The 469,835-nt window shown below is 43.2% G+C and overlaps 4 protein-coding genes across 15 annotated transcripts; 1 reads left to right on the forward strand and 3 right to left on the reverse strand.

The window, feature by feature from the left end:
* Positions 1-19,708: 19,708 nt before the first annotated feature.
* Positions 19,709-44,108, reverse strand: adora2b (adenosine A2b receptor). The gene is made up of 3 exons (XM_021618039.2): positions 43,971-44,108; positions 43,272-43,730; positions 19,709-21,877 (listed from the first exon to the last, which is right to left on the reverse strand). Exons 2-3 carry the CDS (start codon positions 43,589-43,591, stop codon positions 21,106-21,108), a joined length of 1,092 nt encoding a protein of 363 aa, XP_021473714.1. The 5' UTR covers positions 43,592-43,730; positions 43,971-44,108; the 3' UTR covers positions 19,709-21,105.
* Positions 44,109-45,067: 959 nt separating this feature from the next.
* LOC110533632 (cytospin-B) lies at positions 45,068-181,242 on the reverse strand. 5 transcript variants are annotated; one of them, XM_036990047.1, is made up of 15 exons: positions 180,995-181,242; positions 172,020-172,208; positions 170,308-170,443; positions 111,735-113,305; positions 104,854-105,061; positions 103,103-103,176; positions 102,704-102,879; positions 97,443-97,639; positions 96,896-97,002; positions 96,625-96,697; positions 95,641-95,785; positions 93,721-93,823; positions 65,029-65,145; positions 52,788-52,847; positions 45,068-46,165 (listed from the first exon to the last, which is right to left on the reverse strand). In XM_036990047.1, exons 2-15 carry the CDS (start codon positions 172,182-172,184, stop codon positions 46,076-46,078), a joined length of 3,222 nt encoding a protein of 1,073 aa, XP_036845942.1. In that variant the 5' UTR covers positions 172,185-172,208; positions 180,995-181,242; the 3' UTR covers positions 45,068-46,075. The 5 variants fall into 5 exon arrangements, with proteins under 5 accessions (XP_036845942.1, XP_021473713.1, XP_021473712.1 ...); XM_021618038.2 differs by lacking the exons at positions 170,308-170,443; positions 172,020-172,208; positions 180,995-181,242 and adding an exon at positions 137,900-137,995; XM_021618037.2 differs by lacking the exons at positions 170,308-170,443; positions 172,020-172,208; positions 180,995-181,242 and adding an exon at positions 134,843-135,608.
* A 33,970-nt stretch (positions 181,243-215,212) lies between these two features.
* On the forward strand, positions 215,213-218,291 carry LOC110533637 (mitochondrial import inner membrane translocase subunit Tim22). Of its 2 annotated transcripts, none has more exons than XM_021618042.2 (4): positions 215,213-215,501; positions 215,828-216,024; positions 216,866-216,938; positions 217,045-218,291. In XM_021618042.2, exons 1-4 carry the CDS (start codon positions 215,243-215,245, stop codon positions 217,119-217,121), a joined length of 606 nt encoding a protein of 201 aa, XP_021473717.1. In that variant the 5' UTR covers positions 215,213-215,242; the 3' UTR covers positions 217,122-218,291. The 2 variants fall into 2 exon arrangements, with proteins under 2 accessions (XP_021473717.1, XP_021473718.1); XM_021618043.2 differs by having other exon boundaries at positions 216,866-216,956; positions 217,045-217,331.
* On the reverse strand, positions 218,112-466,948 carry LOC110533635 (active breakpoint cluster region-related protein). 7 transcript variants are annotated; one of them, XM_036990054.1, is made up of 24 exons: positions 399,911-400,320; positions 361,938-362,120; positions 346,772-346,779; positions 343,352-343,438; positions 340,224-340,409; positions 331,733-331,840; positions 331,344-331,404; positions 326,666-326,718; positions 322,167-322,307; positions 321,037-321,158; positions 316,151-316,319; positions 314,497-314,619; positions 309,071-309,146; positions 308,456-308,560; positions 301,437-301,511; positions 284,663-284,760; positions 284,365-284,496; positions 227,647-227,706; positions 227,126-227,235; positions 225,500-225,639; positions 223,741-223,875; positions 223,445-223,550; positions 220,516-220,666; positions 218,112-219,816 (listed from the first exon to the last, which is right to left on the reverse strand). In XM_036990054.1, the coding sequence occupies exons 1-24, from the start codon at positions 399,969-399,971 to the stop codon at positions 219,727-219,729; spliced, it is 2,580 nt and encodes an 859-aa protein (XP_036845949.1). In that variant the 5' UTR covers positions 399,972-400,320; the 3' UTR covers positions 218,112-219,726. The 7 variants fall into 7 exon arrangements, 6 of the variants coding, with proteins under 6 accessions (XP_036845949.1, XP_036845945.1, XP_036845944.1 ...); XM_036990050.1 differs by lacking the exons at positions 346,772-346,779; positions 399,911-400,320 and adding an exon at positions 465,871-466,948 and having other exon boundaries at positions 343,352-343,450; positions 361,942-362,120; XM_036990049.1 differs by lacking the exons at positions 346,772-346,779; positions 399,911-400,320 and adding an exon at positions 465,871-466,948 and having other exon boundaries at positions 220,501-220,666; positions 343,352-343,450; positions 361,942-362,120.
* Positions 466,949-469,835: the final 2,887 nt, after the last annotated feature.

The following is a 469,835-nucleotide window of genomic DNA, read 5'->3' on the forward strand; positions in this document are numbered from 1 at the left end:
CCAGACTTGGTGCATCAGCACCGCTTGTCATGCGGTAGCAGATAGAACAGTCTATGACTTAGGTGGCTGGTGTCTTTGACCATTTTTAGGACCTTCCTCTGACACCGCCTGGTATGGAGGTCCTGGATGTCAGGGAGCTCAGTCACAGTGATGTACTGGGCCATGCGATTGGATGACAAGCAGTTACCATACAAAGCACTGATGCAGCCAGTAAAGATGCTCTCAGTGGTGCACCTGCTACACCTGTCACTACTGCCCCTGCCCAGCCTTCACTTAGACCATGCTCAGGAAGAACGAGAGCCTGCTGGTGAGCACAGAGCAATAATAACGTATTCATATATTAATAGAACATACAGCCATATACCACAAAGACATCATACAAAACCTATGCACGCAAGCACACTCACACACACAAACAAACACAAACACACACACACACACCACCTCGTCGGATCATGCTCTATGTATTGGGTAATAGATCCTGAGCAAGACAAGATGCGGAATTCAACCTTTCAGGGTTACTCCCTCCCAGAAAGTGCTCACATGTTAATCTGTATAACAGTAGCACTGAGCAGACAGGGGATATTTTGGTCAAGTTTCATCTTTGATTTAGGGTTTCTACTTGCTACAAAACCATGTGGGCTACTAGCTACACCTTGAATAAGGACAACTCCAGTCCCTAGAGTGACAATGCTAAAATCAACCTGAGAAACAGAAAGCAGCAAGAGACTAAAGGGTCAATCATAGTCTTATATTCTTAGACTGATGTTCATGAGATAAAAGAGATCCTTATTGGACACTGGCACAAGTGGTCTTTTTACATCTCATTTAAACCTGTCCATCCCATATGACACCCAGGAGCCCAAAACCAAAAAGACCCCAAAATCCCATCAACCCTCAGCTGCCTCTGAATATATCCCTGAAAACAGAATACTGTATATCCATACCTCACAGTGAGGTTGACCACACTTCTCCCCCTCTCTCCCACATAGAGCCAGAGCTGTCTGTGTTGTTTTAAGGACACTGCAGACCATGTCATCGTCATTGTGACCCCTTCATGGGTCAGTTAGAGCAAATCAGGGCCAGACCAGGGGCAGGGCCACAGTCTCACTGTAGACCGCGTCATCACCCGCATCATTGGTCTACGTCTATCAAACAGAACTAGGTCACCCTAGTGGGCCACTGGGGGTTTCACATGGAGCGTACTGCCTGGACAGTCTACAGACCTTGAAAGCCCAGGCTCCCGGCTCCAGGACCGCAGACCAGCATGAGAGAGACCACTGTGTACTGAACTGTTACTCTGAAAAATATCCCTGAGATGATGGAACTTATTTTTGCCAAATGTTTTTGGGGAATATAATACATTCTTCCTACCTTATTACATTGCTATGACAAATACTGACGTTGTGGTTATTACATTTTTTATATATAAGTTATATATATATATAAGTTAAAAACAAATGAGTCATACATATATTAATCGTGATGATGATAAGCGTATCTGCAAACTTGCCTGAAGTTGAATTCTGTTTGTGACACACACACACACACACACACACACACACACACACACACACACACACACACACACACACACACACACACACACACACACACACACACACACACACACACACACACACACACACACACACACACACACACACACACACACACAGAAAAGAAAAGAAAAGCTGCACACTCTCATGGCTCCAACGCATTAGATTTAATAAGCTAGCTAAAATTCCTAAAATTCCTCCTCCTGTGTCAGTGTAAGCATATCCTGGTGGCTTACCTCAGTCATGCCATGGGACTGTCCCAGCAGGACAGCTATACCAATCCCAAAACAGACACGTAGAGCTCAATCCAACAGGTCACTCAAAGCCGTGCAGCACCATCTCTGACCAAGCTGCTAAAGCACATCCTGGGGAAAGATGTTGAAAAGCCAAAGCCTACTGCTGCTGCATGGTCTCCTCCAGTCTATCTGCATGTGTGAAGATGATTTTTATGGCTTTTAGGTCGTTGTGCTGTTCTTCTGGACGTTTGGTGTGGTTCTCTTTCAGAAAATCTGTTAACAGACGTTGCATTTGTTTGTGACTGTGTAAGTGTTCTTAAAATGTTGCCAGAGAATGTGCATCTGTTCATTGACTTTAGTCTTAGACTCTCCTTTTATTTGAAGACAAGTCAGTCACCCTATGGTGCTGCCTGCTGAAAGGGAACTGTAAAGGTAAGATACATTTTACTCAGTCCAGTGGTTCAGTGACCAGAGACTACAAAGATGTTTCAGTTTTTCAGAATGCTTTGTATCTTTATTATTTGTTCTGAATTTAAAACATTGAACATTGTTATATGTGGGTTTGTAAACTCTTCCTGTAAGAATAGGACAATTTGACCTGTAACAATATAGGCACAGCTTTTATTAACAAAATAATTCACCATACATACACATTGGCAATTTTAGCATGTAAATCTTGGTGGGGAAAACTCCCAAAACATGTTTTAGATGCATGCCAGCAAAGCCACTACACAACACAACACCAAACAATACATTAATTGCACTATAACGGTGACAAAGGTTGCCCAGAAACTGTTAGGGCCTACATAAAGCTGTCCCAACAGCAGTCCCAACACCTTACCACTGTTACTCCTGGCTATCAGTGGAGCCTTGTCTGTCAGCGAAACAGTTAATTCAGCCTCATTTACTGCCTTTAAAAAAAACATAGCTGATATTGCTGACTTGCTTAAACAAATGTGGTTTCTACTGACAACTGAGATGTACAAACTATGGCATAAGGGGACTTCGAGCGAATAAGAGGCAATCCGTAATTTCGATTATATAACGATACAGGGCGAGAACCAGATGCAGACACGGGCGGCAGATGGTTTGAGTCTCTGATATTTATTATAATCCAAGGGGCAGACGAGACAGGTCATGTACAGGCAAAATATTATAAACCAGGTCAGAGTCCAGGAGGTACAGAGTGGCAGGCGGGCTCAGAGTCAGGGCAGGCAAGGGTCAAAACCGGGAGGACTACAAAAACGGAGATAAGGAAAAAATCAGGAGCACTGAAAAAAAACACGCCGGTTGACTTGACAAGACAAGATGAACTGGCAACAGACAAACAGAGAACACAGGAGTAATTACCCAGGGACTAATTGGGAAAACAGGTGACACCAGGAGATTGGTGGAGACAATCACAAAGACAGGTGAAACAGATCAGAGCATTACAAATTAAGACATTAATGAGCGAGCTAGGACGGATGTAGTCAATATAACTATTTGTTCAGCACTTTTGAATTCAGAACATGGGCAATTCTTATGGTATTCTCCCTGTACACCAAGTCTGAACCGTAGGATAAATAAAGGGGGCATATATGCAGACAATGAAAGCTCTTACAATATTCAATGATTACATTTCTCTAAAACAGGCTATAGGCTAAATGTGTACCACCAAGTCAGAACAGTAGGCTAAGTTATGAGGGGAAAAGGGACCAAATGATTAGGGTGAGGCACATGGGCTACTAACATCTTACTACACAACATACACTTAGTATTACTTTCTTAGTATCTCCCTGGCATATTGCATCACTTATGCAGCAGCATACAATACATTTTTGGACTCACCTTGTTGTGCTCATGTGAACAGGAAGATGGTGCAACGGTCCTTGGTGTGCAAATTTTGTCATCAAAGTCTGGTATTCTCTAGATTGATGGTGCTTCCAAGACAACTGGGAACTCGGAAAAAACAAGGTTGAATCATGATGACAGGTCAGAGCTCTAGAAATAGGTCTGAGTTCCCGACTAGAAATTCAGAGTTGGATGACCATTCAAAACATATTTTCCCAGTTGGAGCTCGTTTTTTCTGAGTTCCCAGTTGTCTTGAACTCACTGAATTCTAAGATTTCCCAGTTCCGAGTTTCCAGTTGTTTTGAACGAGGCAGAAGTCATGCTGGATTGACAGCATGGCCAATGTTGAATGTTTATCATTTTAAGCTTGGAAAAGAGACCCTTAAACCCAGACTTGGACCACACACCCACTCTACTGAATAGCAGGCTAGTGATTGCTTTGCAATGCTTGCAGTTAGCTACGGATTCCTTCCAAACCACTCATTGTGGAATTTGCAATTTCAAACTTATTGTGTAATGTTTATGTCCAATGGCCGATGAGCACAGATACATTTTATCTATAATTTCTCTTCATGTGACAAGGATTGTAAAGGATTTGCCAGTAGATAATCGACTTGATATATGATGATGAATGCTAGCTTGATAGCTAATATGTTGAAAGTATGATGTTGACATGATCAGTCCAATCAACACTATGGTAGATATAACGTGATTTGACGTCCTTTTATCTGTGGCCAATGACCTTGAGCCTTCTTGAATGGGCACTTCTAATGCAACTCTATGGTAGCACCCAAGGGGCTTGAATTTTCGAGCTCTCCACATAGATTTTGCGGTGACGTAGTGTCCGCATGAGTGACAGAACACTGAACCAATCTACGGTGCAACTAGAGAACATTACCAACCCTACGCTTCTTATTTTTCGCTGGCTGCCGCACAACCACCACAGAAAGCACTAGGATGATGAAACACCTGCATTTCGAAGCTGCCTTATTCAAGAAAGCAAAAAGAGACCATGTTTGTATGCGTCTTTATTAACTCAAGGATTCTTTATTTGATTTACATTGTTTGCAAACTGATATGTGACACTTACTAATGCCAAAATAACACGCAAAAAAATATTTTTTATTTACTTTTTTTCCTAAACAGGTGGGGCTCAAAACAGCCTTGAATGACAGGTCGCCACAGTACATACAGATCTTCTCATGTTAAATAGCAGTATTGGTTTACAGTTGTAGCCAGTTGAGTGAAAGAATAATTACTTAAACATTGAACATCATAGACGTGAACCACAGTGGACTGTTTAGGCTACTGATTAGTGACATCAATACTATAACACATTTACAAACACACAGGTTGGAATGGAAGGCAGGATCACTATGAAAAGCTTGATTTTATATGTTTTTTCTCATTCATTCACAAGTCATGCTTGTTGAACGCTTTTACAACCCACAGTATCTAGCAGGGTTGGGATCAATTCCATTTCAATTCAGTCAACTCTGGAAGTAAACTGAGATTCCAATTCCACATTTAGCTAATTGAGAAGCACTTAGGGAAATTGGAATTTCAGTTTATTGACTGAAGTGGAATGGAATTGAACCCAGCCCTGGTATCTTGATGCTAAGGTCACATTTGAGTGAACAAATGATAGTAATACCAGTGCAGTGCAGTCTCAAATGGAATGTACTTGAGGTTATACACACTCCTATAGTTTAGCCCTTGAAGTTGTAGAGGTCAAGGTTGATGTATGTATGGTGAAGAAATTAAAAACTAGAGCCACATAGCACTTAACTGCTAGGGCAAGGACAGACAGTATGCAGTTTGACAATATTGAGTGTTAAAAGCTTGTCCTTGTGGAGACGCCAGCCTCTTTCTTTTCTCTTTTATTACAGAGGCAGTAAGTCACAGTTGCCACTCTATGACGATGGTGGCCTGTGGTGGAATGGAATGTGCCAGTTGGGCAAATGATCACAGCTGTGTCCATGTGAAGGGTGTGTAGGTGTCTGTGTGTGTGTCTGTGTGTGCGAGTCTGTGTTTGTGTATATGTGTCCATGTGAGGGTTGTATAATATGCCTTTTAGGGATGCCAAGAAAAGAGGGTGACATCATATCCTAGATTTGTTTTTCCCATATGATTTAGGCTATGTTGAACAAGACCCTAAAATATGTCTGCATTTTGTCAGGAATAATAATGTATCAAATAATGAGGCATGTATTTGTTAGTAATGATTTACATGGTTTTCTTGCCAAAGGTCTCAACCTCTAAATATCCTCTGTGTCTGTGCATTTCAGATGTATTTTTTTCACATGAATCAGTCAGTCTTCCTCACTACATTCAATAAAATAAAATGAAATACAATTGTATTAGTCACATGCGCTGAATACAACAGGTGTAGAAGACCTTACAGTGAGATGCTTACCTACGAGCCCCTAACCAACAATGCAGTTTAAAAAAAATATGGATAAGAATAAGATACAAAAGTAACAAGTAATTAAAGAGCAGCAGTACAATAACAATAGCAAGACTATATACAGAGGGGTACCGATACAGAGTCAATGTGCGGGGGCACCGGTTAGTTGAGGTAGTATTTGCATGTAGGTAGAGTTATTAAAGTGACTATGCATAGATGACAACAGAGAGTAGCAGTGGTGTAAAGAGAGGGCGGGGGGGTGCAAATAGTCTGGGTAGCCATTTGACTAGATGTTCAGGAGTTTGGGGCTAGAAGCTGTTTAGAAGCCTCTTGGACCTAGACTTGACGCTCCGGTACCGCTTGCCGTACGGTAGCAGAGAGAACTGTCTATGACTAGGGTGGCTGGAGACTTTGACAATTTTTAGGGCCTTCCTCTGACACCGCCTGGATGGTGGGAAGCTTGGCCCCTCTGTAGTGCCTTGCGGTCAGAGGCTGAGCTCTTGATGGTGCAGCTGTAGAACCTTTTGAGGATCTGAGGACAAATGCCAAATCTTTTCAGTCTCCTGAGGGGGAATAGGTTTTGTCGTGCCCTCTTCACATGACTGTCTTGGTATTCTTGGACCATGATAGTTTGTTGGTGATGTGGACACCAAGGAACTTGAAACTCTCAACCTGCTCCATTGCAGCCCCGTCGAAGAGAATGGGGGCGTGCTCTGTCGTCTTTTTCCTGTTGTCCACAATCATCTCCTATGTCTTGATCAAGTTGAGGGAGAGCTTGTTGTCCTGGTACCACACGGTCAGGTCTCTGATCTCCTCCCTTATAGGCTGTGTCGCCTTTGTCGGTGTCATTGGCAAATTGAATAATGATGTTGGAGTCATGCCTGGCCGTGCAGTCATAAGTGAACAGGGAGTACAGGAGGGGACTGAGCATGCACCCCTGTGGGGCCTCTGTGTTGAGGATCAGCATGGCAGATGTGTTGTTACCCACCCTTACCACCTGGAGGTGGCCCATCAGGAAGTCCAGGATCTAGTTGCAGAGGGAGGTGTTAAGTCCCAGGGTCCTTAGCTTAGTGATGAGCTTTGAGGGCACTATGGTGTTGAACACTGAGCTGTAGTCAATTAATAGCATTCTCACATAGATGTTCCTTTTGTCCAGGTGGGAAAAGGAAGTGTGGAGTGCAATAGAAATTGCATCATCTGTGGATCTGTTGGGGTGATATGCAAATTGGAGTGGGTCTAGGGTTCCTGGGATAATGGTGTTGATGTGAGCCATGACCAGTCTTTCAGAGCACTTCATGACTACAGACGTGAGTGCTACGGGTCGGTAATAATTTAGGCAGGTTACCTTAGTGTTCTTGGGCATAGGCACTATGGTGGTCGGCCTAAAACATGTTGGTATTACACACTCGGACAGGGAGAGGTTGAAAATGTCAGGGAAGACACTTTCCAGTTGGTCAGCACATGCTCGCAATACACGTCCTGGTAATCCGACTGGCTCTGCGGCCTTGCGAATGTTGACCTGTTTAAAGGTCTTACTCACATTGGCTTCGGAGAGCGTGATCACACAGTCTTCATGAACAGCTGGTGCTCTCATGCATGTTTCAGTGCTATTTGCCTCGAAGCTAGCATAGAAGTAGTTTAGCTCGTCTGGTAGGCTCATGTCACTGGGCAGCTCTCGGCTGTGCTTCCCTTCGTAGTCTGTAATGGTTTGCAAGCTCTGCCACATCCGATGAGCATCAGAGCCGGTGGAGTACAAATTGACGTATTGACGCTTTGCCTGTTTGATGGTTTGTTGGAGGGCATAGCGGGATTTCTTATAAGCTTCCGGGTTAGAGTCACGCTCCTTGAAAGTGGCAGCTCTAGCCTTTAGCTCAGTGAGAATGCTGCCTGTAATCCATGGCTTCTGGTTGGGGTATGTATGTACAGTCACTGTGGGGACGACGTCATCGATGCACTTATTTATGAAGCCAATGACTGATGTGGTGTACTCCTCAATGCCATCGGAGGAATCCCAGAACATATTCCAGTCTATCCTAGCAAAACAGTCCTGTAGTATAGCATCTGCTTCATCTGACCACTTTTCTATTGATCTTGTCACTTGTGCTTCCTGCTTTATTTTTTGTTTGTAAGCAGGAATCAGGAGGATAGAATTATGGTCAGATTTGCCAAATGGAGGGCGAGGGAGAGCTTTGCATGCGTCTCTGTGTGTGGAATATAGGTGGTCCAGAGTTAATTTCCTCTGGTTGCACATGTGACATGCTGATAGAATTTGGTAAAACGGATTTAAGTTTCCCTGTATTAAAGTCCCCGGCTAGTAGGAGCGCCGCCTCTGGGTGCGCGTTTTATTGTTTGCTTATGGATTAATACAGCTCATTCAATGCTGTCTTAGTGCCAGCCTCTGACTGTGGTGATATGTAAACAGCTACGAAGAACACAGATGAAAACTCTCCTGGTAGGTAGTGTGGTCTACAGCTTATCATGAGATACTCTACCTCAGGCGAGCAATAGCTCGAGACTTCCTTAGATATCGTGAACCAGCTGTTATTTTCAAAAATACATAGTCCGCCGCCCCTTGTCTTACCAGACGCTGTTGTTCTAACCTTCCGGGACATCGCATAACCAGCCAGCTGTATGTTGATATTGTCGTCGTTCAGCCATGACTCCATGAAGCATAAGATGTTACCGTTTTTAATGTCCCGTTGGTAGTTTAATCTTCAGCGTAACTCTGCGATTTTATTCTCCAATGATTGCACGTTTGCTAGCAGAATGGAGGGAAGTGGGGGTTTATTCGATCGCCTACGAATTCTCAGAAGGCAGCCCACCCTTCGGCCCCTCTTTCTCCACCTCCTCTTCATGCATATCAGGGGGATCGGGGCCTGTTCCTGAGGAAGCAGTATATCCTTCACATCGGGCTCGTCAGAGTCGTGAAAAAAAATAAGGATTCTGAAGGTCCTTGGTGAGTATCGCAGTCCTGATGTCTAGAAGTTATTTTCGGTCATAAGAGTTGGTAGCGGCAACATTATGTACAAAATAAGTAAAAAAATAAGTCACAAACAACGTAAATAAACAAACAAAAAAACGCAATTGGCTGGGGGTACGTAAAACGTCTGCCTTCTTCTCCGGCGCCATCTTTTCTGTATATTCCTGAGCTTTCTCCATGACATTTGCTAAATTTAAGCAGAGCACAATAACACACCACAAGTTCATATTATGTGTAAAAATACTTTCCCACTCCGAGCTGTGCGTGTGTGTTATGCCCTCTCACTGGAGATTTTGCTGATGTTGCAGTCGTAAATTGTTCCACTGTCCAGACTTTCCTATGTCTTTTTACACACAACCTGTACTGAGGAAGTCCATGATGAACAATACAGTACACACCTCAGCCAGGTTTCTTAGCTTAGTGACAATATATAAAATACCAAACATTGGTAAAAAAAACATTATTTTGAAAAGTTAAGGCTTAGAAAAAGCAACGTTTTGTAGGAATTTGCAGGAATGGTAAGGAATGATAAATTATGTGTTATCCTGCAAATCCAGTTAGCTTTGACAAAATCAAAATCAAATCCTTAACCGTTAAAGCTGGAATCATAAGGTGAACTGTGCCATTGTTCACCCCAGTGCATTTGTTATTGTTTTTGTTTTGTTGATGAAACAGAGGAGCATCCAGCAGAGAGGGGTTTCTTTTTTTTAAATAAGACTGCTTTTCACAAGCCTGGTCCCAGATGTGTTTGAGCAGTCTGGCCAACTCCGATGGCCAAGACAGCACAAACAGATCTGGGAACAGGCTAGCTTTTCATCAACTGGCCCCTGATACTCAGATGAACTCATAAGTAATGCTCCCCATTCAAGGCGCATTTGACTGATTAATCTATTCAGCTTCACATATCATCATACCACTCCCTGTTTGTTCTGTAAACATTAAAGAAATTCACAAAAGTAGTGCACTGGGCCTTTATTAGTCCTGTATTAGCGGACCGATATAGCCATCAGTAGCAGACTGATATATATAGCAGTTGCACTGAGCAGACAGGGGATATTTTGGTCAGGTCTCATCTTTGATTGAATGTTTCTATTTGGATTGTAAACATCCGTTTTTTTCTACAAATCAACCTGGGCCCCTAGCTACCCCTTGCATAAGGACAACTCCAGTCCCTAGAGAGGCAGAGCTAAAAATCTAAAAAGGGTTCACCATGTACTGTATATTCTTAAAGTCTGCTTCTACCATTGATGTCCATGAGACAAAAGAGATCCTTATTGGACACTGGCACTAGGGGTCTTTTTACATCTCATTTAAACCTGTCCATCCCATATGACACCCAGGAGCACAAAACCAAAAAGACCCCAAAATCCCATCAACCCTCAGCTGCCTCTGAATATATCCCTGAAAACAGAATACTGTATATCCATACCTCACAGTGAGGTTGACCACACTTCTCCCCACTCTCCCACATAGAGCCAGAGCTGTCTGTGTTGTTTTACAGGATGCAACCATTTGTATCACAATATCAAATAATTTCTGGTTAACGAGTACCTTACAGTGATTGTTTTCAATTAAAATTGTCAAAAATAAACAAAAATAGCTTCTTAGAAAAGCTAGAATTTAGCTAGGACTGTCTGGGAGTGGTCTGAGTAAGGGGCCTAGTTGGATGAGCCTAATGGGAGGGATATGTCACCTGAAAACTACCTGTTATTGGTAGAGAGGTTTGAAACTGTCTTTGTTATTGGTCTATGAATTTATACTGCGGCAGGCAGTGCTGAGGGTGCTGCAGCATCCCCTGATAAATCTGAAAAAATATAAAACATAAATACAGAAAAATATATATAAATGCAACATGCAACAATTTCAAAGGTTTTGCCTGTTGCCTGTGGCCTGTGGACTGTGGACTGTGTACTGTGGCCTGTGGACTGTGGACTGTGGCCTGTGGCCTGTGGCCTGTGGCCTGTTGCCTGTTGCCTGTGGCCTGTGGACTGTGGACTGTGGCCTGTGGACTGTGGACTGTGGCCTGTGGCCTGTGGCCTGTGGACTGTGGCCTGTGGCCTGTGGCCTGTGGACTGTGGCCTGTGGACTGTGGCCTGTGGCCTGTGGCCTGTGGACTGTGGCCTATGGCCTGTGGACTGTGGCCTGTGGACTGTGGCCTGTGGCCTGTGGCCTGTGGCCTGTGGACTGTGGACTGTGGCCTGTGGACTGTGGCCTGTGGCCTGTGGACTGTGGCCTGTGGCCTGTGGCCTGTGGACTGTGGCTTGTGGCCTGTGGACTGTGGACTGTGGACTGTGGACTGTGGCCTGTGGACTGTGGACTGTGGCCTGTGGACTGTGGACTGTGGACTGTGGACTGTGGCCTGTGGACTGTGGACTGTGGACTGTGGCCTGTGGCTTGTGGACTGTGGACTGTGGCCTGTGGACTGTGGACTGTGGCCTGTGGCCTGTGGACTGTGGCCTGTGGCCTGTGGCCTGTGGCCTGTGGCCTGTGGACTGTGGACTGTGGACTGTGGCCTGTGGACTGTGGACTGTGGCCTGTGGCCTGTGGCCTGTGGAATCTTGTCCCACTCCTCTTCAATGGCTGTGCCAAGTTGCTGGATATAGGCGGGAACTGGAACACGCTGTCATACACATCGATCCAGACCATCCCAAACATGCTCAATGGGTGAGTTTTGCAGGACATGGAAGAACTGGGACATTTTCAGCTTTCATGAATTGTGTACAGATCCTTGCAACATGGGGTCGTGGCTATCATGCTGAAACATGAGGTGAGGGCGGCAGATGAATGGCACGACAATGGGCCTCAGGATCTCATCGCGGTATGTCTGTGCATTCAAATTGCCAACGATAAAATATAATTGCGTTCGTTGTCCGTAGTTTATGCCTGCCCATACCATAACCCCACCGCCACCATGGGGCACTCTGTTCACAAAATTGACATCAGCAAAACCGCTCGCCCACACAATGCCATACACGTGGTCTGCGGTTGTGAGGCGGGTTGGATGTACTGCCAAATTCTCTAAAACGACGTTGGAGGCGGATTATGGTAGAGAAATTAACATTCAATTGTCTGGCAACAGCTCTGGTGGACATTCCTGCGGTCAGCATGCCAATTGCACGCTCCCTCAAAATCTGAGACATCTGTTGCATTTTGTTGTGTGACAAAACTACACATTTTATAGTGGCCTTATATTGTCCCCAGCACAAGGTGTACCTGTGTAATGATCATACTGTTTAATCAGCTTCTTGATATGCCACACTTGGAAAAGGTAAAATGCTCACTAACAGGGATGTAAACAAATTTGTGGACAACATTTTTGAGAAATTAGCTTTTTGTGCACATGGAACATTTCTTGGATATTTTATTTCAGCTCATGAAACATGGGACCAACGCTTTACATATTGCATTTCTATTCTTGTTCAGTGTGTATCCTTTTTTTTTTTTTTAAATATATTTTCCCACAAAGGTAGTCTACTGGGCCTTTATTACTCCTGTATGTGCAGACCAAAATAGCCATCAGCCATCAACAAAAAAATGACAGCACCCCCCACCCCTAAACATCTTGCTGCAGCCATGCATGCAAAACAAGCAGACATTTTTCACAGTTTTTCCCCATCCCTAGCAAACACAGTTGATTAAACTAATTGCATTCTTAACTGAAGATCATGATTAGTTGATAATTGGAGTCAGGTGTGTTAGCTGGGGCAAAAGTGTGACACCAATCAGGTCCCGAGGACTGAATTGTTTACTGTGTGCATTTGTGTCACTTAGTGTTTGGTGTTTTTCAAGTGTACTGTGATCCTGCGGCTACTGTTTCTCAGTACTATGTTTATCCTTAAACACTGATTTCTGGTCTCTTCTCTGCACCTGGGTCCAACCTCACCACATCACAAGAGCGAGAATATTTTTCAAATGGCAGTCAAGCATCAATCATCATGTCACCAGAATAAGACCCTCAATATTTATTGGAAAGGATAATCAAGCTCATCACCATGCACTTTCAACACCCTGGGAAGTTCATCATCATTTATTTAATCTAAAAAACTCCATGGTTTCCCGAGTCGTAGTGGGAGGACCACACACCATATCGTCGGTGACTCCAAATTTACTTCGATATGATGGTTATTATATCAATATTTGCACATAAAGACATTTCCATTGCCATTTCTCGCATAATTTATTTTACAGACACAAAAAAGTCCCACCCATCGAGCGTATTTTGTTTTGTCGAGATTAGTAAAGTTTCCCAACACATTTGCTGTTTCCATCACAGCTGTCATTATTTTTTGCAGTATGACTTTACGCGATAAAAATTGTGGATGGAAAAGTGGTTAGTAACCATGATTCCATTCAACCTTTTATGGGAGTAAAGTACAGTGCCTTGCGAAAGTATTCGGCCCCCTTGAACTTTGTGACCTTTTGCCACATTTCAGGCTTCAAACATAAAGATATAAAACTGTATTTTTTTGTGAAGAATCAACAACAAGTGGGACACAATCATGAAGTGGAACGACATTTATTGGGTATTTCAAACTTTTTTAACAAATCAAAAACTGAAAAATTGGGCGTGCAAAATTATTCAGCCCCCTTAAGTTAATACTTTGTAGCGCCACCTTTTGCTGCGATTACAGCTGTAAGTCGCTTGGGGTATGTCTCTATCAGTTTTGCACATCGAGAGACTGACATTTTTTCCCATTCCTCCTTGCAAAACAGCTCGAGCTCAGTGAGGTTGGATGGAGAGCATTTGTGAACAGCAGTTTTCAGTTCTTTCCACAGATTCTCGATTGGATTCAGGTCTGGACTTTGACTTGGCCATTCTAACACCTGGATATGTTTATTTTTGAACCATTCCATTGTAGATTTTGCTTTATGTTTTGGATCATTGTCTTGTTGGAAGACAAATCTCCGTCCCAGTCTCAGGTCTTTTGCAGACTCCATCAGGTTTTCTTCCAGAATGGTCCTGTATTTGGCTCCATCCATCTTCCCATCAACTTTAACCATCTTCCCTGTCCCTGCTGAAGAAAAGCAGGCCCAAACCATGATGCTGCCACCACCATGTTTGACAGTGGGGATGGTGTGTTCAGCTGTGTTGCTTTTACGCCAAACATAACGTTTTGCATTGTTGCCAAAAAGTTCCATTTTGGTTTCATCTGACCAGAGCACCATCTTCCACATGTTTGGTGTGTCTCCCAGGTGGCTTGTGGCAAAATTTAAACAACACTTTTTTATGGATATCTTTAAGAAATGGCTTTCTTTTTGCCACTCTTCCATAAAGGCCAGATTTGTGCAATATACGACTGATTGTTGTCCTATGGACAGAATCTCCCACCTCAGCTGTAGATCTCTGCAGTTCATCCAGAGTGATTATGGGCCTCTTGGCTGCATCTCTGATCAGTCTTCTCCTTGTATGAGCTGAAAGTTTAGAGGGACGGCCAGGTCTTGGTAGATTTGCAGTGGTCTGATACTCCTTCCATTTCAATATTATCGCTTGCACAGTGCTCCTTGGGATGTTTAAAGCTTGGGAAATCTTTTTGTATCAAAATCCGGCTTTAAACTTCTTCACAACAGTAACTCGGACCTGCCTGGTGTGTTCCTTGTTCTTCATGATGCTCTCTGCGCTTTTAACGGACCTCTGAGACGATCACAGTGCAGGTGCATTTATACGGAGACTTGATTACACACAGGTGGATTGTATTTATCATCATTAGTCATTTAGGTCAACATTGGATCATTCAGAGATCCTCACTGAACTTCTGGAGAGAGTTTTCTGCACTGAAAGTAAAGGGGCTGAATAATTTTGCACGCCCAATTTTCCAGTTTTTGATTTGTTAAAAAGGTTTGAAATATCCAATAAATGTCGTTCCACTTCATGATTGTGTCCCACTTGTTGTTGATTCTTCACAAAAAAATACAGTTTTATATCTTTATGTTTGAAGCCTGAAATGTGGCAAAAGGTCGCAAAGTTCAAGGGGGCCGAATACTTTCGCAAGGCACTGTACATGTCGGATAAAAATGTCATGACAGGCCTGATGGAAACAGCAAATCGGTCGGTAAAATGTACAAATGTCGACAAAACAAAATATGCTCAATCTTTTTGTGTCAGTAAAATTTATTCTGCGAGAAATTAGTTTTGGAAAGAATGCAGTTTATTAGGCTACAGATTAAATATATTATGATGAACTTCACAAGGTGGTGAAAGTGAAAGTTCTCCTTTCCAATAAATATTGAGGGTCTTATTCTGGAGTCATGATGATTGATACTTGTCTGCAGTTTGACAAATACAAATAATCTTGTTTTTTCTCCCATATTAATCTCATCATGTAGGTTATCCTACCCGCACTGTATCTGCTAACTGTTGGCTAGAGCACACCTGCCACGACCAGAGTGGGAACGCACAATCGCAATATACATATTGTTTTACAAAACCATCAGTAGAGTTGAAAATGCTGTGGAAACCCATTTAACTTGTATTCTTTATTCGGTATGTGTGAATTTAACAGCAAAAGTTATTTTTATGTGCACCTCATCATCAGACACAGCCTTTTATCCGCAACATATCAATTTGATGGGAACAGGTAGACAACCTGACCCCAGGACACTCACCCAGACCTTTAGGTAGACCACCTAACCCCAGGACACTTATCCAGACTTACAAGTAGACCACCTGACCCCTGGACACTCATCCAGACCTATACATAGACCACCAGACTGCAGCTATGACAGACCCAAAGCACAGACATGTAGATCACAGCCCAACAGGTCACTGAAACAGACTCAAAGCCTTGCAGCACCATCTCTGACCAAGCTGCTAAAGCACATCCTGGGGAAAGATGTTGAAAAGCCAAAGCCTACTGCTGCTGCATGGTCCCCTCCAGTCTATCTGCATGTGTGAAAATGATTTTTATGGCTTTTTGGTCATTGTGCTGTTCTTCTGGACGTTTGGTGTGGTTCTCTGCTTTCTGAAAATCTGTCAATCTGTTTGTGACTATGTAAGTGTTCTTAATATGTTGCCAGAGAATGTGCATCTGTTCATTGACTTTAGTCTTAGACTCTCCTTTTATTTGAAGACAAGTCAGTCACCCTATGGTGCTGCCTGCTGAAAGGGAACTGTAAAGGTAAGATACATTTTACTCAGTCCAGTGGTTCAGTGACCAGAGACGACAAAGATGTTTCAGTTTTTCAGAAGGCTTTGTATCTTTATTATTTGTTCTGAACTAAAATAATTGAAAATTGTTGTATAGGTTTGTAAACTCTTCCTGTAAGAATATGAAAGTCTGACCTGTAACAATATAAGCATAGCTTTTATTAACAAAATAATTTGCCATACATACAGATCTTCTCATGTTAAATAGCAGTATTGGTTTACAGTTGTAGCCAGTTGAGTGAAAGAATAATTACTTAAACATTGAACATCATAGACGTGAACCACAGTGGACTGTTTAGGCTACTGATTAGTGACATCAATACTATAACACATTTACAAACACACAGGTTGGAATGGAAGGCAGGATCACTATGAAAAGCTTGATTTTATATGTTTTTTCTCATTCATTCACAAGTCATGCTTGTTGAACGCTTTTACAACCCACAGTATCTAGCAGGGTTGGGATCAATTCCATTTCAATTCAGTCAACTCTGGAAGTAAACTGAGATTCCAATTCCACATTTAGCTAATTGAGAAGCACTTAGGGAAATTGGAATTTCAGTTTATTGACTGAAGTGGAATGGAATTGACCCCAGCCCTGGTATCTTGATGCTAAGGTCACATTTGAGTGAACAAATTATAGTAATACCAGTGCAGTGCAGTCTCAAATGGAATGTACTTGAGGTTCTACACACTTCTATAGTTTAGCCCTTGAAGTTGAAGAGGTCAAGGTTGATGAGTATGGTGAATAAATTAAAAAAAACAAGGAAATGGAAATACTGTCCTCCAATTTGTACAATATATTACGAATTTGTAAGTGCTTAAGATCCTGTTCAATCTCTTTAATCTTGTGAACACTCGAAAAACACTACACAACACATTTTATCTTAAAGCATAAAAATGTAATAGCGTTATCTAAAATGTCAGTGCATTTAAATCCTCATCTGACCACACGAAGGATGGCTCTTCTCATAACAGAGGGGAAAACCACCTTCGTTTTAGCACCAATTGTGTGCCATTATGTCCAAACGGAGCCTCGTTAAACTGGAATTATTTTGAGGTTTGGTTTTCTATCTCCACACAGGAAACATGTGCAAGACCATACGTTGGGTGGTCAAGTAGAGAGAGACATCTTGGAATTCAAACCAAGAGCGATGCACAGTCTATTTAACAGATCTGTCTCAGACTCACAGATACAATACCACAATGACACTCTTACACTGACAAAGCATGTTTTTGTCTTTCACAGAACAAGAACTTGTCAGCCCCCTACAATTTGGTTAGGCTTAAGTGTTCCAAGCAGGATTGGGGTCAATTTGGATTTTTTAAATGTATTTAAATTCAAACCATGATTTTGAATTGGCTTTGAATTAAAGGAAGTAGAATATAATTCAAAGCAATTCATAATAAATAACCCATTTGAATTTAATTTAATCCTACTTTCTATTTCCGCAACTCAATTCAGAATGGACCCGAACCCTGGATCCTTGATTCGTTCAATAAAGAGGGACCTCCTCAGCATTGTGTTGACTGATTTGGCTTGGTGGAGTGGTGAATTTAGGAGTTCTGACTGAGTGAGGGGGGTGGAAACACATGGCCCTTAACTGCCATGCTGAGGACAAGGACAGACAGTATGCAGTGGAAGTCGTTACAGTCTGACAGTATTGAGTATTAGAAGCCACCTGGTTTGTTTCAGGTGACACTTAAATCCCAGTGTCCATGTGGAGACGCCAGCCTCTCTCTCTTCTCCTTTTGTTACAGAGAGACATTTAGGCAAATAATCAGAGCTGTGTTTATGTGAGGGATGTGTGTGTCCATGTTAGGGTTGTATAATGGCCCTTCTAGGAATGCCAAGGGAAGAGGGTATCCTAGATTTGTTTAATTTAGGATACAGTAAGACCCTAAAATAAGTCATTTTGTCAGAACTGATCATGTAAATCTTTCATTTTAAAAAGGGATGTCATGAGTAAGTAATAATCAACTTTCAAATAATGAGGCATATACAGTTGAAGTCGGAAGTTTACATACACCTTAGCCAAATAAATTTAAACTCAGTTTTTGACAATTCCTGACATTTAATCCTAGTAAAAATTCCCTGTCTTAGGTCAGTTAAGATCATCACTTTATTTTAAGAATGTGAAATGTCAGAATAATAGTAGAGAGAAGGATTTATTTCAGCTTTCATTTCTTTCATCACATTCTTAGTCGGACAGAAGTTTACATACACTCAATTAGTATTTGGTAGCATTGCCTTTAAATTGTTTAACTTGGATCAAATGTTTCGGATAGCCTTCCACAAGCTTCCCACAATAAGTTGGGTGAATTTTGGCCCATTCCTCTTGACAGAGCTGGCATAACTGACTCAGGTTTGTAGGCCTCCTTGCCCGCACACGCTTTTTCAGTTCTGCCCACAAATTTTCTATAGGATTGAGGTCAGGACTTTGTGATGGCCACTCCAATACCTTGACTTTGTTGTCCTTAAGCCATTTTGCCACAACTTGGAAATATGCTTGGGGTCATTGTCCATTTGGAAGACCATTTGCGACCAAGCTTTAACTTTCTGACTGATGTCTTGAGATGTTGCTTCAATATATCCACATATTTTTCCTAACTCATGATGCCATCTATTTTGTGAAGTGCACCAGTCCCTCCTGCAGCAAAGCACCCCCACAACATGTTGCTGCCACCCCCGTGTTTCACGGTTGGGATGATGTTGACTTGCAAGCCTCCCCCTTTTCCTCCAAAAATAATGATGGTCATTATGGCCAAACAGTTCTATTTTTGTTTCATCAGACCAGAGGACATTTCTCAAAAAAGTACAATCTTTGTCCCCATGTGCAGATGCAAACCGTAGTCTGGCTTTTTTTTATGGCAGTTTTGGAGTGGTGGCTTCTTCCTTGCTGAGCGGCCTTTCAGGTTATGTCGATATAGGACTCGTTCTACTGTGGATATATACTTTTGTACCTGTTTCCCCAAGCATCTTCACAAGGTCCTTTGCTGTTGTTCTGGGATTGATTTGCACTTTTCGCACCAAAGTACGTTCATCTCTAGGAGACAAAACGCGTCTCCTTCCTAAGCGGTATGACGGCTGTGTGGTCCCCTGGTGTTTATACTTGTGTACTATTTTTTGTACAGATGAACATGGTACCTTCAGGCGTTTGGAAATTGCTCCCAAGAATGAACCAGACTTGTGGAGGTCTATAATTTCTTTGGCTGATTTCTTTTGATTTTCCCATGACAAGCAAAGAGGCACTGAGTTTGAAGGTAGGCCTTGAAATACATTCACAGGTACACCTCCAATTGATGAAAATGATGTCAATTAGTCTGTCAGAAGCTTCTAAGGCCATGACATCATTTTCTGGAATTTTCCAAGCTGTTTAAAGGCACAGTCAACTTAGTGTATGTAAACTTCTGACCTACTGGAATTGTGATACAGTGAATTATAAGTTAAATAATCTATCTGTAAACAATTGTTGGAAAAATGGCTTGTGTCATGCAGAAAGTAAATGTCCTAACCGACTTGCCAAAACTATAGTTTGTTAACAAGACATTTGTGGAGTGGTTGAAAAACGAGTTTTAATGACTCCAACCTCAGTGTATGTAAACTTATGACTTCAACTGTATTTGTGAGTGATGATTTATATATTGTTTTTTTCCCCAGACGTCTCAACCTCCAAATATCCTCTGTGTCTGTGAATTTCAGGTTTATTTTTTCACCACTCAGTCAGTCTTCCTCACCACATTCTGTATATTCCTGAGCTTTCTCCATGACACTAAAGAAGCCATGACATTTGCTAAATTCAAGCAGAGCACAATAACACTCCACAAGTTTATATTATGTTTAAAAATACTTTTCCACTCCGAGCTGTGTTGCGTGTGTGTTATGCCCTCTCACTGGAGATTTTGCTGATGTTGCAGTCGTACATTTTTCCACTGGGCAGACTTTCCTATGTCTGTTTTTTACACACAACCTGTACTGAGGAAGTCCATGATGAACAATACAGTACACACCTCAGCCAGGTTAAATAAATGTTTGCTACATGACAATAAATAAAATACCAAACATTGGTATAAAAGTTGAACAATTTATGTATATTATTTTGAAAAGTTAAGGCTTAGAAAAAGCAATGTTTGAGTTATGGTTAATGTGTAGTAATGGTAAATTATGTGTTATCTTGTAGTAATGGGTTCATTTCACAGTCCTGCAAATCCAGTTAGCTTTGACAAAATAAAAATAAAATCCTTAACAGTTGAAATCATAAGGTGAACTGTGCCATTGTTCACCCCAGTGCATTTGTTATTGTTTTTGTTTTGTTGATGAAACAGAGGAGAGAAGCATCCAGCAGAGTGGCTGTTCTAATGCATGTGAAATTATATCAGAGGGAGAAAAAAACTCAAAGTTCGTTGTTTGAAGTAACTTCTTTGTTGTTATAAATTGCAAAAGGACGTGGCAGTTTTACCTAATACGGATTCCAGCTTTAAAGTAAATAAGACTCTTGCCTGCTTTTCACTTGCCTGGTCCCAGATGTGTTTGTGGTGTCTTGCCAACTCCTATGGACATGACAATGACCATAGGAGTGGGCAAGACAGCACAAACACATCTGGGACCAGGCTACCTTTTCATCACCTGGCCCCTGATACTCAGGTTAACTCATAAGCAATGCTCCCCATTCAAGGCAGATCATCTATTCAGTTTCACATTTCATCATACCCACACTCTTTGTTCTGTAAACATTTATAATCTCACTTAAAATGTCATTGAAGAATACAATACAACAATAACATGAACACAGATGGCATTTTGGGGGGTTGGGCCTCTCCTTGAGTCATACCCCCGGCCTGTGGCCCCACCCTTGAAGTAAAGTTATGTAGGCGGGGCTAGTCGCCTCACGAACACTGGTGTCTGCCCTTACAGTAAAGGGTCATGCCCCATGTAGCCCCACCCCTCAGAGTAAAGGGTCAATGGTCATGTGGATCTGGTCTCTGTTCCGCCTGCTCCCATTGGAGGAGTGGAGGTAAGGCTCCTCCTTCTGACATAGGACGTGACGCGTCAGGATCTTTCGGAATGTGTTCCTGAAGTCCTGGATGCGGTAGGCATAGATAACGGGGTTGACGGCTGAGTTGGCATGTGACAGCATGATGGCTATGTACATGACGGGGGCCGGCTTGCACAGGTCCTTGTAAAACAGGGTCAGGCAGTTGAGGATGTGCACGGGCAGCCAGCATAGGGCAAACAGCCCCACAATGATGGACAGAGACTTGGCGGCACGGATCTCGCGTTGCAGGAGCCCGTGATGGTGGCTGTCCCCATTGCTGCTCACTGAGCACTTGAGTTCAATCTGGTGCATCTGCTTGCGGGCCACGGTGAAGATCTTCACATAGATGCCCAGCATGATAAACAGAGGAGGCAGGACGCAGCCGAAGAAGTTGAAGTAGACCATGTAGTGCATGTCCACCACACTCTCAAACAGGCAGGTAAGCTTGCAGCTGCTCAGGAAGTCACCTGCACTGCCCAGATCATCCACCAGGGGGGGGATGGTGGTACTGGCATTGTCCCCCAAAAACTTGCCATTCGTCAGGCTACTGGAGACATTCTGACGGCAGGAAGTCACCTTCAGGTTCCAACCCAGGAATGGGATGAGGCCGATGACGAAAGACAGGATCCATAAGATGGCGATGATTCGTCTGGCCCTCGTACCCGTCACCAGCTCCTTGTACCTGGATAAGAGGATGAGGGAAGACCAAAAAGACGCTGGTTAATATCCATGGGGGTTATAAATGGGTCTTATTTTCTTTTCCCTAAGAGTTGTGACTGAGTGCCCTTAACGGCCACAGTGGCCCTCTATCAGGCATTATGGTGCTTATGCTGCACACCTATTCATGATTAAAATAACATAATAATGAGTTATTACAGAAAGACAATAGGGCAATAGAGAAGCAAATGTGCTGTCCTTAAAGTTCTTCCAACTGAACATTAAATTAGAGCCTGTGATAGGAGTAATATATAATTTCCATCTTACTGTCTAAAGCAGGTTACCAAAACATAACGAGACATCATTCCAACAGACTTCTGGGTGGTTCCACCAATTAGGTGCCTTTTGAGTAGTGTAACTTGGTAAAAAAATATATAATCATGTTTTCCCATCTCAAGAGGTTAAATACCAAAAAGGGTTAACGATTTCATCGTAATTCAGTTATAAATCCCATTGTGACAGGGGAATGGGGGAATACAAGCTTCACAAAACAATTGAAATTGTGAAAACGTTTCTAGCCTGTCTATCTGTGGGTAACATTGGCGTGTTATGCTCGACCCAAAAAGAAAAGGGCCAGAACCAGCTCACCTACTTTAACACTATGATTTGACTATTAGATGTTCAATGTTTCCTAGAATAATATTTTTTTCTAAAGCATAGTTTCACCATATTAAAACAAAAGTTCAGTTCACGTAACAGAGTTGATCTTAAAACAAGGGACAGTTTTTATGAATCACTAAATCATATGAAATAAATAATAATCTTCAGAAATGACTTTGTCAAACCACAAAATATCTAGGGCTTTATAATGATGGCGAAAACTTGGAGAAATGTTGGTGTTAAGTGGGTTAAAATCACAGTGGGTGCACACATGTCAAAATGCAAAATTATTGCTCTTTAGCAAGTCTTTATTCATATAAAAAAACCTGATTTATTAAACTTTCCATGTGGTCTACACTAAAGGGCACTTTATTTAAAATAACAGGCTTTTAAAATGACATATTTGTGCACAATTTCTACTTAAAATAAAAGACACTCATTTTGTGGAACAACCTTTCTATTGATCGAGGTCTGCGTATGAATGCCATTGGGCTCCAGATGCTCTGTTCCAATATCCATAGCATAGGCTACCACTTATTAAGGAATGTGTTGTATAGGGAATGCATTCTAAGTGGCATGTTAGTATTAATATTGGAACGTTACGTAATCTATGATCGAATCAATGTAAGAATTTGCCTAAGAGCAAATAAGCTGAATCAGCTGCAGCGAACAGGAGTAGTGCAAAAAGAATGAGAATTTGGCAATTTGTGATGTGTTGAGCAAGTAAGAAGTTAAGAATTTACTTATATATTGGCTAACTGTTACACCACATTTCAGTGAGCACATTGACTCAGAGACAGGCATGTGAAAGGAAAAACCGTCAGAGTACAACTTATCACCTGTCTAAGAACAACAGTCTATCTATACAGTGATGAACACACAGAAGTTATACAGTGCCTTCGGGAAAGTATTCAGACCCACAACACGTTTATATAAGGTCCCACAGTTGACAGTGCATGTCAGACCTACCCGTAGCACTCACGTCTGTAGCCATGAAGTGCTTTGAAAGGTTGGTCATGGCTCACATCAACACCATTATCCCAGAAACACTAGACCCACTCCAATTTGCATATACCACCCCAACAGATCCACTGATGATGCAACCTCTATTGCACTCCACACTGTCCTTTCCCACCTGGACAAAAGGAACACCTATGTGTGAATGCTATTCATTGACTACAGCTCAGCGCTCAACACCACAGTGCCCTCAAAGCTCATCACTAAGCTAAGGACCCTGGGACTAAACACCTCCCTCTGCAACTGGATCCTGGACTTCCTGACGGGCACCCCCAGGAGGAAAGGTTAGGTAACAACACATACACCACGCTGATCCTCAACACAGGGGCCCCTCAGGGGTGTGTGTTCAGTCCCCTCCTGTACTCCCTGTTCACTCTTGACTGTATGGCCAGGCACGACTCAAACATCATCATTAAGTTTTCCGACAACACAAGTGGTAGGTCTGATCACAGACAAAGATGAGACAGCCTATGGGGAGGAGGTCAGAGACCTGGCCGTGTGGTGCCAGGATAACAACCTCTCCCTCAATGTGAACAAGACAAAGGAGATGATCGTGGACTACAGGAACAAGTGGACTGAGCACGCCCCCATTCTCATCGACGGGGCTGTAGTGGAGCAGGTTGAGAGCTTCAAGTTCCTTGGTGTCAACATCACCAACAAACTATCATGGTCTTAAACACAATAAGACAGTCTTGAAGAGAGCACGACATAGCCTATTCCGGGTTCCCCGGGCGCCGAAGATGTGGATGTCGATTAAGGCAGCCCCCCGCACCTCTCTGATTCAGAGATTTCCTTACGGCGGATGTTCAGCGTTACGGCAGGATTTAAATTGAAAAACAATGTTCCTGCGTTAGCGGAGAATGCATTCCCCGTAAACCAGTGGCTAACCATGACTATAGGACCTAGGCCTTCAGAGGAACCAAACATCTTCCATTACGTTGTATCAAACTCAGAAATAAAATAAAAAACTGAAAACATAGCATCACTTAATGAACCCGACATTGTATATGTTGTAGTCAGACCATTCTAGTTGTAGTGAAGGAGGAGCAATGCTTTTTGATGACATTATGAATGAATCAAACAGGCCTGTCCGTGCTTCAGGATGCCGCACACACAGTGACAGTTCAGCATGGACACAACATGACACACAGAATAAAATAATGCAACTAGCAAAACAAAAAACACACTGTTTACATAACCTATGGTAGCCTAACACCACTATCACACTATCACCCATAGTAATAACAACAGTGTCACATCAACAGTGACAGGCTCAAGGCTCAAGGTGCTGAAAGGACAGCGACCGCAGGCTAATACCTGTGCACTTCATGGAGCTGAAGGAGAGACAGGTTTGGTCAAACACATAGACACGGCTGATAAGACAGGCAACAGCAGTCACACACAGCATCAAATAACGTTAAAGATAAAGCATCCCATTCACTCCAGTAGGCCCCTTGAAATCAGAACAATACAAAAGCACAACCATTTCATTTCCAAAAGGAAATGAACAAACCAGATATTACTTCCCTTTGCAAATATATTTGATCACGTTCATCACACTAACCGGTGATCTGAGGTTTAAATGCAACAATGATTCACAGTCATTATTTTCAAAGAGATGTCTAACAGCAAGCAAGCTGCAACAAAACAGCACCACTCACCAGGTGATGATCATTTGGAAAAGAAGTTTGAAAGAAGTTCATCTTGATCATCCTGTATAAACACAAACTCACTTCCTTGACAACAAACAAGAACTTTGAGGAAATCTGTCGGAACAAGTTCACAAATAAAAAACATATTTATTCCTCATGTAGGGATTTTAAAGATACGGAAATGAGTTTGAACTCCTGGAAAGATATCAGGGAGGTAATTGGGATAGATGTGGTAAAGAGGTCAATGGAATTCATTCTGTGGGGGATAGAAGGATGCTGGATTGGCGCACATTCAACAAATCTGATCTAAGAAAGCGGATATTTCTCAAGTCCGTCATGATTTGTGTTGCAACAGGCCCACAATGTGGTTAATGCTGCATAACATGTAGAAGTTGTCCCTTTTCCGGTTTAGAAAAAGTGATTGCTAAATGCTAACTCCCATTTGTATAAGCTTTTAGAATAACTAGCACACAGAAATCCGTTTTGAACTGTAATGCAGTTGATTGGTAACGATGACATGAACATGTGTTGGGGTTGACATCCATACAAGCGTTATACTCTGGTTTTTACCTCAACATAGTGTGAAATACACATATAAATAATAGCCTAAATGTAGGGTCATTTTGTTTGGGGGAGATTCGGGATGGAGATGCAAGTGGGAAAATGGTGCAATCTTTTTACTTCATGCTGTCTTGGCTGAGCTTCTATTGTCAAGCACTGGGAAACAGATTCCAACATCTCAGAAGAGGTGAGGTCTTTTCGTTTAGTCAGTTGCTTGTAATTACCTGGAAGGCTATAGAGATTAGCCTTGAATCACTATGAGTGACGCGGTGCAGACCAATTTATTGGATGCGTGTGAGAGCTTCCCGATGCGCTAGAAGCATGATTGCTCTGACTTCTGCAGAGGCCTGTATCACAGTAAATGCTGTACGGGCCACTGCAGACTTCAGATTGACCATGCAGAGCCAAGCGTGGGAAAACTACTGCTTGACCCAATGATTATTTTATTTTGCCCTCACTTGAGAAATGTCTAGGCCCGTCACTTTTTTTAAACGGTCCCACCCATTGCAAGTCCAAATGTGATTGGTTTGTTTACATCCCTGCTAGTGAGAATTTCTCCTTTGCCAAGATAATCCATCCACCTGGCAGGTGTGGCATATCAAGAAGCATGATCATTTACAGGTGCACCAATAAAAGGCCACTCTAAAATGGGCATTTTTGTTACACAACACAATGCCACAGATGTCTCAAGTTTTGAGGGAGTGTGCAAATGGCATGCTGACTGCAGGAATGTCTACCAGAGCTGTTGCCAGAGAATTTAATGTTCATTTCTCAACCACAAACTGCCTCCAACGTCATTTTGTCAGTACGTCCAACCGGTCGCACAACCAGAGACACGTGTAACCACGCCAGCTTCTTCACCTGTGGGATCGTCTGAGACCAGCCACCCGGACAGCTGATGAAAGTATTTCAGCTGAGAAGTATTTCTGTCTGTAAAAAAAAAACTTTTGTGGGAACAACTCATTCTGATTGGCTGAGCCTAGCTCCCCAGTGAGTGGGCCTGACTCTCAAGTGGGTGGGCCTATGCCTTCCCAGGCCCACCCATTGCTGCGCCCCTGCCCAGTCATGTGAAATCCATAGATTAGGGCCCAATTAATTCATTTCAATTGACTGATTTCCTTATATGAACTGTAATTGTTGCATGTTGTGTTGCATTTATATTTTTGTTCAGTATAATAAAATAAAAAAATCCTTAGGCCTCCTCTGGTTCTACACTGCCAAAAACGCTGCATATGTCGGCTTAATCAAAAATGACCTTTAAAGGTCTGCCATTTCGTGGTTGCTAAAACTCACATTTCAAGGTGAATTTGGTCAGGTCACCCAAAAAGTTGCATATTGCAGTTTTCATTTTCTATTACGCAAGGTGTAATGCTTCAGCGATACAGATTGAACAGAGCCATAACACTGAGTTCTCACGCCAAACCATGAAACCATATAGCAAATATACAGTAGAAATAGGATAATCAAATCAAAGTTTATTGGTCATGTACACAGTTTAAGCATGAACATTTGTTGTCACTGCTCATGTGACTTCACTTTGCTCTGATTATAGCATGTAATAATGACATGTAATGTCATTATAGTTGAGTCACTAGCCACGATAATCATGTAAACGATATTTCTGCATGATATTTCCTCTAGGACGACAAATATCAACGACTATTAAAGTAATCTACATACACTCTGGTAAGGCATATGATATTTCTATACAGACTAATAGTTAAGGGCAATGGAAAAAAATACTTTTTGGTTTTATTCAAAAAGATGAAGTGGTCGTTCTCTGCTGCAAATGTTTTTCCCTTCCCTCCTCATGAAACAGCTACAATTTGCCAGGACAAATTTCATACAAGTTAAGTTTCACAGGCAACAGTAGCTCATTTGACAAGATAACCGTGGCTTTCAATCATTACCTACAGTATTAGTACTGTAGCACCTCAGACGCCAAGGCCTCAAAACAGATGACTGGGACTTTAATAATGCAGCAGTAAATGATGCTACCTCTCTCCCTATTTCTCCATTTCCCCATCACCTCAGTGAAGGATGCTGTGCCCCCAGTGCCATCAATAATCCACAGACAGCCATGACCATGTTTAGGGACCTGAAGTGATGGGCCCTAAGGCTATAGGGTGGACACACACATCACTCCTTCCTCTCTCTTCTTCTCTCATCATCCATGCATTTCTCAGTCTCTCTCTCTCGTCTTAGTCCTCTAACCTGTAAGTCAAGCCCAGAAAGGTTTGTGTTCCAGACAGTGACTAATATCTGGGGTTGGACAGCTCTCTCACTCTCTCTCCCCCTCACACACTCTCTATTTCTGTCTCCCTCTCTCTCCTTCTCTGTCTCTTTCTCCTACTCTCTATCTCACTTTCCCTCGGGCCCTCTCTCACTCTCTATATATTATCTCCGTATCTCTGTCTCACTCTCTATATATTATCTCCCTATCTCTGTCTCGCTCTCTCTGATGGGCTGGTGACATTCCTCACTGTGAGGGCCAGTAAATGAGCGGCTGAGCAGATTAGTTCTGGTATGACGACAGCACGCTGGCATCTCTCTCACTCTCTCTCTGTCTCCCTTTTTCTGTCCCTCTCTCCCCACACATCCCTTTTCTAACCCCATGGTTCCTGGGCTGGTGCACATTGCAGCCCACAAACCTCTGCCAGGCTAGTACACAGAGTCAGTAATCACAAAGCACATCTGCTTAAACATGACAGAGATGTCCACAGTATAGTCTCAAACAGAGATGTCCACAGTATAGTCTCAAACAGAGATGTCCACAGTATAGCCTCAAACAAAGATGTCCACAGTATAGCCTCAAACAAAGATGTCCACAGTATAGTCTCAAACAGAGATGTCCACAGTATAGTCTCAAACAGAGATATCCACAGTATAGTCTCAAATAAAGATGTCCACAGTATAGTCTCAAACAGAGATGTCCACAGTATAGTCTCAAACAAAGATGTCCACAGTATAGTCTCAAACAGAGATGTCCACAGTATAGTCTCAAACAGAGATGTCCACAGTATAGTCTCAAACAGAGATATCCACAGTATAGTCTCAAACAAAGATGTCCACAGTATAGTCTCAAACAGAGATGTCCACAGTATAGTCTCAAACAGAGATGTCCACAGTATAGTATCAAACAGAGATATCCACAGTATAGCCTCAAACAGAGATGTCCACAGTATAGTCTCAAACAGAGATGTCCACAGTATAGTCTCAAACAGAGATATCCACAGTATAGTCTCAAACAAAGATGTCCACAGTATAGTCTCAAACAGAGATGTCCACAGTATAGTCTCAAACAGAGATATCCACAGTATAGTCTCAAACAAATATGTCCACAGTATAGTCTCAAACAGAGATGTCCACAGTATAGTCTCAAACAGAGATGTCCACAGTATAGTATCAAACAAAGATGTCCACAGTATAGTCTCAAACAGAGATGTCCACAGTATAGCCTCAAGGGGAAAAGGTGTTTCTCTTTGACCCAGTGGCAACCTCATGATTCTACCCCCAAGCCATAAGACTCCTGAACATCTAGTCAAATGGCTACCCAGTCTACTTGCATTAGCCTACACTTTGATTATGCAAATCAAATATCACTTCGATTATGTAAATATCCTGCCCTCACATGGCATAGCACCAGCAGTTCTTATAGATCGGCTCAAGAGATTTGAAGGTGTGATATCTCTATGTGAGATGTGTGATATTATCTGTAGCCACAGGCCAAACTAGTATAGTCATACCAGGATTTAGAGGCTCGGATTCATGGCGATGAGGTGCCACACCTTGTGAACACAAGTGAGCACATTCTGCTGTCACTATAGATGAGAGTAGGCCTAACAGTAAGACTCTCAGGTGGAATCTGGTCTGGGGAATGGAATTATCATCAACACTTTAACGCAACCCACAGCCATACAGTGAATGTATTGCTTGGGATGGAAACTATGAATAATGCTGGTGTGTATGAGGCTTGGCTTTATGGTTTTGTACAAACAACATGTGTGAATTTTCTTCAATGTGTTGCAGAATTGTGATAGATAAAGGTGGTGAGGAGTGGTTTCTTCTTACTATTTACACTCTTTGTTGCTGTATTTACATCATATATACAGTGGGGCAAAAAAGTATTTATTCAGCCACCAATTGTGCAAGTTCTCCCATTTAAAAAGATGAGAGAGGCCTGTAATTTTCATCATAGGTACACTTCAACTATGACAGACAAAATGAGAAGAAAAAAATCCAGAAAATCACATTGTAGGATTTTTTATGAATTTATTTGCAAATTATGGTGGAAAATAAGTATTTGGTCAATAACAAAAGTTTATCTCAATACTTTGTTAAATACCCTTTGTTGGCAATGACAGAGGTCAAACGTTTTCTGTTAAGTCTTCACAAGGTTTTCACACACTGTTGCTGGTATTTTGGCCCATTCCTCCATGCAGATCTCCTCTAGAGCAGTGATGTTTTGGGGCTGTTGCTGGGCAACACGGACTTTCAACTCCCTCCAAAGATTTTCTATGGGGTTGAGATCTGGAGACTGGCTAGGCCACTTCAGGACATTCGTTGCCCGGGCGGTGTGCTTGGGATCATTGTCATGCTGAAAGACCCAGCCACGTTTCATCTTCAATGCCCTTGCTGACTCAAAATCTCACGATACAGGGCCCCATTCATTCTTTCCGTTACACGGATCAGTCGTCCTGGTCCCTTTGCAGAAAAACAGCCCCAAAGCATGATGTTTCCACCCCCATGCTTCACAGTAGGTATGGTGTTCTTTGGATGCAACTCAGCATTCTTTGTCCTCCAAAGTTGAGTTTTTACCAAAAAGTTATATTTTGCTTTCATCTGACCATATGACGTTCTCCCAATCTTCTTCTGGATCATTCAAATGCTCTCTAGCAAACTTCAGACGGGCCTGGACATGTACTGGCTTAAGCAGGGGGACACGTCTGGCACTGCAGGATTTGAGTCCCTGGTGGCGTAGTGTGTTACTGATGGTAGGCTTTGTTACTTTGGTCCCAGCTCTCTGCAGGTCATTCACTAGGTCCCCCCGTGTGGTTCTGGGATTTTTGCTCACCGTTCTTGTGATCATTTTGACCCCACGGGGTGAGATCTTGCGTGGAGCCCCAGATCGAGGGAGATTATCAGTGGTCTGGTATGTCTTCCATTTCCTAATAATTGCTCCCACAGTTGATTTCTTCAAACCAAGCTGCTTACCTATTGCAGATTCAGTCTTCCCAGCCTGGTGCAGGTCTACCATTTTGTTTCTGGTGTCCTTTGACAGCTCTTTGGTCTTGGCCATAGTGGAGTTTGGAGTGTGACTGTTTGAGGTTGTGGACAGGTGTCTTTTATACTGATAACAAGTTCAAACAGGTGCCATTAATACAGGTAACGAGTGGAGGACAGAGGAGCCTCTTAAAGAAGAAGTTACAGGTCTGTGAGAGCCAGAAATCTTGCTTGTTTGTAGGTAACCAAATACTTATTTTTCACCATAAATTAAAAATCCTACAATGTGATTTTCTGGAATTTTGTTTCTCATTTTGTCTATCATAGTTGAAGTGTACCTAAGATGAAAATTACAGGCCTCTCTCATCTTTTTAAGTGGGAGAACTTGCACAATTGGTGGCTGACTAAATACTTTTTTGCCCCACTGTACATCATCTGTTATGTGTGATAACATTAATGTAGTAGAAAAGACCTGTTGCCTGAAACAACTGCAAAAGCCAAAATGACTAACTTTATTGAGACTGCCTGACAGTGTTTGGGGCTCAATAGTGGCAAGTCCACACACTTAGTTTGGCAATACTATCCTTCTGAAAAAAGCCACTAAAAAACAGTTTAGTCTCATTAGCAGAGGAAAGCAGCTTTTCAAGGACACAACACTGGTTCTTTCTGATTAGAGAGAAACATGTGGGGCCTGAGAACATGAACTGAAAAGACTGTTGGTGAGAGACAGCTAGGTGAAGAAAGCCCTGGCAGGTTTGTTAACTCTTGGAACATGGATAGCCAGAGGCTATGCTATTGGATCTTTCCCTTCAAACGGTATGGTGTGGGTGGAAGAAAATACATAAATAGTTTGATGTCTCTTTCTGGGAAACATGAAAAGGAAACAAAGGCCCTAAAATGGGTGTGTATTAGTGTTGTCAGAGGGTGCAAAACAGAGCTCCATCTCTCATGGTTTGAAGCATTTGAGTCTGCCTTTTCACTTCCACCAGAGCCAGCTGTGAAAACACTCTGATCTGAGGGAACCACAGTCCCACAAGACTAAGGCCCAGGCACATACACACACACAGTCACACACTCACAAACACAGTCACACAGTCACAAACACAGTCACACAGTTTACACACACAGTCACACACACAGTCACACACACACACACACACACACACACACACACACACACACACACACACACAAACACAGTTACACACACAGTCACACACTCACACACACAGTCACACACTCACAAATACATACACAAACTAAAATAATTACTAGAGTAGAGTAATTTGAGCTGACCATATACCTTTCTCATTACCACGTGTGTGATGTGGGTCTGGGGTAAAGGGGAAAACCGTAAAAAAGGATGTTTAAATCCGTCTGGATTTCTAAAAAGGAATGTAGTTATGAGACTATATAATGCATTTGCTGGCATTGAGCAGCAACCGTTCTGTATATGATGATGAGATGTCCTTTTATTTAACACCCCCTGAGGAATAGTCTGTCTGACTCTTCACCCATGAAGGGAATAATGTGAATTACATACTGGGAAGGGAAAAGACAATTTGACTGATTGAGGACATTCTTGGGAAACATCTGTAAATGGACAAGCAGCAGTTTGCCTTAAAGGGCAGGTTGCACAAAATATTTCCACAAATCTAACAACGTAGATGGATGATATTTAATTCGAAACGGTCTTTATGCAAAAGTTTATAAAATAAACACATTTTACACTTCTATTTTCACAATTTAAATTACATTTATCAAAAAAGCCCTTCAGTCATATGCGGGTCTTACTTTGTACCAAATGATTACGATGACTACCAACTAGAGGTCGACCGATTATGATTTTTCAACGCCGATACCGATTATTGGAGGACCAAAAAAGCCGATGCCGATTATTTGGCTGATTTTTTAAATGTGTTTATTTATTTGTAATAATGACAATTACAACAATACTGAATTAACACTTATTTTAACTTAATATAATACATCAATAAAATCAATTTAGCCTCAAATAAATAATGAAACATGTTCAATTTGGTTTAACCTTTTGCGTGTAGGGGGCAGCAATTTCATTTTTGGATAAAAAACGTACCCATTTGAAACAGCCTATTTCTCAGCCCCAGAAACTAGAATATGCATATAATTGTCAGATTAGGATAGAAAACACTCTAAAGTTTCCAAAACTGTAAAAAATATTGTCTGGGAGTATAACAGAACTGATATTGCAGGTGAAAGCATGAGGGAAATCCAATCAGGAAGTGCCTCTTATTTTTGAAACCTCTCTGTTCCTATGCATGCCTATCCTCCATTTAAAGAGATATCAACCAGATTCCTTTTTCTATGGCTTCCCTAAGGTGTCAACAGTCTTTAGACATAGTTTCACACCTTTATTTTGAAAAATGAGCGTGAACGATCACATTGCGTAAGTGGATAGGTGGCGGCTCTCAGAGTGAGTTTTGCGCAGCTGAGTAAAGAGGCCATTGTTTCTCCCACTGTTATTGAAAAAGCTACACACTATTGATATATTATCGAATATATATTTTAAAAACAACATGAGGATTGATTATAAAAAACGTTTGACATGTTTCTGTGGACATTATGGATATTATTTGGAATATACGTCTGTGTTGTCGTGACCGCTCTTTCCTGTGTATTTCTGAACATAACGAGACAAACAAACGCCAGTATTTTGGGTATAAAAATCATCTTTATGGAACAAAAGGAACATTTGTTGTGTAACTGGGAGTCTCGTGAGTGAAAATATCCGAAGATCATCAAAGGTAAATTATTGTTTTGATTGCTTTTCAGATTTTTGTGACCTAGCTACTTAATGCTTAGTGTACATAATTATATGTTATGCTATCAATAATCTTACACAAACGCTTGGATTGCTTTCGCTGTAAAGCATAATTTCAAAATCTCAGACGACAGGTGGATTAACAAAAGGCTAAGCTGTGTTTTGCAATATTGCACTTGTGATTTCATGAATATTAATATTTTTTAGTAATATTATTTGACTGTGGCGCTATGCTATTCAGCAGTTGCTGATGACAATTTTCCCGGTACCGGGATGGGTAGCGTCAATAAGTTAAATAATGCAAAAACAAAGTGTTGGAGAAGAAAGTAATATGTGCCAATATGCAGTATGTGCCATGTAAAAATGTGTGTCATGTAAAATGTGTGCCATGTAAAATATGTGCCATGTACAAAAGCTAACGTTTAAGTTCCTTGCTCAGAACATGAGAACATATGAAAGTTGGTGGTTCCTTTTAACATGAGACTTCAATATTCCAAGATAAGAGGTTTTAGGTTGTAGTTAATATAGTATTTATAGGACTATTTCTCTCTATACCATTTGTATTTCATATACCTTTGACTATTGGATGTTCTTATAGGCACTATAGTATTGCCAGTGTAACAGTATAGCTTCCGTCCCCCTCCTCGCCCCTACCTGGGCTCGAACCAGGAACACATCGACAACAGCCACACTTGAAGCATCGTTACCCATCGCTCCACCAAAGCCGTGGCCCTCGCAGCGCAAGGGGAATAACTACTCCAAATCTAAAAGCGAGTGACGTTTGAAACGGTATTAGCCCACACCCAGCTAACTAGCTAACAATTTCACATTGGTTACACCAGCCATTAGGCTGATAGGCTTGAAGTCATATACAGCGCTGTGCTTGTGAAGAGCTGCTGGCAAAACGCACAAAAGTGCTGTTTGAATGAATGATTACGGGCCTGCTGCTGCTCAGTCAGACTACTCTATCAAATCAGACTTAATTATAACATAATAACACACAGAAATACGAGCCTTTGGAAATTAATATGGTCGAATCCAGAAACTATCATTTCGAAAACAAAGCGTTTATTATTTCAGTGAAATACGGAACCGTTCGGTATTTTATCTAACGGGTGGCATCCATAAGTCTAAATATTCTTGTTACATTGCACAACCTTCAATGTTATGTCATAATTACGTAAAATTATATTATAAATTGGTACTAAAGTGCCCAAAGAGTTTTGTCATGTTATGTTGCTAGTAGATGGTAAAAAACAAAGATAGTTAGCTATCTAGGTGCACCGGGCCATACAAAACGAACTGGCCCACTTGCACCACACAGATCTAGCATGGTGTTTGGGGATGGAATAATCTAGCTAGCTAGCAAGTAAGCTACAACAACTCCATCAACAGAATACGGCACGTTTTGCAGAAATTAATGGTCAAATACTGATTCATGTCATTGTTTATTTCAAGGTATGTCTTTATTTTTGCAGAATTGTCTGATCTTTATTGGCCGATATAACTTGCAGGACATCATGGTTGCTAATGTTTGTGTGTGCCATTATACCTCGATTTAGGTTGGCTTCAGAGTGACAAAATATTTTTTTCTAAAACAATAGGAGGACTAGGTATATGATGTGGGTCTAATGTGGACAGTGGCTTCACTCCTGCTCTGTGGTGCTCCTCTTTACGTCACTTTTCCATCATGACTTATAAATACAAATACAAATGTAAAGTGAAATGTCGTACTGGGACTTGTAGTTGGAAAGGATGAAACACATCATCATGTTTACCAGCAACCTAAACGTAATACAATACTGAAAGGTCAACTTTTTCCTGGTAAATGTAATAAGTTAATACATTAATCGGTGGTTATTGCATTAACTGGTGAGTAACATCTCTTTTCATATATAATGTAATAACGTCAATCAATCATGTAATAACATACCAAAATAAAATAAAAAATGTAGTACTTCAGTCAATTTGATGCACATACCACCACCCACTGCCAATTACAACACAAACAAACTCATGCACATCATACAGGAATACTCATACATAGAGACTCTACAAGCCCTCAAATGTAAACACACACAGGCACACGCACGCACGCACGCACGCACGCACGCACGCACGCACGCACACACACACACACACACACACACACACACACACACACACACACACACACACACACACACACACACACAATCTCCAATAGTTCCCTGCAAACAACAATGGGGACGCCCCACATGTTCCCCTGGAGGTTTTGTCTAGTTCCCGGTTTGTTGGGGATGTCACCCCTCCTCCTCAGGAAAAAGTACCTAGGGCACACAGACCCTAGTTTCATTACACCTCACCCCTTGTTACTGTTGCCAAGCCCATCAAGGCCGTCAAGAACGTCCTGGGGAACTTCAGGGGACCATGACACAATGTTGCAAGAACGTCCTAAAAATGTCCTCAGTGATGTCCCGGGACCAACTAGTAACTAGACAAAACCTCCAGGGGATCATGACACAACATCCCAAGAGTGTCCTAAAAACATCCCTGGGGACAAAGGTTAATGAGGTAGTCACCTGGAATGCATTTAAATTAACAGGTGTGCCTTGTTAAAAGTTAATTTGTGGAATTTCTTTCCTTCTTAATGCGTTTGAGCCAATCACTTGTGACAAGTTAGGGGTGGTATACAGAAGATAGCCCTATTTGGTAAAAGACCAAGTCCATATTATGGCAAGAACAGCTCGAATAAGCAAAGAGACACTCCATCATTACTTTAAGACATGAAGGTCCGTCAATACAGAAAATGTCAAGAACTTTGAAAGTTTCTTCAAGTGCCGTCGCAAAAACTATCAAGCGCTATAATGGACCTGGCTCTCATGAGGATCGCCACAGGAAAGGAAGACCCAGAGTTACCTCTGCTGCAGAGGATAAGTTCATTATAGTTACCAGCCTCAGAAATTGCAGCCCAAATAAATGCTTCACGGAGTTCAAGTAATAGACACATCAACTGTGACTGTGTGAATCTGGCCTTCATGGTAGAATTGCTGCAAATAAACCACTCCTACTGGACACCAATAAGAAGAAGAGACTTGCTTGGGCCAAAAAACACGAGCAATGGACATTAGACCGGTGGAAATTTGTCCTTTGGTCTGGAGTCCAAATTGGAGATTTTTGGTTCCAACCGCCGTGTCTTTGTGAGTAGTGTTGGTGAAATGATGATCTCCGCAAGTGTATTTCCAACAGTGAAGCATGGACGAGGAGGTGTGATGGTGTGGGGGTGCTTTGCTGGTGACACTGTCTGTGGTTTATTTCGAATTCAAGGCACACTCAACCAGCATGGCTACCACAGCATTCTGCAGCGATAAGCCATCCCATCTGGTTTGTGCTTAGTGGCACTATAATTTGTTTTTCAACAGAACAATGACCCAACACACCTCCAGGCTGTGTAAGGGCTATTTTACCAAGAAGGAGGGTGATGGAGTGCTGCATCAGATGACCTGGCCTCCACAATCCCCCAACCTCAACCAAATTGAGATGGTTTGGGATGAGTTGGACCGCAGAATGAAGGAAAAGCAGCCAACAAGTGCTCAGCATATGTGGGAACTCATTCAAGACCATTGGAAAAGCATTCCAGGTGAAGCTGGTTGAGAGAATGCCAAGAGTGTGCAAATATGTAATAAAGACAAAGGGTGGCTACTTTGAAGAATCTCAAATATAAAAATATTTAGATTTGTTTAACACTTTTTTGGCTACCTCATGATTCCATATGTGTTATTTCATAGTTTTGATGTCTTCAGTATTATTCTACAATGTAGAAAATAGTAAAAATAAAGAAGAACCCTTGAATGAGTAGTGTTCTAAAACTTTTGACCGGTAGTGTACCTATTCAGGTCACAGCACCAATGGGACAGACTAGTATCTTACCTAGGTCTCCTGCAGGCCACAATACTTTTACCCTGCTAAGTTTACACGTAGGCATTAGAGCAGGGAGCTTACACAAATCTTTAGGTCTCAGACAAGTTTAATTACACCTACGTAACATTTCAGGTGCTATCCCCTACTGCCTTGGTGGCCATGTGTAAGACACGTTGACCCCTGCTACAAGGGAAAGGCTGACCTTGTTCTGTCTTTGGTGGGCACAGTAACAACAAACATTTTAAATAGAATGTTGCCTGAATGTGTGTGTGTTATTTTGTTCCTGTTCCTGTGAGTATCTGTGCATGTGTGTGTAATACAGGTTGAGTCTGTATGTGCGCGTATATGCCAGTACACCAAAGGTGGTACACATATGCATTGATTAAAATCTTTATGAAATCATCCATAACCCCTTCATGAATGTCGCAGTATCATTCACCCTAACTTTCATAACACATTAAACGTCAATCATATGTCATTTCAAAACAAAAGTCCCGTTTTCATTACAGTATTATAAGTTATGTTATATTACAAATACCTGCTTAAATTGAGCTCGATTGTGTTACTGACTGGTTTAGTTCTGCGCAGCACAATACTTTGATAGCCTCTGTTGAGCTGAAGCCAAGGTGTGAGCTTGTGGAGCTAATGCAAGTCTTCAGGTTTCAGGCAAGTTTTTATTTTTCCTTTATTTAATGATCAATGATGGCCTAGGAATAGTGGGTTAACTGCCTTGTTCAGGGGCAGAACGATAGATATTTTCCTTGTCAGCTTAGGAATTCGATCTTGCAACCTTTCGGTTACTAGTCCAACGCTCTAACCACTAGGCTACCTGACACCCCACGTTGAGTTCACTCAACATGTTAAAATGACACCAATTGCCATCCAGATTTGAAATCGTTCAAATACTTTTAGTGTTTGCTTGATCTTGCCTGGAGTGCCAGAGTGATGGGTTTTGCAGTTTTGGGACTATTCCACGTCCATCAAAATAAGGGAAATAATACATGAAGACATTGATTTTGGTATGTTAGTACATGATCGGTTGAAGTTATTATGTTATTCATCAAAACAGTTGCTACTGACCTAATAACGTAATACCCACCGGATAACGTAAAAATAAGCTTGGTTAATAATAATCAAGTAAAGTGTTACCTGAATATGTGTGTGTGTGTGTGTGTGTGTGTGTGTGTGTGTGAGACAGTGCTTGTGTGTACATTTCAATGTGTGCTTGTGAGTGTCTCTATGTAATGTATGAGTATTCCTGTATGATGTTTATGAGTTTGTCTGTGATGTGATTGGCAGTGGGAGGGGGGGTTATGTGCATCAAATTGAGGGAAGTAGTACATAAAAACATAGATTTTTGAATGTTATTGAAGTTATTACATTATTCATAAAAACGTTGTTACTCATAATTTTACTCATAATAATTTTTACATTTAGCAGAAAAAGTTATTACGTTTACCGGTAAACATTTTATTACACTTACCGGCAAGTTATTACATTTAATGGATTTATAAAAACAATTCTAATGTTATTACAAATAGAAAAGTTATTACATTTACAGGTGTTATTGCATTTACCGTTATTAGAGTGTTTCTTACATCATTTGATAACAAGTGGAGTTCTTAAAGTCTATGAATCTGTGCGGTTTGATTCTGCAAAACTGGCCTCACTGTTACTTTAGGTGGCCACATACAGGTGATCACGTCTAGTTAGGGCCTTTAGTTTTCCTCCTGGCTGCAGGACCAATCAGGCCTCTGGATTCCTGTGAGCAGGAGAACCTCCAGTCATACTTTATGCTGATAAACTGCCATTTCAAAATAAATACCCAGCTGATGTCCCAGTTCTTGTCTTGTGAGACAGAAGGTGCAAAGAGTTTTTTCTCTATCTGAACCAATTTGTCTCCTCTGTCATTCGGCTGCCAGGCTGGCAGACTGTGTGCCACTACCAGTGTGCTCCTCTGCCGCCTCCAGCTCTATATCAATAAGATGACACTCTGAGGCCAGCCGGCTAGATATCGATCCAGTGGGCCCAGCCATTGTCTCAGACTCTGAGAGGGTGAGAGGTCTGATTATCTACTTTAGCGCCCTTTAAAATGTACCAGGGGAGGTGCCTCAAGGTGTATATCAATATGCCATTACAACCTTGCAAAAAATATCTACAGCTGCTTTTCCAATGATCTACAGCTGCTTTTCCAATGTCTCTTCAGGCACCCATGGCCTATCAAAAAACAAGCCAGAGCCCAGTGCCCCCGACACTATAACATAGGTTTTTATAGGCCTATGGAAAGTATAGGCCTAGGGTTATCTACACAATGAAGATTAACAGTCACGAAAGAAACCCCCAGGAATGCATTGGTCTGTGTGGTGTGTTGTAGCCTGTACGCCTAAATGACTTGTCTTGATCTACTTCGACTGCAGATTTTTAAAGTTGCTTTGTCTTTGGAAATATTAGGGCAGCATAAGGAGGCACACTCCGGATGAGCCACGGTCATTTGATTATCGGACCGCAGGCTTAATACCTGGTCTCAACTAAGGCCTATTTTTACATTGCCTTATTTTTATAACATTTATTAAGTGCCCCAGACTTTTATTGGCCCCAAGGCTGTAGGCCTGAAGTAAAATGTTAACCGCCAATGTCCTTCTCTCACATTTTCTCAAGACTTCTGAATTAGGCCTAAAACCATATCAGTACAGACATAAACATATTTTCTATTTTGAACAGAGACATCACTTCTATACCACTTTTACAAGTAAAAGTTTACCTTGATTTATGGATTATTATAATTATAAATGAAGGCAAGGCATCTCCTAAATTGGTTCAAATTGACAATTTCTAGTGGAGTAGCTAGGTTTCCATCCAATTGGCAACAGATTTTCATGTGAATATTCCAAAATCTGCATAAAAACAATATGCACATTTTCCCACTAGATATGTCTTTCCCTCAAATATACTTGTTGCATAAAGATAATGAAGTAGTGCACATAAAAACACTTTTGCGGTTAAATTCCCATGTACCAAATAAAAAATACAAGTTAAATGGGTTTCCATCACGTTCAACTCTACTGATGGTTTTGTCACAAAAAATGTTGACAACACCCACCCCTGCAACATCTATCAGAGGTCAGAACATAGAGTTTGTAGTTGAATACAAATATCTGGGCATCCTCTTGGACAATAACATTCAGTGGAGTAAATGTGCAGGCCTGATCTACAAAAAGTGTCAAATCCTGATCTGTTTCACCTGTCCTTGTGCTTGTCTCCACACCCTCCAGGTGTCACCTATCTTCCCCATTATCCCCTAGGTATTTAAACCTGTGTTTTCTGTCTGTCTGTGCCAGTTCGTCTTGTATGTTCCAAGTCAACCACTGTGTTTTTCTCTGTGCGCCTGCCTTTTCTATTCTCTTTTGCTAGTCCTCCCGGTTTTGACCCTTGCCTGTTTTCTGGACTCTGTACCCGCCTGCCTGACTATTCTGCCTGCTCGAGGTCATCGAGCCTGCCTGGCAATTCTGCCTGCCCTGACCTTAAGCCTGCCTGACCATTCTGCCTGCCCTGACCTTAAGCCTGCCTGCCACTCTGTACCTCCTGGACTCTGAACTGGTTTTGACCTTTTGCCTGTCCACGACCATTCTCTTGCCTACCCCTTTGGATTATGAATAAATATCAAAGACTCAAACCATCTGCCTCCCGTATCTGCATCTGGGTCTTGCCTTGTGCCCTTATAAAAAGGGTCAGCAGAGACACAGGTCTCTTTTCATGTTGACTGTACTATACAGACTCTTGTTTTACAAATATTTCAACTTTTTGCATTGTTTGTTGGTTTGGTCATGTCACTGTCAGTCAGAAGAACATGCTGAGAAGGATTATCACCACAGCAAGCAAGTTACTTGGAGTCAAACAGACAGGCTTGGATGAGATCTTTAAGGTTAGGGCCCTCAACAAGGCTCACAAAATCCATTAAGACCCAAGCCACACCCTGTACCTGGACTTCTAACTTCTACTCCCATCTGGGTGCAGGTATAGGGCACCCGTCTGCAGGAAAAACAGTACAAGACAATAATTTGTGCCAGGTGTGATATTTCTAAAATATATCAAATATTTGTAGATTTGTTTAACACTTTTTTGGTTACTACATGATTCCATATGTGTTATTACATAGTTTGGATGTCTTCACTATTGTTCTACAACGTAGAAAACCCTTGAATGAGTAGGTGTGTCCAAACTTCTGACTAGTACTGTCTGTCTAAGAGAGCTGAGAGCAAGTTCAAACAAAGGGCTCTATTCAATCCGTATTGTGGAAGTTCAGCATTACAGGGTGATTAAAATGTATAGGCAATGTTCCCACAATAGCAGATACGGTAAACGCTGCATATGTCGGCTCAATCGGAAATTACCTTTAAATTTCTATCGCTTTAGCAATACAGATTGAATAGAGCCCAAAGTGTAGCAATAGTTATAGACACAGATGTGGTGGCATAGAGGGATGATAAGAATGCAGTTAAAATCCCAGGTAACAACATGGTGAAGAATTATTACTGTACAGGTATGAACATGCACAATGTAATCATGAATGTCAAAGATGCTCATGTGATCACTGTTTGTAAGACGGGTTGTTTGTGTGTATGTCCCTAACCTTGCCAACAGACAAAGACCACTGAATGGATTGGTGGTTCACCAATCACAGACATAATAGGCTAAGCAACAGTACCAAATGGTGATGTGTAATGAAATCAGAGTGGGCATACCCAGGTAGGTCGGTAGGAAGATTTATTTCTTAAACAACGTTCTTTTGGGTCCATATGGCAACGTCCTGACAACTGGTACTCTGAATGTCCTGGCAACATCCTAAAAACGTTCTGACGTGGTTCACAATGACGTCCCGAGAACATTCCCCTGTGACCATCACGAGCCGTCCCAATGACAGGCAAAAATTATGTCCTGGGAACTGCCCAAAAACCTTTTTAAGGGATGTCCCTGGAACAATCCTGGGAACTAGCCAAAAATCTCAAGTGGACCATGACATAACGTCCTGAAAACGACTTCAGAGATGTACACGGAACAAACAGAGAACTAGACAAAACCTCCAGGGGACCAAGACCCAACATCCCAATAACGTCCTAAAAACATCCTTTTGATGTCCCCTGGACAAACAGTGAACTAGACAAAACCTCCAAGAGACCATGACACAACGTCCCAAGAATGTCCTAAAAATGTCCCTGGGATGAACCGGGAATTAGACAAAACCTCTAGGGGACAATGACACAGTGGCCTGACCACTTTAGACAACCATTTTGTGACGTTCCCGGGGTTTTCCTAACAACTCATTAAATGTTGTTTGCAGGCTAACTGTTATGAATTTGTATTGTGAATGTGTTGTCTACTGTATTGTTATTGTCCTTTTTCTTAACGCCATTTTAAACGTGTACATGATACAATAAGGTCAGTAAAGTAGCCCTAATTGAAGTCAGTCTTGAAAAACATTTGTATCGGGTTAATTATTTGTATCTTTCCTTAATTACTCCTAAGTACATGCTATTGATTCACTTAAATCACAAAACACAGACGCTCAATGTTTGTCAAGCTATCAAAATGCATAATAGGGTACTCACCTGAGGGGTATTTTGACGGCCAAATATCTATCAATTGCAACTGCAAGGAGGCTAAAAATTGAGCTTTGAGTCAGTACCAAAACAAAACAGGCAAGGAAAAGACATCCATAGAAGTCCAAAAATATACCGATGCTTATGGTTATGGCAAAGGGGATGGCAAGGCAACCCACCAAAATATCTGCCACAGCCAAAGAAACTAAAAAGTAGTTCGTAGTGGTTTTCAGAGTGGTGTTGATGGCGACAGCCCAGCAAACCAATACATTGCCAGAGATGGATAAAATAGCTATAAATATCTCAAATACAATGTAGTACTGAATCATCTCAGCAAATATTTCAGAACATTAGGTCTGTCAGAAATAAAAGTGTCATAAGGCAGACTGTTCTAGTGGGTCCAAAAGAGATAGTGTTTTTGCTGTATTCCAAGAATATTCCAAAAGTATGGTTTGCGAAAACAGCCATCTGTGAAAAGAAAAAAGACCATATAGGATACTTTACTGTTCTCCAAAGCAAACCCTGTAATTACAATTGTTTGAAATGTGAATTATTTGCAGCTTCGTATCGGTTATCATGCGTCTAACAAAAATGATATGGTAACCTATTACAACTAGTCTAACCAAGCCACATGTTAGCCAATAGATTTCAAAAACATGTAAACTAATATCTGCAAACAATTTCTGAATTTCTTTTTGGGTTGCTTACCCCTCTTGAAACTTTGCATTATTTGCCGGTCCTTTGAAAATATACTACACTCCTCCAAGTATCTGTTGCGAGGCGGTATTGGAGACTCACTTTGGAGACTCACTAGTTCCGTTCAACACATGGTATTTGAAGTAACGAAAAAATATATATTACAGAGAGTAGGCTAGCCACGCCTCAAATTCAGCGATGTCTACATACGACGTGCAATTCTGCAAACCACAGTTCCTCTTTAATGAAGCTGAGACAAGAGTCATCATGTGTAAAAGCGTAATTAGGCACCCGTTACGCACCCATTAAATGTGGTGTAAACAATGAACCAACATGCTTTCAGGTTGATGTAGTAGTTTTTTTTTTACTGTGCAGGCAAAATCCCACCCAAGGCATCTACATATGTCTTTAATTTCAAGGCTATCCCTTCACGAATGTCTAAAATATGTGGTGGATTGATTCATCCACTTACATTTCCACCCACTTGTAACTGTCCTCCCTCAGTCAGAATCATCAAAGATATTATATATATATACATTGTCAGTCTAGGATCCTCTACTTATTTTTAAGTGACGTTTGCATGCAGGATAGAGAATACACTCACCTGTTTGAATGGCATGTACCAGCCTGTCTGCACTATGGAGTAACTTTAGAAATGCATTAGGATATAAGAATGGCCCTGATGGCAAAACAAAAATACCTCTCCATTTTCCACTCTGTTTTCCCACACATAAATACTTTTACAACCCTGGCATAGAGGGTTTAATAGGCTTTTTGTAAACCCAATTAAAAGTGGTACCAGTCAAGGAGATAGATACTGACAACACTAATGTTGTGCAATGTTGAAATCTGTAACATAACCTCTCATGTGGTGTTATTTATTGGTAATCTAATTTACTTAGTCTACTTGTATTCCGGATTATATCAAAAGCTTTCATACAATCATGAAACACTTGCCCACTTCCCTCTATAGCCTGTAACAAAAGGAGAGGGGAAATTAATATATGGGTACCTACTGTAACCCACTCAGATGACAACCAATCTCAGCTAACACACATGCAGGTGTACGCACGCACGCACACTAGAAAGTGTAAGAATGACCAGTGCTGATTGACAAAATACTTTATTTAACAATTTCCACCTCTGAGTAAATCTCTGAAATCTCAGTAAATAAAAAATGCTCACATACATTTCATGCATCATTCTCACATTTCCCAGCACATATGTAAATAAATAAACACTATACTGCACTTCCTTCTTTATAAGAGACAAACCATAACTGAAGCTGCAAATTCAAGGTTGTTTGATTGATTCCAGATAGTATAAAGTGTCCTTCATGGTACATTTGGATGACATTTTCATAAATGTCAGTTTGAATACATTTTGCAGTTCTTGTTCATTCGACCATCCCCAGCATGATAGCTCCAGCTGAAAGATGCTTGCTGGAGACAAAACCACATTGCTGTGCAAGAACTAGAAACAACACTTGCTAAAGGACACATCATACAATGGTTTGATTGAGTCAGTCAGTCAGTCCCACAGTATACAAACAGCGAATACATTCTGTATTAATAATAACATAAACGTGAATGTAAAATCTAATTATTCAGAGCTACATGTAGTGTTGTCAATTCATTTTAGTATGACATCATAGATGGCAACATGGGTCGGTCTCAAAACAAAAACAAAGGCAATGGTTTCTTATGGATAATCAGAAACCAGGCAATTTTATTTGATATATGCTTCTCATGTAAAATCAAACTCTTCCTTTAAAGTATAATTTAAAAATAATCATTTGACTTCAACATAAACAATCCAATATAATTGCAGCGTGTCTTCTTAAATGCAGTCAGAGAATTCAGCATTCTGACACTCAGCGTCAGTTGTACCATTATGTACAAAACAGTAACAGTAAGCAAGATCAAACTTCAAATGAACAGGAGGGTTCTTCGTGCATTTAGTGTTGAGATGGATGCAAGTGTTGAGGGGGTTGAGACAGTGTTCTAGGGTTCCATGTTGAGAGAAGGAGACTTGGACCGGACAAAAAGTGCTGCTGTGCCTCCATTCTTCCTCTTCTTCTTCCTCCTCCTCCTAATCCTCATTCTCCTCTTCTCTGGTCAAGTCTCAAAGTACTTGTAGATCTGAGAAACGTACTGCATTACACTCTGCCAGTCCGGTCTGTCCGTGTGCATCAACTCATCAATGTCCTGCAAGGACAGACACACAGACAGAGAAAAAATAGAGTTCACTCAACAGTATGATGTAGGAGCATAATACATGTTATACATTGATGCTATATATAAACATGGGCATATTCTACATATATTATATAATATACAAGATTGACACAAATCAGAGGTAATAATAATGAGAGACAGACATCGAAGGCTTAGCCCTTAGAGAAACAAGCTGGTTTATACAGGCTCAGACTACCTGTTCTTTACTGAGACACTGCCTTCAAAGCAGCCCTAGCCAGGTTTGGGGCTGTAATCAGACTGACGTAATCAGTCTGTCGTCTGGGCTGAAAGCGTTCGTTTGGGCTTCATGACAATGGCATAGATCTGGGAAACCCATAAACAATGTACACTGAACAAAAATATAAACGCAACATGTAAAGCGTTGGTCCCATGTTTCATGAGCAGAAATAAAAGATCCCAGAAATGTTCTATACGCACAAAAATCAAATTTCTCTCAAATTTTGTGCACAAATTGGTTTACATCCCTGTTACATCCCTGTTAGTGTTCTCCTTTGCCAAGATAATCTATCCACCTGACAGGTGTGGCATATCAAGAAGCTGATTAAGCAGTATGATCATTACACAGGTACACCTTGTGCTGGGGACAATAAAATACCTCTATACAATGTGCTGTTTTGTCACACAACACAATGCCACAGATGTCTAAAGTTTTAAGGGAGCGTGCAATTGGCATACTGACTGCAGGAATGTCCACCAGAGCTTTTGCCAGAGAATTGAATGTGGATTTCTCTACCATAAGCAGCCTCCAACGTTGTTTTAAAGAATTTGGCAGAACTTCCAACCGGCCTCACAACAGCAGACCATGTGTGTGTGGGCGAGTGGTTTGCTGATGCCAACGTTGTGAACAGAGTGCCCCATAGTGGGGTGGGGTATGGTATGGGCAGGCATAAGCTACAGACAACGAACACAATTGCATTGTATCGTTGGCAATTTGAATCCCCCCATCCAAATGAACATGAAAACATGCAGTCGCCTGTTATTATTGAACTTATTTTTTTAAATGTATTTAACCAGGCAAGTCAGTTAAGAGCAAATTATTATTTACAATGACAGCCTAGGATCAGTGAGTTAACTGCCTTGTTCAGGGGCAGAGCAACAGATTTATACCTTGTCAGCTCAAGGATTTGATCTAGCAACCTTTCGGTTACTGACCTAACACGCTAAACGCTAGGCTACCTGCCACCCCAACTTCTAATGTGGTATGGATAAAGAAGGGAGGGATTAGTCTCAGCCTCCAATATTTATGCTGCAGTAGTTTATGTGTCGGGGGCTAGGGTCAGTTTGTTATATCTGGAGTACTTCTCCTGTCCTATTCGGTGTCCTGTGTGAATTTAAGTGTGCTCTCTCTAATTCTCTCTTTCTTTCTCTCTCTCAGAGTACCTGAGCCCTAGGACCATGCCTCAGGACTACCTGACATGATGACTCCTTGCTGTCCCCAGTCCACCTGGCCGTGCTGCTGCTCCAGTTTCAACTGTTCTGCCTTATTATTATTTGACCATGCTGGTCATTTATGAACATTTGAACATCTTGGCCATGTTCTGTTATAATCTCCACCTGGCACAGCCAGAAGAGGACTGGCCACCCCACATAGCCTGGTTCCTCTCTAGGTTTCTTCCTAGGTTTTGGCCTTTCTAGGGAGTTTTTCCTAGCCACCGTGCTTCTACACCTGCATTGCTTGCTGTTTGGGGTTTTAGGCTGGGTTTCTGTACAACACTTTGAGATATCAGCTGATGTACGAAGGGCTATATAAATACATTTGATTTGATTTGATTAGTGACACACAAGAGCAGCACTCGCCGATTTGTCATTTCATACCGCAGTTACACCTCAAACGCCATTAACGCTCGATCTGATTGACTCGAGGCCTAAGACCTAGTTGGTTGGCAAATATCTTGACACAGACATCCAGTTGGTTGGACTTTGGTAGTCTCACGTTGCTATACCTCCAAAATCACAATGCTGCAATGAATTCCTTGGAGGTCTGGAGATGATTTTTTTTCCAAAAACAGTTTGAATCGTCTGTTGACTGCCAGCGACAATATTTTGATTGGATGTTACGTAACGGTACAGCTTCCATCCCTCTCCACGCCCCTACCTGGGCTTGAACCAGGGACCCTCTGCACACGTCAACAACTGCCTCCCACAAAGCATCGTTACACATCACTCCACAAAGACTGCAGCCCTTGCAAAGCAAGGGGAACAACTACTTCAAGGTCTCAGAGCGAGTGACGTCACCGATTGAAACATTATTAGCGTGCACCACGCTAACTAGCTAGCCATTTCACATCAGTTACAGTTACATTTCAAAAACCCTCCCCCACATGCCCGTAGAAGGGGTGTTGTATGTTATGTGCGTCACTGTTTTCCGTCTGGGTTGTTGTTGTCTATTCTAGTTTAAAGAGACAGTTTTCAAGTTATAAAGTGTACCGACAGTACACTTTATACCGACAGTCTGTGATTTATATTTATTGAAATTACACTGGTAAAGTCAAATGTCACAACACCTTCTAAACTCGTCTGGTGACAAACACACTTTTTCCCTTGTCCACATTTGTCCACATTTGTCCACATGGCTGCTGGCTGGGCTTTGCTACCACCTAAAAGATTTCCCATTATTTTGTTTGTGTAAGGATCCAAAAATCGGAGACAGTGGGAGAACCTATTCAAGTAAGTAAATACATTTTTTAAATATAAAAAAATTATGTATTATTAGCTAGCTAGCTAGCTAACCCAACTTGCATCCTGACTGTAACAAGCCTGACTCTCCCAAACACCCAGCTACCATAGTGAGCCCTGGCTTGCTCTTTGCATGCACTGAGGACAAAACGTCACATATAATGTAGGACATGGAAAACACCATTGTCAAGTTAAGTTAACATCCACTAGACCTAACATACACTGTCATAAAGAACACATAGTGTACCAATGCCTAAGCTTGATACATCCACGCAGTTATCCCCTCCACTAGGTTTACAGGGAAATCACAGTACAAATATTTATTTTAAAATAACTACTAGTCATGTGTGTGTTGACTCAGAAGGATTTGCATTCATTTAGTTATTCATTAATCATACTATTAGAATCAAATCAAAGTTATCGCAGGTGCAGCGAAATGCAGTTATACCTAGCAATACGATAACAATACACACATAATAAAAATATTAAAACAATACAAATAAATATCAGAACGAGCAATATATATACAGTGCCTTGCAAAAGAATTCATCCCCCTTGGCGTTTTTTCCTATTTTGTTGCATTACAACCTGTAATTTGAATGGATTTTTATTTGGATTTTATGTAATGGACATAAACAAAATAGTCCAAATTGGTGAAGTGAAATAAAAAGTGAAGTGAAGTGGAAAAATTACTTGTTTCAATAAAAAAAAAAAAAGGAAAGTGTTGCGTGAATATGTATTCATCCCCTTTGCTATGAAGCCCCATAATTAGTTAAATAAAGTCTTTGGTAGTCTTTGGTAATGCAATCTAAGGGTCACATGATCTGTCACATGATCTCAGTATACAGTGCCTTGCGAAAGTATTCGGCCCCCTTGAACTTTGCGACCTTTTGCCACATTTCAGGCTTCAAACATAAAGATATAAAACTGTATTTTTTTGTGAAGAATCAACAACAAGTGGGACACAATCATGAAGTGGAACGACATTTATTGGATATTTCAAACTTTTTTAACAAATCAAAAACTGAAAAATTGGGCGTGCAAAATTATTCAGCCCCCTTAAGTTAATACTTTGTAGCGCCACCTTTTGCTGCGATTACAGCTGTAAGTCGCTTGGGGTATGTCTCTATCAGTTTTGCACATCGAGAGACTGACATTTTTTCCCATTCCTCCTTGCAAAACAGCTCGAGCTCAGTGAGGTTGGATGGAGAGCATTTGTGAACAGCAGTTTTCAGTTCTTTCCACAGATTCTCGATTGGATTCAGGTCTGGACTTTGACTTGGCCATTCTAACACCTGGATATGTTTATTTTTGAACCATTCCATTGTAGATTTTGCTTTATGTTTTGGATCGTTGTCTTGTTGGAAGACAAATCTCCGTCCCAGTCTCCGGTCTTTTGCAGACTCCATCAGGTTTTCTTCCAGAATGGTCCTGTATTTGGCTCCATCCATCTTCCCATCAATTTTAACCATCTTCCCTGTCCCTGCTGAAGAAAAGCAGGCCCAAACCATGATGCTGCCACCACCATGTTTGACAGTGGGGATGGTGTGTTCAGCTGTGTTGCTTTTACGCCAAACATAATGTTTTGCATTGTTGCCAAAAAGTTCAATTTTGGTTTCATCTGACCAGAGCACCTTCTTCCACATGTTTGGTGTGTCTCCCAGGTGGCTTGTGGCAAACTTTAAACAACACTTTTTATGGATATCTTTAAGAAATGGCTTTCTTCTTGCCACTCTGCCATAAAGGCCAGATTTGTGCAATATACGACTGATTGTTGTCCTATGGACAGAGTCTCCCACCTCAGCTGTAGATCTCTGCAGTTCATCCAGAGTGATCATGGGCCTCTTGGCTGCATCTCTGATCAGTCTTCTCCTTGTATGAGCTGAAAGTTTAGAGGGACGGCCAGGTCTTGGTAGATTTGCAGTGGTCTGATACTCCTTCCATTTCAATATTATCGCTTGCACAGTGCTCCTTGGGATGTTTAAAGCTTGGGAAATCTTTTTGTATCCAAATCCGGCTTTAAACTTCTTCACAACAGTATCTCGGACCTGCCTGGTGTGTTCCTTGTTCTTCATGATGCTCTCTGCGCTTTTAACGGACCTCTGAGACTATCACAGTGCAGGTGCATTTATACGGAGACTTGATTACACACAGGTGGATTGTATTTATCATCATTAGTCATTTAGGTCAACATTGGATCATTCAGAGATCCTCACTGAACTTCTGGAGAGAGTTTGCTGCACTGAAAGTAAAGGGGCTGAATACTTTTGCACGCCCAATTTTTCAGTTTTTGATTTGTTAAAAAAGTTTGAAATATCCAATAAATGTCGTTCCACTTCATGATTGTGTCCCACTTGTTGTTGATTCTTCACAAAAAAATACAGTTTTATATCTTTATGTTTGAAGCCTGAAATGTGGCAAAAGGTCGCAAAGTTCCAGGGGGCCGAATACTTTCGCAAGGCACTGTACAGGCACTGTGAGAATGTCAGTGTAAGTATGTGTGAGTGTGTGTATAGAGACCTGTGAGTGTGCAATGTAAGTGCAGATAGAGTCAGTGCAGGTAGTCTGTGGGTGAAGGTGGGCAGCTATTGGTTAGCTGGTCAAGAGTCTTATTGCTTGGTGATAGAAGCTGTCTCGGAGCCTGTTGGTCCAAGACCTGATGCTCTGGTAACGCTTGCCAGCAGGTAGCGGAGAGAACAGTCCATGGCTGGGGTGGCTGAAGTCTGGCAATTATCCGGGTCTTCCTCAGACACCGCCTGGTATTAATGTCCTAGATGGCTGGGAGCTCGGCCCAAATGATTTACTGTAGAGCTTTACGGTTGCAGTTGCCATACCAGGTGGTGATGCAGCCAGTCCAGCATTTCTTGATGGTGCAGCTGCAGAACTTCTTGAGGAGCTGAGGTCCCATGCCATATCTCTTCAGCCTCCTGAGGGAGAAGAGGCGCTGTGGCGCCCTCCTCACGACTGTGCCGGTGTGTTTTTACCATGTTAAGTCCTAAGTGATGTCGACACTTGAGGAACTTGAAGCTCTTGAACCTATCCACTGCAGCCATGCCAATGTGAATGGGGTCGTTCCCCCCCAGTTTCCTGTAGTGCTCATTTAGCTCTCTGGTCTTGCTGACATTGAGGGAGAGGTTGTTGTCCTGGCACCATGCTGACAGATCTTTGACCTTCTCCCTGTAGGCTGTCTCATCGCTGTCGGTGATCAGGCCTACAGATGTTGGATCTTAATTTGTTCACACTGTTGTTGCAGAAAATTTCCTGCATAGAAATGCAATCTTCTAGTGTATTCAAGGTTTAAAAATGCTTCTAAAGTTTGTAATTTCAGACTTGATTTGCCCTAACAAAAAAGGTATCAACCCCTACAAAAATGATAATTAATTATAATCCACATAATAATTCACATTTCCTCTTGCTGAAGTATTATTTTCTTGCTGTGCGAATCTGGTCAAAGTAAGATGCTTTATTGGGACCACCATTGTGTCGTCAGCCAAGTTAATGATGGTGTTGGAGTCGTGCTTGGCCACGCAGTTGTGGGTGAACATGCACACACCCCTGGGGGGACCCCATGTTGATGGTCAGTGTGGCGGAGGTGTTGTTGCCTACCCTCACCACCTGGGGTCGGCCCGTCAGGAAGTCCAGGATCAAGTTGCATAGGTTGGAGTTCAATCCCAGGGTCCCGAGCTTTGAGGGGACTATGGTATTGAACGCTGATCACTCTATCACTCGATAAAATGCAATAATCTAATCAAATGTTGCTTCTGTAGATAAATCAAAGCAGCATAGTCATTCTGTAGTTAATCAAATCAGGTCATTTGTTTAGTAATAAACCAGATTTAAGCGTCTATGCTACGTTGGTGTATTGTCTGGTCTCTGGTTGTTCAGTTCAACTCACCAGGGAGGGTTTGATGCCGATGCTTTCTGCAGCCTGAAATGCCAGGGACAGATTCCGTCCCTGTAGGAAAAACAAACAGGGTTGATCTTTAGAGGGCCTCACTCCTCCTATTCTTCCTCTTCGTCATATATAAAACACTACAGAGCCTCCCTCCTCCTCCTCCTCCTTACTCATAACACACTGCAGGGCCCCCCCCCCTTTTCTTCCTCACTCATTATCACACAGAGCGCTGCAAACAGCAACAAACAGAACACATCTATAAAGAAAACAACTTCTAAACACACAGGGCATATTCCTTCTGGAAACTACACCAAACTGTTTGCATGAGGGGGAGGGAGTAGTACGAGGAGAGGGGGAGGAGAGTCAAAGAGTCACTGACCTCTCTGAGACGTAGAATTACTTTGACCATCAAAGTGTTTGTCTTTGGGACTAGGAAACATTCAGGATGATGATTATTTCAATATTATTTTTGAACAGATAGCCTAGGTTGTTTGCTTTGGACCGGCCCATAATATCTGCTGCATGAAGAGGCTGAACACCATGATGTTGGGAGTCCAACAGTAAATATTTTGGTATAAATAACATTCTTTTCAACCATGACAGAGAGCTTGGATGAATGCAATGATAGAAGTAACATTCTAGGAAAGGAGAACTTCTGCTGTCAAAGGGGGCCTAGGAACTAGGAAGTGGCTCAGCAGAATGCAATAAAGCCCTCACTGAAAAATTCACTGAGGTCATTCCATGTAATTTTAATTATTTAACTAGGCAAATCAGTTAAGAACAAATTCTTATTTACAATGACAGCCTACCAGGAAACAGTGGGTTAACTGCCTTGTTCAGGGGCAGAACAAAATATTTTTACCTTGTCAGCTCAGGGATTCGATCCAGCAACCTTTTGGTTACTGGCCCAAAGCTCTAACCACTATGCTATCTGCCACCCCTATATCACTTTCAGCAAGCCAACTTCAGCAAGCCAATCTCAGATTGTTCTGAAATTGTTGTTTTTTTGCTGTTAGAAACAGATAAGATAAGCATTCCTGCAACATTATTTTGTTGAAATATACGTAATTATATCTCTGAGAAATTAAGCTAAGTGCACCGAAATTGGCCATATTATTTTATAGGATTCATATAATATTCAATACCCCACTTCCGGTTTGGACCAAACTTTTTTCTACCAATGAGTAAGACATGAGGAAACAAAAATGTCAAAAGCCACGGACACCCCATGCTAATCGTACCCAACAACCAGTATCACAGAATCAATTCTCCGTGTCTGACAAGTAATATGGTGCTGCGGCTTGGAGTATTATTTTTTTCTTACTATGTCATGTATTCCCACCAAATTTGGTGATGGCTGTTCCCACTGCTCAGAGAAATGTTCGTCATTGAAGTTAATTGTTTGATTGACATAAACCTATCACATTTATTTATAAAGCCCTTTTTACATCAGCAGTTGTCATAAAGTGCTTATACAGAAACCGAGCCTAAAACCCCAGAGAGCAAGCAATGCTGATGTAGAAGCAAGGTGGCTAGGAAAAACTCTCTAGAGCCCCATTATACATCCTGAAATTACAAGGTTCTGACCACTAGATGGTTCTGTTCCTGTTATTAGGTGGAAACAAGTGTGATCCCCCTCCTCAATATCAAAGGGATAGATAACCCAAATTACAAAATGACATATTGGTTTCCTTACACTGTAAGCAGTCAATGGACATCAATCCGATTGACGATGGCGTACAATTAAGATGGTGCCGAAGAGGATGGCTGATGTTTACATGCTCCTATCCAACTGTGCAATTATGTGAGTTTTTTTGCGTTGTTTGTAACTTATTTTTTACTTATTTTTTTTACATACTGTTGCTGCTACCGTCTCTTATGACCGAAAATAACTTCTGGACATCAGAACAGCCATTGCTCACCTCGAACTGGAAGAAGCTTTTGCCTATAACGAGTCCGACGAGGATATACTGCTTTCCAGGGAACAGGCCCAAATCCACGTAATTTGCGTGAAGAAAGTACGGAGGTAAAGGGGGAGCAGGTCGGGCCGCCGGCTGAGAATCGATATGCGAGCGAGTAAACTTCCACTGCCATTCGTTCTAATGGCTAACATGCAAGAATTGGAAAATAAAATTGATGACCTACGATTATCCTAACAACGGGACATTAAAAATTGTAATCTCTTATGTTTCACAGAGTCGTGGAAGAACGCCGACACGGATAATATAAAGCTGGCGGGATTTTCCATGCACCAGCAGAACAGAGAAGCTTTGACTGGTAATACGAGGGGTGGGGGTGTGTGTCTATTTGTCAATAACAGTTGGTGCGCAATGTCTAATATTAAAGAAGTCTCGAGGTATTGCTCACCTGAGGTAGAGAACCTTATGATAATCTGTAGACCACACTATCTACCAAGAGAGTTCTCATCTATATTATTCGTAGCTGTCTATTTACCACCACAGATGCTGGAACTAAGACCGCACTCAACCAACTCTATAAGGCCATACGCAAACAAGAAAATGCTCATCCAAAAGCGCCACTCCTAGTGGCCACGGACTTTAATGCGGGCAAACTTAAATCAGTTTCACCAAATTTTTACCAGCATGTCCAGTGATGCGAGCCTACCAGATGACATAAATGCCTTTTATGCTCGTTTGGGGCAAGCAACACTGAAGCATGCACGAGAGCATCAGCTGTGAGCAAGACCTTTAAACAGGTCAACATTCACAAAGCCACGGGGCCAGACAGATTACCAGGACGTGTACTCAAAGCATGCGTGGACCAACTGGTAAGTGTCTTCATTGACATTTTCAACCTCTCCCTGTAATATGTTTCAAGCAGACCACCATAGTTCCTGTGCCCAATGAAGCAAAGGTAACCTGCTTAAATAATTACTGCCCCGTAGCACTCACGTCGGTAGCCATGAAGTGCTTTGAAAGGCTGGTCATGGCTCACATCAACAGCATCCTCCCGGATACCCTAGATCCACTCCAATTCGCATACTGCCCCAACATATCCACAGATTACGCAATCTCAATCACACTCCACACTGCCCTTTCCCACCAGGACAAAAGGAACACCTATGTGAGAATGCTGTTCATTGACTACAGCTCAGCATTCAACACCATAGTGCCCACGAAGCTCATCACTAAGCTAAGTACTCTGGGACTAAACACCTCCCTCTACAACTGGATCCAGGACTTCCTGACGGGCCGCCCCCAGGAGGTAAGGGTAGGCAACAACACGTCTGCCGCGCTGATCCTCAATACTGGGGCCCCTCAGGGGTGTGTACTTAGTCCCCTCCTGTACTCCCTGTTCACCCATGACGGCGTAGCCAAACACGATTCCAATACCATCATTAAGTTTGCAGACGACACAACAATGGTAGGACCTGATCACCGATAACGATGAGTCAGCCTATAGGGAGGAGGTCAGAAAACTGGCAATGTGGTGCCAGGACAACATCCTCTCCCTCAATGTGAGCAAGACAAAGGAGCTGATCGTGGACTACAGGAAAAGGCGGGCCGAACAGGCCCCCATTAACATCGATGGGGCTGTAGTGGAGCGGGTCGAGAGTTTCAAGTTCGTAGGTGTCCACATCACGTCATCTCTATATATTATCTATGCATAGTCACTTCACCCTACTGTACCTACATGTACAAATTACCTCAACTAACATGTACGTCCGCACACTGACTCGGTACAGTATTATTTTTTACTTTAGTTTATTTGGTAAATATTTTCTTAACTCTTCTTGAACTGCACCGTTGGTTAAGGGCTTGTAAGTAAGCATTTCACTGTAAGGTCTACACTTGTTGTATTTGGCGCATGTGAAAAATAAAGTTTGATTTGATTTGAATTCATGCTTTGGGTTTACCTGTCCCCCGTTTCAAATGCTAACTTTATTTTCATTTATGGTACAAATGGTACCTATATTAGCATGTTTGCACTTCATGACCAAATCATAATTAACTTCACTGAGTTACACAATACATTTTTAGATACTATAGGATGAGTTGGACATGAAGCTCAAATTGCTCAAATAGGTACCATTGGCTTGCATTGGATTTGTGACACAATACTAAAATGTTTGCATTTGAAACACTGGCCAATTTTTAAAAAACTAAGCATGGACTGTTGTCATAACTTGCCCATAAACTGCTAACAGCGTAAGGAAACAAACCTAATAGAATGAACAGCACCATCTAGTGGTCAGAACCTGGTTATATCAGAATGTATGACGGGACATAAACCTCACAACTTCAATGCCTAATTTCTCTGAACAGGGAAAAATAACTATCCCCAAAATCGCTGGGAATACATTACATAGTATGAAGAAACAATACTCCATACTACTTGTCAGACAGAGAACTGATACTCGATACTGGTTGTTGAGGTGGAATTAGTGTGGGTGTCTTTTGACAATTTTTGTTTGTTTGCACATGTCTTACTCATTGGTAGAAAAAAGTTAGTTCCAAATTGGATGTCCGGTACTATATTTATTGAATATCATATGAATCTTATGAATTAAAATGGCCAATTTGCGTGGAATCAATTAGCTTAACTTCTCAGAGATCAAAATATATTTCAACAAAATAATGTTGCAGGAATGCTAATCTTATCTGTTTGTAACTACAGAAACGATTTCACAACAATCTGAGATTGTTTCTTTTACTTTTTGAGATGAAACGACCCACTGGGGATGGGCTAGCCTTGTCGCTATCATCAGGATGGCACGTGAGGGTGTTACCATAGTAATCAACCTGTCTTATTTGTCACGTACAACATGCGGCATCGAGGTGTGTGTGCTTGTGCCTAGGTTTAGTCCTTAATGGTTTATGGTGAGCTGATTGAATTAATACAGGGCTCCATCACTCTCCTTCTTGGTCAAATAGCCCTTATGCAGCCTGGAGGTGTGATTGGTCATTGTCCTGTTGAAAAACAAATGATAGTCCCACTAAGCGCAGATGGCATATCGCTGCAGAATGTTGTGGTGGAAATCTGTCCTCTGGTCTGATGAGTCCAAATTTGGAAATAGCCCTATGAATTTGGAAATGAGTCCAAATCTGATAGCCCTATTTGTTAAAAGACCATATTATGTATATTAATATTAATATATTAAGTCCATATTATGGCAAGAACAGCCAAATAAGCATTCAATTAGAATTCAAGTGTGCCTTGAATTCTAAATAAATCACTGACAGTGTCACCAACAAAACAACCCCACACCATCACACCTCCTCCTCCATTCTTCCTGGTGGGTGTCATATTTGTGTCGTGGAGAAATGACTAGGCAGGAGACTGGAGTACAGAAAGTTTTGTTTAGTCAAAAATGCCTCGTGCTCTACAGCCCCAGGCCCAATAGTGCGCATGTGCATTTCCTGTTAGGTGTAGTAACATAACACTGCCGTAATACGTTACTGCTTAGTAACAGCATAGCAACTAATATAAACAGATGAAGATCACAGATACTACACTCGTCCCCCATAGTGTTTAACTCCCAGAGAACAAGGTAAATATGTTAGGGAACTACTAATGCAATATCTGAACAATGCATTCTTAAACATTTTTCAACTACTGGGTTGAAACAGACTTTTCAGAGCCCAGCACAAATCTAGGGGATTATTCTTCCCCGAAGATGGAGTTTGTGTCCTAATAACTAACCCAGGTGATGTCCTTTTTCTTTCCTTTTATCTAGGACATATTAAAGTGTTTGTTTGTTTTACTGTCTGTTACCTCCTGAAACAGCTCAACTCAGGTCAAGCTTTTGAGGTGCCCTTCGCTGTCGAATAGGATATCTCCGCTCCTCCTGGGCTTCCGGTGGTGGGCCAGGTTCGGGTGGAAGTTCAGGCTCTGTCTCTCCCGTACGTCCACAGTCAAGAGAATAGTCCTGGGGTCGTTATTGTTCTTATTCTCTCGGCATGTCTCTGCTGGGGCGTTGGACCGTAGCAGATGATCCACATGAACGTTGACATGGCGATGACCAATTTGAACTTGGTAAGTCAAAGGTCCTCTGCGTTGCAAGATCACACCTGAGTTCCACAGGCGCTTGAGGTGTCTGAAATCACGTACCATCACCCTCTCTCCCTCTTTGAATTCTCTGACAGTCTGAGTGTCTGTCATGAGCTTTCTTCTGCTGTAGCTGGTGCTTTGCCACAGTGCTTGACAAGTCTGGTTTCAACAATGTCAGGCGGGTACGTGGTTGGCGTTTCAGAAACAGTTCAGCTGGTGTACGTTCCGTTACTGTGTGTGGTGTGTTACATTAAATAAGACTGAACCTTGAGTCCAGTCCAGGCCTTCTTAAAGGTTTGCACGGCTCTCTCCACTGCTCCGTTTGATGCCGGATGGTAAGGTTGGTGACAGGTGCCTTACTCCGTTTTTCTTGAGAAACATTTCAAAATCGTTTGGTGAAAGGAGGGCCATTGTCCAATACGAGCTCCTTGACTAGTCCAAAGGTTGCGAACAGGTGTCTGAGAATATTGATGGTCTTCTCAGCTGTGGTCAGTTGAGAAGGGAACACTTCCATCCACTTGGAATGGACATCGACGACAACAAGGAAATATGCTTGTCAATCTCAGCGTAATTCACATGGATACGTTCCCATGGTGTAGCAGCCCAGGACTATGGATGAAGAGGTGCAGCAGCAGGCTTGTTGTCCAGACCACCACAGATAACTGCGGGTGAGTGCTTTCATTCGAGTGATCCTTGGATGTCCCTCATGCAGGTCAGATAGCAGTCTCCTCTGAAATGTGTGAGGTACCACCACCCTTGATCCCCACAGAACATCCTTGATCAGTGGACAACTGGTCTTTCTTTTCGATGAATGGACGAAGGTCATCGTCATTTACGAAGGTTGGCCAATATCCTAATTTTAAGTCCAAGACTTTGGAAAGGACTTTGTCTTTCCTCGTTTCCTCTGCTATGTCTGAAGCAGATATGGGAAGTTCATTGATGAGAGAGATCTGGAAGACTGCTCTATCATCTTTACTGTCGGAGTCCCTATTGCATGGTAGTCTTGATAGTGCATCTGCATTTGCGTGATCACTGCTCGTCTGTACTCGATCTCGTAGTCGTGGGCTAGCAATATCAGAGCCCAACGTTGCATTCGAAGTGCAGCAATGGTTGGTATGGCTGATTCTGGTCCAAGGATGGCCAACAGAGGCTTGTGATCTGTCAGTAGTTGGAACTTCCTTCCGTAGAGATATTTGTGAAACTTCTTCACTCTGAATATTATGCTCAGGGCTTTCTTCTCAATTTGAGCATAATTTTTCTCACTTAGTGACAGAGTCCGTGATGCAAATGCAATAGGGTGTTCTTCACCTGATGGTAGAACATGTGAGATGACGGCTCCTACTCTGTATGGAGATGCATTACACGCAAGTCTCAGCTTAATCTCTGTGTCATAGTGGGCAAGCCACTTGCTCTTTAACAGACTCTGTTTGCAAGTCTTGAATGCTTCTTCGCATTGTGGGGACCAATTCCACTTTGTATCGACCTGCAGCAGTTGGTGAAGCGGATGCAACAATGTGGACAAGTTTGCCACAAACTTTCCGCAATAGTTCAGGAGCAAGGTGCTCTCCAATGGTTGGTGCTGACATGAGGATGTCGTCCATGAAGCACACAACATTGTCTATACCGTCCAAGATCTGATCCATTGTGTGTTGGAATATCGCTGGAGCTGTCGAGATTCCATAGGCCAAGCGATTGAATCTGAATAGCCCCTTGTGTGTATTGATGGTCAGATACTGTTCCGACTCCGGATCCAGCTTCAGTTGCTGATAAGCGAATGACAGGTCCAGCTTACTGAAAACCTTTCCACCAGCTAGAGTGGCAAACAGATTTTCAGCGTAGGGTAGTGGATATTCCTCTGGTAGTATGCAGCTCTCATTCTGACGGTCTTGTCTTTCTTTGGGACTACAACGATCGGAGCGGCCCAGTCGCTCCTCTCTACTTTCGTGAGGATGTTATTCTTCTGGAGGTGGTACAGTTCCTTCTCTAGTGCTTCCTTAAGAGCATAGGGAACTGGACATGGTTTGTGAAAGATAGGCTTGGTTCCTTCTTTCACTCTAACTTTTGCTGTGAAGTCTTGTATTTCGCCGTAGACATCTTTGAAAAGTTATTTGTGCTTCTCCAGCATGTTAGTGAGTGTAGCCTGACTCACTGGTGTGTCATTTCTCAGACTGAAGATTTCTCCCCAGTTCAACTTGATCTTTTGTAGCCAGTTTTTGCCTAGCAAGGCTGATTTTTCTCCTTTAACAATGACAAACCGTAGCGTCCACTCCTTCCCCTCATACCGGACTGGTACCTGGATCTGTCCTAACACAGGAATAGTGTCACCAGTGTATGAAGAAAGGCAGATGAACGCTGGCTGAAGAGGGCAGTCTTTCAGTTTTTCTTTGTAGTCTTTCTGGAACAAGTGATTCAGACGCTCGTGTGTCCAGCTGCATGTTTACTGGTTTTCCCGCTAACTCCATGCTGAGATAGATTCCATCTTTTTGTTGTTGAGCTGTGTACACTGCAAACAGTTCCAATACGGTTTCAGTTGTACCTTCCTCTTCTTGTGCTGCGTCTGACACTTTGTGCGCTCCTGCTGTCCTTTTTGGAGCTTTTGATACTCTCTGTATAAGTCCAACCTTTCCACAATTGTGTCACTTTTCATTTTGGAATCGACATTCACTGTGCTGATGATTATCTCCCCCACATCTGTAGCAACTTGGCTTAGACCTTTGTGATGTGGACTGCTTTGTTCTTGTGTAACCTTGAGGACAGGACTGAGAAAAGTGTGACATTTGTGAACCTTTTCCTCCACATGTCAATGACCTTGTGAACAACTTTCTGACGTTCTGCACGTCCCGATAGCTCAATAGTATCCCTGTGGACAAGCTCAAGTCCAAGTGTGATATCACAGGCTTTCTTAAAGGTCAGGTCCTTCTCTGACAGAAGCCTTCTGTGATATGCTTCACCTGTGAGACCACATACAAACTTGTCTCGGCGAGAGTCATCAAGAAATCACTCAAACTCACATGTACTTGCCAGCCTTTTCAAAGCAAGGATGTAGTCAGCCAAGGTTTCCCCTTGACGTTGGTCAAATCTGAAACGTTCTGCAATGAGAATTGGCTTAAAAGAGTTTCAGTCAGTTCTGCATAGTTCAACTCCACTGCTTTTATTGGTTCAATGAGACCTTTCAGCAATCCATAATCAGTTGGACCCAAAACACTGAGAAATAAATCTGCTATCTTTTCATCTTTGATTTCATTTGCAGCCAGCCAACGCTTAAAACGCTCTAAACAGGAATCAAAATCCTCTTTTGCAGCCTCAAACTCTGGTACTTGACCAAATGGTTGCCATTTTCACAGTTAATTGTTCAGTTTCCTTATTCCTTGTATTCCTTCATTTTCATCTAATTCTTCACTTTCTTCATTTCAGAAGTTTCTGCAATTACTTAATTCACTGCACTCATTTGTAATAATGTGTTACGTTTCTTCTTGTTTTACAATATTTCTCCACCGAGATCGCCTAATTTCAAATGGGTTCAATTACCGTTTATTTATTTAACCACCAGAGGGAAGTGTCTCTATTCTGGACTCCAATAGGCTTGCTACTTGGCAGCTCCTGAACACTTTACCTACTAGCAGTGCTTAGCCTTTTCTACTGGCAAAAAAAATAAACAAATAACTGACGATTTACATAATTATTTTGAGTTTCATTACTCACGCAACATTCTTCCCTTCAAGCAATGTCTGTTTATGTAGTTTAATCACCTCATCGCCACTGTAATATTTGTGTTGTGGAGAAATGACCAGGCAGGAGACGGGAGTACAGTTAGTTTCGTTTAGTCAAAAACGCCTCGTGCTCTACAGCCCCAGGCCCGATAGTGAGCATGTGCATTTCCTATTAGGTGTAGTAACATAACACTGCCGTAATACATTACTGCTTAGTAACAGCATAGTAACTAATATAAACAGATGTAGATCACAGATACTACAGTGGGAACTACACATGCGGAGATCATCCGTTCACCTTCTCTGTGTCTCACAAAGACACCAAATTTGGACTCATCAGACCAAAGGACAGATTTCCACCACAACATTCTGCAGCGATATGCCATCCCATCTGTTTTGCGCTTAGTGGGACTATCATTTGTTTTTCAACAGGACAATGACCAAACACACCTCCAGGCTGCATAAGGGCTATTTGACCAAGAAGGAGAGTGATGGAAGTGTGCCTTGAATTCTAAATAAATCACTGACAGTGTCACCAACAAAGCAACTCCACACCATCACACCTCCTTCTCCATGCTTCCTGGTGGGAGATCATCCGTTCACCTACTCTGCGTCTCAAAGACACAACATTTGGACTCAGACCAAAGGGACAGATTTCCACCGGTCTAATGTCCATTGCTCGTGTTTCTTGGCCCAAGCAAGTCTCTTCTTCTTATTGGTGTCCTTTAGTGTTTTTATTTAATTTATTGAACCTTTATTTAACTAGGCAAGTCTTATTTACAATGGTTTCATTGCAGCAATTCGACCGTGAAGGCCTGATTCACGCAGTCTCCTCTGAACAGTTGATGTTGAGATGTGTCTGTTACTTGAGCTCTGTGAAGCATTTATTTGGGCTGCAATTTCTGAGGCGGGTAACTCTAATGAACATATCCTCTGCAGCAGAGGTAACTCTGGGTCTTCCTTTCCTGTGGCGGTCCTCATGAGAGCTAGTTTCACCATAGCGCTTAATGGTTTTTGCAACTGCACTTGAGGAAACTTTTTCCGGATTGACTGACCTTTATGTCTTAAAGTAATGATGGACTGTTTATTATCTTTGCTTATTTGAGATATTCTTGCCATAATATGGACTTGGTCTTTTACCAAATAGGGCTATCTTCTGTATACCATCACTATACCATCCCTACCTTGTCACAAAACAACTGATTGGCTCAAAGAAAGAAAGAAATTCCACATATTAACTTTAAACAAGGCACACCTGTTAATTGAAATGCATTCTGGTGACTACCTCAAGAAGCTGGTTGGGAGAATGCCAATAGAATGCCAAAGATGTCATCAAGGCAAAGGGAGCCTATTTTGGTCACTACATGATTCCATATGTGTTATTTCATAGTTTTGATGTCTTCACTATTCGACAACATAGAGAATATACAAAATTAAGAAGAACCCTTGAAAGAGTAGGTGTGTCCAAACTTTTGACTGGTACTGTACATACAGCATTACTGTCTCTGTCAAAACTAATATATAGCTGTTTCTCTTTAACACCAGGTGAGAGAGGGTATCCTTATAGTTACATGCTCTGTGTTTCTCATACAAAAGCCTTTGGGACTAGATTCATTCTGGACTTCATTCTGGAAATAGCCGACATACGAGCGTGGAAACATTACCTTGTGGTGCTATCATTGGTGCTTTGGAGGATCTCCCAAATGTAAAGGTACATGCTCCACCATGTTTTATTGGTGTCACACCCTGACCTTAGTATTCTTTGTTTTCCTTGTTATTTTGGTTAGGTCAGGGTGTGACATGGGTGATGTATGTGTTTTTTGTCTTGTCTAGGGGTTTTGTATGTTTATGGGGCTGTCTCCTTTCTAGGTATATTGTATGTCTATGGTTGCCTAGATTGGTTCTCAATTATAGGCAGCTGTCTATCGTTGTCTCTGATTGGGAACCATATTTAGGCAGCCATATTCTGTGGGTACTTTGTGGGTGATTGTTTCTTGTCTATGTGTTCTCTGCACCAGATAGGACTGTTTCGGGTTTTGCCACGTTTGTTGTTTTTGTGTTCATGTTGAGTTTTCATATTAAAAACCATGAACTCTAACCACGCTGCATTTTGGTCCTCCTCTCCTTCGACGGAAGAAAACCGTGACAATTGGTTTTACATGCTGCAAACGCTTGCGCACCACAGTGAAATGCTACTTTACACACAAAACATGTTGTGTGCCCCCTCACACCTTCAGTAAATCTGGGCCTAGGTTTCCCATACAATAGCCTTTAGTGTAAGGTATTAAAGTGTAGCGCTATGAATGGTGCTTTGGAGGTACTCGAAGAAGAATGTACTTGAAGAAAACATTTATTGAGAACGTAGAAGGTCATCATGTTACTGGTATCCATGCGTGTATCTGAAATGTCACGTCAGTGTGGGTGTCCATTTCATGAGCTCTTAATTGGAATGATGAATGAGTGTGTGTGTGTTCGTGCAATTGTCTGCATGTGTGCATGTGTGTGTGTGAGGTGGGTACCTTGTCTTGACTGATGAGTTCCTGGTAAGGGATATGTGCAGGCAGGTAGGTGTGGAGGAGAGCACAGAATGCAAGGCCATCACTCCAGCTGCTGCTGAAGTTTGTCACATCAATGTTCTACAAGAGAGATAGATGGAGAGAGAGAGGAAGGCGTCATTCTTCTTCCAGTACCAACAGTGGATGTCTCAATAAGAATTTCAAACAACAATAACGAGCTCAAATTAAGCATTTATTAACATACAGTAAATATGCATAACGGAGAGCATGGAAACAACCTTCCTTTTCCACAAATATAACACTGACAACTAGCTTTAGTTTGCATTTAGTTCTTGCTCGTTCCTCAAGGAATTATCTACTTGGGTCGTTCCACCAAATCAGTGCCTTTTGAGATGTGTAACTTGGTGAAAATAAACTTTTGATCTCACCTAATTTTAACATTGCCATAAAGAATATTCTGTCATGTTCAACTTAATAATAAAAAACATATTTTCTCATCTCAAGTAAATAAAAAAATTAAATGAAAATGTACGATAGTGAGTGCCAAATAAAGTAACAGGGTTGACTGTAACAGGGTTGATGGCCATAAATCCCCCTGTGACAGGGGAAATGGAAGCTTGTTGTGTGCAACAGGGAGGGGCAATTGAATACAAGCTTCACAAAAAAACACAATTGTTTAAACATTTCTAGCCTGTCTATCTATGGGTAACAGTGTTGACGTGTAATGCTCGACCTACTCAGTTTTCCACCACAAAATACCGGAAAATGGTAAAAAAGAGTAGAACCAACTCACCAGCTTTTACACTATAATTTGACTATTAGATGTTCAATGTTTCTTTAGAAAAAAATATTTTAAAAGGAATAGCTCATTTAATTTCATGGATAGGTTTTCTTGACCTTAAAATGAATCACTAATCACATGAACTAAATAATAATCTTCAGAAATGACTTTGTCAAACCACAAAATATCTAGGGCTTTATAATGATGGTGAAAACTTGGAGAAATGTTGGTGTTAAGTGGGTTAAAATCACAGTGGGTGCACACATGTCAAAATGCAAAATTATTGCTCTTTAGCAAGTCTTCATTCATATAAAAAACCTGATTTATTGAATTCTCCATGTGGTCTAAATTAAATCAAATCAAACTTTGTTTTTCACATGCTTCGAATACAACATGAAATGCTGACTTCCAAGCCCTTAACCAACTGTGCAGTTCAAGAAAGAGTTAAGAAAATATTTACCAAATGAACTAAAGTGAAAAATAATAAAAAGTAACACAATAAAATAACAATAGCGAGGCTATATAAAGGGGGTACCGGTACCAAGTCAATGTGCGGGGGTACAGGTTAGTCGAGGTAATTTGTGCGTGTAGGTACAGTAGGGTGAAGTGACTATGCATAGATAATAAACAGCGAGTAGCAGCAGTGCAAAAAACAAATGTGTGTGGGGGGTCAATGTCCTGGATGGCAGGAAGCTTGGCCCCAGTGATGTACTGGGCCGTAGGCAGCACTTTCTGTAGCGCCTTGCGGTCAGATGCCGAGCAGTTACCATACCAGGCGGTGATGCAACCGGTCAGGATGCTCTCGATGGTGCAGCTGTAGAACTTTTTGAGGATCTGGGGACCCATGCCAAATCTTTTCAGTCTCCTGAGGGGGAAAAGGTGTTGTCGTGCCCTCTTTACAACTGTTTTGGTGTGTTCGGACCCTGATAGTTCGTTGAAACTCTCGACCCGCTCCCCTACAGCCCCGTCGATGTTAATGGGGGCATTTTCCTGTAGTCCACGATCAGCTCCTTTGTCTTTCTCACATTGAAGGAGAGGTTGTTGTCTTGGCATCACACTGCCAGGTCTTTGACCTCCTCCCTGTAGGCTGTCTCATCGTTGTCGGTGATCAGGCCTACCATTGTTGTTTCGTCTGCAAACTTAATGATGGTGTTGGAGTCGTGTTTGTTCACGCAGTCGTGGGTGAACAGGGAGTACAGGAGGGGACTAAGCACACACCCCTGTGGGGCCCCAGTGTTGAGGATCAGCGTAGCAGACGTGTTGTTGCCTACCCTTACCACCTGGGGACGACCAGTCAGGAAGTCCAGGATCCAATTGCAGAGGGAGGTGTTTAGTTCTAGGTTCCTTAGCTTAGTGATGAGCTTTGTGGGCACTATGGTGTTGAACGCTGAGCTGTAGTCAGTGAACAGCATTCTCACATAGCATTCTCACATTAAAGTAGCCTCACAAAGCCGCCTGATCTGGTGAGCTTGTATGAATGTTGCAGATGTAAGCTCGCGGGATAAGACGGCTTCATGAGGGTAATATTAAAGGGCACTTTATTGAATATAACAGGCTTTTAAAATATGATATTGGTGCACAATTTCTACTTAAAATATCAAAGGAATGCTACATTCACTCATTTTGTGGAACAACCCACTTAGAACATCCCTAGAACATGGTTAGGATATGCAGAAGCACATAAAACCCCCCACTCAAGCACATAAACATATAGAGCAACATACCAATGAAAACTAATGGTGTTGTTTAATCTACATACCCTGTCCATAGCTGATCAATATGCTAGGTCAAGTTTCCTACTAAGTGCAATTGGAGAGTTACTTTTATTGCTGGTTGATAGATTTCATTTATTGGATAACTGAAAGCAGTAGGCTGCTCCAGCATGAGACAACATTGCATGCATTGAAAATGATTGAGGATAAAAAACTGCATTAACATCCCTGGCCACTAGAAGCGCCGCTTTTGGGTGATCATTTGTTTGCTTATGGCCTTATAGAGTTGGTTTGAGTGCGCACTTAGTGCCAGCATCAGTCTGTGGTGGTAAATAGACGGCTACGAATAATATAGATGAGAACTCTCTTGGTAGATAGTGTGGTCTACAGCTTATCATAAGGTACTCTTCCTCAGGCGAGCAATACCTAGAGACATCTTTAATATTAGACATCGCGCACCAGCTGTTATTGACAAAAAGACACACACCCCCACCCCTCGTCTTACCAGAAGTAGCTTCTCTGTTCTGCCGGTGAATGAAAATCCCTCCAGCTCTATATCATTAGTGTCGTCGTTCAGCCACGACTCGGTGAAACATAGGAAATTACAGTTCTTCATGTCCCGTTGGTAGGATAATTATAATCGTGGGTCATCCATTTTATTTTCCAATGATTCCATGTTAGCAAGTAGAATTGATGGCAATGGGAGTTTACTCGCTCACCTACAGATTCTCAAAAGGCAGCCTGATCGGCGTCCTCTTTTCCTTTGTCTTTTCTTCACGCAAATGACGTGGATCTGGGCCTGTTCCCGGGAGAGCAGTATATCTTTCTCGTCGGACTTGTTAAAGGAAAAAGCTTCTTCCAGTCCGTGGTGAGTAATCCCAGTTCTGATGTCCAGAAGTTATTTTTGGTCATAAGAGACAGTAGCAGCAACATTACGTACAAAATAAGTAAACCATTTTTACAAACAACGCATTTTTAAAAAAAATAGCACAATTGATTACGGGCATGTAAAACGTCAGCCATCCTCTTTGGCTCAATTCTACCATTAACATGAGCTGGTCACTATGTGTAGGTAATCCTTTCTAACGATATCACCTAGTAAAACTGCAAAAGTGTTGCTCTCCATTTTCTGGAGGACTGCGTTTTGAAATCAGTGGAATGCCTGGTGGAAATGATAGCCAAGGAGATGTAGAAAAATGCTGGTGTTTGATTGCAAAAAGAAAACGCACAGAAGGCTGTTGTATAAAACACCTGTCTCCGGATTACATCTTCAATCTAAGGGCAACCATGGCATCCGTGACAGAGAGGGACAAGCGTCCATCGATGTATATGGGTAAGATAGTCTAGCTAGCTACATTTTCAGATATTATATTATTTTAAATTTTGTCAGAAAGTTGTTTTCATTTCAAGTTAAATCCTACTGTTAGCTCGCTAGCTAACTTTAAGTGTATGATCTGTGTAGTAATATTATTTGTATCTCAGAGCCATTTGCATTGCTAGTTATTGCCTAATATTAGCTAGCTAGCTAGCTAACATTAAACCTGGTTGGTTAGCTACCTGCAGATTCAGGGTAGTAATGTTATGAATGAGGGATTATGTTTAATTGTTTAGCTAGCTAGCTAGCTACATGTCTAAACAAAAGACTCCACTATGCAAGTAACCACTTCATTACACCTTCTGTACCCAGTGCATGTGACAAAACTTTGGTCGTATTTGATATAGTATGTGCTTACCAGAGACGATAATGTGAAGAACATAACCTGCACCAAAGTAAAATTAGGATATAACGTTAGGCCAACGAGACAGTGTCCAAATTCTAAAATTCTCCGGTAGAATGCCCTGCTTTTATTTCATCACACGTCACAAGTCATTTTCTGTAATTGGCTCGCCATTAATGTGCAAATAATGATTTTGTTTTGAGTTTATTTTCCTGTAATAATGAAGACAAAAGAGCTAAAGTGAAGACGTTGTCAGCTATAAGATATGGTCATTATTTTAACTGGCCAGCCAGCTAACTTAACATTAGCTAGTTAGCTAACAAGCTAGAAACAAACCAAAACTTTGTTTAGAAAGTTGTTTTTAGCTGCCTGGTTTGCTAGATTGACATATACTAAATTCCTTTTTAAACGGGTGGGTTTATTTGATGTAGGACGACAATAGAATATTCATGATGTCACTGCGACAACTGTCGATAGACGTAGTATAAACCAGCCTTTAGTCTTTAAATCTTTTGTTGTTTAGTGCATGGCCTCACATGTGAATCCTTAAAGAAATGGGTTGGGGTAAGGCTTAAGAGAGTGTGAACGATGCTGAATGGGTGTAGACAAAGAAGAGCTTACCAAATTATTCAAGGTCCATTTTCTCCAAAGTGAGGTTACAAATGTATCAACTTTCAAAGCATAATTACTTTCCCATTGTTCCTCAACTGCAGTGTATTATATAAAATGTTCTCTGAGTCTGTACTTTAATCCAATGTAAAAAAAACTAATTTTGCTCCACAAATTTTGCTACATAAGACCAATTTGAGCCGGTCAGTCACATTTGTTTGTGTTACAGCCTGAAATCACAATCTATTAAATTGATTATCACTCCTCTACACACAATACCCCATGATGACAAAGTGAAAACATGTTTTTAGAAACTTCTGCAGATTTATTGAATATGAAATACAGAAATATCTAATTTACATAAGTATTCAATACTTTGTAGAAGCATCTTTGGCAGTGATTACAGCCTTACAGCCAGAGTCTTTCTGCGTGTTTGTGCCTTTGTGTGTGTGGAGCACTGACTTACATCTTGGTCTGGCCAGGCCATGCTCGGGCGGGGGTAGAGAAAGGGGGGATGGGGAGAGACAGGGGGAGAGAGGGGCGCCATGAATGTTAAAACAACAGCAGACGGGATGAGCACTCTGGGACCAGACTCAGAAAAGCAAACACAGCATCAAGCGACAGGAAACGTCTCGCTCCACACAGAATACTGAGCTGCCCGGTTAAAAGAACCAAAGAGAGAGAGAGAGCGAGACAGAGTAAGGGGGGTGGGAGTGAGAGAGAGAATGGGAAAGCGAGAGCGGGGGAGTGGGCGACAAGGAGAAGAAGGGAGAGCGAGAAGAGGGGGGAGTGGGCGAGAGAGAGATGGATTGAGCGAGCATGAGGTTGATAGCAAGCCTAAACACTTGCTTTGGCAGAAATCCAGCTTTAAAATAACATCTACAGTATGATTGCATTAAGAGGTCCAGTCAGCATGTCAGCCAGCCATTCAGAAGGCCTCAAAATACAATATTGCCAGCAGCTGAGATAACAGAGAAGGCTGTATTCCAATACTTTTAATAAAGCTCTCTACACTACAGCACAAACCAACAGTCATCTCTCTCACATCAACCACACTGGCCCCATTTTCACAAGAAAATGTATTTATATAGAAACAATTGGAGTCACAATAAAACCGTACAGAGTAATAGGATTCACTGCAAGTGTTATCTAACTTCCTGTGACAGTAAAAGAGTGCAAGTGGATAACATGTAGATAATAGCTAAATGAAGTGGGTGAAAGCCAGCCTGTTATTATGACACTTGACACCCAGATGACAGTGTGCCATTATCACATTATGGTGCTGAAGTGGAGATAGGAAATCCACTGCCCGATGATGGAGCACACACACTCTCACACTCTGAGGGCTCCATGACCAATGAGAGAAAACACACTCATACTGCCTGATGATGGAGAACGTGCACACACACACACACACACACACACACACACACACACACACAAAAACACACAGGTAAAACCAATCAGCCTGGTCTGCTAAAGCAGGAAAGTCCACATTCACATTTACTGAGAGTTGTACGACTGATGAGGTACTCTCCATCAGTGTCCGTACTACCACCATTAAGCCCTGAGCACCTCTCTCTCTTTCTCTCTGTCTGTCTCTATTTGAGTAGTGTGTGAACAAAGAAAAAACACAAAGAAAGGCAAAACGAAGAAAAGGGAAGCAGCAGTAATGGGTCATGCAATGAATCATCATCATGAGCAATGACAGCCTGAAAGTTAGGTGCAGCCAGTGCCGGACAGGGACACACATGAAGGGGTTAGGGTCCCAAAGACCCTCCCCATTATTGATTAAGAGAACCGTAAGATTAATATGTTTTGCTGCAGGCCTTATAATAGATACTGTTGCTATGTGCCTAAAAACTCTGCCACTATATGTTGCACAAGCCATCTATATTAGTCTTTGTGCTTAAGCCCGAAGCTGTTGCAAGAGTTTGCTTGCGGGCTAGGTCTGAGTCAGACCTAAACTAGATAAAGAGAAGTAACCACTGTCAGGTTTAGACATTTTGTGGACAATGCTAATGAATTCAGAGAAGCTACTGTACTAGGTTACTAGGTTACCTTATAAGGTAACCTCAGCAAATTGCTGTATATATACAGTTGAAGTCGGAAGTTTACATACAATAAGGTTGGAGTCATTAAAACTCCTTTTTCAGCCACTCCACAAATTTATTGTTACCAAAATATAGTTTTGGCAAGTCGGTTAGGACATCTACTTTGTGCATGACACAAATAATTTTTCCAACAATTGTTTAAAGACAAATTATTTAACTTATAATTCACAGTATCACAATTCCAGTGGGTCAGAAGTTTACATACACTAAGTTGACTGTGCCTTTAAACAGCTTGGAAAATTGCAGAAAATGATGTCATAGCTTTAGAAGCTGCTGATAGGCTAACTGACATCATTTGAGTCAATTGGAGGTGTACCTGTGGATGTATTTCAAGGCCTACCTTCAAACTCAGTGCCTCTTTGCTTGACATCATGGGAAAATCAAAAGAAATCAGCCAAGACCTCAGAAAAAAAATTGTAGACCTCCACAAGTCTGGTTCTTCCTTGGGAGTATTTTCCAAATGACTGAAAGAATCACGTTCATCTGTACAAACAACAGTACGCAAGTATAAACACCATGGGACCACCTAGCCATCATACCGCTCAGGAAGGAGACACGTTCTGTCTCCTAGAGATGAACGTACTTTGGTGCGAAAAGTGCAAATCAATCCCAGAACAACAGCAAAGGACATTGTGAAGATGCTGGAGGAAACAGGTACAAAAGTATCTATATCCACAGTAAAAAAGAGTCCAATATCGATATAACCTGAAAGGCCACTCAGCAAGGAAGAAGCCACAGCTCCAAAACCGCTATAAAAAGAAACAGACTATGGTTTGCAACTGCACATGGGGACAAAGATTGTACTTTTTGGAGAAATCTCCTCTGGTCTGATGAAACAAAACAAAAAATAACTGTTTGGCCATAATGACCATCGTTATGTTTGGAGGAAAAAGGGGGAGGCTTGCAAGCCGAAGAACACCATCCCAACAGTAAAGCACAGGGGTGGCAGCATCATGTTGTGGGGGTGCTTTGCTGCAGGAGGGACTGGTGCACTTCACAAAATAAATGGCATCATGAGGAAGCAAAATTATGTGGATATTGTAGGGGAATAATCAGAATTGGTGGGTAACATAGATAAGATGTTTTATTTTCATGATATGCTTATGAGTTATTTCTCATAAGAATGTATTTTGTTGTACTATAGTGGTGGCCATTGGCAGTTATTTGTTATGTCAAGACTAAGTTGCATGGGCCACAGAGGGGAGAGGTCAAGGTGTCATCATGTGTAAACATATCTTTTGCTCCACAGTGTCTGTGTGCCAGTCACTCCCTACTTTTCCCATCGGGGAGAGGAGGATGGAATCATTCTATGCTCCCCGTGAGCTTGTCCAGGATTGGTTGTATTTAGAATTGGTTGTATCTAAATGACAATTTGATATATGCCTGTTGATATGGAGGATTGGTTTATGGTTCTGAGTTTGAGAAAATAACATAGTTTAGGAGACAAAGCTGAATGATAAATTATGTCTATGCTGTCTGGCTATGTGTGTTTTTTTGCTATTAAAGGATCTCAGTTACAATGTGTGAGGGGCTCTCAGAGAATTCATTGATAGACACTGAATTGATCTGAGAGTCACAGGGTTGTGATAGAGCTCATATAATTAAAGATGGACTTTGATAACTAACTCTGACTTGTGTTGTGGTTCGCGCTCATGATTTGGTAAATAGAGGAAATTTCCACGACATTTGGCGACGAGGAGGGGATGTGAATCTTCACTCGGTGACCGTTCCTACGATCTAGGTAAATAAATCGTGCACGAGGGATCCCCTAAACTTGGGATCTCAGGGGAACCACACTTCGGGAACGAAGCAGATGGACCAACCTTTGATCTAAGAGGAAGCGAGCCGAGTGGATACCACATCTCAAACGGAGTTTTTTTTTTTAAGAAAAAGGTGAGCACACAGATTTGAAGTCGAGTTTTTTAATTATGCCTGTTACGTATACTCTGAGCGTGAATTCCTTTGTAAGGAAGGCACCTTGGCGGCGTAAGCAGGGCCGAGTCAGAGGAGAGTAATCTGGGGGTTTTGTGGACTCAAAAGATACTCTGCACTGTCCGGTTGTCAGTGACCAAGAGCCCTCCTGACACTGAATTGATCACAGTGGGGATTTGGTGAGGTCGTCTGTCGGGGTGAGGAGCCAGGGGACTGTGTGTTCTAGGTGAAACACGGCACTTGGTGAAGCCCTATTGGAAGAAGGACCTCATTCTGTGCGTCTGTGTGATTTGTCTAAGTGACCGTCAGATGTGGTGAATTCCAATTATTTTAAATGTGCTAGCCAGGTATGCCCTGGGTTACTCTGTGTGAGTATTCTTTTATGGGATCACTAGGTAATAGTTGTCGGACTGTTCTGTGTGAGCGGGGTAGGGTTGACTCTGTGGGCAAACCTTTTTTCTGATGTTCTGTGTGGACGTCTGACCAGATCTATGTGAACATCTGACCAATCCTGTGTGGATGATCCTGAAAGTTCTGTGTGAGTACCTAAGATTTCTTAAGTTTTATATGGATTCTGTGAATTATTTGAAATTATGATAAATTGTATGTGTGTATAATCAATTACTAGAGATTTGATAAAGTAATGCTGAGAATGATTAGATACAATTTAAACCACCCATTCGTAGACGTACGTAGGTTTTGAGTTGATATCTTAAATGGATAATTTGATAAAGATGAAGTTTTTAAGCACTATTAAAATAATCTACAAAATCTGGGAAATTGAGCTCTAGGAACTGATTAGAGTGTGTCCACTTTTGGTTATCTTACCCTAACGATGTAACTATAAAACTCATAATGGATTATCTCCGTCTGGGTGAAACATTTGAAATTGAACTGCCCTTAAGGTCTGAACATGTTATTATTTTCCTTCCCAGTATGAGAGAAGTTGCGGGATTTATTGAATAAACTGTTTTCCATAAAGTTAAAGAGAACTCGAGGGATGCTCGATGTAATTTATAATGTCGTACAAAGCCTAAGGTTTTCCATCAAACTAATTATCATTGCGTGATTAATGTGATGTAGTAAAGTAATTGAAATACGTTGCATAAGTAAACATAATCTACTTTTATTAAAAGGCGCAATATCTGTTTCCTAGTCATTAACTGTCGATTTTATTCTTTGATTGCTAATATATTCATTTGGAATTTGAGAATCATAGCTGGAGTAATGTTTGTACTATTAAAATTGGGCTATTATTCTTCTGGGAATTACCGATAGTGACGCGTTTTGATTTTACTTAGAAATTGGGTTTATATGCGGAGAATCTGAGTTTTTCGCAATAGCATTAGTGGTTCAGTGGTAGAATTCTCGACTGCAACGCGGGAGACCTGGGTTCCATTCCCAGTCATTGCGCTGGCTGAATTCAGAGTTTTTGATTGTAAATAATCTATTTGTATGTTTTGCCTGGAAAGTTATGGTCGCTAGTGTTTGTATAAGGGATACATTGAACGTTTTCAATAGATTGTTTAGGTTAAATTGATAGACTAATTCAACTTAAAGTAATAACGAAGCGAATTCTGATGCAAGACGATGTCTGTTCACTGAATTATCTGCTGGAATAATGTATTGAGAATTGAGTCGTATTTAAATTACTGTATCAATAGAGAAGACAGTTACCTAAGTTAAAGAAATTCTGAATAATAGCGGGGAGAGAATGGCAATAGAAAGTGGTTACCGAAATGTTTTTCATTCTTATAGATTGACTGACGCATGTTATAATTTTGGCGCTGCGTGTTATTTTTAAAGAAATAGGATACATTTCATAAGTGTGGAGAGCAAAGTGAAGAGAAAGTTATAAAGTTGGGGTTTTAAACTTACGATAGAGGTAAGGAAAATCGTTGAAATGAGAGGGGTTATATACAGTGCCTTGCGAAAGTATTCGGCCCCCTTGAACTTTGCGACCTTTTGCCACATTTCAGGCTTCAAACATAAAGATATAAAACTGTATTTTTTTGTGAAGAATCAACAACAAGTGGGACACAATCATAAAGTGGAACGACATTTATTGGATATTTCAAACTTTTTTAACAAATCAAAAACTGAAAAATTGGGCGTGCAAAATTATTCAGCCCCTTTACTTTCAGTGCAGCAAACTCTCTCCAGAAGTTCAGTGAGGATCTCTGAATGATCCAATGTTGACCTAAATGACTAATGATGATAAATACAATCCACCTGTGTGTAATCAAGTCTCCGTATAAATGCACCTGCACTGTGATAGTCTCAGAGGTCCGTTAAAAGCGAAGAGAGCATCATGAAGAACAAGGAACACACCAGGCAGGTCCGAGATACTGTTGTGAAGAAGTTTAAAGCCGGATTTGGATACAAAAAGATTTCCCAAGCTTTAAACATCCCAAGGAGCACTGTGCAAGCGATAATATTGAAATGGAAGGAGTATCAGACCACTGCAAATCTACCAAGACCTGGCCGTCCCTCTAAACTTTCAGCTCATACAAGGAGAAGACTGATCAGAGATGCAGCCAAGAGGCCCATGATCACTCTGGATGAACTGCAGAGATCTACAGCTGAGGTGGGAGACTCTGTCCACAGGACAACAATCAGTCGTATATTGCACAAATCTGGCCTTTATGGAAGAGTGGCAAGAAGAAAGCCATTTCTTAAAGATATCCATAAAAAGTGTTGTTTAAAGTTTGCCACAAGCCACCTGGGAGACACACCAAACATGTGGAAGAAGGTGCTCTGGTCAGATGAAACCAAAATTGAACCTTTTGGCAACAATGCAAAACGTTATGTTTGGCGTAAAAGCAACACAGCTCATCACCATGAACACACCATCCCCACTGTCAAACATGGTGTTGGCAGCATCATGGTTTGGGCCTGCTTTTCTTCAGCAGGGACAGGGAAGATGGTTAAAATTGATGGGAAGATGGATGGAGCCAAATACAGGACCATTCTGGAAGAAAACCTGATGGAGTCTGCAAAAGACCTGAGACTGGGACAGAGATTTGTCTTCCAACAAGACAATGATCCAAAACATAAAGCAAAATCTACAATGGAATGGTTCAAAAATAAACATATCCAGGTGTTAGAATGGCCAAGTCAAAGTCCAGACCTGAATCCAATCGAGAATCTGTGGAAAGAACTGAAAACTGCTGTTCACAAATGCTCTCCATCCAACCTCACTGAGCTCGAGCTGTTTTGCAAGGAGGAATGGGAAAAAATGTCAGTCTCTCGATGTGCAAACTGATAGACAATTTTTCAGTTTTTGATTTGTTAAAAAAGTTTGAAATATCCAATAAATGTCATTCCACTTCATGATTGTGTCTCACTTGTTGTTGATTCTTCACAAAAAAATACAGTTTTATATCTTTATGATTGAAGCCTGAAATGTGGCAAAAGGTTGCAAAGTTCAAGGGGGCCGAATACTTTCGCAAGGCACTGTATGTCTATGTACATAGGGCAGCAGCCTATAAGGTACAAGGTTTAGTAACCAGGTGGTAGCCGGCTAGTGGTGGCTATTTAACAGTCTGATGGCCTTGAGATAGAAGCTGTTTTTCAGGGTCTCGGTACCAGCACTTCAAAATGACTGTAGTTAGTGCTATGGGTCGATAGTCATTTAGTTCAGTTACTTTTGCTTTCTTGGGTACAGGAACTATGGTGGACAAGCAAGTGGTAGACAAGCAAGTAGGGACAGCACACTGGGATAGGGAGAGATTGAATATGTCCGTAAACACTCCAGCCAGCTGATCTGCGCATTTTCTGAGGACGCGGCTAGGGATACCGTCTGGGCCGGTGGCTTTGTGAGGGTTAACACACTTAAATGTCTTACATCAGCCACGGAAAACGAGAGCCCACAGTTCTTGGGAGCGGACCACGTCAGCGGCACTGTTTTATCCTCAAAGCGGGTGAAGAAGGTGTTTAACTTGCGGGAAGCAAGACGTCGGTGTCCTAGACGTGGCTGGTTTTCCCTTTGTAATCGATGATTGTCTGCCACATATGTCTTGTGTCTGAGCCGTTGAATTGCGACTTCACTTTGTCTCTGTACTGACGTTTTGCCTGTTTGATTGCCTTACGGAAGGAATAATTACACTGTTTGTATTCAACCATATTCCCAGTCACCTTGTCATGGTTAAATGCGGGGGTTCACACCTTCAGTTTTGCGCGAATGCTGCCATCTATCCATGGTTTTTGGTTTGGGTAGGTTTGTAATCACAGTGGGAACAACATCCCCTATACACTTCCTAATGAACTCAGTCACCGTGTCTGTGTATACATCAATGTTATTCTCAGAGGCAACCCGGAACATATCTTAGTCCACGTGATCGAAACAATCTTGAAGCTTGGATTCTGATTGGTCAGACAAGCATGGAATAGACCTTAGCATGGGTACTTCCTGTTTAAGTTTCTGCCTATAGGAAGGGAGAAGCAGAATGGAGTCATGATCTGATTTGCCAAAGGGAGGGAAGGGGAGGGTCTTGTATCCATCCCGGAAGGGAGAGTAACAATGGTTGAGAATTTTTGAAGCGCGAGTACTACAGGCAATGGGCTCATTTTCCTCAAATTTGCTTTGTTAAAATCCCAGCTACAATAAATACGGCCTCAGGATATGTGGTTTCCAGTTTGCACAAAGTCCTGTGTCGTTTCTTAAGGGTCATTGTGGTATCGGCTTGAGGAGGAATATACACAGCTGTAACTATAACCGAAAATAATTATTTTGTGAGGTCGTCCTAGAAGTCCACTCAGAATAACTCGTCTTGTCTTGAAGCAGCCACTGGAATAAGTTAAATTGCCCTGTGGGGTATGAACAAAGGTTCCAATTCGGAAAAGTTGTATTTCTGGTCGTAATGCTGGTTAGTTACCGCCACTCTGATATCCAAAAGTTATTTCCAGATGTATGTGATAACATAAAAACAATTCTGGGCTAATAATTTAGGAAATAACACACACAAAAAAAAATACCGCGAAGTTGCTTAGGGGCTAGAAACAGAGCTGCCATGTTTCTCGGCGTCATCTCTCTCTCCCTCAATCTCTCTCTCTCTGTCTCTCTTAGTGGGGTGTTAAGAAGAGTAGCTGAAGTCAAATAGGATACAGGGATACTATGTCCTTTGTGTCAGTTTGAATTGGGTTGAGGAAGTTTGTATTTATCTGCCATATACATGGTACTGAGGTAGTATGGAGAGTGATGTATTTGAACCTATGCATCTGCAGCATCCAATGCAATACAAGTACATCAGGTCATTTTCAAAGAAGACATTTCCCACTATTTAAACTTCAGTCTTGAAGACTAATATGAGGGTATATCAAGATAGTTCTTATAATGTCTAGATGACCCCCACCCCCCTACATTCCTCAGCCTCTTCCCTCTTCCTCACCCAGCTGGGGGTCCTAGCTCACCCCCTTGCCCCCTCCCTTTCCCTCCAGGCAATGCAGGGGTGTTGTTTCTCAGAGAGAGGGCCGGATGACCGAGGGGGGCCGATCTCGTCAGTGTGTCCCAGCTGAGCCTATGTTCTGTCCAGCCCAGACTGAGACTCCCAGCCAGGCCATTCTTCTCCTCATTGTTCCCACCCTAAACAATAAACAAGGCTTTAAAAAAAATGTTTTGCTGACCCAAACAACATCAAAGACCACTATGATAAAAATCCTTGGGAAACCAGAACAGGTTCTAAAAGATTATCAGAATGAAACCTTTTGTTTTAAAAGACTATATTGAAAGTGATTAACTGTCTGTGACAAGAAGTGGATTTCAGTTCAACTGAGATAATTGAATTGTCATTCAAACAGTTCATTTGTCATGATAATCTTTTCTGCATCGCCTTTGACCGAGGCATATAAGTATGATCAGCTCTGTTTGACGTGCATGTGGAGGTGCATGAGAGCTGTGTGAGATCCACAGACAGTGAATGTGAGAGCGAACCCTCCCCTCCACTCAGAGAGGCTAGCTAGCTCCCACAGGGCCCAGTCAATCAGAGCCTCCTTAAGGTCTTTGCTGATTGATTGTCTCTTCTGAGAAGCTGACATTTGAGGTGTGCTGACAGCAGTCCCACCCAGCACATGCCTCGCCTCCAGATGTTGACATACAACAATGGAGAACATTCTTCAGATCCCAGTGTGTGTGTCTACTAATCTTGGTCATATTACCACAGTGCTGTGTTTACCCCTTCTCCCCCTCTACCCTGGGGTGGTTTGAGCTCTTCATCACCATGGCGACAGCACGGCCACCTCAAGCTCTCACGTCAGTGTGTGTGTTGTTTACCACGTTTACCGGTAACTCTCTCAACGGTTGACCTTGTTAGTCGTCAGAGTATGGCCAGTGGCAAGAGCCGTCAACACACACCCACGCACGCAGGCACGCACCGCCTGAATGGGCGCATACATAGGGGCATATCGGCCATGGCAAGGCCATACATATATGGGGAGAAGGCTCAGGTGGGATGTACGGGATGGGGATGGTGGGGATGTACCTTTTCCACATCTTGTTAATTTACTAAAATGTATTAAATAATTTCCCCCCCCCCCTCAATCTACACACAATTCCCCATAATGACAAAGCAAAAAACATTTTTTAGAATTGTTGCAAATCTATAAAAAATGAAAAACAGATATCACATTTACATACAAATACCTTCTGTTAAACTTTTCTGTATTTATATATATGTTATGTATGTTGTGACTGCTGTTGTGCAAAGCTGTCATCAAGGCAAAGGGTGGCTAGTTTTAAGAATCTCAAATACATTATTCCATATGTGTTATTTCATAGATTTTATGTAGAAAATAGTAAGAATAAAGAAAAATCCTGGAATGAGTAGTGTTCAAACTTTTGACTGGTACTGTATGATTCAATGTATGTATACTACCGTTCAAAAGTTTGGGGTCACTTAGAAGTGTCCTTGTTTTGGGAAGAAAAACACATTTTTTTACCATTAAAAGAACATCAAATTGATCAGAAATACAGTGTCAACATTGTTAATGTTGTATTGTAGCTGGAAATGGCAGATTTTTTGGGAATATCTACATAGGCGTCCAGAGGCCCATTATCAGCAACTATCACGCCTGTGTTCCATGGACACATTGTGTTAGCTAATCCAAGTTGATCATTTTAAAGGCTAATTGATCATTAGAAAACCCTTTTGCAATTATGTTAGCACAGGTGAAAACTGTTGTTCTAATTGAAGAAGCAATAGAACTGTCCTTCGTTAGACTAGTTGAGTATCTGGAGCATCAGCATTTGTGGGTTCGATTACAGGATCAAAATTGCCAGAAACAAAGAACTTCGTTCTGAAACTTGTCAGTCAATTCTTGTTCTGAGAAATGAAGACTTTCCATGTGAGAAATTGCCAAGAAACTGAAGATCTCGTACAACCCTGTGTACTACTCCCTTCACAGAACAGCGCAAACTGTCTCTAACCAGAAAAGAAAGAGGAGTGGGAGGCCCCAGTGCACAACTGAGTAAGAGGACAAGTACATTAGAGTGTCTAGTTTGAGAAACAGGCGCCTCATAAGTCCTCAACTGGCAGCCTCATTAAATAGTACCCGCAAAACACCAGTCTCAACTTCAACAGTGAAGAGGCGACTCCGGGACTGGCCAATAAAAATAAAAGATTAAGATGGGAAAAAGAACATAGACACTGGCCAGAGGAACTCTGCCTAGAAGGCCAGCATCCCGGAGTCGCCTCTTCACTGTTGACGTTGAGACTAGTGTTTCGCGGAAATATCACATTTACATAAGTATTCAGACCCTTTCTTTACTCAGTACTTTGTTGAAGCACCGTTGGCAGTAATTACAGCCTCGAGTCTTCTTGGGTATGACACTACAAGCTTGGTACACCTATATTTGGGGAGATTCTCCCATTCCTCTCTGCAGATCCTCTCAAGCTCTGTCAGGTTGGATGGGGAGCGTCGTTGCACAGCTGTTTTCAGGTCTCTCCAGAAATGTTTGGTCGCGTTCAAGTCCAGGCTCTGGCTGGGCCACTCAAGGACATTCAGAGACTTGTCCCGAAGCCAGTCCTGCATTGTCTTGGCTGTGTGCTTAGGGTCGTTATCCTGTTGGAAGGTGAACCTTCGCCCCAGTCTGAGGTCCTGAGTGCTCTGGATCAGGTTTTCATTAAGGACCTCTCTGTACTTTGCTCCGTTCATCTTTCCGTCGATTCTGACTAGTCTCTCAGTCCCTGCCGATGAAAAACATCCCCACAGCATGATGCTACCACCATGCTTCACCGTAGGGATGGTGCCAGGTTTTCTCCAGACGTGATGCTTGGCATTCAGGCCAAAGAGTGCAATCTTGGTTTCATCAGACCAGAGAATCTTGTTTCTCATGATCTGAGAGTCTTTAGGCGCCATCTGGCAAACTCCATGTGGAGAAGGGGCTTCAGTCTGGCCACTTTCCCATAAAGGCCTGATTGGTAGAGTGCTACAGAGATGGTTGTCCTTCTGGAAGGTTCTCCCATCTCCACAGAGGAACTCTGGAGCACTGTCAGCTGTCAAGCTGTTGTTTGTACCCTTCCCCAGATCTGTGCATTGACACAATCCTCTCAGAGCTCTACGGACAAACCCTTTGACCTCATGGCTTGGTTTTTGCTCTGACATGCACTGTCAACTGTGCTTTTTATGTTTAATACATTTGCAAACATTTCTAAAAACCTGTTTTCGCTTTGTTATTATGGGGTATGGTGTGTACATTGAGGATTGTTTTTTGTTTTATCCATTTTAGAATAAGGCTGTAACGTAACAAAATGTGAAAAAGGGAACAGGTCTGAATACTTTCCGAATGCACTGTATGTATATTTTTTTACTGCTCTAGGTATATCATTATTGTTTGGATAAGCTTATTTACTATTATGTATAGATTTTTAGCTTAAATTTTTTCACTCTTTATGCGATGCGCACTGCAGAGAACACAGGAAGAAGAATTATCACTGAATTATCACAGTGAACTATAGTAATGTTTGTTTATGTGTCAATTAATACCATAAGGGATGGGTTGCCAATTGGCGATTTGATACGAAAATAAAATGTGATTCATTCATTCATAATTTCTGTTTTTTATTTTCAATACATTGCAAAAATGTCTAAAAACCTATTTTCGCTTTCAACATCAAAAACGGCATTAAATCTGCCATCCTCTTTAAGTTTTATATGTGACAGGATCACAGGAAGATGATGTTCAAAATCAAACACATATTAGCCAAGTTAGTCCTTTATCGTGATCACTAAAGACCCTAGCTTTATTATGCTGGTAGTGTGATCTAATACAGTAGCTAACAAATCAAATTCAATCCTAGCATATTAAATTAAATCCATCCCAGTAATTATTATTGACCACAGTAAATGGTTGTAATATTGCTCTATATCCCCAATAGGATTAGCGCTTCATAGGATGCATCCCAATGGGCACTCTATTCTCTATTTCCTACTATTGACCAGGGCGCATAGGGCTATGGTCAAAAGTAATGCACTATAGGGAATAGGGTGCCATTTGGGACACACATTGTATTTAGTGGTTTTCATTTTAAACGGGAAATAATCCCCTCTTCATTACAGTGGTGCCTGTTTTTCCATCTCAGTTTAATTAGTCTTGTTTGACCACAGGCCTTATAACAATACGGCTGTGGTATAATAAAAAAGGGAGGGGCTGTCTGAGAGAGAGCTGACACCTCCCCTCCACTCTGGCCATAGGGAGGGGCTGTCTGAGAGAGAGGCCATTCCGGCTCCACAGATAGATGAGGTAATATATGACAGTTTCTGACACCTACCTCAGATGAACCGTGCAGCGGAGAGGACACACACACACACACACACACACACACACACACAATATTCCGTATTCAAATACGGCCTCTTCAAAGTGACGGTTAATTATACCTCAATTACATTACCTCTTCAACTCTGAAAACATGAATTACCAATTTTAGAGTCCTGTTAGTAGGGAAATATCGCCTCAAGACCCACCTTACTAAATGGAGCAAAAGAGGTATCCTACAGAACAGTACACTGGAATCTGTTGAAACTGAAAGGTATAAACCCCACTAACCTTTAAAGTTACAGTCTGGGATCTGGGAATCAGAATCTGTTGAAAGATTTATAAACCCCCTCTAAACTTTATCAAGCCAGAATGACGGTTAGGTAGAAAGAGGAGGGTGATCTCAACTACCCAACCTCCCATTCTGTGTAACACTATCAACACCGTTGCCTCAGCCTGATTAGCCAGCAGCCTTAAGGAGAGGTGTTTGACTGTGACAGGACTGTGTGTCTCCAGACATTAGCAGGTAATTAGTGGGCCGCTGTTGGACCAGGCCCGGTCGGCCATGATGGTGGAACACTGTTGGTTGTCTGCTCTGACCTTTACTGGCCTGATATTAAGCTTAATTTGTGGCACAGCTCTAGCAGTAACCTTTTCCTTTCACCAGGCAGACCAACATGTGCTCAGAGGAGGCCTGTGGCCATATCCGTTCTTAGTACTGGAATGTAATTTTAGAGCTTGAAAATGATGCCGAAGACATCAAATGAATCAATTAATGAATGATTTAGACATGAATGGCTGTTGTCCTGACACAAAAACAATAGATGTGTCTGCAGAATTATGCAACACTCAATGTTAACCCTTTACACTCATACCCGTATACGGGTTGAAAATGGCAGATTTGGATGCTGATAAGAGCATAAATTGGAACGCAGTGGCTGTCCAGTAACATGCTATGAATGTCATCAGAGTTCAGGTTCTGCGCTTCACAGCTCTCTATCTGTATGGGTTTGACTGACAGCTGTTCTGAACTTGAGCACCTCACGTGACAAGAAGTTTCCCCCCATCCCTCCCGATATTGGGCAACTTTTGCAAATGTTTTGTTGTCTGAGTGAGGGAAATATGTAAATTAAGAGGACTCGATCTAATTTAAAAGATGAGACGTATTTTAAAATACTGATTTGATGTCATACAAGAAAGCCAAACACTCGTGAGTCCAAATGTACACTTCACATTTTCATATCGTAAAACTCATGTCATATACAGATGTAGGATATTAATTTGAAACCGTTTGCTAGACCAGGAAAATAACCTTGCACCAAAAGGAAATGTGAATTATTGTAATTCATGGACACTTTGTTTAAGGGTTAATCCATTTTTCGTTAGGGCAAATAAAGTCTGACTGTCACGTCCTGACCTTAGTTCCTTTATTATGTCTCTATTTTAGTTTGGTCAGGGCGTGAGTTGGGGTGGGCATTCTGTTTGTTCTGTGTGTTATAGTTCTATGTGTTTGGCCTGGTATGTTTCCCAATCAGAGGCAGCTGTCAATCGTTGTCTCTGATTGGGACCATACTTAGGTAGCCTGTTTCCACCTGGTGTTTGTGGGTAGTTGTTTTCTGTTTTGTATATTGCACCTTGCAGAACTGTTCGTTTGTCGTTTTTTTTGTTCTGTATTCGTATTGATTAAAAGATATTATGAATACTTACCACGCTGCACCTTGGTCTTCTCCTTCTTCCGACAACAGACATTTTAAAGTGATCGAAAGGGGACCATCGTGCTCTCCCAGAGGCTTGGCTGGTGCTTTAAACCCCTAAAAGGTGTAATGGGTCCGCACTCAAAAAGACGTTGCTTACTTCATTTTTAGATTTTTATATTATTTTCACTGCATCAGGGATAGCGTATACAGACGTTTCGGAATTTGCAGCCTTCTTCAGTGTGTAGGTACAATTAAATTTTAATTCAAAACAGCAATTTTAAGGAACAACCGATGAGCAGCAGGTGCTTCTAATCAGGGTTGTCACTCATCTTCTAATCAGGGATGTGGCTTTTCTGGGATACCTGTATACAAGTTAGTCACCAAGAAATACAGAATTATAGGCTAAGGGATCGGGCACGAAGGGCAATTCATTAATCATTTGACTTAGGTGTCTGCTCACTTGGATACATTATACCAATTCAGGAAACAGCTTACCACAAAGGACATCAGGCTCAGCTATTCATAAATGTGTGGGACTGACTCACAAACAATATGCAAAATCTGACATGGACAGTGTTCTTGTAAAACATAGGAAGGAGGTGAAATCTAGTTCTTTGTTTAACCCGTGTGGAGATACAGAACTTAATGTATACAGTATATCCACATGGCTTCTCTTTGGAGTCATTTGTTGTCGTAATCACCTTCTCTACGTGGTGGATGAACTTTTTAGATCCCGACGCAATGCAATTAATTAATATAATGATTTTGTTCTATAAAGTGTCTAGCAACTGGCGAGGTGATATCTTGATGTCTGATAGTGGATTTATGTCCTCCAAGGTGTTTCAAGACATGACAGGAAAATGCAGGACAATTCTCAGCAACAAAAGAGTGATCAAACTAAGATCCTACATCTATACAGTGTCAACATTTATAATCACTATGTTAAATGTACAAGATGACATGGCATCATAGCCTGGGTTGCTCTGAACAGAATAAGCTTATGTTTGTCTATAAATTATGTTTGCTGCTGCACACGCACCTGAATGCACTCATGACTCCTTTCTATGCAGACTAAAATTAAGATCTGTTTCTCTGAATTACCTTGTGAAAGCCTAAGATCATATTTTTGTCACGTCCTGGTCTGTTTCACCTGTCCTTGTGCTTGTCTATACCCCCCCTCCAGGTGTCGCTCATCTTCCCCATTATCCCCTGGGTACTTACACCTGTGTTCTCTGTTTGTCTGTTGCCAGTTCGTCAAGTCAACCAGTGTTTTTTGTATCAGCTCCTGCTTTTCCCAAGTCTCTCTTTTCTCGTCCTCCTGATTTTGAGCCTTGCCTGTCCTGACCCTGAGTCCGACCCGCCTGACCACTCTGCCTGCCCCTGACCCTGACTGCCATCCTATACCTTTGCCCCGTCTCTGGATTACCAACCTCTGCATGACCTGACCCTGAACCTGCCTGCCATCCTTTACCTTTGCCCCTGTTGCTGTAATAAACATTGTTACTTCGACACGGTCTGCATCTGGGTCTTACCTTATCCTGATAATTTTAATAAATTAGCTAGTCATGTTGGCAATAGAAGCTTTGAAATCATGCCCACCTGACCCAGATTGCAATTTCTAACGGAACGTTTTTGGATTGCGTAAACAAATCAAATCAAATTTGATTTGTCACATACACGTGGTTAGCAGATGTTAATGCGAGTATAGCGAAATGCTTGTGCTTCTAGTTCCGTCCATGCAGTAATATCTAACAAGTAATCTAACCTAACAATTTCACAACAACTACCTTATACACACAAGTGTAAAGGAATGAATAAGAATATGTACATACAAATATATGAATGAGTGATGACCGAACGGCATAGGCAAGATGCAGTAGATGGTATAGAGTACAGTATATACATATGAGATGAGTAATGTAGGGTATTTAAACATTATATAAAGTGGCATTGTTTAATAAAGTGGCTAGTGATACATGTATTACATCAATTTTTGCATTATTAAAGTGGCTAGAGTTGAGTCAGTGTGTTGGCAGCAGCCACTCAATGTTAGTGATGGCTGTTTAACAGTCTGATGGACTTGAGATAGAAGTTGTTTTTCAGTCTCTCGGTCCCCACTTTGATGTGCCTGTACTGATCTCGCCTTCTGGATGATAGCAAGGTGAACAGGCAGTGGCTCGGGTGGTTGTTGTACTTGATGATCTATTTGGCCTTCCTGTGACATCGGGTGGTGTAGGTCCCTGGAGGGCAGGTAGTTTGCCCCCGGTGATGCGTTGTGCAGACCTCACTACCCTCTGGAGAACCTTACAGTTGTGGGAAGAGCAGTTGCCGTACCAGGTGGTGATACAGCCCGTCAGGATGCTCTCCATTGTGCATCTGTAAAAGTTTGTTAGTGTTTTTGGTGACAAGCCGAATTCCTTCAACCCACACCACGCTGTCTGTGTGGGTTGACCATTTCAGTGATGTGATGTGTACACCGAGGAACTTAAAACTTCCCACCTTCTCCACTACTGTCCTGTCGATGTGGATAGGGGGCTGCTCCCTCTGCTGTTTCCTGAAGTCCACGATCATCTCCTTTGGTTTGTTGACGTTGAGTGTGAGGTTATTTTCCTGACACCACACTCCGAGGGCCCTCGCCTCCTCCCTGTAGGCCGTCTCGTCGTTGTTGGTAATCAAGCCTACCACTGTAGTGTCGTCTGCAAACTTGATGATTGAGTTGCAGGCGTGCATGGCCACGCAGTCATGGGTGAACAGGGAGTACAGGAGAGGGCTGAGAACACACCCTTGTGGGGCCCCAGTGTTGAGGATCAGCGGGGTGGAGATGTTGTTACCTACCCTCACCACCTGGGGGCGGCCCATCAGGAAGTCCAGGACCCAGTTGCACAGGGCGGGGTCGAGACCCAGGGTCTCAAGTTTAATGACGAGTTTGGAGGGTACTATGGTGTTAAATGCTGAGCTGTAGTCGATGAACAGCATTCTTACATAGGTATTCCTCTTGTCCAGATGGGTTAGGGCAGTGTGCAGTGTGATTGCGTCGTCTGTGGACCTATTGGGGCGGTAAGAAAATTGGAGTGGGTCTAGGGTGTCAAGTAGGGTGGAGGTGATATGGTCCTTGATTAGTCTCTCAAAGCACTTCATGATGACAGAAATGAGTGCTACGGGCGGTAGTCATTTAGCTCAGTTACCTTAGCTTTCTTGGGAACAGGAACAATGGTGGCCCTTTTGAAGCATGTGGGAACAGCAGACTGGGATAAGGATTGATTGAATATGTCCGTAAACACACCAGCCAGCTGGTCTGCGCATGCTCTGAGGACACGGCTGGGGATGCCGTCTGGCACTGTATTATCCTCAAAGAGAGCAAAGAAGTTGTTTAATTTGTCTGGGAGCAAGACATCGTGGTTCACGACGGGGCTGGTTTTCCTTTTGTAGTCCGTGATTGACTGTAGACCCTTCCACATACCTCTCGTGTCTAAGTCGTTGAATTGCGACTCTGCTTGTTTGATTGCCTTGCGGAGGGAATAGCTGCACTGTTTGTATTCGGTCATGTTTCTGGTTGCCTTGACATCATTAAAAACAGTGGTTTGCGCCTTCAGTTTTGCGCGAATGCTGCCATCAATCCACAGTTTCTGGTTCAGGAATGTTTTAATAGACGCTGTGGGTACAGCATCACCGATGCACTTGCTAATAAATTTGCTCACCAAATCAGCGTATTCATCAATGTTGTTGTTTGACGCCATGCGGAATGTATCCCAGTCCACGTGATCGAAGCAATCTTGAAGCGTGGAATCTGATTGGTCGGACCAGCATTGAACAGACCTGAGCACGGGTGCTTCCTGTTTTAGTTTCTGTCTATAGGCTGGGAGCAACAAAATTGAGTCGTGGTCAGCTTTTCCGAAAGGGGGGCGGGGGAGGGCTTTATATACGTCGTGGAATGATCCAGGGTTTTGCCAGCCCGGGTCGCGCAATCGATATGCTGATAAAATTTAGGGAGCCTTGTTTTCAGATTAGCCTTGTTAAAATCCCCAGCTACAATAAATGCAGACTCAGGATATGTGGTTTTCAGTTTACATAGAGTCAAATTAATTTATTTCAAGGCCGTCAATGTGTCTGCTTGGGGGAGAATATACACGACTGTGATTATGATCTAAGATAATTCTCTTGGTAGATAATGCGGTCGGCATTTGATTGTAAGGAATTCTAGGTCAGGTGAACAAAAGGACTTGAGTTCCTGTATGTTGTTATGATCACACCACGTCTCATTAATCATAAGGCATACACCCCCGCCCTTCTTCTTACCAGAGAGATACTTGTTTCTGTCTGCGGGATGTGTGAAGAAACCTGGTGGCTGTACCGACTCCAATAGCGTGTCTCGAGTGAGCCATGTTTCCGTGAAACAGAGAACGTTACAGTCTCTGATGTCTCTCTGGAAGCAACCCTTGCTCGGATTTCGTCTACCTTGTTGTCAAGAGACTGGACATTGGCGAGTAGTATGCTCGGGAGCGGTGCACAATGTGCCCAACTACCGTGCCTGACCAGAAGAACGTCTGACCCTTCTGCGGTGCCGTTGTTTTGGATCGCCGGCTGGGATCCAATCCATTGTCCTGGGTGGTGGACCAAACAGAGGATCTGCTTCGGGAAAGTCATATTCCTGGTCGTAATGTTGCTGAGTTGACGTTGCTCTTATATCCAATAGTTCCTTCCGACTGTATGTAATAAAACCTAAGATTTTCTGGGGTAACAATGTAAGAAATAACACATAAAAAACAAAATACTGCAGAGTTTCCTAGGAACGCGAAGCGAGGCGGCCATCTCTGTCGGCGCCATCAATTACACAACAGTAATTGTGTAATGGCGGGGATGCAAATTTGTGTTCCAAACAAAAAAACTACAAGTGTGCTTGCTCTATTTCCTCAACTACACAGCTAGGATAGTTCAAAAAAAGCACCTTATAGTTGGAAGACTCTTCTTTGAGTCATAAAAGTGCATTGAAATTACTTAATAAGTGTACACTTTAGAGAGGTGTGTAGTCACTTGGAGACACCAGTTAGTCCTCTCACTCAAACCCTTGTCATTTTTTTGTCTTATGTTGCACCAACTACCCCACAGGAATATTGTTATCATGTTACAGAGTATTTTGAAATTTCGTTATAAACAAATGCAGCGAAACGTACAGTAAATGTAAAATGCACATAAAATAAATCAATAGTGTAATGCTTGGATTCAGTCCTGTGTCAGGTGAACTTTTTCCTGAACTTTGGTCTAATCATTTCCAAAATGTTTCCTGTCAAATCGCTACCATACTTATGCATATGCTTTTCATATGTATTCTCTAAGAAACATTTCAATTTAGTCCTATCCATATAGGCCAATTCCCATAAGTGTAAAGGGTTAGTCATTCCATGAACAGAAATACATTCCCATCCAGCTATTAGCCAAAGCCTCTTATTGCATTCCAGAAACCAGATAATTATTATTCCCTCCAGCAGAGCTACTGAGTGTAAAAAGAGATCATATAATACTGCTAGGTGCCAATACCCCACAGCTAGAAGCATTGAGATACAGTTTGTGTATGAAATAAATTATCAGAAAACAGATAAGCAGTCACAAGTCTCCATCAAGATTGGGACCATGTCCATCTCCCAGTTAAAGGAGATCATAGGTGAAAATACAACAGCCAGTGTACAGTATAGTAGAGCCCATTCAGATGCAGTTTGTGTGCTAGAGGAAGAAACTAATCTACTCTAACGTTCACTAGTCTCTATCAAGATCAGACTATCTGCTGACCAGATATCTCATCTTCTGGTCTCCTGTTTTCATCACAGAGGATTTGCAGTGTGTTAGGAACACAGGCATCGAGTCAGAATGATGAAAAAAAGTACCACTGGAACACAGTGCAACCAGGCCAGGGAGAGGGCATGAAGGTAGCACAGGGTGGAGGGATGACTCAAAGTTCACAATCCAACGTGCCTGAAAACAGGAACAACTGATCTGAAAACTCATCCAATCATTTCTGACCATTTATCAGGGACCATTTATCAGACGTAAGTAAAGCTAGGACATGTTTTGCCGTAAAGTCACCTTTAAACTTGTCTTAACACACGTATTGCCCTTAATAAATCACTAACCATCTGAATTCTTTAGCAATACAAGACCATCGCTTAATGAGAGGTCGACACGTCTGGTTAGCAGATATCACTGAATTTGTTCAGGAAATGTGTCATTCTAATGCTTGGTCGAGGAAATGTGTCATTCGTCTGCTTGGTCGAGCAAGGTACAGTAGTCTGTCAATTGACTGAAGTCAAACCCCTGGACTATTCCCTAGGGTGCTATTTCAGTTGAAGACTTGGTGCTACTATAAGCTAGCTAGCACACCCCATACTGCGATGGAATGTAGCTAAGAGGGAGAACAGAATGGTGCAGAGACCAGGCAGACCCCCAACCTCCTTCCTTAGCTTTTGTTTACCGGCTCAAACCAATATCCCCTCTGAGAGTGTTAGCTACATTAGCTGGCCTGGCACGGCACACTGGCCCTCACACATGGATCACATCACAGAGACCCAGTACTAATGCCACTGGGCTTAATGGGCTCCTAAAACTGGCTATTAGCAGAAGGCTAAGCCAAGTGAATGTGAGTGCAATGGACGTTGAACACAGGGCCTAGAAAGGGAACACACATATTCACGCTCATGCACACTATCACTTATATGTCTGCTCAGACACACACGTGCACACAAATTCACACAAGCGCACACACACACACTTGCGTTTACACGCCAGTTCCGTAGACACACATCAGGTGATCATGGAACTCAGGAGCTGATCGTTGACTTGTGGACTACAGGAGACAGAAGAGAGAGCCCGCCCCCATCCTCATCGACGGGGCTACAGTGGAGAGGGTCAAAAGCTTCAAGTTCCTAGGCGAGCACATCACTAAGGACCACACCAACACCGTGGTGAAGAAGGCACAACATCGCCTCTTCAACCTCAGGTGGCTGAAGAAATTTGTCATGGCCCCTAAGACTTCTCACAGAATTCTACAAATACACCATTGAGAGCATTCTGTCGGGCTGCATCACCGCCTGGTACTCTGCCTGGCACCTTAGACACTGTCACCAGCCGACTACCATCCGGCACTGCACCTTGAGACTAATGCCCCATGTTAATAGAGTCATTGCACGCTGGTCACCTCATATTTAGTTTATATACTGTTGTTTACTCACTGTGTATGTATATACTGTATTCTCAACATAGCTCATCCTAATATACCTACTATTTTCCTTCCAAATTATCTACGTTCTATACACACCACATATTTACATTCTGGATTCTCATACATGCTCACTTTACTTGGATTGTTATTTTTTTATTTCTTGTTCTTGTTGTTGTTTCTGCAAATCTGTGTAGGTGACCAATACACTTTGATTTGATTTGATCAATTCCACTGTATTCTTTGAGCTGAATCACTTTTCTTTGATTTTCTGACATTGATGATATCGTCTTATAGGCACACAGTGAGGACAGGTGAGGCGATGGTTTGTCTATAAACACAGCAAGCTATTATGTCAAAACAGCCTAAAACCTCAAAAAGTAATGTGTTACTGGCCAATCTTTAAGAACCACATTGTTAGTCATAACAGTATTTAATAAAGAGCAAGTTATAAAACCAAGAGATTCTTAGTAAGCTGTCTCAATGTGAGACTAATAAGGACATAGTACTGTAAAGGAATTCTCTGATACTTTCGTATACTTTTTAGCCAGTAGTTCTCAAAGTAGCGCTTACGAGCCAAAAGTGGACCCTGAAAATGGAGTACTACGTCAAATCTGTGTAGATATGTACACGGTGTCATTACTCTCTCTCTCGCTCTGCATCATGTGCATCTTGCTAGCTGTCATATGGCGAGGGCCTGAAGTTTATTGGTTGAACTTGAATTGCTAGGGGGCATGCCAAACAGTTGTTTTCAAACTAGGGATTTTGTGGCTAATTGAGGTGACAGTAATTCTGCTCATAGATTATGTATGTACTATAAAAACTACACATTGACACATCCAGCCCAATGCGGGAGGTTTAAAAAATACTTAGAAGTCTCCATCTTTAAGATGGCTTCCCTATACTAAAGTGTTACCCACCAAACCTTGGATTGAAGGAACATTCACTGTACAGTATGGCCACTATAATGTATGCAACTTTTGGGTGCCTGAAATCTAGAGAGAGCGAGATAGGAAAAGAGAGAACGAGTGAGAGTGAAAGGAGAACGGGAGAGCGAGTGAGAGAGAGGGAGATAGAGAGATAGGGAGAGAGAGAGAAAGAAAGAGAGGGAAACAGTGATAAAGAGCATTTGATGAGGTTATGATTTGAGTCTCTGACCCAGGGCCCTTACCGGATAGCCTTCTGTTTTCATCTGGCACCACTTCAGTAGCGCGTTCCTCTTAGAACCCCCGTACTCCCGCGCCAGTGCAGCCAAGGGGTCCTTTCTTTCCACACTGACACCAGGGACAGACACCACAGCCATGGACGGAGAAGGAAACAACAATAATGTTATGACATCTGACCTGTGTGTGGGGACGTGTATCCTCATAAAACCAGCAACCTTACATCAACCTCACATACACACACACGTGCATTCAAATACACGCGCGCGCGCGCACACACACACACACACACCCTGGAGCTGATGTGATCCCCTGGGCTGTCATAATGAAAGCTAATCAGAGAAGACTAGTCTCTGTGGCCATGGGAACATCAGGAGACAGCCTGGTCATTGCTCTCACTTAGCAACATGGTCAACATGAAACACATGCTGTGAGTCACAACATACTGTAGCTTGGGGAGTCGGGAATTGTCTTAACAAATGTTGCTGTCGAAAAGCCTGTGTATGAATTCACTGGAGTGACATACTGTGGAGAAAACAATAACAAGGAGCAACAAACATTTTCACATGCACTAGTGTGTGTGTGTTGTGTGTGATGAGATTTTAATAGTAGAACATTGGGTCACCCTCGATATCACATTAGTTATGCATCTTTGTCATTAGCTCAAGATAAACAATGGCAGTCAGTAAAAACTGGGGCAATCTGGTGATATATACAGATATGTTCAGTGACCCTACTGTAATCCTCTCCTAGTTCATCACTGATCTAACGGTGAATCGGTGAATCGAATTCAGTTGAAACTGTGTCACTGAGTATGACTGTTAAGATCTATCGGTATGAATGTGTATGAAGGTGTGTGGGGGTGTGTAAGTGTGTGTCATCTACTCTATGTGTATAGAACGGTGGTGATGTGTGATGTTACAGGTGATTCATGAAAGTCTCTGGAGTTGTGAGCTCTCTTTCGCTATAATACTTTCTCTGTATTCGTACTTTACTTTGTAGTAGCAAGAACAGTACTGTTAACTAAAGTCTGCACAATCACAGGTACACTACCGTTCAAACGTTTCGGGTCACTTAGAAGTGTCCTTGCTTTTGAAAAGAAAAGCATCTGGGATGTTGCCTAAAAGGCCAGCATCCCGGAGTCGCCTCTTCACTGTTGACGTTGAGACTGGTGTTTTGCGGGTACTATTTAATGAGGCTGCCAGTTGAGGACTTGTGAGGCGTCTGTTTCTCAAACTAGACAAGATGTACTTGTCCTCTTACTCAGTTGTGCACCGGGGCCTCCCACTCCTCTTTCTATTCTGGTTAGAGACAGTTTGCACTGTTCTGTGAAGGGAGTAGTACACAGCGTTGTACGATATCTTCAATTTCCTGGAAATTTCTTGAATGGAATAGCCTTCATTTCTCAGAACAAGAATAGACTAACGAGTTTCAGAAGGAAGTTCTTTGTTTCTGGCCATTTTGAGCCTGTAATCGAACCCACACATGCTGATGCTCCAGATACTCAACTAGTCTAACAAAGGCCAGTTTTATTGCTTCTTTAATCAGCACAACAGTTTTCAGCTGTGCTAACATAATTGCAAAAGGGTTTTATAATGATCAATTAGCCTTTTAAAATGATAAACTTGGATAAGCTAACACTACATGCCATTGGAACACAGGAGTGATGGTTGCTGATAATGGGCCTCTGTACCCCTATGTAGATATTCCATTAAAAATCAGCTGTTTCCATCTACAATAGTCATTTACAACATTAACAATGTCTACACTGTATTTTATGTTCTTTTAATGGACAAAAAATGTGTTTTTCTTTCACAAACAAGGACATTTCTAAGTGACCCCAAACTTTTGAAAGGTAGTGTACATACGTGTGTATTAGTTTTTGTGCCAGAGTGCCTCTGAGTGTGTCTCCAGGATGGAGGGCCCACCTGAGCTTGCTGTTGTTCCTGTTGTAGCTCATGTAGTGGCTGCAGCTGCTGAGGGTTGCTGGGGACTTGATGACCGACTCCAGGGAAGGACTCTTCCTCATAAGGCTGCTGGGCTTCAGCTCATCCCCAGAGCCCCCATACTTATCTGGGAAACACAACATCAGGAAACAGGGAGGAAGGGAGACGTGGACAGTGAGAGAAAGCGCATATTTCATTGGAAGGCCATGGTCTCTTCCTCCCCCTGAAATCTCTCTGGCCCACAGAATACTACTGATCTGAACATAATAGAACAAGGCCAAATACCAAATTAGGTTATATTATGCAGTGGTATAGTTGGTGATTAAATTGTTTGGGTGTAGTAGAACTACATAATGTGCTGTCCTTTTTGCTGTCATTTGGCAAAATAAACTCTAGCTTCTCAAAGTTCAATCCCCAAAAGGGAGATGAAAGAAAATGTTCACATATTCTCCAGTTTCTTTACTCAAGTAACATAATGCAGCTGTGGTTTCAACTAAACATGCACAGTTTCAACTGAACAAAAAAACTAGGCTAATCAGAGTAGACATTTGAGTTTGAGTCATTGGCCAATCCTTGGTCAGAGCAATGAGTCATTCAAAGCTAATGTTCAGTCACAATGCACTTCATCAAAAAGATGGGACTGCTGTCTGCAGGATTAGTTAGATCTATACTCTGATACTGTTTCTACAGATGTAGGATCTTAATTTGATCACTCTTTTGTTGTTGAGAATACTAACTTGTAGTGTATTCAAGGTTTAAAAAGGCGTATAAACTTTGTAACTTCCACTTTACATTTCAGACTTGATTTGTCCTAACTTAAAATGTATAAACCCTTGCAAAATTTCCATTAATTATAATACACATTTCCTGTTGCTGCAGGATTCTTTTCCTGCTGTAGCAAACTGGCTCAAACTAAGATCCTACAGTACATCTGTACTTGCTTTCTCTACGGAGTGTGTCACTTACCTGGATGTGCGAAATCTCCATGGTTGATCCTTTTCTCCAGTGTCTTTGAGAGTGGTTTGACAGACGAATGCCTCTATCCAAAACAAAACAGACTTTTAACAGTCCAATTCATGTCCCAGACATACTTTACTTAATGGCTTTATAAAGGTATTAAGTAGCTAGTTTATAAATGATTAATTATTAGTTTATAGATAATTTATAATTCGGTAACAAACTGTTATAACACATTGGTTGATATTGTAGTGCATACTGAAGAGGGCCTGTACTGTACCTGAATGGGGGAGACTGCAGCTGCGGGTGCTGTGCGGACGGGGATCCCACTTAGAAGGCTTCTAGGTGAGGAGTGTATCTGTACCGTGTGTCCAGGCCCAGGTCCATCTGCAATGCTCAACACATGAGTGTACATAAGCCAAGCCACAGGGTGGACGTTTAAGTGGAAAGTGAATGAGGAAGTGATCAATTGATACCGTATTCCATGATTATGTCCCATGGACTCCTACGACTATCTTTTACACCTTGTTAAGCAAACAGACCTCCAAGGTTAGACTGTTTAAGTATGATGTTATTGGTAAGGGTTCCTTCTCTATCACTGCTGCTAAGCCAGGAATGTTTCCCCTCAACAGCCTGTCGGCCAGTCATCTGTGCTTGATTGAACTTGCCTAGTGCAATGGAACCAAAGGAATAGTCACAAAAGTGCAATCCCCCCACCCGGCACTCCAAGCAGGTGCAATCAAACGCTCAAAACTTTGAAATATTATTTTAACTCAGGTCTGCTGGTCTATGTGGAGGAGTGAGAAGGAGGGATGCTCTGTGCTCACTCTGTACTGCTGTGTCAAAGGACTTGATGAGGGATTTGACGGTGGCTCCGGGCTCCGAGGGTGAGGAGGCAGCATTGCTGTTGGTGTTGATTGATAAGGAGGTGGGCGGTGTCTGGGTAGTCTGGGTCATAGAGATGCCACACCAATGAGGACTGCCGTCTGATTCCGACAAACTCTCAGAGTCGCCACGCAACAACCTGAGAGAGACAAGGGGAAAGAGATGCTCACAGTACAATATGGCACAACACATACTGTAGCAGGTAGGAGCGCTGTTTTATTTATTTTATTTAAGAGGATGGCAGATGTGTGTGTGTGTGGCTGTAGTCTATACCTTATCAGGGATTCTTATCATTACATTGGTTTACTAAGTGGTTTGTAATCAAGCATTTCACTGTAAAGTCTACACCAGTTGTATTGGCCGCATGTGTTAAATAACATGACATTGTATTTTACTTGGGTGTTGTCGGAACAATGGTTTAGAGATTACTCAATGTTCTAAAGCAAGGTAATGATGATGTTCGCCCAGTGCATTGACTGTTCCATGTAACATTTGCTCAATAGATCAGAAGCATATTGTGTATGATTACGTACAAGTTCCACATGTGAAAGTCAATAACTGGGTCTAATTTTACGCAACAACACCCGAACTGCAACAAAAAGTATGTACAAAGTTTACTCCATCCTTTCCTTATGGACATTAGACTGCAGATTATGACCAGAGAGAGCCTGAGGGAGTATTGTCACTGATGGATGGATATGGAAGGGCTGAGAAGAGAACTGAAGTAAGGAAACTGGTGAGGAGGAAGCAGAACTACTGTAATGTCAACCTCCCAAAGACAGTGGCCTCAAACAAATGCATGCAAACAAAGTCAAGCCTAGAGTCATTTCATTTATTGACTTTCCAATGAACAAATACAAAATACTTTTAAACAGACAGACAAACACCTTATATTGACTATTTCTCTAGATAAATAGTATTGGATTTTTGATATGTCACAGGTATTAAAACCAGAGTCCAAGTCTCAATAAGATTTCACCTAAAATAACACACCAAACTGTTGCACATTCACTTGTTGAACTGTTGAGCATGGCTTTAAATCAAAGGCAGAGAAAAGGAAATCAACACAGTTAGCACCATATGTCTTACGATGAGGTGGCCTTTTTTGGCAATATCGATAGTACTCAAAGTTAAACTTAACCAGCACATCTATCGGTCTCTGGTCGAAAACAATGGCTTGTGTATGACTGCATCTACTGAATAGTCCTGTTACTAGGTAATAATAATCACTATAACCTGAGGTTTACAGGATGGCAGTTGGTCATTATACACTTCTAATGGGTGTCACGACGCCAGCATCACTTCAACGATCTGACGTCTACCCTGAAGCAGTCATCAGAGATGAGAGGCTTTTTATTTGACCTGATGGGGTTGCATTAGAAATACTTCAGAATGAGTGATACAACCTTCACAATGCTTTTAGCTCCCTGAAGTTCAGAGTGGAATATTATGGCCTATAGAACTACAGGACATTTTGATGAGTTAGGCCAGTTCATAATGAGTTTTAGGCACGGCTGTAAATCTGAGGCAGAGGACTGTTTGAATTGGTCAGTGATCAGCAGTTGATTACCCTTATGGCTTAAATTCACAGTGTCCTTCCTGAGAGGACATTATTAGTGATAACGTGATAATGACCAGTGATAATGTAATAATATACTGTCTGTGGTTCAGTGTTGTTGTCTGTAGGCAGAACTCAAACTGGTGAGCTGGACTTCAACTGTAGCTCAGTGATTACACACACAACGTAGGACTACTAACCAGCGCAGGTTATTGATGTTTTGTCATTCTTGATATTCTGGTAAATAACGCCATCTAGAGATACATTATCACACCACATTATCGGATCCAGATTTTTAACACAAGGTGCAAATGAAATACCCAATGAAAATGTATGCTAAAATATTGTTTTCCCCTTCCAACTACAGTACATGACTGCATCTAAGTAGCCGTGAATACTCTCAAAGAATTGAAACTTAAAGTGAACTGATTGTTGATTATTACCATAAAAAAACGTCAATATCATCCAAGCACTTTTTGAAGTAACAGATATTCCAAATGGTCAGTTATATGAAACGGATCATAATAATAACCACAGATGCACAACTTACTAGAACAATTATAAACCAAAAGACCAATAAAACCAGCTGTGATCAACAAAAATAACTTGACATTTTTTCTGTTTAGCTTTTTTAAGTTGCACTTGGCCTGAAACAAAGTAATGAAGCCTAACAGAAGAAAATAATCTGACTCATAATGATAACTGGCAGCGTACAGCTGATAAACAGACTGTTTTGGCTTCAGTTTTTTTCAGAGAACTGAACAAAAATATGTCTCTTTCTCATCATTTGTTTTCTTAACAAATCAGTGACTCTTCTTTAGCAACACATTGAGTAAGTGAAAATTCACCACTGAGGCAATTTAAGTGTCTAAAAGGCACAAAAGCAAATAGGAATCAGTAACAGAAACCCCTCCTATCTTATCATCAGTCCCCTCTCTTGACCGACAGAGAGGAGAGATTCATCAACACAAATACATCTGAAAGCACTGCAAACAATACAGATAAAAAGGTGTACAGCATTTTAGAAAGATTTCACAAACAAATATGTGTTAATTTGGCAGCCAAGTGCTGTTTCACAATAGATTGGATTAACAGTAAACCACAGTCTGACTCTGTCTGTCTGGTAAACCAACCTTGCTAATAAAACCATCAGAATTACATACCACATAACTGTTTTTATGGTAATACTGAATAAAGCAACTCTGTACAATAATACTGTCAGTCTGTCTTCAGAGGGTCCAGATGTGTTGTGGTTGGACTTTTCTACCGCCCCTCTACTGCAGTCTTGGTATCAAAACTGGCTCCAGCCCCAAGCCTGAAAAACAAGACCGAAACCAGAGACAACATGAGTTGAAATAAATAGAGAATATACCCTCTTAAAAAGTCATGTACTTGTCTACCTGTAATTTGTTTAAGACCCCAACTGGACTTAGCACAGCCAGAGTGGTTTATTTCTCTAAAGTTACTATAGCAATAAAGGCTATTTCCTCTGTCTGTTCCTCTCTCCATGTGTCTCTTAGCTGGCTAATGAAATCAAATCTGTCTATATGCCTCTGCGATCAGTATACAATGCTATACAGACCAAATGTTGTTTAGTTAATAAAGCAGATGATAGCATGAGTACAAATCATGCCGTGTCATACTACTAGACAATTCTCCAGAGGAACCGAGAGACGAGATAAAGGATTGATTCAACAGAACAGCAGGTGGCGCCAAGTACCAAAATAACATTTTAGTAGCAGTTTTTTATTTATTTTTAAATTAAGCGAAGCAAACCCCAGCCCACTCAAATGAAAGGACACAGGCAGCTGATAGATAGTTTGTGCAGCTGCCAGCCAGTCAGACAGACAATCAGCAGGAAGCAGTAGGAAGCAGCAGGAAGCAGTAGGAAGGAAAATCAGCAGTTCTAGATCAGCAGTAGCATTCCCTCTAAAGGCATCATTCACTGAGCTGGCAGTGCAATGGACTCACCTGGGCTTTCTATAAGGAGCCATGTCTGAGAGGGGGACATCCTTGAGAGAACGAACGATCTCAGGGAGGAGGGGAGCTTCTGGTCTGGTACGTCCCAAGTACGTACGGGGAAAGTAAAGTAAAATACTGCATTCTTCTTTACGTTCTAAATGACACGTTTACATGTTTTATGTCAGGCCAGCTATATTAGAAATTAACTGATGAGCTCTGTAATACTAACAATACTAGCCTAATTTGCCTCTCATCATAATGTCACTGCCACTGTCACTGCACACACGACACAGGACCAATAGGCTGAGCTTTTCATCAACAAACCAACCAATCATGGCAGGTAGCCTAGTGTTTAGAGCGTTGGGCCAGTAACCGAAAGGTTGCTGGATTGAATCCCTGAGGTGACAAGGTAAAAAATATGTCGTTCTGTCCCTGAGCAAGGCTGTTAAACCCAGTGTTCCCCGGGAGCTGAAGATGTGGATGTCGATTAAGGCAGCTCCCCGCACCTCTCTGATTCAGAGGGGTTGGGTTAAATGCAGAAGACACATTTCAGTTGAATGCATTCAGTTGTACAACTGACTAGATATCCCCCTTTCTCTTTCCAATCACGTCCCTGGCAGCACAGACCATGGTGTACAGGTAGCCACATGAAACAAAACAGAGGAATGATGCTATGGCCCCTAGAGTGTCTGTCTCATTTTATATTTTGAAGAGAACCGACTCAAACAGTTTAGTGCTGTTGTCAGTGCAGTCTGGGCAGCATTTCTAGGCAGAGCTTAGGCCACTATATTAGTGCTACACTACGCCAATAAAAAAGCTTGTCTCAGTGAAGTGCTAGGGTCCATTGCTGGTCCAGTGTGTTACAATCAGTGGTGGTGAGTGGTAGACAGACTGATAGCGCAGTCAGTGTATTTGCAGCAGGAACCAGATAGACAGACCAAGATAATGCATGAGAGGAGACTGACTGCTAATCCTCTATTAGCAAGGTTTGCCAAAGCCCAGAATTTGAAGCCCCCCAAAATCCCAGGATTTGAGGCTATTAAGATATTATTATTGGAGTTAATGGTGAATCATATCCTAAATTGGCAGCTAACGTCACCTCGTTTCTATGCATCCCCCACCCCAAAAATGCTGAACATCATAAGCTACCATGACATCAAATCAGAATTTTGGGGTAGCCTCTTAAAATATTTAAAAGGGAACCGATTAATGGCATATGGAAATACAAACGGTTCCTTCCAGCTCGGCTCGATACAGCCTCCCACACTGCATGCTATATGAATCTGACAACTACATTGAACACTCACACCATCAGTGGGATATGGCAAGCCTTAGAGTAGCTGCAGCTCCAGGACAGAGTGTGTTAGCTAGGATAGAGAGAGGCCCAGTGCTAAGAGGGAGCAAGAGGGGAAAGGCTAGGGGAAGGGAGACGAGGTTGGATAGAAACAGAGGGAGTAGTAGGGGAGGTATACTGTAGGTCAGGGCTATTCAAATCTGGACCCTTTAGACCAATTACACTTCTGGGTTACATTCTTCCTATCTCATAAGGATCTGATTTAGACCTGGAACATCAGATGAGTACATTCGGGTAGAAACAAAAACCAGAAGTGTTTCGGCCCTCCAGGACCGTAATTGAATAGTACTGCTGTAGGTACTAAACGCTCCCAGCCATATGGTACATACCTGACTCCCTGCAGCTGCTCCAGGTCTGAGGAGAGCTTTGCGCTGCGACCCTGCTCCTCCTGTAACCTCCTCCTCAGAGAGCGGATCTCCTGCTGGGCCTCCACCTTGATGTCGTTGGCCACCACTACGGCTGTCTGGAGGTCTGCCTGGAACCGTCGCCACTCCTCCGTCTCATCCTGAACACAAACACACATAAATACGCACACACACAAATGCACGGATGCACACACACACACACACACACACACACACACACACACACACACACACACACACACACAGTATACCATATGAGGATTGTGATTCTCTTTGCATCATAGGAGTCACAAACCTTGACCATCTTGACCACCAGCAAACCACCTGAAAGTATATAACCACTAACAGTCAGATCACTCCTACCTTCATCTGCTTACTCAAGATCTTCAGCTGCCTCTCCACTTCAGCCTTCTGCTCCTCCAGCTTCTTGAGTTGGTCTGTAAAGAAAGATAAATATATCATTACTTTGAGAACATCAACCACAGAATACATCTGCGAAAGACACATATCATAAACTTAGCCATTGCTGCAACCATTTCTTAGTCTGATAAATACATTCGGTAAATCTAACCTCTTTTACCAGTGGAACTACAGGGATAATTTATATCCATTCAAAATGTCTTTCTAATTATATAGTATGGTTATTATGAGCCTGCTATCAGTTAAATCTGCATTGCTACAGTTGAAGTCGGAAGTTTGCATACACTTTGGTTGGAGTCATTAAAACTTGTTTTTTAACCACTCTACAAATTTCTTGTTAACAAACTATAGTTTTTGCAAGTTTGTTAGGACATCTACTTTGTGCATGATACAAGTCATTTTTCCAACAATTGTTTACGGACAGATTATTTCACTTATAGGTCACTGTATCACAATTCCAGTGGGTCAGAAGTTTACATACACTAAGTTGACTGTGCCTTTAAACAGCTTGGAAAATTCCAGAAAATGATGTCATGGCTTTAGAAGCTTCTGATAGGCTAAGTGACATCATTTGAGTCGATTGTAGGTGTACCTGTGGATGTATTTCAAGGCCTACTTCAAACTCAGTGCCTCTTTGCTTGACATCATGGGAAAATCAAAAGACCCCAGAAAAGGAATTGTAGACCTCCACAAGTCTGGCTCATCATTGGGAGCAATTTCCAAACGCATGAAGGTACCACGTTCATCTGTACAAACAATAGTACGCAAGTATATTTTTTATTTTTATTTTACCTTTATTTAACCAGGCAAGTCAGTTAAGAACAAATTCTTATTTTCAATGACGGCCTGGGAACAGTGGGTTAACTGCCTGTTCAGGGGCAGAACGACAGATTGGTACCTTGTCAGCTCGGGGGTTTGAACTCGCAACCTTCCGGTTGCTAGTCCAACGCTCTAACCACTAGGCTACCATGGGACCACGCAGCCTTCATACCGCTCAGGAAGGAGACACGTTCTGTCTCCTAGAGATGAACGTACTCTGGTGCAAAAAGTGCAAATCAATCCCAGAACAACAGCAAAGTATCTTGTGAAGATGTTGGAGGAAACAGGTATAAAAGTATCTATATCCACAGTAAAATAAGTCCTATATCGACATAACCTGAAAGGCCGCTAAGCAAGGAAGAAGCCACGGCTCCAAAACTGTCATAAAAAAGCCAGACTATGGTTTGCAACTGCACATGGGGACAAAGCTCGTACTTTTTTGAGAAATGTCCTCTGGTCTGATGAAACAAAAATAGAACTGTTTGGCCATAATGACCATCGTTATGTTTAGAAGAAAAAGGGGGAGGCTCCTAACTGACTAAGACAGGGAATTTTTACTAGGATTAAATGTCAGGAATTCTGAAAAACTGAGTTTAAATGTATTTGGCTAAGGTGTATGTAAACTTCGGACTTCAACTTTATATCCATAACTCATACTTAATCCATGTGTCGCAAGCCTCACCACTGACCAAATAAAAGGACTCAAACAATGCATACCGCTACACATATTTAGTCCAGGTGTTGGCTTAATCTGGGCCAGGGAAATCGTCCCTATGTGCTTAGGAGTGCTGTGCTCCTACAACAAGTAAAAGTTAGGATGGAGGAGGTAGAGTAGTACAGTAGTAGACTGATGATATATACACTAGTGAACATACTCTCTAGGTCCAGGATGGTCTGGTTGGTGTGGAGGTGGACAGCCCTCTGCTGCTCCACCTGGTCCTCCAGCTCAAAAATGGTCTCCTTCAGGTCCTTGATCTGGCCGTCGGCCTGCCGACCCCCATTCTCTAGGGCACTGACCCGGCCACTCAGCTCCTCCTCCCGGCTCCCGGCTCGCTCTGCCACCTGCTGGCACTCAGCCTCCACCTGGGACATAGTAGGAGACCATCTGATTGGTTAGTCACATGTATAGCTGACATGATTGGTAAGTTGATCCATCAAGGGGCTTCTCTCTACAAGTGTACTGTTTGCTGCCACCATGAGATGGCGCTGTGTCTGAAGTGACAGTGTACCCGCTTTCCAATGTCTGTACCTATTACCTCTATATTAAAGATGGAAGGAGAACACAAAAGGCCTTCACAAACATAAAGCAGGTTTATTTCTGAATGCAGAAATGTCAAACTTTTCTAAGCATGTTTGACAGAATAGGCCTATTGTATTTTATTTTTTCATTCCAGAAGGTTTGCGATTGTATTAGACAGTTAATCTTAGCCTAATAACTAGATAATAAAGGGTTACTTAACCATTAACAGTTAATATCTAATCCACCAGACATTATCACTTAGACTAACTGACAGTGACACACCCATTACTGTAAGCAGAGCCTTAGATCTATTTACATATGACTCTGTGACTGTACCTGCTAATACGCCCTTCTAGTCTGACGTAGTAAAAAAAGATGATAAAAGCTGTTGGACATCAACCCTGCCAGTGTCTACAGAGACTCATTGACACAATAGCCTAGCAGGATCTCCTCCAAAGCCATTTTGATAGCCTACCCTACACTACACTACAGTGTAACTGGCTGCTGGGTAAACAGGTGAGGATGACTCATTGATTTTACAGTTAAGTGTCCAAAGCCCTTGTCTCCTGCTGCAGCTAATAAACTTCCTGATACACTACAAACAAATACTATTTTAACCCAAGACTGCCCTGACTGGATCACCCCAGTGTGGGCACTACTCGGCACAGAGTCCATTTGTGTGATGTTGTGATGTTGAAACCACTGCTCACTCAGGCTTTCTGAACCTACAAGCAGATTAAAACAATCTCATTGAACATAAGCTCATATGCTGGAGAGTGGCGAGGGAAAGTCCTGAACTATCACAAAGCTTCTCTTCACTAGCAATACAATATTTAATTTAAACCATCATGGCAGACGAGTTATTGTGTATAACTGTAGTCTGATATCGCAGAGGTTAAATTGTTATTGGGGACCTTCAATGCTGCAGACATGTTTTGGTGTCCTTTCCCAGATCTGTGCCTCAACACAATCCTGTTTCGGAGCTCTACGGACAGTTCCTTTGACGTCAACTGTAGGACCTTATATACGCAGTGCCTTTCCAAATCATGTCCAATCAATTGAATCTACCACAGGTGAACTCCAATCAATATCTAGAAACATCTCAAGGATGATTAATAGAGAGAGGATGGCACTTGAGCTCAATTTCGAGTCTAATAGCAAAGGGTTTGAATACTTATGTAAATAAGATATTTCTGTTCCTTATTTTAAAACATTTGCCAAAATTTCCAAAAAACTGTTTTCACTTTGTCATTATGGGGTATTGTGTGTAGATTGATGAGGAACATGTTTTACTTAATCCATTTTAGAATAAGGCTGTAACATAACAAAATGTGGAAAAAGGAAGGGGTCTGAATACTTTCCGAACACACTGTATATCCTCCAAACACCGGCTTCGAGGGCATTATCACTTTTATACAACGGTTTACTAACATATTCATAGCCACAAGAGCATTAGTGAGGTCTGGCACTGATGTTGGACGATTAGGCTTGGCTCGCAGTTGGCGTTCCAATTCATCCCAAAGGTGATTGATTTGGTGAGGTCAGGGCCAGTCAAGTTCTTCCACACCGATTTGTATGAACCGCACTTTGTGCACGGGGGCATTTTATTTTTTTGTTGTTGTTGTTTTTTGTGTACTTTATACCCCTTTTTATCCAATTTCATATCCAATTAGTAGTTACAGTCTTGTCCCATCGCTGCAACTCCTGTGCGAACTCGGGAGAGGCGAACGTCGGGAGCCATGCGTCCTCCCACGGGGGCATTGTCATGCTGAAATAGGAAAGGGCCTTCCCCAAACTGTTGCCACAAAGTTGGAAGCACAGAATTGTCTAGAATGTCATTGTATGCTGTAGTGTTAAGATTTCCCTTCACCTAACCTAATTTAACAACTATGTTTGGTCTTGTGGATGGGTGATGGGATTGCCCTGCTCTGTCTACCTTTTATATTCCTATGTGGCTCTGGGTTGTTAGCCTTTGAGATTGACATTTGAATAGGCCGATTTAATTTGTAAAACTGAAACCTGTTTGTTTTTAATTTGTTTGGTTTTGTCCTTATTCATCCTGTTGTTTATATCTTTGCTATTTAATTTTGTTTTTGTGTTTTCTCCCTATTGAACTATACATATTTACAAAAAAAATAAGAAGATTTCCCTTCACTGGAACTAAGGGGCCAAGCCTGAACCATGAAAAACAGCCCCAGAACATTATTCTTCCTCCACCAAACTTTACAGTTGGCACTATGCATTGGGGCAGGTAGTGTTCTCCTGGCATCCGCCAATCCCAGATCCATCCGTCGGACTGCCAGATGGAGAAATGTGATTCATCACTCCAGAGAATGCATTTTCACGGCTGCAGAGTCTAATGGCGGCAAGCTTTACACCACTACAGCCAACGCTTGGCATAGCACATAGTGATCTTAGGCTTGTGTGCGGCTGCTCGGCCATGGAAACGCATTTCACGAAACTCCCGACTAACAGTTCTTGTGCTGACGTTGCTTCCAGAGGCAGTTTGGAAATCGGTAGTGAGAGTTGCTTCAGGACACTCTGGTCCCGTTCTGTGAGCTTGTGCGGTCTACAATTTAGTGACTGAGACGTTGTTGCTCCTAGACGTTTCCACTAGACGTTTCCACGTTCCCACCAATTTGACAAACTGACTTGTTAGAAAGGTGACATCCTATGACAGTGCCACGTTGAAAGTCACTGAGCTCTTCAGTAAGGCCATTCTACTGACAATGTTTGTCTATGGAATGGCATGGCTGTGTGCTCGATTTTATACACCTGTCAGTAACGGGTGTGGCTGAAATAGCCAAATCCACTCATTTGAAGGGGTGTCCACATACTTTTGCATATATAGTATATAGTCCCAACACAAATCTAAGGTTGCTACCCAAGCTGGCTGGACGTTGGTTCTATCTGTTCGGATGCCAGAGATGCGACACAGTCGTTAAGTCTTTTTCCTCTGTACTAAACCCAGTCGTTTGTTCTAAATGTTCCATTGCCATACTGGCTGGCAAAATTCTTATCCCTTGCTTGCTAGCTAGCCAACTACGGCGAACTTCCAGTCATGTCAAACAGTGCAGCCAGAATAACAGCAAGGTAGCTGCGTTTGTGTTTGTTTAAGCTGTTTTCTAGTGACATTTATTTGGATACATCCATAATAACAAGCTAATGATGTGCATTTCAAATGGCATAGTAAATGTGCTCTCTGGTCAGGACATTGTTGTTCAGAGGAGCTAGCCAACAACACAGCTAATACAATCCCTTCAAACTGATGCTGGAAAGACTGTAAACTAGCTGCATTTTGTTTAGTTTTACCTGTTTTCTATTGACATTTCTTTGTATATATCAATAAAAACGATGCCAGCTGATTCATGATTTAGACTGGCAGAAAAAAGCTGTACGCCTGTCTGTCACGTCCCGACATGTTCATTACTATGGGACAGCTGGAGATCGAATTTCAATATTTAAACGAAGTTGCTGTTGAAAACCAAATGCTAGTTTTAAAAGAAATGGGAGATAATGTCTAGATGCTTTTTATAGTGGAGATCAAGTTTATAAATTGCCTTGCTAGGCTGACAAGACAGTGGATTTGCGCAGTGAGATGGAACAGAGTGAATAGGCATTTCAACATTATAGCTTTAGCCGGTGGTAACTTGTGGAATAGACAGAGGCTGGAATGCAGCATACTGTATATACAGTGCATTCAGACCCTTTGACTTTTTCCACATTTTGTTACGGCCTTATTCTAAAAATGGATTTAAAAAATAATCATTCTCATCACTCTACACACAAAACCCAATAATGACAAAGTGACATTTTTGCAACTGTATTACAAATTAAAAACAGAAATACCTTATTTACATAAGTATTCAGACTCTTTGATAAAAAACTCAAAATTGAACTCAGAGGCATCCTGTTCCCATGATCATCCTTGATATGTTTCTACATCTTGATTGGAGTCCACCTGTGGTAAATTCAATTGATTGGACATGATTTGGAAATGCACACACCTGTCTATATAAGGTCCCACAGTTGACAGTGCATGTCAGAGCAAAAACCAAACCATGAGGTCGAAGGAATAATCTGCAGAGCTCCGAGACAGGATTGTGTCGAGGCACAAATCTGGAGAAGGGTACAAACACATTTCTGCAGCATTGAAGCTCCCCAAGAACACAGTGGCGTCCATCATTCTTAAATGGAAGAAGTTTGGAACCACCAAGACTCATCCTAGAGCTGAACACCCGGCCAAACTGAGCAATCGGGGGAGAAGGGCCTTGGTCAGGGAGGTGACCAAGAACCTGATGGTCATTCTGACAGCGCTCCAGAGTTCCTCTGTAGAGATGGGAGAACCTTCCAGAAGGAAAACCATCTCTGCAGCACTCCACCAATCAGGCCTTTATGATAGAGTGGCCAAATGGAAGCCACTTCTTAGTAAAAGGCACAACAGCCTGCTTGGAGTTTGCCAAAAGGCACCTAGAGGACAAGATTCTCTGGTCTGATGAAACCTAGATTGAACTCTTTGGCCTGAATGCAAAGCATCACATCTGGAGGAAACCTGGCACTATCCCTACGGTGAAGCATGGTGGTGGCAGCATCATGCTGTGGGGATGTTTTCAGCGGCAGGGACTGGAAGACTAATCAGGATCGAGGGAAAGATAAACGGAGAAAAGTACAGAGAGATCCTTGAGGAAAACCTGCTACAGAGCGCTCAGGACCTCAGACTGGGGCGAAGGTTCACCTTCCAACAGGACAACAACCCTAAGCACACAGCCAAGACAGCGCAGGAGTGACTTCGGGACAAGTCTCTGAATGTCCTTGATTGGCTCGGTCAGAGCCCGGACTCTCTCTGGAGAGACCCGAAAATAGCTGTGTAGCGACACTCCCCATCCAACCTGACAAGAGCTTGAGAGGATCTGCAGAGAAGAATGGGAGAAACTCCCCAAATACAGGTGTGCCAAGCTTGTAGTGTCATACCCAAGAAGACTCAAGGATGTAATCGCTGCCAAAGTTGCTTCAACAAAGGGTCTGAATACTGATGTAAATATGATATCAGTTTTACATTTTTTATACATTTGCAAAAAATTCTAAAAACCTGTTTTTGCTTTGTCATTGTGGGGTATTGTGTGCAGATTGATGAGGGAAAAAGACAATTGAATACATTTCAGAATAAGGCTGTAACGTAACAAAATGTGGAAAATGTCAAGGTGTCTGAATACTTTCCGAATGCAATGTACAGGTAACTGTCAAAATAATGGAAAAACTTGAGTAAATGAGTGATACAAAGTGTATTGAAAGCAGTTGCTTCCACACAGCTGTGTATCCTAAGTTCATGAAGCAATTAAAATCCCATCATGCTTAGGGTCATGTATAAAAATGCTGGGCAGGCCATTATTTTGGAAACCGTGGCAATGCCTCCATCAACAGGGCACGAGTGGTTTGATGAGCATGAAAACTATGTAAACCATATGCCATGGTCACTCAGTCACCAGATCTCAACCCAATTGAACACTCAAATTCTGGAGCGGTGCCTGAGACAGCGTTTTCCACAACTATCAACAAAACAAAACACCAAATGAGGGAATTTCTCACGAAAGAATGGTGTTTCATCCCTCCAATAGAGCTCCAGAAACGTGTAGAATCTATGCCAAGGTGCATTGAAGCTGTTCTGGCTCGTGGTGGTACAAAACCCTATTAAGACACTATGTTGGTGTTTCCTTTATTTTGGCAGTTACCTGTACATATTGTAAAACAGTTTTCACCAACTGGTCGATCGTGATCTCCAAGCCATTCCTAGTCGATCACCAAACATTTCTGTAAAAAACCCAGCGATAAAGACTTGCGATCCTATTTTTTTTAACTTGTTTTGCGCTGTTGACGGTAGGTGCACTCGATCCAGAAGCCCTACCGCCAGGAAGGCAAAGTGTTCCCGGCAGGCCCAAAGAGCAAATGAAGTGCACTTACAGTATAGGCCTACCACTGGCCAATCAGATAGCCAAGATCCGTGTCTGCAGTTTCCTTGCGCCATAGACTGTAGAAATAGGCCTCGAAAACACAGCAAAGTTGATAATGTTAGATTTCAAGACTTTAAAACCAAGACTAGAGAGAGACTCAAGGAATACAGCAAAGAGCTGATTGTTTTTATGAGTAAATTCATGTTTAAGTTGTTATTCAGCACTGTCTTTGTTCAAAGGTTTTATAAGCCATAAAATGCACATTTGAAAAGCTTGCGTGGTTATTATTTGTGGCTTGTGTCATTAAAAAAAATTATAATCTGAGCGGTAGATCTCGGCTTGCATTTTGACTCAGAAAGTGATCTTGACTCAGAAAAGGTTGGTGACCACTGCTGTAGAATAATAAATCACAAGATCCATAAATTACAGCCTACACTGAAGAAGGTAAAAGGACGATTTAGGGCTACACACTGCCAGAGGATAAGTTGTAGCTTGGTATCCCACCCACCTTGGTGAGCAATAAAGTTTCTACTCTATTCTATTCTATATGGCTTGGTGTCCCACCCACCTTGGACAGCAGTCCCTGGGCGTGTTCAGTGTTGGTCTGGGCCTGTAGCAGCTCCTGCCGTAGCCCAGTTACCTCCCCCTCCAGTCTGTCTCTCTCAGCATGGGCCACCTTCAGCAGCCTCTGCAGCTCTGTGCTGTCCCCAGCACTCTGCATGGCCTTCAGTTCCCCAACCTTCTGCCTCTCTATGTCCACCTGGGCTTTGAGCCGTCCATTCTTCACCATCAGGGCGTCCGCTGCCGCCTTGTGTTCCTCAGCCGCCCGTGTCATCTCACCCCCGGCCTCCTCCTCCCTCTCCACCCGGCACTGGAGGCCGTCCCTCTCTTCTCTGAGGGACCTCACCTGCCCCTGGGCCTCCTGGTGCTCCTGCTCCAGGGCCCTCAAGCTCCCAGTCAGCTGCTGCTGGATGTCCACCAGCTTTTCCCTCTCGAAGCGAGAGCTCTGCACCAGGTCAGTGTAGCGCTGCTCCAGCTCGGCTGCCCGGTCCTCGTCCCCGCTCTGGGCCTGGGCTGCCTCCTGCAGCCTCCCGGCCAGGGCCTCGTTCTTCTGGGCCAGCAGCTCCACCCTCTCCCTCTGCTGCTGCAGCGACGTCTGTAGGAGGCCCTTCTCCTGGGCCAAGCGCTCGTTCTCAGCCGTCAGCTCCTGGACCACCTGCTGCTGATCGGCCAGCTCCTGTAGTGTGGCCTGGAGCTCCTCTGCCGTGCTGTGCTGACTCTCCTCCATCTTCTGGATCTGCTCCGTCAGCCTCTCCACTGAGGGGTCGCGACCCTGACCCTTCCCCACACCTACAACCCCTACACCACCACAGCCCCCATCGCTGCTGCTCACTGAGTCAGACCGCGACGGGATCTTCTCAAACTCTGAGGAGTCTGGCGAGGGCGAGCCTTTGGTGATGTCACTGCTGGAGGAGACTGAGGTTTTGAGTGGGCTGGGTATGGCTGATTTGGCTGGGGGAGTGATGTTGTTGTCTAAAGAGAGGCCATTGATGGAGGGCTTGGAGGGGCTGGTGGTGGTGGTAGTGTTGTTGGACAGAGGAGAGGCAGGCGAGGACTCCAGGGAGAAAAGCTTCTCCTTCAGGACCTGGTTCTCCTCCCTCAGAGCCGCTAACTCCCTCTGGAACTTCCCGTTCTTCTCCCTCAGCTCTCCAACCAGGGCCTGGGCGTCTGTAGCCTGCTGGGATGGGCCTTGGCCCTGCTCGGGGGCACCCTCAGGTAGAGTGGAGGGGGTGTTTTGAGGCGAGGACGACAAGGCTTTCCCCCGGCAGCGCTGCAGCTCCATCCTCAGCTTGCTGATCTCAAACTCCTTCGCCTTGGCTTCAGCCAGCAGCTCCTTAATCTGGCACTCCAGGAAGCCTCTCTCCGAGCCCTCAGCGTCTATCCTGGGCTTTGTGGTGGTGGAGCCGCGCTGGTGCTTGGTTGCTAGGGTGGCCAGGCTGGAGGTGCTGGCGCTGGGGACCATCTTCTTGTTCGTGGAGGTCCTCAACTGGTCCCTCAGCGACACGCGGTCTCTGGTCATGGTGGGGGGGATCTCCCTGGGGGCAGGGATTCCAGACTTCTTAGATCCTGATTGAACACCTGGAAAATATAATCAAAACACACATTCAGTCTTCTGCTTTCTTTCTTCTTATTTTTTATGAAATTCCACTAGTAAAAGTGGTAATGCATTTGATTAATGTCTGTAATGTCCTCACGATTCAATAGAAACAATTTCACACTCAGATTGAAGATCAGTTGTGATGCAGTGTTAATATGATGCTGTGATTGTCATCATCAGGGGTCAATCATTCAACCCTATTCATAGATCCCTTTTTTATTGTGATGGCTGGTTGGTAGACACTGTCTGCGTTACTGTGGACATTGAAACACAGGACTTTCCATTGAAACACATTTCAGTGGATCCACAGGGCTTGACTGGCATTCATTCTCTCTCTCAAATATGAAGAGCTTTTACTGATTCATCCCCTGCGTGAGCAGGATGCTGTCTGAAAGGCTTTTATTGTTTGTTTTGAAATAATCAGCAAACAGCAACACAGACACAGGGGGGTTCTTGTTACCAGGGATGACAATGGTCTGGGGCACGTGGAACATTCCAGCACAAAGCAGACTATCAGTGGACAGACACAAAGAGAGCGCTGTGTTGGTGACACTACACTGACTTCTATCAACCCCAGAGGGCACAGACTACTGCACAGCCTGGGCAAGAAGAGATAAAGTAGGCTACTGTATAACACTATAAACAACACACAAACACACACACACAAAGAAACTTTCAAGATACACTGGCAAGTTGGCTCACATCCACCCCTACAAAACACACACACACTCACAAACAAAGAGTCTCGGCTCATTTGGAATGGAAATCCTACACCCCTCTGGGCTCTTAAAGCACTTCTCCATTGATGGCCACTTTGCAGGGTGTGCCTGCCAAGCCTCAGACAATCTCATGGGCACAGCGTGGATTAGCATTCTTAAAGTAGGGCTTTGTGGATAAAGAGTTGCTGATGAGGCCGGAAACACAGAGAAACAGAAACATAACTTACTTTATCAGCACTCAAATATGCTTCTTCTATATAAAGCAAGGAGCTCAGAACTCAGTTTCCATTCAATATTTTTTTGATACTATAATCATAAATTAAAATGCCACATTTATAAATATAGCAAGGCCATTAGAATGCTTTCTTTTAATAATAACACTATCGTAAATTCTTATATTTGTGAAAAATCACAATAAAACGCCAAATAGTTCCGGTAAAACATTAAAAAGCTATACAAATACCAGGTCAGATTGGCTGAGTGATTGACTGCAGATAGTATGGTTTGGCCTTCAGTCAAACTGTGCTTAAAAATAAGAACCTAAATACTCAGCGTGAGTGAGAGCAAGCAAAAGCCAGTCATTTAAATTCCCATTAATCACCTTCGCATTGGTTCTCTATCAGTCAGGTCAAGTGAACTCCAGTGAAATTCCCACTCGACTAGCCTGCCAAGATCCCAGGCTGCCATGAAAAATCTATAATCACTTACTTCTCTGTACATTTTACAGTGGATGCCTCCGTTACAGAAAAAATGAGGCCATACACTCCTAAATTATGTATTATCACATGGAAGATTTTAACACCTACTTGTATATGAACAAAGACAGTGATGAAATGAAAGGTTAAAAATGACCTATCATAATGCATTACAGATTGACATATTAAGATGTTTGGGGGTGCATGTACTTTATGTACAAACCGAAACAGACAGACAGAACGTGACAAAGACAGCATATACAGTAGGTCACACCTATAGGTCATATGGGACATATTCATGCAAATTATCTTATTCTCATTACTTATAGGGGAAGAAAAGCAAAGGGAGAGAGAGAGAGAAAGAAATAAAGGGAGAGAGAAATAGAAGGAGAGAGAAATGAGAGAGAGGCAGATGTGTTTAAGCTCAATCCGTTTTCATTAAGATGACTAATGTTTGGAGTTGAAGTGAGATTCTGGGACATCTCCCATTCACAGTCCCCACATAAATTAAAATGATCCTTCCCAGTCCAACTGAATAAAACACATATGGACTGTATGAAATTACTTTCCTCGTTTAAGTAGTCACCTCCCTTTTACCATGACTTCACTACAGCTTGTCCCTGCGCACATAGCCATGACATAAATCTGTGTGCGAAACGAGCCAACTAATACGTGAACAGTTCCAGGACACTATAATACAATACCGCGAAAGGGAGGCTGGCTGGAACAGTGATACTGGAACACAGACTGTCCAGACCTGGGTTCAAATAGTATTTGAAATTAGTTGTGCTTTATTGAGCTTCCCTGGCACTGTAGAGAAAACAAATACGAGTCTTTCAAATGTGGTCTGACTGTCCACATCTCATATAAAGATGCCTCACAATGGAACTCACTCTCTCTCAGGTTCATTTCATCAATAATTAATAATAACATAAAAAAGTGATATTCAAAAAAGTTATTATAAAAATAAATAATAGAAATAACAACATTAAAATGGTAACTCTCTCTCTCTCAAATTCAAACTGCTTTATTGGCATGAAAATCATTGTGTCAATATTGCCAAAGCAATAATGTATACAATATACATTGTTATAAAATAATGAATAATAATATAAAATAGTGATATTAAAAAGGCACAGAAGAAAGGCCTATTTGACAGTCTGATAAAATGCATGGTTTGAATTTTAATTGATCAACAGCTTTTTTCTCAACAAGCCTTCTTTCATGATATTCATAGATCACAAAGTTATCCTCAGTGATGATAGCCACCATGTTTTTCATAATTTAAAAGAAAGCACAAACAAGACAAGCTGTGAATGAATAGTCAAGAGAAACTATTTAAATCCCTCAGTTGGGACAAATGCTTCCTGACTCCAAAGTGATCTGGGTCTGACTTGCCAAGCCTTTGATAGACAATGACAACTCCCCATTTTAGAGGCTTCTGAAACAGGGAAAGGGAGGGGGGTGGAGGGAGAAACAGAGATGAGAGAGAACGGCAGAGAGGGAGAGAGAGTGTAAGGTGGAGAGAGTGTAAAAGAGAGAGAGAGAGTGTAAGTGAGAGAGAGAGTGTAAAAGAGAGAGAGAGAGAGAGAGAGAGCGCGAGTGAAAGTGAAACAAGGAGGGGGATGACTGCAGCGTTCCCTCAATCCTAATTTATCTTTGTCTTCCATGCCGTACGGCTCAACTCATGGTCCATTCACACACAGGCAGCTCTGGGATGAACTAAATCAGCCCCCTGTAGGGGGTCTGAGCTGGGGGGGGGGTGGGGGTTTGAATGCCTCTCAGAGATGCTCCCCCCCACAGCCTCTGTCTCATTTATAGCAAAGTGTAAATAATGTGAAACACAAGCTTTGGGGAGAAAGAGAAATATCACTGCCAAGTAGAATGGGCTTTCTCTCATAAAGGGCCCCTTTATGTTGAGGAACAAGAGAAATTATACTACATAACATTTCGTAACACAGAGGTTTTTGTGCTGAAAGCATGTCTTTTCTCATATGGTAAGATATATAATTTCACAATAGTGAATTGAGAGCATGGCCAAATCATGTCGTTTTGGATGAGAAGCCATAGTAAGAGGGTTTAGATTGCAGATGGCCAAATAAAGCCGACAGTGACAGCCAAGTTTAACAGGCCGGGCCAAAGTCATTAACCCAAACTTTAAACTTAAAACATTCATGTTTCTACACAAAAGAATTGGCTAGTGTTAACTAGTGTTGATTTTTCAGTGTAACATTTCTAGTGTTGATTCAAGTGTTAAATTAACTCAGCAAAGACTTTAATTAACAATCAGTGGTGTAAAAGAACACCAGTATTGGTGTTAATAACAAACGTTGAGCCAAAACCACTCCCATCATTAACATATTGCCCAGCATGCTCTATTGCAGGTTATTATTGTTTATATGCTTTAGGTAATGCTATATCTTAGTCTTCCCAACCCTGACAGTCATTCTGAATGCAGATTGCATGTGAATAAATTGATTGATTAGTTAATCTTATGCTACTCAAATTGAAATACAATTTTTCTAAACAAATTCAATCTGTTAGTTGGAATTGTTGCACCCGTTACTGAAATGGTTGTTCCGGTTTAGATGCTTTAGGTAATGCTATATCTTAGTGTCCCCAACCCTGACAGTAATTCTGAATGCAGGTTGCAGGTGAATAAATGTTTGTCCAAATGTTGGATATCCCTAGTGATTGGAAACTGAGGCTTTCTGAAGCATTATGGGACTTTCACCAAATTGTGCCAAAAGACAGTTCATTCCTCAAAGCTTTAAACGCTATGCACATTAGTGACATCTGCTGGTCAATAAATAAATATCAGCATGTTTCAGAATCACCTTCATACGGCAAGTACATTTACACATACCGGAATTTGTCTTAGTGAGAAAGTGCTGCCAGCAATAGGCAACATACAAACAGAATACAGACACAGACGTCATACAGAATATACAATATCAGAACTGTAAACATAAAACTGTTGGGTATAGGCTGATTACAGTGGGAATATATTTCTAAATATCTATATATTTGATGCATTCATCAAAACATTGTGGCGCAATGGATAGGTGTGAATTTTTATAAACTAAAGTTAGTAAGAATGTTGGGTTTGCATTCCACATCCTGCTTACCTTTTTTGACTCCTGGTTCACAATTTTTTTCAAAAAATAAAGCTGCATCTGTGGTATTGTTTAAGATGCTGAAGACAAAATATTATGATAGGATAAACTAAACTAAACAAATTATTTGAACAACAATTTAACAATGTGCAGATAGTGGGGATTCACAGAAAGTTATTTTCAAAATTTAGCCAGGATTCGATTCTGCGCCTAAGGTATCTGATTGCTTCATATTCCTCAACCCTACCTGCCGAGTTACCGTCCAGGTGCTATGTATTGAATAAAATCTAAATAAATTGGTAAATAAGGTGTCCAGTAGAGGTCGGTGGTTGAAAGCAACTAGGCTCAAAGTTAGAAATACAATGTAGCCAGTTTCAAAGGCTGAGTTTAGACAGGCAAGTCCATTTCTAATCTTTTTTTCACAAATTAGTATTTTGACCAATCAGATCAGCTCTGAAAAAGATCTGATGTGAACAGATCTGATGTGATTGGCCAATTAGTGGGGACTATCATTTGTTCTTCAACAGGACAATGACCCAAAACACACCTCCAGGCTGTTTAAGTGGGAGTGCTGCATCAGATGACCTGGCCTCCACAATCACCCGACCTCAACCCAATTGAGAAAGTTTGGGATGAGTTGGACCGCAGGGTTAAGGAAAAGCAGCCAACAGGTGCTCAGCATATGTGGGCTCCTTCACGACTGTTGGAAAAGCATTCCTCATGAAACTGGTTGAGAGAACAAATAGTGTACAAAGCTGTCATCAAGGCAAAGGGTGGCTACTTTAAAAATCTCAAATACAAAATATATTTAGATTTGTTTATAACTTTTTTGGTTACTACATGATTCCATATGTGCTATTTCATAGTTTTGATGTCTTCTCTATTATTCTACAATGTATACATTTGAAAAATAAAGAAAAACCCTGGAATGAGTAGGTGTGTCCACATTTTTGACTGATACTGTATACAGTGCATTCGAAAAGTATTCAGACCCCTTGACTTTTTCCACATTTTGTTACGTTTCAGCCTTATTCTAAAATGTATTAAATTAATTGTTTTGCTCATCAATCTACACACAATACCCTGTAATGAAAGTGAAAACAGGTTTTTAGAAATTTTTGCAAATGTATTACAAATAAAAAACAGAAATACCTATTTTACATAAGTATTCAGACCCTTTGCTATTAGACTTGAAATTGAGCTCAGGTGCTTCCTGTTCCATTGACCATCCTTGAGATGTTTCTACATCTTGATTGGAGTCCACTTGTGGTAAATTAAATTGATTGGACATGTTTTAGAAAGGCACACACCTGTCTATATAAGGTCCTACAGTTGACAGTGCATGTCAGAGCAAAAACCAAGCCATGAGTTTGAAGTAATTGTCCGTAGAGCTCCGAGATAGGAATGTGTCGAGGCACAGATCTGGGGAAGGGTACCAAAACATTTCTGAAGCATTGAAGATCCCCAAGAACACAGTGGCGTCCATCATTCTTAAATGGAAGAAGTTTGGAACCACCAAGACTCTTCTTACAGCTGAATGCCCAGACAAACTGAGAAATCAGTGGGAAGGGCCTTGATCAGAAAGATGACCAAGAACCCGATGGTAACTCTGACAGAGCTCCTCTGTGGAGAGGGGAAAACTTTCCAGAAGGGCAACCATCTCTGCAGCACTCCACCAATCAGGCCTTTATGATAGAGTGGCCAGATGGAAGCCACACCTCAGTAAAAGGCACATGAAAGCCCGCTGGGAGTTTGCCAAAAGGTACCTAAAGGACTCTCAGACCATGAGAAACAAGATTCTCTGGTCTGATGAAACCAAGATTGCACTCTTTGGCCTGAATGCCAAGCATCACATCTGGAGAAAACCTGGCACCATCCCTACGGTGAAGCATGGTGGTAGCATCATGCTGTGGGGATGTTTTTCATCGGCAGGGACTGGGAGACTAGTCAGAATCGACGGAAAGATGAACTGAGCAAAGTACAGAGACATGCTTGATGAAAACCTACAGAGCGCTCAGGACCTCAGACTGGGGCCAAGGTTCACCTTCCAACAGGACAAAGACCCTAAGCACACAGCCAAGACAATGCAGGAGTGGCTTCAGGACAAGTCTCTGAATGTCCTTGAGTGGCCCAGCCAGAGCCTGGTCTTGAACCCAATCGAACATCTCTAGAGACCTGAAAACAGATGTGCAGCGAAGCTCCCCATCCGACCTGACAGAGCTTGAGAGTATCTGCAGAGATGAATGGGAGAAACTCCCCAAATATAGTGTGCCAAGTTTGTAGCTTCATACCCAAGAAGATTTGAGGCTGTAATCGCTGATAACGGTGCTTCAACAAAGTACTGAGTAAAGGGTATGAATACTTTTGTAAATGTGATATTTCATATTTCAGCGATATAAATGTGATATTTCAGGTTTTTAAAAACCAGTGTTTGTGTTGTCATTATGGGGTATTGTGTGAAGATTGACGAGGAAAAAAATGTAACACATTTTGGAATAAGGCTGTAATGTAACCAAATGTAAGGGGTCTGAATACTTTCCGAATTAACTGTATAAAAAAATGTGGATCCATAATTCAATAATTACCAATAAAAACTAGAGATGTATCATTTACAATCATTGTTTGGGGAGGGGGAATCTTAATAGGTTCTTTCAAGATTCGATACTAGTGTGCTGCAATTTCAATATACTGTAGATTCCTCTGTTGTGTGGTTCTACGCCCTGAGCTATCTAGATAAAAACAATAACCTTTCAGCAGAGGTTTGTCGCTCTCTGTCCCGCAGTTCTGACACCCTATAAGTTGGTCGAGTAATGTACAAATCTTTAAATGTCATCAATCAAGTGACATTTTCATTTTGACACAAGTATCGATACCTTTCTATTGGATCAGACTGCTAAGAAAATGTTTGATATATTTTCTATATATCCCCACTCTGGTTGGATTCCCCCGCCCCAAAATACAAATCACTTTGCAAGAAAGCATAATGTGACATGCAGGCCTGATGTAGCCTGTAAACCATGAGTTTCAATTTGAATGAAAACATATTTGCTTAGGATCTCACTTGGTGATGGCCACAGGACCAGAAATGTGTCTCTGTCTCTGTCACTAACAAATACAGTCATGGGTTGTAACTCTATAATTAACTCGAAAGGCACACTGGGGAATATGAAAATAAGGCATTACACTAAGCAATTTTTTAATTAAACACTGAAAAGTGTGGACCCGTATAGACACTGGAATAGTGTTACATTTAACACTCTCAGAATTGATTCAACAGTGGAGAATTTGTGGTGTGCACCAGAAATCACATGTCCACACAGAGAAAACCATTGTTAGTAACCCCACTTTTGATCACCTTGAATCCTGCTGAAATGGCCTCCTGTAATTGCTTCGTTTACATTAAGTAATTGTTTGATTAATTAATAACACACAGTCAGTCTCCCGATAATCCGAGAGTACTCAGGTGTGAGTACTTCATCACAATAATGCACTCTGGTTCATAGCTATCTTTTTAATGAAGATTAGGTTTAAAACCACAGCAGGCCAGGGGACATGTGCCTGAGTGGCTTCTGGACACCATCCAGCCAAGCCAGCAGCCAAGAAGTAACAGGGTGCATTGTGAAGGGAAGGCAGCCCCTGGCCCAGCCAGTCTTTAATTTACAGCCACTGGGGGATAGGAGAAGGAGTGATAACAGATTAGTGTCTGGGGCTGGTCAGGCAGGTCAAGTGTCCCCCCCCCCCCCCCCTCTGGAGTTCCAGGAAGTGCTGTCTAATGTTTTCCAGTCAGGTGGATGTGGGGGGTACAGAGCAGTCAGACAGAAACAATATCAGTCACTCTCTGTCTGTCTGGGGTTTCCTGTTGTACAGGCAGCAACTGGACATAGCCTGGTGGTCCCAGATCTGTTGATGCTGTCTTGGCAACTCAACACAGGAGTTGGCAAGACAGCACAAACAGATGTGTGACCAGGCTAGACAGGACACGGATGAGGAGTGAGTGGGTAGACTGGAGCTTATCTCTCAGACCCTGGGCTCACACAGGCATTCCACTCCTCTCGCTGGTGCAGAAGAGAGACACAGAGCGGGGTTTCCATGTGCGTCACTACTGTGACACAGCGAATGGAATGGTCAACCAGCATGGTCAGTCAGCCAGGATGGAATAGCAAACTCAGTCAGTCAGGGACAGGGGAGGCAGATGTCCGTGCTGACTGGCACAGTACAGGTAACCCATCATCCAAACCCTCTTTCAAATGATACATTGAGCATTTGATTGAGCCTGTCTGGAGTGCCCTAATATGGACAGGTTTGCATATTTGGGACTTATCCATTGTTTCCATATTGCCAGCAGCCAGACAAAAACCAGGTCTGTCATCATCACACAAACATCAGACAACAATTATCATCATCCTAACTCTTCTAGTAGAAATTAATACCACCGATCAGGAGTTAGCAAAGTCACCACTTAAAGAAACATAGAATCTCAAATTGTGTTCTACTTATTATAGGCTATCTCTATTTGCAATACTATAGTAACTGGACAGATATTCCACTATGGTTCCTGAAAGTCAGATGACGGTTTAAATTCACACTGGCCAAAACTTAATCTCTTTGCCTCAGGTCCCAAAGAATGGACAGATATTCCACAATAGTTCCTGAATATGAGTTCATGAAAGTAAAAGTTAGACAGAAGGTCTAGCCTAAATGCAGTTACACTGTGCATTTAGGTTCTACATCATTTCTTGGCCCCAAGGATCCAGGTCCCAAAGACTTTGGGTCAGATTCAGGACATGACATCATAATGAGGATGACGTACAGTATCATTAGAGAGCGGATCTGCAGATCACATCTGATTTAGAGCCCAGAATGTTCTACAATGTTACAAGATACATGTTATGGTCCTACTGTAGCAGCAGGGAATATAGTAAACAGGCAATCATTATTTATGCAGGATTTCAATAAGCCCCCCATTTCCCATAGACGACAGTACACCACTAAAGAGGCAGGTCAATTAAAAGGAATCTATGGTGTAAAAAGTGGTGTAATTGCATTTGCTGGTGATCGGGGGGTGGTGTAAATCAGGTAATGATCTGGATACACAGACAGTTACTAGGACCATGGAGGGTAAGCAGCAGCATCAGCAGCAGCACATAACGTTAGTGCTTTGCGAGTGTGCGCTTTGGGGCTGGTTTAGAAATAGTGTACAAAAGTATAGGGTCTTTGTCTGGCTTTGTATGGGCTTTCCAGACTATTGAGTTTAGGAAATTATTGCATTGGGGAATTGACTGGATATATTATATCTGTAGCTGGGAAAAGTCCAGTATCTGATCCTCAAACCCAACAAACCTTTCCCTTGTTCTTTGTGATTATATCTTAATATCTTTACTCCTGTAGATCTTACACGCTGCCATCATGTCTATAGAGGGATATTTACCATAGTACCATAACCTTCCCACCAGAGATTTTGACCCGTGATAATAACCAATGGGCTCAGATCCCCACTCTTCATCTTCAGCAGTGATCCACCACATCCCTGCCAGACCATGGGCCGGACAGTTTGCTTTTCAAGAACCAAACAAGACTGAAAATATTTTACTATGATAGTAAAATCTGGCCACAATGCTGGCCTTCAGGAGTATATACAGTGCCTTGTGAAAGTATTCGGCCCCCTTGAACTTTGCGACCTTTTGCCCCATTTCAGGCTTCAAACATAAAGATATAAAACTGTATTTTTTTGTGAAGATTCAACAACAAGTGGGACACAATCATGAAGTGGAACGACATTTATTGGATATTTCAAACTTTTTTAACAAATCAAAAACTGAAAAATTGGGCGTGCAAAATTATTCAGCCCCTTTACTTTCAGTGCAGCAAACTCTCTCCAGAAGTTCAGTGAGGATCTCCGAATGATCCAATGTTGACCTAAATGACTAATGATGATAAATACAATCCACCTGTGTGTAATCAAGTCTCCGTATAAATGAACCTGCACTGTGATAGTCTCAGAGGTCCGTTAAAAGCGCAGAGAGCATCATGAAGAACAAGGAACACACCAGGCAGGTCCGAGATACTGTTGTGAAGAAGTTTAAAGCCGGATTTGGATACAAAAATATTTCCCAAGCTTTAAACATCCCAAGGAGCACTGTGCAAGCGATAATATTGAAATGGAAGGAGTATCAGACCACTGCAAATCTACCAAGACCTGGCCGTCCCTCTAAACTTTCAGCTCATACAAGGAGAAGACTGATCAGAGATGCAGCCAAGAGGCCCATGATCACTCTGGATGAACTGCAGAGATCTACAGCTGAGGTGGGAGACTCTGTCCATAGGACAACAATCAGTCGTATATTGCACAAATCTGGCCTTTATGGAAGAGTGGCAAGAAGAAAGCTATTTCTTAAAGTTATCCATAAAAAGTGTTGTTTAAAGTTTGCCACAAGCCACCTGGGAGACACACCAAACATGTGGAAGAAGGTGCTCTGGTCAGATGAAACCAAAATTGAACTTTTTGGCAACAATGCAAAACGTTATACGTTTGGCGTAAAAGCAGCACAGCTCATCACCCTGAACACACCATCCCCACTGTCGAACATGGTGGTGGCAGCATCATGGTTTGGGCCTGCTTTTCTTCAGCAGGGACAGGGAAGATGGTTAAAATTGATGGGAAGATGGATGGAGCCAAATACGGGACCATTCTGGAAGAAAACCTGATGGAGTCTGCAAAAGACCTGAGACTGGGACGGAGATTTGTCTTCCAACAAGACAATGATCCAAAACATAAAGCAAAATCTACAATGGAATGGTTCAAAAATAAACATATCCAGGTGTTAGAATGGCCAAGTCAAAGTCCAGACCTGAATCCAATCGAGAATCTGTGGAAAGAACTGAAAACTGCTGTTCACAAATGCTCTCCATCTAACCTCACTGAGCTCGAGCTGTTTTGCAAGGAGGAATGGGAAAAAATGTCAGTCTCTCGATGTGCAAAACTGATAGAGACATACCCCAAGCGACTTACAGCTGTAATCGCAGCAAAAGGTGGCGCTACAAAGTATTAACTTAAGGGGGCTGAATAATTTTGCACGCCCAATTTCTCAGTTTTTGATTTGTTAAAAAAGTTTGAAATATCCAATAAATGTCGTTCCACTTCATGATTGTGTGCCACTTGTTGTTGATTCTTCACAAAAAAATACAGTTTTATATCTTTATGTTTGAAGCCTGAAATGTGGCAAAAGGTCGCAAAGTTCAAGGGGGCCGAATACTTTCGCAAGGCACTGTAGATAGTACAGTAGTTGTATAATATGTGCAGTACCTATAAGCTATAGCATAAAGTCCATACTGTATGTACTGTACAATCAACATTTTTGAGTTGAGTAACACATTCCTTTGAGAGAGCATTAGAGCCTTTTAAAGAGTTTGAGAGGCTTTTTCAATTCTGTTTGCCAGTCTGACAATATTTATGTGAACTAATTTGCTGAAAGAATGGAGGAAAGGAGACCGTTGGGCATGTCTGGCTGTGAGGGATAAGTAGTAGGGTCAGTGTGGAGAGACAGAGAGTGGATGGAATCGGCCACCACATTGGCTGAGATGATATTTCCCCTCTTGGGGCCAGCCAATAATCCTGCATATAAATAAGGAGAGATGCAGGGGAGAGGGAGGGCAGAATGGATGGGTTTTGGCTGGGCTAAATGGAGACTGTAAATTGCTCAATGGAGTGGAGGAAAATAAGTAGAGTTACCGTATGTACAGTATGTGATTAAAAAGCTGACTCACAGAGGGTGACATTTTGAGTTGTGATGGTTCGGAAATTCTCTGTATGCAGCATATAGAAAAAAACATTACTTGATTACACAGACAAGGGGAATTGCTGCTCTTGCTGTGCTGGAAACAAGTACAAAAACACCAAGACTAGCAGCTGGGAAGGAAGGAGGAGTAGAGGTATAGATCCCTGGCTAGTATTCACAACAACCTCTACTGTAAGCAAAAGTGAAATAGCCCATACTCATGTATTCCTGTGTCCAAGTCATTATGGGTAGTGAGTGAGTCTACTGTCAGCAGGTGGCATATCATTCATCAAACACTGCTGAGAAGTGGAAACTAATCTCACCTGCAAGTCTGCACTGTCACTGTTGAAATGCAGCACCATGGAAATAGCATGATGTGCTTTGCTGAGGGGAGTTGGAAAGCAGCAGTAGAGTCATTTACAACATTTACATTCAATTACAAAGTTAAGGATGTTCCTTTTGAGGGTATAAACTGAACTAAATGTGCATGCTGCAGAACTCTTCTTTAGGAAGGTACACTTTCTACAAAGGCATACATTTGGTACTTCACATCAGAGGATGAGCACAGTAGATTAGATTTTTCTCTCCAGAAAGAGTTAAAGGGGACAGCTACAGTTACAGCTAAGATGGCTGGCTATCTGCTAAATCAAAAGTATTGACATCAGATGGTAATTCTTTTAAATCAAGCACTTTTAGCCAAGATACAGCCAGAGGACAACTAGTCAACGGTTCTTTCGGCTTCAACATCAATCTACAAATCAAAACATCTCAACCTTTCAATTTGATGCTCATGCCGGTCACACAAATTCTCAGGCTCTGAAAACATCAGCCTTTCTCTATTTCAAATATAAACTAGAGGTGTTGACCTTTTATCCTTGACTTTTACACTTCTCTCATGATCCAAATACGCATCCTACATGATTTTGGAAATTATTTGGATATTATTATTCCTGGAACAATCCCTGGAATCCCTAATATATTTGTGGGTTTTGGATTAAGCTGAGAATGGCAGAGAGATTTCCACACAGAGGACTTAGAAGGTATTATTGAGAAAAAGACTACTACCTTCACAGAACAGTGCAAACTGGCTCTAACCAGAATAGAAAGTGCACAACTGAGCAAGCGGACAAGTACATTAGAGTGTCTAGTTTGAGAAACAGACACCTCACAAGTTCTCAACTGGCAGCTTCATTAAATAGTATCTGCAAAACACCAGTCTCAATGTCAACAGTGAAGAGGCGACTCCGGGATGCTGGCCTTCTAGGCAGAGTTGCAAAGAAAAAGCCATATCTCAGACTGGCCAATAAAAATAAATGATTAAGATGGGCAAAATAACACAAGACACTGGACAGAGGAACTCCTAGAAGGCCAGGCCCTGTTATCCCAGTAATAATGCCTTACATTACACCTGGGTAGAAAACACTTCAATTTGCTCAACTTCCCATTTGCTCAACTACTGCCTCAACTTACCCAAAGGCAAACATTGTTGACTATATTAGCCCACACAGTTACAAGGATGCAATTTCAATACCCCGAAATTGAATCTTATAGAGACCCCAACTGATGTATACAGATGCAGGATGTTCATTTGATCACTCGGTCTCACTGCAATTGTCGCGACCTTGATTTGAGTTGGTGGAAATCGTTTTTTGGACCTAACTTGCTCACCACTTTTTCCATGTTGTTTCTTCTTTCACAGATTCCATGAAATGATGACCTCTTCCTAAATATTTGGTAAAATTATTCATCTTGTGTATGGTTTCCTGGAAACAAAGGTGTCTTAACTTACCCCTTTGGCTCAACTTACCCCACTCTCCCCTACTGGGTATGAGCCCATGTTTCATCACACACAAACAGGACATTTAAACACACCTTGCTTTGCAAACACAGAACACATAGAATAGCTCTGTGTTTACAGTCCTGTACTGGCTGCTCCCTGGTAACTTCAGTGGTGGAAACTGGAAAGCCTCACTGGTGATACTTCCAGACCTGGGTTCAAATACTATTTGAAATCTTTAAAAAAAAAAGTGTTGTCCTGGAGCACCAGATGGGTAGGGTTTGCAGATATTTGGCACTATTGTATTGATCCATTAAGCCAGGTAAGGTCAATCAAACACAGATAACATATTTACAATTATTATGAATAGTATTTGAACACAGGTTTACCTGCTACCTCTGGATACAGCAACTCACTGAGCCTCCTCTTTTTGGCCTGTTTCCTGAATCCTGATGTTGGTCTGTCTCCAATGAGAATGTTTATGTAACAAAATAGTGCTGTGGCTGCAGATTCCTCTTGTCTTTCTTTCCACATTCTTTGGTGTTTTGCTAATGCTCATCATGTCATGGTCTGACTCTGCCCAGCTCTTGAGGAGTATCCACCAGGTGCAATGGATCTCAACAAAATCACAAACATTTCTGCAAACAAATTAGATATTCATGTCAAAAACAATGAACGTTAATTAAGAGAGAGTCTTTCAGTTGCCAATGTCAACATGACATGTTGAGAATTATGCTACATCTAACATAGTGGTTGTAGTTTCTACAAGCCAGCACATTACGGTTGGGTTTGACACGACAGTGTAAAAAAGGGCAGGCCTATAATAGTCTAAGCACTTTCTATGGGTGAGTCAGCAAAACGGATGGACAGACAAACAGTACAGTAAATGTCATAATGAGAGGTATCCCTCCCAGTGAAAGGAGGAATGTTAGAGAATGCCCTGATTGCCCTGCATGTATTAAAGCAGCCCAGCTGTCAGGGAGGTGTGGTGTGTGAATTCTGCTGACGGGGATGCACGCACGCACACACAGCTTCGCCCAAGAACCCAGCAGCACGTTGCCGCCCATCTGCAGGTGATTGCATCGCATAACCTGAACACTACATCACTCACTACCTCTCTCTCTCAGCAGAGACTCTCTCTGTTTCGGTATGTATAACACATACAGTATTATACACAACGTGTACAAAACATGACCTACGCTGGCCAGGTGATTCCAGGTGAAAGCTATGATCCCTCATTGATGTCACTTGTTAGCATTGGAGTCAACATGGGCCAGCATCCCTGTGGAATGCTTTCAACACGAATTGAGGCTGTTCTGAGGGCAAAAGGGGGTGCAACTCGCTCTTTTGTATAAACTATTTGAATACAATTTAGCCTATATCAAAACAAGCATATCTGGAAAAAATACACAGCCCGAAAACTTCAAAGTACAACATCGATTCTTCCTTCTCCCTTCCATACTATACACTCTTCCTTAAAATACCAAATCTATCGAAGCCTCGCCCTCATAAACATAAGGAGCTATCCATCGCCTGCCAGCAGCCCCAGGAGCCCACCCAACCCACTCTGCTCTTGCTTTATACTTAGTGTATACTGAATGTGATAAGTCTGCTATTGTGAAAGTGTCAGGTCAGGAACAGACATTTATCAGAACAATAAGAACTGTACATGTACTTTCTCAGCAGACACACTGCAATTCCCTGAGACAAAGCCTGTGTTATCACAGTCTGATTAGTTTGGTTACATAGTGTTGTTTCGGATGAGGAATCTTTTCCTGTGGGTTGTTGTTGTGTGTCCTGAGAAAGTCTCTCCAGCACTGTGTGTAGTAGACTGTCTAGCCTATCACTCTCCTTCACTGAAACTTCTGATGCCCAAGTGTGAGCAAAGACAACAAACAGTCATGTTGTTCTAGTGACCACCATTGTTATTGCTGCATTGATATCAGACAAAAACACTCCAGAACTATCAAACGCTTCTCTGCTTTCCCAACATTCTGGCAGCTTTTCCTGCATTACCACTACCTCCAAACATCCTGGCCATGCTGCATGGGCAAGAAACCCACAGGACCGTGCAAGCTCACTATCCTTTTTTGAGCATGAGAAACGCTCTAACCCTCTCTCTCTCTGACTCCCCTTCTCACCTCACATGACAAACATCTTGCCAGTCGCCACAGTTCACCATGGACGGGGCTTTTATTCTGCCTCCAGATGCCTCTGGTTTACATGGATTCGGATCTGAAAGTAGGCCAGTATGGCTGAACACTGTTCTGTGAATAATAATAGCATGATTGATAAACTTTACAGTAGACCGCTTCAAATTATAATAAGGATCTTTATGGGATCGAACAGCGCATGTGTGTGTGTGTGTGTGTGTATACATACAGTATCAGTCAAAAGTTTGGACACACCTACTCATTCAAGGGTTCTTCTTTATTTTTTACTATTTTCTAAATTGTAGAATAATACTGAAGCCATCAAAACTATGAAATCACATGGAATCATGTAGTAACCCAAAAAGTGTTAAATCAAAATATATTTTATAATTTAGATTCTTCAAAGTAGCCACCCTTTGCACACTCTTGGCTTTCTCTCAACCAGCTTCACCTGGAATGCTTTTCCAACAGTCTTGAAGGAGTTCCCACATATGCTGAGCACTTGTTGCTATTCCTTGCTTTTTCTGCGGCCCGTCTCATCCCAAACCATCTCAATTGGGTTGAAGTCGGGGGATTGTGATGCAGCACTCCATCACTCTCCTTCTTGGTCAATTAACCCTTACATAACCTGGAGGTGTGTTGGGTCATTGTCCTGTTGAAAAACAAATAAAAGTCACACTAAGCTCAAACCAGATGGGATGGTGTATCGCTGCAGAATGCTGTTGTGGTCATGCTGCTTAAGTGTACCTTGAATTCTAAATAAATCAAAGACAGTGTCACCAGCAAAGCACCCCCACACCATCACACCTCCTTCTACATGCTTCACTGTGGGAAACACACATGAGGAGATCATCTGTTCACCTACTCTGCATCTCACAAAGTCACGGTGGTTGGAACCAAAAGTCTCAAATTTGGACTCATTAGATCAAAGGACAGATAATGTCTAATGTCCATTGCTCATGTTTCTTGGCCCAAGCAAGTATTTTCTTCTTATTACTGTCCTTTAGTAGTGGTTTATTTGCAGCAATTTGACCATGAAGGCCTGGTTTTATCACTAAAGCCCCATATACTACCCACCACTGCAACCTGTATGCTCTCGTTGGCTGGCCCTCACTATATATCCGTCGCAAAACCCACTGGCTCCAGGTCATCTATAAGTCTTTGATAGGTAAAGCCCCACCTTATCTCAGCTCACTGGTCACCATAGCAACACCCAACCATAGCACACGCTCCAGCAGGTATATTGCACTGGTCATCCCCAAACCCAACACTTAATTTGGCCGCCTTTCCTTCGAGTTCTCTGCGGACAATGACTGGAACGAATTGCAAAAATCTCTGAAGCTGGAGTATTATACAGTGGGGCAAAAAAAATATTTAGTCAGCCACCAATTGTGCAAGTTCTCTCACTTAAAAAGATGCGAGAGGCCTGTAATTTTCATCATAGGTACACTTCAACTATGACAGACAAAATGAGAAACAAAATTCCAGAAAATCACATTGTAGGATTTTTTATGAATTTATTTGCAAATTATGGTGGAAAATAAGTATTTGGTCACCTACAAACAAGCAAGATTTCTGGCTCTCACAGACCTGTAACTTCTTCTTTAAGAGGCTCCTCTGTCCCCCACTCATTACCTGTATTAATGGCACCTGTTTGAACTTGTTATCAGTATAAAAGACACCTGTCCACAACCTCAAACAGTCACACTCCAAACTCCACTATGGCCAAGACCAAAGAGCTGTCAAAGGACACCAGAAACAAAATTGTAGACCTGCACCAGGCTGGGAAGACTGAATCTACAATAAGTAAGCAGCTTGGTTTGAAGAAATCAACTGTGGGAGCAATTATTAGGAAATGGAAGACATACAAGACCACTGATAATCTCCCTCGATCTAGGGCTCCACGCAAGATCTCACCCCGTGGGGTCAAAATGATCACAAGAACGGTGAGCAAAAATCCCAGAACCACACGGGGGGACCTAGTGAATGACCCGCAGAGAGCTGGGACCAAAGTAACAAAGCCTACCATCAGTAACACACTACGCCGCCAGGGACTCAAATCCTGCAGTGCCAGACGTGTCCCCCTGCTTAAGCCAGTACATGTCCAGGCCCGTCTGAAGTTTGCTAGAGAGCATTTGGATGATGAAACCAAAATATAACTTTTTGGTAAAAACTCAACTCGTCGTGTTTGGAGGACAAAGAATGCTGAGTTGCATCCAAAGAACACCATACCGACTGTGAAGCATGGGGGTGGAAACATCATGCTTTGGGGCTGTTTTTCTACAAAGGGACCAGGACGACTGATCCGTGTAAAGGAAAGAATGAATGGGGCCATGTATCGTGAGATTTTGAGTGAAAACCCCCTTCCATCAGCAAGGGCATTGAAGATGAAATGTGGCTGGGTCTTTCAGCATGACAATGATCCCAAACACACCGCCCGGGCAACGAAGGAGTGGCTTCGTAAGAAGCATTTCAAGGTCCTGGAGTGGCCTAGCCAGTCTCCAGATCTCAACCCCATAGAAAATCTTTGAAGGGAGTTGAAAGTCCGTGTTGCCCAGCAACAGCCCCAAAACATCACTGAGATCTGCATGGAGGAATGGGCCAAAATACCAGCAAGTGTGTGAAAACCTTGTGAAGACTTATAAAAAACTTTTGAGCTCTGTCATTGCCAACAAAGGGTATATAACAAAAGTATTGAGATAAACTTTTGTTATTGACCAAATGCTTATTTTCCACCATCATTTGCAAATAAATTAATAAAAAAATCCTACAATGTGATTTTCTGGATTTTTTTCCCTCATTTTGTCTGTCATAGTTGAAGTGTACCTATGATGAAAATTACCGGCCTCTCATCTTTTTAAGTGGGAGCACAATTGGTGGCTGACTAAATACTTTTTTTGCCACACTGTATCTCCCTCTCTTTAAGCATCAGCTGTCAGAACAGCTTACCGATCACTGTACCTGTACACATCCAATCTGTAAATAGCACACCCGACTACCTCATCCCCATAACATTACTTACCCTCTTGCTCTTTTGCAGCCCAGTATCTCTACTTGCACATCATCATCTGCACATCTATCACTCCAGTATTAATGTTAAATTGTAATTATTTTCGCCTCTATGGTCTATTTATTGCCTACCTCCCTACCCTTCTACATTTGCACACACTGTACATATATTTTTCTATATTTTCTTTTCTTTTGTGTTATTGACTGTACATTTGTTTATGTGTAACTCTGTGTTGTTGTTTATGTCGCACTGCTTTGCTTTATCTTGGCCAGGTCGTAGTTGTAAATGAGAACTTGTTCTCAACTGGCCTACCTGGTTAAATAATGTCCATGTCTCAATTGTCTCAAGGCTTAAAAATCCTTCTTTAAATGGTCTCCTCCCCTTCATTTAGACTGATTGCAGTTGATTTAACAAGTGATATTAATAAGGGATCATAGCTTACATCTGGATTCACCTGGTCAGTCTGTGTTATGGAAATAGCTTAACTTTTTGTACACTGTATATGAAACATACTGTACGTGATACAAATACTTGACAGATGACAGATGCTACCCAAGGAGGCTGTAATTGGATGATGTTTAGCCTCATATGAAATGGACACACACGAGTGCGCATGCACACACATACATTCCGATGGAGGAAAACACAGTGTCAGACAGACAGCAGGAAGTGACAGCATAGATGGATCACACCACAGGGCTTATGGGACGCCTTCCAGTTGTTCTAGAATACAAGTCACCATGAGACGCTTGAGGATACCTCACCTCACACTGTGTGTTCAGTACAGAGGACTCATGTCTGAACTGGTTTTTACCCCAAATTTGGCCGATATAATTCTACAGTAATAAGAACAGTTATGAAATCCTCAGTGACAAAATTCAAATTACTTCATTGATGTCTTCATTACGCCTTGACCAGAAACCAAATCCTAAATCCTACATGACATGTGAACAACAATATACTGTAGTCTGTGTATGAAATAGCCAATGCTCTCCCTCATTTAAGCGACCTGTTCGAGAGCAGTATAGTAGAGAAATGTATGTGACAGGAACCAAGAGTCTAATCTCTCCTGCTGGCATGCAGCAGCTATACTGTAGCCTCCGAATCAGAGCCTACCGTGCTCTCTCACACCACACACACTACCGCTCCGAAATGACACGACAACACTCACTAACTGACAACGCTACACTGTGAGGTGTGGGCTCTGGCCTCACAGGCTGCCTGCCTGGCTTTTCTCTATTGCCTTCTTGGCCACACTGTGAGTGACACAGGGACTTCACTGGCTGCACACACTGGGTGGAAAGAGATCCGGCTACAGAGGTGCTCCCACACACACACACTCCTAAACACATACATGCACACACAAAGATGCATACGCAGCACTTACACACACACCTCTTTGTCAGCTGTGCAACAAGTTATTTTACACTAGAGGAGGCAATGAGCCCACAGACAGGAGCTGATAATGCGGATATGCTGTTCATGGATAGGACAGAGGTAGAACACAACCTGAAATGAACATTTGTTGATGAGAGAACAGAAAGAAGCAAGAAGGGAGACAGAAATACCAATGGTTTCTCTGACTAATGTGAAGTTAAAGGCTGCTAAATTAAGTTAACAGAGACTTTGAAATGTAAATGTATTAAGCAGTCTATCCTTAGGGCAGCAGAGGGAGAGAGAGACAGCGAGAGAGGAGAGGCGAGAGAGAGATAAAAGAGAGCGAGCGAGAGGCGAAAGAGAGAGGCGAGAGACAGAAAGAGAGAGAAGCTGCATGGGACAGCGATACCATCTCCACTGGCTGATTCCCTGCCTGCCTCTGACAGAGGAAGCTGCTGGAAGATAAAACACACTCAGCACTTTTCATGTCCAGATATGGTGAACCACACACACAGACACACACACACTACTAGTCAATGAATATCCTTCTTCTTAGAATCTGATGAATAAGAGAAGAAGGGCCAAGTAAACCTACAGTACAAACAGAGCCACTGGCACTGTACAGCTCTCTATGTCTGATAATTAACCTTTAAATGGGATTTTCTGACATGGCATCAGATTCATAACTAAGCTGTTTGGCAATGCATGGCTTTGTTTGCCTCACATCAATAGAGCAAAGAGGGACAGAGAGGGGATGGGAGAGAGAGAGAGAGAGAGAGTGAGTGAAAGAGATACTGATGAAGTGAATTAGTATAGATAGCCTCAGTGATGGAGAGAGTAGTGGTGAGTGAACAGAGCTAAGCTGGCATACGATACAGTACAGTAAGGTAGCAGACCTGACTCAGGTTCCTCCAGCCTACCCGCCTGGTTCCCCATGCTGGTTCGGTCCGCAGGTCTATTCACTATCCACACCAGGAAGGACTAATCCAAGAACCCTGGCCGCGGGGGAGGCGGCTTTGCTCAGAGAAACTCTCTATCTTATAGTATGTAGTCTCAGTCTGATCCACCGGCAGAGATAAATACAGGAGATACAAATAATATCCCCTCCTTCCTTCCTTCCTTCCTTCCTCTCTCTTCTCTCCAGCTCTTCCTGAGGCCGAGTGAGTGGAGGCAGACTGTCCCGCTGCCGTGTGTGTGCTCAGTCCTCCAGGCTGGTGACAGTATGACACACTGGCAGAGCGGTGTGGGCTTCATTAGCCCAGTGACGGCTGAAATCAGCACAGAGGAGTGGCTTCTCCAGGCCCCACACACACCCACACCCACCGATCCTCCTTCTCTGCTCCTCCTCCTTCCCTGTCTCACACTCTCCCAGAGCTGTTCTACACTCTATCACAGTAGAGCAGAAATGACTGCTGCTTTTTAACAGTGTACTGTACCTCAACACAGTAATCCCCTCTTTCTGGTACAGTATAATGAAGGAGAGAGAGACTGATAGAGGAGGAAGAGAGGAAGGAAAAATAAGGAGGAAAAGGACGTTTTGTCTTGTTGGCAGGGACTTACAGCAGAGCTCTCTCTTCTCTTCCCTTTCATGTTAACTCTCCTGACATCATCCGTCCAGCAGAGAGAAGGATCACCGATTAGCTGGAGCTAACTCTTAACACACGCATACAGTACATGCAGTATCTTTCTCCTCCTTTCACATACACGCATTCATGTGCACACACAAAATCACACACACTGCCAGTGTTTTCATAGCAAGACTGGGGGGCTGTTTTGGGGTGAGTGTGTATGAAAACGTTGGGAAGTTGTGTGCGTGAGGGGAGGGCGGTGCAGTGGGGGTGAGAGGAGAGGATAGCTTGTTTTTCCCCTCTCCCTCATTCACAATGTATGTGTCTGAAATATTCATGATGATAAAAGCCACAGTAGGAGAAATAAAGTTGGGAGTAAATTAATGTGTCATCTCCAGTTGGATTGGTACTTTTTTGAGCGACGCGACTTTAAGGCAACCTCTCTTTCTCTTTCCCTCCATCATTCAGTGCCTCCCTCTCTGTCACTATGTGTGTGATTGTATGTGTGCCTCTGTCTTTCTCTCTATTTTATTTTATTGTGCTATTAAAGTTATAAGAGCCTCTATCTGTTGCAACATTAAGCATTTTGAAAAATCTCATTAAGGGCGTAATAGTTTAGAAGGTCTAAGAGATGGTGCCTCCTCCTCCTCCTCATCATTCTCCTCCTCCTTCAGTGTTCTCTACTGATCCTCTCTCCTGTCTGAGCCCATCACTGCAGAACCACCCTCGATAAACAAACATAGCTCTAATCCAGTTAATGTCCTCCTCGCCACAGGAGCACCATTTCTATGGCCTCCAAGAAACATTTAGAAGAATTTCAGTATTTGGGGGTTGCTTGGGGCACAGTCTTCTCATGACATAGATGGATGTTGTATGTACTTTAGTCGACACAAACCTTATGTCAGAATATCTACATATATTTTTCCTAAATAGACCATGGGCCGGTTTCCTAGACACAAATTAAGTATTGTACTAAAAATCATTCTCAATGGAGATTCTCCATTGAAAGCACTTCTTAGTCCAGGACTAGGCTTAATAGCCCTATATTTGCATGTTAATCCTATACTTTGAAGATATACTGGGTGGGTGTGGATTCCTGATTCCTCATTGCTAACATCATTACCAATGCTCTCAGTGTGTTCTGAGTGTGTGTGTGTGTGTATGTATGTGTGTGCTTGTTAGTGATTTGCGGGTTGACTCATAACCCGCAGTCCCCGTTATATCTGCATGGTGTGCGGGTTTAGGGCCATGAAATATTGTGTGGATGAATGGCGGGTGTGTGGCGGTCGAGTAGAAAAAAAATACAAATATATCAAAACATCCACAAATGTATCAATTTCTATCCATCTATCTATCTATAGGCTACATTTAGGTTTTTATTTGATTAATTGTAGGCTATTTGACATTAGTGCGTAAGCCTAAGCTTTAGGGCCTAACTGTACACGTGCCAAATAGCCTACATGCCAATCACCATACGCTTTTGGGAACTGGCAGAAAAAGTTAAGGTCAATATACTAAGGCAAAAAGGACAATGTCAGAGTTTTATTCAATAAGAGAAAAGCTGTGAAACGCAGAGTTGAAAATAATGAGAAGGGAGGGACAGAAATGTAATGTTTAGGAAATATTTGGTGGTGTTAAAAAAGGATGTTAGCAGTGCCTATGTTATGTGTGATGCTTGTGAGGCACATCAAGGGAAGTGTAGACTATTGTTCAGATGGGTTAAATGGAAACTGAAATCTGGACAGTGACTGATGGTCTATAACTTCTTAATAGCCTTAATACCATTAATATTAACTCCTGCAGAATTAAGCATTTCTTGCAGAAAAATTATACACTGAAAGTATATTTTGACTCGGGAATAGGAGTGAAGAAATATGATTTCTTTCTTTCAGCATCTTGAGAGAATGTGAATACGCAGTTAAGGACCGTCTGTAAAGGTGTTAGTTTAAAATGATCAGCAGAAACATATCTAAATTAGGCAAAATATTGTTACGCTGTCTCTGACTGTAGCCAACAGTGCATTTTCTATATTTGCGGGTTAGGGCCTCATATTTTCATTTTCAGTCAGTTGTGGATGGGTTATTAGCAATTGCAGGCAGGTGAACAAACAGCTGACCCGCGCACCACCAGTACTTGTGTGTGTTTCTCTCTCTCTCTGTAAGCATGTATGCCTCTGTGTGTGTGTGTGTGTGACGTAGAAGTCCGTCACTGGCCGCGGGCAGTATTTGGTTCTTTAACGCACAAACACATTCATCACTCCTCCCTGCTCCATTATAAGATAAGTTAACAATGTGGGTCGACACACAAGTTAACTTCTCTGTCTTAGTTCATACATTTCACACTTATGTCAATGTTCATATTTAATACAAGCAATATGTATTTTACTTATCGATGTTATGGATGAGCACGTTGTTTGTTTGTTCTGTTCCTCTCTCTCTCCATCTCTGTAGCTTCCGGGTATGCTGGATAAGGACCCGAGCAAAGGGAATTGGGCTGACTTTGTAGTGCCTGCCCCAAATGGCTCATCAATGTAAATGTGCATATTGAAAGACACTGTCAGTAGTGATGTTATGTTGTGATATTGTTTCATAAACATGTTGCAATGTATATACTTTAGTATGTTTAGTTAATGGAAAATGTAGGTTTGACGAGGTAATTGCTTAATTAATTGGTGTTAATTGTTCTGAGGGGAGGGGCTAGCCCTACAAAAGGAGCCTCTCTTTCAGTTCATGGGGAGGCTTTTTGGATTGAGCTGTGAATGGGGCAGCATTGTTTTTAGCTGGCTCATAAGGTATGTGATGGCAGTACTGTTGTTTTTGTTCCGGAATCACTTTGTAAATAAACACCCTTGCACAGAATAACTTTTGTGGCTCTGCCATCTTTTTATTTTGATAGAGGTCAGGTTTTCCAGTTTAGCCTTCTGGCCTACTCTACGTGACATGTGGTGGGATAAAGCACCGCAAATCAGTGAATTCCAACAAGAGAGGTAAAGCAATGCGTACAGGATTGCGTTCTTAGCAGCAGGATCAACTGTCAGAAAAGGTACCTGAAGTTGAACCGGGGTGGAATATATTGGAATCGTCTGGTGAAGAAGAGGACAAGTATGAGAAACTAGGAGCCCGACCAAGGGGCCAAACACAACCAGAACCGTTTGAGCTACCGTTTGAACCAGCAGATACAGCCAGAAAATACCAGCTGACTGAAGGAGCAGTTGGGGGACCAGAACCACACCCAACCATGCTAGCCCTTTTCCAGCAACTATTCACCTGCCTTGAGAGGAGGGACGAAGACCTCAAGCAGGAGTTACGGGGTCTACGCCAATCTATCCTCACAGCTTCTCACCAAGCGGGACTCGTCAGTGAGAGCCCAATATTGGGTCTGCCAACACCAGGACGACAAAGGCTCGACGCAGCAGGGACTTCAACTCCACAGCTGGATCCCCAAGCAGTAATGAGGCCAGCCCCAGCACCAGGAGACCAGTCCAGCAGTGTTAACGTCCAGCTTCCAGCATTCCTAAGGAAGGAGCCAAAGATGCCCTCATACCAGCAGGGGGAGGACATTGAAAACTACCTGCTGAGGTTTGAGCGCATGGCCAAGACGTGGCCGGAGGTAGAGTGGGCTTGCAGGCTTGTCCCATTGCTCACGGGCAAGGCCTTAGAGGGTTACACAGCAATGGATGAGGGGCTGTCCAATGTCTACAAGGGCTTGAAGGAAGCGCTGATGGTGAAGTTCGACATCTCCCCAGAGACCTACCGTCAACGCTTCAGAGGGGCATCGACGCCATCGGGTGAGTCGCCGACAGAGACGTACCATCGCCTTAAGGGTCTCTACCGAAGATGGGTTCGACCGGAGGAGAAGACACAGGACGAAATCGGTGAGGTCATCACCCTCGAGCAACTTCTACAAGTTCTACCACACAACATTCAAACCTGGGTCCAAGAGCACGAGCCCAAGGACGGGCTTATTGGGGCCAAGCTTGCACTGCAGTACCTTAATGCACGTAAAGGGGGACCACCACAACCTGCAGCACCAGCTCCAAGGAGTCTCAGAGACACAAGGGACATCAGAGATGGTGGAGGTAACTCTGGGGAGAGGGAGGTAAAGGATCATGCAGTTCGCTCTGATGGGCGGTCTGACCTGTTTTTACTGCCGGCAGCAGGGGCACAAAGCGTCAATGTGTCCGCTACGTAAATCCAAGCTCTCAGGTTACTGTTATGTGCCCAGAGAGGGGGATGGTGTTCAGAATAGACAGACTGGGGAAGGGTCAGGCTTGGTACCTGTTAAAGTGAATGGTAAAGGTCTTACTGCAATGATTGACACCGGCAGTTCCATGTCGTTGATCAGAAAATGTAATGTACCTGTTAATGACATTGATTACGGTCACCAGACACTGATCCAATGTGTCCATGGTGACCAGTCACAGCAGCCCACAGCTGAACTCACAGTGGAGATTCAGGGTCAGAAATACCTCAAAGTTGGGGTAATGGAAAAGCTACCTTGAGATGATTTTGGGGAGGGATGTGCCTGCACTCTCTGATCTGTTGGGAAGTGTGGGGGGTCAGCTATATGAGCAGTCAGTTGGCCAGTCTGATGTTCAGGTGTCATGTTCAGCTGTCACTCGTGCCCAGGCCAAAGCTGGTTTACAACCTCTGCCTGACTTGTGTGATAGTCTGTGCGAGGGGGGAACCAAAGGGCCCAGAAAGTCACGCCGCCAGCGGCGTCTTGAGAAGTATGTGGGAACCCCTGTACCTGTTGCTGATGTGTCTGGGTTAGAGGTGCAATGGGATGTTCCACAAAATGTTGCTACACTGCAGGAGTCTGATGCAACCTTGAAATGTTTGTTTGACAAGGCCTTAGCTGGGGACAGTCAATCTTCATGTGGGGGGACATACACAGTAGACCACCACATACTCTACATTGGGTCAGAGGCAGATAGCAGGAAGTTGGTGGTGCCATCTACCTGTAGACCACTTGTTCTCAACCTTGCACATACAGTTCCATTGGCAGGCAGGTCATCTAGGGCAACATAAGACCTATCTTAGGCTAGGCTCCCGTTTCTTTTGGCCCTCCATGTATACTGCTGTACAAACCTACTGCAAATCATGCCCCACGTGCCAGAACCAGTGCTGTCCGTAGTTCTGACCGGGCTCCTCTACTGCAAGTTATCTGCAAGTTCTCTCTACCCCATTCAAGAGAATTACAATGGACATTGTTGGACCCTTGGAGAAGAGTAGTGCAGGTTACAAGTATATATTGGTGATCGTTCCCAGAAGCCTTCCCACTCCGTTCCATAACCACTCCAAAAATAATCAGTGCTCTTGTTCAGCTCTTCTGTCGTGTAGGAATCCCAGATGAAATCCGGACCAAGGGACAAACTTCACCTCGCAACTGATGGTTCAACTCCACGAAGAGCTGGGCATTAAAGGCTTGAGAACCACTCCCTACCAGCCCCAAACGGATGGGCTCGTAGAGAGATTCAACCAAACGCTTAAGAACATGCTGAGGAAGTTTGTGGCTGACACTGGTAAAGACTGGGATACGTGGTTACCCATTCTGCTTTTTGCTTACAGGGAGGTGCCTCAGGCATCGACAGGTTTCTCACCATTCAAACTCCTCTATGGATGGCCAGTGCAGGGACTACTGGACCTGCTGAAGAAGTGCTGGGAAGGTTCCCAAGTAGCTACCTCAGGACAAGGGATTGTCCAGTACGTCCTCCAGATGCGAGACAGGTTGGAGTGGTACCGAGAGGAAGCTAGGGCAAACCTTCAGCAATCCCAGAAGGCCCAGAAGAGAGGGTATGACCAGCACGCTCGCCACAGAGAGTTTGAGCCAGGACAGAAAGTCCTGCTCCTCCTTCCCTCATCTACTAGCAAGCTCCTTGCACAGTGGCAAGGACCGTACCTAATCGGGAGGAAGATGGGCCCGGTGACCTACGAGGTGCTGCACCTGGACAAGGGTAAGAAGAAGCAAACCTATCATGTGAACCTTCTCAAGGCATGGGAGGAGAAAGAGGAACTATCCAAGGGAAGGTCCTTTAAGTTCCGCAGAGTAGAAGAGGATGAGTCGGATGGGGTCACAGAGACATGGAAAGGACAATCAGAAGTCATACTGGCTCACCTAGAAGAAAACAAGCAAGATGAGCTGAAGCAACTGTTTGACAAGTATCCGGCCCTCTTCAGTCAGAGACCAGGAAGAACCAAAGTCCTAGAACACGTCATTCGCTTGAAGCCTGGCCAGAACCCTGTCCGCCAGCATCCTTACCGTGTGCCTGAGAGGCTGGTGGTAGCACTCAAGGAAGAGGTCCACAACATGATAGAGATGGATGTTGTCGAGCCATCTTCAAGTGAATGGAGCAGCCCTATTGTCATTGTCCCAAAGAAGTATGGCTCTTTGCGCGTCTGCATGGACTTCCGTAAGGTGAATGCCATCTCCCAGTTTGATGCCTACCCCATGCCCCGCATTGACGACTTACTGGAGAGAATAGGTAGAGCTCATTACATCACCACATTGGATCTCTGCAAAGGGTACTGGCAGGTGCCCCTGGATGAACAATCCAAGGCCTACACTGCATTCCGGACGCCAATGGGCCTGTTCCAGTTCAAGGACATGCCGTTTGGCCTTCATGGGGCCCCTGCAACTTTCCAGAGGCTGATGGACAAGGTCCTCCAGGACTGACGATTACTGTGCTGCTTACTTGGTCGACGTGGTGATCTACAGCCACTCCTGGGAGGAGCACATACAGCATCTTAGCAGCGTCCTGGGGAAGATCCATGATGCAGGCCTCACGCTTAACCTCCTGAACTGTGAGTGGGCGAAACAGGAGACAAAGTACCTGGGTTACCAGCTGGGTAAGGGTGAAGTTCGGCCTCAGGTGGACAAAGTGGAGTCCATCAGGAACAGCCCTCAACCCAGAACCAAGACACAGGTGTCCTTCCTAGGTCTGGCAGGTTGGTACCGAAGATTCATTCTGCAGTTTTCGACCATCGCTGCCCCTCTGACCAACCTCAAAGGTGGCCAGCAACCCTGTGAAGTGGACTGAGGAGTGTGAGGAAGCCTTCAGGATACTGAAAATACGACTGTGCTCATTCCCTGTTCTCCAGACCCATGATTTTCAGAAGAGATTTCTCGTGCAGGTGGACGCTTCGGCTGTGGCAAATGGAGCTGTACTGGCCCAAGGAGAGCCAGGAGAAAAGCTTCCCGTGCTGTACCCGAGTCAGAAGCTGTTGCCCAGGGAAACCAGGTATTCTACAATCGAGAAGGAGTGCCTGGCTATAAAGTGGGCCCTAGATAGTCTCCGTTACTACCTTTTTGGGAGGGAATTTGACCTGCACACGGACCACAGAGCACTCACCTGTATCCAGACCATGAAGGACCGAATTCTTGTGTGACCAGGTGGTATCTGGAGCTCCAGCCCTTCAGGTTCTGTGTCCGTCACAAGGCAGGAAAAGAGAACGTCACGGCGGACTACCTATCAAGGCTCCCGAACCTGGTCGCTTCAGGAGAGGAGGAAGGTAATGTGACGTAGAAGTCCGTCACTGGCCGCGGGCAGTATTTGGTTCTTTAACGCACGTACACATTCATCACTCCTCCCTGCTCCATTATAAGATAAGTTAACAATGTGGATCGACACACAAGTCAACTTCTCTGTCTTAGTACATACATTTCACACTTATGTCAATGTTCATATTTAATACAAGCAATATGTATTTTACTTATCGATGTTATGGATGAGCGCGTTTGTTTGTTCTGTTCCTCTCTCTCTCCATCTCTGTAGCTTCCGGGTATGCTGGATAAGGACCCGGGCAAAGGGAATTGGGCTGACTTTGTAGTGCCTATCCCAAATGGCTCATTAATGTAAAATGTGCATATTGAAAGACACTGTCAGTAGTGACGTAATTTTGCAAATATGTTGTGATATTGTTTCATAAACATGTTGCAATGTACAGTGCCTTGCGAAAGTATTCGGCCCCCTTGAACTTTGCGACCTTTTGACACATTTCAGGCTTCAAACATAAAGATATAAAACTGTATTTTTTTGTGAAGAATCTACAACAAGTGGGACACAATCATGAAGTGGAACGACATTTATTGGATATTTCAAACTTTTTTAACAATTCAAAAACTGAAAAATTGGGCGTGCAAAATTATTCAGCCCCTTTACTTTCAGTGCAGCAAACTCTCTCCAGAAGTTCAGTGAGGATCTCTGAATGATCCAATGTTGACCTAAATGACTAATGATGATAAATACAATCCACCTGTGTGTAATCAAGTCTCCGTATAAATGCACCTGCACTGTGATAGTCTCAGAGGTCCGTTAAAAGCGCAGAGAGCATCATGAAGAACAAGGAACACACCAGGCAGGTCCGAGATACTGTTGTGAAGAAGTTTAAAGCCGGATTTGGATACAAAAATATTTCCCAAGCTTTAAACATCCCAAGGAGCACTGTGCAAGCGATAATATTGAAATGGAAGGAGTATCAGACCGCTGCAAATCTACCAAGACCTGGCCGTCCCTCTAACCTTTCAGCTCATACAAGGAGAAGACTGATCAGAGATGCAGCCAAGAGGCCCATGATCACACTGGATGAACTGCAGAGATCTACAGCTGAGGTGGGAGACTCTGTCCATAGGACAACAATCAATTGCACAAATCTGGCCTTTATGGAAGAGTGGCAAGAAGAAAGCCATTTCTTAAAGATATCCATAAAAAGTGTTGTTTAAAGTTTGCCACAAGCCACCTGGGAGACACACCAAACATGTGGAAGAATGTGCTCTGGTCAGATGAAACCAAAATTGAACTTTTTGGCAACAATGCAAAACGTTATGTTTGGCGTAAAAGCAACACAGCTGAACACACCATCCCCACTGTCAAACATGGTGGTGGCAGCATCATGGTTTGGGCCTGCTTTTCTTCAGCAGGGACAGGGAAGATGGTTAAAATTGATGGGAAGATGGATGGAGCCAAATACAGGACCATTCTGGAAGAAAACCTGATGGAGTCTGCAAAAGACCTGAGACTGGGACGGAGATTTGTCTTCCAACAAGACAATGATCCAAAACATAATGCAAAATCTACAATGGAATGGTTCAAAAATAAACATATCCAGGTGTTAGAATGGCCAAGTCAAAGTCCAGACCTGAATCCAATCGAGAATCTGTGGAAAGAACTGAAAACTGCTGTTCACAAATGCTCTCCATCCAACCTCACTGAGCTCGAGCTGTTTTGCAAGGAGGAATGGGAAAAAATGTCAGTCTCTCGATGTGCAAAACTGATAGAGACATACCCCAAGCGACTTACAGCTGTAATCGCAGCAAAAGGTGGCGCTACAAAGTATTAACTTAAGGGGGCTGAATAATTTTGCACGCCCAATTTTTCAGTTTTTGATTTGTTAAAAAAGTTTGAAATATCCAATAAATGTCGTTCCACTTCATGATTGTGTCCCACTTGTTGTTGATTCTTCACAAAAAAATACAGTTTTATATCTTTATGTTTGAAGCCTGAAATGTGTCAAAAGGTCGCAAAGTTCAAGGGGGCCGAATACTTTCGCAAGGCACTGTATATACTTTAGTATGTTTAGTTAATGGAAAATGTAGGTTTGATGAGGTAATTGCTTAATTGTTCTGAGGGGAGGGGCTAGCCCTACAAAAGGAGCCTCTCTTTCAGTTCATGGGGAGGCTTTTTGGATTGAGCTGTGAATGGGGCAGCATTGTTTTTAGCTGGCTCATAAGGTATATGATGGTAGCACTGTTTTTGTTCCGAAATCACTTTGTAAATAAACACCCTTGCACAGAACTTTTGTGGCTCCGCCATCTTTTTATTTTGATAGAGGTCAGGTTTTCCAGTGTAGCCTTCTGGCCTACTCTACGTGACTGTGTGTCTGTCTGTCATGGTAGAATGCTTATGGAGGCTAAAGAGGACTGAGGAGTCCCAGTGGTATTGAGGCATGTTGGATTAATTCATATGGCAGTGATGAGGAGGAGCTAGAGAGAGTGACTGTGCCCCAGTCAGGTGGGCTCCATTGCGACCCACAGACACACACTGTCCCTTCATGGCCCAGAGTGTGTCCAAAATGTCACCCTAATTACTATATAATGCACTACACAGTGGCTTCTTCCTTGCTGAGCGGCCTTTTAGGTTATGTCGATATAGGACTTGTTTTACTGTGGATATAGATACTTTTGTACCTGTTTCCTCTAGCATCTCCACAAGGTCCTTTGCTGTTGTTCTGGGATTGATTTGCACTTTTCACACCAAAGTACGATCATCTCTAGGAGACAGAACGCGTCTCCTTCCTGAGCGGTATGACGGCTGCGTGGTCCCATGGTGTTTATACTTGCGTACTGTTTGTTCAGATGAACGTGATTCTTTCAGTCATTTGGAAAATACTCCCATGGAAGAACCAGACTTGTGGAGGTCTACAATTTTTTTTCTAAGGTCTTGGCTGAGTTCTTTTGGTTTTCCCATGATGACAAGCAAAGAGGCACTGGGTTTGAAGGTAGGCCTTGAAATACATCCACAGGTACAGCTCCAATTGACTCAAATGATGTCACTTAGTCTGTCAGAAGCTTCTAAAGCCATGACATTTCCTGGAATTTTCCAAGCTGTTTAAAGGCACAGTCAAAGGCACAGCTGTTTAAAGGCACAGTGTATGTAAACTTCTGACCCACTGGAATTGTGATACAGTGAAATAATCTGTCTGTAAACAATTGCTGGAACAATTACTTGTGTCATGCACAAAGTAGATGTCCTAACTGACTTGCCAAAACTACAGTTTGTGAGAAACAGAGAGACATTGTTGGGTGGGTCCCCCATTATTACAGCTAACTATGCTAGCTAATCAGTTTGTGGTCCATGTTTACAGCAAGTAAGTTCAGTGGGTTCTTAATGAAATGGAAGTGAAGAGTGTGCGGTAAACGTGGCAGGAGGTGTGAAGGCTTCCTAACCTAAGTTGGTCCTGATGACAAATACTGACCTCCTAATGACCGTGGCACAGTGTGAGTGTCAGACAGGGCCAGAGGGGCTCCAGAATTAGCGTCTGGGCTGAATCAGTCATCACAATGAGATCTTCTTTGCCCTCTAGTAGTTTAGAACACTGTCAAGCCACCAGTTACAGCTGTGGACACTGTGTTCTAACAGCAGATATTGGCTTCACAGATATTGATATTGAGCCATAGAGGATTTTCAAATATCTATTGTATCTTTAAGTCAAGACACTGCTACTGGAAAAGGCAATAAAATTACTGAGTAAAACTGGCCCTTTGAACAGTGACACACCACGAGACCTTCAAAGTTCAAACTGACTGCAGTAAGTGCTCTGCATCCATTCCAGAACAGCAGTGTGTACCTCACACCTGTTCTGATTTAAAGGGAGTACCCATCCATGAAGTAGCTACTAGTGCACATCATCTTATCTCATCAGGGCTGATGATAAAAATGTTATTTATAGAGTAGCAACTGCTCCGTCTTCTCTCATCCTGGCACTCCACAGGGGATCCTCTACCCTCTTCATTTAAATATTGATGAATTGCTTAAATAAGTCATCTGGATGTGGCTGTGGTGTTAAACCCTCATCTGATGGCACAGTGTGAATCTCTCGCTCGCTCGCTCTCTCTCTCTCTCTCTCTCTCTCTCTCTCTCTCTCTCTCTCTCTCTCTCTCTCTCTCTCTCTCTCTCTCTCTCTCTCTCTCTCTCTCTCTCTCTCTCTCTCTCTGGGACAGGCTAATGTTCTGGCACAAACTAATGAATCACATTGTTGGAACAGTGTAAGACAGGCATGGCTGATGCATAACTTACCTTTAAACTGTGGCATTTGAGAGAGTAGCCTACTACACGCTCACACACAGACTACATAGAACAAGTGAAAGATTATCTTTCAATAAAATGTTCAATCTGGTATTTGGAAGAAACATCAAAGCCAACATCAAACATCATGAATGAAAGCAGATTTTGATGTATAGAACATGTGTAATGTCTGAACAATGCTAGGGTAATGAAAACTGTGGCTCAAAGCCTTGCAGGTCCAGATTGCCTGAATAGGAGCAGAATGGAGTTTACAAGACTAACACAACAATGCTGACAGTTACATAATCCAGCAATAAAAACTGGCTTTGGTACAAAATACTTACCACAGAGCAAGGTGGTGAGAAGATCAAGTAAATCAATAAAATAATACGTTGACATAAATCAATAGAGGTAATTTACCTCCAGCACATACAGAACATAACCATCTTTCATTCATTGTGACTGACAGCATAGTACAAATCCTCAAAAGCTACAGTAGATTTCACTAAACTCTGAGCATTGTCCTTGCATATCCTCATCAATACATCAAGATAAAACACAGATATTTCACTCAAAATATAAGATCACATCATACGTTTAAATATCAGACCACAAGCCAAATCTATATTAAAATATTACATTTTCTCTGCCTGATATCTCATGTCATGACTTCCGCCGAAGTTGGTCCCTCACCTTGTTCGGGCGGCATTCGGCGGTCGACGTCACCGGCTTTCTAGTCACCACCGATCCATGTTTAATTTTTGTTTTGTTTTGTCTTCATTATACTCACCTGGTTTCTATTCCATAATCAGTGTTCCTTATTTAACCCTCTGGCTTCCCCTTTTGTGTTGTGCGTGATTGTTTTTGTCAAGTGGTTCCGTGTACGTGATCTGGATTGTTTATGTTTACCCTTATTGGATTATTGTTGAATTTGAGTAAATATCGTGGCTTTACTCATACCTGTGTCCTGCGCCTGACTCCGTCTTATTCCATTCACCAAGAACATTGACAGAATCATGCACCTACAGAATGGAGTCAGCAGGTGCACCCAGCCCTCCTCTACCTGTGGAGGAGCGCATCCAGCAACACGCGACTATGTTGCAGAGTCTCTGTACTGCCATGGATTGTGTGCTGCAAACTATGGAGAGATGGGAGAGAGGGGTTTTCTGGCAACCCCATCATCATCACCCCAGCTCCCACAACAATCTACCTCGATGTCCACCCCTCCTTCACCAGCATCCAGTGGAATTCGGCTATCGCTCCCGGGGGTATATGACGGAACGGCTGCCGGGTGCCAGGAGTTCCTTCTCCAGCTGGAGTTCTACCTGGAAACCGTTCGGCCGGCTCCTTCGGGACGCGAGAGTGTGAACGCCCTCATCTCCTGTCTGACAAGTAAAGCACTTGAATGGGCCAACGCTGGACTTTCGAACTCTGGCCGCCGGCACAGGATGGGATGAGCGAGCCCTGATCGACCACTACAGGTGTAGTTTACGCGCGCGAGGACGTTCGTAGGGAGCTAGCCTGCGTCGTCCTTTGGGGTCGGGGCTAATTAGGGAGATCACACCTCCACTCTGTATGATAACGCAGGAGGGTCATGAGGAGAGAATTAGTCTCTTCCTGATCGACTCCCCTGCGTTTCCTGTTGTGTTGGGCCTTCCCTGGTTGGGCTCACATGACCCCACTATTTCGTGGCAACAGAGGGCTCTCAAACGGATGGTCCCATCAGTGCTCAGGGAGGTGTGTAGGTGTTTCCTTAGGTGCAACTACGGTGGAGAGTCCAAACCAGGTCTCCACCATGCACATTCCCCCCGAATATGCCGATTTGGCACTCGCCTTCTGTAAAAAGAAGGCTACTCAATTACCATCCCATCAACGGAGGGATTGTGCGATAAATCTCTTGGTAGACGCAACACCTCCCAGGAGTCACGTGTACCCTATGTCACAGGAGGAGACAGCGGCTATGGAAACATATGTCACCGAAACTCTGGGACAGGGATACATTCGGCCTTCCACTTCACCTGCCTCCTCGAGTTTCTTTTTTGTGAAGAAGAAGGATGAAGATTTACGCCCGTATATTGACTATCGAGGTCTTAATCAGATCACGGTAAAGTACAGTTACCCGCTACCTCTCATAGCCAGTGTGACAGAGTAATTGCACGGGGCAAGCTTCTTCACAAAATTGGATCTCAGGAGCACTTACAACCTGGTGCGTATCCAGGCGGGGGATGAGTGGAAGACAGTATTTAGTACCACTTCTGGGCACTGTGAGTACCTCGTCATGCCGTACGGGTTGATGAAGGCTCCATCAGTCTTCCAATCCTTTGTAGATGAGATTTTCAGGGACCTGCACGGGCAGGGTGTGGTGGTGGTGTATATAGATGACATTCTAATATACTCCGCCACACGTGCCGAGCATGTGTCCCTGGTACACAGGGTGCTTGGACGACTGTTGGAGCATGACCTATACGTCAAGGCTGAGAAATGTCTGTTCTTCCAACAGTCCGTCTCCTTCCTAGGGTACTGCTTTTCCGCGTCAGGGGTGGAGATGGAAAATGACCGCATTTCAGCCGTGCGTAATTGGCCGACTCAACCACGGTTAAGGAGGTGCAGCGGTTCTTAGGGTTTGCCAACTACTACCGGAGGTTTATCCGGGGCTTTGGTCAGGTAGCGGCTCCCATTACCTCCTTGCTGAAGGGGGGACAGGTGCAACTGCAGGGTGTCCGCTCAGCTGGAGCGGACAGGGTTTTTAGTCACCTGAAGGCTCTGTTACCTTGGCTCCCGTGCATCCTGATCCCCCCTTGGCATTCATAGTAGAGGTGGACACGTCCGAGGCTGGGATAGGAGCTGTGCTGTCTCAGCGCTCGGGTATGCCACTAAAGCTCCGCCCCTGTGCTTTCTTTTTGAAGAAGCTCAGCCCGGCGGAGCGGAACTATGATGTGGGGGACTGGGAGCTGTTGGCTGTTGTCGGGGCTCTGAAGGCGTGGAAACATTGGCTTGAGGGGGCTAGACACCCTCTCTCATTTGGACTGACCACCTTAATCTGGAGTACAGCCGGGCGGCGAGGAGACTGAACCCTCGCCAGGCGAGGTGGGCCATGTTTTTCACCCGCTTTGTTTTCACCCTATCATACAGACCAGGTTCCCAGAACGTCCCGGATGTATGACACAGAGGAGCGGTCCGTGGATCCCACTCCCATAATTCCGTCTGTTTGCCTGGTGGCACGGGTGGTCGACGCGGACATCAAGCGGGCGTCAAGTAAAGAGCCCACTCCCGCACAGTGTCCAGTTGGGCATCTGTACGTTCCGTCTGATGTGGATCGGTTTTATAAGTCTTACCGTCTCCTTCCTTTGCCCGGTCTCCCTACAGCCCTACAGACTGCGGAGGCCCTGTTCACCCACGTATTCCGGCACTACGGGGTGCCTGAGGATATCGTTTCTGATCGGGGTCCCCAATTCACGTCTAAAGTATGGAGGGCGTTTATGGAACGCCTGGGGGTCTCGGTCAGCCTCACCACAGGTTTTCACCCCGAGAGTAACGGGCAGGTGGAGAGAGTTAACCAGGATGTGGGTAGGGTTCTGCGGTCCTATTGCCAGGACCGGCCGGGGGAGTGGGTGGTTTTCATCCCTTGGGCGGAGATGGCCCAGAACTCCCTCTGCCACTAACCTATCACCTTTTCAGTGTGTGCTGGGTTATCAGCCGGTTCTGGCACCATGGCATCAGAGCCAGATTGAGGCTCCTGCGGTGGATGAATGGTTTCGGCACTCAGAGGAAACATGGGACGCTGCCCATGTGCGTCTACAACGGGCCATCAGGCGGCAGAAGACGAGTGCCGACCGCCATCGCAGTGAGGCCCCGGTGTATGCACCAGGGGACCGGGTCTGGCTCTCGACCCGAAACCTGCCCCTTCGTCTGCCCTGCCCGGAAGTTGGGTCTGCGGTTTGTGGGGCCATTTAAAGTCCTGAGAAGACTTAACGAGGTTTGTTATAAGTTACAACTTCCCCTGATTACCGTATTAACCCCTCGTTCCATGTGTCTCTCCTTAGGCCGGTGGTGGCTGGTCCGCTCCAGCAGTCTGAGGTGCGGGAGGTCCCCGGCATTTACGGTACGAGCCATCATGGACTGAAGGAGTCGGGCGAGAAGCCTCCAGTACCTCGTGGAGTGGGAGGGGTACTGTCTGGAGGAGAGATGCTGGGTGTCGGTGGAGGAAATCCTGGATCCGTCCTTACTGCAGGAATTTCACCGTTTCCATCCGGGTCGTCCTGCGCCTCGTCCTCCGGGTCGTCCCAAAGGCCGGTGTCGGCATGCTGCTGGAGCCGCGCGTCAAGGGGGTGGGGGGGGTACTGTCACAACTTCCCCTCTCCTTGTTCGGGTGGCGTTCGGCGGTCGACGTCACCGGCTTTCTAGTCACCACCGATCCATGTTTCATTTTAGTTTTGTTTTGTCTTCATTATACTCACCTGGTTTCTATTCCATAATCAGTGTTCCTTATTTAACCCTCTGGCTTCCCCTTTTGTGTTGTGCGTGATTGTTTTTGTCAAGTGGTTCGGTGCACGTGATCTGGATTGTTTATGTTTATCCTTGTTTGATTATTGTTTAATTTGAGAAAATATCATGGCTTTACTCATACCTGTGTCCAGCGCCTGACTCCGCCTTATTCCATTCACCTAGAACATTGACATTTCAGATATTCAGAAAATAAGGGGTGTTTCTCATAATGCATACCACCGTACCCCGAACACGCAAATTGGGAGCACGGGAGGGCCGGAATATGAGTCCAAATCAAAGTATGCGAAACAGAGCATGGAGGGCACTTCTCGAGTGCGTATTCCGTTTGTACATATTTAGAGGTATGCATCGATGCAAGCTTCAACGGAAAGTACGCAAAGAAATGACGCAACCCCTTAAAAAAAACGAAATAAAAAAAATCTATGTAGACAATTATTATACCTTTCATTTCAACAAGGAACACAGACTGAGACCAAGGTCTCTTTTACAGCTGGGCCCTGCGTATACATGTTTACACATACAGTTTAAGTACAATGATTAAGAAATTACACAAGACAAACAAAACGATCACAGAAAACAAAAAAATACAAACAGCAGATTGTTACATTTACACACAGGTTATTCCTAACTTGCATTTCCCGAAGCAGTTACAAGCCATACAAAAATACAAATCCTCCAATAAATATTTAAAACGGGCAAGGGGAACAAGAGTCTCAAGTTTAAATTTGGTCTGCAGTCTATGCCATAAGCAAGGAGTGTAACAGGAAAAGGCAACCATACCCAGCTCTGTGGAGATCGCAGGGGCCTCAAGTGTAATCCATGCTTGAGACCAGGTTTAATTAATTATATTTCTAATGTTGATAAGTGATGATAAATAAGAAGGTTGTTTATTCAGAAGCGCTTTATAGACAAACACGAGAGCATGTTGTTCTCGTCTCATGGACAACGAAGTCCAACCCACATTTTGATATAAAACACTGTGGTGAGTTCCGACTTCGGGAATGAAATGTAGCCTATTCACATCGCATATGTTGCCTGACTACAATATTTTATCTTGAGAAGCTATTAAATACAAGCTGTGTTAATTTTGGCATTTTTACCTACCTACGTACCGTAGATTGCAAGTCCATAATAAGTCAATAGAGATAACTACTACTGTTAGCTAGCTACCCACGAAGAATTGACAACTATATTGTGTAATATTAGTTTTAATAATTTTGCCTGTTAAACTATCTGGTTAGCTACATTATTACGATTCACATATAGCTAGCTGATTGTTATGAATTGAAATGGTTGCTTTGTGTATATCTTGTTTTGTCTCTATTGCCAGTGGCCTGGCTGGAAGACGGTTCAGTGAATGGGTAAGTCAACAGGGTTAACTAGCAAGCCACGAAAAATGTACATCTACCTTGCATAACATTAGTTGTAGGTAATTTTTGCCTGTTTAACTAGCTGGCTAACTAGATTACTACGATTCACATATCTAGCTGATAATTATGAAAACATTTGCTTTGTGTATATCTTGTTTAATCTATTGTTGCCACTGTCCTGGCTGGAAGAAGGTTCAGTGAATGGGGAGGTGAAGCGTGAGGTAATACAGTAGGGTGCTTATCAAATGTAATGTTTTATGCATTCTCCACACTCTCGTCCTCACAAGAACTTACTCAAGAGAACGTTGTCGGAGAATGCATTCGGAGCATGAGTGTGGAGCAAGGCAGTATGCATATTGAGAAACAGCCAAGGTGTGTCAATCAACTTCCTTTTGCTTGGGTTCCTTTCAACCACCATCATTAATTATATCATAACCATTATGTAGGCCTCAACTGTCAACCCAGGTTGTATACATGGTTGACTAGGCTAACACTCCTTCATCACATGATCATGCCTAATGGGATTTTTTCTTCAGACCTGTCTGACCTGTCCACTGACTGTCAGCTTAATCTGTCTCAACAGGTACTCACTGGTGTGGAGGAGGCAGATAGACATAGACACATAGAACACAACACAATACAGCCTGCTTGGTGGAGTATGCTAAGCATGTGCTCATGATAGGTCCATTCTAGTTGTTGACTTGAGTGATTGTTAGACTGGATAATAGTCATGCTATAGCTCATGCTATAGCCAATGTAGTGGAGCTAGGCGATATGGACAAAAATCCATATTGCAATACATTGCCTGAATTGATGAATAAACAGAGTGATAGGTTTATAACATTAATGTGCACCACAGTGTTTTAAATGATCCTTTAAACTCTTACTACTACTACTTTGATGGTTGTAGCCATCAATCATTAACAATCACCCATATTAGCAAACTTATTTAATTTCAAACTTCACATTTCTCTACCACATCTCTGCCTGCGATAAGTCATCCGTATGGTTGGTGTCTATAATTTTCAGTTTATCATCCCCAGCTATACAATGTAGCCAATAACATGATGACTCTTTCTCGATCTCTATTCATCCATGTTGGTCTATCTCTGAGTTAGCTAAGTGCAGTGAACGTCTTCTACCCACTAATTAAGTATGTTAGGGAACTAGTCAGCTGAAATCCTCTGTCTTTTCCCTGTTGGACACATAAACGATTCGGTTTGGTTGATGCAAGTACAAACTCAAACATGAAATCCCTGTGGGTAAAAAAAAAATACCCCATCTGTCTCTGGAGAATACAACATCTCTCACACGGCTGCTTTTTATCTAAAAGAGATAAGGATGCAAAACAACCTTTATATAAAGGCCAACTTAGCTTATTTTGACTACAACATCTTTTCCTGGGGGAATAGACTGGTGCAGCTTGCGATTACATAACAAGGCTAAGTGTACTCGGTGCACTCATCCTTAAACTGCAGAGTGCTTTTCAAGTGTTAATCTAAACAAATCCGTCCCTCTAACATTGGACTGGAAGCTGAATAGTAAGGAATTATTTAGGAAGTTGCCTAATTAAAACATTATACAGGCAGGACACAAAATATACAAATCTCATTTCTATCCTGTGGTGTGAAAACCTTCAAAACAAAATTATTTCATTAAAGCTCCTTGATACATTTAAAAGCCAATCAGGGATTCATTGTGTGACAACTTGAGAATTATATTCTGCACAACACTTTTTGCTTGGTTTCACACTTTCACTCAGCTCCCAGAAGCCCTTTGTTAAATGGAGAAAATACATGTTTTCCTCCATACAACAGAACTAAAGAGAGATGTGAATTAGATATTAGCAAACACTGTGTGGATGGGGCTCGATAAACAAACACTGCTAGTTTGCTACCACAGTGGGATTTTAAAAGGGAAATGCTAAGACAATATGGTTACTGTACACAAATCTATGTCCGTCCAATACTAACTGTAGGCCTACTATTTGTTGAGGTTTGTTGGATGAAGCTATTCTTCACAAATATACTACTGACACAGCTGATTCAAAACAGAACCTAACTGATGGTTAGGCCTACCAACAATTAATCACTAGCAGAAATCTGGAATGTCCTTGGTCATACACAGTACCAGTCAAAAGTTTGCACACACCTACTTATTCAAGGGTTTTAATTTATTTTTACTATTTTCTATATTGTAGAATAATTGTGAAGACATCAAAACTATGAAATAACACATATGGAATCATGTATTAACCAAAAATATGTTAAACAAATATTTTATGAGATATTCTTCAGCAAGTAGCCACTACTTGCCTTTCTGACAGCTTTGCACACTCTTGGCATTCTCTCAACCAGCTTCATGAGGTAGTCACATGGAATGCATTTCAATTAACAGGTGCGCCTTGTTAAAAGTTAATTTGTAGAATTTCTTTCCTTCTTAATGCGTTTCAGCCAATCAGTTGTGTTGTGACAAGGTAGGGTTGGTATACAGAAGATAGCACTATTTGGTAAAAGACCAAGTCCATATTATGGCAAGAACAGTTCAAATAAGCAAAGAGGAACGACAGTCCATCATTACTTTAAGACATGAAGGTCAGTCAATGCGGGAACATTTCAAGAACTTTGAAAGTTTCTTCAAGTTCAGTCACAAAAACCATCAAGCGCTATGATGAAACTGGCTCTCATGAGGACCGCAACAGGAAAGGAAGACCCAGAGTTACCTTTACTGCAGAGGATAAGTTAATTAGAGTTACCGGTTTCCAAATTAGCAATTAACTGCACCTCAGCTTGCAGCCCAAATAAATGCTTCATATAGTTCAAGTAACAGACACATCTCAACATCAGCTGTTCAGAGGAGACTGCGTGAATCAGGCCTTCATGGTTGAATTGCTACTAAAGTACACCAATAAGAAGAAGAGACTTGCTTGGGCCAAGAAACACGAGCAATGGACATTAGACCAGTGGAAATCTGTCCTTTGGTCTGATGAATCCAAATTTGAGATTTTTGGTTCCAACTGCCGTGTCTTTGTGAGACGCAGATATTTGTGAGACGGATGATATCCTCTTGTGTGGTTCCAACCGTGAAGCATGGAGGAGGAGGTGTGACGGTGCTTTGCTGGTGACACTGATTTATTTACAATTCAAGGCACACTTAACCAACATGGCAACCACAGCATTCTACAGCAATACGCCATCCCATCTGCTTTGTGCTTAGTGGGACTATCATTTGTTTTTCAACAGGACACCCTCCAAGCTGTGTAAGGGCTGTTTGACCAATAAGGAGAGTGATGGAGTGCTGCATCAGATGACCTCGCCTCCACAATCACCCGACCTCAACCAAATTGAGATGGTTTGGGATGAGTTGGACCACAGAGTGAAGGAAAAGCAGTCAACAAGTGCTCAGCATTTGTGGTAACTCCTTTAAAACTATTGGAAAAGCATTCCAGGTGAAGCTGGTTGAGAGAATGCCAAGAGTGTGCAAAGCTGTCATCAAGCCAAAGGGTGGCTACAATGAAGAATCTAAAATCTATTTTGATTTGTTAAACACTTTTGGGGTGTTAAACAAATGATTCCATATGTGTTATATCAAAGTTTTGATGTCTTTACTATTATTCTACAATGTAGAAAATAGTACAAATAAAGAAAAACCCTTGAATGAGTAGGTGTGTCCAAACTTTTGACTGGTACTGTATGTCCAGGTATTCGGGAAGCCATGAATATACTTTAACACGTGTATTTTATCACAGACAAAGAGGCAAGCGTGACCTAACGGGATTCATCATCATACAGTGGGGCAAAAAAGTATTTAGTCAGCCACCAATTGTGCAAGTTCTCCCACTTAAAAAGATGAGAGAGGCCTGTAATTTTCATCATAGGTACACTTCAACTATGACAGACAAAAGGAGAAAAAAATCCAGAAAATCACATTGTAGGATTTTTTATGAATGTATTTGCAAATTATGGTGGAAAATAAGTATTTGGTCACCTACAAACAAGCAAGATTTCTGGCTCTCACAGACCTGTAACTTCTTCTTTAAGAGGCTCCTCTGTCCTCCACTCGTTACCTGTATTAATGGCACCTGTTTGAACTTGTTATCAGTATAAAAGACACCTGTCCACAACCTCAAACAGTCACACTCCCAACTCCACTATGGCCAAGACCAAAGAGCTGTCAAAGGACACCAGAAACAAAATTGTAGACCTGCACCAGGCTGGGAAGACTGAATCTGCAATAGGTAAGCAGCTTGGTTTGAAGAAATCAACTGTGGGAGCAATTATTAGGAAATGGAAGACATACAAGACCACTGATAATCTCCCTCGATCTGAGGCTCCATGCAAGATCTCACCCCGTGGGGTCAAAATGATCACAAGAACGGTGAACAAAAATCCCAGAACCACACGGGGGGACCTAGTGAATGACCTGCAGAGAGCTGGGACCAAAGTAACAAAGCCTACCATCAGTAACACACTACGCCGCCAGGGACACAAATCCTGCAGTGCCAGACGTGTCCCCCTGCTTAAGCCAGTACATGTCCAAGCCCGTCTGAAGTTTGCTAGAGAGCATTTGGATGATCCAGAAGATGATTGGGAGAATGTCATATGGTCAGATGAAACCAAAATTGAACTTTTTGGAAAAAACTCAACTCGTCGTGTTTGGAGGACAAAGATTGCTGAGTTGCATCCAAAGAACACCATACCTACTATGAAGCATGAAGGTGGAAACATCATGCTTTGGGGCTGTTTTTCTGCAAAGTGACCAGGATGACTGATCCGTGTAAAGGAAATAATTAATTTGTTCTTAACTGACTTGCCTAGTTAAATAAAGGTTAAAAAAAATTTAAAAAAAAAAAAAATGGGGCCATGTATCGTGAGATTTTAAGTGAAAACCTCCTTCCATCAGCAAGGGCATTGAAGATGAAACGTGGCTGGGTCTTTCAGCATGACAATGATTCCAAACACACCGCCCGGGCAACGAAGGAGTGGCTTCGTAAGAAGCATTTCAAGGTCCTGGAGTGGCCTAGCCAGTCTCCAGATCTCAACCCCATAGAAAATCTTTGGAGGGAGTTGAAAGTCCCTGTTGCCCAGCAACAGCCCCAAAACATCACTGCTCTAGAAGAGATCTGCATGGAGGAATGGGCCAAAATACCAGCAACAGTGTGTGAAATTCTTGTAAAGACTTACAGAAAATGTTTGACCTCTGTCATTGCCAACAAAGGGTATATAACAAAGTTTTGAGAAACTTTTGTTATTGACCAAATACTTTTGTATTCCACCATAACCACATTCCTACAATGTGATTTTCTGGATTTTTTTCTTCTCATTTTGTCTGTCATAGTTGAAGTGTACCTATGATGAAAATTACAAGCCTCTCATCTTTTTAAGTGGGAGAAATTGCACAATTGGTGGCTGACTAAATACTTTTTTGCCCCACCGTATATGCCTCAAACCTGTATGTATGGAATTCAGAACACCTCCCAACGTATACAGTACAGTAGGAACAGCTAGAGCTGGGGCAGAAAAACAAGTCTACTGAGTTCTACCAACCTTTACCTCAGGTTAAGTCAGCCAGTCAGTCAGAGATAGTTAAAGTAGGCCTAGTGTGATCAGCCCCTGGCTGCTCCACCCTATTCAGTGGTATTCACACACAATGCTGCCAAACCCATGAAATAGCACAGCATTCCTCCACATTGTAAGACTAAATATTGCTCAGTTAATTCAGTTATGCCCTGCCTGGCCAGCCACACCCACACTGGAGGGTAGGCACAGCACATGCACACACGCACCTACACGTTTTCTGTTGAAATGAGCAGCCAGCCAAGCAAAAACAGCAGCAAAGACAGACAGGCAGCAGACTAAACAACAGCAGGCTGTATAAAGAAGTAACCTCCTCTGACGCAGCATCAGCAGCAACAACATACTTCAGACTGGGACCCTGTAAACAATCAAACATTCCACTTTTTAATTCTACTTTCAAAGACCTTATGCTTAGTTCAGTCAAAACACAGACAGGGTTTATATAACAGCTAGGCCTAAGTGTTTAGTTTGTTATTCACACAAATTAATTAGAGGAGTGGAGCCTGGTTTAACTGTGTGATGAACAAAAGTCTGAGCAAAGGAAAATAGCCAAAATGTTTAGAAAATGCAACCTAAAATGGATGACTGCTGTAATTGAGAGATCTATCTTTATGATTGATGTGTCCAGTATGTGTCCTGTGGGTGAAAGTGTGATACAGTTACAGTATTATACTGTCACAATGACAGAGTATCGGGTTAATTTGCTGAGGTTGTTGTTGAGGTTCAAACACAGTCAACTCAGTCAAACATACTGAGCACTGGGTGTTCTTTTGTTCCAGCGCCTCATTTTCACCCATGTGACTGACTGACAATCCCTAACACACACACACACACACACACACACACACACACACACACACACACACACACACACACACACACACACACACACACACACACACGAACAGTAAAACATCAAAATAATTAAAATCTCTCAAAAGAGAACAATGATGAGCATTCTTTCCCTTTCCATTATAGCTGCTATTGAAAAATAAGTCCTGATTTCTGTATCATGACAGAACAAATGGCCACAGTTCAGAGAGCTAATCAGGGGTTGTTAGAGGGGCAGACGATAAGAATGTCCACTCACTGTGTCAGGTTTTGCCCCAGAAACATTAAGAGTCATAAGACAACTACCTGCATCCCAACAGGCCAGCGAGACACAGAACAGTTATGGAAAATAAAGAGGGGATTTCGGGGAAAGGGGCGGCTTGTGTTCTGGACCTTGAGCAGTTAGGCAAATCAGAGTGATGATCTACGGCCCTCTAGTGTCCATCAGGGGACATTTCACCCTATAACCCCATGCCCTCAGAAAGTATTCACACCCCTTGATCTTTTCCCCATTTTGTAGTGTTACAATCTGAATTTAAAATGGTTTAAATTTAGATTTTTTTTCAGAAGCCTACACACAATACTCCATAATGTCAAAGTGTAATTATGTTTTAATTTTACAAATGACTTAAAAATGAAAAGCTGAAATGTCTTGAGTCAATAAGTATTCAACCCATTTGTTATGGCAAGCCTAAATAAGGTCAGGAGTACAAATTTGATAAAGAAGTCACATAAGTTGCATGGACTCACTTTGTGTACAATAATAGTGTTTAAAATTATTGGCTACCTCATCTCTGTACCCCACATATACAATTATCTGTAAGTGTCACGCCCTGATCTTTTTCACCTGCCTTTATGATTGTCTCCACCCATCTTCAGGTGTCACCTGTTTTCCCCATTAGTCACTGGGTATTTATTCCTGTGTTCTCTGTTCGTCTTGTCAAATCAACCAGCGTGTTTTTCCGTGCGCCTGCTTTTTCCTTATCTCTGTTTTTCTAGTCCTCCCAGTTTTGACCCTTGCCTGACCTGATTCTGAGCCCGCCTGCCTGACCATTTTGCCTGCCTTGACCTCGAGCCTGCCTGCCACTCTGTACCTCCTGGACTCTGACCTGATTTCTAATCTTTCGCCTGTCCATGACCTGTCTCTTGCCTGCCCCTTGGATTATAATAAATATCAGACACTCAAACCATCTGTCTCCCGTGTCTGCATCTGGGTCTCGCCCTGTATTGTTATAGTAAGGTCCGTCAGTCGAGTAGTGAATTTCAAACACTGATACAACCCCAAAGACCAGGGAGGTTTTCTAATGCCTCGCAAAGAAGGGCACCTACAGTGCCTTGCGAAAGTATTCGGCCCCCTTGAACTTTGCGACCTTTTGCCACATTTCAGGCTTCAAACATAAAGATATAAAACTGTATTTTTTGTGAAGAATCAACAACAAGTGGGACACAATCATGAAGTGGAACGACATTTATTGGATATTTCAAACTTTTTTAACAAATCAAAAACTGAAAAATTGGGCGTGCAAAATTATTCAGCCCCCTTAAGTTAATACTTTGTAGCGCCACCTTTTGCTGCGATTACAGCTGTAAGTCGCTTGGGGTATGTCTCTATCAGTTTTGCACATCGAGAGACTGACATTTTTTCCCATTCCTCCTTGCAAAACAGCTCGAGCTCAGTGAGGTTGGATGGAGAGCATTTGTGAACAGCAGTTTTCAGTTCTTTCCACAGATTCTCGATTGGATTCAGGTCTGGACTTTGACTTGGCCATTCTAACACCTGGATATGTTTATTTTTGAACCATTCCATTGTAGATTTTGCTTTGTTTTGGATCATTGTCTTGTTGGAAGACAAATCTCCGTCCCAGTCTCAGGTCTTTTGCAGACTCCATCAGGTTTTCTTCCAGAATGGTCCTGTATTTGGCTCCATCCATCTTCCCATCAATTTTAACCATCTTCCCTGTCCCTGCTGAAGAAAAGCAGGCCCAAACCATGATGCTGCCACCACCATGTTTGACAGTGGGGATGGTGTGTTCAGCTGTGTTGCTTTTACGCCAAACATAACGTTTTGCATTGTTGCCAAAAAGTTCAATTTTGGTTTCATCTGACCAGAGTACCTTCTTCCACATGTTTGGTGTGTCTCCCAGGTGGCTTGTGGCAAACTTTAAACAACACTTTTTATGGATATCTTTAAGAAATGGCTTTCTTCTTGCCACTCTTCTATAAAGGCCAGATTTGTGCAAAATACGACTGATTGTTGTCCTATGGACAGAGTCTCCCACCTCAGCTGTAGATCTCTGCAGTTCATCCAGAGTAATCATGGGCCTCTTGGCTGCATCTCTGATCAGTCTTCTCCTTGTATGAGCTGAAAGTTTAGAGGGACGGCCAGGTCTTGGTAGATTTGCAGTGGTCTGATACTCCTTCCATTTCAATATTATCGCTTGCACAGTGCTCCTTGGGATGTTTAAAGCTTGGGAAATATTTTTGTATCCAAATCCGGCTTTAAACTTCTTCACAACAGTATCTCGGACCTGCCTGGTGTGTTCCTTGTTCTTCATGATGCTCTCTGCGCTTTTAACGGACCTCTGAGACTATCACAGTGCAGGTGCATTTATACGGAGACTTGATTACACACAGGTGGATAGTATTTATCATCATTAGTCATTTAGGTCAACATTGGATCATTCAGAGATCCTCACTGAACTTCTGGAGAGAGTTTGCTGCACTGAAAGTAAAGGGGCTGAATAATTTTGCACGCCCAATTTTTCAGTTTTTGATTTGTTAAAAAAGTTTGAAATATCCAATAAATGTTGTTCCACTTCATGATTGTGTCCCACTTGTTGTTGATTCTTCACAAAAAAATACAGTTTTATATCTTTATGTTTGAAGCATGAAATGTGGCAAAAGGTCGCAAAGTTCAAGGGGGCCAAATACTTTCGCAAGGCACTGTATTACAAAAAAATTAAAAAGCAGAAATTGAATATTTCCTTTGAGCATGGTGAAGTTATTAATTACACTTTAGATGGTGTGTACATACACACAGTCACTACAAAGATACAGGCGTCAGTTGCTGGAGAGGAAGGAAACCGCTTAGGGTTTTCCCAATGAGGCCAATGGTGACTTGAGGCCAAACAGCTACAGAGTTTTTAATTGCTGTGATAGGAGAAAACGGAGGATAGATCAACAACATTGTAGTTACTCCACAATACTAACCTAATTGACAGAGGGAAAAGGAAGCCTTTACAGAATAAAAATATTCCAAAACATGCATCCTGTTTGCAACAAGGCAGCAGTAATGTAATACTGCAAAAAAATTGGCAAAGCGATTAACTTTTTGTCCTGAATACAAAGTGTTACGTTTGGGGCAAATAAAACACGAGTACCACTCTCCATATTGTCAAGCATAGTGGTGGCTGCATCATGTTATGGGCATGCTTGTAATTGTTAAGGACTAGGGAGTTTTTCAGGAAAAAAAGAAACGGAATGGAGCTAAGCACAGGCTAAATCCTAGAGGAAAACTTGGTTCAGACACTGTTAAATTAATTCACCTTTCAGCAGGACAATAACCTAAAACACAAAGCATGCTCTCTCTAATTCTCTCTTTCTTTCTCTCTCTCGGAGGACCTGAGTCCTAGGACCATGCCTCAGGACTACCTGGCATAATGACTCCTTGCTGTCCCCAGTCCACCTGGCCGTGCTGCTGCTCCAGTTTCAACTGTTCTGCCTGCGGCTATGAAACCCTGACCTGTTCACCGGACGTGCTACCTGTCCCAGACCTGCTGTTTTCAACTCTCTAGAGACAGCAGGAGCGGTAGAGATACTCTTAATGATCGGCTATGAAAAGCCAACTGACATTTACTCCTGAGGTGCTGACTTGTTCTGTTATAATCTCCACCCCGCACATCCAGAAGAGGACTGGCCACCCCTCATAGCCTGGTTCCTCTCTAGGTTTCTTCCTAGGTTTTGGCCTTTCTAGGGAGTTTTTCCTAGCCACCGCTTCTACACCTGCATTGCTTGCTGTTTGGGGCTTTGGGCTGGGTTTGTGTACAGCACTTTGAGATATCAGCTGATGTAAGAAGGGCTATATAAATACATTTGATTTGATTTGATTTGAATACTTACAGTACCAGTTAAAAGTTTGGACACACCTACTCATTCAAGGGTTTTTCTTTATTTTTACTATTTTCTATATTGTAGAATAATAGTGAAGACATCAAAACTATGAAATAACACATAACCAAAGAAGTGTTAAACAAATCAAAATATATTTAATATTTGAGAAGCCACTATTTGCCTTGATGACAACAACTTTGCACACTCTTAGCATTCTCTCAACCAGCTTCACCTGGAATGCATTTCAATGAGAAGAAGAGACTTGCATGGGCCAAGAAACACAAGCAATGGACATTAGAACGGTAGAAATCTGTCCTTTGGTCTGATGAGTCCAAATTTGAGATTTTTGGTTCCAACCGCTGGGTCTTTGGGAGATGCAGAGTAGGTGAACAGATGATCTCCGCATGTGTGTTTCCCACCGTGAAGCATGGAGTAGGAGGTGTGATGGTGTTAGGGTATTTTGCTTGTGACACTGTCATTGATTTATCTAGAATTCAAGGCACACTTAACCAGCATGGCTACCACAGCATTCTGCAGCGATACGCCATCCCATCTGGTTTGCGCTTAGTGGGACTATCATTTGTTTTTCAACAGGACAATGACCCAACACACCTCCAAACTGTGTAAAGGCTATTTGATCAAGGAGAGTGATGGAGTTCTGCATCAGATGACCTGGCCTCCACAATCACCCAACCTTAACCCAATTGAGATGGTTTGGGATGAGTTGGACTGCAGAGTGAAGGAAAAGCAGCCAACAAGTGCTCAGTATATGTGGGAACTGCTTCAATACTGATGGAAAAACATTCCAGGTGAAGCTAGTTGAGAGGATGCCAAGAGTGTGCAAAGCTGTCATCAAGTCAAAGGGTAGCTACTTTGAAGAATCTAAAATCTGTTTTGATTTGTTTAACACTTTTTTGGTTACTACATAATTTCATATGTGTTATTTCATAGTTTTAACGTCTTCACTATTGCTCCTTACAATGCAGAAAATAGTAACAATAAAGAAAAACCCTTGAGTGTCCAAACTTTTGACCTGTACGTCACCGCACTGTGTGTGATTATTTCACACAGACAGGCGACTGAGCATATAAGAAGCCAACTACAATATTTGATAGGAAGCAGTGATATATCAGAATAATATTGATACTTGGCCATTCATTTACTCTATGTAGGAAGGACCCAGAGTTGAAATGTTATTTTCAGGTGGAAAATTGTTTTATAAGGTTAACAATAAAAGAGGAAGTAAAAGGGAACTGTGAGTGTGAGGTGCAATATCAACAATAGATGGGGTAAAGAGGTAAATCGAACTCGACCAAAACAATGGAATTGCCATGGAAACTTGTGGGGAAAAGGGCCATGGGGGAAAGATCTCAAATCTCCTCATTGCTCCCCAGCAAAAGTACCCTACATTTAGGCTACTGTTTACAGTGCATTCAGAAACTATTCAGACACCTTCCCTTTTCCCACATGTTGTAATGTTTTAGCCTTATTCTAAAATGTATTAAATACATAATACCCTGTAATGACAAAGCGAAAACAGGTTTAGAAAATGTTGCTAATTTATTACAAATAAAAAACAGAAATACCTTATTTACATAAGTATTCAGACCCTTTGCTATGAGACTCAAAACTGAGCTCAGGTGCATCCTGTTCCCATTGATCATCCTTGAGATGTTTCTACAAATTGATTGAGTCCACCTGTGGAAAATTCAATTGATTGGACATGATTTTGAAAGGCACACACACCTGTCAATATAAGGTCCCACAATTGACAGTGCATGTCAGAGCAAAAACCAAGCAATGAGGTCAAAATAATTGTCTGTAGAGCTCCGAGACATGATTGTGTCAAGGCTCAGGTCTGGGGAATGGTACCAAAAAATGTCTGCAGCATTGAAGGTCCCCAAGAACACAGTGGTCTCCATCATTTTTAAATGGAAGAAGTTTGAACCACCAAAACTCTTCCTACAGCTGGCCGCCCAACCAAGCTGAGCAATCGGGGGAGAAGGGCCTTGGTCAGGGAGGTGACCAAGAACCCGATGGTCACTCTGAAAGAGCTCCAGAGTTCCTCTGTGGAGATGTGAGAAACTTCCAGAAGGACAACCATCTCTGCAGCACTCCACCAATCAGGCCTTTATGGTAGCCTTGCCAGATGGAAGCAACTCTTCAGTAAAAGGCACATGAAGCCCGCTTGGAGTTTGCCAAAAGGCACCTAAAGGACTCTCAGACAATGAGAAACAAGATTCTATGGTCTGATGAAACCAAGATTGAACTCTTTGGCCTGAATGCCAAGTGTCACGTCTGGAGGAAACCTGGCACCATCCCTACGGTGAGGCATGGTGCTGGCAGCATCATGCTGTGACAATGTTTTTCAGCAGCAGGGACTGGGAGACTAGTGAGGATCGAGGGAAAGATGAACGTAGCAAATGAAAGAGAGATCCTGCTCCAGAGTGCTCAGGACCTCAGACTGGGGCAAAGGTTCACCTTCCAACAGGACAATGAACCTAGGCACACAGCCAAGACAACTCAGGAATGGCTTTCGGACAAGTCTCTGAATGTTCTTGAGTGACCCAGCCAGAGCCCGGACTTGAACCCGATCAAACATCTCTGGAGAGAAACCTGAAAATAGCTGTGCAGCGATGCTCCCCATCCAACCTGACAGAGCTTGAGAGGATCTGCAGGGAAGAATGGGAGAAACTACCCAAATAAAGGTGTGTCAAGTTTGTAGCGTAATCGCTGTAAAAGGTGCTTCAAAAAAGTACTGAGTAAAGGGTCTGAATACTTATGTAAATGTGATATTTCAGTTTTTTATATACATTTGCTCAATTTTCTACAAACCTGTTTTTGCTTTGTCATTATCGGGTATTGTGTTAGATTAATAAGGGGGGAAAATAATTTAATTAATATTAGAAAAAGGCTGTAACGTAACAAAATGTGGAAAAAGTCAAGGGGTCTGAATACCTTCTGAATGCACTGTCTCCATGTACTTCACACTGTTGAGGTAGAAATCGGAGTATAATGCTTGTATGGAAGTCAAATCCAACACATGTTCATGTCATCGTCACCAGTCAACTGAATTACAGTTAAAAACGATTTACCAACATCACCAATTTCTGTATGCTAGCTATGCTAACTAGCTTACAGTGGGGCAAAAAAGTATTTTGTCAGCCACCAATTGTGCAAGTTCTCCCACACTTCAACCATGACAGACAAAATGAGAAGAAAAAAATCCAGAAAATCACATTGTAGGATTTTCTATGAATTTATTTGCAAATTATGGTGGAAAATAAGTATTTGGTCAATAACAAAAGTTTATCTCAATACTTTGTTACATACCCTTTGTTGGCAATGACAGAGGTCAAACGTTTTCTGTAAGTCTTCACAAGGTTTTCACATACTGTTGCTGGTATTTTGGCCCATTCCTCCATGCAGATCTCCTCTAGAGCAGTGATGTTGTGGGGCTGTTGCTGGGCAACAGGGACTTTCAACTCCCTCCAAAGATTTTCTATGGGGTTGAGATCTGGAGACTGGCTAGGCCACTCCAGGACCTTGAAATGCTTCTTACGAAGACACTCCTTCGTTGCCCGGGCGGTGTGTTTGGGATCATTGTCATGCTGAAAGACCCAGCCACATTTCATCTTCAATGCCCTTGCTGATGGACGGAGGTTTTCACTCAAAATCTCACGATACATGGCCCCATTCATTCTTTCCTTTACACGGATCAGTCATCCTGGTCCCTTTGCAGAAAATTATGTTTCCACCCCCATGCTTCACAGTAGGTATGGTGTTCTTTGGATGCAACTCAGCATTCTTTGTCCTCCAAACACGACGAGTTGAGTTTTTACCAAAAAGTTATATTTTGGTTTCATCTGACCATATGATATTCTCCCAATCTTCTTCTGGATCATCCAAATGCTCTCTAGCAAACTTCAGACGGGCCTGGACATGTACTGGCTTAAGCAGGGGGACACGTCTGGCACTGAAGGATTTGAGTCCCTACGGCGTAGTGTGTTACTGATGGTAGGCTTTGTTACTTTGGTCCCAGCTCTCTGCAGGTCATTCACTAGGTCCCCCTGTGTGGTACTGGGATATTTGCTCACCGGGGCGATTTTTGACCCCACGGGGTGAGATCTTGCGTGGAGCCCCAGATTGAGGGAGATTATCAGTGGTCTTGTATGTCTTCCATTTCCTAATAATTGCTCCCACAGTTTATTTCTTCAAACCGAGCTGCTTACCTATTGCAGATTCAGTCTTCCCAGCCTGGTGCAGGTCTACAATTTTGTTTCTGGTGTCCTTTGACAGCTCTTTGGTCTTGGCCATAGTGGAGTTTGGAGTGTGACTGTTTGAGGTTGTGGACAGGTGTCTTTTATACCGATAACAAGTTCAAACAGGTGCCATTACTACAGGTAACGAGTGGAGGACAGAGGGCCTCTTAAAGAAGAAGTTACAGGTCTGTGAGAGCCAGAAATCTTGCTTGTTTGTAGGTGACCAAATACTTATTTTTCCACCATAATTTGCAAATAAATTCATAAAAAATCCTACAATGTGATTTTCTGGATTTTTTTCTCCTAATTTTGTCTGTCATAGTTGAAGTGTACCTATGATGAAAATTACAGGCCTCTCTCATCTTTTTAAGTGGGAGAACTTGCACAATTGGTGGCTGACTAAATACTTTTTTGCCCCACTGTATATGAACAGGAGTTGGCATTTAGCAGTCACTTCTTCTAATCCTGAAAACGTCAACATTTTATGCAGCGAAAACAGCCAAATATATCCAAATCAAACTTAAGTAATCACATTGTGGGTCTGTTACAACACATAAATCAAGACAGATTTGACAATTATCCACTTAGTTAGATCAGATTTGTTGAATGTGCGCCAATCTGGTCAATAGAACGGTCTGCATTCCATTGACTTTTTTACCGCATCTATCAAACCAAGCATGATAGAATGTTTGAATTTTGAATGTTTGTTGCTCAGAGTCAGTGTTGATTTAAAACCATTCTATTTCATTTCCATGGTGATTCTAAATCATACGAATACACTGATATTTGAATAAGATGATATCAGAATAGAACAACTTCAATGGAATGTTTAAGTTTAGAATGTTTAGTAGTTAGCCGTAAATGTTGATTGGAACTCCGTTTTGGTGGCAACAACCCCAGGACTACAAGTCTGATTTGCTTTTGCTATGATCGATCCAGTTTTAATGATTTTATTTTTTAGCCCTTTTTCTCCCCAATTTCGTGGTATCCAATTGGTAGTTACAGTCTTGTCTCATTGCTGCAACTCCCGTACGGACTCGGGAGAGCCGAAGGTCGAGAGTCGTGCGTCCTCCGAAACACAATCCAACCAAGCCAGCTGCACCAATGTGTCAGCGGAAACACCGTACACCTGGCGACCGTGTCAGCGTGCACTGCGCCCGGCCCGCCACAGGAGTCGCTAATGCGCGATGGGACAAGGACATCCCTGCCGGTCAAACCCTCCCCTAACCCGGACGACGCTGGGCCAATTGTGTGCCACCCCATCGGTCTCCCGGTCGCGGCCGGATGCGACAGAGCCTGGCCTCAAACCCAGAATCTCTAGTGGCAGAACTAGAACTGCGATACAGTGCCTTAGATCAATGCACCACTCGGGAGGCCACAGATCTTAATTTGAGCCAGTTTGCTATGGCAGGAATATAATCCTGCAGCAACAGAAAATTGAACCTTTATGTGGATTATAATTATTGGATTTTTTTATGTAGCGGTTGATACATTTTCCATTAGGGGAAATCAAGTCTGACATTTAAAGTGGAAATTACAAACTTTAGAAGCCTTTTTAAACCTTGAATACACTACAAAAGTGTGATCAAATTAAGATCCTACATCTGTATATCCAGCAATATGTACAGGCTGGACCATGAATGGCATGCATAGCACAGATGGAGGCAAACGGCCCGGGTCTCTGTCAGTGCGAGCCGTACTGGACGTATCAGCTCAGACACATGGCTATGATCCTTGAGCACAGCTAGCACCTCCCTGAGCAGAAGCAGAGGCGCCTGGTCGACTTGTACAAGGAGGTGAGGCACAGGTTTCTCTTTTACAGAGTGACAGTGAAAGAGACCCTAGATAGACTCATACAAGAAGAGAGGAGAAAGGCTTGGGTGTGAGTTCTAAAACCAGTGGCTCTTTTCTAATGAAGTAATGTGAATGCACTGTACCCATGTTGAATTACATTGTTGTAGTAGTAGTAGTAGTAGTAGTAGTAGTAGTAGTAGTAGTAGTAGTAGTAGATAAGATTAGATAAAATGCGATAAGTTAAGTTGTTATTTTACTATGAATACATTGCATAAATAATACATTTGAATTTAACCATAAACAATTATTATGAGTCTTGTGTGTGTGGTCTGAGTGTACTGATCTATTTTTAAAACTGTACCTTTATTTAGGCAAGTCAGTTAAGAACAAATTCTTATTTACAATGACGGCCAGGGAACAGCAGGTTAACTGCCTTGTTCAGGGGCAGAACGACAGTTTTTTCCTTGGCAGCTCGGGGATTTGATTCAACAACCTTTCGGTTACTGGCCCAAAACTCTAACCACTAGGCTAACTGCCAGCCCTATCGTCTATGGTCCCCTACCTGAGAGGCTGCGAGGTCTCGCGTCGGCCAGGTCAGAGATGGCCCCTGTAGTGACAGTCTTCTTCATTCGGGAGCCTGTGGCTACTGCCCCCAGGGCAGGCTTGGCCAGGGTGTCATCACTACTGGCTCTCTTCAGCTATAAGACACACATACAACATACAGTCTGTGAGGACAGACACTGGGAGACGAGAAGCAAGTACAGGGAGTGAAGATTTAATGGACAAAAGGACATATAACAAAACAAGAACAGCGTCTGGACGGGGGAACAAAACGACACTAATGTAGACACGGGGAAGAAACTGAGGAAGTGACAAATATAGAGGAGGCAATCAATAAAGTAATAGACTCCAGGTGAGTCCCATGAAGCGCTGAGGCGCGTAACAATTTTTTATTTCACCTTTATTTAACCAGGTAAGCTAGTTGAGAACAAGTTCTCATTTGCAACTGCGACCTGGCCAAGATAAAGCATAGCAGTTCGACACATACAACAACACAGAGTTACACATGGAATGAACAAAACATACAGTCAATAATACAGTAGAAAAAAAATAAAACAAAGTCTATTTACAGTGAGTGCAAATAAGGTCAAATAAGGGAGTTAAGGCAATAAATAGGCCATGGTGGCGAAGTAATTACAATACGGCAATTAAACACTGGAATGGTAGATGTGCAAAAGATGGATGTGCAAGTAGAGATACTGTGGTGCAAAAGGAGCTAAATAAATAAATACAGTATGGGAATGAGGTAGATAGATGGGCTGTATACAGATGGGCTATGAACAGGTGCAGTGATCTGTGAGCTGCTCTGACAGCTGGTTCTTAAAGCTAGTGAGGGAGATGAGAATCTCCAGCTTCAGTGATTTTTGCAGTTCGTTCCAGTCAGTGGCAGCAGAGAACTGGAAGGAAAGGTGACCAAAGGAGGAATTGGCTTTGGGGGTGACCAGTGAGATATACCTGCTGGAGCGTGTGCTACGAGTGGGTGCTGCTGTGGTGACCAGAGAGCTGAGATAAGGCGGGGCTTTACCTAGCAGAGACTTGTAGACAACCTGTAGCCAGTGGGTTTGGCGACGAGTATGAAGCGAGGGCCAGCCAACGAGAGCGTACAGGTCGCAGTGGTGGGTAGTATATGGGGCTTTGGTGACAAAACGGATGGCATTGTGATAGACTACATCCAGTTTGCTGAGTAGAGTGTTGGAGGCTATTTTATAGATGACATCGCCAAAGTCAAGGATCGGTAGGATGGTCAGTTTTATGAGGGTATGTTTGGCAGCATGAGTGAAGATGACAGGTGTGCGTAAGGATGGGCTGCCTGGTGCCCTCGAGCGCCATAGAGGAGGAGCGGGCTTGACACAGTCAGGGATTAGGAAACCACAGATTACCTTACCAATTGGAAAACTACTAGTAAACTACTCAATCTACTAGTATGAAATTGTAATAGCACTCATACTGTACTATAGTGAGATATGTTGTCAGTCTATGCTTTGTGACACCCAACCGAGGTCAGAGTGTCTGCAGGAGATGCAGAGGTAGATTAATGCAATTGAACATTATCAATTATCCAAATGAACAGAGTGGCTCTTAGACAAAGTAAAGGGGTGGTAACTTCCCCCATCTCCCTCCCACCTGTCCCACTTGCAACCTCCCACCATTCATTAAGGAGATGTTGGGTGTGTTCAGTGGTGTGAAGTTACTCTCCTGTCTGGTATAACTCACCCTGCTGAGGCGCAGGTCTGTGGCCAGGGTGTTGGAGGACCTGGATGTCTTGATGCCTGTAGCTGTGGTGGAAGTGGTGGTAGAGAGGGCGAGGGAGACTTGCTTGGCCCTCTCTTGAAGCCCTGGCTTGGGTAGCCCCACCTTGGCGGAACCCCCTTTCAGCATGGCTCTGTCTGCTATACCTGCAGCCTACGAGAGAGAGAGAGAACAGGGTATACATTTTATTATGGATACATGGGTATGACAAAAAATGCTTCAGTCATTATGACCTCTGCTGGTTTAAATTAAATCATTTCATTATGGGTTTACTCTATTTAGCCTATTTCAATAAAAACTATTAAATATGGCCCTCAGTAGTAGACATAGAATTCCAGATCCACATCAAAATAATGTGCAGGAAAATATGTACAGGAAAAGAGTCCTACATCTAATCAAGTAGACCTTGGGTACATTTGGTAAAGTTGTAAAGAGAAAGGGCCTTTGTATCTGAGAGAAGAGAGAGTCCAGAGTGAAGGGATGGTTAGAGGATATGGTGCTGCCACTGATGGCATATCAGCCTGTGCTATGACATACAAGACACAAGTCAACAGTAGGTAGTCTGAGCAGAGTGAGAGGGCAGCCGAGGAAGTGAGACTATCACAGCTGGTCAGGACACTTCCTGTTACAGAACTGAGAAAACACAGCCTCCTGTCAGATATCCTCCAATCAGATATCCTTCGACACCACTGGGACTGGGAAATCAAATGTAACACAACACACCCAGATCACAGCACACTAGTTGGTGGTAGGTGGTTTGGATTCACTTAACTAGGGGAATACGCAAATTGGAATTCAATCATATAACATCTCATTTTGAAGCACAAAAAAAGTAAATAATACAATACCATCCCTGACATACCTTAAGAGAACATTTTGACATTCGCCATATGGTTAGTGAGAAAGTCCACATTGCAAATGTACGGTCCCTTACTAGACGTCCGACCAAAGTTTCTAAAATTCGCGGACGGCGTCGGGCCGTGCAGCAGGGCCGGATCTTCCAGGAAGTCATCAAACGAACTCTCTCGGACATCCGGTTTCCGTTTTATAAAATGTTCAATTTATTTAAATTTTTCCGCTCTCCCGGTAAATCCCACAAGAGGGCGAATGGAATCCTATTGCAAATGCACAAAACATCACCAATCACAACGTGGCCTTATCTCCTAAACGGAAAAGATTTCGAAGACGAAACTTGGTGAGCATAGGTTTGGCATAATGGGCAGTTGGCCCCGAACAAGATGGCGTCTAGGCCTCAACGGTTTTTGAGTTATGGCCATTTTTCTGGGATTAAAGGTAAAAAATGAAAATAGAGCAATAATTTTTCCGCTTCACGTCAAAGTAAATGAACCTATGGTGTCAATAAAAAAGAACCAGCCATTTATCTATCGTAATTTAAGAGAAATCGTACAATGTAAAAAGTTACAAATCCAGTTGCAGCGTGTTCAGACTAATCTTTTTGAATTGTGTTTCCAAGCTATGCGAGATTTCTGTGATTTTCTGAAATAACACACACATTCAAACCTCTGCAAATAAGTCAGTTCTTAACATAAAGACTTAAAACTCCATATTCTATAAGTGCCTACCCCAAGGAGGATATGTGTTCACTTTCAGCTTCCTGTGTAAACCGGAAGTGCCTTAAAACGGTGTCATAGGTGCTGTTTCGAAGGGTTAAAAAGGTCTGATCTTTTCAAAACTTCACATGTGTTATTAGGCAACCCTCATGAACTGTAAATCAGTCATTTCTCCCAACAGATGTCAAAGAAAAGCTCTCTCTCTCTCTCTCTCTCTCTCTCTCTCTCTCACACACACACACACACACACACACACACACACACACACACACACACACACACACACACACACACACACACACACACAGCAAGGATGGAGTGACAAAGTGCGGTGCTTAAAGACACTCAGAGCCTGCAATGGCATTACCATAATCTCTAGGCTGTGCCGATGTAGCCGATGTGAAATTGCTAGCTAGTTAGCGGTGGTGCGCGCTAGTGGCGTTTCAATCGGTGACGTCACTTGCTCTGAGACCTTGAAGTAGGGGTTCCCCTTGCTCTGCAAGGGTCGCGGCTTTTGTGGAGCGATGGGTAACGATGCTTTGAGGGTGACTGTTGATGTGTGCAGAGTGTCCCTAGTTTGCGCCCAGGTCGGGGCGAGGGGACGGACGTAAAGTCTATACTGTTATATTGATGCTGTTGACCCGGATCACTGGTTGCGGCGGAAAGAGGAGGAGGTAAAAAGGGGGGTGAGTGTAGCCGATGTGAAATTGCTAGCTAGTTAGCGGTGGTGCGCGCTAGTGGCGTTTCAATCGGTGACGTCACTTGCTCTGAGACCTTGAAGTAGTGGTTCCCCTTGCTCTGCAAGGGCCGCGGCTTTTGTGGAGCGATGGGTAACGATGCTTCGAGGGTGACTGTTGACGTGTGCAGAGCGTCCCTGGTTGGACGCGAACCTATACTGTTACACCGAGTTCAACAAGATGCCCCGCTAGACCGTAGCTTGCTCGGTCTGAGCTCATAATGAAGCCTGGCCCTAAATTGCAGGTGCTTTTGGGTGACAGTGAGAGAACCGTTAGGGTGAGAAGCACAATTTGACCTCAGGTACGTTCCTGAGGTCCTCCCGATCTGTGCAAGCCTAACCTTGACCATGTGGCATTAACCCTTAACAGTAAATCAGGGTTTTTTGATCTCACAGATTACAGTGGTTAAAGTGGAAGTGGTTAAAATCACACTAAAAGTGTTTTTCCATACCCAACCTGATGTTTGATAGAAATAGTGCATTCAACCCTGTGTGGTGCGTAGAGACAGACAGAGCCTGCAATAGTTACCTTTGTTCGAACTATTAAAGAACCGTCAGACCTAGAGGTCTGAAACTTTAGAAACATGTTCTACAGCTCAGGTCGATAGTGCGTGATGAGTTATGTGGCTCTAGAAGGTTCCTTCATGGAGAAACAGCCTCGTACATTTGCAATGACTTCAATTCATTTTGACCATTACGAAAATGACGACATTTAGCAAAGTCCCAGAGTTGCAAGACTAGGTCCATTGAAACCGGCTCGGCCCATAGAGACGGACCCCAACGTTTCTGTCAGATAGCTCATTCAAGGACCCCATAGCAAGGCATGGAAAAAAGTGGATTTTCAGCACCAATTATCAAGCCGAAACTTGGGATTCGGGGTCGCCTCAGCTAGGCCTACATATAATGATAGAACTGGACCTGCAGCTAGAACATAACTATGTGTTTTATGGTTTTATTATGGTTTGAACAGAAGGCACTGTGAATTTTGGGCCTGCTCTGAAATATGCGATAGTTTGCTTCTAAACGAGTTCGAAAAAGTGGGTGTGGTGTCAGTTTGCATCAGTTTGGTGTCAGAATGCACAGTGCATTTGCAATATGATTCAACAGGGAAAAAACATCACCAAATGGACATGATGAAATCAACACAACGAGTGATGGAGAGGAACCACTTTCACTGCCCGACCATCCCGAGTTCATCAGGCCAGTCAATTTTGCATTTCTGCAGTATTTTTGAGCATGATAAATTCGTGATGGTAAATGCACATTGAAACATACTGCAAATGCACAGCCGTGCACATAGTGATTGGAACGGGTTACCAGGAGCACATTTTTAAATGGTTTGTAATGCCATTAAGGGGTAGCAAGGGGTCCACGGCTGGGTAGGGAGCACCCCCCACCCGTGCCCATCCAATAGGGGGCGCCCCACTCTTTACTGTAATGACCTGTACCACTGTTCGCTGTGGAACTGACTCATTGATTTGAACCAAGGTGGGGAGGTGAGGTCTCAGAGAAGGGTATCCCAATCATTACTGACTAACACGCACGCATAACACACTCACACAATGTTAGAGTGAGTGTGCCTGTGAACGGAGATACCCGACACTTTGGTGTCCTCCATCAATAAAAGGGGTCGGCTGAGTGCAGACATCCCCCTCCCCCACTCTCTGATCTAAATTATTATAATTCTTGCAGCATTTTCCTCAGCGTTTACCCTACTTACTGCAGCACACAGTATAGACCTCAAGTTAACATTTACATTGGAAGAAGTCCCATTTAGAATCAAATCGAGTGGTTCTCCGAGGTACTTAAACCCTACAATGAACTAAATAGCTGGATAATATAAATAAATTGCTGGATGGATGTGTTCTTCAAACATTAACAATTAGTCTACCTCTAACGCTGCAAGGCATATAGCACATTTAACGTGACATTGTACAAGCAGCCCACATCCTATTTTAGCCCAGTCTTTCTCACAACCTCCAGGGGTGTATAATGACAGGCAGCCTGAGCAGGAATTAAACAAGCTGGCTTCACAGCAAAACCATCTACCCAGATCTGAGTTCAAATGGTATTTTAAATCTTTCAAATAGTTTGAGCTGTTCTAGAGTTCCAGGTGGGTGGGTGTTTGCACTTTTGGGACTTTTCCCTTAGTTCCATTACGCAGGGAAAGTTAAATCATGTGCACCTAAAGTTTTTCATAGACCTCAAATACTATTTGACTCCTTTGAACCCAGGTCTGCTGATTGATAGAAGGTGGTTGTCTCCTTAGAAAAGTTCCCACTGCTACCTTTTTATAACATCGAACTGTAATTAGAGAAAGCCTGCAGGTCCTTACAGCCTTATCTGATTATCTGTGCACTGTGCGTGCGTGTGTGTGTGTGTGTGTGTGTGGCCCGTCATATGATGTTGCTGTAGGGCCCAATATCATCCATCCTCACTGGCAGACAAGTCTGGTAATGTACCTCAGCTAGATAGGCCTAACCATTGTCACATGTATAAATCATATCCAGGTTAGTAAAACATGTTCAATGTTTCTAGGACATGTTCGGGAACTCCAAGATGAGGAAGTGAGATCAAATTGAGGAAAAGCTAAGAGCTGCTTTTAAATGTGAAAAGGTGAAATTGAGAAATGGCAGAAATTGAGGAAGCAAACACTGAGGTAATGTCTATTGAATAGTCACAACGAGTTAGCCTATCTTCACAGAGAAAGACTTATCAGCTAAGATGTTTTAAAAGTACTTCACTATGTGTAAAACTCCCTATGAAAACACTGACCTTGTCTCTGTAGTACCCTGACAGACACATGGGCCTAATTTGTTTTCACCTTCATAGTAGCGCATGACTCAAGGTTTAGTTTTCCTACTGCCGGGACACAGTTATGTAAAGACAACCTTTATCGTTCCTCAGCAGAGACAGAAGGACAATTAGGCCTACTACACTGGGAGTGTGTCCGACATCAAAATGACCTAATTACAACAAACCTAATGTTATAGAAAGAGATCGAGAGGGAGAGATAAAGAGCGAGAGAGAGCAAGAGGCATTTTACAAAATGTAATAGTCTTCCTGATGACAGTGGTTTTCCCTAATTTTGCTTCAAACATTTTCAAAAAACATACAATATTTCTCAGGAAATATGAGTAATGTAGCTAAATGGGTTTATGGGAAAGCTAGGCTAAATATGGCATTTGGTCAGCAGCATACCCACAAATTAAAAAGTACAATATGATTTATAGTTACCAAAGCCACTGCCCTAACTATTGGGTTGTTCTTCCCTAATTACATTGGCTATGACAGCTAGGCGATGTAAAGACATTACAAATACAGAGATCTTATGGGGTTTTCTGTTGCAATACTTAGACATACGTAGGATCATAATTTGAGCCATTTTGATATAGCATGAAAATAATCCTGTAGCAACAGGAAATGTGAAATATTATGTGGATTATAATTAACAGACATTTTTTGTAGGAGTTGATATATTTTTTGTTTAGGAAAATCAAGTCTGACATTTTAAAATGGAAATTACAAACTTTAGAAGGCTTTTTAACCTTGAATACACTGCACGTTTGTGTGTGATCAAATTAAGATCCTACATCTGTTGGGCTAACAACACTCCAAAAGGCTGCTGAGTTTAGATAAGTAATGCTTGTGCCAACGAACATTTCTTATCAGTTTGGGATTAAGATGTGAGTGAAACACTTCTGAGACATCCTTTAATTCAGGGATGAGCAACAGGCAAGTAAACTGTATCAGTTCTCTATATCTGACAAGTAGTATGGAACTGCAGTTCGGAGTATTGTTTCTTCATCATAATGTAAGCTAATGTATTCTCAGTGAATTTGGTGATGTTTTTTTCCCCTGTTCATAAAAAAATATTATTTGAAGTTGTTAGGTTTATCTCCTATCCTACATCCTGATATTACCAGGTTCTAACTGTTTCTGTTCCTGCTATTCTGTGATACATGTTTTAATGATAAAAGGATAGTTCACCCAATAGCTGGAACAGCACCATCTAGTGGTCAGCATTTAGTAATATCAGGATGTAGGACGGGACATATTAATTACTAATTTCACTGAACAGGGGAAAAACATCACCAAATTCACTGGGAATACATGACATAGAATAAAGAAACAATACTCCAATCCGCAGCTCCATACTACTTGTCAAACATAGACAACTGATACTATATACTCTATATACTTGTTGTTGGGGTGGGATTGGTGTGGTGTATGGGGGGAGGTCCGTGGGTGGCTTTTGACCATTTTTCAGGATTCCTCATGTCTAGATCTTAGTTCTATATTTATTGAATATTATATGAATCACATTAAAATGACCAATTTGGGTGCAATAAATTAGATTAATTTCTCAGAGATCAAATTGTACTTAAACAAAACAATATGCAGGAATGCTAATGTTATCTGTTTCTAACAATATAAACGATTTCAGAACAATCTGAGATGGTGGGTGTCGAAATCCCCTTTCTTGTGCTTTTGGGGTGGAACAACCCACCAGGAATTCAACAGAAAATGTGTTTAATTTAGGAAATCTGTTCACCAAAGAGACATGCGATCATGTCTCTATGTAATCAAGGTATGGAATTATCGTTATTTTAGAATTACAATCTCTTTTTGGACTTAGTTGTGCTCAAATTGCAGTGTCCACGTTATTATCCCCCCAACCAACAGCTCCGCCAAAAATTGTCCCACGGCTGAACCTAGTTGCCTTCTCCTGAAGGGGAGACAACAAACTGTTTGGATAACATAGCTAGGCTATCCTTTGAACAACACACATTCAGTGAGTTACAACGATCAAACCAACACTTCTGATCTCACATTCAAAAGCAAGTTACCCTATGAAATAAGTCTACAAAAAGCTTAACTTCAAACGTTTTAGAGTCTATAATGTCAAACAGTGGGAGACCTCCCTCCATAAACTGTGTGCTGATCTCAAAGGGAAGGTACAGTAAAACAGGTTATGTTGGCGGGCTTCCAGTACTGTCTCTCTACCCAGTCCAGGCTCAGTGTCTCTGTCTTTATCTGAGGGAGCAGATGTGCACAATTAGCCTAACGCTAGCTGAACATACTGTAGCTAACATTGGTGTGAAGGAACCTGATTCATTCCCTTAGCATCATCCACCACCACAGTAAGAACATGAGCAAGGGGCTCCTGAGTCCTTGCTGGTCTCAATTTGGCAGTTGGTTGGAGAAAGGATGTTGGGTTGAATATTGCACTGCTTCATCGCATCCTCTGATATGTGCTCCGCTATGCAGCACTCAACATGCTCAGCACTGACACAAATAGCCTTCATTTCTCAGAACAAGAATAGACTGATGAGTTTCAGGAGAAAGTGCTTTGTTTCTGGCCATTTTGAGTCTGTAATCGAACCCACAAATGCTGATGCTCCAGATACTCAACTAGTCTAAAGAAGGCCAGTTTTATTGCTTCTTTAATCATAGCAACCGTTTTCACCTGTGCTAACATAATTGCAAAAGGGTTTTCTAATGATCAATTAGCCTTTTAAAATGATCAACTTGGATTAGCTAACACAACGTGCCATTAGAACACAGGAGTGATGGTTGCTGAAAATGGGCCTCTGTACGCCTATGTAGATGTTCCATTTAAAAAATCAGCTGTTTCCAGCTACAATAGTCATTTACAACATAAACAATGTCTACACTGTATTTCTGATCAATTTGATGTTATTTTAATGGACAAGAAATGTGCTTTTCTTTCAACAACAAGGACATTTCTAAGTGACCCCAAACCTTTGAGCGGTAGTGTAGATGTACACGGAGGGCGAATGTTAGTGGTATGCATGTCAATCTCTCCTGGCTCAAAGTTGAGGAGAGACAGATCGCATCACTTTTGGTCTTTGTGCGAAGTGTTGATATGTTAAAGGTACTGAACTGTCTGTTCAAACAGTTGTCACACAGTGCAGACACTCATCCGTACAACACAAGACATGCAACCAGAGGTCTCTTCACAGTCCCCAGGTCCAACAGGGGCTGGGAAACACACAGTATTAAATAGATCCATGACTACATGGAACTCGCTGCTACCCCAGGTAGCTCAAGCTAGCAATAAAACCAGATAAAAAAACCTAGGTAAAAGAACACCTTAGAGCATCACAAGGACTGTGAAGAGACATTTTTATATATTTTGTATTATGCATTTGAATTGTATTATGTAGTGGTATGTATATTATGTATTTTATTTGTTGTGTTCTGTTTTCTCTTTGGACCCCAGGAAGAGACCCCGCTGCCTTAGTCTTTAAATAATGTAGTCTTTTAAATAACCCAGGGTCCAAAGGAGAGGTACTGCTGGAGAACTATGACAAACATCATTAGTATTATAGCAGTGACTTCAGATACATTTTTTTACTGTTGGAATGTTAAAAGATCTGTGGATATTTGTTCTATAACAGATTTAGTGATATGGTCATAAAAAACATACATTTTCAAGTTCAACGGTTTCCTACAACTTTTCTCAAGCCTCAAATGACTTCAAAGTTTCCTGTTCGAAGCCTCCAATGCTCTGAGTTTCCCATGCCCCTGTAAGATCTCTAAAACATTGCTCAAAACAGTAACACTTAGGCTAGGGCTAGGCAGAGGGAGAGAAGAAGTGTACTCACAGAAACAAAACGCACTGGTCTTGAGCAGCCTCACGCACAAAGTGTTTTGATGACTCCTTCCCAGAAACTGACCCTGCCCTGTAAACAGTACCTCCCACTATAGAGGCACTGACTACAGACAGAGTTGAGTTGGACAGACTACACACAAAGCACTGCGACTAGAGGGCAATGCGACAGCCAGACCTCTGGTTCAGAGAGGCACTGAGAAAGAGCAGCAGGGCCAAGAGCAGTTCAGCTGCCTTCACATACACGGATCAAGACACGGAAGCAGCCTGCCCCTGTGCTGGCTATGTGTGGCTGCCTCCCTCCCTCCCTCCCTCCCTCCCTCCCTCTCTCTCTCTCCCGCACACACACACACACACACACACACACACACACACACACACACACACACACACACACACACACACACACACACACACAGAGAGAGAGAGAGATGGTCTAGCCACGAGGAAGTCTCCCTCCCTACTTTGACTATTTTTCCAGGCTGAGGTACAGACGGTGGGAGAGGAGACAGGAGACAGATGTTATTTTATTTCACATGATCATGTAAGATATTTGCTAACTTTAATATTCAGCATTTTGTCACAAATTATTTTTGAAATTGATTACGGCATGTCTCATTGCTTTCTTTGTATCCTGTGCTTTGGTTCCCTCCCCTCAGGACACTGTAGCTTGTCATTTAATTCCAGATACCTTAGGCTTAGATCATGTGTAGGAGAGATTGTAGAGGACACAACCACCCCATTGTATGGTTATATCACTTTAGAGAACTGAGTCTGTGTTGAGTTACTTCAGTAAGATGTGTTCTTCTTTTAGTCATGTCTTTGACTATACCACTATTTTTTTAATCAAAAGTGGCAGATGCCTTTTGGTGGACAACATTTCTCACTTCCAAATGTCCTGGCTGTGTTGAAGTGAAGTCCAAACACTAGGATAACACTGACAAAGCTCATCTTTGTCTCATTGGAAAATAGCTTTAGCTTCAGTAGAGAAGAGGGAGGGCCGAGGGTTGAACATTTGTGGTGGGGCCCACATTTTACACATTTTCCAAATGTTCAAATTTGAAACGGTCAACCTATGACATGCCAAGGCCATAGAAAATGTGGGTAATAATAAGCTGGAGAATATTGCTGCACTGGGTTGTGATGCGAAAAGCTCAAGATTTTTGTGAGTGGTAAAATAGGAAACCCTGACCACACCCCTGTACTGCACTGTACAATACCACACAAAAGGTTGTTTTAAAGGCTGGCTAATGAGCAGAGCAGGTTAGAGGCCCCACATCCTGTTTGACACCACACACAGAAACACACATTCAGATTTAGAGCCGGATTAAGCCGGTAGTAGGAAGCTCTCTCATCCATTTATATGCAGCTGATACAGTCTTATACTCAGCCCCTCCCCAGATTTTATTTTAAAAGCTAAACATACAACACGCGTTTGCCAGTCACATTCTGTAAAAGGCCTCCACTTTTCAGTTTGCTGCAGCTAGCGACTGGAATGAGCTGCAACAAACACTCAAACGGTACAGTTTTGTCTCCATCTCTACATTGAAAGGCTCAATAATGGACAGTCATACTGACACTTGTGTCTGCTTTGTATGATGTAATGTTGTCTGTACCTTTTTCCCTTCGTGCTGTTGTCTGTCCCTAACAATGTTTGTGCTGCTACCATGTTGTGCTGCTGCCTGTTGTGTTGTGAAGCACACCTGACTCAACTTGGCAACTAATCATCAGGCCCTCAATAAGTAGAATCAGGTGTTTTTTGTCCTGGGCTACAACAAAAATGTGTGCTGTTGGGGGTCCTCGAGGACTGGAGTTGGGAACCACTGTCATACAATATTGAGATTTTTACCAAGTAGACAACTGACTCACAAGTCACATTGGTAATCCGTGTCATCGGGCAACCACTATGGATTTACTACTGATTTACAGTAGTCATTAGTGAGGCCACGAGTCTGACAATAACAATGACCATAGGAAAAGATGCTCTCCCTGTTCACCCACGACTGCGTGGCCATGCACGACTCCAACACCATCATCAAGTTTGCTGACGACACAACGGTGGTAGGCCTGATCACCAAGGGCGATGAGACAGCCTACAAGTAGGAGGTCAGAGACTTAGCAGTATAGTGCCAGGATAACAACCTCTCTCTCAACGTCAATAAGACTAAGGAGCTGATCGTGGACTACAGGAGAAAGAGGGGAGAGTATTTACCCTGACAGGGCTGCAGTGAAGCGGATTGAGAGATTCAAGTTGGCGTCCACATCACTAAGGACTTAACTTGGTCCACACAGTCGTGAAGAGGGCACGACAACACCTCTTCCACCCCAGGAGGCTGAAAAGATCCTCAAAAAGTTCTACAGCTGCACCATCGAGAGCATCTTGACTGGCTGCATTACCGCTTGATATGGCAAATGCACCGCCCTCAACCACAAAGCGCTACAGAGGGTGGTGGGACAGTCGAGTACATCATTGGTGCCGAGCTCCCTGCCATCCACGACCTCTATATCAGGCTGTGCCAGAGAAAGGCCTGAAAATAGTCAAAGACTCTCGTCACCCAAACCATAGACTGTTCACTCTGCTACCGTCCGACAAAAAGTACAGGAGCATCGGCTCTCGGTCCAACAGGCTTCTATCCCCAAGCCATAAGACTCTGGGCTCCCAAGCGGCGCAGCGGTCTAAGGCACTGCATCTCAGTGCTTGAGGAGTCACTACAGACACCATGGTTTGATTTCAGGCAGGTTCACAACCGGCTGTGATTGGGAGTCCCATAGGGCGGCGCACAATTGGCCAGGTGTCGTCCGGGTTTGGTCGGTGTAGGCTGTCATTGTAAATAAGAATCTGTTCTTAACTGACTTGCCTAGTTTTAAAAAATATATATTAAAAAAGACTGCTAAATAGCTAATTCAATGGTTACCAGGACTATCTGCACTGACCTTATCTTGCACTGACTATGCACACAATACTATACAGTGAGCTCAAAGTACAGTTACAATAATACATTTTTTTTTATCTCTGTACTCCAGCACTTTGGATTAGATTTTATTTTTTTCATCCATATCAGGTGAACTGTTAAGAAATGGGACACAGTCCAGGTCATTAGCAATCATTTTTTTTTTTTTTTTATAAAATTGGTGTGGCCAAATCATGTGCCAGTGCCACCAGTGAAAGTTAGAGTAGAACCCTGAATCATCTTGGAAAATAGAGGAATATTCTCTCTTTGTAAACTCATTGAGAGTATTCTCTTCCCTCCAAGGAAAAATGTGTGAAATGTATGTTGCCTTATCCCTCTTGCCACATTTGACTGACCTCAAATCATATCGAATTATTGACTAACACTATAAAAATTGAAGGAGGAAAAATGTACACAGATGCAGAGGCTATTTGTGCATGGGCAGGATTGCCCTACCAAGTACCAACTAGGGCAGTTCAGCAAACACACAAAGCGAAAGACTGTGAAAAACTTGTCCCTGTGAAACACTTGCATGAATGGATCAAAGTAAAAAAAATATATAATAATATTTATTCAATGGAGGGATTCTCCACTGTCCTCATATGACTCATTCTAACATAAGTTTTTTTCAACGCCAAACAATAATAGCTTCCTATTGATGCTGAGAAGAAGAGGATAAGACGCCAAGGTAGCTGATCTGCACCCAGCTCTTCTGTCCCTCTTTCACCTCCATTCTCCATCGGTGACCATGGGCCCAGGAGGCTAGCCTGGCCTGGCCTGGTCCCAGATCTCAAACTGTAACGCAAATGCATATGTTAGCAAGACAGCACAAACAGATCTGGGACCAGGCTACCAAGTGGCTGCCTGGCTCCCACACAGGAAAAAGGCCATCAGCTACTGAGTCGCTGTACAGATGGAATCACCTTAGTCTGGCAGCAGGGCAGTGCTTCTGGCCCTGGGCTCCCATAAACGTAGCTTTAAAACATAACCAACATCTGCACCTCATTGGGGATCTCTCTCTTATTACAGCTGCTTCATCTGTAGCTACTTGCAACCACTGACTAACAGACCATGTCTTTTCTTTCACAGCTGCTGATGTTACATTACGCTACATCCCATTATATTACAGCAAACAGGTCTGCTACAGCCTAGTCCAAGGGCAGGCAACCCTTGTCCTGGAGTAGCATTCACAACTCTAAATTGTCTTCATCAGGCTTCCCTAAGCTGAAAACATTGTGTAGAGAATGTTTTGGAGTCTGTGAAAGCTTACGGTATACCATCTTAGGGACATCTGTGTGTATGGGAACTTCAACTACCACTGTCAGAGTCTAAATACAGGCATACAATAAACCCATTTCCCTGCTGCGTCATGAAAAGTTTCACGTGCAGAAAAATCAGTGGATACGATCACATGCAATCAAATGCAGCTCGTGAACGTTAACAAACAGGTAATCAGATGGTTATACATTGGTCTACAACATTGCAGATGTCATCAGATGATTGATTACCTAGCAAGCCAGAGAGGCCAGGTAAAATACCACAAATAGAGAGATAAAGCCAGAAAAATATATTTGTGGAACATAGCTATAGCCATCAGTCTTGCATGTTTTCATGGTCATCACTCACTCACTCACTGTTAAAGATGCACTATGTAGAAATTTCCTGGTTGCTAAAATTGAAATAGTTTGCTTTATTTCAGTTTATGTGGCGAAACAAGCAAATATAGTGTCGAGAATCTAAACCGCTGTGAAATATATTTTTATAACCAAAAATATCGTATTTTCAGCTGTTTGAAGCTGGTGTACAAAACCGAAAGTAAAAGACCCCAAATTAAAACTTGAAAAAGGAAAGCATAGAAATAGCGCACATAAAATATATCTCCCACTTCCTAGACTTGCTTTCAATGAGAATGACAGATCTATAACACACATTTCTATGTGAATTTGGTCAGGTCACCCCAAATGTTACATATTGCCGCTTTAAATTTACCAAGGTCCCGACTTAGCGTTAGTTAGCCAACCTGTTGTCCCGGACAAAAACAGACGCGGTGAATGTGGTATAACAGCATTTCACCAGTTTATAATTTATTGGAAATTACATGATTACATTTCAATTGTACATGTTTCAGGGCAACACATAGACTGAATGTTAAATCAAATGTGTCAGCTACTTTCACCACATGTGCATAAGACTTTTTATTGTATTTGTGTGTGTGTCTGTGTGTCCACGTCAGCAGCTCCAGAGCATCTGTGCAGCACCTGGGACTAAGGAAACTGATGTGTGTGCTAAACCATGGCCTTATCCTCAAAGTAACCTAAAGTGAATCAGGAAGTGTGTAGAAATAATCCCATCCCCCATGCTGTGAGACAGTCTCTGCCCTCTCCCTGTGTACTAGAAGACCAGCATCCTGGAGTTGCCTCTTCACTGTTGATGTTGAGACTGGTGTTTTGCGGGTACTATTTAATGAAGCTGCCAGTTGAGGACTTGTGAGGCGTCTGGTTCTCAAACTAGACACTCTAATGTACTTGTCCTCTCGCTCGGTTGTGCACCGGGGCCTCCCACTCCTCTTTCTATTCTGGTTAGAGACAGATTGCGCTGTTCTGTGAAGGGAATAGTACACAGCGTTGTGCGAGATCTTCAATTTCTTGGCAATTGCTCGCATGGAATAGCCTTCATTTCTCAGAACAAGAATAGACTGACGAGTCTCAGAAGAAAGTTATTTGTTTCTGGCCATTTTGAGCCTGTAATCGAACCCACAAATGCTGACGCTCCAGATACTCAACTAGTCTAAAGAAGGCCAGTTTTATTGCTTCTTTAATCAGAACAACCGTTTTCACCTGTGCTAACATAATTGCAAAAGGGTTTTCTAATGATCAATTAGTCTTTTAAAATTATATACTTGGATTAGCTAACACAACGTGCCATTGCAACACAGAAGTGATGGTTGCTGATAATGGGCCTCTGTAAGCCTATGTAGATATTCCATTAGAAATCTGCCCTTTCCAGCTACAATGGTAATTTACAACATTAACAATGTCGACACTGTATTTCTGATCATTGTGATGTTAGTTTAAAAGACAAAAAATGTCTTTCAAAAACAAGGACATTTCTAAGTGACCCCAAACTTTTGAACGGTAGTGTATATACCTAAATTGGAATATTCATACGTTTTAAAAATAAATAAATACCTGCAGTCAACTTGTGCACTAGGTAATAGATAAAGCAGATCATCATTTCGCCTCTCACATAATTTTTATTATGAAGCTTAAGGGTACTAGTGTCCCAAAACAGTTGTTTGAGGCAAAGTGTCCCAAAACAGTTGTTTGTTTACAAAGAAGCACAATGAGCAAAACGGGAGCTTCTTGAGGTCAGCTACTTCTGCAGCGCAACTTAAGTGAGGTGATCAAGTTACACTTGTATGAAATTCACTACTAATGTTTGCCACCTATTAAGTTAACTATCTAATGTGCCAAATCTAATGTGACAAATAAATTATCTCGAGCTGGGTTTTTCTAACTTGCTAATGCTAGCTAAGTTGCTCACATTAGCTTGCAAGATCAAGCTTCAATGTAACTGCAGCAGAGACAATCCCCTCCTGGATTAAGGTCCTTACTATCTAATATTTATGTTGTGCATGTTGCAAACTGCGTTTTGAGATACTTGCATAACTTTACGATCTGGGTTGTCTGTCTTAGTAGTAAAAAAATGTATGTGCTCATTAGCATTTACCTAGCATCTTCTACGGGGATTCCTTAGTACTTGTTAGCATTTTGTTAGCATTCTGGTAAGTTACTTTTTAATGTTTTTTAAAGAAAAGGCTCCCCTTGTGTGCACTACCAGTAATACTGTATATCCTGGGATGGCACAGGCACGATATGAAAGTATGGAAATCTGGATACCACCCAACCCTAATGTAGTTCTGACACCACTGACTGAGAAAGCAAAGCCTGACAATATGTATCGTAGACACACACACATACCCAGAAACGTGTGCACGCACACATACACACACACCAGGGCTCGACATAAACGCTTGTCCTCTTGTCTGGGACAAGAAAATAAAATTGGCGGACAAGAAGAATATTGATTTGACAAGAAAAAAAGTACAAATAATCACAAAATTAAACAATTACTCAGAATTGAATCAGAGAGGCCAACATTGGAATAATATTCAAATAATTTTTTATTTTATTTAGGCCACTTAAATAAAAAAGCCTACATGTCAAAGTAGAGATGATATGCATACCAAACCAATGCTGACATGAGGGAAGAGCCAGACATTTTTGGCAAAAGTTAATGAGACTTAATTGCATAAATATAGGCTAAACGCCAATCATGTATGACAAATATAACAACGGACAATTAGCATTAATCTCAAAAGGCTTGATTCTATCGACAAGGCACGGTTTGTTCAGATAATGGTTACAAGACCGGAGAGTTAAGGACAGTGCCTATTGAGAACCGCACATAACCCACCTTGAATCTGAGCAGAGGCGGTCAGCATTTTGAAACGGTTTAACAATAAACTTAATTGTTTAGAACCTGGACATTTTATGAAGCATGTCTTACCTTGTTCCAAAGTAGCCTAGCCTAGCCAAAATACTAAAATAGAAATGTTGAGGGAATTATTTGATAAAATCTTAATATGCCATTGAAACCAGCATTTTTCTCATATTCTATTGGTTTTCAAACCAAATTATTTTTTATTGTCCAGCAGCATAAGGCATAATCCTAGTCATATATGTAACCCATGCTAGTTGATGCATCTTTATATCTCTCCTTTTTCTTAATTTTCATCTCTGTCACATGAAACTGCTCATCAGAAACAATGTTTGTATTGGAACCAAGACTTAAAAAGAACTGATGTTGGCACAAGATGGAGGGACTGTTGGAGCATAACTAACGAAATTACAGTTAAAGTAAATGTATGCTTAATCCAATATAAACAAATGTATATAATTTATTATACAAGAGACAAAGTTCACAAATTCTACAGCACAACAGCAGAGTCATGTCTTAAGTGTAAAACTAATAATGACTCAAATATCCATGCTTTCTGGGAATGTTATAAAGTCCAAAAGTCATTGGCAGAGCAAGAAAGTTGGTTGTCAGAAGTTTTACAATGTAAACTTACTTTTAGTCCATCTGTTTGCATATTTCAAGACATGCATATGGGGGTGTAGTGAGATACCCAATGGGCTGGATGATTCTCTTCTCATCACTTATCATTTATCTTGAAAAGAAGTATTAAAAAAATGTGGAAATCAATCAATCCGCCATCATTAACACAATGGAAAAATCAAATGGTATATTATTGAAATAACTTGGGCGACCGAGAAAAACAAATTGGTACAATTTAAGGCCATGCCGCAAACAATAATGCAGGCACTAGGGATGGGGGTGTGAGTATGCGGATCTGGAGAGATGATATTTAGTCATTGTTTGTGTGCATCTGTAAGTTGTTGTTCGCATGTGTATGTTTGTATCTGGTGTGGAATAAAAAAAGAAACAAAATAAAGCAAGAGAACAATGTTTTCCCGCTAATGGTATTTTGGAACATTCCCACTGTTGAGCTTATAATATGCAGAAATCAAACTGTATCAACATTTTAATCTAAACAGTCTGATCTGTTGCATTAGCCTCATTGCTTTTTTTGTTCTTTTTTATTTATTTTTTAAATGTGCAGTGTGATTGTATGAATTTTGGATCTGTCATCCCAGACCCCCCCCCCCCCCCACACACACACACACACACACACACACACTTCACCACTATCCAGAAGCTAAGCTAGTCTTTCATGTATATTTCATATTTTTCTCAGAGTCAGAGCTGGACTCCCCAAGGGCCAAACTTCCTGTACTGCCAGTGTCAAAGCTCTCTCGCAATAATCACAGCAGGTCAAAGCCACATCTCAGCAAACTCAACCTCAGCTGCCGGCCTTATTCCAAAGTGTGTGTGGTGTATTCCATAGAGCAGGGTTCCCCACCAGGCAGCCTGCGGGAGGAATTTGGCCTGCGGGTGGTTTTATTTGGGCCCCCAAGTTTTCTGAGCAAAAACAAGTTTTCCTTGTTGGACATAAAAGACTGTAAAAACACCAGACAATCAGCTCCAAGTGATTTTAATTTAGGAAATCTGTTCCCAAGTATTCACACTCATAATAGTGAAACATGATTGTGTACAACTGTAAGCAAGGTTTGAAATTATTATGCTTTAGTTAAATATTATATATTTTGGGGTTTCTTACGGTCAATTTGCAGTCTACAAATTATTTGTAATTATGTTCCAGGCCCCCGAACATCCATTAAAAAAAAAAATCTAGTTGATGATCCCTGTCATAGAGACCCATCCATAGAACTTGGACACAGCTTAAACAAAGCTCTGGAACTACTGGAAGCTACTTGTTAATGTGTAGGCCTAATACCACAGTGGCATAGTCCTACCAGTGAAATAAGCTAGGATACCCATTACTGCAATAGCACAGTGACATACCAGTAGTACTATTATCTACGATGCCACAAATATTCTCTGATCCCTTAAAAGGTGTGTCACCTAGGCTTATGTGTTAGCTACACAGAGCTATGGCATGAGAGCTATTTGATGCTCATTTCATTATGGGTGTTTAAGTATCAGCCACATCAGACTATAATAGCTGGGCCGCCTCCCAGCTGTGGTGAACAAACATTTCATGCCGCCACTGACTCCCACACACGGACGTCATAGACATCCATAAACCTGCTACCCCTGTTTACCTTGAATGGTTGCCTGAATACCTCTGGACCATCATTTCAGATCATGTTTTTACTGCTGATGCAAAAGCTCAATTTAAGCATAAAATTGAATATGAATGAAGTAAAAATAGGCTACTTAAGTACTGGACATAGTCATCCAAAACAGCTAGGCTAGACAGCCATGTGCAAAGACTCTAGGAATGCTTATATACAGTGCCTTGCGAAAGTATTCGGCCCCCTTGAACTTTGCGACCTTTTGCCACATTTCACTCCAATACCTTGACTTTGTTGTCCTTAAGCCATTTTGCCACGACTTTGGAAGTATGCTTGGGGTCATTGTCCATTTGGAAGACCCATTTGCGACCAAGCTTGAACTTCCTGACTGACTTGAGATGTTGCTTCAATATATCCACATCGTTTTCCTTAATCATGATACCATCTATTTTGTGAAGTGCACCAGTCCCTCCTGCAGCAAAGCACCCCCACAACATGATGCTGCCACCCCCGTGCTTCACGGTTGGGAAGTTGTTCTACGGCTTGCAAGCCTCCCCCTTTTCCTCCAAACATAATGATGGTCATTATGGCCAAACAGTTCTATTTTGGTTTCATCAGACCGGAGGACATTTCTCAAAAAAGTATGATCTTTGTCCCCATGTGCAATTGCAAACCGTAGTCTGGCTTTTTTATGGCGGTTTTCAGGTTATGTTGATATAGGACTTGTTTAAGTGTGGATATAGATACTTTTGTACCCGTTTCCTCCAGAATCTTCACAAGGTCCTTTGCTGTTGTTCTGGGATTGATTTGCACTTTTTGCACCAAAGTACGTTCATCTCTAGGAGACAGAACGTATATCCTTCCTGAGCGGTATGAAGGCTGTGTGGTCCCATGGTGTTTATTCTTGCATACTATTGTTTGTACAGATGAATGTGGTACCTTCAGGCGTTTGGAAATTGCTCCCAAGAATGAACCAGACTTGTGGAGGTCTATAATTTCTTTTGATTTTCCCATGATGTCAAGCAAAGAGGCACTGAGTGTGAAGGTAGGCCTTGAAATACATCCACAGGTACACCTCCAATTGACTCAAATTATGTCAATTAGCCTATCAGAAGCTTCTAAAGCCATGACATAATTTTCTGAAATTTTCCAAGCTGTTTAAAGGCACAGTCAACTTAGTGTATGTAAACTTCTGACCCACTGCAATTGTGATACAGTGTATTATAAGTGAAATAATCTGTCTGTGAACAATTGTTGGAAAAATTACTTGTGTCATACACAAAGTAGATGTCCTAACCGACTTGCCAAAACTATATCAAATCACACTGGATGTATTATACTTTAGAATTGCATTGGGGCAAACTTATTTCACTGTACAGCCTTACCTATGGATTGTGGATCAATGACATGGGGTATCAGTCTACTCAGTGACACCCAGAGAGCATTAGCGTCATAGCTCTTATTGCAGGACTCTGAAACAACTGTGAATTGAGCCACATGTATTGTCAACCTATGTGTATTGAACACTATTCCCGAGGAAAAACAATACTGCGTGGATGTTTTGGAGTCTGATAAGTCTGAGGAGGACATTGAGAAAAAAATATATTGGGTATTGAGTAAACTGATACCCCATTTCATTGATCCCCAATCCTTAGGTAAAGCTGTACAGTGCAATATGAATGTACACACGATAGGCTGACTGGGGAGGTGATTTCCCAGTCCTGCGATAAGAGCTAAAACGCTAATATTTGCGTAAACTCTTCACAGTTGTGTTCTGTGGGTGTCACCGAGTAGACTGATACCCCATTTAATTGCTTCACATTCCAACCTTGTTTAACATTATCTAGTCTAAATATGGCATGATTCCACCAATTGTAACCTTCTGCATCACTTTCAAAGAGGTACTTTTATTTAGCAGGCAAACCACAAATTACACTATTGTGCCTAATCCTTATTGTGGCTAGCTTCACAACACATAACCTGGTCCGGTCGAGCCCCACTAGCCAGATTAAATATATATATATTTTTTTAATTGAACCTTTATTTAACTAGGCAAGTCAGTTAAGAGCAAATTCTTATTTACAATGACGGCCTACTGGGGAACAGTGGGTTAACTGCCTTGTTCAGGGGCAGAATGACAGATTTTTACCTTGTCAGCTCGGGGATTCGATCAAGCAACTTTTCGGTTACTGGCCCAACACTCTAACCACTAGGCTACCTGCCGCCCCAAAAGCTAAACTGGCTGGCTATCTGGCTAGCTATTTATTTTTATGAACTGAAGTGCAAATTCAATAGGCAAACAACAAGTGGCTACCTAGCTAATACTTAGTCACAAGTATTCTTAAATCATTGCTAAGAATAATGAAAATGACTGCAGTTTCTACTGGTCATTGTTTTCAGGCTGATTGTATTGGTGCTAGCTAGGTACCAAGCTAAAGCTAGCTAGCTACCCAGAAGTTGAGGTCGAACAAATAATGCTTTATTATTAACGCAGTATTGTAAACACATCGTTCGTGGCCAGTGTTTACTTGTTTGCAGACATTTTTGTACAGCTTTGACAGTGCTACTGATAGAAGTGGTGGTGCTTGGCTTGCACGAGCAAATTCAGAACACACAAGATTCTATAATAAAACTGTGTTATTTGACGTGCCAAATTAAAAGCTTGGTGTCAATTATTTTCTGTGGCTGTAATATAGAGGACCCAGCAAGCCAAACCTGTTCCCCATAACATAACTCCAACAGAAATAACTTAAAATGTATAACTTCAAATTAACCAGATAATTTGCACTACTGGTCTCATTTTAATTTTAAGCCACCTTATGAATTGATTGTTACAAATACAGGGCTCTGGAGAAACACAGGAAGTCTGGTGCGTGGTGTTGGCACTGGTGGTACTGGGCTGGGGACACGCACCTCAGGGCGAGTGCGGAGAGCAGGCACAGAACGTACTGGACTGTGGAGGCGCACTGGAGGTCTGGAGTGTAGAGCTGACACAACCAGTCCTGTCTGGATGTTTATTTTCGCCTTGCATGGCACAGGACGCACTGGGCTGTGCAGGCTCACCGGAGACACAGTACGCAGAGCCAGCGCGGGATATCCTGGTCCAAAGAGGTATACTGGAGACCATCCAGGAGCACTGAGCCGGCACCCTTCTTCCTGGCTGGATGCCCATTCTAGCCCGGCCAATGCGAGGAGCCCGAATAGAGCGCACCGGGCTAGAATAGCATACTGGAGGCACCGTGCGTTCCACAGCATAACACGGTGCCTGCCCAGTAACACGCTCCCCACAGTAAGGACGAGGAGTTGGCTCAGGTCTCCTACCTGACTCAGCCAATCTCATCGTGTGCCACCCCCCCAAAATATCTTGGGGCTGCCTCTCGGGCTTCAGTGCTAGCCGTGTACCCTTATATCGTCGCCGTTCCTCCATTCTCATGTATCCCTTCTTGCACTGTTCCATTGAATCCCAGGCGGGCTCTGGCACTCTCCCTGGATCGATCGACTACCTCTCTATCTCTGCCCAGGTTGTTACCCACTCATCCTTCTCCCAGGTCCATTTTTCCACCAAGCGCTGTTCCTCCCTTTCACGCTGCTTGGTCCTGGTTTGGTTGGTGGGTTATTCTGTCACGTTCGTCATAACGAGGAGATCAAGGCGCAGCGTGATATGAATACATCTTCTTTTAATAAATGAAAAACACTTAAACTATACAAAACGACCGCGCCGCTAATACAACAAGTGCTGACAATAACCCACAGATAAACCAAGGAATATGGCTACCTAAATATGGTTCCCAATCAGAGACAACGATAAACAGCTGCCTCTGATTGAGAACCAATCCAAGCAACCATAGACAAATAAACCCATAGCCTCTGATTGAGAACCAATCGAGGCAACCACAGACATATAAACCCATTGACTAGAAATAACCCTAGACATACAAAATCTCCTAGACAAAAACGAAACACACCACCCTTGTCACACCCTGACCGAACCAAATAATAAAGAAAACAAAGATAACTAAGGTCAGGGCGGGATATCAGGTTTCTGTGCAAGCCAGTTAAGTTCTTCCACACTGATCTCGACAAACCATTTCAGTATGGACCTCGCTTTGTGCACGGGGGCATTGTCATGCTGAAACAGGAAAGGGCCTTACCTAAACTGTTGCCACAAAGTTGGAAGCACAGAATCGTTTGTATGTTGTAGCGTTAAGATTTCCCTTCACTGGAACTAAGGGGCCTAGCCCAAACCATGGAAAACAGCCCCAGACCATTATTCCTCCTCCACCAAACTTTACAGTTATCACTATGCATTCGGACAGGTAGCGTTCTCCTGGCATACGCCAAACCCAGATTTGTCCGTTGGACTGCTAGATGGTAAAACGTGATTCATCACTCCAGAGAATGCGTTTCCAATGCTCCAGAGTCCAATGATGGCGAACTTTACCCCACTCCAGCCAACGCTTGGCATTGCGCATGGTGATCTTAGTCCTGTGGGCAGCTGCTCAGCCATGGAAACCCATTTCATGAAGCTCCAGACGAACAGTTCTTGTGCTGAAGTTGCTTCCAGAGACAGTTTGTGTTGCAACCGACGACAGATGATTTTTACACATTACAGCACTCCGCAGTTCCGTTCTGTGAGCTTGTGTGGCCTACCACTTCACGGCTGAGCCATTGTTGCTCCTAGACATTCCCACTTCACAATAACAGCACTTACAGTTGACCGAGGCAGCTCTAGCAGGGCAGACGTTTGACAAACTGACTTGTTGGAAAGGTGGCATCCTATGACAGTGCCACGTTGAAAGTCACTGAGCTCTTCAGTAAGGTTATTCTGCTGCCAATGTTTGTCTATGGAGATTGCATGGCTGTGTGGTCGACTTTATACACCTGTCAGCAATGGGTGTGGCTGAAATAGCTCAATCCACTCATTTGAAGGTGTGTCCACATACATTTGTGTATCAAAAGCAAAGAGAGTGCAGTGACTTATGCTACATATTGATGGCTGGGGCCCTTCCAATGGTAAAACTTTTAAAAGAGTGCAGGCTGAGTTAGCTACCAAAGCGAGGTGGAGGCGGGCGCTTCACCGGGCCGAGGGAGAGTCAGGAAAACCAAATAGCTACACTACTGGTCAAAAGTTTTAGAACACCTACTCATTCAAGGGTTTTTACTATTTTCTACATTGTAATAATAGTGAAGACATCAAAACTATGAAATAACACATATAGAATCATGTAGTAACCAAAAAAGTGTTAAACTTTGGCGAAATGACGGTTGGAAAAAAAAACCTCTTTTTGCTTTGTCAGTATAGGGTATTGTGTGTAGATTGATGAGGAAACTTTTAAAAAAATCAATTTTAGAATAAAGCTGTAATGTAACAAAATGTGTCAATGGGTCTGAATACTTTCCGAAGGCACTGTAAGTAGAGAATTTTGATAATGAAAAGACTCCAATAGGTATTTTATTTATCTTCTATTTAGGCCTACAGCGATAGCCATTTCGCTTTCCAAACAGTTTTCCGTGACAGTATTTTTTTTATATCGCGATTTGCCTGGCTGGGTCTCCACTTTTCACTAACTATTGTGTTTCGTGGGTCATTATTTTCTGTTTTCTCTTGTGTGTCTGCACCAGCCGGTACTGTTTTCGGTCGTTTCTCTTTGGTATTTTTGTTATTCCCGTGTTCATTTTAAATAAATATGGACACATACCACGCTACACCTTGGTCCTCACCTTCTTCCACCAACAACGGCCGTTACAGAATCACCCACCACCAAAGGACCAAGCAGCGTGGTAAGGAGCAGCGCTATCTGGAGGAGGTTACAACATGGGACAAAATAGAGAGGTGGTCGGTCGACCCAGGGAGAGTGCCGGAGCCCGCCTGGGATTCTCTGGAACAATGTGAGGAGGGATACCGGAGAATGGAGTTGGCACGGCGGTCAAGGAAGCCTGAGAGGCAGCCCCAAAAATGTATTGGGGGGAGCACACGGAGAGTGTGGCGAAGTCAGGTAGGAGACCTGTGCCAACTCCCCGTGCTTACCGTGGAGAGAGAGGGACCGGGCAGGCACCGTGTTATGCCGTGAGGCGCACGGTGTCCCCGGTGCGCAGGCATAGCCCGGTGCGATACATAACAGCGCCTCGTATTGGCTGGGCTAGAGTGGGCATCGAGCCAGGTGCCATGAAGCCGGCTCAGCGCATCTGGTCTCCAGAGCGTCTCCTCGGGCCGGGGTACATGGCACCAGCCTTACGCATGGGCGGCAGGGTAGCCTAGTGGTTAGAGCATTGGACTAGTAACCGGAAGGTTGCAAGTTCACACCCCCGAGCTGACAAGGTACAAATCTGTCGTTCTGCCCCTGAACAGGCAGTTAACCCACTGTTCCTAGGCTGTCATTGAAAATAAGAATTTGTTCTTAACTGACTTGCCTAGTTAAATAAAGGTAAAATAAATAAAAAATAAATGGTGTCCCCGGTTCGCCAGCACAGCCCAGTGCGGGCTATTCCACCTCGCTGCACTGGCCTGGCTACGGGGCGCATTCAACCAGGTAAGGTTGGGCAGGCGCGGTGCTCGAGAGCTCCAGTGCGCCTTCACGGTCCGGTCTATCCGGTGCCACCTCCACGCACCAGCACTCCGGTGGCAGCCCCCCGCACCAGGCTGTCTCTCCGTCTCCTCCCTACAGGTGCTCCCCCCTGTCCAGCGCTGCCAGAGTCTCCCGTCTGTCCTGAGCTGCCAGAGTCTCCCGTCTGTCCTGAGCTGCCAGAGTCTCCCGTCTGTCCTGAGCTGCCAGAGTCTCCCGTCTGTCCTGAGCTGCCAGAGTCTCCCGTCTGTCCTGAGCTGCCAGAATCGCCCGTCTGTCCTGAGCTGCCAGAGTCTCCCGGCTGTCCTGAGCTGCCAGAGTCTCCCGGCCGTCCTGAGCTACCAGAGTCTCCCGTCTGTCCTGAGCTGCCAGAGCCGCCCGTCTGTCCTGAGCTGCCAGAGTCTCCCGTTTAAATAAATATGGACACATACCACGCTGCACCTTGGTCCCCACCTTCTTCCACAACGGCCGTTACACAGGCAATATTAACTAAGGAAATTGTGTCACTTCTCTTGCGTTCATTGCACGCAGAGTCAGGGTTTATGCAACAGTTTGGGCTGCCTGTCTCGTTGTGAACTAGTTTTCCAGAATTTTACATGATGACATATGACATAACATTGAAGGTTGTGCAATGTAACAGCAATATTTAGACTTATGGATGCCACCCATTAGATAAAATACGGAATGGTTGAAAGAATAAACGTTTTGTTTTCTAAATGATAGTTTCCGGACATGACCATATGAATGATCTAAGGCTCATATTTCTGTGTGTTATTATATTATAATTAAGTTTATGATTTGATAGAGCAGTCTGACTGAGCGGTGGTAGGCAGCAGCATGCTTGTAAGCATTCATTCAAACAGCACTTTCCTGCGTTTGCCAGCTGCTCTTCGCTGTGCTTCAAGCATTGGCCTGTTTATGACTTCAAGCCTATCAACTCCCGAGATTAGGCTGGCAATACTAAAGTACCTATTAGAACATCCAACAGTCAAAGGTATCTGAAATACAAATGGTATAGAGAGAAATAGTCCTATAATAACTACAACCTAAAACTTCTTACCTGGGAATATTGAAGACTCATGTTAAAAGGAACCACCAGCTTTCATTGATTCTCATGTTCTGAGCAAGGAACTTAAACGTTAGCTTTTTCACATGGCACACATTGCACTTTTACTATCTTCTCCAACACTTTGTTTTTGCATTATTTAAACCAAATTGAACATGTTTCATTATTTATTTGAGACTACATTTATTTTATTGATGCATTATATTAAGTTAAAATAAAAGTGTTTATTGTTCATTCAGTATTGTTGTAATTATCATTATTACAAATATATATATATATAAATAAAAAATTGTCCGATTAATCGGTATTGGCTTTTTTTGGTCCTCCAATAATCGGTATCGGTGTTGAAAAATCAGAATCGGTCGACCCCTATTCCCAATGTCAAACCAGTTGGAGAACGTTTCTAGAATATGACCAACATTTTAATTAAATGTAAGGGCTTCCTGAGTGGCACAGTGATCTAAGGCACTGCATCGTGCTAGCTGTGCTAGCAGTGCTAGCTGTGCCACTATAGATTCTGGGTTTGAGTCCAGGCTCTGTCGCAGTCGGTTGCGGCCGGCTGCAATTGGTCCAGCGTCGTCTGGGTTAGGGGAGGGTTTGGCCGGCAGGGATGTCCTTGTCCCATCGCGCTCTAGCAACTCCTGTGGCTGGCCATGCGCAGTGCACGCTGACACGGTCACCAGGTGTACGGTGTTTTCGCCAACATATTGGTGCGGCTGGCTTCTGGGTTAAGTGGGCATTGTGTCAAGAAGCAGTACAGCTTGGTTGGGTTGTGTTTAGGAGGAAGCACAGCTCTCGACCTTCGCCTCTCCCGAGTCTGTACGGGAGTTGCAGCGATGAGACAAGACTGTAAATACCACGAAAATGTAACCATGTTTGACATTTTAGGAAACGTTTCATTAAAGGTGCAATATGCGGAAATCACTCCGCCATTTCCAGATTGCTAAAATTCGAATAGTTTGCCTAATTTCAGTTTATGCGACAAAACAAGAGAATCATTGTACCATTTAAACCATTGTGAAATATATTTTCAAGAACCAAAAATATTGTATTTTCATTGTAGTTCTAGGTGAATTTGGTCAGGTCGCCCAAAAAGTTTGCTATTTCAGCTTTAAAGTAATGAAAGACCAAGAAAATAACATTATTTTGTCAAGTTCCTTAAATGTTCTGAGAACGTTCCAAAGCCAAGCAACTATCCTGCACCATTCCCAAAAAGTTGTGCGAAGGTTGTATGCTAAATAACCATAGGATAACCACACTCTTACCAAGCTCTAAGAAACATTTGGTTCTCAGAACATTATGTGCTAGCTGGGTGATTTTCAGTAGCATTCCACACAGTTAGTGAGGCTGTCAGTGTCCAAGTATGCAGTCTGTTTCCTGCACATACCAGCATCTCAAAACCGACCTGCGGGAAAAGGCTTGGAGGAGAGTCAGGCCTGCACATCCTCACTATGTCAATGTATTAATCCTCACAGTGAGATTGTTGGATATTGTCACATTGAATATTGAGAAATTAATACATTTTCTCTGACTGTTTGCAATGCTGTGTTCATAGATTGCAATGGCAATGCTTGCTGGGTATGTTCACCAAAAGAGTTAGACTGATTGACAGCTAATAGAAACATAAAATATTTGTTATTTTCACATGAACACTGTTAATCCAAATGACTATCAGTAACTACACCTTATCTACCTACTGGTGACAGCATGGAGAAGACTTATTAGATGACAGATCAGGACTGCCCTTAACCCATACCTCTGTTTGTTTCATACACTACCATACAGGACACTTGCAAGACTTGCTAGACAAACTGCACTCAGAAGCACACAAGGACCTCTCAATGAAAGTCTAGCAAAATTTGAGAGGTGTAACTGTTCCCCACCAGTCTAAAAGTACCAGCCAAACCAGCGCCTGTCCGAACTACCCTCTGCCCAGTCCAACTCCCCTTATCTTTGCAATTAGAGCCTCCCTGCATCTTACTGCAGCAAAGGACGTGCCAGTCCAATGGTATGCAGACCAGGCCTACCCTCCTGGGCATTGATAACTCAGCGATTGTTCCTTTCAAATGGTACTGCCTTGTGTACTGTGTGTGTGTGTGTGTGTGTGTGTGTGTGTGTGTGTGTGTGTGTGTGTGTGTGTGTGTGTGTGTGTGTGTGTGCATGCACATGTTTATGTGTGTGTCTAGAATCGATTGCTTTATAATACATATTGTCAGGGTTTGCTCTTTCAGCCAGTAGTGTCAGAAGAACTAGTGTGTGTGTGTGTGTGTGTGTGTGTGTGTGTGTGTGTGTGTGTGTGTGTGAGGAGAGAAGGGATGACGATAGCAATTTCCTTAAACTCCTCATGATGAGAGGAGAAAATAGCACTCATTAAGTTTCTAGGGATTCTATATAGTACAGGGAGAGTGGTACAGGCCTAATTTGACTGTAGTGGTTATTTACGGATAGATGGCAATCAATCAGTCCGAACAAGAGCCAAAACACACAAAGCAGAATCTGCCAGTGCAAACACAACTGCCACAACATTTAGCTAAATGTAATTTAGCTAATAAAGTACATTACAAGTGTCGCTGTGTACGTCTCTTTAGCCTGGTCCCAGATCTGTTTGTGCTGTTTTTGCAGGAGTTGGCTATAGAGCACATACAGATCTGGGACCAGGCTAGCTGATAATGGATCCGGTGTCAGGGACTATCAGCCTGTGATTCCCCTGACAACTTGGCCTCGGTCCAGCCAGGAGCCTCTCCCTAGACTCACATCCAAAACGGCATGGTGGGTAATACCTGGGACTCCCTGCTCTAGTCTACACCACTCGCCACATGAATCAGGAGTGTAAGAATGCACTTAATTGAATCAACCTGGGGTTCATGCGCAATGCCGCCGGGGGTAATATTTAATAATAATAATACTTTTTTTTTTTTTTTTTTTACAAAATATTCACATTTTCAAGCAGTCCATTTATATTTTCCAACGGGGCTATACATTTCGGCAAGTTTTTTTTCTCACCTGAGTATCCTCGTTTCACTGCCAACAATACAATTAAACCATTTGGTGTTCTGCGAAATAACAACAAAATGGCAAATACAGGTACTGTAGCCTAGTCAAATATTTAACAGCCAATCACATTAACCGTTACTCTCGCGGGTATTCCACTAACGGTCCATATGTACCCAGGAAAGCACCAAACAACAGACAGGGAAGTTGGACCATCGAAGAGGCTCAAATATGATGAGAACTACATTTATTTGGGGATCACTTATGTTGGGCGTAGTGCCTTTCTCCAGTCACAGTGTGTTATATGTGTAAAAGTACTATCTCACAACTCGATGAAACCTTCACTCTTGCTCAGACATTTAGAAACAAATCATGCAACTTTGAAAAATAAGCCACGGGAGTTTTGGGAGCGAGAATTAAGACAACTTTCAAGTTTTACATTTTAATTTTTTTATTTCACCTTTATTTAACTAGGTAGGCTAGTTGAGAACAAGTCCTCATTTACAACTGCGACCTGGCCAAGATAAAGCAAAGCAGTGTGACACAAACAACACAGAGATACACATGGAATAAACAAACATACAGTCAATAACACAACAGAGAAAAAAAGTATATATATACAGTGTGTGGAAATGAGGTAAGATAAGGGAGGTAAGGCAATAAATAGGCCATAGTGGCAAAATATTTACAATTTAGCAATTAAACACTGGAGTGATAGATCCTCATCCTTAACCTCCTCAGATTATCCGTGCAGAAAAGTATTGAAAAAAAAGACTCCGGATTCCAGGCACTCTCAGTGGCCAACGTACGAAAGTCCACCACGTAGTCTGCCACACTACGGGAGTTTTGACGTAAGTCAAGCAGTTTGCTGGCCGCCTTTCTCCCGGATACTCAAAAACTTCTCACCTCTGCCATGAATTCCTCCAAATGCCTGCAAATGGCAGATTGTTGTTCCCAAACTGCCGTAGACCAGGAGAGTGCCCTTCCCGACATTAGGGCAATTATATACGCTATCTTTGATCGGTCTGAAGAAAATGAAGATGGCCGTAGCTCAAAAATAAGCGAGCACTGAGAAAGAAAACCCCGGCAGGCACCAGGATTCCCCGAATATCGCTCTGGAGGTGGTAAGCGGGGTTCATGGGGAGTCGGGAAAGGCTGTACCAACTCACCACAGATAGAGGGAAAAAAATACTGGGTGATTGGAGTTTTTCCAGAGGTGGCAGGCAGTCTGAGTTAACTCCCTGATTTGCTCCATAATAGCTTTTAACGCATGGTCGTGGCATTCTGTCAAGGAACAGCCCTTCCAAAAGGCCCTGTAGCAACTCCTGATGTCTCCCAATGGTGGCTCCCTGCAGGGAGACAGCTAGGCGGAGCTGGTCCAAGTCTGTCTGGTCTGTAATGGCCAGTTCGTACTATAAAGGCACAAGGCGAGACCCAAATGCAGACACAGGAGGCAGATGGTTGGAGTCTTACAATGTTTATTAATCCAAAGGGGTAGGAAAGAGAATGGCCATGGACAGGCAAAAAGGTCAAAAGCAGATCAGAGTCCAGGAGGTACAGAGTGGCAAACAGGATCATTGTCAAGGCAGGCAGAATGGTCCGACAGGCGGGTACAAATTCCAGAAACAGGCAAGGGTCAAAACTGGGAGGACTAGAAAAATAAGAATGCAAAAAGCAGGAGAATGGGAAAACCGCTGGTTGACTTGGAAACATACAAGACGAACTGGCGATTAATACACTGGGGAGACACAGCGATTAATACACTGGGGAAAACAAGCGACACCTGGAGGGGGTGGAGACAATAACGAGGACAGGTGAAACTTATCAGGGTGTGATATATAGTCTAACTGGCTGGGGTAGGCCTAGCCTATATAATGGGAAACAAATCACAGTTCTACATTCCATTATTCTTTTTTTGATAGTACTCAATAAAGGAAGAAAATAACTTTAAATAAAGTGTCCTTCCTCTCCCAGTTATGCAAGAGTCATTTGTACAGTGGGCATAGATAATTATACCCCTTGTTTTTCTCATGGCAAACCATCCAAGAAATATAAATAGCTAGAAGAAATAGAGTGCATTTGGAAAGTATTCAGACCCCTTGACTTTTTACACATTTGTTACATCACAGCCGTATTCTAAAATGGATTCAATAGTTTTTTCCCCCTGATCAATCTACACACAATACCCAATAATGGGTAACTGTTTATTTAGCCATTTTAGCAATTTTAGCAATAACATTTTAGCAATAAAAAACAATAAAAAAAATAAAATAATATTACATTTACATAAGTATTCAGACCCTTTGCTATGAGACTCGAAATTGAGCTCAGGTACATCCTGTTTCCATTGATCATCCTTGAGATGTTTCTACAACTTGATTAGAGTCCACCTGTGGTAAATTCAATTGATTTGACATGATTTGGAAGGGCACAAACCTGTCAATATAATGGTGACAGAGTTCCAGAAGGACAACCATCTCTGCAGCACTCCACCAATCAGGCCTTTATGGTAGAGTGGCCAGACAGAAGCCACTCTTCAGTAAAAGGCATATGACAGCCCACTTGGAGTTTTCCAAAAGGAACCTAATGACTCTCAGACCATGAGAAACAAAATTCTCTGATTGAACACTTTGGCCTGAATGCCAAGTGTTACATTTGGAGGAAACCTGGCACCATACCTGCGGTGAAGCATGGTGGTGGCAGTGTCATACTGTGGGGATGTTTTTCAGCGGCAGGGACTGGGAGACTAGTCAGGATTGAGGTAAAGATGAACGGAGAAAAGAACATAGATATCCGTGATGAAAACCCGGTCCAGAGCGCTCAGGACCACAGACTGGGGCGAAGGTTCACCTTCCAACAGGACAACGACCCTAAGCAGCTAAGCACCCCACAGCTAAGACAACGCAGGAGTGGCTACAGGACAAGTCTCTGAATGTCCTTGAGTGGCCCAGCCAGAGCCCGTACTTGAACCAGATCGAACATCTCTGGAGAGACCTGAAAATAGCTGTGCAGCGACACAGTCCCTAAATACACGTGTGCCAAGCTTGTAGCGCCATACCAAAGAAGACTCGAGTCCGTAATTGCTGCCAAAGGTGCTTCAACAAAGTACTGAGTAAAGGGTCTGTATACTTATGTAAATTTGATATTTCTGTTTATTATTTTTAATACATTTGCAAAAATGACAAAAAATCTGTTTTTGCTTTGTTATTATGGGGTATGTGTGTAGATTGATGAGGGAAAAAAACTATTTAATCCCTTTTAGAATAACGCTGTAACGTAACAAAATGTGGAAAAAGTCAAGCGGTCTTAATACTTTCCGAATGCAATGTATTTGGCCGATAGCTGCGCTCAGAACACAGTGTCCTAAAACCTGGGAGGAGGGTGGGGGGAGGACGGAGCACTGAAGTGTGAGACATATGTGGGGAGAGGAGATGCAGGGGGTATTGACTGGAGTGTCCTGGCTGTCCACCCGCGTCATCATTATACTGTTACAGTCCGACGCTAAGGGTGGCCTTATTTCAAAAGGGATTTCAAGTTCTCTGCTGTATAGTTTCTGTTCCAAAAATTCGAGATTCAGGAATGTGCACTAGTATCGCTGTCCTCGATTCACCTAGCCTAATTTTTGGTATGCGACTGTAAGCTATATTTTTTTTGCACAGCTTTACCAATGTTTGTGCATGTGTACATGTGCAATGTGCATAGTGGGTGTGTGATGTAAAGTGGGGAGATGGATGAGGGGAAGATCTGTTGGTGTCAACTTTTCCATCTGCAGCAGGCAAGCATCCATGCAGGCAGGCAGTTCTAGAGGCAAACACTGCAGTGCTATAGGGGGTGTGCTCACTGCACATCTCTGTACACACTGACAGAATACAATAATATTGCAAACACAATACATCAATAAAAATTCAGGGCACACACACAGCAGAGACTCTGTCTCTGTCAGTGGTTCCCAAACTTTTTATAGTCCCGTACCCCTTTAAACATTCAACCTCCAGCTCGTGGGAAGTGACAAAGAGCTCTTATAGGACCAGGGCACAAATAATAATAATAATCAATCATTTTGCTCTTTATTTAGCCATCTTACATATAAAACTTCATTTGTTAATCGAAAATTGTGAATAACTCACCACAGGCTAATGAGAAGGGTGTGCTTGAAAATATGCACATAAGTCTGCAATGTTGTGTTGTATTGGAGAGTCTCAGTTTTAAATCATTTTCCACACACAGTCTGTGCCTGTATTTAATTTTCATGCTAGTGAGGGCCAAGAATCCACTCTCACATAGGTATGTGATTGCAAAGAGAATCAGTGTCTTAACAGCGCGATTTGCCAAGGCAGGATACTCTGAGCTCAGCCCAATCCCGAAATCTGGCAGTGGCTTTTCATTAAATACAATTTTCACAGAACCACTTGTTGCAATTTTGATGAGGCTCTCTTGTTCAGATATCGGTAAGTGGACTGGAGGCAGGGCATGAAAGGGATAACGAATCCAGTTGTTTGTGTTGTCCATTTAGGGAAAGTATCTGCTCAATTGCGCACTCAACTCACTCAGGTGCTTCGCTATATCACATTTGACATTGTTCGTAAGCTTGAGTTCATTTGCACACAAAAAAATCATATAATGATGCAAAGACCTGTGTGTAGTCCTTGTTAATGCAGACAGAGAAGAGCTCCAACTTCTTAGTCATAGGCTCAGTTTTGTCCCGCACATTGAATATAGTTGCGGAGAGTCCCTGTAATCCTAGATTCAGATCATTCAGGTGAAAAAAAATATCACCCAGATCGGCCAGTCGTGTGAGAAACTCATCATCATGCAAGCAGTCAGACAGGTGAAAATTATGGTCAGTAAAGAAAACTTTTTAAGCTTGTCTCTCTATTAAAACAAACGTGTCAATACTTTGCCCCTTGATAACCAGCACACTTCTGTATGTTGTAAAGGCATTACATGGTCGCTGCCCATATCATTGTATAGTGCAGAAAATACATGAGAGTTCAGGGGTCTTGCTTTAGCAAAGTTAACTATTTTCACCTGCAGTGTTCAAAACATCTTTCAAGCTGTCAGGCATTCCTCTTGTGGATGCTGCAGTGTACCCAAGTGCTTGCACGCGCACTACCACTCCACTATGTCTCCCTGTCATGGCTTTTGCGCCATCAGTACAGATACCAACACCTCTTGACCACCAAAGTCCATTTGATGTCACAAAGCTGTCCAGTACTTTAAAAACATCCTCTCTTGTTGTCTTGGTTTCCAGTGGTTTGCAGAAAAGGATGTCTTCCTTAATAATTGACCCCCCATAAACGTAACGGACATGTACCAGGAGCTGTGCCAGGCATGTTGACTCATCTAGATGTAACGCATAGAATTCACTAGCTTGTATGCGAAGCAATAATTGTTTCAAAACATCTCCTGTCATGTCACTGATGCGGGCCTTTTCCCCCAGCATTGTCCCAGCCATATCCACGGCAGCAGGAAGAATTAAGTCCTCCACAATAGTATGGGGTTTGCCTGTCATACCCACTCAGTAGCTCACCATATAAGACACTTCTAGCCCCTTCTTATTCATGGTATCTGTTGCTTTTATACATGTCTTACTACTTGAGAACTCGTGCTGCTAGGTGACCGAAACTGTGACATGTGTAACACCTCGGCCATTCTACAATCTAAGCTTGATGCCCTCAATCTCACACAAATGATCAATGAACCTACCAGGTACAACCCCAAAACCGTAAACACGGGCACCCTCATAGATATCATCCTAACCAACTTGCCCTCTAAATACACCTCTGCTGTTTTCAACCAAGATCTCAGCGATCACTGCCTCATTGCCTGCATCCGTAATGGGTCAGCGGTGAAACGACCTCCACTCATCACTATCAAACGCTCCCTGAAACGCTTCAGCGACCAGGCCTTTCTAATCGACCTGGCCCGGGTATCCTGGAAGGATATCGACCTCATCCCGTCAGTAGAGGATGCCTGCTTATTTTTTTAAATGCCTTCCTCACAATCTTAAATAAGCATGCCCCATTCAAGAAATTTAGATCCAGGAACAGATATAGCCCTTGGTTCTCTCCAGACCTGACTGCTCTTAACCAACACAAAAACATCCTGTGGCGTTCTGCATTACCATCGATCAGCCCCCGTGAAATGCAACTTTTTAGAGAAGTTAGAAACCAATATCCACAGGCAGTTAGAAAAGCCAAGGCTAGCTTTTTCAAGCAGAAATTTGCTTCCTGCAACACAAACTCAAAAAAGTTATGGGCCATTGTAAAGTCCATGGAGAAAAAGAGCACCTCCTCCCAGCTGCCCACTGCACTGAGGATAGGAAACTGTCACCACCGATAAATCCACTATGATTGAGAATTTCAAGAAGCATTTTTCAACGGCTGGCCATGCTTTCCACCTGGCCACCCCTACCCCGGTCAACAGCACTGTACTCCCCACAGCAACTCGCCCAAGCCTTCCCCATTTCTCCTTCTCCCAAATCCAGTCAGCTGATGTTCTGAAAGAGCTGCAAAATCTGGACCCCTACAAATCAGCCGGGCTAGACAATCTGGACCCTTTCTTTCTAAAATTATCTGCCAAATTGTTGCAACCCCCTATTACTAGCCTGTTCAACCTATATTTCGTGTCATCTGAGATTCTCAAAGATTGGAAACTCTTGACCCAAACTGCTACAGACCTATATCTATCCTACCCTGCCTTTTTAAGGTCTTCGAAAGCCAAGTTAACAAACAGATCACCGACCATTTTGAATCCCACCGTACCTTCTCCGCTATGCAATCTGGTTTCAGAGCTGGTCATGGGTGCACCTCAGCCACGCTCAAGGTTCTAAACGATATCTTAACCACCATCGATAAGAAACAATACTGTGCAGCTGTATTCATTGACCTGGCCAAGGCTTTCGACTCTGTCAATCACCACATCCTCATCGGCAGACTCAACAGCCTTGGTTTCTCAAATAATTGCCTCGCCTGGTTCACCAACTACTTCTCCGACAAAGTTCAGTGTGTCAAATCTGAGGGCCTGTTGTCCGGGCCTCTGGCACTCTCTATGGGGGTGCCACAGGGTTCAATTCTTGGGCCAACTCTCTTCTCTGTATATGTCAATGATGTCGCTCTTGCAGCTGGTGAGTCTCTGATCCACCTCTACGCAGACGACACCATTCTGTATACTTCTGGCCCTTCTTTGGACACTGTGTTAACAACCCTCCAGACGAGCTTCAATGCCATACAACTCTCCTTCCGTGGCCTCTAACTGCTCTTAAATACAAGTAAAACTAAATGCACGCTCTTCAACCAATCGCTACCTGCCCGCCCGCCCAGCATCACTACTCTGGACGGTTCTGACTTAGAATACGTGGACAACTACAAATACCTAGGTGTCTGGTTAGACTGTAAACTCTCCTTCCAGACTCACATACAACATCTCCAATCCAAAGTTAAATCTAGAATTGGCTTCCTATTTCGAGCCAAAGCATCCTTCACTCATGCTGCCAAACATACTCTCGTAAAACGGACCATCTTACCAATCCTTGACTTTGGTGATGTAATTTACAAAATAGCCTCCAACACCCTACTCAACAAATTGAATGCAGTCTATCACAGTGCCATCTGTTTTGTCACCAAAGCCCCATATACTACCCACCACTGCGACCTGTACTCTCTCGTTGGATGGCCCTCGCTTCATACTCGTCACCAAACCCACTGGTTCCAGGTTATCTACAAGACCCTACTAGGTAAAGTCCCGCCTTATCTCTGCTCGCTGGTCACCATAGCTGCACCCACCCGTAGCACGCGTTCCAGCAGGTATATCTCACTTGTCACCCCCAAAGCCAATTCCTCCTTTGGCCGCCTCTCCTTCCAGTTCTCTGCTGCCAATGACTGGAACGAACAACAAAAATCTCTGAAACTGGAAACACTTATCTCCCTCACTAGCTTTAAGCACCAGCTGTCAGAGCAGCTCACAGATCACTGCACCTGTACATAGCCCATCTATAAATAGCCCAAACAACTACCTCTTCCCTTACTGTATTTATTTATTTTGCTCCTTTGCACCCCAGTATTTCTACTTTGCACTCTCATCTACTGTCAAATCTACCATTCTAGTGTTTTAATTGCTATAATGTATTTACTTCGCCAACATGGCCTATTTATTGCCTTTACCCCCATATCTCACCTGCATATTTAGCTAAAATAAATCCAGGTTAGCAGGCAATATTAACCAGGTGAAATTGTGTCACTTCTCTTGCGTTCATTGCACGCAGAATCAGGGTATACGCAACAGTTTGGGCCGCCTGGCTCGTTGCGAACTAATTTGCCAGAATTTTACGTAATTATGACATAACATTGAAGGTTGTGCAATGTAACAGGAATATTTAGCCTTAGGGATGCCACCCGTTAGATAAAATACGGAACGGTTCCGTATTTCACTGAAAGAATAAACGTTTTGTTTTCTAAATTATAGTTTCCGGATATGACCATATGAATGATCTAAGGCTCGTATTTCTGTGTGTTATTATGTTATAATTAAGTCTTGATTTTGATAGAGCAACTGACTGAGCGATGGTAGGCACCAGCAGGCTCGTAAGCATTCATTCAAACAGCACTTTCGTGCGTTTTGCCAGCAGCTCTTCGCTGTGCTTCAAGCATTGCGCTGATTATGACTTCAAGCCTATCAACTCCCGAGATTAGGCTGGTGTAACCGATGTGAAATGGCTAGCTAGTTAGAGGGGTGCGCGCTAATAGCGTTTCAAACGACACTCGCTCTGAGACTTGGAGTAGTTGTTCCCCTTGCTCTGCATGGGTAACGCTGCTTCGAGGGTGGCTGTTGTCGATGTGCTCCTGGTTCGAGCCCAGGTAGGAGCGAGGAGAGGGACGGAAGCTATACGGTTACACTGGCAATACTAAAGTGACTATAAGAACATCCAATAGTCAAAGGTATATGAAATACAAATCGTATAGAGAGAAATAGTCCTATAATTCCTATAATAACAACAACCTAAAACTTCTTACCTGGGAATATTGAGGACTCATGTTAAAAGGAACCACCAGCTTTCATATGTTCTCATGTTCTGAGCAAGGAACTTAAACGTTAGCTTTCTTACATGGCACATATTGCACTTTTACTTTCTTCTCCAACACTTTGTTTTTGCATTATTTAAACCAAATTGAACATATTTCATTATTTCTTTGAGGCTAAATTGATTTTATTGATGTATTATATTAAGTTCAAATAAGTATTCAGTATTGTTGTAATTGTCACATATATATATTTTTTAAATCGGCCGATTAATCGGTATCGTTTTTTTTTGGTCCTCCAAAAATTGGTATCGGCGTTGAAAAATCATAATCGGTTAACATCTAGTTTACATACACTCAATTAGTATTTGGTAGCATTGCCTTTAAATTGCTTATCTTGGGTCAAATGTTTTGGATAGCCTTCCACAAACTTCCCACAATAAATTGGGTGAATTTTGGCCCATTCTTCCTGACAGAGCTGGTGTAACTGAGTCAGGTTTGTAGGCCTCCTTGCTCGCACAAGCTTTTTTTCAGTTCTGCCCACAAATTATGGGATTGAGGTCAAGGCTTTGTGATAGCCACTGCAATACCTTGACTTTGTTGTCCTTAAGCCATTTTGCCACAACTTTGGATGTATGCTTGGGGTCATTGTCAATTTGGAAGACCCATTTGCAACCAAGCTTGAACATGTCTTGAGATGTTGCTTCAATATATCCACGTAATTTTCCTGCCTCAAGATGCCATCTATTTTGTGAAGTGTACCAGTCCCTCCTGCAGCAAAGCACCCCCACAACATGATGCTGCCACCCCCGTGCTTCACCGTTAGGATGGTGTTCTTCGGCATGCAAGCCTCCCCCTTTTTCCTCCAAACATAACGATGGTCATTATGGCCAAACAGTTCTATTTTTGTTTCATCAGATCAGAGGACATTTCTCCAAAAAGTACGATCTTTGTCCCTGTGTGCAGTTTTTATGGCGGTTTTGAAGCAGTGGCTTGTTCCTTGCTGAGCGGCCTTTCAGGTTATGTCGATGTAGGACTCGTGATTCCCGTGGTGTTTATACTTGCGTACTGTTGTTTGTACAAATTAACGTGATACCTTCAGGGATTTGGAAATTGCTCCCAAGGATGAACCAGACTTGTGGAGGTCAACATTTTTTTTCTGAGGTCTTGGCTGATTTCTTTTGATTTTCCCATGATGTCAAGCAAAAAGGCACTGAGTTTGAAGGTAGGCCTTGAAATACATCCACAGGTACACCTCCAATTGACTCAAATCTGTCCACGACCATTCTCTTGCCTACCCCTTTGGATAGATAGCCATTGTAAGACTCCAACCATCTGCCTCCTGTGTCTGCACTTGGGTCTCGCCTTGTGCCTTGATACTATAACTAATCGGCGGTGTGAATGACACATGACATGAATGACGCAGTGCTTGTTTACCTCTTGAAAACATTTAATGTAAAAAAATACACATCTTAAAGGGAACAGTCTGAATTTAGGGGAGTCTAGGGTCTAGACTAGCTTTCCCCTAGGTAGGCTACTTTTCTCATTATAACACGCAGTAAACCAAGACCAAAATAGCAGCAGTTTACAAGTTTAAACCTAAGCATCGTTTTGAGACCGTCGTTTGACTAAGCCTGAAGGCTGTGACTGTGTAGTTTATAGGCAGATAAATGTAATAGGGCTGCAACTGATTATGGCACAGCCAGTACAGCACACAGTAGCTCAGTCATAACAACATTGACCATAAGGAATCACTAAGGGATCTATTAAAGAAATAAACAGCAAACTTTCACAGATGACGAGACTAACTACAACAAAGCCTTAACAACGCCTAAGCTACACGTATAGCTCTAATAAGGAACACATGGCAGGCTGATCGTGTGAAAAATACTGTAGCCGTACGCAACAGTAGCATGTGGAGGGTTTCAAATACAGTCAATGTATCCACTAAGGACATATCAACATAGTTGAGCACAGTAATTACACATTTGTAAAATGTCACACATTATGTGTGACCTATACGTGTTAAAATGCCAACAGAAAATATATAATTACATCGTTACGTATGACATAGGCTAATTCTTATATTGATTATCTACTAATAGCGTAAGCAGTTAGACAATATAGGCTACGCAATGGGAATATGTCAGCTTGGGAGAGCTAACCTATTTTAGTAGGCAGGTGGTTGCTTTTCTCTGTCACCAAATTTACAGGTGGAGGCAGCAGACAGAAACAACACCCTGTTGAACTTCAAACAGAGACACACAAATTAGCAAAGGCACCAGAGCTCTCTTATTCACAATGGGAAGAGGTCCAGTGTGAATAATTCCACCCTGTCTCCAAAAAATGACATGACAGATGTCTTCGGTTGACTCAGCTTTACCATCACAGAAGTATAACTGCAGCATTCTCTAATTGTAAAATATGTGGCCCTGAAGATGTCGACTCGAGCTGACCATACATTTTTTAAACATTTTTTAAACTAAAAAAAAGAACCACGAGCTGAGGGTACTGCGGCTGTCATGAGACAAACCCCTTGTCGTTGATCAACACCAAAACGTCAGCCACTGTGAACTACAGTATTGCTAGCCAACTGGTCGTCATAACGACTCTCTCACAGCCTCACAAAATATATGTGAAACGTGTATGACGAAATGGTAAAAACGGTTGACATTATCATTGTTGGTTCAAAACATGTTATTTTCGACAAAAAAGGCAAAATAATGTAAATGTTTCCCTCACCTCACCTGCTCTTTTTAACTCTGCCGCTAGCGCGCTCGCTGCTGCTGATGATGAGGTGATGTGACGATGACGCTCGTGTGTGGATATATGCAGCGTTCAATACTACTCGGAACTAGGAAACTCGGAAAGGTCTGACTTGCTGATTCGTAGAACGCGGCACGTGTATAAATGAGCAAATCGGAATCGTTAGCGTTTCCTAGTTCTGACTAGCACTTAAACACGGCAGTAGAACTGCGCCTGCATGTAGAGCGCACGAGTTTGGTGCAGTATCTGCATCAATGATGGGGTAGTGGTTTTTAAATAGTGTGTTCGTTGATGAAAATATACTGTAATGAAACAGCAGGGAGCAGGTCTCGAACCCTCGACCTTTGAGCCCGAGGTCCGGCGCGCTATCGACTGTACAATACGCAACATGTAAAGCGTCGGTCATGTTTGATGAGCTGAAATAAAAAATCCCAGAAATGTTCCAGACTCATATGTGTTTACATCCCTGTTAGTCAGAGTTTCTCCATTGTCAAGATAATCCATCCACTTGACAGGTGTGGCATATCAAGAAATTGATTAAACAACATGATCATTAAAAATGTGCGCCACTCTAAAATGTGAAGTTTTGTCACACAACACAATACCACAGATGCCTCAAGTTTTGTGGGAGTGTGCAATTGGCATGCTGACTGCAGGAAAGTCCACTAGACTTGTTGCCAGAGTATTTAATGTTTATTTCTCTACCATAAGCCACCTCCAACGTCGTTTTTAGAGAATTTGGCAGTACGTCCAACTGGCCTCACACCCGGAGAACACGTGTATGGCGTTGTGTGGGAGAGCGGTTTGCTTATGTCAATGTTGTGAACAGAGTGCCCCATGGTGGCGGTGGGGTTATGGTATAGGCAGGCATAAGTTATGGACAATGAACACAATTACATTTTATCGATGGCAATTTGAATCCACAGAGATACCGTCCACAGAGATACCGTGACAAGATCCTGAGGCCCATTGTCATCTGCCACTATCACCTCATGTTTCAACATGATAATGCACAGCCCCAAGTCGCAAGGATCTGTACACAATTCCTGGAAGCTGAAAATGTCCCAGTTCTTCCATGGTCTGCATACTAACCTGACATGTCACCCATTGAGCATGTTTGGGATGCTCTGGCTCGACATGTACGAACAGCGTGTTCCAGCTCCCGTCAATACCCAGCAACTTCGCACAGCCTTTGAAGAGAAGTGAGACAACATTCCACAGGCCACAATCAACAGCATGATCAACTCTATGCATGAGGCAAATCGTGGTCACACTAGATACTGACTGGTTTTTCAATCCAAGACCCTACTTTTTATTAAGGTATCTGTGACCAACAGATGCATATCTGTTTGACCAGTCGTGAAATCCATAGATTAGAGTCTAATAAATGTATTTCCTTCAACTTATTTCCTTATGACCTGTAACTGTAAAATCTTTGAAATTGTTGCATTTTTATATTTTTGTTCAGTGTATGACAAACATTTTATTAAATTGACACTCTCCTCATCTTTTTCTTGCAGAGTTAAAATAAAAAATTGGGGAGGCCAGTAGCCTAGTGGTTAGAGTGTTGGCCCAGTAACCAGAGAGTTGTTAGATCAAATCCCTGAGCTGACAAGGTAAAAATGTTGTCCTGAACAAGGCAGTTAACCTACTGTTCCTAGGCTGTCATTGTAACTAAGAATTTGTTATTAACTGACTTGCCTAGGTTAAAAAAAAAAAAATTCAACTGTCAATGTATATATAGTGAGAAGTGCTGTGCCAATATTGATCTAAGATGATATGGCTGATGCAGGGATTTCATGTTTATGACTGGAATCTGGACATATTTAATATAGCATTTATTAAAACAGTGAATGTGGATTGATTGGGAGAGGATATGCTCAAGGTCAATTACATCTCCAGCAATTGTTTTAGTCGAATCTGCTAATACAGATAAGAAGACTCCGGTGCACTTCACTTGCATGCTAAAGCAAGTAGAAAAGGTTATTTCCTATAAATTGAAAAACATTTTCTAAAATAATAAAACTGAATGTTCTATGTTAATTCCTGAACGTAATAGTTTTTTCACAAGGAAGTAATATAGTTAACCTCAAACTGCCATACATTTGTCGAATCTACCGTTTTCAAATAAGGTCTTTCTTGAATTGACCAGCCGTTCACAAACATCATGGCGACGACCGTGAATAATGGAAATGTCCCTGTGTCGGACACACAATCCTCAACCTCGGCTGATCCACGCTATGAAGGTTCAACATTCCAGTACAGCATGCTCCTGGAGCACCTAATCGGGGAGAAGAGGCCGATTAAAGATTTGAATCCAACCGTTATGGGAGGTCTTCCCAATCCCATGAAAACCGACGACCAGAAGATGATCGAACGGGGAATGGAGAGCTGTGCCTTCAAGGCGGTGTTGGCATGTGTTGGAGGTTAGCTAGTTTTTTACTATTGTCGACGATATTACAATTGCAACTTGCTTGGTGCATTTCTTTTTCAGGGGTGTTGCTGCCTGACATAACGATCCCATGGTGACCGTTGATTGCAGCTAGCTACAGCAGTTTCTCTCCATGCAAGAGGCCAACCACTTATAATGTACACAGTTGTTCCAAATTATGTATCTTTATTGTGTTGGTATCTTACTGATGATATGAGCCCTTGACGTCTCTCTGTGATGTTGTTAATTTTCACTATAACATTACTATGCCCATATTTGCTGTAGCTAACACAATCTTGTGACACTGTGTTTTCCCCACAGGGTTTGTTCTTGGGGGAGCGTTTGGTGTGTTCACGGCTGGCATAGATACCAATGTGGGATTTGACCCCAAAGACCCCATGAGAACACCTACTGCCAGAGAAGTCCTTAAAGACATGGGCCAGAGGGGAATGTCCTACGCCAAAAACTTTGCAGTCATTGGAGCAATGTTCTCCTGCACAGAGTGCATCATTGAATCGGTAGGTTGTCTGACGTTTTTTTTTCTGCTTGAAAACATCAGAAAATAATATTGTAATGAAATTGGCAGGGAGCAGGTCTCGAACCCTCGATCTTCTATCCCATAGTCCAGCGCGCTATCGACTGTGCCGCAAAAGCATGCTCCAGTGGCAGAATCGATATCCATGCTTATTAACCCAGGGTCATTACACTCCTTTCAAAGAGCACGTCCTCGCGCTAGCTTGCGACTCAACGTCTTATAGGAATGCACTCACCGGCCAAGCACACGCACTGTCGTGGATGCAAGGTTCGATCACTTCTGACACCAACGTAATGTGAGGATGCAAGGTCCGATCACTTCTGACACCAATGTAATGAAACAGCAGGGAGCAGGCCTCGAACCCTCAACCTTCTAGACCGAAGTCCAGCGCACTATCGACTGTGCCGCAAAAGCATGCTCGAGCGGCAGAGTCAATATCCATGCTTATTAACCCAGGGTCGTAACACTATGCTAACTAAGAGAGTAGCAAAGTGAGAGTAGTCTGATTAGTGGAACTAAAGATATATATTGAAACTTAGCACTAGGTCCGTCCTTATTCTGGCAAATGTGTCAATTCATCCCAAGCATGAGACAGCCTGTAATTTTTTGACAATTTTATTACCTTAACTTTGTGGTTACATAATATTATGTTCCACAAATCACAACGTTAATCTTCTAGGCTAATGGCTGATGAAATTCATACCGTGATTATGTAATCATTGTTTTGAAAAATACCAAAGAGAATTTGAAAACTCTGGAACTAGTACTGTGTATTTGTCATTGGTCTCATACTGCCCCCCTGTGGTCTATATTGTATGTTACAGCACAGGGGAAAGTCAGACTGGAAGAATGCTGTCTACAGTGGTTGTGTTACTGGGGGAGCAATAGGATTTCGTGGTGAGTTAACTACTTAATGTAAGTTCAAATGTCCCATGCATTGATATCACTGACTGATTGTTAAACGATAATTGGTTTTAAGCTGTGATTGTGTCCTTTCTTATAGCTGGGGCGAAGGCTGGAGTGCTGGGATGTGGAGGTTTCGCTGCCTTCTCTGCTGCCATTGAGTACTATCTCCGGTGAAAACCAGGGGGCCTTCGTTACCCCTGTGGAATATGGTTGAGGTGACTGTCCCTCTGGGCCAGTAACAGACTTTATACCTCATGGAAAGAAACACATCCCAGAGAACACTGCTCTGCAGATGGCACATCTGGTCATGAGGATTATTACAGTTGGACAATTCCATCCTGGTCTTCATCAATCAATTACATTTATAAAGCCCTTCTTACATCAGCTGATGTCACAAAGTTCTGTACAGAAACCCTGCCTAAAACAGCAAGAAATGCAGGTATAGAAGCACAGTGGCTAGGAAAAACTCCCTAGAAAGGACAGAACCTAGGAAGAAACCTAGAGGAACCAGGCTATGAGGGGTGGCCAGTCCTCTTCTGGCTGTGCCAGGTGGAGATTATAACATAACATGGCCAAGATGTTCATAGATGACCAGCAGGGTCAAATAATAATAATCACATTGGTTGTAGAGGGTGCAACAGGTCAGCACCTCAGGAGTAAATTACCTTTTGTTGACTGTATCCTGTGCACAGTGATGTCATACTGGCTTTTCTTTTATCGAAGTTAAACTTCGTCATTGAGATGAAACTGTCGGTTTTAGATGAGAGCTGGCTATTCTCTCCTTTAGTTGTGGGTAAAATACAGCCTGGTGACATTAAGTCAAAAGTTTGAGTCCAGGTCAATGGGTGTGTTTGAGTGTTAAGGCTAAAGCAACAAACACTAAATGTGCCATTGTTTATAAAAGGTTTTCTGTGTCAAAATAAACATCTGCATCCTCCAACACCCAAACTGAAACAAACGTGACCAAAAAAATCTACACTGTAAAGTTCATGAGTCAGAAGATTTCTAAGCTCCAGAACGCAAAACACTTTGAAAGGCGACGACTTGACAAAAGTTAGCTGCACTAATGCAACTAATTGTTTTATAGTCTCGGACTCAAACAGTCTTACTGTAAAAGCAACATTTACAGAATCCATCCAATTTATAGTTAACTGAAACAAGTCACCGGTGTAAATTGTTTATTTAAAGTCATTAAGCAATGCATTACATGACTGGACGTGCCCACCCAGATAAGATCTACAGATGTTGAAAATTCATTAATGGTGAATAATATGAACTCAGCGTTGTGGGTTCGATGTGTCATTTAATTGCAGGACTGGTTATCAATTAAAACACAAACCACTGCTAATTGCTCCTGTAGTTTTGTATTCATTTTTCAATTCTAATGATTTGTTTGGTAACTGCATGCTTAGTAGATTCAGAATACCTAAGATTGCAGTGCAAAAAAAATTAGTTTGGACAGTACGGATAAAATTATAATACATGAATGTCACTTCCCAACTATCACTAGGATGGATGCACCAAACCAAACCAAACAAATAATTACTTGCAATAAAAGTTAGACAACTTCATTTTGGTACACTTATTTTACTAAAAAGAAGTTTACATCAACATTTTTCCTTGTTAATACAGTATACTCATTGTTCTCAAAGGAAGTAAAATACATGTTTTCTTTTAAATCTTATTTAAAATATCAAATAGGACTCATCTAACAGTGCTTATTTTAAGATATGTCTCAGGCCTGATAGCAGAAAGGTTGGATTTGTACAGCATTGATGGAGATTGCTGGTGCAACACACTAGCAGTGACAACCTACCTTTGTCACCCAGCCTGATATGATTGACAAGCTGAACATGCAATGAGGGCATTACACTACAAACATCATCCCATAGATTATAACTGGTGTCATTGGACACTCAGAACAGGCTTGCAATGTAATGATGAAAAAAAAGCAAATGTTAAAAAATGTGTTTACATTTTTCCATAACCCTCATCTCACAGGTTGATGATATCTCTTTAAAGAGTGGTTCAGAATAAACTCAGATTTTACACTGTTGCTGTACAGCTCAGCCAACCTTGGCTGTGAATAAGAATAAGCTAAGAAAAAACTTCAAACAGACTCCGTTGCGCAATTCTCTAATTGTACTGGACTGTACAGGCACACGTAATATATTTATTTATAAATAATAGGGGCAAATTTGGCCAAGACTCAGACAGAGGGAGGGCTGTGCTCTCTTGTCTTTGCACATGGAGAGAAAATCTGACAGTGACCATTTACTGGCGGCTTGCAAGCTCAGTCCTCAGCTCCTTGCTCTAACGCTCCCACGCGGTTCTACATACACACAGAGCCCTCCTCCACCACATGCACAAAGCCAGATAGGAACTATTGAACAAATAATATTTATAAAATATGTAAATGCAAGTTTTCTTGGAATGCCTCTGGAGAAAAAAAAAGAGAGAAATGGAGTCAGTAACAAACCAGACCCTGACCTTTAACCCCTCACTGATAGAGGTCCCAGAATGGTGGCTGTCTGTGGGGTTACTGTGGGCCAGAGGTCTGCTGCTCCCTCCACACCTGCACTTCACCAGATGGATGTACTACACACTAACATGACACTAGAAGACGTGACTATGGGATCCAGGGGGAGCACCATGTCTCCTCTTCCCTCACGTCTGACTCCATCTCTTCTCCCTCCCTTGTCCAGTTTTAAAAGGGAGCTGGGTGGTATGGGGGTGGGGGGACTTGCTGTTGAGTCTTTCTCTCTGGACCCCCAAGGGATTAAACGTCAGTGGAAAAGTAGAGTGTGTTCCGCTTCAGCTCAGCGAAAGAGATGGGAGGATGCTGCAGGTAGTACAGCAACACCTGGACCTGAGATGGGGAGAGAGAAATAAGGAGCTTGAACCTAAAATCAATTGTGTTTTGTTCAAATACCACTTATCATAGTTCTAACCAAAAAAAGGACTAGGATATGGCGCATTACATAAAGCCATGTGACTACACATTCTGTACATGACTCAGTATGTGACGAAGCATCTCTCCATGATATCTGAGTATCTGCATACTCATCTATCCACTAAACATATGGAGATTTAATAAGTCACTGCACAATAGTTGTCGCTGTCTTTACAGTTAATGATGAAATATAGCATGCTATTGTTAGCATTGGGGCATTTATTGTGATTTACAGTAGTCACTGTTTATATGCGCCCTAGAATAAGTCATTTGTGAACATGAAGCGGTTTCTCTCTCTCTCAGCACCGGGCGGAGCTCCAAGTGGTGCTTCTTAATTATAAATACAGCTGGGAGGCCAGACCTGGCTGACACGGGTAAAACACACACAACCCACTAAGCTACATTGGAGTACACACACACACCCACACAGATGTATGTAGATTCACACACCAACACAGATGTATGTAGATTCACACACACACCCACGCACTCACTCACTCACTCACTCACTCACTCACTCACTCACTCACTCACTCACTCACTCACTCACTCACTCACAAGCAAATGCACATGCACACACACACACACAGATGTACGCACCCAAGTCACACTGACCTGCGCCATGACGTCGTGTGACCAGATGTCAGAGGCCAGTGTGATGTGTCCCTTGGTGACCTCTGACTCAGAGGGTCTGAGCAGGGTGGGGCCAAACACTGTGCCCAGGTTGTGGAGGGACATCTTGTTAATGGGCTCCTTGTCAGCAACTCTGGAACACAAAACAGACAGATAGACCAGTCAGACTACAGCGATCACAGGGACAGATCAGTATTAGTTATTTTTCTAGTCATGCGACATGTTTTGCTGGTCTTGCCATGTTACTATGATGACTCATCTTCCCGTAGCAGTGACCGTCAGTGCAGCACAATATGTTTCTTCTACAAGGCCCATTGAATTTCTGAACTAAGTTACTGACTGCAGAGTGCACTGTCTGCACTGATGGATGTTAAAGAGCTGTACTGGGATCAGGCCACCATAATGGCTACATGGCGCAGTAGGGTTGTATTCTGACCCAGCGCTAGCACTGTAAACTGACCTCAGGCCTGCCCATAGGTAGAAATCTGATTCATATCTATGCACCTTCCTGCTTGCCTGCCAAACTCTGACATCCATTTCTATTGCAGCAGCTTCACACACACTATATAACCCCTCTACTGGGGATACACACCGCTCTAAGCTTTCTTTTCTCATTTTTCAATCTCACTGCAAGGATTAACTGAACACCAACTTCTGGGAGGAGGCGTGAGTGAAGTAACGTGTGACTGAAACTGGCAAGCAGCGCTACGCATTAAACTTGGTCTTAGTTCCCTCTAGTTCCTGTTATATAGCTAGAGGAGAATGATATACTCTCTGACACATTTTTCAGTCTCATTTGTCATTGTAAAATGTGATGAATTAGTGCCTCAGACGGCATATCAGACGGCTGATTGAGGACCCTTTAAATGTAGAATGTGTTTGTTTTCTATGACTGTTTTGTATCTCTGCTTTTCATATTGTATTGATGTGTATATTTTTGTAATTACACAGCTGTAAAAGAGACCTTGGTCTCAACATGACTGCCTGTTTAAATAAAAGTGACATAGAACCATTGTCTGCCCTGCAGTAGGAAACCATAACAAACACACGAAACTGATCTTTTAAAAGTCTGGTGGTGAAAACTATTACTGTACTCAGAGTATGAATAAGTCCCCACACAGGCCATTACTACTGTAGCTGATGACAGATGTGGGTGATCGGAGGAGACCCATAAGTGTTCCTGCCAATGCTAGTGGTTACCAGTCTGTGGTTGTACCCTCCTCTACCATGCCCTTCTAATTGAAGGCAGTTTTAACAGGCACCACCATGTCATCACATGTGGTTACACACTGCCTTTCCAGACTGGCACATGATTGGCCAAGACCATCACAGCTATATTCAAAGACAAAATGGTAGTAGAGAAGTCATTTTAGCAGTAGGGATGTCATTTTAGCAGTAGGGAAGTCATTTTAGCAGTAGAGAAGTCATTTTAGCAGTAGGGATGTCATTTTAGCAGTAGGGAAGTCATTTTAGCAGTAGGGATGTCATTTTAGCAGTAGGGAAGTCATTTTAGCAGTAGGGATGTCATTTTAGCAGTAGGGAAGTCATTTTAGCAGTAGGGAGCAGTAGGGAAGTCATTTTAGCAGTAGAGAAGTCATTTTAGCAGTAGGGATGTCATTTTAGCAGTAGGGAAGTCATTTTAGCAGTAGGGATGTCATTTTAGCAGTAGGGAAGTCATTTTAGCAGTAGGGAGCAGTAGGGAAGTCATTTTAGCAGTAGGGATGTCATTTTAGCAGTAGGGATGTCATTTTAGCAGTAGGGAAGTCATTTTAGCAGTAGGGATGTCATTTTAGCAGTAGGGAAGTCATTTTAGCAGTAGGGAAGTCATTTTAGCAGTAGAGAAGTCATTTTAGCAGTAGAGAAGTCATTTTAGCAATAGGGTTGTCATTTTAGCAGTAGGGTTGTCATTTTAGCAGTAGGGAGCAGTAGGGAAGTCATTTTAGCAGTAGGGAGCAGTAGGGAAGTCATTTTAGCAGTAGAGAAGTCATTTTAGCAGTAGGGATGTCATTTTAGCAGTAGTGAGTCATTTTAGCAGTAGGGAAGTCATTTTAGCAGTAGGGAAGTCATTTTAGCAGTAGGGAAGTCATTTTAGCAGTAGAGAAGTCATTTTAGCAGTAGGGATGTCATTTTAGCAGTAGGGAAGTCATTTTAGCAGTAGGGAAGTCATTCTAGCAGTAGGGAAGTCATTTTAGCAGTAGGGAAGTCATTTTAGCAGTAGGGATGTCATTTTAGCAGTAGGGATGTCATTTTAGCAGTAGGGATGTCATTTTAGCAGTAGGGATGTCATTTTAGCAGTAGGGAAGTCATTTTAGCAGTAGGGATGTCATTTTAGCAGTAGGGAAGTCATTTTAGCAGTAGGGAAGTCATTTTAGCAGTAGAGAAGTCATTTTAGCAGTAGGGAAGTCATTTTAGCAGTAGAGAAGTCATTTTAGCAGTAGGGATGTCATTTTAGCAGTAGGGAAGTAATTTTAGCAGTAGGGAAGTCATTTTTCATTGACATAAATGCATCCTTCCAACTGGACCATAACTCCTCAGTCTAGCTCCTTAACCTCACCACTAACGGGTTGGCTTAAAAGGGCCAGTGCATACTTGTCGTCTCTCCAGGGCCTGGGCACTGATGACTTTTCCCTCTGTCCTCTGTCTTATTGGGGCAGTCAGTCAGTGGCTAATGAGCGTTGTGCGGTCACAGTAGCAGGAGCACACCTCATGACCTCAGGCAGAGTGCAGCTGAACGTGAAGCTCTCCAGAACACAGTTTTATAGCAGGCTTAAAGAACCACTCGCATTGGTACCGTACTCTGGCCAGAACTCCTCCAATATCCAATCTGAATGTATTAGGCTGCCAGTTAATATGGCCCAACTGTCAACAGTAATGGTTACTAGCCTTTATGGTAGATTATGTGTGTGTGTACCTCTTGAGATGCTCCAGCAGGCTGAGGAAGGTAATGAGGTTAGGGTCAGGCAGAGAGCGCAGCAGGTGCATCATGCAGTTCTCCTTGGCTGCAGGGTCTGACAGAGCTGTAGAGAAGAGGAAGAGAGGGGAAAGAGGAGAAGAACAGAAGAGAATTTAAGAATTACCCCTCTACGGGGGAATATGAACCATCATTTCAATGTTGTGGTCTCAATAAAAACAAGGAATAACTCCCCTATAACTGACTATTGAGATGCATCCTAATTGTATTGGTATGGTCTGGGTCAGAGGTCGTACCTATACCCTCCATGAAGGCTGGGTACAGGCGGTCAGTGAGCAGGGGCTCTGGCAGCTCACGGAAGTACAGCTTCAGAGTCCCTGCAATGGCGTTGATGTCCATGTCACTCAACATCACAAGGATGTCTTTGCTATCTGTGGAGGGGAGAGAGGGATGGGGAGAGAAAAGGGGGAGAGAGAAAACAAAAACACACATGATCTCAAGGGAAGCGCATCAGCCTCAACCAAACAACTACTTCATTTCCAGACTGATCATTCTGGCTCCAGAGATGACATAACAAGCAAAAACACTGTTTAAAACCCAAAACCCAAACCACCAGTGATCTCAGCTCAGTGAGCCATGAACACAGCAGAGACACAGAGGGGGTTATCTTTGGTTTGGTCTAGGGGCCGTGACAGAGACATGGGTATCAGACTGTTAAACAGCCACCACTGTTTAACATTGAGTGGCTGCTGCCAACACACTGACTCAACTCCAGCCACTTTAATAATGGGAATTGATGGGAAATGATCACTAGCCACTTTAAACAATGCTACCTAATATAATGTTTACATACCCTACATTATTCATCTCATATGTATATGTATATACTGTACTCTATATCATCTACTGCATCTTTATGTAATACATGTATCACTAGCCACTTTAACTATGCCACTTTGTTTACATACTCATCTCATATGTATATACTGCACTCAATACCATCTACTGTATCTTGCCTATGCCGCTCTGTACCATCACTCATTCATATATCTTTATGTACATATTCTTTATCCCCTTACACTTGTGTGTATAAGACAGTAGTTTTGGAATTGTTAGTTAGATTACTTGCTGGTTATTACTGCATTGTCGGAACTAGAAGCACAAGCATTTTGCTACACTCGCATTAACATCTGCTAACCATGTGTATGTGACAAATACAATTTGATTTGATTTGATCCCAAATAGCACCCAATTCCATATACAGTGCACAACTTTTGACCATAGGGGGACCTTCAGCCTGGCTGTAAAGAGCCATAGAGCTCTGGTCAAAAGCAATGAAATATAGAAGTAATAGGGTGCCATTTGGGATGCACTCTGGTACTCCCAGGGAGGACAACACACAGCTGACAGCTGCAGCTCCCCTGTGCTCTTCCTGCCCTTTCCCACAACTCGCTCTGTTAATAGCCAGGCTGAAGACCCTCTGCCATGGGCCTGCTAGCCTGATCCCGGCACACCGCACAACATGGAGGATGGAAGGAGAGGAACGACAGGACAGCTCAGGAGGAGACTTGTGTTGATAATGTAGGGTCTGGAGTTATTTCTGATAATATAACCTGACCAGGAGAAACTCATGGCCCTAGTTATAGCAAACAATAGGAACACCTTCCTAATACTGAGTTTCAGCCCCCCCCCCCCCCTTTTGCCTTCAGAATAGCCTTAATTCGTTGTGCCATGGACTCTACAATCACATGTTTTGTCTTGCCCTTTGACCCTCTGAATGGGACACATACACAATCCATGTCTCAATTGTCTCAAGGCTTAAAAATCCTTCTTTAACCTGTCTCCTCCCCTTCATTTACACCGATTGAAGTGTATTTAACAGGTGACACCTGGTCAGTCTATGTCATGGAAAGAGCAGGTGTCCTTAATGTTTTCTATACTCAGTTTATAGGCCCAGAGTTATGCCTGGTCAGGTCCCATGGACAAGACAATCTCCTGGTTCTATTGATGAAGACAGGTATATTTTACAGTGTTGGTAGTATGAGTGTTTCTTACTGGTGTCGAATGCTGCTTTGAGGGCCTGGATGTCAGTGGCCACCCCTGAGATCCTGTAGATTCCCACCTCGTCGATCCCCCTCTTCTCTACCTCCTCAATGCACTGACGGACTATGTAAGGCACCTTGGAGCGCTCACGCCTGTTGGGGGACAAACCCAACACACATCAGAATTGATATTACAGCACGGCCCCTTTCAAATAACATTAATGCTAATCGTAGCGATCAAACAAACTGTACAGAAAGATTATAGAGAGGGGTTTATCCTGAAGTTATGAAGTTTTAACTACACATAGTGACTTATAGTGCTCCTTCAGAAAGTATTCACACCCCTTGCCTTTTTCCACGTTTTGTTGTTTTGCAAGGTAGGATTAAAATGGATTAAATTCTAAATTCAACCCCAAGTAAACACGTTAGAATCACCTTTGGCAGCGATTCAAGCACTGTCAAGTTGATTGTTGATCATTGCTAGACAGCCATTTTCAAGTCTTGCCATTATTTTCAAGTAAAATTAAGTAAAAACTAACCACACCACTCAAGATCATTCATTCATTCATCTAGTCTTCGTAAGCAACTCCAGTGTATATTTGGCCTTATGTTTTAGGTTATTGTCCTGCTCTATTGCGTTTATTTTTATCCAAAAAAACTCCCAAGTCATTGCCAATGACAAGCATATCCATAACATGATGCAGCCACCACCATGCTTGAAAATATGAAAAGTGGTATTCAGTGATGTGTTGAGTAGGATTTGCCCCAAACATAAGGCTTTGTATTCAAGACAAAGTTAAGTTCTAATCCCATTTTTTTGTGCAGTTTTATTTTAATGCGTTATTGCAAACAGGATGCATATTTTGGAATATTTTTATTCTGTACAGGCTTCTTTTCACATGTCATTTAGGTTAGTATTGTGGAGTAACTAACGTTGTTGATCCATCCTCAGTTTTCTCCTACACACCAATTAAACTCTAACCAGCCTCATAGTGAAATTTCTGAGCGATTTCCTTCCTCTCCGGCAACTGAGTCAGGAAAGATGCCTGTATCATTGTAGTGATACACCATGTAAAGTATAATTAATAACGTCACCATGCTGAAAGGGATATTCAATGTCTGTTTCTAATATTTTTTAAACGTCATCTACCTATTGGTGCCCTTCTTTGCGAGGCATTGGTCTTTGTGGTTGAATCTGTGTTTGAAATGAACTGCTTGACTGAGGGACGTTACAGATAATTGTATGTGTGGGGTACAAAGATGAGGAAGTCATAAAAAAAATCATGTTAAACACTATTATTGCACACATGCAACTTATTATGTGACTTGTTAAGCACATTTTTACTCCTGAACTTATTTAGCCTTGCCATAACAAAGGGGTTGAATACTTATTGACTCAAGACATTTCAGCTTTTAATTTTTAATACATTTGTAGAAATGTCAAAAAACATAATTCCACTTTGACATTATGGGGTATTTGTGTGTAGGCCAGTGACACAAATTGAAATCGAATTGAATCCATTTTAAATTCAGGCTGTAACACAACAAATAATGTAACAGGTCAAAGGGTGTGAATACTTTCTGAAGGCACTGTAGTTTGTTCATTACTTTATTATGAGAGAAATTCAACATGGCGTACTTTGTCACAATACTGATTTTGACCCCGAACACCCCACTCTGTTTTTTGGAGGGCGTTCTCTTCAGACTCAAGTCCCGACTAGTAAACTTCATGGAGAACTCCACCTTGATCTGTGGGAAACAATACATACAACGTGTCAAACAATCTGCATTATTTTATTTTCTTATTTGACAGGGATTATGTACCGTGAACATTGCAGCAGCTTTTAGTGACACAGCTCATCTGCTCGTAAAGATAATATTGCATTGTCTCTGGCGAACTATAACAAGCTACATTATAATATCCACACACTAAGCCCTGACAAGTCATCTTCTATTGATGGGGTTGAATGGGTAAATGACTGACAGGACCAGGAATGGAATTAGGAAATCAAGGGCTGGTTTCTTGGACACAGATGAAGCCTAGTCCTAGATTAAAAAGCATGTTCAGTGGAGATTCAACATTGAAAGAGCTTCTTAGTCCAAGAAAAGGCTTGATCTGGGTCTGGCAAACTGGCCCCAAAGGTTCCTGGTGTCCCTTACCCCATTCATCTCTATGACGTCCACGTGCCAGTTCTTCGACTGCACCGTCTGGGGGTCCAGCTGAAATACAAAGAGAAAGAACGTGATTAAGTTTCCTTCGTTATATTCTCTGCCCATGCCATAATCGATGCATAACCTCATAGGAGACTGAGAGAAGGTATGACAAGAGCAGTGAGTGTTCAAATACACGTACAGTGTCATGGACACAATCACATGGACCCTCACAGAACGCACTCCTTGTATCGTAAATGTACAACTGCACTCTAGCAGAGACACTAAAGCCTTATTTCTGGCATGGTGCCTGTGTGATGTGTTCTTCTTGTGTTAACTTAATCTGACTGTCACTACACCACAGTACCTAGCCAGCTCTCTGAGTACCCAGGGTTCACTGCACTGGAGGAATTAGTCTGTTTATTAGGACACAAACATGAAGACGTCATGTTATGTTAACTTCAACTATGTTTTGTGTTGTACTTGTTCTTCTATAACCACACCCCTGGACCTAGCCAGCTCTGGACTTCTGCCTACCCAGGGTTCACTGCTCTCTCGCTCTCTCTTTCAAGCACCTGTCCCATATGTGTCCCTCCCGTCATGCTCTGGTGAGGTTCTGAAGAGCTCCTTTAAAGTCCAGCCAAGAGAACAAAGAGGCCACGTTACAGTTTGTTTTCCGAGACGAGACTCTCCCTTCAACATGGGCAGGAGGAGGGGGGCTATTTTCTGACTGCTGCTACGTGGAGAGAAAATAAGACCCCGTTTTCCTTTTGCCTCCTCAATGGAAATTCCCAGACTGGCCTGTCTATATTTAAATAACCAAAAATCCCTGGGAACTTCAGATTCAACTGCAGTTTTTCTTTTCTCCTCCATATAAAATTTACAGGATGCTGACATCTGATAAAGTTAAATGGGCTTTGCCCCATGTGTGGATGGAGCAGTGGTGCACGCTGGGTAATGTGTGTGTGTATGTTTAGACTGAGAGGAACCTCTGTAGCCTAGCCAGCCTGAGGGCTCTGTGTGGGTCTGTCCCTACCTAATGAAAGTGATCATCTCTGCATTAAAACACACAATATTTCCTCTTTCATGCATCATGAAACAGTCCATTCAGTCCTCTACTGGGCTAACTAACTAATGTATCACATTTCCCTCCTTTCACTAATGTGAACAAGAATCACATTGATTGAGATGAAAATACACCACACAAGAAAGCCCCCTTTTTCAAATCAGTAAATCACAAATATAGGCTAACACACAACAATGGAAGCACTGCTGCTGCCCTTTCTGTTCACTACCATTTTATTGATATCGCTAGTGCCCAGTTTCATCTTGTTCCTGTTAGTTCTTGTAAGCTGAACTGTCATCTGGTTGTAGGCCAAGTTCTTTGTAGCTCTGCTGAAATGCTTGTGGGTAGAGACAGGGCAGTGTGTTCTTTAAGAAAGTGAGACAGGGACAGGGGTTGTGTTTTTCCCATTTACGTATGGCTGTCTCTAGGGGTAAGCAGTGGCCATGAAAATGACTGCCTCACACGCTTCAGCCTGCTCAGTAGCAGAGGCAGAGCTGGGCAGTTTTCTCATGCTGCCTTGGGAGAATAGAGCTCTGACATGATGTATGATGAGAAGCAAACCCCAGATACATCCGCCTGAATTTAAAATGGATTACATTTTGATTTTGTGCCACTGATCTACACACAACACAATGTCAGAGTGGAATTTTGTTTTTAGACATTTTTACAAATTAATTAAAAGCTGAAATGTCTTGAGTCAATAAGTATTCAACCCCCTTTGTTATGACAAGCCTAAATACATTCAGGAGTAAAAATATGCCTAACAATTAACATAATAAGTTGCGTGTACTCATTCTGTGTGCAATAATAGTGATTACATGATTTTTGAATGAGTACCCCATCGCTGTACCCCACACATACAATTATTTGTAATTTGAGTAGCGAATTTCAAGCATAGATTCAACCACAAAGACTAGAGAGGTTTTCCAATGCCTCAAGAAGAAGGGCACCCATTGGTAGATTAAAAAAAGCAGACATGGAATATCCCTTTGAGCATGGTGAAGTTATTATTTACACTTTGGATGGGGTATCAATACACCCAGTTACTACAAAGACACAGGCATCCTTCCTAACACAAATCATTATGTTTGGGGAAAATCCGACAACATCCCTGAGTACCACTTCATATTTTCAAGAACGGTGGTGGCTGCATCATGTTAAGGTATAAAATAAATGGAATAGAGCTAAGCACAGGCAAAATCCTAGAGGAAAACTTGGTTCAGTCTGCTTTCAAACAGACACTGGGAGACAAATACACCTTTCAGCAGGACAATAACCTAAAAACACAAGGCCAAATATACACTGGAGTTGCTTGCCAAGACGACAATGGATGTTTCTGAGTGGCCTAGTTAAAGTTGTTACTTAAATCAGCTTGAAAATCTATGGCAAGACTTAAAAATGTCTGTCTAGCAATGATCAACAACCAACTTGACAGAGCTTGAAAAATGTAAAAAAAGAATAATGAGCAAATATTTCCAGGTGCGCAAAGCTCTTAGAGACTTACCCAAAAAGACTCACAGCTGTAATCGCTGCCAAAGGTGTTTCCACTCAGGGGGTTGAATACTTATCTTAATCAAGCTATTATATTGTTTTTTTTGTCATTCATCTTTAGAAAATGCTAGAATTTTTCTTACACTTTGACCTTTGAGTATGTTTTGTAGATTGTTAAACAAAAATACAATTATATCCATTTGAATCCCAATTTGTAACAACTAAATGTAAAAAAGACCAAGTGTGTAAATACTTTCTGAAGGCACTCTATATAAGTCTCAGCTTTTCCACCTAGCTTACACTGAACTTGTTACACTGTGTTAGATACACACACCGCAGCCACTGACTAGCATAGCAGTTCTACAACAAGGAGCTAATACCTTTAATACACAGATTCAGCAGCTCCCTGTGTATACCATTACTACCTTCCTAGATGATGTGCTTGTCTGTCTTAAGCCGCATAATCGTTTATTGCTGAGCGAGCGCAAGGCCAACACACTCACTTTCTCGTAACTTTACATTAAGCTAGCACTCATAAAAGTTTGTATTTAGGGAGTCTAATTACCTAATAAAAAAACGTTTTTGAATTAATTACTCTGACACCTATTACCATTAGGGGAGATTTTGTCAATAGGGTTTGGGCATTTAACAAGGTTGCCCTAATCATGGCTATGGTATCCTCACTACTGTACTGTAATCCCCCCAAATCAATCCCTAAAAACTTAATGCAGTACCTCTCCCCTCTCTCAATTACGGTCTACGGCTCTACGCACTTCTCAATAGACAATTTTTTGTTGTTGTCAAATTGGGTTATACAAATACGAAGAGCCTAACTACTATGTCTGACCCTGTAAAGTAACACATTTCACTGCACCTATCTGGTGTATGTGACAATAAAACATATTTATTTTAAATTGTTATGCAGCTGAGCAGAGCGTAGTCAAGCGCACCCATTTCCCCTCAATCACTCCACCGTTCACCTCTAATACTCTGCTGCTTTATTCAAAACTCCAGGAAGAACTTCTGCCCCAATTTATCAGTTTTCCTTTCCTTGCCTGGGAAGGAGGAGAGACCAAAGTGCCACTGATTCAGTACGGTGCTACACTATATTCTCAACCTATCACAAAGGATGGATAGATGGGGGCAAGATAGATAGGTTGCTTTGGAAAGAATGATCTCCCCAACGTGACTTGGGGTTATGCCCATCTGGCTAGTAAAACAACAGGAGATGAGGAAAAAATAAGTTGTCTTGAGTGAAACCAATCAGAGGGGAGACTATATGAGGTGAAGCATGAACAAAAACAGAAAGGGGGCGGGTCCTCAAAGTATTTTTTATTCCAAATCCAAGAGATGAATCACAAAGCCAAATCCTCTCTCTCCAGAGAATCCTTGAAACATATTATTAGCCTGTGTTTGTAGAAGAAAGACAGGCTGGTGAAACACAGGCTGGTGGAAGGATATGGGATATTAAAATCAGTAAATCACAAATATAGGAAATCCTAAACCAAACAATGGTTCCAATTAGGACCTTGTCACTCCTCCAGAGGTCAAAGCCTCCTTTATGCGGCCTAAAACGCCGTGACTGAATGGGGAGAGGATCATAATACATGATGTAGGTCAGATGATACTGTAACAATGCATATCCACACTGACTACACTGTACAATCAGCTTTCATGTGGAACAGAACATACTGCATATAGAAAAACAGAAGAATTCTGAGAGTGTGAGTTCGAGTGGATGAGTAGCAATGAGGTGTGTTCCTTTTAGCCAGCATGATGCTCTGTTTTGTGGGAACACACTGTTCTCTGAGCGACCCCTAGGCTGAGGGCCGACTCTCCTGGTGTGTGTGTGTGTGTCTGTTGCAATGCTATTCGAGTGGGCTGGGAACATGGTGATCTGGCTGTGGATCGGGGGGCTCAGCTGGGGAAGTTAGTGGTCCCTCCCTATCTCAACACAGCCAGTACAGAGCACCTGGTTGAGAGACCTAGCTAGACACACACACACACACACACACACACACACACACAGTTAATATGACAAGCGAGAGGGGGAAAGAATTGATACATGGAAAGTCAGTGGATGAGAAGAGAGCCACTCAGGTTACTGTGATGTCAGCTCTCTTCTATGTATAGTGTGGTATAGACCAGTGGACATGTGGCTGACACTTGTTCTAAGGTGCCTCCACTGAGTATACATCAAACATACATGTGCAGAAAGGCAGGCAAAACACACAGTACACACACATACTGTACCGTACATAGTGAGAAGCCCTTCTACTGATCCCACTGCTGTTGCCAACGGGGGACAGAGCACAGCACAGGCAGGGTTGAAGTAGTTTGAAAAACAGATGCCGAGGTCCCTCTGGAGATGTTCCTATTCTAAATCCATCTCTTACTGAACTCTCTGCAACCCTCCTGAGGATACTGTGGTATAATGTATCTACAACACAGCCAGTCTCCATCACCATAACCCAGGTACCTGCTTCTCACATAGGACATAAAATGACAGATCTAGATTTTGGTTTATGGATGACGCATGTAAAAAAATAAAAACTGTCATGGCTTCCGTTCTGAGGACGGAAAACAACCTCTAGGATGTATGTGGAACTTCAAAGCACTGGAAGTTATCAAAACATGGCAATATAGTAAGTGAACAATGCCATCAGGGAAGAAAAGTGTGCACTCTGATTACACAAACGCTTGCCAAAGTCTTTAATTAATCCATTGTTAGATTAACAGGGAGTGATTTTTTAAAGCAGAACTTAATTAGGATGAAGTATGAACTTTTGATACGGCAAATTCATTAATTCCTCTTAATATTTCCTTTGTGCTTTGCTACTTTCCTTGTACCTCTCACTTTCTGTTCACTGGGAGATTACATTCAAATATTCATTCTGTGACTGACTGTTCTGTTTTAAATGAACAATAAGCAGCAATGTTCCCATCCGGTTTAATTAGAAACTAACTAGCTCAACTGCATGGGCAGTGGGTTTCATTTAATTAAAAACAGAAACCTGGGATTGTTTTTTTGTTTATTAAGACCTCTACAAACAAGAGCATCATTCTTTTTTCTGCTGACAGATTATATTACTGGCCTGATGATTGTAACAAAAACAAAGCAATATGAGTTGACAATATTTTGAATCTAAATTTAGCTGCAGATGAACATAAGAGTGAATATACATAACATAGCTATGTAAAATGTTAACATCACTCTACTTATTAATAATATGATGCTTTGGTAAACAGCTGCTGATGTCATTATAGACAAGTGAAGTGTAAGGCCTTTTGACTCTGTTGTCATGAGCTTCCAGACAAAACTTCCTGGTTTGAGCCTAACCAGCACGCATTCTCAGCAGGCAGAGAGTTATGATTGGCCAAGGACCAGCCTAAGCATCCTATCACAACCCCTAAGGGCAAAGTGTCTCAGGCATACAGTATAAGATCCAACTTCATAAACATCATGCAACATAAAGGCATCTGCTTTAACACAAGGCTAACACAACAGCCTGTTCCTGCCTGCAGCACGCACGACTAACACGGATGATTTACAGGTAGTACAGGAGAGGGTGACCTCTCTGATAATCCCCAGCAGGGACACTAATGTTCTCACAGTTCTGTACACTACAGCGTGTGGTCCCATGCAGGCCAGCCTCACAGTAGCCTGGACAAAAAGGACAGAGAGGAAGAGAAAGAGACAGAAAGTCAGAGCGAAAGGGAGAAAGAGAGTATGTTGAGTCCTTGGGCTTCCTTATGTCAAACCCGAGAATAAAATACATGTAAGCAGCTGACTTTCAATGATAGGCTGTTACCACAACTTATCTGTTTTATCTTCTGTTAACTCAATCATATGTAGAAGGGTTTTCCAATCGCATTATCAAACACATTATCAATCCCTTGATGACCTTCTTTTGGTCTTGGATGGAAAGTTTGAATTTTTTATTAGTCCATAATGTAGCTGTAATTAGAGTATTTACAGTGATAATATGGGTCATCCAAAAAAGTGCTTGTATAGGTCATTTATAGGCAGGTAGATAAACAGCATTTGGAAACACCATTGATACCGTATGAGAGGGTATTTTGTTTCCCTTTCATTCCTCTAGTCCAGCCGAATGCTAACACTCTGTGTAGGTACAGTAGCAGGGGTTGGAACCGGTTCAAGGAACAGAACCGAGGAGCGGAAACAGAACCGGGAACGAAAGTTCTCTCTGGTGTTCCGGAACAGAACCGTTATTTTAAATTCTTGAGAACCGGTTTCTAATGCCTCTGTTGAGTTCATGTGTTAAAAAAATGAATGAAAAGGAACTATATGAACCATTACTTTTTTGGTTCGAACCGGTTCAGAACTTTATTATACAGAACTTTACTATAAAAATAGTGGTTCTGTTCAGAACGATTGGAAAATCCTTTTGGTAGACACTGGTTAGCCAAACCGACCCACCACTCTTATGAACCCAGACCACGGAGGGTTTGTAATGAGCCCTACCAAAGGCTTGAGTGGTTTAACACTCCTAGACTAATTGGATGATTCATGTAGGCCCCATCGAGGGAGGGATAGAGCGAGAGAGAGGGAGAACGACCCTGATATTCCCACTTAGCCAAAAAATACCCACTCTTCCACCAGGGGCAGCAGGTTTGACCCAGCCCAGCCGGGAGAAAGTCATCCTGGGTACCAGCCTGAGGATGCTCCCTTGCCTCCCTCCACCCCTCTGGAGCTCATTGGCCAGTCTGAGGGTGTCTGGTTGGGGATCGATGGGGGGTGAAGGGCTGGACCCCCCTGTAGTGACAGTCAGATTTATGACTGGCATTTTAAGGCCCTTCAAAGAGGCAAGTGTGATGAAACAGTAACATGTCATCTACACTAATCAGCATACTGAAATGGAACACCACCCTTTTATGTGTTGAGAAATATATTTAGGGATTGGGAGAGGGGGGAGAATTATGGTTATACTTTATTTTCTGTCATACCCAAACCAGCAGAACACTGCTTTTGTTCCGGTTTTAAGTCGGTTGCTTTTCATGATTATTTAATGGGACTTCTAGGGATACTGTAACTGACGCCCACCAAGGTGTAAAACACAATAACATGGCAAAATGGAAATTAGTATGGGAGAGGACATGGGTTCAGAACAAATGTAACAGAAAACATCATGATCATGGTGTTAAGAGTATAATATCTGATTCGGCCTCAGCCAGCCTAAGCTCTACTGGAGTCCCTGCTTCTGCTTCCTCTGCATTGTCTTAATTAGTGTTGTAAGAGGCATTGTCCTGTAAGCACCTCCCTTCCACTTTAAAACTCATCAACATGCTGCAGCTTACTCAACACACTACTCTTTCTCTGTCTAAATCTCACTATCTAATCTAAATCTGTTCTCAACACACACGCTCGCCTTCCTTTCTACCATCGACCTCTCAGCCTAAATGTCTATAAACACACACACTGCAGTCTGTTCAACAAAAACACACTGCAGTCTGTTCAACAAAAACACTGCTGCAGTCTGTTCAACAAAAACACACTGCAGTCTGTTCAACAAAAACACTGCTGCAGTCTGTTCAACAAAAACACACTGCAGTCTGTTCAACAAAAACACACTGCAGTCTGTTCAACAAAAACACTGCTGCAGTCTGTTCAACAAAAACACACTGCAGTCTGTTCAACAAAAACACTGCTGCAGTCTGTTCAACAAAAACACACTGCAGTCTGTTCAACAAAAACACACTGCAGTCTGTTCAACAAAAACACACTGCAGTCTGCAGTCTGTTCAACAAAAACACACTGCAGTCTGTTCAACAAAAACACACTGCAGTCTGCAGTCTGTTCAACAAAAACACACTGCAGTCCGGTTCAATATACATACTATTCCTCTCCCTCTTCCACACCCACTCTTTCCTTCCTCTCCCTCTTCCACACCCACTCTCTTTCCTTCCTCTCCCTCTTCCACACCCACTCTGTCTCTCTTTCCTTCCTCTCCCTCTTCCACACCCACTCTGTCTCTCTTTCCTTCCTCTCCCTCTTCCACACCCACTCTGTCTCTCTTTCCTTCCTCTCCCTCTTCCACACCCACTCTGTCTCTCTTTCCTTCCTCTCCCTCTTCCACACCCACTCTGTCTCTCTTTCCTTCCTCTCCCTCTCCCTCTTCCACACCCACTCTGTCTCTCTTTCCTTCCTCTCCCTCTTCCACACCCACTCTCTTTCCTTCCTCTCCCTCTTCTACACCCACTATCTTTCCTTCCTTCCTCTTCCACACCCACTCTTTTTACTTCCTCTCCCTCTTCTACACCCACTCTCTTTACTTCCTCTCCCACACCCACTCTTTACTTCCTCTCCCACACCCACTCTTTCCTTCCTCTCCCTCTTCTACACCCACTCTCTTTACTTCCTCTCCCTCTTCCACACCCACTCTTTCCTTCTTCTCCCTCTTCCACACCCACTCTCTTTCCTTCCTCTTCTACACCCACTCTTTACTTCCTCTCCCTCTTTCACACCCACTCTTTCCTTCCTCTCCCTCTTCCACACCCACTCTTTCCCTCCTCTCCCTCTTCCACACCCACCATCTCTTTACTTCCTCTCCCTCTTCCACACCCACTCTCTCTTTCCTCCCTCTCCCACACCCACCCTCTCTTTCCTTCCTCTCCCTCTTCCACACCCACTCTCTTTCCTTCCTCTCCCTCTTCCACACCCACTCTCTCTTTCCTTCCTCTCCCTCTTCCACACCCACTCTCTCTTTCCTTCCTCTCCGTCTTAACATCCTTTGACAGCATGAGAGTGGTATAGCAGAAATGTCAGGGATACTATAATCCCTCCAGTTCAATGCCTGATTCTCTGTGCTGCTGTAGGATAAATATGGTGGGGAATAAGTCAGACCCAGTCGGGTTTGGATCCGGACCAGACAGAGTTCATTCATAGACCTGACGTTTATTCAGACTCAACCATCAAAGACTCACTCAACATGAATGAATAAGACCACATAGCTGTGTGAAAGTATGCTTCTATGGGAGGATGTGTATGTGAGAGAGAGACTAGAGATGAACATGAAAGTGCATGATCAAGTGTGTGAAAATATGTGCAAGTGTGAGAGTAGGCATGTGTGTGTGAAGGTGTGTACTATACTGTGATTATGTAAGAGGTACAGAGTCAATATGGCTCTGTGTGTAAACTGAGTATATAGGAAACTAACATTGTGAGTGTGCAGCACTGAACAAACCAATTGTCTATGTCATTTAAATAGAAGAAGCAAAACAGCCCAAACAGATAAGACTGTCCTCTCTCCCAGATTCCCAGATCAAGCCTGAAGAGCGGGAGGACTCAGCCAGGGCTGTGGATAGGTCTGGGATCAGCTGAGATCAATGGGGGGATTTCTGCCTGTAATCCAGGTCTGCAGTGTCAGGCGAGACCAGCAGAGAGATTGACCTGTCAACTCCAGCCACCAGCAGCAGGAGGGTCTTTATTGACCTGTCTATAGATCTGGTATTCACAATAAGCTGCTCAGGGTTCATTATATTGCTTCCACATTTTGCCAGAGAAGCGCAATCTATTGAAATGATTTCATTAAATGTAAATGTGCTGTCCCCCCCTTCATCTATTCTGATTGAAGTGGATTTAACAAGTCACATCAATAAGGGATCATAGCTTTCACCTGGATTCACCTGGTCAGTCTGTCAAGGAAAGAGCATAATGATCCTAATGCTTTGTACTCAGTGTATGACGCAGTATAGTGGCTAATGGATACCAGCATACTGATATCAAACTGCCATATATTAACTGCCTCTGTAAAATATATGTGCTGCACATCTGCACCGGGGATAAAAACAGTATTTACTAAAAATAACCTCTTTCTCCTTCCTCTCACGCATGAGTCCTGACCTAGAACCTGAAGCTAAGGTCTGCGTGTGTGCGTGTTCCCCAGACAGAGGAGTCAGTCAAACTTGAAAGAGTAGTAAACTGCACCATGCGTCTCCACAACGTGTCATTGAGATGACAGTAATTAACCTGTCGGATCAGTAATTAGTCTCTACCCGGGTTACCATGTACCCTGCTGAGAGGATTGTGGGTCATAATTAAGTTCTACCAACAACACTCTGGCCTTAGATCAGTGTCTCAGGGTAATTCCTCTACAGGACAGCAGAGGGAGCAGTCTCACACTCTCAGCTACACCAAAACACCTCTGATTACCTTAACAGATCAGCAACCACACAGACAGAGGTATATCACCATTCAGCTTCACTGGCTTTACACTGAGGAGAGAGCTTGGAAAGATCAGAGTGGTAGATGTGGAAGGTGGATGAGAGGGTAAGAAAGTGAAAAGGGGGTGGGGAGGGGGAGGGTGTAGGGGAGTAATGGTCAAGGCTGTGAATTCAATTTACTGTAGCATCTCACACATACACAGTACTCAGAGCAATGAGACAGTTACTGCAGTTCCGCACCAACAGTACATTATACAAGTAAATGATCTCCTCTACCTAAATCTTTCATTTCCATACCAGCGTCATCTAACAACATCAGCACAGAGCATGGAGGCTTTAGTTGGAGTAACAGTACCAGTTACAGGTGTATATTTCACCACAGTGAATACAAGTACAGAGAGAAAGGGATGAAAACAAACACAGGAAAGAGAGAGTAAAAAGATGAACACAATGACAGAGGGACAACCGTGACTTAGCTGATCAAGAGAAAGAAAAGAAAGAAAGGAAAAAGGGGACCTTTTGTCTGAGGAGCTTGCTGCGCACACGACCCCATAGCTTTGCCCCGGTGTTGGTGTGCCTCTTGATGGCTGAGGAGGGGATTTGAGGCTGCTGAAGCTGCTGCTGGTTGTTCTGCTGGTCATCCTCCACACAGCACTGCTGCTCCAGCCGCTCACACACGGTGTTCAGGTTCACATCTGACACCAGGATTTCCGTCATCCTACCTGAGGCGTCGGCCCACGGGGTTATAATATGAACTAACTAGGAACAAAATCCCCAAGATAGCCGCTGTCCAGAAAAACCTCACGTCAAAGATCAACACTAAATACCAAGGTTGGGATTCTTTTAAATGTGGAGACTAGAAAAGTCTCTCTCAGTTGATGTTCATTTGGAAACTAAGATGAATAAAATAAGGTGAAAATTGAAGATAAGGCAGATAAGGAAGGCACAAAATTTGAGAGGCAGCTTCAGTCTGTGAGAACAGAGAATCCTGATCCTGACATGGTTTTCATTCTTCTAAAGCCGGAGAATTCCACACTGGTTCCTCTCTGGGATGTCAAGCTAATTCCACACTGTGCTGCTGCCAGCATCTCCACAGCTCACAATCTGATTTCCAGTAATGCAAGCAGAGAGAGGGAGAGGTGGAGCGAGAGAGAAAGAGGGAAGCAGAGAGACCGGGAGGGAGGGTGATGCAGGAGGAGGAGGGGGAGTGAATGAGCTGCTGCTGTTAACACCCATTTCTGTTTCTCCAGATGTGAGAACACACCTCCAAATAACAGAGAGAAGGAGAGCGAGAGAGATGACAAACCCTGCTCTGTGCCTTTCCTCATAGCCTTCATGCCTCTCATCCTTTCCCACAATTGGTAACCAATTAAGTGCGTAAAAAAGGAATAAGGAAGGTGAAGAAGAGAAGGAAAGAGAGAAGAGGGAGATGCGACCTCTAACAGGGTGATTTAGATCCCATCAGAAACAACCATATTTCCACAACATATAACGGAACCTCAAAATAACAAACTCTCCACAAATCAGAGTTTAACAAGGGTGGGAAAAAAGAGAGGCTAAATAATTTTAGCACCAAACACGGACACCTTCTCGTATCGTGACAAGAAGCACGTTTTTGTACTCTAAACCTTCCACCCCCCTCACTCCCGCTCTCTCCTCACCCTCTTTCTCTTCCCCTTTCTGTCCTTCTCCCTCTGTCGTCCTGTGTGCCTGTTGCCATGCATTTTTTCTAGATGACTTCTCCTCCACGCTTCCACACTCCACTGAGTCCTCTGTCCATTATGTGTGTGTGGGCTTCCACACTCCACTGAGTCCTCCGTCCATTATGTGTGTGTGGGCTTCCACACTCCACTGAGTCCTCCGTCAATTATGTGTGTGTGGGCTTCCACACTCCACTGAGTCCTCCGTCCATTATGTGTGTGTGGGCTTCCACACTCCACTGAGTCCTCCGTCCATTATGTGTGTGTGGGCTTCCACACTCCACTGAGTCCTCCGTCCATTATGTGTGTGTGGGCTTCCACACTCCACTGAGTCCTCCGTCCATTATGTGTGTGTGGGCTTCCACACTCCACTGAGTCCTCCGTCCATTATGTGTGTGTGGGCTTCCACACTCCACTGAGTCCTCCGTCCATTATGTGTGTGTGTGCTTCCACACTCCGCTGAGTCCTCCATCCATTATGTGTGTGTGGGCTTCCACACTCCACTGAGTCCTCCGTCAATTATGTGTGTGTGGGCTTCCACACTCCACTGAGTCCTCCGTCCATTATGTGTGTGTGTGCGTGTCTGTTCGCAACCGCGTGCGTGCGCATGCATATCCATGTGTGCTTGTGTGCATGGCTGTACTCCAACCACTCCCCTGCCTCCCCACACCCCCGCTCTCTCACCAGCCCAGAGGTCCACAGGGACAGACACAGGACTAATTGACCCCCAGCGGTTCCACTACGCTGGTTAACCCCTTACACACCACCTCCCCCAGCCATCCATCCACAAACATCAGGAAATCACTCATATCTATCCACCCTCTCTGGAGACCACCAGAGTGAATCAGTCCAAAAAGCAAGTTCTGCAGCCTCTAGTTTTGTCTTGTCTGGTTATTGTCCAGCCATGTGGTCAGGTGCTGCAAAGAAAGACCTAGAAAAACTGCAGCAGGCCCAGAACACAACGGCACATCTTGCTCTTCACTGTAATCAGAGGGCTAATATCAATACTATGCATTCTAGTATCTCTTAGCTAAGAGATGAGGAGAGACTGAATGCAGCACTTCTTATTTTTATAAGAAACATTGTGTTCAATTTCAAATAGTTTAAGTAGTCAACTTACACACAGCTCTGACACACACACACACACACACACACACACACACCCACCAGACTTGCCACCAGGGATCTTTTCACAGTCCCCAAATCCAGAACAAATTCAAGAAGACGTCCAGTATTATATAGAGTCATTATTGCATGGAACTCCCTTCCATCTCATGAACAACAAACCTGGTTTCAAAAAATTGATAAAGTAACATCTCACAGTACAACGCTCCTCCCCTATTTGACCTAGATATTGTGTGTATGTATTGATATGTAGGCTCTGTGTGCCATTTTTAAATGTATGTAGTTCTGTCCTTGAGCTGTTCTTGTTAATGTTCTGTATTATGTTATGTTTCATGTTTTGTGTGGACCCCAGGAAGTAGTTGCTGCTTTCGCAACAGCTAATGGTGATCCTAATAAAATAGCAATACCAAGAGGAGTAGGAAATAGTACATTGTATAATGGGTGTATCAATCTGGTAAGGGATGTCCAAGCCATGCTTGTCATATTCCATCTTGGTTCATGTCTATTCTCCATTAATATCTGAGGGAGAAAAGGAAAAAGTCAGAAGGCTGCATTACACTCAGACAGACTGTCTCCTCTCCTGAACAGTAGCTATGATTTAGTCTATGGTCAGACTCCCTACCTGCTCTGAGGTAGACTGATACCTTTAGATAGCAGCACTGTAAGTCATGGGAGGGGAGCACAGAGAGGGAACGGGGCAGATAAACTTGCAGTATCACCCATGAAAGGAGGAACGCATGCATTGATTGCACAAACACATACAGTAGGGTCCCTTATATCTCACTGGTGGACCGCGTTCCAGACCCAGAACAGGGTCAATAAGGACCGCGGGTCCCGACTACAAAAAAATAATAGTTTTGGGGCCTCCCGAGCGGCGCAGCGATCTAGAGGCGCCACTACAGGACCGGGTTCGATCCCTGGCTGTATCACAACCTGCCGTGATTGGGAGTCCCATAGGGTGGCGCACAATTAGCCCAGCATCATCCGGGTTAGAAGAGAGTTTGGCTGGGGGGGGGCTTTTCTTGGCTCATCGCGCTCTAGCAACTCCTTGTGGCGGGCCGGGCGCCTGCAGGCTGACCTCGGTCGTCAGTTGAACCGACACATTGGTGCGGCTGGCTTCTGGGTTAAGCGGGCGGATGTTGAGAAGCGCAGTTTGGCGGGTCATGTTTTGGAGGACGCATGACTCGAACTTCGCCTCCCGAGCCCATTGTGAAGTTGCAGTGATGGGACAAGACTGTAACTACCAACTGGATATCACAAAACTAGGGAGAAAAATGAGTAAAAAGTAAAAAACTAAATTAGCATGACACGAGCTGAAATTAGATGTAAAATGCATTGGAAATGAAAAGCTTGGTATACTCTCAGTGCTCCATTGACATTTCACAGATACACCTGTTTTTGTGAGACATCTTCTAAAAAGAAGACGTTTCCAATTAATATGAAAAGCGTATAATAAAATCTGAAAATGCTCCATGTCTGAAAATCGATATCCATCTTACCTCTGTTTTATGTTCTGCAGAAACGAGAAGAAAGACGACGAATTCAACGGGAAAGTGAGCCTATCAGGTAGCCAGTAGCCTTAAAGGGATACTTTGTAATTTTGGCAATGAGGCCTTTTATCTCCTTCCGCAGAGTAGGATGAACTACTATCATGCTAGCAGATACTCAGACTTCCAGTCATTGCACAAACGCTAATTAGCATTGGCTCGAGAAACTACCTCTAACTTGTTACATACTGGACACAGACATAAAGATGGTTTCCACAAGTTCATCTGACTCTGGGGAAGTAGATAAAAGGCCTCATTGCCAAAATGTCAAAGTAACCTTTTAATTCTTGCACAGAATCCAGCCTAGCTGACCCTATGCAATTTTCCTGATTTTGACCTCTTTTTTTTCTCTGGCCTCCATTGATTTAGTCACCCTTATTCTAGCCATGCTACAAGGGTAAAAATCTGGTAATGATGATAATAACACTGCAGCAGCATACCACCCTGCATCCCACTGCTGGCTTGCTTCTGAAACTAAGCAGGGTTGGTCCTGGTTGGTCCCTGGATGGGAGACCAGATGTTGTTGGAAGTGGTGATGGAGGGCCAGTAGAAGGCACCCTTTCCTCTGGTCTAAAAACATTTCCAATGCGCCAGGGCAATGATAGGAGACATTGCCCTGTGTAGGGTGCAGTCATCCGAATGGGACATTAAACGGTGTCCTGACTCTCTGTGGTCACTAAAGATGTCATGATACTTATCATGGGGTGTCAGGTAGCCTAGTGGTTAGAGCGTTGGACTAGTAACTGAAAGGTTGCAAGATCAAATCCCCGAGCTGACAAGGTGAAAATCTGTCGCTCTGCCCCTGAATAAGGCACTGTTCCTAGGCTGTCATTGAAAATAAGAATGTGTTCTTAACTGACTTGCCTAGTTAAATAAAGGTCAAAAAGTTAAATAAAAAAAATAAGAGTAATAATAATAATAATAATAAGTGTTGTTGAGAGAACATGTGTTCTCTGGTGTCCTGGCTACATTCCCAATCTGGCCCTCATACCATCATGGCCACCTAATCATCCCCAGCTTCCAATTGGCTCATTCGTCCCCCTCCTCTCCCCTGTAATGATTCCCCAGGTCACTGATGTAAATGAGAATATGTTCTCAGTCAACTTACCTGGTCAAATAAAAAAAGACGAGATATGAGACAGCACCCTTAACTGTGAGTGTGTGTTAGGTCTATCTGTGCTAAGGGTGAATGTGGTTGTCAGTCACTGTCTGCTGCTTTCAATCAGGGGTTTGACCATAGTGGTAAGAACTCAGCCATGCAGGGTATTTTTTTAACTCAGGATTGTAAAGCATGAGACATGTACACAGTATTGTGTGTCACATCTGGGAAACTGCTTTTGTTTTTAATGACAAATGGAGTCTGAGTCACTCATTTTTAGGGGCAGACAACTATGGCACAGCACTGCAAGTAGCAGAGAAACAACTCCTCAGCGACATCGCTAGCTAGGGTTTCACTGTATATTCAGTTAGAACAAGTCACCGAATCATTTACCATATTCAGAATGTATAGGCACAAAGATAAATAACAAATGGGTATGACCTGAATCCAACATTGTTGCAACTAACCACTTCTGCCTACTGTGAATTAATGGCAATGGGCCAGTTCTAGCAGGAAGTCTCCACTTCAGTCAACTGGAACAATCCGCTCCCATTAGACCCCATCTATACTGGGAATCATACTGGGAGGCACATTGGAGTCAACTGGAACAATCCGCTCCCATTAGACCCTATTTATACAGGGAATCATACTGGGAGGCACATTGGAGTCAACTGGAACAATCCGCTCCCATTAGACCCTATCTATACTGGGAATCATACTGGGAGGCACATTGGAGTCAACTGGAACAATCCGCTCCCATTAGACCCCATCTATACTGGGAATCATACTGGGAGGCACATTGGAGTCAACTGGAACAATCCGCTCCCATTAGACCCCATCTATACTGGGAATCATACTGGGAGGCACATTGGAGTCAACTGGAACAATCCGCTCCCATTAGACCCTATCTATACTGGGAATCATACTGGGAGGCACATTGGAGTCAACTGGAACAATCCGCTCCCATTAGGCCCTATCTATACTGGGAATCATACTGGGAGGCACATTGGAGTCAACTGGAACAATCCGCTCCCATTAGACCCTATCTATACTGGGAATCATACTGGGAGGCACATTGGAGTCAACTGGAACAATCCGCTCCCATTAGACCCCATCTATACTGGGAGGCACATTGGAGTCAACTGGAACAATCCGCTCCCATTAGACCCCATCTATACTGGGAATCATACTGGGAGGAACATTGGAGTCAACTGGCTTTTAGTGTTCCACAGCTTCTCTTTCAACTGCCAACTGTCTACTCTTTCCACCTTATAGCCTGATCATCGTGACAACAACAACAAAAGGCAACGCATCAGCACCTCGCCTTCCCATCTTTTTTGGATGATGTCTAGTTAGTAGTTAAACACTGTTGTTGGATCATGATTATTAGAAAGCAAATTACGGACTCTTCTTTAAATCTGCGTATTCCTTCAAAGCTCAGTTGTCCTGAGTCTGCACAACTCTGCCAGGACCTAGGATCAAGAGAGACGCTCAAGTGTTTTAGTACTATATCTCTTGACACAATGATAAAAATAACCATGGCCTCTAAACCTTCAAGCTGCATACTGGACCCTATTCCAACTAAACTACTGAAAGAGCTGCTTCCTGTGCTTGGCCCTCCTATGTTGAACATAATAAACGGCTCTCTATCCACCGGATGTGTACCAAACTCACTAAAAGTGGCAGTAATAAAGCCTCTCTTGAAAAAGCCAAACCTTGACCAAGAAAATATAAAAAAAATAAAATCGGCCTATATCGAATCTTCCATTCCTCTCAAACATTTTAGAAAAGGCTGATGCACAGCAACTCACTGCCTTCCTGAAGACAAACAATGTATACGAAATTATTCAGTCTGGTTTTAGACCCCATCATAGCACTGAGACTGCACTTGTGAAGGTGGTAAATTACCTTTTAATGGCATCCGACCGAGGCTCTGCATCTGTCCTCGTGCTCCTAGACCTTAGTGCTGCTTTTGATACCATCGATCACCACATTCTTTTGGAGAGATTGGAAACCCAAATTGGTCTACACGGACAAGTTCTGGCCTGGTTTAGATCTTATCTGTCGGAAAGATATCAGTTTGTCTCTGTGAATGGTTTGTCCTCTGACAAATCAACTGTAAATTTCGGTGTTCCTCAAGGTTCCGTTTTAGGACCACTATTGTTTTCACTATATGTTTTACCTCTTGGGGATGTCATTCGAAAACATAATGTTAACTTTCACTGCTATGCGGATGACACACAGCTGTACATTTCAATGAAACATGGTGAAGCCCCATAATTGCCCTCGCTAGAAGCATGTGTTTCAGACATAAGGAAGTGGATGGTTGCAAACGTTCTACTTTTAAACTTGGACAAAAGAGAGATGCTTGTTCTAGGTCCCAAGAAACAAAGAGATCTTCTGTTGAATCTGACAATTCATCTTAATGGTTGTACAGTCGTCTCAAATAAAACTGAAGGACCTCGGCGTTACTCTTGACCCTGATCTCTCTTTTGAAGAACATATCAAGACCATTTCAAGGACCGCTTTTTTCCATCTACGGAACATTGCAAAAATCAGAAACTTTCTGTCCAAAAATGATGCAGAAAAATGAATCCATGCTTTTGTCACTTCTAGGTTAGACTACTGCAATGCTCTACTTTCCGGCTACCTGGATAAAGCACTAAATAAACTTCAGTTAGTGCTAAATACGGCTGCTAGAATCCTGACTAGAACCAAAAAATGTGATCATATTACTCCAGTGCTAGCATCCCTACACTGGCTTCCTGTCAAAGCAAGGGCTGATTTCAAGGTTTTACTGCTAACCTACAAAGCATTACATGGGCTTGCTCCTACCTATCTCTCTGATATGGTCCTGCCGTACATACCTACACGTACGCTACGGTCACAAGACGCAGGCCTCCTAATTGCCCCTAGAATTTCTAAGCAAACAGCTGGAGGCAGGGCTTTCTCCTATAGAGCTCCATTTTTATGGAACGGTCTGCCTACCCATGTCAGAGACGCAAACTCGGTCTCAACCTTCAAGTCCTTACTGAAGACTCATCTCTTCAGTGGGTCATATGATTGAGTGTAGTCTGGCCCAGGAGTGGGAAGGTGAACGGAAAGGCTCTGGAGCAACGAACCGCCCTTGCTGTCTCTGCCTGGCCGGTTCCCCTCTTTCCACTAGGATTCTCTGCCTCTAACCCTATTACAGGGGCTGAGTCACTGGCTTACTGGGGCTCTCTCATACCGTCCCTGGAGGGTGTGTGTCACCTGAGTGGGTTGATTCACTGATGTGGTCCACCTGTCTGGGTTGGCTGGGTTTCTGTTCAGCACTTTGAGATATCAGCTGATGTACGAAGGGCTATATAAATACATTTGATTTGATTTGATTTGTTGTCTCTCTTTGTTCTCATTTGTTCTCTCTTTGTTCTCATTCTCTCATTGAGTCTTCAATGGGATGTCATGATTCAGAGCTGAGATCGGAGATTAGGCCTATACTCTTTGAATTCATTAAACAAATACAAATCTTTTTTTTTTTTTAAATATAGAGCATTTTCCTCCTCTCTTTCTTTCTAGTTTTTCCTGTTTTAAGGTCTGGGGTTTAGGCTACATACAACAGGATAATATAACACATTTGCGGGCCTGTCAGATGGTTTGTCAATCTGTCTGTGTTTGACAGTGTTGCCTTCCACCAGACAGCTCTAGTACAGGGCACAAGGGTTGAGAGGAAAGCAGAGCGCTTCATCAATGTTGCAGCAATGCTCTCTCTTGAAGATGGACAGTTCAGATAGAGTCCATCACTACACTCCACATCACAATGACATCACACACATGCACCTGGCCCATATAAAAATTAATTCGCTCAACCGCACACACAAACACTCCAACTCTCCGAAATCCAGTCAACTACAAATACCCCCCTCACGGCATTTCTTCTTGCCTTATTTATAGTGTTAATAACATAACTACACAAGGCATGCTCACCCAGAGTAGTATTCACACAGCTCAACACTCAGACCACAACATGTTTTCCTATATACCAGCCACACTCTGAAAGCCGTTTTCCATAAATGAAATACAGTGCCTTCGGAAAGTATTCAGACCCCTTGACTCTTTCTACATTATGTTACAGCTTTATTCTAAAATGGATGAAATTAAACATTTTCCTCAGCAATCTATACACAATACACCAGAATGACAAATCAAAAACGGAAATGCCTTATTTACATAAGTATTCAGAACCTTTGTTATAAGACTTGAAATTGAGCTTAGGTGCATCCTGTTTCCATTGATCATCCTTGAGATGTTTCTACAACTTCATTGAAGCTCCATAGTTCCTCTGTGGAGATGGGAGAACCATCCAGAAGGACAACCATCTCTGCAGCACTCCACCAATCAGGCCTTTATGGTAGAGTGGCCAGACGGAGTCCACTCCTCAGTAAAAGGCACATGACAGCACACTTGGAGTTTGCCAAAAGGCATCTAACGACTCTCAGACCATGAGAAACAAGATTCTCTGGTCTGATGAAACCAAGATTGAACTCTTTGGCCTGAATGCCAAGTGTCACGTCTGGAGGAAACCTGGGACCATCCCTATGGTGAAGTGTGGTGGCAGCATTAGGCTGTGGGGATGTACAGAGAGATCCTTGAAGACCTGCTCCAGAGTACTCAGGACCTCAGACTGGGGCGAAGGTTCACCTTCCAACAGGACAATGAACCTAAGCACACAGCCAAGACAACTCAGAAGTGGCATCGGGACAAGTTTCTGAATGTCCTTGAGTGGCCCAGCCAGAGCCTGGACTTGAACCCGATCGAACATCTCTGGAGAGACCTGAAAATAGCTGTGCAGCGACACTCCCCATCTAACATGAGCTTGAGAGGATCTGCAGAGAAGAATGGGAGAAACTCCCCAAATACATGTGTGCCAAGCTTATAGCGTCAAACCTAAGAAGACTCGATGCTGTCATCGCTGCCAAAGGTGCTTCAACAAAGAACTGATTAAAGGGTCTGAATACTTATGTAAATGTGATAGATTTGTAAAAAAAATTGTTAATAAAATTAGCAAACATTTCTAAAAACCTGTTTTTGATTTGTCATTATGGGGATATTGTGTGTAGATGAAATGGTTTTTTCCCCTCATCAATCAATTTTAGAATAAGGCTGTAATTTAAGGAGTGTGAATACTTTCCGAAGGCACTGTAAAGGTAGCATAATAATAGGAAAGGACTGTACAATAATGTTAGGCAATACTGCAGAATGTGGGATATATTCTGAGACCCTTGCTTTGGCAGCAACACACACACACACAATAATGTTGTCAGGTCTTGGAATGTGTAGAGCTTGACTGGGAAAGAAAGAGGGAGAACATGACCATGGCTAAGAGCCTGACTTAGTTCTGACATCATCGTCAGGCCTGTGTCTTAATTATAGATGACCTAGGTGGTACAGTTAGTTAGGCTCACAGCCACAGCCCTCTATAAAGACTGCTCCATTATATAGCAGCTCCATACGAGAGACAGGACTGAAGTGGTTCCTGGTCTGCATCACAAATGGCACCCTATTCTCCATGTAGTGCACTACTTTTGACAAGGACCCAAAGGGCTCTGGTCAAAAGTAGTGTACTGTGTTGGGAATAAGGTGCCATTTGGGACGCAAACCTGGACTGGTTTCATCCCCACTACACAGTCAATCTAGGACAGCCCACCAGCCTACCTGCCTGGGATACATCACGGTGCACTTGACTTTCACAGCTCTATTCCCAAACGTATTTGAAGTAGCCTTAAAGAACCCTGGCTTCAAATAGGAAAAGCCTACTGTATGGGAGGGAGTCTGTGTGAGCCAGTTGCTAATTAGCCACTAGGGTTGTTTTGTGCATTAGCAGGTAATCACCCATTCATTCCATTGGCAAGTACAGCTTGGATTCCAATATGAAGAATATCATTCTAGAGTGTAGCCAAACTAGTAGAGAGGTTTTGTTATGGAAATGTGTTTTCCTCAGAGAGGTTTTGTTATGGAAATGTGTTTTCCTCATAGAGAGGTTTTGTTATGGAAATGTGTTTTCCTCAGAGAGGTTTTGTTATGGAAATGTGTTTTCCTCAGAGAGGTTTTGTTATGGAAATGTGTTTTCCTCAGAGAGGTTTTGTTATGGAAATGTGTTTTCCTCAGAGAGGTTTTGTTATGGAAATGTGTTTTCCTCAGAGAGAGGTTTTGTTATGGAAATGTGTTTTCCTCAGAGAGAGGTTTTGTTATGGAAATGTGTTTTCCTCATAGAGAGGTTTTGTTATGGAAATGTGTTTTCCTCAGAGAGAGGTTTTGTTATGGAAATGTGTTTTCCTCATAGAGAGGTTTTGCTATGGAAATGTGTTTTCCTCAGAGAGAGGTTTTGTTATGGAAATGTGTTTTCCTCAGAGAGGTTTTGTTATGGAAATGTGTTTTCCTCAGAGAGGTTTTGTTATGGAAATGTGTTTTCCTCAGAGAGGTTTTGTTATGGAAATGTGTTTTCCTCAGAGGTTTTGTTATGGAAATGTGTTTTCCTCACAGAGGTTTTGTTATGGAAATGTGTTTTCCTCATAGAGGTTTTGTTATGGAAATGTGTTTTCCTCAGAGGTTTTGTTATGGAAATGTGTTTTCCTCACAGAGGTTTTGTTATGGAAATATGTTTTCCTCATAGAGAGGTTTTGTTATGGAAATGTGTTTTCCTCAGAGGTTTTGTTATGGAAATGTGTTTTCCTCAGAGAGGTTTTGTTATGGAAATGTATTTTCCTCATAGAGAGGTTTTGTTATGGAAATATGTTTTCCTCAGAGAGGTTTTGTTATGGAAATATGTTTTCCTCATAGAGAGGTTTTGTTATGGAAATGTGTTTTCCTCAGAGAGGTTTTGTTATGGAAATGTGTTTTCCTCAGAGATGTTTTGTTATGGAAATGTGTTTTCCTCAGAGAGGTTTTGTTATGGAAATGTGTTTTCCTCAGAGAGGTTTTGTTATGGAAATGTGTTTTCCTCATAGAGAGGTTTTGTTATGGAAATGTGTTTTCCTCATAGAGGTTTTGTTATGGAAATGTGTTTTCCTCAGAGAGGTTTTGTTATGGAAATGTGTTTTCCTCATAGAGAGGTTTTGTTATGGAAATGTGTTTTCCTCAGAGGTTTTGTTATGGAAATGTGTTTTCCTCAGAGAGGTTTTGTTATGGAAATGTGTTTTCCTCATAGAGAGGTTTTGTTATGGAAATGTGTTTTCCTCATAGAGGTTTTGTTATGGAAATGTGTTTTCCTCAGAGAGGTTTTGAGCTGGTGATACTTGGATGGACGGCTACAGGACGCCAGTGCATGACTGGGATATCATGACGGATATGGTCTATTGTTAACAAACAGCATGTCTCAATGGTGGCGGTTCCTTTATGTTCATGATGAGGACCTTGAACTGATACCACCTGGTAACATGAACCGACATACACTTTTACTACAACCGTGCATGCGTAGTGTACACGCCTGTGTGGGTAAAAAGTACAGCCCAAACCATCCTAGAGAATGATATGTTAGTTAGTGCATCCATCACAGACACAGCAGGACATTCTCTTTAACCAGATAATGAAATAAATGTTATATGAGAACACAGGATCATAACACATGATGAAATCTAATGAAAGTGGCGATGCTTTGGGGTTATTAAGATTCCTCATAAAAAATGACAAACTACAGTGGATTAATCTATGGGTCATTGTGTGTGTGTGTGTGTGTGTGTGTGTGATGACGGTGGAGCTAGGGGGCTGTGGCAGAGGCGTGTGATTGGTCGTTGTGACAGCTGGCCGATACAGATAGCCATAAGCCATATCCTGAGTGGATAATTTGATCAGCTTTAATACACCACCACCATGGCCGACCACCTCTAGAAATATCACTGCTAAATTACCCCATCCCCCATCTTCCCTCCTCCTTTCCTGTACATAGGAGGGGGTGGTAGAGACCGCTGTGATGCTCAGAATCACAATGGAATGAGAGATGGGGGTTGTGAAGAGGGGAGAGGGTAAGGCATATACAGTCAGGTCTAGAATTATTGGCACACTTGATAAAGATGAGCAAAAAAGACTGTATAAAATAAATAACACAAATACTGAGCTGTATTGTATGATCATAACATTTGAAAATATTATTTTATACTAATAGAAAATACAAAAAAGATAAGGGTCAAAATTATTGACACCCCTGTTTTCAATACTCCAGCACCCTTTCCCTGTGATGATAACAACACTGAGGCTTTTTGAGACTGGAGAACCCATTGGGAGGGATCTTAGACCATTCATCTGTACAGCATCTTTCCAGATCCTTGATAGCCTTCCTCTGTTCTTATGGACTACACAGACAATCTGAGTTGACCTTTACATTTTATTCCTATTTGTCTCCATTCACACTCACAGGGCCCTACACACCACACACAATGACACTCCAACACACATACATACATTCAATCCATCATTTGCTCACACACACATAGTTTTATCACACACATACATTTATACTGACTCTACACACACTCACTCACATACAATCATCATATACACTGCTGCTACTCTGTTTATCATATATCCAGATGCAGAGTCACCTTATCCCTACACATTTCTACTATCGATCCAGTATTCCTGCACATTGTAAACATGGTACTGGAACTGACCCTGTATATAGTATGCTTACTGTGTGTTCTTGTTCTACCTTATTTTAGTACTACATTGTTATTGATTACTGCATTGTTGGGTTTGGAGTTTGCAAGAAAGGCATTTCACTGTACTTGTGCATGTGAGAAAACTTTAAACTGAACTGGGTCTATAATTCAGGTTTTAAATGTGTTTTAAGTCTGGAGACAGATGGCTATGGCATAATGTTGATTTTGTGGTCAATTTACCGTTTCTTTGTGGATTTTGATTAGTGTTTCAGGTTGATCCACTTGTGGCCAGGTGTCAAGCCTCCTGTCAGAGGCAACCAGGTTTTTGGCTAAAATGTCCAGGTATTTGGTAAAGTTCATGATGCTGTTGACCTTAACGGGCCCCAGGTCCAGTGGAAACAAAATAGCCCCATAACACCAAAGATCCGCCACCATATTTTACCGTAGCTATGAAGTACTTTTCTGCATATGATTCTGTTTTTCAACGCCGAACCACTGGTGTGTGTGGCCAAAGAGATCAAGGGTGCCAATAATTATGGACCTTACTGTATTGTGTGTGTACATGCTTGTGTATGTGTGTGTGACCATATGTGTCTCAGGTCTTTCATGTGCGGGGAGCCCAGGGTGAGAGGCTCCTGGTTCATGCGAGTGGTTCGGGGACAGAACTCAGATTAAACACTATCATCACTACAGACTCTGAGAACAAAAGGAGACAAGGGGCTATCATTAGCATAGAGTATTCACTGTGAATCAAATCAAATCAAATTTTATTTGTCACATACACATGGTTAGCAGATGTTAATGCGAGTGTAGCGAAATGCTTGTGCTTCTAGTTCCGACAATGCAGTAATAACCAACAAGTAATCTAACTAACAATTCCAAAACTACTGTCTTGTACACAATGTAAGGGGATAAAGAATATGTACATAAGGATATATGAATGAGTGATGGTACAGAGCAGCATAGGCAAGATACAGTAGATGGTATCGAGTACAGTATATACATATGAGATGAGTATGTAAACAGTGGCATAGTTAAAGTGGCTAGTGATACATGTATTACATAAGGATACAGTCGATGATATAGAGTACAGTATATACGTATGCATATGAGATGAATAATGTAGGGTAAGTAACATTATATAAGGTAGCATTGTTTAAAGTGGCTAGTGATATATTTACATCATTTCCCATCAATTCCCATTATTAAAGTGGCTGGAGTTGAGTCAGTGTCAGTGTGTTGGCAGCAGCCACTCAATGTTAGTGGTGGCTGTTTAACAGTCTGATGGCCTTGAGATAGAAGCTGTTTTTCAGTCTCTCGGTCCCAGCTTTGATGCACCTGTACTGACCTCGCCTTCTGGATGATAGCGGGGTGAACAGGCAGTGGCTCGGGTGGTTGATGTCCTTGATGATCTTTATGGCCTTCCTGTGACATCGGGTGGTGTAGGTGTCCTGGAGGGCAGGTAGTTTGCCCCCGGTGATGCGTTGTGCAGACCTCAGTACCCTCTGGAGAGCCTTACGGTTGAGGGCGGAGCAGTTGCCGTACCAGGCGGTGATACAGCCCGCCAGGATGCTCTCGATTGTGCATCTGTAGAAGTTTGTGAGTGCTTTTGGTGACAAGCTGAATTTCTTCAGCCTCCTGAGGTTGAAGAGGCGCTGCTGCGCTGCTGCGCTGCTGCGCCATTCTCACATAGGTATTTCTCTTGTCCAGATGCTCTCGATTGTGCATCTGTAGAAGTTTGTGAGTGCTTTTGGTGACAAGCTGAATTTCTTCAGCCTCCTGAGGTTGAAGAGGCGCTGCTGCGCTGCTGCGCTGCTGCGCCATTCTCACATAGGTATTTCTCTTGTCCAGATGGGTTAGGGCAGTGTGCAGTGTGGTTGAGATTGCATCGTCTGTGGACCTATTTGGGCGGTAAGCAAATTGGAGTGGGTCTAGGGTGTCAGGTAGGGTGGAGGTGATATGGTCCTTGACTAGTCTCTCAAAGCACTTCATGATGACGGAAGTGAGTGCTACGGGGCGGTAGTCGTTTAGCTCAGTTACCTTAGCTTTCTTGGGAACAGGAACAATGGTGGCCCTCTTGAAGCTTGTGGGAACAGCAGACTGGTATAGGGATTGATTGAATATGTCCGTAAACACACCGGCCAGCTGGTCTGTGCATGCTCTGAGGGCGCGGCTGGGGCTGCCGTCTGGGCCTGCAGCCTTGCGAGGGTTAACACGTTTAAATGTCTTACTCACCTCGGCTGCAGTGAAGGAGAGGCCGCATGTTTTCGTTGCAGGCCGTGTCAGTGGCACTGTATTGTCCTCAAAGCGGGCAAAAAAGTTATTTAGTCTGCCTGGGAGCAGGACATCCTGGTCCGTGACTGGGCTGGATTTCTTCCTGTAGTCCGTGATTGACTGTAGACCCTGCCACATGCCTCTTGTGTCTGAGCCGTTGAATTGAGATTCTACTTTGTCTCTGTACTGACGCTTAACTTGTTTGATAGCCTTGCGGAGGGAATAGCTGCACTGGTTGTATTCGGTCATGTTACCAGACACCTTGATGCGTGCAGATTGAGGGAGGTGAGGGAAGAGAGTGATGGAAGGAATGGAGTTAGGCATATGGAGGGGTGTCGGGGGTTGCGTCCTGTGTAGGTTCACAATCCTGACCGATCACCCCCTAGGGGGCTCACCTTCAACCATGCCGTTGTCATGGAGAAGATATTGGCAGTACTGTACGTACAGGGCTCTCTAAGCTCAATATGGTGCTTCTGCAGCAAAATGCCACGAGGGCCAAAGGGGGAGAGACAGTCAGAGTGATGCAAGACCCGAGCGAGAAGCAGTAACGAGGAACAGTACCTTGCTAACTATCTCTGTGCCTGGCTGACAAGAATCCTGCATATACAGCACTACTGTAGCGTAGCTGGTTCTCCCTTACCCAGCAGAGAGATGGCTGAACAGCATAATAAACATGGCACCATCTTTAATTTATAGAATGTGCCAGTGATGGCTGTTCTCTAATCTCCAGGAAAGGCAGTGTGGCTGAGGGATGATGTGGACTCTCCATGTGCTGGCTACAGAGGTAAAGGGGGAGTTGGTGCTGGCTGCAGAGGTAAAGGGGGAGGTGGTGCTGGCTACAGATTTAAAGAGGGAGGTGGTGCTGGCTACAGAGGGGGAGGTGGTGCTGGCTACAGAGGGGGAGGTGGTGCTGGCTACAGAGGGGGAGGTGGTGCTGGCTACAGAGGGGGAGGTGGTGCTGGCTACAGAGGTAAAGAGGGATGTAGTGCTGGCTACAGAGGTAAAGGGGCAGGTGGTGCTGGCTACAGAGGCAAAGGGGCAGGTGGTGCTGGCTACAGAGGGGGAGGTGGTGCTGGCTACAGAGGGGGAGGTGGTGCTGGCTACAGAGGGGGAGATGGTGCTGGCTACAGAGGGGGAGATGGTGCTGGCTACAGAGGGGGAGGTGGTGCTGGCTACAGAGGGAGAGGTGGTGCTGGCTACAGAGGGAGAGGTGGTGCTGGCTACAGAGGGGGAGGTGGTGCTGGCTACAGAGGTAAAAGGTAAAGGGGGAGGTGGTGCTGGCTACAGAGGTAAAAGGTAAAGGGGGAGGTGGTGCTGGCTACAGAGGTAAAAGGTAAAGGGGGAAGTGGTGCTGGCTACAGAGGGGGAGGTGGTGCTGGCTACAGAGGTAAAAGGTAAAGGGGGAGGTGGTGCTGGCTACAGAGGGGGAGGTGTTGTTGGCTACAGAGGGGGAGGTGGTGCTGGCTACAGAGGTAAAGGGGGAGGTGGTGCTGGCTACAGAGTTAAAGGGGGAGGTGGCACTTGCCCTAGACAGGGGTTAGTTGGTGGACCCACATTCCACTGCCCCCTGGGTGCACCGGTGTAGTAGCAGCAGGTCTGTGAGTGACTGATGCATCCCCGCAGAGCCCCGCACCCCTGCGCAGACACACAATACATACATGCGTCACACACACACTGTTTCAATCACACACCGCTGACCTGTAAAAGGCTCCATACTTTGAGCAACCCAGTAACCCCACCCCCAGGAGGACAATCCACAGGCAACCAGCCAGCAGTGGATGAGGGTGAGTGTTCAGTCACGCACTGTTAAAGTGGAGCCCATACTGTGTTCAGCACTTCATTATGTATACATACGGTACATGTATATGGTTACTCACATACCAGGCAGGGGACATGGAGGGGCTCAGGAAGGACATTGAATAGAAACCTGAGAGAAGCTAGTCTCCATTTGTGGGTAAGATTTGATGTTTGGTCTTCAGGGGTTTTAGTAGAGGTTAAACATGTAGAACTCCTAGTTAAAAGTCCACCTGTAAGGCTAGGTTTGGAACAGTCCAAATTGTAAGGCTATTTCAGAATCCACAATTAGAATGTCAATACAATATAAAAGAACTGAGCATACAGGCCTAGCTGAGATAAAACTGACAATGCCAAACTTCTACAAATATATTAACACCATGGTGAATACGTTCCTGCTGCTGTCCCTTGTGTTTGACACATTGAGTCGGTGGTAGTACATCAGATATGAAGCAGTCAGGACCTGTGCTTTTTCACCTACTTCTGAGATGAGATGGAGAGGATCTCAGTGGAGTTCCACAGGTTTAAATAATTCAGTCATTTTAGTCAGTCAGTCAGTCAGTAGGGTAAATAGATGTGTGTTGGACCTCAGCTGCAGCCACAACCAGCACAGGGAGCTGGTGTGAGGGAGAAGGAGGAGGGACGAAAGGAATGTCTCAATGGAGGAATGAGGTTCTACTGAACCTCTAAGAGGAGAACGAGGTCACAAATAGGTCTCCATTCAACTCAAGGTCACGGAGAAGCTCAAAACATCATCATCGTTGGCAATGCCCACCACCTTTAAACAATCATGAAAAGGTATGTTCCCCTTCACAAGGTGGAGAAGCCATCAGTTCCAGGCAGAGTGTGGAACGAAACATCTATAAACAGGTGAGACTAACAGAGAAAAATCAATAGACACTCCTAACACAGCTCTCCTGATGTAGCCAAAGGAGATTGTTACACAGGGCCAAACACTACTTTAACAACAGATGAACCCAGGAGGACAAAACAACCCTCCTTAGGCTGATGTGTAGCTCCAAACTGAGGCTGACACACTATAAAGTTCTCTCTTTATTTATTTCTGTCTCTCTCTCCCTCTGTCACCCTCATTCTCTCCCTCCCGCCCTCTCTCTAACAGATTAAGAAGTAGCATGAAAAATAACAAGGCTGTGGTTCTCAGTTAATCAATACTTAGTAGCTAATGGCAGAATTAGTGAAGCAGCCTGAACCATAATGTCTTCCATATGATGCTGAGCAGCACAGCAGCAGTCCTGGTGGCCTTGGTTCTGTGGGTCTGTAGTGCTGTCTATCCTGACCTGGCCTCTCAGAGTTGTTCTTCCAGCATAAACACAGCTCAGGTTACCAGTGTTGGGAGAGGCCAGATGTTGGCAGCACACGGTATGATAATCATACTGCTGAAATAGCATGTTGTTCACTTTATAAAAACAGCTGAATACTGCAGAGAACCTTAAAGACATTGGAACTAATGTTCCAAAATAGTAATTCAGTACATTTTAGCAGACTACATTACACTTCCTGTCAACAAACCATAAGATTAAATCACATTTGTGATTGTGAGCATAAAAATGGGATGTCTTCTCCTTTCCCTCTCCTTCCTCCTATTCACAGTGAGCCCTGGCCTTTCTCCAGCTCCACCATCATCTCTCCTCCCAGTCTCATGGTCAGAGCCCTGCTGCAGTTCTATCTACTCTACACTCCATGCATGGATGCCCTCTCTCTCTGGTCCGTAAGGTGTTTGTTGCTCTCTCTCTCTCTCCCTCTCCCTCTCCCTCTCTCTCAAGTCCTCAAAAACTCCATCTATTATACAACACGACATCATTCAACGTTCTCAGTGTTTCTGAAATAGATATTATTACTGTGAATGCGCTCCCACACCCACTCAGCTCTTTGAAGTTAGCCACTCTAGCCATGCAAACAGGATAACCTTGTTCCTGCCAGGTTATATTCAGACTAATTCAGCATGGCAAGTTTGTTACACAAGAGAAGGTGCTTGAAGCAGGGAGATGTAGAGCCATAGTGAGTGTCTGAAAGAGGCACTAGAAAGGAAGAGGAAAGTTCATGCTTTTTGGATAACATCAAAACAATATTTTTTGACATGTTAAACCTGTAGTGCAGTTGTACATTGTTTGTGGCACCAATTACAAAATAATTTTATTCCCAAGTCACACCCCGTACCTGGATCTGAAACGACTCCCCTCTGGGTGCAGGTATAGGGCAACCCCTGGCAGGAAAAATACAACAAGACAATCATTTGGTGTGAAATCCCTCCTAAACAGCTGGGATTAATGTTCCTATCCACCCAGCAAGGCCAGCAGGCTGGTTTTCTTTCATCGGTATATACTATATGTTACTGCTATGAATTTTGCATTGTCAATGTGTTGTCTATAGTATTTATAGGGTACATGTTACTGTAACAACACTTCCCCACAGGGACAGTCAAGACAGTCAAAGTAGAAAGAACAGTGTGTCTATGTGGCGCAGCCATGCTCATCATAGAGACCAGTCAGCTGCTTCTACACTACAGCCGTAGCCATACACACTCATGATATATCAGGTGCCATAGAAACCAGTCAGCTGCTTCTACACTACAGCCGTAGCCATACACACTCATGATATATCAGGTGCCATAGAGACCAGTCAGCTGCTTCTACACTACAGCCGTAGCCATACACACTCATGATATATCAGGTGCCATAGAGACCAGTCAGCTGCTTCTACACTACAGCCGTAGCCATAGACACTCATGATATATCGGGTGCCATAGAGACCTGGAAACATAGTTTGTTAAAAGAAAGTCATGCTGTGTCCACAAACCTTTGTTCTCCATGTCAGAAGATGGGACTGCAAGAATGATCGTTACCTGATCATACTTAATCTCTCAGAGGACTGACAGGTGGAACAGCCTGGGAGGGTCCTGGAGGGGTTAGGGATATTTCAACCCCAGATGAAAACAATTACATCAGACAGCCAGGCTAATGTCTAGTGGCAGAGGGGCCCAATTGGGAGGCCCAGTTTGGGAATCCAGGAAGTGAAGAGAAATGGCTACCCATCATTCACAGCAGTGTGGTTGTGACAGGGGCAAAACAATATGATTTAACCATCATGGTGTTTATGACATCTCAATCTGTTGCAGCAAAACATTTCTCATAGGAAGGAATGCCTGGCTTTAATACTGTAGACAAACTATTATCAGACGGGGGTATTGGCCAGATGAATGACTGTAGAACTGGAAACATGAATATCAGTCATTATGTTTAGAAAGAGAGAGGTGGAGCTGTAGTGAACCCAATAAAATACAAATACTGAAGCTGAAATCATTAGGAACTCTTGCAACATGATATTAATACCACAAAATCAAATGTAGAAAATCTGCCGATTTATATCACATATTGAAAAACAAGGGAGAGGTTTCCTGGCTGATTTCATTGTAGTGCTGAGCGATTAGTGCTGTTTGAGGTGGGTTCGGTTTTGGTTAGATTATTTAAAAAATAATTACAGGTTTTGTTTTTGATTTTAAAAAACGACATTAAATGCACTATGCATTGTGTGGGTTGAATGCTGTAACAGAATAAAACATTAAATTAAAGTCCCATGATGGTAGTGACTGTCCATTACTGCTCTTCACTTATTAACCATCATTCACATTACTTTAATCAAATATTACATTTGTTTTAGGACTTTTATAATTCAAAGTCCTCATCTCATCTCTATAGAGCTGCTGCCAACATCACTATTTTAGTAGTTCTTCAAAGTAAATAATACATACTTTTATGAATACCAACTATTAATCACATAGGTCATGTAATTTAAGGTATAGATACCTCACGAAGCAACTGCTTTCTATGCCTCTCGATCGCAAGGTCTTCTCTCCTCGCTGTCTCCGTGCCCACAGAAATGACAAGTAGGTGCGCAATTGATTATTGTCATTGTAGTTAATTACCACATTTTCTGCGCTAAACTATGTAGAATATTGTCCTGTTAGAAACTACAACCCCATACTACATCGCACAGTTCGGGCTTGATCTGATGTGTCTCTAGAGAAACGGTGCATTGGGCTGTGATAAATTATTATTATTTTTTATATCTAATTTAAATAATTGAACCGACATCTGTCAATTAGATTGAAAAAGAAAAAAAACTAAAAAACTAAACAAATGTTGGTTAATCTCACTAATTGAATCAAAAAAAGCAAAAGCAGGGCCTCCCGGGTGGCGACGCACAATTGGCCTAGCGTTGTCCGGTTAGGGAGGGTTTGGTCGGTAGGGATATCCTTGTCTCATCGCGCACCAGTGACTCCCGTGGCGGGCCGGGCGCAGTGCGGTGCACGGTGTTTCCTCCGACACATTGGTGCGGCTGGCTTCCGGGTTGGATGGCCCTGTGTTAAGAAGCAGTGCGGCTTGATTGGGTTGTGTATCGGAGGACGCATGACTTTCAACCTTCGTCTCTCCCGAGCCCGTACGGGAGTTGTAGCGATGAGACAAGATAGTAACTACTAACAATTGGATACTATGAAACTGGGGAGAAAAAAAAGCAAAAACAACATCATCGTCAACAGCAGTATACCACAGCTCTGAGAGGCCAAGCAGGTATTCAGTCCATCAACAAAGGCAGAGCAGACCCTCGTGGCCGGATGGCCAAGGCCACAGATGAGACCATCAGTGATTACTGTGGTAAGACCACCCCCCATCAGTGATTACTGTGGTAAGACCACCCCCCATCAGTGATTACTGTGGTAAGACCTCCCCATCAGTGATTACTGTGGTAAGACCCCCCCATCAGTGATTACTGTGGTAAGACCTCCCCATCAGTGATTACTGTGGTAAGACCACCCCCCATCAGTGATTACTGTGGTAAGACCCCCCCATCAGTGATTACTGTGGTAAGACCCCCCCATCAGTGATTAGTGGTTAGACCCCCCCCCCCCCCATCAGTGACTACTGTGGTAAGACCCCCCCATCAGTGATTACTGCGGTAAGACCCCCCCCCCACACATACCTCAAAAACAATATGAATAAACTTGCACATGGCTTATGGAAAGGCCAGTCACTAGCTGATAACGCCACCCCTCCTCCTCCAAGCCTGCAGTAACCAACTGATCCCTTCATGTATTATGTATAGACAGGCTTATCACGTTGTCAGCTCTCTGCCTGCCCAGCCAGCGCTCTGCCTCTCCACCCTCATCAGACCAGTGGAGGGGAATGAACACTGAAAGGTCAGCAGAGACCGGAGTCTACGAGGAGGAGAGACCCACAACTGTCCGCACGGCAGGAACACACAGCACAGCAAGCACACAGCATCCAGTCAAGAACCTTGCATACTCTTACCGGTTCCTAGACCTCCACACCAAGTCTTAAGGGGAAGGAACGGTACAGTGCTGATATACTGAGCATCAACGTGGTAGTGTACAGATATATAGATGTGAAAGGTTATGAAATAGTGAAGTGATAGTGTGCATATGCTTTTTAAGGTTAAAAAGGAAGAGGGTTTAAGTTCTCAGTTCAATATTGGCACAATATTGGTTTACAATAGCAGAGAGCATTTTCACTTTTCATCCAGATTTGACCATTTGATCCCCTTCAATAAAGTTAGCTGTCACTTCTGGGTTTTCCAGATGCAGGATGCTGTAATCAGAACAGACCTATCTGGATCATGATCCACTGAGCTTATCCACTAAATCTCAACCCCTCCACTATGATTCACATCAAGAATTTGACATATTGAACGGACAATAAGGTTTTTGTAATTCTAACTATTAAATCCCCTTTTAAAAACATCCCTCCTGTTCCCAACAACCCACTTTGGGGTGGTATCTCCTGTTTAGTGCTCAGGTCAGGGGTCAGAGATCATGGGTTATAGTCCAGCCCCTACAGGCCACATAAGTTATTTGAAGAGCTGGACCCAGTTTTAAACTTCTTTCAAGCCTTAGGAGGAGGAGGATTTTTCCAATTAGTATGTGGGTTTGCTTTGACACGACAAACCGTTTCAGAGGCCTGCTCTGCTGCTCACCCATACGAGACTGACTGTCACAAAACAGTGTGTGTGTGTGTGTGTGTGTGTAGCACATGAGTGAAAGTGTGTGAGCATGAGTTCGAAACAGCAATGCCGTGACCTCTGTGTCCTGTGAGTAAGGCTGTTCTTGTCCTGTGTCTGTACAGCTGGGGGCTGTCTGTTTGACTCATACTGAAACACTGTTGTAACCATTACATTTGATTTGTAAATCAAGACTACATTATGTTGTGTCCTGCATAGCTATCCTAGTGGAGGATGGACCTTGTATCTTATGGATGGGATGACTATGCTGGGCGGAGTCAAGCAGGCAGACAGACAGGCAGGCAGACAGGCAATGGCTCTGCTACTTCAGACAATGTTCTGTTTGTTATCAGTCTGCTGTGGGACGTCCTTGACCAAACAAACACACATTACAACGCAGTGACACAAGGTGGCCAGACACCACACAGACTAGAGCAGAGAGAGGGGTGACACAAGGTGGCCAGACACCACACAGACTACAGCAGAGAGAGGGGTGACAAGGTGGCCAGACGCCACACAGCCTAGAGCAGAGAGAGGGGTGACAAGGTGGCCAGACGCCACACAGACTAAAGCAGAGAGAGGGGTGACACAAGGTGGCCAGACACCACACAGACTAGAACAGAGAGAGGGGTGACAAGGTGGCCAGACACCACACAGACTAGAGCAGAGAGAGGGGTGACACAAGGTGGCCAGACACCACACAGACTAGAGCAGAGAGAGGGGTGACACAAGGTGGCCAGACCCCACACAGACTAGAGCAGAGAGAGGGGTGACACAAGGTGGCCAGACGCCACACAGCCTAGAGCAGAGAGAGGGGTGACACAAGGTGGCCAGACACCACACAGACTAGAGCAGAGAGAGGGGTGACACAAGGTGGCCAGACCCCACACAGACTAGAGCAGAGAGAGGGGTGACACAAGGTGGCCAGACGCCACACAGCCTAGAGCAGAGAGAGGGGTGACACAAGGTGGCCAGACACCACACAGCCTAGAGCAGAGAGAGTGGTGACACAAGGTGGCCAGACGCCACACAGACTAGAGCAGAGAGAGGGGTGACACAAGGTGGCCAGACGCCACACAGACTAGAGCAGAGAGAGGGGTGACACAAGGTGGCCAGACGCCACACAGACTAGAGCAGAGAGAGGGGGGAGGAGAGAGCGAGAGAGAGACAGAAAAGGAAAGAGTGAAGGAGAGAGAGAGAATCAGTTTTTGAACCCATTACCCTTTATGGTTGTGAGGTCTGGGGTCCACTCACCAACCAAGAATTCACAAAATGGGACAAACACCAAATTGAGACTGCATGCAGAATTCTGCAAAGATATCCTCAGTGTACAAGGTAAAACACCAAATAATGCAAACAGCGCAGAATTAGGCCGATACCTGCTAATTATCATAATCCATAAAGGAGACGTTAAATTCTATAACCACCTAAAAGGAAGCAACATAAAACGTCAGAATACATGACCACTGTGACTGACCCAAACATAAGGAAAGCTTTGACTATGTACAGACTCAGTGAGCATAGCCTTGCTATTGAGAAAGGCCAGCAAAGGTAGACCTGGCTCTTAAGAGAAGACAGGCTATGAGCACACAAACCCCATTTTGATAATCTCCCATATCTACTGGGTGAAGTACCACAGTGTTCCATCACAGCAGCAAGATTTGGGACCTGTTGCCACAAGAAAAGGGCAACCAGTGAAGAACAAACACTATTGTAAATTCAACCTATATTTATGTTTATTTTCCCTTTTGTACTTTAACTATTTGCACATCATTACAACACTGTATATAGACATTATATGACATTTGAAATGGCTTTATTCTTTTGGAACTTCTGTGAGTGTAATGTTTACTGTTAATTTTGATTGTTTATTTCACTTTAGTTTATTATCTACTTCACTTGCTGTGTAATTGTTTTAACCCTGATTGGACCCCAGGAAGAGTAGCTGCTGCAGCAGATAATGGGGTTCCTAATAAATACAACATCAAAAAAACACCCTTGGAGTTTAGTGACACAAAAACATTCACGGCAATCTCCCCAACCATTTAAAGCGATACTGCGAGATCTCGATATTTAGGTTATTTTTCTGCTTACAGTACCCAGAGTCAGACGAACTCATGGATACCATTGTTATGTCTCTGCGTGCAGTTTGGAGATGACTGAAGGCAGCGCCATTGAGGTCTCTAACGGGACAGAGAATGAGGAAGTGGATAGAATAAAATTAACGAACGTATAAAAAAATATAAATGACTATGTATAGCTTCGTAAGATTATAACTGACCAACCACCCAGCCTTGGAGTCGTTAGAAGGTCTATATTCTGCTTTTGAGAGGAGCTGGATACTGTACTTTCATCAATTGCAATAAGATAACGATATGCTAACTTCAATCATCTCCAAACTGCATGCAGTTTATCTGACTCTGGTAAGTAGAAAAATGACCTAAATCTCAAAATATCACAGCATCCCTTTAGAGAGATAGCTGTGGGTAAGAGATCACTGACAGTCAAAATATCACAGCATCCCTTTAGAGAGATAGCTGTGGGTAAGAGATCACTGACAGTCAAAATATCACAGCATCCCTTTAGAGAGATAGCTGTGGGTAAGAGATCACTGACAGTCAAAATATCACAGCATCCCTTTAGAGAGATAGCTGTGGGTAAGAGATCACTGACAGTCAAAATATCACAGCATCCCTTTAGAGAGATAGCTGTGGGTAAGAGATCACTGACAGTCAAAATATCACAGCATCCCTTTAGAGAGATAGCTGTGGGTAAGAGATCACTGACAGTCAAAATATCACAGCATCCCTTTAGAGAGATAGCTGTGGGTAAGAGATCACTGACAGTCAAAATATCACAGCATCCCTTTAGAGAGATAGCTGTGGGTAAGAGATCACTGACAGTCAAAATATCACAGCATCCCTTTAGAGAGATAGCTGTGAGTAAGAGATCACTGACAGTCAAAATATCACAGCATCCCTTTAGAGAGATAGCTGTGAGTAAGAGATCACTGACAGTCAAAATATCACAGCATCCCTTTAGAGAGATAGCTGTGAGTAAGAGATCACTGACAGTCAAAATATCCATTAAAAACAAACATTCTTTCTCACGTGAACTATTAAAACATGGCCACATAGTTTGACATCTCAGTAAATGAAAAAGAGAGGCAGTTGAAAAGGCCTTATCTTGGTGGATGAAGAAGTGTTTGGCTGACAAAAGTAGCAGGAGAAGGAAGGGCTTGATAAATAAATGACATTTACAAGTGAATTAAAATGTATCACTGACATTTTCATTCTGGCTCTCCTCTCGACTCAGGCTGTTTGTTCGTTCAAAGCGAAAACACTGACAATGGAAAGAATCTGTCTAGAAAATGACAAAGATTCAAACTTAATGAATGAGAGATGTAACCTTTCCATTCCAAATCAGTGTGTGTGTGTGTGTGGTCAACAAAACAGCTCATAAGAATGGACATTTAATTCCTAACACAGACAAACTCATTAGTTTGTGTATGTGATGAGAAAGCTCAGCATGATAACCAACAGGCTGCAGAGATGCTGTCATCTGAATGGTGGAGGGAGGACACTCTACCATGAGCAAAGGTCTGCTACAGATGTGACATTTCTCCTTCTTCCTTCAGGCTACTTTTTCTTCTTTGGACTTTATATGGTGGTTGGCCACCAACTTTACGGTGCATTACCACAAAGATGAGCTGAGTGTGGACCTCAGTTCATATTTCAATCCTCCACGTGGGTATATGCCCCTAAAAACAAATGAGAAGATGGCACGTGGGTATATGCTATATCCCAAAAACCAACGAGGAGATGGGAGAGGCGAGACTTGCAGCAGGTTTGAGAATCACAAATAGAACCAAGTTCTATTTTAGCGCCTGGCCACGCAGACGCTCGTGAGCAGTGTGGGTGCAATGATTGAATAACATGTATGTGTACATGACGCAAGCGGTGTGGTCAGCATGTAAGCCAATAGGGTTCTATGATAGAGTTAATGTTTGCATCGGGCTCACAGCGTGTGAGATGTGTGAGGTGGGCAGAGTGTATGGAGGGCAATGTGAGGCTATAGGCAGTGTCTGGTCAGTGTGAGGGGTGAACCTATAAGTTCATCCTCTGTTAGCCCTGGTCTGGTCTGTAGACAGGGTGCTGCTGAAGATACCTGGCTGGCATTTAGGAGTCTGTGGAGAGGGGTTGGCACTGCAGAGGGGCAGTGGCCACACACGGCTCACACAACATCCTTTTACGTTGACTGGTTTGGCAACAGTGTGAGTAAGCAGCAGGAAACGTCTGGAGCTGTGTGAGAACCATGTGTCTTAATTACATCGAGCACGGTTTACAGTAAAAGGTGAGTGGACTATCACGGCTGAATGGGAAAGGCTGGCTGTACATGTGAGCAACTTCCAGTAAAAATACCATGAACCCAGAGTATAGCAAAACCCTGTTGTCCCTCCACCTTCTAATACCTAGTACTGACGTTACTCCCAGAACAGAACAAACCCTCCACAGAGAGGTCCATCTCTGGGTATAATGAGATGTACCATCACAGTGGAGTGTTGCTCAACCTCAACCGCCCTGCATATGGAACACATCTCCTAATCGCCACAATCACATCATCAAAACAAACAGAGGGGCTCTTTACAACAAAGTGCCACTTCCACAAACTATCCAGCTTTCTAACCATATCAGGCCCTTCTCTTGGGGGTACTCTATCCCTTTTCCTCCATCACTACCTCTCTCCACAGGTCCAGTGTGTGAAGGACGGGCCAAGGAGTCAGTATCACTGGATATCACACAGCGCCAGAGGGTCAGCTCTCTATCCCCCTTACACACACACACTTTTCAAAGCCTACGGGGCCCGGTTTCACTAGGATACTGAATTTCTGCTGGGGCCCATTACTAAAATATGGTCGAGGGGACTGCCAACAACAGCACAGGGAAAGAGAGATTGGCAGGGAGGGGGAGCCAGGGAGGGTGAAAGTGGTGCTGTTCTCTGGGGGTGTTCGCGGGATAAAGGGGGAAAAAGCAATTGCACTGGGGGAGATTTGGCCCTGGTGTTCATGTGAAATCTGATTAACAGAAAAGAGGAGAGAATGAAAAGAAAGAGGCCTGGGGGGGTTCTCCACTACCCCTCAGTCTGCCAGGAGAGAGAGAAAGAGGAATATGTACAGTGCATTTTTAAAGAATTCAGACCCCTTCACTTTTCCCACATTTTATTATATGTTACAGTGTTATTCTAAAATGGATTACATTTAATTGTTTCCTCAATCTACACACAATACCCCATAATGACAAAGTGAAAACAGGTTTTAGACATTTTTGCAAATATATAAAAAATAAAAAGGGGTATTGTTGTTTTTTCGATGGGGAAAACATTTCATTTAAACCAGAAGTATTCAGACCCTTTGTTAATGACACTCGAACTGAGCTCAGGTATAGCCTGTTACCATTGATCATCCTTGAGATGTTTCTACAAATTGATTGGTGGAGTCCACCTGTGGTAAATTCAATTGATTGGACATGATTTGGAAAGGCACACACCTGCCTATAAAAGGTCCCACAGTTGACAGTGCATGTCAGAGCAAAAACCAAGCTATGAGGTCGAAGGAATTGTCCGTAGAGCTCCGAGACAGGATTGTGTCGAGGCGCAGATCTAGAAAAGGGTACCAAAAAATGTCTGCAGCACTGAAGGTCCCCAATAACACAATTGCATCCATCATTCTTAAATGGAAGAAGTTTAGAACCACCAAGACTCTTCTTAGAGCTGGCCGTCCAGCCAAACTGAGCAACCGGTGGAGAAGGGTCTTGGTCAGGGAGGTGACCAAGAACCCAACAGTTAATCTGACAGCGCTCCAGAGTTCCTCTGTGGAGAAGGGAGAACCTTCTAGATGGACCAATCAGGTCATTATGGTAGAGCGGCCAGATGGAAGCCACTCCTCAGTAAAGGCACATGAGCCCCGCTTGGAGTTTGCCAAAAGGCACTTAAAAGGACTCTCAGACCATTAGATACAAGATTCTCTGGTCTGATGAAACCAAGGTTGAACTCTTTGGCCTGAGTGACAAACGCCACCTCTGGAGGAAACCAGGCGCCGCTCATCACCTGACCAAACCCATCCCTATGGTGAAGCATGGTGGTGGCAGCATCAGTCTGTGGGGATCTTTTTTTTCAGCAGCAGGGACTGGGAGACTAGTCAGGATCGAGGGAAAGATGAACGAAGCAAAGTACAAAGAGATCCTTGATGAAAACCTGCTCCAGAGTGCTCAGGACCTCAGACTGGGGTGAAGGTTCACCTTCCAACAGGACAACAAACCTAAGCACACAGCCAAGACAACTCAGGAGTGGCTTCGGGACAAGTCTCTGAATGTCCTTGAGTGCCCCGGGCAGAGCCCGGGCTTGGACCCGATCAAACATCTCTGCTTCAGCAAAGTACTGATTAAAGGATCTGAATATTTGTGTAAATGTGATTTCAGGTTTTACATTTACAATACATCTGCAAACTGTTTTTGCTTTGTCATTATGGGGTATTGTGTGTAGATAGAATTAAAAATCCTCATCTTTTTTATCCATTTTAAATAAGGCTGTAATGTAACAAAATGTGGAGGGAGTGTTACATCATGTCAATAAAGCAAATTGAATTGAGAGGGGGGAAAGAGGAGGGAGAGAGAGAACACTTCTTTCTGTAAGGGGAAGAGGGTGCATAAGGGTAGTAAAATAAAAGTGAGTTTACCTTCTACCATCCCTTTGGTTTCTGTTCCACTAAGACACCCCTCACCACAGTAACAGTAAAGCATGATCTCATCTGGGGGAGAGGGCCGCTCTGGTTTCCATAGTCCAGGCCAGGGTGGCTGAGCTCCCAACAAGATATTGCCACACACTGTTTGCCCTGCCAATCTTGGCTCAAGAGAGAGGGCGAGCGAGAGAGAGTCGAAGGGAGCTTTTTGGGATGCTCTGGGTCATACAACACAACACATTTAGATTTCACAGAGTCAATGTGGTCGTGTGAAATTCTAATCGATCAGTATTACAGCACATCGGAAGGCAGAGAAGAGCCATGCATGAAATCCCTTCAGGGAGGAGGAGAGGTGAAGTTGTTGTTTCTTCCATCATCTGCTATCAATAAATCCAAAGACGGAGAGAAGAAAGGAGAAGAATGCTCTGGCCCCAGGTTGTGGCTCCTGAAAGAAAGAACCATCTCAGGAATTCACTGTCCCTGGAACCCGCGTGTGTTTCCTGCTAATGGAAGGAGAAGTAGTCCCTTTTCCCTCACTAAGGATGAGTAGAAAAACATTTCTGTCAGAGAGAGAAGCCATAACTGAGACACTTAGTCATTTCTTTATAAAATTGTGTTTTTGATTTAATTATATCAGTAGAAAATTACTATTTCACTTAGAGACAGCTTTTTAATGTTTCTCATTTTGGCCTACTTGTGGGGGGTCGTCACAGATAAAAGCATTTAGCCATAATGGGGAAAATGATGAACAGAATAAAGTGTTGATGAGATTGGTAGATGTGACTGACACAGCAGGTTGTAGGAGGAGAGTGCTAATGTACTACGTCGTGTTATTACTCCCCTAATAACACACACAATGGGAGGCACACACACGCATCTCCTTAAGTTCACCTTGGCCTTGCCACCGCTGGCTCAGGTTTCAGATTTCCTTAGCAACGGTGTGCAGGGAGATGGGGGTTATTTGATGGGGTTTGGGGGGGGGCGAACACACACGTCCCCTCTTGGAGCAGCGGGGGGTAGGGGTGCTTCTGACACTCTGCATGGTATGTACGTGTGTGTTCTCTGTTGGTGATTTATGACTGACACACTGACTGCCAACAACCAGTCTTTCTCTACTTTGTTCTCTGTGCCTTTGTTCCAATATTCCCCCCTCTCTGACAGAAATCAGCAGGAGCTATTGTTCCCTCCATACCTGGTATATTCCACAGCTGGAGCTAACACAGGGTTGTCTCTTGGTATTGCTATTTTATTAGGATCCCCATTAGCTGTTGCGAAAGCAGCAACTACTTCCTGGGGTCCAAACAGAACATGAAACATGACATAATACAGAACATTAATAAACAAGAACAGCTCAAGGACAGAACTACATACATTTAAAAATGGCACACAGAGCCTACATATCAATACATACACACAATATCTAGGTCAAATAGGGGAGGAGCGTTGTACTGTGAGGTGCTGCCTTCTGTTATCCATTTCTTTCAACCAATCATCAGTCATTTGTGTCAGTGCAGTACATGTTGAGTGCCCTTCTCTATAAGCATGCTGAAAGTCTGTTGTCAATTTGTTTACAGAGAAATAGCATTGTATTTGATCAAACACCATTTTTTCCAACAGTTTGCAGTTACAACCAGTAAAGGCCTCTTTACCACTCTCTACCACTCTCTACCACTCTCTACCACTCTCTACCACTCTTGGGTAGCGGAATAACTTTGGCTTCCCTCCAGGCCTGACAACAAACACCTTTCTCTAGACTCAGATTAAAGATATGACAGACAGCAGTGACCATAGAGTCAGCTACCATCCTCAGTAGCCTTCCATATACGTTTTCAATGCCAGGAGGTCATAATTGATCGATAACAATTCTTGTCCCACACTAACTTACAATGCTTTCTTTAATTATATATATTTTTTTTATGCATGAATACTATGGCTCGCTGTTTGTTGTTAGCATTTCCTGCTCAAGTTTTACCCACTTTGGCAATGAAGTAATCATTAAAATAACTGGCAACATCAAATAGTTTTGTGATGAATAAGCCATCTGATTTGATTAAAAGACTGAATTGAATTAGTCTTTGAGCCGATAATTTAATTTAAAGTATGTTAAAGTTTTATACCATTGATCTTGGCTTCATAATACAGTTTCTTCTTCTTCTTTTTGTTGAGTTTAGTCACATCACTTCTCAGTTTGAAGTAAGTTAGATGTGCAGCCAGACTTATTAGCCACTCCATTCACCCCATCTCTTTCAACCATACAGCTTTTCAATATCTCAATTCATTCAATTCCATCAATCCAGTTCTATCATAAAGTTTCATAACAGGTGCATTATCAATAATTGGGAGAAGCAATTTCATAAATTCATCAAGTGCAGTGTCTGTATGCTTCTTATTAATTATTAGTCCCTCAGAGATAAGCATTAAAAACGTCACGGTTGTAATAGGAGACTTCAGGAAGCTTTGCTGTTGAATGGTTCCAGAGCACTACTGGTCCTGCTACAGGATAGCACCATTGGCATGGCAAAGGGGTTCAATCTTCCTCTACACAACACCGCTGTCTGAAAACAATAGGACCCTTTCACTCGAAGACCATTCATTACAGCGTACTGCATATGTTAGTGGTTCCCAAAACGTTTTAACATTGGGATCCATCATCCATATAAAGCCTTTCACATTCTTTTGTAAGACCACAAAATAGTCAAAACCATGTTTCGAAAGACTAGTTAAAGCCAGGCTTTAACTGTGACCCAAGAGAGAACAACAGCATTATGTTACATCCCTTTTGTAACAGTTAGAGTCAATGTGAGTGGGAAACAGAGTTAAACAGAGCAGTACTATATTGTATCTCTATGCATCAAAACTGGTTCTCCTCTTTTGACCTTTCGCTCTCCCAACTCCTCTTCTCCCCCGCTCTCCCTTGGTCTCTGTCACTCCCTCCCTCCCCCTCTCTAAACAGCTGGGTTACATGTCCAGGGGAGCATTTACATCTGCTGGTAATCACTTACACTTCCCTCCTCCCTGATTATGTAACTTTAATAACATCCAATTACCCACACTGCCTGCCTTCCTGGTCCATCAGCAGAACAGTACAGTACAGCATGTCTGCTGGGTTTGGACACCACAGCCGATCCCCATTCATCTCTCTATGTATCTGGTTGATAATCCACAGTCCTGTCAGAGTAATAGAGGGACTTGTATGCCATCGCATAATTATGTCTATCACAGCGAGAGGGCGTCAACATACAGTATATACAGGATCACACTGACAGTACACATCCCACTATAGAGGGCTAGAATCCATTCTACTCTTTTTACAAAGATATAGAGTACAGACAAATGATGTCCTAATACACTTCAAGTCCATGTGTTCCTTTCTCCATCCATCCCGTCAGAGACATTGGATTAGGCAGCAGTATAAATATAAAGGATGGATGACCCAATATGGCCCGTCATCACAACCATTTCGTCATCACAACCATTTTATATCAACTCAATCTGGAAGGGGATTCTTTCATTAATTGTTTATTCCTTTCTCAAACAAAAGAAAGGATTTTCTCTACAGTCTTAGATAATCAGATTGTTCATTTAAAAACACAACCTAGTTATTTAGGGCACATAGTCCCAGTGTGCTGTTTGTGTATAACAAACGCTGACAAATAGAGGGGAAGGATGAGGAAAAGGGTTATTTATTAGGAAATGGAGGAGAAGAACACCAACCTGTCATCGGATAGAGATGTGGAAGCATCATGATCAGAGACGGCTGGTCCCTAACTACCCTCCATCAATAAAGAGCACCAGATGTGGAAGCATCATGATCAGAGACGGCTGGTCCCTAACTACCCTCCATCAATAAAGAGCACCAGATGTGGAAGCATCATGATCAGAGACGGCTGGTCCCCAACTACCCTCCATCAATAAAGAGCACCAGATGTGGAAGCATCATGATCAGAGACGGCTGGTCCCTAACTACCCTCCATCAATAAAGAGCACCAGATGTGGAAGCATCATGATCAGAGACGGCTGGTCCCCAACTACCCTCCATCAATAAAGAGCACCAGATGTGGAAGCATCATGATCAGAGACGGCTGGTCCCCAACTACCCTCCATCAATAAAGAGCACCAGATGTGGAAGCATCATGATCAGAGACGGCTGGTCCCTAACTACCCTCCATCAATAAAGAGCACCAGATGTGGAAGCATCATGATCAGAGACGGCTGGTCCCCAACTACCCTCCATCAATAAAGAGCACCAGATGTGGAAGCATCATGATCAGAGACGGCTGGTCCCTAACTACCCTCCATCAATAAAGAGCACCAGATGTGGAAGCATCATGATCAGAGACGGCTGGTCCCTAACTACCCTCCATCAATAAAGAGCACCAGATGTGGAAGCATCATGATCAGAGACGGCTGGTCCCCAACTACCCTCCATCAATAAAGAGCACCAGATGTGGAAGCATCATGATCAGAGACGGCTGGTCCCTAACTACCCTCCATCAATAAAGAGCACCAGATGTGGAAGCATCATGATCAGAGACGGCTGGTCCCTAACTACCCTCCATCAATAAAGAGCACCAGATGTGGAAGCATCATGATCAGAGACGGCTGGTCCCTAACTACCCTCCATCAATAAAGAGCACCAGATGTGGAAGCATCATGATCAGAGACGGCTGGTCCCTAACTACCCTCCATCAATAAAGAGCACCAGATGTGGAAGCATCATGATCAGAGACGGCTGGTCCCTAACTACCCTCCATCAATAAAGAGCACCAGATGTGGAAGCATCATGATCAGAGACGGCTGGTCCCCAACTACCCTCCATCAATAAAGAGCACCAGATGTGGAAGCATCATGATCAGAGACGGCTGGTCCCCAACTACCCTCCATCAATAAAGAGCACCAGATGTGGAAGCATCATGATCAGAGACGGCTGGTCCCTAACTACCCTCCATCAATAAAGAGCACCAGATGTGGAAGCATCATGATCAGAGACGGCTGGTCCCCAACTACCCTCCATCAATAAAGAGCACCAGATGTGGAAGCATCATGATCAGAGACGGCTGGTCCCTAACTACCCTCCATCAATAAAGAGCACCAGATGTGGAAGCATCATGATCAGAGACGGCTGGTCCCCAACTACCCTCCATCAATAAAGAGCACCAGATGTGGAAGCATCATGATCAGAGACGGCTGTTCCCTAACTACCCTCCATCAATAAAGAGCACCAGATGTGGAAGCATCATGATCAGAGACGGCTGGTCCCCAACTACCCTCCATCAATAAAGAGCACCAGATGTGGAAGCATCATGATCAGAGACGGCTGGTCCCTAACTACCCTCCATCAATAAAGAGCACCAGATGTGGAAGCATCATGATCAGAGACGGCTGGTCCCTAACTACCCTCCATCAATAAAGAGCACCAGATGTGGAAGCATCATGATCAGAGACGGCTGGTCCCTAACTACCCTCCATCAATAAAGAGCACCAGATGTGGAAGCATCATGATCAGAGACGGCTGGTCCCCAACTACCCTCCATCAATAAAGAGCACCAGATGTGGAAGCATCATGATCAGAGACGGCTGGTCCCCAACTACCCTCCATCAATAAAGAGCACCAGATGTGGAAGCATCATGATCAGAGACGGCTGGTCCCCAACTACCCTCCATCAATAAAGAGCACCAGATGTGGAAGCATCATGATCAGAGACGGCTGGTCCCTAACTACCCTCCATCAATAAAGAGCACCAGATGTGGAAGCATCATGATCAGAGACGGCTGGTCCCCAACTACCCTCCATCAATAAAGAGCACCAGATGTGGAAGCATCATGATCAGAGACGGCTGGTCCCCAACTACCCTCCATCAATAAAGAGCACCAGATGTGGAAGCATCATGATCAGAGACGGCTGGTCCCTAACTACCCTCCATCAATAAAGAGCACCAGATGTGGAAGCATCATGATCAGAGACGGCTGGTCCCTAACTACCCTCCATCAATAAAGAGCACCAGATGTGGAAGCATCATGATCAGAGACGGCTGGTCCCTAACTACCCTCCATCAATAAAGAGCACCAGATGTGGAAGCATCATGATCAGAGACGGCTGGTCCCCAACTACCCTCCATCAATAAAGAGCACCAGATGTGGAAGCATCATGATCAGAGACGGCTGGTCCCTAACTACCCTCCATCAATAAAGAGCACCAGATGCTAGATGAGGAGCACATTGACTATATGAAGGATGATCCCAATTGAGGGTAAAATTGATGTTCATCTTTAAAATGCCAAAATGCACTCCTTTGTGTGTTGTTGGTCATTGACTAGCTCCAACTGTATGTAATAAAACCTTTCCTTTGTCAATTCATGTAAAACATACAGTACACACTCACCCTCCCTCACTCCCTCCCCACACCACCACCACACAGCAGGTAGTACACACTCACCCTCCCTCACTCCCTCCCCACACCACCACCACACAGCAGGTAGTACACACTTCACGCTCCCTCCCTCCCAACACCACCACCACACAGCAGGTAGTACACACTCACCCTCCCTCACCACACCACCACCACACAGCAGGTAGTACACACTCACCCTCCCTCACCACACCACCACCACACAGCAGGTAGTACACACTCACCCTCCCTCACCACACCACCACCACACAGCAGGTAGTACACACTTCACGCTCCCTCCCTCCCAACACCACCACCACACAGCAGGTAGTACACACTCACCCTCCCTCCCACCGTCCCCACACCACCACCACACAGCAGGTAGTACACACTCACCCTCCCTCCCTCCCCACACCACACAGCAGGTAGTACACACTCACCCTCCCTCCCTCCCAACACCACCACCACACAGCAGGTAGTACACACTCACCCTCCCTCCCACCCTCCCCACACCACCACCACACAGCAGGTAGTACACACTCACCCTCCCTCCCTCCCCACACCACACAGCAGGTAGTACACACTTCACGCTCCCTCCCTCACCACACCACCACCACACAGCAGGTAGTACACACTCACCCTCCCTCCCACCGTCCCCACACCACCACCACACAGCAGGTAGTACACACTCACCCTCCCTCCCTCCCCACACCACACAGCAGGTAGTACACACTCACCCTCCCTCCCTCCCAACACCACCACCACACAGCAGGTAGTACACACTCACCCTCCCTCGCACCCTCCCCACACCACCACCACACAGCAGGTAGTACACACTCACCCTCCCTCCCTCCCCACACCACCACCAGGTAGTACACAGAAGGGCATGTGGCAGGTTGGAGCGATTGATATCATTTACATGGATGTATGAATTTGCCCCCCATTAGTGTTTGTGTGTGTGTTTTTGCTCAGGATGTGTCAGAACACACACCCTTGTGGGCCATCTGTCAGTGTTGACAGACGCTGCTGCATGTGTGGCCCCAGGGTGGGGGTACGTAGCAGGGGGAGGACATGACAGATTACACCACTACATGGTGGGAGCCAGAGCATGATAGATGAGCAGGTCTATTAGATACATTCATTTATATTACGCTGGCGCACATACGTGGACCCACACACATGAACACACACGTCCTGCATTGGCCCAAACAAAGAAACAGATGCCTATTAACCACAGACTTTTTAAAATCAAGCTTTCGACATCCTGGCGCTTGATGTTTACATTTTGGAGCCCCAAGTCTGCTTTTGTATAAGTGAGAGCTAAACCCTCTGTTTTAATGCAATGTTCTGTTACTGTAATGTACCACAGCGCACTGTGCGGTTCTGCTGTAACCTGACAGTAAGGCTGCCAGGAACAAAGCTTTGTGCCCCCCTTCACCACACAGACACACAATTCTCCTCCAGCGCCTGGTCTCCCATTATCTCTGGTTCAACTAGCTCAGGTTAATCATTCTACAGGCACAATAACAGAGGAGAGAGAGAGGGGTCCGTGACATGTTCTCACCCTGGAGTAGGACCCAATCAAAAGGACCCTGCTACAGCACAGTGGGAGGTAGAGAGGAGAGGAGGAGAGGGGGATAGAAGAGGAGAGGAAGGATAGGGAGAAGAATGGAGTAGGTAGAGAGGAGTGGAGGAGAGGGGGGTAGAAGAGGAGAGGAAGGATAGGGAGAAGAATGGAGTAGGAGTGGAGGAGATGGGGATAGAAGAGGAGAGGAAGGATAGGGAGAAGAATGGAGTAGGTAGAGAGGAGTGGAGGAGATGGGGATAGAAGAGGAGAGGAAGGATAGGGAGAAGAATGGCCCATGTGGGTGTAGGATGGATCAGAAAGGTTGAGGTGATTGTAGAGATGAGATTAGAAAGCATAATGACATCAGGGTCAACAGTTGGACATCACAGGGACTGACCCATAGAAATATACGGATTTCTCAAAATTCTACTTTTATTGACTAAAAGGGGGAAACCAAACAGTTTGATTATCAACTACCAGAATCCACCACAGAGGAACACCAGGAATTCTAAGCGCAGCCATTTCACTGCAGTGGAATTCAGAGTGTGGTCTCATTACTGGCAGCTGTTATGAGAAAAGCTCATTGGTGATACCATTCAGTGGAGAGACATGTTAACTAAGAATATCAGACTATCAAAATCAGAGTCATACCATCAGTATCGCCACAATCTTCTCCAGTCCCAGTCTCCTCTGTGCTAGAGCCAACACACCCAGACAGATGCCTATGTGAACAGTGGTGGGTCTATGGAAGACAACACTCTGTTCTCAGATAAGACAGAAATGAAAGGCCTGCGCCCAGGGGATGGGGTGAGCAGAGGGTGTGTGGGGGGTTACTACATAAAGCATTGCTGGCTTTAGCTGCCTAGACTGATGCATTTCCGCTGTATAAAAGCACCGGTCGGGGTTGTCGTCCCAAGCGTTGCGTGACCGGTCCCCTTTCAAGTCAACATCATCTTAGAAATCAGGCACTTAAATGTGATAAAAGAGTCATTTCTGAAATTCAAAAAGGCTGAAATGGAAAGTCAGTCACAGCCAGACCAACACAAAGGCCTTTCCAACCTCGCCTGGGTCTGAAAAGGCACCTTATTCCCTATATATTCCCAAAGCAGGCCCTGGCTAAAAGTAGTTCCATTTCAGACACAGTCCTCATCCAACAGGGACCAGCTAGAGAGAAGAAATAAAGCCCTTTACTGCTGTTTTAACTGACAGCCTGGAGGACAGATATTGATCAGTACTGTGATAGCCAACCTCAAAGGAGTTTAAGAGCCATTAATGTTCCCAGTCTGAGCTGAGACAGACGGGGGAAATAGCCTCTAACATGTTGTCGTTTAATGGAGGATTAGAGCTTTCACCCCTAGAGGTCAGGGGTCAGAGGTTATCTCCTGGGGGTCATAGCTGTGTGTGGAAATGAATTGCTGCCTGCCAGCTGGTACTAAATAATTGATTATTAGGCAGAGAGAGAAAGATCACAGGCATTTTATTTGTCACATGCCTCGTAAACAACAGGTGTAGACTAACAGTAAAATGCTTATTTACGGGCCCTTCCCAACAACGCAGAGAGAAAGAAAATAGAGAAATAATAACACGTAATAATACAAGTTAGAATGAATACACAATGAGTAAGGATAACTTGGCTATATACCGAGTCGATGTGAAGGGGTACAAGGTAATTGAGGGAGATATGTACATATAACTAGGAATAAAGTGACTAGTATAGATATGTATAGACAGTATAGATAATAAACAGTAACAGCAGCGTATGTGATGAGTCAAAATAAATTAGTGCAAAAAGGGTCAATACAGATAGCTATTGGTTAACTATTTAACTACCAGGACTAACTATTTAACTACCAGGACTAACTGTTTAACTACCAGGACTAACTGTTTAACTACCAGGACTAACTATTTAACTACCAGGACTAACTGTTTAACTACCAGGACTAACTGTTTAACTACCAGGACTAACTGTTTAACTACCAGGACTAACTGTTTAACAACCAGGACTAACTATTTAACTACCAGGACTAACTGTTTAACTACCAGGACTAACTGTTTAACTACCAGGACTAACTATTTAACTACCAGGACTAACTATTTAACTACCAGGACTAACTGTTTAACTACCAGGACTAACTGTTTAACTACCAGGACTAACTGTTTAACTACCAGGACTAACTATTTAACTACCAGGACTAACTGTTTAACTACCAGGACTAACTGTTTAACTACCAGGCCTAACTATTTAACAACCAGCACTAACTATTTAACTACCAGGACTAACTGTTTAACTACCAGGACTAACTGTTTAACTACCAGGACTAACTGTTTAACTACCAGGACTAACTATTTAACTAACAGGACTAACTATTTAACTACCAGGACTAACTATTTAACTACCAGGACTAACTGTTTAACAACCAGGACTAACTGTTTAACTACCAGGACTAACTGTTTAACAACCAGGACTAACTATTTAACTACCAGGACTAACTGTTTAACTACCAGGACTAACTATTTAACTACCAGGACTAACTATTTAACTACCAGGACTAACTATTTAACTACCAGGACTAACTATTTAACTACCAGGACTAACTATTTAACTACCAGGACTATTTAACTACCAGGACTAACTATTTAGCAGTCTTATAGCTTGGAGGTAGAAGCTCTTCAGGGTCCTGTTGGTTCCAGACTTGGCGCATCAGTACCGCTTGTGTACGCTGTGTGTGTGTGCATTGGAGCGGCTGACCCTCAGAGAGACACACACCAGTTTGACCTCACCAGGCACCACAGGGCCCCCGGTTTCCATGGAAATAAGTCTGATTGATCAGAACTAAAAGAGACCCTTACTTATGGCAATCTGAGTGGGACGGGCACTGCAGTGTTCTTCAGTGGCATGACTATCTAATAGTTTCAATGCATCCTAAAACAGCATCTTACTGCACATGTCACATGTATATTGATATAGCATGAGCCAACTTAACTTGACACCTTCTTTACAGAAACAAAATATCCTCTGACGGAAAATGGCAATATTGAAAAGTCATTACAGGACATAGTTAACTTTCATCTGTGAAGAAAATAAATAAAAAGCAACTTTGCTGCATGATACGCCCATGTAAGGCCTTTTAGCATTCTGGAGTCTTGTTAAACAAATCTGTTAGGTCTCAAGAGAGGACAACAAAACATTTCCGCTCCTTTCAGAGGAGCTTGACGAGAAACGAAACAAGAGCTCCAAGAAAAAGTCTCACCCACGAGGTGGGTATGACCTCTGACCCACGAGGTGGGTATGACCTCTGACCCACGAGGTGGGTATGACCTCTGACCCACGAGGTGGGTATGACCTCTGACCCACGAGGTGGGTATGACCTCTGACCCCCGAGGTGGGTATGACCTCTGACCCCCGAGGTGGGTATGACCTCTGACCCACGAGGTGGGTATGACCTCAGACCCACGAGGTGGGTATGACCTCAGACCCACGAGGTGGGTATGACCTCAGACCCACGAGGTGGGTATGACCTCAGACCCACGAGGTGGGTATGACCTCTGACCCACGAGGTATGACCTCTGACCCACGAGGTATGACCTCTGACCCACGAGGTATGACCTCTGACCCACGAGGTATGACCTCTGACCCACGAGGTATGACCTCTGACCCACGAGGTATGATCTCTCACCCACGAGGTATGACCTCTGACCCACGAGGTATGACCTCTGGAAGAAAGGGAAGGACTTCATCCATGTAAACTCTGTAGCCTTAGATCACCTAAACTACATGTTAGTAACTAAGTGTTTGCATGTAAACTACTGTGAAGTCCCTTAATAAACATCTCTGTCCGTTTACTACAATGTCCCCTATACTCCATTTAAGGTTCTGGAAGTGTTATTGTCTGTCTGCTGCAGTTAATTCAAGGTTAAATACATTTTTAAAAGGTCCCTCTCTACAGTGTCCCTATCCCTTAAGCAGCACTATTCCACACAACAACAGTCACATACTATCAGGGACGTGGTCTCTCACTCTCACCCCAGAGAGCTGATGCCATCACAGCAAATACTGAGAAGTTTCTCTCTTTTCAGCTCAACCAAGCCCCTCTCTCTCTCTCTGTTGAGTCACTGGCTGCTCCCCTCTTTCTCTCGTGCGCTCCTACTGCAGAGTGGAACTCTCTCCTCTCACCCAGCAACCACAACACTCATCACCAATCCTTTTCCCACAATCTCCCATCCTGGGACTAAACATGCCATTCTCTTCACTTTTAACCCTTCCTCTTCCCCAAATCAAGCTAGCAGTGGTGAATAACAGATGTATTTGTTCATTTGCAGCAACATGGCTGTTGGCTGGGAGGCCGTGTGTTTTCCCAGAAGACAGTGTGCCTCTCTGCCAGGCTGTTGCACCCCTGTGAGTGAGTAGTGGGCACATATTTTAGCCATGGACATGACAGGCTGCAGTGAAGTTGGTATGAGGCAGGTCTGCAGCTCAGTGCCCCCTCCCACACACACACTTATCCAACACAGCCTCCAGAGTCTAGCGTTCCACTCCTGTCAAAGAGCTAACAGGCCGACCCATCCACTCCTCCTCCTCTGCAGCTGTGCAGGAAGAAGAGAATCCCCATTAACCCATTAGTGGGGGTTAGGGCTGATAAGAATTACAGTGGAATATAATCTGGTTCAACAGGTGCCTGGCCAAAGATCAGAAGGTGTTTTAATTAAGCTTTTAATTAGCCCTTTTCCCTCCATTTGACTAATCCTGGTCTGCAGTTCAGAGCAGGAAATAAAACCTGATAGAATACATCATTGGTAGTTATCTCATTATTGTTGGTGCTCTACTGCAATGGTTCCCAACTCCAGTTCTCCTGTACCCCCAACAGTACACATTTGTATTGTAAAAACTAATCATCAAGCCCTCAATGAGTTGAATTAGGTGAGTTTGTCCAGGGCAACAACAAAAATGTGCCGTTGGGAGTAATGGAGTTGGGAAAATCTGCTTTACTGTACTGCAAAGTAAAAGTGTATATTGTACAGTAGGAGTTTGTGGAGCAGTAGTAGCAGGAGTGTTTACTGTATGGAGTACTGCATGTTTCTGATAAACATTACAACAACCAATAATAATTTATGATACTTCAGAAACCGTTAGAGACTATCACTAAAGGAACAGTGGTATGACACATGCAGGGACAAAATGGATTCCACATATGGGCTATGATGATGCCTGACATCTCAGCATTGCATTGCTAGAAAATGTGGACATTCCTCAGTTAGTACGAAGAGTTAGTACGCACAGAGGACCATTCAACTAACAGCCCAGAGGTCCTCTCTGGTTCACTAGAGGCAAATAAAACCTTCTCTATCTAAACAGCATTTCCACAGTTAGTCAGAGAAAAGGAAACAGGGAACCATTTAAACAGCCCTCTAAAAACAAACTCTCTTCAAATTGGACTGCCAATGAGGGGGAAGTGAAGTGTCATTCATCACTATACTTGAAGAGGAAGAGAAGCATTGACACGTCAGTCAAGGACAGAAAACACAAGACAAACTTCAAATAACTTAAGAGATACTGGAGTGTAAGATAGGAAAGGAACACAACCACAATCCTGGACAATAGGTTGTTATTCATATAGTATGCATCAAAGTAGGACATCTTAGTACAACTGTATGTTCTCCACACAACACTAGTTCATGTTGCATCATTTGTAGAAAACAACTGTCTATGACTGATCTGAAAGGAATAATGTACATGTCCCTCAGTATTTCTACTTCTGACTACTCCTCTATACCAGGGGCCTGGTTCCTGAATAATGTACATGTCCCTCAGTATTTCTACTTCTGACTACTCCTCTATACCAGGGGCCTGGTTCCTGAATAATGTACATGTCCCTCAGTATTTCTACTTCTGACTACTCCTCTATACCAGGGGCCTGGTTCCTGAATAATGTACATGTCCCTCAGTATTTCTACTTCTGACTACTCCTCTATACCAGGGGCCTGGTTCCTGAATAATGTACATGTCCCTCAGTATTTCTACTTCTGACTACTCCTCTATACCAGGGGCCTGGTTCCTGAATAATGTACATGTCCCTCAGTATTTCTACTTCTGACTACTCCTCTATACCAGGGGCCTGGTTCCTGAATAATGTACATGTCCCTCAGTATTTCTACTTCTGACTACTCCTCTATACCAGGGGCCTGGTTCCTGAATAATGTACATGTCCCTCAGTATTTCTACTTCTGACTACTCCTCTATACCAGGGGCCTGGTTCCTGAATAATGTACATGTCCCTCAGTATTTCTACTTCTGACTACTCCTCTATACCAGGGGCCTGGTTCCTGAATAATGTACATGTCCCTCAGTATTTCTACTTCTGACTACTCCTCTATACCAGGGGCCTGGTTCCTGAATAATGTACATGTCCCTCAGTATTTCTACTTCTGACTACTCCTCTATACCAGGGGCCTGGTTCCTGAGACTACCCAGGGCTCAAACAGTGCGAACATTTTATTTGCATATGTGCCTAAATATTTAGCTGTGCGACTAGAAATGTACATTTAGAAGCACCAGTATGGCTAGAAAATGTAAGGATTCTAGCTTTAAGGCCTCAAATATTTTTCATTGTGCTCCTAAATTCCTTTGTGTGCTCCTACATGTTTCAACTTAGACACACACGTGCTCCTTGTTAAAAAGGTCAGCGTAGAGGCCTGCTACTATATGAGGGGGGAACAACAACCTAACCACAGACTGTAATACACAACCCAAACATGTTACAGTCACAGGACATTCTGAGTGAGACGGTTTTATAGGGTCTTTTCACACAAGGAGGAAAACCCCTAGCGCACACACACACATACACGTCAATGGCAACCCACCATCACGAAACTCATCTATTGTACACAAGAGGCCAGACAACAACAATTGTGAGTCACACGACGGAGAAGAGTCTGAGCTGAATGTATATCTCCATAGTCTACTGATGTACATAGGAGCTTGTGGTACACTATGTTTCTGCCAAGCCCATACATGCGTATGGAATAAGCATACAGTGAGCATACAGTGAGTTTGGTTTCATGATGTGAGTTTTTTCCCCCACTATCTCCTTACCTGCACCTGGCCCTTGCCCATGATGATGTCCACGATCTCATTGTCATCTTTGTTGAGCTTGGTCTTGTCGTAACATTTCTCGTAGCACAGGATCCGCAGGCACTGAGAACCCTCCAGCTCAATTTCAAACTCCTATTGGACAATGTACAGTCAGGACAGGCTTCAATGTCCTATTGACCAGATTCTGTATGATGGAGTACTGGAATTGGAGTGAATATGAGTAAAATGTCCTCTTGACAACATAACTGACAGTAATATGATCTGAATATTGGAGCTCTGTGTGGTGTTGGTCTCTCACCTCGTTCCACTGTGGTTCCGTGGTGTCTCTGAAGACGCGGGTCTTGGCCTTGCTGACAAAGTAGCCATAAGAGTCCACCTCTAGGGTACAGTACAGATCTGAACAGGACAGAGACACAGGGTACAGTGCAGATCTGAACAGGACACAGAGACACAGGGTACAGTACAGATCTGAACAGGACATAGAGACAGGGTACAGTACAGATCTGAACAGGACAGAGACACAGAGTACAGTACAGATCTGAACAGGACACAGACACAGGGTACAGTACAGATCTGAACAGGACACAGAGACACAGGGTACAGTACAGATCTGAACAGGACACAGAGACACAGGGTACAGTACAGATCTGAACAGGACAGAGACACAGGGTACAGTACAGATCTGAACAGGACACAGAGACACAGAGTACAGTACAGATCTGAACAGGACAGAGACACAGGGTACAGTACAGATCTGAACAGGACAGAGACACAGGGTACAGTACAGATCTGAACAGGACACAGAGACACAGGGTACAGTACAGATCTGAACAGGACAGAGACACAGGGTACAGTACAGATCTGAACAGGACACAGAGACACAGAGTACAGTACAGATCTGAACAGGACAGAGACACAGGGTACAGTACAGATCTGAACAGGACACAGAGAACAGTACAGATCTGAACAGGACATAGAGACACAGGGTACAGTACAGATCTGAACAGGACATAGACAGGGTACAGTACAGATATGAACAGGACATAGACACAGGGTACAGTACAGATCTGAACAGGACAGAGACACAGGGTACAGTACAGATTTGAACAGGACACAGAGACACAGAGTACAGTACAGATCTGAACAGGACAGAGACACAGGGTACAGTACAGATCTGAACAGGACACAGAGAACAGTACAGATCTGAACAGGACACAGAGACACAGGGTACAGTACAGATCTGAACAGGACAGAGACACAGGGTACAGTACAGATCTGAACAGGACACAGAGACACAGGGTACAGTACAGATCTGAACAGGACACAGAGACAGAGTACAGTACAGATCTGAAACAGGACAGAGACACAGGGTACAGTACAGATCTGAACAGGACACAGAGACACAGAGTACAGTACAGATCTGAACAGGACACAGAGACACAGAGTACAGTACAGATCTGAACAGGACACAGAGACACAGAGTACAGTACAGATCTGAACAGGACACAGAGACACAGAGTACAGTACAGATCTGAACAGGACAGAGACACAGGGTACAGTACAGATCTGAAACAGGACAGAGACACAGGGTACAGTACAGATCTGAACAGGACACAGAGACACAGGGTACAGTACAGATCTGAACAGGACACAGAGACACAGGGTACAGTACAGATCTGAACAGGACAGAGACACAGGGTACAGTACAGATCTGAACAGGACACAGAGACACAGAGTACAGTACAGATCTGAACAGGACAGAGACACAGGGTACAGTACAGATCTGAACAGGACAGAGACACAGGGTACAGTACAGATCTGAACAGGACACAGAGACACAGGGTACAGTACAGATCTGAACAGGACAGAGACACAGGGTACAGTACAGATCTGAACAGGACACAGAGACACAGAGTACAGTACAGATCTGAACAGGACACAGAGAACAGTACAGATCTGAACAGGACATAGAGACACAGGGTACAGTACAGATCTGAACAGGACATAGACAGGGTACAGTACAGATATGAACAGGACATAGACACAGGGTACAGTACAGATCTGAACAGGACAGAGACACAGGGTACAGTACAGATCTGAACAGGACACAGAGACACAGAGTACAGTACAGATCTGAACAGGACAGAGACACAGGGTACAGTACAGATCTGAACAGGACACAGAGAACAGTACAGATCTGAACAGGACACAGAGACACAGGGTACAGTACAGATCTGAACAGGACAGAGACACAGGGTACAGTACAGATCTGAACAGGACACAGAGACACAGGGTACAGTACAGATCTGAACAGGACACAGAGACAGAGTACAGTACAGATCTGAAACAGGACAGAGACACAGGGTACAGTACAGATCTGAACAGGACACAGAGACACAGAGTACAGTACAGAGCTGAACAGGACACAGAGACACAGAGTACAGTACATATCTGAACAGGACACAGAGACACAGAGTACAGTACAGATCTGAACAGGACACAGAGACACAGAGTACAGTACAGATCTGAACAGGACAGAGACACAGGGTACAGTACAGATCTGAAACAGGACAGAGACACAGGGTACAGTACAGATCTGAACAGGACAGAGACACAGGGTAGAGTACAGATCAGAACAGGACACAGAGACACAGGGTACAGTACAGATCTGAACAGGACACAGAGACACAGGATACAGTACAGATCTGAACAGGACAGAGACACAGGGTACAGTACAGATCTGAACAGGACAGAGACACAGGGTACAGTACAGATCTGAACAGGACACAGAGACACAGAGTACAGTACAGATCTGAACAGGACAGAGACACAGGGTACAGTACAGATCTGAACAGGACACAGAGAACAGTACAGATCTGAACAGGACACAGAGACACAGGGCACAGTACAGATCTGAACAGGACAGAGACACAGGGTACAGTACAGATCTGAACAGGACACAGAGAACAGTACAGATCTGAACAGGACATAGACACAGGGTACAGTACAGATCTGAACAGGACACAGAGGAGTTAGACATCACAGTGAGTCTGTGGATCTAAAATAATCAGCAATTATAACACAATAATATCAATATCAACAGTAAATGGATAAACATTTTCCTTAGTGCCAGGATGATAGCAGTATCGTTAGATTTTGTTCCATGGCTAAAATACGAAGCAGACCAAACTCTTTGGTCCTTTAAAAACCTGCTGTATGTAAAATATGATGTGCTTCAGCTTGTAAAATCAATTAATGTGACTCTGGATGACAACATAATCATGTTTGTTTCCAACATTTGGGCTGTTTTCCTAAAGAAGTTCAATCGCTTCATGTTTGTTTCCATGCCACAATACTAAATGAGTATCACGACACTGATATTGTTCCGGTCCTAATTTTCAGAATTGTACCACAACTGTGTAGAGTTAGACCATTTCTATATGAATGGTCAATCCACTGAAAATGTGTTTCTCAACCCCTTACCACCGAATGGTAGAGGCCTGCATTACTGACAGAATGAACACGGAACACAGACATGACTGGGCACAGCACACCATTACAATATCTCCCCAGCACTGGTTTAAGAGACCGAGCCAGAGGCCTCTCTCGTCATCCCTGCTGGGGTCCCTGGGGTCTCCACTGCTCTCTGACAGCATGATGGATGGCTACCTACTATGCCCCTGACCCTGGGAGTCACCACAGCTACACACACAGTCACATCACCCAGGCACAGAACTAGTGACACTATTTACACTGTAGCACAGTCACACATGACTTAGCAACATGAAAACAATGGCATGACCCATGTCTGTCTGGGTCTGGCTCATATACCTATATTCATCTCTGGGTTAGGGTATCATACCAGTTGAGGTATGGATGACCGTCAGTCTTCTGTCACAGAACAAGAACAGCACAGGGATCCAAACAAGAGAGTGGACTGGCATATTCTTCTGTCTTGGATAAGGTAGATATTAGGAGGGGGATAGTACCCAGTTGAGGTGTGGCAGGATAATTTAATCCAGGATCCATTTAATTCCTGCTCGTTTTCCAGCACACTGAACCTCTGATGTAATCATCACTCACAAGGAATCATTTAGTATGGGGAGTGTGACCATAGTCCTATGATCTCTTGTCACAATATAAAAACAGGCCTTATATCAATAATCAGACACTGCAAACAGTTAAATGGTTTATGATAAGCACATATTTATTAATGGTATAATGTCCTTTTTGTAAATGATTACCTGGTATTTCCTCATTGATTATAGAGGTTATCTGTTAATATCCTGGTCAGAGAACTGACGGACAACGGGAAGCGTTCCAGAAAGCTTTAAGAAAGGTTTTCAAGAAAGGTTTATTCAGTGTAAGGGAATAGTTTCTTATCCCGGGTGGACATACCTGTTCATATCCCAGATTGTATTTTTGATAAAAACATGGTTGCACTGTTATTGATGTGTGTGTGAAGATGTTTAGACACTAATTCACGCTGTTGAATGTTAATTGAACAGGATGTGAAAGGGCTTCTTCCCATTGGTCAGATGCATGATCGGTATTGATAATTAAACCCTGTCATTTCTGTGTGAGTACAGACTAAGACAGGCAGGGTAAGATTGGCATACTGCCGGGTACAGGAATGATTGAAGCCTGGCATTTCTTTTGAGTTGATTAGGCCTACTTTTTATTCATCGTCCTGTTTATTTGTTTTTGTAAATAATTGTACAGTCACCAGCTTATTATCTTCACGTTTGCTAATAAAAAGCTGCTGTCTGGGAAAGAAAAAAACACATCTTCCTCGTCTGCCTCCTCACTGTTCCAACCCAACCACATGGTCAACCTTACAGGTGGGCAAACTGACCATCTGGGGTGTTTTCAAAATGGAGTCACGTTTTAATAATTATACAACATTCGCCACATGGTTGATTTAACAAAGTGAGAGGAAGGGGCCCTGTCACAGTACCACGATCATCTCTGACACTAACTACTGTCAATATAATTTAGTAAGTCAAAGACTACCTTCCCACAGTGCACTACTTTTGAGACTTATGGACCCTGGTCAAAAAGCTCTGGTCAAAAGTAGTGCACTATTGTGAATAGGGTGCATTTGGTACGCAGAAAATGTTACAGTTAAGACCACATTTTTGGACATAGGCCTAGTGTGCTCCGCCATTGAAGTGAGTTCATAGAGAGTTAGAACAAGGTAGTTTATCACTGTTAATGACCACAGAAATAGCATTTGGCTCTGTTAAGAGAAGAACCATTTCGGAAGCACAACTCCCCAATGTGTCAGATTTACACACCGGCAAACTCTGTTCAGACGGTGTGTAAACCAAAAACCACTCAAGGAAACATTCATACTCCTGGACCACTCAGATTTATCGAGAAGTTTATTTTTCCTCCATATCTGAAATAGGTTTATATGCCTGAAATCTTGCACTAAAAAACAGGGCCAGAGGGAACATATTTAGCCTCGTTTTCATTTGTCCTAGCTAGTAGTGTTGCCAGAGGAGAATTCAGAAATGGGACATGAGGAAGTGAAAGAGAGCTGGCGACTGAAAGTGATTGGTTGAATAAGCCCTGAGGGCTGTCATTTCATTGGCAGACCTCTTCCTGCTGTTGTATAAAGGGTTAAATCTGGTTGTCAGTGAGGGGTCTGAGCGAGGTCACACACACATACTGTCTATCGGGGTTAATGGATACTGTCCTGACTCTGTCCAGATGACCTGGAAGTTGACCCCCTCCCTTTTTGTGTGTCCTCTTTCCTAATCCTAGCCTGTAGCTGTGTGTTAAGTGGTAGGTGAAACAGTGGGCAGGGAAACAGAGACTCAAACAGTCACGCTGAAGACTTAAAGTAGAGGTTGTCTTATTTTTTTTTAGCATTTACATTTTGGATGAGCTGAAGAATCACAAGGAATTCAGCAAAAATATGTTTAATTTAAGTATTCCCACAAAAAAAAGTAAAAAAAGACTCAATGTGTCTCAAGGTATGAAATTATTGTTATTTTTAAAGTCAATCTCTTTTTGGGCTTAGTTGTAGTACATTTTCAATGTACCAATTATTATATTATTCTCCAGCCCCCTGATCAACTATATCGGCCGGCAGGCTGAATCTAGTTGCCCACCCCTGACTTAAAGCAATCAGTATATGTAGACTGTAGAAGAACAATGTAGAAGAACAACAAGACGTAGAGACGGAGGGGGGAGAAGGCTGCTTTATAGTGTGGGAGTCCCTTCCCCTCTGTGTTTTCCAACCACCTCCCAAACACAGATCCTTATTGTAACATGAACAATCTACCGCTTTATTTAGAACATATTGGAAGAAATCGGAACTCAAAAGGAACATTATGAAGAAGGAAACTGTAATCAGATTATTTCTCATTGGCTCCAGAATGATGACACTAATAAAAGGAGTAAAGGAAAAACAGAAAAGCAGAGGGCTGGATAACATGAAGCATTACAGTACTAGTTCAAATCTCCAATATGGTATTTTACTGTATATTTTACTGTGTTGTGTATATTATAATGCTGAATGAAACCACCACATATCCATCTTATAGATGTGTTATTATAATGCTCAGTGGTGTAGAAGATGACACCTTTATTCTAGGTCAATGTTTCCCCTCATTTTTGTATCGTATTTTTGGGGCGAACAAGTAGACTTCTAGAATCTTCCACTGACCCACTTCTGAAATGTTGCCCTGAGATGAAATTGAACTCTGCTTCCTATTGGATGAAACTGTGTGTGGCAACAGTGATAAGACCATTTTAATAGGACATGTTTGTACATACTCCAGAACTGTGTGCCTTAATCATATTGTAATGAATGTAGGAGCCATATGTTGTAGTGTGCTATGGGCTACTGTATTATTATACATACACACAATCATACCAACACACAGGCACACACTCTTATGCAAGGGACAAAATGGGTGACAGATGACTTGTACACAAACAATATGCCCTAAAGGCAGAATCAGAGCAATACAAAATGTGAGGACAGAGACCAGGGAAGCCGACAATAAAACTAAACATTAAATGACAGATGGTCTCCAGTCTCCATAACGAGCCTTTTCTAAAGAATCAGGGGATTTCCTAACAAATTAAGACCTCTCTATAAGACGGCATCCAAATGGCATCATACACAGACAAACACGTTTGTACCAGTACTTACTTTATTACAAGTCAACCAACATAATATTTTCGACCATATCACAGGTTCCAACCCAAGTGCCAATGTGATTTAGCAAACTTCAGGCGATGCTATGGTTAGATGGCATGAAAATAGAGCTCTTTGGCCAAGTACACCAATCCCAATACACTAAACGTTTGACTGGTACTGTATATAACATTATATTGGTTGCAAGAATGTTGTATAATCATTTACATTGAAAAATTCTACGTTTTGAATCAATCGCTGTTTTGTGTTTCAGTTCATAAACCATCTGCAGAGAAAAATGGGAGAAACTTCCCAATTTTTTCCTATTTTGCAATCTATATGGCACAGCTGTCAATGTTTTGGTCCTATAATGAAACTGGTATACTTTTTCATTTATCACAATTCTCTTTAGCCAATTTTGGTCTTTAATGCAGGGCCGACAGTCAAGTTCCTTACTTTTCCCCCTTCTACTTTCCTCTTCCATTTTTGCAGTAAAATTGCAATTAGTTGGTTGTAATCTTGGGTTAAGCAGACATTTCCATATTTTTTGTTAACTGCATGTGTGGCATAACTCCACCAGTCTTATTTATGATATAATTTACAAACAAAAATGTTTTAATATATATATATATATATTTTTTTATTATTGTATTTGTGTTTAACCGTAATATTTTTGTAATATTTATTCTATATTTTCTGGTGGTTTAAACTGAAATTGCAACCAACTTTCTATGGCTTGTTTTCAAAATAGCAATATTTTGGAGATTATTTCATTTTCAAATAACTGAAAATGAGAGGCTGTGATCTGAATAAAGGCCGTTCTTGAACATGGGATGAGACATTATTACTAATCTGCTAGAGAACCAGCGCGAATTTAAGTATAACTTTTGAATGACAATCCTTTAGTGAGAGGTGTAATGCTTTAATATTTAATCATTTCTGCCCTCTGAATTCATATTCGTTATATAAATAGGCCAGTATAATTTTGTCTCGCTTGCCGTTCCAAATAAAATGGAATCATTTTTGATCATATCATTTAAAAAAAAACAAGTTGTTAGGTGCAGGCAAGGCAATAGGCAAACAGGTAAACTGTGATATGACTAAAGAGTTCATGAGGGTGATTTTTCCACAAATAGACAGTTATTTTCCTTTCCACAGTAGCAAGATCTTATCCATTTTGCTAACTTTTTTATTAAAATGTATTGTAATGAGATCATTTCTTTCTTTCAGAAAATGAATACCGAGTATGTCCACTTCACCATCAGACCATTTCATTGGTTAACTACACGTAAATAAAATGTGTGATCCAATACATATAGTACAAGTCATTCATTGGTTGTAATCCAGGGGTTAGAAAAAGTATCTAGATCATCTATGAGGCTGTGGATCCAAATTGTGGATTAAAAAGAAAACATGAATCAGCGTACATTGACACCTTTGTTTTTAAGTCTCGGATTTCTAGGCCCTTGATATTATTGTTGGATCTGAATTTAATAGCTAACATTTCGATGGCCATAATAAATAGATATCTCGATAATGGACAACCTTGTTTTACTCCTTTTGACAGTTTAAAGCTTTGAGAAGTAGCCATTATTTACTATTTTACAGCTAGGGTTACTATACATAACTTTAACCCATTATATAAGAGATTCTCAAAAATTTAAATATTCCAGGCATTTATATATAAATTCCAGACATACTTTATCAAAAGTGTTTTTAAAGTCAGCTCTGAGTACACCAAAAAGGTTTGGTATATCTCAAACTGGTAGGCCAACCAGTCCTGGAGTTTTCCTGGACTTAAAGGCTTTAATTGCATCAATAAGTTCCTCATATGTAATTTGGCCTTCACATGAGTATTTCTGTACATATGTTAATTTTACATTATTAATAGGAAACAATCCTAACAATTAACTTTGGTTAGTGGAGATGGGGAGGAGACAAACAAAAACATATGCTTAAAGTACTTTGCTTCCTCTTTCATAAATATAGTTTGATGAATCATGGGTGACTCAATTTGCAACAAATTTCAGTAAATTATTTTGGTAGAATTTCTATTTAGATGATTTAAAAAAATATTTGGTGAATTTTTCCCCATATTTCATCCAGTTTACTTATTTTTTTATAATAAATTACACTGGATCTTTCTGGAATAAGTTCCTCCATTTCTTTTTGTTTTTCCTCTAACTTATTCTGTGCCTCTATGGTACAGTTTTTATTGCTATCTGACTGTACTGTTAGTCCCTCCATTTCCTTCCTTAATATGGATTATTTTAATTTTAATAACTTTTCTTTTATAGATGAGTATTGAATTGCATGGCCTCTGAGGGCACATTTAAAAGTGTCCCATACAATAAGGGGACCTGCTGTACCTATGTTATGTTTGAAAAAGTCAGTTATTCATTCTTCGGTTCTGGTTAAAAACAAGATGTCATCCAATATCCTTGCTCACGTGTAAATTCTGTAAGAGTAATGTATATGCCAATTATTTGATGGCCCGACCCCTTTTTATCCCCGATCAACACTTTTTGAACTTTTGGTGCCAGAGAAAATGACATAAGGTAGTTGTCAAGACAACTAGCTTAATTGAGCCTCCGCCATGTATATCAAATCAAACTTTACTTGTCACATGCGCCGGATACAACATGTGTAGACCTTACTGTGAAATGCTTGCAAGCCCTTAACCAACAGTGCAGTTTAGGTCAGAATATTTAAGCCTCCATATATCCACAAATTCCATTACACAGTGCATTTGGAAAGTATTCAGACCCCTTGACTTTTTCCACATAATGTTACGTTACAGCATTATTCATTATAAATACTTTCAATCTACACACTATACTCCAAAATGACAAAGCAAAAACATGTCCTTGAGTGGTCCAGCCAGAACCCGGACTTGAACCCGAACATCTCTGGAGAGACCTGAAAATAGCTGTGCAGCGATGCTCCCCATCCAACCTGACAGAGCTTGAGAAATCGGAGAAACTCCCCAAATACAGGTGTGCCAAGCTTGTAGCGTCAAGACTCGAGGCTGTAATCGCTGCCAAGGGTGCTTCAACAAAGTACTGAGTAAAGGGTCTGAATGCTTACGGAAATATGATATTTCCATAGTGTTTCTATACATTTGCAAAATTTTCTAAAAACTTTTATTTTTTCTTTGTCATTATGGGGTATTGTGTGTCGATTGATGAGGGGGGAAAAAATAATAAATGAATATATATATTTAATCCATTTTAGAATAAGGCATAACAAAACACATAACACATAACACAATGTGGAAAAAGTCAAGGGGTCTGAATACTTTCTGAAGGCACTCTATATTTGTATTTTGTTGTTGTACTTCTTACCCTTTTTCTCCCCAGTTTCGTGATATCCAATTAGTAGGTACAGTCTTGTCCCATCGCTGCAACTCCTGTATGGACTCGGGAGAGGCGAAGGTCGAGAGCCATGTGTCCTCCGAAACACGACCCTGCCAAGCCGCACTGCTTCTTGACACACTGCTCGCTTACCCCGGAAGCCAGTCGCACCAATGTGTCGAAGGAAACGCTGTACAACTGGCGACCATGTCAGCGAGTCGCTAGAGCGCGATGGGACAAGGACATCCCAACCGACCAGGCCCTACCTTAACCAGGACGACGCTGGGCCAATCGTGCGCCACCTCATGGGTCTCCCGGTCGCGGCTGTCTGTGAGACAGCCTGGGATCGAACCCAGGTCTGTAGTGACGCCTAAAGCACTTAGACCACTGCGCCACTCGAGAGGCACCAGACTTTTCCAAACACAAAAATACACCCTATCTTCCATCACAATACACCCACATACTGTGCTTTTGATGTCCTCGGTTATCTATGTTTTTATCTCTACCGTGTTGATTCCTACCTAACTTTAGGCTTTTGATGTCCTCTGTTATCTGTGTTTTTACCCCTAACGTGTTGATTCCTACCTAACTTCAGGCTTTTGATGTCCTCTGTTATCTGTGTTTTTATCTCTAACGTGTTGATTCCTACCGAACTTCAGGCTTTTGATGTCCTCTGTTATCTGTGTTTTTACCCCTAACGTGTTGATTCCTACCGAACTTCAGGCTTTTGATGTCCTCTATGTTTTTATCTCTACCGTGTTGATTCCTACCTAACTTCAGGCTTTTGATGTCCTCGGTTATCTATGTTTTTATCTCTACCGTGTTGATTCCTACCGAACTTCAGGCTTTTGATGTCCTCGGTTATCTATGTTTTTATCTCTACCGTGTTGATTCCTACCGAACTTCAGGCTTTTGATGTCCTCGGTTATCTATGTTTTTATCTCTACCGTGTTGATTCCTACCGAACTTCAGGCTTTTGATGTCCTCTGTTATCTGTGTTTTTACCCCTAACGTGTTGATTCCTACCGAACTTCAGGCTTTTGATGTCCTCTGTTATCTATGTTTTTATCTCTAACGTGTTGATTCCTACCGAACTTCAGGCTTTTCAGTACTTTGTGTTCCAGTTCCTTATAAATGAAGATGTATTATTTCAATAATGATCCTTTCTTCTAATGCTGGCTTTATCTATTTATAAATACTACAAGTAGAAAGTTGAGTACTAATTATTACAACATTATTACAACATTCCCAATTTTGAATGGTATAGTGTATTTGTAGTTTATTTCTTTATCAAGTGTTGTATTTACATTTGTATTACAATCCCTACCATGGATAATATTGGGTGTTCCATTATTTGACTCCTCTATGGGAACTTTGTATTATTTACAATAGCCATGGAGTAGTCGTGGTGTCTCAGAACAGTTGGTTATTAATATACAGTTTGTAGACTACAAGAGGTACACATTTTCCTTGAAGTCTATTCACCTTGAAGTGTGGGTACAGAACTTTGCGCCGGTCTGCAATTTCCTTCGGGAACTGATCATTCATTCCTATTTTTGTGCCAGCGAGTCTTTTGTCCAGGCTATTAACTATTATTTCAATCTTTTAAAAAAGCTAATTTGGCAAACCATTGGGAGCTCGTATGTATCGCTATCCTCTCCTTCTGAAATGGTGTACACGTTAAAATCTGAGTTTGTCGACAGTATCGCCTGGGATCTGTAGCGCTTTAAGGAGGAATTCTTTCACCACGCTTTCAGGCTCTTCACCTTAACTTTCTTTAATACCAGTAAGTATCAGATTTTGTCGCCTGGGACCTAATCTGTATTACAAGTACGACTTACAAGTACGACTTCTCTCAGAAGCATTCTCCTTAACTTAACTCCTTAACTTAATGTCCGTTTCAATAGTATTGACTGTCCCTTTTAGCTTGTTTGTTTCTTTCTCCATTGTCACAGCTTTTTCACCACTCATTTCAAGGCTCCTTCATTTCTTTACTGACAAGTTCAATACTCCCCATTTATTGATTTTAGCAGGTCGGTTTCCACTCTTACCTTACCAGGTGTTGAAAAACATAAATCGGTGTCCGTCGAGGAATCTCGTAGTTCTTACATGGAGTTTGGTTCTCCATTTTTTCCCTGATTACTCCAACATGTTTTGACCTCGACTGCGTTCATAATATTTATCAATAAACTTCTCTAGCCTTGTACATTTTTGGGGGTTAATATCCAGCTTGTGAGTAAATGGATCAGTAGCGCTACTATTTAGTCAGTTTTAGAGATAATGAATATTGCTTCTTCAGTCCGCCATCACACTTCCCTTCAGTGCATTTCCTCAGTTTTTCGTCCCTGTGCTGAACCAGGTGTCAGGAAGAGAGGGAGGGAAATAGGTTATGGGGTCATTTTGTCCCTGTGCTGAACCAGGTGTCAGGAAGAGAGGGAGGGAAATAGGTTATGGGGTTATTTTGTCCCTGTGCTGAACCAGGTGTCAGGAAGAGAGGGAGGGAAATAGGTTATGGGGTTATTTTGTCCCTGTGCTGAACCAGGTGTCAGGAAGAGAGGGAGGGAAATAGGTTACGGGGTTATTTTGTCCCTGTGCTGAACCAGGTGTCAGGAAGAGAGGGAGGGAAATAGGTTATGGGGTTATTTTGTCCCTGTGCTGAACCAGGTGTCAGGAATAGAGGGAGGGAAATAGGTTATGGGGTTATTTTGTCCCTGTGCTGAACCAGGTGTCAGGAAGAGAGGGAGGGAAATAGGTTATGGGGTTATTTTGTCCCTGTGCTGAACCAGGTGTCAGGAAGGGAGGGAGGGAAATAGGTTATGGGGTTATTTTGTCCCTGTGCTGAACCAGGTGTCAGGAAGAGAGGGAGGGAAATAGGTTATGGGGTTATTTTGTCCCTGTGCTGAACCAGGTGTCAGGAAGAGAGGGAGGGAAATAGGTTATGGGGTTATTTTGTCCCAGTGCTGAACCAGGTGTCAGGAAGGGAGGGAGGGAAATAGGTTATGGGGTTATTTTGCTTCCAGTGGTTCTGGGACCCTTGTTAAGGTCAACAGCATCATGAACTTGGACATTTTTGCCAAAAACCTGGTTGCCTCTGCAAGGAGACTGAAACTTGGACGCAAGTGAATCTTCCAGCAAGACAATAACCCCAAACACAAATCAAAATGGTTAATTGATGACAAAATCAACATTGGCCACCTCAGTCTCTGGACTTGAACCTCATTAAAAACCTGTGGTTTGAATTGAAGAGGGCAGTCTATAAGCACAGATCTGGATCTGGAAAGATGCTGTACCGATGAATGGTCTAAGATCCCTCCCAATGGGTTGTCCAGTCTCATAACACTTAGCCATTTTCTAAAATGTTTCATCCTCACAATGGGAGGGTGCTGGAGTATTGAAAACAGGAATCAACATTTTTTACCCCCATCTTTTTTATTACTTGTTTAAAAAAAGTATTATTTGAGAGCAATTGTATTAGTAAAAAATATTATCAAATAAACAAAAAATGTGCATACAATACTTGTATTATTTATTTTATACTTTTTTTGCTTATCTTTATCAAGGGATCCAATAATTGCAGACCCACTGTAGGTGACGTTACTAGCTACGACTAGCTACTATCTGATACATAGACATAGGAGACACTATACCCATGGAGGGGTGTTTAGACTAAAACAGCATATCTTACATTAGAGGACAGGCTCTACCAGAACAATGCCATGGTATCAATACTCCTTCCTCTCCCGCATATCAGACGGGCATGATAATGGTTTGGTCCACTGAGAAAACAGAGGGAAAAGTAAAACCAAACCACTTCCACGTCCCTCTCTGCTCTTGAGAGGATCCAACAGGCTTTCAGTGGAGACAGCTTTCCCATTTTTCTCCAATCCATTACACAAGAAAATCTATTTCTGAAGCTTTCATTAAGTACAGTTCAGGCTGTTATGGTAAAACTGAGGCAGAGGTTGGTTGTTTTTTTCCTCTTGTGGTGATATTTGAATGGGTGCTTCTTCTGTAACAGGCAGTAGAGCGTGTTCAGTGAAGTGGCAGCTGTCTGGTAGAGACATATCTGAGCAACTCTAGAGCTCACTGACATCATATCACCCTGATCACTCATACTAAGGCTATCACACATGCACCGGGCAGAGAGAGGGAGAGGGTGTGTAGACAGACAGACAGACAAAATGCTTCTCCTGGCCTTCACAGTCCATGTGTGTGTGTCCCTTGAGGGTCCGACTGTGGCTGTGTAGGGGCCACTCTGTTCCTGTCAACTTTCTTTATGGAGTAGCTGTGTCTTTGACAGCCCCTAGCATCAAAGCAGCCACAGGAATGTGACTGTGGTCCAGAGCTGCTCCTCAGGGACTGGCCCTGTGGTGCGCTCTCTACCACTCTACCTCCAGCCCCCCCTAATTCATTCTCTCTTGGTCTCTCTCTCTCCACCTCTTCCTCATCTCCATTTCTCTCGCTCTCTCCCCATCTCGTTCTTTCTCTCCATTTCTCTCCCTTTTATCAGAAGAAGCCCAGTAACACATCGGTAATAGCTTGAGGTAGCAGAAGCACCTAACCACAGATTTGAACTTGTTACTGATCTCTATAATACATAAACAACTTTTGGAAAGCTCCTTTTCTGAGCTAGCCATTCAAAACGTATTGTCCACAGATGTAATTGAATCTGAAACACACTTTAACTGGAAGAGAATATTGAAAAATGATACATTTAAGCAATAAGGCATGAGGCTGTGTGGTATATGTCCAGTATACCACGGCTAAGGGCTGTTCTTATGCACAACGCAACGCGGAGTGCCTGGATACAGCCCTTAACCGTGGTATATTGGCCATATATCACAAACCCCTGAGATGCCTTATTGCTATTATAAATGTAATTAGAGCAGTAAAAATAAATGTTTTGTCATACCCGTGGTATACGGTCTGATATACCACGGCTGTCAGTCAATCAGCATTCAGGACTCGACCCAACCCAGTTCACAATTTAAGTTTGACTGTATTCAACACCAAGGAAATGTTTTACTATAAATTTGGCCCCAACTTCCAACTATTCACCGTGTCCCCTCAATCAGGCAGGCACATCCATTTCAATGGTGCTAATCAAAGGACAATTCTGAACAAATATAATTGACTCCGTAAATAACAATCTCAGCTAAAGCCCCACACATACAAACCAATTATGTATATTTAGACTTTCTTTGCTTTCAGGCCCACTGGGAATGGGTGGTGGGTGGGCATCTAGTCATTGAGGGGGAGGGCAAGGGGGATTGGGGGAGACTCTGTGGATGGATGGTGGGAGGAGGACTGATAAGCAACCTCAGTTGCTGGGTGGGATAGGAAGGGGTGGGAGGCATTCTGTCTTCAGTATTTATGCTGAAGTAGTTTGTGTGTCGGGGGGCTAGGTCCAGTTTGTTAAATCTGGAGTACTTCTCCTGTCTTACCCGGTGTCCTGTGTGAATTTAAGTATGCTCTCTCTAATTCTCTCTTTCTCTCTTTCTTTCTCTCTCTCAGAGGACCTGAGAGCCCTAGGACCATGCCTCAGGACTACCTGGCATGATGACTCCTTGCTGTCCCCAGTCCACCTGGCCGTGCTGCTGCTCCAGTTTCAACTGTTCTGCCTGCGGCTATGGAATCCTGACCTGTTCACCGGACGTGCTACCTGTCCCAGACCTCCTGTTTTCAACTCTCTAGAGACAGCAGGAGTGGTAGAGATACTCTTAATGATCGGCTATGAAAAGCCAACTGACATTTACTCCTGAGGTGCTGACTTGCTGCACCCTCGACAACTACTGTGATTATTATTATTTTACCATGCTGGTCATTTATGAACATTTGAACATCTTGGCCATGTCCTGTTATAATCTCCACCCGGCACAGCCAGAAGAGGACTGGCCACCCCTCATAGCCTGGTTCCTCTCTTGGTTTCTTCCTAGGTTTTTGACTTTCTAGGGAGTTTTTCCTAGCCACCGTGCTTCTACACCTGCATTGCTTGCTGTTTGGGGTTTTAGGCTGGGTTTCTGTACAGCACTTTGAGATATCAACTGATGTACAAAGGGCTATATAAATACATTTGACTGGAATTGATTCAGGGTGTGGCGGGACAACGCAGGCGGTGGAATGGGTCGGTGTTATTGTCATATGCATTTCTTTGTTTTTGTACCTTTAACTCCCCCTTCTGAATTTGAAAATTCCAAAACGGAATAAAAAGTTAGTCAAAAAATAATAATAGATATCCTGTTACTGTAAATCCTTAATAACCATTAGGGAGATGAAATAATGCCTGACCCTGGTTCAATGGTAGAGGGTGACTTCTACCACTGTGCTGGGGGTCTATTTGATGTATTGTTGGGAAAGAAGACAACCAGTATGAAGGGACAGACAGAGGGACACCTACACTCTTTCTCGCTGTCATCTCAGTTTTCTCTGTTGGGATGCCACACAAGTTGTAAATTATATGCTCCAACCATCATCATCATCATACACACACACACACACACACGGGTGGTGATGGGCAGATGCTGAACACATGCAGTATAAGCCCAGTATGACAGAGAAAGACTTACTGGCTGACTCTTTGAAGCCTTTGGCAGAGTGGACGATCACATGGAGGAATCCATACAGGCCTGAGGTTTCCTCATCTGAAACAAACAGCACAACAACACAGTTAGTCACCGTCTGTCACACTCATTATCAGTGACCTGTAAGTGGCCTGGGACAGCTCATTATCATTACCTCGAGGGTGTGTCAAATGAGACCCTATTCCCTATATAGTGTACTACTTTTGTCCAGGGTCCATGGTGTGGGAGCAGAGGAAAGCACGTATATCCTACCAATGGAACATTAAGAACTAATATTTTATGTTTCACCGAGTCGTGGCCGAACGACGACATTAAGAACATAGAGCTGACGGGTTATACACTATCGGCAAGACAGAACAGCAGCCTCTGGTAAGACATGGGGCGGGGTCCTACGCATTTATGTAAACAACAGTTGGTGCACGATATCTAAGGAGGTCTCAAAGTTTTGATCGCCTGAGGTGGAGAATCTTATGATAAGCTGCAGACCTCACTATTTACCCAGAGAGTTTTCATTCGTTTTTTCTGTAGCTGTCTACATACCACCACAGAGCGAGGTTGGAACTAAAACCGCACAAAATGAGCTGTATTCTGCCAAAAACAAACAGGAAAACACTCATCCAGAGGCGGCATTCCTAGCGGCCGATTACTTTAATGTGAGAAACTTAAATCCGTTTACCTAATTTCTATCAACATGATAAATGTGCAACCAGAGGTAAAACAATTCTAAACCACCTCTACTCCAAACACAGAGACGTGTACAAAGCTCTCCCTCGCCCTCCATTTGGCAAATCTGACAATAACTCTATCCTGATTCCTGCTTACAAGCAAAAATTAAAGAATGAAGCCCCAGTGATTCGGACTATAAAAAAGTGGTCAGATGAAGCAGATGCTAAACTACAGGACTGTTTTGCTAGCACAGACTGGAACATGTTCCGGGATTCTTCCGATGGCATTGAGGAGTACACCACATCAGTCACTGGCTTTATCAATAAGTGCATCGAGGACGTCGTCCACACAGTGACTGTACGTACATACCCCAACCAGAAGCCATGGATTACAGGCAACATTCGCACTGAGCTAAAAGGGTAGAGCTGCCGCTTTCAAGGAGCAGGACTCCATAACCCGGAAGCTTATAAGAAATCCCGCTATGCCCTCCGACGAACCAGCAAACAGGCAAAGCATCAATACAGGATTAAGATCGAATTATACGACACCGGCTCTGACGCTCATCGGATGTGGCAGGACTTGCAAACTATTTACAGACTACAAAGGGAAGCACAACCGAGAGCTGCCCAGTGACACGAGCCTACCAGACGAGCTAAATAACTTCTATGCTCGCTTCGAGGCAAGTAACACTGAAACATGCATGAGAGCATCAACTATCCAGATGACCGTGTGATTAAGCTCTCCGCAGCCGATGTGAGGAAGACCTTTAAAACAGGTAAATATTCACAAGGCACTGGGGCAGACGGATTACCAGGACGTGTACTCAGAGCATGCGCTGAACATCCGGAAAGTGTCTTCACTGACATTTTTAACCTTTCCCTGTCTGAGTCTGTAATACCAACATGTTTCAAGCAGACCAGCATAGTCCCTGTGCCCAAGAACACTAAGGTACCCTGCCTAAATTACTACTGACCCGTAGCACTCACGTCTGTAGCCATGAAATGCTTTGAAAGGCTGGTCATGGCTCCCATCAACACCCTTATCCCAGAAACCCAAGATTTAATTTATGTTTTTGTTAGAAAGGAAAGGGTTTAACACTGAAGAGAAAAAAGATCGAATCAGGATTTTTCTTTGGTGGTCTGTGGAGAGATAACTCTAGCTAGCTAATTCAGCCATTGGCTAGGCCATCAGAAGCTAGATAGAAGGCATCTGCATTAGGGAAGAATGTTGGAGTGGTGCCATTGACTGGTAATGGGTGTGACCGTTTTTACAAAAACTCATGAAAACTTCTGCCTTCTCGAATCCTGCCAGGTCCCTGCACAATAGTGAGCAGTAGTTTTCCCAGGGTCTAGCTAGCTTTTGTTGTAGGCTAGTTTGCAGTGGTTGCAGCAGGTGTTATTGAAGAGGATGTTGTTGCCAATTTTTTTGCGTTGCCCTTTTCAAGATCAACTTTCAACAAGAAGTTACATTTAAAATCATCATAATCTGGTGAGAGGAACTGCTGCTAGCTAGCTCATTGAAAATAACGGTGTTTGAAACATTATTTAATTTAAAATGGCAGCATTCACATTAACGTAGAAGTGTTGAAAAACAATATTATATTCTTATTTACAATAAAAGTGTCTCCAAAACATAACACTTTATTTACCATGCATTTCTATTGGGCACAAAATAATCTGAAACACAACCAAAACAAACAGCAAAGGCATCCAACAAGTTTGTGGTGTCACAAGCTTGACAAGTACAGTGCATTCCGAAAGTATTCAGACCCTGTCCAGTTTTTCAACATTTTGTTACGTTACAGCCTTATTCTAAAATGGATCAAATTAAAATAAAATCCCTCAATCTACACAAATTACCGCATAATGACAAAGGTATAACATATAATAAGGTATTTATATAATAAGGTATTTATCAATTATAAAAACAGAAATACGTTATTTACATTAGTATTCAAACCCTTTGATATAAAATTCGAAATTGAGCTCAGATGCATCCTGTTTCCATAGAACATCATTGAGGTGTTTCTACAACGTGATTGGAGTCCACCTGTGCTAAATTCAACTGATTGTACATGATTTGGAAAGGCACACACCTGTCAATATAATGTCCCATAGTTGACAGTGCATGTCAGAGCAAAAGCCAAGCTATGAGGTCGAAGGAATTGTCTGTAGAGCTCCGAGACAGGATTGTGTGGAGGCACAGATCTGGGGAAGGGTACCAAAACATTTCTGCAGCATTGAAGGTCCTCAAGAACACAGTGGCCTCCAGTATAATTAAATGGAAGACGTTTGGAACCACCAAGACTATTCCTAGAGCTGGCTGCCAGGCCAAACTGTACAGTCGGGGGAGAAGGTCCTTGGTCAGGGAGATGACCAAGAACCAATGGTCACTCTGACAGAGCTTCAGTTCCTCTGTGGAGATGGGAGAACTTTCCAGAAGGACAACCATCTCTGCATCACTCCACCAATCAGGGCTTTATGATAGAGTGGCCAGATGGAAACCACTCCTCAGTAAAAGGCACATGACAGCCAGCTTGGAGTTTGCCAAAAGGCACCTAAAGACTCTCAATGAAAAACAAGATTCTCTGGTCTGATGAAACCAAGATTGAACTCTTTGGCCTGAATTCCGAGCATCATGTCTGGAGGACACCTGGCACCATCCCTACGGTGAAGCATGGTGGTGGCAGCATCATGCTGTGGGGATGATTTTCAGCGGCAGGGACTAAGAGACTAGTCAGAATTAAGGGAAAGATGAACGGATCAAAGCATGATGAAAACCTGCTCCAGAGCACTCAGGACCTCAGACTGGGGCGAAGGTTCACCTACCAACAGGACAATGACCCTAAGCACACAGCCAAGACAACACAGGAGTGGCATCGGGACAAGTCTCTGAATGTCCTTGAATGGCCCAGCCAGAGCCCAGACTTGAACCCGATCGAACATCTCTGGAGAGACATAATAATAGCTGTGCAGCGACGCTCCCCATCCAACCTGACAGAGCTTGAGAGGATCTGCAGAGAAGAATAGGAGAAACTCGCGAAATACAGGTGTGCCAACTTGTCACGTCATACCCAAGAAGACTCAAGGCTGTAATCGCTGCTGAAGGTGCTTCAACAAAAAAATTAGTAGGGTCTGAATACTTCTGTAAATGTGATATTTCTGTGTTATATTTTTTTTAATAAATGAGCAAGAATGTCTAAAAACCAGTTTTTGCTTTGTCATCATGGTTGATGGGGGGGGGGGGGGGGGGGGGGGACGACAATTTAATAAATTTTAGAATAAGGCAGTAATGTAACAAAATGTGGAATAAGTCAAAGGGTCTGAATACTTTCAGAATGCACTGTATCTGTGACCAACAGATGCATATCTGTTTTCCCAGTCATGTGAAATCCATAGATTATGGACTACAGAATTCATTTCAATTGACTGATTTCCTTATATGAACTGTAACTCAGTAAAACCTTTGAAATTGTTGCACTTATGTTTTTGTTCAGTATACATCATTGGCTGAAACTGAAGCAGGCCTTTTGGAGATCCCCGCAGGCCCACCGGGTCACGCTCTCGAGAGGTACTGAGCCCTGGACAAACAATATGTCACATGTATGAATGGTGCTATGGACTGTATGTGAAAAGTCACAGACAGGTCATGCCACCAAGAGAGAGGGAGAATGCAGAGAAGATCTAGACTGTAATCTTTCATTTCCCCCATCCACTTTCAGACATGTTATTCTGTCCATCTTAACCACAACAAAAAGACTCACTAAAGGAGATGATAGCAATAACCTGTCAATGTGTTTTCCTATATCCCCGTAATGGATAAGGTCAGGATCAGAGTTATAGTAATCAGAGCCTAGATCTGTGGTTAGTTGCTTCTACCTGGTCCCTGTACTGGCCTGTGTGTTGCGTCAGAAAGAGCCATGGGAACTAGGGGTCACATTCCTCCTCCAGCTGGTCTTTATTTCACCCCTCCGCTACTCCTTACATTTCATAGCATGGTCTGCCAATGAACCGGAGCCGGAGTCTTTGCCATACTGTGCTGTAAAGTGACTATAAAGGAGAAAGAATGTAAATCTTTGCTGTGCTTAATGACATTTCAGACCCCCTCTAAACTGGAGAGAACAGACGTGTTTGATGTCAGTATAAAGGGAGTTGCTTTGACAAACTGACTGTAAGCAATCAGGAACGCTCAGTGCAAGCTAGGAGCTGAACTTCAGGTCAACACAAGGAAAACAAAAATTGAAATGCAACATGTAAAGTGTTGGCTTATTTCCCACAAATGTTGTTTACATCCCTGTTAGTGATAATTTCTCCTATGCCAAGATAAACCATCCACCTGACAGGTGTGGCATATCAATAAGCTGATTAAACAGCATGATCATTACACAGGTGCACCTTGTGCTGGGGACAATAACAGGCCATTCTAAAATGTGTAGTTTTGTCACAACAATGCCACAGATGTCTCAAGTTGAGGGAGTGTGCAATTGGCATGCTGACGGCAGGAATGTCCACCAGAGCTGTTGCCAGAGACTTGAATGTTCATTTCTCGAACATAAGCCGTTTCCAACGTTGTTTTAGAGAATTAGAATTCTTCACCTGCAGGATCCTCTGAGACTAGCCACCTGGACAGCTGATAAAACTGTAGGTTTGCACAAACAAATAATTTTTGCACAAATTTTCAGAAACCGTCTCAGGAAAGGTCATCTGCGTGCTCGTCACCCTCACCAGGGTCTTGACCTGACTGCAGTTTGGCTTCGTAACCGACTTCAGTGTGTAAATGCTCACCTTCGATGGCCACTGGCACACTGGAAAAGTGTGCACTTCACGGATTAATCCCGGTTTCAACTGTACCGGGCAGATTGCTGATGTCAACATTTTTAACAGAGTGCCCAATGGTGGCGGCGGGGCTATGGTATGGTCAGGCATAAGCTACGGACAATGAACACAATTGCATTTTTTCGATAGCAATATGAATGCACAGAGATACCGAGATGAGATCCTCAGGGCCATTGTCGTGCCATTCAACTGCCGCCATCACCTAATGTTTCAGCATGATAATGCACGGCCCCATGTCGCAAGGATCTGTACACAATTCCTGGAAGCTGAAAATGTCCCAGTTCTTCAATGTCCTGCATACTCAAACATGTTACCCATTGAGCATATTTGGGATGCTCTGGATCGACATGTACGGCAGCACGTTCCAGTTTCCGCCAATTTCCAGCAACTTCACACAGCCATTGAAGATGAGTGGGACAACATTCCACGGGCCACAATCAACAGCCTGGTTAAATCTATGCTAAGGAGATTTGTCATGCTGCATGAGGCAAATGATGTTCACACCAGATGCGGACTGGTTTTCTGATCCAAGCCCCTACCTTATTTTTTAAGGTATCTGTGACCAACAGATGCATATCTGTATTCCCAGTCATGTGAAATCCATAGATAAGGGCCTAATTAATTAATTATTTCAATTGACTGATTTCCTTACATGAACTGTAACTCAGTAACATCATTGAAACTGTTGCATTTATATTTTTGTTCAGAGTGTATCGCTGTCTGTAATCAAGGTTTTAAAATACTGTGGCCTGACTCAGAAAATCTATATGTAACTTGTAAATACTGGAGCCAATTTAGATTTAGACTACATGATATCCAACTCAGTACACGGAGTCTAGCAGAAACAAGATAACAACATATCGTTCAGTGTAAGCAAAGCCACATTGGAAACACCATAGCCTTGCAAGAAAACATGTTTATTTTCTGAGAGAGGCTACCTGGGGCGGCAGGCAGGTAGCCTAGTGGTTAGAACGTTGGACTAGTAACCGGAAGGTTGCGTTGCAAGATCGAATCAAGGCAAAAAGGTACAAATCTGTCGTTCTGCCCCTGAACAAGGCAGTTAACCCACTGTTCCTAGGCCGTCATTGTAAATAAGAATTTGTTCTTAACTGACTTGCCTAGTTAAATAAAGGTACAATAAATACAAATAAAGTACTGTTATTGCATCTCTAAGATATGTAGAAGAAAAGCATGAAAACACAGTCAGATGTGAATAGAAGAGTGCTGTGGTATAACAGTGTTATTTGTGGCGCGTCGTGTTTATTAAAACCTTATGAACGGTTTCTAGTTTGTTAAATGTGGGTCTGTGTGAGTGAAGTTGTGTATGTGAGTGTGTGTATCTCCTGTAGCTACGTGTGTAAGCTGAGCGTCTCCCTGACATTTCCTGTCCCCCAGTGCATCCTGGGAGCTCACAGTGGGGCTGCCAGATGGCTTTAATGTCACCCCAATCCAAACATCCCATCTGAGGAAGTAGAAAGGAAAATATGAGTGTGTGTGTCCTACCATCTTTATTACTGGTGACAGGGATGTTGTGGACAGTTCGGAGTTTGCAGCAGGAGCTGGTGAGGACCTGCAGCTCTACAGAGCTCAACTGACACGGCTGCAGATCTGAAGACAAACACAGAAATACACAATCAATAAACCTGAACATAAAGCCAGGCTATAGGTTGTACAATGTGAATCCATGGTAGAGTTGAAAAAACAGTGATAAGAAACCAATATCACTGTCTGCTCACTCTCAAATCAAATTGTATTGGTCACATACACATATTTAGCAGATGTTATTGCTTGTGTAGAGAAATGCTTATGTTCTTAGCTCCAAAAGTGCAGTAATATCTGGAAATAATGGAATTAAGAAGTATAGAAATATTAGGACGAGCAATGTCGGAGTCCGGAGTATATATATGTGATGGGATGTATAGCCATTATGGACAGTATGTGGATAGAATATGTAGTATATCTGAAGAATACGTAGGATAAAACAGTATGTACAGCAATAGCTGAACAGGATGGCCTTGACTAGAATACAGTATATACATATGAAATGGGTTAAACAGTATGTAAACATTATTCAAGTGACCAGTGTTCCATGTCTATGTACATAGACTCCTCCTATACCTTTCTTCTGTAGTTTTTGGATGCTCTCCCTCCACTCTGACCTCTCATAGTCTGAAGACAGGAGGAACAGGTAGCTCTGAGGACAAAACAGAGGGAAACTTTCAGGAAAATGTGGAAATAACATTTTATAGGACAACTGCTCCCTCCAGTGATGGAAAAATAACAGTACATCAATATTGCAATCATGGACATAGCTGCTTATCCAAATCACAGATATAGAGTAGAGGTCGACCGATTATGATTTTTCAACGCCGATACCCATTATTGGAGGACCAAAAAAAGCAGATTCCCATTAAATCGGCTGATTTTAATATATATATTTGTAATGAAGACAATTACAACAATACTGAATGAACACTTATTTTTTACTAAATATAATACATACATAAATACATAAATAAGATCAATTTAGTCTCAAATAAATAATGAAACATGTTCAATTTGGTTTAAATAATGCAAAAACAGTGTTGGAGAAGGTAAAAACGCAATATGTGCCATGTAAGAAAGCTAACGTTTAAGTTCCTTGCTCAGAACATGAGAACATATGAAAGTTGGTGGTTCCTTTTAACATGAGTCTTCAATATTCCCAGTTAAGAAGTTTTAGGTTGTAGTTATTATAGGAATTATAGGACTATTTCTCTATATACCATTTGTATTTCATATACCTTTGACTATTGGATGTTCTTATAGGCATTTTAGTATTGCCAGCCTAATCTCGGGAGTTGATAGGCTTGAAGTCATAAACAGCGCAATGCTTGAAGCACAGCGAAGAGCTGCTGGCAAACACAGGAAAGTGCTGTTTGAATGAATGCTTACGAGCCTGCTGCTGCCTGCCACCGCTCAGTCAAACTGCTCTATCAAGCATCAAATCATATACTTAATTATAACAAAATAACACAGAAATACGAGCCTTAGGTCATTAATATGGTTGAATCCGGAAACTATAATTTCGAAAACAAAAGGTTTATTCTTTCAGTGAAATACGGAACCATTCCATATTTTATCGAATGGGCGGCATCCATAAGTCTAAATATTGCTGTTACATTCTAATTCTGGCAAATTAGTTACGGTCTTTGTTAGGAAGAAATGGTCTTCACACAGTTCGCAATGAGCCAGGCGGCCCAAACTGCTGCATATACCCTGACTCTGCTTGCACAGAACGCAAGAAAAGTGACACAATTTCCCTAGTTTAAAAAAATCATGTTAGTAGGCAATATTAACTAAATATGCAGGTTTAAAAATATATGCTTGTGTATTGATTTTAAGAAAGGCATTGATGTTTATGGTTAGGTACACATTGGTGCAACGACAGTGCTTTTTTCACGAATGCGCTTGTTAAATCATCACCCATTTGGCGAAGTAGGCTGTAATTCGCTGATAAATTAACAGGCACCGCATTGATTATATGCAAGCTAGATCAACTAGTAATATCATCATCCATGTGTAGTTAACTAGTGATTATGTTAAGATTGATTGTTTTTTATAAGATAAGTTTAATGCTAACTAGCACCTTACCTTGGCTCCTTGCTGCACTCGCATAGCAGGTAGTCAGCCTGCCACACAGTCTCCTCGTGGAGTGCAATGTAATCTGCCATGATCGGCATCCAAAAATGCTGATTACCGATTGTTATGAAAACTTGAAATCGGCCCTAATTAATCGGCCATTCTGATTAACCGGTCAACCTCTAATTTAGTAGAGGCAGATTATCCAACCCCAAACATAGGCATCAACCCTTTACACTCATGGGAACTGGCTTACATGGATAGGGCTAAATGTAAATGTTTGTAACAGAAGAAATATGAAAAACAAATGCATAACCATGGTACCAGTTGAAAGGGAACAGTTTGGAGAAATATTAGACGCAAGACTGAATCCAAACATTACACTGTTGATTATGTGCATTTACTCCACATTTTGTTGATAACGGAAATACTCTGGATACACTCAGTAACATGATAAGACCATTCCTGGACAATGGTCCACTATAAATCTCAATCTGGGTCAGGTGGGCATGATCTGAAAGTTTGTTCGATTGCCAATATTATTAGCTAAGTTATAAAACACTATATTACAGTGTTAGGCTTTCACCATGCAGTTCAGGGAAACAGATCATAATTTTGGTGCGCATAGAAAGGAGTCATGATTGCATTCAGGTGCGTGTGCAGCAGCACATTTCCTTCACAATAAACAAACAAAGGCTCATTCTGTTCAGAACAACCCAGGGTATAACACCATGTCCTCTTGTAACTGTACATCAAACAGAGTGATCCTAAACGCCCCATCCTGGACTTATGGCAACTCAACAACCATCGTTGAGTCTTGTTCACCACAGTAGACCTCAAGGATGCTTATTTCCACGTCGCCGTTTATCAATGGCTCTTCCATTGTTTGGACAAAGCCGTCCAGTCCAGCTGTCTCCCCTCGGTGCCCATGCACATTCCACTACAACAGTGGTTCCCAAACTTTTATAGTCCCGTACCCCTTCAAACATTCAACCTCCAGCTGCGTACCCCCTCTAGCACCAGGGTCAGCGCACTCTCAAATGTTGTTTTTTGCCATCATTGTAAGCCTGCCACACACACTGTATTTATTAAACATAATAATTAGTGAGTTGTCGTCACAACCTGGCTCGTGGGAAGTGACAAAGAGCTCTTATAGGGCCAGGGCACAAATAATAATATTATAATAAGCAATCATTTAACCATCTTACATATAAAACTGTATTTGTTCATTGAAAATTGTGAATAACTCACCACAGGTTGAGAAGGGTGTGCTTGAAAGGATGCACATAACTCTGCAATGTTGGGTTGTATTGGAGAGAGTCTCAGTCAAATCATTTTCCACACACAGTCACACAGTGCCTGTATTTAATTTTCATGCTAGTGAGGGCTGAGAATCCACTCTCACATAGGTAAGTGATTGCAAAGGGAATCAGTGTCTTAACAGCGCGATTTGCCAAGGCAGGATACTCTGAGCTCAGCCCAATCCCGAAATCTGGCAGTGGCTTCTCATTAAATTAAATTTTCACAGAACCACTTGTTGCAATTTTGATGAGGCTCTCTTGTTCAGATATCAGGAAGTGGACTGGAGGCAGGACATGAAAGGGATAATAAAGTTGTTTGTGTTGTCCATTTCAGGCAAAGTACCTGCTCAATTGCACACCCAACTCACTCAGGTGCTTCGCTATATCACATTTGACATTGTCCGTAAGCTTGAGTTCATTTGCACACAAAAAAATCATACAATGATGGAACGACCTGTGTGTTGTCCTTGTTAATGCAGACAGAGAAGAGCTCCAACTTCTTAGTCATAGGCTCAGTTTTGTCCCGCACATTGAATATAGTTGCGGAGAGTCCCTGTAATCCTAGATTCAGATCATTCAGGTGAAAAAAAACATCACCCAGATAGGCCAGTCGTGTGAGAAACTCATCATCATGCAAGCAGTCAGACAGGTGAAAATTATGGTCAGTAAAGAAAACTTTTTAAGCTTGTCTCTCTATTAAAACAAACGTGTCAATACTTTGCCCCTTGATAACCAGCACACTTCTGTATGTTGTAAAGGCATTACATGGTCGCTGCCCATATCATTGCATAGTGCAGAAAATACATGAGAGTTCAGGGGTCTTGCTTTAGCAAAGTTAACTATTTTCACTGCAGTGTTCAAAACATCTTTCAAGCTGTCAGGCATTCCTCTCGTGGATGCTGCAGTGTACCTAAGTGCTTGCACGCGCACTACCACTCCACTATGTCTCCCTGTCATGGCTTTTGCGCCATCAGTACAGATACCAACACCTCTTGACCACCAAAGTACATTTGATGTCACAAAGCTGTCCAGTACTTTAAAAATATCCTCTCTTGTTGTCTTGGTTTCCAGTGGTTTGCAGAAAAGGATGTCTTCCTTAATAATTGACCCCCCATAAACGTAACGGACATGTACCAGGAGCTGTGCCAGGCATGTTGACTCATCTAGATGTAACGCATAGAATTCACTAGCTTGTATGCAAAGCAATAATTGTTTCAAAACATCTCCTGCCATGTCACTGATGTGTCGTGAAACAGTGTTGTTTGATGAAGTAATTGTCTGTAGTTCTTTAGGCCGTTTCCCCCAGCATTGTCCCAGCCATATCCACGGCAGCAGGAAGAAGGAAGTCCTCCACAATAGTATGGGGCTAGCCTGTCCTAGCCAATCGGAAGCTCACCATATAAGATGTTTCTAGCCCCTTATTATTAAATGGTATCTGTTTCTTTTCTACATGTCTTACTACTCGAAAGTCGTCTTTATTCTCGCTCAAAAAACTCCCATGGCTTATTTTTCATATTGTCATGTTTCGTTTCTCAATGTCTGAGCAAGAGAGATGGTTTCCCACGAGAAAGTAACGGTTAATGTGATTGGATGTTCATTATTTGACTAGGCTACCTGTATCTGACATTGTGTTGTTATTTCACTGAACACTAAATGGTTTAATTCGATTTTTTTGGCAGTGAAACGAGGATACTCAGGCGAGAAAAAAACCTCACCCAAATGTATAGCCCCGTTGGAAAATATAAATGGACTGTTAGAAAACTTTTGGGACTACCTGCACTAGAGGAATTGCCATGTCACGGGCACTGTACAGAGGCATCTCCGTCTTAGAGAATTGTACGATGGCTAGTTTAGCTTCCCCTCACTCCTTTGTGAGGTTCTATCTCCTGGATGCTACTGCACCCTCCCCAGCGCACCCTGGAGCTGAGTAGGCTGGATCAGGTAGATTACCATGTACCACAACAGGCTTCTCAGGAAACAAGCTATTGGCAATCAGGGCGTTTTGCAAGTGTCCCATAGTGAGATGTCGAACCGAGTCGACTGAAAGAGAACTTTGGTGTCACAGTCTGTAACCCTGATTCTCTGTAAGAGACATCTCAATAGACTTGTGTAAGAGGTAGTTCTTAGAATGAGGAAACCAGAGTAGTGCAGGGTGTTATATAGATGTGCATGCCATACACCAATAAAGCTCTGATTGGCCTGTTAGGCATGATTGAATAAGGCTTCAACAAATAACTTGCAAAAGAGGGCATATCCCATAGTGAGACGTTGCACTCATCTCTTTCAGAGGACCGGGGTTACATAACGTAACCTAAAGTTTCCAACAGGCCAATATTCAACATACTTTAGCTCAGAAAACATGGTAATTAACAACAAAGCCCATAATTCATTGCACACCTTCTGGTCCGGTCTGGGTAGCCACAGAGACAGAGAGCAGTTGCATCGCGAGCTATCTCTACCTGAAAATACATGTTGTAAGTCAGGGATGGGCAACTGTCGGCCCTTTTGAAAGCCCAACAAAACATTATTTTTTTAGATAATCTAACCAAAACGACCTCAAAAAGCACTAATCGCTCAAAATAGATCTGATCCAGGGCCAGTGTTAAGGCAGCAGTAGTTTACCTTGCCGTGTTTGTTGTGGATGCGGAAGGGGATGGTGGGAGAGTGTAACAGCAGCCAGGACTCCTGCTCGTTCATCTTCTTCCTCAGACGCTCCACATTACGACTCTGGCCCTTCAGCGCTTTCTACACACACACAAACAAACAGGACATCCTTTTTTTTTTACCTAAACATGAAAACACCACCAGGTAGAATTCATAGCAAGCAGTGCACTGGAATGACATTCAGATGAACTGGAATGACATTCACTCTCATGGGATGGTATGCCAAAAATAACTAACTGAAAGTCACACCTCCAATAAGCCACAGATATGACTGTATTGAGGCATATGTCACTGTGCTTCTATGACTATATGCACCATGCCACTGCCTACCTAATTTGTCCATTTAGCGAACAAGACAGCTCATAATCAGTGCCTCTATCACAGTCAACACACCTATATCTTGGCAGTGATTACAGCCTCAAGTCTTCTTGGGTATGATGCTACAAGCTTGGCACACCTCTATTTGGGGAGTTTCTCCCCTTCTTCTCTGCAGATCCTCTCAAGCTCTGTCAGGTTGAATGGGGAGCATCACTGTACAGCTATTTTCAGGTCTCTCCAGAGATCGGGTTCAATCGGGCTCAAGTCCAGGCTCTGGCTGGGCCACTCAAGGACATTCAGAGACTCCTGCATTGTCTTGGCTGTGTGCTTAGGGTTGTTGTCCTGTTGGAAGGTGAATTTCCGCCCCAGTCTGTGGTCCTGAGCGCTCTGGAGCAGGTTTTCATCAAGGATGTTTGTACTTTCATATTTCACCGTTCATCTTTTGCTCGATCCTGACTAGTCTCCCAGTCCCTCCTGCTGAGGAGTGGTTACCGTCTGGCTACTCTACCCTAAAGGCCTGATTGGTGGAGTGCTGCAGAGATAGCTGTCCTTCTGGAAGGTTCTCCCTTCTCCACAGAGGAACTCTGGAGATCTGTCAGAGTAACCATCCGGTTCTTGGTCACCTCTCTGGCCAAGGACCTTCTACCCCGATTGCTCAGTTTGTGGCCAGCTCTAGGAAGAGTCTTGGTGGTTCCAAACTTATTCCATTTAAGAATGATGGAGGCCTCTTTGTTCTTGGGGACCTTCAATGCTGCAGAAATGTTTTGGCATACAGCGGGACATACAGTAAAGTGCTGACTCTGTCCAGATGAGCTTTCTCTTTTTGTGGGTGTGGCTCAGACACAAAGACCTCTCGTCCCCGGCCGACCTCTCTAAGGGAAACAGTGAGGGGAACTTCTCCAATACTATAACAGTAGTGTGATGAGGCCAGAGGAACCCAGCCTTAATCACACAGCCAGGCAGGCAGGTTCTAATGGAAAAAGTAAGAAACACCGACCCTAGGGCTCCTGGGATGGACATACCCAGGGAACCCAGCGCAGACCTGGGGGCCCGGGCTGTGCAGGAGACTGTTCATCCACAGTGTCCTACTGGAATAGGGGGTCTGGTCTTAAGAGACTGGAGCCCTGACCATGACCTGACACAGTGGGAGGCAGAGGAAGGGCCGCATCACCTCCATTTTGGATTCATTTTGGATCAATGAGGAAATATTAGGTTTAGTTTAAATAACAATCTTCTTAAAGACTTACCTGGCTAAATAGAAAGAAACAAAAAAATAAACAAACAAAATAATCACCTTCTCCTTCTGGATGTCACTCTTGATGACTGAGATCTTGATCTTTATTTCCTCTATCTCGTGTTCAGGCAGCACCTGGATGTGGGGGCAGACATCTGAGTCATCCAGCAACTGGAAGGTCAAGTCTGCCAGGGGGATGTACCATTTACACTCATACTGCTGTTGTCTCCTAGAGAGTGAGAGAGAGACAAAGAGAGACAAAGAGTGAGAGAGAGAAAGAGTGAGAGAGCGAGAGCGAGACAAAGAGTGAGAGAGCGAGACAGAGAGAGAGAGCGAGACAAAGAGAGAGAGAGCGAGACAAAGAGAGAGAGAGCGAGACAAAGAGAGAGAGAGCGAGACAAAGAGAGAGAGCGAGACAAAGAGAGAGAGCGCGAGACAAAGAGAGAGAGCGTGAGACAAAGAGAGAGAGCGCGAGACAAAGAGAGAGAGAGAGAGACAAAGAGAGAGAGAGACACAAAGAGAGAGACACAAAGAGAGAGAGAGAGACACAAAGAGAGAGAGAGAGACAAAGAGAGAGAGAGCGAGACAAAGAGAGAAAGAGACAAAGAGAGCGACAAAGAGAGAGAGAGAGAGAGAGCGAGCGAGCGGGACAAAGAGAGCAACAAAGAGAAAGAGGTGGAGCGAGCTCAATATCATTAATATCTTTTAGAGGAGCCTGGAGGTACAAAGACAATGAGGAAATACTGTCGTTATATGCATGCCTCCGGAGGCTCTGCAATTGCGTCACACCATCCATCCGGTGCCTCGGACCATATTTTTGGATGAATCATAAATTGGCTTTAATAGTGTTAGAGATGTAATGGTGTTGGGAGTATTTGTATTCCCTTTAACGAGCTTTCATTACCATTATCATTCCTGAAGGCAGGATCGTACACTCATTAACACAGGAATACATTAAGCCTCCAATTGGTGCAAACCTCATCAAAAATGATGGGATGGGAAATATGACAACAAAACTAAATACCATGGCCTGTTTTAACCCTGAAGTAAAATACAGCACAACAAACGACTTCTCTTTTTAGATTATTATTATTTTTTGGTTAGTTAAATAACTTGAGTGTTCAAATCAAAATGAATTTGTCACATGCGCCGAATACAACAGGTATTAGACCTTACCGTGAAATGCTCACTTACAAGCCCTTACTTAACCAACCATGCAGTTTTAAGAAAATAGAGTGAAGTTTTTTGGCTGTATTGAACTATATAAGGATGTAGATCGCAAATACCTCTCTCTTGTTTTGTCTCCTCATCCCAATATGTACCCTCGCTCCCACCCCCTCATTCGCCTGCACACATCCCTCAAATTTTTATGAGACCTCCACTCCTCCTTAATACAGGGTGAGATCCCCCTTTGTTCCTTTGTAAGCAAACCCTTTGTCTCAGTGTAGTCCGTGGTGTTGTATTGTTGTCCTCTAAGATATGTATCTGTATTGATCCCCCAGCAGTGGGAACCCTAACCCACTTTGTCTCAGTGTAGTCCGTGGTGTTGTATTGTTGTCCTCTAAGATATGTATCTGTATTGATCCCCCAGCAGCGGGAACCCTAACCCACTTTGTCTCAGTGTAGTCCATGGTGTTGTATTGTTGTCCTCTAAGATATGTATCTGTATTGATCCCCCAGCAGTGGGAACCCTAACCCACTTTGTCTCAGTGTAGTCCATGGTGTTGTATTGTTGTCCTCTCAGATATGTATCTGTATTGATCCTCCAGCAGTGGGAACCCTAACCCACTTTGTCTCAGTGTAGTCTGTGGTGTTGTATTGTTGTCCTCTCAGATATGTATCTGTATTGATCCTCCAGCAGTGGGAACCCTAACCCACTTTGTCTCAGTGTAGTCCATGGTGTTGTATTGTTGTCCTCTAAGATATGTATCTGTATTGATCCCCCAGCAGTGGGAACCCTAACCCACTTTGTCTCAGTGTAGTCCATGGTGTTGTATTGTTGTCCTCTCAGATATGTATCTGTATTGATCCCCCAGCAGTGGGAACCCTAACCCACTTTGTCTCAGTGTAGTCCATGGTGTTGTATTGTTGTCCTCTAAGATATGTATCTGTATTGATCCTCCAGCAGTGGGAACCCTAACCCACTTTGTCTCAGTGTAGTCCATGGTGTTGTATTGTTGTCCTCTAAGATATGTATCTGTATTGATCCCCCAGCAGTGGGAACCCTAACCCACTTTGTATCAGTGTAGTCCGTGGTGTTGTATTGTTGTCCTCTCAGATATGTATCTGTATTGATCCTCCAGCAGTGGGAACCCTAACCCACTTTGTCTCAGTGTAGTCCGTGGTGTTGTATTGTTGTCCTCTCAGATATGTATCTGTATTGATCCTCCAGCAGTGGGAACCCTAACCCACTTTGTCTCAGTGTAGTCCATGGTGTTGTATTGTTGTCCTCTAAGATATGTATCTGTATTGATTCCCCAGCAGTGGGAACCCTAACCCACTTTGTCTCAGTGTAGTCCGTGGTGTTGTATTGTTGTCCTAAGATATGTATCTGTATTGATCCCCCAGCAGTGGGAACCCTAACCCACTTTGTCTCAGTGTAGTCCGTGGTGTTGTATTGTTGTCCTCTAAGATATGTATCTGTATTGATCCTCCAGCAGTGGGAACCCTAACCCACTTTGTCTCAGTGTAGTCCGTGGTGTTGTATTGTTGTCCTCTCAGATATGTATCTGTATTGATCCCCCAGCAGTGGGAACCCTAACCCACTTTGTCTCAGTGTAGTCCGTGGTGTTGTATTGTTGTCCTCTAAGATATGTATCTGTATTGATCCCCCAGCAGTGGGAACCCTAACCCACTTTGTCTCAGTGTAGTCCATGATGTTGTATTGTTGTCCTCTAAGATATGTATCTGTATTGATGCACTGTTTAAATCCACCAGCAGTGTTTAGACTGATGTGAATAAACACTGTATCTCTTACAGACTGAGGTAGAGATGATTAGAGGGACCAAGATTAGCATTGCTGCTGTTGAATAAAATCTACATACCTAATCTCCGTCTGTCCACAGCACTTTCAAGCTCCCAAATGAGCTTTTCACAGCCGTAATTGACCATAATCACACATTAATGTACCTCTGGTTCATGTGAATACTTTGGGAAAGGCTGGTATATTAATGGTATACAGCAATTATTTAAGAGGAGAAACAGGGCTTTGGAATCAATAGAAACAATAATCCACAATGACTGAGTAGATATAGATGTATTGAACGGTATTAAGGTTTCACAGTGAGTTAATACTGATGATTAGCTATCAGTTGGATCGCTTGTTTTATCTGGCTGCTGGCCTAATCCTGTGGTGTTAATAAAGTCCAGACCAGAGGACACATAGGCTGGGTCCCAAATGCTACCCTATTCGATATGTTGCACACTACTTTTGACCAAGGCCCATAAAGGCTCTGGTCAAAATTAGTGCACTATACAGGGAATAAGTTGCCATTAGGGACACAGGGACAAAAAGCTAAAGCTACAGACAACAGATTGATTTGGTGGTAACCTTGACAATGCCAGTTGCCTGTATGTCCTTCACACGGTTAGGTAGCAGGAAGCAACGACTGTCAATCATAATCAACCCTAACCTGGCAAACAATGTTAACCGTGCCGACAGGAAAATTACATTTTGGGTCATGGTAGGCAATCCTGTAAATAAAACACTTAATCTATGGACGTGTATGCTGTCATTCCCATCAATTTACACACACACACACACACACACACACCCCCCAGGCCCAAACACCAGATTGAGACCAGATTGAAATGCACGCCTTGCTGCATGCTATGTATTTCCTAACATCCAGATATCCACTAAGTCAATTGCTTCATACTCAGCACTATACAAGCCCTTCATTCACTACTCTAAACCCTTTCTCCACAATAGTCAACAGCACCAGACTGTCTTCCTTTTTATTATGACATTAAACAACACTTGGGAGTTACAAAACAGAGGAAATAATAATCACAGTGAGAGATAATCCCTTCAGAGCAGGGCTGTTATTCATCCTGATACACTGTTGTCATACTTCATACACTGATACACTGTTGTCATACTTCATACACTGATACAATGTTGTCATATTTCATACACTGATACACTGTCATACTTCATGCACTGTTGTCATATTTCATACACTGATGCACTATTGTCATTCTTCATACACTGATACACTGTCATACTTCATGCACTGTTGTCAGATTTCATACACTGATACACTGGTGTCATACTTCATACACTGATACAGTCATACACAGTTGTCATATTTCATACACTGATACACTGTTGTCATACTTCATACACTGCCACAGCAGAGCTGACAGGACCCCATAAAACCTGATCAACCCTATTAGAATTCTGTAGGAATACAGGATAAGCTATCAGTCTGCCTCATTTAAGGAGAGCCTATTGGAGAATGTGCCCTGTATCACTAACTATGTATCTCTTGCTTTTGCTCTCTCTTCTATCAAATGGACCTGTAGTAGCTTCATTGGAGAGAAAGGGCTAGAGGGATGAAGGGAGACATTATTATGGGGAGTTTATTCTCTCACAGTGAGGCGGAGGAGAAGAGTCTTAGTGTTAATATGTACGACTTATTCTCTCTCCAGTCACACACACTGGCCTGCACTGATGGGCTATGGCCTCAACCAGCTGCTCTGCTCACCCACCCATCCGTCAACAGAACTGAATGAAAACACTCATCAACTCACACTGGCCTGCACTGATGGGCTATGGCCTCAACCAGCCGCTCTGCTCACCCACCCACCCGTCAACAGAACAGAATGAAAACACTCATCAACTCACACTGGAGACCACTTAAGAGTGTATTATGTAATATGCACAGTGAATAGCACAGTGGGTATGTTTATGCCTGAATGTGCATGAGTATGTGTTGACCTACCCTGCAGAGGTCTTCTTCATTTTGGCACAGAGCAGCAGGTCTGTAAAGAGGAAGACGTGGCGCAGTTTCCTGGAACCTTCTGACATCTCCACCAGGAAACCATCCTTCACCAGCTGACGAGCCTACCAGGGAGAGAAACTCCATGACATCACTTCCTGTGGCACGCACTGCACGGGGCAGCTGACCTAACTGTAAACATTCACTTCCTGTTCTGAGCCCTGGGCCTAGTCTGAGGAATACTGCCTATCACACACAGTTAAATAGACAGGATGTACTGTAGGAGGTATAGGTCAGAGTTCAGCAATATGAAAGAACATCACTTGTTGTCTATATTTTCTTGCTGTCTACATTCTCCATGACAGTTGTGTCAATCATCAGCTAAATAAGTCACTAAGAACTCAAAACACTGCCCCCTTTCCCTCTCTGCATCTGTCCATCTCTCAAAACACTGTCCATCTCTAGCGAGCCAACTAGGAAACGTAAAATAAGGCCGAGCTAAACCAGAACTGGAGTAAATCGGAAAAGTGTGAGCCGAAGACGGCAGAGACAGTTTTTCATTTCTGGTAGCACAGACAATGAATGGAGAACTGACTGGGAGGCTAAAAACTGAGCTGACTGAATGGAATAGGGATATAGAGAGAGGGATAGAGGGAGAGTGAGTAAGAGATGGGAGAGAGGGATAGAAAGAGAGGGGTGGAGGGAGGAAAGCACAAAGGAGGGGGTTTAGATATGGAGGGAGAAAGGAGGAGAGGGGGAGAGAGCGGAAGAGAGGGAAAAAGGATGGGAGAGAGGAAGGACTTCGCAGGCAGAGAATGTAAAAAGCCTAAACTCAGAGGAGCATTAAGAGGAGAAAAGCAGAACGAAACAAAGGTAGTGTTAGAAAGAGGGAAACATCAAACAACCCTACAATGCATGCTGGGAGAGAGAGATAGATAGAGGCGGCTGATAATGAAGAGATTGAGGGTGAGGGCAGGAGGAGGAGAGACACTGTTGGTTTCTTTCTGACCCCAAAACACGATTTACAAATACATTGACACACTTCCCCAAGGTTACAACATGAATTGCTGAAAAGCATTAGGTAGTCTGTCACAACGGTGTGTGTGTGTGTGTGTGTGTGTGTGTGACCCCACCTCTCCCTTAGGCGTGGTGATGGCGGTCCTGCGGGGGTCGATCTCTTCGTTGATGGAAGACAGGAAGTTCTGGGAGATCCTCAGAGCGTCCTGCAGCAGGGGGAAGTCTGGGTGGTCCTTCGGGGTGTGCTTCAGCAGGTCCTATTATAACACACACAGAGAGAGACCATTAGATATTACACACGCCATTCTCTGCCTGCAACTCTCAAATAGTCACAGAGACCCCAATTTAAAAACATAGACACCCCCATCCATTCAAATGATTGTCTAAGGATAGTCAATGTGCAGATGTTTTTAAACCTATAATACCAGATCTACTTATCCATTTTGATGAATTGGACTATTTGGATATTTGGCTGGGTTTTCTAACAAATCTTTTCCTCTAATAAAAGCAAATGAGAATCTCTCCTTGATGGAACAGTGGGCAAAACTAATTATTTTACTTTTAAAGTGCTACCTAATAGCTGAGACAGTCTGCCTCCACATTGCTAATATCTTATTATCACAGCGTCACTAAAATACTTTTTTCAGAGGAGCGTGTGAAAGAAAAGCCAATTGGCTGATTTATGCCTCGTCAGCACACCTCAGTTAATTTATTGTGACAACCTGTGGAAGGTTGAGCAGATGGTACAGTACATGTCTTTGTACAGTATACAGTGCCTTGCGAAAGTATTCGGCCCCCTTGAACTTTGCGACCTTTTGCCACATTTCAGGCTTCAAACATAAAGATATAAAACTGTATTTTTTGTGAAGAATCAACAACAAGTGGGACACAATCATGAAGTGGAACGACATTTATTGGATATTTCAAACTTTTTTAACAAATCAAAAACTGAAAAATTGGGCGTGCAAAATTATTCAGCCCCTTTACTTTCAGTGCAGCAAACTCTCTCCAGAAGTTCAGTGAGGGTCTCTGAATGATCCAATGTTGACCTAAATGACTAATGATGATAAATACAATCCACCTGTGTGTAATCAAGTCTCCGTATATATGCACCTGCCCTGTGATAGTCTCAGAGGTCCGTTAAAAGCGCAGAGAGCATCATGAAGAACAAGGAACACACCAGGCAGGTCTGAGATACTGTTGTGAAGAAGTTTAAAGCCGGATTTGGATACAAAAAGATTTCCCAAGCTTTAAACATCCCAAGGAGCACTGTGCAAGCGATAATATTGAAATTAAGGAGTATCAGACCACTGCAAATCTACCAAGACCTGGCCGTCCCTCTAAACTTTCAGCTCATACAAGCAGAAGACTGATCAAAGATGCAGCCAAGAGGCCCATGATCACTCTGGATGAACTGCAGAGATCTACAGCTTAGGTGGGAGACTCTGTCCATAGTACAACAATCAGTCGTATATTGCACAAATCTGGCCTTTATGGAAGAGTGGCAAGAAGAAAGCCATTTCTTAAAGATATCCATAAAAAGTGTTGTTTAAAGTTTGCCACAAGCCACCTGGGAGACACACCAAACATGTGGAAGAAGGTGCTCTGGTCAGATGAAACCAAAATTGAACTTTTTGGCAACAATGCAAAACGTTATGTTTGGCGTAAAAGCAACACAGCTGAACACACCATCCCCACTGTCAAAAATGGTGGTGGCAGCATCATGGTTTGGGCCTGCTTTTCTTCAGCAGGGACAGGGAAGATGGTTAAAATTGATGGGAAGATGGATGGAGCCAAATACAGGACCATTCTGGAAGAAAACCTGATGGAGTCTGCAAAAGACCTGAGACTGGGATGGAGATTTGTCTTCCAACAAGAAAATGATCCAAAAAATAAAGCAAAATCTACAATGGAATGGTTCAAAAATAAACATATCCAGGTGTTAGAATGGCCAAGTCAAAGTCCAGACCTGAATCCAATCGAGAATCTGTGGAAAGAACTGAAAACTGCTGTTCACAAATGCTCTCCATCCAACCTCACTGAGCTCGAGCTGTTTTGCAAGGAGGAATGGAAAAAAAATTCAGTCATTCGATGTGCAAAACTGATAGAGACATACCCCAAGCGACTTACAGCTGTAATCGCAGCAAAAGGTGGCGCTACAAAGTATTAACTGAAGGGGGCTGAATAATTTTGCACGCCCAATTTTTGATTTGTTAAAAAAGTTTGAAATATCCAATAAATGTTGTTCCACTTCATGATTGTGTCCCACTTGTTGTTGATTCTTCACAAAAAAATACAGTTTTATATCTTTATGTTTGAAGCCTGAAATGTGGCAAAAGGTCGCAAAGTTCAAGGGGGCCGAATACTTTCGCAAGGCACTGTATAACAGACTATAATACAGAAACCTTCACCTCTGTGGCTGTGCCCCAAACGGCACCATATTCCCTACATACAGTTGAAGTAGGAAGTTATTCACAATTCCTGACATTTAATCCTATTAAAAAGTGCCTGTTTTAGGTCAGTTAGGATCACCACTTTATATTAAGAATGTGAAATGTCAGAATAATAGTAGAGAGAATGATTTATTTCAGATTGTATTTCTTTCATCACATTCCCAGTGGGTCAGAAGTTTACATATACTCAATTAGTATTTAGTAGCATTGCCTTTAAATGGTTTAACTTGGGTCAAACGTTTTGGGTAGCCTTCCACAAGCTTCCCACAATAAGTTGGGTGAATGTTGGCCCATTCCTCCTGACAGAGCTGGTGTAACTGAGTCATTTTTGTAGGCCTCCTTGCTCGCACACGCTTTTCAGTTCTGCCCACAAATTGTCTATAGGATTGAGGTCAGGGCTTTGTGATGGCCACTCAAATACCTTGACTTTGTTGTCCTTAAGCCATTTTTCCACAACTTTGGAAGTATGCTTGGAAGACCCATTTGCAACCAAGCTTGAACTTCCTGACTGATGTCTTGAGATGTTGCTTCAATATTTCCACAATTGTCCCTCTTCATGATGGCATCTATTTTGTGAAGTGCACCAGTCCCTCCTGCAGCAAAGCACACTCACAACATGATGTTACCACCACTGTGCTTCACGGTTGGGATGGTGTTCTTCGGGCTTGCAAGCCACCCCCTTTTTCCTCCAAACATGACGATGGTTATTATGGCCAAACAGTTCTATTTTTGTTTCATCAGACCAGAGGACATTTCTCCAAAAAGTACGATCTTTGTCCCCATGTGCAGTTGCAAACCGTAGTCTGGCTTTTTTATGGCAGTTTTGGAGCAGTGGCTTGTTCCTTGCTGAGTGGCCTTTCAGGTTATGTCGATATAAGACTCGTTTTACTGTGGAAATAGATACTTTGCGGTCATTTGCTGTTGTTCTGGGGTTGATTTGCACTTTTCGCACCAAAGTTCGTTCATCTCTAGGAGACAGGACACGTCTCCTTCCTGAGCAGTATGATGGCTGCGTGGTCCCATGGTGTTTATACTTGCGTACTGTTGTTTGCACAGATGAACGTGGTACCTTCAGGCGTTTGGAAATTGCTTTCAAGTATGAACCAGGAGGTCTACAATTTATTTATTTTGAATTTCCCATGATGTGAAGCAAAGAGGCACTGAGTTTGGAAGGTAGGCCTTAAAATACATCCACATGTACACCTCCAATTGACTCAAATGATGTCAATTAGCCTATCAGAAGCTTCTAAAGCCATGACATCATTTTCTGGAATGTTCCATGCTGCTTAAAGGCACAGTCAACTTAGTGTATGTAAACTTCTGACCCACTGGAATTGTGATACAGTGAATTATAAGTTAAATAATCTGTCTGCAAACAATTGTTGGAAAAATGTATTGTGTCATGCACAAAGTAGACGTCCTAACCGACTTGCCAAAACTATAGTTTGTTAACAAGAAATTTGTGGAGTGGTTGAAAAACAAGTTTTAATGACTCCAACCTAAGTGTGTAAAATTCTGACTTCAACTGTATATTGCACTATGGGCCCTGGTCTAACCCAATGGGCCCTGGTCAAACCCAATGGGCCCTGGTCAAAAGTGCAATAAATAGAAAACAGGGTGCCATTTGGGACGCAGGCCATGTCTCTGATTTGCATGATCTGGCCTGACCTTTGTTTGTAGGAAACCAACTGGTGTTTGTTTAGCCATGGTTCCACGAGCTTTATGTAAAACTTATTCATCAAATGCACTGGGAGCTAGACTGGAGGAGACGTCTCGGCTTCCGCTTTCCACTTGGTTGAAGCCCATCCAAGGAGAGTATACTGTTTCTAACAGCATGTCATTTCGATACACCGTGCAGAGGAAAGGTATACGCTTGGCAAATGGAATGGCACACTTCCTCTCAGCAGCAGAAGGTTTGACTTTGCAGGTGGATCCAGAACCAAGCTGCATTGTTAAGCTCTTCGGGACTTTCTAGTTCAATTCCTCCCAGCTCCATCACTGTGTTTCTCATGACTACACAACGTGACAGCACTAACTCTTAATCCCTGAGGTGTATCAATCTTGTCCTATCTATTCAATCTAGCTCTCTCTTGTGGTCCCCTCTAAACCAATCTTGTCATTTGTCTCTAGGCAGATCAGGAATCCCTCATGGCTGTACTCACATGAAGAACCAGTGTGCTTCTGGTCACACGGTCAATCGGCTTGTACAGGAGAGCTGTGGGAAAAGACAAGAAGAGGGCACTCAATTTGGTTTGGCACGCACACAGACAATGCAGAAAAACACAAGTCAAAAAGTCTATCACAAGCTTGGCTGGGCACAAGTTTCTTGCGGTAGGGGGCAGACAATTCTATCATTCACAATCTCAGGTGTCAGCTAACCTGCAGAGACGGACACAAACAGACACTAATGTCATTCCCTCTAAGCTCTGCTATTCACTTCCTGCTGAACAAGGTTGTGTTCAGAAACCTTCCCATTCAATCCACATCAGGATCAACTTTCTAACCCGGTCTACATTTCTCGTTCTCACGCCGCTCTTCGAATGATATATCACACACTCAGTCGATCGTGCTCGCTCTCACACACTTGCAGCCCTTTGGCTCAACTTCACAATGATAGACTCTCAATGGTAACAGGGTTTACGTAATTCCTTGTCGGGTTCGTGCTCTCAATCTCACACACGCGCGCACGCACGCACGCACGCACACACACACACACACACACACCAGGGTTTTTCTTTATTTTTACTATTTTCTACATTGTAGAATAACAGTGAAGACATCAAAACTATGAAATAACACATATGGATTCATGTAGTAACCAAAAAAGGTGTTAAACAAATCAACATATATTTTAGACTCTTCAAAGTAGCCACTTTTCCAGCCACTTTTCCATGATGAGGACTGTCATTTCTCTATGCTTACTTGAGCTGTTCTTGCCATAATATGGACTTGGTCTTTCACCAAATAGGGCTATCTTCTGTATACCACCCCTACCTTGTCACAACACAACTGAAGGAAAGAAATTCCACAAATTAACTTTTAACAAGGCACACCTGTTAATTGAAAAGCATTCCAGGTGACTACCTCATGAAGCTGGTAGAGAGAATGTCAAGTGTGCAAAGCTGTCATCAGTGCCTCGCAGCACTCTGAGCAGCCTTATTGGTTACATAGCAGTTTGCTTCCATTGCAGATTTACTCTGCTACTACGGAAACTACGCAAACTTGTGTGCACACACACTCCAAATCACATTTCTATCCTAAACTTCTCTTAAATCAAATCAAATTTGTCACATACACATGGTTCGCAGATGTTAATGCGAGTGTAGCGAAATGCTTGTGCTTCTAGTTCCGACAATGCAGTAATAACCAACGAGTAATCTAACCTAACAATTCCACAACTACTACCTTATACACACAAGTGTAAAGGGATATGTACATACAAATATATGAATGAGTGATGGTACAGAACGGCATAGGCAAGATGCAGTAGATGGTATAGAGTACAGTATATACATATGAGATGAGTAATGTAGGGTATATAAACATAAAGTGGCATAGTTTAAAGTGGCTAGTGATACATGTATTACATAAAGATGGCAAGATGCAGTAGATGATATAGAGTACAGTATATACATATGAGGTGAGTAATGTAGCGTATGTAAACATTATATTAAGTAGCATGGTTTAAAGTGGCTAGTGATATATTTTAACATCAATTCCCATCAATTCTCATTATTAAAGTGGCTGGAGTTGAGTCAGTGTGTTGGCAGCAGCCACTCAATGTTAGTGGTGGCTGTTTAACAGACTGACGGCCTTGAGATAGAAGCTGTTTTTCAGTCTCTCGGTCCCTGCTTTGATGCACCTGTACTGACCTCGCCTTCTGGATGATAGCGGGGTGAACAGGCAGTGGCTCGGGTGGTTGTTGTCCTTGATGATCTTTATGGCCTTCCTGTGACATCGGGTGGTGTAGGTGTCCTGGAGGGCAGGTAGTTTGCCCCCGGTGATGCAGACCTCACTACCCTCTGGAGAGCCTTACGGTTGTGGTCGGAGCAGTTTCCGTACCAGGCGGTGATACAGCCTGACAGGATGCTCTCGATCGTGCATCTATAGAAGTTAGTGAGTGCTTTGGTGACAAGCCAAATTTCTTCAGCCTCCTGAGGTTGAAGAGGCGCTACTGCGCCTTCTTCACAACGCTGTCTGTGTGGGTGGACCAATTCAGTTTGTCCGTGATGTGTACAATGAGGAAATTAAAACGTACTACCCTCTCCACTACTGTCCCGTCGATGTGGATAGGGGGGTGCTCCCTCTGCTGTTTCCTGAAGTCCACAATCATCTCTTTTGCTTTGTTGACGTTGAGTGTGAGGTTATTTTCCTGACACCACACTCCAAGGGCCCACACCTCCTCCCTGTAGGCCATCTCGTTGTTGTTGGTAATCAAGCCTACCACTGTAGTGTCATCCGCAAACTTGATGATTGAGTTGGAGGCGTGCGTGGTCACGCAGTCGTGGGTGAACAGGGAGTACAGGAGAGGGCTCAGAACGCACCCTTGTTGGGCCCCAGTGTTGAGGATCAGCGGGGTGGAGATGTTGTTACCTGTCTCTGTCTCTTTCTTCTTCCTCTCCTTCTTTCACATCTCAGGAGCCAATCCTGTTACCAACCAGATCTGTGACACTAAGCTGATATCCCAGGAAGCATTGCAGCGGAGACAGAAAGAGAGATGTGTTGTGACAGACTGGGTGAGAACCGAGAGAGAGATTGCAAGATGGAGAAAAATATAGACAGGAGAATATGCTAAAAAAAAGCCAGAGAAATCCAAGCCCCTGTTGACATGTTGACTGAACATCCTAAGCTTTGATAATGAGCTGCTTATGATCTCTGACTAACACTTCACTTACTTATTCTCCCCCTCCCCAAAAAACTCCCAGCTCCTGCTTTGTACTGACTCAACAGCCTTCGTCTCAGTCTCTTCATCTCCAAGGACTCAGTCAGGAACTCTGCAGTGCTGACAGAAGCACAGTTCAAAGTGAGAGGAAAGAGAGGAGAAGTGGAATGAGGGATGCTGATTAGAGGAGTGATGGAGAAGTGAGAGATGCTGATTATAGGTAACCAATAGAGCTTCACAGTGGGGTGCCTGTGATGGAACCATCAAGGTCACTGGGACAACCTGACAGACAGCTCCTCCTCAGTAACCAGGGTGTCCATGTGCGTCAAAGCCAATCAGCAGTCCTGGATATACAACACAGAGAGAGATAGAGCTCTCTCTCTCTCTCTCTCTCTCTCCCTCCCTCCCTCCCAACATTCTGTGAAATGGCATAGCGCCAAATAAAAAATACAGAAATCGTAATATTAAACATTCATGAAAATACAAGTGTCATACATAATTTAAAAGCTTAACTTCTTGTTAATCCAGGCGCTTTGTCAGATTTCAAAAAGGCTTTATGGCGAAAGCACACCATGCTATTATCTGAGGACAGCGCACTGCACACAAAAGCATTACATGCATTTTCCAACCAAGCAGATGCATCACGAAAGTCAGAAATAGCGATAAAATAAATCACTTACCTTTGAAGATCTTCATCTGGTTGCAATCACAAGGGTCCCTGCTACATAACAAATGGTCCTTTTGTTCGATAAAGTCCTTCTTTATATCCCCCAAAAAGTATGTTTCAATGGCGCACTTGACTCAGTAATCCACCGGTTTCCGTCGTTCAAAATGCATTCAAAATTAATCCCTTAAGTTACCAATAAACGTATTCTAAACAAGTCAAATGTTCCTAATCAATCCTCAGGTACCCTATTATGTAAATAAAATATCAAATTCAAGACGAAGAATACCGGAGACTGTTACCGGAGATAAATAACGAAGCACGTGCACTAATCGGAATGCGCTATAAACACTACAGCCAAAAGGGGATCCACTTAGAAAAACTACAGTCTTTCAAAAAAACAAGCCTGAAACTCTTTCTAACGACTGTTGACATCTAGTGGAAGCCCTAGGGACTGCAATCTGGGAGGACTTCCTTTTTATATTCCCATTCCCAGCTATTGTAATCAGAGGTGAGCAGAAAAAATAATAATTCTGGATGGATTGTCCTTGGGTTTTCACCTGCTATATCCGTTCTGTTATACTCATAGACATTATTTTAACAGTTTTGGAATCTTTAGAATGTTTTCTACTACCAATGCATACCCTAGCTTCTAGGCCTGAGTAACAGGCAGTTTACTTTGGGAACTCATTCATCCAAACACTGCCCCCTAGCTCAAAGAAGTTAAAGGCCCAATGCAGCGGTTTTATATCAATATAAAATATTTCTGGGTAACAATTGAGTATCTTACTGTAATAGATTTCTATTCAAATGGGAAAAAATTGCTTTTAAGCAAGAAACGATTTATCAAGCAAGAAGTTTGCTAGGACTATCTCGGGGTGGGGAGTGGCAAACTAAAGACTGTTACCGGAGAGAGGTTTGGAAATCTCTTTGTTATTGATACATTAAACCAATTCGACGCATGGTGATGTCACCATGGAAAGTCAAAACTCCCGCCCTGTGTAGATTGTATTTTCAACCAGCAACTATTAGAAAATAACACCGATACATTTTTTTCCACACTTTTACAGTGTTAGTTTAATCAGCTGTTGTACAATATTATTTAAAACACAGGAAAAACATAATATTGACTGCACTGGGCCTTTAAAAGAGCCATAGCAGTTTCAGTACCTTCAGACACACACATCTAGATCAGAACACTGATCAGAACACATCTATTATATTTATGTGTTTTTCTTACTCTGTAAAATCCACAAAAGTTTTTAAAAAGTTTTTAAAGAACGCATCTCCTTACCTTCCATGGTGACATTTGTGGTACAGTCCTTAGAGTCCTTGGGTCCCTTTACTTTCAGGTTCTGGAAGAAAATGTATGATTTGTGATTACTGGTGTATTACAGTTTTAGCAGTATAGGAATTTAGCAGTATAGGAATAGGGTATAGAAGCAGGACACAAGCACACAAACAAACAGCCTGACTGAGGCAGAGTTGAGCTGAGAGGACTAATGAAGAGGAATGGGGCTGCAGCAGCAGACTGCAGGGCTGGACAAACACACATAACAAATATACACACACAACTCACCACACAACTCACTATACGAGTACAAATTGTAGCACTCACAACTGATGTAATTTACCGGCTGGCTGGCGCGCGCGAGAGAGACAGAGAGAGAGACCAGCACTTACCTCAGAGATCTTCTGGAACTGGGTGTTGGCCTGGCTGCATTTCTCTGCTGTCTCCACCGCTGTCTTGTAGTTGTCAACAAAGGCCTTGTACACCCCCAGCTGGCTGGCCTGGAGCACAGAGGAGAGGACACAATATTAACACCGTGGAGAGAGGAAGAGGAGGATGAGGAGGAGAATGAAAGGTGGCATCTGGATGAAAAATAAGACTAAGTCAAATCAAATGTTATTTGTCACGTGCCGAATACAACAGTGTAGATGCTTACTTACAAAGCACTTAACCAACAATGCAGTTCAAGAAATAGAGCTAAGAAACTTGTATTTTATTTAGTAAATATTAACAAAATAACAATAACGAGGCTATATACAGGGGGTACCGGTACCGAGTCAATGTGCGGGGGTACAGGTTAGTCGAGGTCATTTGTACATGTAGGTACAGTAGGGTGAAGTGACTATGCATAGATAATGGACAACGCGTAGCAGCAGTGTAAAAATAAAGGAGGGTCATTATAAATAGTCCAGGTGGCCATTTGATGAATTGTTCAGCAGTCTTATGGCTTGGGGGTAGAAGCTGTTAAGCAGCCTTTTGGTCCTCGACTTAGTGATCCGGTACCGCTTGATGTGCGGTAGCAGAGAGAACAGTCTATGATTTGGGTGACTGGTGTCGTTGACAATTTTTTGAGCCTTCCTCTGACACCACCTAGTATTTAGGTCCTGGATGTCAGGAAGCTTGGCCCCAGTGATGTACTGGGCCGTACACACTACCCTCTGTAGCGCCTTACGGTCAGATGCCGAGCAGTTGCCATACCAGGCGGTGATGCAACCGGTCAGGATGCTTTCGATGGTGCAGCTGTAGAACTTTCTGAGGATCTGGGGACCCATGCCAAATCTTTTCAGTCTCCTGAGGGGGAAAAGGTGTTGTTGTGCCTTCTTCACGACTGTGTTGGTGTGTTTGGACCATGATAGTTTGTTGGTGACGTGGACACCAAGGAACTTGAAACTCTGGACCCGTTCCACTACAGCCCCGTCGATGTTAATGAGGGCGTGTTCGGCCCGACTTTTCCTGTAGTACTTAATAAGCCCCTTTGTCTTGCTCACGTTGAGGGAGAGGTTGTTGTCCTGGCACCACATTGCCAGGTCTCTTACCTCCTCCTTATAGGCTGTCCCATCGTTGTCCATGATCAGGCCTACAACTGTTGTGACGTCAGCAAACTTAATGATGGTGTTGGAGTCGTGTTAGGCCACGCCATCGTGGGTGAACAGGGAGTACAGGAGGGGACTAAACACGCACCCCTGGGGGGCCCCGGTGTTAAGGATCAGCATGGCAGATGTGTTACCCACCTTTACTACCTGGGGGCAGCCATTCAGGAAGTCCAGGATCCAGTTGCAGAAGGAGGTGCTGAGTCCCAGGGTCCTTAGCTTAGTGATGAGGTTTGAGGGCACTATGGTGTTGAACGCTAAGCTGTAGTCAATGAAAAGCATTCTCACATAGGTGTTCCTTTTGTCCAGGTGGGAAAGGGCAGTGTGGCGTGCGATTGAGATTGCATCATCTGTGGATCTGTTGGGGCAGTATGCGAATTGGAGTGGGTCTAGGGTTTCCGGCATGATGGTGTTGATGTGAGCCATGACCAGCCTTTCAAAGCACATCATGGCTACAGATGTGAGTGCTACGGGGCGCTAATCATTTAGGCAGGTTACCTTCGCTTCCTTGAGCCCAGGAACTATGGTGGTCTGCTTGAAACATGTAGGTATTACAGCCTCGGTCAGGGAGAGGTTGAAAATGTCAGTGAAGACACTTGCCAGTTCCACTCCTAAATGAAACTTCTGTATTCTAATTATAACTCCCTATAGTATACCCACGACTGGGGAAGGGTATTGAATGACGCAATTCAACTCCCTCTAAGAGGAACCCAATCAGATTGCTATACAGTGTAAAGCTACAGCTTGCTATACGGGGTAAAGCTACAGCTTGCTATACGGGGTAAAGCTACAGCTTGCTATACGGGGTAAAGCCACAGCTTGCTATACGGGGTAAAGCTACAGCTTGCTATACAGTGTAAAGCTACAGCTTGCTATACGGTGTAAAGCTACAGCTTGCTATACGGGGTAAAGCTACAGCTCGCTATACGGGGTAAAGCTACAGCTTGCTATACGGGGTAAAGCCACAGCTTACTATACGGGGTAAAGCTACAGCTTGCTATACAGTGTAAAGCTACAGCTTGCTATACGGGGTAAAGCTACAGCTTGCTATACAGGGTAAAGCCACAGCTTGCTATACGGGGTAAAGCCACAGCTTGCTATACGGGGTAAAGCCACAGCTTGCTATACGGGGTAAAGCCACAGCTCGCTATACGGGGTAAAGCTACAGCTCGCTATACGGGGTAAAGCCACAGCTTGCTATACGGGGTAAAGCTACAGCTTGCTATACGGGGTAAAGCTACAGCTTGCTATACGGGGTAAAGCTACAGCTCGCTATACGGGGTAAAGCTACAGCTCGCTATACGGGGTAAAGCTACAGCTTGCTATACGGGGTAAAGCCACAGCTTGCTATACGGGGTAAAGCTACAGCTTGCTATACAGTGTAAAGCTACAGCTTGCTATACGGGGTAAAGCTACAGCTTGCTATACAGGGTAAAGCCACAGCTTGCTATACGGGGTAAAGCCACAGCTTGCTATACGGGGTAAAGCCACAGCTTGCTATACGGGGTAAAGCCACAGCTCGCTATACGGGGTAAAGCTACAGCTCGCTATACGGGGTAAAGCCACAGCTTGCTATACGGGGTAAAGCTACAGCTTGCTATACGGGGTAAAGCTACAGCTTGCTATACGGGGTAAAGCTACAGCTTGCTATACGGGGTAAAGCTACAGCTCGCTATACGGGGTAAAGCTACAGCTCGCTATACGGGGTAAAGCTACAGCTCGCTATACGGGGTAAAGCTACAGCTTGCTATACGGGGTAAAGCTACAGCTTGCTCTACAGGGTAAAGCTACAGCTTGCTATACAGGGTAAAGCTACAGCTTGCTATACAGTCTAAAGCTACAGATTGCTATACAGTCTAAAGCTACATTTGCTATACAGTGTAAAGCTTTAGAGACAGAGCACCACATGTATTCCATTGAAATGATCCCTCCTGAGATGCTCCTCTCTCTCCCCCTTCTCCCTCCATCCCCTCTCCCCCCCCCCCCTCCGCTCTCTCCTCTCCCCCCCCTTCCTCTCTCCTACCCCTCTCTCCTCCCCTCTTCCTCTCTCCTCCCCCCTCTCTTTCCCCCTCTCTCCTCCGCCTCCTCCTCTCCTCTCTCCCCCTCATTCTCTCCTCCCCATCCTCTCTCCTCCCCCCTCTCTCTGTCTCCTCCCCCCTCTTTACATTGTGTTTGGTGGCTCCCTCACAGACAGGCCTGTTTAAATAGTTAGTTGCCACGCGACACACACAGTGACTCGTGGGGGCACACACACACACACTGTTGAATGGCAGGAACATGATTACCAGGATCTGGCTTCTCTACAGCCTCCGCATGATGAATCAATGCTCAGGGTGGGGACAGACATCCCATCTCAGGATGGAGCGAAGTTCACCATGCATGTAGACCAATCATCTCATTATGGTCACTTTTTACCTTGAGACAGGTAGAGCTACATTTGCTGCAGCACAGTAATATAAATACTAATTTACCCATCTCCATCTGGCTTTTGGGGTCACCTTGTTTTTTGTTGTTGTAAATATATATTTATTTGTTTGTTCCAGCTGCAGAGTTTTAAAGCAGTCTAGCACGCGCACATCGCTGCATTAAATCAGTGCATGCGCGAGCACTATCAATTCCATTCAAATTGCATCCAAAATACATAATCCTGTTCTAGATTGATATACAGTATAGGCCTGTATACAGATGTCCTAGCCTACCTCTTTCGGGTAATAAATGCAATGCAGTATTAGCCTTATATTTAGCTAATTAATGGTGGGTTATCCATAATAAGTGTTTAACTTCTAGCCTCTGGCTCTTGGGTAATACACAAGCACCTGTGTTCCGATGGCCTCTCCTTAAAAAAACACTCCTTAACTCTTGGAGTCCCAAGCAGGAACAGCTAGACTAGAATAGCTTGCTGTACATTTTTTATTCTATTTGAACAGGGATGCAACCTCTTTTTTTTGGTATGTTTAATACAGCAGGCAATAGAACTTATGGCCTAGAACTTATAGCCTACTGCGATGGCAGTCATTTATTCAGAGCCATAACCATTCAATCTTCATGAAGAGTGAAAGTCTTCCTCATCTAATTCTCATCCGTAACTCTGCCAAGCACAGATGAACTGGTCGAGGCCATCAAGATGTTTTGGCTACAGAAATTGACGATACAACAACGCATCATAGACATTGATCATCTCATCAAGGTTTTACCTGTGGTCATAGAGCTGGGTGGAAGTGCGACAAAAAATGTAGTTTATATAAACATCAGCATTTGAATGTATTTTTTCTTGTTATTTTATTAACAAAAGCATAAAGACGTAGATTAAGAAATACTGTACTGCTGTTTTGAGTTACAAATGTAACACTTTAGAGTACTTAAGCATCGAATACATCGCAAGTTGAGGGATTTTCACAACAGTAAAATCCCCGGGCTATAAAAAGTTAATTGTCCTGCTAATAGGAAACATTTTCATGATGGGTAACACCTGCTACAGTAGTGGAGACACAGCATCTTGTTAACATTCTTTATTATAACCACAATGTCACACATCATTTGCATCTACCATTCTAATTACTTTAAGAGTTGGGGATTTACAATTGTGAGCTTTTCAATACTAGTTACATTGTTTAAGTTTGAACGAGCAGACTTTTTTTGTAGGATGTGACATTTTTGACCAGTTGCAATTAAGTAAGTAGGCCTACTACAAAAAATCCTACTTGCAGTTGAAGTAGGAAGTTACCATACACTTAAATTGGAGTCATTAAAACACATTGTTCAACCTCTCCACAAATTTCTTGTGAACAAACTATAGTTTTGGCAAGTCGAATAATGACCAAGTCTACCTCGCTCCCTATTCCACTGAACAGCTTAGGAGTAACAAACACAAGTCCAACATTTATCGGAAACTGTTAAACTACCTGTTCACTACCCCCCTGCTCTCCGGGGATGTACAACTCAACCCTTGGCCTAACATCACCGAGCCAGCGATACTCACCGGAGTGGAAAGTAGTGGATAGCCTCGTCCACTGATCGTTGCCGCTGTGGAAGTGGGTGAGTGCTATGGCACCATGGTTTCTCTCAACTCACCCGGCTCCAGGATAGAGTTTGACTCTTCAAACATACCCAAGTCTCTATATGCGATCCCTGACTCTGTTTCTGGTACGCAAGCTGTTTTAATTAGTTCCCCGCATCCAGTGCAGGCGGGAGGGATTGTTAATTGCGCTACCGAACTGACCCTAATCAAAACAAAACAAAACGGCCTAAACCCAGCCGTCAGAAAACACAGAAGATTTAACTTTGTTCAATGTGTCAATCACTCTCGAGCCAAGATCTCAGAAAAAAAATTGTAGACCTCCACAAGTCTGGTTCATCATTGGGAGCAATTTTCAAACACCTGAAGGTACCACGTTCATCTGTACAAACAATAGTCCGCAAGTATAAACATGGGACCATGCAGCCGTCATACCGCTCAGGAAGGAGACGCGTTCTGTCTCCTAGAGATGAACGTACTGTGGTGTGAAAAGTGCAAATCAATCCCAGAACAGCAGCAAAGGACCTTGTGAAGATGCTAGAGGAAACAGGTACAAAAGTATCTATATCCACACTAATACGAGTCCTATATCGACATAACCTGAAAGGCCGCTCAGCAAGGAAGAAGCCACTGCTCCAAAACCGCCATATAAAAGCCAGACTACGGTTTGCAACTGCACGTGGGGACAAAGACAGTACTTTTTGGAGAAATGTTCTCTGGTCTGATGAAACAAACATAGAACTGTTTGGCCATAATTACCATCGTTATGTTTGGTGGAAAAAGGGGGAGGCTTGCAAGCTGAAGAACACCATCCCAACCGTGAAGCACGGGGGTGGCAGCATCATGTTGTGAGGGTGCTTTGCTGCAGGAGGGACTGGTGCACTTCACAAAATAGATGGCTTCATCAGGAAGTAACAAAATGTGTGTGTACGCACGGGTGTAATTTGACATCTGCTTATTAATGTCTTCCACTAACATATGTATTAAATGAGTTAACCTAATCATACAGTTACGTAAGTATAATGCACATTACAAATGATTTTATCCATTTTAAAATATAGATTAAAACGTTGCTTCTGACAAAACATTACACAGTCACAAAACACCATAGTAAGTGGAACACTGAACTGTGAATCACATCAGTCTGCTCTGTCACAGAGTGGTGTTGTATCATGAGGAGCCCTAACTCCTTTAGAGACCTTCCTTATGAGGGACAGAACACTGCTAACCCAATCAGATTCAATGGAAACCTTCCCTTGCCCAATCAGGAGAAACGTCCCCACCCTCTCCACACTCTGCGGATTAATGAGCAGAGTAATACACGAAAGAGACTGGGCCTAATGTGAGATATTACATCCCATTAACACTCACTCACTGATACTACACTGTCTGCTTACACACAGACAGAGAGAGAAGCAGAGGGGGAGAAAGAAACGACAGGAGAGACAGGGAGAGGAAGATGGAGAGGAAGAAAAGACAGGAGAGAGGGACATAGGGAGAGGAAGAGGGAGAGAAAGAAAAGACAGGAGAGACAGGGAGAAGAAGAGGGAGAGAAAGAAAAGACAGGAGAGACATAGGGAGAAGAAGAGGGAGAGAAAGAAAAGACAGGAGAGACATAGGGAGAGGAAGAGAGAAAGAAAAGACAGGAGAGACATAGGGAGAGGAAGAGGGAGAGAAAGAGGGGGAGAAGAGAAGAGAAGAGGAGAGAAGAGAAGAGAGAAAAGGGGAGAGAGAAAAGAGGAGAGAAAAGAGAAGAGAGAAAAGGGGAGAGAAAAGAGAAGAGAATAGAAGAGAGAAAAGAGAAGAGAGAAAAGAGGAGAGAAAAGAGAAGAGAGAAAAGAGGAGAGAAGAGAAAATAGGAGAGAAGAGAACAGAGAAGAGGAGAGGAGGAGAAAAAAGAGAAAAGAGAAGAGGAGAAGAGAGAAAATAGGAGAGAAAAGAGGAGAGAAGAGAAAAAAGAGGAGAGGAGAAAAAAGAGGAGAGGAGAAGAGACGAGAAAAGAGAAGAGGAGAAAAGAGAAGGGGGAGAAGAGAAGAGAGGAGAGGAGAAGAGAGAAAAGGAGAAAAGAGAAGGGGGAGAAGAGAAGAGGAGAGGAGAGAAGAGAAGAGAGAAAAGAGAAGGGGCGAGAAGAGAAGAGGAGAGAAGAGAGAAAAGAGGAGAGGAGAAAAGAGAAGGGGAGAGAAGAGAAGAGGAGAAGAGAGAAAAGGAGAAAAGAGAAGGGGGAGAAGAGGAGAGGAGAGAAGAGAAGAGAGAAGGGGGAGAAGAGAAGAGGAGAGAAGAGTAGAGAGAAAAGAGAAGGGGGGAGAAGAGAAGAGGAGAGAAGAGAGAAAAGAGAAGAGAAGAGAGAAAAAGAGGAGAGAAGAGAAAAAAGGAGAGAAGAGAAAAGAGGAGAAGAGAAAAGTGGAGCGGAGAAGAGAAGAGAGAAAGAGGAGAGAAGAGAAAAGAGGAGAAGAGAAAAGTGGAGCGGAGAAGAGAAGAGAGAAGAGAAAAGAGAATAGAGAAAAGAGAAGAGAGAAAAAGAAAAGGAGAGAAAAGAGAAGGGGAGAAAAGAGGAGAGGAGAAAAGAGGAGAGGAGAAAAGAGGAGAGGAGAAAAGAGGAGAGGAGAAAAGAGAAGGGGAGAAAAGAGGAGAGGAGAAAAGAGGAGAGGAGAAAAGAAAAGGGGAGAAAAGAGGAGAGGAGAAAAGAAAAGGGGAGAAAAGAGAAAAGGAGAGGAGAGGAGATGAGAGGAGAGGAGAGGAGAGGAGAGGAGAGGAGAGGAGGAGCAGACTAGGGACTAATGGCTTGGCAGAACCTGGTCTAATTGAATGTTTATCCTAGAGGGGTATAGACTGTAGATTGAACAGAAGCAGAGTTTGAACAGAGGAATGTGATACCACCATATCTACTTGTGCTTCATTTTACTGCAACAAGGTGAATAGTCACTCAAAACAGTGATTTATTGAAACTAGACTAAGTTGTCCTTCAACTTCCTGTTCTTCAAGCCTTCTTGGGACTCACGGGGTGCAGGTTTGCATTACAACCCAGTACTACTAAGGCTGCATTTAGACAGGCAGCCCAAATATGATATTTTTTTCACTAATTGGTCCTTTGACCAATCAGATCTGGAATAAAAGCTAACGTGAAAAGATCTGATGTGATTGGTCAAAAGACCAATGAGTGTGAAAAAGATTACAGAATTGGTCTGCCTGTCTGCACGCAGCCTAACACACCTAATTCACTAAATCAAGGGCTTGATAATGAGTTGATGGATTGATAGGTTGATTGATTGCCAGTCTTACCAGTTTCTTGAAAAGGTGTCCGACTGCGACCTTCTCATCCCACTGTTGTATGTGAGGGAGGAGGGCGTCGTAGAACTCCTTGTGGATCTCAAAGATGTCTTGGATCTTATAGAAGATGGTCTCTACCTGCTGTATGGTCAGCACCGGCTGGGACGTGGTGGCTGTCGCCTTCAGGGGGCGCATGGGCTGCACACACACACACACACACACACACACACGAGAGTTAATATATGTGTAATATGTGTATGTCTGTAAACAAGCACTGACACTTTCAACAGATAAATAATCATTATCCTGGGCAGTGGTCAGCAGATAAATAATCATTATCCTGGGCAGTGGTTAGCAGATAAATAATCATTATCCTGGGCAGTGGTCAACAGATAAATAATCATTATCCTGGGCAGTGGTCAACAGATACATAATCATTATCCTGGGCAGTGGTCAGCAGATAAATAATCATTATCCTGGGCAGTGGTCAACAGATAAATAATCATTATCCTGGGCAGTGGTCAATAGATAAATAATCATTATCCTGGGCAGTGGTCAACAGATAAATAATCATTATCCTGGGCAGTGGTCAACAGATACATAATCATTATCCTGGGCAGTGGTCAACAGATACATAATCATTATCCTGGGCAGTGGTCAACAGATAAATAACCATTATCCTGGGCAGAGGTCAACAGATACATAACCATTATCCTGGGCAGTGGTCAACAGATACATAATCATTATCCTGGGCAGTGGTCAACAGATACATAATCATTATCCTGGGCAGAGGTCAACAGATAAATAATCATTATCCTGGACAGAGGTCAAAAGATACATAATCATTATCCTGGGCAGAGGTCAAAAGATACATAATCATTATCCTGGGCAGTGGTCAACAGATAAATAATCATTATCCTGGGCAGTGGTCAACAGATAAATAATCATTATCCTGGGCAGAGGTCAACAGATACATAATCATTATCCTGGGCAGTGGTCAACAGATAAATAATCCTTATCCTGGGCAGTGGTCAACAGTGTAGTCCTTTCGTGACATTAGGGCACTGCAGCATGACTAAAGATAGGAGAACACAGGACTGCTGTTCCTTCCAGCACGGAGGGAAAAACCGCTCTGAACAGACCACGATTACAGACAGGAAAAAACATCCAAAAAGGTTGGTAAAAAACATCTGTAAGCTTTATGTATTACAGTGAGATCACAGCTCTCTGAATTCTTATCTGGACTTGATAAGCCTGGGATCATCCATCTCTTCCCTCCAATCAAAACAGAATCACATCACCAGGTCAGGTCACACTCATCTCCACATCCAGGTTGAATATCAGTGTCATAACAATAACGTCACTGTTCAAAAATTATGAATAAGCTTAGAGTACATCAGCTTCACAAATGATGATGCTTTGGCCGAAATACACTTGTTTTGACCCATTGACATAACCATGAGTTATTCACAGGCTAACGCGGTGTTCAGGTAGGTAACACCGCCTTGGCAGGATGAAGCCGGATGGCTTTGTTTTCATTGAGACAGAGCCGGACAGCAGAGTCTGTCTGAACAGAGCGCTGGTGGAGGACCAAACCAGATAAACACAACCAGGAAACGGACCGTCCGGGCCCACTGGACTTTATCAGGACAAACACACACATGTCAAACAGCCTCAACTCTAGCACTGCGGGAAGATAAGCCTCAACCCTAGCACTGCGGGAAGATAAGCCTCAACCCTAGCACTGCGGGAAGATAAGCCTCAACCCTAGCACTGCGGGAAGATAAGCCTCAACCCTAGCACTGCGGGAAGATAAGCCTCAACCCTAGCACTGCTGGAAGATACGCCTCAACCCTAGCACGGCTGGAAGATAAGCCTCAACCCTAGCACGGCTGGAAGATAAGCCTCAACCCTAGCACTGCTGGAAGATAAGCCTCAACCCTAGCACTGCGGGAAGATAAGCCTCAACTCTAGCACTGTGGAAAGATAAGCCTCAACCCTAGCACTGCGGGAAGATAAGCCTCAACTCTAGCACTGCTGGAAGATAAGCCTCAACCCTAGCACTGCTGGAAGATAAGCCTCAACCCTAGCACTGCGGGAAGATACGCCTCAACCCTAGCACTGCTGGAAGATAAGCCTCAACCCTAGCACTGCGGGAAGATAAGCTTCAACTCTAGCACTACGGGAAGATAAGCCTCAACCCTAGCACTGCGGGAAGATAAGCCTCAACTCTAGCACTGCGGGAAGATCTGCGGGAAGATAAGCCTCAACCCTAGCACTGCGGGAAGATAAGCCTCAACCCTAGCACTGCGGGAAGATAAGCCTCAACTCTAGCACTGTGGAAAGATAAGCCTCAACCCTAGCACTGCGGGAAGATAAGCCTCAACTCTAGCACTGCTGGAAGATAAGCCTCAACCCTAGCACTGCGGGAAGATAAGCCTCAACCCTAGCACTGCGGGAAGATAAGCCTCAACTCTAGCACTGCGGGAAGATAAGCCTCAACTCTAGCACTGCGGGAAGATAAGCCTCAACCCTAGCACTGCGGGAAAATAAGCCTCAACTCTAGCACTACAGGAAGATAAGCCTCAACCCTAGCACTGCGGGAAGATCAGCCTCAACCCTAGCACTGCGGGAAGATAAGCCTAAACTCTAGCACTGCGGGAAGATAAGCGCTATGTTACACCTGGGAGGAACCAGGATCTACTGGAGGATGAGGAGGTTATGGTCTTTAAAACCATTCTGAAAAACTGGATATTGTGCTTAATGTCATGATGTTGCTCATGATGTGATGTAAGAAGGCTGCACTTTGAACATACATTCCTGCAGAGAGAGACAGGATGTGACATCATGCTGCAGTTGCATCACGCTGCAGTTGGACAGTCATTGTAATTTTCTGTCTGGGGAAACACTTGGCCTTGTCCTGTTCTAAATGTGACTGACCCCTAACCACTAATAGCACTCCCAGAGATAAGTATTGGGCTTCTTGAAAACACAGTGCTTTTGGAAACCCAATCTCCGATGTGGCTCTAATTGGAGCCACTGGCCTGAGGGGCTAATGCTGTCCTGTACTGTCCCATACAGACAGCACTCTTAAGGTAGGTGTGTATGTGTGTGTGTGTGTGTGTGTGCGTGTGTGTCACCAGTAGTAGAGCCTCCAGCTGGTTGATGTAGATCTCCTCACTGGCCAGGAAGCCAGACAGAACCAGTTTCTTCATCTCCAGACCCTTCTCTATGTCCCCCTGTAGAGCGAAAGGAGAGAGAGAGACAGGAGAGAGAGAGCGAGCGACAGAGACAGGAGAGAGAGAGAGAGCGACAGAGACAGGAGAGAGAGCGAGACAGGAGAGAGAGAGAGAGAGAGAGAGAGAGAGAGAGAGATAGAGAGAGAGAGAGAGACAGGAGAGAGAGAGAGAGAGAAGAGAGAGAGAGAGACAGACAGAAGAGAGAGAGAAGAGCAGAGCAGAGGTCAGGATCAGAGCTCCTGCATTTTTCAGCATTTTCTTTAAAAAAGATAGATTAGGAGTTAGATAAACTTGGATTTTTTGTCAGGAACACATTCTGGATTCTACCCTCTTCAACATAACCCCTACTTAAAATCAAAACTTAAAACCTACAACCTGATTTTGGACGGAATTACGGAATCACCTGGAAAGTTCACAACTACCAAGGATTTATTACCCTATACAGCAAATTCTCTGGAAAACAACAGAAACCTGAAAACACCATCCAACCTGGAACTGAGTGAGTAATGTTTAGTCTGAAACGATATTTTATTTCCAAAAGCCAAGAAGAAAAATACACAACATTACTTTATAAGGACTGAATTCTAACATAATTCTACCAAGCTTGATACAGCTTCAACTAGCACTGACGTGTCAAGTGAGAGGTGTCAAAGCCCATTAGCCCAACAATGGCAGGAGAGTCACACAGTCTACCCCAACCAAATGGAGAGGCCTTAGAAGCTCCCTCCCGCTGTTCAGAGGTAATTAAAATACAGTACCCTTTGCATGTAAAGAATGATAAGGCAAGAAAAGACCACAAGAAGAAGCTCCTTATGGAAAATCAAGAAACACTTTTTGCTGACTATTACAAAAATGGGAACATCAGCAACCTTATCTTCCACACAAACCATCCCCTGGCATGGCACAGTGCCATATTAGCACACTACCCCTTTGTTAAGAGAGGGGGGGTTAACGAGGGGTGGAAACTCAGAATACTTGATAACGAGGACTCTGAGTTAAGTAATATAAATATCTATAAATCCGGAACAGTAATGGTACAGAGTAACCACAAACAGCTTCAGCTGGACTTTCACCTAATCAAAGAATTAGCCCAGCAGGAGAAGCTCTCCCTTGATAAAGATACCCCCACACCGAGCGGGTCAGACCAGACCTCTTCATTATGTAACCCCACAGATGAGCAACCCCCAGCGGAGAGTCAACCTCCCAGCACAGATTACCACTCCCTCATTGAAATGAAGGACAAATTCACCCAGCTGGAGGTAAGGCAGGTGGAGCTGGAACAGCAGGTGATTACACTTCAGTCAGCACAGACCCAGACAACAGTCCAGCACAACAACAGCCCCTTAACCAGACCCGGAGAGCTGGAGGTGGACAGAGACATATCTGCACTTTGGACAGTGGTGAGACAAATACAACAGGAGAAAGAGGAGCAGAACAGAGCACTAGAGGAGAGTATCAGACTGCTGGTGGAGGAGAGGTTGAGGGGGATGGAGGAGAAGATGAGGGGGACGGCGTGTGACAGAGAACAACCCACTAGAGAGGTGGCCACCCCCACAGAGAAGCCAGCAGAACAGCCCACCTCAGCACCCAACAAAAGTCTCGACACCACAGCAGAACAGTCCACACCAGACCCTGACCATAGAGTCGACATCACAGCAGAACAGACAAATGAAGAACCCCAAGCCCAGAGGCTCTCACCCCCTCTGAGCACCCCCCCCCTGTCAGCCACCCTGATAGCCCTTTTGACAACCCCCCCACACCCACTGAGGACAAACACAAGACACAGATTGTACTACTTATGGACTCAAATGGGAAATATATAGAAGAAAAAAAACTTTTTCCCAAACACAGTGTGTCTAAACTCTGGTGTCCAAACACCCAGCGCGCCCTAGACCTTCTGTCTGAGGCCAAACTAGGCTCACCCAGCCACATAATAATACACACAGGCACAAACAACCTGAGAGCACAGCAGGAAAGAGTGGCCACAGCACTGAAGGGAGTGATTGAAAAGGTTTCTTCTACTTTCCCCAACGCACAAGTGGTTATCTCCACCCTGCTACCACGAAAAGACTTCCACCCTGCCACAATACAGCGGGTAAATGCAAGTATTTCCCGTGACTGTGCCTCAAAACCAAACATTTTCCTGGCCCACCACTCCACCCTGGACTTGAACAGCCTCTATGACCAGGTCCACCTCTACAAGGCAGCAGTGCCCACCTTTGCCCGAACTCTAAAGGACATCGCTCTCAAACGTATCCCCAACACTTCACACAGGAGCAACAGATCAATAGACACCCCATCCAGACCAGCGAGACACCCTCCCAGATCTGCAGGACCCCCCCCTGGACCTACACATAGAGGACCCACGCCAAGAGGAATTACATCCAGACCACAGTACACCCAGACACATCCACACCCCCACCCCAACCAATCAACACCCCCCCCACGTCAACCATGCCCACACCCCATTTAGGCCCCCTCAGATCAGACCTATGCCACTCCTGCCCACCCCATGCACCCCACCCCCGCAAAGAGGGCCTCAACATGGAAGCCACACATACGCCCAGGTAGTGAGCGGGCAAACAGTCCCAACCCCCACTCTCACACTCACCCAAGCCAATGGCATGTACCAGATGCTCAGCAGGCTCTGCTCACACTTACTGGCCTGAGGCCAAACCACGACTAACAACATTGGACACTCTATGGAACAAAAAGCCTTCACTATATTATCCTGGAATATCCAAGGCCTGAGGTCATCTGCCTTTGGCCTAAAGAGCAGAAACCCGGACTTCACCAAAGAAATCGGTAATACAGACATTGTCATCCTGCAAGAAACCTGGTATAGAGGAGACGGACCCACTGGTTGCCCTCTTGGTTACAGAGAGCTGGTAGTCCCATCCACCAAACTACCAGGTGTGAAACAGGGAAGGGACTCAGGGGGTATGCTAATTTGGTATAGAGCAGACATAACTCACTCCATTAAATTAATCAAAACAGGAACATTCTACATTTGGCTAGAAATTCAAAAGGAAATTATCCTAACAGAGAAAAATGTCCTCCTGTGTGCTACCTATATCCCCCCACTAGAATCCCCATATTTTAATGAAGACAGCTTCTCCATCCTGGAGGGGGAAATAAATCATTTCCAGGCCCAGGGACATGTACTAGTCTGTGGCGACCTAAATGCCAGAACCGGACAAGAACCTGACACCCTCAGCACACAGGGGGACAAACACCTGCCTGGAGGTGACAGCATTCCCTCCCACATATGCCCCCCTAGGCACAACTATGACAACATAACCAACAAAAACGGGTCACAACTCCTGCAGCTCTGTCGCACGCTGGGTATGTACATAGTCAACGGTAGGCTTCAAGGGGACTCCTATGGTAGGTACACCTATAGCTCATCTCTTGGCAGTAGTACTGTAGACTACTTTATCACTGACCTCAACCCAGAGTCTCTCAGAGCGTTCACAGTCAGCCCACGGACACCCCTATCAGACCACAGCAAAATCACAGTCTACTTAAACAGAGCAATACTCAATCATGAGGCATCAAAGCCAAAGGAACTGAGTAACATTAAGAAATGCTATAGATGGAAGGAATGCAGTTTGGAAACCTACCAAAAAACAATTAGGCAACAACAAATTCAATCCCTTTTAGACAATTTCCTGGGTAAAACGTTTCGCTGTAATAGTGAAGGTGTAAACTTGGCAGTAGAAAATCTTAACAGTATATTTGACCTCTCAGCTTCCCTATCAAATCTAAAAATCTCAAATAGAAAACCGAAGAAAATTAACAATAATGACAAATGGTTTGATGAAGAATGCAAAAATCTAAGAAAGAAATTGAGAAACCTGTCCAACCAAAAACATAGAGACCCGGAAAACCTGAGTCTACGCCTTCACTATGGTGAATCACTAAAACAATACAGAAATACACTACGGAAAAAGAAGGAACAGCATGTCAGAAATCAGCTCAATGCAATTGAAGAATCCATAGACTCTAACCACTTCTGGGAAAATTGGAAAACACTAAACAAACAACAACATGAAGAATTATCTATCCAAAATGGAGATGTGTGGGTAAACCACTTCTCCAATCTTTTTGGCTCTATAACAAAGAATAAAGAGCAAAAACATATACATGATCAAATACAGATCTTAGAATCAACTATTAAAGACTACCAGAACCCACTGGATTCTCCAATTACATTGAATGAGTTACAGGACAAAATAAAAACCCTCCAACCCAAAAAGGCCTGTGGTGTTGATGGTATCCTCAATGAAATGATCAAATATACAGACAACAAATTCCAATTGGCTATACTAAAACTCTTTAACATCATACTTAGCTCTGGCATCTTCCCCAATATTTGGAACCAAGGACTGATCACCCCAATCCACAAAAGTGGAGACAAATTTGACCCCAATAACTACCGTGGAATATGTGTCAACAGTAACCTTGGGAAAATCCTCTGCATTATTATTAACAGCAGACTCGTACATTTCCTCAATGAAAACAATGTACTGAGCAAATGTCAAATTGGCTTTTTACCAATGTATTCACCCTGCACACCCTAATTGACAACCAAACAAACCAAAACAAAGGCAAAGTCTTCTCATGCTTTGTTGATTTCAAAACTATACAAACTGAAGGAAAGTGGTGTTGGGGGTAAAACATACGACATTATAAAATCCATGTACACAAACAACAAGTGTGCGGTTAAAATTGGCAAAAAACACACACATTTCTTCACACAGGGTCGTGGGGTTAGACAGGGATGCAGCTTAAGCCCCACCCTCTTCAACATATATATCAACAAATTGGCGCGGGCACTAGAAAAGTCTGCAGCACCCGGCCTCCCCCTGCTAGAATCCGAAGTCAAATGTCTGCTGTTTGCCGATGATCTGGTGCTTCTGTCACCAACCAAGGAGGGCCTACAGCAGCACCTAGGTCTTCTGCACAGATTCTGTCAGACCTGGGCCCTGACAGTAAATCTCAGTAAGACCAAAATAATGGTGTTCCAAAAAAGGTCCAGTCGCCAGGACCACAAATACAAATTCCATCTAGACACTGTTGCCCTAGAACAAACAAAAAACTATACATACCTTGGCCTAAACATCAGCGCCACAGGTAACTTCCACAAAGCTGAGAACGATCTGAGAGACAAGGCAAGAAGGGCATTATATGCCCTCAAAAGGAACATAAATTTCAACATACCAATTAGGATCTGTCTAAAAATACTTGAATCAGTCATAGAGCCCATTGCCCTTTACGGTTGTGAGGTCTGGGGTCCGCTCACCAACCAAGACTTCACAAAATGGGACAACCCCCAAATTGAGACTCTACATACAGAATTCTGCAAAAATATCCTCCGTGTATAACGTAGAACACCAAATAATGCATGCAGAGCAGAATTAGGCCGATACCCACTAATTATCAAAATCCAGAAAAGAGCTGTTAAATTCTACAACAATCTAAAAGGAAGCAATTCCCAAACCTTCCATAACAAAGCCATCACCTCTAGAGAGATGAACCTGGAGAAGAGTCCCCTAAACAAGCTGGTCCTGGGGCTCTGTTTACAAACACACCCCACAGAGCCCCAGGACAGCAGCACAATTAGACCCAACCAAATCATGAGAAAACAAAAAGATAATTACTTGACACATTGGTAAGAATTAACAAAAAAACAGAGCAAACTAGAATGCTATTTGGCCCTAAACAGAGAGTATACAGTGGCAGAATACCTGTCCACTGTGACTGACCCAAACTTAAGGAAAGCTTTGACTATGTACAGACTTAGTGAGCATAGCCTTGCTATTGAGAAAGGCCGCCGTAGACAGACCTGGCTCTCAAGAGAAGACAGGCTATGTGCACACTGGCCACAAAATGAGGTGGAAACTGAGCTGCACTTCCTAACCTCCTGTCCAACATATGACCATATTAGAGATACATATTTCCCTCAGATTACACAGATCCACAAAAAATTCAAAAACAAACCCCATTTCGATAATCTCCCATATCAACTGGGTGAAGTACCACAGTGTTCCATCACAGCAGCAAGATTTGTGACCTGTTGCCACAAGAAAAGGGCAACCAGTGAAGAACAAACACAAATGTCAGTCATACATAATACTACATACAGTATGTGAAAACGGTGATGGCAGGGCATGGTGGAGGAATATGGTTTTAACTCTGCTGCTCAATTCTGATAGTAAACACATTGGCAGTCAGCTCATAGCCATGTGCACAAACACTGAGTGTGGCCTGTTTCAGAGGATGGAAAGGACTCAAGTCTTGAAGGGGAAAAGCTGTACTTGGTGTGTCTGAACTGTATCTGTAGCTTGCATTACTGTTTGTATTTGTACAAGAGAGGCCATTTCTCTTGTGCCCTCGCCTCCCACAATGAGTCATGGGCACTGGCAGGCATAGGGTAGTCGAGTCCAAGTGGAGGTGTTTGTTTTGGCCCTGAAAGACCGTGAGGGAGGAGATTGAAAGAGAGAATGAGAGGGAGTGTGTGAACAAGGAGCTGGGCAGGATGAGACACACCTTCTTAAAGTAGGACCATGAGCTCACCCTGTCTGTTGTACATCTGTCTGTTGTCCTCCTTAAAACACAGACCAGGGGAGCTCACCCTGTCTGTGTCCTCCTTAAAACACAGACCAGGGGAGCTCACCCTGTCTGTTGTCCTACTTAAAACACAGACCAGGAGAGCTCACCCTGTCTGTTGTCCTACTTAAAACACAGACCAGGGGAGCTCACCCTGTCTGTTGTCCTCCTTAAAACACAGACCAGGGGAGCTCACCCTGTCTGTTGTCCTCCTTAAAACACAGACCAGGGGAGCCTTTCAAAACCACGCCCACCCAGAGAGCACAATGTCAGTTACAACTGCTTGTGTTTTCAAAGGGCTCACTTCTGACAATGCAAACCAATATTACAAATGTTAGCCAATAAGCCATGTTGTGCTCAGGGTTGAATGAGCTCATGTAGTTTTGTCCATTTAGTTCCTTAAAAGCAGTCTGGGTTTTGGTATGAATACTAGTTTGTGTGAAACGAGAATAGAAGAGCACTCAGTCAGATAGCATTTATTCATAAAATACTATGTTTATTGTAATACCAATAATGTCTGGACAGATAAGTCAAGGGTTTGTTTCTCTTTGGGAAACATGATTACATAAAAGGTAGAGTTGTTGTATTAAAACGGACATCCTGTTCACCAAATGTAGAGGCTGTTGAGCTCTCCCATTGATATTATTGTAATGTATTCCCATTAAGCCATATGAAAACAACGGACTGTGTCCTAACATCTGTAGATAAAACGCTCCAACAGGGTCCAGTAGTAGAATGTACTATTATAGTGTACTGCTTAAAACACAGACCAGGGGAGGTCGACGCCGTTCAACATGAGAGAGGATGATACATCTCCTTCTCAACAGGGCCTTATTTCTATTACAGAATAGTGGATGATTGTCATGCATATTAGAAATCACCCAGCTCAATGTAACATTGATAGGTTCAGGCTACCACATGATACTGTCCCCATCATGAGGTTGTTTCAACCTGGCCTATGAATGGAAGGTTATAAGTTTACAACGTAGGTGAAATCTGAGTAATCAAGGTGACAGACAGGAGATTACATATTTAATACCGCCTTGTACAGTCTTGCCTGCATCTAGCTGATCTAGGGAGTAATCATTGGTACAACAGTTGCAAACGAGAGTTTCTATTGGACAAATTCAGGTATGTTTGTCCCCGTTTCGTGTCCCTTCCTTTTTCAACAGAATCGACACAATGAATACACCCTTGATCACACGTAAACACAGATCACTTTCATAGCAGCCACATACAAACAGTTCGCTGAATATATAATTCCTTCTCACATCTATCTACGCGCTCTCCTCCTCTCACCTTTTCCCTTCGCTTGTGGACTTCAGTGCACAACACATCAGCAGTCTGTGACCAGGCAAAAAAAAACTTTGTCACGTCAGTCAACATAGCTACAAGAACAAACACGTTAGTAAACCATCTACAATCATGCAGTTCACTGTACAGTCAGCAGCAAGCAGTTACACCGGTGGGCCCCGGGGAAATACATTTAAATTGAGTTGGAAGAGCTCCCTCCTCTGAGGACCCTGGTGAACTGTCTCTCTCACCATTACCCATAGGACTCAAGGGGCAACTGCACAGCCAAACACACAAACTAGGATAACACCCAAAAGAATCCTCCCTCTTTGATAAGGTGTCCCATATGTGTCTTATAGTGCTTCCACACAACATGGTTGACATATAGCTGCTACAAACAGGTGTAACATCCTGTATAAGAGCAAACAGACAAACAAATGATCGGCTATATGGAAATCATAACCTTTGATACCATCTGACAACTGTTGCAGAGGCTTTCTACTGAGAATGTGAGGCAGAACTGTGTCTCTCTCTCTGTGCGTGCGTCTCTGTGCGTGCGTCTCTGTGCGTGCGTCTCTGTGCGTGCGTCTCTGTGCGTGCGTCTCTGTGCGTGCGTCTCTGTGCGTGCGTCCCTGTGCGTGCGTCCCTGTGCGTCCCTGTGCGTCCCTGTGCGTCCCTGTGTGTGTAGAATGAGTGGAAGTGGCTGTCTGGAGGATACCAAAGGGCAGACAAAACGGGATATGGATGAATTATTAACAGGAGCAGATACTTCACATGACGTCAGCAGGCTGAGGGCAGGAAGGAGAGTTAAGGAGTGCTCACTGTACAGTGACCTATCCATATTAACCCCAATGACCTCACAGATCCCACTTTCCAAAACCAATGGCATCACAGTGACGGGACATGAGAGGTTCCACTTCCACTGTCAAGGGCAGGATGTCTTACTGGCTAGTAGTGGCCATCCAACCATCAGTACTCGTCAGGCAGCAGGGCCTGAGACTTTACAGTCTCTCTCTTACCAGGTCCTACCAGGTCTCCGTTGTAGCAGATTATCTCAATGAGACCTGGATAAATAAAGCAGAACAAACCCCCTGACATGAAGGAGTTCCTGTATTAACCCTGGCTGACATTACAACAGGTTGCCCAACACACTGCTGAAGGAAACAGAAGACATGGGCGTCCTATCCAGCTGTGGTGTTTCAGCTGGCCATGCTTTACTAAATGGATGGAATGAAACAGAAGACATGGGCGTCCTGTCCAGCTGTGGTGTTTCAGCTGGCCAGGCTTTACTAAATGGATGGAATGAAACAGAAGACATGGGCGTCCTGTCCAGCTGTGGTGTTTCAGCTGGCCATGCTTTACTAAATGGATGGAATGAAACAGAAGACATGGGCGTCCTGTCCAGCTGTGGTGTTTCAGCTGGCCATGCTTTACTAAATGGATGGAATGAAACAGAAGACATGGGCGTCCTGTCCAGCTGTGGTGTTTCAGCTGGCCAGGCTTTACTAAATGGATGGAATGAAACAGAAGACATGGGCGTCCTGTCCAGCTGTGGTGTTTCAGCTGGCCAGGCTTTACTAAATGGATGGAATGAAACAGAAGACATGGGCGTCCTGTCCAGCTGTGGTGTTTCAGCTGGCCATGCTTTACTAAATGGATGGAATGAAACAGAAGACATGGGCGTCCTGTCCAGCTGTGGTGTTTCAGCTGGCCAGGCTTTACTAAATGGATGGAATGAAACAGAAGACATGGGCGTCCTGTCCAGCTGTGGTGTTTCAGCTGGCCAGGCTTTACTAAATGGATGGAATGAAACAGAAGACATGGGCGTCCTGTCCAGCTGTGGTGTTTCAGCTGGCCAGGCTTTACTAAATGGATGGAATGAAACAGAAGACATGGGCGTCCTGTCCAGCTGTGGTGTTTCAGTTGGCCATGCTTTACTAAATGGATGGAATGAAACAGAAGACATGGGCGTCCTGTCCAGCTGTGGTGTTTCAGCTGGCCAGGCTTTACTAAATGGATGGAATGAAACAGAAGACATGGGCGTCCTGTCCAGCTGTGGTGTTTCAGCTGGCCATGCTTTACTAAATGGATGGAATGAAACAGAAGACATGGGCGTCCTGTCCAGCTGTGGTGTTTCAGCTGGCCAGGCTTTACTAAATGGATGGAATGAAACAGAAGACATGGGCGTCCTGTCCAGCTGTGGTGTTTCAGCTGGCCATGCTTTACTAAATGGATGGAATGAAACAGAAGACATGGGCGTCCTGTCCAGCTGTGGTGTTTCAGCTGGCCAGGCTTTACTAAATGGATGGAATGAAACAGAAGACATGGGCGTCCTGTCCAGCTGTGGTGTTTCAGCTGGCCATGCTTTACTAAATGGATGGAATGAAACAGAAGACATGGGCGTCCTGTCCAGCTGTGGTGTTTCAGCTGGCCAGGCTTTACTAAATGGATGGAATGAAACAGAAGACATGGGCGTCCTGTCCAGCTGTGGTGTTTCAGCTGGCCAGGCTTTACTAAATGGATGGAATGAAACAGAAGACATGGGCGTCCTGTCCAGCTGTGGTGTTTCAGCTGGCCATGCTTTACTAAATGGATGGAATGAAACAGAAGACATGGGCGTCCTGTCCAGCTGTGGTGTTTCAGCTGGCCATGCTTTACTAAATGGATGGAATGAAACAGAAGACATGGGCGTCCTGTCCAGCTGTGGTGTTTCAGCTGGCCAGGCTTTACTAAATGGATGGAATGAAACAGAAGACATGGGCGTCCTGTCCAGCTGTGGTGTTTCAGCTGGCCAGGCTTTACTAAATGGATGGAATGAAACAGAAGACATGGGCGTCCTGTCCAGCTGTGGTGTTTCAGCTGGCCAGGCTTTACTAAATGGATGGAATGAAACAGAAGACATGGGCGTCCTGTCCAGCTGTGGTGTTTCAGCTGGCCATGCTTTACTAAATGGATGGAATGAAACAGAAGACATGGGCGTCCTGTCCAGCTGTGGTGTTTCAGCTGGCCATGCTTTACTAAATGGATGGAATGAAACAGAAGACATGGGCGTCCTGTCCAGCTGTGGTGTTTCAGCTGGCCAGGCTTTACTAAATGGATGGAATGAAACAGAAGACATGGGCGTCCTGTCCAGCTGTGGTGTTTCAGCTGGCCAGGCTTTACTAAATGGATGGAATGAAACAGAAGACATGGGCGTCCTGTCCAGCTGTGGTGTTTCAGCTGGCCATGCTTTACTAAATGGATGGAATGAAACAGAAGACATGGGCGTCCTGTCCAGCTGTGGTGTTTCAGCTGGCCATGCTTTACTAAATGGATGGAATGAAACAGAAGACATGGGCGTCCTGTCCAGCTGTGGTGTTTCAGCTGGCCAGGCTTTACTAAATGGATGGAATGAAACAGAAGACATGGGCGTCCTGTCCAGCTGTGGTGTTTCAGCTGGCCAGGCTTTACTAAATGGATGGAATGAAACAGATCCAGGACACACAGTAAGTGAGGTAACGGCATGATTTACAGACGTTTACAACACTGAGGCGGTTTGACAGCTTGGCTATTTATTAGGGCTTTTATTCTGCACAAAGACAGCAGATGTGACTGAGCAACCGCAGGCTGACAGGCACTGCGATGTGACACACAGACAGACACAGTCAGTAGACTTGTGTAATTCCCAGGCCCTGTGTGAAGTAGTGGTGTAATGGAGAGGTGCCCCACATTACAGGTCAACGTGTCACAGCTGGTTGAGGGTAGACAGGGGGAAATGAAAACCTCTCCACGGGGGTCATCTCCTCCTCAACTATAGAGGGCTACTTATGTCAGTGTTGTATTGTGTTCCCGCCCACGCCTTAAAGCTGTGACTCAGTCACTATAGCTAAAGCAGCTGAGGAACAGCTGTAGGAACACACACACACAATGGGCTCCCTGTGACACACACGTCAGTCAGCATGACGGACGTCACCGTTTCATTCTGACAGCACTAAGTTCCTCTCGCTCGTTCTCCTGTTCCCTCGTTCCATTTCTCCAGAGATAAATAGAACCTGACAGGCAGAGAGTAACTCTGGTCCAGAGAGCATGTCACCACCCATCATGTTGAGGTGTCAATAGGAGCTCTCTGGCCAACACACACACACACAACCCTGTCACACACACACACACACACACACACACACACAACCCTGTCACACACACACAACCCTGTCACACACACAACCCTGTCACACACACACACACAACCCTGTCACACACACACACACAACCCTGTCACACACACACACACAACCCTGTCACACACACACACACAACCCTGTCACACACACACAACCCTGTCACACACACACACACAACCCTGTCACACACACACACACAACCCTGTCACACACACAACCCTGTCACACACACACACACAACCCTGTCACACACACACACACAACCCTGTCACACACACACACACAACCCTGTCACACACACACACACAACCCTGTCACACACACACACACACACAACCCTGTCACACACACACACACACACACACAACCCTGTCACACACACACACACACACACACAACCCTGTCACACACACACACACAACCCTGTCACACACACACACAACCCTGTCACACACACACACACACAACCCTGTCACACACACACACACACAACCCTGTCACACACACACACACACAACCCTGTCACACACACACACACAACCCTGTTACACACACACACAACCCTGTCACACACACACACAACCCTGTCACACACACACACAACCCTGTCACACACACACACACACACACACACACACGCGGTCACACACACACCCCTATGCGGTCAAGCCCTATCTGATCAGAAGTAGTACACTATATAGGGGATAGGATGCCATTGTGGATGCATCCTGAGACTCACCCTGAACTGCCTGTGGACAGGAGTCATCAGCATGCATCCTGGTGTTAGAGGACTCTCCATGTCTCCACACTCAAACACATCCTCATTTTCCAGCACTTTGTCCAAGTAACACAACACCTCCTCCTCCTCCATGGTCCTCCTCACAGGGCCTAATCCCCTGTTCTCTCCCTTCCTTCTTCAGGCGTCCCTGGGCCGGCCCAGGCACCACAGGCCTTCCTCCAGTGCAGCAAGCCAGTCTTTCCTTCCTTCTGGGCCCACAACCCTCCTCAGCCCTGCTGAAATACTCAACGTTCTGCCTCTTTTTCCTTTTGTCTTTTTATTTTCTTAGTTTCTTATCTTTCTGTTGAGAGCCAGAGAGTCTTTAGCCAGAGCTCCACCTCATTCAGCTGTTCCTGGTGTTGTGTGCAGCACACACACACACCTCGTAACACATACAGACATGAGCAGGGCGATAGCCCCGCCTACCTGCACCCCTCCCTCTCAGTCTTCGTGGTGTGTCACTGTTCTGCCTCTACTTCCTCACAGGGAAGTAGAGGCCTCTACTTCCACTCAATTCAATTTCAATTTAATTTAAGGGGCTTTATTGGCATGTGAAACAAACAAAAGTGAAATAAACAATAAAACATACACAGTAAACACAACCGGCTGTGAATAGGAGTCCCGTAGGGCGGCGCACAATTGGCCCAGCGTTGTCCAGGTTTGGCCAGGGTAGGCCGTCATTGTAAATAAGAATTTGTTCTTAACTGACTTGCCTAGTTAAAAGGCGAAATAAAAAAATATTTCACAAAAAATCATAATATTGTTGCAACAGGTCCCTCCCTCCCTCCGCCCCTCCCTCCCTCCCTCCGCCCCTCCCTCCCTCTGTCGCTCCCTCCTTCCCTCTGTTGCTCCCTCCCTCCCTCTGTCCCTCCGTTGCTCGCTCCCTCTGTCCCTCCATCTGTCCCTCCGTCCCTGCCTCCCTCCCTCTGTCGCTCCCTCCCTCTGTCCCTCCCTCCCTCTGTCCCTCCGTTGCTCGCTCCCTCTGTCCCTCCGTCGCGCCATCTGTCCCTCCGTCGCTCCATCTGTCCCTCCGTCGCTCCCTCCGTCCCTGCCTCCCTCCCTCTGTCGCTCCGTCCCTCTGTCCCTCCCTCCCTCCCTCCCTCTGTCCCTCTGTCCCTCCCTCCCTCCCTGTCCCTCCGTCGCTCCCACCGTCCGTCGCTCCCTCCCTCCGTCGCTCGCTCCCTCCCTCCGTCCGTTGCTCCCTCCCTCGCTCGCTCCCTCCGTCCGTCGCTCCCTCCCTCCCTCCCTCCCTCCCTCCCTCCCTGCGTCCCTCCCTCCCTCCCTCCCTCCCTCCCTCCCTGCGTCCCTCCCTCCCTCGCTCCCTCCCTCCCTCGCTCCCTCGCTCCCTCCCTGCGTCCCTCCCTCCCTCCCTCCCTCGCTCCCTCCCTCCCTCCCTCCCTCCCTGCGTCGCTCGCTCCCTCCCTCCCTGCGTCCCTCCCTCCCTCCCTCGCTCCCTCCCTCCCTCCCTCCCTGCGTCGCTCGCTCCCTCCCTCCCTGCGTCGCTCGCTCCCTCCCTCCCTCCGTCGCTCGCTCGCTCCCTCCCTGCGTCGCTCGCTCGCTCCCTCCCTGCGTCGCTCGCTCGCTCCCTCCCTCCCTCCCTGCGTCGCTCGCTCGCTCCCTCCCTGCGTCGCTCGCTCGCTCCCTCCCTCCCTCCCTCCCTGCGTCGCTCCCTCCCTCCCTCCCTCCCTGCGTCGCTCGCTCGCTCCCCCGCTCTCTCTCCCGTCTCCCCCGTCTCCCACTCTCTCTCCCTCTCGTCTCCCCCGTCTCCCACTCTCTCTCTCCCCCGTCTCCCCCCCCGTCTCCCACTCTCTCTCTCCCCCGTCTCCCCCCCGTCTCCCACTCTCTCTCTCCCCCGTCTCCCCCCGTCTCCCACTCTCTCTCTCCCCCGTCTCCCCCCCGTCTCCCACTCTCTCTCTCCCGTCTCCCCCGTCTCCCACTCTCTCTCTCCCTCTCGTCTCCCCCGTCTCCCACTCTCTCTCTCCCCCGTCTCCCCCTCTCTCTCTCCCGTCTCCCCCCCGTCTCCCACTCTCTCTCTCCCCCCCCGTCTCCCACTCTCTCTCTCCCCCGTCTCCCCCTCCGTTTCCCCCCCGTCTCCCACTCTCTCTCTCCCTCCCTCCCTCTCCGTCTCCCACTCTCTCCCTCCCTCTCCGTCTCCCACTCTCTCCCTCCCTCTCCCTCCGTCTCCCACTCTCTCCCTCCCTCTCCCTCCGTCTCCCACTCTCTCCCTCCCTCTCCGTCTCCCACTCTCTCCCTTCCTCTCCGTCTCCCACTCTCTCCCTTCCTCTCCGTCTCCCACGTCTCCCACCCACTCCCACGTCTCCCACCCACTCCCACCCACTCCCACGTCTCCCACCCACTCCCACGTCTCCCACCCACTCCCACGTCTCCCACCCACTCCCAGGTCTCCCACCCACTCTCAGGTCTCCCACCCACTCTCAGGTCTCCCACCCACTCTCAGGTCTCCCACCCACTCTCAGGTCTCCCACCCACTCTCAGGTCTCCCACCCACTCTCAGGTCTCCCACCCACTCTCAGGTCTCCCACCCACTCTCAGGTCTCCCACCCACTCTCAGGTCTCCCACCCACTCTCAGGTCTCCCACCCACTCTCAGGTCTCCCACTCCCAGGTCTCCCACTCCCAGGTCTCCCACTCCCAGGTCTCCCACTCCCAGGTCTCCCACTCCCAGGTCTCCCACTCTCTGGTGCTTTCCAGATGTAGTTTCCTGAATAGATACAGGTTTCTGCACAACCACAAAGTAGACTGACATAATGGCTTTGTGACCAAAGAAACACCACCACATACAAAGCGTACAGTGCAAGACAAATGAAAATGCATGGACAACAAGTTATCACCTAAAATACCCATGCTCCCTGTGTGGTCCAGCACGTCAGGCCTGTGAAGAGGACCTCCCTCTGTCCAATAGCAATACACACAGTCCTCCCTTAAGGCTCCATGGAGAGGGCCTCAAATAGTGTCCATGAAAAGATCTAGTCAAAGTACTATTCTACCCTGTTAGACATAGATGACCTGACACACCCACAGCAAAATACAACTATGGTCAAATCACACACTTCTACAGGTTCTGTTAGGTGCTGTATTTACAATTCCAGAAGCTCAAACTTTCAACCTGCATTTCGCAAGAGATAAGCATGCATAGCTTTTTAAGTTCCTCAAATATGTAACATGCAAATAATGGAACCACATGGCTTGTTTTCACCTCTATTGACCACGCCTCAAGTGTAGAGACACATTACATTCTGGATCAAATTAATTGAGGATATTACATGAATAAAGAAACTGGATGTGAAACTCAAATACACCAGCAACCAGTCTTCCTCACCCTTCAAATAGGGAAATGGTTCCTGCAAGTCATTGAAAAAGGTTTCGATGTGGGTTTGAGTGTTTCCCCTTTCCTCAGAGCTCTGCAAGCCAACCAGTCAGTGGTCAACATGCTGATCTTCTGACCAATGGGAGATAGGGATGATGGTTGATGGAAGGAGAACCTTAAAGCTTCTCTTTTCATTTATTGACTCAGTCAAACAGGTACTATGTATTCAGATCAGATGATAAATGACTTAGCTTTGGCAGCTAGAAGTTAGTAACTAGTCCGAGTCGGCTTGGTTGCTGCGGTCTCTTTCTACCAATTGAATTCAAAGGGCTTTATTAGCATGGGAAATATATGTTTACATTGCCAAAGCAGGTGAAGTAGGTAAACAAAAGTGAAATAAACAAATAAAATGTGAACAGCATCTCCTCGCGCCACTCCAATAGCGTGTGATGCAGGAACAAGCCGAATTGCGGAAGCAGGCATTCCCGCCTGCCGAACGCCTGCCCTCGCCGTTGTTAACAGAACTGCGGAAAAACAGTGCCCAACAGGCTGGGGCAAAGTACACGGTCTACCGGTGTGCTAGCTACCTATCCCGCCAGCTGTGTACCGGAGTCCTAGCTAGCATCCAGGATCCTTCACTAACGCCTGCCAAATACCTGTCCTCGCCATCATTAACACAACTGCAGCAAAGCAGTGCCCGAGTCTCCTTCTTCTGTTGGGTTTATTGACGGTTGGCATCCGACGTTATTGTGCATTACCGCCACCTACTGTTCTGGAGTGCCTCCCGCCTGTGTACCGAGTCCTACCGAGTCCTACCGAGTCCTAGCTCAGAAATTAGAAGCATAAAGAGGTGTTCCTGCAGATGCAAGAATGTCCACATGCAGGAAAGTGCTGAATTGTGGGCCACAATTGCACCCTTCGCCTACACTCAGGTGCACACACAGTGGGACTGCTGCTAGCTCCATTCAGCTCTGCATGCAGCCCTGTGTGCATTACAACTTCAGATAATAACGAAGCTATTTTTTTTCTTTTTTTCTGCTGTTTCCCTCACTCATCAGACCGGATGTGGAGCCGACCGGGTATAAATGGGGCTGGGTTTGGTGGTCCTTGGGTCCATTCGAACCGGTCCCTATTTAAAAAATGAATTTATTTGGGTAGGGTCAGATAGAAGACCACTACTTTTGCAGGTCTATTTGCTGTGTAAGCCCATTGCAGAAGTACAGCAGGTCTATTTGCTGTGTAAGCCCATTGCAGAAGTTACAGCAGGTCTATTTGCTGTGTAAGCCCATTGCAGAAGTTACAGCAGGTCTATTTGCTGTGTAAGCCCATTGCAGAAGTTACAGCAGGTCTATTTGCTGTGTAAGCCCATTGCAGAAGTTACAGCAGGTCTATTTGCTGTGTAAGCCCATTGCAGAAGTTACAGCAGGTCTATTTGCTGTGTAAGCCCATTGCAGAAGTTACAGCAGGTCTGTTGGTGCTCTGTCCGTCTCCCAACACCAGGTGGAGACGGAGATGTATCAGTGGACTGTACCATAGTAAAAGAAGAAACACTAGGGTCACATAATGATGTAGGAGGGAGAGAGAGGATTGCTGGCTACTCTGTTGGAACAACTGACACTGTTGTCTGAATAAACACAGTCTCCTTGTTCACACTACAGTGGGGAGTAACACTAAAAAACCACACTCCAAGCATCAGCTATTTTCCATCACCTTTTGGCATCCATTTGACCTTTCAGTCAGCCAGTGGCCTGTGTGGAAGATAAGGGTCAGGACTGGGTCAGCTCTGTCCTTGCAGAGAGGGTCAGTGTGTGAGGATAATGATAAATGCACGTACCCACACACACACAGGCCTACTGTCACTACTACCACCACTGGCACTAGTATGGTACCCCTTGGCCCCTACCCATTGAGAGAGTTTATGGTATTCCATACTGTTGGGTTAGTGTATAACCATTCAGACAGTCATTACCATTTAGCTAGCTAAAGCTAAGCTATTTCTTGTCCCTTTGACATACAGGTTACATACTAAACTTATGGCAAAGCTACCATATTATATGGGTTTGCTTCTGTGCTGAGTTCTGACATGTGTCTCATTTAGAGACGGAGGCTGTGCATGAATGCAACACCTGTAGTGTTACCATGAAGATAAAACTCTAGTGGTTAATTACTGTTAATTACACAGGCCTGAAGAGATCCGCCTGCAGGAAGTAGTCACAATGTTAGGAATAGGAAGTGTTGACAGCAAAATCTGTGAGGAGTAAGAGGAAACCTCGGCCCCAGCAACCTCTACAATAAGGTCCTGTCCTCCGTGTGTGACTCACCCCGGGCAGCAGGCCCTCTGGGGGGATGGGGGAGATGGCCTCTCCATCGGGGCCACGGGCACAGAGGCTCGGGGACATGGTGGGGGACTCATCTATGAAGGGCATGGTCTCTGAACTGTCCTGACTCTTATGATCCTCTGCTGCATCACCGTCATACCCGTCTGTGTTATAGTTGAAGTCTGGGGGAGAGATAGAAACAGGGGTTAGTATTAGGGATGCACGATACATCGGTGAAAATATTGGAATTGTCCGATATTAGCTAAAAATGCCAACGTCGGTATCGGCCCGATGTCTAGTTTAATGCAGATGTTAAAAACCGATGTCAAAGCTACAGTATAATGACGCCATGTAAAATGTTGCACTACACATGCAACACAGCATTCCTAACCTAGCCCACAATGTCTGCTGTGTGGATCGAGCAGTCATTTGAAAGAGTAAGAAAATGTCTGAGAGACAACTCAAAGGCGAAATCCATTAAAGCCAAGAAAATGTCATTCATTGCCCTTGACAATCAACCGTTCTCTGTTGTGGGTGATGTTGGCTTTCACCGACTGGTTGAGCACCGGTACACACAACCAAGTGCTCTATTTTTCAGTTGCCCTACCGGAGTTACACAGGAATAGTGTCACTGCTATTAGCTTCACGACATACATACTATGGAACGCTGTTTGGGTCTTAGCGTGTCAAAAAAGATACAGTAGCACTGTCAAAGCTGTACAAAAAAGTCTGCAAACAAGCAAACAACGGCCACAAATGATGTGTTTACACTACCGCGTAGGTAATAAAGCATTATTTGTTCACCAGCAACTTCTGGGGTAGCTAGCTAGCTTTAGCTTGGTACCAAGCTAGCACCAATACAACCCGCCTGAAAACAATGACCAGTAGAAACTGCAGTCATTTTCATTATTCTTAGCAATGATTTAGGAATCCTTGTGAGTAAGTATTAGCTAGGTTGCCACTTGTTGTTTGCCTATTGAAATTTAACTTAAATAGTTAGCCAGCTACTTAACCCTGTTGCCCAAATCTAATGTTATAAGCAGCCAGCTAGCTTCATCTGGCTAGTGAGGTTGTGAAAATAGCCACAATAAGGATTAGCCACAATAGTGGAATTTGCAGTTTGCCTTCAAAATAACAGTGTCATTGACAGTGATGCAAATGAATACAAATTGTAGAATTATGCCATACTTTCATTTTGAAGGCTAACCGCAAAGTCCACTATTGTGGCGAATCCTTATTGTGGCTAGCTTCACATAGAAGGGTCTGACCACCATTAATCTAAGAAGAACTGTCTTATAAATTAGGGTTATTTTAGATGACACCTAGCTACATAGTTACTGAAACAGATTGTGTGTTGTTTTGTTATGTTTTTGGGGAAGAACATTGTTTGCATCCATGAGCTAGCTGGGGTTTTTTATAAGTACTGTAGGTGAGCGAGACAACTTTATCAGCATCATAGCATACGTATCGATGAATCGTTGTGACATATGAAATACGAGTGAGTGCAATAACTACACAAAAAAAAATTATGAACGCGTTAAATATTATTTGACGCGCAGTCATATTCAGGTCCTGATTGGTCAAATGGTGTTATTTTACACGTCAAATAGTGTTATTTGTATTTTCAAGTATTGTGGTGGCAGCATCATGTTATGGGTATGGTTGTCACCAGCAGGGACTGGGGAGATCAAAAGATCAAAAGAAATAAGAAATGCATCGCCAAGTTTGTATCCACAGTGAAAGTTCTTTGCTTCCCCAATCAAAAGCCCTGTATTTAGACTGAGGATGGCACTAAACTGAAGGACTGGGCTACCGCACTAAGGGCTATCCCAGCCAACCCCGAGGCTACAGCTGAGGACACAAACAAGTCGTCCCTCTACGACCTCCACAGAGTCATCAAACAAGCATAAGGACAATATAAGAACAAGGTGGTATAACACAGGCTCCGACGCAGGTGGCAGGGGCTACTGTGCAAAGGAAGACCCAGCCGTGATCTTCCCAACGATGCTTCTCGACCAGACAAACTCAATGCATTTCATGCATGATAAACACAGAGCCATGCACGAGGGCCTTCGCTGATCCAGGGAACTGGGTGATTCACAGTCATTTTCAACCTCTCCTTGTCCCAGTCTGTAATCCCCATGTCTCAAGCTGGCCACCATCCTACCTGTTCCCAAGAACTCTTAGGCTACCTGCCACAATGACTACAGCCCTGTAGCACTCATATCTGTAATCAGGAAGTGCTTTGATGGCACAAATCAACTCCATCATCCTAGACCCACTCAAATTTGCATACCGCTCCAACAGATCCATAGACGATGCAATCTCTATCTCACTCCACACTGACCTTACCCACCTAGATGAGAGGAATGCCTCTGAGAATGCTGTTCCTTGACTACAACTCAGCGTTCAACACCACAGTGCCCACAAAGCTCATCACTAAGCTAAGGACCCTGGGACTAAACACCTCCCTCTGCAACTGGATCCTGGACTTCCTGATGGGCCGACCCCAGGTGGTAAGGGTAGGCAATATTTGCTCCGCCATGCTGACCCTCAACACTGGGGCCCCATGTACACACGGGGTGTGTGCATGGCCCTAAGAGTTTCGACTTCTTCGGTCTCCAAATCACTAAGGACTTTAAATAGTACTACTGCACTGTTGGGAAAGTGCAAGCAAGAAATACATTTCACTGTACTAGGGCATGTGACAATAACAACTTGAAACGTGAAAGGAGTAAAAACCAGGTAAAACGTTGAGGAAAACCTGCCCCAGTCTTCTGAAAACCTGCCCCAGTCTTCTGAAAACCTGCCCCAGTCTTCTGAAAACCTGCCCCAGTCTTCTGAAAACCTGCCCCAGTCTTCTGAAAACCTGCCCCAGTCTTCTGAAAACCTGCCCCAGTCTTCTGAAAACCTGCCCCAGTCATCTGAAAACCTGGCCCAGTCATCTGAAAACCTGGCCCAGTCATCTGAAGACCTGGCCCAGTCATCTGAAAACCTGGCCCAGTCATCTGAAAACCTGGCCCAGTCATCTGAAAACCTGGCCCAGTCATCTGAAAACCTGCCCCAGTCATCTGAAAACCTGCCCCAGTCATCTGAAAACCTGCCCCAGTCATCTGAAAACCTGCCCCAGTCTTCTGAAAACCTGCCCCAGTCTTCTGAAAACCTGCCCCAGTCTTCTGAAAACCTGCCTCAGTCATCTGAAAACCTGCCCCAGTCATCAAACTGCCCCAGTCATCTGAAAACCTAACCCTGGAATAGAGTTTTATTTTTTAGCGGGACAATTACACACATTTGAATTGTAAAGACACACCAGAATGGCTTTCCAAGAAGTGTTGAATGTTCCTGAGTGGTCCAGAGACAAGGTTTGAATAGTGCTGAATATATTAAAACGGTCAGTGACGCCACACTGGAATAGGCTTTGATATGCCTGTAGCATATCTCATGTTCAACAAGATACAGAAATAAATCATGGAATGAAAATACTACTCATATTACAGAGCAAGCAGTAAAGCTTCATATGACACCAATCTTTGATTTGTAGCACCTACAAATGAAACATTAAAGGAAACTTAGAACCCTAGGTGAGGCCAAAATGCAATAAATATGCTTTAGATTATAAAAAAATCTTTATGCTTTTAGATACAAATGTCAAATATGTCAACAATCCTTTCTCCAAGGGACTATTCTATGGATTACATTTTGTGAAAATCCCCAAAATCTCTCTTTTTGTCTGGATTTCGTGAGCAGAAAGACTGTCTCCATAGACCACACAGAGCAGCAGCTTTGAACGCATCTAGCTGCGATACCACTGACAAATGACTCCTAATTGAAAAATAAAAGGGGTATCACACAGAATCTGAAATCCCCAGTGGGATATAGGCCTAGATAGACAATAGAGCCCTAATATGAAGCAGACCATCTGTTTTGCTGGGTGACAGGGACTTGAGAGCCAGCTGACTGGGCACAGGGCTATATACACCTACTCTAACAACAACCATATGCCTTATTCAAACCACAAACCCTTTTTATGCCATTGTGTAAATCTTGTTTCAGCATCATTGATTTTTTATAAAACCGTGAGACCAGTAGCCGATGTCGTCGTTAACCAGTACAGGAAATCTAAATATTGGCATTGTGGTGTATGGTAAATCAAACCAGAAAAGGAATATCAAATATGAGATTAACTTGTGTAAACACAGCCTAGCACCACAGTCACACCAGAACTAAACACCTTTCTGAAGGTTTTGACCTCGATGTTGTTATTATGTGATTCAGACTCCTCATCAGAATGCCTGATTTAAGAATGGATTTAGGTCACTGTGGATGAAAGCATCTGCTAGAGCTAGACAACTAAAATACAAAATGTGGACTTGAACCCATTCAATCCAATCTCAGGAGAGTATTTATTTATTATGTGATGCATAATCCTATCGTCATGCTGCGTGGCTACACTCTAAATTCTTTATTGCATATCCCAAAGGTTCTCTTCCCTTCTATTATCTGCAGAGGCACAGAGCCCTGAATGCTTGTGAGAGAAAAGACAGATCTAGTTTAAGGAGAATGGATTTAGGCCTATAAGACGAATAGAAAGCCAAACAATCATCTAAAATAGTCAAATTATAATAGTGAACCTAGAGTTGCAAAAACTCTGGTAACTGTCCCAAAATTCCAGTGGGAAGATTCACAGATTAAGCTGAAAATGCCACCTCCCATCATGGTGCAACTATCCAGTGTGAGGGGTTTGAGAGGGGATGAGGGCACTGCAGACTGGGAAGGCCTTCCGGTCTAATACGGGGAATACGGTGAATGTAGGCCAGCAAGAGGGCCTCCGCTCTCTCTCTGCTCTCACTACACTGCCTGCAGCTTTCCAACACACATACACACCACAGGAGGTTGGTGGCACCTTAATTGGGGAGGATGGGCTCGTGGTAACGACTGGCACAGAATTCTGGAAAGGTATCAATTACAGCCTCCACTGACACACACTGCCCTTTACTGTCGGTCTCCACTGCTCTCTGTTCATAGGTTTGCTGGTCTGTCTGTTTCTGTGTTCCTGTTTTCATGTTCTTTGCGCGGACGTGTGTGTGTTCCTTTGTGCCTGTGTGTTTCTATCTGTGTGTACCCGTTTCTGTGTTCCCGTTTTCATGTTCTTTGCGCGGACGTGTGTGTGTTCCTTTGTGCCTGTGTGTTTCTATCTGTGTGTACCTGTTTCTGCATGTGTTCCTCTATGTGAATATTAATGTGTGCTAATGGGTTAGTCAGTGTGAATACCTTGTGTCTGGGTGTTTTAGAGTACGTACGTGTGGATATTAGTCCGTGTGAATACCTTGTGTCTGGGTGTTTTAGAGTACGTACGTGTGGATATTAGTCCGTGTGAATACCTTGTGTCTGAGTGTTTAGAGTACGTAAGTGTGGATATTAGTCAGTGTGAATACCTTGTGTCTGAGTGTTTAGAGTACATAAGTGTGGAAGTGGTCTTCATCATCTCTCCTGATTAACTCTGTTATCCTGATTAGGATAAATTAAAGGTAAAATAAAATAAAGGAAGTGTTTAACTGTGAAACCTGTGGAACTGCCTGCAAGGAAAAATGAAGTGTACAACTGTGACCAATAACCAGAAAGGCTGTGTGCACATGCGCGTCTGGCACTGCTCTAGAATTCAGACAAAAAGTACAAGCTCCCATAGACTAGTGTAGAAGGAGATAAAGATGGCCGCCGTATATAACCATATTAGATGTGTTAATTGTCTCGAAATCTAAAGACAACTGAAAGTGACAAACTGACATTTTCATCAAAAACAACTTTATATCGAAGGAGTTCCTTTGATTTGACAGTCTGCAGATGCGCAGTTTGGCGTCAGATGACTGTGAGACCCGATTAAATATTTCTACGCATGAGCTTAGCTAGCCAACGTCGCCATGACATCACCTACAAGTGTGATGTGGGATTTCTATTGGAGAAGCAATTTCTGCCTTCATACTGTACAGTCTTTCACTAAAAACTGTGCTGATGATTCACTAACTCATTTTCTGGCAAAGGCCAGAGGGAAATACCACAGAGAGACAGACTGGCCTTTATCTGTCGTGATGCAGCGCCAAAACAAGGTCTTTCAGAGAGAGCTGCTAGAAACAGAGTTTGTAGAAACACTGAAACATGTGCCAACTTTGAAACCAACACACATTGTAGAGCTTGCTAACTAATAAAAACTAATTCAGTGAACTACAGTATCAGCAGCCACTTGGCTGTGACCATTCATTCCTAAAGAACTTCCCAGTCTGGAGCAGAGTCATGTTATCCTACTTCAGTTGCTCTAATGGTAAGAAACATGAGTCAAACTAAGACAGTGAGATCCTGGTCTTACTGATGCCTCAGTGAACACATTGTGTAATTAATGGGGTAGAATGCACTTACTGTTTTCTCAAACATTAGATCTGTTGTCTACTCCAACAGAACACTGAAGCATGCATGAGAGTTGTCAAAGACTCCAGCCACCCTAGTAATAGACTGTTCTCTCTGCTACCGCACGGCAAGCGGTACCGGAGCGCCAAGTAGAGGTCCAAAAGTTTTCTTAACAGCTTCTACCCCCAAGCCATAAGACTCCTGAACAGTTAATCAAAGGGCTACCCAGAACCCTCTTTTAAACTGCTACTATTCTGTTATAATCTATGCATAGCCACATTAACTCTACTTACATATACACTTGAAGTCGGAAGTTCACATCCTTAGGTTGGAGTCATTAAAACTTGTTTTTCAACCACCACCAGTTTCTTGTTAACAAACTATAGTTTTGGCAAGTCGGTTAGAACATCTACTTTGTGCATGACACAAGTCATTTTTCCAACAATTGTTTACAGACAGATTATTTCAAGTATAATTCACTGTATCACAATTCTAGTGGGTCAGAAGTTTATATACACTAAGTTGACTGTGCCTTTAAACAGCTTGGAAAATTCCTGAAAATTATGTCATGGCTTTAGAAGCTTCTGATAGGCTAAGTGACATCATTTGAGTCAATTGGAGGTGTACCTGTGGATGTATTTCAAGGCCTACCTTCAAACTCAGTGCCTTTTTGCTTGACATCATGGGAAAATCAAAAGAAATCAGCCAAGACCTCAGAAAAATTATTGTAGACCTCCACAAGGTCCACAAGGTTCATCCTTGGAAGCAATTTCCAAATGCCTGAAGGTACCACGTTCATCTGTACAAACAACAGTATGCAAGAATAAACACCATGAGACCACACAGCCGACCACACAGCCACAAAGCCGACCACACAGGCGCATTCTGTCTTCTAGAGATGAACGTACTTTGGTACAAAAAGTGCAAATCAATCCCAGAACAACAGCAAAGGACCTTGTGAAGATGCTGGAAGAAACAGGTGCAAAAGTATCTATATCCACAGTAAAACGAGTCCTATATCGACATAACCTGAAAGGCTGCTCAGCAAGGAAGAAGCCACTGCTCCAAAACTGCCATAAAAACGGGGGTGGCAGCATCATATTGTGGGGGTGCTTTGCTGCAGGAAGGACTGGTGCACTTCACAAAATAGGTGGCATCATGATTAAGGAAAATTACGTGGATATATTGAAGCACATCAAGAAGTTAAAGCTTGGTTGCAAATGGGTCTTCCAAATGGACAAAATGGCTTAAGGACAACAAAGTCAAGGTATTGGAGTGGCTATCACAAAGCCCTGACCTCAATCCTATAGAACATTTGTGGGCAGAACTGAAAAAGAGTGTGCGAGCAAGGAGGCCTACAAACCTAACTCAGTTACACCAGCTCTGTCAGGAGGAATGGGCCAATATTCACCCAACTTATTGTGGGAAGCTTGAGGAAGGCTACCTGAAACGTTTGACACAAGTTAAACAATTTAAAGACAATGCTACCAAATACTAATTGAGTGTACGTAAACTTCTGACCAACTAAGAAGGTGATGAAAGAAATAAAAGCTGAAATAAATCATTCTCTCTACTATTATTCTGTCATTTCACATTCTTAAAATAAAGTGGTGATCCTAACTGACCTAAAACAGGGATTTTTACTAGGATTAAATGTCAGGAATTGTGAAAAACAGAGTTTAAATGTATTTGGCTAAGGTGTATGTATGTAAACTTCCGACTAACCGGTGCCCCCACAAATATACTCTGTACGGGTACCCCCTGTATATAGACTCGCTTGTTATTTTACTGCTGCTGTTTAATTATTCGTTAAAATGTATTTTCTCATACAGGTTTTTTTACTTAACTTCTTAAAGCATTGTTGGTTAAGGGCTCGTAAGTAAGCATTTCACTGTTGAACTGGGTGGTTCAAGCCCTGAATGTTAATTGCCTGACAGCCACGATATATCAGACTGTATACCATGGGTATGACAAAACATTTATTTTTACTGCTCTAATTACGTTAGTAACCAGTTTATAATAGCAATAAGGCACCTCGGGGGTTTGTGGTATATGGTCAATATACCATGGTTAAGGGCTCTATCCAGGCACTCAGAGTTGCGTCTTGCCTAAGAACAGTCCTTAGCCGTGGTATATTGGCCATATACACCACACCTACTCCGGCCTTATAGCTTAAATATACCACGGCTTTCAGCCCATCAGCATTCAGGGCTTGAACCAAACAGTTCATAATTAGTATTCTAGGGCAACAAGTAATGACAGAAGAAAAGCTGCATGCATCTAATTATAAACAAGTTAGCAAAAAAAAGGCCTACCAAAATGTTGGAAATTATAAGCAGAAATATCAGCCTATCTTAAAAAAGGCCTGTACAGCGCATGTTCTACATTTGTCGGTTATGGTTGGGGCCTCAGATTTTCACAGGCGGTTGTGGATGGGTTATTAGAAATTGCAGAAGGGTGCGGGTGAACAAACAGCTGACCCGCGCATCATTACCACACACACACAGATATTAGCAGCACTATTACACCATGTAGGCAAGGCCATAGTAAATAATTGAAAACAGACAGTGATTTACAGTAGAGTGACAGTAACAGCAGTGTTACCTCTCCACGACCACCCCTCATCACTGTCAAACGCTCCCTAAAACACTTCTGCGAACAAGCCTTTCTAAACGACCTGGCCCGGGTATCCTGGAAGGATATTGACCTCATCCCGTCAGTCGAGGATGCCTGGTCGTTCTTTAAAAGTAATTTCTTCACCATCCTAAATAAGCATGCCCCTTCAAAAAATGTAGAACTAAGAGCAGATATAGCCCTTGGTTCACTCCAGACCTGACTGCCCTTGACCAGCACAAAACATCCTGTGGCGTACTGCAATAGCATCGAATAGTCCCCGCGACATGCAACTGTTCACGGAAGTCAGGAACCAATATACGCATTCAGTCAGAAAAGCAAAGGCTAGCTTTTTCAAACAGAAATTTGCATCCTGTAGCTCTAACTCCAAAAAGTTTTGGGACACTGTCCATGGAGTACTAGAGCACCTCCTCCCAGCTGCCCACTACACTGAGGCTAGGTAACACTGTCACCCCCGATAAATTAATGACAATCGAACATTTCAATAAGCATTTCTCTACGGCTGGCCATGCTTTCCTCCTGGCTACCCTCCTGGCCACCCTAACCCCGGGCAGCAGCTCCGCACCCCCCCGCAGCTACTTGCCGAAGCCTCCCCAGCTTCTCCTTCACCCAAATCCAGATAGCAGATGTTCTGAAAGAGCTCGTATACCTGGACCCGTACAAATCAGCTGGGCTAGACAACATGGACCCTCCCTTTCTAAAATTATCCGCCGCCATTGTTGCAACCCCTATTACCAGTCTGTTCAACCTCTCTTTCGTATCGTCCGAGATCCCTAAAGATTGGAAAGCTGCCGCGGTCATACTCCTTTTCAAAGGGGGAGACACTCTAGACCCAAACTGTTATAGATATATATCCATCCTGCCCTGCCATTCTAAAGTCTTCAAAAGCCAAGTTAATACACAGATCACTGACCATTTCGAATCCCACCATACCTTCTCCGCTGTGCAATCCGGTTTCCGAGCTGGTCATAGGTGCACCTCAGCCACGCTCAAGGTACTAAATGATATCACAACTGCCATTGATAAAAGACAGTACTGTGCAGCCGTCTTCATTGACCTGGCCAAGGCTTTTGACTGTCAATCCCCGTATTTTTAATCGGCAGACTCAATAGCCTTGGCTTCTCAAATGACTGCCTTGCCTGGTTCACCAACTACTTCTCAGACTGAGTTCAGTGTGTCAAATCGGAGGGCCTGTTGTCCGGACCTCTGGCCGTCTCTATGGGGGTGCCACAGGGTTCAAATCTTGGGCCGACTCTTTTCTCTGTATATATCAACGATGTTGCTCTTGCTGCGGGTGATTTCCCTGATCCACCTCTATGCAGACGACACCATTCTGTATACATCTGGCCCTTCTTTGGACACTGTTAACAAACCTCCAAACGAGCTTCAATGCCATACAACTCTCCTTCTGTGGCCTCCAACTGCTCTTAAATGCTAGTAAAACCAAATGCATGCTTTTCAACCGTTCGCTGCCCCATCCGCCCGCCCGAGTAGCATCACTACTCTGGACGGTTCTGACCTGACCAAATACCTAGGTGTCTGGCTAGACTGTAAACTCCCCTTCCAGACTCATATCAAACATCTCCAATCCAAAATCAAATCTAGAATCGGCTTTCTATTTCACAACAAAGCCTCCTTCACTCATGTCGCCAAACTTACCCTAGTAAAACTGACTATCCTACCGATCCTCGACTTCAGCGATGTCATCTACAAAATAGCTTCCAATACTCTACTCAGCAAACTGGATGCAGTCTATCACAGTGCCATCCGTTTTGTCACCAAAGCCCCATATACCATCACCACTGTGACCTGTATGCTCTAGTCGGCTGGCACTCACTACATATTCGTCACCAGACCCACTGGCTCCAGGTCATCTATAAGTCTATGCTAGGTAAAGCTCCGCCTTATCTCAGCACACTAGTCACGATAACAACACCACCCGTAGCACGAGCTAAAAGCAGGTATATCTCACTGGACATCCCCAAAGCCAACACCTCCTTGGTCGCCTTTCCTTCCAGTTCTCTGCTGCCAGTGACTGGAACGAATTGCAAAAATCCCTGAAGCTGGAGACTTATTTCCCTCAATAACTTTAAACATCAGCTATCTGAGCAGCTGTACATAGTCCATCTGTAAATAGCCCATCCAATCTACCCACCTCATCCCCATAATGTTTTTATTTACTTTTCTGCTCTTTTGCACACCAGTATCACTACTTGCACATCATCATCTGCACATCTATCACTCCAGTGTTAATTTGCTAAATTGTAATTTCTTCACTCCTATGTCCTATTTATTGCCTTACCTCCTCACGCCATTTGCACACACTGTATATAGTCTTTCTTTTTTCAAATTGTGTTATTGACTGTATGCTTGTTTATTCCATGTGTAACTCTGTTGTTGTTTGTGTCGCACTGCTTTGCTTTATCTTGGACAGGTCGCAGTTGTAAATGAGAACTTGTTCTCAACTAGCCTACCTGGTTAAATAAAGGTGAACTAAAATAAAAACTATGGAGGGTTTTCCACGGACTTCCTCAGTGCCTCTGGTAGGGAACCACCACCAGCAGTGATTTACAACAGTGACAGTTCTGTAAATGATAGATTGAAAGTGGTACAATAAGAAACATGCTGTTATTCACACAGCAGGATCTTACATACTGATTAATGGTCAATGCAGGTGATTTAAAGGGAGTGTTAACAGATAAAGGATGATTGGATATCAAGCTATGTTCTGTAATTCCTTTAGTGTCCTGTGGCGTTCCATCACCGTTGCAGCCAGACATAAAACCTCTCCTGACCCTAAAGCGCTGAGCTCAGGGCTGCTTTGAATAGCCAACAGTTAGTCTTTGTGTGATATTGTTACGCTCTCACTCTAAATCACTTTCACTGCTGGTTCTTCCTGAGGCATCTGGAGTTGTAGGCTGTTAGGCAAATAAACAAGGGACTGAATGGAGTATGTTCATACTGGATGACACACACACACCCAATATCAGTGGTATCAGAAAAATACCTACAGAGGTAGAGCAAGTAGATGTGTGGAGTTCAGAGGTCACTCAATAGACTGCATGACAGTCCTCTTAATCTAATCAATGTCCTATCGGTGTTCTCAGATTAAATTAATGCAGCAGCATGTGTATCTATGTGCCTGATTGCGTGCGTGTTCCATTCATGATGGCTCTAGAGGTTAGGGGAGGAGGGGAGAAGCCTGCAGTTTGATCAATGTGATCCCTGCTAATGGGCTGATAAACACAGCAACATGATTAGAGGTGTTATACTAACTCACACTGTGGGCCAGCCTGTCAGGCTTAAAGCATTCTGTTCCAATCCAACTCGTGGTTAGAGAGTTGGACTAGTAACTGGAAGGTTGCAAGTTCAAACCCACGAGCTGACAAGGTACAAATCTGTCGTCCTGCCCCTGAACAGGCAGTTAACCCACTGTTCCTAGGCCGTCATTGAAAATAAGAATTTGTTAACTGACTTGCCTAGTTAAATAAAGGTAAAAAAACAAAATGTAATTTTTTTTTTTTAAAAGATAGGCCTACGTCATGTAATTCTGAAAGGATCAGATGGCTATGAGCAATATGGTATTAACTCCATCTTGCCCTCTAATAGGGGGTAGGGGTTAGGAGCTAGAGAGTAGGGACAAGGGGCACATTTGGAAGTTAAGCAGTAGTCTCCCTCAGCACCAAGGCAGTGTTGTAACACACTTAGTCCTAACGCTACTGTAGAACTCTGTGACAGAGCCTGCCATGTCTCGAATTTGTTCTAAATGGACAAATAAAGCATTTATATCATAAGATATGTGTTTAAGTGCCACTGTGCTTAAGGTGATTGACTGGAGATTAATTTATAAAAACCTTTTTTAACCTTTATTTAACTGGGCAAGTCAGTTATGAACAAATTCTTATTTACAATGAGGGTCTACCCCGGCCAGACCCCAACAATGCTGGGCCAATTGTGTGCCGTCCTACGGGTCTCCCAATCATGGCCGGTTGTGATACAGCCTGGAATTGAACCAGAGTCTGGAGTGACGCCTCTAGCACTGAGGTGCAGTGCCTTAGACCACTACGCCACTCGGGAGTTGAGCGGTCTGCAAATCAGATGATGTATTCTGTCCCCATTCCCTGCCTCAGTACCATCGGTCAATGACTGTTGCAGTTACACCCGGACGTCTCTTTACCAAGCCATCGAACACCCCAGAGGAGTAAGAAATATAGAAACATTAAAGAGAGAGAGAGATGAGATGGAAGACAACTACAAGAGAACAGTAGTTTTGCCTTGGAAGATATATCTCTCAAAAGTTATCACAATACTTGCACTGATGTACCACTGCAAATACATCACTGTCCTCTTCCCTTCTAAGTGTTGATGTGTGTTGTGTAACCAGCGGTGCCTTAGGGCCCACTGGTTACATTGAAGGGTAGTGAACCCTTGGTCTGCAGACACGCTCCTCTCCATCCCACTCGCTCTCTCCTTTCCTCTCCTGCTGTCACTTTCTAACATTCCCCCAACCTCTCCTGATGGACAGCTCCCCAACACTCGCACCTCCCTGACACAGCCAATCACAGGCCGTCTTCATGGCGAGGGCAAAGGCTGTCATGACAACGCGCCACAGTCGTTTGTGCTTCCCTGAATGAGAATGTGTCAGAGGCAAGCTTCAGACCGGGATGAGACTATTTATACCATGTTAATACTGAGAAAGTTTAGGAAGGAAAGGCCACAGCTTGAGTCAATAACTAGTCTCAGCAGGGATCAATCAGACTGTGGCTTTCTAGTGAGATTTATCATACAAAGCAACCTGAAGCACACGCACACACACACACACAGAGTAAACAGCTGTGGGCTGAAGTTACAGTCAGTGAGCTCATCAGCCAGAGTTAGCGCCATAGCAACTACACACACTGTGAGGGTGTGAGTCAACCAATAAGAAATCAATTCCCTTCCCTGCGTAGCCTAAATACCAAAACCAAACCTGCATAATTGCCATATATTCCCTCTGTTCACTGGCTCTTTATTACCTGATTGAGCTAAATCAGGCCTAACTACATTGTTTCCTATTACTGCCACTTGCCCCAATTATGGGAAACAAACCATTAAAAGGAGTTTACCCGGGGAGAAGAGACGTGGGCCTTTTTTAAGGAATATATTCTCATCTAAATGCGGCCTGACAGAGAATGCAGTTCACACTATTTCACTCTGCCTCTCTCTCTCTCACCTTCACACAAGGCTTATCAACACTGTTAATGGTGTCTGCCTCCACTGATTGAACTGACTGTTCACACACACACACACACACACACACACACACACCTCTGTTGGGCTGAGGGAATGTCATGACAGCTGTCATTAAATCAGATACATGTTTTGCTAATGTCATTTGAAGGATAATTGGTGAACTGGGCTGGACATATTTGAGTGGGATGCTGTGTGCTGTGTGGGAACCACTGCTTGAGGATATTAAACTGTGGGTCGAGCCCCCCCACCCCCCTGGTTGGAGTCCAGGCTCTGTCGCAGCTGGCCGTGACCAGGAGACCCATGATGTGGCGCACAATTGGCCCAGCGTCGTCCGGTTTAGGGGAGGGTTTGGCCGGCAGGGATGTCCTTGTCCCATCGCGCTCTACTGACTCCTGTGTCAGGACGGGCACAGTGCATGTTGACACAGTCACCTGGTGTACGGTGTTTCCGCCGACACATTGGTGCAGCTGGCTTCTGGGTTAAGTGGGCAGTGTCAAGAAGCAGTACGGCTTGGTTGGGTTGCGTTTTGGAGGACGCACAGCTCTCTACCTTCGCCTCTCCCAAGTCTGTACGGGAGTTGCAGCGATGGGACAAGACTAACTACCACGAAAATAGAGAGAAAAAGGGTCCATTTTTTATCTGATTTTTAAAAATAAAAAATACATTTTAAAGCTTACTATTGATAGTTGTACTAGTAGAACGCACAAGGTGCAACTTCAAAATGTAGAAAACGGCAAAGAAAAACATTTAATTTAAATGCATAATGTTCTTTGCACACCATAAAAAGTGTAGAAATGTTCTTTGCACACCATAAAAAGTGTAGAAATGTTCTTTGCACACCATAAAAAGTGTAGAAATGTTCTTTGCACACCATAAAAAGTGTAGAAATGTTCTTTGCACACCATAAAAAGTGTAGAAATGTTCTTTGCACACCATAGAAAGTGTAGAAATGTTCTTTGCACACCATAAAAAGTGTAGAAATGCAGGAATTAAATAAATAAATAAATAATTAAACCTGCAGAATTCTCTCCACTAACAAGAAGGGTGTGAACAGTTTGTCATTAACAGTGCTTGTGCCCATAGAAAGACAGGGAGCATGGGATGTTCCCCAATGCTGGGCCCCGAGTGAACATGTTTGGGAACCCCTGGCGTAGAGAGAGGGAGAGAGGAGAGAGGGAGACAGACGGAGACTGACAGACACACACACGTCAGATAGATGTAGTTAGGGCTGGCCCTTAGGTTGTGGAGAACATGTATCACCCCTTTCCCTGGCGGCAGCTGAGACAGACTAGTTGTAAAGGTGTGAAAACGCTGACTGATGGGCTGTCTGATGAGCCAACCAGGAGCTGGAATGGTGGCAGTTTTCACTGCACTACCACTGATGAAGACACAATCGGAGCAAAACCAGAGGCAAAATGGCTGGTATGAACCGCTACTCTGTCACTTCCTTAACACGAGCACAACAGTGAGCGTATGATGGTGATACACAGCAGGGGTTTGTCATCCCCCGCCACACACAGTCGTGACACTGGAATTCAGCCCCTCTGAGAGGCTCTCTGGGTTGTGGCTGTGTAGTGGCGTGGTGAGGATGGGTGAGTGGACCAGAGACACTGCTAATGCATACATCACACAGCTCCCCACAGGCTGCTGCAGTGTGACAGGGTGATCCATCTCACAAGCAAGTACACAGAAGATGGGGAGGATCTGATGCACAGCACCTCCATCAATGACAACACTTCATCTCAGAGATCCTAAAGGCCAGTGGAGATGGAAAGCGGTTTACAACACACATACTACATTTCAACTGACAAAGAAAAATGTCTGTTACTGTACATCAAATGCACAGGAAGTATTGTCTATCGTGTCATAGCTCATGTTGATAGCTAATTACCCCTAGTTTTATAACTTTTAGACATTACATAGTGACATTGGCTTGTAGATTTGCATGTATGCATGTTCTGTGTGGGCATGTGTAAGCAATCAGCAGTGGTGTATGTTGTGTGATGTTATAGAAGATATTCATGAACAATACGTGTCAGAGCAGAGTTAAAATAGCAGCGAGTCCCCAGGGAGACTGACATTTCAAAAAAGCGCACACACACACAGAGACAGAGAGACAGAGAGACAGAGAGACAGAGAGACAGAGAGACAGAGAGACAGAGAGAGAGAGAGAGAGAGAGAGAGAGAGAGAGAGAGAGAGAGAGAGAGATCGGGAGACAATGAGAGAGAGAGAGAGAGAGAGAGAGAGAGAGAGAGAGAGAGAGAGAGAGAGAGAGAGAGAGAGAGAGAGAGAGAGAGAGAGAGATCGGGAGACAATGAGAGAGAGAGAGAGAGAGGAGAGAGAGAGAGAGAGAGAGAGAGAGAGAGAGAGAGAGAGAGAGAGAGAGAGAGAGAGAGAGAGAGGGACACACACAGACAGAGAGAGAGAGCGAGAGAGACACACACACACACACAGACAGAGAGAGAGGAGAGAGAGAGAGAGAGAGAGAGACACACAGACAGAGAGAGAGAGAGACACACAGACAGACAGAGAGAGAGACACACAGACAGACAGAGAGAGACACACACACAGACAGACAGAGACACACACACAGACAGAGAGAGAGAGACACACACACAGACAGAGAGAGAGACACACACACAGACAGAGAGAGAGAGACACACACACAGACAGAGAGCGAGAGACACACACACAGACAGAGAGAGAGAGACACACACACAGACAGAGAGAGAGAGACACACACACAGACAGAGAGAGAGAGAGACACACACAGACAGAGAGAGAGAGACACACACAGAGAGAGAGAGACACACACACAAACAGAGAGAGACACACACACAGACAGAGACACACACACACAGACAGAGACACACACACACAGACAGACACACACACACAGACACACTCTTCATGTCCACATCAACAGCAGGTATTCATGATTTAAAACCTGTTCAATGACAGCGCAGTAACTTTCCTGCAAGTTTCACTTTCACATAACAGATGTGATATATTCTGCGGCAGTGAGGAGAACAAAACATCCAATCAGAAAGTTTCTCCTGCGTGGCTGGCTCAGCACCTATCTGCAGTGTCCTACGGTGGGAGGTGGTTGCGTAATGCTTGGCAGACAGCACCGAACACTGCAGCTGGCACTGGTAAAGCTTTTTGTTCAGCATCAGAACAAATTGCCACTAGACAGAGAGCCTGCACAGTCAGTTTCATCTTTAGCGACCAGTGAGGACAGGACAGACACGGGTGGAGAGATCCAGTGTGTGTGTGTGTCGGGGCGGAGTCTCATCTGAAGAAGATCACAGTGCACCTTGGTTTTTTTATGGACAGGTCATTACAGGAGAGAAATATGAGTGGGTGTCCGTTCCCCTGAGAGAGGGAGAGAGAGTGTGTGTTGGGCTGCTGACAAGATTCCATAACACCATCTGTGCACCTTTCCAAAGATGTAAAGGAGCTTTAGCAAAACACCGTAACAGGACCCACATTACAACAGAGCCATATTCTGAAACACACTACTACATTACGGAGAGAGAGAGAGAGAGACAGAGGGAGAGGGGCCAGACATATGCATGTCACTGTGCACAGCTCTTTATGCATTCCCTGGCCTGGTACTGGCAGTCAATCTCAAGTCACGACGTGACACTAGGGACATCTAGGTCTTTATTAAGGCCTAGCTCTGAACTGTGCTGTACAGGGCAGGGCGATAACAGTAAACAACATGGCCACCAGGGCTGAAGACAACATTATAGAACATCTACAGCAGCACGCCAATAGGTAATGGTACTGGATGGAGAAACATGCAGATCATTTGAACGTACTTTAATCTACTGATACAGAGGACGATCATTATGGCACAGAGGTAAGTAACTCAACATGAGGCCTGCAAGGTCTGCAAGGTCATGTTTCAGCTGATTTCCAACACCTATTTAAATAGTGGTCTGAATGAAGACCACCATTTTTAACAAACATCTGGTGTTAGTGCCAGTCTGAAACAAAAGGCTGCACACCCTCCAGCTCTTCTGGACCCCAGCTGCCCACCCATGGCTGTTGACAAATAAGGAAAAGACACAGATTTGTTCATAGAGACCGTACCGTAGCAGCAGTGAGACAGAGACTGTTTTATGAGAGAGATGCCACTGCAACCTGTACCGTTTCCCCCATGAGACACCGCAGAGATCAATCCATCTTATGCACAAATCAATACAGAGACAAACAAATCAAATCAAAATCAAATCAAATTTATTTATATAGCCCTTCGTACATCAGCTGATATCTCAAAGTGCTGTACAGAAACCCAGCCTAAAACCCCAAACAGCAAGCAATGCAGGTGTAGAAGCACGGTGGCTAGGAAAAACTCCCTAGAAAGGCCAAAACCTAAGAAGAAACCTAGAGAGGAACCAGGCTATGAGGGGTGGCCAGTCCTCTTCTGGCTGTGCCGGGTGGAGATTATAACAGAACATGGCCAAGATGTTCAAATGTTCATAAATGACCAGCATGGTCCAATAATAATAAGGCAGAACAGTTGGAACACACTCAGGTAAGTGCACACATGTGCCGTGCACAGGTCTAGAAGAAAGAGTGGTTGAGGCACGCAAGAAAGATTTAAGTATACAGTGCATTCGGAAAGTATTCAGACCCCTTGACTTTTTACACATTTTGTTAAGTTACAGCCTTATTCTAAATTTAATTAAATAAAACATATCATAATCTACACACAATACCCCATAATGACAAAGCAAAAACATGGTTAGACATTTTTGCAAATTTATTACAAATTTAAAACAGAAATACCTTATTTACATAACTATTCAGACCCTTTGCTATGAGACTAAATATTGAGCTCAGGTGCATCCTGTTTCTATTGATCATCCTTGAGATGTTTCTACAACTTGGAGTCCACCTATGGTGAATTCAATTGATTGGACAACATTTGGAAAAGCACAGACGTTTCTAAAAACCTGTTTTTGCTTTACCATGAATGGGTATTCTGTGTCGATTGATGAGGGGGGAAAACGATTTAATCCATTTTAGAACATCTGAGTCTTTCTGGGTAACTCTGCAAGAGCTTTGCACACCTGGATTGTACAATATTTGCCCATTATTGTTTAAAAATGCTTCAAGCTCTGTTAAGTTGGTTGTTGATCATTGCTAGACAGCTATTTTCAAGTCTTGCCATAAATTGTCAAGCAAATTTAAGTCAAAACTGTAACTCAATGTTGTCTTGGTTAGAAACTGCAGTGTATATTTGGCCTTGGGTTTTAGGTAGTTGTACTGCTGAAATGTGAATGTGTCTCCCAGTGTCTGCATAGATCCATTCAGTTTATTTTTGTCTTAAAAAAAAACTATTTACCGATGACAAGCTTACCCATAACATGATGCAGCCAGCACTATGCTTTAAAATATGTTGTATTGGATTTGCCCCAAACATAACACTTTGTATTCAGGACAAACAGTTCATTTCTTTGACATTTTTTGTTGGCAGTTTTAGTTTAGTGCCTCGTTGCAAACAGGATGCATGTTTTGGAATATTTTTATTCTGTACAGGTTTCCTTAATTTCACTCTGTTGTTTAGGTTAGTATAGTGGAGTAACTACAATGTTGTTGATCCATCCTCAATTTTCTCCTATCACACCAATTAAACTCTAATGGTTTTAAAACCACCATTTTGAAATCCCTGAGTTTCCTTCCTCGACGGCAACTGAGTTTGGAAGGGCGCCTGTATCTTTGTAGTGTAATTAAGAACTGCACCATGCTCAAAGGGATATTCAATGTCTGCTTTATTTATTTATTTTTTTCTACCAATAGGTGCCCTGCTTTGCAAACCATTGGAAAAACTGTGCTTAAAATTCACTTCTCGACTGAGGGACCTTACAGATAATTGTATGTGTGGTGTACAGAGATCGGGTAGTCATTTAAAAAAAACATGTTAAACACGAGTAATGCACACAGAGTAGGTCCAAGCAAATTATTATGTGACTTGTTAAGCAAATTTTTACTCCAACACTTATTTAGGCTTGCCGTAACAAAAGGGTTGAATACTTAACACAAGACATTTCAGATATCATTCATTTGTAAACATTTCTAAACATAATTCCTCTGACATGATGGGGTATTGTGTGTAGATCAGTGACACAAAATCTGAATTTAATGGATTTAAAATTCGGGCTGTGACAACAAAAATGTGTTTAAGTAACAGGGGGTGAACACTTTCTAAAGGCTGTGTGTATGTTGATGATTTATTGAGCCACGGGGCAGAGAGAAACATATGCCGTTGTATAGCTGATCTCATGCTATTTTACACTTTTTGACATGAGCCTGAGGGAAAATGTTGCAGTTTCCTGTAATTGAAAAAAAGTAATAAATCATGGCTCATGCCATGTTTATATGCGGCACTGTGTGCTACGCCAGTGGGGTTAAGATGAGATGGGGAGCACAGAGGTACTGTAGTATGGGTTCACACTAGATCACATGAGTAGGCTAGAATGTGAGCAAAACTATAATGACAAGTCAAATTGTTTGTCAAAGTGGGCTGAACACACTTCTAGTATATGTTGGTGAAATATGCATATGTGGGCTTGACGGGAACATAATAAGAGACACACACACAGTCCAACCTCTCACACAAAGCGATTGACAACCATAGCATGCAGTACTGAAAGGAGGAGGGAGAGTTTTACAGGAGAGGGAGAACAGAGGAAATGACAGAAGCAGGTCTTGTCATCAGATGAGGCTGTTCAGCCGTATGCCTGTAGAGAAAGAGATAAGGACCCTCTCTCTCTCAAATGCCACATGCATACATCAACCACCACCACCGTTACCATGGCACCCAGCGCCATACACGCTAATTAGCTGGCCAACCCGGGCCACTGGCGAGATAGGTAGGCCACTTAAGAAATAATTCCTGAGAACCCGGGAATTATAATGTGATAATATAACTCCCGATTTAATTATAATATAATATAGCTCCCAGTTTAAAGGGCATTGTCACACGATAACTCCCAGTTTAAAGGGCATTGTCACACGATAACTCCCAGTTTAAAGGGCATTGTCACATGATAACTCCCAGTTTAAAGGGCATTGTCACACGATAACTCCCAGTTTAAAGGGCATTGTCACATGATAACTCCCAGTTTAAAGGGCATTGTCACACGATAACTCCCAGTTTAAAGGGCATTGTCACACGATAACTCCCAGTTTAAAGGGCATTGTCACATGATAACTCCCAGTTTAAAGGGCATTGTCACATGATAACTCCCAGTTTAAAGGGCATTGTCACATGATAACTCCCAGTTTAAAGGGCATTATTGTATGTATAAAAAGTTTGCCATGATGTTTGTTTAAAAAATATATTATTTTAATGGGTGAATTTCTTATTGCATTCTGAAGTTGCTACCCAAGCGGGCAAGTCGTTAGTTCTTTTATCATATTTTGACTAAATAAATAAATGCTAAGTAAATAAATGGCATTTAGCTAGCTAGCAGAGATTCAATAATGAGACAAAAACCTCAAAAAAGTATTTCATAAATATCCAATAGGCCTAAATAGGCAACAACTATTATGGTTGGCGAGTCCGAGCTAACCAAGCTAGTTGGTGATGTTAATAGTGACGTTTCCATTGATGGCACACAAGTGGAAGAGCTGTCCATGGTACTGGTGCTGGTTGGTGACAGCCAGCGCTTGCCTCTTTGCTGGCACGAGATAGATAGCATTTGTAAAATTATACATTGTTGCACAGGTTGTAGAGGAAAGACAGGTTGGTGTATACAATCAAACTTTTGAAAACCAAATAGGAGCACGAAAAATTGCATGTCGTTACTTTTTTCCCAAGAGAGAAGTTGATGATTTTTCTGCGGGGCTGCGGGACAGTGGAATTATGACATTAACACGTCATGGTATTTGCAGGAGTTGTCCCACATATCAACCAATCAACATCCAGGATCCAAACAACCAGTTTTAATCTGTGATAATATGAATCAGGGTTGCAAAGATTAAAAACCCTCAACCGCGTCCCATCCTCTGGTCTGACACAGGTAGAGGGTTATATATCACTGCTTAGTTCATGCCAAAATACACCCACATACAGTACAGCTCAATACAGTACACTGGTGTGTGTGTCTATAGCAATGTTGTGTAACATCGCATCCCCCTGAATAAGCCCCTTGTATAAGAGATGACAGGACAGACCCTGACAGAGCCACTGCACAAGGATTTTACTGTCCTCTCTACTGTAAGCCCTGAGACTGGGGCTGGGGATGTGTGTGTTGATAGAGAGACAGTGTGAAGAGAGAGAAAGAGAGAGGGAGGAAGACATCAAAAAGAGAGGGAGACTGCAACAGAGAGAGAGGGTAAAGAGAATGTGAAGAAAGAGGAGGGGGGTGGAGAGAGGGAGTGTGGGTGTATGTGGGGTGTTATGTAATGCTCTTACAGAGGAGTCCATCCTTCTAGTCACCACATCCAGTATTCTACATGGAAAATAGAGTGAAATGAACTCACGTGGCTGCACAGGAGGAGGAGGACAGGATTTGAACACAAAAGTAAATTACCTGTGCACGTGTGAGCAGATGGGAAAATGTCCCTCCCTCTCCATCTTACACCTCTTCAAATTTGACAGGCATCTCCATGAGCTCCCCAGTACAGCATACTGATGATGTAAGTCAATCAGGTGGTGGGTGCCACATTCAAATGATTCCTCCACCTCTGATTCTCTCCAGTGCGAGACAATCAATACTCTATGGCTTCTCCCCACCAGGAAAGAGAAGTAGATGGAGAAAGGGTAAGAGAGGGAGTGAGGGGGCTGTCATGTTGTAAAATCCAAGATTCTCTCTTCCCATATGGTCGATTCTGGTACTCTTTCCTGTGTGCAATAGAGGTAATGAGACAAGTCTAGGACCAACAGGCTCCTGAATGGTTTCTACCCACAAGCCATAAGACCAAGGATAATTCATCTACTTGATTCTGAATTTTAAGACCATTTTGAATTATTAGCCCAAAGAAATGCATTGATTCTCTTCATGGAACAACAAAAAATCTATAAGGAAGTTTGTTCTGAAGTGTCTGTACTATATCTAAGAGATATCAAGAAACTACATAAAGAGTCAACAGTTTGGACACACCACCTCATTCAAAAAGTGCTGGTTTGGGAAGAGTTGGACTGCAGAGTGAAGGAAAAGCAGCCAACAAGTAATCAGTATACGTGGGAACTCCTTCAAGATTGTTGGAAAAGCATTCCAGGTGAAGCTGGTTGAGAGAATGCCAAACGTGTGCAAAGCGGTCATCAAGGCAAAGAGTGGTGACTTTGAAGAATCTCAAATATATTTTGATTTGTTGAACACTTTGTTTTGGTTAGTACATGATTCCATATGTGTTATTTCATAGTGTTGATGTCTTCACTACTATTCTACAATGTAGAAAATAGTACAAATAAAACCCTGGAATGAGTAGGTGTGTCCAAACTTTTGGTCTGGTACTGTATATATGTATTTAACCCCTTGTTTTAGGCACTAAACTACACTATATATACACAAAAGTATATGAACACCCTTTCAAATAAGAGGATTTGGTTATTTCAGCCACACCCATTGCTAACAGGTGTATAAAAGCGAGTACACAACCATGCAATCCCCATAGACAAACAGTGGTGACTTTCAACTTTCAGCTTCATGAAATGGGTTTCTATGGCCAAGCAGCCACATGCAAGCCTAAGATCACCATGCGCAATAGCAAATGTTGAATGGAGTAGTGTAAAGCCCGCTGCCATTGGACTGGAGCAGTGGAAACGCATTCTCTGGAGTGATGAATCACTACAGAGTCTGACGGAATCTGGGTTTGGCGGATGCCAGGAGAACGCTACCTGCCTGAAAGCATAGTGCCAACTGTAAAGTTTGGTGAAAGAGGAATAATGGTCTGGGGCTGTTTTTCTTAACGCTACAGCATACAATGACATTCTAGACGATTCTGTGCTTCCAACTTTGTGGCAACAGATTAGGGAAGGCCCTTTCCTGTTTCAGCATGACAATGCCCCCATGCCAAAAGCGAAGTCAATACAGAAATGGTTTGTCAAGATCGGTGTGGAATAACTTGACTGGCCTGCACAGAGCCCTAACCTCAACCCCATCGAACACCTTTGAGATGAATTGGAACGCCGACTGTGAGCCAGGCCTAACGGCCCAACATCAATACCCGACCTCACTAACGCTCGTGTTGGTGAGAGACTCATCTTTCCACAGAGGGGTATTATATTAGTGTGTAGCCCAAACTGTTCGGACTAGAGGTCGACCGATTAATCAAAATGGCCGATTAATTAGGGCCGATTTCAAGTTTTCATAACAATCGGAAATCGTTATTTTTGGACACCGATTTGGATTATTTAAAAAACATAATTTTTTACACCTTTATTTATCCTTTATTTAACTAGGCAAGTCAGTTAAGAACACATTCTTATTTTCAATGACGGCCTAGGAACGATGCGTTAACTGCCTCGTTCAGGGGCAGAACAACAGAATTTTACCTTGTCAGCTCGGGGGATTCAATCTTGCAACCTTACAGTTAACTAGTCCAACGCTCTAAACACCTGATTACATTGCACTCCACGAGGAGACAGCCTGTTACGCGAATGCAGTAGGCCAAGGTAAGTTGCTAGCTAACATTAAACGTATCTTATAATAAACAATCATTCAATCATAATCACTAGTCAACACATGGTTGAGGATATTACTAGTTTATCTAGCGTGTCCTGCATTGCATATAATCGATGCAGTGCGCATTTGCGAAAATGGACTGCCGTTGCTCCAACGTGTACCCTACCATAAACATCAATGCCTTTCATAAACTCAATACACAAGTATATATTTTTAAACCTGCATATTTAGTTAATATTGCCTGCTAACATGACTCGTTGCGAACTGTGATTACTATTTCTTCCTAACAAAGACAGCCAACTTTGCCAAACGGGGGATGATTTAACAAAAGTGCATTTGCGAAAAAAGCACAATCGTTGCACGACTGTTTCTAACTATAAACATCAATGCCTTTCTTAAAATCAATACACAGAAGTATATATTTTTAAACCTGCATATTTAGATTTTTAAAAAATCATGTTAGCAGGCAATATTAAACTAGGGAAATTGTGTCACTTCTCTTGCATTCATTGCGTGCAGAGTCAGGGTATATGCAACAGTTTGGGCCGCCTGGCTCGTTGCAAACTAATTTGCCAGAATTTTACGTAATTATGACGTAACAGGAATATTTAGACTTATGGATGCCACCCGTTAGATCAAATACGGAACAGTTCCATATTTCACTGAAAGAATAAACGTCTTGTTTTCGAGATGATAGTTTCCGGATTCGGCCATATTAATGACCTAAGGCTCGTATTTCTGTGTGTTATTATGTTATAACTAAGTCTATGATTTGATAGAGCAGTCTGACTGAGCAGCAGCAGGCTCATAAGCATTCATTCAAACAGCACTTTAGTGCGTTTTGCCAGCAGCTCTTCGCTGTGCTTCAAGCATTGCACTGTTTATGACTTCAAGCCTATCAACTCCCGAGATTGGGCTGGTGTAACCGATGTGAAATGGCTAGCTAGTTAGAGGGGTGCGCGCTAATAGCGTTTCAAACATCACTCGCTCTGAGACTTGGAGTAGTTGTTCCCCTTGCTCTGCATGGGTAACGCTGCTTCGAGGGTGGCTGTTGTCGATGTGTTCCTGGTTCGAGCCCAGATAGGGGCGAGGAGAGGGACGGAAGCTATACTGTTACACGGGCAATACTAAAGTGCCTATAAGAACATCCAATAGTCAAAAGGTTAATGAAATACAAATCGTAGAGAGAAATAGTCCTATAATTCCTATAATAACTACAACCTAAAACTTCTAACCTGGGAATATTGAATACTCATGTTAAAAGGAACCACCAGCTTTCATATGTTCTCATGTTCTGAGCAAGGAATTTTGAACGTTAGCTTTCTTGCACTTTTACTTTCTTCTCCAACACTTTGTTTTTGCATTATTTAAACCAAATTGAACATGTTTCATTGTTTCTTAGAGGCTAAATTGATTTTACTGATGTATTATATTAAGTTAAAATAAGTGTTCATTCAGTATTGTTGTAATTCTCATTATTACAACTAAAAATGTTTTTATTTTATTTATTTTTTTATTTTTAAATTGCCGATTAATCGGTATCAGCTTTTTTTGGTCCTCAAATAATCGGAATCAGTGTTGAAAAATCATAATCGGTCGACCTCTACTTTCCACAGAGGGAACAAAATAGTTCAGATGCCACAGACGTTTTCGTGAGAATATGGGGATTTGGGGATTTTTTATGATGTTAATTAGATTTCTGCCGGACCACAGAAACTGTAGGAGAAGGGTTAATAAAATGGCTACACAGACTATCTGCATTGACACTTTTTTTGCACTGACTATGCACACTCACTGGACTCTACCGACACACTCACTGGACTCTACCGACACACTCACTGGACTCTACCGACACACTCACACATACTGTACTTACACGCCAACACACACTTTTACATATGCGACTGCTACTCTGTTTATCTATCCTGATTGCCTAGTCAACTTTACTCCTACCTACATGTATATATTACCTCAACTAGGGAAAGGGGGATAGCTAGTCAGTGGTACAACTTAATGCCTTCAACTGAAATGTGTCTTCTGCATTTAACCCAACCCCTCTGAATCAGAGAGGTGCGGGTGGATGCCTTAAAACTACCTCATATCCCTGCACATTGACTCCGTACCAATACTCCTTATACATTGCTTCATTATTGTGTTACTATTTTCTATTTGCAAATGTTCTTACTTTGCAACTCTGCATTGTTGGAAAAGGGCTCGTAAGTAAGTATTTCATGGTAAGGTCTACCTACACCTGTTGTATTCGGCGCATGTGACAAATAACATTTGATTTGATTTGTAGGCCTGTGCAACATTGATTTTAGTTTGGCTCTCATTACAAAAGGTCACGACATATAAAACATGGTGCTTTGAAGAGACAGAGTTAGCAGTGTGTGTAGTAGAAAGACACTGAACAGCAATCCTCATGTTAAAGCAGTAGAAACAGTAGTCATTTGCTGGATTTGACTGGATCAATAACAGAGTACCAAATAGTGATTCTCCCTCTCTAGGTTCTGACCTTTTCAGTGCAGACACACACGGAGAGAAGCCATTTTGTTTTTATCTCCCATAAATACTGTAACACTACCTGGCAAGAAGCCAAGAGAAAGAAACCTCAGAGAGACCAGCGGGGTGGGGGGGGGGAACCTACTGGGGGAAGGGCACACCATACCATTTCATCAATCTTTAATCACACACAGAAAAACACAGGGACTCAAATTAGCAGTTTAATGGGTGTTTGGTTTAAAGGTTTCACACCTGGAATCAAACAAAGGCAAAGTCAATAGATAGTGATAGATTGGTTGTTTGTTTTCCACAGAATGAGTGTCTATAGGCTGTCTCTATTGTTTGGTCGATAGGCCGTTGTTCAACCGAGATTTGTTGAGTCAAACATAAAGCAAAACAAAAAAATGTATGGTGTACAAGACACCTGTCTGATTTACGCCTGTCTGAGTGGACTATTCTATTGTGGAGGCTGTGGTGATGGCACAATGCATCCCTCTAAGAAACGACTGAAAATGTAGCCCAGCATATTGGTGTTGAGGCAGCAGTGAAGTTAGGAGACAAAATAGAGCCATTGCCTAAATTGTCTAAGAACAGTGAGGACCCCTACTCTTCCTGGGGTCCGTCAAAATTAAGGCAGTAATACAATTTTTAAAACCTTACAATAAATTCATAACAGTTTTCACAACACACTAAGCGTGTTTGCCCTCAGGCCCCCACTCCACTACCACATATCTACAACATAAAATCCATGTGCACATGTGTGTATGTTATCACGTGTGTATGCATGTGTTGCTTCACAGTCCCTGCTGTTCCATAAGGTGCATTTTTACCTGCTTTCTAAATCTGATTCTACTGCTTGTATCAGTTAACTGATGTGGAATAGAGTTCCATGTAGTCATGGCTCTATGTAGTACTGTGTGCTTCCCATAGTCTGTTCTGTGAAGAGATCTCTGCTGGCATGTCTTGTGGGGTATGGACGGGTGTCCAAGCTGTGTGCTAGTCATTTAGACAGCTCGGTACGTCTCACAAATACAAGTAGTGATGAAGTCAATCTCTCTTCCACTTTGAGCCAGGAGAGATTGACATTCATATTATTAATGTTAGCACTCTGTGTACATCCAAGGGCCAGTCATGCTGCCCTGTTCTGAGCCTATTGCAATTTTCCTAAATCCCTCTTTGTGGCACCTGACCACACGACTGAACAATAGTCCAGGTGCAACAAAACTAGGGCCTGTAGGAAATGCCTTGTTGATAGTGCTGTTAAGGAGTTAGAGTAACGCTTTATTATCTCCATCTCAGCTACACCGTTGTATGAATATGTTTTGACCATGACAGTTTACAATCCAGGGTTACTCCAACCAGTTTGTTTAGTCACCTCAATTTGCTCAATTTCCACATGATTTATTACAAGATTTAGTTGAGGTTTAGGGTTTAGTGAATGATTTGTACCATCCATCCACAGGAGACCACCGTACCATCCATCCACAGGAGACCACAGTACCATTCATCCACAGGAGACCACAGTACCATCCATCCACAGGAGACCACAGTACCATCCATCCACAGGAGACCACAGTACCATCCATCCACAGGAGACCACAGTACCATCCATCCACAGGAGACCACAGTACCATCCATCCACAGGAGACCACAGTACCATCCATCCACAGTAGACCACAGACCACAGTACCATCTGACCAATTGATTTCGACACAATGAGATAGTAATATGTTGAGATCGTTTTTGCAGGGGTGAATGTGACGAATGGGTTACACACCTTCAGCTAGTAGCCTATTATATCACCCCTGACACACTCACTCCCTCTGCCCTCTTTCCCATCTCTCTCTAGTTTCTGGGAAGGTCTCCAAAATCACTTTGTTGTCCCCATTTGCTAAAACAGAGACAAACACAAACACACCCTGATGCTCAGATACACTAATAACCATCATTAAGCACTCAGCTCTTTAGGCATCAGGGGTTAGTACACTGCTAACACAATGGATCCACACAGTGGCTGTAAATAGGTCCACATACAGACTCCATTATTCTCTTGGCGAACTCATAGAAGTAGGATCCATTCCCTCTATGTTAGCACTGACATACACAGTTCAACACACAGACCAGGCTCTTCGTTAGACAGGCTGCTGATGTGATCACTTCTACAGTGAGCAGAACGCTGGCTTCATAACCAGGCACTCAGACCTAGTCTAGATAGATGTCTTAGCATTGCATCCGCCATGAACCAACCATCCAACTAACCCCCTGCTCAAAATGCCACACTGCATTCCATCACCTTTCACATGGAATGACCCCATGGTGATTGTCATTTCTGAACATAAGATTAACCTTACAACAGCTTCTCTCATACTGTTTAGGCTTCAAACCCTGGACCTCAGTTTCTGATTCATTAACCAGCCCTCAACTCAAATCTCTACAGCCAAAGACAATAGGATCTTTGTACAGAATCAGAGTTCAAAACCGGCCAAACAACACAAATATTAAAGTAAAACAGTGGCGTGTTCACATCTGAAAATACCATGAAACATGTATGTGAAGTAGTGGGCATTACAAACCTCTGCTGGAGCTCTAATGGCTGACATCATTACACAGCCAACCAGGAGGGCCTGATTCAGCTAGCACAGTGGCCTGATGCCTGGCATCAATCACAGTGGCCTGATGCCTGGCATCAATCACAGTGGCCTGATGCCTGGTATCAATCACAGTGGCCTGATGCCTGGCATCAATCACAGTGGCCTGATGCCTGGTATCAATCACAGTGGCCTGATGCCTGGCATCAATCACAGTGGCCTGATGCCTGGCATCAATCACAGTGGCCTGATGCCTGGCATCAATCACAGTGGCCTGATGCCTGGCATCAATCACAGTGGCCTGATGCCTGGCATCAATCACAGTGGCCTGATGCCTGGCATCAATCACAGTGGCCTGATGCCTGGCATCAATATCACAGTGGCCTGATGCCTGGCATCAATATCACAGTGGCCTGATGCCAGGCCTGATATCACAGTGGCCTGGCATCACAGTGGCCTGGCATCACAGTGGCCTGGCACCACAGTGGCCTGATGCCTGGCATCAGTGGCCTGATGCCTGGCATCACAGTGGCATGATGCCTGGCATCAGTGGCATGATGCCTGGCATCACAGTGTAGCACAGTGGCCTGATGCCTGGCATCACAGTGTAGCACAGTGGCCTGATGCCTGGCATCACAGTGTAGCACAGTGGCCTGATGCCTGGCATCACAGTGTAGCACAGCGGCCTGATGCCTGGCATCACAGTGTAGCACAGCGGCCTGATGCCTGGCATCACAGTGTAGCACAGCGGCCTGATGCCTGGCATCACAGTGTAGCACAGCAGCCTGATGCCTGGCATCACAGTGGCCAGTGCACCAACACTGCAGGCAGCTGGCTATAGTTGTACAGGATTGGCACAGCAGTGGTACTGCCTCTTGACACATGTGTGGAGCTAAAATCTTGGTACTCCCAAGTCAGCCTTCCCAAATCAGCCTTCCCTGCAGTGACTAGGATTAGGTGTGTCCTCTGCTGCCATACTTAATGCTATAGTCTGTCTCTTACATAACCCCTCTCCTTTGATGTTTTGCTTCAGCATCACATGACTCCAGACGATACCTCTGAATGTAATATAATGAAAGTGTACAGTTGGCTTTGGCATTGAGCTAAAGTGAAAATACTGGAGACGAGACGCTGAAACCAACCTCAGTGCTCACATGGACAGAAATATCCTATTTGCAAGATATGGAGTTTGTCAAAACAAATTATAAACTGTTAATGCTAGCCTAGATCTACACACACACACACACACACACACACAATCATGGCTGTGCATGTTATTGTACCCAAGCAGAGTTTCCATGAGTCTGTAGGTTGCCTCTCTGAAAAGGGGTTTGGCAGATGAGAAGTCTGAACTCTCTTCGCTGAAGAGAGAGGAAGAACTTTGTATGAATGAGTGACAAGTGTGTGTGAGACGGTGAGAGTGTGACTGAATATCAGAGGGGCATGAGTGGGTTGGCCAAGACTGCTGCAGTAAAGAGTCAAACATTTCTCCACAACCTGTGTGATTTACTGCGACATTAATCATCACCCTCACTGACTGTCCAATTGATCTGTCACTCCACTGATGAAGGGATGATAGAAGGATGAGGACAAGAGAGGAGAAAGAGGACAAGAAATGGAAGGAACATACATTGCCTTCAATATAATGGAAGTAGCCTTCAATTTAATCTAACACTAAACTCCAGGGCCATCTGAGTCAACAAGGTCTCTAGTTATTCCTTCATTAGAAGGTCTTTGTTCAAATCAATTTATATAGCCCTTTGTGCATCAGCTGATATCTCAAAGTGCTGTACAGACGTTAGACATTAACCTACTCACACAGGAAGTGAGGTGTAATGACACTTTCATTGTGTTATTTTATCAGTGCTGCTGCCAAACGAGACAATTCCTTCAACCACCGGCTTGCTAGCCACTTCAAACTTCACACCCGGCCCAGATGGTCTTTATTCATTGTTAGACCACCATTGACTGTCTCATACAGTCTTTTCAATGTGGTCTATTTCTGCTTGATGCATTTTAATATGTAGTGCTGCAAATAATAGGTTGATCATTTGTGGAAAAAAATAAACATGCATGAATAATCCTGACTAATAATGAATACCTGTAATTATCCGGTGAACAACCCCCTGTGTGATCGCGGGTTGTGCTGACATGTTGCACCCTGTACAACCCTGCTGGTCATCTATGAACATCATGAAGAACAATCTGGCCTCAATGGCCATGTTCTGTTATAATCTCCACCTGGCACAGCCAGAAGAGGACTGGCCACCCCTCATAGCCTGGTTCCGCTCTAGGTTTCTTCATAGGTTTCTGTCATTCTAGGGAGTTTTTCCTAGCCACCGTGCTTCTACACCTGCATTGCTTGCTGTTTGGGGTTTTAGGCTGGGTTTCTGTACAGCACTTTGTGACATCAGCTGATGTAAGAAGGGCTTTATGAATTCATTTGATTTGATTCTGTGTGTTGCTCTGTATCCAACGTGGGTAAGTTCTCAGATGGAGTCATCAACACAGACAAAGTGTTATCCATGACAATGTTTTTCCTGGTAATCCCATTAGGCCTGACAATACAGTACTTTATGCTCTTATCCCCCCATTGCCTTTCAACTGTTAAAACTCCCCACCAATAATCCACCTCTTCTTCAGCTCTCCCCCACTCTTCTCCTCCACCTCGCCCCACTCTTCTCCTCCACCTCCCCCCACTCTTCTCCTCCACCTCGCCCCACTCTTCTCCTCCACCTCGCCCCACTCTTCTCCTCCACCTCGCCCCACTCTTCTCCTCCACCTCGCCCCACTCTTCTCCTCCACCTCGCCCCACTCTTCTCCTCCACCTCGCCCCACTCTTCTCCTCCACCTCGCCCCACTCTTCTCCTCCACCTCGCCCCACTCTTCTCCTCCACCTCGCCCCACTCTTCTCCTCCACCTCGCCCCAGTCTTCTCCTCCACCTCGCCCCAGTCTTCTCCTCCACCTCGCCCCAGTCTTCTCCTCCACCTCGCCCCAGTCTTCTCCTCCACCTCGCCCCAGTCTTCTCCTCCACCTCGCCCCAGTCTTCTCCTCCACCTCGCCCCAGTCTTCTCCTCCACCTCGCCCCAGTCTTCTCCTCCACCTCGCCCCAGTCTTCTCCTCCACCTCGCCCCACTCTTCTCCTCCACCTTTCCCCACCCCAACCTATCGCTCTCCCCCACTCTTCTCCTCCACCTTCCCCCACTCTTCTCCTCCACCTTTCCCCCCATCCTATCGCTCTCCCCCACCTTCCCCCACTCGCCTCCTCCACCTTGCCCTACTTTTCTCCTCCACCTTTCCCCCCATCCTATCGCTCTCCCCCACTCTTCTCCTCCACCTTCCCCCACTCTTCTCCTCCACCTTCCCCCACTCTTCTCCTCCATCCTCTCGCTCTCCCCCACTCTTCTCCTCCACCCCATCCTCTCGCTCTCCCCCACTCTTCTCCTCCACCTTCCCCCACTCTTCCCCTCGCTCTCCCCCACTCTTCCTCTACCTTCCCCTCGCTCTCCCCCACTCTTCCTTTACCTTCCCCTCGCTCTCCCCCACTCTTCCTCTACCTTCCCCTCGTTCAACCCCACTCTTCCTCTACCTTCCCCTCGTTCAACCCCACTCTTCCTCCACCTTCCCCCACTCTTCCTCTACCTTCCCCTCGTTCAACCACACTCTTCCTCTACCTTCCCCTCGCTCTCCCCCCACTCTTCCTCTACCTTCCCCTCGCTCTCCCCCCACTCTTCCTCTACCTTCCCCTCGCTCTCCCCCCACTCTTCCTCTACCTTCCCCTCCCATCCTCTCACCCACTCTTCCTCTACCTTCCCCTCCCATCCTCTCCCCCACTCTTCCTCTACCTTCCCCTCCCATCCTCTCCCCCACTCTTCCTCTACCTTCCCCTCCCCCACTCTTCCTCTACCTTCCCCTCCCATCCTCTCCCCCACTCTTCCTCTACCTTCCCCTCCCATCCTCTCCCCCACCCTTCCTCTACCTTCCACTCGCTCTCCCCCACTCTTCCTCTACCTTCCCCTCGCTCTCCTCCACTCTTCCTCTACCTTCCACTCGCTCTCCCCCACTCCTCCTCTACCTTCCCATCCTCTTCCCCACTCTTCCTCTACCTTCCCATCCCATCCTCTCCCCCACTCCTCCTCTACCTTCCACTCGCTCTCCCCCACTCTTCCTCTACCTTCCCCTCCCATCCTCTCCCCACTCTTCCTCTACCTTCCCCTCCCATCCTCTCACCCACTCTTCCTCTACCTTCCCCTCCCATCCTCTCCCCCACTCTTCCTCTACCTTCCCCTCCCATCCTCTCCCCCACTCTTCCTCTACCTTCCCCTCCCCCACTCTTCCTCTACCTTCCCCTCCCATCCTCTCCCCCACTCTTCCTCTACCTTCCCCTCCCATCCTCTCCCCCACCCTTCCTCTACCTTCCACTCGCTCTCCCCCACTCTTCCTCTACCTTCCCCTCGCTCTCCTCCACTCTTCCTCTACCTTCCACTCGCTCTCCCCCACTCCTCCTCTACCTTCCCATCCTCTTCCCCACTCTTCCTCTACCTTCCCATCCCATCCTCTCCCCCACTCCTCCTCTACCTTCCACTCGCTCTCCCCCACTCTTCCTCTACCTTCCCCTCCCATCCTCTCCCCACTCTTCCTCTACCTTCCCCTCCCATCCTCTCCCCCACTCTTCCTCTACCTTCCCCACTCTTCCTCTACTTCCTCGCTCTCATCCTCTCCCCCACCCTTCCTCTACCTTCCACTCGCTCTCCCCCACTCTTCCCCTCCCATCCTCTCCCCCACCCTTCCTCTACCTTCCACTTGCTCTCCCCCACTCTTCCTCTACCTTCCCCTAGCTCTCCCCCACTCTTCCTCTACCTTCCCCTCGCTCTCCCCCACTCTTCCTCTACCTCCCCCTCGCTCTCCCCCACCCTTCCTCTACCTTCCACTCGCTCTCCCCCACTCTTCCTCTACCTTCCCATCCTCTTCCCCACTCTTCCTCTACCTTCCCATCCCATCCTCTCCCCCACCCTTCCTCTACCTTCCACTCGCTCTCCCCCACTCTTCCTCTACCTTCCCCTCCCATCCTCTCCCCCACTCTTCCTCTACCTTCCCATCCTCTCCCCCACTCTTCCTCTACCTTCCCCTCGCTCTCCCCCACTCTTCCTCTACCTTCCCCTCGCTCTCCCCCACTCTTCCTCTACCTTCCCCTCGCTCTTCCCTACTCTCTTCCTCTACTTCCTCGCTCTCATCCTCTCCCCCACCCTTCCTCTACCTTCCACTCGCTCTCCCCCACTCTTCCTCTACCTTCCCCTCCCATCCTCTCCCCCACCCTTCCTCTACCTTCCACTCGCTCTCCCCCACTCTTCCTCTACCTTCCCCTCGCTCTCCCCCACCCTTCCTCTACCTTCCACTCGCTCTCCCCCACTCTTCCCCTCCCATCCTCTCCCCCACCCTTCCTCTACCTTCCACTTGCTCTCCCCCACTCTTCCTCTACCTTCCCCTAGCTCTCCCCCACTCTTCCTCTACCTTCCCCTCGCTCTCCCCCACTCTTCCTCTACCTCCCCCTCGCTCTCCCCCACCCTTCCTCTACCTTCCACTCGCTCTCCCCCACTCTTCCTCTACCTTCCCATCCTCTTCCCCACTCTTCCTCTACCTTCCCATCCCATCCTCTCCCCCACCCTTCCTCTACCTTCCACTCGCTCTCCCCCACTCTTCCTCTACCTTCCCCTCCCATCCTCTCCCCCACTCTTCCTCTACCTTCCCATCCTCTCCCCCACTCTTCCTCTACCTTCCCCTCGCTCTCCCCCACTCTTCCTCTACCTTCCCCTCGCTCTCCCCCACTCTTCCTCTACCTTCCCCTCGCTCTTCCCTACTCTCTTCCTCTACTTCCTCGCTCTCATCCTCTCCCCCACCCTTCCTCTACCTTCCACTCGCTCTCCCCCACTCTTCCTCTACCTTCCCCTCCCATCCTCTCCCCCACCCTTCCTCTACCTTCCACTCGCTCTCCCCCACTCTTCCTCTACCTTCCCCTCGCTCTCCCCCACCCTTCCTCTACCTTCCACTCGCTCTCCCCCACTCTTCCTCTACCTTCCCCTCCCATCCTCTCCCCCACTTTTCCCTCTACCTTCCCCTCCCCCACTCTTCCTCTACCTTCCCCTCCCATCCTCTCCCTCTACCTTCCACTCGCTCTCCCCCACTCGTCCTCTACCTTCCCCTCCCATCCTCTCCCCCACTTTTCCTCTACCTTCCCCTCCCCCACTCTTCCTCTACCTTCCCCTCCCATCCTCTCCCCCACTTTTCCTCTACCTTCCCCTCCCATCCTCTCCCCCACTCTTCCTCTACCTTCCCCTCACATCCTCTCCCCCACCCTTCCTCTACCTTCCACTCGCTCTCCCCCACTCTTCCCCTCCCATCCTCTCCCCACTCTTCCTCTACCTTCCCATCCCATCCTCTCCCCCACTCTTCCTCTAACTTCCACTCGCTCTCCCCCACTCTTCCTCTACCTTCCCCTCGCTCTTCCCTACTCTCTTCCTCTACCTTCCTCGCTCTCCCCCACTCTTCCTCTACCTTCCCTACTCTCTTCCTCGCTCTCACTTTCCCACCACCCCTCTTTCTCTCACCGCTCTCCATCCCTCTCTGTCCCCCCTCAACGGGCAGATTAACTGGGAACAATAGCAGCAGAATAAATGACCACAAGCTGTTACATAAACCTAATCTCTCCTTTGAGACAAGACTCGGAGACCATCGGAATCACATCACGACTCATGCATGTATGGGTAAGGCGCGCGCGCGCACACACACACACACACACACACACACACCCTCTCACCTCTCACCTCTCACCTCTCACCTTAAAAGCTATTGTATACATAGAATGCTGACTGAAGACAACAACTAGCTCCTTAAGTACAGATATTCAAGAATATTCTAATCCTACATTGAAACATACATTAATCATCATGATTCATGATCCTGGTCATTTTCTATACAAACATTTAGTCAGGCACTACATTAGCCTAGTCTACAGTATAATAAAACATGCATTCACAGAAACAGTCCAATAAAAACACTGACCACAATGAAGAATCTACATGGACAATAAACAGAATGAGTGAATAATGCACCATCGCAGCTTGAGTCCTGGTTAGAACACCAACATCTCTGCACAATTAACACTGTCAAGTGGCAGTTTAGGGGAGTAGTGAACTACAGATAACTAAAATAATGTAAGTACATCTGGCAGTAGCTTGGTGGTAGTTGAACTAAAGTCAAATGGAGGTAGTGTTTTCAGTAGTTCAATATATTATTTTGCCCAAAATTGTAATATGGGTGAAGAAGGCAATAATTGTAATTCTTTGCATCAGACCTGCGTACTTCTCACTTGAAACATTGTTTTTGTGTTTAATAGGCTAGATTACACATTCTGGTAGTTTATGACACCAAAGTAACCTGTTCTTTCAGTTTGCAGTCTGACATTTCAGATGTACATATGTAGTTTGGATGTAGTGAACTACTTTTTTGAAGTAACTTCAGTAAACTACCATTTTTCTTAAGGGTAGCTTTAATGAAGATGAACCTCTTCCAGTGTGAAATGATTGGTAGCTTGGTAAACTACATTTTCAGAGTAGCATCCCCAACACTTTCGATATGTCCTGGTTGGTTAAATATGCTAATATATTTGTGCTCTCCACAGTAGACACATGACCTAATATCACCATTAGAAGAGAGGGATATACAGGCACTGACGTTTCTCTGTACACACACACTTTAGATTAATGGCCAAAACAGTGCTCCTCGAAGGCTGAAATAATACATGTAGGACTGGGGTGTGTTGTTATGGAGAGCTATAGTGATGGGCACTCATTGGGAGTCGTGACACAACCCAGTGTGCTCGTGTGTCTGTTCCTAATGAGATCAGACATCCCAGCTCAGAGAACGTGGTGGGTGAGGGATGGAGGAAGAGAAGAGGAGAGAGAGTGATACATACTGCTGTAGAGTGTATCTATCCAAGACAGTCGGGGGAGGCCACGAGTGCTCAGGGGCTCCATCCTCCAGCAATGATTCCTCTTCAAAAATGCTTCTTTCCCTTTCTCCTCTTCTCCTTCCTTCTCTATCACTCAATACCTTTTCTCTCTTCCTCTGCTTCCGCTGAATACACCCTCTTTTTGTTGTTCTTATTCACGGGTGAAAGGCAGTCGTCATCTCAGGCAACAAAAGAAGAAAAAATACAAATAAACTGGGTCCAACAGGCGGAGAGAACAAAAGTGTGTGTATCCACAGCCCTCGACTTTAGCAATTGCTGTCAGGCTGAGCTCCAACAGCAGGCTAGAGACGGCCACAGCCAACCGTTGCTAGGGTAGACAGAAAGCACTTCCTCCCCTTCGTTCTCTTTTGCTCACTCACTCCCAACCCCTCTCTCGCTCTTTCTATTTTTTGAGCGTGCGCGCAGAGCCCCTCGCTCTCTCTTCTAATCCACTCTCGCTCTCCTTCTCTTCTGTTCACTCTTTATTTCTCTCTCTTTCTCTTGTATGAGAACAACATCCAAAACGGAACACTATTTGTGTATGTTGTGTCTGTTAATCTGACGGGAGAGATGTCAAAACTGAATGGTTGATACTCTCTCGCTCTCCTCCTCGCCCTCGCAGAAGAGGTTGCATTAGCGCCGTTTTCTTGAGGACTATGGACTGTGCTGTTGGTCTCCTACAGCCTGGGTAGTCATGGACTAGGAGGACTGTGCTGTTGGTCTCCTACAGCCTGGGTAGTCATGGACTAGGAGGACTGTGCTGTTGGTCTCCTACAGCCTGGGTAGTCATGGACTAGGAGGACTGTGCTGCTGGTCTCCTACAGCCTGGGTGTGCTAATGTGTCATGAGTGGCTTCACAAATAAGCCTCTGTCATAACTGGACAAAAAAACAGTTGCTGGCTGTACTGGTCCGCACTAAAGACACAGTACACACTACTACCACATCACTACCAGTCTGTGCACACTACTACCACATCACTACCAGTCTGTGATAGGGAGCGATGCAGGTGAACTGTGTTTTTCTCTGTTTGAGACTGTTGGAGTTAGTGATAGGGGCAAAAAGGTTGTTGTGCTCGTGTCAGAGACAAAATAGATTAGTTCACTGCAAGCTGAACCTTGGTGAATGTCAAGTTTGTGTGTGTGTGTGTGTGTGTGTGTGATGCATTGAGACAGTCTCAGTTCCTGCTGAGGATGAGAGATCAGAGGAGAGATCAGAAACAAGAGGAGAGATCAGAAACTGGAGAGATCAGAAACTAGAGAGATCAGAAACTAGAGGAGAGGTCAGAAACTAGAGGAGAGATCAGAAACAAGAGGAGAGATCAGAAACTAGAGGAGAGATCAGAAACTAGAGGAGAGATCAGAAACTAGAGGAGAGATCAGAAACTAGAGGAGAGATCAGAAACTAGAGGAGAGATCAGAAACTAGATGAGAGATCAGAAACTAGATGAGAGATCAGAAACTAGATGAGAGATCAGAAACTAGAGGAGAGATCAGAAACAAGAGGAGAGTTCAGAAACAAGAGGAGAGTTCAGAAACAAGAGGAGAGATCAGAAACTAGAGGAGAGATCAGAAACAAGAGGAGAGATCAGAAACTAGAGGAGAGATCAGAAACTAGAGGAGAGATCAGAAACTAGAGGAGAGATCAGAAACTAGAGGAGAGATCAGAAACTAGAGGAGAGATCAGAAACTAGAGGAGAGATCAGAAACTAGAGGAGAGATCAGAAACTAGAGGAGAGATCAGAAACAAGAGGAGAGATCAGAAACAAGAGGAGAGATCAGAAACAAGAGGAGAGATCAGAAACAAGAGGAGAGATCAGAAACTAGAGGAGAGATCAGAAACTAGAGGAGAGATCAGAAACAAGAGGAGAGATCAGAAACTAGAGGAGAGATCAGAAACTAGAGGAGAGAGAGGTCAAAATAAAAGGAAGTCTACAACAGATGACAGTAAAGGGTCAGAGAGAGCAGGAGTAGAGAAGGCATGTCTGGGGAAGATGGGCTATGTCATCTTTCCTTTCCTCGCCTCAATTCCCGTGGAAACAAGCAGCGTCCTCCTGTAATTTTGGCTGAGCCCTCTCTCGCGCACAAATACTCAAACACACACACTTTCGGATTCACGAGACACTCCTGTTAACAGTCTGTGCTCTCCGTCTCCCAATCTTCTCCGACCCGCCCTCGCACCCGCCCTTTCCATCTCCTCCCTCCCTCCCTCTGACCCACCGAAACGCGCACACAGCACACACACAGCACACACACAGCACACACACAGCACACACACAGCACACACACACACACAACACACAACACACACACAGCACACACACACAACACACACACACAACACACACACAACACACACACAGCACACACACAGCACACACACAGCACACACACAGGAAACTTGACATTCACCCATATTCAGTTTACCAAACACGTCACTCAATGGCATTTAACTCAAATCCTGGTCATGTACATAGATTTGCAGATGTCGCAGATGCAGCAAAATTCTTGTGTTTCTCCCTCCAACAGTGCAAAAATAATATCATAATATTTCTTAATATAAGCCACGGAACACTGATACAGACTGCGGACCAGCTAATTAATCAAATCCTTTACTATCAGTGTCATGCTGCAGGCAACAAAGCCCCTAAAGTGCTCCCTCTCCCCTCCAACCCCCCTTTCCTTAAACACCTTTTCAACCCCTCTCTCCTTCAAGATGGGGGGGAACAGGAGGGAAGTGCTCTCCTCAGACCTCCATCAACACCTGCTTTTCCACCCCTAGTTTCTTTCCTTAATCCCGCCAAAACATCTCCCCCTCTCCCCTTTAGGATGGGAAGACAGGACAGGAGAAACATGGGAGGGATAAGTGTGGCAGAACAACTTCAAGCCTAGGGGGAGGATCCCCTCCTAGAGACAGAGTTGGCCTAGAGCGCTGCTCTGTCTCTCCCCAATACACTGGGCGCAATGTGCCAGATGGAATTTGCCAGTAACACAATAAGAATAACGAGGCTATATACAGGGGGCACCGGTACCGAGTCAGTGTGTGCGGTAAGGGTTAGTTGAGGTAATTTGTACATGTAAAAGAAACGTCCCTTTTTCAGGACCCTGTCTTTCAAAGATAATTCGTAAAAATCCAAATAACTTCACAGATCTTCATTGTAAAGAGTTTTAAACACTGTTTGCCATGCTTGTTCAATGAACCATAAACAATTAATGACCATGCACCTGTGGTACGGTCGTTAAGACACTAACAGCTTACAGACGGTAGGCAATTAAGGTCACAGTTATGACAATTTAGGACACTAAAGAGGCCTTTCTACTGACTCTGAAAAACAGCAAAATAAAGATGCCCAGGGTCCCTGCTCATCTGCGTTAATGTGCCTTAGGCATGCTGCAAGGAGGCATGAGGACTGCAGACGTAACCAAAATCCCTCCATCAGTGCTCAGACTATCCGCAATAGGCTGAGAGAGGCTGGACTCAGGAGTTGTAGGCCTGTTGTACGGCAGGTCCTCACCAGACATCACCGGCAACAACGTCGCCTATGGGCATAAACCCACCGTCTCTAAACTAGACAGGACTGGCAAAAAGTGCTTTTCACTAATCAGTCACGTTTTTGTCTCACCAGGGGTGATGGTCGGATTCGCGTTTACACCGAGGAATGAACGTTACATCGAGGCCTGTACTCCGGAGAGGGATCGATTTGGAGGTGGAGCGTCCGTCATGGTCTGGGGCATGTGTCACACCATCATCATACTGAACTTGTTGTCATTGCAGGCAATCTCAATGCTGTACGTTACAGGGAAGACATCCTCCTCCCTCATATGGTACCCTTCCTGCAGGCTCATCCTGACATGGCCCTCCAGCTTGACAATGCAACCAGCCAAACTGCTCGTTCTGTGCGGGATTTCCTGCAAGACAGGAATGTCAGTGTTCTGCCATGGCCAGCGAAGAGCCTGGATCTCAATCCCATTGAGCACGTCTGGGACCTGTTGGATCGGAGGGTGAGGGCTAGGGCCATTCCCCCCAGAAATGTCCGGGAACTTGCAGGTGCCTTGATGGAAGAGTGCGGTAACATCTCACAGCAAGAACTGGCAAATCGGGTGCAGTCCATGAGGAGGAAATGCACTGCAAATCATATCAAAGTTTGTCACGTGTGCCGAATACAACAGGTGTAGTAGACCATACAGTGAAATGCTTACTTACAGGCTCTAACCAATAGCGCAAAAAATATATTAGGTGAACAATAGGTAAGTAAAGAAATAAAAACAACACTACTTAATTGCAGTACTTAATGCAGCTGGTGGCCACATCAGATACTGACTGTTGCTTTTGACCCCCCTTTGTTCAGGGACACAATATTCTGATTTCTGTTAGTAACATGTCTGTGGAACTTGTTCAGTTTATGTCTCAGTTGTTGAATCTTGTTATGTTCATACAAATATTTACACGTGTTTGCTGAAAAGAAACGCAGTTGACAGTGAGAGGACGTTTCTTTTTTTGCTGAGTTTAGGTAGGGTGAAGTGACTGTGCATAGATAATAAACAGTGAGTAGCAGCAGTGTACAAAAGGGGGGGGGGGGGGGGGGGGTCAATATAAATAGTCCAGGTGGCCATTTGATTAAATGTTCAGCAGTCTTATGGCTTGAGGGTAGATGCTGTTGAGGAGCCTTTTGGTCCTAGACTTGGCGCTCCGGTACCGCTTGATGTGCGGTAGCAGAGAAAACAGTCTATAACTTGGGTGACTGGAATCTGACAATTTTATGGAGTTTTCTCTGACACCATCTATTATATAGGTCCTGGATGGCATTCCACTGATTCTGTCATTTAAACTAAAGTATATCATTGTATGTTATTATGAATCTAACAGTAGATGGAGGCGAGAGACTTCATTTGAAGGGTCACATACAAACATTCCCAGACACTGGCTGGCTGGCTGGCTGGCTGGCACACACACACACACACACACACACACGAGTACACGTGGGTTTAGATAAACAAAGACAAAGAGCTGCGTGTGAGTGAGAGAGTGAGAGGGTAAGTGGCTCTTCATCAATGTTGGATTTATGAGGAGCAGAGCACTGATCATCATCCTTTGTCTTCAAAATGGGACAACGGGGCAGCGCTCCCTCATTCTGTCACATCACAGTCACAGAACGACACGTGTGTGTGTGTGGGGGGCATACTTCATCTCCCAGGGCATTGGGAAGCGAGCCAATACCAACCTCCCCCACACACACACTAAAACGGCCATCATCTGCGGGCAACACTAAACAAAGAGAATACACTTGTAACGCCGTGTGTTAGCCTTCCCGTTGCGACACAATCCTTCCAGCATCAAATATTAATGGGCAGTCACGCTGTGGGGTAAAACAGGCCATTACCCAGTCTCTACAGTACTGTGACAGAACCGACAAAGGTATTGGTTAATTCCCCACAAGAGGAGAAGAGACTTCTAAAACTATTGTCCTTCTGTCCGTGTCTGTCCGTCTGATGTACACCTGCATCCCAGTGTTCTACCCAGTTCAATTCTCTGTCTAATTCTGGGTCATACTGAGTGACTAGGAGACCAGATGGTAGGGTCAGACTGGACAGCCCAATCCAGTCCAGTCCAAGGGGGTAACATGACCCTATCAATACCCTCTCTGGGAAGCCCAGCAACCACACAACCTCTCACCTCCTTACAAAGGCCTTGGAGCACCAGCCCCAGTCCATCTGGTTGGTCTAGTCAGATACAACACTGCTGTATCACACACACATAGCCAATACTGTCCAACAAACCACTAATCAGCATCGCCAGGAGAACACAACACAATCAATACCAACGTATGTTACTGGAATACAATTCCAGTGAAATGAATTACCTGAAAATCCTCATTAATCATTACAATGTCTAATGAATGAGGGAATAGAGGGAGTTATTACAGCCAGTAATCAATTCCCTTCATTGTAGAGCCTAGTCAAACAACAGGCTCAGTGATGTGTACAGAGACAAATTTGGCCTAATCTACACTGCTCTCAATCAGTGGATCAGTGAATCTGGGTAACAACGGATGGCAATAATGGCACGGCATCAAACCATACACAACACCCCCAAAACAGACAGGTTAGCTGGCTGTCACAGGGGGCAGGAAACCACTTCACTTTGGTGGCCCAGTTCAGGTATGACCCCATACCCAGCCCATACACCGCTCCAACTCCTACATTATTCAACACAGGATATGTGGCTATGGCACTCACCAATCCTGCTGGTTATGGCATAAACACAGCCTATCGGTATGGGGAGGGGGATGCACGTGTGCGTTCATGTGTGCGTACACACTTAACAGGCCAGCCCACCAGCCAATGAACACACGTTGTGTTTTCCCCTACTCTACTCTGCCCAGATACCCCCCCTGAACCATTCTTCTCCCTCATCTAACCCCTCTCCCGTCAACCCACTCCAGCCCCACCCGTCTCCCTAGGGAAAGAGAGGGAGGAGAGATGGAGGGAAGATGGGGGCTTACCTCTCCTCCACTCAACCTACGCTATCCTCCCCTCCCTCATCTGTCTCTACGGGGCAGTCAGTCTCTACCAGGGGGGGGTGTGCATTCGCTCCCCCAAAGCACTGCTGGCATTGGGGCGGAGTGTGTGAAGGGGGGGAGATTGTACGGCCCCTTTAGTTCCATATACAAGAAGAAAGCTCTGTTTTCCACTTCACTGGCTACCTCACCAGGAGGGATTGGGGAGGGGGGGGGGGGGGCAAGGGAAGCCACTGCATTAATGGTGTACTGGATGCACAGAATAATAGACTGAAGCTAGGTTACAGCTGCTCTTGGATGAATAGTGTGTGTGAGATGTGTTCCGCTCTTCTGTAGTAGTGTTGGCACTTCAGTCAACTCATTACACATAAATGACACAAATTTTCTTTTGAAAAATGACATTTTGATAAAAATGTACAGTATCAATTTAACAAAAAAGAAAGGAAGGATCATCCCAAAAAAAAGAGCCAAAAACAGCCATTAGAATCGTTCTGATAAAGACTGTAGAACTATACTAGAACACCAGAAGATTACTACAGCTACAGAACCTGCTCCCTATGTGTAGGGCTTATCAGGCATAGCAACGTCATCTACTACACATTACAAACAGGAGTCATTAGATGGTTCATGTTTCTGACTGCATCTCTCGGTGTTGGTTTTGTTTAGGGGGGATGGGGAGAATACATGGGAATCAGTGTGCATTATTGAAAGGGGATTTCAGGGTGTAGTCAGTCTGGTGCTAGTCATGGCAGACAAGGTTGATAGTTGGTAGAGATAGATAGAAGGGGATGCCCCTAGATACTGATCAAGATAAGTTTCGTATTTTCATTCCAAATGGTTAGGGTTAGGATGTGGGAAGGGTGAGCTGATTCTAGATCTGCGCCAAAGGGCATTGGCTGGGACTATTGAGTTGTGAGGACAGGGTTGACACACTCCCACAACCTACCTAAAATCCCAACCGAATTTAAGGTTCCTCTCGATCATCCCTGCTTCTCTCTCTCGTTGCTTTTCTCGGTCACGTATCTTCCCTCTCTCTTCACCCACCCACCTTTCACTCACCCACCTTTCACTCTGCTGTCATACCTGCACTGTCTTTCTAATCAATCTTCCATCCCCTCGCCTCTCTCTCCTGCGTTCCCTCTTACCTTGTCAATCTCATGTGTCTTTGGACACATCTTACTTTTAATTCTAGTGTCAAAATCGACTACAAAGTGTAAATAGAATCATCTCAGTTACATCCAAAACTGAGATTTGCGATATGATAGGAAAACATTGTATGATAAATCCTGGATGAATATGGATCCTGATACCAGCCACTTTCTCCTAATACCCACCTACTGGCTGGCTAGCAAACATAGCTACACACAATAATACAAAAGACAATATCAGCACGTAGCTAATTCGCTGTAATATCACCTAAACAAACTGCACTATCAATTTAGGAGGCAACAATCTCACCATGTTCAACCTGCAGATCGATGTGCCTCACAGACTGGAGTCTAAGATTCACAATGGCAGATACAGTGCATTCGGAAAGCAATCAGACCCCTTGACTTTTTCCACATGTTACATTACGGCCTAATAATAAATGATTTGTTTTTAAATCTACACACAATACCCCATAATGACAGAGTGAAAACAAGTTTACAAATGTAGGCAAATACCATACTTACACAAGTATTCAGACCCTTTGCTATGACTCTAAATTGAGCTCAGATGCATCCTGTTTCCATTGATTACCCTTGAGATGTTTCTACAACGTGATTGAAATCCACCTGTGGTAAATTCAATTGATTGGACATGATTTGGAAAGGCACACACCTGTCTATATAAAGGTCCCACAGTTGACAGTGCATGTCAGAGCAAAAACCAAATGCTATTTCTTTGAAGTTTTTCAATAAATGTTAATATTTGTAGCTACTTTAAATAAATACCTGTAGTCAACTTGTGCAATACGTTAGGAGATAAAGCAGATCTCGTTCTTAATTTCACCAGTCACATTATTTTACATTTTGAAACTTACTGTAGTTCCCCAGAAGTTGAGCCAGTCAAGCGTTACTTTGTAAATAGCACAACGAGAGAAAGCGGGAGCAGGTGAGTCACATTTATATTGAAAGCAAGTATTTTTATGCTTCAATAGAGTGATCAGGGACGTGAAACTTTAGTTTTCCTTCACAGAAAATACATTAGTACAACACATTCGGCAGAAAATTGTTTTATTTTCAGCAGATGACAACAGAAGTGCCACGCTATTTGGCTGGCAGCCTCACAAGGTTGATAGTTGGAAGATCTTATAATGAAAAAGCAAGCAATTTTTTGCAAAAGCGTTGCATGGCCATCATATTTTAACATTTGTCATAGAAATAATGTTGCCAGTTATGTTTTGCTTAAAGTTCATCTGGAATTTCACAGGAGAAAAGTTGTCTGGCTACACCGAGAAAAGTTCAGGAGTAAAGTAGCTACACATCAGTAAGAGTGCTGTCTGCTAACAGAAAGCCTATTCGTGGAGAAGTGCAACTGAAGCACTAAATTTGTTTGACGAGCAGAAATTACAATAAAGCTAATTACATCTGCGTTTACAAAACACAGCAAGATATCTTACGTGTTGTATATATATTTTTTCTGCGTAAAAAACGCAGAATTCTGCATTAACGCAAATCCTAAATTTAACTTGCTAAATAATCTAAGTAAGTGGCTGAATTACTAAAGTGATGGGCATTATATTGTGCTTTCTGCCGTGTTTGTCAAAGTCAAAGCCCTTTGGATGAGTTATTTGTTCAGCTGTCACTATTTAGATTTTCTGGCGTTTTCTCCTTTCCGTTCTCGGCCAGTCTCCCCTCTTCAGAGCAGGCAGGCCTGTTTCCCTAGCGACTCCAGCCTCCACACAGACACAGCGTGTAACCTACACCTGCTGCTCCAGAGCCAGTACTGTTGCTCCTTCAGACAAGCATGAGTCAAAACTTTGTTCATTTTTGTATTTTATTTAATGAGGCAAGTCCGTTAAGAAAAATCTTAATTACAATGACTGCCTAACCCGGACGACGCTGGGCCAATTGTGCGCCGCTCTATGGGACTCCCAATCACGGCCGGTTGTGATACAGCTTGGAATTGAACCCAATCACGGCCGGTTGTGATACAGCCTCGAATTGAACCAGGCTCGAGCTCAGTGAGGTTGGATGGAGAGCATTTGTGAACAGCAGTTTTCAGTTCTTTCCACAGATTCTCGATTGGATTCAGGTCTGGACTTTGACTTGGCCATTCTAACACCTGGATATGTTTATTTTTGAACCATTCCATTGTAGATTTTGCTTTATGTTTTGGATCATTGTCTTGTTGGAAGACAAATCTCCGTCCCAGTCTCAAGTCTTTTGCAGACTCCATCAGGTTTTCTTCCAGAATGGTCCTGTATTTGGCTCCATCCATCTTCCCATCAATTTTAACCATCTTCCCTGTCCCTGCTGAAGAAAAGCAGGCCCAAACCATGATGCTGCCACCACCATGTTTGACAGTGGGGATGGTGTGTTCAGGGTGATGAGCTGTGTTGCTTTAACGCCAAACATAACGTTTTGCATTGTTGCCAAAAAGTTCAATTTTGGTTTCATCTGACCAGAGCACCTTCTTCCACATGTTTGGTGTGTCTCCCAGGTGGCTTGTGGCAAACTTTAAACGACAATTTTTATGGATATCTTTAAGAAATGGCTTTCTTCTTGCCACTCTTCCATAAAGGCCAGATTTGTGCAATATACGACTGATTGTTGTCCTATGGACAGAGTCTCCCACCTCAGCAGTAGATCTCTGCAGTTCATCCAGAGTGATCATGGGCCTCTTGGCTGCATCTCTGATCAGTCTTCTCCTTGTATGAGCTGAAAGTTTAGAGGGACGGCCAGGTCTTGGTAGATTTACAGTGGTCTGATACTCCTTCAATTTCAATATTATCGCTTGCACAGTGCTCCTTGGGATGTTTAAAGCTTGGGAAATCTTTTTGTATCCAAATCCGGCTTTAAACTTCTTCACAACAGTATCTCGGACCTGCCTGGTGTGTTCCTTGTTCTTCATGATGCTCTTTGCGCTTTTAACGGACCTCTGAGACTATCACAGTGCAGGTGCATTTATACGGAGACTTGATTACACACAGGTGGATTGTATTTATCATCATTAGTCATTTAGGTCAAAATTGGATCATTCAGAGATCCTCACTGAACTTCTGGAGAGAGTTTGCTGCACTGAAAGTAAAGGGGCTGAATAATTTTGCACGCCCAATTTTTCAGTTTTTGATTTGTTAAAAAAGTTTGAAATATCCAATAAATGTCGTTCCACTTTATGATTGTGTCCCACTTGTTGTTGATTCTTCACAAAAAAATACAGTTTTATATCTTTATGTTTGAAGCCTGAAATGTGGCAAAAGGTCGCAAAGTTCAAGGGGGCCGAATACTTTCGCAAGGCACTGTAATTAGTTCACATTCATAGCAGCCACGTATTATTCCCACTCACCTTTTCCCTTTTGTGAACTAGTCAGCTGCATTTGCTAAGTAAGTGATACTGAAAAAAATGATAATCTCTTGCTTCTCCTTCATTTTTGAATAAATTAATTTGTGGAAAACTATTTTCTGAGTCAACTACTCATCACATTTTATGCATCACAGTGCTAGCTAGCTGTAGCTTATTTTTTTCAGTACTCGATTAATTCTCTGATCCTTTGATTGGGTGGACAACATGTCAGTTCATGCTGCAAGTTGTCATAATTACTGTGGAAGGACTGTGGAAGGGGTGAGAACCAAGAGCCTCCTAGATTTTGTATTGAAGTCAATGTACCAAGAGGAGGACAGACGCTAGCTGTCCTCTGGCCACACCATGGTGCTACCCTACAAAGTGATGTTGAGGCTACTGTATACCTAAATAGATTTTTTTTTAAACACTGTTTTGCAATGATGTGGTGATACATATATATATATATATATATATAAATAAAAGTGTAGTTTTATCTACAAAGGATAACTTATGAAATTCACGGAGGATGGTCCTCCCCTTCCTCCTCTGTGAAGCCTCAACTGGTATGGGTGTGCTTGACATTGGCAAAATACTGGGGAGTTTTTCCAGGATAAAAATAAATGGGATGGAGCTAAGTACAGGAAAAATCCTAGCGAAAAACTTGCTTCAGTTTGCTCTATACCAGACACTGGCAGAAAAATAACCTACAACAAGGCCAAATCTACACTTCTTGCTTACCAAGAATATAGTGAATGTTCCTGAATGGCCAAGTTACAGTTTTGACTGAATATTGCTGTCTAGCCATGATTGCCAAAAGCTTGAAGAATTTTGGACAAATATTTAGGGCCATATTACCAGTTTTATTTCTTGCCTAATTCACTCTGAAAAATCACACTTTTTAAATAGAAAAACAACCAAATCAGATGTTCTAAATCCACAATGCTGAGACCACATTTATATTTTTAGGTGTACCCTTTTAATTCAATGGTACACCAGTAGCATACATGTAATTGCAGAGTGAGCTAAACAAATCGTCACTGGATTGATGCAATAATCACAATACCAGATATGCATACTTTGTAGTTAACATTTAATTCCATCTACCAAAAGACAGTTGTCGTCATTAGCATCATCACTAACGCCTACACAAATGCGCACACACACAGTCCACCCTGCGTTGGAAAATACGAATCACTGATGCATTTTGTTAATATTTTATGATTATCTTCGGCATTTTAATACATTCTTGAATATTGTTGAATTCCGTTTTAATGTCTGGATTCCATCAGCATCAGATTTCATAAGGCCCTAAATATTGCACAATCCAGGTGTGAAAAGCTCAATCACACCTACATCATCATTGCGCAAAATGGTATTATCTGGATACATGTGCAACAAAAGTTCAACATTCACTTTCTGCACCTCCCGCAGCAACTAGCTCAGCCTCCGACCGCAAGGCACAACAGAGGGTAATACGAACGGCCCAGTACATCACTGAGGCCAAGCTTCCTGCCATCCAGAATCTCTATACCAGGCGGTGTCAGAGGAAGGCCCTAAGAATTGTCAGACTCCAGCCACCCTAGTCATAGACAGTTCTCTCTGCTACCGCACGGCAAGCAGTACCGGAGCGCCAAGTCTAGGTCCAAGAGGCTTCTAAACAGCTTCTAGCCATAAGACTCCTGAACATCTAGTCAAATGGCTACCCAGACTATGTGCATTGCCCCCCACCCACCACTCTCTGTTGTCATCTATGCATAGTCACTTTAACTCTACCTACATGTACATACTACAACTAACCGGTGCCCCCACACATTGACTCTGTACCGGCACCCCCTGTTGCTCTTTAATTATGTGTTATCTCCGTTATTCTAGACTTATTTTTTTAAACTGCACTGTTGGTTAGGGGCTCGTAAGCAAGCATTTCACTGTATGGCCTACACGTGTTGTATTCGGTGCACGTGACTAAAATTTGATTTGATAGCTGACCACCTCATCCACTGTCTGGCCTAACTCCACACAACACAGCGCGCACGTGCTGACATGACTCATCAAATCAAATACAACAGGTGTAAACTACAGAAGGCTACTGAGGGGAGGACGGCTCATAATAATGGCTTTAATGGAGTGAATGGAATGGTATCAAACGCATGCTGTGTGTTTAAAACTTCTTAAGGCTGGGGGGCAGTATTGAGTAGCTTGGATGAAAAGGTGCCCATTGTAAACGGCCAGCTCCTCAGTCTCAGTTGCTAATATATGCATATTATTATTAGTATTGGATAGAAAACACTAAAGTTTCCAAAACTGTCAAAGTATTGTCTGTGAGTATAACAGAACTGATATTTCAGGCGAAACCCTGAGGAAAATCAAAGCAGGAAGTTGCTTCTATTTTGAAAACTCCATGTTCCATAGCCTGCCTTTGCTCTCATTTAAAGGGATATCAACCAGATTCATTTTCCTATCGCTTCATATCGCTTCTATTTTGAAAAATTAGCAAGAAGGATAACATCGCGTCATTGTGTGGCCGGGTGCCAGCAGCATTTTGTATGCGCAACAGAGTTTGGGCAGCCATTGCCTTTCCCTCTCCTTCTGAAAAAGATAGTTGCGGTTGATTTATATATTTTAAAAACAACCAGAGGATTGATTCTAAAAAAACGTTTGACATGTTTCTGTGGGCATTACAGATACTATTTGGAATTTGTCTGCGTTGTCGTGACCGCTCTTTCCTGTGGATTTCTGAACATAACGCGCCAAACAAACGGAGGTAATTTGGATATAAAAATAATCTTTATGGAACAAAAGGAACATTTGTGTAACTGGGAGTCTCGTGAGTGAAAACATCCGAAGATCATCAAACGTAAATTATTAATTTGATTGCTTTTCTGATTTTCGTGACCAAGCTACTTGATGCTAGGTGTACATAATGTTTTGTCGAGCGATCGATAAACTTACACAAGCGCTTGGATTGCTTTCGCTGTAAAGCATATTTTCAAAATCTGACACGACAGGTGGATTAACAAAAGGCCAAGCTGTGTTTTGCTATATTGCACTTGTGATTTCATGAATATAAATATTTTTAATAATATTTTAATGTGGCGCTATGCAAAAAATTTGATACAATTTCACTTATTCTATTCCAGCAATTAATATGAGCCCGTTCTACACAAAAAAGGTGCTATCAATCTCCTGTGGTGTAAACTTTAGACTGATATTAATGATCTTGTTTTATTATTAGTGATTGATTTCACGCATAAAGCGGTGTCCTGTCTCGGTTAACCCAGTTACACACAGAACTGACACTTTATTACTACTATGGAAATGTGCCACTATCATATTGGTAATTTCCATGTAAAAGGACCCACCAACACAACATCAAGTTTATAGGAGCACATACCATTTGGTGTCAAATGAAAGCTAAAAGTCAATATTTTGAGTGAAATATATATTTTTTCAACCATTTTCCAATCAAAAAATGTGAAATAACCATATCTGGACACACAGATGGAAAAGGGGGTCTTCAAAAAGTATTTGGGTATTAGAAATCCATCAAAACAATAATGTTGAAGGCCCCTGCCAACTAATATGTACATTTATATTTCGTTTTGCATACATTATTTTTGGCTTGGGCGGTATACCGTATTTGGAAAAAGCCACGGGATAGTTTTTCAATATTTCATTATGAAGCGTGCCTGTACTAGTTTCCCCAAAACAGCAGTTTGAGCCAGTCACGTGTGTTCATTTACAAAGAAGCACAAAGAAGCACAAAGAGCATGAGGTGAGTCACTCCTCCAGAGCAACTTAAGTGAGGTGATTAAGTTACACTTGTATGAAATACTTGAATGTTTGCAAGATAAATATATATCTCTTAACTATTAAGTTAACTATCTAATGTGCCAAATAAATTCTCTCCAGCTGGGTTTTGCTAACTTGCTAATGCTAGCTAAGTGGCTCACATTAGCTTGCAAGATCAAGCATCTTAGCAACAGCAGCAGAGACAATCCCCTCCTGGATTAAGATCCCTGCGGGCTCTAATATTGGTGTTGTGTGGGCTGCAAACTCTTTTCAGATACTTGCATTACTTCATGAGCTGCCATCCACTTTGAGAAATCCTTAGTACTTGTTAGCATTCTGGTAAAGCAACTTTTTTTCACTCTCATTAAATAAAAGAAAATCAATCAAATAAAAAACACGTGCGCAGTACCGGTAATACCGTATTTCCCGGGATGGCACAGGCACGGTATGAAAATATGGATACCGCTCAACCCTAAATGATTTGCTTTCTGTAAGTTTAAGAAATATTGTATAATTTGTCATTCTGTTACAAAAAACACATCGTAAAGATATTTTCAAATGTCTCACCCTCATGAGGGAGGAATATGAAAGTTCAGAATTAATAAGGTAGACCTACCAATTAGTTATACTGTTTTTACTGATAACAATTGTATTTCTGAATTATTAAAATGTGTTACTCTGTTACCAAATCAGTAACAGAATGACTGCAATCGAATTGGCCACAATAGAAAATCAGTCATAAAACAGAGTTGCAGTAGAGCACAGTACACACAGGGGTCGTACATACAGTGGCAAGTGAAATTCAAGGACTTGAGTACTTTTTCAAGCACTAATATTTATTTTCAAGGACCAATTTGTAAATGTTCCGATTATGCAATTGTTTCTAGTCGACATCACTACCTTACAAGTACCTTACTCATACGTTTCCCTACTTATATACTACATATGAGTGCTAAGTCACTACTGATGATGTTCCTTATGAACTGTAACTCTTAAATTGTTGTGTGTATATTATTGTTGTTCAGTGTACATAATATGAAATTGTATTAGATAATATTAAATTGTCTTTGTATTTAAATTGTCTTCATATTTCACAAATCTTTTCGGTCCCACAGGCTGTGAATTCTGACAGTTTAAAAGGCCCTTTGTTGTATTCTATACATATTTGAAGAGCAACAAGTTATTAATGTGTTTAAGATTAAAAGACTCCCTCCGGGGATCCTATTTACATTTTCAGGGACCGCACAAATTTGGGAACCACTATAACTTACTACTAACCTCTCTCCCTGCTTAGTTCAATGCTTCCTCTCTCTGTGTATCTCATTCGCCTCCATTGCAGCCTGACTCACCAGTCTGTCTCACTACTCTCTATAAAGAAAATGTATTTATGAAAACTTCTAGTAGCCATCTTTTGATTATAGCTAGCTTAATTTCAGTCAACTGCTCCTGCTGAGGTCAGGCTCCGTTCAACGTTAGCGTCCAACTTCATCCTTCTAGCCAGTTAGTTATAGCTAGCTACCTGGCTAATAGCCCTTGAACTACCTAGCTTGTTCAACATCTGACGGAAATATCAGTGACTATTCACCAGTAGTACAGCCGTGGCCAAAAGTTTTAGGAATGAGACAAATATAAATTTTCAAAGTTTGCTGCTTCAGTGTCTTTAGATATTTTTGTCAGATGTTACTATGGAATAATGAAGTATAATTACAAACATTTCATATGTGTCAAAAGCTTTAATTGACAATTACATGAAGTTGATGCAAAGTCAATATTTTCAGTGTTGACCCTTCTTTTTCAAGACCTCTGCAATCCGCCCTGGCATGCTGTCAATTAACTTCTGGATGGCAGCCCATTCTTGCATAATCAATGTTTGGAGTTTGTCAGAATTTGTGTGTTTTTGTTTGTCCACCCACCTCTTGCGAAATGACCACAAGTTCTCAAATGGGATTAAGGTCTGGGGAGTTTCCTGGCCATGGACCCAAAATATCAATGTTTTGTTCCCTTGAGCCACTTAATTATCACTTTTGCCTTATGGCAAGGTGCTCCATCATGCTGGAAAAGGAATTTGCTCTCAGAGGATGTGTTGGTAACATTCTTTATTCATGGCTGTGTTCTTATGCAAAATTGTGAGTCAGCCCACTCCCTTGGCTGAGAAGCAACCCCACACATGAATGGTCTCAGGATGCTTTACTGTTGGCATGACACAGGACTGATGGTAGCTCTCACCTTGTCTTCTCCGGACAAGCTTCTTTCCGGATGCCCCAAACAATCGGAAAGGGGATTCAGAGAAAATGACTTTACCCCAGTCCTCAGCAGTCCAAACCCTGTACCTTTTCCAGAATATCAGTCTGTCCCTGTTGTTTTTCCTGGAGAGAAGTGGCTTCTTTGCTGCCCTTCTTGACACCAGGCCATCCTCCAAAAGTCTTCGCCCAACTGTGCGTGCAGATGCACTCACACCTATCTGCTGACATTCCTGAGCAAGCTCTGTACTGGTGGTGCCCCGATCCTGCAGCTGAATCAACTTTAGGAGACGGTCCTGGCGCTTACTGGACTTTCTTGGGCGCCCTGAAGCCTCCTTCACAACAATTGAACCGCTCTCCTTGAAGTTCTTGATGATCCGATAAATGGTTGATTTAGGTGTAACCTTACTGGCAGCAATATCCTTGCCTGTGAAGCCCTTTTTGTGCAAAGCAATGATGACGGCACGTGTTTCCTTGCAGGTAACCATGGTTGACAGATGAAGAACAATGATTCCAAGCACCAACCTCCTTTTGAAGCTTTCAGTCTGTTTTTCGAACACAATCAGCATGACAGAGTGATCTCCAGCCTTGTCATCATCAACACTCACACCTGTGTTAATGAGAGAATCACTGACATGATGTCAGCTGGTCCTTTTGTGGTAGGGCTGAAATGCAGTGGAAATGTTTTTTGGGGGATTCAGTTCATTTGCATGGCAAATAGGGACTTTGCAATTAATTGCAATTCATCTGATCACTCTTCATAACATTCTGGAGTATATGCAAATTGCTATCATACAAACTGAGGCAGCAGACTTTGTGAAAATGAATGTGTGTCATTCTCAACTTTTGGCCATGACTGCACACTCATTCTCTGGGGGGGAGGGGGGGGGGGGGGGGGGGGGTGTTTGGGGGATGTTTGGTGACACGGCAGGAGACGAGGGCCGTTAAAGGAATTCCCACTGTCAGCGGCGTCTCTGCGCTACTTGCCACTGTAGATCTGGGCTGAGGTCGTTTGTTTCACCTCTCAGCCTATGTCGTGGGCGGAGTTTCCCGACAGTGGTGAATGAATGCGCTGCTAACAAGGCAAATCTGGGGGAGGAGGCGAACATAACGAGCATATATGAATCACTCATGATTCATTCTCAAGACCAATATGTAATGCAGGCCAACTAATGTTGGATACTAATCGTTACTAGTGAGATTCCAGTAATCAATATTGCTATGTTTAAATTGACAGCTATTACAAATCAGCTGTCAGAAGCTGCATGACTAGCAGTTTATTTTGAGCCAATCAAAACTCAATATTCTTAGTCCCTCTCCTAAACTCACGTTGTACACCAGTTGGCGCCAACATGCAAACAAATAAAAAATAAATAAAGAGCTAGAATGGAACGTGAAGAGCTACTGCCATTCCATGGAAGAAAAACAAAGTTTGAAATTGTTGAAGTTGTATAAAACTGAACTAAAAAGAGAACTGGATATTAACGTACTGTGAAGGGATTGAGGGAAAGATTGGCGCCAGGATTTGGTGAGTTTTCATAAGAAAAATGAGCTGCTAGCGATTAGGCTAGCTAAGCTATTGCTAGCATTTTGCTCGTTCATACTGAACCATACATCCGCCCAAGCCGTTAACATTTATGCTAGCTCAGTTATCGATCAACTGAAATAGCAAACCTTAGTGATCATGCATGGCGAACTATTTTAGTTGTCATACTTTTATCAAATGTGATTAACTAGTATCATAAATCATTTTGGTACACTTCTGTTTTAGATGACTTTATAAGAAATGACGTAAGTGTAAGCACTAGTACTTTTCATTTGCCTGGGCTAGTTATTGTCCACGTGAGCGTAGTGCTGTAGTTAAAGTGTAAAGCATTTTGACTTAGTTTTATTATTCCTGTAGGAGATTAAAGCTAAGCACTATATTAATGGTTATATAAAAAGTTACTCATGGTACAGTGCCTTGCGAAAGTATTCGGCCCCCTTGAACTTTGCGACCTTTTGCCACATTTCAGGCTTCAAACATAAAGATATAAAACTGTATTTTTTTGTGAAGAATCAACAACAAGTGGGACACAATCATGAAGTGGAACGACATTTATTGGATATTTCAAACTTTTTTAACAAATCAAAAACTGAAAAATTGGGCTTGCAAAATTATTCAGCCCCTTTACTTTCAGTGCAGCAAACTCTCTCCAGAAGTTCAGTGAGGATCTCTGAATGATCCAATGTTGACCTAAATGACTAATGATGATAAATACAATCCACCTATGTGTAATCAAGTCTCCGTATAAATGCACCTGTTCTGTGATAGTCTCAGAGGTCTGTTAAAAGCGCAGAGAGCATCATGAAGAACAAGGAACACACCAGGCAGGTCCGAGATACTGTTGTGAAGAAGTTTAAAGCCAGATTTGGATACAAAAAGATGCGATAGTAAGCGATAATATTGAAATGGAAGGAGTATCAGACCACTGCAAATCTACCAAGACCTGGCCGTCCCTCTAAACTTTCAGCTCATACAAGGAGAAGACTGATCAGAGATGCAGCCAAGAGGCCCATGATCACTCTGGATGAACTGCAGAGATCTACAGCTGAGGTGGGAGACTCTGTCCATAGGACAACAATCAGTCGTATATTGCACAAATCTGGCCTTTATGGAAGAGTGGCAAGAAGAAAGCCATTTCTTAAAGATATCCATAAAAATTGTCGTTTAAAGTTTGCCACAAGCCACCTGGGAGACACACCAAACATGTGGAAGAAGGTGCTCTGGTCAGATGAAACCAAAATTGAACTTTTTGGCAACAATGCAAAACGTTATGTTTGGCGTAAAAGCAACACAGCTCATCACCCTGAACACACCATCCCCACTGTCAAACATGGTGGTGGTAGCATCATGGTTTGGGCCTGCTTTTCTTCAGCAGGGACAGGGAAGATGGTTAAAATTGATGGGAAGATGGATGGAGCCAAATACAGGACCATTCTGGAAGAAAACCTGATGGAGTCTGCAAAAGACCTGAGACTGGGACGGAGATTTGTCTTCCAACAAGACAATGATCCAAAACATAAAGCAAAATCTACAATGGAATGGTTCAAAAATAAACATATCCAGGTGTTAGAAAGGCCAAGTCAAAGTCCAGACCTGAATCCAATCGAGAATCTGTGGAAAGAACTGAAAACTGCTGTTCACAAATGCTCTCCATCCAACCTCACTGAGCTCGAGCTGTTTTGCAAGGAGGAATGGGAAAAAATGTCAGTCTCTCGATGTGCAAAACTGATAGAGACATACCCCAAGCGACTTACAGCTGTAATCGCAGCAAAAGGTGGCGCTCCAAAGTATTAACTTAAGGGGGCTGAATAATTTTGCACGCCCAATTTTTCAGTTTTTGATTTGTTAAAAAAGTTTGAAATATCCAATAAATGTCGTTCCACTTCATGATTGTGTCCCACTTGTTGTTGATTCTTCACAAAAAAATACAGTTTTATATCTTTATGTTTGAACTCTGAAATGCGACCTTTTGCCACAAAGTTCAAGGGGGCCGAATACTTTCGCAAGGCACTGTATATATATATATTTGTAAAACCGGGCAGGTTTTTGATTATGGATTCAGTTCCACCAAGGATGGCGAGCTGCACGAACCCAGGACATCAGTAAGATTTATTTTCCTTGGAGAACACTGAATTTGCACTGCCATACTACGGTGTGATAAGATTTTTCTTGAAAGACATCATTGCATCATACATTGCAGTGGGATTGTTATAAGCACATGCAACACTTAAACACCTTAGTGTTTATTGATATGTGAGTGACCGTGCCTTTGATTCCATCTCATAGTGGTTTGTGTCAGTATTTTCTGTGGATTCATGTTTATTGTATTGCTATTGAACTTTGAAATCTGAGAGATCCTCAGATTAAGATACAGTTGGGTACACCCTAGTAAACTATAGGCAGGATATATGGCCGATATCTAAGTCTATTGTACTATTGATGTCTTTTCATATTGAGCTCATTGTACAAATTTCACATCATTATTTACTCAAGTTGATTCATTTTTTTGTTAAGTATTTTTATTTACAAAATACAAGCCGGCCTTTTTTTCCTCAATTATTCAGTTGTGTGGTTTTCAATTCTCCCTACTGCTCCAGTAGCGAACCGAACTGGTCCAATAGAGTTTAAGCTTAAACATACAGTAAGTAGCCCATTGTGTTAAGCAATTGAAACAAATACATTTTATGTTCTCATTTTAGTTCATGTACTTTTCAATTTCTAACTTGAGAAAATATCTGATTTAAGGTATTCCAAGACTTGAATTTCAGAGTGCCAAATTCAAGTACTTTAAGCACCTTGTGCGAACCCCGAGTCCAGCACAATAAAGTAAAATGTAACGTACTGAACTGTTCAGTGATGTCCAACTTGTGAAACAGACACCTGTGATTGGTACAAATTTGGTCTGGTCTGGACCAACCAAATGTGGTCTTGTTTGGGGGTGGAGCTCATTAGAATAATAACCAAACATGCAAATGAGGATACTATATTTGTCTACCTTTGTGTACCTATTCAGGATACATCACCATGAAGAGAATGACATTCCTAATGATACATTTCTGCATAGTACAGACCAGTGATGTCATTCAGATACCAGGTGTTGATCCACTTCACTTACTGTAGTTCAATAACCAAAATAGATTTTTTACAAACTCAAGGTGTCATATCATAGCTGACATTGTCACATCTTAATTTGGAGTAAATATTTTGTGGATATTGTGGTCACAATAAACTGCAGGAGATTGTTACCAAACGTTGCATCTACACTGTTCCTCAAGTAAATTAGTAAAGGTGTATGGTTTGTTAAACTTTGCAATCAATGGTTATTGCTTGGCATTCATTTTAAAAGTGAATAAGTGACTCTCAGTCTTTTCCCATGGAATTGCCCTATTCCCTTTGTCATGTTCATATTAACAGAGACACTACAGCCCTCTAGAGTTCAGATTCTGCCAACACGGATTAAGGACCCCAAGTGTAGGATTACAGGCTAATTCTAATCAAGTTGGAGCATAAAATGTGGTGTTTGAGAGAATAGTGCCCCTATCTTATTATTTAATGTGTCATCAGTTCACTACTTACGCCTTACTAACATGCCAGAGGGCAGTAGTTGAAAGTCACGACTTTACAGCTGTGAGTCTAGCTGCTCTGGCATATTCCTCTCTAAACCCAGTGAGTATCTATAGTGACTCAGAGGAGCTGTAGCCATTGTAAAGACTGCTGTAGAGAGTGAATAATGCAGGAGACTTGTCTGTTTAACCCCCTGGCTCCCACTGAGCTTTCTGCCTCCCTCTCATTCCTCCTCTCCTCTGCTGACTGAATCAGTCCAGACCCATGTCTGTTTGAAAGGAGACATGCACACACACATTCAATGTTAGATTATGGGCAAGCGGGTGCTGTGCACATCACCAATAACCAGTAATGGGATCCTTCTAAACCTCAATATCCAGCTCTCACATTCTAACAACAGAAATGATCTGTTCAAACAGCCACATTACTGATGTAAAGAGTCGTACGCCGCCACCCCCCCCCCCCACTTTCTACTAAGCTTGGACACTCTGCTACTCAAAAAAAGATGGAATGTGACAAAAATTTTGTAAAATATTTCATCGCTTAACACGGACGAAGAGCCTGGCTAAAATCCTGGCCTGTAGATTGGAAGACCATCATTTCTCCTGATCAGACAGGACGCCATTCCTTTAACATACGTTGTTTAACATCTTGCATTGTCCTTCTAAGGATCTTGGTCCTGAGAGTCTCATTTCCATGAACGCTGAAATGCCCTTCGATCGGGTGAAATGGGACTACTTGCTTATAGTGCTCCAAAAAGGTCTGGTCCAAAATGTATTGAAATTATTAAACTGCTGTACTCTTCTCCAACAGCTAGTGTGTTAAATCTCCATTCCCAATACTTCCCACTGCACCGCGGAACAAGACACGGCTGCCCGGCATCATCTTCGCTCTTTTCCCTGTCAATAGAGCCTCTTGCTATTGCGTTACGGAACAGCCAACAAGTGTCAAGAGCGATGAGAGGGGGTACTGAGCATAAGGTTCCGTTATACGCCAAAAAATAATCTCAGTTTCAAACATGTCCACCTCTCTCCCTGCAGCTCTCTTGTTGCTATCAAGATTCAGACAGTTTCCCGGTTACAAATTAAGTCTGCAAAGAGCGAACACTTTCCAATCAGCAGGCTCCTCGCCTCCAATACACAAATATAACATTCGAAATTGTTAGGGACACATTTGCATACCTTGGAATGTCACGAGAGAGTACTCAACCTTTCTAAGCAAAACTTTTCTAAGCTATTAGACAAGGTGAAACAGGATCTGTCAAGATAGACAGCCCTCCCTCTGTGCCTAATAGGACTTTAACTCTGTTAAGGAAGAATACCTGGTAATTGCGGGTAGGGAGGGTGGTTGGCAGGTAGGAGGAGAGAGGGTGAGCGGTGGGACTGGTGTGACAGCTATGAGGGATCTCAGTATCAGCCTGGTGGGTGGGACTGGTGTGACAGCTAGGAGGGATCTCAGTATCAGCCTGGTGGGAGGGACTGGTGTGACAGCTAGGAGGGATCTCAGTATCAGCCTGGAGGGTGGGACTGGTGTGACAGCTAGGAGGGATCTCAGTATCAGCCTGGTGGGTGGGAGCAGTGGGACTGGTGTGACAGCTAGGAGGGATCTCAGTATCAGCCTGGTGGGTGGGACTGGTGTGACAGCTAGGAGGGATCTCAGTATCAGCCTGGTGGGTGGGACTGGTGTGACAGCTAGGAGGGATCTCAGTATCAGCCTGGTGGGTGGGACTGGTGTGACAGCTAGGAGGGATCTCAGTATCAGCCTGGTGGGTGGGAGCGGGGGGGTTCGGCTGTATGGGGACCTGGGAAAGTGGGAGGCAGGAGGGAAAGGGGTTCTTATGGTCTTCAACAATCTACCATTTTCCACTCATGCTATGATTACAATTGCAGCATTTGTAAACTTTTAAAAATGTAACAAACTGTGCCATTGTATACTCTGATGTTTCTCATGATTGGCATCAATAAAACATTTTAAACATATTCTAATCGCAGAGTGAATATGTTGTGAGTCAAGGAAGTATGTATTCCTTGTATGGCGTATGTCAAGTGAGAATATATACCTCTTCTATAAACTCCCTTAAAGAGATACAGTGAGGGAAAAAAGTATTTGATCCCCTGCTGATTTTGTACATTTTCCCACTGACAAAGAAATTATCAGTCTATAATTTTAATGGTAGGTTTAATCTCAGTTTGTTACCTGTATAAAAGACACCTGTCCACAGAAGCAATCAATCAATCAGATTCCAAACTCTCCACCATGGCCAAGACCAAAGAGCTCTCGAAGGATGTCAGGGACACAAGGCTGGTATGGGCTACAAGACCATCGCCAAGCAGCTTGGTGAGAAGGTGACAACAGTTGGTGTGATTATTCGCAAAAGGAAGAAACACAAAAGAACTGTCAATCTCCCTCGGCCTGGGGCTCCATGCACGATCTCACCTCGTGGAGCTGCAATGATCATGAGAACGGTGAGGAATCAGCACAGAACTACACGGGAGGATATTGTCAATGATCTCAAGGCAGCTGGTACCATAGTCACCAAGAAAACAATTGGTAACACACTACACCGTGAAGGACTGTCATCCTGCAGCGCCCGCAAGGTCCCCCTGCTGAAGAAAGCACATATACATGCCCGTCTGAAGTAGAGGTCGACCGATTAATTAGGGTCGATTTCAAGTTTTCATAACAATCGGAAATCTGTATTTTTGGGCGTCGATTTCCGATTTTTATACCTTTTATTTAACTAGGCAAGTCAGTTAAGAACACATTCTTATTTTCAATGACTGCCTAGGAACTGTGGGTTAACTGCCTTGTTCAGGGGCAGAACAACAGATTTTCACCTTGTCAGCTCAGGGGTTCCAATCTTGCAACCGCACAGTTAACTGGTCCGTAATCATTCATTCAAACAGCACCTTCGTGCATTTTGCCAGAAGCTCTTCGCAAGCACAGCGCTGTTTATGACTTCAAGCCTATCAGCCTAATGGCTGGTGTAACCAATGTGAAATGGCTAGCTAGTTAGCTGGGTGTGCGCTAATACTGTTTCAAACGTCACTCGCTTTTAGATTTGGAGTAGTTATTCCCCTTGCGCTGCAAGGGCCGCCCGCGGCTTTTGTGGAGCGATGGGTAACGATGCTTTGAGTGTGGCTGTTGTCGATGTGTTCCTGGTTCGAGCCGAGGTAGGGGTGAGGAGGGGGACGGAAGCTATACTGTTACACTGGCAATACTATAGTGCCTATAAGTACATCCAATAGTCAAAGGTATATGAAATACAAATGGTATAGAGAGAAATAGTCCTATAAATACTATACTAACTACAACCTAAAACCTCTTACCTTGGAATATTGAAGTCTCATGTTAAAAGGAACCACAAACGTTCATATGTTCTCATGTTCTGAGCAAGGAACTTAAACGTTAGCTTTTTTACATGGCAGATTTTACTTTCTTCTCCAACACTTTGTTTTTGCATTATTTAAACCAAATTGAACATGTTTCATTATTTGAGGCTAAATTTATTTTGATGTTTTATATTAAGTTAAAATAAGTGTTAATTCAGTATTGTTGTAATTGTCATTATTACAAATAAATACAAAATCGGCCGATTAATCGGCATCGGCTTTTTTGGTCCTCCAATAATCGGTATCGGCGTTGAAAAATCTAAATCGGTCGACCTCTAGTCTGAAGTTAGCCAATGAACATCTGAATGATTCAGAGAACAACTGGGTGATGTTGTGGTCAGATGAGACCAAAATGGAGCTCTTTGGCATCAACTCAACTCGCCGTGTTTGGAGGAGGAGGAATGCTGCCTATGACCCCAAGAACCTCATCCCCACCGTCAAACAGAGGTGGGGGTGCTTTGGGGGTGTTTTTCCTGCTAAGGGGACAGGACAACTTCACCGCATCAAAACGGACATGTGGAAATTTAAAATGTAAAATAAATTGACTTTGTTGTTTGATTCACTCAGATAGCATAAGAACAAGGCATAATGTCAAAATGTGTATAATTGAATTGAATTGAATTGCAGCAAACTAGCTTTGCAATTGCAATTGTTGTCTTAGCGCCATGAGAAATGTGTAGAATTACAGGACATTAGATTCAAATAAGCCAGATTGTCTCTGCGGCAAAGAACGTCTGTAAAACCGTGCCATTGGCAAAGAATCCAAGAGGAAACACTGTATAGTCTGTGCTGAGTATGACTTCTGACTGGTGAGCTGTAGGTTATTACGCAAGACCAAAACCTTTGTTCGTCGCTCTGTTTCCCTCTCACCTGACTAAGGGGGAACTGAGAATAACAAGCAGTGCAAAGAGACAGAGTACTGGACAAATGAAACAATGTAAGACAACACAGACACAAAGACAAGAGAATAAGGGAACTGAAAGTCTCATGTTCTAAACACAGATGCTGTTTTATAATGACAAACTGAAAATTAGCTAGGTATTTCGTAAGTGCTTCAAAATGGAATGGGATCCTGAGAGAAGCATTATAAAAAGGTGGTAGGCTTAGGTCTAAGTGACTGCCATACTGCTAACCAATGTTTCTTAAAAAATAATTTTAAAAACTTTTTTAAATCACTAAGAAAATGTCATGTCTGCTGACAGCAAACTTGAACTTTGAAATTCTGTGCAACTTTTGCTGTGACTACTGAGGCTGTGTAGACCCTTTAAGTTAGTTTCAGACAGTGGTCAAGTAGCCTACTGTGGCTATTTGATCATAATGTAGGACTACGAGTGATCTACCATTAAAAACCATGGAAATAAAGGCATCCCATAACATTTTAATATAGACATACAGTGGGGAGAACAAGTATTTGATACACTGCCGATTTTGCAGGTTTTCCTACTTAAAAAGCATGTAGAGGTCTGTAATTTTTATCATAAGTACACTTTAACTGTGAGAGACGGAATCCAGAAAATCACATTGTATGATTTTTAAGTAATTAATTAGCATTTTATTGCATGACATAAGTATTTGATCACCTACCAACCAGTAAGAATTCCCGGCTCTCACAGACCTTTCAGTTTCTCTTTAAGAAGCCCTCCTGTTCTCCACTCATTCATTACCTGTATTAACTGCACCTGTTTGAACTCGTTACCTGTATAAAAAGACACCTGTCCACACACTCAATCAAACAGACTCCAACCTCTCCACTATGGCCAAGACCAGAGAGCTGTATAAGGACACCAGGGATAAAATTGTAGACCTGCACAAGGCTGGGATGGGCTACAGAACAATAGGCAAGCAGCTTGGTGAGAAGGCAACAACTGTTGGCTCAATTATTAGAAAATGGAAGAAGTTCAAGATGACGGTCAATCATCATCGGTCTGGGGCTCCATGCAAGATCTCACCTCGTGGGGCATCAATGATCACGAGGAAGGTGAAGGATCAGCCCAGACCTACATGGCAGGGCCTGGTCAATGACCTGAAGAGAGCTGGGACCACAGTCTCAAAGAAAACCATTAGTAACACACTACGCCGTTATGGATTAAAATCCTGCAGCGCACGCAAGGTCCCCTTGCTCAAGCCAGCGCATGTCCAGGCCCATCGGAAGTTTGCCAATGACCATATGGATGATCCAGAGGAGGAATGGGAGAAGGTCATGTGGTCTGATGAGACACAAATAGAGCTTTTTGGTCTAAACTCCACTCGTCATGTTTGGAGGAAGAAGAAGGATGAGTACAACCCCAAAAATACCATCCCAACCGTGAAGCATGGAGGTGGAAACATCATTCTTTGGGGATGCTTTTCTGCAAAGGGGACAGGACCACTGCACCGTATTGAGGGGAGGATGGATGGGGCCATGTATCGCGAGATCTTGGCCAACAACCTCCTTCCCTCAGTAAGAGCATTGAAGATGGGTCGTGGCTGGGTCTTCCAGCATGACAACGACCCGAAACACACAGCCAATGCAACTAAGGAGTGGCTCCGTAAGAATCATCTCAAGGTCCTGGAGTGGCCTAGCCAGTCTCCAGACCTGAACCCAATAGAAAATCTTTGGAGGGAGCTGAAAGTCCTTATTGCCCAGAGACAGCCCCGAAACCTGGAGAAGGTCTGTATGGAGGAGTGGGCCAAAAGCCCTGCTGCAGTGTGTGCAAACCTGGTCAAGAACTACAGGAAACATGATCTCTGTAATTGCAAACAAAGGTTTCTGTACCAAATATTAAGTTCTGCTTTTCTGATTTATCAAATACTCATGTCATGCAATAAAATCCTAATTATTACTTAAATGATTTTCTGGATTTTTGTTTTAGATTCCGTCTCTCACAGTTGAAGTGTACCTATGATAAAAAATTAGACCTCTACATGCTTTGTAAGTAGGAAAACCTGCAAAATCAGCAGTGTATCATATACTTGTTCTCCCCACTGTAGCTGTTCTATCATTCTGCCTACAGTAGCAGCATATGTGTGGTGTTTAATGTAGGCCTACAGTACGTTACATGAGACGTCAAGCCCTTCATGTTTTTTTGATAATAACCTGAAAATGTTGTTTGATGCAAGAAACCACTTCACAAAATAAAATGCATTATTGTTCCCATACCATTATGACAGAGAATCAGACACATTATGCTACCCTCTGCCTATTGGCTACTTAGCTTATTCAAGTTTGTCTCAAAATACAACACTGCCCCTTTAAAAACAAAATAAAGCTCTTTAGCTGATTCGCTTTTCAAAGATGTCTAGAAATGTACATGTTTTGTAATCTTGTAAGAAGCAATTATTCCCCCATTATGGACTACAAATTAGCTAATAACTCTTGATTTGATCTCAAAACAAGCTCATCTACTCACTCCCGCTCACGCTGTAAACAGATTCAAAAAGTGAACAGCACAGATCCATATATGGCAATGATCTACAGTATTTAGTCAATGTGCAGGGTCACCGGTGTCGAGGTAATATGTACATGTAGGTAGAGTTATTACAGTGACGATGCATAGATAATAAGAGAGTAGCAGCAGCATAGAAAAGGGGGGGGGGGGGGCAATGCAAAAAGTTAGCCATTTGATTAGATGTTCAGGAGTTTAGAAGCCTTTGGGGACGTACGCACTACCCTCTGTAGTGCCTTGCGGTCAGAGGCTGAGCAGTTGCCATACCAGGCAGTGATGCAACCAGTCAGGATGCTCTCGATGGTGCAGCTGTAGAACTTTGAGGATCTGAGGACCCATGCCAAATCTTTTCAGTCTCCGAGGGGGAATAGGTATTGGCATGCCCTCTTCACGACTGTCTTGGTGTGCTTGGACCATGTTAGTTTGTTGGTGATGTGGACACAAAGGAACTTGAAGCTCTCAACCTGCTCCACTACAGCCCCGTTGATGAGAAATGGTGCGTGCTTGCTTCTCCTTTTCCTCTAGTCCACAACCATCTCCGATCTCTTTATCACATTGAGGGAGAGGTTGCTGTTCTTGTACCACATGGTCAGATCTCTGACCTCCTCCCTATAGGCTGTCTCATCGTTGTCAGTGTCATCGTCAAACTTAAAGATGGTGTGGGAGTCGTGCCTGGCCATGCAGTCATGAGTGAACAGGGAGTACAGGAGGGGACTGAGCACGCACCCGTGAAGGGCCCTCATGTTGAGGATCAGCGTGATGGCTGTGTTGTTAACCTCTCTGCGCACCGAACCAGATAGCAGGATGAAATTCGACAACATACGGTGATCGCTACATAAATAGTCATATTAAACATTCATGAAAATACAGGTGTCTCACATGTTTAGATAGCCTAGAATCTTGCTAATCCAACTGCGTTGTCAGATTTAAAAAAGGATTTACTGCGAAAGAAAACGATGCGATTATCTGAGGATAAAAAAATACTATTTCAACCAGCACAGGCATAACAAAATCACAAACTGCATTAAAATAAATTGTTTACCTTTGACGATCTTCCTCTGTTTGCAATCCCAATGCTCAAAGTTACACAATTAATGGTCTTTTGTTTGATGAAATCCATTTTTATAGCCTAACACAAAACATTTTGTGAACCGCTTGTGTAGTGAATTGTCTCATTCCATTTGACGACACATTCGAGGTAAATACACACACAAAACGTGACTTTTCCAGTCATCTTTGGTTTCATTGCAATCAACTGGTTTGTTTGTAACACAACCAAACCTGATTGGTCATTTCGCAGGACGTATTGACTGAAAGAAACCGATTTGAAGACAACAAGTAATGACATCATTATGCACCAATGATTTGCCTGCTGTTTCGTTGATTGACTGTATTTTAACCCAATGACCACTGATCATCTTGAAATCTAGTTGGGTAGATAGCCAATGAGCTGAGGTGAACGGCAATATGTAATGTTTGTGTTGGAAGACCAACCCATGTAGTAAACTCCGGCGTAAAGGGGTTCATTCGCCATTGACGATTCATACCGGAAGGAGCCACGCATGTTGCGCACAGCATTGTTTTGGTAAAGCACATATTCAGCTGTTTATATATCAATCAGTATGGCGACTAAGTCAGGGAAAGCTAAATCTAAGTCTAGATATACAGATGTACACACAATTTTAGAAGAAATTGATCGAGGACGATTCATTTAGCGATTCCCAAATGGAGGAATATTTTTTGAATGGAGAGGACATCGTTTTGGACTGGTAAGTTCTTCTCATGCTAATGCCGTTGTTTGAAATTAATAATACAGTATAAAATATTGTTTGAAATGAAAGCCTATTTGAGGCTGTTGAGGGGAGGGCAGGCCCACAACAATGGCCAAAGTGAAATGGAGACAGTAGATACAGCTGGTCTGTTGTAATATAGTAGAGACAGTAGATCTAGCTGAAATGTCATAATATAAATGAGACAGATCTAGCAGGTCTATAAAAATATATTCAACCTTATGTTCCCTGTCCTCTATACATATCTGTTTATTATACCTGTTGAAACAGGTACATATGTGAAATATTCTAACTGAACATTTTCTTTCACAGTGACACTGACTCTGAATGGGAGCCCCCAGTTCCAAGGTGTCCATCCCCCACTGAAGCTGGTTCATCCAGCTCCTGCCACAAGTGGTGTTCATCTGCCCAAATGTATTTCTGCAGGCATGGATGTGCTATGGCACCTGGCATCAGCAGCACAATATTGTAGAGGACTGAGGGTCTTCCAAATATTGAAAGTGTTATTTTGTAAATGGTATTTTTTCAAGTTTTTTCGGGGGGGGGGGGGTATGTGTGTTAGAATACCATTTTGGTATTCTGTATATAGTTATTCCATTCAAAATGTATAACTTCACCAATTTGGCCACTTGGGTACATTTGGGCTACTTGTGTGGGACACCTGGGTGACTTCATGATAAATGTCATGTAGCACAATCATTTTGGAAGTTATCATTCTGAAACTTTGCACAAGTACTGTTGCCCTCATTTTTCACTGAAATTGTCCCCATCATCCTATCTGAATGTTTGTTTTATCTTGTTCATTTTAAAGATTATATAAAAAAACGTATGTTTTTTTTCCATTGTTTTATCTAAACCAGATCTAGTGTTATATTATTCTACATTCAATTCACATTTACACAAACTTCAGAGTGTTTTCTTTCAAATGGTACCAGGAATATGCATATCCTTGGTTCTGTGCCTGAGCTACAGGCAGTTAGATTTGGGTATGTCTTCAGGCGGAAATTGAAAAAAGTAGGGGGGTAGTAGCTCTACCCTTACAACCTTGGGGCGGCACGCCTGGAAGTCCAGGATCCAGTTGCAGATGGGGGTGTTTAGTCCCAGGGTCCTTAGCTTAGTGATGCGTTTTGAGGGCACTATGGTGTTAAACACTGAGCTGTAGTCGATTAATAGCATTCTCACGTAGATGTTCCTTTTGTCCAGGTGGGAAAGGGCAGTGTGGAGTGCAATAGAGATTGCGTCATCTGTGGATCTGTTGGGGCAGTATGCAAATTGGAGAGGGTCTAGGGTTTCTGGGATGATGGTGTTGATGTGAGCCATGACCAGCATTTAAAAGCATGTCATGGCTACAGATGTGAGTGCTACGGGTCAGTAGTCATTTAGACAGGTTACCTTAAGTGTTCTTGGGCACAGGCACTATGGTGGTCTGCTTGAAACATGTTGGTATTATAGACTCCGACAGAGAGAGGTTGAAAATGTCAGTGAAGACACTTGCCAGTTGGTCAGCACATGCTCTGAGTACACGTCCTGGTAAGCCGTCTGGCCCTGCGGCCTTGTGAATGTTGACCTGGTTATTAAAAAGCTTACTCACATCGGCTGCGGAGAGAGTGATCACACAGTCGTACGGAACATCTGATGCTCTCATGCATGTTTCAGTATTACTTGCCTCAAAGCGAGCATAGAAGTTATTTTGCTCATCTGGTAGGCTCATGTTACTGGGCGGCTCTCGGCTGTGCTTCCCTTTGTAGTCTGTAATAGTTTGCATGCCCTGCAACCTCTGATGAGCTTCAGATCCGGTGTAGTACGATTTGATCTTAGTCCTGTATTGACACTTTGCCTGTTTGATGGTTCGTCAGAGGGCATAGCAGGATTTCTTAAGTGTCTGGGTTAGAGTCCTGCTCCTTGAAAGCAGCAGCTCTAGCATTTAGCTCAGTGTGAATGTTGCCTGTAATCCAAGGCTTCTGGTATGTACGTACGGTCACTGTGGGGACGATGTCCTCGATGCACTTATTGATAAAGCCAGTGACTGATGTGGTATACTCCTCAATGCCATCGGAAGAATCACGGAACATATTCCAGTCTGTGCTAGCAAAACAGTCCTGTAGTTTAGCATCTGCTTCATCTGACCACTTTTTTTATAGACCGAGTCACTGGTGCTTCCTGCTTTAATTTTTGGTTGTAAGCAGGAACCAGGATAGAATTATGGTCAGATTTGCCAAATGAGGGTCAGGGAGAGCTTTGTACGAGTCTTCGTGTGTGAATAAAGGTGGTCTAGAGATTTTTCCCTTCTGGTTGCACATTTAACATGATGATAGAAATTAGGTAAAATGGATTTAAGTTTCCCTGCATTAGAGTCCCCGGCCACTAGGAGCGCCGCCTCTGGATGAGCGTTTTCCTGTTTGCTTATGGCGGTACACAGCTCATTGAGCCCGGTTTTATTGCCAGCATCGGTCTGTGGTGGTATGTAGACAGCTACGAAAAATACAGTTGAAAACTCTAGGTAGATTGTGTGGTTTACAGCTTATCATGAGATACTCTACCTCAGGCGAGAAAAACTGAGACTTCCTTAGATATTGTGCACCAGCTGTTGTTTACAAATATACATAGGCCGACCGCCCCGTGTCTCACCAGAGGCTGCCATTCTATCCTGCCGATAGTGTATAATCCACCAGCTGTATGTTATTAATGTCGGTGAAACATAAGATAAAGTTTAATATCCCATTGGTAGTATATATGTGCTTTCAGTTCATCCCATTTATTTTCCAGCAATTGAACGTTGGCTAACAGTACGGATGGCAAAGGCAGATTAGTCACTCGTCGCCTGATCCTCACAAGGCATTCCGGTCTCTTTCCGCAAAATCTCAAGTTTCTTTCTCCAGTGAATGATGGGGATGAGGGCCTGTTCGGGTGCTTGGAGTATATCCTTCCCATCCGACTCACAAAATAAAGATTATACGTCCAATTCAAGGTGAGTAATCGTTGTTCTGATGTCCAGAAGCTCTTTTCGGTCATATGAGAAGGTAGCAGCAACATTGTGGGGGGAAAAAAATAGTGCGGTTGGTTAAGAACCAATAAAACAGCAGCCAACCTCTCCGGCGCCATCATGTTAATCCAATGCATAGTTAGTTTTGTTTCGGTATGTTGCATTGAAAGTGGCTAATATTGCATTGATTCAGGCACAATTGCACAGTAGAGGGAAATGTTGATAGTATTAACTAAGCAGGAAAACTCTAGAAAGTTGAGTGATGTTCAATCTCATGCTTCTTTGCGCGGGCTGATATTTCTTCTGTGGCAGTCCCAGGGAGCTGCACGCCATAGCGCAACTTTGAGGGAACATTGCTGGTAACGACTGGGTTTAATAAAGACCTGTGATACACTCAAGAAAACTGTTCCCTCTTGACTATATGGTAAATGGGTGCCAGCTGACATTTAATATGGTGACCATGGTAACCTAAAACCTAGCTGTGGTTGGTGGGGGAGTTGAGAGAGAGAGAACACTGTATAAATAAATAGAAGATGTAGCTCTCTGTCCATATTCATTGCTGCCATGTCATTATACTGGTATTGTAGATCCTTATGAAAAGTATAATTATGGTCATTTCACCAACACTAATATATCAGCAGACATTATCATTGTTACTGTCAGCATCACAGTCATGGTCAGCATGATAATGATGGCAAATGCTCTAAGAACAATCATTTCAAGGGGAAGTGTAGTGTTTAAATGCATTTCAAATCACCTTTGATGTTGTTTAAAACCTCTCTGGGACGGTAGCGTCGCACCTCGCCAACGGCCAGTTATTAAAGTGCAGGGCGCCAAATTCAAAACAACAAAAACCTCATAATTAACATTCCTCCAGCATACAAGTATTTTACACCATTTTAAAAGATAAAATTCTCGTTAATCCAGCCACAGTGTCTGAGTTCAAAAATGCTTTACAGCAAAAGCACCACAAAGTCACAGAAAAACCCAGCCATTTTTCCAGCCAAAGAGAGGAGTCACAAAAAGCACAAATAGGGGTAAAATGAATCACTAACCTTTGATCTTCATCAGATGACACTCATAGGACTTCATGTTACACAATACATGTATGTTGTTTAATCAAGTTCATATTTATATCAAAAAATCTCATTTTACATTGGCACGTCACATTCAGTAGTTCTAAAACATGCAGTGATTGTGCAGAGAGCCACATCTATTTACAGAAATACTCATTATAAATGATAAATACAACTGTTATACATGGAATTAGAGATATACTTCTCCTTAAAACTTCTTATGGCTGGGGGGCAGTATTGAGTAGCTTGGATGAATAAGTTGCCCAAAGTAAACAGCCTGCTCCTCTGTCTCAGTTTCTAAGATATGCATATTATTGTTGGTTTTGGATAGAAAACAATCAAGTTTCTAAAACGGTTTGAATGATGTCTGTGAGTATAACAGAACTCATATGGCAGGCAAAATCCTGAGGAGAAATCAAAACAGGAAGTGAGAAATCTGAGCTTCGTATGTATTCACCACAGTTCCCAATGAAATCCCCTTGAGATATTAATGATGTTCCACTTCCTAGGGGTTCCACTAGATGTCAACCATCTATAGAAATTTGAATGAGACTTCTACTGTGTTGTGGGACTGAATGAGAGCAGAATCTATCAGGTGACTAGCAGTCAGCCATTTTCTGATCACGCTCATTCCTCATGGTATCCACTTGCGTTCCATTGCTCATCAAGACACAAAGGAATACTCCGGTTGGAACTTTATTTAAGCTATATCTTAAAAACATCCTAATGATTGATTCTGTACTTAGTTTGAAATGTTTCTTCGACCTGTAATATAACTTTTTGAAGTTTTTGGCCGACGTAACACTGACCAGAATGAGCGTTTGGATATGTATACCAAACACCCTAACAAACGGAGGTATTTGGACATAAATAACGGACATTATCGAACAAAACAAACATTTATTGTGGACCTGGGATTCCTGGAATGCTTTCTGATGAAGATCATCAAAGGTAAGGGAATATTTATCATGTAATTTGTTGTTTATATTGACGCCAACGCAGCGGCTATTGACTCATTTCTTCTGAGCGCCGTTTCAGACTATTGCATGGTTTGCTTATTCCGTAAAGATTTAATTTTTTAAATCAGACAGCAGTTGTATTAAGGAGAGGTATATCTATAATTCCATGTGTATAACTTGTATTATCATCTACATTTGTGATGAGTATTTCGGTTGAATGATATGGCTATGCAAAATCACTGGATGTTTTTGGAACTAGTGAATGTAACGCGCAAATGTAAACTCATATTTTGATAAATATGAACTTTATCAAACAAAACATACATGTATTGTGTAACATGAAGTCCTATGAGTGTCATCTGATGAAGATCAAAGGTTAGTGATTAATTTTATCTCTTTGTGCTTTTTGTGACTCCTCTTTGCCTGGGAAAATGGCTGTTGTTATTGTGGTTTGGTGGTCACCTAACATAATCATTTGTGGTGCTTTCGCCGTAAAGCCTATTTGAAATCAGACACTGTGGTGGGATTAACAACAAGACTACCTTTTAAACGGTATAAGATACATGTATGTTTGAAGACTTAATGTTTTGAATTTGGCGCTCTGCACTTTCACTGGCTGTTGTCCGTTAACGGGACTGCAGCCATAAGAAGTTAATGCAACCGCTGTGTCAATTTTTTTTTTTACTTTACAGAAAAAGCAAACCATGCAATAAATCGGAGTACAGCTTTCAGACAACAAAGCAGCCAAAAAGATATCCGCCATATTGGGTAGTCAACATTAGTCATAAACAGCATTAGAAATATTCACTTACCTTTGATGATCTTCATCAGAATGCACTCCCAGGAATCACAGTTCCACAATAAAATGTTTGTTTTGTTCGATAATGTCCATTTATGTCCAAATAGCTACTTTTGTTAGGGCGTTTGGTAAACAAATCCAAAAGCGCGTTCAGGTCCCGCCGAACGTCAGACGAAAAGTTCAAAAAGTTCCGTTACAGCCCGTAGAAACTTGTCAAACTAAGTATAGAATCAATCTTTAGGATGTTTTTATCATAAATCTTCAATAATGTTTCAACCGGAGAATTCCTATGTCTGTAGAAAAGCAATGAAATGAGAGCTAACTCTCTCATGACCGCGCCTCAGAGTATGTGGCAATCTGCCAGACCTCTGACTCATTCCTATCTCATTCGGCCCCACTTCCCATTATAATCCTCAAACAAAGTTCTAAAGACTGTTGACATCTAGTGGAACCCTTAGGCAGTGAAACATAGCCCCTATTGTAGATACAGTGGGATATTGGTTGAGTTAAAAAAAAAACTAGCCTCAGATTTCCCACTTCCTGGTTGGATTTCTCTCAGGTTTTGCCTCCCATATGAGTTCTGTTATACTCACAGACATTATTCAAACAGTTTGAAACTTCCGAGTGTTTTCTATCCAATCCTACTAATAATATGCATACAGTGCCTTGCGAAAGTATTCGGCCCCCTTGAACTTTGCGACCTTTTGCCACATTTCAGGCTTCAAACATAAAGATATAAAACTGTATTTTTTTGTGAAGAATCAACAACAAGTGGGACACAATCATGAAGTGGAACGACATTTATTGGATATTTCAAACTTTTTTAACAAATCAAAAACTGAAATATTGAGCGTGCAAAATTATTCAGCCCCCTTAAGTTAATACTTTGTAGCGCCACCTTTTGCTGCGATTACAGCTGTAAGTCGCTTGGGGTATGTCTCTATCAGTTTTGCACATCGAGAGACTGGAATTTTTTCCCATTCCTCCTTGCAAAACAGCTCGAGCTCAGTGAGGTTGGATGGAGAGCATTTGTGAACAGCAGTTTTCAGTTCTTTCCACAGATTCTCGATTGGATTCAGGTCTGGACTTTGACTTGGCCATTCTAACACCTGGATATGTTTATTTTTGAACCATTCCATTGTAGATTTTGCTTTATGTTTTGGATCATTGTCTTGTTGGAAGACAAATCTCCGTCCCAGTCTCAGGTCTTTTGCAGACTCCATCAGGTTTTCTTCCAGAATGGTCCTGTATTTGGCTCCATCCATCTTCCCATCAATTTTAACCATCTTCCCTGTCCCTGCTGAAGAAAAGCAGGCCCAAACCATGATGCTGCCACCACCATGTTTGACAGTGGGGATGGTGTGTTCAGAGTGATGAGCTGTGTTGCTTTTACGCCAAACATAACGTTTTGCATTGTTGCCAAAAAGTTCAATTTTGGTTTCATCTGACCAGAGCACCTTCTTCCACATGTTTGGTGTGTCTCCCAGGTGGCTTGTGGCAAACTTTAAACAACACTTTTTATGGATATCTTTAAGAAATGGCTTTCTTCTTGCCACTCTCCCATAAAGGCCAGATTTGTGCAATATACGACTGATTGTTGTCCTATGGACAGAGTCTCCCACCTCAGCTGTAAATCTCTGCAGTTCATCCAGAGTGATCATGGGCCTCTTGGCTGCATCTCTGATCAGTCTTCTCCTTGTATGAGCTGAAAGTTTAGAGGGACGGCCAGGTCTTGGTAGATTTGCAGTGGTCTGATACTCCTTCCATTTCAATATTATCGCTTGCACAGTGCTCCTTGGGATGTTTAAAGCTTGGGAAATCTTTTTGTATCCAAATCCGGCTTTAAACTTCTTCACAACAGTATCTTGGACCTGCCTGGTGTGTTCCTTGTTCTTCATGATGCTCTTTGCGCTTTTAACGGACCTCTGAGACTATCACAGTGCAGGTGCATTTATACGGAGACTTGATTACACACAGGTGGATTGTATTTATCATCATTAGTCATTTAGGTCAAAATTGGATCATTCAGAGATCCTCACTGAACTTCTGGAGAGAGTTTGCTGCACTGAAAGTAAAGGGGCTGAATAATTTTGCACGCCCAATTTTTCAGTTTTTGATTTGTTAAAAAAGTTTGAAATATCCAATAAATGTCGTTCCACTTCATGATTGTGTCCCACTTGTTGTTGATTCTTCACAAAAAAATACAGTTTTATATCTTTATGTTTGAAGCCTGAAATGTGGCAAAAGGTCGCAAAGTTCAAGGGGGCCGAATACTTTCGCAAGGCACTGTATATTAGCATCTGGGACAGAGCAGTATACCCTGGGCACCTTATTCATCCAAGCTACTCAATACTGCCCCCGTCACCAAGAAGTTAATAGGGAGTGGTTCTCGCCGCATGTGGCAGGGGCTACAGTCCATTATGGATTACAAAGAAAGAACCAGCCGTTATCTGCCAAACAATGCCTTTCTACCAGACAAACTCAATGCATTTTATGCATGCTTCCACAATAACAACATCGTACCATGCGTGAGGTTCCCCACTGACCCAGAGGACTGGGTGATCTCGCTTTCCAAGGCCGAGGTGAGTACGGTCTTTAATCAGATCAACACTCGCAAGGTCACGGGGATGGAAGGTATTCCAGGGCGCATTCTCAGAGCATGCACAGAACAAGTGGCAGGCATATTCAAGGTCATTTTCAACGTGTCCTTGTCCTAGTCTGTAATCTCCACATCTTTAGTTGACCATCATCCTTCCTGTTCAAGAACTCTGAAAGCTTCATGCCACAATTACTACCACCCTGTAGCACTCACATCTGTAATCATGAAGTGCTTTGAAAGGCTGGTTATGGCACACATCAACTCCATCATCCCAGATCCACTCAAATTTGCACACCGCCCCAACAGATCCATAAATGACAATCTCAATTGCACTCCACACGGCCCTCACCCACCTAGATAAGAGGAATACATGTGAGAATGGTTCATGGACTACAGCTCAGTGCTCAATACCATTGTCCCCTCCAAGCTGGTCACCAAGCTTAGGACTCTGGGACTAAACACCTCCCCCTGCAACTGGATCCTGGACTTCCTGACGGGCCGACCCGAGGTGGTGAGGGTAGGCAACATCACCTCCACCACAAACAGTCGTGAATTAGGCTCGACAGCACCTCTTCTCCTTAAATTATTTGTTTATTTAACTAGGAAAGTCAGTAAAGAAAAAATGTAAGTCAGTTAAGTACAATGACGGCATACCAAAAGGCCTCCTGCGGGGACGGGGGCTGGGATTAAAAATAAAAATATAGGATGAAATACACATTGACAAGAGAGACACCACAAAATGACAAAGAGAAACCAAAGACAACATAACATGGTAGCAACACATGATAACAACATATGGTAACACCACAACATGGCAGCAGCACAAAACATGGTACAAACATTATTGGGCACAGACAACAGCACAAAGGCAAGAAGGTAGACAACAATACATCAAGCGAAGCAGCCACAAGTGTCAGTAAGAGTGTCCATGATTGAGTCTTTGAATGAAGAGATTGAGATTAAACTGTCCAGTTTGAGTGTTTGTTGCAGCTCGTTCCAGTCGCTAGCTGCAGCGTACTGAAAAGAGGAGCGACACAGGGATGTGTGTGCTTTGGGGACCTTTATCAGAATGTGACTGGCAGAACCGGTGTTGTATGTGGAGGATGAAGGCTGCAGTAGGCATTTCAGATAGTGGGGAGTGAGGCCTAAGAGTTTTATAAATAATCAACAACCAGTGGGTCTTGCGACGGGTATACAGAGATGACCAGTTTACAGAGGAGCATAGAGTGTAGTGATGTGTCCTTATAAGGTGCATTGGTGGCAAATCTGAGGCCGAATGGTAAAGAACATCTAGCCGCTCGAGGTTTCAGTGACACATCCATAACCTGAGCAGAAACCAGATTGCATACCCGAGAGAATACTATAGATATCAAGAAAGCCAGTTAGTTGATTATTGACCAGTTTTTCCCAACACTTTTGATAAACAGGGCAAAATAGAAATAGGCCTATAACAGTTATGATCAGCTTGATCTCCCCCTTTAAATGAAGGACAAACCATGGCAGCCTTCCAAGCAATGGGAACCTGAGGAGAAACAGGTATAAAAAGGTCAAAGGGAAGCTTGGCAACCTTAAAGAAGAAGGGACCTAAAACATCTGACCCAGATGGTGTTTTGGGGTCAAGTTTAAGGACATCATTTAGCACCTCTGACTCAATGACTAACTGCAGGGAGAAACTTTGTAGTGGGGCAGGAGAAAAAAAAAGAGGGAGGAGCATCAGGGCTAGTCACATTAGAAGAGCTGGGAGATGAGAAAATGTTGGACTGGCAAGGAGGCATGGAGTGGTGATTAAAGAGCTCAACCATGTGCTCCTTGTCAGTAAACAAAGACATCAACAACTTTAAAGGGACATGGGCAGCTGTGGGGGGGAGGGTTTGTTCTCCAGGTTTTTACCGTTTCCCAGAACTTCTTGGGGTTAGACCCACAGCAAGATAACTGCTCCTTAAAGTAACTAACCTTGGCCTTCTGGGAATCCACTTATTTCTCATTTGCCTGAAAGAGAGCCAGTCAGTACGCGTATCCCGAGTATGCCGAGCCTTTCGCAAAATGAAATTCTTGAGGTGTAGTAACTCTGCCAGATCAGCTTTTATTTATTCCATCACATTCCCAGTGGGTCAGATGTTTACATACACTCAATTAGTATTTGGTAGCATTGCCTTTAAATTGTTTAACTTGGATCAAATGTTTTGGGTATCCTTCCACAAGCTTCCCACAATAAGTTGGGTGAATTTTGGCCCATTCCTCCTGACAGAGCTGGTGTAACTGAGTCAGGTTTGTAGGCCTCCTTGCTCACACACACTTTTCCAGTTCTGCCCACAAATGTTCTAAGGGATTGAGGTCAGGGCTTTGTGATGGCCACTCCAATACCTTGACTTTGTGGTACTTAAGCCATTTTGCAAGTATGCTTGGGGTCATTGTCCATTTGGAAGACCCATTTGCGACCAAGCTTTAACTTTGACTGATGTCTTGAGATGTTGCTTCAATATATCCACATTTTTCCTTCCACATGAGGCCATCTATTTAGTGAAGTGCACCAGTCCCTCCTGCAGCAAAGCACCCTCACAACATGATGCTGCCACCTCCGTGCTTCACAGTTGGGATGGTGTTCTTCGGGTTGCAAGCCTCCCCCCTTTTCCTCCAAACATAACGATGGTCATTATGGTCAAACAGTTCTATTTTTGTTTCATCAGACCAGAGGATATTTCTCCAAAAAGTACGATCTTTGTCGCCATATGCAGTTGCAAATCAGTCTGGCTTTTTTTATGGCGGTTTTGGAGTAGTGGCTTCTTCCTTGTGGATATAGATACTTATGTACCGGTTTCCTCCAGCATCTTCACAAGGTCCTTTGCTGTTGTTCTGGAGAATGATTTGCACTTTTCGTACCAAAGTACGTTCATCTCTAGGAGAGCGGTATGACGACTGCGTGGTCCCATGGTGTTTATACTTGGGTACTATTGTTTGTACAGATGAACGTGGTACCTTCAGGCGTCTGGAAATTGCTCCCAAGGATGAACCAGACTTGTGGAGGTCTACAATTTTTTTCTGAAGTCTTGGCTGATTTCTTTTGATTTTCCCATGATGTCAAGCAAAGAGGCACGGAGTTTGAAGGTAGGCCTTGAAATACATCCACAGGTATACCCCCAAAAATTATGTCAATTAGTCTATCAGAAGCTTCTAAAGCCATGACATCATTTTCAGTAATTTTCCAAGCTGTTTAAAGGCACAGTCAACTTAGTGTAAGTAAACATCTGACCCACTGGAATTGTGATACAGTGAATAAGTGAAATAATCTGTCTGTAAACAATTGTCGAGGCGTCTCACCTACCTCTTCGTTATCCTTCAAGGGACTCACTGCTGTAACTGGCAAACTGCCTTTCCACTCTCCTCTGTCTTTCCAGAGCGCGCGCTGATGCTGTAACTAGCAAGTTGGTTGTCTTCTCTCTTCAGTCACGTGCTGCAATCTATTATGTGAACGATTAGCTGTGCCTTGGATACAGCCAGTGTTGCTCCAAAACTGCATCGCTCATTCACTTACAGCCAGTAGTGATCACACACTGACACTCCAACACACTCAATTTGCTCACACACAAACATGCACACAGTTATACTGACTCTACACACACGCACTCACATACGATGCTGCTTCTCTGTTTATCATATCCTGATGCCTAGACACCTTTCCCCAATACATATCTATTTCTATCAGTCCAGTATACCTGCACATAGTAAATATGGTGTTGTGTCTTTGGCTATGCCGGATTAAGTGATATGACATGCTATTCTATAAAAATCCTTTCTCTGTAATTAATATTACCTGATTGGGCTAATCATGTAAATGTAATTAACTAGAAAGTCGGGGCACCACGAAATAATATGTATAGAGCAGCTATCTTCCGAATAAACTCTTAAAGACCTAGTAATATTTTACATCAATAGCAGTCAATAATCATCACCTTATTTCAGTCTCATCTGAAAGTTGTAAATTCTTGGTTATCTTCACGAACCCTGGCTAACAAGTTGAATCAGCAATACAAAATTGGGTTTAATTATTTATTTACTAAATACCTAACTAATCACACAGAATGAATCATACCTTCATTACAAATTATGTCATAAAGGAAAACGTCCCTAGCGGACGGAACAGATAAGACAGCTGGTTACACAAAGAAAAGGGGGCTGGGTTTGAGTGAAAGAGCGGAAAGACTGGGGAACAAAGGGAGAAGCGATGTCTATCGGGCCGTAGGCAGCTACTCTATCGTATATGATGTTCTGAATGAGCTGCAAAATCTGGACCCCTACAAATCAGCCGGGCTAGACAATCTGGACCCTTTCTTTCTAAAATTATCTGCCAAAAATGTTGCCACCCCTATTACTAGCCTGTTCAACCTCTCTTTCGTGTCGTCTGAGATTCCCAAAGACTGGAAAGCAGCTGCGGTCATCCCCCTCTTCAAAGGGGGTGACACTCTTGACCCAAACTGCTACAGACCTATATCTATCCTACCATGCCTTTCTAAGGTCTTCGAAAGCCAAGTCAACAAACAGATTACCGACCATTTCGAATCTCACCATACCTTCTCTGCTATGCAATCTGGTTTCAGAGCTGGTCATGGGTGCACCTCAGCCACGCTCAAGGTCCTAAATTATATCTTAACCGCCATCGATAAGAAACATTACTGTGCAGCCGTATTCATTGATCTGGCCAAGGCTTTCGACTCTGTCAATCACCACATCCTCATCGGCAGACTCGACAGCCTTGGTTTCTCAAATGATTGCCTCGCCTGGTTCACCAACTACTTCTCTGATAGAGTTCAGTGTGTCAAATCGGAGGGTCTGCTGTCCGGACCTCTGGCAGTCTCTATGGGGGTGCCACAGGGTTCAATTCTTGGACCGACTCTCTTCTCTGCATACATCAATGAGGTCGCTCTTGCTGCTGGTGAGTCTCTGATCCACCTCTACGCAGACGACACCATTCTGTATACTTCTGGCCCTTCTTTGGACACTGTGTTAACAACCCTCCAGGCAAGCTTCAATGCCATACAACTCTCCTTCCGTGGCCTCCAATTGCTCTTAAATACAAGTAAAACTAAATGCATGCTCTTCAACCGATCGCTACCTGTACCTACCCGCCTGTCCAACATTACTACTCTGGACGGCTCTGACTTAGAATACATGGACAACTACAAATACTTAGGTGTCTGGTTAGACTGTAAACTCTCCTTCCAGACCCATATCAAACATCTCCAATCCAAAGTTAAATCTAGAATTGGCTTCCTATTTCACAACAAAGCATCCTTCACTCATGCTGCCAAACATACCCTTGTAAAACTGACCATCCTACCAATCCTCGACTTTGGCGATGTCATTTACAAAATAGCCTCCAATACCCTACTCAACAAATTGGATGCAGGCTATCACAGTGCAATCCGTTTTGTCACCAAAGCCCCATATACTACCCACCATTGCGACCCGTACGCTCTCGTTGGCTTGCCCTCGCTTCATACTCGTCGCCAAACCCACTGGCTCCATGTCATCTACAAGACCCTGCTAGGTAAAGTCCCCCCTTATCTCAGCTCGCTGGTCACCATTGTATCTCCCACCTGTAGCACACGCTCCAGCAGGTATATCTCTCTAGTCACCCCCAAAACCAATTCTTTCTTTGGCCGCCTCTCCTTCCAGTTCTCTGCTGCCAATGACTGGAACGAACTACAAAAATCTCTGAAACTGGAAACACTTATCTCCCTCACTAGCTTTAAGCACCAACTGTCAGAGCAGCTCACAGATTACTGCACCTGTACATAGTCCACCTATAATTTAGCCCAAACAACTACCTCTTTCCCTACTGTATTTAATTTATTTATTTATTTTGCTCCTTTGCACCCCATTATTTTTATTTCTACTTTGCACATTCTCCCATTGCAAATCTACCATTCCAGTGTTTTACTTGCTATATTGTATTTACTTTGCCACCATGGCCTTTTTGCCTTTACCTCCCGTATCTCACCTCATTTGCTCACATCGTATATAGACTTGTTTATACTGTATTATTGACTGTATGTTTGTTTTATTCCATGTGTAACTCTGTGTCGTTGTATGTGTCGAACTGCTTTGCTTTATTTTGGCCAGGTCGCAATTGTAAATGAGAACTTGTTCTCAACTTGCCTCCCTGGTTAAATAAAGGTGAAATAAAATTTTTTTTTTAAATAAATATACAGAATCTTGTGCATTCTAAATTACTGCCCATCATCATTTCTAAACGGTTCACCTGATATGATTGAAAATACCCTCGAATTAAAGCTGTCTGTCTGCACTTTAACCTCCATAGTCATAATATCATTTAAAATCCAAGGTGCTGGAGTACAGAGCCAAATGTATTACTCTACTCATTTCTTCTTAAAATGACTCAAAGACAATTCTCACTGAGATGGTTATGAACTTGGTTCTGCATAGAGAATTAGTTTTATATTGGAATTGCAGCTATGCAACTAAGATACTATGCAGATCATTCCACCAATTCGGTGCCTTTTGAGATGTGTAACTTGGTTGAAAAATACATTAGATTTTACCTAATTTTAACATTGTCATAAAGAGCAGATGTTCAACTGAATAAAAAAATGTAAACGATTCCCATCTCAAGAGGTTAAATATAAAAAAGGACAATAGTAAGTGGCTGTTAAGTTACACGGTTTTGACCGTTACGGGTGTTGACAATTTTATCAGAGGGACATGTCAAAATGTGGAATTTTGGCACTTTTTTAGCAAGTCTTGATTCATATAAAAATCAGATGTATTCTCCTTGTGGCCTATATTAAAGACCACTTCACTGGATATAACAGACTTTTAAAATGCAATATTGGTGCACAAATTCTACTTAAAATATCAGAGACTCAAAAGGCACTCATTTTGTGGAACAAACCATGCAACTATGAGGAAGCACTCAGTCAGAACAGCATTGCATCACTTGTTGTGTATAAAAGTGAAATGCACTTCAATATCATTATGTCAATACATTAGGAAATGTTGAATAAAGGAGCTCCTGCCCCCTGTGCCTGCGAAGTATCACTTGTTTGTTTTGTCAACATTTCAGCCTCTCGAGTCACAACTTTTTATTGTTGGTTGTGGTGTAAAGCAGGTTGCAACAAATACAATGGGTAACCATGCAACACAATGGGTAACCATGTGCATAGACTTCAGGAAGCATACAACACCTACATCTGCAACATCTAACAGAAGTCAGAACAGAGATTGTAAAGGAATATAAATATATGGGTGTCCTCTAGGACAATAACCTTCAGTGGAATAAATGTACAGACCTGATCTACAAAAAGAGTCAAGACTGTACTTTCTCAGAAAGCTGGGATCTTTAATGTTAATTGTACTATACTGACTGTTTTACATATCTTTCATTGAGATTATTTTAACTTTTTGTATTGTTTGTCAATTCCCCTGTCAGCCAGGAAAACCAGAACTAGGCAATAATTTGTGCCAGGTGTGATATCCCTCCTAAATAGCTCGGGCTAATGTTCCTATCCATGCAACAGAATTTCCCCCATGGGGACAAAGTCAGTAAAGTAAAGGGTGGTGTAGCAATAGTCAACCACAAATGTCAGTGCCACCTTAGTTCACACGAGGTGTTTAGGCTTCAGATGTGTCTACTGGTTTGAGAAGTTAATGTCATGTCCACAAGTACAATGCAATGCCTTTCTTGCAAGCTCTAAACCCAACAATGCAGTAATCAATATCAGTGTAATACTTAAAAACATAAGGTACAACAAAAATACACGAGAAATAGAAATAAGAACACAAGAAGAATGTTAGTCAGAAAGAACACAAAAAGAAAGTCCGTTCCAATACCATTGTCATGACGCTGGCCTGGGGGTAGGTTTATGACGGTCCTAAATACCTCTCCCCTCTTTTTTCCCTCTCTCTACCCTACTGATGTGACTATTGAAAATCCCTTGGTTAACATAGAGATTCTGGGAACATCAGAAGGTGGGGGGAAATTAACCATATTTTGGTAATCCAACCAGTTGAACATATGCGTTGGTACTTAATGAATATGATGTCAGTTCGGTTGTCATCTGAGACATTCTCATCAATGATAGCATGACAAACTGTACAGTGGAAAGTCTACACATAGTTATCAGATTCACATGGAATTGTTGTGCAATTTAAATGTTTGAATATGAAATTATTTGGGAGGGGATGAAATGTGATTTTAGCTTCTAAAATGTGAGAATTGGGTTTTCATGAGTGAATTAGGCCCGACTACGTGAAGAGACATTGGTTATAAACTATGAAACACGCCCTCCTCTCCCTTCCTATATAAAGCCGACAATATAACTTGACGACAATATAACTTCCTGTTCCGGGTACATTAGGATGACGATCCGATGTCAGAAGGGTTCAGATAATAACTACAGAACGAAGCCAACCTCGGCGTGAGCTTTGGTTGCGAATGGTATGAATGAGTGAGTGAGTGTGTGGGAGGGAGGGAGTGTTTGGAACAGTCTGAATTTGATTGGCTCAGGGACTTGAGCAAATCAGTTGGCTGACTATAAACCACACTTTTTTCCTTTCAAAGAGGAAGTGTCTGACTGCTTCTGCTGTGACACAATATAAGAGTAAAGAAATCAATCTTAATAAAAATATATTAAATCTCATTTTGAGGCATGGTTATGAAATACAGATATATAATAACTTTTACTATAGGAAGTGTCTTTTCTCCATACTCCAAGTCTACAAATATGTAGTCTAAAGGTTTAGACCATAGGCCAGGACTCATGTACGTTCACTCCAACTCTAAATCTAGCACACCTGATCCTAATAATTAGCTGGTTGATACGATGAATCAGGTTAATTACAACTGGGGTTGGAGCAAAAATCTACAGGAAGGTAGTACTCCAGGAACAGAGTTGGAGAGCCCTGGCCTAAACAGTAGCACAGACAGCTTGGATGTTTGTCCTTTAGTAGTTTGTTAATGACTCAAGCAGAGATGGCTGAGGATTCTGACCTTTGAAACCCCTTCACTCAGAGTAGATGAGAAGACAAACAATAGAAGATGTGGTGTTTGGCCAAATTCCTGATCCCCCCAGGAACTCTGCCTTCCCCCACCCCCAATACCACTAATGAGCCTGTTGTTCCCATAGAAATCAGGAACCCCCCCCCACCCCCCCTAACATAACTAAACTGTACCATAACAAAGGTAGTCGTTTTTATTAACTCACCAGGGGGAAATTCACTTGGTCATGTGCTTAAAAAGACTGTACATAAAACAGGAAAACACAGAATAATTCAAAGTGCTATAGCTACACATTTAAAGTGAAAGTACAATATGCTGTATACTCGAGGGACCAACATAATATTGTTTATAAAAAGAGACCCCATATCTATCAGTTTTTCTTCTGAAGTCTCTTTCCCCTTGTCCACAGCTGCTGCTGTGACTGGATTTTGAGTGAAGGGGATGAGCTGACTCCAGTGTTGCCAACCCGAGTCAATGAAGGAACTGAGAGGACAAGCAGGGGCACAGCATGATCTGAATGACCCACAGACATGATGACATCGTCACATGTCACAAAGAGTAGCCCACTAAACCCTAGGGATCCTAAGAGAGTGATTGAGAGGCAGGTGGATGACTAGTCTAGACCTACATGGTGGAAATAACAAGTGTGGCAGTGACATCATATAGGCCTGGGAACAGACACATAGGCCTATAAAAAGACTACACCTTTAAAAGTGAGTGTAGCCAGCTTCTCTCCACACTGCCTTCACTTGAGCTCAGCTGCTTAGAGAGTAAGCCTGGGCTTAGAGTTCACACCTTCGGCGCAGGCTATGGTGTGTGGTGGGCTACTGCCCATCTTCTGCTCATATTGACAAAGGCAGACGAGGTACTGCAAGAAGCAGCCGAGCTGCCACGATGACACACTGATCACCAAGGTAACGCCACAGACAGGCCATTGAGAACTGGCAGTAACAGCCAGCAGCTTGACATCCATATATAAGCACATTCTCTAAATGCCTATAATAATTGAAAATGTCTCAACTGTCTCCTTACAAAGTAACTAAATAATGACATAAGCCACATCAATTATCATATGATGTGTAGCCTACGTTTGTATGGAAAGAGAAACTCAAACTTGAAAATAGTGATACCAGTATCACAATAGGTCAAAAATGAAAACACGAAGCAGACGTAAATCTTCGGTCCTTTAAAAACCTGCTGTATGTAAAATATGATGTGCTTCAGCTTGGAAAATCACTGACTCTGGATGACAACAAATGTTTTCCTAAAGTAGTCAAATCCGCTTGGTGTTTTGTTTGCTTGCCACGACAGTAACAAGTATGGATACTGGTATCGTCCCAGCACTACCATATAGTTTACTGTACTGTAATAAGCAGTCAGTGTTTGACACACACACACACACGGGGTGTGCGGTATACCGGTATGAACGTGAATACCGGTATGGTGTTGTGCCATGATATGGATTTTGCCATATCGTGCATATCATGATAAATTAATCAAATGTATGAAATAAGGTGTTTTTGTTTCGTTCAACATTTCAGTCGAGTGATACAGGCTAGTGGGCTAGTTCAAAATGTTTCTTTCACTAAAAACATACAACAAACAAGCATGCGCAACTGCAGAGTAAGCAAACATTTAGTGAAGTAAACTCCTTTAATTAGCAAGTGTCCGAAAATCAAGCATTGAGGACGACTGAAAACAAGTAAAATGACGCTATTGAGGGTGATTTGCGTTGGGCCAGTAACCGAAAGGTTGCTGGATCAAATCCCCAAGCTAACAAGGTAAAAAATAAAATAAAATCTGTTGTTCTGCCCCTGAACAAGGCAGTTAACCCACTGTTCACCGGTAGGTGGTCATTGTAAATAAGAATTTGTTCTTAACTGACTTGCCTAATTAAAAGGTTAAATTTTAAATTTGCAGGATGACAAAGAATTAGTTGGAAACTGGTTTGGCATTAAGACCTCGACCAACAAACAGCACTGTGTAAGTTGTGTCGACGCATTGTGCTAGCCAAAGGTGGAAACACCAGCAATCTTTGTCACTGCCTGAAAACCCTGCATGTGCGAGAATTTGAAGCATCTACCAGAATCCATGCAACAAATCCCCGGAGCAGTGGAGCAAGTCCCAAGACATCTTCAAGCCAGACCCGCACTCAGCTATCACTCAACGCATCATTCATTAGTGGTACTCCCTATGACGAGAAGAGTAACAAGTGGAATGAGATAAAGAGTGCAATTATGTATCACATAGCAAAAGACATGGAATCAATTCAAACTGTGGAGAAAGACTGTTTCAGAAAGTTCATTTGAACTCTAGACCCAAGATACGAGATCCCTAGCTGTAAATACTTCAGCAAAACATGTCTGCCAAAACTCTACACAGAATGTCTGGACAGAGTTGCCAACGAAATCCATAACGCTGCATTCTTCTCTGTCACTGCAAACGTATGGTCAAGCCAGACCACAGAGCCATACATTAGCCTCACGATTCATTACATTGACGACAACTGGAAGCTGTGAAGCGAATGCCTTCTGACCTCTCATTTCCCAGACGACCACATGGGAGAAATAACTGTAGCTGGGATGAGGGAGGCACTTTCATCCTGGGGCTTGAAAGAGTTGTGTCAAGTATGTATGACTACCGACAGCGGATCGAACATGGTCATTGGCATTGGAGCTGAACAAATGGACAAGACTAGGGTGTTTCGGACACAGGCTACACATTGCTACTGGTAAGTTTCAACGTCCAAAACAGAGCTAGGTAGAAAAATAACCTAACTTAAAAACAACTTAAAATGCAGAATAACTATAGCATTCCTTATCTCCGTCTAAGGTTATAGCTGACTACACTGCCTGATCGTTCTTAAACATTAACTTCATATGGCTGCAGGGGCAGTATTGAGTAGCTTGGATGAAAAGGTGCCCATTGTAAATGGCCAGCTCCTCAGTCTCAGTTGCTAATATATGCATATTATTATTAGTATTGGACAGAAAACACTAAGGTTTCCAAAACTGTCAAATATTGTCTGAGAGTATAACAGAACTGATATTGCAGGCGAAACCCTGAGGAAAATCAAAGCAGGAAGTAGCTTCTATTTTGAAAACTCCATGTTCCATAGCCTCCCTTTGCTCCATTTAAAGGGATATCAACCAGATTCCTTTTCCTATCGCTTCCTCAAGGTGTCAGTCTTCAGACATAGTTTCAGGCTTTTATTTTGAAAAATGAGCCAGAGCGATAACATCGCGTCAAGTGGTCACATGAGTTTTGCTTGCGCAACAGAATTTGGACAGCCATTGTTTTCCCCTCTCATACTGTGAAAGACATTTGCGGTTGATATATTATCGATTATATATTTTAAAAACAACCTGAGGATTGATTATAAAAAAACGTTTGACATGTTTCTGTGGACATTACAGATACTATTTGGAATTTGTCTGCGTTGTCGTGACCGCTCTTTCCTGTGGAATTCTGAACATAACGCGACAAATGTAGGTATATTCTAATACTTAGCCTAATTTCAGTTTATGTGACAAAACAAGGAAGTATAGTGTAGAGAATCATAGTGAAATCTAAATCGCTGTAACATATTTTCCACAACTAAAAATAATATATTTTCAGCTGGTGTACAAAACCCAAAAGTAAAAGATGCAAGAACTAAACTTAAACACAGGAAGCATAGAAATAGCGCACATAGAACAAATCGACCGCTTCATAGACATGATTTCAATGAGATCTATAACTAATACCTACTTGAATTGAGTCAAGTCACCCCAAAAAGTAACATAATGCAGCTTTAGAAGTTGTCCTTGTGCAGAGAGTTGTATGGTTGTAGAAATTGTTTAATTGTTTATCTTCCCAATGTATTGTATGCATTGTTTTTCAATCATTGGTTTTGTTTGGCATACATTTTAAAGTAAAAGATTTGTCTGAGGAAGCACATGATGCCAGACGTGCTGAGCAGACGTTGACAAACCGAGCTCTTCAAAGGCTCTTGCGAGCCCGCCGACATGCTGGCTACTCTCCTCTGGGAAATTCGGGATGGTAACAACGGTCTTTCTCTGAAAATTGACAAGAAATCGGCTGAACTCCATTCTTCCATTGACGACTTGAAATCCTCCATGAATGATCTCCTTTTGAGAATGACTGAGGCAGAGTTGTGCATTTGCACAGTTGAAGATACCGTCGCTCAACATGACCAGGTTCTGATACAACTGCAGAAGGACAATGCCTACCTCAAAAACAAGGTAGACCAGATGGAGAACCAGAACAGACGTAGTAATATCCGTGTGGTTTGGATTGAAAGAGGACAGCGAGGGCCGTGACCCGGTCCGTTTCTTCACTCAATGGATCCCAGATGTCCTAGGCATAAATCAACTTCACCAAGCCGTTGGAAATCGAACGCGCCCACAGAACTTCAGCGCCGAAACCCCGGCCAGATGAGCCCCCACGGGCCGTCCTGATCAGGTTCCTCCATTTCTAGGACAGAGAGAAGATACTGCAACTCGCAAGAGCCATAAGGGACATCACCATCGATGGCAAGAGTCAGCCTTTTCCCGGATCTCGCCAGACGTCGCAAACAGTTCAGATCTGCCGCCAAAGCACTGAAGGAGAAGAACGTCACCGGCTACCTCATCCACCCTGCGCGGATGAAAGTTCAGTACAAAGGCCGAAGCCATCTCTTCAACACAGCGGGAGAAGTGTTCACTTTTCTCAAAGAACTGAACCACGTCTGAACCAGGATGGTCTCTCTGGTTCTCTCTTATTCGTGCTGTCCTGGAACTGAACTGTTGATATGGTTTTGGAATTTGGATCCGTTTACCCCCGCTATTCGGTCGCTGTTATTGATTTGTCCATTTTCAACTAACCGTTTTTTCCCCGGGGTGAGTTCTATTACATTTACAGGAGAGTATATTTTGGTATAGTCAATATCCACTGGGCAAAGCAAATTAGTGGGCTTAGGCCCACTGCCCCCCCCCCCCCCCCCCCCCCCATTTATGTTTCTCCTCTCCTGAAAAGAGACTCAAGCAGCCCTTAGTGTGGGCAGTAAATATTCAGCCATAAATGTCTATTCACAACGTTTGTTTTCAACTTCGAGAGCTCGCTGGTTTTAGTTTACGCCAAGGTTTAGCTAGTAAGAGCAAGATGGAAAGCCAGCATCAACGTATCTCTACAAGTGTATTCATGTTTGATTGTTGGGATTGTTGTTTCAGTCCGACAATCGGGGTGGGATTTCAAATTATTTTTTTTCTATGTTTATTGTTGTTTCCTCCCTAAAGAGACACATAGGTCACTTTAGTGTTCAAACTAAAGTTGAAACATTTCCTGACTATTTACATTTGAGATATTTCCATTCGGTTACATATTTGAAACCCAACCTATGTTTAATCCACTAAAATACGTCACATTCAACATAAAAGGTCTTAACAGCCCGATTATGAGGAAGAGAGTATACATACATACCTTAAGAAATTAAAGGCCGACTTGTGTTTTTACAAGAAATACATCTTACAGCCAGTGAACACAAGAAATTGAAGAGGGAATGGGTAGGGCAGGTTTTTGCATCCTCTTTTAACTCCAAAGCAAGAGGAACTGAAATGTTGCTAAGTAGACACATCCCCTTCTGCGTCAACAACACCATCCCTGATCCCTCGGGCAGGTTTGTTTTGGTGCGGGGGCATATGTTTTCAGTCTTGGACCCTATTTATGCACCTAACTTCGATGACCATATGTTTATTCAGAATGTCTTCCTTCAGGTCGCTCAAGCACCACCAGGATGGCTACTGGTTGGAGGATATTTTAATTTTTGTTTAGATACAGTTCTTGATGGGTCCTCTGATAAACCCTCACTTCTTACCAAACCCGGCAAGCTCACCATGTCATTCATGAAAGATCTTAAATTTGTTAGACATCTGGAGACAGTTGCACCCACAGGATAGGGACTACTCTTTTTATTCACACCCACCCAACACACACACACACAGATAACTTTTTACTATCGACCCAACTGTTTCATAGAGTGTTAGATATTGAGTATCTCCCCAGATTGCTTAGTGACCATTCTCCTCTGGTATTATCAATCTCCATTCCTACCAAGGTAAATGGAGCATATAGATGGAGACTAAATTCTACACTCCTAAAGCAACCTGAATTTTGTGCATTCATCAAAGAGCAGATCTAAATTTTTACTTTGACAAACAAACCCGCCGCTCCAGACAGTTTCATTCTTTGGGACACATTGAAAGCCTATCTGGGGGGACAGATCATTTCCTATACTAAAGGGCTGAAGAGAAAACACGGTGGGGAACTGAATGTCCTTGAATCTGAAATCTCTGAGCTAGAGAAAACCTACCAAAGAGGCCCGACTAAAGATCTATACAGGCATTTGGTAAATAAAAAACTGAAATATAATATTCTAAACACATAGCAAGCTGAGAAGGCCATCACTAAATCAAAACAGCGTTATTACGAGCTTGGAGAGAAAGCTCAAAGTATTGGCATGGCAACTGAAAGCAGAGGAAAGTAAGAGGACAATTAATGCTATAGAAACTCTTACTAATGAGATATCTTTCGACCCAACTGAAATTAATGATACTTTTAAGAAATACAACGAAGACCTCTACACTTCCCAATCAAGCGATGATCTATCAGAGATCGACTCCTTTCTCTCCAATCTCAACCTCCAAAGCCTGTCAGAGGAAGACAGAGAGCGCCTGAGTGAACACTTCTCAGTTCCTGAATTGTTGGAGGCCATTAAATCCTTACCTTCTAATAAATCTCCTGGGGAGGATGGCTTCCCTCCAGAGTTCTATAAAGAATTTAGGGAGCTGTTGGTCCCCTACCTTATGGAGGTACTTAAAAAAGCCAGGGAAGAACTGCTTTCCAGAGTCTTTCTCTCAAGCAGTGATTACTGTAATCCACAAGAAAGGGAAAAACCCACTGAAGTGCGCCTACTATAGACCAATCTCTCTCCTTAACACATTGTAAACTGGTCACCAAGACTGGAGTCATGTCTTCCCCTGTTGGTCAACCCAGATCAGACTGGCTTCATAATTAATAGATTGTCCTCCAATAATCTCAGAAGGTTCTTTGATATAATTCACCTTGCTAACAAAAACAAAATACCTAGTGTAGCAGTCTCCCTCGATGCTGAAAGGGCCTGGTTTAGGTATCGTGTTTGTAAATTTGATAAAATCACTCTACAAATCTCCTAAAGCTAGGATTGCTACCAATGGGATTACTTCCTCCTCTTCCTCTCTCTATAGGGGGAACAGATAAGGTTGCCCAATTAACCTCCAACTCTTTGCCCTCACCATCAAACCGTTGGCTGAGGCTATTAGAATGTGCCCAGACATACATGGCTTTGAGGTGGGCCCCCATACCCATAAGTTATCACTCTTTGCGGACGACCTTACCTTATTTCTAACAAACCCAGAACACTCCCTCTCTCACTTGCAGATCCTACAACAGTGTTATAGTTCTTTCTATAGATATAAGGTCAATTTTGATAAAAGTGAAATCTTACCGTTGTCTGTCTTTGACCACCATAGCATCAAACACAAGTTTCCTTTTAGATGGTTGCCTATGGGCTTCACATATTTGGGCATAATGGTGGATGATAACCTGAACAACCAATATAAACTCAATCTGGCCAGCTTGTTGCAAAAGGTGGAGGGTGACCTTTGTAAATGGATGGATTTTCCTCACTCTACTGGATAGAATCAATGTAATTAAAATGAATGTCCTGCTCAGATTTCTATTTGTTTCTCTCTCTCCCTATCCCTGTGCCCGCAGCATTCTTTTCCTCTCTCGACAAGCTGACCAAACGGTTTATATGGCATGGAAAAACCCCTAGTGTTGGCCTGGAAAAACTGACCCTTGATTACGGTCAAGGGGGCTTAATCTTCCAATTTTAGAATGTACTACTGGGCTGCACAGTCTAGGTTTCTGGCTCAGAGGTTTGACAATGGTCCCTCTCCCTCAAGGTTGAACATTGAAAAGTTTGAGGTAAATGACACTAGGGCAGAATTATTTTACAAATGGGACAGAAAATCTATAAAAACCATCACAGACAACCGTTTAATCATACATTCTGTCCTGGCATAGTGCAAACTGCACGAGCTGTTCGGACGAGAGGGATTCCTTTCTCCTAAAACCCCTTCATGGAACAATAGATTGATTCCTATGTTTTTCCAGTAGTGACTTTAGACCATGGTCACTCTTCTGGAACATTGTTACGAGGAGGGAGTTCTTATATCTTTTGATCAGCTGAAACAGAAATACCACTTGCCAAACAGGGACTTCTTTAGCTACCTACAACTACGAAACGTTATTAGGGTGACTCTCAAGGGACAATGGAACCTACCTAAGATGTCACCTATTGAACAACTGCCACGCAGACCAATCACTATTCAAGACCATTTCCAGGGTTTACAATGCTCTTATTTCAGGACAAACACCGCCTGAGCTAGATAAACCCCGATTTAGAAAAGATCTGGGTATTTATCTTGATGGGGGTCTATGGAGTGACCTATGCAGGGATGGTGTTACATCCACATTGAACTCCAGATACAGACTGATCCAGTTTAATTTCCTCCATCACCCTGATATCTCCCCCCTGTTTTAGATGTGGGTCAGATGAAGGAACATTCCTCCATTCCACTTGGCAGTGTTCAAAACTACACGGTTTCTGGCAGGGGGTCTGCGATACCATATCCTCAATTCACAGGGTTGCATTCCCTTTAGACCCGGAGATCTGTCTATTGGGCAACTTTACTAACACCAATCTTTGGCAAAGCCATACTATAAAGCTAACATAAATATTGCTAGCGATTGCCAATGTATTGCCTTGAAATGGAAATCGGATTCCCCCCCTGCCAGTTGCAATATGGCTATCGGAAGTTAATAGTTGAATCCCACTGGAGAAAATCACTTACTGCTTGAGGAATAAGTTAGACACATTTTACAGAACTTGGCAAACTTTTGACTATATAGAGAATCTCCCCCCACATAACATTGATTGAATCTCTATATAACCCTTATATATTGTTTCACAATTAATGTATAATATATGTAGCTTACGGCAGATCCAATGTCTCATTATTATTATTAATTGTACTCTTTATTATGACTTATTGAATGTTTGTATATACAATTATTATTTATTTACACTTGTCTGTTACTGTCACTTTGTCCTATTGCTGTCTAATATATTTTCACTTTTGTTTTGAATGTTCTTAATTGGAAAATGCAAAAAATAATAATAATGATTAAATGTTTTAAAAAATTGTCTTAGCGTCACTGTTACCGAGGAATTGCCCCTAAGTATACTAAAATAAGCCATGGGTGGGCAGGCACGCACACAACTGAGTTAGAGCTGGCTGTTTTGTGAGCAGACAGGCAGAGCAGGATGGGCCTCGACAGGCCCTGCATTTCTGAGAGGGAGACGTGGAAAAGGAGGGGATAAATACAGTTTGTATTATGAACAAGATATAAAAGGAATCTCCAGCAACGTAACAAACACAGGTTTTTTCACTCTTCCAAAGGAACACTTGTGAAAAGTACAGCAGTCATGTTGTTCAGTTTAACCCAGTTCCAATAGCATTAGGCTAACCAAAACAGAATGCCTTGTCAGTTGTTTGGTGGATAGAGTAGAAATATACACTACCGTTCAAACGTTTGGGGTCACTTAGAAATGTACTTGTTGTTGAAATAAAAGCACATTTGTTGTCCATTAAAATAACATCAAATTGATCAGTAATACAGTGTAGACATTGTTAATGTTGTAAATTACTATTGTAGCTGGAAACTTAGATATTCCATTTTTTTTTAAATTCCATAGACCCATTATTAGCAACCATCACTCCTGTGTTCCAATGGCACATTGTGTTAGCTAATCCAAGTTGATCATTTTAAAAGGCTAATTGATCATTAGAAAACCCTTTTCCAATTATGTTAGCACAACTGAAAACTGTTGTTCTGATTAAAGAAGCAATAAAACTGGCCTTCATCAGCATTTGTGGGTTATTCCGTGCGAGAAATTGCCAAGAAACTGTTGATCTTGTACAACGCTGTGTACTGCTCCCTTCACAGAACAGAGCAAACTGGCTCTAACCAGAATAGAAAGAGAAGTGAGAGGCCCCAGTGCAAAACTAAGCAAGAGGACAAGTACGTACATTAGAGTGTCTAGTTTGAGAAACAGACACCTCACAAGTCTGCAACTGGCAGCATCATTAAATCGAACCTGAAAATCACAAATCTCAACGTCAACAGTGAAGAGGCGACTCCAGGATGCTGGCCTTCTAGGCAGAGTTCCTTTGTCCAGTGTCTGTGTTCCTTTGCCCATCTTAATCTTTTCTTTTTATTGGCCAGTCTGAGATGTCTTTTTTCTTTGCAACTCTGCTTAGAAGGCCAGCGTCCCAGGTTCGTCTGCCTCACCTAATGCCCATTCTGGTGGGAAGCTGCAAAAGACTACCAAGTGCTAAAAGTCAGTATCTGGATAATGTGTGAAATGCATGTGATATCAAAAGAGAAGTATATTTTCTTGGTGATTGAAATATTGACTGGCTCTCATCAAGCTGCCCACTCAAGAAAAAGCTTCAAACTGTAACCAGTGCCTGCAACCTGGTTCAGGACTAGAGGTCGACCGATTAATCGGAATGGCCGATTTCAGGTTTTCATAACAATCGGAAATCGGTATTTTTGGACACCGATTTTGCCTCTTTTTTTTTTTCAACCTTTATTTACTCTATTTAACTAGGCAAGTCAGTTAAGAACACATTCTTATTTTCAATGATGTCAGTTAACCCACTGTTCCTAGACCTTGTTCAGGGGCAGAACAATAGATTTTTACCTTGTCAGCTTGGGGGATTCAATCTTGCAACCTTACAGTTAACTAGTCCAACGCTCTAACCACCTGCCTCTCATTGCACTCCATGAGGAGACTGCCTGTTACGCCAAGGTAAGTTGCTAGCTAAGATTAAACTTATCTTATAATAAACAATCAATCATAATCACTAGTTAACTACACATGGTTGATGATATTACTAGTTTATCTAGCGTGTCCTGCATTGCATATAATTGATGTGGTGCGTATCGTTGCTCCAATGTGTACCTAACCATGAAGATCAATGCCTTTCTTAAAATCAATACACAGAAGTATATATTTTTAAACCTGCATATTTAGCTAAAAGAAATCCAGGTTAGCAGTCAATATTAACCAGGTGAAATTGTGTCACTTCTCTTGCGTTCATTGCACGCAGAGTCAGTGTATATGCAACAGTTTGGGCCGCCTAATTTGCCAGAATTTTACGTAATTATGACATAACATTGAAGGTTGTGCAATGTATCAGGAATATTTAGACTAATGGATGCCACCCCTTAGATCAAATACGGAACGGTTCCGTATTTCACTGAAATAATTGTTTGCGAGATGATATTTTCCGGATTTGACCATATTAATGACCTACGGCTCGTATTTATGTGTGTTATTATGTTATAACTAAGTCTGATTTGATAGAGCTCGTAAATAGATTTTATTTATGTATTACATTAAGTTAAAATAAGTGTTCAATCAGTATTGTTGTAATTGTCATTATTACAAATAAATAATTGTCCGATTAATCGGTATCAGCTTTTTTCTGGTCCTCCAATAATCGGTATCGGCGTTGAAAAATCAGAATCAGTCGACCTCTATTCAGGACGTCAGTCAACCTACCAGTGAAGTTACAAACAGAACAGGAATGAAATCATCAACATGTATTGATCACATCTTTACTAATGCTGCAGAAATGTGCTTTAAAATGCTATCCAAATCCATAGGATGTAGTGATTACAATATAATAGCCATATCAGTTCCAAAGGCTGGGCCTAATATAGTGTATAAGAGGTCATACAACAAGTTTTGCAGTGATTCATATGTTGATATTTGCTGGTCTATGGTGTGTAAACGAGGAGCAACCAAATGCTACACTTGACATTTATGAAATTGCTTATTCCAGTTACTAATAAGCACACACTCATTTAGAAAATGACTGTAAAAACGTAAATCCCCTTGGATTGATGAGGAATTGAAAAATTTTATGGTTGAGGGATGAGGAAAAAGGTATGGCAAAGTTTGGCAGCCCAACTGATTGGCAAATGTACTGCAAATTAACAAATCATGTGACTAAGCTAAATAAAAATCAGCTATACTATGAAAAAAAGAAATTATATAAAGAATGATAGTAAAAAGCTTTAGAACACCTTAAAATACAGCTCCATTCATTGAATTCATTGAATCAGATGGATTCATTGAATCAGATGGATCAGTTATCACAAAACTGACTGATATAGTCAACTACTTTAATTACTTTTTCCATTGGCAAGATGAACAAATTTAGGGATGACATGCCAGCAACAAACATTGACACTACACATCCAAGTATATCTGACCAAACTTTTGAATTCCGTAAAGTCCGTGTGGAAGAGGTGAAGAAATTATTGTTGTCTATCAACAATGTCAAGACACCGGGGTCTGACATTCTGGATGGAAAATTACTGAGGATAATAGTGGACGATGTTGCCACTCCTATTCGCCAGATCTTCAATTTCAGCTTACTAGAAAGTGTGGGCCCTCAGGCCTGGAGGGAAGCTAAAGTCATTCCACTACCCAAGAATAGTAAAGCCCCCTTTCCTGGCTCAAATAGCCGACCAAACAGCCTGTTACCAACCCTTAGTAAACTTCTGGGAAAAATTGTGTTTGACCAGATACAATGCTATTTCACAGTAAACAAATTGACAACAGACTTTCAGCACACTTATAGGCAAGGACACTCAACTCAAACAATCCAGGTAGAATCAGGAATTCCCCAGGGTATCTGTTTAGGCTCCTTGATTTTTTCTATCTTTACTAACAACATGCCACTGGCTTTGAGTAAGGCCAGTGTGTCTATGTATGCGGATGACTTAACACTATAAACTTCAGCTACTACAGCGACAAATGACTAAAACACTTAAAGAGCTGCAGTTAGTTTCGGAATTGGAAGCAAGGAATAAGTTAGTCCTAATAATTGCCTTGGCAGCAGCTAATGGGGAGCCATAATAGATACAAATACAAAACAGTATTGCACCACGACATACAGTGCATTCGGAAAGCATTCAGACCCCTTCACTTTTTCCACATTTTGTTATGTTACAGCCTCATTATAAAATTGATTAAATACATATTGTTCCTCAATCCACACAATACCCCATAATAACTAAGCTAAAACAGTTTTTTAGAAATGTTTGCAAATGTATTGTAAATAAGGTATTTCAGTTTATTTTTAAGTATTCAGACCCTTTGCTATTAGACTCGAAACTGAGCTCAGGTGCATCCGGTTTCCATTGATCATCCTTGAGATGTTTCTACAATTTGATTGGAGTCCACCTGTGGTAAATTCAATTGATTGGACATGATTTGGAAAGGCACACACCTGTCTATATAAGGTTCCACAGTTGACAACGCATGTCAGAGCAAAAACCAAGCCATGAGGTCGAAGGAATTGTCTGTAGAGCTCCGGGAGAGGATTGTGGCGAGGCACAGATCTGGGGAAGGGTACCAAAACATTTCTGCAGCATTGAAGGTCCCCAAGAACACAGTGGCCTCCATCATTCTTAAAATGTGAAGAAGTTTGGAACCAGACACTTCCTAAAGCTGGCCACTCGGCCAAACTGAACAATCAGGGGAGAAGTGCCTTGGACAGGGAGGTGACCAAGAAAACAATGGTCACTCTGACAGAGCGCCAGAGTTCCACTGTGGAGATGAGAACCTTCCAAAAGGACAACAACCCTAAACACACACAGGCAAGACAAAGCAGGAGAGGCTTCGGGACAAGTCTCTGAATGTCCTTGAGTGGCCCAGCCTGAGCCCAGACTTTAACCCGATCGAACATCTCTGGAGAGACCTGAAAAAAAGCTGTGCAGCGACACTCCCCATCCAACCTGACAGAGCTTGAGAAGGATGGAAGTAACTCCAAATAAAGGTGTGCCGAGCTTGTAGCGTCATACCCAAGAAGACTGTAATCACTGCCAAAGGTGCTTCATCAAATTACCAAGTAAAAAGTCTGAATACTTACAGTAGCAGTCAAAAGTTTGGACACGCCTACTCATTCAAGGGGGTTTCTTTATTTTTACTATTTTCTACATTGTAGAATAATAGTGAAGACATCAAAACTATAAAATATCACATGGAATCATATAGTAACCAAAAAAAATGTTAAACAAATCAAAATACATTTTAGATTCTTCAAAGTAGCCACCCTTTGCCTTGATGACAGCTTTGCACACTCCTGGCATTCTCTCAAGCACCTTCATGAGGTAGTCACCTGGAATGCATTTCAATTAACAGGTGTGCCCTGTTAAGAAAGGATTTTCACAAATGCGTTTCTTCTTAATGCATTTGAGACAATCAGTTGTGACAAGGTAGGGGTGGTATACAGAAGATAACCCTATTTGGTAATAGACCAAGTCCGTATTATGCAAGAACAGCGCAAATAAGCAAAGAGAAACAACAGTCCATCCGGAACATTTCAAGAACTTTGAATGTTTCTTCAAGTGCAGTCGCAAAAACCATCAAGCACTATGATGAAACTGGCTCTCATGAGGACCGCCACAGGAAAGGAAGACCCAGAGTTACCTCTGCCGCAGAGGAGAAGTTCATTCGAGTTATCAGCCTCAGGAATCTGCAATTAACTGCACCTCAGATTGCAGCCCAAACATTTTTGGTACTACATGATTCTATGTATGTTATTTCATAGTTTTTGATGTCTTATAAAATGTAGAAAATAGTCAAAATAATGAAAAATCCTTGAATAAGTAGGCGTCCAAACTTTTGACTGGTACTGTATGTAAATGTGATTTAAAAAATTATAATTGTGCATGTTTTTATAAAAACCTGTTTTTGCCTTGTCATTATGGGGTAGTGTGTAGATTAATGAGAGGAAAATGTTAATCAATTTTAGAATAATGCTGTAACAAAATGTGGAAAAGGTCCAGGGGTCTGAAAACTTTCCGAATGCACTGTAAGTGCCAGGCACACCAGTTTGAGTGTCAAGAAATGCTGGGTTTTTCACGCTCAACAGATTCCTGTGCGTATCAAGAATGGTCAATCACCCAAAGGTCATCCAGCCAACTTGACAACTGTGGGAAACATTGAAGTCAACATGGGCCAGCATCCCTGTGGAACACTTTCGACATCTTGTAGAGTCCATGCCCCGACGAATTGAGGCTGTTCTGAGGATGTTCTGAAAGTGTTCCTAATGTTTTGTACACTCAAGATGCAGTACAAATTTGCAAACACTCATCTCTAACTGGCTAACATTTATGCCTTCTTTTGGGAGCACACTCGGTCTTTCACTCAGTGTACACAAAGACAGGCCTTGTGAGGTAACCTGCTCTCAGAATGACTCATTTGCAAGTTTCTTTTAGAACTGTTTCCTGCTGAGCACTCTCAACAACACAACTGACTCCAACAGCTCATTGAAGGAAATGGTCTGCATCTGTCACATTCAGAGCCGTTTACCACCAACTGACATAACACAGAGGGGAGGGGGGAGGGGGGGGGGGGACCACATTTAAAATACTCAAATGCAGGACATAATGATGACTTACTCTGCGGGACATTCTAGCATACATGAATAAAAACATTTGTCAGAACCCCCCGGTGAGTTTTGGCCACATGAGATAAATGTCCTAAAATCTCTGTTTTTGGTGTAAGAGTAACGTTATACTATAGCATTACATTTTGGTTATGTTATGTAAAATACTAATTAATCATTCTGATCTTCCAAGACATTGATTCAGCTATGATCTAACTTCACTAAATAAGCAACATTGTAAGAAGTGTTGGAGTTAAGCTCTGTGCACTCCGGACTGAACCAAAGAGGACCTACCCATTTCTTCTTGCCTCTGCAAAATGTGACTGTGCACAAACGAGAGACCACGTGCAGCCTTTTTACAAAAATCTGGTCATATTTGGCCAAGGAAATATTTCTGGTTGATCTCAGGGAATGTAAAACAGTTAAGGAAACTGTTAAAAACAGGATTGTGTGAAGTAGAACCAAATATGTTGAATGAGCAACTAATAAGCATGGAGAGCCTCAAGTTTGACGAAATGACCTTATATATCTTTCAGTCTAACAGGCTGACTACACCGCTCGCGTCGCAAAATACATTTTTACATCTATATTATTCAATAATTGCACCCACACTGCTCCCGCACGTCAGCGAGCGTCTGCGTTGCCAAGGGCTAAATAGAAGTCGGTTCTATTTGTGACGCAGATCGCACTGCAAGTCCTGCCTCTCCCATCTCCTCATTGGTTTATAGAAGCAGGTACTCACGTGCCATCTCCTCATTGGTTATACCCACGTGGGTGACTGAAAGACAAACGAGCTCAGTGGCGGTAATGCACCTAATTTATGAAAGTTGCCAATCGCAATATAAAGTCAGAAGAAAAAGGCCTGGAAGGAGGAGAAATGACTAGAAATGATTCGGTTGACCATTTTGTGTGCGGATTAATTGATGGAGTAGAGGACCTTGTGCAGTTCAGGTCAAATAACAACTCAATGTTTATATCCCAGGACAAATTAGCGAGCAAGTGCAAGCGAGTTAGCTAAATTGCCATAAATATTTAATGCTTTTCGACCTGTCCCCAAATTAATATAATTGGTTCAGAGTTTGTTTTGATATTTTAACCTGCGTGTCATGATCGCGTTTGGTGTGGGGGGACAAAATACAATGCACGATGGCACACGATGGCGCACAATGGCGCACAATGGCGCACAATGGCGCACGCGCACAGTCGGTTTGGGTTCCATGTCATACTGTCATTTACTTACTTTAGTAGACCATCAGACCACCACATTTCACTGCACCTAACATTTCAATTTTTTTTTAACATTATTTTTGTAAGTAGTTAGACCTACTGTCCTCTTCAAGTTTAGCTGGAGCAAAGATTATGGATATACTGACAAGATACACGTCTCTCCTCTCTAACAATGTAGCCCTCGCTACAGATAACACAGGACTAGTAATGGCCCAGTGCACTTCTTTATGAAACAAGTAAATGTTCTAACAAATATGTTTTTGCCCGCGCTAGACCGCTACATTGGTTATAACAATTCCCTCAGCACCCCGACTTCCAGAGGCTAAGTGCTGATGTTGTCTGAGTGCCAGACTGGATTGTGTCACAGGCATTTAGATTGTCATCGCTATGGCACTAGGTCATTAGCGTGAGGAGGAAGCTCTGCTCTCTCCACTGTCCTTAATGAACCACTCATCCATTTCAAGTCCCACTCCTACATATTTCCCCAAATACATGTGCATCACAGAACTATATAGATACTTTTGACACAGATGACAGCAGAGGGATGTGTCACAAAATGAGTGTCAAATGTTTCCAAGACATTTTCCTTCCTCTCACCTAGTCATGTGTGAACTGTCAAGTTATTAACTACTTTAAAACTATTTCGCTGTGGAATATGGTTTTACCTGCCATTGTGGAACCTGATGGAAAGTATTTAACAAATTTTTCAACACTACACAGCCACGATCTCTTTCAATGTTGCTGCCATGCAGTGCAATACATCGATAGCATTCTCTCATCATTGTCTTATTGGTGCCCATGCCATTAAACAATTACTTTACAAATAGCTCTTTCCGGTTTACATGCATGATAAAGGGCTGTGTAAACCTCAACTGATGTGGCCAAACAAATAGATATCTTACCTGAAGAGGAGTCTTCATGGTCGGAACTCAAGTTGCCATCACTGCGTCTGTCTGGAGTGCTGCGCCCGGACCCACCTGTACGGGATGCCCTGAAGTGCGCAGGAATGCAGGAAGGAGACAACCTCCCATCATCACTGGAGTCAAAGTCCCTGCTGTGGCGCAACGGGCGCAGGGTGTCCCGGTGGGTGTTCGACCTCTGGCTGTCGCTGACGGTCGTTTTGGGGGTCACCATGTTGCCCTTTACGAAATTCTCATTGAGCTCCGCATCCTCGTATTCGTGATCACTGGCCTCTCTGCTGTTGCTTTCGCTCACGGAATTCAATTTCCCTATGCGGCCGATGCAGTTTCCATCCGCTTGAGAGAGCTCGGATGAGATCGTATTCACTTGTTTCTGGAAGCTGGACTTGCGCGGGGGCGCGGGGGGTATAGGTTTACTTGTCCTGCTACTGATCCTGATCGGCGGCTCTGGTTTGGTACCTCTGCTGCCTGGCGTCTGCAGTTTCATGCTTCCATTACCAAGAACCTTCATACATTCCCTGTCTAGCTTTTCGTTTGTCATCAACGATTTTCTTTCCGTTTCTGTCCTTGATAATAAATGTTCAAGATTCAAGTTTTCGTCTTTACCGTCTTCCCACATCACCTTGTCATAACTTTTCTTCTGTCGAGCGATGGTGGTCTGGAAATATATCACCTTGAATTTCTCCTCCAACAGCGCCTGCTGCAGCGTTTTGAGATTCGATTTACATTTCTCCAGCTCTGACTCGACATCTTCCACCGAGGTTAAATCCAATTTAGGTGCTTCTCCGTCAGGAAATTCATTCTTCCAATGTTTTTCGAATTCATCTTGCTCCCACATTATCTCCCCCGCGAAGATCAGCGATTCGATGTAACCACCCTTGAGGAAATTATACTGTTTATATTGTTGTTTCTGTCGCATGTGGAACCTCTTCCTCTGCAAAAGAATCCTACAAACTCATTCCAAACTTGACACTTCGTCGTACTGGTGCACTACACACACTTGTTACATCTCACACGCAGGCATATGATACAGTGTTCCTTTACCCAGATAAAAAAAAAAAACTTTCGGCTTCCGGTATTCAGATAGGTGGTGACGTAAAACCAATTAAATGCAACAGTCAAAGTGATTTTGTTGGGGCGTTCCTTTTTGGAATGAGGGGATTCGATCTGCCCCGAGTTAACCCGCTGGAAGGAGTTTAACCCGGATAAAATGTGATTGCATTCGTTTTGGAACCGGGCGTGATCCAGGAGCCCGGTTCAAAGCCCACAGCGAAGTCGGATCAAAACAAAAGTGACGCAGCCGAGGCTAGTTTAAGCACGTGGAGTAATGAGTCGGATTCGGTGTTTTTATTTTTGTTATTTAACCTTTATTTAACTAGGGAAGTTTTCCAGCTATGAATGGTGTTGTCACATGCAAAAGTGATTGATTTTGATAAAAACGCGTTAACTGTCTTCCCAATTAAAACATTTTAGAATATTCGAACATTTATTTTATGGAAAATATATGTTATGTTTCTGGATGTTGCACCATGCTGCCTTGTTGACAACATCACCGAGCAGAGCAGAAGATTACTCGTTGTTGTTTTTTTTAGGATGGGCTCCTTCCTTCCCGTTCACGTCAACGGTCATAGAATGATGCACCGCGGCTCAGGTTAATAGAACTCCCTCATGGAATGACATGATTGTTCAAGCGTTGAACATTCAAGCATGAATGACCTATTCTGACAATAGGAAAACCCCTGTTGATGTGAATGTATTATCTTACATAATTATCATATTTTAGAATAGGATCTATGATTTGTTAGATTATATTAATGAATAATGTAATAAGACCACCTCCATTCCTGTCATTATTGAAAGAGATCATGATACCTCACATCTCAAAATAGGGCTACTTAATGTTAGATCCCTTACTTCAAAGGCAATTATAGCCAATGAACTAATCACTGATCATAATCTTGATGTGATTGGCCTGACTGAAACACGGCTTAAGCCTGATGAATTTACTGTGTTAAATGAGGCCTCACCTCCTGGCTACACTAGTGACCATATCCCCCGTGCATCCCGCAAAGGCGGAGGTGTTGCTAACATTTACGATAGCAAATTTCAATTTACAAAAAAAAAAAATGATGACGTTTTCGTCTTTTGAGCTTCTAGTCATGAAATCTATGCAGCCTACTCAGTCACTTTTTATAGCTACTGTTTACAGGCCTCCTGGGCCATATACAGCGTTCCTCACTGAGTTCCCTGAATTCCTATCGGACCTTGTAGTCATAGCAGATAATATTCTAATCTTTGGTGACTTTAATATTCACATGGAAAAGTCCACAGACTCACTCCAAAAGGCTTTCGGAGCCATCATCGACTCAGTGGGTTTTGTCCAACATGTCTCTGGACCCACTCACTGTCACAGTCATACGCTGGACCTAGTTTTGTCCCATGGAATAAATGTTGTGGATCTTAATGTTTTTCCTCATAATCCTGGACTATCGGACCACCATTTTATTACGTTTGCAATTGCAACAAATAATCTGCTCAGACCCCAACCAAGGATCATCAAAAGTCGTGCTATAAATTCACAGACACCACAAAGATTCCTTGATGTCCTTCCAGATTCCCTCTGTCTACCCAAGGACGCAAGGACCCAAGGACGTGCTTCTTCACCTGCATTGCTTGCTGTTTGGGGTTTTAGGCTGGGTTTCTGTACAGCACTTTGAGATATCAGCTGATGTACGAAGGGCTATATAAAATAAATTTGATTGATTGATTGATTGACGCCAGAGGACAAAAATCAGTTAACCACTTAACTGAGGAACTCAATTTAACCTTGCGCAATACCCTAGATGCAGTTGCACCCCTAAAAACTAAAAACATTTCTCATAAGAAACTAGCTCCCTGGTACACAGAAAATACCCGAGCTCTGAAGCAAGCTTCCAGAAAATTGGAACGGAAATGGCGCCACACCAAACTGGAAGTCTTCTGACTAGCTTGGAAAGACAGTACTGTGCAGTACCGAAGAGCCCTTACTGCTGCTCGATCATCCTATTTTTCTAACTTAATTGAGGAAAATAAGAACAATCCGAAATTCCTTTTTGATACTGTCGCAAAGCTAACTAAAAAGCAGCATTCCCCAAGAGAGGATGACTTTCACTTTAGCAGTGATAAATTCATGAACTTCTTTGAGGAAAAGATTATGATTATTAGAAAGCAAATTACGGACTCCTCCTTAAATCTGCGTATTCCTTCAAAGCTCAGTTGTCCTGAGTCTGCACAACTCTGCCAAGACCTAGGATCAAGAGAGACGCTCAAGTGTTTTAGTACTATATCTCTTGACACAATGATGAAAATAATCATGGCCTCTAAACCTTCAAGCTGCATACTGGACCCTATTCCAACTAAACTACTGAAAGAGCTGCTTCCTGTGCTTGGCCCTCCTATGTTGAACATAATAAACGGCGCTCTATCCACCGGATGTGTACCAAACTCACTAAAAGTGGCAGTAATAAAGCCTCTCTTGAAAAAGCCAAACCTTGACCCAGAAAATATAAAAAACTATCGGCCTATATCGAATCTTCCATTCCTCTCAAAAATTTTAGAAAAGGCTGTTGCGCAACAACTCACTGCCTTCCTGAAGACAAACAATGTATACAAAATGCTTCAGTCTGGTTTTAGACCCCATCATAGCACTGAGACGGCACTTGTGAAGGTGGTAAATGACATTTTAATGGCATCGGACCGAGGCTCTGCATCTGTACTCGTGCTCCTAGACATTAGCGCTGCCTTTGATACCATCGATCACCACATTCTTTTGGAGAGATTGGAAACCCAAATTGGTCTACACGGAAAAGTTCTGGCCTGGTTTAGATCTTATCTGTCAGAAAGATATCAGTTTGTCTCTGTGAATGGTTTGTCCTCTGACAAATCAACTGTAAATTTCGGTGTTCCTC

This window comes from Oncorhynchus mykiss, chromosome 10 (assembly GCF_013265735.2).
Source record: "Oncorhynchus mykiss isolate Arlee chromosome 10, USDA_OmykA_1.1, whole genome shotgun sequence".
NCBI lineage: Eukaryota > Metazoa > Chordata > Actinopteri > Salmoniformes > Salmonidae > Oncorhynchus > Oncorhynchus mykiss.

Coding starts and splice junctions, on each gene's coding strand:
- adora2b (XM_021618039.2), bottom strand. CDS start 43,591: ATGATTCAGTACTACATTGTATTTGAGATATTTATAGCTATTTTATCC. Junction 21,878..43,271: donor GCCGTCAAAATACCCCTCAG/GTGAGTACCCTA, acceptor CCTCTTATCCAG/GTACAAGGAGCTGGTGACGG.
- LOC110533632 (XM_036990047.1), bottom strand. CDS start 172,184: ATGCTGAAAGGGGGTTCCGCCAAGGTGGGGCTACCCAAGCCAGGGCTT. Junction 102,880..103,102: donor TCTTGAGTAAGCAGATGAAG/GTAGGAGTGATC, acceptor GTTTGTGTTCAG/GATGAGACGGAGGAGTGGCG. Junction 65,146..93,720: donor TGAAAACAGAAGGCTATCCG/GTAAGGGCCCTG, acceptor TCTCTCTTGTAG/AACATTGATGTGACAAACTT.
- LOC110533637 (XM_021618042.2), top strand. CDS start 215,243: ATGGCGACGACCGTGAATAATGGAAATGTCCCTGTGTCGGACACACAA. Junction 215,502..215,827: donor GGTGTTGGCATGTGTTGGAG/GTTAGCTAGTTT, acceptor TTTTCCCCACAG/GGTTTGTTCTTGGGGGAGCG. Junction 216,939..217,044: donor GGGAGCAATAGGATTTCGTG/GTGAGTTAACTA, acceptor CCTTTCTTATAG/CTGGGGCGAAGGCTGGAGTG.
- LOC110533635 (XM_036990049.1), bottom strand. CDS start 466,807: ATGCGACAGAAACAACAATATAAACAGTATAATTTCCTCAAGGGTGGT. Junction 314,620..316,150: donor GTGACATCCAGAAGGAGAAG/GTGATTATTTTG, acceptor GTGTGTGTGTAG/AAAGCGCTGAAGGGCCAGAG. Junction 308,561..309,070: donor CCAAAAACTACAGAAGAAAG/GTATAGGAGGAG, acceptor GTTTGTCTTCAG/ATCTGCAGCCGTGTCAGTTG.